Source organism: Anabrus simplex, chromosome 3 (genome assembly GCF_040414725.1).
Source record: "Anabrus simplex isolate iqAnaSimp1 chromosome 3, ASM4041472v1, whole genome shotgun sequence".
In the NCBI taxonomy this organism is placed as follows: Eukaryota; Metazoa; Arthropoda; class Insecta; order Orthoptera; family Tettigoniidae; genus Anabrus; species Anabrus simplex.
In genome coordinates this window covers 20000480-20577195 of record NC_090267.1, presented here as the reverse complement: position 1 = coordinate 20577195, position 576716 = coordinate 20000480, and the positions used below count along the sequence as shown (strand labels likewise).

The 576716-nt window shown below is 38.3% G+C and overlaps 1 protein-coding gene and 1 long non-coding RNA gene across 2 annotated transcripts; both read right to left on the bottom strand.

Annotated features, from left to right (window-relative positions):
- Window positions 1-265982: 265982 nt before the first annotated feature.
- Window positions 265983-557158, bottom strand: LOC136866959 (zinc finger protein 569). Its single transcript, XM_067144048.2, has 5 exons — window positions 557150-557158; window positions 315444-315566; window positions 305424-305552; window positions 301664-301746; window positions 265983-267737 (listed from the first exon to the last, which is right to left on the bottom strand). The coding sequence occupies exon 5, from the start codon at window positions 267716-267718 to the stop codon at window positions 266531-266533; it is 1188 nt and encodes a 395-aa protein (XP_067000149.2). The 5' UTR covers window positions 267719-267737; window positions 301664-301746; window positions 305424-305552; window positions 315444-315566; window positions 557150-557158; the 3' UTR covers window positions 265983-266530.
- Window positions 411849-460897, bottom strand: LOC137498992 (uncharacterized). The gene is made up of 3 exons (XR_011017962.1): window positions 460768-460897; window positions 439205-439287; window positions 411849-412318 (listed from the first exon to the last, which is right to left on the bottom strand). It is a non-coding gene; the product is annotated as an uncharacterized lncRNA (long non-coding RNA).
- Window positions 557159-576716: the final 19558 nt, after the last annotated feature.

Genomic DNA, 576716 nt, shown 5'->3' with positions numbered 1-576716 from the left:
TTAATTTCAAAATTAGATATTAGTGTAGTATCATGTAGTAATTTGTTGATTGTGTTGATATAAGGAATAGATCGATATATCTTCGAGAGATGACTTGTAAAGATAGTTTCACCGCCAATGTATTAATAGTGCTGTTCAAATGAAGTTTTTAGGTAGTCCTCCAAAGCATACAAGAACTTCCATATGTAGGAAATGTCGCATTCGCCAATGAAGCATTATACTAATATCTTGTCAGTCGATCTCCAAAGAGTTATGCCATAAACAATCTGTTCTAATGTACTTGGAGTGCATAATTGGTGCGTATCGAATTTTAGGTTACCAAGATCATAATTAAACATCAACATTTTGTCAAACGTGAGTAAACATAAGTTATATATGTGTATATTTTGACAAATGAAGTGCATATTGTCAGAAATAGTAGTTGTTGACCCATAAAATTATAATTTTATTGGGATGTGGAATTATACACGTCCAGCGTTACACTGAGTAGACCAAATGAAGTTTATATATGCGGCAATGTAAGGATATGATGGAAATATGAGATAGGGAGTGCGAATGATAAATAACAGATATCCTTGAATATTATTTGAGGAATTATAATAAATGTGAGGACGTATGAGGAAAGAATTTCACGTATAATTAATTAATGTAATTGTGTGTAACGCAGTGTAGGATTATGGTTTCATTTGACGCCTATAGCGACGTAATCCCGAATAACCTATAATATGAGGTAGCGGCAAATTGAAAATGGATTTACAGGATGTTAATGGAGTATGCTCATCGAAAATAATCTCAATTAACCAATTACTCACACTATTATGGGAACCTCGAAGAAAATTTCACATGCTATTTATTTTCGGTTGATTTAAGCTGAAACACTAGATTATTGTTGGCAGGTATGATGTTAGTGTCATCGTAATGTTAGCTTATCACTATTAATGGATTAGGAACTGTCATCTAAGGTATTCCTTGACTAATTGCAAACATATAATTGAATTTATTAAGCGGTGCGACATATTATAACCTGAATGCAAGGTTGTTGAGTCTATCTTGGAGATTTTACAGATTTCATAGGAATATTTTGATTATATCTAGTCATGATAAATGATATATATAAGATAGGTAGCTATTAAGAGCTACAGACATGAAATATTTCTTATTCTGCGTGTGTTTTTTAGATGATAAAGTTATTTGAAAAAAGCCTAGACAGATAATTACTTACCAAAAAAAAAAAAAATATTCTCGGATTCTTAAGTTTGAAACTTCGTAATATATCAATACTAGATAAACAATCAAAACTGGAATTCATGCCAGAACTTGACTTTCTCCTAAAACGTGACAATTACTTAGAATCTAATAATTCATGAGAATTTGATTTTATCCATATAATATTTTCATTTTTATTTTACTCTTGTTATGTCATTTACATAATTTCAAGATAATTCATTAATTTAATTAATTCCTTAATGTCAATCTGAAGAATTTTTTTATAAGTGGATGAAAAGATGAAAATAGATTGTAATTCATAATAGGTCAGGATGAAAACATCGAATAATTTTAATCCAGGAAGAATTTTAGGAGAAGAATTATTTGATAAGATGAGACCTTAGGCAATAATGAGATAGTTGTTGATTGATGATCATAGATCGAAGGTTACGATAAACGCACGACTTCATGACATTTTTTGTTTGGATAAAATACCAATGTACATAAAACGAAAATATTTTTGGGAAACATTTAGCTTATCTGAAAATAAGATATAAATTTGACTAAATATTAATAATTAAGAATTTAAGCGATTTTATATTATTTATAGATTATAAGATTAACTTACGGTAATATCTTACCTGAAGATGGTAATTAATTGAGTTTAAAACTAAGTCTTTATATCCAAATGATCCAATCTATGTTCGCGTATAACGAAAAGAGAGGAAAGGTAATCTCAGTTGGATTCACGTTAAAAATACTGATATAACTTATTCCCCTGAGATATTATTCGACGTTAGCCGTGGATTTTCTTGAATGCCAAGGGTGACCAAAAAGTGAGATAGGCATTGGAGCGACGCGCAAGAAAAATATTCCCTAAATATGGCGCAGTATGAAGGTTGTTTTAAGGGAGCAGACGTGTTCAACTACATTTATCAGTGCTGGGGTTCTTTTATTTTGCATGTTAGGAGAGTTGAACCTCTCAGACAGTAGTTGAAGTTTGGGTACAATGTTATTAGATACTTTTATACAACGTTCGAGGAGGTACTTTGAAACAAGATATTGTCTTCGAATTTGAAGGGTAGGTCACCCGTTTCAACTTGTAGAGCATTCGTCGGGGTAGCTGGCTGTGCTACAAAACAAATACGCAGTGCTAGATGTTGAAAATTGTTTTTAAGGGTTGAAGTGCCGAAAGATTGGCAAGGTCAATAATATGTGCGCAATAATCTAAGCGCGCACGTATTGTAGAGCAGTAAACTAACTTGGCCGTGTTAGGATCTGCCCCCACGAACGTCGAGTACTATCTCTTAGCAGTTTGATATACGTAGCGGACGAGTTCACGTGACGGGAGAAATTTGATTTGTTATACAGCACTTATAAGAATTTCATATGAGTCAAATCTTAATGGTTCTGAGTAAGTAGGGTAGAAAATGGGGGTCTAATAGTGAGGGTGAGTTATGTAAGTATATTGCGTAGCAGAGTGATGAATTCAGTTGGGATTCCTTTTCGTGAAAAGGAGGCCCATAACATATGTGAAGGTACTGAATCAAATGCCCCTCGGATATCGAAGAAAAGGGCAACAGTGTGGTGTTTTCTTGTGTTTGCAAGTAACCTATCAGTGATAAGTATATTAATTGCGCCTTGCGCGCTGCGGCCTTTAAAATATGCATATTGATGGTGGGGGACTAATGCATAATACCAGACAAAACGTTGGATGTTTAGGAATATTTTACGTATGTAAGATACTAATACGATTCCTCAAATGTTACTGACAGTCGTTAATGGCAGACGGGGTTTTGGAACAGGTACTAAGAAAAATATATTCCATTCATCTGGAGGGTTGGAGGTTCGTAGTACAGTGTTAAAGAGTTTAACAACTTCTTGTAAGGCCTTAATTGTAAGGCTTTGAGTATGTTGTATGTAATGTAGTCCGGATCCGGTGTGGATGTTGTAGAGCATCGTAAGGTATCTGTTAGCTCACGCAGGGTGATGGCCGTATTAATACAATAGATTGTCGTGCAGAATAGTAGCATTCTGGGATAAAATGTGGAACCGCCGAATCCAGAGATAATGAGTTGAGGAAGTTTTCTATGATGTCGGGCTCAATAAAAGGATGAGGAATGTATGTGGAGACCCTTGTCAGAGCTCTGACCGCGTTCCACAAACGTAAAACGGAGAGATGTTTATTAAATGAAGCGATAAACGTTTTCCATGCTTGTCGACATTTTTTGAGGAAATGTACGACGGAGGATAGCAATATGATGTTTCAGACGAAACTAATTGGTGTGATTTAAGGTTTTGCGGTATATTTGAAAGAGTCTATTCCTTTTTAGTATTAATTTATGGCATTCAGCATCTGAGACAAGCGATATGTGAAGGCGGTGTATTAGATGCTATGTTATGAGGGTGGTGACATTCCAAATACTTATGCATAATGTGATAAATAGTAGTAAAATCAATCTCTCTTTTACGGTATATCTCTAATTTATGTAGCATGAACGACTGGAAAGTCGATGCATCAAAATTATGTAAGGACCGTATCAATCTATTTGCGTGGTGAGTCATTGCGGGTGCTTGATTCGTCCGCATCCATATGTGATTAAAATGGGAAAGTGGTCACTGTTATGTGCGTCACTTAAAGTACGCCATGGGGTTGTTGAGACGATAGTATAATTGCATAGGGAGATATCAACTGCACTTGGAGGTGCACCGGGTGGAGTGAGTCTAGTTGGGGCTCGATCATTAAGAATGACTAAGTTACATTGGTGAAGGGCGTTCAAAAATTGAGCTCCCCTAGGTGTATCAACACTTCATCCCCATTGTGTATGTTCAAGTCTCCGAGAATAAACAGTTGGCAGGTATCTGGAAATCGTTGTAGAAATTGATGCTATTGATTGTATTTGATACAGAGATCTGGTGGGGAATATAGATTTATTACGGTACATATTGTGCCGTTCCATTGTCCTGATTGCCAGTACACGGAGTTAAGATGTTATGGTTTACGTCGAATAAAGTAAAAAAATGCGTATATTAATCGTCAGAAGAATTCAAGTCATATGGTACAAGCGCAACTCGAATCATAATGGCCGTGGCAAGACAAAATGTATCTTCCGAAATTGTTAGCATCAACACAGAGAGAACAGAGAACAGAAAAGTGAGCGATATTCAGTTAATTATGATATACCTTGACAGACGATCATTTACAAATATTTCATTAATTTTATCACACACTCGGGTGCAGACGCATGTAAGGCAGACAGCCAGAAATAATAATAATTTAGTGTAGTTATTTCTTACTGTGTGCAGACCCTTGAAAGGTAGATGCGGGTAGACCCTCCGATGCAGTAGTGTGCAGACCCTTGAAAGGTAGATGTGGGTAGACCCTCCGATGCAGTTGTGTGCAGACCCTTGAAAGGTAGATGCAGGTAGACCCTCCGATGCAGTTGTGTGCAGACCCTTGAAAGACATAATATTTATTTGATAGCCGCTTTATGTCACACCGTCACAGATAGGTTTTATGTCGACGATCGGATTGGAAAGGGCTAGGAGATAGAAGGAATCGGCCGCGGCTTTAAAGTACACCTCAGAAATAATAATAATAATAATAATAATAATAATAATAATAATAATAATAATAATAATAATAATAATAATAATAGTAATAATAATAATAATAATAATAATAATAATAATAATAATAATAATAATAATAATATTTTCTCTAACCGCACGGCGAAACTCGCAAAACTGATTACCTCTGTTGAAATCTGTACACCCCTGCCGCATGCCATTATACTGTGCGCCAACTCTGGAAAGTGAGCATTATGCAGAAAAAAGTCACTGATAGTGTTCATCAATTATGTTTTCATTTCCAATTTCCATTCACATATTATATATTTAACATATATTTGAAAACTGGGCTCAAGATGGTGACTCTGTAGTTAGGTCCCTCCAAAATTGAGGAGTGAAGGGCATCTGACCGTAAAACTGGGATAGATGAGGAGTAGGGAAGGGCATTTAACCGTAAAACTGTGCTAGCTGAGAAGGGAAGGAAATCTGACCGTAAAACTGGGCCAGTTGAAGAGGAGGGAAGGAGCATCTAACCATAAAACTGGGCCAGATGAGGAGTGGGAGGGAAGGAGCATCTAACCATAAAAGTGGGCCAGATGAGGAGGAGCAGTAGGGAAGGGGAATCTAACCGTAAAACTGGACTCAAGATGGCGCCTGGCGTCAGATGAGGAGGAGGGAATGGTATCTGACCGTCAGACTAGGCCAATATCGCTGTTCACTCTTCCCCTTATGGACTTTGTAGTTCTATAAGAAAAGGAAAATGTGTTAATACTTATATTCACATGACAATCAATTCTACTTATAACAGATGGACAGTTGTTGTTATTGCCGGCTGCAGTGTAAAACTATAAATCATATCCACCTAAGGGTGCACGTTAAATTCAAAACATCTGTTATGTTTATGTGTGATCTCTTTAGTGTGATTTTTTCAAGACGAGACAATGTTCAACGATATAAAGCTGTAAAGCATAACTTCGGAATATATGCATGCAAACAATGTACTGCTACATTCAACAGACGTGATAATCTCACACAACATGTGAATTCTAAGCACATTTATTTAAGTAATCTGCCAGTAGAAACTTTGAATAAATGTCCTAAACGCGATATAAAGAAGCGTGATCGAAACGATACGACATCGTCTCAGCCTACTACAGGTTCTGTTACTAACCTCTAACCACCAGATAAGACAAGCAAGAAGTGGAGGTGGATTAAGGAAGAAGAAGAACTCCACGTTTCTTTACCATCGGAGCTTTTCCATTCTACTTTATTTTCTAAGCCGACTACACGTTCTGTCGCTGTTCAAACATCTCAAGAAGAGAAGCAAGCTGCGGTAGAAGAAGATAAAGAAAAATAAGAATTTACAGCTTCTTTACAAACAAGCCGTGTTAAGCTTTTATCTGCAAATTACATTGCAGAAGTACACACTACATCAAAACAAGTCCTTCCATTTCCTACATATCAACTGTCTTCACGTATTCACAATGTTAACATCAAAACTCTGTTACCCTATGCAGATGTAAGATACTGTAAAGACCTTAACTTACTCGTAAACGATTAAAACTCCGTAGAGCTTATCATGATGCTGGTTACACAGTGTATGAACGGGAGATTCAAGACATAGAGGAAGAATTACGCCGTAGGGGTATTATTGTGATATAGCTCTTTAAAGTGAAGACGCACATGAGTTACAACAACGAACTCATTGCACCTACCGTTGTAGGCGGCGACATCACATGTAGAAATGGGATAAAACCGACAGTAGTTTGTTTAATTTTGTAAATAATTATATTTTATTAAATTTAAAATGTTCTAGTTATTTCATTCCCTTTGCTTCCTTACACCTTTCGTAAAGGCTTGAGTTTAATAGAGAGTAACAAAGCCATGAGCAGACCTCTCGATATCACAGGTGCACAACTAAGTACAGTTGTCTGTCAGATGGAGATAAGGCCCCTCCAAAATGGCATTGGGAGAAGCCATCTGACTGTACAACTGGGCCCAAGATGCCGACTGTGTAGTTAGGCCACTCCAAAATGGCAACGGGTGGATAGTTGCATGCAGGCAGAAGAAAAATGAGACAGATCTGTTAAGATAGCGGCTAGTACGTCATTGGTTTGTTCGCGCACCTTACTCAGTGCATGCACGGTAGTAAATAGTTACCTCCTAACTTACTCGCATAACAGCGCTGTTATTCGCAAGTATGGATGAGCGCTCACTCTACCTTTATCGATGTTTTCCCATTCAACGAGACAATCGCGATTCGAGATGACTTTACAATCTCTGCCACGAGAGAGCGCAAATATCCGCAGACGCTGATGCGCACGCACCCTACCTTCATCGATATTTTCCAATTCAACGCGACAGTCGCAATTCGACATGACTTTACAATCTCTCCCACGAGAGAGCTCAAATATCCGCAAGCATGGATATGTGCGCACTACCCTCTCCACTGCTCGCGGATCTTCCACTCTACAGCGCACCCCGACCGCTCAACGATGCAATAAATAGAGATGCGCAAGGCGGAAACGCTTTGGCGCCTCGAGAAAGGTGACCATCCCCTGGCTTCTTAGCCGGGGCAATATTTTTGGTAGAGGACTCATCGCCATGGCGGTGGACCTCCAGGGAGAGAGAGCATATCCCTTACCAATCCCCAATTTTTGGTAAGGGGATCTGGGAGGAGAGAATCACCTCTCCACCCTCCCCTCGAAAACAACAAAGCAAGAATCATCGGTTCCCTAACCCAGCCCCTGAGGTAAGCCTTGCACTCGTATTCAAATTCCGCGTCTCACAGCTGTCAAATAAGAGCACGTGGTCATGTTGGCACCTGTCGAAACAAGAGTACGTGGTCTTGTTTTGTAAACAAAAGCACGTGGACTGAGGTTTGACCCTTCCAAGATGACGTCTGTGAGTTTAGCCTTGCACTCTTATTCAAATTCTGCGCCTCACACCTGCCAAAACAATAGCACGTAGTCTTGTTTTGTAAACAAGAGCACCTAGAGTGAGGTTAGACTCCTTCAGGATGACGTTTGTGAGGTCAGCCTTGCACTTTTATTCAAATTCCGCTCCTAACACGTGGTCTTGTTTGTAAACAATAGCACGTGGTACTACGGGTCAATGACCTTGCCAGGGGTCAATGACCTCGTGGGAAAATGCTGATTCAGCACCCATTGTTTTTAATCCATGTGCTACACTACTATTATCCACTAGTGAAGTGATATCTGATAGCTTTTACTGAATCGATTCATTTAATTCTCTTCAGTTACTAAATCGATACAGTGATCCGATGCATGGCACATTAGATTCACCATTCTTATTGGATCCGTGTAGTGTCTACTGATAAGACAGCAGCAACAACATTCATTGCTTGATGCTGCCATCTGGTCTTCATTCTATGAAATGCTTTCCTTGTGTCTTCTAGCTTTCAGATTCAGGTTTTTCCTGCAGCCACCCGTTCACATCAAGTTTTGATGTCACAAAGCCGTTTCCCCACAGTGACGACTCTATTAAATAAGTATATAGAATTAGATGAAAAAATATCTGTACACATAATCATCAATAATCTGCATATAGAGCTGTCGCCCGGGTTGTTAGCCTAGTCTTTTCTTAAATGACTTCAAAGGACTTGGAAATTCCGCTGCATTCACGGTAACTACATAAAAGTAGGTTAAAAATGAAATGCAGGAAAAATAGGTACTTGTGCAGTCCTAGTGCTTATTACATTACAACACAAAACTTACGTAGTTAATAGTAATAATCAACTAACATTCACTCGTGGTTTTCTATGTTTCTCAGGAAGTAACAACTCCATTGTATATACAGAATTAGATGCATAAATGTATTTATATTCTCAATAAGTAGCCTACATATTAATATAAGACAAATAAGATAAAGTAAAATATATGAACAAGTACCTATCTGGTTTATCAATACCTCCTTGTATTAAGACACTGTACAAAAACTTACGTAAATAATAATAATAATAATAATAATAATAATAATAATAATAATAATAATAATAATAATAATAATAATAATAATAATTTTGTACTGCTAACCGAGATGTATTTTATATTATTATTATAACTACGACTCAGATTTTATACACAGCCTTGTGATTTTTCACAGTTCTCAGATAGTACCTAACAACTCCAATAAATATACACAATTAGATGTAAACATATCTGTGTTTAGAATAAGTAGGCTACATATTAACATGAAACAAATGTTAAAAAATAAATGCATGTAAATTACCTTTCCGGTACATCAGTACTTCCTTATTAAGTTACAGTACAACTATTATGAACTAATTAATAATAACACTAATAATAACAATATCAATCAGAAAAATAATAACTGACATATCTCAAATTGTATACACTAACTTATGATTTTCCACAACTCTCTGAAAGTCGCAATCTATTATATGTAGAGAATTAGATGTAAAATACCTGTGTTCACAATACGCAACCTACATATCAAATATAAATCAGATAAGTTGCTTTACGTCGCACCAACACAGATAGGTACAGCGCCAGTATTTGCCTGGTGTTAAAATGAGAAATCACGGAAAGCCATCTTAGCGGCTGCCAAAGGTAGGATTCCGAGCCACCATCGCCCGAATGCAAGCTCATAGCTATGTGACCCTAACCGCACGGCCAACTCGTTCGGTCATCTTTGAAAATATGTCTTTTTCTATTAGCAGAGGATTTTTTAAGTCGTCATATTTTGTACTGGCTACCCGAGATGTCTTATATCTGGTATTCTGATTCGACACCTTTTTTTAAGCTATTGTATCAGTTGGCTCACTTACTTACTGTCCACATGCACCGCTGATCTCTTATTCGGTTATTGAAGAAATCTTCTACACCACGCCAACCATCTGCTCTTCCCATTTCTCAATGCTCTTCCCCTGTTCAGTCTCCTTCTTATCTTAAAAACTTTAGACCAAGGTTTTTGACATATTAGTTGTTATCGTGCCAAGCCCTACCAAGAAAACGGTTGTCATCCTTGGTCGTAGGCGGCAGGTGTTTATCTGGGTCGGACCTGCCAACTTCGTCTCCTGTTTATCATCTTTCTCACTCATCTCATGTAGCACTTCATGTTAACACCATACCCACTATAACTCTAATTGATTCTGGAGCTTCTCTGTTCGATTAGTGATGCTTTATTTAATATTATTCTTGATATCTACCCCCACTCGCAACTTACCCAAAATACCCCTTACTGTACCCCAATTTCTAATGGTACTTAAACTACCTTGGGGTATGCTCATCTTAGCATTACGATTAATTTTATTCATGGCAATATGATTTCTAGGTCATCAAAGATCTTCCCCAGTCTCTTACTTTGGGCTTAGATTTTTCAACATGTTGGTTTGTTTTTGTAATTCTGCTGGTTCCTCAATTTCTTTCGATTTTCAACCAGACATTCACATTCCTCTTGTCAATAAATTTGACTATCCCTTTTTAAACCCACAAGTTAATACTTGTAATGCACCCCACTCTCCTTCTTTGCATACTCACCAGATTAACCAGTTACATGTCTGGCTCCATGGCTAAATCGTTAGCGTGCTGGCCTTTGGCCACAGGGGTCCCGGGTTCGATTCCCGGTAGGGTCGGGAATTTTAACCATCATTGGTTAATTTCGCTTGCATGAGGGCTGGGTGTATGTGTCGTCTTCATCATAATTTCATCTTCATCACGACGCGCAGGTCGCCTACGGCTGTCAAATCAAAAGACCTGCACCTGACGTGCCGAACATGTCCTGGGACACTCCCGGCACTAAAAGCCATACGCCATTTCATTTCACCAGTTAAAAAACAACTTTTCGGATGTTATTACCACTAACTTGTGTAATGTTTGCAATTACACTGCACATATTGACCTATCCGACCCACTCCAGTTCGTTCTGGATACCATCTAAAATCGCTCGCATGCACATGATAAATCAACTGATCAAGAAGATGTTACAGGACTGCAGAATTGCACCTTCTAAATCAAAATTTGCTTCTCTGGCCTTTCTCCTCGATAAGCCTGACGGATCATAACGCCTCGAAGTTGATTATCGTAAGGTCAATGGCAAGATTATTTATAATTCTTACCCCATTCCTAAACTTCTTATTGCATTCCACCATTTTTCCAATGCCAAGTATTTTTCTGTTTTTAATTTTAATTCCGTTTACAATCAAATCCCTTTCGATGAGGAAAGCTGTAAATAACTGCCTTTACTACCCCTACCTATCTCTATGAATTCATGAAAGTCCCTTTCGGACTTAATCATCATTTCCGGACCATGCAACGTTTGGTAGATAACTTAACCAGTGACCTGAAATTCAAATATATCAGTCCCTACATTGATGACCTTATTTTTAGCCCAGATTTTTATTCGCATATGGTCCACCTTAAATAAGTACTTCCCCACTTAAGAGCTGATAACAACACGGTTAATCCTTGTAAGATATCTTTAGCTAGCCCCTCTGTTAAATTTCTGGGCCATATTCTCTCACAACAGGATGTTTCCGCTGATCCTGATAAGAGTATTGGCAATACATCAAATCCACGCATCCCCCTCTCTAATAACCTTAAACAACTTATAGCGTTTTTCGGTACAGGGAGTTTTTATAACCAGTTTATTCCAAATTGTTCTCATATTACTGAATCTCATCTTTTGAAATGTAAGGGTATTAAGTTCCACTGGACGGACTCACAGCAACAAGCTTCTTTACACATGAAATCTGCTTTATTAAATGCTCGCATTTTGCAATTTCCAGGTTTTTCTGTTCCCTTTGCAGTACATACTGATGCTTCCAACTTTACTGTTGCTAGAACTTCAAGCCAAATTGTGGATGGACCTGCTCGTCCCATAGCTTATTTCAGTCATCGACTGTCACCTACGAAAAAAAAAAAAAAACTTTAGCCCTTCTGTTAACTCTCAAACACTTTGCAGAATATCTCGAGCATAAATCCTTCACTGTAAGAACTGTTAATCCAGCTCTCTTTTGGCTCCTAAAATTGGACATACGGGACGTTCGCTCTTGAGGTTATCACGATTTTAGTTTTCTCCATCCTTCGTAAAATGACTTGACAACCCTGTTCGCGATACCATATCTCACGAATGGCGAACCTTTCCCGACTAGTGTGCCATTTTTTAAGTATGCTTGTTATTTCCTTTTGCTAATGGCTACCATCCCCCCACCCTCCACCGAGTTCCATTGCTAATTCCAAATGTACGTTTCATAATATGTTATTACATATATACGGCATATTGTAAAATAATACATTTGATTGCATTTCCGAAGTCGTATATTGCCGATACCGCAAAAATACATTCTAAATATATAAGTTTAAGAATACCTAACACTATTTGCAAGAAGTATAATAAGCGCCCATTGCAACACACTTCGTCATTAGCACTAATAGGCCTAGATATAGAAATACGGAAATACTAATATTGCCAAAGGACTTTAAGTGAAACATCATTCTCAACTTTAGAGTGAAACTTCTTGCTGAATCTTAGTAGCCATGTAATTAATGTTAAGTTCATGACTTTTTGTCTTCAGTAACACACAAGAAGCACTTATGTATGTACCAAGACTGTTTCTAACTGTTGACTTCGCAACGTTCAATGTAGAAAATAGCTGCTCGCAGGCGTACGATGACGTAAACAAAGTAAGTAGCGCTGTAATAAGTTCCTTCAGGACTGAAAATGTTTGAGGAAGGCTGTTCCACTGTTCCTGCTTCTGGAGAAAGTATCCACCATCAACAGTACACTCGCTTCACCAAGTTGTACGAACTTTTTCACGCATGTACTGCTTTCTTACAATTCAGTCAAATCAATTTCCAAACTGTCAATATCTAACCACTCAAAAAGTATACCTCACATTGGTGCAACATGAGGTTTTGAAATAAAGTGCGATAGCTTTTCCAAATTTCAAAATTGGGATAATCTCTTGGCAATTACATGTCTTAAAAATTCAAAACGGTCGGGCTGAGTGGCTCAGACAGTTAAGGCGCTGGCCTTCTAACCCAAATTGGCAGGTTCTATCCTGGCTCAGTCCGGTCGTATTTGAAGGTGCTCAAATACGACAGCCCCGTGTCGGTAGATTTACTGGCACGTTAAAGAACTCCTGCGGGACTAAATTCCGGCACCTCGGCGTCTCCGAAGACCTTAAAAAGTAGTTAGTGGGACGTAAAGCAAATAACATAATAATTATTATTAAAAATTCAAAACAATAAACAGTTGAACACCAACAACAGTTACGCACTGCTGACAACTACACACAAACCAAACTTCACTAATTGACTGATGTGGGTGGGCGAATGGTTCACCGGCCGCATCTGACATTTATCTCGCTTCACTTCTGGACCTATCAGTTTTGCTATAATGCACGTCGTAATGGAGCTAGAATTTATATTTTCTGCATTTATTTCTTAAGCCTGAAACACTACGACTATACTATGCTCGAGATATTAACAGTCCATAGTACAAAACGTTAATATGTACATGTAGTGTGCCACCGAAATCGTGTTCGCGTGTCGCTAGTGACATGCTTGGCATAAGTTCACCATCCCTGCCCTATCTTGTCTCTTTGACACATCTACCTTCTCTACCTTTCCTTTACAACCTCCGTCATGTGGGTTAGGGATCAATTATGTCTCCAGTTTAATTGATCTTCCCTTATCATTCAAATCTTGTCACTTTCATCAGTAGAATGATCCTTACTGACAAGATATTCTCCCATTTAAGTTACCTAGAGATCTCTTAGTACACAAGCCTATGCCCTAATCTACTCCGAAAGTTGTTTTGCCGTCTATTCTTCATCCCATTATTTTACAATTACTGTAGTTCTCCCACTGGAGGTCATCTTGGATCTTCCAAAACATATTCTTGCATTTCTTCTCAGTTATATTGGCCCCAGAAGAGCCAAAATATATTTGAATATGTTACAAGTTATACTGTCTGCAAAATTTCTAAGCCTTCAGGTCTATACGCTAACTGCTCTTCTACTTTTCCTGCTGAAACCTACTACAGCGATGTGTTAGGTCCACTCATTCACTCGTCTTCTGGTAATACTTACATTTTTACCTTGCTCGACAGCTTCTGAAAATTGTCGGTTCTTCATCCTTTCCGTAAATTATCTTCCAGTAGTTTGGTCAAAACATTACAGGAAAATATTTTCCCCTTATTGGCATTCCTAAAGCCTTAGTTTCAGACAACGCTTCTGTTTCTACATCTAAAACATTTTATGACATTTGTTTTAATTTGTACCTTACCACCCTCAAAGCAATTTGGTTGAGCGATACCATCGCAATTTGAAGGTCGTCTTCTCTATTTTCACTCAGGCCGTCAGAAATGTTGGGATAAGGAATTATCTTCCTTTGCCATTGCTTTCAACTCTTCTATCAGCTCTGCTAACAGACTCTTCTATCAGACTCCTGCTCACATATTTTTAGGCAGAACCCTACATACTCCGCTAACCTTTTCTTGGGACTTGCCAGCTCTTCTCTCAGATCCTCTCATCTGCAATGATATTTCACCACGGAAGTCAGCTTTTACAGCAAATTTACTAACCGCAATGCACCTACCGGTCCCCTTATAATAAAAAGCACAAACCATCTAAATTTAAACTCTAGGATTTTGTTTTAACTCAGGAACCATCCTCAAAGCTCAACAGTTCTTAATATTTCTGCTAAGTTATGCCCCCATTGGTTAGGACCCTACTAGATTATTTTATTTACCTTTCCAGTAACTGTACCTCTGCAACACTTGGATAATTGTTCCGACATTCGTAAGGCACATGTTTCTCAATTGAAAGCTTACTTTCAGCCTACTGCTGTTTCGAATTGAATTCTGTTTTGTTCTGCTCCACATACCCTTCCCGCTCTCTTCCTCCAACAGGTAGGTCTGAACCATCTCCCACGCTTGATACAAAATTGTAATGAGAGTCTCACTTTTTTTGTACTTACATTCCAAACACATTCCTTTTATCATATTTGTATATACACTTAAAATATTTTCGAAATCCACTGTCTCTGAGTTACATTGCTTCTTTCTTCTAGATTTCCCCTGCATTTTTTCTATGCCTATCTGCATCGACAGCCTAAGTGGATCTCCTCGGGAGGGTCCTCCCACAGTGGATCTCTAGGCACCCGTTTGCTTCTGGGCTTTTGTGTCGCAAAAATAATCCCTTGAATTATTTTGAGGGCAGTGGCCGAATGGTGAAATGGACGCTACTCACCGGTCACGAATTATTCTGTCATCCGCCCACGTTCACTTATAGCCAGCACCGTCTCTTCACTTTACCATCATTCAGTCAGCTCTATTTTACCGAATATATACATCGAAGCCTGTAACGTCTCACTGATCATTCCATAAAGTTCTTCAGACGCCCAGTCTTTTCATTCGGTGCATTTTCATATCTGTATCAGTGTTCCGCCTTTGCCATGCCTCCTCTCCAACTACTATTTATTTTACCTCGCACATATTCCCGATGGAGACGATACCCGGGCCTGTTAGAGAGATGAGCTGCTATTGTGTTTCTGGCCGAAAAATTATTTACGACTGTTATTATGTTTTGTGAATGTATTGTTCTTTCTTCACAGAAGAGACAATTGAGGTATAAGCAATGCTAGAAATTGATATTATTCATACGGGAAGTTTTATTTTCCTTTATCAATTGAATAGAGGGCGTTTCCAGTTTCTTTTAATGGAATTTAATAATAAACCAACTATTGTCCCATGAATATGTACAAGAGGGATAATGATAAACTATTCACACCAGCACAGCATAAGTGTGAATAGCACCAATGCAAATGGAAATATGACCTAATCAAAATACAAATACCAAAAGACAAGAAAAGGGCGGATATCACGTAATTTGGATAAAAATACGTTAAACTCCCTAGGGCAGACCCCACCTTCTGCCGCCAGGCGTAGTCATTGTTGGCATCTTTTGGTTCCTCCTTCCAGCTGGCAACATAAAAAACAAATTCCTTTGGATATTCCTGGAGGATATGTGGCATACTGAGACAATACAACATACTAATGTTCTTCTGCCTGCATTGAAATCATTTTTTCTACACCACATCACCCTACACGTCGTTGTTCTCCAGCGAGACATGATTATAGTTAGTACACTTGTTGCTGAAATCACAGCCGCTCATATGTGCGCTACAATCTGCCATATTCTACATTCTTCTATGCCCATACCCTTCCCCATTAATTATGGCCTCAAGCTATCTAAGTAAAACCACCCCACCTCCTTGCTAATGTCCGTGCCTTACTATTGTTGTTCGTGGTGTTGCCGGATTGAATTCCGGGGCTCCCTCCCCCAAATTCAAACTTTTCCAGCATTAGGCAGCAAAACTGTTGTGATAATTACGAAGAAATAAAAATACGCGAAATTTTGTTTGACTTATTTATCAAAGAACTTACAAATGGAATTGTTTATTCCTAGTTGCTTTACATTGCACCAACACAGATAGGTGTTATAGCGATGATGGGATATGAGAGGGCTAGGAGTGGGAAGAAAGTGGCAATGGCTTTTTAAATTAAGACACAGACCCAGCATTTGCCTGGTGTCAAAAAGGGATATCACAGATATCCACCTTAAGAGCTGCTGATACTGGTGTTTGAATTCACTATCCGCTATCTCCTCAATTCAACTCACAGCGGTGCACCCCTTACAAATAGTAAACACAATCCTGAAGGTTATAAGCAACAGAATCCCTCCAAAATATTTATTTTGCCAGCGGTTTTACACAGTTCCACGGCATCCTCGATCATCATGCTGAGGATTGGGCCTGATCCCCATGAGGGTGTGACTATGATGTTGACAGGGGGAGTGATGATGCCACAATGCAGGTGATTTGAAAAGGAGTTAATCTAACCTTACGCTAGGTAAGAGTGTAGGCCTAACTTAATGCTGCATTCATCGAACCGGCTGAACTTCCCTATGCTTACAGTTTTAGAGCCGGGCTAAAGTGTGGGCTTAACCTCAAGCTGACCTTCCCTACACCAGCTTGGACAAGTCTAGGTGACCTCAGGATTTTAGAGCTGAGCTAGAGTGTAGAATTAACCTCATACTAGGTAAGAGTGTAAACTTAACTTCACGCTGATTTAACTGGCTGAATTTCCCTACACTGGCTTGGACAACTAGGCAAGATAGATACTATACATGGCCTTTATGCGATGTCCTTCACTAAACAAGCACGTTGGCTTGGGCTACATTGGCGAAGAGCTTTGCTTATGTGCGCAGGCTTAACTGAACATAGCTAAGGGTTCAGGTATAATGTTATGATGACCAGGTGTCTAACCTAACTGGCTGCCCTTCAATACACAAACTTGGGCTACCAGGCAAGGTGGCTAGACACTGTTAATAACATTTAGAGTAAAATATAGCATGGGGGTGAAAACAAACCTTAACTTAAAAATGTAAAATCTCCTAAACAGGTTAAAATTGATAAAAAATTGTCCTCTAATGGGTGATACAGATCAACTTAACCCTGACCGTTTCTTTCCTTAGTTTTGGGGAAAAATGACTTTAAAAGCATTGGAGCATACCTTGAATGACGTTTAGAGTTAAAAGTAGGTTAGCATGAAAACAAACATTAAAATAAAAAATTCTACATTTCTTAAATGGCTATTTGCAGAAAACCAATTTTTAGCTTAAAATTTATCAAAAATTATCCTATAATTGGCTATGTAGATCAACTTGCTCCCGACTGTTTTCTTTCGAAGTTCTGAGGTAAAATGACTTTAAAAGCATTGGAGGGTACTTCGAATAACATTTACAATAAATATGGTTGGTGTGAAAATAAATTTTACTTAACTGTCAGTTGCAAGAAAGTGATTTTTAGTTTAAAAATTATCCAAAATTATCCTCTAACCGGTGATATAGATCAACTCAACCCAACTGTACCTTTTGAAAGTTTTGGGATAAAAATATATTTTGAAGTTAGAAATTTGTCAGAGGACACTTTAAATTACTTTTAGAGTACGGTGGAAGTCGGTTGTAAAAAACAACACTTAAGTAAAAATTGAACATCTCTTCAACCGATACTTACTACAGCGAACTTATTTATGGCTTAAAATTTATTTTTATTTATATTTATACTAATGCCCGAAATGGTAATATTGAGCCCTTATTGAAGTGCTCATTTAATTAATCAGTCATTTATTCGAATGTACAGAGAATATTTCATTTTTATTAAGTACTAGTAACCAGCAGGGAACATCTTTATTCAGCAAAACATGTCGCAATTTCTGTATGGAGCTTGGAGCTCGGGATTGTATGCTCGCCAGCTAAGTTTAGAAGGAGCAATTTCGAAAAGACCTACACAGTGCAGAACAAGGGTACGGTACAATAGAACCCCAACGGACAACATTTCGAAGGCCCCGCGCGAGGCTACAGGAGCTGCAAATGTATGTTTGAAGTAAGCGTCAGGTACGCGATGTGTTGAGCCTATGAAATGATAGAGACACGGTCAATTTGGCTAGGCATTGGTCTATGTAAGTGATGGCCGCGATCGAGGATACAATGAGAGGACGAATTGATAAAAACGATGAACGCGTCAGTTAGCTACCCTAATATTCGACGAGATTCTGTTTAGGTAACATCGTGAGAAGAAGTTTTCATTTACGTGAGTGACTGTGTGGGTACTTCTAATTTTGTTGGAAGACGCTCAGTCTGCATTTAATCTATTCAAGTTTTCTAATACTGGGAGAATGGCATTTAACTTTCGATTTCCAGAGAGAGAGAGAGAACAGTTTCATTTAATCATCTCGAATGCATAGTAGCCTGCCTGTGTAAATAGTTTCCCCGAGGGCATAAATTTTACAATTTCCAGTCCAGCATTTAAACGGGAAATATTTGACGTTTTTTTTTAGTTCCGGGATTAGATACGAGAAGTTGCTCCGTGACTGAATGGGAACTGGTTTCATGGACAGTGGAAATTGCCCCGGCTGTAGTATTCTAGTAAGTGGCTGGTTAAATCTTGACCTAGTTTCTACATTCTGAACGAGGGGATGTTTTAGACGACATCCAGAAGCAGAAGCAGCGACGGAAAACTTGATATCGTTTTACTACACCAGGAAAAGAGACCAAAGGACAGATCCAAGTCTTTTCTGAAGGCATCATCATCGATATGGCTGGCTAAAACACGACGGAGGCCGGCTGTTACAAAGGGTGGCGACGATAAGTCAACGAAATAGATGAGTACAGGATTTTCAATGTAATTGTGTGTGTAAACGTGTGTTAATGTTGCAAAAGGCGATAGGTATTGTACCATTACGTTACAGTCGAAGCGATCCTACTCGCAGAGATGAAGCGGACAAAATGGCGTGCGCCGGCTTCACGCAACGCGGACACATTTGAACTATCACCAAGAAGCAAGTTAATCAGTTTAGAAGGCGGAGACTTATGAAAGACCATCGGAAAAGAGTTTAATATTGAAATAACTATTGTCTTGAGAAATAATTGAATTCAATTAATTCTTACTACTTTGAGGAAGAAGATCGCATTTGAAAAAAGTAATCTACTTGAAACTAAGAAAAGGCTGATCAACAAAAAGGAAGAGAATTGTGTATTTAAAATATAAATATTGGTGAAGAATTCGATTATTCACAGCTAAAGAATTAGTCAAGACGAGGGAAAATGTATATATTTCAATTTCACATATTAGAAGAAAAGGAATATACGGACCGGTGCAAGATCGAAGAGGAAGGGCAAATTCTACACTATAAGTGGCTGAATATAATTAGCAATAAAGGAAATAATAACTAGAAGCACTAGCCAACGTGAAGAAAAAGACCTATTTGATGAGAATTAGCTGCATTAAAATTCATATGAGCGCAACTTCAAGATATAGGAGAAATACTAGCATTTATTCACGTCTGCTAATGTTTAAAATGAGTGAATTAGATAATTATTCTGCTAGAATAATATTGTTTTCTTCTTGCATGGACACCGCCAACTTGATGAGCACCGTTTAAGCTGATGGAGGAAGACTGCCCAGGCTACTATGACGGAGACCAAGATTACGATGCCAAATAACAAGCTGTGACGTGACCGGAGATGGAATATATCTTCTCAGAGATGGCATAGCGTATAAGCAGGAGCCAGCAGCTGTCCAGATCGAGTCGAGAAATTATATTACGTCGAAGTATTGGCACAGCGGTAGATGAAATAAGAATAGACATCTTTAATAATAGCCCATATATAAATGAGTGGCACAATTTCAGAGTTAATAACGATAAGCTATTTCATTAAAGACACTTATTAATTACATATATGATCTCCAATGTCATAAACGAATTGATATAACATTGCCTAGTAGTATTTCTAATCATAATAGTATTTTAGTGTGTGGTGTCAGTTTAAAGCCACAATGAGGAAACTTGTTCATTATCTCGTATCTTGCAGAATGAACGCGAAAACCCAAATATCAAAAACCAAATGTTAAATATCGAATATCAAATATGAAAAATCCTTAACATCCCACCATGAATAAAGAATATGACCTTGTAGAAAAATTACCCTATGAACAATATTTATGCCAAATTATGGATTTAAATAGTTCAGCGAAGCATTAATGGCAAAATGATGAATTTTAGAATGCAAAGACCCAATTCCAACTATGTTGACAAAAAGAATCAATCTGTATAAGATCGTTAATTATTGTACTTACATTTTCTTTTCTCTACAACATATATTTCATTTTTAATTTCTTTCATATGAAATTAGTATGCTAATAAACTAGTGTAAGGATTATTTCTGAGTTTTATTATGGAATATAAGTTATGATATGTAGCTGTGAGGTAATATAACGATTAATGACTAGGATTATTAAGATGGTATGACGAGTGATGAAATGATTTGGTAGAATTTGGGGGTTAAATAATGATGTTATACACATGGTCTTACTCTTCAACGGAACCTGCGATAATATTATCTTATTTTAAGGACGAAGTTAATATTTTACCCTGAGGAGCTGGCGGGAACATAGACCCCAACCGATATCAAGGTATATGTATTTGGCAGCCCAACGCAAGTTAAGACTGAAGAGAAAGACACCGCGGACTCAAAAATAAATATTGGGAACACGCGTGAAGTAATGGTCAGCCCAACATAGCTAGATTGAAGAGAAAGAAACCCCCGTTAAAAGAGTAGCCATGATAACTAATTCGCTCACAACAGTGAAGCAGATTGAAGAGAGGATACCTAGCGTGGTTGTAAAAGATAGGCGTGGCGTACAATGAAGAACTGATTCCCAGATATGAGAATCAAAGAAGGAGGCAGTCAGATGATTAGCGAATTGATGCCTATATATATATATGGAGTAGGAGAGTTGGCAAGAAGATTGATACGAAGTTTTAAAAATTGGAGGAAGGACAGAATTCACTGTATATATTTAGCTTGCCTGATAGAATTTGAATGTATCAATAATGATATTGGGATAGAGTAGTACAATATTGTCGCAAATTATGAGATATGAATGGGTTAAATCAACATGGAGTAAACATAGTTGGAATGGGTCTCGTGTAGTTCTAAACAAATTTGGGTTTTCGTGTGATATTAAAATACGCTGTCATGGCCGAGTTGTGGTAGTCTTGGGTAGTCTTTCCCAATTAAGCAAGACATAGTACAAGAAAACAGTTAATCAAGTATGCATAGATTTAAGTTCAGTAGATCGTTTTTTATTGAGACTTAGAGACTGAATTGGTTGAGATTGAAGGAGATACAGAAAATTAGGCTTATAAATAATTTATCGGGAATAGTTAGACATTGCAAACATGATAAAAAATGTCGAATTTAGCTCAGTTGAGGTCGCAATTCGAGGATTACCAAAGGGGAATCGAGGAGAAGACTAAGAAGAGAGACGAAGCGATACGCAGTAACCAAGAAGAGATACAGAAAACCCAGGAAGAAAAGAGTGGGATCTTGGAGATGTTCAGTCAGATGATGGAGGAAGCAAAAGGAGAAAGACAGGAAGAAATAAGGGTGCAGAATGAGAAGCAACAGGAGATGATCAACAGATAGGAAGAGAAACTGCAGGAAATGATGGAAGAAACACGAAGGCAGAATGAGAAGTAACAGGAGATGATCAACAGACAGGAAGAGAAACTCCAGGAAATGATGGAAGAAACAAGAAGGCCGAATGAGAAGATTCAAGAAATGATTAACAAGCAGGAAGAGAAGCGGCAGGAAACGATCAACAAACAGGAGGAGAAGCGGAAACAAGTGATCGAAGAAAAATTTCAGGAAATGATCAACAGGCAGGAGAAGCAGCAGGGAATGATCGACAAGCAGGAAGAGAAGCAGCGGGAAATGATAAAAAATGAAAGAAGTTGTAAAGACAGAAATTGAGAAAATTGGAACCGAAGTTATGCAAATTAAAACTGACATTGTTGATCTGCGTACCGAAATGATAGGAATAGTGGAGAATAAGAGAAAAGAGCTTTATCAAGAGATAAATAAAGTTAGAGAGCAAATGTCAGAGTAGAAACGTCATACAGAATCTAAAGGAGAAAGAGTTTGACAGAAAATTTAGATAAATTGAGAATGAATTATACGGAGAAATGGAATCTAAGTCAAAGAAGGATGGATGAATTAGATGAGGGAACTGGAAATACGAATAGGTCCATAGAAGTAAACTTTATTCTAGCCCGAGATCAGACAGCAGACAAGATTGAAGAGGGTGAGCGCAATAAAAATGAAACCAATGATAGGATTAACAAAACAGAAGGCGAATTACGAAACATCCGAAAGGAGATACAAGAATTAAGGAGAGAGATCCAGAACACGAAAACCAATTTATTAAGGACCGTGGAAATTCAAGTTAATGACAGAGAAGCGACACCAACAGTGACTACGGAGTCGAACCAGGTTATCAAGGACAGTATAATAGGAAATGAAAACAGTAATAATGGGAACCCAGCAGTGACAAATATAATCAAGACTGTCGACGATAGGCCGAAGCACTTTAATAATACCGCCAGCTTATCCCCGAAGCAATTTTTAAGGGAAATGGTAGACCACTTTAAAGAAAATCATATTCCTAATGAGAAAATACTCAGAATTATTGAGAAACATCTCGATTCCATTGCAAATATATTGTATCAGGCATTCAAATATAGTTTTCATGACTATGAGGAGTTTAAAGCAGCATTTTTAAGGAGATATTGGAACTCAGATGTTCAACAGCAACTTAGAATGGAACTTTATTCTCGTAAATATACGTCTACTGGACAAACGAGGTATAGTGACTACTTTGTGTACCAATTCCACCATTTCCAAGACTTAGATGCCGCACCGAGCGAATTGGAAGCTATAAAAACCATCCAAAGGCAATTTCAACCTGAAGTGCAGAGGCTGTTAGCAGCTGCAAATGTCAAGTCGGCAACTGAAATGGAGGATACATTAAGGCAGATTGACATGAAAACCGTACATCCAACGACTAGGATGATTCGAAATGCGGGAAACGAATAATCAATAAATGTCATAGCCCAGGAAAATTTGGAAAATGGTAAACGAAGAGAACATAAAGATATTGCCAAAAATCAAGAAAGGGATGGAAGAAGAGAGTCGGGAGAATGCCAATGTCGGAATGATCGCGAATTTCGAGGAGCATATCGAACGAATGATAGATATGTACCGTATTACAGGCCAAATAAGAGGTACCTAGGAAATGGGAACCGGAATAATTTCAGAAGAAAACGTTTTTACGATGGAAGAACAGAACAGAATTTCAAGGAAAGGGAATTTGCGAATAGAAAATATATTCAGGAACTGAAGGAAAACACGAGAAATAAAGAGATGGGAACAAGCAATAAAGGACAAGGAAGTTATTGGAGACATGGAAGGTGCGGAAAGTTTGGAACTGCAGGAATACAAAAACGCGGAGAGAGAAAAGCGACGACTCGACCCAAACGCGCCAAACTTTAATGCGGATTCAGACGTTTCCGAGAAGAAAACGAAAACCGTGGACTTTAGGATTTAGCTTTAACATTGATAAAAAGTAGAGAAAAGAAAATGGATGACAACATTTTGAGTTGAGCAATTCCCGAGTAATATGCTGGAAATATGTGAAATAGATTACTCTGATACAAAATACCAAACAGATAGTGGAAGTGAACCTGCTTAAAAAAGTGAAAAAAATAAGCTAAAAATAAAATTAACCGTTTAAAAAATTAATGTGTACGAAACAGAATTCCGGAGAAAGAGATTGCGTAACTTAAAGGTCCATTAGATGTGAGAACATAAGTACAATGTAAATATATTGTGACCAATATATTTAAATGTAATTCGGAGGTGAAATGTACCATTACGTTACAATCGAGGCGATCCTACTCGCAGAGATGTAGCGGACAAAATGGCGTGCGCCGGCTTACGCTATCACCAAGAGGCAAGTTAATCACAGTTTAGAAGGCGGAGACTAATGAAAGACCATCGGAAAAGAGTTTCATATTGAAATACCTATTGTCTTGAGAAATAACTGAATTCAATTAATTCTTACTACTTTGAGGAAGAAGATCGCATTTGAAAAAAGTAATCTACTTGAAACTAAGAAAAGGCTGATCAACAAAAAGGAAGAGAACTGTGTATTTAAAATATAAATATTGTTGAAGAATTCGATTATTCACAGCTAAAGTATTAGTCAAGAGGAGGGGAAACGTATATATTTCAATTTCACATATTAGAAGAAAAGGAATACACGGACCGGTGCAAGATCGCAGAGAAAGGGCAAACTCTATACTATAAGTGGCTGAATATTATCAGAAATAAAGGAAATAATATCTAGAAGCACTAGCCAACGTAAAGAAAAAGACCTATTTGATGAGAATAAGCTGCTTTAAATTCATATAAGAGCGCAATTTCAAGAAATCGGAGAAATACTAGCATTTATTCGCGTCTGCAAATGTTTAAAATGAGTGAATTAGATAATTATTCTGCTAGTATAATATTGTTCTCTTCTTGCATGGACACCGTCAACATGATGAGAACCACTTAAGCTGATGGAGGAAGACTGCCCAGGCTACTATGACGGAGACCAAGATTACGATGCCAAGTAACCATCTGTGACGTGACCGGAGACGGGATATATCTTCTCAGAGATGGCATAGCGTACAACCAGGAGCCAGCAGCTGACCAACTCGAGTCGAGATAAGAGATAATTTTCCGATATATATATATATATAATTAATAGTAGTTGCTGTATTAAATTGAAAGCAATTGAGTGTTACCTATAGACGAATAATATGTGCCAAATTGTGAATATCAGTATTAGATCTTAAACTGTTAACCACCAGTTAGTGCCAATTTAAGTAGCAGATATAATCTGAATGCAATTATAGGTTACTGTCAACATACGTGAAGTGTGTATATCGATCCTAACATTCCAATCTACACGGGAAGTTTATTTTACTATGAAATGGGGGAAGATTAAACAGAATGAACATGAATTGCTGAGCATAGCCTAATCTTTGAGTAAACCAAATCGACTGATATGTCTTTAATGACTTTAGTATACGAAGAGATAAATTATATTTCTGCGTTTTATAAGAATATATCGTCGAGGGAGTGTCAAACCAGAACAGAAATATTATTTAGTGGAAACGAAATGAGAATATATATATTCAGGTAGATTAATAAGAAGAGGTACATGAGAAATGTGTAGTAATGGGAGTATTGTGGTATAATGTTTATTTTCGGCGAAAGGTTATAGGAAGGAGGTTGTAATTGATTCGTGTGGCAGATAATAATAATAATCCATATTAAACAAAATGAAAGATACGAGGTTAAGTCATGTTGGTGTGTAGACTGAGTTACAGAATACCTGATTTGATGTCGACTGGTGATATAACATGAAATATTATGCATGGTTATTGAGTTTTAGGATACTTATTGGTGTATATGTAGGGACAGTAATAATTATCGCCCTACAGAACGAAAATATCTCCCAAAATAAAATGTAGATTGAGAAATTATACTACGTCGAAGTATTGGCACAGCGGTAGATGAAATAAGAATAGACATCTTTAATAATAGCCCATATATAAGTGAGTGACACAATTTCAGAGTTAATAACGATAAGCTATTTCATTAGAGGCACTTATTAATTACATATATGATCTCCAATGTCATAAACGAATTGATATAACATTGCCTAGTAGTATTTCTAATCATAATAGTATTTTAGTGTGTGGTGTCAATTTAAAGCCACAATGAGGAAACTTGTTCATTATCTCGTATCTCGCAGAATGAACGCGAAAACCCAAATATCAAAAACCAAATGTTAAATATCGAATATCAAAAATGAAAAATCCTTAACATCCCACCTGAATGAAGAATATGACCTTGTAGAAAAAATACCCTATGAAAAATATTTATGCCAAATGATGGATTTAAATAGTTCAGCGAAACATTAATGGCAAAATCATGAATTTTAGAATGCAAAAGAACCAATTCCAAGTATGTTGACAAAAAGGATCAATCTATATAAGATAGTTAATTTTTGTATTTACATTTTCTTTTCTCTACAACATAGATTTCATTTTTATTTTCTTTCGTATGAAATTCGTATGCTAATAAACTGGTGTAAGGATTATTTCTGAGTTTTATTATGGAATATAAGTAATGATATGTAGCTGTAAGGTAATATAACGATTAATGACTAGGATTATTAAGATGATACGACAAATGATGAAATGCTTTAGTAGAATTTGGGGGTTAAATAATGATTTTATACACATGGTCATACTCTTCAACGGAACCCGCGATAATATTATCTTATTTTAAGGACGAAGTTAATATTTTACACTGAGGAGCTGGTAGGAACATAGAGCCCAACCGATAGTAAGGTATAGTAGTTTCAATACGTCTACGTCCTATTTGTAGTAAATGTTAGGAAGCTTATCAATGTAAATATAATTGTACCGTAAATGTGGACCGTTTTTGTAAGGTCACAGCTTGCTTTCTTTCCATTTTACGCAAAATTATTGGCTGATTATTTAGCGCCATTTCTTTTATGAGTAAGTTTCTTATTTTAGCCTGATTTATTTTGTTTTGCTTTGATGTGTGAGACGGGGGCTTAAATGTAAATAAGGATTCAAATTAAAAACTTGAAGGACTAGATTAAAGTATTATTAATGGGAGCTGAAAGTGTACGGAATCATGCCGTCACGTTTTCTGGGATTTATTGCATGTCGTGCGCATGGGAGTGTGTGATACAGTGGAGTGTGGATCCACAAATGTTGATAGCGTCATCTTCACGACTATTTTGTATATCAAGATTGTAAATTAGTAATTGATTCACGAGCTCCGCGAACGCAGTTTCGTATTTCGAGTTCCGTATATTAGAACCGATTTGTTTGTAATTTTTTTATTATTATTAATGCGACTTTCTCGAGTTATAAGACTGAGATACTTCTGTAACTTTCCGATGCTCAGACATGATTATCTACGTGGCAATTTCCTAGTTTCAGTTTATCGTATTTATTACAGAGTTGGCCACTTTGATATTCATGTTTATCTTTGAGCGCGAGTGCTTTAATTTGTGACCAGCGCGGTCATTCCGCCATGTGTTGGCAAGAGTGATACGTTTGTCTACCGAGGACATTTTATTTCAGCAGCCTATACTTCGCGATTTAATTGTTTCTGCCCATGTCTCTACGGTTGGTGCAGTTGATGAGAGTTTTATATCGCGACATTTTGTTCGGATTTTCTTATATGATGTAACCGCGCTGAGGAATATTTTGTGTCATGTAATCCTTTTCAGGAAACAACATTGAATTGTGTTGAACGTTAAAGCCAACTAGATTTTTTTAAAATTTATGTCATGTAATTTATTTCAGGAGCCTGCATTGAATAAGAAGTGGTGCTTAAAGTGAAATTTGTATCCTTATATTTTCCATCGAGGCTTTGAGCGAAAGAGAATTGCATGAATGCCGCATGCTTTTCTTGGCAAGACCTGAAAAATATGACATGTGTTTGTTTCTTTGAATGTGTATATTTGCCACTTATGTGATTTTGATGTTGTGTGGTTCCAATCCACATTGTTTTGCTCATGATTTGGGGTGTAGGATGTTTTACAACTCAGCATGTTAAATTTTGTACAGGTAGATTAGTTTTTGTCTCCACTTTTTGCCCATTAAATTACGCCTTTTCTTGAAGTTAGAGACCCCCACTGCAATGTCAAGTGTGCAGGAAGGAGGAACGTACTCGTTCACAGTTCAAAATGTGAACAAAAGTAAAGCCAGCAGCGTGGTGCAAGCACGCAAGCCCAAGGTGTAAAATTAATAAAACTTCAAGATTTGACTGGATATGTTAAGTACGTGTGTCGGCATACATTGTACATTTGTAATATTCTTTGATTCCCAAGATAGACTTTACCAACCTGAAAGAAAACTTGAGTCATGTAAAAATTTGGATCCTTTGATACATTTGCTTTTCTTCATACTTTCTTGTTTATTTTAATAAAAAAACGGACGTCATGCTTCGCCGTTTTGTAGTTTTTGTTGACCTCACCATGTCCATATATATGTTCCACAACAAATCCAGGGTGTTTGTAGTTTCGGGGCATTTTTATAATCAAGGTTCGTTCTGAGCAACCCTGGGAGCGGCTTACTTAGTCTGGGGCAAATTATCTTCATGGTAGAAACGGGGACAATATAGACCAACACAACCCCAACAGTTTCTTTACAATACTTCCCTTAAAATTGTGCTTTATTAAAATTTTCCAAAACTCAATGAACTTCGGGAGATTTTTCCAACCAAGGAACATGAACGTCGTTAACGAGAAAAATTAGTTTTTTTTAAGGTTGCACAATTTCTTCTTCCAGCATGAGTTAACAGCCAATGTTGAAGATTAACTTGAATGATTGCATTGTTCAAACAGTAGTGATATCTAGAACAAGTAGGCAGATTGATTTTAAGCTATAGCTTTTAAATAACCATAGTATTGCAAATAAATATAAAACTTCCCTCCCAGAGTGCGTTCTCATAATGGTTTAAATAATGCTTAGTAGGAAGAGTATGACTGCATTAAAGTTATGGTTTCACACCAACGTGATTTAGGAAGTGTTTGTTAAGACCATCCTTACTGTCGAATATTCTGTCACATACAGCACATTGGTATGGCCTCTCAGAATGAGTATGCAGATGTGATTTGACATAGTCCTTTCTAGCGAATTCTCGTTTGCAAATAGGACAAAAGTACGGTCTCTCTCCGGTGTGAGTACGCATGTGACTTAAAAGCGACCTCTTCTCGAAAAACTTACCATCACATACCGAACATTGATAAGGCCTGTCTCCAGTGTGTTTTTGCATGTGTCTCTTTAGATGGTGGCTCAAGGAAAACATATCACCACATACAGAACAACGGTATGGCGTCTCTCCAGTATGTATACGAAGATGTTGTTTTAGATATTCCTTTACTGAGAATTTGCGATTACATACTGAACATTGAAACGGCTTCTCCCCAGTGTGAGTTCGAAGGTGAATTTTTAAATGTGTATGTTGCGTAAACGAACGACTGCATGTCATACAACAATATGGTCTCTGTCCTGAATGATACCGCTCGTGGATGACAAGTTCTTGCTTAGTAGCAAATTTGGAATCACATTCGGTGCAACAGAATGGTCTCTCTCCAGAATGTGTCTTGAAATGATTTACCAAATCAGTTTTTCTAAAATATTTCTTATTGCAGACAGCACAACCGTACGATATGATACTAGAGTGAGTTAGCAAGTGGCTCCTTAGGCTGCTCTTCAGTGAAAATACAGAAGTACATACCGAACACCGGTATGGTTCTAAAGTATGAGTTTTAAGATGCTCCGAAAGACCTGCCTTTGTAAAATACTTTCTGTCACATTCCGAACAACCATACGGTCTTTCACCAGAATGAGTTCGAAGATGGCTTCGAAGCTGAGGAAGTTGCACACTAGAGTAAGAACAGAAAGTGCAATTGTACGGCTTCTGGGAGGAGTGAATCCGCAGATGAATCTTCAAGGTGTCCTTGGTACCAAATTTCTTGTTACATACTGAACAGTGATATTCTTTTACTCCAGTGTGAATCATTTGGTGAGACTTTAGACAACCTTTCGTGCGAAATTTCTTGTCACATACTGAACAATGGAACGGTTTCTCATCAGAGTGAGTAGCTCGATGGGCATTTAGGCAACATTTTCTTCGAAACTCTTTATTGCATGTTGAACACTGGTATTGCCGGCTCTTAGTGTCAGATGTTAAATGGCGTTTCAGTGCACGTTTTTGGTTGAAAGTTTGATCACAGCCCTCAAACGCCATCACTGAAGATTTGGTCATTAGTCCATGCTCCTTTACACTGAAACAAAAAAGTCTTTTGGCGTTTCTGAACAAAAACATGCAACTACAGAATCTATCAACAGATGTGTCAACATGTTTCTAATAAGGTATTGTTATACGCTTTACTTCCACTAAATGCCTTCATGGTTTCCAGAGATGCCAAGGTGCTGGAATTTATTCCCATAGTTCTTTTAAGTGTCAGTAAATGTTCAGAGACAAAAGTGACATTTATGAGCACCTTCAAATACCACTGGACTGAGTCAGGTTTGAACCAACTAACTGGGGTTCAGAAGGCCAGCGCTTCAATCGTCTGAGCCACTCAGCCCAGCAAAATAATTTCTTATATTACTAAAGACTTATCCTGAAGAACACTTAAATATCTGCAGTCCATATGTGCAACAGAGAATTTAGTTGTTTGCTACATATTCTCTTAGACTTGAGTATTAATATATCTAATTTACATGTTTGCATTTGCTCATTTTCTTTACAATTACTTTACGTCACACAGACAAATCTATTTCTTATGGCCATAATGGGACAGGAGTAAGCTGCCCAGTGGAAAAAGGGGAAATCACCGAAAACTATCTTCACGGCTGCCTACAGTGGCGTTTGCTCCCACCATCTCCCTACTGCGAACTGACTGCTGTGACCAAAACCGCACAGCCACTCGCTACCTTCGAGATATATTTGCAAGGTGTTAATATTTCAGCAAGAAATGAGATTCAGTTTTTTTCACGCTAATTCCCTGGTGAGACACATAAACTGAACAGAGTGAATATAAAATAAGCATTCAAAAGGTTAATCTCGGATATGGCGTTGTTAGACTACAAGGTGGGAATGCTGCCAGAGGGCATCTGACATCACATGTCAACACAATGGGATTCAGGAAATGTCTGGTCATATTTGATTGTGTATGAGGATGAGTTTTGCACCCAGCTGTTGTAAATAATATAGTATAAATTTAAGTGCCACTTCAAAGTGAATTTTTTGTTCTTGTAGTGGCGGGAGCGAGGTCAAATTATTGCATTAGTGGATGTTCAGTTGCTGGATTGCCAAAAGGTGGTATTAGATTAGGAAATGTAAACAGAAAGGATCACATGTGTTCAACTCATCATAAATTGTGGGTTTGTATTTATGTGAAGCGTCATGTGTTTAAGTGAAATTGAAAGGGCTCGCACTAGGGTCGAATTCGGAAGACAGGAGGCACAGTAAATTTTATATATACATGCAATCGTCTTTTTTGGTGCATTGTTTGATGCATGAATTTCCAGGTACCTACGAATGGAGCGGCCAATGGCATGAGTGTCAGTAATGCGATGTTTCAGTAGTTATGGTCTTCTTGAAACAAGGCAGAGGGCTGGCAGGCTATTGACATTAGCTGATGTGTTGAAGAAATGCTGGGACATGAAGATGAATGGCCTGTGTGTTATACAGAGATAAAGCACATGAGGATAAAGACCATAGATTATAGAGATAGGCGATGACACTATGATGAGGCAATATCTTGTCAGGGTGGACAGTGTTTTGTTAATAGGGGGAACATGCCTGTGAATATTATAGGAGAGAATTTGTATACAGTTTACCTGTGCCAGGAGGTAGTAGGCCCAAATATTTTTATTGTTTGCAGACAACAAAAGGAAGGTATGCATCACAATCCTCCCTGCCGAGAGGCATGAGGGAAACTGTCAGTGGGCTATGCGGAGTTGGTCCCATCCTCTAGCACAGTTTTACAGCTGTTTGTGAACCAAGAAGTTAAATGAATGGAAGAGTCAGGCTCCAGCCTCTTCCCTAGGAGGGGCCATAACCATGTGCAAAGTCCTCTTTCTCATGTCTCCAGTCCTGTGAACTTATATCACATGTGCGATGCCCATGTTTTGTTCATTTCATATTTATTTTCATGGTGAAATATTTTTATTGTTGTTTATTTGAGGGTGCCATCTACGCCTGCGGTAGACATTTACATCACATCCGTGCAAGTAGAGCAGCGTCTGCAGTTTAGCCTCGGTGTTTTGGGGGCAATTAGTGATTTTAACCTCATATTTACACATTTTTCTCTGTGAGTTACGTTTGTGAAATCCGTACTATGCCACCGTAGGATAACTTTCTTTACTACAAAGATTATATTTACATCTTTCATAATATTAATGAAATGAGGGGTCTGAGGAACAAGGAAATCACAGAGCTGATGTGTCTATCCAACACCACGGAATAACATATTCTAAACTAGAATAGCCATGTAAATTCAAGTGAGAGGGGTGCGAGACCACGAAGTGTTTGTAAATCATGTGCGTTTTACATGATTCTATTTTTTCTTTTGTTTTATTTTACTGCCTTGACTATGTTTATGAATTTCCCTATTTTCTCTGGTTTGCATTCATAATTTATGCACCTTATGCTCTTGTCCTGTTGACTGCAAGGATAGATAGAACAGATTTGAGGGCCATTTCAAGACGCTCCACTATCCTGAGCATGCTAGCCCTGCACGTTCAGGACAAGCGGTAGGGGACATAAAGTGGTCTGCTTGACAGTGGAGAACAACCTAAAGGCTATCATGAAGAGACAGATTATTCCTAGTGTTTATGTTTCAAGCTTTAGCTGTCTCCTGTGCACAGCCTATCGCTACTCTTGGTTCCCATTGTACAACTCGACCAATAGTGCTACCACAGCTTATAATGCAGGCCATTTCACATCGAGAAAATGGTAGAGTAATGGTCGAAAGAACTGTTATCAACGGGGCTACAACCAATTATGGTGTATGGCAAGAGTTAGGGGTGTCTGAGAAGACTGAAAGCACAAGTAATTTATTCCAACATTCACTACATGTCAACAGAAAGGTGTACGTTCTTTCTGATGCACTACATCTATTCAAATGCGTAAGAAATCAGATCCTACATAAGAAATAGTTATCAACAATGGAACGCACGTAAAATGGACATTATGAGCATCTGAGGCCAACACACAACATCCGCTCCGTCCCCGTTTGTGTTGGAAACTAACTTTGCATATTTATCCTAATTTGTCAGGAGAGAATATGAGGTTAAAGTGCATGTCTCAACTAGATAGTAACGCAACTGCTAGCAGACTTAAATATTATTCCAGAAGAAATATTAACCTTTTAGTAACGCAACTGCTAGCAGACTTAAATATTATTCCAGAAGAAATATTAACCTTTTAAGTGCTGAGTTACCAGTTGACTGTTTGGTAACTCAGTGCAGAGTTTTTTCATTCGTATGTAAACATTTTTGTAGAAGCCGCAATTTTTAACATATCAGTGGGGTGATAGCTTGAAATGTTCATAAATGTTGGTTCTTTATAAATCTAAATGCAAATAGAAAATCCTACATTTATGTTCAACAATATTTTGGGAAAAAACAATGTTACCTACACTTATGTGCACATGCGTGCATTATCTTTATACAAAGTAAAGAACCCAATATAATATTATATCCTAAAATCTGTAGGCAACTAATACATGTAACTTCTTATAAGTACGTAAGTTGATATTTTAAAATACTTTATAAACCTGGAATGTAGTGATGGTTAAATGTTTTCTACTGGTTGTTTGTGATGTCGATTTGTTCAACTATCTGCACCAACACCACTGGCACAATACTTTTCTTTAAAAAATCAATGATTTTCGCGTTGCCATCAAACACTACTTGTTCCTCAGACACTGTCACAGTTGTCTGGTGAAGAAAAGTAATCCGTCCGCCACGAAAATAGTGATAAAATAGCTTTTGTACTCACCGTGATTTTCTTCTTTCGTTTAGAAGGAGGCTCTGTTTCTTTATCACATACAACATTTTTGGCATTCTCTGTATCACACTAACTTTCAAAATCGCTTAACGATTCATTAAAATCATTATCTCCATCATCACTTTCCGTTGTGGCTAATAACTGAAAGATTCTGTGATCCGAAATAACATCGCTGAAAGATCAACTAGATTGTTGTTCCGCCATGTTTGTTTACATCACAGATGAACTCCACAGATGTCTACAAAAAACTCTGTAAGTTACTTCCCGAAGCTATAATCTCTGATCAATTAGTTCCACATAATGCCCAACAGATGGCAGAACAAGTCAGAGATCAAATTAGCACTCGAAAGTGAACCGGAAAACTCAAAAAATTAAAATTCTCGCGCACCGTCTATAGAGGGGCGTAGCAGTGCTGCACCGGCCGCGTCAGCCCATCTATAGGTGGGCGTAGCACTGATCGGGTTAAGGAGTTAGAAGAAACTGAAGCAATGAATGAATTTACATTGATCAAAATAATTTATTTGATGCATCAAATACAACATTCCCAACAGAAGGGATAAGAATAAATAGCCCAGACTGTGATACTCTAGGGCCGGTTCCACCACCTACTGGTAAAATAGCGCATAACTTGCCCTCCGCGTAAAAGGATATTTCTGTTCGACCACTCCGAGGTAGCGCTACCGGCAGTATAAATCGTAGTTACCTGGTGCGTAATTTATCGGCCACTTCGAGGGCCCGGTAAGACTTTACCTCCCGGGCAAGTTTTCACAGCTGAACATTATTAGCTGTATTTCTGGTGACATACAACTTAAATTAGCTTAGTATAATTAAAAAGCATGATACTGTAACAGTGGTCAATATTGTATTGCAGGATTTTGAACATTAATGCTTCCCTTGAGTTGCAACGGTCACACCAGCCTTTTGCATCGGTAGCGTAGGGAACACAGTTTAGTCAAGCTTTCGCAAAGAAACTCTAGAAGGATATAAAATCAAAACCTATTTGGAAATAATTTCAAATGGGCTTTAATTTTCTACTTTTCAGTTTTCAGACACTACCTATAATATACTGTATGTATCCTCATTACCGCAAGCATTCTCGTAGCGCAATGGCTAACACGCTCGCCTCATAACATGAGGAATGCAGGTTCGAGTTTTCATTTTGACGAATCCTTTTTTTTTTCATTGTTAGCGTTGTATAAACTCTATGCCTCTTTTCATACGTTCGTTTGTTAATAATATATTTCATTGAAATGTTTAATCACACTATTATGTCTACTAGGAAAATGCTTTATATGTCTGCTACTTATAGAAAGTGATGTTATGATTAATATAGCATACAGGACTGTCGCCCAGGTAGCAGATTCCCTATCAGTTGTTTACATAGTCTTCTTGTAAATGATTTCGAAGGAAATGGAAACTATTCCGTTCCCGAATTCCACTTCCTATGAATGGATATTTACCCCGATTAGTTCTTTACATTTACAGTGCCTTCCAACTTTATCTTCATAAAGTTAAATATTAGAATGAAATGCATTATCACTAAATGGAAGCATACGGAACTAAACGAGGTCACAGAGCTAGTTGCAAATAGAGCATCGTGGAGATACTTAGTCAATTCACCTGCAGATAGAATGCTCAAAGGCAATAAGTCCGTAAGGAAGATGTGTATGTATATACGTATACGGAAGCGCGTAAAAGAGAGTTTAGAACGGCAGGGAACGGAAAAAAACTTTTTAATGTAAATTAGGAAGACGATGAAAACCTGCATACCTTCTATTACGGAGCGAGCGACTTGACCGGTCTACTACGAGAATACTTTCCAAAATCGCTGCCTTACATGACAGGTTATAACTGGCGTAAGAAAATGTAATCTCCAGATTTTAGTCCAAATTAGGTATGATTTTGAAGCTCATAGATTAAAATCACAAAAGCATGACATAAATCGTTGTCCATAACTCTTAAGACTCCCCTTATTAGGCGTTTTGTTGATAATCAGCAGTTACAAGCACAGGAAAATTCGACAATCGAAATAAGCTTCATACATCTGACGATAGATGGCACCACACTCGAAAGCGAGAAGTCGCTGAAAATCAGTCTAGCCAACTGCGTATATCGGTGTCTAGATCCGGGTAGCTACCTAGCGCTTGCACGCGAGCTAAAGTACCAGCTGATTTACACCCCCAGGTGGTTTACCTCCCGGGCAGCTGCCAGCCATTTTACCAGCCCTTAGGAGAAAGAACTAGCTTGGCTTAATTCTTGTGAAAATGATCTCTCCATGGAAAGAATATGTGAAGATAATTTTCTGATATTATTACTTCTACCATTATCAAGGGCGTTAATGGAATTACCATATCTATAGCTTTCTAACTGGGCACACAGTAATCAATTAATGCAGGCACACAATTATTACCATAAAATTATTTTTAATACTGAATTTTATCTGAAATAGTCACTCTTTGCTGGGATGAGAAAAATTATAGGGCAGTTACAGTGAAAAAAGTTTGTTACTATGGGACTAGATGCAATGCTTTTTAACACTTCAAGCAAACTACGTCCCACTAACTACTTATACGATTTTCGGAGACGCCTCCCTTCTATGATTTTGAGACACTGGTTTTGGTTTTTTGCATACTGCACACATTCACCTTGTTCTCCTGTATTTATTTCTGGGACATATTGCGCTCCTTTTACCTGCTGCCATTCTCAGTGACCCATGATTCATTGCTTCAGGGAGAGGTGATGATGATGATGATGATGATGAAGCCATTTTCGCGTCATGAGTATAACATATCAATAAACTAGGACATGAAAGCTCGAAAGAGAAAATAATCTAGTTTATGAATAATTAAAATGTTCTCAAATTTCTTGATACTGTAATACTTAACCATGTTCAAATTCATGAAAATTATAAGCTGTGACTACCCCAAAACCAGTAGCGTAGCCAGGATTTCAGTTTGGGGGGGGGGGCATTTATTTTGATAGGTGACCAAACTTCCAGAGTTTAGGTGGTATAGAATACCTAAAAAGGAAATGAGTGTCCTTGGATCCAAGTAAGAGTGGTGGATTCGTGCGAATTCCGGAAGCTAATAGTAATCATCATCATCATCATCATCATCATCATCATCTTCTTCATCTTCTTCTTCTTCTTCTTCTTCTTCTTCTTCTCCTTCCGTTTTTCCCACATCTGTGGGGTCAAGGGTGTGGACTGTGACGCACATGTGAATTTGGCCCTGTTTTACGGCCGGATGCTCTTCCCGACGCCAACCCTATATGGCGGGATGTAATCACTGTTGTGTGTTTCTTTGGTGCTTGGTAGTGTAGTATGTTGTCTGAATATGAAGAGGAAAATGTTGGGACAAATGCAAAGTCCCCAAGCTAGAATATAAATACGGTAATTTTATTATAATAATGATCATGTGATAAGCTATAAAGAAGTAACATTTTATACGATTAATGCGGCAAAGAAACACACACATACACGTCGAATACAGGTTTCTCGCCCTTCTTCTCCATGGCTAGATGTTGAAACCAAGAGAATGATGGCCCACCGTGACTCGTTATTTCGACATTATAAACAAACCTTAGATGACACAGACTTCGAATCTTACCGCATCTTAAGAAATCGCACAAAGCAGTTAATCAGAAATTTTAAAAAATGTGCATATTTCCAGAATTTAGCTAACAACTTTAATTCCAATTGCTCATGGGACCAATTTGGAGCTCTGGGAATAGGAAAACATCAACAGAGCCAGACAACTCCTGACATTCTACTTGACGAACTGAACGATTACTCTAGTAGAATAAATATTCAACCTACCCCAATTAACTGCACCGAATCACCGCCCTACCCTCCAGCCAATCCACCATTCAGAGTGTCACAGAAAATCAGGTTAAAAAGGCTTTGTACTCGATTAAATCAAAGGCCACGCGTGTAGATGATATTCCTATTACTTTTATACATAACATTATTGGTGCTGTCCTGCCTATACGGACGCACATACCGAACTACTGTTTACTAAAACGGAATTTTCCGTACTGTCTAGAAAACAGACAATATTGAATATTATACTGGTACCTAAGAGTTTAGACCCACAATCACTCTCTGACATTCGTCCTGTGTTCATACTCCCCGCGCTTTCTAAAGCCTTTGAACGTTTAGTATGTGAGCAAGTTCTGGAATACCTAAATAAAATTGCTCCTTTGGACCCTTTGCAATCTGGATTTAAGAAGGGTCACAGTACCGCAACAGCACTTTTGAAGGTAAGAAGAAACGCTATAGACAAACAACTGCTCACTATACTTATCATTCTTGACTTCAGTAGCACCTTTGACACTATAGAAATTCCGACTATGATAAAGTAAACGGAACTGCTAAATTTCGACCTGGCTACGCTTAAGTTTTTTAAATTATTATTTGAGTAACCATCAACAGCGTGTAACAGTAAACGACAAGGCCTCTAAATGGAAAATGAAACATAGTCGTACACCGCAGGGCAGTATTCTAGGGCTCTTACTTTTCTGTATTTATATCAATGGCATACCATCCGTGACAGGAAATAACATATCGATACTGCAAGACAAGATATTAACAATAACCTCCGATGACTCAGTATGTATGCACAATGAAATTCTCTTACACTAAACTCTACAAAATCTCAGGCAATCATAATTGGATCACGAAAATTACTGAGCTGCTCAAACAACATCGCAATCCCGCCTATCCCACTGAATGGTAACATTATTCCCCACAGTAAAACGGTTAAAAATCTCGGCTTAATTATGAATGAAACACTTAATTGTTCTGGTCGCACGAAAGAAATACGTAAAAAAGATTTTTGGAGTGCTTCACCCTCTTAAACGGCAGAGGGATAGGGGAAAGTCGGGAGGTATCGGATAGTTTAACTTTTCTGCCATAATTTGTTTATGGAATAGGAAAAAAATTCATGTAATGCATTTTATAAGCATCTATATTCTCGTATCAACGTACTCACTAGAATATATTTAATCACAATTAAAAACGTTGTTTTAGTTGATATGATGAGAGAAGAAACACTTAAACTTCAACGAGCACTGAATTCCTGCCTGCGATTTATTTACAATATCGGGTACGATGTTCATACCACCCCATACTATCAGGCCGTCTCATGGCTGAAGCCTGATAAACGTCGGCAGCTACACACTTTAACGACGGTGTTTATGAGGGTTAGCTGAAAGTCAGCCACTGTATATTTCTTCTAAATTCACCTTTTTATCATCATTTCACAACTGAAATACACGTTCTAGATCCTCACTTTCTATTCCACTGCACCGCACAAATAAAATTAATAGATTATTTGTGGTGATCGGCACCACATTACGGAATTCCCTGTCAGCTCAGGTCAGAGAAACTAGCTCTTTATCAAGATTTAAGGTCACCTGCCGAGACTACCTGCTGAGGACAGCTGACTGAATGGTTGAAGTGTGAATGTGTGCATGCCTGAGGATTAGTCATTTTTAAGAGTTTTTAATATTGAAATGAAATGGCATATGGCTTTTAGTGCCGGGAGTGTCCGAGGACATGTTAGGCTCGCCAGGTGCAAGTATTTTTATTTGACTCCTGTAGGCGACCTGCGCGTCGGGATGAGAATGAAATGATGATGAAGACGACACATACACCCAGGCCCCGTGCCAGCGAAATTAACCAATGATGGTTAAAATTCCCGACCCTGCTGGGAATCGAACCCAGGACCCCTGTGACCAAAGGCCAATTCGCTAACCATTTAGCCATGCAGCCGCACTTTTTAATATTAATTAGTTTTAATATTAATTTAGTTAGTAATTTATTTAAATTTATTTCTAATACTATGAATTTAAGTAGTTTTAACTGTTTTACGTATCTCAGTATTTTATTTAAGATTTTGATTAGTATGTGGTTAAGTATACGAGAGGGCCTCGAGCCTTAACTTTGCCACTGTAAAAAAGGCACTAATAAATAAATAAGTTAATATAGAATGTACGGGGTATGGGTATAGATATTTTGTTAGTTGGTAAAGAAAAATATACGTCACAACATATGTTAGGGAGTGTTTACCTTGTCCTATTAGTTTCCCTAGCGGTTAGGGCAGCGCAGTTGTGAGCTTGCATCCGGGAGCTAGTGGATTCGAACACTTCTGTCGGCAGTCCTGAAAATGGTTTCCCGTGGTTACCCATTTTCACACCAGGCAAATGCTGGGGCTGTACCTTAATTAAGGCCACGGCCGTTTCCTCCTCACTCCTACGCCTTTCCTATCGCACCGTCACCATAAGGCCTATCAGTGTCGTTGCGACGTAAAGCAAATTGTTAATTCGTTTCCCTCGCAAGCCTGGGGTGTATAATATAGCGACATGGAGCTGTTGCCATTTCAACACCGTTTTGAGGGCCTCCGACCAATGTCGGGATTTGAACCTGCGAACTCGGACTCAGAAGGACAGCGACTCAACCAACTGAACCACATGAAAAGGAGGCGTTTGTGATTATTGTTATAAATAGATTCAGTTAATATGTTTACACAGGTTTTATGAAGAGCATTTATTAAGGCGTACGTTTTCCAACTGTCCTAAATGCACGAGACCGGACGGAAGAACTAGCTGAAAGCTAAAGAGCCTTGCAGGGGTGTCGCTTCCTTCTCTGTACACTTTTCCAAACCAAACTCCATGGCGTAACAGCCCCGAAGGGCCATCGCCAACCAAGCGACCGCTGTTCAGCCCGAAGTCCTGCAAATTATGAGGTGTCCTGTGGTCAGCACGACGAATCCTCTCCGCCGTTATTCTAGGCTTTCTAGACCTAGGCCACCATCTTACCATCAGGTAGCTCCTCAATTATAAGCTCGTGGGCTGAGTGCACCTCGAAGCAGTCCTCAGATCCAGGTAAAAAAAAACTGACCTGGCCGGGAATCGAACCCGGGGCCTCCGGTAAGAGGCAGGCAATCTACCTCCTACACCGCAGGGTCGGCTTGTTACTTTTAGGTCTCCTTATTTTAGAATTAGACTTAAGGCATCCTGCATTCGATGCCCGCCACTGACAGAGTTAAGAAAGGCATGGGATCGGGAAGATACAGCCTTGTTTGTGGGGGCAGTAGAGTTGGCCATGAGTCTCCCGTGATCGAAATATCTACGACCTGGCAGGTAGTCACCTTCACGGGGCATAGTACCAAAGTGGTTCCTTTTTTAGAAAAAAATTAAATGAAGATTCTACTTTCTCACAAACAAAGAACGATATTATCAATTTTAAGAACAGTTTCAATAATGCAGCCGGTTTAGAGTACAGAAGCTATGATTTCGATTGTTGAATTTAATTACATAGTTACTATCAAAACCATCAATATCTACAGAAGATCCGTCACCGCACTCGGTAGGATCGGCTTTCTTTCCATATCCACCGGGCGAGTTGGCCGTGCGGTTAAGGGCGTACAGCTGTGTGCTTGCATCCGCTTAGAACCCCACTGTCGGCAGCCCTAAAGCTGGCTTTCCGTAGTTTCCTATTTTCACACCTTAATGACAGCTGATGGCGGAGCTGTTGAGGATCCAACCAGCCTTAGGGCTGAAGACTGAACATACAACATACAATTAAGGCTACGGTCGCTTCCTTCCCACTCCTAACCCTTTACTTTCCCATCGTTGCCATAAGACCTACGGTGCGACGTAAAGCAAATTCTAAATACAAAATAAAATATCTTTTCACAACCCCTTCCAAGGAAAAGTTGTATCCACGCTACTGGCCTAGGCTTGGCCACTAAAATTATTTCGTGGGTATGCCACTGCATCTACTCATCATTTAAGGTCCAAGGTAAGCCCGAAGAATGGTTGATACTCAAAATACACCATCATAAATGATGCGGTTATGACTCAAAAGTACTAAAGAAAGGTAAGGCACGCGACCTAGTGTTTTAAGTAGAATTTGAATCAATAGAACGCGACTTCCCATTTTAAACATGTTTCATGCATCGACTGCGACTTGAGCCTCGGCCGTCTTGATGAGAAGATAGAACCATTGGAACTGAGTTATCACGTCCGCTAATTACAAGATAGTTACATGCACTTTTGATGGTGCCATTTGAGGTTCCAATCAGTCCCCGGGCATTTGACAAAATGTATAGACCTACCCTACCTATAGAACTAAGGTACGCATCTGCGATCTATCTTGCTACTGTTAGAATTTTAAAATAATCATAACTTACCGAGGATGCACATTATTTTGCCCTTAGTGACAAAACGGTCCATCTTCAAATAAAGTTACTTATATGGCACAAAATGAGGAACTAACGTGCAGCTCACAATCCTGTCACAGTCTTCCGAACGCTGCAACTTAAACACAGCACATTTTTCAACCACGGTACAACCCCAGTTTCCTGGAACCGATCTGCAAAAGCTGACACGATGTAAGCTTTCAACTGTTTCTGGCCGTGGACGCCGTTATCTTGGTGGTCATGTTCCGGCCCCCTACTGAGTAATCGCTGGCTAATTGCCCTTTTCCTCATCTTTTGGTATTTGTCAACACACAGTTACATTTCCAATACTCAGGCCTCTAGTGAAATATGCCCGCGTATCACAATCCTAAGTGTCTTTCTTTCATTCAAGCAGTACAAATATGGACAATTATGAATGGCCGTATTGAGCCCAGCTAGTAGATTCTTTGTCGCTACGTTAATTCGTCATTTCGGCGTAAGTTTTAAGTTGTTCGTATCGTACGTAAAACAACGGCTGATCCTCGCTCTAGTTTCAAGAAACATTTGGGGGGGGGACTGGCCCCACTGGCCATACCTCCTTGGCTACGCCAGTGCCCAAAACAATGCCACCCTAATGGATTTTGTTCGATATTGATGACTGAGTGCTTCAGCACAATTGCAAGGAAAGCTTTCAAACAATTTAAACATATTGCATTTTTACAGGCTCAAAAATTTAAAATTTAACTCATGAAAGGAAAATTCATCACTGATATCTCACAGCACAAAGTACCAGGGGGATAATGAGAATACCCGATATTAGCTCATAAACAGAATAAGAAATACCTGATATTTTTATTCTACAATATTAATAGGCATGTAAAGAACAAATACATTGAAGTTTAAGTTGCAGGTGTATGTAAAAGTATATATAATAATGAAAAATACTCACTGGGGTAATTCCATTACCCATATGGTAAAGGAATGGTTAAGAGTAAATAAAATGTCAAGAATTGCTAGGGTTCTGGAGAAAACCTGCATGCGATAAATGCAAATAATTGAAATTTGTACTCAATCCCAGCCTATGGTAAATTTAATGTGAAATAAAATCATTTTTACGCAAAAATGACAGTGCAACAAAATGCAAAATGTGCTCAAAATGTGAAAATTCCAAATATGTGAGATTTCATGCCAAGATTATTTAAATGTGCTCGTTTATATGGGAAAATGTTTGTTGCAACAAAAGAAAATGTTCCGAAGGGTCTGTAATCCCTTGCTTGTGATACCTCATCTTGGACTCACAAAGTGCTAGACATATTTGTCGATAAACAATTACTTTCTGTAGCGATACGATAATTTCAATACGAATCATGCAAGAAATTTCTAAATATCAATGATACAAACTTTTGACTATCTATCAAGTATTCAGACCGCTGATGAACGATATGCATTTATTAAATTCCCTGACACATCATAGCAATTGAACAGTGACCATCGAGGTTCACAGCTTTCTGCTAGAATGCGACGAACTTCAGTGACTGGTCATAAAAGGGCACAGCTGTATGCTAATCATGGCTTTTATTGTACCGACTCTGCAACAGTATTTTGCAGATATTGTAACTGCAATGCAGGGATACTTACAATACTTTCATTTGAAAATTAAATTGTGCTTCAAGTGAAATAAGTGTATTAGTGTGTATTTCAACAATAAAATGTTGTATAATTACCAGACATCCCAAAAATTTCTCCAGTAAAATCATCTACAGTTATTGGTTAATGACAAAATTCTTGAAAGAGAAGCATAAACTCCTTAGCTATTGTGTGTGTTATAAACCTTGCATAATAATCAGCAAGGCACCACATGCGTCCAAGCTGAGCCTGGCAATAGTTCCTCATACTGTCATACCTAGTCCTACATTTATTACTTATAAAAGACCTGGTCATTCCATCAGGAACTCTACCCATCCTAGAAATTCCCCTAACAGCCATCAAGCCCTAGTATTCAGCCTACTTTAAACACCTAGAATACAGTCAGCTATCACAATGTGCCGTACTTGTATGATCTTTTATTAATAAAATTGTATGGATATCCGCTGCCTGCAATTCAATTTATTTTTCCAATTTTACAGATATTTATCCATTTCAGGTCAACTCAAGACCTTATCAGTGGTTTTTAGCTTTTGTGTCTATCTGTCTTGTCTGCTCCACCATCCCTATAAAATGGCTGGATATATCTAAAAGATCTTCATACTCAGCATGTGCTCTTCCAGGAGCAGGTTTCGATATGCATGCGACTTATAATGCGGTGTACATGGGGATCAAACAAGTTATTTGATATTTTCTCATACACTACTGATTTTCTGTAAAATGTGTACACTATATGTGAAACATCCCTTCATTTTAAGTAACTCTTGTTATCTACATAATTTTGCTTACACTTCAAATGATGCAGAATCTTACTATTTTCCATGGGTTTTATGCTCTGCATTGAGTGACGTTACTCTCACAGACCGACAGTGAACCAACCGATTACCATGGCAGCGTCTATCTGGCTGCTTGCCAACAGGGAAGTAATGTAATTTTCATCATCATTTCTATAAACTCCTGGTTGTTTGTTGGGTGGAAGGCAAGAGAGAAGTCAAGCTGCCATTCTGTGGTGTATTTGCAGAATACCACTAGAGGATACAATAGCCTCGAATAGTACTGAGCATGGCTCTTAATATTTCAACACTACAATGGAGTGTAACTCATTATTTCTCAACGTTGTGTGTTTCTGGTATTTGCTATAATTTTTACTCTATTTCTCTTCGACTTCAGTTTTATGCTTCTAATTTCTTGCCTTTTTAGGTTTAAGTAGTAACACCATAAGTCATCTTCTTATCTGAATACCTGAAGATCCCCACGTTTAAATTTCTATTGATACTGTTTTCTTAAATCTGTAACTCGTGTCATCAGAATTAAGTGAGGGTTTTTCCATTTTTCCAATATATCCACATGGTTTTTACATATTTGTTCTATCTAGCTGTTCTCAGTTACTATCTTCAATTAATATCACTTTCTTAATTGTCTTATTTTCTTAATTTCTCCGTATGTATGACAGTGCAAATCCCAAAACCTAGATTCTCATTCCTTCAAGTAATACTATGCACTATTTCTGAAATTTAGTTTTTCCTTTGCAGTATATGATTTTGCCAATTAAGTCGCATAATGTACCATTAACTGGAACTTATTTACAGTCAGTTGGTAGGCTGTGACACTTATGAGAGTTGGTGCCTCATACTATGAAAACTAAAAATATGAGCTCCCCTTGGAAAATCTTCGTTCAATGTCTAGAAGTACCAGTCCATGCTTAGGGCGTCAGAGAATGCCTCTGAATGTCAAGCCATTTTGAATATGGTCAAATTTAGGAAGATATTTGGTGAGCGTGCTGATAGCAGACCAGGTTCACCTTGTAGAGGGAACGTCACAGAATATCCAGGGCATCTGAGGCTGCTTTACGTCCTAAGGTTTGCGAAGACACGGAGGAGCTGGATATTTTGAGCCGCAAGTGTTCATTTATGTACAGGTAAATCTACTAACACAAGCTTTGTAGATTTCCAGCTTCCAACAAGCGACATCTTATCACATACAATTGAAATGAGGCTGAATCAAACATACTACCAGTTTAGAAATTTAAGGCTCAGCATGAGGAGGTAAGTGTAAGCATCCCTTTCAACCAGTAGCAATGACCTATAGAGTTCAAGGGCTGAACAGTTTTCTGAAAGTCCTAATTTTTACCTCCCTCCCCTCAAGCTAAATAAGGACATCAGACACAATCTGCCAGACAAACTAGAAAATTCCAAGAAGTCACAATGTGCAACTTTTGCCAAAAAAAAGAAAAATCAAATATAGAGGCAAATTTAATGAATGTGCAGACCTCAATTTTGAAATAATTAGTGACTAAATGGTGGTGATATCACAAAGTGGATAACATAATCTTTGACCAATTTGGAATGATCTACAAATTTGTTAAATCTCCTATACGTTAGAGAGAAATGCATTTCCTGACTGTCGGTAAATTTTTCATTTTTACACATATATTTTATAGTTTGACACACTTACAGAAAAGATAGAATCATAAAATTCAACATGCACAATGGCATAAACAGTGGCCATGTGCAGGCAAAACTTTCTGTTTCTAACTGTCATGTAAGTATGTGAAAACTAAAACAATGTGTGAAAACTGTACTCAAACTTCAACCTTTTCAAAGTTTCTAACTCAATCTAATGTATGAACAGAGGAGATAATGTCATAGGACCAACCATAGACCACTAAAAATATTGTCTGATGGTGCAATCCATTTGTCGATATGACATAATATTTAGGAGCAATAAATACTGGAATGAAGGTCTGTAATTATGAACATGCATATGCACGCACGCACGCACACACACACACACACTGAAGTCAATTTGTAGCAATCTAGAAGAGAGGGAGTTCTGTCATTATAATTAAAACTCCCAAAATCGAGAGTGACTCTCAGTAGGAGAGGGGTCTGTAATTGTAATGAAAACTCCCCTCATCATCTCTGCCTGGCAGTAGGAAAGGGTGCCTGTCATTATAATGAAAACTATCCAACTCCACTGTAACTGGCATTAGTAAATGGGACCTGACATTGAAATAAAAATCCCCTTCTTAGTTTGACTTGCAGGAGGCAAGGAAGCCTGCAATTTTTGCCAAACCCCTCCTACCCAATGGTATCCGTCAATGGGCAAGGGTGCCCACCCATATACACAAAGTTCCCAAACTAGATTGTGACTGGCAGTAGGCAAGGTGGCCTGCTATCATAATCCAAACTCTCTGATTCAAATGTAACTGGTAATAGGAAAGATGGCATGCTGTTGATGACTACTCCCCAGCTCAACTGTGAGTGGCTACAGGAAATTGTCCTCTCATTATAACGAAGACAGTCCAATTTTATTGTAACTGGTAGTATGCATGGTGGTATGCTATTATAATTAACGCACCTCAACTTGATTTTGACTGGCAATATATAAGGAGGCCTGGCGTTATTATCGAAACTCCCAATCTCGATTGTGATGGGCAGTAGGCAAGTGTGCCTGCCATTATAATCAAAACTCTCCAACTAATTATGACAGGCATTTTGAGTATGAATGGTAGTAGGCAAGTGAGCCTGCCCTTATCATCAAAACTCCCTAATGAACACTTTACATGGGAACAACATGTTGTGTTTCTCATATAACTTTAAGAGACATGCATTTTAATAAAATCTTACTCACTGCATGAACAGTGATTTACATACAAATCCGTATACAATGTAGAATACTGTAGCGAAGCACAGGTAAATATGCTAGTGTAACAAATAATGTGGACAGTGAGCACGCTTTATTGCACTAGAGTACAGTTGTTACAGACAAGTGTAAATGAAAGAATGCACACCAGTGTTATTTACAATACGTTCATTTTTCCGTAAGCCTAGGATGTAAAATTCAAGACAAATGTGTCAACAATGACATCATATCGTCTTTCAAAGTTAAGAAATCCATAGTAGTTTTGTATTGAACTGAGAATTACAATAAAATGTAATGTAACCTTGAATCATGCAGCCTACCAGGCAAAATGTAAAGCCTACTGTTATATGGGCTTAAAAATTAAGATTGCTAAATTGGGCAAGGACATAAATTTCCTCAAACAGTGTATCACACACAATTTAACTCACAATTTTCTTAAAGGCAGCACATTCCTCCTCATCATTCTATAACCCAACTTAAGGTCAACAAAATCTGGTTAAAGAATGAGATCAGTTTCCTACATAAGAAAAATCTTTCTTAAACAACAGATTATATGAGACTCACCTCGATACAGCTGGCTTACTTACAGGCGCCCAGTGGAACCTATTACAAGCTCAAGTAAACAACAGATTATTTGACGCACTATCTAAGAAACAGCTAACCGTAGGGAGGAAACTCAATGCACTAAAAAACAATCCAGAACCAAGTACGATTCCTGTAAAAGTAACCAAAGAAACCAGCACACCCGATAATTTAATTGAACAATTCCACCCTTCAGTTGTCAATTTATCCAAAACAAAATCAGATGGAGGAAAATTAGATTTTTTCAAAAGGCTACAAACACAACTGGTTGCTTTCATCGAGAAAAACACATTTTCAGGATTAAAAAGACTAATATTTCTTACTCAAATACATTACATCTTGAAGAAAAAATTCTTACATTATGATGAAAACTGTTTTTAATGTGGACTTTTACCTAGGAGTATCTTACTTTTAAGTGTAACACTTGTTATTTCTTGTGTCATGTGTATATATTGCCTTGAGTTTTTGTTCTCTTGGTCTCTTTAATTGATCGGCTGATGATGACACAAAATACTGTCGAAACCGGTATCATAATAAGCATGTTGTGATATAATTTGCACAGCAAAACTGTAGTGTATTGACAAGGTGCATCCTTAAATATACCTCATTTTATTGTAATCATATAGTCTGAAGTATCCTAAGAAGATGGGTGTTAATTCTCCTAAAATAGATGCTAAATAGGGAAAATAAAAGGATAACAGATGATAAATTTTCAGGTCCCTAACAATTGCTGCGCTGGTAGAAGATTTCCTTCAATCCCGTGATTTTGGTGTGTTCTCAGTAAAGTTTAACCATGATTTTTTACAGAAGGTTTTTGGAATTATTAGAGCGGTTCTGTGTACATTCCACCAAAACTAACTATATTTGGAAACCGTTTAGCATAAAAACTCATGAAGGTAAACCATACATAACACTGGAAGATTTCAAAAACACTTTCGCTTCAAAAGACGATACCATTGCTGCTGATCGTATTAAGAAACTCAATATTTTAATCAATGAAGAATCATGGGAATGTGATGATGTGATTGCAATTAATTAAGGCATAGCTGAAGTTGTAGAATGCATAATTTATTACATCCCAGCATCTGTAGCCTGATACTTTCAAAATTCTTAACATACATAGTATGTAAAGGTGCTTTAACGGCTTCAGAGGGAAACTCTTTTTCCAATCTTCCTGTTGCATATTTGGTAAATTGTAAAACAAAACTACAGCTAAATATTCATTTATATAAATTATTATCAATTATTGAACATCGTTTGCCACAAAACGTAACTTTTGCACCTGTTTCCAAATAATGAATAATGGCAAACAAGACTAAAACACAACTCGAAAGTGCTCTAAGATGCTTAGTGAATATCGCTGAAGAAGGCGGTTATTTGGAAGTAAGGAGAAATTGAAGGAATTACTAGAAAATTGAATCTAGCAAAGAAGGCAGCTAAGGCTAACATGATGGCAAGCATAATTGGCAGTCATACAAATTTTAGTGAAAAATGGAAGGGTATGTATAGGTATTTTACGGCAGAAACTGGTTCCAAGGACATTCCAGGAATAATTAATGAACAAGGGGAATGTGTATGTGAGGATCATCAAAAGGCAGAAGTATTCAGTCAGCAGTATGTAAAGATTGTTGGTTACAAGGATAATGCCCAGATAGAGGAGGAGACTAAGGCTAAAGAAGTATTAAAATTTACATATGATAACAATGACATTTACAATAAGATAAAAAAGATGAAAACTAGAAAAGCAGCTGGACTGGTAAGATTTCTGGGGATATACTAAACACAATGGGTTGGGATATAATACCATATCTGAAGTACTTATTTGACTATTGTTTGGTCGGAGGAGCTATACCAGATGAATGGAGAGTTGCTATAGTAGCCTCTGTGTATAAAGGAAAGGGTGATTGACATAAAGCTGAAAATTACAGGCCAGTACGTGTGACGTGCATTGTATGCAAGCTTTGGGAAGGCATTCTTTCTGATTATATTAGACATGTTTGTGAAATTAATAACTGGTTCAATAGAAGGCAGTTCGGTTTTAGGAAAGGTTATTCCACTGAAGCTCAACTTGTAGGATTCCAGCAAGATATAGCAGATATCATGGATTCAGGAGGTCAAATTGACTGTATCGCGATTGACCTGTCTAATGCATTTGATAGGGTGGATCATGGGAGACTACTGGCAAAAAATGAGTGCAATTGGACTAGACAAAAGAGTGACTGAATGGGTTACTATATTTCTAGAAAATAGATCTTAGAGAATTAGAGTAGGTGAAGCTTTATCTGACACTGTAATAATTAAGAGGGAAATTCCTCAAGGCAGTATTATCGGACCTTTATGTTTTCTTATATATATAAATGATATGAGTAAAGGAGTGGAATCCAAGGTAAGGCTTTTTGCGGATGATGTTATTCTCTATAGAGTAATAAATAAGTTACGAGATTGTGAGCAACTGCAACGTGACCTTGATAATGTTGTGAGATGGACAGCAGGCAATGGTATGTTGATAAACGGGGTTAAAAGTCAGGTTGTGAGTTTCACAAATAGGAAAAGTCCTCTCAGTTTTAATTTCTGCATTGATGGGGTGAAAGTTCCTTTAGGGGATCATTGTAAGTATCTAGGTGTTAATATAAGGAAAAATATTCATTGGGGTAATCACATAAATGGGATTGTAAATAAAGGGTACAGATTTCTGCACATGGTTATGAGGGTGTTTAGGGGTTGTAGTAAGGATGTAAAGGAGAGGGCATATAAGTCTCTGGTAAGACCCCAACCAGAGTATGGTTCCAGTGTATGGGACTCTCACCAGGATTACCTGATTCAAGAACTGAAAAAAAATCCAAAGTAAAGCAGCTCGATTTGTTCTGGGTGATTTCTGACAAACGAGTAGCGTTACAAAAATGTTGCAAAGTTTGGGCTGGGTAGAATTGAGAGAAAGAAGGAGAGCTGCTCGACTAAGTGGTATGTTACAGATGTTGATTCCCATAGGGAATCTGAAATATCTGTCCTGAATGAGCAAATTTATAATACCTATCATCTGATGGCCAAGCAGGCATCAACTTTTTGGTTATGAGACAAAGTCTCTAGTGCATTGGCACTGCCGGTGGCTCCAGTTAGCCTACGCAGTGGCCTCCACGGTATGCACTAGCCAGCGTATTGGTGGGTGTGCTGGGTGCCAACTGATGAGCCCACCCTAGCACACGAGGGCGAGACGCTGGCAGCCAGGAATGAGTTGGCTGGAAGGTTTATAATGTCCAGTAAGTGGTATGTTCCGAGCTGTCAGCGGAGAGATGGCGCAGAATGACATTAGTAGACGAATAACTTTGAATGGCGTTTATAAAAGTAGGAAAGATCACTGAAGTGAGTGATCTTATTGTGAATTTGACCTACATTATAACGCACCATTTTGGCAACGTTGGTTGTTTAACTGAACTGTGTAAACTTCTGTAATCAAAATTTTCTAGTATTGGTTATGGGCTAAAATAACTAATTCTATTTGGAATCGCTAGTTATGTATCCAGGAGGTTGTGCACTGTTCTGTTTGTTTAAACTTATTATCTTATTGTTTATGCTGTATTGTCAATTCATTCTTAGGGATTATTAATATTATTATTTTTAAATTAAATTTTGATGTGCATATTCCTTCCTAATTTTCTTCATTGTTTGAATTTGCCTTCTACCTGTGCTGGTTTCGTGTCTGTTGCCCGATCTTTTGTTATGGGATAGTTATTAGTGTTTTTTTGGACTTTAATTACATGATACCTCATGCATGCAACTGGCCTTATCCAAAGCCCCCTCCATTCAAAATTAACTGAGCTTTCGGTGAACTGTTTAACAAAAGTAAATGTAATTTCGTACTATCAACCATGATACTAATTATAATTATTATTATTATTATTTTTAATAACATCGAGTCTGTGAAAAATTAAAATTTGCTGGTCGACATTTAATTTTATATATGCCGTTCCGTTAAGGTTCTCTTGTCACATACTACCCATTGTTTATGGTCTTATCCTTGGTTTATTATTACGTAAAGTATTATCTTATCTTATCTGATGGGCACGAATTTAATTTTGGTGGCTTTGACAACTTTGGAGAGATGATGGCTTGGCGTTGGTAACGACTAGCTCCTGTTGTGTGTGTCCGTGTCCTGTTATTTATTGTGGAATGTTTATATTATTTTTCCCTTGTAATACTTGACTTAGTTGGGAAAGCTTTCTTCTATTTATTGTCATTTATTCTTCATTTACTTATTTGTTGAAATCTATTCACAGTTGGACCCTCAGTTGGTTTTTAGTGCGTGTGTCCATGTGTATTGCTTGTAATTATTAATGTAGGAAGTACAGCAAATTTCAATTTTAAACAGTGTTAGTAGTTGCCAGCTCATATATTACTTATCAAGTGCATATTATTTTAAGTAAGATGATCATCCATTTAATGTATTAATTTATGAATTTCTCTTATGGTTCAATGTTTATAAATTATTAAATTGGTTGCAACCTTTTCAATATTTTAATTTTTCAACATTTTAATTAAACATTATTTATTATTTTAATTAAAGAGAGAAGTTTTTTAAACCTTCCAAAGATTTAATTTTATTGTAATTGTTTGTGTAGGTATCAACTTTTCATGGAATTCTATTTAAAAATCTTTAAGTGGAATTTGTTTCTCAAATCATTTTTCTTTTAGTTCTGTTGGTTTTAAAAGAGATATATATTAATTGTATATCTATATATATAAAAATGAATGTTTGTATGTAAATGACACATCTCCTCCTAAACCACTGGAGCAATTTCAATGAAATTTTGAACACTTATTATTTGCTATCCGGAGACGAGCACTGTGGGGGTAAGCCACCTCTAGCCCCCCTTAGAGGTGGGGGAGTTAGGGGGGTCATGTATAAAATAATCGAAAATGTTGTCGAATCCATAGTTTTTGGGGTCGCTGAGGTGAATAGTGACACTCCCGATTTTTTAAAAGTCAAAATTCTGCTCCCATTTGGGTGGGGGGTAAGGGGGGACTGATGATGAATGTATGTATGTAAATGACACATGTCCTCCTAAACCAGTGGAACAATTTCAATCAAATTTTGAACACATATTATTTGCTATCTGGAGACGAGCACTGTGGGGGTAAGCCACCACTACCCCCCTTAGGGGTGGGGGTTAGTGGGGTCAGGTAAAAACATAATAGAAAATAGTGTCGAATCCATAGTTTTTGGGGTCGCTGAGGTGAATAGTGACACTCCCGATTTTTGAAAAGTCAAAATTCTGCTCCCATTTGGGTGGGGGGTGAGGGGAGACTGATGATAAATGTATGTGTGTAAATGACACATCTCCTCCTAAACCACTGAAGCAATTTCAATCAAATTTTGAACACATATTATTTGCTATATGGAGACGAGCACTGTGGGAGTAAGCCACCACTACCGCCCTCAGGGATGGGGGTTAGGGGGTTCAGGTAAAAACAGAATCAAAAATAGTGTCGAATCCATAGTTTTTGGGGTTGTCGAGGTGAATTGTACACTCCGGATTTTTAGTATCAGGAGACAAACCACGTAGGGTTAAGACAGCCAAGGAAAGCTTAGGGGGGGGGGGGGGGCAAGGGGGTCAGATATAAAAATTAACGAAAATAGTGTCGAATCCATTCTTTTCAGGGTCGCTGAGATGAATAGTGACACTCTGGATTTTTTAAAGTCAGAGTTGAGCCCCCTTTGGGGTGGGGGTGAGTGATATATAAAAATAAACGAAAATGGTGTCGAATACATAGTTTTCGGGGTCGCCGAGGGGAATTATACACTTTGGATTTTTAGTATCAGGAGATAAACCACGTGGGGGTAAGACAGCACAGGAAACCTTAGGGGGGTGAGGGGGTAAGATACACAAATTAAGGAATAGTGTCGAATCCATACTTTTCGGGGTCGCTGGGATGAATAGTGACACTCTGGATTTTTTTAAAGTCCAAGTTCAGTCCCCTTTCGGGTGGGGGCAAGGGGGGAGTAATATAGTGCCGAATATATAGTTTTCGGGGTCGCCGATGGGAATTGTACAGTCCGGATTTTTAGTATCAGGAGACAAACCACGTGGGGGTTAGACAGCCCAGGAAACCTTAGGGGCAGGAGGGGGGGGGGGGGGCGAGGGCAGTGAGATATTAAAATAATCAAAGTAGTGTCGAATACATACTTTTCAGGCTCGTTGAAACGAATAGTGACACTCCGGAATTTTCAAATGTCCATGTTCAGCCCCTTTCGGGGTGGCGGGCGATGGGGGAGTAATATATAAAAATAATAAAAAATAGTGTCGAATCCACAGTTTTCGGGATCGCTGGGATGAATAATGACACCCCGGATTTTAGTATCAGAAGACAAACCACGTGGGGGTAATACACCAAAAGAAACCTAAGGGGCAGGCGGCAAAAGGGCTCAGATAGAAAACTCATCAAAAGTAATGTTGAATCCATACTTTTCGTGGTCACTGAGATGAATAGTCACACTCCAGAATTTTTTTAAGTCCAGGTTCAGCCCCCTTCGTGGTATAGGGCGATGGGAGAGTGATATACAAAAATAATCGAAAAGAGTATCGAAGCCATATTTGTCGGGGTCGCTGAGATGAATAGTGAGACTCCGGATATTTTATAAGTTTATCCCCCTTTGGGGTGGGGGCGAGGGGGGAGTGATATATAAAATGAATCGAAAATAGTGTCAAATACATAGTTTTCGGGGTCGCCGAGGTGAATGGTACGCTTCGCATTTTTAGTATCAGGAAACAAAAATACGTGGAGGTAGGACACCCCAGGAACGCTTAGGGGCGGGGGGGGGGGCGAGGAGGTGAGACATATATATCATCGAAAGTAGTGTCGAATCAATACATTTCGGGCTCCCTGAAATGAATAGCAACACTCCGGAAATTTTTAATGCCCAAGTTCAGCCCTCTTCGTTGGGAGGGGGCGGGATGGGGATTGATATATAGAAATAATAGAAAATACTGTCGAATACGTAGGCTTCGGGTTCGCTGAGATGAATAGTGACACTCCGGAATTTTAGTATCAGGAAACAAAATACGTGGGGGTAATACACCCCACGAAACATTAGGAGTGGGGGGCGAGTGGCTGAGATATACAAACCATCGAATGTAGTGTCGATTCCATATTTTTGGGGGTCGCTGAGATGAATAGTGACACTCCGGAATTTTTTAAAGTCCAATTTTAGCCTCCATCGTGGTGGGGGAGATGGGAGAATGATATGTTCAATTAATCGAAAATAGTGTCGAATCCATAGTTGTCGGGGTCGCTGAGATGAATAGTGAGAATCCAGTTATTTTATAAGTCCAAGTTTATCCCCCTTTGGGATCGGTGGCGAGGGGGGATTGATATATAAAATTAATCAAAAATAGTATCGAATACATAGTTTTCGATTTCGCCGAGGTGAATTGTACACTTCGAAATTTTAGTATCAGGAAACAAACTACGTGGGGGTAGGACACCCCAGGAAGCCTTAGGCGCCGATGAGCGAGGGGGCTGAGATATAAAAATCATCGAAAGTAGTGTAGAATCCGTACTTTTCGGGGTCGCTGAGATGAATAATGGCACTCCGGAATTTTTTAAAGTTCAGCCCCCTTCGTGGTGGGTGGCAATTGGAGAGTGATATATAAATATAAATGAAAATAATGTTGAATCCATAGTTGTCGGGGTCGCTGAGATGAATGGTGAGACCCTGGATATTTTACAAGTCCAAGTTCATCCCCCCATCTGGTGGGTTTGAGGGGGATTCAGATTTAAAAATAATCGAAAATAGTGTCGAAGCCATAGTTTTCGTGGTCGCTGAGATGAATAGTAACACTCTCGGTTTTTTAAAACTCAAAGTCTGACCCCCTTTAGGGGGGAGGGTAATGAGATATAATAATAATCAAATATACTGCCTAATCCATAGTTTTCCGGGTCGCTGAGGTGAACAGTAACATTCCGGATTTTCAAAGTCCAGCTTCACCCCCCTTTGGTATAGAGGGTGAGAAAGGGTGAAAAATAAATTGTCAAAAATGCCCCCCTTTGGCATAGAGGGTGAGAAAGGGTGAAAAAATAAAGTGTCAAATATGCCCAAGGTAATAGACGTGTGTATGTTTCAGTATGACTTTCAAGTATGACTTACTACCTGGAAAACACACTGTGGGAGTAAGACGCCCCTAGAACCACTTCGGAAGCGGGTGAAATATAAAATCCATATTAATAAATAGAAGTCAGTTTGGCGCGATCTATATATACTGTACTATACATATATAAATTAAGGCATAAAAATGAAAATAGGCGTGAATTAATGAGACCATTCTAGGCATCCTAGAAACCTAAAACTTGGTACCAGAGAACCTGATGACTTCAGGATCCCTAGAAAAATTGAAAATTCTCAAAATTCTCTAAGAGGGACACGTTGGGAGTTTTCAAATCTGCATAAGAACACAGTCGGTTATATTTATCCTGAAGGATGACCTATACATTTCATGGGCTTAAAAGTTTCCAGAAAGTCAAAATTTTTAACCCCCTCTCCATATCAAGATGGCAGCACAATCTCCCAGACGAGTTAGAAAATAGAAAAAGAAATAGAAATTAGAAATAGAAATAAATTTTTACCCCCCAAAAATATCGAAATATGGAGGCAATTTTAATTACGGTGCAGATTTTCCTTTCGATGTATTTGGTGGCTAGACGGTAAGTCGTATCACAAAACGGATGGCACATTCCCCGTTCAATTTAGAGTGATCTACAACTTTGATCCTATAACTTTTTGTTGTATCTCTACCCCGTATGTTAAATTTCGCTCGATTTCTGGATTTACCTAAATTTTGCACTTTGTACACATAAATTGATGGTTTGATTCACTTATAGGAAAGATGGGATTATCAAATTCTACACGAATATTGGCCCTTCCAGCCAAATTCTATGTCTGAAGCTGTCGCGTAAGTATCTGAAAAGTAATTCACTGTGTGAAAACCTTACACAAATTTCACCCTATTCAACGGTTCTAAAATAATCTTGCCTTTAAATAGATGAGATACGAGGAAATACCATAGGGCCAGCCATTTAGATCGCTAAATGAAGCCAGAGTCGTCCTTTTATACAATCCGTTTTTCAGTATGAATGCACCGTTTAGCAGCAGTTATTCTGTAAATGAAGGTGAACATGCATATACTTCCGTATGTCGATCTACATTTATTAATTTAAGTCGATTTTTAGCGATCTAGAAAGGGGTGTGTCTTACATTGTAATTAATACTTTACAAATCAATAGTGACTCTCAGCAGGAGGGCGTCTGCTGTTTTAATCAGTACTCCCCACATCGACCTTAACTAGCAATAGGAATGGGGTAGTTCTCCAACACCTGTGTACCAATGTAATGCATAATTCCCTTCTTGATTTGACTAGCTGAAGGTAAGGGAGCGTGCATTATTTTAAACTCTTTTACCTGATTCTCTTTATCATTACGTATAGGTGCACCCGATTATAAACAAATTTACCCATCAAAATGTGACTGACGTTAAACATAGTGAATTGCGGCAGACAAGTGGACCTGTCGTTATCATCACAACTCTGCAACTCGCACTTTACATTGGAAACAACGTCTGTGGACCTCCCTATGCATTTTCTCGTATAACGCCAAGAGACATGCAATTAAATTTTTCATTCACTTCATGTACAGCAATTTACTTCGATCCGTATACATTGTAGAATACCGTAGCGAAGCACGGGTACATTTGCTAGTATATATATAAAATGAAATTTAAAGTTTAATTTTTTACGTAAAATTTTTTAATGTAACTTTTAATCCCGCTTCTTATTTAGTAGTTAGCAATATCGACCTGGCAACCTTTCAAGTGTTAATTTTAAGATCCAGTACTTTTTATCCTTTATGTTTGGGCCCTCCACGCACTGTATTTTGTGCTTCTTTGTGCTTTTGTATTTTTGTTTTTTGTGCTACTGCCCTCAATGTATGTAATTTGCGATTTGTGTTCATTTTGCTATTTGTGTGTTTTCATTGTTAGGTCTGTGTTCTTCTTCTTAGGGTTGTACAAATGATCATTATCCTTCTACATACTTGTATTGCAACAATGAAAGCACTTTCCTTGATCAGGAAAGGCTTCTCGTATTGCCAAGGGATGTTCAACATATAGATTTCATTAGATTCTTCATTTCATTCAGAAATCTTAGATAATCTATCAAACATAAGAGAAAATACATCTTTTTTATGTAATAACGTACAAAATATGCATTTGCATATGTGCATATGCATTTTTTAAATCTGGGCCCTAGTTATAAGCAATTTTATGTAGCATTTTAAGTTCAGCCTAATATTTAATCCACCACTTTAATTAATGTTAAGGGAAATACGGCTGAAGATGTCTATTATAGGCGAAACATGTCGTGTTATTTTAATATGTATCTTTGACTGTGATTTATAATAAATCACAAAGTGTATTGAAAAGGTGGACTTCTATGAGACAATTCTTTCATGAGCTTATACACACTTCAATACAGATCCCAGTATGAAATTTATAACTTGCAGAGTCAAATAGGGTACATCACATATGTTGGACAGGTAGGTTTGAAATACTAACACTGGAAAATATTCTTCAAATTAAAAGCTGACAATACTATCTGAAGTGAAATAAATATGAAGCAATAAAAGAACAATTCATGTAAGAACATAATAATGACATACCGGTAAAAACCATTTATAAGCTACTGTCTTTGAGTTCGCAAGCAACACTGCAGGAAAATTGCTGCTACTGCTATCTCTCCATAAGAAGTCATCTTTACTCCCATCTAACAAATACAAGTCTCCTGCTTTCTTGAAGCACTGTTCAGTCAACTTCGAAGAAATCATGTCCCAATCACGCAATATCCACACACAAAAGTGTTTCACAGGCGGTTTAAAACTCTCGCCTGTTGGAGAACGTTCATGCTCCACTGATAGTGTTTACGCAAGCTGTCCTTGAATATTTATTTTCAAAACGTCCAAGGGTTGAAGCAACGAAGCCTGTCCACCATGAATCACTGCCAAATTGATTTTCATTGTTTCCAATAATTTCTTAGTGTCTTTCATCAGGTAACCACAAAAACTGTTGAACACAAGAAGGCCCGGGCATCAAAGGAGGGATCCTGCTTTATTTTTCCAGAACCGTTTGTAATCAATCTTGTACGAGTGACATGTCCATCAACTCTTTTCGGACACGAACATGGATCCCATGTAGAAATTTTACTTCAGATATAGTTTTTTTGTTTTCGAACAATATAAGGTGCAAGCTTTCTGTCATCAGCATTATAGCAAGAATGACTATATATCATTGTTTTTCACTTCAGGTAATATGTATGTTAGCAGTCAATATCCCATTTTTATCGACTGTTCAACTCTGTGGCACATCGAAACATTTGCGTCCGATCTGCATTTCCCATTTGTGAAATCAAATATTCCTTCATTTTATGGTACTCAATCATAAAGCAATATAAATCAATTACTTCTTGGTAGAAATCATTCAGCATTCTTTGGCATTAGGTTGTTCTTCGTCGAAGGGAAAATCCATTTCTCTTCATAAAATTAATCATCCAGCCTTGGCAAACCCTAAATTCCTAGACACTGATTCTGTGTGCAGTACCAGTTTATTGTCCTATAAAATACATCATTTCGTGAATAACAGCATATCCATTCTTGCATAATGAAATCACATTTAAGCAGATCCTCCAACCTGCAAAAATTTGCCACATATTAATCGGCAAAATGCTTTGCGAGACATTCTGGTCACTTGTTGCATTAAGACTGAATACGTGCAGCTTGCTGCATTAGTCCCACATGTTTCGGCATAACTGATCACGGCAAGTTTATATGACATAGTGTCACTCGAATTGCTCATTGTGGATTAAAAACAATTCTGAGATCACAAAAAATGCATGTACCATACCCAACATAACATGTTATAATTCTCATGTTAGGTCCGTATTGAAATGTACGTAAATACAAAGTATGTTACAAGTGTTTATTTATATATCCACCTATTCAATACAAAGAGATCTTTTTAGAAATTAAATATTATTATAAAATGTTAAGGGATATGTTTCGCCCATATTAAGGGCATCATCAGCCTCAAATTCAAACCTGTATGGTGAAAAATCAGGATCCTGATTGCTCTTACAAGCCATAAAAAGAGGATACCATTATAGTTGTCAGTCTAAACATACAAAATATTAGAATGTCCTTGGCTAAAATTGCAGTATCAAGCTGCATGTCAGAAGTTCACTACTTTCCGGAGCGTTGAAAAACTTGTTGGGGTAGGCAGTAAACAGCTCAGCCTTTATAATGAAACAGAAATGTGCCTCCTTGAAGATGATAAGAAAAAGCAAAGCTGATACACTGTTACAGATGTCAATATCGTATGTTGTGATAAGACAACAGATCTCTTAAATGGCTGTTCAGCTGCCTATAGTCTATTTAACTGGCTGAAGGAGTGAAAGTCGAACATGTTATGATAAGATAACAGTCTTCCTTACGTAATTGTGGGAGCAAGGAAAAAGCATTCGGTTGTCTATAGATGTATTTATCTTATTTGAAGGACAAAAGTCGAAGGTTTATCGACGTTGATAGAGCTCTTTGGTGTGAAGTCTGTAACAAGAGGAGAGTGAATGCTTAGGAAGGTATTTTTGAAGAGAATGTGGGTTTAAAGAAAGGGTAAGTGTTTTTATACATTTTCCATGTTTTACCTTTCTTTAAACCCACATTCTCTTCAAAAATACCTTCCTAAGCATTCACTCTCCTCTTGTTACAGACTTCACACCAAAGAGCTCTATCAACGTCGATAAACCTTCGACTTTCGTCCTTCAAATAAGATAAATACATCTATAGACAACCGAATGCTTTTTCCTTGCTCCCACAATTACGTAAGGAAGACTGTTATCTTATCATAACACATTCGACTTTCACTAGTTCAGCCAGTTAAATAGACTATAGGCAGCTGAACAGCCATTTAAGAGATCTGTTGTCTTATCACAACATACGATATTGACATCTGTAACAGTGTATCAGCTTTGCTTTTTCTTATCATCTTCAAGGAGGCACATTTCTGTTTCATTATAAAGACTGAGCTGTTTACTGCCCTACCCCAACAAGTTTTTCAACGCTCCGGAAAGTATATTCATGTGAACTTCTGACATGCAGCTTGATACTGCAATTTTAGCCAAGGACATTCTAATATTTTGTATGTTTAGACTGACACCTATAATGATATCCTCTTTTTATGGCTTGTAAGAGCAATCAGGATCCTGATTTTTCACCATACAGGTTTGAATTTGAGGCTGATGATGCCCTTAACACCTTGAGTGCCACGTGAGACCAACGTTGACTCACAGAGCTTAATGCCATTCGGGCCGCGTGAGTCCACTGTGGACTCACGCGCACTCTCCAAGTCTCCGACACCGTGGTGCCATACTGTCATCACACTTGACATGTAACAGTATGTTAAATGAAAGTAGGTGGCCAGTACGTCATGAATCTATTCTTGGCCTGTTCATTTGCAAGTCTCATGTGACACCACGTAGCCTGTACGTCACTGTAATATATCAACCAAAATAAATAAATTATGACGACATTATTTTTTGTTTTCAGATCGTGTCTTGTGTACAGATAACAAAAGCTTGTACTGTATAGTGTACTCATTGTTCATTGTCTCATATCAGGGTTTATAGATGAATTGAAAACATAGGACATAAAAATTACATGAACTTTCTAGAAAAAATATTTGTAACTTTGTCTCATTCGCAATCACACCGCAAATTGGTACACTTTTTGCATATGAATTTAAAGTATAACAAATGAGACTTTCTGAAGAAGTATAATTCAAACTGTGTTTCACAATCACACTACAAATTAGTGCTCTTTGAAGAAACAGTCCAAACTGAAGAAATTTTCACAGGCTGGTCATTTGAACTTAGACTGTACAGTCTTTCTCATGGCATATTGCCTTCTTGATTCCCGATGGATCTCTTCATAACACTTACTGCATCTCCGTCTTCCCTGCCGGCTTACATCCTCCAGTCGGTGGGGTAATACCTGCTTCTTTGGTACTTGTGGGGGAATGTGAAGATCTTTGATACCGGTACCTGTTAACTGTTCAAAACTGTCCTCTTTGAACTGGGTACCGGATATACTCTCATTCCCAAGTTGATTGGAAATATAGATGGCATTTACTGTACTTGTGCTGATCAATATCTATATAGCAATTTTTCTGTATCATTTTACTTCCCGTCTCGGGGAATTACTATAGCTCTTTTTATGATCAATGTACGGTTTGCATGTGTCATACTCTATAACACTCCGTGGGTTTTTTCACTTCACCATCCCTCCTCTGAATAGTGACCATCTCACCAGTGTGTTTAGTTGTCAAAATTAACACGTCTCTTTTATCATGCCATTTCTGAACAACCACACCAGTGTTACTTTCACGGGCTCTTGTCTCTCCTCTTGCTAACTTCCTTTTAGCAACATTGGTTGGATTATACTCCCGATTAGATTTAAATGTTCCAAAGATATGAGTTTTATACTTTAGTAGTTCATGAGCTAATGAGACAGATGTATACCAGCGTGTCAGGAAGGTGAGAACTGTGCTAGGATACGTGGTGACACATTGGTCTCACGCAGCCTATACAGCCGGAAGGTAGTGTCAGTGGCCGCGTGAGACCAATGTGTCACCACAATTTCAACACAATGTTACGACAACAATTTTGGTCCAAGATGACTAAAAGGTACATTTCTCTAATGAGATGCAATATTTTATACTCTATAGTAAGAAAAAAAGAATGGCCTGGATGGATTTATTTTTTACTGCATATGTGGCACTTAAGGTGTTAATATGGGCGAAACATGTCCCTTAACATTTTATAATAATATTTAATTTCTAAAAAGATCTCTTTGTATTGAATAGGTGGATATATAAATAAACACTTGTAACATACTTTGTATTTATACCCAACATATACGTAAAATATGTTTGTACCAGACTGGAATAGAGAGTCAATAGTCACTTCCATGTTGATTCACTCACTGGACTAGTACTTCCTACCGGCAGATAAGCGCACGTTGCGCTGTATCTCCTACCTGCAAAAATTGGACACACATACATACATACATACATACATACATACATACATACATACATACATACATACATACATACATACATACATACATTATCATTATAGACTGTTATGCCTTTCAGCGTTCAGTCTGCAAGCCTCTGTGAATTTACTAAACGTCGCCACAATCCTCGATTTTCAACTAGTGTTGTGGCCTCATTTAGTTCTATACCTCTTATCTTTAAATCGTTAGAAACCGAGTCTACATATTACTCGGCGAAATGCTCTGCAATAGGAAGGCTGCTATTTGAGTAGCTGACACCTTTATTTCAAAACACATCCGGAACTGCGTGATGGATGATTGAAGTAGTGAGTGCATCAAATAAGGCAACATTTCTTTTTCTCCACTTTGGACCAAAAAATATTGAGATGAGTAAATTATGCACGGGCATTAATTGTGCAAGAAAATATGGTATAACAATATTCAATCATGCCATGGGATTGAAAGAATGAAAAAAAAATAGTTTGTTGCTTAAAGGTACTGTGATAAAATCCACTTTTACAATAGACTGATCAACCTCAGATTTATTTTACACAAACAGATATTCTTGACTTTTTTTTTTTTTTTTTTTTTGTATATTTCACTCAAACCCTTACACTAATATCTTAAAATATTAGAGTAGAAGGGCTACAATGACAAAAATAGCTAATGCACAGAGATCAGTTACCCACCGCTGAGCACGGGAGTGAACAGTTAAAGAAAGTTGTACTTACTTGCTTTCATCTTTGAGACAGGGAACCAGTTGATCAACTCTATGTTCACCGATGAATGCTTCAGCCTTATCCTCTGCAAAAGGCTGTGAGTAAGAAATTCAGAATGTAAATTAGGAAAAGATGAGTAATGAGTTAACAAGAGTAAAAACATGTAAATAAACAAGAAACAAGTAACAGAATAGATTTTGTATTTGCACAATTAAAATATAATTAATTTACCTTTAAATTTATAAATAGAAGAAATGGACAGGAACAAGCAAGTGTAAAATAGTGTCACTCCAACGGAACTATTTGTGAAAGGAAAACATTGCACTACAGACAGTTTAAAGAAAGTATAAATGCATATTTTATTAGTGAATGGGCCAATGACCTAGATGTTAGGCTCCTTTACACAACACCTTTTTTTAGCTGGTTTTTATTCTAAGGATTTAATTTTAGAGATTGTCAGTTTATCTTATATTAATATATTTAGATTTATTTTTTCTACAGGCTTAACTGTAGGGTCAACTATTTCATTTATTGGTATTATCTTCCTTATTTTCATTATCTGGGAAAGTATAATCTCAAACCAAACCGTATTATTCCCTAAAAATATGGTAAGTTCCATCATTAGCGAACGACTTTCTGAACCACAGTCTATAACATGAAAAAGCCTCAAGCTACTGGGCCAGTGAACTATATTGAACATGTAATCTTAGGCCTTAACACATAGGTCTCTTCATTACATAAAGACTGATCCCGACTTACTAGTTTTAGAGAGATAAATTTGGCTCATCTGGGTAAACAATGGTAAAATATCAAACGGCTAAATTCATGGGTGTTGAAATGTTAGGTAGTGTTAACCACAGGTCTTGTGAGAGAAATGTGAAAAATTTTGTACTGATAACTGAAATAGTATAAAACTGCATAAAGAAAACACACAGATAGATTTTCACTCATGAGTATACTCTGACCAAGTAAGCTATTCACTCTGAAAGCTTCTAAATCAGAAGTCTACTCTCACTTGAATTAATGATACCAATGTTACAGTATGTTTCGATGGTGTCAATTTATGCTGAGAGAATTGTTTCATGTGGCTTTTGCTTGCTTGATGATGATGCTTGTTGTTTAAAGGGGCCCAACATTGAAGGTCACTGGCCCTACGTGGCTTTTTAAGTTCATCAAAACTAAAATCTTTACTACTGACTTTAACTTCCTTCCCAATGAAAATTACCCTTGTAACAGACACAGAAATTATGAGTCCATCCCCTTTATGAGGATAAAACTTCTTTCATACAATCCTCAACCTCCACTGAAAAGAAATGTACAAAATTATCACTATATGTGAAAATATCACAGTAAAACACCAGTATAAAATAATTTTGGGGACCTCAGAAATTAATTTAATATAGTGAAATTTTGTTATACTGAAATAAGTCAATTCTTAAGAACTCACCCCTTGCTAAACCTGTTGAAGAATCTACATTATATACACACAAATTTACACATAAAATCCTTAATACTGTATTTATTAAATGAGAGAAAAATTAGAATACATGTATCTATACATGAAGTACAGTAATGATATAAAGTACAGGTACTTCCAAGAAGTTTTCAGCATTCAAATTTTACCCTGTACTGGTACATTATGTTCTTGACTTTATTTTTTGAAAAAGTCTGTGATTTTCTTCTGAACACTCCCAGACACAAACTAATATTCAAGGTAGTCAGCAAATACAACACTTGAATTTAACACAGATTCTGGCACATCACTTTGTGGAAGAAAATCCTGATGACTACGTGCCATGTTTGTTGTTTGCACAAGAGTCAAATTCTGTTGAACACTTTGAGGCACATCTCCTCTTCTACCTCATCAACACATGGATTCCTATCATTTATAATATCTATTGTTTTAGATATCGGTATGTTGGAATACATGTCTTTTATGTCCAGACTGTGAATTGTGTTACTTTCTTCTAATTCAAAATCCTTGGTTCTGTTGCAAAATTCAATTGTGTTGTTCAGTACTGCTGTCAAAGTAAACTTAAAATGTTTCTTTAAAAGAATCTGTATAAACTTTGCCGTCATATAGGTTGGACTATTTCTAAAATGTACTACTGAGATTATGTTTGTGTTTATTTTATGTATTATTAATAGTGTAGTGCTTATCAAGGAAACTTAAAATAAAGCACTACAACACAGTAGTGAAACCAGAATGCCTTTATGCCAGCGAATGTCTAGCACTGAACTACAAGCTTGATAAATTAGAAATATTAGAAAGAAGAATTATAAGGAAAATATTAGGTCCTCCAAGAATTGCAGAGTTTTGGAAATTAAGAAGTAACAATGAAATTTACCAGAACGTAGAAAACATATCAGAAACAATAAGAAAAAGGAGATTGCTATATCTTGGACACATTTACAGAATGGATGACAATAGACTAACTAAACGAATCTTCAAGTACCTTTGGGAAAAGAAATCAACTACCACCTGGATTCAAGAAGTCAAGAAAGACCTGGAAAGGAACAACATACGAGAAGAAGAATTATTGGAAAGAAAGATTTTTAGGAAGAAAGTCTTACAAATGGAAGGATTCCAAGGGAGGAAGGAAAAGAAAACAGGCACAAAGTGGACTGAAGACAGGAAAAAGAAACACAGTGAAACAATGAAAGAATACTGGAAGAAAAGGAAAGAACTAAGGAGGAACAATTGAAATTGTAACGTGGTCCTTAGAAGGCCGGAACGCAAGAAGAAGAAGTGTAGTTTTAGTATTCTTTTATGACATTTACGATATAAAGTAAAACCTCATTAAGAAAGTGTTAAACAAGAAAAGGTACTATTGAATATATGAATAAGAACTATCCAATAGTGATATGGAAACACTAAATATGACTTTCTTCCAACATGAGGGCATTTTATATTGTGTATCCAAGGGTACAGTGTAAACTATATCTACCATATCTAAAGATGAATGGAAAGTATTGTACCATTACGTTACAGTTGAGACGGTCATTAACATGGAGATGTAGCAGATAAAAATGGCGCAGAGCAGCTTCAGGCGGCGTAATTGTATACGGAGTATATTCATATGGCAAGTCGATCGTAATTAGAAGGTGGAGGCTGATATTGACCGGCGAGAAAGAAAAGAGTTTCCTAGATAGAACAACTATGGTCCGTAAAAATAATTGAAATCATTCAATTCTTAACTACTTTGAGAGAAGAAAAACTGCGCTTAAGAAGGATAACAATTTTCACTGCAAGTTAAGAAAAACATTCATCGCGACAGAGGAAATTATCGTAAAATACACAGTCAAACATGGGATACAGCTATTTTACATCCGTAAAATAACTCAAAGGTGAAAGGAATACGTACAAACTTCATTTCCAAATATCGAAGTAAAGAAAGCCTACGGACTAGTGGAACAGTGACGAGAAAGGGCCAGTAACAGTACAATAAGTGGCCATATAATATCAAGAAACGCAGAAATAACTATCAGAAGCTCTAAGCAATATTCATTAGGCATTATATTTGATAGAAAGCAGGCCTATTTGGAAACAGATATAATTTTAGAACACTGTTTGATCAGTCATAAGGAATATAAATACCATCATACGTATTGGAAAACCTGAAATGCAAGAGATTGATATGTATTCTAAAAGATTTATGCTGTCTTTTCATTGCATGGACACTGGAGACGTGATGGAGCTCGCTTAAACTGATGAAGAAGGACTGCTCAAGATGCCATAGCTCAAGCCAGAATGCCTGACCCGTGTCCAGCCGTGACGTAATCCTGGTTCATGGCTGATTACTCGGAAATGTCGTAGTTGAAGAAGCCAGCAGCTAACCAGCCGACACGAGATAAGTAATATGTTTCAAGATATTCATTTTAAAATTAGTCTTGAATGATGAGAAATATTTATATGAGTGCAAAAGTGCCTACAGATAGATTGAATGTGCCAATAAGTGAATACTTGTGCGTGATTTTAAGTAAGTAACTGCAAACATGTGCCATTTTGAGTAATAATAATGCTGTGCTCGTAAGATGATATTAGGTTAATATAAACAGAAACGGAATGTGTATATCAATGTTTAAGAGCCAATCTACTTAGAAAGATCAATTAGTGTCGAACCAGATGAGGTTAAGAAGAGAGTCTGTGATGTATGAAATGTAACCTAGATATTACTAATACTAGATCGGCAGACATGGCTAAAGTACGATTATGAAATTAGAAGAAATTGATTTAATGTTAGGAAGTTGCCATTTATGAATAGATACTGAAGTCAATGGGCTGTGTTTACCGTAAGAGGTTGTTAAGAAGAAGGTAAATGAGAACATGTTTGATATGCGGAGGTATCGGAAAGAGGAGATATATGAGAGTTATGTAATGATAATAGTATTAGGAAATGTTAATTGTTCCTTGTATAAGCAATGGCTGGATGATGTTATTGCGGAATTCTGTATTGGTTACGGTTATAGTGTGGTAGATTATACTGCAAACGATGGATTTAGGTCATGTCTGAATGAATATAAGATACAGTCCAAGTATTAGATGGTCGATTGGAAGTATTTACATCAAAGATATCGCTAGGTTATTTGAATATCACATGCAATATAGAGTAAATATAGGAACGTGAAGGAAGATCGCTTAACAAGACAAACGTCTTATAATGTGAATGTGGATTGGTAGAGCACATTTTAACCTAATGTTGGCACAGCAGTAAATGATATGTGAGTTGATTTTAACTGTAATGGCACGTAAATATGTTATTGTTTGGCACAACTTTCGTAGTTTGAACTGATTGATTATCTTAGTTGTGGCACTCACTAGTAAGAATATTTGATTTCTTCTGGCACATATGAAAGAATATACAATAATGATATACTAGATATTAGTATACATAGATTTATTTAAAGTGCATTGATATTTTGAAACCATATTTGGGAAACATATTGTTTATCTCATGTCACGAACAAGTCATTACAAAAATCCAACAAAAATCCAAAGAAAATCCAAATAAACCAAATAAAGAAGAAATACCACTCTCTCCTAATAGATAAAGATTCAATCCTCTCTTACCCCATGATATACTTTGAAATGATGAACTGCGGTTATACAACAGAATGATAATGATAAATAATGAAATCAAAGATTGTAATTTAACAAATTTCAATTATGTTTATGGTGATGATTTATGAATGCAAGAATAATAATGTAACTTAACTATATTTTCTTTTCGCTATTGCCCAGAATTCAATTTTATTTCATTAATATGATATTAGCATGCTAATAAATTAGATATAGGCCTATTTATGCGTTTTCTTTCTGAGAGTAACTTTAAATACATAGTCATAAGATAGTATAAGAGTTAATAATATATATTTATGATTAGTTAGGAGCATTATCACAGATTATTACTAGGTTTTTTGGGGTAATTGAATGACTGATTGCATATATTATCACTCTTCAACGGAACCTGCAATTTGCAAATATGATTTGAGAACAGAAAGGAAATATTTTATTCTGAGTAGCTACCAGAACATATACTTCCAACCACCGTACATGATTTACGCAGTAAACCCCCGCTTTGTGAAGATTAATGGAATTATTTGGTAGGTGGAAGGGTGTATATTAATTTGCTCGCCCAACGTGAGGTTTGATGAGAAGAAAGGTACCGGAGACTATATGGAAAGGGTTGGCAAGGTATAGTATTATGAAGAGGTGTGAAAAACTTGAGAGAACAAATATGAAAACCTTTTCTGCTGGGGGTTGTAAAATGACAAGTGCACTTAACGTTGTGAAAAACACCAAGCAACAAACAAGAAAACATGTGTACGGGGGCCAATAAAAATATCAAAGTATAATTGCAGATCATATCATCATCATTTCCCATTATCCAGCTCCTGCCGGGTCAAGCACTTCTCCACCTTCCTCTTTGCTTCCACCATTCCTCTTCCACGATCTTGTCCCAGTCAAAATATCGTCTTCTTATGCCACCTTGTTCTAGGTCTTCCTCCTGCTCTCTTGCCCTCACACTTTGCCTCCAGCATCTGTCTTGGGATTCTATTCTCCTCATTGCTCTTTACATGTCCAAACCACCTTAGTTTATTATTTTCAACTCTCTCATTTAGTTTTTCTATCCCAACTTCCTTCCTAACATCTTCATTTCTCACTCTGTCTTGCCTTGTCTTTCCTATCAAACTTGTTAGGAATTTCATCTCACTGGCCTGGATTCTACTCTCTTGCCTGCTAGTCAAAGTCCAAGTCACAGCTGTATAAGTCAGTATGGGCATACAGTACATTTTGTACATTATCTCTTTACTCTTCTGTGATACTTCTTTACTCCAAACAAGTTTCCTTACAATTTGGTAGAATACATTACCCTGCTGTACCCTCCTGCTGATCTCCACGTCCACCCTAGCATTTTGCATTAATTCACTTCCTAGGTATTTAAAGCTGACCCATAATTTCCAGACTCTGACTTCCAATTTTCACATGCATATATCCTTGCCTTTCCCCTCTGGAAGAATTGAGAGAAAGAAGAAGAGCTGCTCGACTAAGTGGTATGTTCCGAGCTGTCAGCGGAGAGATGGCGTGGAATGACATTAGTGGACGAATAGGTTTGATTGGCGTTTATAAAAGTAGGAAAGATCACGATATGAAGATAAAGTTGGAATTTAAGAGGACAAACTGGGGCAAATATTCATTTATAGGAACGGGAGTTAGGGATTGGAATAACTTACCAAGGGAGATGTTCAATAAATTTCCAATTTCTTTGAAATCATTTCGGAAAAGGCTAGGAAAGCAACAGATAGGGAATCTGCCACCTGGGCGACTGCCCTAAATGCAGATCAGTATTGATTGATTGACCATAGTCTTCCTCTTCTCTGTGCCACACTTCTCAATTTTCTTATTCAAAATCTCGTTGTTGTTGCTCTTCTTTGCTGTTATTTCCCCACATCACAATATCATCTGCAAATAGCAGTATCTTCATCTCTTTATCTCCACAGGTTTACTTTGTTTCCTTCAAAATTTCATTCATGACTAACTAAAGAGGTGAAAGCACACCCCCCTGTCTTAGTCCAGACTTATTTCTAAACGATTCTGTCTTTCCAACTGGGGTCAGTACTCTGCTAACACAGTTGCTCTATGTTACGATGTTTTGTGGATTTGTAGAGGTGAAAGAAGGTGCTGGCTGGAATAGGTCTCAACTACAGAATTAAAGTTAATTTAAAACTTTGACAAAGGTTATATTTTCAACAGACAACAAGGTTTAACAATTTTCATATAGACTTTCAAAACTCAACAAATAACAAATCAACAACAAGCCAAAATCAAGTACAAAGAAATTACAAGATTTTGGGGGTTATTACCAAAATCTGGGCTTCAAGCCCCAGGTATAATTCCTGAGCTCTCAGCTCACAACTACCATTGCTGAAGGGCATAAAACACCTAAGTACAAGGAGCACTTGCTCCTAATTACAGTGTTAAGAAAAAGAGCAGACCTGCTCTCAATTTGACAAGCCTATCAAAGGCTACAACAAACTTCATTTCTATCTGCCCTTAAGGTACACCAAGAAACAGGGGTATTTGATACCCAACCTACAGGGCCTTTACATGAGGAAAATAAAACATCAGGTTAAGTTACTGGCCCATAATACAAAATAGAATGGAGGCGAAGCTTGCACTCCTAATACACTTTTAAAACCTACTTGGCACTAGGCCACTTACGCAAGGGCTAATCCCATACTAAGGAGGTGACACGATAAGAAAACTTTATTACATTACGAAGAGAAGAAAAACGGTTATGAAAACGTGGTCACCTCAAAACAATATGAGTGGGAGCTCAAGAGGGTTAGGCACTCTCTATCCCAATTTATAGTTAAAGAGACGAAATTTTACCAAATGTCTATTACATTTTAAAGATAGGTTACATGAGAAAAGTTCCGAACCTGCCCTGAGGGTTAAACTGCTGAGCTAGCAAGAAATAAAGTTATTAAGCGGCCATTACCTTGTGGATGAACTGCTGCCCAAAGAAAGAGGCGCTTCCCGCCCCCTGCTACGTAATCACACACTAAGCAAGATGTCGATGAAGTGGCACAGAGACAAGAAAATCAGCAGTTTATATACCCTCGTGGAACATTCGAGACCTTTCAAGAATGAGTACACACACCCCCCTCAACTTTATTGGATAGCTTAAAGCAACATCTCCATATCGGGAAAGACATACGTTATTGGTCAAAAATTAATTAGAGAAATTTGGGATTGGCTAAATTCAAAACAAGCGGGTAGAAATGATTAATGTTGCCAACCCACAAACCACAGAACAAAATTTAGTAAGGTCAAAAACTTATGAACACAAAACTTCTTCAAGACGGTTCATTCCTTTGCAACAGAGTGCGTAATCCTAGCTTTTTTTTCTGTAGAGACATCTAGAAGAGAATGTCCACACTTCTTGATATGGAATAAACAAACACAAATCAAAATAGACCCAGTTCAGAACACTACAAGATTACCAAATTTACAGTAGTGACATCTTTTAAGAAATAGTAAAATTAGTTCAGTTTTCAAGGTTCCAAACTTCTCCTGTAGAGGAGTTTAAATTGGCGCAATATTTGAATGAGCGGCATGGAGGTGTACCGCCCGGTACATTCTACATTGCTTGCACCATTTCTAACATATCTCTTCCGAGTCTCTTTATAACCATAGTTTGCCAAACCTTCTCTCTGGGGACACTATCATATGCCTATTTTTAATCTATGAAAGTCATGACCAGATCCTTTCCATATTCCGAGTTCTTTTCCATCAACTGTCTTTCTAAACCAAATGATAGTAGAAGTCTTTTATTTTCCAGCAAGGGATTATTTAACACTATTCTCTGGACAGACTTTCTGACAATGAATTGGAAGTTATACTCGACAATATGTGACTGGCTGGAATGACTTCGGCCGCCATTTTGAATCAAACAAAACTTCAACCAAGACCGACTCCGAGTCGGTCTTCATTAAGGTCTGAGGATTAGAGTCGGTCTTGCTTCAACCAACTTGAATGATCGAGTCAAAACTCAAAGGTGTGTGTTCAACATTTGCAACCTCTGCGTGCTGCAAGATGTGGATGCCATTTCTCCTTTCCTTCCTCCTTTCTCCACTTCCCAAAGTATTTCACATTTTTATTTTAAAGAAAACAGCTTTTACTTCATCCATATTGGTGAAAGAGTTAAGTGGCACACTAATACACACGTTTCTTCACGAGTGAAAAATAAACAACAAACGCAACATGAGATATGAATAAATGAAATGCAGTACTGAAGGTAGAGCATGTGAAACTGTAATGTTCATTGGTTGGTTGTAAATATGGTATTGCTACCCAGCCAACAGCGTTACTTCTTACATATTGGTTACTTTGAAATCGATATACAGCTCGACCAATTGCATACATGTATGGAAAATGGCTACCTGAACCATATCCTGTAAACGCGCATGCCAATATTTGAAGATTTTTTAAATGAAAAAACTGTCTTCAATTTACTTTTTATGTATAAGAAATTCATCCTACAGAATAATGTTCAGTATTGGTACACCAAAACAGAATAAAACAATCTTCACGTGCTGTTGGGTAGGCAACCCGCTTGTCACAATTGTGATGCGTTTGCTTACCTTCCCTGATTTGTAATTGGGTAGTTTCGCCTCTGTGTTGTATAGAGTGTGCCATCTGATATTGGATGTATGGAGACATGTTGTGCAAAATACCCGATGATTAAAATAGTTTGAATTTCAATTATATTTTAAAGAAAAAGGATGTTAAATATAAGCAAAAATGATACTGAAAGTTCAAAATTAGTTACAATAAAATATTTTAACACACATTAAATAGGAAAAAGGGAAGGGGCCTCAAAAAAATTTGCTAATCTGAACATTTTGTTAAACTGGTGTTTGTTACAATAACATTTTAATGTATTATGAAAGAGAGTTATTACAAAAACTTGTGCAGGAAAGCAAGTTCTCTTTGATGTACAAAGAAGAAAGTAGTGAAATGTTCTGTTTTGTGATGAACTTACCACTGTAATGTCATCTTCATTTCCAGGGTCTAATGCATCATACTCTGCCTTTGGAATGATTGAAGTCTGAGGCTCAGCCTTTACAGTAGGCCTACTGTCATTACCAGCAGTCTTATTTACAGATGGATCCTAGAAAGGAATGAAAAAAGTAATAAGGGATTTCAGCTAAATTACTCCTGCAGCGTGAATCAAAACAAATCCACGGCTGTGATATTAATGTGTTAACAGGAATTATAACAATGTATAAAATGAAGACTCACTAGATCTTGTTTCTAAAACATGATATTTCTTCATTCAAAAACGGTTTCTGCAAAAGAAGTGATCAAATGTATGAAAGCAGATTTATAGCCAGGTATTCATTAACAGATTTGTTGCAAGTGAATAAAATAGTTGCTTGCTCTGTTTCTATTGACTGTTGAGTGACAAAGTTGCTAGATGTGCTATTAGTATCACGTGGTCACTCCACAGGTACAAAGTCATTATTAAGTAATTACTGACAGTACAGATGGAAATTGTGCCAGGTTTTTGTCATAAATAAATTATATTCTTGCTTAAGAGAGAATTTTTCATATATCTGTTATTTGTGAATATCTATTGCATTGTGTAATGATGGCTGCTATAGAGGGAGGGATAAAATTTGTCATCCTAATGTGAAAGCGAGATATTCCTCATGCCACAGTGTCTGAATATAACATCATTACTGAAAATAATGGTTCAGATAAATTGCGCAGAAGGTTCTGAACCTTTACTGTTCCTCGGTATGGTGATTAAAACTTCCTCCATCGCAGGTATAGCAACTACACTCATTATCATAAAAACCAGAACATCTTGAAAGACTACAGTTAGGAAGTTATTATTCAAAGGACATGTGCATTAGTATGTGTAACGGGCTCGTCACATCACTGGCATCTATTTCAACAAAATTCACCATGCACATAATCTTTATATTTCTATTACTGATATGGACTCACTTCCATTACGATAATATGCCATATTTTACTCTGCAACTGGGACTCAAATACTTCATTAAAAATGAGCAATGGCAGTCTGGGAAGGAATGGTGAAGAATTAAAGGAGCATGTAGAGGAGGAAATAGAGAATTCTGCACCTATTAGTAAGGTGATTTAAAATTTCACTTCTCATATGTCAATCATTTAAATATTTATAATGATTATGTTTCCTTCTTTGCAGAAGATCACAACAAGGCAACACCTAAAGCCAGCAGAGATGAAAGGAAATCTGCTGTTGCAAGGGAGTCTGAAAAGAGACTCGCAAGATATGACCTAATATTGCTGCAAGACAAAGAACTGCATGCTTTAAAAATGAAGGCAGCTGAGATGGCTTGCCAAAAGATGGCTCTTGAAATGGAGCAAATGAAAGAAAAACATGAACTAGAAATAACAATTTTGAAAAACGAAATTGTCTGAATAAATTATTAATCACCATCATCATCATCATCTTCCTTTCATGTTTGTGGTTGTGATCCTGTTAAGTCTATTTCCAATACTGATACAAAATTTTCCCAGCTTTCTCTATGTTTTAGTTTTACTTTACTTTCTCCTACTGCTATGTTATAACTGTAATTCAATTTTTCTTCTATTTTACCAGAAAATGTTATGCATGTAATTTAATAATTTAATTAAAATGACATTGTATAAATGCAGCTCTGATTGCTTGCCCTCTGGGTCTTTCTTCTGAGGCCATAATAGGTACAACTCTGTCTGGAATGTAAAAATTATTGCACACATCATTTTCATAAGTTATGCCAATATTGTGAAGAACAGCACAAGCAGCTATTACACAAGTTGTTGTTCCCAGATTGGTGTTCAATTTTTTTGAAAGGCAAGAGAATTTTCTTTACAATACACCAAATAAACGTTCCATAATATTTCTGGTCTTTATATGGGCACGGCTGTGCCTGTTTTCAGCCTCATTTTGTGTGTGAGGTACTGGTGTAAAAAGACATTGTTTCTGGGCATAACTACTGTCACCCAAAATTATTCCACCTAACCTCCTCTCCTCGAATGCAGTCATGAGAGCACTGTTTTCAAAAGTCCTGTTGTCATGTGTTGATCCAGGCCAACGAATTACAATATTCAATATTTCAATTTTTTGACCACACACAACTTGTACATTTAAAGACATCCAACCTTTCCGATTCCTTTAAACTTCAGAAGTAGGACCACCTGGACTCCTAACAGGAAAGTGTGTGCAGTTGATACACCGCATAACATCAGGAAAACCAGCTATTTCATAAAATACCCTTTTGTTGTGGTTAATAGCTTCGTGGGTAGATGGAAATTTTACATATTTTCCCAGATGTCTGGCTTAGTATTCTGATACCTCAGCAATAATTCTACTGACAGAGGGCTGGCTAATACATCGGAGATCTCCACATATGATATGAAATAATAAAAATAATATTGTGTCTTAACTGTTACTTACAAAATTGGCAGAGAGTACCTAAGTAATCATATTTTTTTAAATTGAGTTTTTAGCTTATATCAGTTATTTTATATCAACCATTAGTAACCTATTAAATAGCACAACAGATGTAATTGGTTGCAGAGCAAGGAATTACACTGGGGGGTGATGGTGGTGATTACTGTTTAAGAAGAAGTACAATTAGGCAATCGTCCTATATTAACATTAATCAGAGGGGAAAATGGAAGGGACACAACACTTCAAAAAATGAAGATATCGACCAAAAAAGGTCAAGGGCCATGAAAGGCGTGAAAATCAAAGATTCTCTTGGTCTCGCATACCTAAGACCGCCGGGATCAGAAAAGAATGAGAGTTGACCAAGGGAGGTCGGATAGAATAGATAAGAGTGAGGAGTGTGGCACAAGTAAGTGGAAGTCATGTCAGTACCCACCTAAAGGTCTCGTGGTCATCAACTGACGCTCCCAAGAGCCCTGGAGTCCGCTTTAGTTACCTCTTACGACAGGCAGGGGATACCGTATGTGCAATTCTATCACCCACAGCGAGATATATGTTGTCGCTATGTACATTATGGAATGTGCAAGTAAAACTAAAGAGGATTGAGATGTTATGGTCATCTATGTGTACTTCAAAATGTCTATGGTAATAATAATTAGCGACCAAATACAAAAAAAATTCTAAATTGCTCTTGAAACAATAATCACCACCACCACCACCACCACCTTACTTATTGAATATTAGTAGTAATAATAAGTGTTATTTGCCTGCATACTGCCAGTTGCATAAATTCTTAGAGCAGTCAATAATTTGATAGGTACTGGCAATGGCAGTCCTCTGCTGTTACGATATCCCACATGTTAAGGCATCACCAGGGGCATTATAATGTTATTTACACATTCTTTAGAGAACCTATATCGTATTTTGAATTCACAGTCTATGAGAGTATCGAAGGGATTTTCACCATTTCTCACATATATCCGTGGTACTAGCAAATTATCTTCGTATACGTAATCTATGAATTCTTGGAAATCATCGTCTTCCAAACCCATTTCAATCCTAATCGTACTGAACAGATGTTATTTAGGCAAGCTGTAGCAAGAAAGTGAGGTGTAAGGTTGGTCTCCAGGTGTCTTGAATCTCACTAACTTTTGGCTACATTAACACTTAAGTATAAGTTAAGTTTGATCTCTGAATACCAACTCAGGCTTTCCTACACCTGAAAGTAAGATGTAAGTGAAAGTTAAGTTGAAGTGATGTCTCTGAATAAGGACCATAGTCTCTGATACTGCATTGGCACTGCCGTTGGCTCCAAGTAGCCTACACTGTGGCCTCCGTGGTATGCGCTAGCCATGCATCTTAGTGGGTGTGCTATTTACCAACTGATGAGCCCAACTTAGCACACAGGGGCGAAACACTGGCAACCAGGAATGAGTTAGCTGGAAAATTTATAATGTCCAATAACGAACCATTTATACTGGTATTATTCATTTAGCTTGCTGTAATCTCTTGTACCTCTCTAAGTGACCTTGACCATGAAGTGCTGAGCGAGTGGTTATAATTTGAATTGCTGTGAGAGGCGTTAGCACTCTTTCTTCATACGTGGGGTATCGTCATACCATCACGCGACCACTATCGTAACATTTCTGGCTCAGTACTCAGTTCTTGCTTCAGTGGTGAAAGTCTCATTTTCTGTGAAAATGTGTAGCTATGAATGACAGGAGGCTAGAATATGTGAACTTTTAGAAGAAGATGGAAGTTGTGAAGAAGATTTCGATGAGGCAGATCCAGAAGAAAGCGACAATTGTGAGGAACTTATCCAAGACAGAGATACAGAGGCTGATAGTGAAGAAGATAATGACAGACAGAGTGATAATGATTCAGTTCACCATCAAGGAGGAAATCATTACTTGGGTAATGATAAACAGACTTAGTGGAAGAAAGATCCCCCTCCAAGGAACGTTAGGATGCATCAACAAAATATAGGGGGTATTATATCTCCCTGGTGTCAAGGTCTGTGCTAAATGTGCTAAGTCAGTACTCGAGTGTTTTCCGCCATTCGTGGATGATGTAAAGATCGGAACTATTACTAATTGCACAGACGTTTACTCAGACACTATTGCTGGAAATTATTCATGAGATTGTGATGCTAAGTATGCCGATGAAACCAAAATAAAGTGGGTGATTGGTATTCTGATACTAGCAGGTGTTTATCACTCTGGACATTCAAATCTCAAAGACTTATGGGATCAGAATGGTTTCAGAGTAGACATATTTCATTCAACAATCAGTCTACACAGATTTCTGTTCTTGTTGCGTGCTCTTCGGCGCGATGACATCAGGGACCGACAGCAGAGAAAGGAACTTGATAAATTAGTCCAAATGATTGAGATTTTTGAACTTTTTCTCTCCAACTGTATGAATAATTACACACTTTCCGAATTTGCAACTGTTGACGAGCAACTTCTTCCTTTTAGAGGTAGATGTAGTTTTCAAGTGTACATCCAAAACAAACCAACTAAATGTGGTTTGAAAATTATGAAACTGTCCAATGCTAAGAAGTGGTACACTCAGTCAATGGAAATTTACATTGGCAAACTACCAGAGGGGCCATACGCTGTAAATAACGCAACAACAGAAGTTGTAAAGAGAATAGTTCAACCTATTGAAGGGTCAGGATGCATGGGCGCTCACATGACAGTTTGTAAGGGGGGAGGGGGGGCTAGACCTGAGCGTATGTAGTATTTTTAATATTTTGGAAGATGAATGGCGACTTGTAGTCCGCGGTAGAATAACACCTTATGGTATCCTCTGCCTGTTGGTGGGGGGCGGAACTACCACTTCTACATAATACAGACTTTAAATAATTTTCTTGAAAGAAAAACACCTGACTACATTAGATTTTTGCCTTTCCCTGAGAGCTAAGGGAGGGCCGTGCCCCTCCCCCCCCTGCTCCTGGGCTTGGGCGCCCTTGTCTGGACATAACATGACAACTGATAATTGGTTTTTCAGCATTCCTCTTGCAAGAGAACTTTGTGAAAACAAACTGACTTTAGTTGGTACACTTTGTAAGAATAAGTGGGAGTTACCAGTGGAGTTCACATGTGTGAAGGACAAAGAGTAGCCTGTTTGGGTTCCGGGAAAAGATGACTATGTCTCTTGTGTCTCAAAGAAGAGAAAATGTGTAGTTCTTCTATCGTCATTGATGATGAATTTGATACCAATACACGAGATGAAAATACACCTGCAATTGCAACAATGTACAATATGACTACAACAGTAGAGAATAGAGTGGTTCAAATGACTGGCACATATTCAACATCACGGAAATGCAGATGCTGGCCATCAACGGTATTCTTCAAAATTCTTGACATTGCTGGATTATCACCAAGTTGACAAAAGGAGTCTCTTATTATACCACCTATTCAATACAATTAATCCTCTCTCGCCCATAGCGTAGTAATGCGTAGCGCGAAAGCTTAGGGCCTCCCACCCATAGCGTAGTAAAGCATACTTGTACTTCTAGTCGCATGTATGAGCCATCTATCGGCCGATACACAAATATAAATTACTGTTACTAGCATGTGCACTTCCTAGAGACCAAAGATATTAGTTTTCTTCTTTTAAAACCTTTGCAGGCATATTAGAACACAAAATACGGAAGGCAGTGACATATTATAAACAAACATGTCGACGCTTTACTTTAATAAACTTAACCATGATAGGTTAATATTGTGTTTGGTCCGTGAAAATATTTTATGCGATAACGACATTAAACGTTTGGTGAACGATAATTCTGACGTGAAACTGTTAGTAGTGGCTTAAGTGAACTCAGTGAAGTGGAAAGTGAAAATGAAAGTGACGATATTTCAGGAAATGACGACGTACACAGGTGTTATGACATAGATTGTAGGCCTAACTTTCAGTGGACAAATACATTGTCCTACGTTGAACCGGCGGACTTTACTGAAGAGGTAGGACCTTGCCATTCTCTTCCTGTGGGTAGTACAGCATTAGAGTAATGCAGACATTCATAAAAATGTATATTGTACAAAAACTAATGAACATAGAAATATGATTCTTTCACCAAATGAAAGTCAACAGTACACAGTCAGAAATGAAAATAATTGCTTTAATTCTGGGGAAAGCATGCATTTTAATATGGGCAAGAAAATTATTAACATAGAAATTACTAAATTTAAAGGGACATGTTTCACCCCTCTTTTATTGGGCATCATCAGCCTTATGCAATCTTAAAACAAACTTTGGTCTGAGGACATTATAAAAACTGAACTGACGAATTCTTAATAGTATTCACGCTGTGGATTGGTTATTACAATATCAAGATATTGAGACAAAACATGCTAAAATCACTTTAAACAATTTAAAATGTTCATCTAAACAGAAAAAAAATTGTGTCATGTTAATTCTAAAAATAACACAGGTCTGGCTCAGAAATGGATCTTCTTCATAAAAGGCATGAACAATATGCATCGCTTGGGGTTCAGATTATCAAACCCAAGGCTTCAGTAGATAAGAATGGTATGATAAAACGCAAATATTGAGGCTGAATTCTGTTCTTTTTTTAGAAAAACAAAAAAGCAAAGCAAAGTCTTCTCCGTACAGGCCATGAAGGCCCTTGGAGGAGTGGAAGGTAAAGGCTTCCACCACTGTTAACCTCAGCACGTGATGAGGTAGAGTGGTTAGCTCTACGCCCGGCCGCCTTTGCCCCCAGCAATTAACCTGGTACTCATTTTTGGTGTAGGCTGAGTGAACCTCAGGGCCATATGCTTTTATAAAAACACAAAGGCTAAAAAATACGTGGCCAGAAAGAAGGCGAAAAGGTTAAAAATTGTCTTATTGTGTCGAGTGAACAAAAATACCTGTATGATGACTAGTGCTGGTAGACATTGGAATATTGGTTAAAGTCGCTGCTAAAACAATTCATCAGGGTGAATGACAGGTTTATTTGATAGTCACATGAAAATTTAGTGCCTCTTGAAGATGTAGAACTACAAGGAAAAGAACGTGGTTACTTAATTTACCCCAAACTACGCCTGTCTTAATCTAACAGCAGTGTTAGTTGACTAACTCTGCTAACTCTGCAGCGACTTTGACCAACATTCCAATGTCTACCAGCACTAGTCATGGGTTTGATAATCTGATCCCCATGCGATGCATGTTGTTCATGTTTTTTATGAAGAGGATCCATTTCAGAGTCAGACGTGTGTTATTTTTAGAATTAACATGACACAAAATTCTTTTCTTTTTAGGTGAACATATTAAATTGTTTAACCTCTTAACCAGGTGTTATTGATGTGCTTGGTGTAAACTGCCCTGTGTATTTTTTCAGCAGATTGTTGTTACACGGCAGGATAGGCAGAAAAGTTAGTAATATCATTCATCTGTGATATCTGTGATACAAAACATAAAATAAAGGAGTTTTAATTAATTAATTAAATGTAATGTTAGAGGAATGTTTAACTGTTTTTATATTAACTGCAAGGTCATTTACCTGGTTGGAATTCGAGTGTTTTGTTCATATGTTAGTACCTAAATTAAAACAAATAAAAGAAAGGGATATTTATGAATTACACATCATGCTAGTGACATTGTGAAGGTTTTTACATCAACTTCACGGTCAGTTATGTCATTTACTTCACTAGAACTGCAGTGATTTGTCTCGGAGATAATTTTCAAGAAGTAAGGGGTTGCGATATTTTCCCATTTTGAGAAGTACATACTGTTCTCTGGCTTATGAACTATCCCTTGCAGCATTAGAAGTTCAATTAGAGTTTCCATCTCAGCTGGATTTGTATCCACCCAATCTCTCGGTCGTGACCATGGTTTAAAGTTCGGATGGGCTTCTAAAAACTGTTTAGCATACACATGGGTCTGTTCGGCAATAAGTTGAAACATATCATCATCTATGAACTGTTCAAAATATTCCAACAGACTGGATTCATTGTCGAAGTCCACATTTACACCACTAGCACCAGAAAATACAAATTTCTGCCGTGAAACACCAAGCGGCGGGAAAGGGTTGAAACATGTTTACCATTTCGCCTTCATCCGATTCATCATGTTGTTCACCTTGTTCTTCATTCTTATTCTCCGAACAACTTTCACTATCAGACTCACCTTCATCTGTATCAAACCACTCATCTTTGGATTTCTGAGTAAATAAATCGTCACAATCATTCTCTAAGTGTTGAATAATCTCGTCTTCTTCGAGCGTTTCGAACTTACGCTTTGAACTAGATGCTGCCATATTTGGCCTACTGTGGGCAAGTAGCACCGCACAGTTGTAAAATAAAAAGAAACAAGTTTCAAGAAGCATGACATGTGGTATTTGCCTCCATCGTGCAGGAAAAACATCAATTAAGATGACAATACACGATGCGGCAAAATAGCTCATCATACCTATGTTCATTTGACCACATAACTGTGGTATTAATTGTATTGAACAGGTGGTGTAATAAAATACTCCTTTTGTAAACTCAGTGAGATAGCTGTTTTTAACACGGAACAATGATGAGAGTAATGGTTTGTAATTGCTGGAATTAATGCTCAGATCATATTTTCTCCAAACAACCCTCAGAAGAAACTTGTACGCCGAATGTTCCTGCGTGAACATGGAAGGGAAGTAGTGAATATCAGAATACGTAAAAGAGTGTAGGTATACCGAAAGCCTACCGTAGGCCATTTAGGAAAATGCGGCAAAATCAATTGCTGCTGATGACCCCAGTAAGATGACAGATATCCGGGAACAAGCTCTGAAACAATCACGGTGCACAGTATGCCCTAGAAACAAAGATGTAAAGACTAAATTGTACTGCGATCGCTGTTGTAAAGTGATGTGTCTGAAACATATGAGAAATGTGTGTGAAAAATGTTATCAAGATTCAGGTGAACCACAAAGTGATACAGACTAAGTTTCCAATCTTGTGCTATGTTAAATGTATTCTTACCTGTCTTTGCTTCAATCTGATAACAGAAACATTGAGTGTAATTCAAAAGTATTCTTGTATTAATTTGTTTTGTACTGAAATGCAGAAATTGAGCTTGGATTTTTGTAGATGAATATTGTGCATTTCATGATTTTCATATGCTAGTCTCATTTGTAAATCTGCATTACACATAAAAAATACATTTTTGGAAGGAAATGTCTTTATGTAGGATGTACTGTGAAGTGACAGTTGGGGTGTATCAACACCCCGCGCGACTACTAATGTTTCAGATAAGTGAACGACTCCATGAGGGTTAAGCATGTGTTATGCTGAACATCTACAAGTGTTTATTTTAATTTACCAGCTTAGGACCAAAATAGTGTATTTACAAAAATAACCCAAATGACATATTTCATGTTTTTTTAAAATTTAGAATGAAACATATTTATAGCCAAAACAGCATAAGTGTAACTTTAATATTTTTCGAACTAAGCCTCTAGCGTAACTAACTTGCACAAAATATTGTTAATGCCTAAAAATCATAAGTTAAGATACGTCGCTTTGCTGCTAAGAGATATGAGAAAATTTTAGAACAGTATTAGCATAAGTGTAGATATGCTACTTTGATTCTAACTGAATTATTGGCATGTACTAAATGGTTGTTATGCTTGCTACCTTTTACTGCAATAATGTTGTAGTGTCATACCTTTGCCATTCCGCATTTACAAGCAGCTACCCAGCTGGAATTATTTATTTATTTATTATGGCTTCTTTCATGTGGCGAAGTTAGGGCACACGGCCCTCTCTTACACTTAACCATAATAAAACAAATAATATTAAGGTTTCCTATTACTAATTACACTAATTACACTACTTAAGCTTATTAGCTTATTAGCTCGTTACTTCAGTCCTCTTTTCTATCTCACACAGACGCTTGCACATACACTTACAATGTACACACTTATCAATTACCCTTGCGTTTATATTATATAAAACTAACAGAAACAATTTTTACAATTACCAATCACACGCACACAATACACACTTCAATCGGTAACTCTCAACAGGAAGTCTCGGCAAGATATTTTAAATTTGAGGAAGGAGTCAATGCCCCTGACACTTACTGGCAGGGAAATCAAAAGCCTGGAACCGGTTACAATGAAAGATTTATTATACACAGAAGAGTGGTGAAGAGGAATAGCTAAAGTGGAGCCCGAGCGAGTGTTACGATTATGGAAGGAAGAGAGGAAGTGAAGTTTAGATGAAATATACCGCGGGGAGTTACTATGAAGGAGTTCGTGTATTAAGACAAGTATATGATATTCATGTCTCTTATCAGGTTTTAACCAGTGCAGTGCTTGATAGTAAGGAGTAATATGCACATCATACCTTAGGTTAAAAATGAATCTAAGACAACAATTCATAATACGCTGCAGTTTCCTAGTTTGTTCTTTAGTAGCGTCTACCAAGATAACATCACAGTAGTCAAGGATAGGAAGAATTAGGGTCTGTGTTAATCTTTGCCGCATGTTTAGTGGTATAATATCTTTGTTTAATTTCAGTGGGTGTAGAGTAGCAAACACCTTATGACTTATGTTTTTGATATGTTCTGTCCAATTTAGAGTTTCAGTCATAGTCACCCCAAGATTTCTCACTGTTTTACTGTACGGAATTGTGCTATTATTTATTCGTAAAGGAGGAATGATCGAATTGTTGATCTTGTGTAGGAGCTTCTGGGAACCGACAATGATAGCTTGCGATTTTGATGGATTTATGAGAAGTCCGTTTGCGAGAGCATATTCACTGAGTTTTTTTCATGTCATCATTTATGCATTTTACTGCATTTGGTAATTTGCTTAAGCTGCAATGGTAGTAAATTTTGAGATCATCAGCATATAGGTAATAATTACACGTTTTTAGGGAAGATGAAATATCATTGATATACAGTGTAAAAAGCAACGGTCCTAAAATACTACCTTGTGGTGTGCCAACTTTCCTCGTACGCCATTCTGAATTTATTTCGCGAGTTATCACGCGCTGCCTCCGATCTTTCAAATATGACGTAAAAAACTTCAGTACTAAAGGGTCAAACAAGTAAGATTCCATTTTCTTTATTAGTAGCTGTAAGTCTATTGTATCAAATGCACCACTGAAATCCAGTAGTGTCAGTACTGTAAGTTGTCGTTGTTCCATAGCTAGTCTGATGTCTTCTGTCACTTTAAGGAGAGCCATGGCAGTGCTGTACCCTTTCTTAAAGCCCGATTGTAATGGGTCAAGGAGAGAATAGTTATTTAGATATTTCAATACTTGCTCGTACACCAGTCTTTCCAAAGCCTTAGAAAGCGCTGGAAGAATAGAAACTGGGCGACAGTCAGAGGTCACCTTAAGATCGTTTATCTTGGGCACTGGGATGACATTAGCTTGTTTCCAGAGTGCAGGGAAAGTTCCATTTCTAAGACAGAATGGAATATATGTGTGATAATCGGGAGGATAGCGCCTATTATATTATGTATGAAATGTATAGGGATGTCATCTACTCCTACTGCTTTAGATTTAATAGAGTACAGTACTTTTTTAATTTGGTTGCTAGTGACCTCTTGGAATGAAAATTGAGGACGGTTAAGTGGAGGGATGGCTGGTTGATTCGTATTTAATTCTGCCTGATTGATTGTTTAAATGCGATTCGTTCTTCAGAGAAATATGTAATAAGCTCGTCTAGGGGAACAATTGGTTCATGTTGCTGTTGTTGGCCTTTTACAATACCAAGAGAGCGTAGTTCTTTCCAGGAATTCCTGGCATTCAGTTTACCTGAAAGACAGTTTAAGTACTTAAATTTCTGATTTCTGATTTCTTGCTTAATTCTGTTCCTAAGTACCCGATAGTTTTCAAAATCGGATTCATTATGGGTATGTTTGTACCGTCAGAACCATGAATCACGGCGAGCCATCACATTCTTAATTTCGTCATTTAACCATGGGCAGGGGGGGCGACTCACTTTCACTTGTCGTTTGGGAGCGTGTTTGTCGTATAGACTAGTAATGAGGGAATTTAGCTTGTCTATTTTTGCGTCAATATCGTCTAGTAGTAGAATATCATTCCAGGGTAGGTTGTAGGCGTCATACTTCAGTTGATCTAAATTAATATCTCTTACATTCCTACAAGTGGTGAACTTAGGGTTGTATTTGGGTATGCGAAGAGAATAGGATAAATAAACTAGGTCGTGTGTTGAGATCGATGGAACAGGAATTTGGCCGTGATTTAAGGCTTTCTGGGGATTGTTTGTTATGATTAGATCGATTAGTGAGTGTGAAGTGTGATTATTGCTATATATATGGTTGGTAGGAATTAATGGGAGAATCGTAAGGTTACAGGAAAATAGTATATCAAGTAGTTTGTCCTTCTGAGCTGATTCTTTCAGTAAGTTTATATTTAAGTCTCCTAATAGTACGATATGTTCGTAAGTTGGTACTAGGTTGAATAAACAAGCTTCCAACTCCATCATGTTCACTATATCTGGAGGTTTATAAACTACCGCGAAGAGGACTTTCGTCCCTTTAACGGTGATCTGCACGAACATGAACTCTGGTCCCGGTTAAGTGGCATTTTGTGATGTGCATATTACTCTACCTCTCAAGTCATTTCTGAAATAAAGGGCTACACCGCCACCTTTCCTACTATTCGTTCTATCCCAGCGGATGAGTTCATAATTATTAATATTTACCATAGCAGAAGGGATAGTAGGCCTTAGCCAAGTTTCACTAATACAAAAAACATGTACGTCATTGTCGTTAACAATTGTACGTATTTCATCTATGTGAGCAGGGAGAGAGAGAGCGCGTTCACATGGCAACATTGCAAACCATGTGGCGTAGAGGAGAGAGCCTGTCTCAACAAGACACTTGTTGCAACAGGGGGTTGCGGACCAGAGCCAGACTCAGGTAGCGGGCGTTGAGCTAACATTACAAGGGGATTATGTTTAACTTAGATTGACAGAAACAATGGGTACTCACCGCTGCCTCCCATTGAAAGAGACCGTTGACTGTTGCACAACACATTCACACTCACATTTCAAAAAAATATACACATAAGTAACACTATTTGAGGCAAATTTGAAACTCATGGTAAACAAGAGTCCTGTTACATATTTTAAAACTAGCCCTATTATAACACATTCACTCATTGTCACTGATTCTGTGCTCCGCTACGCTGCCTGATGAGAAAGTTTAGGTCCGTAGGAGTGTTCAGAGTGGTTTTCTTGCCGTCTGGTGTAATTACAGTCACACGTCCATCCTGTGTATACACATTCTGCAGTCCAAATGCGTCGCGTGCCTTATTCAAAATCCCTTTTCTTGTTGCCGTGAGGGATTCCGTAACCATGATGTTTGTGCCCTTCAGGAGTCGCTTCGCCCGCCAGACTTGGTCCCGCTGATGGTATCGCAGAAACTTCACAATTATTGGCCTGTTCCCAGTGGCCACTACGTTGGCAGTCGTCCTGCGCTGGCCACCCAATCTATGACATCTATCGATACTGTCCATGCCAATATCTACCTTAAGTCTGTTCTTAATGACGTCTATAACAGCCCCATAGGTGTCCTCTTCAGGTGATTCCTTAACCCCATGTATCAGTAGGCAATTTTGCCTACTGTACTGGGCTGCTTCATCAGCCATCTCTTCTTGTTTATCCATCCTTTGATGGATCTCCGCAATGGCCTGCTTCATGTCAGCTATCTCAGCACCCATAGAATCTCTGAAGTTCTTAAAGTTGGAGCTTAGGCTGGTGAGGAGCTCCTGGGAGTTGGCGGCACTGCTGTCTGCACTGCGGTCGGAAGCCGTCATGGCTTCCTCCAAGCAAGCTTGAAATTCAGCCATCCGGTTCTCGTACTCTGACAACCGCTTCTCGACATCCTTGAGAGTCATTTTGACCATTTTGAATCAAAACGTGCACTTAGTGATGATGGCTGAACACACACAAGGAATCCCAGCTGCTAGTTATCTTGATAATTAGGCAGGTAAGTGCGGAGCAAGTTTACACGTGACTGGTCGTAGTCGCCAACGTGTTTGCTTGCAGGGGCATTTAAATCCCAATAGATGGAGCATTATAAAACAACACAGCAGTCAAACGAATAGATATGAATGTAAATTCTTTTGCATTTCATTTCTAAATGATCGGTTGTGTTATATTATTTTGTACTCGCCCTAAATTTGAATCTACATATTGCCGAAGTTTCCTATACAATGTCAGTGTCATTACCCACCCTTATATCGTCAGCATAATGTTTTACAAGGTAGTATCAACAGTGCCAGTTTTCCTTTGTTAAAATTTGTCTGCTTTACTACACGTTCATCAAATTCTCATCCCACAAGAAATTGAAAAAAATATTTTTAACACCCAGAAAGTAAATCATAATATGAATCAGTATTGTTTTCTCATATTTCCAGTTTGTTGGAAAGATAACTGCAATATTACTATTAACATTTGTCTGCAGCCTTGTTCCTCAGTCTTCATACAAATGTGTTTACAGACATGATATAGGCTTTTGGGCTTATGCCGTGTCAAGAAAATAAGGTGAAATTCTTTACGTTTCGTAGAGAACTTTGCTCTGCATCATCAGAAAAAAATCTCGACTGTCCACGAGAAAGGCTTCTCAAACAATGAGGTGTTTGAACTTAGATGTTGTAATAGAAGTGGAAATGGTATGTTCATTCATCGCTAGATGGCTCCCCGGATGCGGTACAGCGCTTCTATTACAACGTCTAAATTCAAACACCTCATTGTTTGAGAAGCCTTTCTCGTGGACAGTTAAGATTTTCTTCTTATGACGCAGAGCAAATTTCTCTGCGAAACGTAATGAATTTCACCTATTTTCTTGACACTGCATAAGCCCTAAAGTCTATATCATGTCTATACATACGGGCCTCAATGCGTCAATGGCAATATTCGTTCACATTTTCCTGATTCTCAAATTAATTACCACTTCTACATTCATTTTTCCTGATTCTTGGATTAATTACCACTACTACATTCATCACAATATTATTCTGAACCTCTAGATAGTAAATACTATCCCCACTAATTTCTAACATACTCCAATTTCGCATTCTTTCAAACACTGCGACACATTTCCACGATAAGCAGACGACAGGATGAGAACTCGATTATAAATAATCTCTAACTGGTGTACAATGTTTATAAACTAGGTCTGCTTGTGAAATACACACAAGTAATAGATGCTGACAGCTTGCTCAATCGTGGGAATGCACCGTGGTTTCACAAAACTCTTCAATATACCCGTCAACACATTTCTAATGACCACGTGTGATAAAGCATTTTGGAGCATTCAGCACGGCAAGAGAGTCATAAAACTGGAGCGCTATGGAGCACTAGTAATGGTATAGGGTCTCTTTCCGTTGTTGGAATGTTCGCTCATAACTGTGTGAAGTTTAAATGACTCCGATGTATTTAAGCCATGCTGAGAAGATTATGGCTGAAGTGAATATTCCAGGTAACAAAATACCCTCGTAATCTATAATCTTCATTTCCGTATTGACGAATTACACAATTAAAAATAGGAAAGAATTTCCACCAATCAATACTTGTTTTTTTATTGCTTATATTAAGCTACAGGACCGGTTTCGACCCCATATACAAGGTCATCTTCAGCTGAACCATGAATACATATTTATATGATGAAGCTTTGATTAAATTGCATTGTCAAAGGAATGTTATATGATGTGCATTTAGTCACATACAAATGGGGCATGTCTTATCGTGAATTGGCATATATGTCAGTATATACAATATTGCAACTGTATGTCTAAAATATTATGTTGAGGTCTTAAAATTAGTATATAAAACATATCTTCACTTAAACTAACTTATATATATATATATGTACAGGATAAAATACAATATATAAAAAACATTTCGTGCACATGAACATTCGTATCTTGCTTGTTGGTCAATTCATCAACTCTCGTATTTAAGTCCCATTTGCAGTTGTACACTCGGCTGCTGTTCTTGGAGTTTAAAAGATATGGTTGTAAAATTGCATGAGTAAAAGATTAGTCTTCATGTGGGATAAAACACTTTCCAATTTTAAAACAAGGGTGCCAGATGTATGGATAAAATTCGGCTAAAATATGTTCAGCTCTGCTATGTATGTATCCTTATGTTAGAATCAAATCTTGTTGTCCTGTGGCGTCCGTAAAATTGGGTTCATAGTAATGGCTCCTTTCCCATTTGTAGCTGTGCAATGGTGTTATGTTTATCTGTGGAAGATAAGATTGAGCTATGAGAGATATTATGTTGGAGGAATGTCTAAAGGTTATGTGTGTAAATTTGAATATGTACTTACTATTGTTGGTGTAGCCGAGTTGCGTTTGATGTGCGAGCTTGTAGTATACTACTTCGTGTTCTTCTTGGGCTCATACTAGCTGCTGTGAGGGGAAGGGAGGGAGGGGTAGGGAGAGTTGTTGTTGTGGGGGTAGGGGTGGGGCTGGGTGTGTTGTTTGATGTTTTTCTGTTACGTGTCGCGTTCTGTTTGTCAATTAACTTAAGGTAAGAGTTTTTTAGAGCAGAGATAACTGTATTGAAGATGATGTTAGTTTTTTCTGTAATTTCATTTATGTTGTAATTTGGATTGGTGTACTGATCTAGAGTAATGTAAAATTCTTCTGTTATGTTGAGCAGGGGGCCTTTGGGGTTTATGTTTAGGATTTGCATATCGTTATCGATGTTTGTAAAACTGTGTTTATAGTCTGCGACATGTTGTCCTATTGAGGAAAAATGATTGTGTTTTATCGCATTTATGTGTTCGTTATATCGGGTTAGGAAGTTTCTACCGGTGCGTCCGACATAGCTTGTCTCGCAATTATTACATTTGATACGGTATACCCCTGAGTGGTTGTATTTGTTGTTGCTATTGATTGTTCTGACGTTGTGTATGATGTTGGTACTATTGTGTGTAGTTCTGAAAGCTATTCTTAGGTTATGTTTTTTAAAAATGTTGGTTATGGGGTATATGTGTGCATTATTGAAGGTGAATAGTGCGTAATCTTTCTTGGATTCGTCTACTTTTGTTAGTTTGGTTTTGGGTTGGGATTTTATTTTGTGAATGATTTTGTTAACCATTTCTTTCTTGTATCCATTGTTCTTAGCTATGTCATGAATTAGTTGTAATTCTTTGTTTAGGTCTTCTTTTGTTAACGGTATATTGAATGCTCTGTGTATCATGCTATAGTAGGCTGCTCTTTTGTGTGTATTGGGGTGAATGGAATCCATTTTAATTGTATTTGAGGTTTGTGTGGGTTTTCTGTATATTCTGTAAGAAAGGTGGTCATCATGTCTAGTTGTCGTTATGTCCAGGTAGTTCAGATTGCGATTGTTTTCGGTTTCCATGGTAAATTTTATATGGGAATCTATTGTGTTGAGTTTATCTAATATATCAGTTTCATTTGTGGACCTATTATCGATGATGACAAAAATGTCATCAACAAATCTGCACCAAAAAAATATATTGTCTATTTTGTTGATGTATGTGTGCTCTAAATAGTCTATGTAAATTTCGGCGATTATACCAGAAGCGAGAGATCCCATCGGTAAACCCTGTTGCTGATAGATAGTATCATGAAATTTAAAGTAGTTGTTACTAATGGCAAAATTAAGTAATTTAATGAACTCTTCTATTTCTAAAGTGCTTAGATTGCTGTGGCTTTTTAGGTTAGATTCAATGATTTCTATTGTTTGTTTTGTGGGAATGTTCGGGTACATGTTTACTATGTCAAATGATGCGAGATTATGATATGGTTCAATCTTTAATCCTTTTGTTTTATTACAAAAATCTATTGAGTTCCGTACTGTTTTTTTAGCTAAGAATACGTAGTGCTTTTTGAGAAATCTTTGAATAAATTGCGAGAGTTTATAGGTTGGGCTTGCTCTGTAGTTAATAATAGGTCTCATTGGAATATGTTCTTTATGTATCTTAGGATAAGCTTTAGCAGTGGGTATTTGAGGATTCATTACTATAAGTTTAGAGGATTCTACTTCTGTTAAAAGAAAGTGTGTATTTTTTAATAAGATTTTGAGGTTCCTTTGTATGTTATTAGTAGGATCTTTGCGTTTGATAAGGAAAGTGTTATCTTGAAAACATTCTTTGGTTTTTAATATGTATTGGTCTTTGTCGATAATAACTGTGGTATTGCCTTTGTCGGCTTTCGTTATCAGTAGATTATTCTGTTTTATTTTATCTTTGAGTTTATTTTACAGACGCTACAGGACAACAAGATTTGATTCTAACATAAGGATACATACATAGCAGAGCTGAACATATTTTAGGCGAATTTTATCCATACATCTGGCACCCTTGTTTTAAAATTGGAAAGTGTTTTATCCCACATGAAGACTAATCTTTTACTCATGCAATTTTACAACCATATCTTTTAAACTCCAAGAACAGCAGCTGAGTGTACAAATGTAAATGGGACTTAAATACGAGAGTTGATGAACTGACCAACAAGCAAGATACGAATGTTCATGTGCACGAAATGTTTTTTATATATTGTATTTTATCCTGCACATATATATATATATATATATATAAGTTAAAGTGAAGATATGTTTTATACACTAATTTTAAGACCTCAACATAATATTTGAGACATACAGTTGCAATATTGTACATACTGACATATATGCCAATTCAAGATAAGACATGCCCCATTTGTATGTGACTAAATGCACATCATATAACATTCCTTTGACAATGCAATTTAATGAAAGCTTCATCATATAAATATGTATTCATGGTTCAGCTGAAGATGACCTTGTATATGGGGTCGAAACCGGTCCTGTAGCTTAATATAAGCAATAAAAAAACAAGTATTGATTGGTGGAAATTCTTTCCTATTTTTAATTGAACAAAATACCCTGTCGTTGCATACCGCGTTTTGTAATCAAGATGAAGGAAGGTGAAGTCAATGATCTCGGAACTTCATGAATGCTATCACTAAATTATAAAACATATATGATATTCCAAGAAGCTCTGACTATACTAAAATAATGTTGGTATCGCTTTTCCAGAGCTGCCGTCCACAATTCTTGTGCCTATGCATAGTAGAGGACAGACCAATCAATCAATCAATCAATCAATCAATCACTATCAGTCACTACTGATCTGCATTTAGGGCAGTCGCCCAGGTGGCAGATTCCCTATCTGTTCTTTTCCTAGCCTTTTCTTAAATGATTGTAAAGAAATTGGAAAATTATTGAACATCTCCCTTGGTAAGTTATTCCAATCCCTAACTCCCCTTCCTATAAACAAATATTTGCCCCAATTTGTTCTCTTGAATTACAACTTTATCTTCATATTGTGATCTTTCCTACTTTTAAAGACTTTTAAAGACTGGGAGTGATGCAGAGTGAAAACTTAATTCCAGGCATGAGAAAACTTTGGCAGAACACAACAATGATCTTGGCAACAACAATGACAAAATCACCTCTCGGAAGATGAGCAAGGAAATTTGTATGTTGTGGTTACGTCTACAATAAGTGCTATAAAACACAATATGTTACCCAATAAATTATAAGAATGCCATAAAGGGAGGAAAATCACCACCAAAGAAGCGATTAGTATTGATTCAGATGACAAAAGTAATGACGCAATGTCAGAAACTTCAGAAGACATACTTGTGCCATCATCCTCTAACGGTATTACAATAAGTGATGAAATTTATGATATGGAAGACCACACTATTAAGAGGGGAAAAAAAATCAGTACTGATGTTCCATTGGCCTGTAGGAGTTGTGATACAATTGGCACTCCTGGAAATGTACATCAGATTAAGGAACAGACTGTGACTCCAGAAAGTCATGACATCGATACAACCATGAAAAGGACGAGAAGAAAACTAGCTCAAGCAACTGAGTGGAAGAAGAACAAACAAAAAATGAACAGGCAAAGTGGACAGCATTATAAAAGCGACAGGAACATTCTGAAACCAGGTAGATTCTTAAAACCAAGAGACTGTTTGAGCTGCCCGAGAAAATGTACAAGTAACTGTGATGAAGCAAGTAGAAAAAAAATTCTTATTTTGGAAGTTATCAGATGTGCATAAGCAGTGTATGTAGATCATATCATACTCAGAGGACGACTGTGGCGTTACAAGGCAAAATACATTCTTTGATCACTCGATTAAGGATAACATCGGGATACAAGTTTTCCAAGCATTTTTCAGAGCAACTTTAAACATGAGTGAAATGTTTGTGAGAACTGCACTGAGTAAAAGAAAAAGGGCCAATGTAGATCACAAAGAAAATGATGAACGTAAACCACCAAATGTGAGACCAGAGGATAATAATAATAATAATAATAATAATAATAATAATAATAATAATAATAATAATAATAATAATGTGTTTTAAATGAATACTCTTGGAAAACAATAAAACAATACATTAGCACTAAGCATTGTAGTTAATTTCATGATCACGGTTTATTAGGTATCTATAACACTGGTAATTTTAACAGATAATGTCATATGATACTTTGTGGTTATAAAATGATTCATAATAAATATACACTTCCAATGAATTTGATTGTTTTATGATAATATATCTTACATATGCTGGTGTAAAATAATTTCAATTGAAAAATTATTAGAGCCAAAGTACCATATCTGTGTTATCTATCTATCTAGGTATTCTGCCTTATGGCAGGTCTTGTCATGGGATGAACCTTTTCCACTGATGCCTGTCCTGCGCCAAGTTTTTCATGTCCGAATATTTATTTCCTTGGATATTGTCCAACATGTGATATTTTTTCCTTCCTCTTCCTCGTTTGCCTTTCACCATTCCTTCTATTCCTTCTTTCAGTAAACAGTCCCTCCTCAAACAATGTCCGATCCAGTTCATTTTTCTCCTTCTAATGGTTTGTAACATACTTCGTTCTTCTCCAACTCTTCGTAATACCTCCTCATTCCTTACCCGGTCTTCCCATTTCACTCGTTCTATTCTCCTCCATACCCACATCTCTAGTGCCTCCAATCTTCTCTCATCTTTCTTTCTCAATGTCCAAGTCTCTGCGCCATACAGCGCTATGCTCCAAATGTAACACTTAGCAAGTCTTTTCCTCAAATCTTTGTTTAGTGGTCCACAAAATAATTTTGATTTTTTCCTAAAGCCTTCTTTTGCTATGGCAATTCCTTTCTTAATTTCTGTTGTGCAATACATATCATCTCTGATCATACTTCCCAAATACTTGAAGTTACTGACTTGCTCTATTTCTTCTCCTCCTATACTAATATGACAACTTCTACCTTTTCCTCCAATTATCATACTTTTGGTCTTCTTCTTATTAATTCTCATTCCATATTCTTCTAGTTTCATGTTGAGTTTATCTAACATTTGTATCATTTCACGTTCACTTTCTCCCATCACAACCATACCATCTGCAAATCTTATACATTCTACTCTCCTACCTCCAACACAAACTCCACTATTTCCATTAAAACTTTCATTGATTATTTCTTCGAGATAGATGTTGAACAGTGTCAGTGATAAAGAGCAGCCCTGTCTTACACCTCTTCCTAATTCAATTTCTTCACTCAACTCATCTCCTATTCTCACTCTTACTCTCTGGTTTATATACAAATTCTTTATTAGCCTTCTATCCCTCCAATCAACTCCATGTTTCTTCAGGATTGTCATCAATTTGTCCCATCTGACACAGTCAAAAGCCTTCTCAAGGTCAATAAATACAGCATAAACCTTCCTGTTTTTCTCTATGTACCTCTCTCCTATCACCCTCAGAAGTCCAATGGCGTCTCTTGTTCCAACTCCTCTCCTAAAACCAAACTGTTCTTCACCTATAAAGTTATTCAGCTTTCCATATATCCTTCTGTTGAGTGTCCGCAGTAAGACTTTGGCTGCATGTGAAATTAGACTCAATGTCCTATGTTCTTCAAATTTTTTGCTGTTCTTTTTCTTTTCCATAGGGATTAAGATGATTTCACTGAAGTCCTTTGGCCATTTTCCTGTCATGTATATTTGATTACATAATCCAATCAACTCCTTTCTCCCTTCATTATTTAACGCTTTTAACAGTTCAACAGGAATCTCATCTATTCCCATTGCTTTTCTATTTTTCATCTCGTTCAGTGATGCTTCGATCTCTCTTCTCAGTATGGTTTCCCCTTTATCATCCTCTTTAACCATATCTTCCTCCTCTAATTCAAGTTCTTCTTCATTTGGTCGATTGTCCCGATCATATAGCCATTCTATGTATTCTTCCCATCTTTTCATTATTTCTTGGGGTTCATATATCATTTTGCCATCTGTAGCCTCTATTTCCTTATTGCTGTTGTTCCTTCTCTGTGTTATAGGAACTAAAAAATTCTATACCACAGAAAATAACATTGGCTGTAAGAAATAAGTACATAACATGATTTGGGAATATGTTGTTCATATATAAAATATCAGTTATTTTCAAATCAATATAGATACCCCCATGGCACTACGAAGGGCCTTGGCCTACCAAGCGACCGCTGCTCAACCAGAAGGCCTGCAGATTACAAGGTGTCGTGTGGTCAGCACGATGAATCCTCTCGGCTGTAATTCTTGGCTTTCTAGACTGGGGCCGCTACCTCACCGTCATGATAGCTCCTTAATTCTAATCACGTAGACTGAGTTGACCTCGAACCAGCTCTCAGGTCCAGGTAAAAATCCCTGACCTGGCCGGGAATCGGACCCGGGGCCTCCAGGTAAGAGGCAGCCATGCTACCCCTACACCACGGGGCCGGCAATATACATAACCAGTTATACACAAATCAATACTAAACTCGCCAGTTTTTCTTGCTTCCTGGAAAGTAATGTTGTTGTATATATGCTTTTCTGATCCTAAGCTCACAAATTAGCCTTGAAATTTAAAACAGATTTTGTCTTCCCCCAAAAACGACACTAAGCATGAAAAACACACATGCGCAAAACTTTCTTCATACTATCCTGACTACTCAAAAGAAATGTACACAATGATCAGTCTACTTAAAATTGCATTGTGAGAGAATTATAAAATATCATGCAGGAAAATAAATCTCCTTTGAACAACAAGGAAGAAACTGGTGGAAGTTTCCTGAACTTACCATTGTTATGTCATCTTCAGATCGAAGGGCCAATGCATCATTCTCTATCTTTGGAACAACTGTAGCCTGAGGCTCAACCTTTACAATACTGTCACTACCAGCAGAGTCATTTGCAGATAAATCCTAGAATGGAATGAAAAATTAATAGAGGATGTTATCTAAATTACTGCTTCAATGTGAATCACAACAAATCCAAGGCTGTGATATTAAATGTGTTAACAGAAATTATAACAATATATAAAATGTTCACTATCTCGTGTACCAAGAACTCTATTAGTGATATAGCTTCTAATCCACTCCAAAGCACTTCCTCCTATCACATCTGCTGACAATTTGGTGAGTAGAGCATCATGTTGAACTGAATCAAGGGCTTTGGAGAAGTCCGTATAAACAACATCCACTTGTTGCCTCCTATCGAGAGATTCTGAAATGAAATTGATATACACCGCCATATTGGACACGGAAGAGCGTTTCTGTAAAAAGCCATGCTGCGCTATATTAATATACTGTGAAAATGAACTGTACAATCTCTTATACATGATCTTCTCTGCCACCTTTGAAATTAGAGACAATAACACAACAGGTCTATAGTTATCAAACACCATTTTGTCTCCTTTCTTGAACACTGGTATGACGTAACCTTTCTTCCACTCACATGGAAAATACCCTGATGAGAATGACTTATTTATTATGATGCTAAGTGGCCTACCTAGCTCAGATGCAGATTTTTTCAATACTAAACATTGTTTGAGTCATCAGTCCATAGATTGGTTAGATGCAGACCTCCATGCCACCCTAACCTGTGCCAACCATTTAATTTTTACATAACTGCTGCATCCTACATCTGCTCTAATCTGATACCGTATTCATACCTTGGTCTACTCCCACTGTTCTTACCACCTACACTTCCCTCAAAAACGAAATGAACAAGTCCTGGGTTTCCTAAGATGTGTCCTGTCATTCCGTCTGTTCTCCACATCAAATTTAGCCACAACAATCTCCTCTCACCACTCTCAGTATCTCTTCATTCGTGTTACTTTACTACCCAAGTACTTCCTTTAAGACTTCATTTCTTAATCTAATATTTCCTGAATCACCTGACTTTGTGTACATCTTCGCTCCATTACTTTTGTTGTGGACTTATTTATTTTCATCTTGTACTCCTCACCCAAGACTCTATGCATACCATTTAGCAAATTCTCCAGATGTTCTGCAGTCTCAGTTAAAATAACAATATCATTAGCAAATCTCAGGGATTTGATTTCCTTTCCTTTGATTGTGATTCCCTTCCCAAATCTTCCTTGATTTCATTTACTGCCCATTCTATATAATCACTGAAAAGGAGGGCACACAAACAACAGCCTTGCCACACCCCTTTATGGATTGCCGCTTCACTTTTGATTATCATCACTGCAGAGTGATTTTTATATAGATTGTAGATAATTCTTTCTCGGTACCCGATCCCGATAACCTTTAGAATCTCAAATAGCTTGGTCTAATGAACATCAAATGCCTTTTCTAGATCTACGAACACCATATATGTGGGCTTGCACTTCTTAATTCGATCCTCTTAAGATCAGAAGTAAAGTCAGGAATGCTTCACGTGTTCCTACATTTCTTCTGAAGCCAAACTGATTTTGAACTTATCTTTCCTTTCTTCTGTAAATAATACCTGTTAGAATATTGTGGGTGTGAGATACTAAACTGATGGTGTGGTAGTTTTCATACTTGTTAAGCACCAGCTTTCTTGGGAATAGATATAACAACATTCTGCCAGAAATCTGAGGACACATCTCCTGTCTCATATCATATTTATATTATATTTATAGGTTTATGATCTAACCGAAGCATTTCAGATGACTTTTTAAGGTGGTATTAATGATTTGTTCCATTATTTTTTGGCATCATGTGTTTAACCCAAAACCCTTCCCTGAAACACAGAAACATGAGTATATCAAAGTGCATCTATCAGGTTTTGTTCCAATGTAAGTGTGTTTCTATTACTACTGGTTCATTTTAGTACTGATATTTTAGTTCATCCTTATGTTCAGACAGAAAACTTCTATGTTCCAGGATGTATAATTATTATTGGTTTACATACATTACAACTGATCTGCATTATGGACTGTCATCTAGGTGGCAGAGTCTCCATTAATGAATTTAAAGACTTCAGTAAAGTTCACGAAGATAAAAAGAATTCCAAAGTATTGCTAACTGAATGCAATCCACTCCATAAATCCTTCTAGCACACTTAATCATTGTGAGACACGATTGGACAGGAGTCCAATTTTCACTTGGAGTAATTATATGGAAACTGGCAAGACAACAATTCTGAAATTAGTAGATGTCATAGTTTTCACCAGTAAATGCTGTTCTATATAGTAACTGATACTGGGCAGGTAGGAAATATCACAGGAATTTACCTTTCTCTTTTACTTTACATAATATATAACAGAATATGTTTTCCTCCCTCAGAAGAAGACACCAAACGTGAAAAACTCGCATGCACAAAACTTTCTTCATGCTATCCTGAACTACTCAAGAGAAATGTACACAGTGATCAATCCAGTCTAAATTAGTATTGTAAAAGAAGGAAAAGTTTTAAAAATCAATCAATCACTACTGATCTGCATTTAGGGCAGTCGCCCAGGTGACAACATTCCCTATCTGTTGTTTTCCTAGCCTTTTCATTACTTCAAAGAAATTGGAAAATTACTGAGCTTCTCCCTTGGTAAGTTATTCCAATCCCTAACTCCCCTTCCTATAAACAAATATTTGCCCCAATTTGTCCTCTTGAATTCCAACTTTATCTTCATATTGTGATCTTTCCTACTTTTAAAGACACCACTGAAATGTATTCGTCTACTAATATTGTTCCACGCCACATCTCCACTGACAGCTCGGAACATACCACTTAAAACATAGAAACAATGTTAGGTTTTGGTCCACCCAATCAATACACATCACTTTACAAGTGAACTATTTAATTAAAAACTATTTAATTAATTTTTTTAAAATTGTATTAATAAGAATCTATATGATGAAGTTTGTAAACTGTACATACTACTTAGTCGAGCAACTCGTCTCCTTTTTCCCAAATCTTTCCAGCCCAAACTCTGCAACATTTTCGTAACGCTACTCTTTCGTCAGATATCACACAGAACAAATCCAACTGCTTCTCTTTGGACTTTTTCCAATTCTACAATCAAGTAATCCTGGTGAGCATCCCGTACACTGGAACCATACTCTAGTAGGGATCTTACCAGAGACTTATATGCCCTCTCCTTTACATTCATCCTACAACCCCTAAATACCCTCACAACCAGGGTCCAGATTCTGATGACATGTCATTTCTTAAATGGTTCACCACAGATATTGCTAATTTATAATATACAAATCCTGTTCATGATCCCAAATTACAGAAATGCATATTTATTAAGTCATTTTTCGAAGTATTTTATTTCGGCCATTTTCTCGCTTTTGGTGTCATTGTTATGTCATTTTATGGAATTTGTTAGAATATTTTATACATTTTGAGTCATTTTCTCACATTCTTAATGGTTTATGGTGCATTTTTGCGTATGGTACTGTATATTAATGGAACTGAAATTGAGGATGAATACAAAAATATGAGAATCTTCACAACTTTGTTCCCAAACCCTATTTCTTGGAATATCCACATTTCAGGAGACACACCTGCACTTGCAGGTAATCCAGAAACGATGTTGAAATCGAGAGGTAGGAAGACGTACAACAGTAGGCTCAGTAATGCCAGTCTCGTTAAGAATCTCAGTGCAACCATACATGTGCTAAGTGGATTTTTATTATCGGCTGCGATTGTTTTTCGAGTGTATTTAAAATGCCGAATTTAAAGCCTTCCACAGCTATTCAATTCAAACAAATAATTTTGGAATTTGGTGAGGATATTTTTACCGCTGATGGTGAAATTCTTTTTGCAAAATATGTGAAGTGAAAGTGGTAGGAGATAGATTCACCATTCAGCAATGTATTGAGCAATAGAAGCTCATATGTGGAGTCGGAAAGAGTAGCAAACGTAAAGTTTCTTAACTTTTACTCTCACAGTCCTATTCCGATGGTGGTGTGAACCTTTGGTTTCTTCGAACATTCCACTCTGGTAATTAAGGTAAGGTAAAGGTGTATTCTGCCCGAAGTCAGGTCCAAACTTCCACAGAGGTGTGCCTGAACTGGAGTTTATGTATGGTAGGGTGGCCAGTTCCTTTCCGCTCCTGCATTCCCTTACCCCCCACCAACAGTGCATGGTAACCCAAATCTTGACCATGCCCAATGTTGCTTAATTTTGGAGATCTCGCGGGATCCGGTGTTTCAACATGGCTACGGCCACTGGCACTCTGGTAATGGAACAATATTAAACTGAGAGATTTCTTAGAACGGTATACGGGCTGTGTAATTCCAGATGAGTCTACTCTGAGAAAGAACTATGTACCCCAATGTTATAACGACACAATAAGGAATATCAGAGAAGAAGTTTGCATAAAGAAAATATTTGTTTCAATCGATGAAACAAGTGATGTGGAGGGCCGTTACATTGCCAGTGTTATTGTGGGTACGTTAGAAGCAGATAGGCCCGAGAAAATATTTTCGCTCACAACCCAAGTTTCGCGATCTGTGAACCATTCGACAATATGTCAAATCTTTGATAAATCAATGGGACTACTATGGCCTGACAATGTAAGGTATGATGATGTTCTGTTTCTTGTGATTGATGCAGTGCCTGAGATAGTTAAAGCTGTCAATGCAATCAAAGCATTTTACTCAAAAATGGCGTATGTAACCTGCCTAGCTCATGCTTTTCGCAGAGTGGCCAAAGAAGTCACATCAAATTTCCCTGAAGTTGACAAGCTTGTGTCCCTTGTCCTGTGATGCCCCGAACTTACCTTGTGTACCCCCGACACTTCATGTTACACTATCTTCTACTGGCCTTGTTCTGCACATACTGACAGCCATTTTGCACAATCAGCTGACTCTCTCGCTCACCTGATGTCAACTTTATGTCTCGCAACTTCTAGAATAAACTCTAAGATCATATAAATACTCGCCACCTGACCTAACTCGACAGGTTGAACGAGAGGCCTTTCCCTGCTGGATGTGAGAGCGCATAACATTCGACAGAGCTGGCTCTCTGTTCCCATCGACTGCTGGTATTCTTCAGGTGAGACATAGAAGTCACATTATGTAAACATAAATTTTCATTCATCTTTCTCTAAATGGTGAGGGAGTTGGGAGAGTCACTAAGTGAGGGATCACTAAATTCCATTCTGTGTTCATGATTATGGATTTTTATTTAGCAAGCTTGGACATACACATTCCAGCATATTCGAACTACTTCTACCCTTCAAACATAATTCTATCCTCACGTGCATGCAGTTATTACTATGCATCTAATCAGAAAGTTCTTCTTATTGGTTGTGTCTCTCGGTTTCCCTCATTCCCGTCCTGCCTCTACCCCGTATCTCGTTTAAAATTTTGTATGATTAATATATTGTATGATATATGGTACATAGATTTATGACAGACTTGTACCAGAATTTAGCTACCACTGTTTAACTATTTTGATTAATGTCACTGTCGATCTTTTACGAACAGGGTTACTTGTTCACTTAAACTTACTTGCTCTTTATTCCACCTCTTTTGTTATACATTCTCCTCATAGATTATACTTTGTAAACAATTTTTGGCATTAGTCTCTGTACATCTAGGGATCTGGATTAACTATGTAAACTATTTACACTAAACATCACTTGTGAAAATTGTCTCAAATTCCCTTTCGAATTATGTATGTTATTCTTTTGTACCCCACTGGCGGTAATGTACCCCTATACGTTCAATGAAATTCAAATTACCAGAATACAGTAATCAGCTGATTCTTTTATATTTTACTCAACAACCATATACGTTTTGATCTCATCGGAATGCAGCAAGCAATCATCAACAATCCAAAGACTTTTGAGTAATTCTCCAAGTGAAAAACTGTGTATTATCTTTTTCTTTTTTTTTAAATCCAAGTTTACAGGTGTATCATGTTATTTAATTGAATAAACTGTTACTAGTTTGAATGGATATTTATACAAAATATCGGGTCTATTGTCAGCTCGAATGTAAAGCTATGGAAATTACAACTACTTTTGATAATCTGCCTCCATAAGTATTATAGCAACAAACCTACAAATATATTTTAAAAAATTTAAAAGTTAATATTAATACCTAAATTATTTCCTAAACCTAAATTTGAAACAAAATTTGAAACAAAGTGAACTAGTTAGCCTACCTAACCTAGAAAAGGTAATCTACTGAACATCAACTGAACTATTTGATATAAAATTTAAATAAATATCACTGCTCCCAATTTTTACCAACAAGCACTAAACACCGATATATAAACAGCACTAAATGGATTGTATACATACAAAATTACATAATTTCAATAGGTTTTTAACTACTTTATCACTACAACAATGCAAGAGCACTCTCAACAGTCGACCATTCACAAGTGCATTCAACGATGTAAAATAAATATGCAGGAAAATAAATTTCCTTTGAGAATAAAGAAAGAAACTGACAGAAGTTTCCTTCTTATAACTGAACTTACCATTGTAACATCATCTTCAAAACTAGGGGCTAATGCATCATTCTCTGTCTTTGGAACAATTGAAGTCTGAGGCTCAACCTTTACGGAACTGTCATTACCACAAGAATTATTTATGGGTGTATCCTAAAGAAAAAAAGAAAATGTAATAGAGGATTTCAGATAATAATGCTGTAATGTGAATGAGAACAAATCCATGGCTGTGATATTAAATGTGTAAACAGAAATCATAACAATCCAACAAATGAACATTCCTTATATTGTGTTCCAAGAACAGGATATTCATATTTCTCTGTTCAAATACCATTCCTGCATAACACATTATTAAATGTATGAATGCAAATATTATCGTCTGTTATTCATAAGGAAGAACAAAACATATTTGTTGGGTGTTACTGAAAATGGTTGCCTGCTTACACATTCCCACACCCCAGGCACAGGTACTATTCAACATGATGAGAAACATTGGTTAGTAACTACAAAGACAGTTTTACCCCTTTTATATCATACCGTATTCACCTGAATGCAGTAAAACGTTGTTAAGATGTTTCTGCAGGGGACAAGGAAAAAGAACATGTTAAGCGAGCAAACATACTACCGAATATACAAATAAAAACTATCCAAGAGGGATACAGAAACACTACATTCGATATTTTCTGATATGTTGGCATTTTACATCGTGTGCCCGTGGGTACAGAGAAAACTATCTCAACCACATCTAAATATGAAAGGAGAATAAAAAAAGGTGTTCATAACAGCAGAACACAAATATGCGAATTTTGCATGGGGGCCCATGAAAATGTCAAGTGTTATTGCAGATCACACTGTTTCTAAAACAAATTATAGTAAAAGCCTTTTATTTTGGACCAGTGGGTTATTAAACATTATTTTCTGGTCACACTCTTAGACAATGAATTGGATGCTACACTCAAACTCGACCATGCGTGACTGCGAATTGGGCGCCATTTTGAATCAACAAAACATTGATTCAATGAACTCGAATGATCGAGTCGAAACTCGAAGGTGCGAGTTTCAATATTCATGCTACCTCTGTGTGCTTAAAGATGCGGAGCCAGTCCACTTTATGATAGGTTTCAATTTTCCAGTGTCGGTACTTCAATCCAATGTGTCTAACTTATCTGATGTACCCTATTTGACTTTTTAGAAAAATCTCATGCCGTAATTTTACGACAAATGACGATAACCACAAATGAGTTGAACAAATCGTTTTTATATTATATTTGACGTAACTGTTAAATGAAAATAATTTTTAAATAATTTTTAAATATATGAATTCCTTGAATAATTTATGCATCCGAAAATTTTGCCTGTATTTTAGTCAAGAAAGTGTGTTAATTATGCAAGAAAATATGGTAATATGTCAGATTATATACTATTCGAGAAGGAGTATCTTTTCAGGTACATTACTGGCCGTTTTCCTAAATCCTATTATTTTACTTTGTTGTATTTAATTACCAGAGACCGGTAATCTTAAATATGCCTCTCAGTTCTGAAGGATAACATTCATTTTTTTTAATTAATAGCCCAAATAGAAGAAAATGAAATATTAACTGTAACATGTGATGTTTGGGCTATTAATTAAAAAAAAAAAAATTATTATTTAATCTTGTTGGTTTCCTAAAAGACATTTTGTAATACTGATATACTGCTGTTTATTAAATTTTACTATTTCAAAACTAGGTGTTATCCTTTCATGATAATGGTTCTGAACTATTCTCTAAAATTAACTGAAAATTCACTTAAAATTTTCACTTAAGGTTACATTTGTAATGGTCCATGCATGAGCTTGCCTTTCACGTATTTACTCCTTTCAGGTATGCTGGTTCTTACTGCTTCTCCTTGTATGTACCATTCTACTTCTGTTCTTTAAGTGATTACTGCTTTGGGTCTTGTGACACTGTATTACTGCTTATGGTTTTTTCCTTCTGGGTGTTACTGTCAGTGTATTTGTATGGTATGTTAATATTATCTTGCTCTCTCAGTATTCTGTGAGGTGTCAAATTTTTTTTTTTAAACTACCGCATTACTATTTGAATTAATTGTGCCCTGTGTTTATTTTTTTTTTTTTTGCTAGGGGCTTTACGTCGCACCGACACAGATAGGTCTTATGGCGACGATGGGATAGGGAAGGCCTAGGAGTTGGAAGGAAGCGGCCGTGGCCTTAATTAAGGTACAGCCCCAGCATTTGCCTGGTGTGAAAATGGGAAACCACGGAAAACCATTTTCAGGGCTGCCGATAGTGGGATTCGAACCTACTATCTCCCGGATGCAAGCTCACAGCCGCGCGCCTCTACACGCACGGCCAACTCGCCCGGTCCCTGTGTTTATTTATCTACCACTATTGTGTTATTAACTGTCTCATCTCTCGTTACTGTTATATTTCATAACTGCCACATTACTCTGCCTACGTGTTATTTACTGCCATGTCACAAAACACAACAAAAATCACTGAAGATATTTAAAAATAATCAATAAAATCAAATTCCAACTTTACTTACAACACCCCAAAACTTGAAAAAGCAGTCAAGAAGCAAGTACGTGCAGGCAACAACATGAAAATGGCTTAAATAGTGAGAAAATCAGATGATAACTTTAAAAAAATGCTACCTTATAAAGTACAGCGTCCATTTTTACCTTCTTTGAAAACAGTAAACAGAAATCCCCCGAGAATTACTACAACAGTGATGAGAAAGGAATTATCCGCGAATTTGGAATTGCTGTCATCTGATGGGGGAGATGTGACACACATGAGGAAAATCATAGTAATACAGCATAAGAAAGTTATATAGAATTGAAACTAACCAAACAGCTTTCAATTCAAGTCCAGAGAACTCAAAACACTAACCAAGTCAGTTGAATGAAGCACATTGGCTCTTCGTGTTCCGGACCATGCCACTTGCTTGGTAAATCTGTATTCACTTGCAGTAATGTTAATAATGGATTCATGATGAAATCTACAGTATGTTTCAATGGTCAGATTATCTGCTCAGGAAATTTTATGTTTGGCTTTTTAAGTTAAACAAAACTATTATCTTTGCAACTGATTTTTACCTTCTGGCCAATGAACACTACCCTCGTTGGAGTCACAGAATCGTAGTCCAGCACATTTACAAAGGTATGGATTGTATTGAACCAATTTTTAACAAGCCTAACATGCTAAGCATAATCACCCATCGTATGTACAGAATGGAGCTGGTAACAACGTTCTGATATTGATATAGTGTTCTTTGATAAAAATCTATATCAAAGCCTGGAATTCGTTAGATGCTTCTGCTCCCATCAATAACCTCTACACAGTTTAGAAATGTCAGCCGATAACTTATACCACTCAACAGATAGGTAGATCCAGGACAGTTCTACATCCATAGCACTTATCCTTTCTAGTATAAAATAATGGAATACTTAAAAAACATAATTTCAAAAAAACATTAACAATAACGTAACATCACAAAATAAAAGGCACAACCACCATTCAACCATTACCTTAGAATGCCAGGTACATTAGTGGCACATTCATTAATAGGTACAATGTCTCTATTACTATTGATTTATTGCAGTATTGATATTTTTGTCCATGTTTATGTCCAAAGAAAGTGCTGTTATGTTTTCAGGATGTATAATTATTAGTTTACATACATTATAACTGATCTGCATTAAGGGCTGTCACCCACATGGCAGAGTCCCTATTAATGAAGCTAAAGACTTAAGTAAAGTTTGGGAAGCTAAAGAGAATCCCAAAATATTGTTAACTGAACACAATCCACTTTGTAAATTCTTCTGGTATGCTCAACCAATGTGAGGTACAATTACACTCACACACACATTTTAAACTGGAGTAAATGTATGCAAACAACCAAAGGAAACAGTTCTGAATATTAATAAATGTCATAGTCCTTCACCACTAATAAATCATAAGTGCAGTTCTACATCATAAGTGACATAAAAGGTAGGAAGAGAATATTATAGCAAATTCCCTTACTATTTTCCATTATAAATTTAATAAGTTGTGCTGAAAGTCAGCAATTGTATATTCTCGTTAGCCTGTAACTTGAAAACAGTTGTCTTCCCCACCAAAAGACACCAAGCGTGAAAAGCTCACACGCACAAAACTTTCTGCATACTACCCACAACTACTCAAAAGAAAGGTACACAATGATTAGTTTAGTTGAAAAAAAAATATTTTGAAAGCAGGAGAGTATTGTAAAAAATCATGCAGGAAACTAAATTTCCTTTGACACACAGGACAGAAAGTGGTGGAAGTGTCCTTATGATAACTGAACTTACCATCGTTATATTATCTTCAGTTCCAGGGGCTAATACATCATTCTCTGTCTTTGGAACAATTGTAATCTGAGGCTCAACCTTTACAGAACAGTCATTATCAGCAGTGTTTATGGATGAATCCTAGAAAGGAATGAAAAAGTAAGGGAGATTTTCGGCTAAATACAGCTGCAATCTGAATCAAAATAAATCCATGGCTGTGATAGAGAGAGAGAGAAATCCATTTATTTCTGCTTCTCCCATTTGGAGGCTGCCAAAAAAAAAAAAAAAAACTTACATGGAAATTTGATCAATAATTACAAGGTTCATTCAAAGTATGTATAGGTATACTAGGTATGTATAGGTATACTATGCAAATTAAATTTCTTACAAAAGTTGTGAAATGTGTGAGTAATGGTGCCTCGTGCTCCTATCATCAATCCTAAAACATCTATGAGGTCCGGATGATATTTCTCGGCATAGTACGGGATTACAAGTAATGAATATCATTTTAATTTCCGTATTGAAAGAATCTCAATAATAATATAAGAGAATTTATTGGACTCCAACCTATTCAATACATTACAGGACGTTAACATTTTTAGTTAAACATCGTTAAAATGGAGACATGTTTCGCCCTCCATGTGGGGTATCATCAGTCATATCAAAGCACCTAAAAATTAAACCAGACGTCTGGTTAGAAATTATGAACATAATATGTAAGAAAGAATACATTTAAAAACACGTACAAGGTCCTATCCTAAACGAAATAACAATAGACTAGTTACACATAGTAAAATACGCTAGTGGTTTCTTAATATTAAAATGAGGCCATCATATGTACAGTATAACAATGAAAGTAATCAAAGTCTATATAATATTAAGTTTGATGGTTGGTCTACGTAGTATACACAAATGTTGGCAAAATAAAATACAATTTATAATTGTTAAAATTGATGAGGTAAAACATTCCAATTTGTCTATTTGCAATTTGGCTCCAACCAAAATAATTCGCCCTAGGATTATCAATCAATACCGATCTGCATTTAGGGCAGTCGCCCAGGTGGCAGATTCCCTATTTGTTGTTTTGCTAGCCTTTTCCTAAATGATTTCAAAGAAATTGGAAATTTATTGAACATCTCTCTTGGTAAGTTATTCCAATCCCTAACTCCCCTTCCTATAAATGAATATTTGCCCCAGTTTGTCCTCTTGAATTCCAATTTTATCTTCATATTGTGATTTTTCCTACTTTTATAAACGCCATTCAGACTTATTCGTCTACTAATCTCATTCCACGCCATCTCTCCGCTGACAGCCCGGAACATACCACTTAGTCGAGCAGCTCTTCTTCTTTCTCTTTATGAGGTAGTCAACTCCGTTGGTCACTCTCTATATGAATGGAGTGCACAGTGCAAGTGAACAGCTTTTATTGATTATAAAATGAGGCTGTGCTAAGACAGAGTTAAAACAACACCGGCTTCAAATGAAGATATTTTAAAAACATCATTAGATTCTTCCTAGTTGACTAGAGGTTTGAGTATATTTTGTTGTTGAAGTGTGGGAAAGTCAGTTGCACTGCACATCATTTTCGACCGTTGCCCAGAAGACTGGAAAAAGAATAAGTATTGGTATAAAATTCTGTAAAGTCTGCTGGTTTGACACAAGCTATTGTTGGAAGTTTCATATATATGCTGGTAAAGAACCTCAGTATGTAGATGGGACAGGTGATGCCAGAAGACTACTGTGTAGTGAGGCAAATTTTCTTGAATTATGTGACAAATTGCTAGGATCATGCAGGACTATTTATATGGACAATTGGTATAGTTCACCTACTCTTTTCAGGGACCTGATAATGAAAAATACCAATGCCATTGGAACTGTACGTCCAAACCAGAAATTCATGCCATCCCATTTTGCAGCTACAAACCTCAAAAAAGGAGAACTGTCTTCTGCCTCAGCCAATGGCATCCTTACCACAAAGTGGGTGGATAAAAAGAATGTACATCTTCTATCAACAGTGCATCAAAGACCAGATTTTGTGGAAACTAGAAACAAAAGGGGAAAACTTGTTCTGAAACCATACATGATTGTGGACTACAATTCTGTAACAGATTGTGTTGATTCACATGACCACAGCCTTGCATCATATCCCCTAATGAGACAATATGCCAAGGGTATAGGAAAATATACTTCTATGTTCTCGACATGGCAATGCAAAATCATTCGTCACATGCTGAATCCTGGGGAGAGGAGGCCCAGCTTTTTGATTTTCAGGGTTGATGTTGCAGAGCAAATTTTGGAGGGTGTCGTTCTGCCTGATAATCCAACCAGAGGCTGGCCCAGTGCAGGAAGTACACCAGTAAGGTGACAAGGAAAACATTGGAGTCACTTCACTGTCAAAATAATGGCAACAGCAATCAAGGCATCTCCATCCAGAAGGATGACCCCAGAGGGAAAAATCCCAAGGGAAAGAACAGGGGTAAATCCCGTTATGAATGTGATTCGTGTATGGTGGCACTGCATGTAGAAGAGTGCTTTAAGATCTACCACACTGTGTTGAACTATTGTTAGAATGTCAAATGTTATTTCAGTATGTTAACTCGTTGTAGTGAAAGTGTTCTCTTTTAAGCTAGATAAAATTGCAATCAATGTATATTTATTTTCAAGAAAAATTGCATTTCAATGAGTTAATTTGGCTAGTAGTAGTTACAGAATGCTACAGGGGAGTATAATAACATAAAGTGACAATAATTCCATCTGTTTAGTGTTCGGTCAGCTTACTAGTGATATTAAGCTCAGATAGTGAGGTAAACCAAATGAACAGTTTTTCTTTAATTTTGCCAAGGTATGAACAGTGATTAATGTAAATAAGTCACCACCATTGTCAAACTAGTCAAATATATGTGTATAACTACGCTGAATGGGCATTAGAAGTGACCACCTAGTAAGCAGTTAGGCTAAATAGGTCACAGATCTGGTTTGGAGTAAGTGAATTTATATGGTACGAGTTCTGAAATAGTTCCAGGGAGGCAAGCAGCAAATAGGTGTAGGAGTCAAGCAAGAGGTCCAGTATGGTGATGCTATGCGTGTGACTATAAATGAAGTAGTGAAATATTACATGTGTCATTTAAAATCTTGCAATATAAATATTTATTTGCTACTGAAAAGTGAAGTGCTAAAACAGGAAGATGTGTTGCCATATAATGCAAGATCTGAGCTGCACCACAATGATGGCTAACTATGTCACCATCCAGGGGATAACCTATCTTGTAATGTACATAAAATATATATATATATTCTTTTATAACTCTGTGAAAAAGATATGTTTGTTTGATAATTCATATATATATATGTGTTAGGAATTCCATGCCATGGAATTTACAAATTCTCTTAGCTAGTTAATTTATAACCAAGATTATCTTCTAAATATAGCTAAAATGATGTCTAAAATTGCTGTGTTCAAAAATAAGAGTCACATTTGAAAAACCCCAAAAAGAAAGAAAATTCAAAAAGTCAAAATGGGATGCTGTTAGGAAAATTTAAATGAGCAAAGCTAAACAACAGCCAATGCAGCGATATTGAAATGTTTCAATTTAAATGAATGGTCAAATCACATCAGAGGTGCCAACCATTGAAGTGGGTTTTCAGTAATCCCCCCTTCAACCTGGGAATTTTCGAGTCAAATCCAAAGAACCACCGACCTTATCGATAATTACATCCTCTTGCCCTCCCCGACAGCAATCTATTCTGAAGTATTTCATATCACACAAAAAAATTTGCACAACACTAGTTAGTTCTGTCATAAAATATTCTTTGTAGCTTGTTTCGCACCCAGCAGCTGCTTTTCAGTGTGGATTTCCTCGAAGCATCCTTCCCCCTGTGATGGAATTTTCACCTTGTGAACCATAAGAGTTTCCAGTGCAGATGTGTTCAATGTAGACTTGAATTCCCTCTGCCTTTTCATATCAACACTGAAAACTCTTTCCGTGAGAGAGTTACTGTCAGATACATTTAATACTGTAAATACAATATCACTTAAGGTTTTATAAAGGAGAAGAGCTCCTTCAATCACAAAGAAGCAAATGGAAGTGATGATCGAAGTATTGTTGCCAACTCACAAGCACTGAAAAGAGGGGGGTTCAGTAGTAATGCTTGAAAGGATTAATTTTTCCTCCTTTCCTTTTTCTCCCCATAGATATTTGTTTTTGTGATATTGTCTCTTTTTCGTAATAATATCTCCTTTGACCATAATGCCGTAATCGTGAGATGAAATATGTAACAATAATGGATAATCCATAATATTTGGCACCTAGTCATATAAAAGACAGGCCAAGTTTTGTTGATTAAGTGATCTTCAGATATAAAATTATGTCAATAGTGAAAAGAAGAAATTAAAGGGTTTTTTTAAAGATCAATTTATTGAAATGTCAAGCTTGGATATTTGTTGTTTTAGGTAGATTGTTGAGAGTGATTATATGAAGTTATATTTAGCTTACTAAAATAGCTCATGAGATTTTCAAATGCCCCAGAGAATTTTTTGGTAAAGTTACAATGTTGACGCGGACAGGTTTTTATGCCATGTTGTAAATGTAGCAAATATTGGCACGCACGAGTGTAATAAGATGAATTTAGGTATCTGACATCGAAGTCAGAAAGGTATATTTTATTCTAGGATGTTTTGTAAGCATTGATGGGATATTTGTCCCTAGTAAACGTTGAATTAATGACAGGAGGAGTTCCTCAATGACATATTGTGCCTTTTAAATGTGAAAATAAGTCTGTGATGATATAATGACAAGTGATACTGTCAATGATTGCTATAAAGTTAAGTGTGTTGTTGACCGTGTCATGTCATATTTGGATTAGGGCTATTCTACGATGCTATCCCAGGTGTAATATGTGAATGGTATTGAAAACAGTGGTTTCTACTCATACTCGCTTTACGTCATCATAAACACTGAAGAAAATATTCCCAATAGTCATTTGGAAGTTAGAAGAATTTCATCAGATTTTGACAGAGCAAAATCTTATAAGAAAATGTCATATGTGGTCATCAAAACAGGCTAATTACAAGTAGTTACAACGACCTGTGCAGATTAAATTTTGGTTTTTAATACAGCAGGAGGCTTCTGAGACTAGGATTTGGTAACAAAAGTCTTTGTCATAAGATGTTTTGAATTTTATGTGTGGTGCATATTTCAAAGGTTATATTTTGTGAGAACATCTTATTATTTATATTTTTAGTCAGATTTCAGTGGGATACTAGCAGCATTTTGAAGGTTTATGCAGTGTATAGAGGCATTTGTAAGTCTAAAGATGATCAGGCTGAATTTAGATCATTTTGGAGCAATTTTGGGTTTTATTATCAGCATTTCACTGTAACAAGGGCTGCTGTAAGATACTTGTCTGATGGTGTACTTCCTTTGGAGTTAAGATACAGTATTTGGCAATAGTAGGCATTTTTGTACATGTTGAGCATATTCTCCTATACTGTATGGTTGTTATATACTGTAGTCATTGGTCCATATATTGATAGTTTATAGCATGACCAGGCCACAGATGGGATAATATGGTTGTCAGTACATAACAATTTTGAACAATTATGGCAGGATATGATCAGACATTGCAAACCAAGACATGTGCCATTATGAGAGTAACTATAATGTAAATAATAACAATCTTGTGCATTTAAGCTTAACTATTATACAGGGCGGTACACCCCTATGCCTCAATTTTAAATCTTGCACCAATAAATCCTCCTCTAGAGGAGAAACTCTGAACTTTAAAAACTGGATTAACTCATAAGTTTCTCAGAAGATGTCACTACAGTAAAATTTATGATTACAAAGTTGTCAATACTGTGTGGATTTCAACGTGCTTTGTTTTCTATTGATCAAGAAGTGTGGACATTCTCTTATAGATGTCTCTTCTAAAAAAAACTATGATCATGCACCCTGGTGCGAAGTGAATGAACTTTCTTGAAGAAATTTTGTATTCAGAAGTTTTTGTCCTTACTAAATTTCGTTCTTTCATTGGTGGGTTGGCAATATTAATCCTTTCTTTCTGCCAGTTTTGAAGTTAGCCAATCCAGAATTTATTTAATTAATTTTTGACCAATCATGTCTTTCTTCTTCGATTTTGATGTGTAACTTTAAGCGAGCCCAAAAATCTTGTGGGTATGTCTTAGTTATTCTTGAAAGGTCTCGAATTTTCCCCAAGGGTTTAAAAACTGCTGATTTTCTCGGCTCTTTGCCAGTTCATCAACATCTAGCTTAGTGTATGGACATGTAGCAGGAGGCGGGAAGCGCCTCTTTCATCTGACAGCAGCCCTTCAATACGGTAAGGGCCATTTAACATCTTTATTTCTTGCTTGCTCAGCAGTTTAACCCGCGGGGAAGGTCCGAAACCTTTTGCAAATGTAACCTATATTTTCAAAATGTAAATTTCTTTCAGTCTATGTAAAAACTGCATATATCTGTAACTGTAAATCGGGGATAGAGAGTGCTTTACCCTCTCGAGCTCCCCTTCATTTTGTCTTGAGGTGACTACGTTTTGGTAACTGATTTTCTACTCTTCCTTAATGTGTTAAATTCATTCTTTATACGAGTCACCTCCATAGTTTGAGACTAGCCCCTGTTTCATCAGCCTAGTGTCTCCTAGGTTTTAAGAAGTTTCATGTAGGAGTGCAAATCCTAGCCTCCATTCATTTTTTCATTTTGGGCCATTTACTCAACCTTTTATTTTTCTACTAAGGCCCAGTAGGCTGCGTACAAGATACTCCCGTTTCATTTGGTGTAATTTATGCCTTGATGGCAATCATGCGTAAAAGTCTGGTATTGCCTTTAATAGACTTGAAAAACTGAGAGCGGGTCAGCTCTTTCTGATGTTTGGAAAGTGCCTCTGGGAGGCTTGAGGTTAAAAGTTGGGAGCAAGTGCTCCTTGAATGAAGGGGTTTTCTGCCCTTTGAACCATCTGTGCCTTGGTTAAGTTGGGCTAGTAGCTCAAGGATTGTAATATTGGGGCTTGGAGCCCAGAACTGGTAATGATCCCAAAAGTTGGACTTTAGTGCTCTTATTTGTAAAATTATACCTTATACCTGATCTTGCATTGTTATTTCACCTAGTGAAAATTTGTTAAATCTTGTTGTCTATTGAAAATATAACCTTTGGTTAAATTTTAAGTTCAGTTTCTGATTGTGGATAGACCCATTCCAGCGTCTTGGAAATGTGTAGCAATCCAACCGATGAGCCCACTGCTACACTGGGCCGAAATGCTGGTAACTTCACAATTGAAAATGGCTGAAGAGCTTATATGTTTTTAACATTTGCAATCGATGAAATTAAATTATAGTTTCTTTCTAGGAACCTTATTTTTGTAATCCTGAAGTAGTTACACTAAAATGTTCATCGAGGTCTAAAGACTCGCCAGAAGACAAGTGGGAATTTCGGACAAGAACTCTTGACAATTTGAAGACCATTTTCAAAGACGAAACCCTGCTTCGGCAATTAGCGATGTTAGGTCTTATATGATCCGAGATGCTTCTTTGCTAATTCTGTAACTGCTAAGAAGATCATCCGCATAAAAGTCAATTTTGAGAATATTACAAATGTCAGGATGGTTTAGTTCATTTTCATCTGCTAACGTTTTGGGACATCTAACACCGAGGAAAGGTGCTGAAGTGGTACCATAAATAATGGTTTTGATTCAATACACTCTTACTGGTCTTCTGCTGAGCTACGCCACAACATGCGTTGAAGATCTTGATCCTTACATCATGGCAATGTCTGCCTCTAAGGCTACTTTATGAGTATGAAAGTGTAAGATGATATGGCAAAGATCTTGCTGAATAGTAGGTCCAGCCATCAAAATGTCGTTTAGTGCAATCCCTGTTGAAGTCTTGGCCCCACCATCAAAGACACTCATAGAGAGGTTGTAGTGCTGTCCTTAAAGACTGCATGATGGGGCAGATAAAACACTTTTTTTTTTTGCTATGGGCTTTACGTCGCACTGACACAGATAGGTCTTATGGCGACGATGGGATAGGAAAGGCCTAGGAGTTGGAAGGAAGCGGCCGTGGCCTTAATTAAGGTACAGCCCCAGCATTTGCCTGGTGTGAAAATGGGAAACCACGGAAAACCATTTTCAGGGCTGCCGATAGTGGGATTCGAACCTACTATCTCCCGGATGCAAGCTCACAGCCGCACGCCTCTACGCGCACGGCCAACTCGCCCGGTCAGATAAAACACAATTTTCTGTTTGCTGTCATCTACATCGACTAATTGCATGTGATCAAAGTCCTCATATTCCTGCATGAAGTTTCATATTTAATTTTCAACCGTGGAAACTTGCTGAATCTTTGCTGCATCTGCAAAACGCACTATAAGTCTATTCTATAAGAATCTCCTAGTGCACGTAGATCACCCTTTATGGGAAGATGAACCTGGAATCTAGTGTTTGGAAAAACCTGTATTTTCTATGAAATAGGTTTCACATTTTCCTTCTTCTGATGAATGTATAGGTTGCTCGACTGCCTCAAGTTCCCAAAATCTCTTCAATTGCCATTCAAGAGTATAATCTGTTTGAAAAAAAATGTGTGATTAGTTGCACATGTTTCAGCTATTTGAGTTTTCCCCAAAACTATCCATCCCAAAGATGTCTCTTGAAGTACTGGATGATGTGGTTGAACAAGACTGCCATAACGTAGTACTTCAAAGGAATCATCTGCACCCAGTAACAAATCTATGTGACTGGGATGATTAAAATTGTAATCTGCTAATTCTAAGTTTTCAGGCACATTCCAATCTTCACACTTTATGTAGGTGGAAGGAATAGTGCCAATTATGCAAGGCAACAATGAACATTCAATGGTGGGGTGCCAGTCATTGACCCTTGACCTGAGAGTAACAGACACCATATGATGAGCTTGTGAATTCACAACATCAGAAATTCACTGAAAGGCAACAAGATGTTTCCTTTTAGGAAGTTTAAGTTGCTGAACTAGTTGTTCTGTAAAAAATAATGGCTCTGCGATGCTGAATCGAGTAATGCCCGGCAATGAACTAATTGCTCATATTTGCTTCAAACCATAACTAAAGAAGTAGCTAACATTATATCTGTAGTTTATTTATGTTTACATGCAAAGTAAGACTGCTCAGCTAGAAATTCATCTCTTGATGTTATGCTATGGGAAGGGGACTTCACATTATTAGAGGAATTAGGGTTGTTGTGCTTATTTCCCAGAATACCTTCCTGAGTTATGTGTAACAACGTATGAGGTTTCTTGTAGCAATCCTTACAATTTGAGTTTGAACACTCGTGGTTCTTAATGTATTAAAACATAAATTCCTCTGCTTCACGTGAAGAAACCACTGCTTTACATTCATGGCAAGAAAACTGGGAAATTCGAACAACTGATGTACGTAGGTGGTTTGAAAAGTTCTCAGAATGTACTAGAATTAAGTATCTTACCTCGGTGGATCTGCTTTTATTTTTCAACATAGTCTCCCTGTAGACTAATGCATTTGGTCCAGCGATGTTCCAATGCCTTGATCCCACCTCAAAAATGAGATTCCTCCAGGCCTGCAAAATACCTCTCCAATTCGGCTGTCAGTTCTTCCCTTGTAGAAAATCTCTGTCCAGCGAGGAAAATTTTCAGCTTGGGGAATCGATGAAAGTCTGATGGTGCCAAATCAGGTGAATAAGGTGGATGTGGCAACAATTCGTGCCCCAGTTCATGAAGTTTTGCCATAGCAATAACACTTGTGTGTGGCGGAGCAGTGTCCTGATGAAAGATGACCTTTTCCCTTGCCAAACCAGGCCTTGTTTCATGTATCTTTTCCTGTAGTTGGTCTAGGATGTTTTCATAGTATTGCCCCGTAATTGTTTGGCCAGTAGGAAGATAATCTATCAGCAGAATGCCTTTTGCATCCCAGAAAACTGCGGCCATGACCTTTCCAGCCGAACGCACTGCCTTTGCTTTCTTTGGTGGTGGTGAATCAGCATGTTTCCACTGCTTTGACTGCTGTTTTGTCTCTGGGGTATAGTAGTGGACCCAAGTTTCATCTGTAGTCACAAACCGGCGCAAAAAATCTTGTTGGCTGCACTGAAAACGGGCCAGACTTTCTTCGGACATTTCCAATCTGGTCCAATGTCAATCTTGTGGATAATTTTTTCATACCCAATTCTTCAGTTAAAATATAATATACCTGTTCAGAAGACGTCCCTACAGCTTCAGCAATCTCCTGCACTTTCAGTCGACGATCCTCCATGACCATTTTATGCACTTTTGCAATAAATTCTGGGGTTGTAACACTTTTTGGCCGTCCACTACGCGGATCATCATCCAAGCTCTCCCGACCAAATTTGAACTCACTGGTCCACTTGGCAACAGTTGAAAATGAAGGAGCAGAGTCCCCCAGTGTGTTCTGAAAGTCGTCATACCTTTCTTTACAAAGTATTTAATCACTGCTCGAATCTCAGTTTTTTCCATTGTCACAAATCACTACGTGGGAACAACAACAAAGAGTTGTCACTACCACACTCCTGCAGCTAGAGCACTGATGTGCCACGTGTTCACTCACAAAGGATGTGTGATTATTGCGCGGGAACCTCGTTGCTCTAGCACTGACATCTAGTGGTGATTTCGAAAACTTTTCAAACCGTCCTCATATTTCCTTACAACAAGAACAATGTTTGAAACTCGCTGTTACATAAGAATGATGAGACCTGGACTTGTCACTTCTCTCACTGATTTGATTGACTGACTTCTCATGAGGACCCTCATTTACCTCTAGGGCCTTGCTTTAGTTTCTAAAAACTGAAATAGTTCCTCCAATGGAGGAAAATTGGCAGAAGTGCATGATAATTCATACACCTTTCTGGTTTCTGAATCCATCGCATTTAATATCTCCTGACCTAACAATAATTCATGCAATCTTACTTCCATGTTCAGTGCCTGTAAGGCAACGAGTGTTCACAAACACTGAAAACCACAAATATTTACTGTTGGTAGGCTTAACAATTATTCAAGTGAATTTTAGCAATTAATTTGGTATTGTGTATTTAACCTGACCCCGTGCACAACCAAGTTATCATTACTTACAGATAAATTCTTTATGAGCATGTGTGCCTCACCACTAAGACCATGCAGTACATAATGATGCCTTTGAACATCAGAAAGCTGACTGTTGTGAACTATCAAGGCTTCAAATGTATCTCTGAAATACACTCATTCATCAAAATTACCACTGAATTTAGGTAATGATATAACTGGCAACTTAACATGAACTTGCCTTGAATTATGCAAACTAGTGTCTGACCTATGCTCAGATGAGGTCTGACACTTTGATTTATCCTAGATAGTTTTATACTTTGCCTAAACATTATAGAATTGAACCTCAAAATCTTCCCTAACATGAGTGTGTTATTAGTCATTTTCTATTTCCAATGCATCTTGATATTCTGAATATTTATCCTTGATGTTTTGTAAATCTTCATATCTACTCCTTGCTTGCAACAATTTATGCTGTGAAGGGTTATAATTATCTATGAAAGTCTGCATGTGAGTGAGACTAGATTTCTACAATCCTCTGTTTCATTAACAACCTTTTTCTTTCTTCATCCATACTGCTGTATGAACTCAAATGGGTAGGAAATGGAAAAGATGAGGTGGCCTGTAGTTCATATGTGCTGTGTTGATATAGACGTAAGACACTGATGCAGCCTGTCCATCCAACTGATGAAGTTCAACCCGTCGTAGCTTAATTTTTCCCCATTCATGAAGAAAAATTTATAACCGCACACATGTAATAAACCTTTGCATGTAACAACTATTGTAAGTCATAATCAGCTTGATAGCTAAAACACATTTTTAAGCGCTTATAAGTAGCACACATATTTTGATGATATTAATTACAGGGAATGAAGACTTGGTCTACTTGTGATGTCAAAGTTGAAGACAGCATTTTACCTAACAACAGTCCAAGTACAAGATGCCATACTGGCAGGATAAGCAATAAATTTCATGGTTAGGCACAGGATGGGGAAACAAAAGAGTCCAAAGAAATTAAATCATAAAGTCTTACCAACACTGAAATATACAAGGATTAACAAATCACAAAAATGAAACAGTAAACATAAGTACGATATGTAGCATTAGGTGTGTTTCTATTACTATTGATTTATTGCAGTATTGATATTTTTGTTCATGTTTATGTTCATAGAAACAGATTTTATGTTTTCAGGTAGTTTAAATACATTACAACTGATCAGCATTAAGGGCTTTTTTAAGGTGGCAGAGTCCCTATTGATGAATTTAAAAACTTAAGTACAGTAAAGGAAGCTAAACAGAATCCCGGAATATTGTTACTTGAATGCAATCCACTTCATAAATTCTTCTAGCATTCTTAACCATAGTGAGATACAATTGCACTCGCACACATATTTTCAAATGGAGTAATTGTATTCAAACCGGTAAGGAAGACAATTCCGCATATTAATAAATGTCATAGCTCTTCACAATAATAAATCATCATTGAAGTTTTACATCATAACTGACATAAATGGTAGGATGAGAATATTATAGAAATTTCCCTTACTCTTTACCATCATACATATAACGAGTTGTGCGATATGTCAGAGACTGTACATTTTCATCAGCCGTGTAACTTGAAAACAGAATTTGTTTTACCCACCAAAAGACACCAAGTGTGAAAAACTCACACGTACAAAACTTTCTGTATACCTATCCTGAAATAGAAAAGTATATAATAATCAGTCCAGTTGAAATTAGTATTGTGAAAGCAGGAGAATTGTAAAAAAAAAAAAAAAAAAAAAAAATCATGCAGGAAAATAACCTTCCTTTGAATAACAAGTGGTGGAAGTTTCCTTATGATCAATGAACTTACCATTGTTATATCTTCAGTTACAGAGGCCAATGTATCATTCTCTGTCTTTGGAACAACAGTAGCTTGAGGCTCAGCCTTTACAATACTGTCATTACCAACAGTCTTATTTATGGATGAATCCTAGAAAGGAATGAAAAAGTAATAGAGGATTTCAACTAAATTCGGCTGCAATCTTAATCAAAACAAATGCAGATTTCAAGACTGTTATATAGCTGTATAATCAATATGTTCCTATAAGAATCCTACTCTATATGAATATAAACTAAGAAATTTTTTGTTGTACTGAATCTAATCTATGGATAGAGGTCTGATGAGAAGGGTTCCATACAGGTGTACAGTAATCAAGTACAGGGCATACCATAGGTACACCCAGCAACCGATAGATAGCTAAGATAGAAAATTCTCTTGAATATCTAGTAATGCAACTCAGTCTTTGTAACTTTTTCTTACAAATATTTTCAATATGTTTGTTAAATGACAGGCTCTAACTGAATAAAACCAGAAGGATGTGAAACAGGAAATAGAATGTTTTCATTAATAAATTTGTACTGAAGTAATATTTTCTATTCGTTTTAAGAAAATGTTATTATTTTAGATTTTTCATGATTAAGTTTCATCCCATGTTGAATAGAGTACTTTTCCAGATGATGTAAATCTTGAAGTTTTGAACAATCAAGTGGACAATTAATCTAAGTATAATTCAAATGTCATTTATGTAGAGAGTAAAAAGTAAGGGCGCAAGGTGAAACCCTTAGGGAGCTTCACTGGTAACAATAATAGGTACAGAAAAATGATTCCTTATTTTAACAGTCTCTAGGCAATTTTTAAGATACGATTAACACTAGAACGGCCGAACTTTCCTCGTACCTATAAAGGCCGCAGGCGGTCATTTTGACCGCTGCCGCTTACTGACATATATCAAGCATCCAGGATCTGGGAAACATGCGAATGATCAATAATTTATTTTAAAACAACAGTTAACCATTGGGATGTATTGTATACAGGTAAATCCATTGTTATATTAATAATTGTTCTTATTCTCTCACTTCTAATAGGTAGCAATGAAATATTTTTGCGGACTTGCTATTGAATGCCTTTGTGAAAATTTATGATAAAAATAAGTCTCTATTTGTTTACAAGACTATTTAGGCACTTGGCAAGCAATTTATGCAAGTTATTACCTTACACGAACATTTTCCACAGACTGCTTCGTTGCACGAAGAACATGTGTCAGAGGTTTTGTTCTGTTTAGAATTGGAGTTCACTTGACATTACTGTCGCTTACGACTGGCACATAGAACTTGATCTGAGGCTCAGGCTGAAGTGTAGGGAGTTCACTCAACCGGGATCTTGTGTTCACAAAATCAGATCTTAGTTCTTGTATTACTTCAACAACATAATCACGTCGAGAGATTCTCTGTCCTGTAACTTCCTTGTAATCCATGAATTTATTGCTGCTAGATCAAGTACGTTGTAAAATACATGTACAGGCCACTTTCGGCGTCCAGCTCTAGTGGTGCATTTACGCGCTATTTGATCAGCTACATCCACACAATACTTAGTTCCGTTATAAAATTCAGTAGTACTAGGGAGCTTCCTGTTATCTTCACTGACTTGAACGATTGTGTGTAGAGTGCTTAGCAGAAGCACATTCTTCTTCACTTTTCCTTGATATACTGTGAGAATAGTGTGATCTTCCTTCTGAAGTACGACAGTCTCGTACAGATTCACACGTAGTGATTTGATTGACTCCAGGATTTCCTGCCTCACTTGATAGTTTGTTCCAACAATACTAGTTTTCTTCCCTTTCAGTCTCTCAGCCAACTTTACCGATGTAAAGAAGTTATCAGTGGTCAAGTCACATCCTTCATGAGGTATGGGTCCATAAGTTTCATGACATTTTCAGGCAGTGACTCATTGGTATGTCGCATTTCGTCCTTCCCAAGATAAGGAAACCCACTGCACACAAAATTAGAATCAACGTCTGCCAGTAGCCAGAATTTTATGCCAAATTTATCTGGTATGTTGGCCATGTACTGCGTGAATTGCACCAAGATTTGCTGGGGAAGAGTTCTTCATCAGCTGTGACGTTCACTCCTGATTTATAGCACGCATAACAATTCTCAATAAGTCCATTCCAAATAGCCGATGCCAAAGCAAATTTATCTGTCTGCAAACCAGTGGATCTAGTTTTACGGAGATCAAAGCGCAAATACCTTAGAATTTCTTTGAAAATGTTTCTTGCCATAGTGTTACCGAAAACAGGGGGACCCCATAAAGAAGACCACATATGATCTACAGCTACACTAGTAAGTTTATGAGCTCCACGGACGTGTAACAAAGCAATAAAAGAATCTAATTCTTCCAAAGAAATAGACCAATTATTATCCATTGTCTGTCTACGAGCTTCGGTCTCTGCGCGAATCTTTATATGCTTCAACATGGATGCGTCAATGAATAAACACCAGACACTAACATTCCTATTAGTCTCTACATTACGTTTAGCGTGAAAAGTAGGACCTGCTGCCTCCTTTAGTACATTCTGAGCAGCCATCCTTCCAGGGGGGTTCCCACTATTGCCGATAACAGTCCAAGTAGTTGTTCCATCCTTACCACATAACTGATTCTCTGGTGAAAATGAAGGAGACGCCACCAGTTCATGGCCCCTCCCACCTCGTCCCCTTCCTCTCCGAACAGGTTGCCCGCTGCTAAGGGATCGTCCTTTGCTGCAAGATTGAACACGGCTGGTTGAAGGAGTAACTGCGTCTATCGTAGGTGCGAAGTCCACTGTGTGCACATTTTCATTAGCCGAATCGCTATCACTATCACTATGTAACATATTATCACACTGTTGAAGTATAAAATCCTCATCGTCACTCATTGCTTCTATATCTTATAATGTATCTTCGTCACCTGATTCGTCTTCTCCTAGGTTTTCAAGTTCTGCTAATAATTGAACAGGACTAAGTTTTTGCCGCCGAGCCATTATGCAATATACGACACAAGGGACAGGCACTAACTCGTCCACTCACGACCACTGTTATTTAGTTACATCATACGCCCTTATAGCGCCACTTGCAAATATATGACACAATCATAGGAAGCAAGCAGTGAGCAGAATAGAGCTCACCGGATCCATGAAGTGAAGCGGTCAAAATGACCGCTTATGGCCTTCCTAGGTATAACGGACAATATCGGTGTTCGCTTATCATCTACGGATGTAATTTTTGGCGTGAATATACATAACCCTAAAGGATTAAAAGTCACGAAAGCACAACCTCGTGCGTAAAAAATTACGAGCGTGGAAATACCTTAAAATTCGCTAACGGTCAAAATGACCACTCTGGCCGTTCTAGTGTTAAAACCAAGAGAGGAGAGGCCCACGAATTCCATAACCTGTTTGTTTTTGCACCAAGATATGGTCAACAGTGTCAAAAGCTTTTGAGAAATCTGTATATATGCAGTCCACTTGAGAGTGGTTCTCTATTGCATCTAAGAGGAACTGATAGAATAAAAGAAGATTGCTATAGGTTGACTGTCCTGAAAAGAATCTGTGTTGCTCATCAATGATAATATTCCTAAAGAGAGCTGTGATCTTGTCAAAAATTGTGGATATATGAGAAGAAAGTGTAACTGGTTTATATTGTTTTACGTCAGTTTTATCAGTATTCTTGAAAACTGAACTAACAGATCCTTTGTTCCATTCGTCTGGTGGAACAGATAAAAAGAGTGCTTCACATACTATAAATGAGCAGTACTTGAACAGGTCCTACAGTTTTCTTTAATTCCAGAGGTATCAGTTTGTTGTAAATTTATGCCTTACTAATATTGATAACTGAAAGATTGACAGAAAAAGGATAATCATATAGCATACTATTACTATTCTGACGAGAAGAATGAACAGATGAAAAGTGTTTAGCAAAAAGATTGAAAATGTTTCCTCCAGTACCTGCTGTAATTTCATTAAGATGCACTGTTGAAGGAATAATATTACATGACCATTTGTAACTCAGATATTGCCAGAATTTCAGTGGATTGGAACAAATACTTTGTTCACAGTTGGAGATATAGTTTGCATAGCAAGATTTGGATTCAGACTTGCATTCATTTCTTAATTTTGAGAAATTCTGATAATCACTATTGAGACCTGATATTTTGTACATCTTGTGTGCTTTCTTCTTTCCAATAATCAGTGACTTCAATTTATGATTATATCAATTTTGGAATTTAGGGAGTCTTAAAATTCCATACAGGGATGTAAAATTCCATGCCATAATGTAGTATTGTTTCTACTGATTTATCAATTGATACATTCTGAAACATAAACTTCCAGCTGAAATGTGACCGGTAATAATTTAGTCCATTATAATCACCATTTAAGAAGTCAAAATAAAAACTATCAGCAGGTGAGGAATTGTATAGCTCATTTATAGGTAAAGAAATCTCTAATGCTGAGAGGAGTATATCAAAGGGGGCAATACTTTCATTACTAAATTTTACTTCAATGGAACTGGAGTTACTGAAAAGCAAATCAAGAAAGTGATTCAGAAAATTTAGGATATCATTAAACTAATTTAAACAGCGATAAGAAAATGTGTCTATAACTAAACAGGACTGCATCCTGTGGTTACCTACTGACACAAGGCCAGAAAATGTTTCTGCATTTACTATCCAATTATGATATTGCAGATTGTACTCGCTAACAAGGAACAATAAATGGTTGTCGAGATTTCAGATAATTTTTTCAACAGCAATGAAATGACTGAAATATTTTTGGACACGAGACCTGGATGGAATGTATGGCCCTACAGCACCAATGATATTATAAGTCAGGGACACAAACAACTGTTCAACTATGCTAATACACAGTATCAGAGTAGGTTTAAACCTCTTGCTAATACAGATCATTACACCCGCATGGGATGCCTTCATACTTGTTAAAGAGGACCCATCACATCTGATAATTGAATATGTCTTGAGTCAGAGTTCCTCATCACTAATTTCATAATTTAAGTTTGTTTTGGTTAATATCATGATATTTTAAGTTCAGTTAATTTGCTTCGAGTCCATTTACATTTTGATGGTATCCTCTAATGTGTTAAACTAAACTTTTTATTGATAACTTTGGTGCTTTCCTAGGATTGTGTATCTGACTTCTATGAACTGATTCCCATTCTACATATTGTATTTCATTCCTGACATAGGTTATACTTTCTAAATCATTTACTGCATCACTTAAGTTTTGGCCATTAGGATTTTCAACTCCCACTCATTTTCTTAATTACATTCTCAAGAGCATTCTCCTAGCTACTCTATTGATAAGGTTACCAAACTTAGAGATTCCTTTTCTGTTAAGGTGTACCCATCTTTTCCAAGCCAACAATTAGAATCGACAAAAAAGATATCTCCATTATGGCGTAACCAGTCAAGAGTGGAGTTTACAGCATCTACATAATGATAATCAACATCATTCCGATATAAAATGGCAATGAGGCAAAGTTTTGCCATAGAAAACCAACTATTTTACTGCAGTAATAAGTGTATGTCTTGGCCATTATGTCACTGGGTGCTGGCAAATTGTAAATACCACTTGTGCCAATATCAACAATCAAGGGGTCAGGATTTTCTTCAATACTATTACTGTTCACATGTTCTGCAAGTTGACCCACTCGTTTGCCTGGATAGCATTACGCAATACCTCTTCAACTTCGGGTCCAACGTATCACAGAGTCCCCCACTATTAATGTACGGGCTTGTTTCTGTTTCGGTAGCCAATGAGATTTTCTTTGTCATTTTGAAACTGCGGTTGAGTCACATTCTATGTTTACCTTTTGATCATTTCATTCTAACATTTAAAAACTGTTTTGTGTTACTGAATTATTACTTACATTATCTTTAAATGAAACATGTTGCTGGGTATGCCTGAAGTCTTCGACTTAACCTTTTCAAAATCACTTCCGCATTGTCTCAGCATTTCAACATTATTTAGTTTTAGTTTTTTCAACTCGAGGAGTCCCTTTTCTCGATCAATGGATAACATTTTCATTATTTCATCTTTAGATGATAGTTCAAGTTCCAGAGATCTTATCCTGAACCTCAAATATCGGGAGTCCAAAGTGAGGTTATCGGAAACAAGATCACCTCCCGGATCTGACACGTTGCTACCAAATATATTCTTAAATACGCATGCATAACAAGCATTAAGACTATCATTACTTCCACCTTTGGTTCCACTACCCAACACACACAAATTATTATTGAACACTTCCTCGGAAAGAAAAATAGATCACTGTTTATCACCTTGTTGAGTATATTGAAAGAAGAACTGTGAAAAAATGCAGGAAAATAAAAGCCCTTTGAGAAAGAAGGAAGGTGGAAATTTTATTCTTATAACTCAACTTAATTATAATTATTGATAGATCTAGGGGCTAACGCATCATCCACTGTCTTTGAAACAATTGTAATCAGAGGTTCAGCATTTAAAAAACTGTCATTACCAGCAAATTTATTTATGGATGAAACCTAGAAAGAAATGAAAAATTAATAAATAATTTTAGCTAAATACTGCTGCAGTCTGAATCAAACCAAATCAAAAAAGGTATATTAAATGTGTCAATACAGGTTACAACAATGTATAAAATGAAGAATCACTAGATCTTGATCCGAGAACAGGATGTTGATATTTCTCCATTTAAATACTGTTCCAGCAAAATAAATGATCATATGTAGAGGCATGATTTTTTCACATTAATTTTTGAACTATTTCGCGAGAAGGATACTAATTTTCGTGTTATTTCGCAAAATAGATATTGCCGTATCGCTTTAATTTTGCTTTAACGAAATTCTAAAATAATCAATAAAGGTTTCATTACTATCACTGATCGTTGATTGTGGAGGTTAATTGATAGACTGTACAAACCTGGTATACACTTTTGAAGCCATTTCATTTCTGCAGGGTCGTCTACCTTCAACAGCGGGATGTTGGCTTTGAGTAGCATCGCTGTTGTTACGTGAATAAATTATATTTTTTCACTCTTAGCTTTCTTTTACATATCTAATGAGAGTTCTATTGTTGCCTGCCGTTTCACTGTTGGAGTGCTAAATTTACGTTCTTTTTCTTAGAAGTGAAGCTTCCACGGTGTGAAGAATTATTTAATTTATTTTCCGGGTTGAACCGTGTTGTACTTGTACGCATATCACGTACAGTTTGCCGACGTTTCGAATACATTGCAGTATTCATTGTCAAGGCGACTGAAATACCCCTACTCGAACAGCTGCTGATGAGGGACAGGTGGAATTCAGCATCTGAATGAAAGATATTCCTTGAGCCATAATGTCTGAATGAAACAACTTTATTGAAAATAATAGTTCCGATATATTCTAAGGAAGCTTTTTAATTGTTATTATTCTTTGGTATTGCACTTAAACATCACCGCACAGCAGGTAGAGGAACTATACAACAGGCGAACATTTACTATTACAATGAGGAACATAGCTACATAATTACGAAGAGAGTTTTAGGCATTTTACATTACACCATATTTACATGAATATAAAAGGAGGATTTTTTCTTGAATGTGGCAGTCTCAAAACTTGGATCGCCTTATTTTTGCAAACTAGGAACATAGATTTATTTCCTGATCTGATAGGTTTCTTTAACATACAGTATACTCTTGATTATCCAGACTAATGACTGGGTTGAATGTCACAATTAATTGGAAAACATGAATAATCCAAAAGCATGTGCTTATTGCAAGCAAAATGCCCTCTATAATATTTATAAATACAGTACCATATCAAGTAAGCTATAATTCATTTATAGAGATAACTCACACATATTGCTGTGCTCTGAACTAGTCCGTAATGTTTTCTGCATTTGGTTGTTCATCTGCTTCCTTCCCCTTAAGACGTATTTTGCATGTGGCAGTAATGTTACCATATTCAAACCCCTATTGTCACATATTATCCAACAGGGTATCTATACACTGTAGAGCCACAGAATGAGAAAAACTTCCATCTCTTTCTTTCCTTCAACCTCAATTAAACTGTCAAAATCAAATGTATTCAATTTCAATTACAGAATTTTTAGTAAGGTGAAAACGTGCACGGTTAATCTACAAACTCCATAATCCATGCCTGGATAATGTGTTGTAGTCACAATACCTACTTTCGTATTGGAGTGAAGCGCAGGAAGGTTTCACAGCGTATATCTCAAGGTCAGTCCTAGCCACACTTATTGAAATAGAACCGATGTCAATGCTGGTGATAATTGTTGTTTAAAGAGGCCTAACATCTAGGTCATCAGCCCCTAATGGTACGAGATAAAATGCAATGTAATACTAATTAAAATATCAAATTTACCTAATGACAATAATTTAGAAGATGATGATGATGAAAATGCTCAATGAATTTTAAATAATCAGTGGATACAATTTTCAATCCCTTATTTGCAAGCTATAAATCTCATTCCGTACTGACGGCTATCATTTTACAAATAAAAATGTCTTGTACTGACCTCCTTTTCAGTATGAAAATCCATCTATAGTAGATGGGATTAATGCTCAATTACGCTTCACCCTATCTAAAGGCCATTTTTAGTAGAAGCTAAATGTTACATGTATATGCAAACAAATAAAAACACTGAGAAATGTGTGGAATTAACAGATAATGATCATGATTAGGATATTAAAAACATGTTTGAATGTCAAGGTGAATGTTTTCCCATTGCAGATGATGCGCACACATTATTCCCTCATTGATGGTCCCACAACGTCCAGTAAAACAGATTTCCATATATACATAAATCATCATTATAGACGGTTATGCCTTTCAGTGTCCAGTCTGCAAGCCGCTGTGAATTTAATAAACACCGCCACAATCCTCTCTTTATAACTAGTTCTGTAGCCTTGTTCAGTTCTATAGCTCTAACTGTTAGAAACTGAGTCTAACCATCGTCGTCTTGGTCTCCCTCAGCTTCTCTTACCCTCCACAACAGAGTCCATTATTCTCCTAGGTAACCTATCCTCTTCCATTCGCCTCACATGACCCCACCACCGAAGCTGGTTTATGTGTACAGCTTCATCCATCGAGTTTATTCCTAACTTAGCCTTTATCTCCTCATTCCAAGTACCCTCCTGCTATTGTTCCCCCATGTTAGTACCAGCAATCATTCTCGCTAGTTTCATGTCTGTTACTTCTAACTTATGAATAAGATATCCAGAGTCCACTAAGCTTTCGTTCCCGTAAAGCAAAATTCATCTGGGAGCTGACTTCCTTCTTACAGAATACTGTTGATCGCAACTGCGAGCTCACTGCATTAGCTTTACAATACCTTGGTTCAGTCTCACTCACTATATCACCATCCTGGGAGAACACACAACCCAAATATACACTGACTGACAGAGCAAATGCAACACCAAGAAGGAGTGGTCAGAACTTTATGCCAATTGCAGGGTAGACTGACGTCACTGAGGTATGCTCATGATGTGAAATGCGCCGCTGTGCTGCGCACGTAGCGAACGATAAATGGGACATGGCGTTGGCGAATGGCCCACTTCGTACCGTGATTTCTCAGCCGACAGTCATTGTAGAACGTGTTGTCATGTGCCACAGGACACGTGTATAGCTAAGAATGCCAGGCCGCCGTCAACGGAGGCATTTCCAGCAGACAGACGACTTTACGAGGGGTATGGTGATCGGGCTGAGAAGGGCAGGTTGGTCGCTTCGTCAAATCGCAGCCGATACCCATAGGGATGTGTCCACGGTGCAGCGCCTGTGGCGAAGATGGTTGGCGCAGGGACATGTGGCACGTGCGAGGGGTCCAGGCGCAGCCCGAGTGACGTCAGCACGCGAGGATCGGCGCATCCGCCGCCAAGCGGTGGCAGCCCCGCACGCCACGTCAACCGCCATTCTTCAGCATGTGCAAGACACCCTGGCTGTTCCAATATCGACCAGAACAATTTCCCGTCGATTGGTTGAAGGAGGCCTGCACTCCCGGCGTCCGCTCAGAAGACTACCATTGACTCCACAGCATAGACGTGCACGCCTGGCATGGTGCCGGGCTAGAGCGACTTGGATGAGGGAATGGCGGAACGTCGTGTTCTCCGATGAGTCACGCTTCTGTTCTGTCAGTGATAGTCACCGCAGACGAGTGTGGCGTCGGCGTGGAGAAAGGTCAAATCCGGCAGTAACTGTGGAGCGCCCTACCGCTAGACAACGCGGCATCATGATTTGGGGCGCTATTGCGTATGATTCCACGTCACCTCTAGTGCGTATTCAAGGCACGTTAAATGCCCACCGCTACGTGCAGCATGTGCTGCGGCCGGTGGCACTCCCGTACCTTCAGAGGCTGCCCAATGCTCTGTTTCAGCAGGATAATGCCCGCCCACACACTGCTCGCATCTCCCAACAGGCTCCACGAGATGTACAGATGCTTCCGTGGCCAGCGTACTCTCCGGATCTCTCACCAATCGAACACGTGTGGGATCTCATTGGACGCCGTTTGCAAACTCTGCCCCAGCCTCGTACGGACGACCAACTGTGGCAAATGGTTGACAGAGAATGGAGAACCATCCCTCAGGACACCATCCGCACTCTTATCGACTCTGTACCTCGACGTGTTTCTGCGTGCATCGCCGTTCGCGGTGGTCCTACATCCTACTGAGTCGATGCCGTGCGCATTGTGTAACCTGCATATCGGTTTGAAATAAACATCAATTATTCGTCCGTGCCGTCTCTGTTTTTTCCCCAACTTTCATCCCTTTCGAACCACTCCTTCTTGGTGTTGCATTTGCTCTGTCAGTCAGTGTATTATCGACCCGTTCCAGCTTTGTATCACCAATCTGACATTCAATTCTGTTGAATTTCTTACCTACTGACATCAAATTAGTCTTCGAGAGGCTAATTTTCATACCATACTCATTGCACCTATTTTCAAGTTCCAAGATATTACACTGGAGGCTTTCGGCACAATCTGCCGTTAAGACCAGGTCGTCAGCATAGGCCAGACTGCTTATAATAGGATACTGCATATGATACTGCATATAATTTTAAAGGAGATTAAAGAAGTGGTATCTGTTTGAAAAAACATACAAATATAATACAGAGCAAGTGTAGCAAACCAAGGGGCCACTAGGTTGGGTAAAACTTTAATAACTGGTTTGTAAAAGAGAGGTTTACATTGCAGCTAACACAACATAACAAGACCATCACCATGGCTAGCGACAAGAACATGACAGAATTAGAGATATGTCCAGCTAGTGAGCAAACCATTGGCCTGGACTGGTTAGGTCCAGATAGTGACGAGACTGTTGGGCTGCTTTCATTACGGCTGGCTAGTGATTAGGTCATTTGGCTGGAGCAAACACAAGATGTCTAGGGACATAAGTCCCCAGATTAGAGCTGCAAAATGGCCAGTAGGCCTCTAGCATCCCCTCGGACATTATTGGCTACTGACACAACCACTAAAAATGACAAATTAGGTTGTGATCCAGCAAAAACCACTGATAGTGTCTAGTTAGGTTGTGGTCCAGCGAAAACCATCGAGAGTAACAGATTAGGTTGTTATCCACTAAAAACTACTGATAGTGACAGATAGGGTTGTGATACACTGAAACCCACTGAAACTCAAGGGTTAGGTTAGGTTTGGTTAGGTACAACAGAACTTCTAATTGACCGCCTGTTATCACTGGTGACAACTGACCGCCTGTTATCACTGGTGACAATGACTGGGTGCAATAAAAAAATTGAATTGATTATTGGTCTATCAAGATTTCATCAGGTTGAAATGCCAGAAAGTGGTGAACCAAAACCATACATACACTGGTTACAGAAAACAATAAAACAGGATCTTAATTTAATGTTGTTGGCTTTACGTCCCACTAACTACTTTTACGGATTCCGGAGATGCTGAGGTGGCGGAATTTAGTCCCGCACGAGTTTTTTACGTGCCAGTAAATCTACCGAAATGAGGTAGGTGTATTTGAGTACTTTCAAATACCACCAGACTGAGCCAGGATTGAACCTGCCATGTTGAGTAAGAAGGCCAGCGCCTCAACCATCTGAGCCACTTAGCCCAGCATAGTTTTAATTTATGGTACTCACTGTTCGTTAAGGGAAACAATAGTGTTTCTTTTTCTTTTACTCTTTTGCTCTACATCGCACCGACACAGATAGGTCTTACGGTGACGATTGGACAGGAAAGGCCTAGGAGTGGGTAGGAAGTGGTCGTGGCCTTAATTAAGGGACAGACCCAGTACTTGCCTGGGGTGAAAATGGGAAACCATGGGAAACCATCTTCAGGACTGCCAACAGTGGGGTTTGAACCCACTATCTCCCGGACGTCAGCTCACAGCTGCGCAACCCTAACTGCACGGCCAACTTGCCCACTGTAGAAAAGTTTAAGGAAGGTTCAAGACTCCAGTGCGTTAACTACGTTTTGATGATTGAGATAATAGGTTAGCCAGAAGAGCAGAAGACAGATTTGCACCAGTTTTTTACATTTCTTTCCAGTTTGTGCTCAACTGTTAGAAAAATTATTGCTTGGATAAAATACAACACTAGATGAAATGCTTCCAGGTTTTCATGGAAAGTGTCCTTTCCACAAACTCATTCCATCAAAACCCAGCAAATATAGGATAAAAATGAATGCTATTGTGGATGCAAAAATGTTTTATTCCTATAACATAGAATTTTATGCTAGGAAGCAACCACAAGGACCTTTCATGATCAGTAACAAGCCAGCTGATATGGTTAAACATATGGCCAAACCTTTGTTTGGCTCAGGTCATAATATAACAGCTGATAACTGGTTCAGTGACTTAGAACTCACTGAGACCAAAGGAGAATATAGTATCCTACATGAGTACATTGAAAAAAAAAATACTACAGCTGTCACCTGAACTTGTCGCCACCAAAGGACGGGAAGAATATACCAGCAATTTTGCCTTCAGAAAAGACACAAACTTAGTGTCTTACATCCCAAGAAAACAAAGAAGTGTGATTCTTTTACGCTCCATAATGATGTATCAATTGATCCTGACATGAAAGAAAAAAAGAAGCCAGTCATTATAACCTTCTATAACTCATCAACAGGACGGTAGATACTGCAGACAAACTGTGTGCTACATTTGATGTGACTCGAAACATCAAGCGATCGCCTATGGTGTTATTTTTTACCATGCTAAATATAGGGGGCATCGAATCTTAGGTTATGTACCTGGGTAATGGACTGGAACCGATGCAAAGGAGAGTTTTCTTGAAACAGCTGACACATGAACTTGATGTAGGAGAGATGTCTAAAAGAAGTATGAAAACTATCAGTATAGGCTACCCATGGATCTTCAAAGGAAACTGAACAAATTTCAGCCAAAATGGGAGGAGAAAATCAAGATGAGCCAAATTCAGAGCCTATCATAAAAAGAAGATGTGCAACATGTTCGACAGAAACTGGCCTCAGAAGACTAACTCGATACGAGTGTAAAAAATGTATGCCACATAGAGTTTAAAGGGCAATTATTAAAACAGTATAGACGTTTTCTTCGGCAAATGTCGTAAGTTATTTTTGTTTCTGATTTCTAAAGAGCGCCTGACAGGCTTAATGCTCCAACTGCCGTTATACTTAATACTGCGCCCATCGGAAAGTTACCAGCATAACGGCCAGCTCGAGATGGAAACTTTTCCGATTATTGGTCCAAATACGTGACTTAATAGAACTGTGGTTTCTTTTTTAAGTTGCACGATCAAAACTAGCTTTAAATATAATTATCATGAGTGGCTACCTTTGCAATTAAAACAATACTACTCGTTGGGATCGTTGTCAAACACGAGGTTACCGATAATTCCTCCAGTCAGGACAAGGTAAAAATACCGTAAAGTAAATTAAATTTGTGTACAATTAAAATATATGTACAGTAATGTAAATAAAGGTAAGATGGGATAAAAAGAGGCAATAGGATTGAAGGCGGCAGGAGAAGGAGAGTGAAGAGATTCTTCTTATTATTGATAATTGATTGGGCAGAGTGAAGAGATAATTACGGTACTTTGTTTTCATCCCACCCAAATCTCACTGCCACCCACGCAGCAACTCGAGTAAGACGTCATATATGTTCAGTCTTTTTTTTTACGAACCTGACGGAAAATAAAAGCATTCCAGAACACTCTTCAAATCACAGCAGCTTAAATATTCCAAAAATAAAATACGGATCAAATAGCCTATCAAATTGTCCTTAGCTTAAACGTACCGTATTGTAGATTAGGAATGTATTTCACCTAAGTTACGTCTAAATATAATGGAATATTTACACAGAATCATATATTAAATAAAAGAACAACGTTGAGAACATCTATCCAAATAGTATATACTTATACCATACACAACAAAAGATATACAGTATAGCTACCGTATATATAAATATTACACCGGCATTAATGAAAATACTCGATACTTCATACCGCGCACACTAGAAATTGGCGGTATTTAACATAACAGTTTAAGATACCGCTAACAGTGTTCTGGTAAAATGTTACCAGAATAACATGTTACTCAACTAACCCTGTTGTATTTGTAACAGATAGCTGTTCTTCCTCAACCCTTCTTTATTTTATTAGTCATTCTACATCATCATTTAGACTTTCACGGCCCCTGTAACTATTCATGAGGTATATTTTGGGCTTATGTCGTCGCCGTATAATTAATTATAAAACACACTCAACGCGTTTCGAAAGGAACCTTGCCTTTCTTCATCAGGAGACAACAGAGAAATGAAACGACGCATAACAGGTTACTTAACCGAAGCGCGCGTCCTAATACGTTTCGTTTTTATTCAACGGAAAATTGTTCTATCGCATTCTAAGCTCTGTGCATCGTTGTTCAGTCGCAATGAATTCTGTCGAGATAACAGCCCAAGGTCTGTGGAACACTGTTCCATTGCAATGAATGTTCTCTCGAGGTAACAGCTTAAGCTCTGTGGAACACTGTTCCTCCACAAGCGAGTACCGTATTACGTCCAGGTAACAGCAAATAGAATAGAGACAATACGCGACACTTACGGATTTCGCCTTGATAAAATGGGAGACAGTTCGACGGTGGCGCTTCTAGTGACTTGACCTGAACAAATCGCGCTAAATTCAAATATCAATGGAAATGTATATACGGAAGTGGATAAATAAATTACGTCTAGAAAGAAAGTGGTATTGAGATATTAACTTCGAAGTTGCTAAAGCAATTCTGGATAAATTAATGAAGAATTACTTCATTTATTATTCAAAGACTGAAATTAGACACATAAACACGATATGAAATGGGCTGTTGTGAAATGGCTTGATCTTTTATTTATGCGTTACTTTTTTAGCCTTAGCATTCCTGCCTGAACTTTTACGGTTGGATTTGTCTTTTTTCTCATTTAAAAAACATTGTATGATCACATTAAGACACTTGTCAATAAAAATATCGGCACATTCCTTACACACAGATGTAATGAATTAACATTTAAAAGCTGGACAATTTTTCTCTTAACATGAAGCCTACTAACAGAAAGAAAAGCTATAAAATTCCGGCTTTAATCTGAAAAGATGGATTAAAGAAAGAAAAGTATGAAAATGTTGTCGATAGTGATGCTTTGAGTAATATTTACGTGCAATTAGAGTAAAAATGTAACATACCCTTGGCTGTATAGTCGAGGATTTTAAAAGTCACTGGCCTGGAAATGATCTGAAAAGATCATATAATTCTTATATAAGCGTAATGTCCCTTCTTTCTTTTACACCGTATCCAAATCACTCCTCTGACATTTCAAAATCCACAGATCACACCTACAACAACACATCGGTATTGAAAGTTAACTCCTGCGCTATACAATAAAATATGCGTATTACATTTTATCCCAGTTAAAATATGGGTCGAGCAGGTCAGAAGATTATGAAGTACTATAAAAATCTCTGTCACTGGAAGAATATATATGCAAACACAATATTACTTACATTTTCTTGTAACGAGGGTACCTGAAGAACGACCGCGCATTTTTCTCTACTTCGTAATTACTGCAGCCAAACACAACACATACCTTTCCTCTCATGTTGAGAGGAGATATCAAGGAATGACACACGCTACTATTTAATTATGTCAGCTCACTAAAAACGCATAAATAACACCAAAAACTTCACACAAAAATACACGTGCTCTTATGAGAGAATAAGTACTGTTCAGGTCTATCCGCTAGAGTGAGCTCCAACAGCTGTCCCTTGATATCTCGCTCGGTGTCGTGTATTGTCTCTACTGTATTTGGTAACAGCCACAGTACTATAATTTCCGATAAGCAACCTGTTATGCGTCGTTTCAATTTCTCTTTTGTCTCCTGGTGAAGAAAGCCAAGGTTCCTTTCGAAACGCGTTGAGTGTGTTTTATAATTAATTACACGGCATAAGCCCAAAATATACCTCATGAATTACTTGATAATTACTGAAGTTATTTTAGATCATTACAACTTAGCATGCTTCTTGATTGACTCCCGTGAAGTTGGGACACAGTTCCACCGTAACGAATTTTCTGCTGAGGTAATAACCGAAGCCGCGTCTTAATACCAAAATACACTAGAGGTAATACGCGACACTTACGGATTTCGCCTTGCTAAAATGGGAGACAATTCGACGGTGGCGCTCCTAGTGACTTAACCTGAACAAATCGCGCTAAATTCAAATATCAAAGGAAATGGATAAATAAATTACGTCTAGAAAGAAAGTGTTATTGAGATATTAACTTCGAAGTTGTTAAAGCAATTCTGAATAAGTGAGTGGAGAATTATTTAAAAGGTTATTATTCAAAGACTGAAATTAGACATATAAACAAGAAGAGAAATGGACTGGTGTGAAATAGCTTGATCTTTCATTTATGCATTACTTTTTTAGCTTTAGCATTCCTGCCTGAACTCTTACGGTTGGATTTGTCTTTTTTCTCATTTAAAAACATTGTATCATCACATCAAGACACTTGTCAATAAAAATATCAGCACATTCCTTACACATATGATGCAATGAATTAACATTTAATAGCTGGACAATTTTCCTCTTAACATGAAGCCTACTAACAGAATTAACATTTAATAATAATAATAATAATAATAATAATAATAATAATAATAGTTATTTGTTTTACGTCCCACTAAGTACTTTTTTACGGTTTTCGGAGACGCTGAGGTGTCGGAATTCAGTCCCGTAGGAGTTCTTTTACGTGCCAATAAATCTACCGACACGAGGCTGACGTATTTGAGCATCTTCAAATATCACCGGACTGAGCCAGGATCGAACCTGCCAAGTTGGGGTCAGAAGGCCAGCGCCTTAACCGTCTGAGCCACTCAGCCCGCCGAATTAACATTTAATAGCTGGACAATTTTTCTCCTAACATGAAGCCTACTAACAGAAATATAATCTATAAAATCCCGGCTTTAATCTGAGAAGAGGGATAAAGAAAAAAAGGTATGAAAATGTTGTCGATAGTGATGCTTTAAGGAATATTTACGTACAATTGGAGCAAAAATGTAACATACCCTTGGCTGTATTGTCAAGGATTTCTAAAGTCGCTGGCCTGGAAGTGATCTGAACAGATCTTATCATTCTTATATAAGCGTAACGTCCCTTCTTTCTTGTACACCCGATCCAAATCGCTTCTGTGACATTTCAAAACCCACAGATCACACCTACAACAACACATCGGTATTGAAGGTTAATAACTGCTGCAGTATAGAATAAAATATGTGTATTACATTTTATGCCAGTTAAAATATGGGTCGAGCAGGTCAGAAGATTATGAAGTACTATAAAAATCTCTGTCACTGGAAGAATATATATGCAAACACAATATTACTTACGGTACATGTTCTTGTCACGAGGGAACCTGAAGAACGATCGCTCATTTTTCTTTACTTCGTAATTACTGCAGCCAAACATAGCACATACCTTTCCCCTCATGTTGAGAGGAGATATCAAGGAATGACACACACTACTATTTAATTATGTCAACTCACTGAAAACGCATAAACAACACCAGAAACTTCACACAAAAGTACACGTGCGACACTGAGCGAGATATCGAGGGGCAGCTACTGGAGCTCACTCTAGCGGATAGACCTGAACAGTACTGATTCCCTCATAAGAGCACGTGTATTTTTGTGTGAAGTTTTTGGTGTTATTTATGCGTTTTCAGTGAGATGACATAATTAAATAGTAGCGTGTGTCATTCCTTGATATCTCCTCTCAACATGAGGGGAAAGGTATGTGCTGTGTTTGGCTGCAGTAATTACGAAGTAGAGAAAAATGCGCGGTCGTCCTTCAGGTTCCCTCGTGACAAGAACATGTAAGTAATATTGTGTTTGCATATATATTCTTCCAGTGACAGAGATTTTTATAGTACTTCATAATCTTCTGACCTGCTCGACCCATATTTTAACTGGCTTAAAATGCAATACGCATATTTTGTTGTACAGTGCAGCAGTTAACCTTCAATACCGATGTGTTGTTGTAGGTGTGATCTCTGGGTTTTGAAATGTCACAGAAGTGATTTGGATAAGGTGTACAAGACAGAAGGGACGTTACGCTTATATAAGAATGATAAGGTCTGTTCAATCATTTCCAGGCCAGCGACTTTAAAAATCCTCGACTATGCAGCCAAGGGTATGTTACATTTTTACTCTAATTGCACGTAAATATTACTCAAAGCATCACTATCGACAACATTTTCATACTTTTCTTTCTTTAATCTATCTTCTCAGATTAAAGCCGGAATTTTATAGTATTTCTTTCTGTTAGCAAGCTTCATGTTAAGAGGAAAATTATCCAGCTTTTAAATGTTAATTCATTGCATCATGTGTCTAAGGATTGTGCCGATATTTTTATTGACAAGTGTCTTAATGTGATCATACAATGTTTTTTAAATGAGAAAAAAAATCCAACCGTAAAAGTTCAAGCAGGAATGCTAAAGCTAAAAAAGTAACGCATAAATAAAAGATCAAGCCATTTCACAACAGCCCATTTCATATCGTGTTTATGTGTCTAATTTCAGTCTTTGAATAATAAATGAAGTAATTCTTCATTAATTTATCCAGAATTGCTTTAGCAACTTCGAAGTTAATATCTCAATACCACTTTCTTTCTAGACGTAATTTATTTATCCACTTCCGTATATACATTTACATTGATATTTAAATTTAGCGCGATTTATTCAGGTCAAGTCACTAGGAGCGCCACCGTCGAATTGTCTCCCATTTTAGCAAGGCGAAATCCGTAAGTGTCGCGTATTGTCTCTGCCGTATTTGCTAATACGTTTCTTTTGTATTCTATGGAACACTGTTCCATCGCAGCGAGAGTTCTAAGCTCTGTGGAACGTTGTTCAGTCGCAATGAATTCTCTCGAGATAACTGCCTAAGCTCTGTGGAACACTGTTCCATCGCAATGAATGTTCTGTCGAGGCAAATACAATAGAGATAATGCGCGACTTTTACGGATTTCGCCTTGCTAAAATGGGAGACAATTCGACGGTGGCGCTCCTAGTGACTTGACCTGAACAAATCGCGCTAAATTCAAATATCAAAGTAAATGGACAAGTAAATTACGCCTAGAAAGGAAGTGTTATTGAGATATTAACTTCGAAGTTGCTAAAGCAATTCTGGATAAATGAATGAAGAATTATTTAAAAGGTTATTATTCAAAGACTGAAATTAGACATATAAACAAGAAGTGAAATGGACTGGTGTGAAATGGCTGGATCTTTCAATTATGCATTACTTTTTTTAGCTTTAGCATTCCTGCCTGAAATCTTACGGTTGGATTTGTCTTTTTTCTCATTTAAAAACATTGTATCATAACATCAAGACACTTGTCAATAAAAATATCGGCACATTACTTACACATATGATGCAATGAATTAACATTTAATAATAATAATAATAATAATAATAATAATAATAATAATAATAATAATAATAATAATAATAATGTTTTTTGTTTTACGTCTCACTAACTACACTTTTATGGTTTTTGGAGACGCCAAGGTGCCGGAATTTAGTCCCGCAGGAGCTCTTTTACGTGCCAATAAATCTACGGACACGAGGCTGACGTATTTGAGCACCTTCAAATATCACCGGACTGAGCCAGGATCGAACCTGCCAAGTTGGAGTCAGAAGGCCAGCGCCTTAACCGTCTGAGCCACTCAGTCCGGCGAATTAACATTTAATAGCTGGACAATTTTCCTCCTAACATGAAGCCTACTAACAGAAAGATAATCTATAAAATTCCGGCTTTCATCTGAGAAGAGGGATAAAGAAAGAAAAGTATGAAAATGTTGTCGATAGTGATGCTTTGAGGAATATTTACGTACAATTAGAGCAAAAATGTAACATACCCTTGGCTGTATTGTCGAGGATTTCTAAAGTCGCTGGCCTGGATATGATCTGAACAGATCTTATAATTCTTATATAAGCGTAACGTCCCTTCTTTCTTGTACACCTTACCCAAATCACTACTGTGACATTTCAAAACCCACAGATCACACCTACAACAGCACATCGGTATTGAAGGTTAACTGTTGCACTATACAATAAAATATGCGTATTACATTTTAAGCCAGTTAAAATATGGGTCGAGCAGGTCAGAAAATTATGAAGTACTATAAAGATCTCTGTCACTAGAGAAATATATATGCAAACACAATATTACTTACATTTTCTTGTCACGAGGCAAACAGAAGAAAGACCGCACATTCTTCTCTAATAATTCATAGTTACTGCAGCCAAACACAGCACATACCTTTGCCCTCATGTTGAGAGGAGATATCAAGGAATGACACACGCTACTATTTATTTATGTCAACTCACTGAAAACGCATAAATAACACCAAATACCTCACACAAAAATACACGTGCTCTTATGAGAGAATCAGTACTGTTCAGGTCTATCCGCTAGAGTGAGCTCCAGTAGCTGTCCCTCGATATCTCGCTCAGTGTCGTGTATTATCTCTACTGTATTTGGTCGAGGCAACAACCTAAGCTCTCCACAATCGAGTACCGTATTACGTCCAGGTAACAGCCACAGTATTATAATTTCTGAAGCGTATCGTTATTCTGTAAAGTAGTAACGTTTCGAAAGAACTCCGCTGATGTTTATATATAAAGAATAAAATGTCGAACACAGGTTAGCTTACATAAAGGCATATTTCTCATTAATGACAATGTCAATAAATTCACCTTGTATGATATTCGTGATCAAGGCTGTTTTAAGTCTGCCGGGTTGAGTGGCTTAGGTAATTGAGGCCCTAGCCGTCTGACCCAACTTGGCAGGTTCAACCCAGGCAGTTCGGTGGTATTTGAAGGTGCTCAAATACGTCAGTCTCGTGTCGACAGATTTACTGGGAAGTAACAGAACTCCTGCGGGACTAAATTCAGGCACCTTGGCTTCTCCGAAAACCATGAAAGTAGTTAGTGGGACGTAAAGCTAATAACATTATTGTATTCCTTTTCAGTCTACAGACACTAATTTCAGAATTCCCAATCTAAATCTGGGAGCCCATTCAAACTCAGCCTCTTCATTTTCTACCGGTACCCACAATGTAACGAAATGACTCTGCATCAGTTAGGGCCTGCTATGCCGTCATGATTTAATGAAAATGTTGGAACTGTCATTGGCATTACACCCACCGCATCCAGAGGCGAAATCCCCCGTCATCTCAATCACCACCGCAACCTGTCACAGGGAAACAGACATTCGTTGTTTTTAAAACATTCCTCCTGATAAATTTGTTCCTAAAATGTGTGGTCTTGTTCAAATGTGTGATATTTTGTACTGCCTTCCCCTTCTTGATTTACTGATTACCGAATGCGATCTTAAAGTACGATTGTCAAGTTAAGAATTTGATTTCGCATATTGTGCGGTAAGATTTTTAATTGTTTCAACTTATTTGTTTTGTGTACTATTTCGAGACCTGATTTTCACGATAAAAGGCATTTATAACTATGAACTTCATGTTCACTGATTTTATATATGATTATCGCTTTTTTAAACAATTCCACCGACGCACATAAGTACTTTGGCGAAGATCAGATAGGAAAGGGCTAGGAGTGGGAAGGAACTGGCATTTGCCTGGTGTGAAAATGGGAAACCACGGAAGGCCATGTGCAGGGCTGCCGACAGTTGGTTTCGAACCCACTATCTCCCGGGTGCAAGCTCAAAGACGCGCGCGCCTAACCGCACAGCCAATTCGCCCGATGGTCTAGTGAAAAGGGCGAGCTCAGTGTACATATAAAATGCTTCCTAGATTCAGTTTTGTCCTATTTCTGTATCATATATTTTTTTATCGGAAGTAATTAATCGAAACCGTCACGTCGCGGCTATCAGTGGAGGCGTTTCCGGTCATTTTCACGCCAATTCATACAGCTGTCGGTGTAGTATACCGCCCCTTGCACTTACAGCGCTGTATCACTCACCCGTCAATATATCTGGTGCCTCCTAGTAACAACTTCGTTAAGTAACATTGTGCTTTTCTACTTTGGAATATGTTATTTTTATAACTTGTTTCTGGGACATGTTATCTCAGTGGAAATCAATCAGTCAATACTGATCTGCATTTAGGGCAGTCGCTCAGGTGGCAGATTCTCTATCCGTTGTTTTCTTAGCCTTTTCCTAAATGATTTCAAAGAAATTGGAAATTTATTGAACGTCTCCCTTGGTAAGTTATTCCAATCCCTAACTCCCCTTCCTATAAATGAATATCTGCCCCAGTTTGTCCTCTTGAACTACAACTTTATCTTCATATTGTGATCTTTCCTACTTTTATACACGCCACCCAAACTTATGGCCATTCCACGCCATCTCTCCGCTGACAGCTCGGAACATACCACTTAGTCGAGCAGCTCTTCTTCTTTCTCTCAATTTTTCCCAACTCAAACTTTGCAACATTTTTGTAACGCTACTCTTTTGTCGGAAATCACCCAGAACAAATCGAGCTGCTTTTCTTTGGATTTTTTCCAATTCTTGAATCAGGAAATCCTGATGAGGGTTCCATTCACTGGAACCATACTCTAGTTGGGGTCTTACCAGAGACTTATATGCCCTCTCCTTTACATCCTTACTACAACCCCTAAACACCCTCATAACCATGTGCAGAGATCTGTACCCTTTATTTACATCCCATTTATGTGATTACCCCAATCAAGGTCTTTCCTTATACACTGAATGACAGAGCAAATGCAACACCAAGAAGGAGTGGTCAGAACTTTATGCCAATTGCAGGGTAGACTGACATCACTGAGGTATGCTCATGATGTGAAATGCGCCGCTGTGCTGCGCACGTAGCGAACGATAAATGGGACACGGCGTTGGCGAATGGCCCACTTCGTACCGTGATTTCTCAGCCGACAGTCATTGTAGAACGTGTTGTCGTGTGCCACAGGACACGTGTATAGCTAAGAATGCCAGGCCGCCGTCAACGGAGGCATTTCCAGCAGACAGACGACTTTACGAGGGGTATGGTGATCGGGCTGAGAAGGGCAGGTTGGTCGCTTCGTCTAATCGCAGCCGATACCCATAGGGATGTGTCCAGGGTGCAGCACCTGTGGCGAAGATGGTTGGCGCAGGGACATGTGGCACGTGCGAGGGGTCCAGGCGCAGCCCGAGTGACGTCAGAACGCGAGGATCGGCGCATCCGCCCCAAGCGGTGGCAGCCCCGCACGCCACGTCAACCGCCATTCTTCAGCATGTGCACGACACCCTGGCTGTTCCAATATCGACCAGAACAATTTCCCGTCGATTGGTTGAAGGAGGCCTGCACTCCCGGCGTCCGCTCAGAAGACTACCATTGACTCCACAGCATAGACGTGCACGCCTGGCATGGTGCCGGGCTAGAGCGACTTGGATGAGGGAATGGCGGAACGTCGTGTTCTCCGATGAGTCACGCTTCTGTCAGTGATAGTCACCGCAGACGAGTGTGGCGTCGGCGTGGAGAAAGGTCAAATCCGGCAGTAACTGTGGAGCGCCCTACCGCTAGACAACGCGGCATCATGGTTTGGGGCGCTATTGCGTATGATTCCACGTCACCTCTAGTGCGTATTCAAGGCACGTTAAATGCTCACCGCTACGTGCAGCATGTGCTACGACCGGTGGCACTCCCGTACCTTCAGGGGCTGCCCAATGCTCTGTTTCAGCAGGATAATGCCCGCCCACACACTGCTCGCATCTCCCAACAGGCTCTACGAGGTGTACAGATGCTTCCGTGGCCAGCGTACTCTCCGGATCTCTCACCAATCGAACACGTGTGGGATCTCATTGGACGCCGTTTGCAAACTCTGCCCCAGCCTCGTACGGACGACCAACTGTGGCAAATGGTTGACAGAGAATGGAGAACCACCCCTCAGGACACCATCCGCACTCTTATTGACTCTGTACCTCGACGTGTTTCTGCGTGCATCGCCGCACGCGGTGGTCCTACATCCTACTGAGTCGATGCCGTGCGTATTGTGTAACCTGCATATCGGTTTGAAATAAACATCAATTATTCGTCCGTGCCGTCTCTGTTTTTTCCCCAACTTTCATCCCTTTCGAACCACTCCTCCTTGGTGTTGCATTGTCAATGTCAGTCAGTGTATTAACACCTAGATACTTACAATGATCCCCAACAGGAACATTCACCCCATCAACGCAGTAATTAAAACTGAGAAGACTTTTTCTATTTTGTGAAACTCACAACCTGACTTTTAACCCCGTTTATCAACATACCATTTCCTGCTGCCCATCTCACAACATTATCGAGGTCACTTTGCAGTTGCTCAGAATCTTGTAAATTATTTATCACTCTATACAGAATAACATCACCCGCAAAAAGCCTTACCTCCGATTCCACTCCTTTACTCTTATCATTTATATATATATAAGAAAACATAAAGAGTAGAATAATACAGGGATTCTGGCGCCACCACCCCCACCGGCTCCCAGAGGCCACCTCCACCACCACAACAGCCAGATGCCTCCTCCACCACCACCAACACAGCCAGAGGCCTCCCAGAGGCCTCCTCCACCACCCGCGGGAAATTTGAATTTGTAAACAAAGCCACGTGCTTTTGACAGCTGTCATCGACAACAACGCATCGCTAACCTCAGTACTGCCATCTTGACGGGCCTAAACCTCAGTAGTGCCAACTTAACCTAACTAGCGCGAGATAAACAAAGCCACGTGGTTTTTGACAGCCACGTGCTTTTGACAGACAACAACGCATCGCTAACCTCAGTACTGCCATCTTGACGGACCTAAACCTCAGTAGTACCAACTTAACCTAACTAGCGCGTGGTAAACAAAGCCACTTGCTTTTTGACAGCCACGTGCTTTTTTGACAGCTGTCATCCGCCATCTTTCAACTACAGAGCACTGTGCTGCCCTCTTTATCGTTGTAGATGTAAAATTCGTCACCTGTCATCGGCAGTGCTGCCATCTTGGCGGGCCTAAACGTTAGTGCTACCAACTTAACCTCACTAGCGTGAGATAAACAAATCCACGTGCAGCTGTCATCCGCCATCTTTAATCCATAGAGCACAGTGCTGCCCTCTTTAGCTACTTACCTTTGAAATGTGGTACGCCGCAGCTGTCATCCGCCATCTTGCATCGCAAACCTCAGTGCTGCACTCTTTAGCTAGATACCTTTGAAATGTAGTGGCGGCAAATTCTTTATGCTCTTGTTTGGAAACAAAGCCAAGTGCTTTTTTGACAGCTGTCATCCGCCATCTTTAATCCATAGAGCACCGTGCTGCCCTCTTTAGCTACTTACCATTGAAATGTGGTACGTCACAGCTGTCATCCGCCATCTTGCATCGCAAACCTTAGTGCTGCACTCTTTAGTTAGATACCTTTGAAATGTAGTGGCGGATAATTCCACGTGCTCTTGTTTGGAAACAAAGCCACGTGCAGCTGTCAACCGCCAGAGAGCACCGTGCTGCCCTCTTTAGCTACTTACCTTTGAAATGTGGTACGTCACAGCTGTCATCCGCCATCTTGCATCGCAAACCTCAGTGCTGCACTGTTTAGCTAGATACCTTTGAAATGTAGTGGCGGCAAATTCCACGTGCTCTTGTTTGGAAACAAAGCCACGTGCAGCTGTCAACCGCCAGAGAGCACCGTCCTGCCCTCTTTAGCTACTTACCTTTGAAATGTGGTACGTCACAGCTGTCATCCGCCATCTTGCATCGCAAACCTCAGTGCTGCACTCTTTAGCTAGATACCTTTGAAATGTAGTGGCGGCAAATTCTTTATGCTCCTGTTTGGAAACAAACCTATGCGCTTTTTTGTCAGCTATCATCCGCCATCTTTAATCTAGAGAGCACCGTGCTGCCCTCTATGTGGTGGTGGTAAATTCTACACGCTCTTGTTTGGAAATAAACCCATGTGCTTTTCTGACAGCTGTCAACCGCCAGAGAGCACCGTGCTGCCCTCTTTATGCCGGTGGCAAATTCTACGTGCTTTTTGACAGCTGTCATCCGCCATCTTTAATCAAGAGAGCACCGTGCTGCCATCTTTAGCTAGATACCTTTGAAATGTGGTGGCGGCAAATTCCACGTGCTCTTGTTTAGTAAACAAAGCCACGTACTTTTTTGACAGCTATCATCCGCCATCTTTAATCAATAGAGCACTGTGCTGCTATCATGCGGGTAATTTCGTCAGCTGTCATCCACCATCTTTAATCTGCAGAGCGCCGTCTGCTCTCTATAGTAGCGGGCAATTAGAAAAGTGCTGTTACTTGTCATCCGTCATCTTTAATCAACAAAGCTTCGTACTGCTATCTTTAGCAACATACATTTAACATGTGGTGGCGGATAATTTGAAAATAAAAAACCTTCCATTAGCTATCATCCGCCACCTTTTTTCAACAGAGCATCGTGCTGCTCTCTCTAGCTACATACATTTAACATGTGGTGACGGCAATTTGAAATTCTATCTAGATGCCATCTTTAATCAACAGAGCACTGTGGTGCTATCCCTTTGAATTGTGGTGACGGATAATTTGAAATTCCGTTAGCTATCATCATTAAACATTAGTGCATTCGCTAACCTAACCTCTCATCTACTATCTTGAAGGAGACTATACGACACCTCCTCTACCTCCTGCTCTTCCTCCTCCTCCTCCTCCCCTACCAACTCCGCCTCCTCCTCCTCCTCTGTCAAGGCATAACTTTATCGAACACGCATCGCGAAGGCAAGAGTGTGCAGCGATATGCATGTTTAGACTTGCGGATTACGAAAGAGACATAACAAGACTTGAATCGAACACTGCACTCGATGTCGTTAACTTCAACATGTGATTAAAACATTGTCTGGTGTGTTCAGAACACTACATAAGTAGAATCGAACGCTGTACAACATGTTAGGGGATAACTTTGTTCTAAGAAGATCAGATTGAAACATAACAAGACTAGAATTGAACACAGCACTCGATGTCGTTAACCTTAACATGTGATCAGAACATTGATTGATGTGTTCAGATCACTAAACAAGTAGAACCGAACACTGTACAACATGTTAGGGATACCTTTGTTCTAAGAAAATTAGATTGCAAAATAACAAGACTAGAATCGAACACTACACTCGATGTCGTTAACCTTAACATGTGATCAGAACATTGATCGATGTGTTCAGATCACTAAACAAGTAGAGCCGAACACTGTACAACATGTCAGGGGATACCTTTGTTCTAAGAAAATTAGATTGAAACATAACAAGACTAGAACCGAACACTGTACAACATGTTAGGGGATACCTTTGTTCTAAGAAGATCAGATTGAAACATAGCAAGACTAGAATTGAACACTGCACTCGATACAACATGTGATCAGAACATTGATTGATGTGTTCAGATCACTAAACAAGTAGAACCGAACACTGTACAACATGTTAGGGGATACCTTTGTTCTAAGAAAATTAGATTGAAACATAACAAGACTAGAATCGAACACTGCACTCGATGTCGTTAACCTTAACATGTGATCCGATACAACATGTTAGGGGATACCTTTGTTCTAAGAAAATTAGATTGAAACATAGCAACACTAGAATCGAACACTGTAAGAACATTGTTTGATGTGTTCAGAGCAAAAGTACAACTTCAATGATTTACCTAGTGTAAAAATCAAAAACATACACTGTGCACATATCGCATAGCTATCTCGCCTATCACTTGCCTAGTATGAAAATCAAAAACACACTGTGCACATATCGCATAGCTAACTCGGCAACACTTCAAATGATTTGCTTAGTACGAAAATAAAAAAATCTATACCGCGTAGCTAACTCGTTCATCGCACTGCTAAGACGCTTAGTAATTGCAAATACACTGATATACGTCATACGAAAATCAAGAAAGCACACTGCGTAGCCAACTCGCTCGGGTCACTCGCTTAGTAATTGCAACACGACTAGAACACTGATACACGTTACTCTTTTTTTCTCGAAACACACACACACACACACACACACACGGATAAGAATGTTCCGAGATACTACATACTTACATGTTTTTTTAAAAAAAATAGGGGGATGAAAGATTATAAATTATATGTACACATGTTGTCTCCTCCAAGTTGTAAGACGAAATAGATGCAGTACTGCGAGTTTCCGCTCTAGCTGGCGAACGGAAGTAGCATGAATTCTCAGCAAAAAAAAATACGCGTGAGCTTGCATACACGCAAGACAGACACAATGATGGATACCGCGATTCAAATCCTGGCAACTTATGCCGTCAGGAAGGGCATCCGGCTAGATCATGTTATGACGATCGCGCAGGTCCCTCGCCTAGCATTTGCTATTTTTTACGGCTTTCGACAGTAGGAGTTCGAACCTGCTATCTCCCGAAGTAGCGGGAATGATTGCGGTTACAAGAGTGTTGAGGGTGATTCATTTATCGGATGGAGGCGTTAAGCTGTGTGCAGGCTTCTTCGGTAGGAGTAGGCTATGTGCCGGTACCGGGACATCTAGTTATAAAACCCGCTACAACAAATGTATCGCGTATACTGCGATTTAAAATCCTAGTCAGGAAGGGTAGCCGGTCGTAAAACTATGGTGTATGATCTAAGAGGCGGGGTGTGCAAAAAAGCGAGCATTAAGTAAGGGCTGTTTATAGGGGACGTTAAACCTTGTGCAGACTCCTTCGAAAATGATTTTGAGTACAAGACGTTGATGGTGATTCATTTGTCGGATGGAGGCAATAAGCCTTGTGCAGGCTTCTTCGGTAGGAGTAGGCTATGTGCCGGTACCGGGATATCTAGTTATAAAACCCGCTATAACAAATTTATCGCGTATACTGCGATTTAAAATCCTAGTCAAGAAGGGTAACCGGTCGTAAAACTATGGTGTAGATCTAAGAGGTGGGGTGTGCAAAAATGCTAGCATTAAGTAAAGGTTGTTGATGGGGACGTTAAACCTTATGCAGACTCCTTCGAAAATGATTGTGAGTACAAGAGTGTTGAGGGTGATTCATTTGTCGGATGGAGGCGTTAAGCTGTGTGCAGGCTTCTTCGGTAGGAGTAGGCTATGTGCCAGCACCGGGTTTTACCTTCTCCCTACTATTGTATATTACATTCTTAGGTAGTTTCGAGGGCGTGCAAAAAGAAGCCAGCATTAAGTAAGGGCTGTTGATAGAGGGGTGTTAAACCTTGTACAGGCTCCTTCAACAGGAGTAGCCTACATGCCGGCGCCGTGCAGGCTCTTTCGATAGGAGTGGGCTATATGCTGGCACTGTGTTTTAACCTCTCCGTGCAATCATGACATTTTATGTTAGGAGCTTACACGGGCTGAATGCTACTCAGCTAAGAAGACGTTCCATGAGTTACAAGTAGCTTATCAGCACACCGTGTCTTCGTTCAAGGTTAGTGCTCCCGGAAGATACGTCTACAATTTCAGCCAACACATGCATTCCGCACCTCGCTCTGAATGACTGCGCCGATACAACTTCAAAGACTGTGGAACAAAAAAATGTAACCTATAGCCTACAGTTTGGTTTAGTGTGCATGCCTCTCACCCGGCAGTCTCGGGTTCGATTCTCTTGCGAATAAAAATATGTTTTACAGATTTTAAATCGCAAGAATTTGTTTTAAGACTAGTTGCCCTTCCTGACGCAAAACTGGCAGTATGTAGCCTCTTACATCATACACTATTGTTTTCGACCGGTTGCCCATCCTGACGTCAAAGAACTCGGATTAAGATTCTGTTTTACAACTAGATGCTCTTTTTAACACGAGAATCGGGGATTTACAGCTAGATGCTCTTCTTAGATTTTAAATCGCTATATCATGAACTATTGTTTTACAGCCGGATGCCCTTCCTGACGTAAAACTAAGATTTTTAAATCGCAAGAATTTGTTTTAAGACTAGTTGCCCTTCCTGACGCAAAACTGGGATTATCTAACCTCTTACATCATACACTATTGTTTTCGACCGGTTGCCCTTCCTGACGTCAAAGAACTGGGATTAAGAATCTGTTTTACAACTAGATGCTCTTTTTAACACGAGAATCGGGGATTTACAGCTAGATGCTCTTCTTAGATTTTAAATCGCTGTATCACGAATTATTGTTTTACAGCCGGATGCCCTTCCTGACGCAAAACTGAGATTTTAAATCGCAAGAATTTGTTTTAAGACTAGTTACCCTTCCTGACGCAAAACTGGCAGTATCTAGCCTCTTACATCATACACTATTGTTTTCGAACGGTTGCCCTTCCTGACGTCAAAGAACTCGGATTAAGAATCTGTTTTACAACTAGATGCTCTTTTTAACACGAGAATCGGGGTTTTACAGCTAGATGCTCTTCTTAGATTTTAAATCGCTGTATCACGAACTATTGTTTTACAGCCGGATGCCCTTCCTGACGTAAAACTAAGACTTTGAATCGCAAGAATTTGTTTTAAGACTAGTTGCCCTTCCTGACACCAAACTGGCAGTATCTAGCCTCTTACATCATACACTATTGTTTTCGACCGGTTGCCCTTCCTGACGTCAAAGAACTCGGATTAAGAATCTGTTTTACAAATAGATGCTCTTTTTTACACGAGAATCGGGGATGTACAGCTAGATGCTCGCCGGATGCCCTTCCTGACGGCATAAGTTGCCAGGATTTGAATCGCGGTATCCATCATTGTGTCTGACTTGCGTCTATGCAAGCTCACGCGTATTTTTTTGCTGAGATACCATGCTACTTCCGTTCGCCAGCTAGAGCGGAAACTCGCAGTAATGCGTCTATTTCGTCTTACAACTTGGAGGAGACAACATGTGTACATATAATTTATGATCTTTCATCCCCCTATTTTTTTAACATGTAAGTATGTAGTATCTCGGAACATTCTTATCCGTGTGTGTGTGTGTGTGTGTGTGTGTTTCGAGAAAAAAAGCGTAACGTGTATCAGTGTTCTAGTCGTGTTGCCATTACTAAGCGAGTGACCCGAGCGAGTTGGCTACGCAGTGTGCTTTCTTGATTTTCGTATGACGTATATCAGTGTATATGCAATTACTAAGCGTCTTAGCAGTGCGATGAACGAGTTAGCTACGCAGTATAGATTTTTTTATTTTCGTACTAAGCAAATCATTTGAAGTGTTGCCGAGTTAGCTATGCGATATGTGCACAGTGTGTTTTTGATTTTTATACTAGGTAAGTGATAGGCGAGATAGCTATGCGATATGTGCACAGTGTGTGTTTTTGATTTTTACACTAGGTAAATCATTGAAGTTGTACTTTTGCTCTGAACACATCAAACAATGTTCTTACAGTGTTCGATTCTAGTGTTGCTATGTTTCAATCTAATTTTCTTAGAACAAAGGTATCCCCTAACATGTTGTATCGGATCACATGTTAAGGTTAACGACATCGAGTGCAGTGTTCGATTCTAGTCTTGTTATGTTTCAATCTAATTTTCTTAGAACAAAGGTATCCCCTAACATGTTGTACAGTGTTCGGTTCTACTTGTTTAGTGATCTGAACACATCAATCAATGTTCTGATCACATGTTGTATCCAGTGCAGTGTTCAATTCTAGTCTTGTTATGTTTCAATCTGATCTTCTTAGAACAAAGTTATCCCCTAACATGTAGTACAGTGTTCGGTTCTAGTCTTGTTATGTTTCAATCTAATTTTCTTAGAACAAAGGTATCCCCTGACATGTTGTACAGTGTTCGGTTCTACTTGTTTAGTGATCTGAACACATCGATCAATGTTCTGATCACATGTTAAGGTTAACGACATCGAGTGTAGTGTTCGATTCTAGCCTTGTTATGTCTCAATCTAATTTTCTTAGAACAAAGGTATCCCCTAACATGTTGTACAGTGTTCGGTTCTACTTGTTTAGTGATCTGAACACATCAATCAATGTTCTGATCACATGTTAAGGTTAACGACATCGAGTGCAGTGTTCGATTCTAGTCTTGTTATGTTTCAATCTGATCCTCTTAGAACAAAGTTATCCCCTAACATGTTGTACAGCGTTCGATTCTACTTATGTAGTGTTCTGAACACACCAGACAATGTTTTAATCACATGTTGAACTTAACGACATCGAGTGCAGTGTTCGATTCAAGTCTTGTTATGTCTCTTTCGTAATCCGCAAGTCTAAACATGCATATCGCTGCACACTCTTGCCTTCGCGATGCGTGTTCGATAAAGTTATGCCTTGACAGAGGAGGAGGAGGAGGCGGAGTTGGTAGGGGAGGAGGAGGAGGAGGAAGAGCAGGAGGTAGAGGAGGTGTCGTATAGTCTCCTTCAAGATAGTAGATGAGAGGTTAGGTTAGCGAATGCACTAATGTTTAATGATGATAGCTAACGGAATTTCAAATTATCCGTCACCACAATTCAAAGGGATAGCACCACAGTGCTCTGTTGATTAAAGATGGCATCTAGATAGAATTTCAAATTGCCGTCACCACATGTTAAATGTATGTAGCTAGAGATAGCAGCACGATGCTCTGTTGAATAAAGATGGTGGATGATAGCTAACGGAAGTTTTTTCAAATTATCCGCCACCACATGTTAAATGTATGTAGCTAAAGATAGCAGTACGAAGCTTTGTTGATTAAAGATGACGGATGACAAGTAACAGAACTTTTCAAATTGCCCGCTACTACAGAGAGCAGACGGCGCTCTGCAGATTAAAGATGGTGGATGACAGCTGACGAAATTACCCGCATGATAGCAGCACAGTGCTCTATTGATTAAAGATGGCGGATGATAGCTGTCAAAAAAGCACGTGGCGTTGTTTACTAAACAAGAGCACGTGGAATTTGCCGCCACCACATTTCAAAGGTATCTAGCTAAAGATGGCAGCACGGTGCTCTCTTGATTAAAGATGGCGGATGACAGCTGTCAAAAAGCACGTAGAATTTGCCACCGGCATAAAGAGGGCAGCACGGTGCTCTCTGGAGGTTGACAGCTGTCAGAAAAGCACATGGGTTTATTTCCAAACAAGAGCGTGTAGAATTTACCACCACCACATAGAGGGCAGCACGGTGCTCTCTAGATTAAAGATGGCGGATGATAGCTGACAAAAAAGCGCATAGGTTTGTTTCCAAACAGGAGCATAAAGAATTTGCCGCCACTACATTTCAAAGGTATCTAGCTAAAGAGTGCAGCACTGAGGTTTGCGATGCAAGATGGCGGATGACAGCTGTGACGTACCACATTTCAAAGGTAAGTAGCTAAAGAGGGCAGGACGGTGCTCTCTGGCGGTTGACAGCTGCACGTGGCTTTGTTTCCAAACAAGAGCACGTGGAATTTGCCGCCACTACATTTCAAAGGTATCTAGCTAAACAGTGCAGCACTGAGGTTTGCGATGCAAGATGGCGGATGACAGCTGTGACGTACCACATTTCAAAGGTAAGTAGCTAAAGAGGGCAGCACGGTGCTCTATGGATTAAAGATGGCGGATGACAGCTGTCAAAAAAGCACGTGGCTTTGTTTCCAAACAAGAGCACGTGGAATATGCCGCCACTACATTTCAAAGGTATCTAGCTAAAGAGTGCAGCACTGAGGTTTGCGATGCAAGATGGCGGATGACAGCTGTGACGTACCACATTTCAAAGGTAAGTAGCTAAAGAGGGCAGCACGGTGCTCTCTGGATTAAAGATGGCGGATGACAGCTGTCAAAAAGCACGTGGCTTTGTTTCCAAACAAGAGCATAAAGAATTTGCCGCCACTACATTTCAAAGGTATCTAGCTAGAGAGTGCAGCACTGAGGTTTCGGATGCAAGATGGCGGATGACAGCTGTGACGTACTACATTTCAGAGGTAAGTAGCTAAAGAGGGCAGCACTGTGCTCTATGGATTAAAGATGGCGGATGACAGCTGCACGTGGATTTGTTTATCTCACGCTAGTGAGGTTAAGTTGGTAGCACTAACGATTTGGCCCGCCAAGATGGCAGCACTGCCTATGACAAGTGACGAATTTTACATCTACTACGATAAAGAAGGCAGCACAGTGCTCTGTAGTTTAAAGATGGCGGATGACAGCTGTCAAAAAAGCACGTGGCTGTCAAAAAGCAAGTGGCTTTGTTTACCACGCGCTAGTTAGGTTAAGTTGGTACTACTGAGGTTTAGGCCCGTCAAGATGGCAGTACTGAGGTTAGCGATGCGTTGTTGTCTGTCAAAAGCACGTGGCTGTCAAAAACCACGTGGCTTTGTTTATCTCGCGCTAGTTAGGTTAAGTTGGCACTACTGAGGTTTAGGCCCGTCAAGATGGCAGTACTGAGGTTAGCGATGCGTTGTTGTCGATGACAGCTGTCAAAAAGCACGTGGCTTTGTTTACAAATTCAAATTTCTCGCGGGTGGTGGAGGAGGCCTCTGGGAGGTTTCTGGCTGTGGTGGTGGTGGAGGAGGCATCTGGGAGGCATCTGGCTGTGGTGGTGGTGGAGGTGGCCTCTGGGAGCCGGTGGGGGTGGTGGCGCCAGAGTCCCTGTATTATACTACTATAAAGGTCCGATAATACTGCCTTGAGGAATTCCCCTCTTAATTATTACAGGGTCAGATAAAGCTTCACCTACTATAATTCTCTGAAATCTATTTTCTAGAAATATAGCAACCCATTCAGTCACTCTTTTGTCTAGTCCAATTGCACTCATTTTTGCCAGTAGTCTCCCATGATCCACCCTATCAAATGCTTTAGACAGATCAATCGCGATACAGTCCATTTGACCTCCAGAATCCAAGATATCTGCTATAACTTGCTGGAATCCTACAAGTTGAGCTTCAGTGGAATAACCTTTCCTAAAACCGAATTGCCTTCTATCGAACCAGTTATTAATTTCACAAACATGTCTAATATAATCAGAAAGAATGCCTTCCCAAAGCTTACATACAACGCATGTCAAACTTACTGGCCTGTAATTTTCAGCTTTATGTCTATCACCCTTTCCTTTATACACAGAGGCTACAATAGCAACTCTCCAGTCATCTGGTATAGCTCCTCCGACCAAACAATAATCAAATAAGTACCTCAGATATGGTACTATATCCCAACCCATTGTCTTTAGTATATCCCCAGAAATCTGATCAATTCCAGCCGCTTTTCTAGTTTTCAACTTTTGTATCTTATTGTAAATGTCATTGTTATCATGTGTAAATTTTAATACTTCATTGGCCTTATTCTCCTCCTCTATCTCGACATTTTCCTTGTAACCAAGAATCTTTACATACTGCTGACTGAATACTTCTGCCTTTTGAAGATCCTCACATACACACTCCCCTTGTTCATTAATTATTCCTTGAATGTCCTACTTGGAACCTGTTTCTGCCTTAAAATACCTATACATACCCTTCCATTTTTCACTAAAATTTGTATGACAGCCAATTGAATGTTGGTACATGTTATTGAAAAATAACAGTTTAGCCCACCTCTAGCTCACACCATGGATTAACCACAACCTGCTCTTCTTCTTTTTTCTTCTTTCTTGATGCTTATGGGCTCTTGTACTTTTACTCAGTCACTACACTTTTAATGTAGAAAAACACACGAGAAACTGTATGGTTCAATAAAGTCACACATGGGATAAATCGGATTCATGCGTAAAATACACACAGTTCGAACGGAAGCAGGAGTGAGAGTGAAAATCACAGAGTCAAGTGGTCGTCATCGAGAAATTGATTAAGAAACTGTATCCCGGCAGGAGAAGGTTCAGATAACAAACAAGGAATACTAGTAGGAAAGGGAATTTTCATCCGTATGAGGGTATGGAGAAATTTACCGCGAGGGTGTAAATAGATAGGACTTTAGAAAAACGCATAGTTAAGAGTCGCCATCAGAATCACCACACACGCAATAAGGCAAAGTAGCAAGCCGAAAACGATATTTATATATTGGCGGGGGGGATGTAGGGGTATGATTGAACCGGAGGCGTATAATGTTAGTGATATGTCGTCGTGAATATGTTCCCTTATAAAATCAAGGTTGTGAGGGAATGGATGGTTGAAGCTGATAATCGTAGTGGCCTTTGGAACGTGCGGATTGACTCCATTGGTTTTGCCAAGCCGGTAGGTAGTCTCCTGTAAACACGGGAAGTAATCAAGGTGAGATATAGCTACTGGGCGGGGAGAGGTGCAAAGTCGACTGGCATCTTTGGCAGCGGAATCGGCGAGTTCATTACCTGCAATATGAGAATGCCCTGGGATCCATACAAGCGTTAAATATACTCCATCACTCGCAAGTTGAAAAAGTAAAGATTTAACACGATATACATACCAATTGAGAGAGGGGGAAAAGATGTTAGAGCATGTACAACACTTTGAGCATCTGTATAAATATAGATTTTGGGAAGGAATGTTGCTGGGTATAAATTAAAGCTTGTTGGATAGCAAATAATTCGGCCGATAAGATAGAAAATGTTGCTTGGAGATGAAAACGTTCTATTGTGTGGGTGGGAGAAGTTTAAAAGGCAGCACCAACTCCGTGGGAATTTTTAGAACCATCAGTATATATATTCACGCCACTTACGAAAGGGGCGAGGCACGGTTTTTTCAAAGAGGGACGAGGTAGACTGGAAATAGTCGTGGATACAGGAAATAGGGACTTATTAGAATAAATTACATTAGGGATATAGTGAAAAATATCAAAAAGAAAATAATGCATAGGGAGTGTAGATGTTTTAAGAAGTGAAGGTCGAAAATTATTAAGGGTAATATAAGCTGTGTTTATAGCGAGAAATCGTCCAGTGCGGGGAGGGCTTGTTCGATAATATTCATATAAGAGCTGTAACTTGGGGAATAAGGGGGAGGAGGAAAAGGCAAGGCGTTTAAGCAAGTTTTTTCTGCGCAAGCATACGCCGTCTTAGTACTAGAAGAAATTCGCCTGCCTCTACTAATAATGCATTGGTAGGTGTAGTCCTGAGAGCTCCAAGGCAAAGTCGTAAAGCACGAAAGTGTAGAGTATTATGTAGCGAAAGGGATGTAAGCGAGGCTGTATCTATGATATGAAAACAATAGTCAAAATATGAGCGAATAGTCTCTTTATATAATGAGAGGGCAGTAGCGGGATCCGCACCTCATTGGCGCCGTATAACAGTTTGTAGAACTTGAAGGTATCTATCAGCTTTGTGGTGTCGTTGCCAAGTAAGCTTTTGGTCAAAGATTATGCCAAGGTATTTGTAATGGGTGGTAAAGGAAATACTATGCCTTAGAAAGTGAGAGGAGAGCGATCATATGAGCGTTTGTATGTAAAGAGCATTGCGGTCCATTTATCGAGAGATAACCGGAATCCGTTATCATCAAACCACCTCACTCATGACGGTACTCATAAGTATGCGAGCCTCATCAATACAGTTATGAGATGTGTATAAAACACGAACATGCTGCGAAATGATACGTTCAAGATCACTAATATATAATGCAAAAAGAATGCCACTTAATATGTCTCCTTGAGGCAACCCACTTGAGGAAGAACGAGTAGTTAGGTGATGGCATGACGATTTAATTGTTAAAGAGCGAAAGGTATATGCGTTTTGTAAGAAAGTGAGGAAGGCGACAGGTAGACGTTTCGCAGCGAGTTCAGCCCAAAGCACATGTAATGGGACGGAGTCGTAAGCTTTATGTGTATCCAAAAAATGGTAAGGGTATTATTTTACGGTGTTGGGCAAGAGGAAGGTCTATGGTCAAAATATTAATACGGCCATGAGTACTACAGCCTTTGATGTTTAGCGAGTAACTTATAATATTCCATCGTCCACAACAACCGTTGTAAGGGTATTTTTTTAAAAGTTTTGCGCATACAGGATCATAAGGCAGTACCACGATAATTCTCGGGATTTGTAGATTTTTGAGGTTTGGGAACAGGAATGAGGAAAAAACCATTCAACTGAGGAGGAGTATGAGTGGTAAGGAGGATATCGTTGTAAAAGTGCAGGATTATCGACTGCGCGTGCAAGGGTAATAATCCAAGCATTGTATAGGTAATGTAATCTCGACCAGGAGAGGATGTGGATGCGGAAAGGACAGATTGCAATTCACGTATTTGGAGGGGTTGAAGGAGGGTGCAGTATTTAGAGTTTGGGGGACACTGAGGAGTTGAAAATAGGGGTAAAGTATCATCCGGAGTCAATGAATGGGAAAATGAGAGGAAATATCTTGTGGTATGATTCGGTGAACATTATGTGAGGAGGAGTGTGACAACGTCCGGATGGCACTCCATAATTGAACGGGAGAAATATGCGAAGTGAGAGAAGGTAAAAATAATTTCCGTGCGAAACGACGTTTTTTGTTGAAAATTAATTTAGTTTTGGCAATATGATGTCTCAACCTGAGATAATTCAGACGTGTAAAGGACTGTCGATAAGTACGGAATAAATGTTTACGCTGTATAGTGACTTGATGCAACTCATTATTCTACCAGTGAATATATTGATAGGGGCGGCGGGGCGGGGATAAGAAAAGTTTTACAAGGATGATAAGTATCAAGATACTGGGTGAGAAGTGCCACGAGAGATTTATACGTTAAGGTGTGTGTTGAGAAATGGCGAAAGTTATATTGTAAGTATAAGGAAAAGGTTTGATCATCGAGATTCCGTAAAGAGCGGATATTACTAGCAGGGGCATGAGGACGAACAGGGGGGGGGGGGCAATTCGGCCAAAACCATATGTAACCCAAATGGGATAATGATCGCTTCTGAACTTGTCCGAGAGTGTTGTCCATGTAAGGAGGGGTGTCATATGTGAACGGCAAAAGGTAAGGTCGACTGCACTATGTGGAGATCCATGGGAAGCAATTCTAGTTGGAGAGCCATAATTAAGAATAGTCAAATCGAAACGTTGTAAAGATAAAAGAATATATGAACCACGGGAAGTATCATTAGCTCCACTCCAGGCGGTGTGGTGCAAATTAAAGTCACCTAAGTAGCGGACATTGTGTAAATGCTCAAATTGATGTGTGCTTGTGATATGAAAATCAAGGGGACAATAAAGATTGATAAGGTGTAACTGGTTTTAAATAATACCAACAATGAAGGTGTAAGGTATAGTGCTTTGAGAAGTTAAGAGTTGGTATGGGAGAGAACGATGGATAGAGAAGGCAGCTCCACCATAACCTGGCCATCGTGACGCACTTGGTTATATCCCGGTAACGAAAAGATTGATTGGTCTGAGAACCACGTTTCTTGCAAAGCAAGAATATGAGCACAGGTTTCATTAATAATCAATTGAATTTCACTACTTTTATTGAGTACATTCCTAGAGTTCCATTAAACTATGTTGTTCATAAAGAGTAAAAATATCACCTACAAGGCAGGAGGTAATTACAGGATTAAAAATGCTAGATCAAAGGCTGCAGGAGGTGTGAATGGTATTTCCAATAGTGTATGGAAGGAGGTTGGGGCAAATGAACCGATGTTGAGAGTGATTGTGAAATTCTTTAATAGGTTGCTGGAAAGGGGGAAATTTCCTAGAGAATGGTGGAAGGGGGTATTATGCCCTATTTATAAAAATAAAGGGCTAGTAGTGATCCTAACAACTATAGAGGAATTACACTCCTAGACTCGCTGTCAAAGGTGTACACAGGAGTTTTGGCGAATAGGATAACAAATTGGGCGGAACAGTACGGTAGGATATCTGAGTTCCAAAATGGATTTAGGAAGGAACGGAATACAGTCGATAATGTTTGGATTCTGGACATTTTGATTACAAAGTATGTGAGGATAGCAGGGCGTAAATTATTTATAGCAGCGATTAACTTAGAAAAAGCCTTCGATACGGTCAGTAGGGAGGCGCTATTTTTGAGATTAAGGGAGGTTGGAATGTCGAAGAAAATGAGGGAAGCAATAGAAGATATTTACGAGGAAGTGTTTGTGATTATTAAATTGCAGGATTGAAGATTGAGTAAGTGTTTTGAATCGAAAAGCGGTGTGAGACAGGGATGTAAGCTATCCCCGATATTATTTATATTATTTATAAATAATATTTTAGAGGGTCATGGTGGAGACGCATGGCAATTCCCTTGGGTAGGGAAAATGGAGGTTCCGGGGTTGCTATTCGCGGATGACCTATCGATTTTGGCTTTGACGGCAAGTGGGTTGCAAAAAGGGTTGTACAAGATAGTTGAGTATACTAGGAAATGGTCTCTCAGAGTAAATGTAGGAAAGACTCAGATTATGGTGTGTAGGAAAAGGGGTGGGAGAAAGAATAAGGAAGTCTGGAGGCTAGAGCAGGAAGAAATTAGACCAGGGAAAAAAATTGAGTACCTAGGTGTAATAATTAGTAAGAATGCTTCTTGAAAAAATCAGTGTAAGAGGGCAAAGTTTAAAGGAAGAGGAGCGCTTGCGGCAGTAGGGGTATTAGAAAAGAAATTTCCAGACGTTAAATACATAATTCAGACAACGGTGTTTAAATCACTGGTAATGGGCAAAATGCTATTTGGGGGAAGTATGGGGAATTGAGGAGGGCAGGGGTGAACTAAACCAGGTGGTGGCGAAATTTAGTAAGATCATGATGGACCTCCCGAACTGTACAGCCAATGTCGGGGCCAGATTAGTCTGTAAAGAAACGATAGAGGTTGAAATAGCTAAGAGGGTGTTCAAGTACTGGATTAGATTGGAGAAAGGGAAGGGTGGGGCGTTAGTACAAGAAACGTTTAGTTTTCAGAAAGGTATGACGAATGAAGGTTACTGGGTGAATAAGTGCAAAAAATGGTTACAAAAGAGTGGATTGGGGTATATGGAGAAGTCCGGGGGGGGTGGTAGGAATAAATGGGTATGGGAAAGGATAAAGGGAAGACTACTAGATATTGAAAGACAGAGCTTAATAGGGGAATGTAGAGAGAGAGTCTCTTTATCAGTATTAAATAAATTGTTGGAAGTAATAAACCCGAAAACGGAGTTTGAGGGTAGAAGGGATAAGAGAGGTTTGTATTGGTGGATATTGGGTGTTCCGAGGAATAGGGGATGAGTAGGTAGTGAGAATAGGGATAGATGTGTGTTATGTGGAGAGAAGTGGGAGGACCTGCATATTTTTAATCAATGTCGAGCTTTGGCGGAGATAAAGATCAAACTACTAAGTAAGAAGGAGCTGGATATGGTAGGGAAAAGCTATAAGATGTTATCTTGGTTATGTAGAGAGTGGTAGAAAGGAACGAATATAGCGAATTTCTTAAATGTGGCCAGAGCTATATTTATAAAGAAATTGAGGGAGTAACAGGGGTTGTGCAGATAATGTGGTTCTTGCCGAGGGAGGAAGGGCGAAGGCATTCTGCTCAGAGGAATGGATATCCGCCCTGAGCAGATGCGGGAAGGGTATCATGGTAACTATGATATCAGAAGAGGGGGCTGTAGTGTTAGGGGAAAGGGGGAGAGCACCTTGCCCTGTGGAAAGGTGATCCGCTTGGGACCAAGGGAAAGTCTGAGAAAATTAGGTAAGATTGAGAAAAGGGGAGGTTGAGTAGGCTTGAGGGTAGTGTAAATTTAAGTTGGTATATAGTTTAAGTTTATCATGGATAGTTGAAATGAAGCTTAGGTGGAAGCAAAAAGAGAACTGTGAGTTGACTGAGTGAACTAATCGACTTGGAATGGAGTACTGTCTGTTTATGTGTAAATGAGGAGTGGTAAAAAATGTATTGTTTAAATGCATTTGTGTGAGGAGGGAGTATAAAGAAGGTGTATGTAATAGAATTGAGATAGATTAAGTGGGACTGTAGTTAAGGAGAAAATGTTGGCAGTATGGAAATTATGAAAGTAGGTCATATGAAAAAAAAGTTAAATGGTGTAGATGCCTTGATGAGGGGTGTAAAATTGAGGGATTCTTGATGTTTATGTACTAAGTTTAATAAGATGGAAGAAATGGGATAAGTCTAACAGTTTGATGTAAGTGTGGTGCTGTAGACTGAGAGGACGGAGTGAACTAATGGACTTGGAATGGAAACTGTTTGTGTGTAAGTGAAATGTCCAAAAAAAGTTAAATTTTTTAAAGTGCGTTGGTGAGGGATGTAAAATGATTGTTAGTTGATGTTTAAGTCTTAAGCTTAATAAGGTGAGACGGTTTGATATATGACTTAAGGAATATGAGAGTAGATGTGTTTATGAGAAGAGTTGGTAACAAGGGAATGCCTGAGAAAATTAGGTAAGAGTTGAGAAAAGTGGAGGTTGAGTAGGTTTGAGGGTAGTGTAAATTTAAGAAGCTGGTATATAGTTTAAGTGGATAGTTGAAATGAAAAAAAGTGAGATGACTGAGTGAACTAATGGACCTGGATTGGTGTACTGTCTGTTTGTGTGTAAATGAGGAGTGGAAAAAAATGGATTGTTAAGTGTTGTTTAAGTGTATTTGTGTGAGGAGGGAGTATAAAGAAGGTGTATGTAATAGAATTGAGATAGATTAAGTGGGACTGTAGTTAAGGAAAAAATGTTGGCAGTATGGAAATTTTGAAAGTAGGTCATATAAGAAAGCTAAAAGGTGTAGATGCCTTGATGAGGGGTATAAAATTGATGGATTCTTGATGTTTATATACTAAGTTTAATAGGATGGAAGAAATGGGATAAGTCTAACAGTCTGATGTAAGTGTGGTGCTGTAGATTGAGAAGACAGTGAACTAATGGACTTGGAATGGAAACTGTTTGTTTGTGTGTAAGTGAGATGAAAAAAAGTTAAATTATTTAAAATGTGATGATGAGGGATGTAAAATGGTTGTTAGTTGATGTTTAAGTCTTAACCTTAATGACGTGAGATGTAGTGGGCGAGAATAGTGCGAGGGAGGAGAAGATGACGTATCGAGGGAAGAGGGAGGGGTTGGACCTTGACCCAACCCAAAGAAGTTAGGCTTGAGCATGTATGCATGGGAAGAAAGAGGGGAGGGAAGATAGAGAGCTGACAATGAACAGAGTAGGTGTGACGTACATAACGGAATTGTGTGGCAGGCCATGTGTTAGGTCTGGTCTCCGCCAAGCTGGCTTGTCACACATGGTAGGGTAGGAATACATTGTCAGCAAGTGTAGGTGAGATATGAAATCAGTTCTCACGTGGCGAGGCTGGTTGCTGCGGTCAACGGGTTGGTGGGCATGTATTCCATACCAGGGCTGGCGCAGCGACCATTCTACTAAAGTTTTCTTTTTTAGGTGGTAGGTGGGAGTAGGGGAATAGGGTAGTTTGTAGTGTGGTGCTTCCTGCACGTATGCTGGCTATCCGCGTACGTATGGGAGGACACTGAGTAGATGTAGAGGTAGATAATTTAGTTAAGTAGCTTTAGGAGAGATGTAGAACCTATTGTTTGTTTGTTCTGTGTTTCGCTCTGCCTCTGTCTTTATTACCTGTAAACCGATGGTGTACACTAGGGTGGGTAATAAAGATATGTATGTATGTATGTATGTATGTATGTATGTATGTATGTATGTATGTATGTATGTATGTATGTATGTATGTATGTATGTATGTATGTATGTATGTATGTATGTATGTATGTATGTATGTATGTATGCAAAAATATCACCTAACCGGTCTCGCAGTTGATAGATGACGTGCTTCATTGAAGGGTAATCACCTAAGGCTTGGATTAAAAGAAGAACGATGTTATGTACATCTTTCTGAAAGTGGACCCTTTCGCGATAAACTGGGTGTTCCGTATGTTCGGAAGGAGGGATGGAGGAGATGACATTAGCTGTAGAGGTAGACTGTAGAGGTAGGTTGTGACTGCAGGGGTGATGGGGAGGGTGAGCGTTGATACTCACAGGCGAGTTAAGTGGATTGGGCGGATCTCTAAGGATAGCCATGTGTGCAGCTCTGTCATCCCCGGGGGGTGTAGGTCTTGGCGATTGCGCAATAACCTGAATAAACTTACGCTTTCTCGGGTTTTCGCTGGGAGGAGAGTAAGGGTGAGAATTGTTGCGGATGTTCGGTAGGATAATATACCGGGGGTGAAAGACAAGTCCTCAGTGCTCATAATTTGTTGATGTTTATGTAACGTGCAAATAATATGGTTGAAAATAAATGGTTCAAAGTGGACAAAGACACCATAAAGTAAGACATAGCGGGGAAGATGTTGTGATCGAAAGACTGCATTTACGGAACCAGTGGGTATGTATTCAATGGAGTCATTGATAACAGCTTTACGATGAAGACGCTGAACAGATTTGACCTTGCTATTGGCTTTGAGGTGTTGGAGAATAGTTTCTTCAGTCAGGTTTTTATCCACACCTCTAATAATACCAATACGAAAGATATTTGAGCTAGGTATGCATGCTCTAGCGTGAATGATTACAGGCAAAGAATGACGCAAAAATTCGTTCGCTTGAGCAGCGAAACTGAGTTCGACCTGGAGACGATTTCTTCCTTTGCGTGTAATTGATTTAACTGGCACGTTCCTATCATAAAAAAAACAGGTCTAATGTCATGGGGTGAAGATGACTGACACTTTTATTTGCTACTGATTCCACCAAAACAATATGTGGTCCATAATATTCCCGTGTATACACTTCCTGAATAACGGGAGGTAATGGCATTTGACTACGTTGCACTGTTTGATTGTACTTGGTCTTGAGTAGACTGATCGGTAGATTGATTATTCAAAGTTTCATCGACCATGGACACTTCAAACTCATTATCAACAGTCAGCTGTATATTGTCCAAGAGGACCTCCCCTCCACTGGAGGTCGCCATCACTCAAAGTACTCACAGCTGAATATATGTAATATATACGAAGCACGAACTGACACCACACGGCCACAAAGTAAACAACCCACACACGACACAATCTAATCGGTTCGCTGCGCAGTGGACACTGAAGCACTACTTGGTCGATCTGCATCCAATAGCTGCGTAAACCAAAGAGAATACTGTCTGCTCATTACAACGTTTTAACATGGAACTAACTGAAACAGTGCGTTTACAAATACCCATGGTAGGCAGGAGCACCAAATGGCCCCAGTGTTGTCAGAATGAAATAGCGGAAAAGAGGCTGCTACTGTACTTCTTTTATAATGAATCATATGGAATTGTATTTTTAATAGATTGCTTCTCTGAAAGAGTACGAATATAGACAGAGATCAGAATTAATATAGTCACCTTCACGTAGTATATTAGGTAAGTATCCAGGAGCGATGAATTTTGGAGCAGGCATTTCATCGCTAATGAAAGAAAGATTGTTAGCAGAATGATATGAAGAAAGTTTGCTCCCTTATTTGCGACGAAATGGCAGCTGAAGAGCGGCTGCTCTAAAATAAACAAGAGGACATATTCTATGGACATGTCGAAGCAGAGGCAGTATATAAAGAAGAAATTGGAATAAACCCTCACCTTGCCAACAAATTGCTGTGCTTTTTAATTCATGAATTGACGAAGAAATTTACAACTCCGTCTTCCTACTTCATGGTGAATGCATTACAAGGAAATTAACTTTTCTCCTGTTTTTGAAGGTTTTGAAGGCTGAATTCTATGTTATTCGCCTTTTGACGGACTAGCATGGAACAAATACTCCCATGCTCAAGAAATTTGGTGACGAAGAATTAAGTCATGTGTGGGTTCATCAATGCAAAATCATGCAGCACTTTCTGCCAATGTGTTGAAGGTCCAAAGCTCCCAATAAAAAGAACTTGCTGAAGAAACACATCAAGCTATAATTATCACAGTTCGACTCCTTGGCTGAATGGTAGACGTTGAGTTCCTTGGTTCAGCGGGCACCGGGTTCGATTCCCGTCCGGGTCGGGGATTTTAATCGCTTCTGATTAATTCGTCTGGCTCGGGGATTGGGTGATTGTGTCTCTCCCAACACTCTTCTGTTCAAATAGAGACAAAGCACCAGACGACCAACCGCCACAGAAACACGCAATAGTAATTACATGCCTCCACATAGGGTTGGCGTCAGGCATGGCATCCGGCCGTAAAACAGTAGAAAATCCACACATGAATGACACAGTCCGCACCCCGCAGGTGTGGGAAAAGTGGTGGAAGAAGATTATCTACTTCCTATTACATTTCATCCTTCATCTTCTATTTCTGTAAAAATGTGTTAATTTTATAATAATTAGTTATATTGAAATGTTGCAATAATAGCATTTTTCTTGTATATTTTAAGACAGGATTTTCTGTTTTATGGAAATTGAACTTGAATAATATTACATTATTTTCTTATTGCTCAAGAAGTAAAATGTATCTTCAGTTATTTTTGTAAAGAAATGCTTACACAGATATACATCAATATCTTATTTTATCATATTAATTTTCTGTTTATAGAATGTATCGTAATTCTATATCCGAGATGGTAAATTATGACGATATAACTTCAGTAAAGTCCAGAACAAAGTTAGGAACCAGTAAAAGATATTTTCAAATCACGACCCGATATAACGCAGCCACAAAATATTCCTATTAAAAAATACTTTTCGGTTAAAAACCTCTTTTACCTCTTAATACTGTAATTATCAGAGTAGGTTACCTAATGCTGTACTTCAATACATCCGCCAGTGTGCCCATTTCAATCACAAAAGAGTCTTGCAGCAGGCTGTATACATGCAGTAACGCGTTGAGCGAGAAGGTGGCTCATTGTGCCTTCGGCACTACCCCTTCACTCTCTCCCTTCCTTTTCAGTACTGGAGTGGGGCAGTGTTGATTGTTTATGTGTGGACACCATTAATGTGCACGTCTGTACAAAGAAAGGTATTAATAATGCTTGACAAGCTCATACAGTAACTTGATAATAATAATAATAATAATAATAATAATAATAATAATAATAATAATAATAATAATAATAATAATAATAATAACAATAGTAGTAGTCGTATGACCTCAGCTACAATCAAGCAATAAATACTGATCTGCATTTAGGGCAGTCGCCCAGGTGGCAGATTCCCTATCTGTTGCTTTCCTAGCCTTTTCCGAAATGATTTCAAAGAAATTGGAAATTTATTGAACATCTCCCTTGGTAAGTTATTCCAATCCCTAACTCCCCTTACTATAAATGAATATTTGCCCCAGTTTGTCCTCTTGAATTCCAACTTTATCTTCATATTGTGATCTTTCCTACTTTTATAGACGCCATTCAAACCTATTCGTCTACCAATGTCAATCCACGCCATCTCTCCGCTGACAGCTCGGAACATACCACTTAGTCGAGCAGCTCTTCTTCTTTCTTTCAATTCTTCCCAACCCAAACATTGCAACATTTTAGTAACGCTACTCTTTTGCCGGAAATCTCCCAGAACAAATCGAGCTGCTTTTCTTTGGATTTTTTCCAGTTCTTGAATCAGGTAATCCTGGTGAGGGTCCCATACACTGGAACCATACTCTAGTTGGGGTCTTACCAGAGACTTATATGCACTCTCCTTTACATCCTTACTACAACCCCTAAACACCCTCATAACCATGTGTAGAGATCGGTACCCTTTATTTACAATCCCATTTATGTGATTACCCCAGTGAAGATCTTTCCTTATATTAACACCTAGATACTTGCAATGATCCCCAACAGGAACTTTCACCCCATCAACGCAGTAATTAAAACTGAGAGGACTTTTTCTATTTTGTGAAACTCACAACCTGACTTTCAGCCCCGTTTATCAACATACCATTGCCTGCTGTCCATCTCACAATATTTTCGAGGTCACGTTGCAGTTGCTCACAATCTTGTAACTTATTTATCACTCTATAGAGAATAACATCATCCGCAAAAAGCCTTACCTCCGATTCCACTCCTTTACTCATATCATTTATATATATAAGAAAACATAAAGGTCCGATAGCACTGCCCTGAGGTACTCCCCACTCAACTATTACAGGGTCAGACAAAGCTTCACCTACTCTAACTCTCTGAGATCTATTTTCTAGAAATATAGCAACCCATTCAGTCACTCTTTTGTCTAGTCCAATTGCACTCATTTTTGCCAGTAGTCTCCCATGATCCACTCTATCAAATGCTTTAGACATGTCAATCGCGATACAGTCCATTTGACCTCCAGAATCCAAGATATCTGCTATATCTTGCTGGAATCCTACAAGTTGAGCTTCAGTAGAATAACCTTTCCTAAAACCGAATTGCCTTCTATCGAACCAGTTATTAATTTCACAAACATGTCTAATATAATCAGAAAGAATGCCTTTTCAAAGCTTACATACAACGCATGTCAAACTTACTGGCCTGTAATTTTCAGCTTTATGTCTATCACCCGTTCCTTTATACACAGGGGCTACTATAGCAACTCTCCATTCATCTGGTATAGCTCCTTCGGCCAAACAATAATCAAATAAGTACTTCAGATATGGTACTATATCCCAACCCATTGTCTTTAGTATATCCCCAGAAATCTGATCAATTCCAGCCGCTTTTCTAGTTTTCAACTTTTGTAAATTATTGTAAATGTCATTGTTATCATATGTAAATTTTATTACTTCTTTGGCCTTAGTCTCTTCCTCTATCTCGACATTATCCTTGTAACCAACAATCTTTACATACTGCTGACTGAATACTTCTGCCTTTTGAAGATCCTCACATACACACTCCCCTTGTTCATTAATTATTTCTGGAATGTCCTTCTTGGAACCTGTTTCTGCCTTAAAATACCTATACATACCCTTCCATTTTTCACTAAAATTTGTATGACTGCCAATTATGCTTGCCATCATGTTATACTTAGCTGCCTTCTTTGCTAGATTCAATTTTCTAGTAAGTTCCTTCAATTTCTCCTTACTTCCACAGCCATTTCTAACTCTATTTCTTTCCAGTCTGCACCTCCTTCTTAGTCTCTTTATTTCTCTATTATAATAAGGTGGGTCTTTACCATTCCTTACCACCCTTAAAGGTACAAACCTGTTTTCGCATTCCTCAACAATTTCTTTAAACCCATCCCAGAGTCTGTTTACATTTTTATTTACCGTTTTCCACCGATCATAGTTACTTTATAGAAACTGCCTCATACCTGCTTTATCAGCCATATGGTACTGCCTAACAGTCCTACTTTTAAGACCTTCCTTTCTATCACATTTATTTTTAACTACCGTAAAAACAGCTTCATGATCACTAATACCATCTATTACTTCAGTTTCCCTATAGAGCTCATCTGGTTTTATCAGCACCACATCCAAAATATTTTTCCCTCTGGTTGGTTCCATCACTTTCTGAATCAGCTGTCCTTCCCATATTAACTTACAGTATTTGCCATTTGTTGGTCATGCTTCCTGTCGTTCGCATTTCCTTCCCAATTGACATCTGGCAAATTCAGATCTCCCGCTACAATCACATTTCTTTCCATGTCGTTTCCCACACAGCTGACTATCCTATCAAATAATTCCGAATCCGCATCAGTGCTACCCTTTCCCGATCTGTACACTCCAAATATATCAAGTTGCCTATTATCTTTAGAAATGAGCCTTACACCTAGAATTTCATGTGTCTCATCTTTAACTTTTTCGTAGCTTAGAAATTCTTCTTTCACCAGAATGAAAACTCCCCCTCCCACCTTTCCTATCCTATCTCTACGATACACACTCCAGTGCCGTGAGAAAATTTCTGCATCCATTATATCATTTCTCAGCCATGATTCAACTCCTATTACAATATCTGGTAAATATATATCTATTAAATTACTTAATTCTATTCCTTTCTTTACAATACTTCTGCATTTCAACACTAACAATTTTATGTCATCCCTACTTGATTTCCAGTTCCCTGTTCCCTTATCGCCGTGTGCAGATATTTCAATTTGGCGCCATCTGGCTGTCTGCTCGTCAATGTCGACGTTCCGTTGTACTCTAGGCCTACTAGATGGCATACAGTGTAAACCGAAACTCTATTGTGCGTCTGTGGTTGAGATCTAATTAATTTTGTCGGGTGAACACGAAATGTGTCACCAGAGATCTTTTACATGCCAACATCGTATGACATGGAGTGTCGAATGGACTTTTCTCCGCCCTTCAGAAATCCGACTGCATCTATCGGGTTTGAACCTGCTATCTTGGGATCCGGAGGCCGACACTCAGCCACTGATCACAGAGGCAGCTAACAGTTTCTTGAGGTAAGCAGTGAAAGCACAGACTCTTTGTCCGACCAGATTCGGCTAAGTGGCCCTTGGTCGCCAACCAAGGCTCCCAAGTTAAGAGCCACTGGCGCCCGCCTTAGTGGCCTCTTACGACAAGCAGGAGATAGGTCCCGCAAGAAGAGCTTGCCAAAGAAAGCTGCGCAGAACATCGGCAGTGTTCGGGTGGGCTCGGTAGTAGCACTGCACGCCCTTTCACTTCGTTAAATCGCCTTACTGCCAGCAGTTAATGAACCGTCTGCGCTGGCGGTCTGGCCAGCTGAACTATGACCAGCGTTCGAGTGAAATCTCAGCGCGTGTATGTAATGCCTTATTGTAGTTATAACCAGAGCCAGGACACATTACCCCACAGCATAATGATATTGTTGGACATGCAGAATCAGAAACATTGAATGAAATAACAATAATAACAATAACAAACAAAGAGATTAAGAATTATGTGATCGTAAAATAGCAGTTAACTTACCTAATGGCTTGTTCTAGTCCGCATCTTCTGAAAGAGGTTGAAAGCTGCTCATAGCGCCTTCACTGTCATCCGCGCTATCACTAACGCTCTCTCCGTCACTGTCACTATCGTCCTTCAGATTAATGATTATGCTGTCTGATACTTCATCCATTATATGATCGCTCGCAATGTACTTATTCTCAGTGTCGATTACGTGCCTACATCGACTTCTTCTGCCCCAATCATTCTTCTGCCCCAATTGACGCAATTCCTTCCATCAGCAATGTTCTTGCATTATCGAGTCTGAAAGTACATTCTTTTGTGCTACATAATATTTAACTTGAGCCCAAATCATTTCGATTGGGTTCAAGTCTGGATGGTATGGCGGTTGATGCTAAATCGTATGCCCATATGTAGCAAGTAGTCTGTCGATTTGATATGACTTATAGCGTGATTTATGGGATTTAATCGAAGCGTACAGTTGGGGTTTTATCATCTCTGTGGAAAACGGAATACCCTTATCAGTCAACCAATCCTGCATAACCCCTTTTCTGGATGATAATGTGGGTACACGCTCACATTGGACATTATGGTACGAGGCATTATCAATCACGACTACAGAGTTGGGTGGCAAATTAGGAATAATTTCTCTGTCAGATATTTCTCGTAGTTTCTATATTTCATCTCATCGTGATAATCCCCTGTTGTTTGGTTGGATTTGAAAGCCAACAAAGCATTTGGATCGAAACCTGCATCTGAACCGGCATGTAACACTATTAACCGTTGCCCTTTCGAGATAGGTGACTTCAGTCCATGTAGAGTACTGTCACTCCAAGCACTTGACTTGGTGTGTGAACTATGCAAATATGTCTCATCAGTGTAAACAATAGGCCTACGCTCTTGTCGGTATTGCTTTATGCTTTGTATGTACTGCACACGTAGAAGCCTTATGTCGGGCTTCTCCGTAAGTATTCTACGCGTGTCTTCTTTCTTCCTCCATCGAAAACCTAGGCCTCGAACTATCTTCCTTAGTGTTCTTACGCAACCTTTAAACTGTATATCACCGGGCGAGTTGGCCGTGCGCGTAGAGGCGCGCGGCTGTGAGCTTGCATCCGGGAGATAGTAGGTTCGAATCCCACTATCGGCAGCCCTGAAGATGGTTTTCCGTGGTTTCCCATTTTCACACCAGGCAAATGCTGGGGCTGTACCTTAATTAAGGCCACGGCCGCTTCCTTCCAGCTCCTAGGCCTTTCCTATCCCATCGTCGCCATAAGACCTATCTGTGTGAGCGACGTAAATCCCCTAGCAAGAAAAAAACTGTATATCCTCAAACAGTTTCTTACGAATCTTTTCAAGCGTTGGTCTCTCGCCTTCGGTATTGTGAAAATTGTGAATCGTGCGCCTGACCGCGCATTTCTCAAAATCGTCTAATTCACACTTCTTGACAGACTTCGGTCTTCTCTTTCCAGGCGTTGAAAATGAATCCACTTCACCCCTTTCGATCTTCGTTGCATCTCGTATTACATTCCGCACGGACCTTTCCGACACACCCGTTGCTTCGGCCACTTTCTTTTGAATAGCACATAAGTTTCCAGTGGTCTGGGTTTCGTTTTTCATGAATTTATACACATTATAAATAACTTCTCTAGTTTGACTGCGTACAGTTTTAGCACTCCCTAATTTAGAACGAAACGGGGGCATTTCTACGTACACTGAATATTATACTACAACAAATTCACATTCAGCTACGAAATATAAATAAAATATTAATAATACAAGCACACGCTTCTTCCTTCTTTTCAATACACGCTTGATAAAGTGCTGTACAGTGTGCCTCTCAGCAAATACAGTAGAGATAATACGCGACACTTATAGATTTCGCCTTGCTAAAATGGGAGACAATTCGACGGTGGCGCTCCTAGTGACTTGACCTGAACAAATCGCGCTAAATTCAAATATCAATGGAAATGTATATACGGAAATGGATAAATAAATTACGTCTAGAAAGAAAGTGTTATTGAGATATTAACTTCGAAGTTGCTAAAGCAATTCTGGATAAATGAATGAAGAATTATTTAAAAGGTTATCATTCAAAGACTGAAATTAGACATATAAACAAGAAGTGAAATTAACTGCTGTGAAATGGCTTTATCTTCCATTTATGCATTACTTTTTTATCTTTAGCATTCCTGTCTGAACTCTTACGGTTAGATTTGTCTTTTTTTCTCATTTAAAAACGTTGTATCATCACATTAAGACACTTGTCAATAAAAATATCGGCACATTCCTTCCACATATGATGCAATGAATTAACATTTAATAGCTGAACAATTTTCCTCTTAACATGAAGCCTACTAACAGAAAGATAATCCATAAAATCCCAGCTTTAATCTGAGAAGGGGGATAAAAGAAAGAAGAATGTGAAAATCTTGTCGAAAGTGATGCTTTCAGGAATATTTACGTACAATTAGAGTAAAAATATAACATAGCCTTGGCTATATTGTCGAGGATTTTTAAAGTCGTTGGCCTGGAAATGATCTGAACAGATCTTATAATTCTCACATAAGCGTAACGCCCCTTCTTTCTTGTACACCTTATCCAAATCACTTCTGTGACATTTCAAAACCCACAGATCACACCTACAACAACACATCGGTATTGAAGGTTAACTGCTGCACTGTACAACAAAATATGCGTATTGCATTTTAAGCCAGTTAAAATATGGGTCGAGCAGGTCAGAAGATTATGAAGTACTATAAAAATCTCTGTCACTGGAAGAATATATATGCAAACACAATATTACTTACATGTTCTTTTCACGAGGGAACCTGAAGAACGACCGCGCATTTTTCTCTACTTCGTAATTACTGCAACCAAACATAGCACATACCTTTCCCCTCATGTTGAGAAGAGATATCAAGGAATGAAACACACTACTATTTAATTATGTCAACTCACTGAAAACGCATAAATAACACCAAAAACTTCACACAAAAATACACGTGCTCTTATGTGAGAATCGGTATGTTCAGGTCTATCCGCTAGAGTGAGCTCCAGTAGCTGTCCCTCGATATCTCGCTCAGTGTCGCAAATTATCTCTACTGTATTTCCTCTCAGTGAGCGGTGAGTAACAATGAGCAAATCGCACACCTGCGCCAGGCCTTTCCGGAGGCCACAAGCCATTTATTTATGTATTTACTTATTTATTTATTTATTTATTTATTTATTTATTTATTTATTTATTTATTTATTTATTTATTTATTTACTATAATTTATTTTATTTTTTATTGTTTGTATTTACTTTGTTTCATTGAATTGTATTATCAAATACTCGTACTGTACTTCTAGCTTATATGGGCGTGATTCTGTATAGTGTTCTTATTTTAATAAATTAAATACCGGCACTGTACACATCGCCTACATCGACTTTTTTGGACAGTATGCCGATTTCAATTAATGTTATTAAATACTCTATTGGCACAAAGAAAGTAAAATTAGTTCTATCCCATTCACATAATCTTCCCTCACACACAATATGTGCACTAATTAAAAGGAAGGTATAAACAATATATTTTGTACAATCAACTGTTCCGAACACAATTTTTATAAAATGTGATTACCGTACATATTAGAGACAAATTTTGTTGTATAAAGTAAGGAAATATGTGGAACACTGTGAGTTTTATAAATACACGGCTAGAAAACAGCTCTTCAAAGACACGCCCTTTTCCGCCATCACATAGCAGAAGACAAAAAATTTCACCACAAGATGTCGCGTCGTTCGCAGCCGTCCTGCAAGGTCTGTCTAGGGAGGTCTGGTCACGCTACCACAATCCTTTGCGGCGGCGGCCATATTGGGTCTTAAATATCGCTGTTATGCGGGCGTGTCGGATGTAATGATGTGAGTTATTACTTATATTTTGAAGGAAAGTGGGATACTGTGCCACACCAAATTGTCAAAATAAGACAACTTACGGAATTAGAGTGTTTCGCTTCCCGAGAGATAAGCAAAGGAGAGCCCAGTGGGTACAAAACTGTAGGCGTGACAAATGGCAACCTACAGATAATTCCGTCTTGTGCGAGGTTAATGAAGTTATACATTCGTATTATTCCTGAATAATAATATGTTTATATGAACGATGTTGTATATTTATAGGTCTTATTATGCATTTTCTTCTAGCATCATTTTGAAGAATCACAATTTGAACCTAAAGATTGTGGACGGAAACTACTCAAACTACAGACAGAATCTTTTTAACCCTACATACAATGTAGAAATGTTTCACAGATATTTGAAATGCTTGTTCCTGTTCATTTACCAATTACAATCACCCATCACTTCAAACCAACAATTTGTCTCCAGCTTGCCATCATGACAACAATTGTTAATAGCAGTCTTAAGGTACTGTAGTTATTATTTACAGCTAAATTTCATTCATCTTAAATACTCTCTAGCGTACATTATATGGTTGGACAAATACTGAGTGGCTCAGACGGTTGAGGCTCTGGCCTTCTGACCCCAACTTGGCAGGTTCGATCCTGGTTCAGCCCGGTGGTATTTGAAGGTGCTCTAATACGTCAGCCTCGGCGTGTCGGTAGATTTACTGGCGCGTAAAAGAACTCCTGCGGTATTAAATTCCGGCACCTCGGCGTCTCCGAAATCCGTAAAAGTAGTTAGTGGGACGTAAAGCGAATAAATTTAACATTTTCACTCACAGTAACCAACTACTGTAATTTAACGTACCGTAACCTAACATAATATCCTAACGTTATCCCTAAAATAGTCTAACCTAGGTTAACTCAACTTAATAGTGACTGAATTTCTATTTCCTTTGGAATCGTGTCTAACAATAGCTTTAATTTTCTTCTTCTTCTTCTTCTTCTTATTATATGCATGAATGTTAGGACTCAGCTAAGAGCCCTGTGGTCGCCAACCCAAGCTCCCTAGTTAGGAGCTCCTGACGCCCCTTTCAGGCAGGGGATATCGTGGGTGATATTCTATGGCCCCATCCACAGGGGGAAATTTATTTTGGGTTGTGACTACGAGGCCCTTAGCTGTGTCTTGACATTGCTTTCACTTTCTTTTGTCAGGCTCTCACCTATTCTAGCCCATCCGACCTCCCCTGGTCAATACTTGTTCTTTTCCGACCGCGACGGCATTAGCGCATTCAATTTTTAATTTCCACGCACTTTGTGGCCTTCGTCTTTCTTTTGCCGATACCTTCGTTTTTCGAAGTGTTGGACCCCTTCCATTTGTTTTCTTCTGATTAGTGTTTATAGAGGATGGTTGCCCAGTTGTACTTCCTCTGAAAACCATAATCACCACCACCACTTTGTACTATATAGCTGCATGGTTTATCAATAAACTAGTTAAGAGTAGCTAAGAACATCACTCCTGTTGCATATGTGCACAGTATTTTTGCCTTAGAACCCAAAGAAATACCACATGAATGGATAACGACAGTTACCATTCATAATTTAATGCACTCAACTCAAGAGGCACTCAGTGTTTGTCAACTTACTGGGGTAACCTTTCAGAAACGCAGTATCGGCAATTACTTTCTTAATAAAGAAAATGCTGAGGTAATTTATTACAACAGTCGTTTAGTACTTTAGGTACAGTACTTCAAGTTCAGTATTTCATGTACCGGTAATCATAATATGACACAGGTACTGTACAGATTTCTATGTTTTTCTGTCAAAAAAGATTACGTATTTGACAGATGATATTAATAAGAAACACAGTAAGACCAAGTTGTAAGGAAGTAAAAGAGTAGGACATTAGCTTTTCTGTTGATACTTGTTTCTAAAAAAAAAAATTAATTTCAGCCTCTGTTCATTATCCTCCTATTCAAATAGCTGTGAATGTATTCGTATCATTTAAGTGTTATACAGTTATATATACATGAAGCGTAGATGCCCAATTAAATTCTTTAAGAAAATAGTAGGTATTTTGTTTTTATTTCAATGTACGGTACCGAAATCCTCTAAATTCGAATACACTTGCCTTTGGTTGCGCTCGTTTAAAGACCCAATATGGCGGCTCCATAAGTAGCATTCGTGACATGACCTCCCTAGACAGACCTTGCCGTCCTGTCCACACCGCTTCGTGTTAGATAGGGTTTGGACGACAGTAGCGCATTCTATGTGGGCTAGTGGTGGAAAGCTGAATTACAATTTGTTTCCCTTCTTTCTCAAAACTATAACAGCGCTGTACCCTCGTACATTATGGTAAATCTCATATAGAAAAGAATTATTCCTATCCTGCGTTCTGCATTGTTTCTGCATTATAAAGACGAAAAATGTGTACCGGTATGTTTGTTTGTAACGGATAGACTCAAAAACTACTGAGCCGATTTTAAAAATTACTTCACCTATAGAAAGCAACATTGCCAGTGAGTAACATGGGCTGTATTTTATTTTCAAAACAATTCGCGGTGAGGGGCATTGGGGGGGGGGAGATATAAAAATAATAGGCTTATACAGGAAAAATATCGAATTTGTCGTATAAGGACGAAACAAAGCTCAATTTAATCCTCTTGACGCAAAGAACAAAACTCAGTAAGCCCTGTGGGCCCGAAAACCATGTTTTACGGTCCTAAAAACAACCATTACGGAGATATTGGCACACACTACCCCTGCTCTAGGAATCGGATAAAAGATGGCAACGTCAGCTCCAGGATTCTAGAGCAGTGAGATTATGCATATACGTTTGGGCATAGCTGCCAACTAAAATTGGTACGCATGAGACTTACTATCTGGAAAAAAATATACTGTTGTGTAAGGCACTCATAGGACTCCTTTGGGCGGGGATGGAAAGGGGGTGAAGTATAAAAATCTTACTACATATAAAAATGGAATATACAGTAAGTGTGTGTGTGTGTGTGTGTGTGTGTGTGTGTGTGTGTGTGTGTGTGTGTGTGTAAATGACACATCTCCTAAACCACTGGAGCAATTTTAACCAAGCTTGGTACACGTATTACTTACTTTTGGGAGACGAGCACTATGGGGGTAAGCCATCCCTAGCGCCCTTAAGGGAGGTGGTCAGGGGAGGTTAGTTATAAAAATAATCGAGAATAATGTCGAATTCATAGTTTCCGGGGTCGCTGAGTTGAAAAGTTATACTCCATAATTTTTCAAAGCTCAAGTTCAGCCCCCTTTTAGGTGGGGAGCGAAGGGGAGGTGAGATATAGAAATAATTAAAAACAGTTTCGAATCGATAGATTTCAAGGTCTCTGAGATGAATAGTAATACTCCGGATTTTTTACAAGTCCAAGTGGGGGCCGAAAGGGGTGAGATATAAAAATAATCGAAAAACTATATCTAAAATTCTTATCTCCTTCTTACTATATAAAATGGATGTGTGTGTGGGGGGGTGTAAATGACATATCTCCTCCTAAACCACTGGAGCAATTTCACCAAACTTGGTACACTTATCACTCAGTATCAGAGGACAAACCGCGTGGGGGTAAGACACCCCTATCACCCTTATGGGCAGGGGGCGTGGGGGGGGGTGGTATAAAATAATATAGAATAGTATCGAATCCATAGTTTTCGTAGTCGCTGAAATGAATAGACACTCCGAAATTTTTAAATTTCATGTTCAGCCCCCTTTGGGGTGAGGGTGAGGGTGAGGGGGAGCGAGATATAATAATAATCGAAAACGGTGTCGAATCTACAGTTTTCGGGGTCACTGAGATGAATGGTGACAATCCAGATTTTTTTACCTTTTAGGGGTGGGGACGAGAGGGGGACAGTCTCATTGACAGTTGAAATCATGTACATGGTATCTATAGTACGACGGCTAAATACATGTAGTCATCACTTATTAATTCGAGCTTCCATAAGGACAAAGTTTTACTCAAAAATTAAATAATCTAAAACTTGAAATCAAACACATTTAATAATTCTAAAACTACATTATAGATCGTAATATATCAATCTGCAAGTCAAAAAAGAATTCTGTAACAGTTCACTTCACACATAACTGGTAATGCAAATCTTGAAGGTAATATTCAGAAACTAACCGGGCAACGCCGGGTACTACAGCTAGTTTTCTATATCTTCGTGCCTTTATTCTGCATGGATTGTTGATAAAATGTAATTATTGACGGGAATGACGTCACATCCGATTTTACGCTGGCCAATAGAAATACAAACAGCTGCTTCAGCATCAGCAGTGGACAATGTGGAGTGCTGATCTTTATTAAATTATAAAAGTGTATGCACTTCTGTGGGCAGGATGGTGGTTTCCAGGACATCACAATGAACACATCTCTCCTCTAAGAAAAGAATTCCGCCGGGCTAAGTGGTTCAGACGGTTAAGGCGCTGGCCTTCTGGCCCCTACTTGGCAGGTTCGATCCTGGCTCAGTCCGGTGGTATTACCCCCTGCGGGCGGGGGACGCACATGTAGAATACACCCGCGGTATCCCCTGCCTTTCCTAAGAGGCGAGTAAAAGGGGCGACCTAGACGCGGACATGGATTGCGGTTTGGTACAATGTGTTGGACATCCTGTGGATGGGAGAGGCTGAATACATTCCTGCCTGTAGTAGAAGGCGACTAAAAGGGTCATGTGGCCATGGTCCTCTCTTTAATTTCATTGTATTTTCAGGGTTAGTTGTAGACCATTTCAAAATTTATGATGTGCGTGCTACTCGGGGTGGACCTCTTACATTTCCGGTTACGCCCAAAAGCCCGTATTTGACCACCTAGCGATCTTGCGGGTGGGAGCGTCATGTACCCTCGTAGTAGTATCCGCCTGACAACACAGGTCCCCGCACAGTCGAATGCCAAAAGGACATATTATTATTATTATTATTATTATTATTATTATTATTATTATTATTATTATTATTATTATTTATTATTATTTTTCTCTATATTTAGTGCTCTGTACACGCTATGGGGTACATGTTATTGCGGGTGACTGGAGGAAGGGAGCCATAGTGCTCATTGCCTCAGTCATGCCGTATTAGGCATCGTCCAACATCGGACCCCGGGCAGTACCGTCTATGACCAGGTGGGTATTGCCTTGGCAGCTTGGTTCGGCTACAGAGATCCCTGATCGGAGTGGGTGGCATTCGGGGAGGATGGTTTCAGGCATGGCTTCGAAACGAAGTCGCCCATCCCAAGGTGGACCCCCACCGAAGTCTTTAACTTTTGCTTCCCTGAGCGGTTCAACTCCCTGGGAACATGCGCAGCATGAAGGGATGCGATCCAGTTTCCCTAGGTTTCTGGTTGCTACCAGAAACGATGGTCATGATTTTAAGTTGTTAAAATCGATCCTTTTTAGTAGACACATTGAAGCCGTCTATGGCGAACTTGAGGTTCTCAAGAAAATTCGCAACGGTAGTTTACTTTTGAAGACTCGCACATGACTGCAAGCCGATCAGTTGCTTAAGTGCGACCACTTTGGCGAAATCCCCGCCACAGTGAAGGAGCACAAATCCTTGAATCTGATTCACGGAGTCATTTTTCACCGCGACCTTATTTTGAACACTGACGACGAGTTGATGGAAGACATGAAGGACCGTGGCGTGACACACGTCCGGCGCATTATGCGCAAGGTCAACGGTGAAGACGTTGCCACTGGTGCCTTCATTGTCTCTTTAGATGCCAGTGTTGCCAGAGAAAGTCAAGGTAACAACTATTCGTGTCGTTCTCTATATGCGATTTTCTATTTTACGCAATAAAAATATCACACGAGAACACTTTTACGTATTCTAAAAGCAACTTTATTATCGCTACGAACTTATCCTGTCCGATCAAGAAGAAAAAACAATCACTCGTCACAAAAACAATCTACAAAGAAAAAATATATATGTTTCACATCAGAGACCTAATGGTGCTGTTCCTTGACGCCATATTGGAAGTCTGTGTGTCCGTACGTCCGCACGTTATACGTCCATGGACACGAAACATAAATATAATAACATAATAATTTCGGCTCATCATAAAACTTCAAAATACGAGTATTGAAGGTTTTATCATAATTAGGATACCTGTCCTACGACAATTATCCCCCCCTAAAACCTTCAATACTGATTCCGGACCTTTCTGTTTCTAGGTCTTAAATTATACCTAGAGGTCCCAATCTCCATGTCTTCAGTTCTCTCATCCTCCAAGGTCGGTACCGACACATGTTGATCCTCTCTGGAGTTCGTGTCCTTCTGGGGTCCTTTAGAGAGTTCCCACTCGCCGGTCCCTCCGCCTTCTGTTAGGGGTTGGGGTAATACCTTTAATTCTGACGTATGCACCTTCGTCGGCGGCATAGTTTTCAGAAGATACACACCATTTCCCAACTTTTTCTCCACCTCAAAAGGTCCGAGCCATTTTGGGGCCATCCCAGCGTGGAACTTTTGATGCTTGTTGCTGAGGGGGTGGTTTCGACGAAGAACTAGTGTTCCCGGTCTGAGCTCCGTTTCTTCCGGTGTATCGTTGTTCTCGGCTTCTCTCCTGGAACGCTCTTCGGCTTGGCTATGTGCCTGTTGCATTCGCTGCTGGTTATGTACATACCATGTATCAAGACCCTCCGGTTCCTCCTCTCGTCTATGTATGAAGTCCCAGTCGCCGGTTCTCTTAATTGGACGTCCAAGAAAAAGTTCTGCGGGCGAGAACCCTGTGACGCGATTAATCCGCTGTCTGATGGCCAAAAGGGACTCATGTAGTTGTTGGTCCCACTTGGTATGCTCTTTGTCAACCAGGTGAATTCGGAACATCTTCTTCAGCTCCTGATTTCTCCGTTCGGTTGGATTCGCTTGTGGGTGGTAGATTGGTGTCGTCCAGTGTTCGATTCCCCATTCTAACAAAGTTTGCAACCACTGCCTCGAAGTGAATTGACTACCATTGTCTGTGAGTATACACCGAGGATATCCATAACGACTGAAGACTTCTGTCCTTAAGAGGTGTATGATACGTCCCGATGTAGCCTCGGGAATGGCGAATGCTTCCACCCATCTGGTGAATAGGTCAGTCACCATGAGATGTCCTAGGGTAGGGTCCCATAAGGTCAATAGCGAGTACCTCCCAAGGTTGATGGGGTCGTCGTCCTCTCATGCTGGTACTCGCCTTCTGATTGTTCGCCTTAGTGCGAGCACAGATAACACATGCTTGAACGTAGTTCTTAATTTCTTGACGCATGTGTATCCAGAAAAAACGTCGCCGAATCGAAGAATATGTTTCCTCTTGACCAGGATGCCCTGCTTCTGGATCATCATGATATTTATTCAAAATCCTCGTGGTTTGCGACTTCGGGATGACGATGACCGGGGAAGATCCAGACAGATGTGAAATGTATTTGAGTATGCCGTCTTCGAGTCGGAAGTTCTTATAGCACATCTTAAACTGGACTGGGACAACTTGACGATTAGTGCTGCGTTTGCTGATCCAGGATTTCATTCGGTTACAGGACATGTCCTCCGTTTGCCATTTCCTTATTAATTCCAAATCGATCTCATTATTCCTTCGATGGATAGCAAGAAGCACATGATCGGTTTGAGGCCTTTTAGCTGGCAGAGGGATCTCTCTCTCTAATAAATTCGTCGCTGATACCTGCCCGTCCTCAGGATTTCTTGATAGGCTATCCGCCGCTTGATTGGTCGCCCCAGGAACGTGACAAATCTCGAAGTCAAAGTCGGCAAGGATCAAGGCCCATCGCATGAGTTTGGACTTCGATCCAGATACTTGGTTCAACCACTGAAGTGAAGAGTTATCCGTAAATAGCCTGAACTTCCTTCCCTCTAGGTAACCTCTAAACTTCCCGACAGCCCACACCACTGCTAATGCTTCCTTCTCGGCTGTACAATAGTTTCTTTCGGAAGCAGAAAGTTTCCTACTGGCATACTCAATTATATCCTTGCTTCCTCCTTGTTTCTCGTGAAACAGTACAGCCCCAAGACTGACGTCACTCGCATCCGTCTGTAAGCAGACCTCCCGGTTTGTATCCAGATAGGCTAGATTTGGAGCATCACAAATAGCTCTTTTTATCTCCTGGAAGGCTGTTTCTCCCCTCTGAGTCCATTTAAATAGTATGTTCTTGTTGAGGAGGTCGGTTAACGGAGCAGCTTTCGTCTCAAAGTGCGGCACAAAACTACTGTACCACCCGCAGAGGCCTAAAAATTGACGTACCTGGCGTTTCGTTCGAGGTCTTTCTTGTTCTTGAATGGCCCTATTCTTCTCAATTTGTCTCTCTAATCCCCTGTCCGTCACTACATGACCTAAGTACTCCACCGAGTTTGATGCGAATTGACACTTCTTGACTTGGCAAGTAAGTCCGTGGATCCTCAGTCTTTCTAATATTCTAGCTAGGTGTTCCAAATGGTCCGAAAATGTCTTGCTATATACGAGAATGTCATCCAAATAGACCTGACAGAATTCCCCTGTATATCCTGATAAGACTTCGTCCATCAGACGCATAAAGGTGGCTGGAGCATTCTTAAGACCAAATGGCATGACTCTGAATTGATAAAGTCCTCTTGGGGTACAAAAAGCAGTCATCGGTCGAGATTCTTCTTCGACTTCGACTTGCCAGTAGCCAGAGTTTAAATCGAGGGTACTGAAGACTTTTGCCCCACTCACTTGCTTTATCAGGTGGCGTAGATCCGGCATGGGGTAAGCATCGGACATAGTCTTGTTATTAACTTGACGTAAATCTACACACAGTCGATAATCCCCACTTTTTTTCTTAGGCAATACTATCGGAGAAGCCCATCTTGATACCGAAGGCTCAATCAAACCTTGGTTCTCCATTTCCTTGACCTTCCTTATTACAAATTTTCGCTTATCTGGGTTCAGTGGGTAGGGCCTTTGTTTGACTGGTGTATTATCCTTGCATGTTATTTCATGTTTTACCGTTGTAGTAAACCCGATTTTATCAGTGATGACCTCCGGGAACTTATTCAGTAATTTCTCAAGATTTTCCTTCTCCTCCACCTTCAACGGTCCTGTTTTCAGTTCCGCCCATACCTTGGGTTCTACTGTTTGTGACTCGAGAGCTTTATTTTCAACCCATGCCAGTCTACATCTTTTCCTATTACCAAGGAATATTTCATTAGCTGTGTAATCTATCACTACCCCATATTTAGTTAAGAAGTCATGTCCTAAGGTTATGTCAGGTATCAAATCCTTGATAACCTTTACTGGTATGTCTATGACTTCCGAGGAGCATTTGGCTCGAAGGAAAGTACAACCATCAATCTGATAATGTGTGTGACGAACTGCCCCTCTGACTGTTTCCACCTTATCAGGACGGATGGGTTCTAAAAATTTAGCCACATTCATGTTCACAAACGAGTGTGAAGCTTGAGTGTCAAGGATAGCGATTACCGGCTTATCATCAATCGTCAAATTAATAGCCGGGTGGGGTGAACTAGGCTCATCACTACAAATTTGACCAATATATTTACCTTCCAGCCAGGTGTCATGTATCTGGGGCTGCTTCATTCCGGAACCCTCCTTTCCCCAGCTCGAACGGTCCCAAGCTAGTTTTCCGGACATTGTCCCTTAAAATGCCCGATCTGCCCGCAACGGTAACATTTCTTGGGTATCTCCGCTGTTGAGATTTTCGTTCTCGAGGGATGGTAGCTGGTTTCCTCGTCCAGTTTGGCTACGATGTGACGGAGCTCTTCAAAAGTTTTTGGCTGTGCCACTTTAATAAGTGATCGTACCTTATCATGTAGCAGCTCGATTATATAAGGAACGCTCGTGTCAATATTTTCTTTTTCATGGACTCGTTTAAATAGTTGGAGTTTTTGAATTATGAAAGCTCCTGCTCTCATCCCACTGGGTTGTGTTTCAGTAAGGAACTTCTTTTGGACCGACGCTTGGACAAACTCTGAGTCAAATTTCTGGATGAATTCCTTCTTAAATTCCTCCCAGTCGAGACTGAGCCCTTTTATATTCTGCCACCAAGTCCCTGCTGATGCTTTTAGTTGTTGGCTGACAAGTTGTAAGTATATCTCCGTAGGTATATTCGTCCTACCTAGTAGAGATTCTGATGTCTTTAGGAATACTTTAGGACACTCTTCCAATCTCCCATGAAATTCTGGTAGGCTATCTCTGATTACCTTGGGATCGACCGGTATCCCAAGGGAAAGGTCCTTACCTCTGTTAGGTTGACCATTGCCTACGGAAATGTTTTCTTCCAGGGTTGAAATTTTTCTCTTAACCTCAGATTCAAACTTCGTAAGTTTCCGGTCTACTTCGGTTTTAAACTGGTTGGATTCCCGCTCGATTTCGCCAATCTTTTCTTCGACTTTGTTTTCCAAGGTATGCATTTCATTTGCTACTTTGTCTACATCTAATTCTACGTTGTTGATTTTATTATTAATTTTTGTAATATCTTCTTTCAGATCTCTTACCAAGGAATCGATTCGGCCTTTTATCTCTTCAGATTGTGTCCCGATCAAGGTAGTTAGTTGCGTAAGCATCCGGTCGTTGGCTTCCTTCTCCGAGACGACTTCAAAATCGAAGCTACCTGGGTCTTCTTCATTTTCGATCAGATCCTGGCGTAGTCTCTCTTGTAGTTCCGACTTGCTCCCGGCCGTCGGTAACCCTCGGGATATCAGCGCCTTTCGTAAAATCACGACGGTCATTTGATCAATCTTCATCATTAAACTTCGAAAGTCCTGTCACGGTCGCCAATTTGTCGTTCTCTATATGCGATTTTCTATTTTACGCAATAAAAATATCACACGAGAACACTTTTACGTATTCTAAAAGCAACTTTATTATCGCTACGAACTTATCCTGTCCGATCAAGAAGAAAAAACAATCACTCGTCACAAAAACAATCTACAAAGAAAAAATATATATGTTTCACATCAGAGACCTAATGGTGCTGTTCCTTGACGCCATATTGGAAGTCTGTGTGTCCGTACGTCCGCACGTTATACGTCCATGGACACGAAACATAAATATAATAACATAATAATTTCGGCTCATCATAAAACTTCAAAATACGAGTATTGAAGGTTTTATCATAATTAGGATACCTGTCCTACGACATTCGTTGCGATGTGAGGCCGTACATCCCGCCTCCTATGCCATGCTATCAATGCCAGAGAATCGGACATATGGTATCTCGTTGTTGGAATCAGTCTGTGTGTGGTACATGTCGACGAGTAGCTCACGGCGCGGAGGGCTGCACAACTTCGTACAAGTGCACTAACTGGTCTGATCTTCTTTCTCCTCGGGATCGGAACTGTCCGACATATCTGAGCGAGAAGAATATCCAGGAGATCAAGACCCTGGATGGTCTTTCCTACCAGGAAGCGCGCCGTAAGTTTAATTCCACGAATACTTCTGCCCGTACACCCGACTACAGTATGATAGCTGAGAGTCTCCCAGGTTCGTTTCTCTCGTCATCGTTACCCGTGATTATCGCTGCGCCCAGGGCGACTGTTGCTCCTCAGAGCAACATCGCATAGTGTAAAAGCTAGAATGGGGGACTACCCTACCTTCGACCAATCAGAAGTCTGTGCCGGCTGGTAGTTCTAAGCCGGCACAGCAAGGCGGAAGGCTAAGTATCACCCCCTAAGTGGTCGTCGAAAGCCGTGCCCCAGCCGGCGGAGGCGGCATTGTCGACAAGGGCTGGGAAATTATCTCCCAGACCATCTAAACTAGAAAAGAAGGCGGCGAAGAAGAGCGCCCATCCCGGGCGCTCCCGCACTTCCGCTACGAAAGGGAAACCATGCCCTCCATCTGGAGGGTGAGGGTATGAGTCTGCGCCAGCAGGTACTCCTGCTCCAAAACCTGCGCGCTCACCTCGTAGGGGAAATTTCCGCCCCCGAAAAGCGTCGAAATTCTGGGCGTCATCCACGCCGACTGTCGATGACGGGATGGACGTCACGCTGTCATCTACATCTACGGATGTAGATGTTGATTGTGTTCAGGTTCAAGAGCATCTTGTCGCTCATAACCTAACACTCCTTTTATACTCCACACTACGGCACTGTTACAGTTGAATTGTAACTGTGCTACGTCAGCTCATAAGTGAGTACGCGGCAAGTATAGTCTGTATTCAGAAGACAAACTTCAGACCAGGTCATCATACGGTCCTGAGAAATTTCAGGCTATACTTGACAGAACGATATTATGCTAACCGTGCGTCTGGTGGCGTGGGTATTTTTGTTTATTCTGATACCTATAGCGAAGAGGTTCTTTTAAGGACTCCACTGGAAGCAGTTGCGGTGCGGGTACCGCTGCCTGTCATAGCAACAGTGTGTAACGTTTATTTTACACCAGGCCAGCCTCTTAACATAAATGATGTCACTGATCTCATAGATCAGCTTCCACCTCCCTTCCTCTTGTTGGGAGATTTTAACACCCGTCACCCCATTTGCGGCTCTGAGACGCCTTGCCCCAGGGTAAGAGAGTTGGAAACATTAGTAACAGAGCTGGATTTATATATTTTGAACACATGGGAACCAACTCACTTTAGTGTACGTTACGGCACATATTATCGCATAGACGTAAGTCTATGCAGCCGAACGTTAGTTCCGCTGTTTCGATGATCTCTGTGACAGTGACCATTTTCACATCATCCTTACTTTGTTGAAACAAAAATCCGTTGAGGCTCTGACTCGATGGATTCTTAAACATGCTGATTGGTCAAAGTACACATCACTGGCTGTCTTTAACAACGATAGCAGGCGGACCGTCCACGAGGAAATAACTTACATCACCCAAGTTATTCTTGCTGCTGCTGAGGAGTCCATTCCTTTCCTCTCAGGGACTCCTCGCCGAAAAGTCGTTCCTTGGTGGAACGAAGAAATTGCAGCAGCTATCAAAGAACGCCGTCACGCTCATAAACGTTATCGTAGGCAGCCTACTGTGCCAACTTGGTAACATTTAAACAAGTCCGCGCTGAGGCTTCGTGGGAGAGATATGTGTCGTCTATGACGTCACATACTCCATCATCTCAAGTGTGGACTAAACTTCAACGTATTTCGCGTATCCAAAGTTCATCTTCTGTACCTGGAATTTCCATTGCAGGCAGTATCGTCACTGAACCACTCTCTATTGCTAACCATTTCGCGGATGTGTCTGGCTCCGGGAATTATCATCGTGATTTCCTCGCTTTGAAACGGGAGGCAGAACGTCATCATCTCAGTTTTGCCTCTCAAGCATCAGAGGACTATAACGTGCCCTTGACGGAGTGGGAACTCCGCAGCACCTTAGCACTTTGCAAGGACACGTCTCCTGGACCAGACAATATCCATAACTAGATGTTGAAACACCTTCGTGAGGATGGTCTATTATATCTCCTACGAGTGTTCAACCGAATCTGGATAGTGGGTGAGTTTCCATCTCAGTGGCGAGAGGGCATAGTCATTCCTCTCCTCAAGCCTGACATAGATCCTAAGTATGCAGGAAGTTACAGACCTATTTGCCTGTGTACGCTATTTGAGAGGATGGTAAATCTCTGACCACTGACCACTGGGTACGGCTGGAGAGCTCTATTCAGGACGCGTTTCTCCGCAAACAGCATTTGATATATGTTTTCTTTGACTTAGAGAATGCTTATGACAGCACATGGCGATATGGTATCCTTTCAGTCCTGCATCAGTTGAGATTCCGAGGTCACTTGCCGGTATTTATTGCGAATTTTATGTCCCTCCGTCTATTCCGTGTCCGAGTAGGGAGGATATATTCGCAATACCACGTTCAAGATAATGGAGTTCCACAGGGAAAAGTTCTTAGTGTTACTCTGTTCGCGATTGCCATAAACGGTATTTGTCGCTGCTGCTGGTTCAGCAGTAATGCCGTCGCTATATGTGGGTGATTTTGTTCTGCACTATAGCTCGCGTAATATGGCAGTCGCAGAGCGACAATTACAACAATCTATTAGGAGAGTGGAGCAGTGGACCTTAGAACATGGCTTTCGGTTTTCCACCGCATAGACCTATGTTGTCCACTTTTACCGTCAACGCACGCTTCACCCTCATCCTGAAATTTATTTAGGAAATGTCACTCTTCCCGTAGTTGACACTTACCGATTTCTTGGGCTCTTTTTCGATAGTAAATTTTCGCGGGAGCCACACGTGCAGCAGCTAAAAGTGCAATGCACCAAGAGGCTCAATCCCTTGAAGTTTCTTAGCAGCACTAATTGGGGAGCTGACCGTGCGGTGCCCCTACGATTCTACAGGGCACACATTTTATCCAGGTTAGAGTACGGCAGTGCAGCATATAGCTCAGCAAGACCAAGAGTCCTTGCAGAACTGAATAGCATCCACCACAGCGGAGTTAGGTTGGCGACGGGAGCTTTACGAACAAACTCCATAGCTAGCCTGCTCGGTGAATCTGGTGTGTCACCTTTACACGTGAGGCGCTAGCAGCTCCTCCTGGCGTATGCTGCTAATTTGCGACAGATGCCATTTCACCCAAGCTATCCTTCCGTATTCAACAATGAAAAACGTTGGTTGTACGCCGCTTGTCCTCGAGCAACGCGGTCGGTTCCTTGCCTTGTCAGACAATCAAGTGGAGTACCTCGATCGGTAGTACGACGACCTGAAATAATCCTGGAACTGCACACTGGCCCGAAGGGAAACACAGACCCTTCGATTTATCGGAGACTCTTCCTGTCCGTTGTTGGCCGGTATTCAGGTTCAGTCGTCGTTTACATGGATGGTTCAAGGACAGAAAAGAAGTTGGGCTGTGCGTTCGTTGTCGACAATGATAGGTTTCTTTTTGCTCTCCCGGAAACCTGTAGTGTGTACACAGCAGAGCTCTATGCTATCTGTAAAGCTCTGCGGTACGCGCTGTCCCATGAGCGCCGACACTTTCTGTTGTATACTGACTCCTTTAGCTCGCTACAGTCTATTATACCTGTTTCCCTCGGCACATTCTGGTGCAGCGAGTCAAGGACCTGCTGGTCGGGTGTTCGGATACCGGCACCAGAATGACGTGTCTGTGGCTCCCAAGCCACATGGGTGTAGAGGGAAATGAATTAGCAGATAAGGCTCCCAAGGAGGCAGTTACACTGCCCCCGATGCCTTACAAGGTTCCAACAAGTGATATTCGCACTTAGATGAGACATCTGGTTATGTCCCATTGGGAGATGGAGTGGCAGGCCATTCCACTTTCAAATAAGCTGAGAGTGATAAAAGGAACAACGAAAGTATGGAAGACTTCCCTTTGGGCTTCTCGGAGGGAAGCAGTGGTATTATGTCTTCTTCGGATCGGTCACGGTATCCTGACGCACTCCCGTATATTGAAAGGAGAACCCCCTTGGGTGCGTACTTGCGGCGATCATCTTACCGTAGTACACATCCTTACGGAGTGTGTGGACCTGGTCGATCTGCGCCGTAGGCTTAACTTCCCGAGTACAATCTCTCTCATCCTCCGAGATGACGAGCAGTCAGCAGACCTCGTCGTCCGTTTTACGAGGGACAGCGGTTTTTTATCATGTGTAATGACGTCCTTTGTCCTAAAGTATCTGTGTTAACTGCGCTTTTATCCCATTAACGTTAGTATAGCTTGAGTTGCGTATTTTAATGTGTTATGTTAACGTCTAACGTGAATTATAAAATAAGGCATTGCGAATAAGATCCACTTATTGTTTTAATCTCATAATCATTTTTCTTTTTCACCATTTTTTTAACTCTAGTCAGTGGATACATTTTAAAATTTTACTTATCATATATCATGTCGTCCATCTCGTTCCATTAGGGGCCGATGACATTCGATGTTAGGCCCCTTTAAACAGCAAGCATCATCATCAGTCCAGTGGTATTTGAAGGTGCTCAAATACGTCAGCCGCATGTCGGTAGATTTACTGGCACGTAAAAGAACTCCTGCGGGACTAAATTCCGGCACCTCGAGGTCTACGGAAACCGTAAACGTAGTTAGTGGAACGTCAAGCCAATAATTTTATTTATTTAAAAATTTACAAATAAGATTTGCATAAATCTTACTTCCTAATAATGCTACTAAGGTTGGTGTGGCGGACTATATTTTTAGTTGAAAATGTCGTAAGTTCCACATAGCACACACAGTTCCCTGCACACTCAAGACACAGCCCACCCTTACAGGGTCTGCTCCAGTCTATCAATTATTATGTGCGCGTTAGTTTCAAACAGACTATAAATCGTATCAGGAGAATTCTTTGATTGCCATCGCCAAATATATGTTACACAACGAAGATGGCTCCAGGGCCCGATGACGTACAATGCAAAGAGAATGAATAACATAAGACTCCAGACGTTACACTGGACAACCGTAAGGCCGTTGCCAGGCAATAGCTGCCGCGAACTGCATGCTAGCGCCTCTGATGAGCTAAGATCAGGACTAAAACTATGGGTGGTGACTTAAATCAAATACACTAGAGACAATACGCGACACTTACGGATTTAGCCTTGTTAACATGGGGGACAATTCGACGGTGGCGCTCCTAGTGACTTGACCTGAAAAGTCGCCCTAAATTCAAATATCAATGGAAATGCACATACGAAAATGGATAAATAAATACGTCTAGAAAAAAGTATTATTGAGATATTAACTTCGAAGTTGCTAAAGCAATTCTGGATAAATTAATGAAGAATTATTTAAAGACTGAAATTAGATATATAAACAAGATGTGAAATAGACTGCTGTGAAATGGGTTGATCTTTCATTTATGCATTACATTTTTTGCTTTAGTATTCCTGCCTGAACTTTTTACGGTTAGATTTGTCTTTTTTCTCTTTAAAAAAACATTGTATCATCACATTAAGACACTTGTCAATAAAAATATCGGCACATTCCTTACACAAATGATACACTGAATTAACATTTAAAAGCTGGACAATTTTCCTCTTAACATGAAGCTTACTAACAGAAAGAAAATCTATAAAATCCCTGCTTTGATCTGAGAAGAGGGATAAAAGAAAGAAAAGTACGAAAATGTTGTCGATAGTGATGCTTTTAGGAATATTTACGTACAATTAGAGTACTGGCTGTATAGTCGAAGATTCTCAAAGTCGCTGGCCTGGAAATGATCTGAACAGATCTTGTAATTCTTATATAAGCGTAACGTCCCTTCTTTCTCGTACACCTTATCCAAATCACTTCTGTGACATTTCAAAACCCAGAGATCACACCTACAACAACACATCGGAATTAAAGTTAACGTAAGAAATTTCATTTCTCCGTATTGAACCAAGAAACACAATAAATAGACTTGATAAATCCACCTATTCAATACAATTTTAATGCTGTTATTCAATTACAACATATTAAATTTCACAGGACGGGTTTCAACGCGTTCTTGCGTCATCTTCAGCTGTTGTCGAGAAATGGGCAACAATATGTATAAAATTCATAGCATACCTTAAAATGCTTGGTATGAAAAACCCATTAAATCTACATTAAAAACCTTAACACACTAAAAACGATTATGACAAGTAAATGACTTGCGAGTCAGTTATATAATAAAAAGTTCATAGGTTTGATGATATCCTCATGAGCAACTGGCTGCAGCACTATACAATAAAATATACGTATTATATTTTAAGCCAGTTAAAATATGGGTCGAGCAGGTCAGAAGATTATGAAGTACTAAAAAATCTCTTTGTCACTGGAATAACATATATGCAAATACAATATTCCTTACATTATCTTGTCACGAGGGAAGCGAAGGAAAGGCCGCGCATTCTTCTCTACTTCATAGTTACTGCAGCCAAACACAGCACATACCTTTCCCCTCACGTTGAGAGGACATATCAAGGAATGACACACGCTAGTATTTAATTATGTCAACTCACTGAAAACGCATAAATAACACCAAAAACTTCACACACAAATACACGTGCTCTTATGAAAGAATCAGAAGTTCTCAGGTCTACCCGCTAGAGAGAGCTCTAATAGCTGTCCCTCGATATCTCGCCGAGTGTTGCGTATTGTCTCTACTGTTTAGTGCATAGGAACCCAAGAGCCTATTTCCTCTTTCCTACCGTACCAACCCGTAAATTTACCCTGAATTACTTGTACTGTATTTATGTTCTTCTCACTGTGTTTTTCATTTCCTTCCTTTATTTTTCTTACCTTTTGAAAAACCTCATTCTGAACAGTGATACACCTGAAAGTTGGCCTGGGCCTTATTATTCCTGAAAAAAAGAAGTGTAGTTACTTACTTACAAAGCCATGAAGGAAGGAAGTGACTAAAAGGTGTTGGAAACGTTAGTGACGTTTTTGTTGAAATTTGGTTTTAAAACTATTTTGATATATTAGGACGTGTCGATCGTACTGCATGCCTTGATGTAATTCATATTACAGCAGATGCACTTATATTCAGATCAAGTGTACTTCATGCACCGTGACGATTTCGTAGTTACAAGTAAATTATCAGGAAGCATTAAAACATTCGAGGATAACTTTTTCAATAGAGAGGATGTGTTCCGTGTACTTGATGAGCGGTTTTTTGTTTTTTGTTTTTCTGATAAGGCCAAAACTCTGTGTTGGTGCTAATCCTAGTACATTTCTCAGTTACTATACACCTTTCGAGGATTTTAAAAGTGAGGTTATAAAAATTGATAAAGCTATTTATTTTATCTTGAATGAAGATTATTATTCTATTCGTTAAATTAGAGGACAAGGTATAGACTGATATACTGTCAGTTACAGTACATATTTACGTCGCCAAGGATTTGGGTGTTAAAGTGCTTTATACAAAAATGCATATGCTACCAGAGAATATCAAATTGATTCTCCTATTGATTATCTGAAGTGAAACAGATGTAGCAGTTTGGTGGATCATAATCAGAATCATTGTTACGAGAGAATTGAAATTCGCGACGAGGTTATGTTACTAACAAATTTCTTAAACGAGGTAGGGCTTTATATTTAAAAGCGTATGGTAATAGAAAGGTCATTCAAATAAATGTATTTCTAAAACAATTACTGATTTAGAGGAAGAATAATTACGGTCTGGAATAATTTACAGAGGGAGCCCCATACTATATCTACACCAATTAGATAATATTCCAACTTCTTTGAAATCACTTAAAAAGGACTAGGTAGACAATTGATACGTAATCTGCCACTTGGACGACTGTCCTAAATTCGTTTCATTGATTATTGATTAATTAATTGACTGAATTTAAACGCATCAAATATTTCCCCACGACTGTTATTTTAGAATGCAATCCTACATTACATCTTTCCTATACCATACTAGTTCATAGAAAATATTTATATTTTGAATTATTCACATATTGCTTATCTAAATACTGTATATGTTATTTCTAGATGGTATTGGTCTATTACCAAAAGTGAAGTATTATGTTCGTTATTATTGACAGCTTAGCAATTCAGTACGTTAATCAAAAGATTGTTGTTGTTGTTGTTTGAGTCACCAGTCCATAGACTGGTTTGATGCAGCTATCCATGCCATCCTATCCTGTGTAAACCTTTTCATTTCTACATAACTACTGCATTCTACATCTGCTCTAATCTGCTTGTCATATTCATACCTTGGTCTACCCCTACCGTTCTTACAACCTACACTTCCTCCAAAAACCAACTGAACAAGTACTGGGTGTCTTAAGATGTGTCCTATCATACTGTCCCTTCTTCTTGTCAAATATAGACAAATCGATCTCCTCTCACCAATTCGATTCAGTATCTCTTCATTCGTGATTCGATCTATCCATCTCACCTTCAGCATTCTTCTGTAACACCACATTTCAAAAGCTTCTAATCTCTTTCTTTATGAGCTAGTTATCGTCCATGTTTCACTTCCATACAATGCCAAGCTCCACACCAAAATCTTCAAAAACATCTTTCTAATTCCCATATCAATGTTTGAAGTGAGCAAATTTCTTTTCTTAAGAAAGCTCTTCCTTGCTTGTGCTTGTCTGCATTTTATGTCCTCCTTACTTCTGCCATCGTTAGTTCTTTTACTACCCAAGTAACAATATTCATCTACTTCCTTTAAGACTTCATTTCCTAATCTAATATTTCCTGCATCACCTGCCTTCGTTCGACTGCACTCCATTACGTTTGTTTTGGACTTATTTATTTTAATCTTGTACTCCTTACCCAAGACTTCGTCCATACCATTCAGCAGCTTCTCAGAGATCTTCTGCAGTCTCAGATAAAATAACAATATCATCGGCAAATCTAAAGGTTTTGATTTCTTCTCCTTGGATTGTGATTCCTTTTCCAAATTCCTATTTGATTTCCTTTACTGCCTGTTCTATGTAAATATTGAAAAGGAGGGGGACAAACTCTGCAGCCTTGCCTCACTCCTTTCTGGATTGCTGCTTCTTTATCAATGCCCTTGATTCTCATCACAACAGACTGATTTTTATACAGATTGTAGATAATTCTTCGTTCTCGGTATCTGATCCCAATCACCTTTAGAATCGTAAATAGCTTGGTCCAATCAACATTATCGAATGCCTTTGCTAGATCTACGAATGCCATGTACGTGGGCTTGTCCTTCTTGATTCGATCCTCTAAGATCAGACATAAAGTCAGGATTGGTTTACGTGTTCCTACATTTCTTCTGCAGCCAAACTGATCTTCTCCCAACTCGGCTTCAACTTGTTTTTCCATTCTTCTGTAAATAATACGTATTAAAATTTTGCAGGCATGAGATACTAAACTAATGGTGCGGTAGTTTTCACACCTGTCAGCACCGGCTTTCTTGGGAATAGGTATAACAACATTCTGCCGAAAATCGGATGGGACTTCCCCTGTCTCATACATCTTACACACTAAATGGAATAACCATGCCATGCTGCTTTCTCCTAAGGCAGTCAGTAATTCAGAGGGAATATTGTCAATTTCAGATGCCATGTTCTTATTTAGGTCTCTCAGACCTCTGTCAAACTCTGGCCTCAAAATTGGTTCTCCCATTTCATCAGCATCAACAGCCTCTTCTTGTTCCATAACCAAATTATCTACATCTTTACCTTGATACAACTGTTGGATATGTTCTTGTCATCTTTCTGCTTTGTCTTCTTTCCCTAGAAGTGGCTTTCCATCTGAGCTATTAATATTCATACACCTAGATTTCCTTTCTCCAAAGGTTTCCTTGATTTTCCTGTATGCAGCATCTACCTTTCGCAGGACCATACAACCTTCGACATCCTTGCACTTCTCCTTCAGCCATTCTTCCTTAGCTACCTTGCACTTTCTACCCACTTCATTCTTTAATCGCCTGTATTCTTTTCTGCCCTCTTCATTTCTAGCGTTCTTGTATCATATTTTCGTCGTTCATCAATCAGGTCTAGTATCTCCTGAGTTATCCACTGATTCTTAGTTGATCTTTTCTTCCTTCCTAACATTTCTTCAGCAGCCCTACTGACTTCATTTTTCATGACTATCCACTCTATCTCTATTGTGTTTCCTTCAGCCTTTTCATTTAGCCCTTGTGCAACATGTTCCTTGAAACAATCCCTTACACTCTTTTCTTTCAACTTGTCTAGATCCCATCTTTTTGCATTCTTTCCTTTCTTCAATTTCTTCAACTTCAAATGGAATTTCATGTCCAACAAGTTGTGGTCAGAGTCCACGTTTGCTCCTGGGAAAGTTTTTCAGTCCAACACCTGGTTTCTGAATCTATGCCTAATCATAATGAAGTCTATTTGATGCCATCCATTGTCTCCAGGTCTCGTCCACGTATACAGCCGTTGTTTGTGGTGTTTGAACCAAGTATTGGCAAGGACTAAATTTGGTCAGTGCAGAATTCAACCTACCGAGTTCCTATTTTGTTTCTTTGTCCCAATCCAAATTCTCCTACTGTATTACCTTCTCTTCCTCGGCCTACCACTGCATTCCAGTCTCCCATCACAATTAGATTCTCTTCACCTTTTACATATTGTATTGAAGAAGTTACGGCTGTAGTTTCCCGTTGATTTCAGCCGTGTGGCAGTATCAACACAGCTAAGCCATGTTGAGTATTATTACAAGGCCTTATCAGTCAATCATCCAGACTGCTGCCCTTGCAACTTCCGAAAGGCTGCTACACCCCTTTCGATGAACCATTCCCTAGTCTGGTCTCTCAACAGATACCCATCCGATATGGTTGCACCTGCGGCTCGGCTATCTGCTTCATTGGAACACCAAGCCTCCCCACCGCGGCAAGGTCACATGGTTCGCAGGGAAGGAATCAAAAGGTTATGTTTATGTATCACAGGCGTGTTACACCATGCAAAACACTATCCTCCACCACAACAACACGCAGTTACCTACAAATGGCCCCTACAAGGGCTGCACTCGGCTAGAAATAGCCACACTAAATTAAAAACAGTCTTGTTTACATGGAACCGATGTGTCAGCCATGTTGTTTCTGTATTAAGGTCTGGTATTATTGTAGATGATCTTGGTCGAACTCTTCGTAAACTCGAGTCACTCGTATTCGGAAATACTACCGAATGGAGTTGACGAGTCGACCGTGTAGGGCAGGAAGAGCGAGACGGTCTCAATATCTCGTGAAAGAAGTGAGTAGGGAAACTCGAGTTGTCAAGTCGGGCAGGGAGAGCGAGACGAAACGCCTAGGCCACCGTTATGTCCCTTAAAGGAGTCGAGTGAGGGAACCCGAGTGCTTTCTGTGGGTGCATAGTTTACAGACTGTGTGCGTTGCAAATTTGAGTCATGGAAACGAAGACAATTATATTCGTAGTAGTGCAGTAATGTATTTTCTACCAGAAATCACATACTTGTCAAATTAACACTGGCTGGCAGCTGAAGAGAACATTAATAAAAGTTATTATTTACTCATTATTTATTACGGAAACAGAAATACTGAGTACTTCTCAAACGTAAAGAAATTAATAGGCACAATCCTCTGTAAAGAAAAGTAATTCTGCAACACATTACACTAAAGCTAAAGGAAAAATGCTTAATTTGCAAAAATAAACATAATACTGTAACCGGTATCTTGCTTAGGTTAGGAACAGATCAAAGAATAGATAGCTCTCAGCCGAACTCGGGGCTATTCGGGCAGATCGTATCTTTGCCCTGATGTAACAAATGACGAGTCGAATACTCGTATTCGGAAACTCTGGCAACTCGAGCTGGCGACCTCATCGCTATGTCTTGTGAATGAGATTGGATGCAAAAGTAAACAACTATTATTTTTATAATGAATGAATATTCGATAGCTGAACTTTAGTTCTCTTCCTAGCATGTATTGAAAATCGATCAGTCAGTTAACAGAAAGCACTGGAGCTCACTCAGGATGATTCGGGCGAGTTCGTGTCTCTGACTCGGATGACTCGGGAGTGCGTCAGTCGTCCAGTCGACCATGATTCATCTTGACATCCGTCGATTTCTTTACTTGAGTTAGAATATAAAGTCACTGGAGTTGACTCGAATACATGTTTGACTCGAGTTAAACGAGTTGAAATATTCGACATCACTGTGATTATTATTGTTTCGGTAGTTCGTAAGTTAGGATGGTCTTATTCCTAATGTTAAAATGACCGTATGTGTTTGGAAGAATGTCTATACTTGTGTGCGATTTTTGGATAGTGGGTTACCGAAACTGATTGTGTCTACTCTGTTTAATATCCACTAGTGAAGCGATATTGATTCATTTTACTGAATCGATTCATTTGATTCTGTTCAGTTACTGAATCGATACAGTGATCTGATTCATGACACATTAGAGTCACCGTTCCTATTGGATCTGTGTAGTGTCTACTGCTAAGATAGGAGCAACAACATTCAATGCTTGCTGCTGCCATCTGCTCTTCATTCTAAGAACTGCTTTCCTATGTCTCATTTAGCTTTCAGATTCAGGTTTCTCCTGCAACCACCCGTTGACATCAAGTTTTGATGTCACAAATCCTTTCCCCCACAGTGGACAACTCTATTAAGTAAGTATATAGAATTAAATGAAATCATGTCTGTACACACAAAGCCTTTCCCCCAAAGTGGCCACTCTATTAAATAAGTATACAGAATTAAATTGAAAATATCAGTACATATAATCTAAGGTATATAAAATAAGAGTTTTGTCTGTACATTGCTTAGAATTTTAAAAAATGGTATTTCGGTATCAGTCATGTCCTCAGTAACAAAGAAATGCACTTTTTACTTTTCCGTCACTTCTGTCTGTCAGTCAGTCTGTCTGACAGTATGTATGTATGTATGTATGTATGTATGTATGTATGTATGTATGTATGTATGTATGTATGTATGTATTGTCCCCTTCAAAGGTGGTAAAAATTTATTTAGGGAAAATATTTCATTCCTACAGTAAGTTGGAACATTATTTCGTACGCCAGGAAGGGAGTTTCATCACTTCGAGTCGGCGAGAACCAGTTACCAGGTGACGCGAATTCCAGCTGGGCCAGAACGCAAGGAAGGCAAGCAGAGATACTGTTAGCCGGTCGACCTTCAATCAGCCGTGCGTACCACGTGACCAGGCGAAATATGTTTTTATCATCCGATCAATACTGGCAAGGTCGCGTGACGGGGTACTATGGCAGCCAATCAGATGACAATATTCGTGTTAATGTGATGAGATAACCAATCAAGTGTAATTAAGGGACACACCTCTGTCTTAAGACGACGAAATCGTGGTAATTCCTAAGGAAATTTTATCCTGGTTTTCTACTTCTGAACTCAACGGTTGGGAATTATTCTGACTACAACTGCGGACGAGATAAGACGTACTTTACTTCACTGGAGAACTTCACCTCATTTAAAAGCCTTCAATATATATCAGACTGCAATTCAGACATGCTTAAATTCTGCCTACAATTAACTGAGTAAAAGTTAAGTTATTCCATTCATCTCAATAAACATCGGTGTGTGTCCTGACTTTTCTAAGACATATTTAATAGTTTCAGCTTTCACGAGGAACTTCTACAGAGGAAACTATTGGTTCGAGCGCAAGTCAAGATGCCTGTCCTTCTACAATATGAATGCTGTTGTTTCCTGCACGCCAACGTGTCCTCAATGAACGAGTAATTATGTGAGGCACCTCAGACTCGGACGAGACCAGGTTCGATGGTGCGTAATGTGGTAATGCACTAAGTCATCAGGCCGAATTCAGAAGTCGACAGTCACCCAATAATATTTAAACATTGTTATTCTTTCTTTCTATCTGTAAATGTAAAAGTTGTAATGATATAGCCTCTACTTATTTGTTTAGTGTAATTTCTATTAGTTTGCATAGTTAGAATTTTCCATTCCTTCTTTCCTTGGTGACGGTAGTTTGTGATGCTGAGTGTGTATTTTGGAACCTATTAGCTTGTTTTTGGAGTGAATGTCATCGAGAGATATTTCAACTGTCCCCAGTTCATTGTGGCAGGAGAAATAAAATTAACTTGACCTCAACGTTAAACTAGTATGGTTTAAATGATTTTATATTTGAATTAAGACCAGATGGGACAGTATTTCCGCAAATTTCATTATATGAGATTTCATTCCTCAATTATACGAAGTATTGTTGGATTTGAGTGCGTTAGAGTCACCTAGATATTATCGTACAGTAGCTTTCGCATGTGTAATCTTGCGCGGCCAGGAATAATAATAATAAGAAGAAGAATAAAAATAAACCAACCTAATTACCGGCTAAAAGAACATATAAGGTCATGTGCATAATGATATTTATTATTAAACAAGATTAATGTGTGCTCGTTTTGTATAAATATAGGCCTGGAAAATGGCAGTATCCGAACGATACACTTGTATATTTCGCTGTGCTATTATAATTATTTGGCTTGTAGATGGACATTATAAATTTTAGAGGATAATTTGTACATCCATTGTTGAGTCAATTTGAGAAGAAATATGTTATCTGACATAATTTCTTCGGTGTGAGCGCAGATTAATTGAGAGCCGCAATTAGGGTAGGAGGATAAAAATAAATACCGCAGCTCATGAACCGCGTGCGCGTATTGTTGATTTTGACATGTGTTATAATCATTTTGACCGATAATTTTGGATGATTTCTGTTCGTAATATTTCCATGAACATCGTCGTATGGTTAAATTCTTCAATAAAGTGATAATCTGCACTCTATCACATCTTGAGTTGACGAGAAATTTTTCATGATATTGTCATCGTAATAGTATTTTTCCGGACTTTGAATAAACTTGAAAGTTAATTATCATGGGCTAGCATTCGTGTAAAATATATTTATAATATTACCGGGTACCTTTGTGTGAATATTGTATGTGTGATTTGCCTATATTTTGCCTATTGTGATTTCTGATTGTCCATATTTGTGACGATGCTCTTCGCTATTCGCGTGTATTTTTGGCCGATTCTATGCCAATTTCATCAGTTCACAGTTTGACGGAATATGAATCTATAGTGAATTTTATTAGCTTTTAAGGAAGAATAGGGTCTTAGCTAGCGAATAAAATCAGATAAATAAATGCAATGTCAGTGGATTGAATTCACAAAAATGGAATTTTTAAACGCAACATAACAAATTATGACATGTAGGTTGACATAACGTCAAATTTAAGGTTATTGTATGAATATTAGTCACTTAATAATTATGAAAATGAGTAAATTGACAAGTTTAAAGTCTAAGAAAGTCGATATGATCATAAGTTTATGGAAGAAAATTTTTATTTTAATTTTTATGGGGGAGAGAATATGATCATTTTCCAATACGATTCTAATGAAATCCGGTGGTGAAATAAATTTAATTTTCAATTACATTTATTATTATTGGAGGAAATAATCTCAAAATAATTATTATTTTGTCATTTAATTAAATTTGAACTAAGAATTTTACGTTACACTTGCAGATTTAGGCATCTGATGACCCGTTAATTGAAGAAGTGTTCGTATTAGCAACGTCATAATGGAAGAAGAATTACACAAAAGATCCTTTTCCCAGATTTTGTAAATTCTATGTCAAATTTGAAGAGCAGTAGTTTAAATAAATGTATAAAACCTATTTAGCTTTCTTTCATTTGCCACTAGTTCTTCATCTATCCCTGCACTTAAAAATTCCGCACAGCCGATAAGCGAACGATCTACCCCGTGAGATCCTCGCTCACCGGCCCAGCTGAGCCCGGCATGACGGGTGCAGGTATAGATTTGGCGCCGAACGTGCTTGGCACGAGATATATCGGCAATGCCAATATAAGGACTCGATCTTGTAGTCCAGAATTTGGACGAAAATAAGATGCAGTGGCAAATTAAAATTCTCCAGGTTATTTTCGTAACATTTATTAGTCCAAAATTTTGTGGCGAACTACGCTCATGCTAATGGTTAGGAAGGGCCTTGGTGTTGTATTATAAACAAAATCTGGATGATAGTTTTCAAAATTAATTTTTTTAGCTGCAGGGTTTCCGCACAGTTTGGACTTAGGTTGTAGAATATTAATTTATGCGATAATAATCTTCCCTTATGACTGTAATTTCAATCCACACGTGACTGTCGAACTGAATTCTGGTATTAGACCATCGAACTTTGTCCGTCCGTTGTCTGAATTGCCTCCTGTCTCAAAAGAGAATGAGTACTGTTACCATGGAGGACCTTCGGAGGCTCCTAGATGTAGTGGCAGCGGACTTGAAGGGTAGTTTAGAACAAAAATTAAGTGAAAACAATAACTTATTGAAACAGGAATTGAAAGGTGAATTAAGTGAAAATAGTAACTTATTGAAACAGGAATTGAAAGGTGAATTAAATGAAAATAGCAACTTATTGAAACAGGAATTGAAAGGTGAATTAAGTGAAAATAGTAACTTATTGAAACAGGAACTTAAAAACTGTCAGGATAGTTTAAGGCAGGAGTTAAAAGATGAACTTAGTGAGAACAGTGAATTGTTAAGGCGTGAGATTAGTGAAAATAATACTCAATTGGAACTTAACTGAAAAACTGAACGCGGGACAGGACAAACTAAAACAGGATCTTAGAGAAGCCCTCGAGGAAATTCAAACCAGGACAGACGAAAATCTAGAGAAATTGCACATGACGTTAAATTATTTAACGGACAATTAGCTTCGGTCCAAAGTGAGTTAGTGTCCGTCAAGCAAAAGTTTTCAAATTTAAAACGGGAAATCCAGGCCGGAATCGATAACTCCATGTCAGCTATTTCCAACGAGTTTAGTGAGAGGCTAGCCAAAGTACAGACAGGAATACTGCACGGATTAGACAAGTACAAGGATGAAGTGAAGGAAAATTTCAGATTATCGAGGGGAAAATTGATGAAAATGCCGAGGACTTGTCAGCAACCAAAACCGCATGGCGTAGGAAGTTCACAGAAATTCATAAAACAGTAAAACAAGTGGAAAAGGGCGTAATAGCCGAAATAAAAGTAGCCCAGGTCACAAACTCAGAAAGACTCGAATATTTTTATGAGACGTTTGAGGAGACCCAGCAGAGTCTTAAGACAATGAAAATGACCGTGGATAAGGTGAGGTTAAAGCCAGCTCGGAAGCCTACAAACAAGAATTACAGGGTGGAATACAGGAGCTTGCCAATGAGTTAAAATTACTCAAGTTACAAGGCGAAAGCAATAACATTGTGGCTAATACTTTGTTAGAACGGCAAGGGCAACTGGAGAAACGAATATCCAGAGAAGTCCAATTCTCAACTCCCAAGAGCGATGAGAGAGTGGATCTGAATAATCCTGTGAATACCACTAACCCATTCTTAGAACATGTCAGAGGGGAAACGAGTCAACTTAACGCTTCTGGTCAAACTCAAATTGTGAATATAATCCGATTACATGAGGATCACCCGAAGAAATTTAATAATATAAAAGGAATAACCCCCAAGAGTTTTATCAATGAATTACAGGAGTTTTTCCGTGATAATAAGATCCTTGTAGAACGCCAACTACGAGTAACGGAAAGGTATCTAGAAAACTCAGTACTAACGTGGTTCACAGCTTTCAGATATTCGTTCGACGATTTTGAAGGTTTTAAAAGAGCGTTCTTAGAAAAGTATTGGAACTCAGATATTCAAGACCAGCTTAAGACAGACTTATACGCTAAGAAATATGCTCTATCCACGCCCACGCGCTTTGCAGAATTTTTTTCGAGTCAATTACGCAAATTGCGTGAGCTAGACGCGCCTCCGACGGAAAATGAGCTGATAAAAGTCATTGTAAGACAGCTACCGCCGGATATACAACGGATTAACATAGCCTCAAATGTTCAGACGGCGATTCAAGCTGAGGCAATTCTCAGGCAGCTTGATATGACGTCTAGATAACCGTCCAGGCGAGGTACGAACCAAGAACAACAAGTATTCCATACAACTGTTAACCTACCAGACTATAGGAACCTTACTGGCCAAGGGAGAAACTGGAGTCGTATTGATGAAGAAAGACCGTCGAGGGATCGTTCTCCGAAGCCAGGCCATCGAAACGAGGAAGAATGGAATTACTACCGACGAAACAATCGAAGAGGACATGAAAACAATAGAGATCGTTGGAGAAGAGAGCCAAATGACCGCAGACTTGAAAAACGGAAGAGAAACTGGAGACAAGAAGAGCGAGAAAAATATATCCGCGAACTCCAGCAGTCTGGCCAAGAACGACGGAAATGGCACCGTGCTATTCATGACCAAGAGGTCAATCCTGATATTGTTGACGCCAAGAGCCTAGAGTACCAGAGAGCCAAACAAAAGGAAGAAAGAGAGCATCCTGAAAGGGAAGAGCAGAATCAGGGTGCTATTAAAAAACCCTGAATTAACAGAAGATAGCCCGAATTCTAGCCATTGGATTGACGATAGGACACGAGAATGGATAATAGTGCAAATAGATTCCTGGATGACGAGATCAGAAGACCTACTGGAAGAAAATTTGGATACCAACAAAAACTGTATGAAAACATTACCGATAATTATGGCTCGAGAATGTGGCGTGAAAATAAAGTGCTTGGTCGATACAGGGTCCACCATCAGTGTCATCTCTAATTCATTTTTAAATGACTTAAAGGAAATATATGATGTTCCGATTATCCCGGTGTCACATGTTAAAATAAAAGGAATCATCCCGGATAAGACTGTGGCATGTAAACAACAAACCTTGCTGGACGTTGAAATTGGTCATTCAAAATTTCAAAACATATTTCTGGCCATGTCAAACATAAAGTTCAATATCATTCTCGTAGTGGATTTCTTGACATCTTATCATGCCAACATCGATCTTAACTTAAATCAGATATTATTTCGGTCAAATGAAACGATTGAAACAGTCATGGTAAACCCATCAGAGATAACTGATCAGAGTGTGTTCCAAGTCAATAACGCCTATACACCGTGGGAACCCGAAGACCAGGAGGCCACCGAAGAAGTTCACCAGGCCCTGGACAATATAATAGAAGAGGGCGATAGTGCAACACAGCCGTACGATCTTATAAACTCCAAGGCGGAACAAGTCCTAGGAACAGAGGAAGAGAGAGGCCGACTCCGAGAGTTACTGCTAAAATATAAGTCACTCATCGACGACAAACCAGGCCAGATCCCTGACTTCAAATACTCTCTGGTAGCCACAGATTGGACTCCTTTTAAAAAGAAATCTTATCCGATCCCCGAGAAATTCCATTCTCGTGTAGGAAAGATTATTGCAGAAATGGAGCGAGACGGGATAATCATGAAGGCCAGTACACCATTCATTAGTGCTCTAGTGGTGGTACAGAAACCAGATGGATCTCTGAGAATATGTTTGGATGCGCGAAACGTCAACCAGAAACTAATACCAGAAAGAGACCAGGCACCGGCAATTAAAGATGTTCAGAGAAATTTCCGTGGCATGAACTTATTCACATCAGTAGATTTTGCCTCCTCGTATAACCATATTCTTCTGGAAGAAAAGTCTAGATTATTGACTGGGTTTATGTTTGACCAGCAAACATACGTCTTCCGAAAATTGCCCTTTGGCATTTGTAACGCTGGAGCCGCTCTTATCCGTGCCTTAGACAGATGCCTTACTGAGGAAGTCAAGAGCTTTACCACTAAGTATATCGATGATCTGCTTCTAGCCAGTGAAACGTTCGAGGTACACCTTGTTAAACTGGAAAAACCGTTAGACAAACTTTCTAAATATGTATTCCACATAAATCGAAAGAAATCGCGCTTTTGCTAGACTGAAATATTATTTCTAGGCCATATTATCGATGGGGAAGGAATTAGACCTAATCCTGTAAAAATAGAGGCCATCAGCAAATTCCCAAGGCCGATCCGTGTAAAGCAAGTACGGCAGTTCTTAGCCATGGCCAACTTCTTTGCGAATCATTGTCCAAATTTCACTCAAACCGTAGCTCCATTGCAAGAATTACTGAAGAGAGGCAACAGATGGAAATGGAACGAAGAATGCGACCTAACATTTATTAAGACCAAGGAGATGCTGTTAAATTACGTCAAGCTAGGATATCCTGATTTTGAAAAACTTTCATCCTACAAACGGATGCATCTGGAGTCGGAATTGGGACTGTGTTGTTCCAGGAGGATGGAGAGAAGCCAGAAGATATAACTTACCTAGCCTTCGTTAGTCGGAAGTTACGAAATCACTAAGAGCACTATTCTGTAACAGAGCTGGAAATGTTATCCATTGTGTTTGCATTAAAATACTGGCAGAAAATCATCTACGGATTCCAGATAATTATCAGGAAAGACCACAAAGCCATGATATTCATATAAAAGGCCACGATGGCATCTGAGCCCATTTTTAGATGGACAATGTTTGTACAGCAATTTAACATTCAATTAGAGCACTGTTCCGGAAAGAATAACGTGTTAGCTGACTGTCTGAGCCGTAATCCCAATGATGAAGTACTACAAGTTAACCAACTAGAATTAGTTTCTGAAGATCACGAAATTTTCAGAAAATTGAGATATATAAGACAAGCTCAAAGGCGAGACTGTGATCTGAGGCCTATTATTGACTTCCTCGAAAACAAAATTAAACCGAAGGACCCTGGATACAGGAGGATAAAAAGGAAGGCGTCCCGATACCAATACTTAGATGATATCTTATTTAAATTTTTGGATCCAGCAAAATTGAAACTGAAAGTTGTGGTACCATCCAAATTACGGGAGCCATTGGTCTGGCATGCTCACAGAATTACCGGCCATGGTGGCATTGACAAGACGCTAGCTACGATAGAGGAAAAGTTTACATGGGACAAACTCCGGTCGATTGTGAGAAGTGTAGTTCGAACTTGTGACATCTGCCAAAGAGTGAAACCAAGCTCCCATCTACTTGAACATAGTCCCATTGCGATCATTCCTTCCAAGCCTAAACAACTGTACGCAATGGACCTGTTTGGACCCGTCCCGACATCGAAGCGGGGCAACCGGCATGTCATCGTCACCATTGACGTGTTTTAAAAATACGTAACTTTGTACCCTATCCAGAAAGCTAACTCGAAATCAGTAATCCGGCGAATTACTCGTAACCTAATTCCAGATATGGGCAAGCCTGAAGCACTACTCACTGACCGTGGGTCCCAGTTTACATCAACGGAATTTCGTGAAGCCATGGGACAGCTTGGGATTAAACATATTCTGAATGCCATCCGCCATCCTTCAAGCAACCCTGCAGAAAGAGTGATGCAAGAACTATCTAAATTTTGCAGGATATATTGTGGAGATGCGCATTGGTTATGGATCGGCGTTTTACCCATAATGATGGAGTGTTTGAACAATACTCTGCACGAGGCTAGGTCACAGATTCCTGTTAGTCTCCATTTCGACCGACTACCACTTCGACCTTGGGACAACATCGTTCAATGCCCCGGTCCCTTAAGGCCAACACTAGAGGAGAATATTCAGAAAGCCGCCACTTCGTTACGGGAGCAGGCTGAGCGAAGACAACGGAGAGTAAGGGACAAAAGGTTTCATCGACCCCTAAGACTAAATGAATATGTTCTTCTGAAGAAACCAGCAACTTCTGAACCTACCAGCAGAGACTACGCAAAATTCGCACCTCTTTTCGTCGGTCCCTACAAAATTATCAGAGTATATGGGAACAACGCCTATAAGATTCAACGTCTCGATAAAAGCTATGAGGGTATTCATAATGCCTCAAATTTACGGAGCTACCATTGTTCTAAACCATTAAATGATGCCAAAATTAACACTATAATGGAAGAGGAAACATCGTGGGATGCAAGTGAGGATGCAATGTACCATCATGCATCAACCCAGGTTAACTTGCAGGAAGAAATCTGTGAGGAATGTCAAGCAATGCAGAATAAAATAATTGACCAAATTAGACTTATTGGCGCTGCCCTAGAAGTGGAGAATAGGAGGCTGCGTGCAGAAACGAAATCTGAGAATATGGCTTAAGCAGTGTGACACATGATTACTACTTAAATTTTTTTAAGGAACATGTTATGGTATAATTCCAACATTAATGATTTCATCTTCCGATAAAATCATTAACTATCACAGAGGAGATGATGTCCCCTTCAAAAGTGGTAAAAATTTATTTAGGGAAAATATTTCATTCCTACAGTAAGTTGGAACATTATTTCGTACGCCAGGAAGGGAGTTTCATCACTTCGAGTCGGCGAGAACCAGTTACCAGGTGACGGGATTCCAGCTGGGCCAGAACGCAAGGAAGGCAAGCAGAGATACTGTTAGCCGGTCGACCTTCAATCAGCCGTGCGTACCACGTGACCAGGCGAAATATGTTTCTATCATCCGATCAATACTGGCAAGGTCGCGTGACGGGGGACTATGGCAGCCAATCAGATGACAATATTCGTGTTAATGTAATGAGATAACCAATCAAGTGTAATTAAGGGACACACCTCTGTCTTAAGACGACGAAATCGTGGTAATTCCTAAGGAAATTTTATCCTGGTTTTCTACTTCTGAACTCAACGGTTAGGAATTATTCTGTCTACAACTGCGGACGAGATAAGACGTACTTTACTTCACTGGAGAACTTCACCTCATTTAAAAGCCTTCAATATATATCAGACTGCAATTCAGACATGCTTAAATTCTGCCTACAATTAACTGAGTAAAAGTTAAGTTATTCCATTCATCTCAATAAACATCGGTGTGTGTCCTGGACTTTTCAAAGACATATTTATTAGTTTCAGCTTTCACGAGGAACTTCTACAGAGGAAACTATTGGTTCGAGCGCAAGTCAAGATGCCTGTCCTTCTACAATATGAATGCTGTTGTTTCCTGCACGCCAACGTGTCCTCAATGAACGAGTAATTATGTGAGGCACCTCAGACTCGGACGAGACCAGGTTCGATGGTGCGTAATGTGGTAATGCACTAAGTCATCAGGCCGAATTCAGAAGTCGACAGTCACCCAATAATATTTAAACATTGTTATTCTTTCTTTCTATCTGTAAATGTAAAAGTTGTAATGATATAGCCTCTACTTATTTGTTTAGTGTAATTTCTATTAGTTTGTCATAGTTAGAATTTTCCATTCCTTCCTTCCTTGGTGACGGTAGTTTGTGATGCTGAGTGTGTATTTTGGAATCTATTAGCTTGTTTTTGGAGTGAATGTCATCGAGAGATATTTCAACTGTCCCCAGTTCATTGTGGCAGGAGAAATAAAATTAACTTGACCTCAAAGTTAAACTAGGATGGTTTAAATGATTTTATATTTGAATTAAGACCAGATGGGACAGTATTTCCGCAAATTTCATTATATGAGATTTCATTCCTCAATTATACGAAGTATTGTTGGATTTGAGTGCGTTAGAGTCACCTAGATATTATCGTACAGTAGCTTTCGCATGTGTAATCTTGCACGGCCAGGAATAATAATAATAAGAAGAAGAATAAAAATAAACCAACCTAATTACCGGCTAAAAGAACATATAAGGTCATATGCATAATGATATTTATTATTAAACAAGATTAATATGTGCTCGTTTTGTATAAATATAGGCCTGGAAAATGGCAGTATCCGAACGATACACTTGTATATTTCGCTGTGCTATTATAATTATTTGACTTGTAGATGGACATTATAAATTTTAGCGTATTATTTGTACATCCATTGTTGAGTCAATTTGAGAAGAAATATGTTATCTGACATAATTTCTTCGGTGTGAGCGCAGATTAATTGAGAGCCGTAATTAGGGTAGGAGGATAAAAATAAATACCGCAGCTCATGAACCGCGTGCGCGTATTGTTGATCTTGACATGTGTTATAATCATTTTGACCGATAATTTTGGATGATTTCTGTTCGTAATATTTCCATGAACATCGTCGTATGGTTAAATTCTTCAATAAAGTGATAATCTGCACTCTATCACATCTTGAGTTGACGAGAAATTTTTCATGATATTGTCATCGTAATAATATTTTTCCGGACTTTGAATAAACTTGAAAGTTAATTATCATGGGCTAGCATTCGTGTAAAATATATTTATAATAATACCGGGTACCCTTGTGTGAATATTGTATGTGTGATTTGCCTATATTTTGCCTATTGTGATTTCTGATTGTCCATATTTGTGACGATGCTCTTCGCTATTCGCGTGTATTTTTGGCCGATTCTATGCCAATTTCATTAGTTCACAGTTTGACGGAATATGAATCTTTAGTGAATTTTATTAGTTTTTAAGGAAGAATAGGGTCTTAGCTAGCGAATAAAATCAGATAAGTAAAGGCAATATCAGTGGATTGAATTCACAAAAATGGAATTTTTAAACGCAACATAACAAATTATTACGAGTTAACGAATGACATGTAGGTTGACATAACGTCAAATTTAAGGTTATTGTATGAAGATTAGTCACTAAATAATTATGAAAATGAGTAAATTGACAAGTTTAAAGTCTAAGGAAAACGATATGATCATAAGTTTATGGAAGAAAATTTTTATTTTAATTTTTATAAGGGAGAGAAAATGATCATTTTCCAATACGATTCTAATGAAATCCGGTGGTGAAATAAATTTAATTTTCAAGTAAATTTATTATTATTGGAGGAAATAATCTCAAAATAATTATTATTTTGTCATTTAATTAAATTTAAACTAAGAAATTTACGTTATACTTGCAGATTCAGGCATCTGATGACCCGTTAATTGAAGAAGTGTTCGTATTAGCAACTCATAATGGAAGAAGAATTACACAAAAAATCCTTTTCCCAGATTTTGTAAATTCTATGTCAAATTGGAAGAGCAGTAGTTTAAATAAATGTATAAAACCTATTTAGCTTTCTTTCATTTGCCACTAGTTCTTCATCTATCCCTGCACTTAAAAATTCCGCACAGCCCATAAGCGAACGATCTACCCCGTGAGATCCTCGCTCACCGGCCGAGCTGAGCCCGGCATGACGGCTGCAGTATGTATGTATGTATGTATGTATGTATGTATGTATGTATGTATGTATGTATGTATGTATGTATATATGTATGTATTGTACCCGAAAAAATGTGTTCATATCTTTAAGGCACTTGATATTAAATGAACGAGTATGATTCTTATTCAAGGGAGTGGCTTTATCATTGGAGCTGGTACAGAGAGAGGTATAGTTATCAATTTGAGAGATTATTTTGATAAATTGAGTTTATTGATCATCAAAAGCAAGTTCATATCACCTTCGTACAGTAGCGTGGAAGTGTCGTGGCTGGTTGGTACCTCCAAGTCCTGGGATGGTGCTGGACATCGACTGGGCAGGGACCACCCCTGCTCGGATGAGGAGTTCTGGAATGTCTGGAGGTTCTGGAAATGTCTCGACGTTCTGGAAGTCTCGATGTTCTGGAATGTCCCGACGTTCTGGAATGTCTCGAAGATTGGCACACGTTCCTGGGTTCGATTCGAGACGTAATTCACACCTGAATTTCCTGCACGGCACTCCACACATTCAGGGCACTGTCTGAACAGATATGACCCTTTAATTATGGTTACTGCACTCTAGATATTAAATCGAAACGTTCTGGAATAATCACTCGAAAAACAAGAACTGGTAGAAATGCAGGTTCATAATGCAAGCCCACTGTAAGTCAGAATGTTCTAGAGGATTACTGTCACTGCAGTCCTAAATGCATAGTTCTGAAGATTTAAAACATATTGGCAATGAACTGAATAAGTAGCACTCGGAAACTGTCCTGTTGCATTAATAGGCGAAGTGAATAGCCATTAAAGAAAATAATATTCGAAAGAAAAAGTCTGACTTCATAAATTGTGGATCACTCAAAATACTGGAAAGTTCTAGGCTTTCGGGAAATGCGATATGCGTATTCCGAATTGTCACAGTCTTTAAGAATCAAAACATAAGTCCCTGTGCAGCACTTGGAAAGCATTGCATATTTCACAATTAAACGTAATGTTGAATGTCCCCTAAGTTCAATGTTCCAGAAATCGATTCAAAAATATAAGTTCGAATAAGTTCGAAACGTAAGTTCAATGCGATACACATCACGCGTGAAATTCAATCGTCGTCGATTAAGTAAGTCCTCATGTGGCACTTCAAAAAAAAAGTTCCAATGTATAGAAATAACAAAGTTCCAATGTGCCAAAATGTTAAAGTCCCAACACGACACTCGAAGAAAATAAAGTTCCAACGTGTCGAAATGTTAAAGTCCCAACACGACACTCGAAGAAAATAAAGTTCCGATGACAATGTTCCAGTACGTCACCTTAAGAAAATAATAAAGTCTTATCGCGACACTTGGCGAAAATAACTAAGTTCCAGTGAGACGCTTCAGAAAAAAAAACAAAGTTCTTATATGGCACTTTAAGAAAATATCAAAGTCTAATCACGACACACGATAAAAACAAAGTCCCAATGTGGCAATATGACAAAGTTCCAATACGATGCTCTCAAAAGTAAAGTCCCATTCAGGCACTTCAAGAATATGATAAAGTCTTGATACAACACTTAGAGAAAATACCGAACTTGGATTTCGCAGACTGTCGACTAGAAGTTCGACACGCACAACACTTCTCTTGTCACCCGTGTCACAGAGACGGCGGAGTGACAGACACTGAATTCGTAGGTCGGGTGGGCCTCCTTTTATACACGTTCGCATGGAAGTTTCTAGAACTCGGGTACTATCTACCCTTATAACTTCTATAATACTCGGCGGATTTTCTTGAAATCTGAAGAGATGATGTCCATTGTAGAGGCTTTTAAGTTGGCAATGTCAAAATAGCGATAATTTAGCTCAAAATGTACTTTTGAGGACGAGCTAGATCATTACCATATATGGTAGCGGATAGCTGGCTTACGGCGGCCACGTCACTCGCTGGGTACGTCACTGCGTTCGGCGGGCTGCCTACCTTCCATCTCGCGCGAAGTTCAACAAACATACTTCGGACTTCTCTCGTAGCGGCGTTCCCGGTACATGTCCCCCCTCTTAGGGCAAAGAAAATTCGACAAGGATTTTCTTTAGGCTTCTCTCTCGAAGTATATTTTTAGGCTAGAAGCATTATATATGCCTTCGGTGGTTCCATGATGTGTGTTCTTGTTTATGCTCTGCATCTCCATACTATGGAATATGGACGTTTTTTATAAGTGGAAGTATCCTCGACATCTAAATGATATTTAAAATCTCGGATCTCTCCGGGTTTATCATTGAACACGTCTGGATAAGTTTCGAAGATTTCCTTGACTGAATCCGCAACGTCTTTGTTGGCCACTGGGTCTTCAATCATACTGATTACGGAGCTGACATAGTCTGGACCGTCGTCGTACATCTCATCTATCAGGGGTACATCTTCGACGGGTCCCACTTCTTCGGGATCACCCTCTTCATCTCCGACTGGTGCAGCATCGCTATTTCCACCATCGAATTCTTCTTGCGGGGTATCTATCCCTTGTATCCGACCGTCGTCTCCTTCGATCAGCTGTAATTCTACAGGGTCAACGTTATAAAATGTAATGACATTTGCTGTGTAATCGATCACTCCTCCATATTTGATGAGAGAATCCGATCCATGGATAACATTGAATTTCTTCTGAGAGATTACTAGAAAAACATGCTCAAATTGAACATGTCCCACGACGAATTCCATAAACGCTTGTAGTTTACATTTAATGCACTTATCTGGAACAATCCCTTTGATCCTAAGTTGGGAAACAGGCATCGCAAGTACATCACGTCTCTCCTTTATGGTTTCTAATAGTCTGGCTGAAATAAGTGAGGCTTGTTCCCGGTAAAGTATATATGTATGAATGTATGTACGTATATGTTTGTATGTATGTACACGCATCACAAGAAAAAGGCTGAAGAGAATTTAATAAAAATCGGCATGTAAAGTCGGGGGATGAGTCACTACAATCTAGGCAATAAATCACTTGATGCACGCTGAGTGAAATGGTGGTTTAGGAGAAGGCCTAAAATGTAATTATCAAATATTTATATTATTAAGTGTCTTATCGATAAATACTACATTACTATAGTTATATAGAATTACATTTCCGATCATTTATGTCTTATACATTTTACCGTACCGGCTATGATAACGCAGATATTCGTGTATTTGTATTTTTGTAGCTAAGTCCATATCAACGCCGAGCCACGAGAAAATGGGTAAACAGAATTTAATGAAAATCGGTATATAAAGTCGGAGAATAAGAAACTACAGTCTAAGCTATAAACTATTTTATTCACCCTGGATAAAATTATACTTTAGGGGAAGGCACCTAAAATTTAATTGTTAAATATCTATGTTATTCGTCCTATCGGAAAGAACTACATAACAAAATTATAGATAATATCATTTCCGATCATTTGTGCTTTATTCAGTTTGACCGTGTCGACTATGATAACAGTGGTATTTGATAGTCGGAAGATAACTAAATGCGAAGGCCTACATTATCAAAAGCGCGTAGAATTGATCAGCCGAAACGTTACATTGACCATTGTTTGTTGTGATTTTCTTTGTCTCTTATTCTGCTTCTCAACTCCGATAGACGGGATTACTGCTGCGTATCGAGTATAACAGTCTGACTGAATTTTGGCGGGAAATGCTGGTGAATTTGAAAACTTTCGTTTTTAGCATGCCATTCCTCTGGTTCATACATTTCTTGATACTGATGGTACGTTACATACGGTTCATCATACAGTAGTATTCCAGCTATTCTATCTCCACTCTGACGCGCTGTTTTGAATGAATAGCGTGCCCACTTACGGTAGAAGCTCACTTAGTAGTAGTAGTAGTAGTATGACCTGGTCTAAAATTGCGATTTAGGCATATTCCAAATTATAGCACCACAATTCACTAAATAACTCAAAATTCAACCCTGCAAAGAGTCGCTGCTTAAGGAAAGCTTCTTCCTCTTCACTTTTGTTAAATCCTACATTAATTTTATTCCAAATTAGCAGTGATTCAGATACATTCTTCCGCTGCCAGTGTAATGAATTGAGATTTTCTGACTCATCGAGTACTCCTAGGAAAGAGATTAATAAAAAAGCATGTTTTGTCCTGGGACTCTCTACTATTTTACCCCCCCCAGCCGAAAAGAGACGAGGAGTGTTCACTAGTCATGGGCAACGCTCTCGCTCGAGACTCTCGAGACTGACGTCGCAGATCTCGAGACTCTCGTGAGAATCTCGAGAACTATCCTCCTGCTGTGCAAGCTGTGCGACGTATCAGTAACTACGACTGTAAACTTGATAGTGTATCATTGGCAGTTATTAGGTGAAATAACGTTCTCATATGAAAACGTGTGAGCCAATGCATTTTGTCAAAAGCCTGGAGAAGTACTGCATGTTCAACTATGAACCCCTTAATACCATTGACGAAAGTGAAAACAGAATGTCAGTATCATAAACTGTTCACAACTTATCTGGGGTGGATATCTTAGATGAATAATCCTGCATAATTTGTGAAACTTTAGATAGGATGTACACTTACTCTGGATACTAGAGGTGTGCATTATTCGAACTTGAGATGTGAAAGATGTGCTTTGCTACATATGCAACCCCCATTACACATGAGTGGAACGTGTAATCTAAAATGCCCGACTTTGCTCAAATTATTTCAGCAGAGGTGATAGACAACCCTCTCGAGACCGATTCCCGTGTGCTGCGAGCTGTGCGATGTCCCAGTTACTACGAGTATAAGCTTGATAGTTATCATCAGCAGTTCTCATATAGAAACGTGCGTGACAATAAATTTTGTCAAAAGCCTAGGAAAGCACTGCGTGTTGAACTATGAGCTTTTTAATAGCATTAACGAAAGTGAAGACCGACTGCCAGTTTCTTAAACTGTTCACGAGTTATTTCAGATGGACTTCTTAGCTGAATAACCGGTATAATTTGTTAATAACTGTTATTAGGATGACTCGCATTCGTTGTCGACAGGGTAGCTTCCTGTGATGCAGGCCGGGCCGGATGTGTACTGTGACTATTCCTCTTCATTTATGACGTCCCCTTCAAATTTGGCTATCATTAGATTATTTACGACAGGCCGACATTAAAAGTTTAATTGTTCGCCGGGAGTTGTATTCATCATTTGGAAAGCTGTGTGTGCACCAAACTGGTTTTTTCTGTCATTCAGAGGGACGAAGTATTGATCCGTCTTCGATTGAGTGCAGGGTAAATCACGTGACAAGCCAGTGTCCCAGGCGAGGTACGCGCATGTCGACCTGCGCTTCAAGCAGGCAAGCTTCTAGAAACAGTCACGACAAATTACAAGAGACCCCGTGAACCAATGATCGTCTCTAAAAAAATTACACCCACTCCCCGAGCGAAAACTATAAAATTTCATGTTCACGTAAATCAATCTCTACTCTGATCAACTCTACTCCACTCAGCTCTGGTCTACGCTACTCTGCTGGTGACGATATTGATCGGAACCACGTGGGAAAAATTCAGTCGTGCAGGCAGACATCCGCCCTGCTAATTTAGTGCAGTTTTACTATAAAATCTTATGGAGTGAACTTCAACGTTAGTGATCCAAGTTAAGTTTATTTCTCCATGAGAACATTAAACATTCCAGCGTGTGTGTGCACATTCTAATATCTGTTGCATTAGTTACAGCTTACATCACTGGCACGTGGCGAAACTCGTCCCAGCGAATCGCCGTGTACTTCAAGATGGATTCTTCCTCTACAGTATGCAACATAATTTCATCGTGGGACGTCTACTGCCGTGTCTCCACGACCTGCTAAGCATGTAAGTCATTTCTGGCTGGAGCTGGTGACTGACGGGAAAATGGCGTAATGACGAACCTCAACCTGGAATCGAACTTCAGCTAAACTTGAGTATCATTTTAACTGTTTGATTCTTTCTCATCTTTGTAAAACTAGATGATCTTTCTTCCCTAAATCGTACTTCTGTTAGTTTTGTAGTAGATCAAGTTACTTTCATTTTCATTTCTTGAGGTGTCATGGTAGTTGAGTTACGTGTGTGTGACTGAAATTTGAAATCTATTAGATTAGCTGTTGTAGTCTGTCTTTGAATGAGTTCTCATACGTAAGATTTAGACATATTTAAAAATCACTGATCACGCGATAAACTTCATTTGCTTACGTGTGATATTGGAAATATCTTGATTGAAGTTATATGTAATTTTTGTGAGATAGGGTCGAATTTAGTGTCATTTTAAGTTCACTTGCATTCTTTAGGATCGAATCATCTAATTTCACGACATTTCAGGAGGACTGATAGACCTAATAATCACTAAAATAATAATAAATTTAAATAAAAGATCGGGTTAAGAATATAATTAAACGGTCGTGTGCTATAAATGGCCTAGGTTCCTTACATGTGAGATTTAATGTGCTCAGTTCATGATGCGCCTGGAATAATGGCAGTCCTTCGGGATATTAATTGAATAATTTATTATTGAATGACTTGTTGCTTATGTCTTTGGGAGCACAGTATGGTGTATAATACAGTGGAGCACACGTTGAATACATATCATGAATAGGGAGTAATAATAATGTGATTAAGGCTCACGAACACTACATTTGTGACTTGTAACCCATGTGATGGTGATGATTATGGAATTCTATTAGAATCTTCAAATTAATTTCAGAAATTTAGATGGATCTCTGTTGCTGTTTAATGAGTATTTCGTTTCAAGTGGTACCACAAGTTCGATCACTAGCCACTAACTGGATTGAGATTATTACCAGAAACGAGTTCATCCTCCGGATATAATTGACGCGACCATGCTAAAAATAATTAATTAATTCATAATGGCAGGATTCGTTGTAAATATTGTGTATACAAAAATACGTGTTACCTCGTGTGAATGTGGTGTGTGTGTTGTAATTAGGAATATTTTCATGTTTCCAATTATTCAGTGTATTTTTCTTCTGGTCGTGCATTCATCGCTACGGCATGGCTTATTTTCAACGTTGTTTTGCGACCATGATGACTTGTTTAGCGTATTTTAAGGAACAATTTGCTGAGAATAACGTCGAGTATGACCTGGGTAGGATTTAATTTGCACTTACCAAAGATTTAGACGAAAGATCGTCTCGTTCATTTCCAGCAAAGGCAAGCGATTTATAAATTAATTCTTAATTAACTCACACGGGGCTATGAGGAAATTTTAAATGCATTTATATTAAAATTTCCAAAATATTTTCAAACTCATTTGAAACTTTAATTGCCATGCAAGTATAAATTTAATGTCCACAAATGGCATAATTAGTTTGAACTTAGGTGATAACAATTAATGATGATAATAATTAATTGGTTAATTAATTAATTGGAAAAGTGTGTGTCATAATTACAGTGAGAATTATTTAGTGAGATACACTAATTTGTAAATACGATCGTGTGATGATAAAAGTCAGTGCTACACAGATAAGTTGGAGATCAATAATAATAATTAATTAATTATAATCTTGGATTCAATTCAGATTTTCCATCAGAATTTCAACTGGTGTTATTAATGAACGGTACATACCTTAGTTAATGAAATTCATCAGTATTTAACATTGACCACGTGTTGAGATTCCAATAAATGAAGGTAACATTAAGTTAATTTTATTATGGAAATATTAAGCGAGATAGCTGCCTACTAATTTTGTGTAAATCCTCATTGAAGCCTCAGGATAATTTAAATTTTGAAGACAGTGAAGGCCTAATCTTTTGTTAATTTTTTTGTATTCCAGAAATATTACCATAAAGCTGGAGGACGAGGATTATGTTTGATTGGTTGTTAATTGCTACAGGAAGACCAGACATTATAAAAGATCATTGTATTTAATCTCAGCAAGGATATTTTGTGTTGGTTGATGCTTATGTCAATAAATGTAAGAGTGTTATTTTAATTTTTTTGCTTGGTCGTCACCCCCTTTTCCCTTAAATGCCTCTAAAAACGGAAAGCCAGGAACGAACGGTTCACCCCGGGATCTCTCGCTCACTGGCTGGGCTTAGCTAGGCAATAAATGGGGGCAATATTATGTGTTTTAAAGTGTCAGATCATCCCAGATGTATTTCTGCCGGCGTATTTTACTTCTTTTGAACAAGCAAGACAGCGGACTGTGCTATATGACATCTCTTTAAAAATAACCGACATCCACGACTTAAGTTGCGTTTCGGACATCGTCTCCAAGTTGTCACGTACCTAGACACAATTTCACATTGCACCGTCCTATATCGAAGTACCTAATTTTGACGCGAATACTCTCTAAACATTGCAAGGAATTATTTCCTTCGCCACCAAAATATCGGTAAACATAAACAGTGTCATTGAATGTGGCGTCTGTTAACGATGCACACCTACCTGTCGAAATAATTGGAGCAAACTCAAGCATTTTAGACTACACATTCCACTCATACGTAATGATGGTTGTATATGCAGCAGGGCGCATCTTGCCTCGTCACGAGTTCGAATAACGCACGACTCTGGTATCCAGTTACGTGTACCTACAGTGGCCATCAGGTTCTGCACTTAGACCACTCATTTGTGCACCTACCAGTGCATACAATGCCAGAATACTGCGTCAAAATAGACCTCGGTAGAAACGACCGCCCTAGTCGCATGTTGACACGTTTTTACGAAATGGATAAGGTCCGTGGTTGGCTATTCGCACACTCGGCACAAGAACACTCAGCTCCGACTACCTATAGGCCTACGACACGCTACTCGCCGCACAATCCTGGGACAACGCTGTCGAGTTCTCTCGAAATTTCTCGCGAGAAATAGTGCCCGCGCTAGTCTCGACAAATCCCGAGAAATCTCGAGACCTCGTCTCAGACTGGCCATCACTAGTGTTCACGGACCACGGCTTTGGACTGTTAGATCAACTGTGTAGTACTGTTCATTAAAAGTGAAAAAATGTGTGGTAATTTTTTGATCGAGTATTTTATATGAAAGCATTGCTTTTAATCGCGCCATTCCTATTGACGTCATTGTGATGACCTATGTTCGTTTCAGTTGAGAAAACCACTAAGATAGTCTTTTTGAGGATGTAAAAAGGCAGATGGTGGGCGAATTTCTGCCATTATCATGGAAACTTCCCAACCTAATTGTGACTGATAGTAGGCAAGCGGGCCTACCGTTACAATGAAAATTCTCTAACCCAGTCTTCATATGAGAAAACATGCTTGTTGAATTCTCCGTCGCGTTTCGAGGGCAACGTTAAGAGCTATGCAATTTAATACATTCTTGCTCACAATCTGTACACAACCTAACATAGAATTCTGTAAACAATGTAGAATTCCGTGGCGGTGGCAAAGCACGGGTACATCAGCTAGTCATCAACAATTTGCATATAGAGCTGTCGCCCAGGTAGTTTGCCTAGTCTTTTCTTAAATGACTTCAAACAAATTGGAAATTTCATTGTATTCACGGTAAGTACATAATATAAAAGAAGTAGGTTAAAAAATGTAATGCAGGAAAAATAGGCAGGTACTTGTACAGTACTAGTGCTTATTACATTACAGCACAAAACTTATGTAGTTAATAGTAATCATAAACTAACATTCACTTGTGGTTTTCCATGGTTCTCAGGAAGTAACAATTCCATTGAATATACTGTACAATATACAACAATAGATGCATAAATGTATATATTCTCAATAACTAGCCTACATATTAATATAATAAAAATAAGTTTAAAAAATATACATGAAAAAGTACCTATCTGGTTTATCAATACCTCCTTATATTAAGACACCTCAAGAAAACGTGTCTACATAATAATAATAATAATAATAATAATAATAATAATAATAATAATAATAATAATAATAATAATCAACACAAAACAAATTTTCTACACAGACTTGTGATTTTTCACAGTTCTCAGAAAGTAACAGCTCCACTAAATATAGAGAATTAGATGTAAACTTATCTGTGTTTAGAATAAGTAGGCTACATGTTAACATGTAACAAATGTTAAAAATGAAATACATGTAAAATATCTCCCCGGTACAACGGTAGGCTTCTTCCTTATTAAGTTATAGTGCAAAACGTATGTACCAGTTAATAATAACTGAAATAACTCAAATCGAATACGCTAACTTATGATTTTCCACAGTTCTCTGAAAGTCACAATCTATCATACACACAGAATTAGATGTAAAAATACCTGTGTTCACAATAAGTAGCCTACGTATCAAATATAAAGCAAATAGGTTGCTTTACGTCGTACTGACACAGATAGGTTTTCTGGCGATGATGGGATGTGAAGGGGCTAGGAGTGGGAAGAAAGTGGCCTAGCCTTAATTTAGCACAGCACCAGCATTTGCCTGATAAGAAAATGGGAAACGACGGAAAGCCATATTAACGGCTGCCAACAGTAGGATTCCAAGCCACCATCGCCAGAATGCTTTCTCATGATGCACACATTTCCATCTTCAGAGTCTAGTGACACTACTTCGTGTCCTTTACCTGAATATCCTAGAAGGGGCCGTTATTTACAGCCTCCTATTCCTTCTACTTTTAATACTGTTAAACCATCACGTTTTATGATTGGTATTCATTTGCCTGAGAGTAAATCTCAACTCTTCATTTTTATCATGCTATGCAACATATTTCTAGGCCGAACCATACGTACTCCGCTATCCCATTTCTTGGGACTTGCCTGCTCTTCTCTCAGATCCTCTCGTCCACAATGATATTTCACCATGGAAGTCAGCTTTACAGCAACTTTACCAACCTCAATGCACCTACCAGTACACTGATAATAAAAAGCAGAGACCATCTGAATTAAAACTATGTGGTCTTCTTTTAACTCAGGAATCGTCCACAAAGCTTGGCAGATCTTAATATTTCTGCTAATTTGGACAGGACCCTACAAAATTACTTCCTTTACCTTTGTAGTAACTGTGCTTCTTCAACACTTGGTTATTTATTCTGACAGTTGGAAGGCACATATTTCTCAATTGAAAGCTTACTTTCAACCTACTGCTGTTTCCAATTGAATTTTGTTTTGTCCTACCTCACTTTCCCTTCCCGCTCTCCCTCTCCTTCAGGCCCGGTCCGTCTCCTCACCCACGCATAATGCAAAATTGTAAGTGGAGTCTCACCTTTTCTTTTGTACTTACTTCCCAACCGCATTCCTATTTTCGGTATTTTTAATGATATTGCATATCTGTTATTGTAGGTAACTACTCTTGCGTACTACTCGTGAGTTGCATTGCATGTTTCTTCCAGATTTTTCTGCACCTATCTGCATCGACAGCCTAGTCGGATCTCCTCGGGATGGTGGATCCCTGGGCATCCGTTTGCTTCTGCTCTTGCTGTTCTGGTTTTTTGTGTTGACAGAAATAATTTTTGGAATCTTTGGAGATGGCGGCTGAATCGTGAAATGGACACTACTCACCGGTGACCAATTATTCTGTCATCTGTCCACTTTTTCTTAACGCCTGCCCCGTCTCTTCACTCAACCATCACTCAGTCAGCACTATTTCACTGGATGCAGAAATCGAAGCCTATGACGTCACATTGATCATTCCACAAGGCTCTTTAGACGTCCAGTCTATTCATTCATTCATACATACATTTGTGCATCTGTATCAGTGTTTGCCACACCTTCGCTCCAACTATTATTTATTCTACCTCGCGCCTGTTCTCGGTGGAGACGATACCCGGGACTGTTGGAGAGAGGAGAAGCTGTTGTATTTCTGGCCTAATAATTCTCTACAAATGTTATTATGTTTTGTGAATGTATTGAACTTTCTTCACAGAAGAGACAATTGAAGTATAAGCATTGCTAGAAATTGATTTTACTCATTTGGGGAGTTTAATTTCGCCTTTTTTCATGGAATAGAGGGCCTTTCCTGGAATTTCGTAATGAACCAACAATTTTTTTTCTGGACGGATATCTTTACTACGTTAATCAACACAATAATTGGTACTGAACTTCCACTTTGTGAATGATGTTCCGAGTGTAATACATTTTAACGCCCTTTACTTGTCTTTTGGTATTTATATTTTGGCTAGGTCATATTTCCAATTGCATTGGTGCTGCTCACACTTGTTATGCTGTACTACTGTGAGTAATTTTTCATTATTCCTCTTGCATATATTCACGGTTGGGAAGGTTAGGTTGAATGGAGAAGCCCGCCTACCAGTACTTGTTTACTTTTTTACTGTTAGTCTGTGTAATTATCTAACATAATCCAGCTTAAAATCTAATTACATTACTAAAATAGTACATGTTTCATACCTAATGGGGAACGTGTTCAGCTAAAAAGATAAAAAGATTGGCATAAACAAAATTTAAAAAAATCATTTTGATGATGATAATAATAAGATAAAATGTTCCTTCATGTTGGGTTAAAACCTCAACAAGTCAATGTTCGTGTTTGAGATAAAAACAAATCTGACGGAAGGGGGATCTTATTTCTTCAAAAGCAAAATGTAAAATTTTAAAATACAGTGATTTGGTGAAACTCCTCAAGATTTTCTGTTTTAAAGTTTTAACATGTTGAAGGGAGCCTGTAGCAAAAGAAATGAAAATTTGTTTTTAAAAAGGAAATAAAGAAATAACTTTTAAATATACATTGGTGAAGTGTCTAAGAAATTGCTTACCTCCCAGCTGGTTCCACTATGTTTACTTCTTCCTTTACGCCGTCAGCTGACTGAGTGTATTTGGGCATAAAATGGGAACAATTTATGGGTCCAACTTCTCAATACAAAACAATGTTATAATGGCTGAATTACATACAACATTTTAATTAGTAATTAGGACTATTTTCAACCGCAATTTCTGCGTCATCTCCAGCCGAAAATTGAGAACAGACATAGACATGCATGTAAATAACCATACAAGGCAACGCACTAGAATAACAGACATCTATGTTGTATTGTATTGTATTGTATTTCATTCAACTGATCATACAATGATATGGGACACGTCAATAATCATATTTACAGCAACAAAGGATAAAATAGTAATATACATGCCATGAGAAATAAAGAAAAATATGCAATGTGGTAAAGAAGCACAGGTATATTACATAAAGCGTACATAAGTTAATTTTCAAGAGCTAAGTATTCTTCAACAGAATAAACACAATGGTTAGAAACAAATTTGAATAATTCTTTCTTAAATTTTGAACATGGTTTTATATGCTTAATGAAATCTGGTAATTTATTAAACAAATGTACTCCTGCATAACTCAAACTTGACTCATAAAGCTTATTTCTGTGTGGTTCTATGTGCAGACTGTGTCTATTTCTAGGATTATACCTATGTACATATGACTTTATGGTGAAACTGTTCACATTCTCCTTCATATATACAAGTGTATGGAAGAAATAAAGGCTAGGCTATGATAAATTAGAATAATGTTTTAAGTATTTCTTGCAGCTTTTCCTCCTGCCGACACCGGCCATTCCTCTAATTATCTTCTTTTGTAACTTAAAGACGACTTCTCTATGTCGTGAATTCCCCCAGTAAATGATTCCATAGGTTAGTATTGTGCCGTATCAGAACCAAACATGAATTAGTGATCGAGGCACATACATTCAACATTTGATTAACCATGTTCTGTATTTGGCGCGCGAGAATCCGAGAGGAGAAACGCGTAAGCACTGAAAACCATGAGGAGTTCCATGTAAGGAGCTAAAGCGATAGAGATAATTAAGTGACGGGAATAGAAGAGGGCAGGTCTCGATCGCATATCATGTGATAATATCGTGGGGGTGAAAATCGCGGATAGCCAACATTCCGCACAGAAATTTTATGTGGGTAGCCAGTGTAACGGGACGAACAGTTGGGTGAGATTAAATTTGCCCCTCAAATTATACCATGATTAGTAGAACAAATGACACCACATGCATTTTCGGAATTATGTAGCGTGATTGTCCGGAAGTGGTATGCTAAATAGCCCATGGAATTTAAATTACGCAGTAGTGACTCTATCACATAAGGAAAGCGTCCCCACGCGATACACGGATACATGGCTTGTCGCGGGGAATCCCGCAATTGCTTAAAAGGCAGGGATAATGACATGTATATTGCAAGAAAGTTTACAATCGGATTCGTTTCCGCATACAATCAAGATTCATGGAATATGTTTACCTACCTCTCGAGCGCACTGCTTTGCTGATATTTGCAATATGAATGGAACAGTTTGATATTCTCTCTGGGATAAGTCTTGGGTCAGGCATCTTGTGCTAGTCTTAATAACTGGACCATCCGAAGGAGCACCCAGTTCAGTCGGGATATAGCCTCGGAGTTTGCTCCACGTCACTCGTCATTATAATCAGTTCCTTTGTGCGGGAATGATTTGAGAGATATAAGCTCATATTCAGGAAACAATTCGCAAATGTGTGTGTTTGAGAGCGAAAAAATATGGAATTACTTCTGTAACATTTAAAACGGTTTGTGATTATTGTTTAATAGATAATATGGCATAACTTCTGTGCGTGACGGTAGCTCTGAGATCACTGTAGAGTGCGATTGTAACATTAAGATAACGAGCGGGTTGTGTGTAGGTGTAACAGTGTCTACGGTGGAGAATGAGATATCAACCATCTTCCAAAAAACAGCTACCCAGCTCAGGACGCTTGGTGTACCAATGATGATCGTTGCTGATATGGAGGTCTAAAGTCTCCCAGCACGGGCCTACCCGAGACAACATTCAATCTATAACAATATATAACATATTTTAAAATAGCTTTCTTACTGAAATCATTAGTACCTACGAGATTCCTCAATCTGGAACTAAAAGCATGACATTCATTCTTATGACAAAACATATTACATTAAAACTTGTTTTCCGCAATTCTAGTAGGAACTTAAGGTTCCGTGTTCGACTTTGCGTTGGAATTATTTCGTATAAGAAAGAAGCATATGTCACTTCCGGGTTCGACTTTGCGTTGCCAATTATTTAATATAAGAAAGAAGCTTATGCCACTTTCTAGGAGTATGATGTGTGTCTCCTTCAGTTCAATGATCAGACGACTCTTTTTGGCTGAAATTACAGTATTAGAATAAAATGAGGTGTTCTTTCTCAAACTTGCCTGTTGTACTGTAACTTGAGATTTAAAGTTTTTTAATGTTATGTAAGGTGGATGCCATATTATGTGCCAGGGTCCTATAAGGAATTTGTAGTTCAATGCAGGACCTGAAAAAGGAAAGAAAAAAGGGGGAAGTTAAGTAAACAAAATAAAATAGAGCATATTTTACGTGAGAATAACAAGTAAATGTGAGACTCACACATGGTGACGTGTGCTGTGGCATGCGGAGGAGAAGAGACTGAATGTTATGATGCACCAGATCGCGGAAGCACTGTCTGCTGTGGTATAAGGAGGAGGAGCAGGAGGGGAGGACGGAGGGGCAGTGGAAGGGGTGTGGGGGTGGAATGAAGGGAAGGTGGGGAGTTAGGGGAAGGTAATGTGGAGAATGAACATGGCGTGAAAATTTCAGCCAAAAAGAGTCATCTGATCTTTCAACTAAAGAAGATACACATCATACTTCTAAAAAGTTATATAAGCCCCTTTCTTATACTAAATAATCCGCAACGCAAAGTCGAATCCGGGACCTTAAGTTCCTAATAGAATTGCGGAAAACAAGTTTTAAAGTGTTATGTTTTGTCATAGGAATGAATGTCATGCTTTCAGCTCAAGATTAATGAATCTCATAAGGAAAGCATTTATTGAACTACTTGTGACGGAAATTCAAACTCTTAAATTCTTAATGATTTCAATAAGAAAACTATTTTAAAATATGTTATGTATTGTTACAGATGTAATGTTAACATTTTTAATTGAATGTTGTCAAAACTTCCAGTTCATATGTACTCATTTTAACTCTTAGCCCATTTTAATAATTTTAAACATAGAGGTACATTATTCTAATGCTTTGCCTTGTATGGTTATTTATATGTGTGTCTATGTATGTTCTCAATTTTCGGCTGAAGATGGCGCAGAAATTGGCATTGAAACTAGTCCTAGTTAGTGAAATGTTGTAATTCAACCATTATAACATTGTTTTGTTTTGAAAAGGTGGACGCATAAATTGTTCCCATTTTATCCTTAGTTCAATACAGATATATATACAGTATATACATGGGGAAATTCTTAAATTTAAATGTGTGTGTATGGCTGTAAGAGGAGCTTGAGGCAAAAGAGGGGAAACGGAGGGGAAGACAGGGCAATGTCGTTAGAAGAGAAGCCGATGGGAGGAATTCCTACGGGATGTTTCTCCGGATACTTTTCAATCGCCTTCCTATGTAAATCCAGCATGGAAGCTTCTTCCAGCAGTATATTTTTATGTTCAGTTATTTCATTTATATTCTCACTAGAGTTATTTTTTGATCAATCTCAATCAAACTGTTTTCCTACATATTTAAAGTTCGCAAAATGGTTAATATTAGCAAATGTTAGTAAACTACTTATTTCTTACTTTAATTGTAATTGTAAAAATCACAAACATCTTCCAAGCCCCTTTAAGACAAAAACATTTAATGTCCAAACCTATACGAATATCACACCATTTATTTAAAATTGCCAATAGTACCTTAGTAGATCCTCCAGCACCTTCCAATATTTCCGCTTGATGAAATTTTGGTTCCCTTCTCGGTCTTTGCTTAATAATCCAAATTGCCACCGGTCTTTTCCTAACTATATACCATACTGCAAATGTAGATCTAGCCTTTTATAGTGTAGCTCATATCTGCCGTGATGTCAACTACGGTTGATTATTACGTACTTTACATACCAATGGCGCATCCTTCTTTTATATCTGCTGTGATTATATTCGGTCATGTATAAGCTCATGGCAGAATATTTTTCGGTGTTTACATGTTCCTGGTATCTCACTAGGAAATTTTGTCCTGTTTGCCCAACATAAGAAATAGCACAGTCTAAACACTTGAGTTTATATACCCCCGAGTTTAAAAATCTGTTATTAGTCGTAACACATTGGTGATTAAATATTAGACATTGGTTATTATTACTGGTATGAAAGACTATATTGAAATTAAGCTCTTGAAGATGTTAGTGATCTGATAAACATTTCCTTTATTATTTGTGAAAGTGACAAAGCTTTTCTTTTTATGCTCTCTTTTCAGCTGCGTTTGAGGTTTGCTTTGTTTATTGATCTATCAACGTAGTTTTTGTGTAACCGCTACGTATCGCTATTTTGTAAATGAGGCTAATTTCTTTCTTAAAATCATTCTTAGATAAGGGTACATTAAAGGCTCTATTCGACATGCTTAGAAAAGACCTTTCTAGAAACTGAGTAAATAATAAACTAAATTTTCTGGATTTAACTATCAAAAGAAAAAAAGAAAACCTATACTTTTCGATTTTCAGAAAGCCAAGTCAAACCACAAATAATGTACAGAAAGAAACACACCACCCTGAAGCACACAAAAGAAGTTATTTTCTAAGCATGTTGAATAGAGCCTTTAATATCCCCTTCATAATAACGATTTTCAGAAAGAAATTATCCATATTTAAAAAATAGTGGTGAGTAACTTTTATACAAAAAATTACTTTGATAGATTAGTAAACAAAATTAACCTAATCGCAACTGAAAAGAGAGCATGAGAAAAAAAATTTTTGCCACCTTGACCTGTAATAACAGCCAGATCACTAACATCTTCAAGAGACTTTTTTTTGCTAGTTGTTTTACGTTGCACCGACACAGTAGATCTTATGGTGACGATGGGATAAGAAAGGCCTAGGTGTTGGAAGGAAGCCGCCGTGGCCTTAATTAAGGTACAGCCCCAGCATTTTCCTGGTGTGAAAATGGGAAATGAAATAACCGATAATATATATATATATATACCGTTGGAAGAGGCTTCCATACTAGATTTACTTAGGAAGGCCATCGAAAAGTATCCGGAGAAACATCCTGTATGTCTCCCTCCCCTCCATTTCCCCACTTTCGCCTCATGCTCCTGTCACAGCTGACGGCATAAGGGAAGAAGTAAACATAGTGGGACCGGCCGGGAGGTAAGCAATTTCATTGCTCCTTAGACACTTCACCACTATATATTTACAACCTTTTTCTTTATTTCTTTCTTTAAAACAAATTTTTATTTCTTTTGTTACAGACTCCCTTCAACATGTTAAAACTTTAAAGCATAAAATCAACCTCAACTTCGGTTATTTTTAGGAGTTCCCCAATCATTGTATTTTAAAATTATACATTTTAAGTATCCTATAGATATTAAAAGAGAGAAGATCCATTACATCAGATTTTTATCTCAAACTCGAACATTGACTTGTTGAGGTTTTAACCCAACATGAAGGAACATTTTATCTTATTCTTATTATCATCACCAAAAGAGTGTTTTATTTCATGTATGCCAATTTTTGAACTCTTTTTAGCTGAAGACATTCCACATTAGGAATGAAACATGTACTATTAATAATGTAATTAAATTTTAAGCTGGATTATGTTGCAAAATTACACAGACTAGCAGTGAAAAAACAAACAAGTATTGCAAGGTGGGATTCACCATTCAACCTAACCTCAGTTGAGTTGATGTGAATACTGGACAAAAAATGATATTTATATGTTGTAACACTTTATGAGAACTGACTAATCACTTGTGGTATAATCTTGTTTGTAAATTCTTGGCTCATACTTTATCAGTGTAAGTTACCTTCATACTTCTTGATAATATTCATATTTTGGAAGATTCTTTACTTTCGTGTGCTCTTATTGCTAGTGGGTTACCAAACCTGATTGTATCTACTCTGATTATTATCCACTTCCTTCCCTTTATTGGTAAGTTGTCGGCTCACTTATCATTGCTTACATTGGTGCCAGTGTCACACGTTGCTAGCACACAACCGATACTATTTGAACTTACAGTTTTCCTTCACAAAGCCCAGGATTTTCATTACCTTAACCGTATTGAGGACCCTATGTCTCTTAAGTTAACTCCTCAGCTACATGAGACGGCTGTAATATTATTATCAAGAACCAATTCAGTATCTCGTCAAGTGCACTCTTTATTGTCTGGAGCTACTGGTAGCAACTTTCACTATTTGCTTAACACCTTTATTTGCAAAAGTCTCTAAATGCTATTGATGATTCTATCTCTGACCAAAACGTAACCAAGGGAAAATTTAAATTGCCTGCTCTTGAGTTAAAGAAGTTTGGTGGTGAAGTTCGGGACAGGCTAACCTTTTGGGGACAATTTAAGAAAATAAATGATGATCCTGACAGATGATTCCGATAAATTTCAATATTTGTTACAAGGCATGGAGACAAACACTAGAGCTAGGGAACTGGTGGAAAGTTTTCCCCCTATAGGCTGTAAATATAGCAACGCTATTGAGTGCTTGAAATCTAGGTTTGATCGGGATGATGTGTTAGTAGAGTTCTATGTCAGGGAACTACTTAAACTGATATTAGCTATGAATTCTAAACACAAGCAGGTCAGTCTTTCCTCTCTCTATGACAAAATTGAGACTCAGTTAAGGGCTCTAGAAACCCTAGGAGTAACCACAGAGAAATATGCTGCAATGCTCTTTCCACTAGTTGAATCGTCTCACTGAAGAAGTCTTACGAGCTTGGCAAAGGAGCTGTAACATCTACACAGCTCAAACGTATAGTAAAACCAGACTTGATAGGCTAATGGATTTTCTGAAATGCGAAGTCGAAAATGAGGAGCGAATCACTATGGCAGTCCAAGGGTTTAGGATAGGAAGTAGTTCCAAAGGCAGTACCAAAGCATTAGGAGCAGACTCAAGTAGTCATAATAACACAATTCCTACAATAGCTGGTCTTGTTAATTTTAAGACTAACAAAAATCATGTGTATTTTGTGAAGGGAATCACTTAAGCGATGCTTGTTTCAAAGCACAGAAAATGGAGTTTGATGAAAAGAGGAACATCTATATATATAAAATAAGAGTTTATTCTGTACATTGTTCAGAATTTGAAAAGAATGGTATTTCTGTATCGGTCATGTCCACAGTAACAAGAAAATGCACTTTTTTGTTTCCGTAATTTCTGTCTGTCTGTCTGTCTGTCTGTCTGTCTGTCTGTCTGTCTGTCTGTCTGTCTGTCTGTATGTATGTATGTATGTATATATGTACACGCATCACTAGAAAACGGCTAAAGAGAATTTAATGAAAATCAGTATGCAAAGTCAGGAAATACGTCGCTATAATCTAGGCCATAAATAATTTTATTCACGCTGATTGAAATGGTAGTTTAGGGGAAGGCCTAAAATTTAATTTTTAAATATTGATGTTATTAGTGGTCCTATCTTGATAAAAACTGGTATACAAAGTCAGGGAATAAGTCGCTACGATCTAGGATATAAATAATTTTATTCACGCTGAGTAAAATGGTAGTTCCGGGGAAGGCCTAAAATTTAATTCTTAAATATTTGCACTTTTAGTGGCCCTATCTCATTTAAAATTGATATGCGAAGTCGGAGAATGAGCCGCAACAATATAGGCCATAAATCATTTAATTAACGCTGAGTGAAATGGAAGTTTAGCGGGAGACCTAAAATTTAATTCTCAAATATTTATATTATTAGCGGTCGTATCGATAAATATTACGTAACCAAAGTTATATAAAATTAAATTTCCGACCATTTATGTCTTATACATTTTTACCGCACTGGCTATGATAACACAGATATTCATGGATTTGTAATTTTGTTGCTAAGTCCATATCAACGCCGAGCCACGAGAAAATAGATCAACAAAATTTGATGAAAATCGGTATATAGAGTCGGGGAATAAGAAACTACAGTCTAAACTATAAACAATTGTATTCGCCCTGGATGAAATTGTAGTTTAGGGGAAGGCGCCAAAAATCTAATTTTTAAATACCTACGTCATTGGTCCTATCGAAAAGTACTACATAACAAAAGTTATAGAGAACACAATTTCCGGTCATTTATGTTTTATTCAGTTTTAACGCACCGACTATGATGAGAGTGGTATTTGAGAGTCGGAAGAAAACTAAATGCGAAGGCCTAAAGTATCGAAAGCGCGTAACATTGATCAACAGTAACGTTACATTGACCATTGTTTGTTGTGATGTACTTTTTCTCTTATGCTGCCTCTCCACTCCGATAGATGAGATTACTGCTGCGTACCGAGTATAACAGCCTGACTGAATATTGGCGGGAAATAGCCAGGGAGCTAGAAAACTTTATTGTTTAGCATGCCATTCGTCTGGTTCGTACATTTTCTGATACAGCTGGTACGTAACGCACAGTGGTACATCATAGTATTCTAGCTATTCGATCCCTACTCGGGCGCGCTGTTTTGAACGAGCAGTGTGCATACTTAAGACAGAGACTCACTTGGTAGAGTAGTAGTAGTAGTAGTGGTAGTAGTAGTAGTAGTATGGCATGGTCTAGAATAACAATTAGGGATATTCCAAATTATAGCAGCACAATTCACTAAATAACTCAAAATTCAACCCTGAAAAGAGCCTTTTCTTAAGAAAAGCTTCTCCTCTTTATTTGCATTAAATTATACATTCATTTTATTCCAGATTAGCAGTGATGAGGCGGTTTCTCCCCTGGCTTGGAGGAAAAATTTGCCTCCAAGTCAGATAGATATTTCCGCCGCCAGTGTACTGAATAGATACTTTCCGACTCGTCGGTACTCCTAGGAAAGATATTAGTAAAAGGGCACAGTTTTTGCCCTGGGAGTCGCCACTATTCGACCCTCTCCCCACCGGAAATGACGAAGAGTGTTTACGGCCCATAGCAGTCTGCGCTTTGGTCATTCCTGCTCTGGAACTTTGGACTGTTAGATCGGCTGCGCAGTCCTGTTCGTTAAAAGTGATAAAATGTGTTGTTTTCCATTTGATCGAGTATTTCATACGAAAGCATTGCTTTTCATCGCGCCATTTCTACTGACGTCATTGTGATGTATGCTCATTTCGGTTGGGAAAACCACTAAGACAGTCTTTCTGAGGATTAAAAAGGTACGTGGAGAGTGGGTGTCTACCATTATAATGAAAACTCCCCAACCTGATTGTGAGTGATAGTATGCAAGCGGGTCTACCATTACAGTGAAAATTCCCTAACTAAGTCTTCATATGAAAAAAGATGTTTGGTGTCTTCCCCGTCGCTTTTCTAGGGCAACGCTAAGAGCTATGCAATTTCATACAATCTTGCTCACAACGTGTACACTACCTAACCTAGAATTCTGTATACAATGTAGAATTCCGTAGCGAAGCACGGGTTCATCAGCTAGTTTTAAATAAAAAGAACTGTTGTTTTGCTTGTCTTAAGGTTGGTCATGTCAGTAAGATGTCTAAAACTATTATGAAATGCATAATTTGTGAAGGAAAGCATTTCCCAGTTATGTGTCCCAGAACTTATAAGCAACCAACTCCAACAGAAGATGTAACAGTTGAGAATTCTCTATCGAACGTGAACTGTAGTTAGGTTTTTCTACAAACTCTCTCAGTGACTATAATAGGAGAAAAGGTAAAACAAGTACGTATTCTCATGGATCCTGGATCACAACGTTCTTACATTAGGAAAGACACTGCTCGGTGTATGGGATATGAACCCATCGGAGATGAGACACTGATTCATGGTTTGTTCTGGGGTAAGGTAACTAATCCAAAAATACACCTCGCTTACAAAGTGAGGTTAAGTAGTCTAGATGGGACATATGCTTGTAATTTTGAAGCACTAGACGAAGAAAACTTTTGTTCACAAATCCCTGTCATTCAGCCTGGCCCATGGTTAACTGAGGCCATTGAGAAAGATATCAAGCTCTACGATGAAGATAAGCCAGTTGAAGTTTTAGTTGGAGTGGATATATACGGAAAACTTCTCACTGGAAGAAGAGAGATTCTACGGTGTGGACTTGTCGCACTGGAGACTTATCTGGGATGGATTATAACAGGGAAGATAAAGCGACACAAATCTTCCAACTCTATGACAGCACTGTCTATGTTCGTTCACGCTGATTCTGTGAGCAAACTTTGGGAGCTAGATACTCTTTTTATTCAAGATCCAGGTGAAAGAAAAAATAAAGAAGAGAACAGGCGACTCTAGATTATTTTCTCGATACTGCTAAAGTAAATGAAGAGGGCTGCTAGGAAGTGAGATTACCATGGATTGAAGGATATCCACCAGTTCCAAGGAATTTCAATTTGGGGAAAAGAAGAATGGAACATATCCTAAAAAATCTAGAAGAAAATGGTTCTAAAGCATTGTTTGATGAAATTCGAAATGAATGGGTACAAGAAGAAATCATCGAAGTACCTGTCTCCCAGTGGAATAAAGGGCCTTATTTGCCACATTGACCCGTTTTTAAGGAAAACAGTACATCAAGAGTCAGGCCTGTTTTCGATGCTTCTTCTAGAGAGTGTGCCTATCCTTCGCTGAATCAATGCTTGGAGAAAGGGATTAATCTAATTAAAATTATACCTACATTACTTTTCCGTTTTAGGCTCTACCAAATTGGGGTGATAGCAGATATAAGAAAAGCATTCTTGCAAATTAGTCTATGTGAAGCAGATCGGGACTTCCTTAGATTTCTTTGGGTTGACTTGGAGGAAGAAATAAAAATATTCCGTCATACCCGTGTTGTGTTTGGGGTGACAAGCAGCCCGTTCTTATTGAGTGCTGTGATTGATTTTCATTTGAGACGTATTGACAGTATGGAAGATGGAAGGTATTCTCCAGCTACCATCAAGAAGCTTAGAAATAGTTTTTACGTTGATAATTGAATAACCAGTTTACAATCGGATGATGATCTACTCTGTTTTCAGGAAGAAGCAACGAGAATATTTGCACGGGCCAAATTTGACTTGAGAGGTTGGGAGTATTCAGACTTTAACCTAAAAGATAAGACTGCTATCTCTGTTCTAGGCCTTATTTGGGACAGAAGATCTGATAATCTAGCCGCGAGTGGCCACAAATCTATGGACATAAAGTTGATCACTCGAAGAGCTATACTGTCAATAGCACAGAGAGTATTTGACCCTATTGACTTCACGTGCCCTATGTCACCTTGTCCAAAGCTTTTGTTGCAGCGATGATGGGCCATGAAAGGGAGATGGGACGAAAACGTTCCAGATGATGTGAAAAACGCGTTCATGGCATGGTTACAAGAGCTTCCTTTACTTGAAGAAGTGAAGGTACCTCGCTGGCTCATGGGAATGAGTAATATGATAATAAGTTGTTCGGTGCATACCTTTTGTGATGCCAGTGAGTTTTCATATGCCGCAGCAGTGTTTTGCGTTTAGAATATAATTCTTGTGTACATGTACAGCTGATACAAGCAAAATCTAGAGTGTCACCACTCAAAGGAATGACAATTCCGAGGCTGGAGTTATTAGCTGCAAACATCGGAGCGCGGTTAATTGCATCTTTGAAGAAGGGGTTTGAACAAACAGACACAGAATTTTTCTTCTGGAGTGACTCTACTACTGTCATCACGTGGATACAGAGAGAAGATCACTGGGGAGTCTTTGTGTGGAACCGGGTTCAGGAGATCAGAAGTCTGCCGGAGAAGGAAGCTTGGAGACACATATCAATCAATCAATCAATCAATCAATCAATCAATCAATCAATCAATCAATCAATCAATCAATCAATCAATCAATCAATCAATCAATCAATCAATCAATCAATCAATCAATCAATCAATCAATCAATCAATCAACCAATCAATCAATCAATCAATCAATCAATCAATCAATCAATCAATCAATCAATCAATCCTGATCTGCATTTAGGGCAGTCGCCCAGGTGGCAGATTCCCTATCTGTTGTTTTCCTAGCCTTTTCCTAAATGATTTCAAAGAAATTGGAAATTTCCCTTTCCTATAAATAATATTTGCCCCAGTTTGTCCTCTTTAATTCCAACTTTATCTTCATATTGTGATCTTTCCTACTTTTATAAACGCCACTCAAACTTATTCGTCTACTAATGTCATTCCACGCCATCTCTCCGCTGACAGCTCGGAACATACCACTTAGCCGAGCAGCTCTTCTTCTTTCTCTCAATTCTTCCCAACACAAACTTTGCAACATTTTTGTAACGCTACTATTTTGTCGGAAATCACCCAGAACAAATCAAGCTGCTTTTCTTTGGATTCTTTCCAGTTCTTGAATCAGGTAATCCTGCTGAGGGTCCCATACACTGGAACCATACTCTAGTTGGGGTCTTACCAGAGACTTATATGCCCTCTCCTTTACATTCTTACTACAACCCCTAAACATCCTCATAACCATGTGCAGAGATCTGTACCCTTTGTTTACAATCCCATTTATGTGATTACCCCAATGAAGAACTTTCTTTATATTAACACCTAGGTACTTACAATGATCCCCAAAAGGAACTTTCACCCATCAATGCAATAATTAAAACTTAGAGGACTTTTCCTATTTGTGAAACTCACAACCTGACTTTTAACCCCGTTTATCAACATACCATTGCCTGCTGTCCATCTCACAACATTTTCGAGGTCACGTTGCAGTTGCTCACAATCTTGTAACTTATTTATCACTCTATAGAGAATAACATCATCCGCAAAAAGCCTTACCTTGGATTCCACTCCTTTACTCATATCATTTATATATATAAGAAAACATAAAAGTCCGATAATACTGCCTTGAGGAATTCCCTTCTTAATTATTACAGGGTCAGATAAAGCTTCACCTACTCTAATTCTCTGAAATCTATTTTCAAGAAATACATCAAACCATTCAGTCACTCTTTTGTCTAGTCCAATTGCACTCATTTTTGCCAGTAGTCTCCCATGATCCACTCTATCAAATGCTTTAGACAGGTCAATCGCGATACAGTCCATTTGACCTCCAGAATCTAAGATATCTGCTATATCTTGCTGGAATCCTACAAGTTGAGCTTCAGTGGAATAACCTTTCCTAAAACCGAACTGCCTTCTATCGAACCAATTATTAATATCACAAACATGTCTAATATAATCAGAAAGAATGCCTTCCCAAAGCTTACATACAATGCACGTCAAACTTACTGGCCTGTAGTTATCAGCTTTATGTCTATCACCCATTCCTTTATACACAGGGCTTACTACAGCAACTCTCCATTCATCTGGTATAGCTCCTTCGAACAAACAATAATCAAATAAGTAGTTCAGATGTGGTACTATATCCCAATCCATTGTCTTTAGTATATCCCCAGAAATCTGATCAATTCCAGCCGCTTTTCTAGTTTTTAAATTTTGTATCTTATTGTGAATGTCATTGTTATCATATGTAAATTTTAATACTTCTTTGCTTTAGTCTCCTCCTCTATGTCGACATTATCCTTGTAACCAACAATTTTTACATACTGCTGACTGAATACTTCTGCCTTTTGAAGATCCTCACATACACACTCCCCTTGTTCATTAATTATTCCTGGAATGTCCTTCTTAGAACCCGTTTCTGCCTTAAAATACCTATACATACCCTTCCATTTTTCACTAAAATATGCATGACTGCCTATTATGCTTGCCATCATGTTATCCTTAGCTGCCTTCTTTGCTAGATTCAATTTTCTACTAAGTTCCTTCAATTTCTCCTTACTTCCACAGCCATTTCTAACTCTATTTCTTTCCAGTCTGTACCTCCTTCTTAGTCTCTTTAATTCTCTATTATAATAAGGAGGGTCTTTACCATTCCTTACCACCCTTAATGATATAAACCTGTTTTCGCATTCCTCAACAATTTCTTTAAACCCATCCCAGATTCTGTTTACATTTTTATTCACCGTTTTCCACCGATCATAGTTACTTTTTAGAAACTGTCTCATGCCTGCTTTATCAGTCATACGGTACTGCCTAATAGTCCTATTTTTATGACCTTCCTTTCTATCGCATTTATTTTTAACTACGACTAAAACAGCTTCATGATCACTAATATCATCTATTACTTTAGTTTCCCTATAGAGCTCATCTGGTTTTATCAGCATGACATCCAGGATATTTTTCCCTCTGGTTGGTTCCATCACTTTCTGACTCAACTGTCTTTCCCATATTAACTTACTTGCCATTTGTTGGTCATGCTTCCTGTCGTTCGCATTTCCTTCCCAATTGACATCTGGCAAATTCAGATCTCCCGCTACAATCACATTTATTTTCATGTCGTTTCCCACGTAGCTGACTATCCTATCAAATAATTCTGAATCCACGTCAGTGCTACCCTTTCCCGGTCTGTACACTCCAAATATATCAAGTTGCCTATTATCTTTGGAAATGAGCCTTACACCTAGAATTTCATGTGTCTCATCTGTAAGTTTTTCGTAGCTTACAAATTCTTCTTTCACCAGAATGAATACTCCCCCTTCCACCATTCCTATCCTATCTCTACGATACACACTCCAGTGCGGTGAGAAAATTTCTGCATCCATTATATCATTTCTCAGCCATGATTCAACTCCTATTACAATATCTGGTAAATATATATCTATTAAATTAATTCTATTCCTTTCTTTAAATACTTCTACAGTTCAACACTACCAATTTTATGTCATCCCTACTTGATTTCCAGTTTCCTGTTCCCTTATCACCCCTCCTTAGGCCACCCGTTTCCCTGAGTGTACCTCTCTATTACCCTTCGAAACAAATTTCCTAACTTATACGTACCACTGCGGTTTAAGTGAAGGCCATCTGAGCGCAGATCCCTATCTCCTACCTAGTTGTGGATGCTCCGCTGTACATTTGCTTGAGTCTAGATGGTGGGAGAGCCCACCATGGCTGAAACTGCCTTCAGAAGCACCAGAACCGGATGAAGAAATTATAGGACAGGAGAGAAGGAAGGTTATCACTTCAATACTTCTATGCCACAACGGTAATTCTGATCGGCTCTACAACTTCTCCAATGATTATGATAAAATTGTAAGTGTCATTACTTGGATATTACGGTTCATTAATTCTTGTAGAAGGAAAGATGTGGTGAAACAAAGTGAACTTCAACTGAAGGAATTCAATGTAGCAGAGAAATATCTTGTACCTTTGGTGCAACAAAAGACTTTCAGTGGAGTAAAAGATGATAAATTATCTACGTTGTGTCCCTTTATGGATGTCGACGGTATAATTCGAGTAAAAACGAAGAATGCCGAAAGATGAGATTTAGAGGACTTCGGGATGCCTGCAGTGCTGCCTTCTAAACATCCTGTAGTTGACAAGATTGTGCTCTGGATATATATCAAGTCTTGTCATGTAGGCGTAGAAGGTCTTCTAAGCCACTTACGGGAAAAATTTTGGATCCTCAAAGGAAGAAAAACTATTCGAGCTGGTTGTGTTTTCTGTCGGAGACATGAGGCGAGAAGTGTTTCCGTTTGTACACCTGCTTTACCTGAGCCACGAGTGCGGGATGCAAGATCATTCCAGACTACTGGTATTGACTTAGCTGGTCCATTGTTTTTGAGAAATAATCACAAAGTGTGGATATGTCTGTACACTTGTGCGGTCCACCTTGAGCTGACCTCGTCACTCTCGTTGATTCATTCTTACGAACTTCCAGAAGATTTGTAGCTTGCCGAAGTAGACCTTCAATTGTATATACAGATAATGGTAGAAATTTTATTGGGACACACATTGCTTTCAGTCAGTTGGACTGGAACAGGATTTTCAAATACAGCATCGCTCATCAGATTGACTGGCGATTCAATCCTCCCACAGCAGCATGGTGGCGAGGATGGTGGGAGCGCCTAATAAGGCTGCTGAAACAGCTGCTAAGGAAAACCCTTGGCAAAGCTTCGCTGCCCTATGAAGAGTTGGAAAGAGTCTTATGTGATTGCGAAGCCGTGATGAACTCTCGACCGCTCACATATGTATCAGAAGACGGTGCTGATCTAGTCCCTATCTCGCCAAATATGTTTTTGTTAGATTTGGAAGAAATTGGCGTCCCTGAGACTGTGATGTCATGGATTCTGATCATCTTAACCGACGAAACAGAAATCGTCAAAGGATAAGAGATAGCTTTCATCAGCGATTTAGGAGAGAATATTTAGGTCATTTAGCATTAACCGCCCAAAAGAAGAGTCGTCAATTGCTTCTAGGAGAAGTTGTTCTTATTGGGGCAGACAACTTCAAAAGAATTGATTGGCCTTTAGCTGTAGTGGAACAGCTTATTCCAGGACGTGATGGAGAAATTCGTCTAGTGAAGGTGAAGACTGCAGCAGGGATCCTTTTCCGATCAGTCCAGAGGGAATATCTTTTGGAAATTCGTGCAAAGGAGGCATCTACAAAGGATGAACTTTTAGTCGGCAAGAGTGGTGGAGTTGGGACAACTGTCCAAAATAGTGTGGAAGGTAGTGGGGAAATTGGACATATTCGAACTAGGTGTGGATGTAAAGATTTCGACATGATTTTGATTGACTTTCAGTGACTGTTTCATTTTGTTTAATTTTACTCATGTGTTTTATTCTGATTTGTTGTTTTAGTTTGTCGTAAATTAGTCACGACTCAAAGGTGGGAGTATGTAGGATTGCTGAAGAGGGCTCTGTCATGTAAGTATACATATTCCTCGACGTCTCAACTCTACTATAGCTAATGCTTCATTGTTTTGTAAACTCATTTTGGAAGCATAATATTCTTTTGCAATCTCACAATCAGACATAAAATAAAAGTTACACTGAAGTCTTAACATTAAAAGGTTGTGAAGTACGGTATTTGACAAATAAACCTGAGAACGCCGGGTAGGCTTTATATTTAATACGTTGCACCAACCCAGATAGGTCTTATGAAGACGATGGGATAGGAAAGGCATAGAAATAGGAAGGAAGTGTCCATGGCCTTCATTAAGGTACAGCCTGGTGTGAAGACGGCAAATCACGGAAAACCATCTTCAGGGCTACCGGCAGTGGGGTTTGAATCCACTATCTCCTGGCTGTAAGCTCACAGCTGTGCGCCCCTAACCGCATGGCTAACTTGCGCGTTGTAAAGGCGAACACAATTTATCCTATTTTAATGGTTTATTTAATAACTCACAATTTGAATTATCTGGCATTGCATGTCAACTAAGTTTATTTTTATTTCTAATTGTTTTGTTGTTTATGCACACCTTGTTGAACAAATTAAGGTTGTCTGTAACTCCTAACTCTCCTTCCATTTTTCTTTGAAACTTGAATATTTCATTCTGTTGCGTAGGCGTACTAAAATCCATGACAATCCTTTAGGCAGCCTAGCTCAGTGCTACGATTAGCCTAAAAATATATCACTCCACCTGCCTTTTACTCTCCTAAGCTTGTAATGCCATCTCATGTGTAGCTTTCACCTAGAGTATGTCATATGGTAGCATATTTTCACATTCAATTATATTTTGAATTCTCATGCAGTAGTAACACGATGAGAGTTTTCAACTGAAATTCAGTCCAAGTATTCTTCTAACGAGGGTACCTGGACTTCAAATAAGGCACATTTCACCAATAATTTTATACCTCTTTCTTATATTAATTTCAATCCACTTCCACTTCAAATTCAACCATGGCCATTTGATTTAAATTCTATCAATCTAATGGAAAAAGAATCTGAATCTTTGTAGCTTTCAAAACTTGAATCTGCAATTTAATAATACTATCCCTACTCTGTATTGATGCCCGGTTAATAATCAACTGCCCAGAATATTTGGGAAGTCATTGGTCATTGGCACAAGGGATATGATGGATATTGGAAGGTTTGAAAGTGTTTGGCTATCTAGCATATTCACAATTATATCAAGGTGCATTAATATTCATGATTTGGGCATTGTTGAACTGTCTGCTGGTCAGTGAAATATATATCATATCATCCAATAATTTGCTAATAGTACGCGAGTATGCCATGGGTGCTATACTCCTCGATGATGATGATGCTTGTTGTTTTAAGGGGCCTAACATCGAAGGTCATCGGCCCCGCTATACTCCTCTGCTCGCTTGCTTGTACGCTGGTTCCACCTAGACGCGCGAATGGAACCTTATTGGTCGATTGTCAACTTGCGTGTAGAACTACAATGAATGGTAGTTCAGTTGTTATCCTGGTTGATTGAAAAGAGGAAGCTTCCTTAGTGACTGTTACTGGTGAACGTTAAATTGTATTTCAAGTAAATAAGATGTTGATGACATTTGATCCAGGTTAAAATAATCCTGTCCGGCGATAGGCCAGACATACTTTGGATTATGTACTAATTTTTTTCGATAACTGTAAGTAACACAGCATCTTCTTCCTTCTCCAGGACCTGAAATGGTGTGATGAATGCAGGCTAGAAACCGAAGTGTTGATGGGTAATGTGATACATATGTGTATAAGCATCTCCTGGTGATATCGATCTACTTCAATCTTAAAGAAATTTAAGTTTGGCAGAAATGATGCTTAGTTTCAGGTCATCACCATAGTATTGTAATCTATTGTCAGTTAATTTAGGGTTTCGATGTAATTGTTAAACTAATAATCTCACTGGATATCCATTTCAAAATTAATTTAAATCTTATAAATTATACTTAAAATAACTTAGTATATACGTTAGAAGGTTAAGACAGTTATTACTCCGTGATGTAATATCTATAAATATCAATCATGAGGTTCAGGTATATGATAGTTTAACTTGTTGGTTTTTTAGTAATTGTTTTATTCACCTTAAAACCACCAAACTCGAGTGTAAACACATGACTAACTCGGTTTGTTTTGCGCAGCCATTTTCTTTTTCCTGTGTCATGTGATACCGTTCTCATGGCAGCCTTACGTAAACGTTTCAAGAGAGGACTTGTGCTGTTTTTATTTACATTTGACTTGCGTTGGCTTATTAGGAGCTGACAGTTGACGTTCGACTATTGAGATTGAGACAGAGTCTTCTGGGTAATGGACGATTTTTCTGATTTGTGCTCATCGAGTCTAGATTGTTCTGTTCGTTTAGGCATTTGTTTAATGATAATTTGGTCTTGAATTATTTTCTTCTACCGGGTCAATGGAAAGTTCTTATCCTGAATTTGATGTCCCTGATGTTTCATTATCCCTACTTACCTTCTTGTGCACTTGAGAGTCATTAAGAATCTGTTTTCTACTTTAGCATCATATCAATTGGATTTTTCAAGGTCACAGATTTCTTACTAACACAAATTTCGTTATTTACTTAATTAATTGGTTGTATATCCAATATATTAAGAGGTTTAGTCTTCATTGGTTCTGATATTTTATGTAGGAATCCTGCTATGTGATAAAGATTTTTAAAATTTCATCTTAACTGAGAATTTCTAAAGCTTAATATTTTATTTAATTGAATTAATGATTTAATTATTGTCATCGTGTGTTAATGGTAGTTGGAAACTATTCAGTCTTATTTTAATTAAAGTTTTGTTCCTTCTTGAAATTAGTCTTATTATTTCAGGCCTAGATTTTTCCACTTACAGCAAATACTTATTTTCCTTGGGACAATCATGGTAAGTGTTCTTAATTATTTGGTGTTATATTTTTTTTGGTCCCTGGTCGTGCGACATCTGTCGCAGCCAATGTTCCACTAATTATGCAATAGAGATACAAGTCTAAACATGACGTTCGGCTTAATAAGAATAAAACATTCCCGGATATCATCCAAACCATAGCAGACCTTGTGCTAAAAATTCGTTTTTGATTGATAGACACCATTTCTACTCCCTGACCTGAAACTCCATGTATCAGATTTTCTTGTTAAAAACAAAAAAACAAAAAAATTGAAAGTGAAATTCTGCCTGCTGTTTGACAATTTTGAATTGACACTCAAACCCCACTTACATCCAAACAACAGTTAAAGGAGTTATTGTTCATACAAACTGATTACGAGACCTTTCATTTTGATTCCCTAGTACGGGTGATTATCGGGTGGATTATCTCTCTTTTGTCTCTAATAAATGTTCTAAATCGACTTCCTTCTGACCCATTGCTATTCTTAATATGTGAAGTTGGCACTGTTGAAATTTTATTTTGTTAAACTTTATATCTCTCTTGCCTTTTATCATCTTGTCGCACACTCCTCGAACAGCCACAACATGAACTCTCCCAAAGAGAAACATCCTCAAATGTAACTAGCATATGGTCTACATTGGCTTGACCAAACATACAGCATATATTAAGTGATAAATTAAGTTATATGTTCTCTCTTTACATTCCTACATCTGCTCCCTTTTCCTTCTTCGCCTGCTCCACTCCAAAACGTCACCTCTAACCTACCTTACTTATATCATAATCCTCTTATATAATAGTTCTCGTCCTTTCATACACATATTTCAATAATTGAGATCCAATATTATCATTTGCATAGAACTGTTTTGTGTGGCTGCTATTCCTCTTCCAGTTACCTTTGTTGCTCCTGCTGATTTATATTCCAGGTTGTCAGTTCCTAGGGCAGACCACACCCTCTGCCAGCAGGCATAGTGTTTGTTGGCATCTCTTGGTTCCTCTTTCCGGCTGTCAACATTAAAAAACAAATTATTTTAGATATTTTTTTGATATGGGGCATACTGAGACTATAAAACTTACTAGTGCTCTTATGCCTGCACTGCAATTAATTTTTCTACACCACATCGTTGTTCTCCAGTGTGACATGGCTGCAGTCAGTACTGTTGTTGCTGAAATCACAGCTGCTCATATGTGCACTACAATCTAGAAACATATACAATCAAGGCTATGGAATTACTGGGCATTCTCTATCGCTTCACAGAAATTTCTGACCCCATTGCTCTTCGTCACTTCTTCCTCGTGATCATTCAACCTCTCTTAAACTACTGCTCTCCGATTTGGACAACAGCCTCTCCCTCCAATACTAAGCAGTTAGACAGAGCAGTGTCGTCCTTTGCTGCAATTGTAAGCTCAGAAATCTGTCTACGCAGCAGGTATTAATGGCAATTCATATGTCACCGCTGCACACCAGGCGACAGGTAGCTGACCTGAGTTTCCTTCACGGGATCTTAAATGGGCATTACCGCTCGGAACATCTTGTCTCACTCTTCTCTCTCCGCGTTCCTTCCCGCTCCACCAGAACCAAAGACCTTCTCCACATTCCCCACACTCAGCACTCAATACTTTAACGATATTTCCTAATCCGCCTCCCAACACTCTTTAACAATATTAATAGGAGACAAGAACTTGATATAGCATCAAATAAAAGTGTATTCGAGAGATGTGTAAATAGTATGTTAAAGATAAGTTCATGTGAAGGGATTATACCGCCATCTTGACCCACGACGACTTGGATATAAACATGGACATTCTCATGGTTTTCGATTTGGACAGTTGTTATTAGTAGGCTGTGTACCTGATCTTGTTATATTTTGTTATGTTTGTTATATTTTATTATGACAGTTTACGTTTGTTAAATAGTCTGTTGACAGTGCAAGTGAAATTTGCTCAGTGTAACTGTATCTTGTGCTTCGTGAATAAATAAATAAATAAATAAATAAATAAATAAATAAATAAATAAATAAATAAATAAATAAATAAATAAATAAATATATATTCGACATTCTTCTATGCCCATACCCACCTCTCATTATTGTGGCCTCAAGCAATGTAAGTGAAACAACCTCATTTCTTATGTTCCATGTTTTACTATGGTTGTTCGTGGAGGAGGTGCCGCAATGAATCCCGGGGCTTGCTCTATCAGATTCAAACTTTTCCAGGATTCGGCAGGAAATCTGTTGTGATAATTAGGACTACTAAGTAAAAATGGTAAATTTTGTTTTACTTATTCATTTAATTATATTATCACAGAACTTACAAATCAAATTGTTACAAACACTTTTTATTACAAGTTGCTTTACGTCGCAGTAACACACATAAGTGTTAGAGATTGATGGGATATAAAAGGGCTAGGAGTGGGAAGAAAGAAGCCATTGCCTTTTTAATTAAGGCAGAGACCCAGCATTTGCCTGGTGCCAAAACGGGAAATCGCGGAAAACCACTTTAAGAGCTGCTGACACTGGGGTTTGAACCCACTATCCACTAACCTCTCAATGCAAGCTCACATCGCCGCTCCCCTTACAAATCGTAAACACAATCCTGGAGGTTATGAGGAACAGCATCCCTCCAAAATATGTACTATGCCATCAGTTTTGCAGTTTTACAGCTTCCTCAATCCGCATGCTGAATATTGGGCCTGATCCTCACAGGGGCGCTGCTATGGCGTCGGCAGGGAGAGTGACAAAGTTACAGCACAGGTGATTTGACAAGGAGCTAAGCTAACCTCACAGCAGGTAAGAGTGTATCACACTGATACTGATACTTTATTATTTTTCTCTAGATCTACAGTAACAATTACCCATTTGATCCGTTAAATGAGAAAAATAACAATGTCCAGCCTATGCCAATATTCACTTTTTCAAACTCCACATACTGTACAGAAAAGGAAAATAAAAATAATAATAATAGGCCTACTAAAAATAATAATAAGAGGAATAGTTAAATGTGCCCCTTGGACATGCCATGAAATTCCTCGGATACTCCGTAAACGTAACCCCCAAAGTGAGGGTTACCACGGCAGTCATCCTCGGCCCTTTCGTGCCACGTCCAGCGTCTCCCCTGAATATTTCTATTGTCTTTCCAGAATGTGCAGTTTAAATAAAATATAATTAAAGACAAATAAAGTTGAAATAAAATAAGCGGCATTAAGGATGTCAAAGACCTTCACGCCCCTCTTGATTAGACACGCAAACCCTTGCACATTCCATTCCTCTTACCTTTTTACTTGATCCACTCGGGGTTGCTGAGTCCAGACTTACGTTACATCACCAGTCGCGTATGTGTACCTCATCATAATGTCCTCGCTACACTTACATTCTGCAATTATGTATTCTGCTCACGTTGCAACTTTATCCTTGTACTACTTATCTGTTCCTGCACATCATATTCAACTCTGCTTAATCAGTTTATATACCAAGCCATATTCCACATTAAATTTGCCATCACGTCCACCAAACCAAAATTTACAAACAAACACCACTTCTCAATTCTGATCCCTCTCAACAATTACATTCTGCCATTACATATACCACCACTTCTCCATCTCCACATTTCAGCAATAAATAAACACACTTCATTACCTACCGAACACTCCATCCAACTCCGCCACTTAAATTCTGCCATTACATATACCACCACTTCTCCATCTGCAAATTTCAGCAATAAATAAACACACTTCATTACCTACATATTCAACCCTGCTTAATCAATTTAAATACCAAGCCATATTCCACATTAAATTTGTCGTCACGTCCACCAAACCAAAATTTACATTTACTACAACTACTTACTAACATTATTAGCGATGTTACTTCTTGTTACGATACCCTCATCCTTTCGTTTTATTCCCCATAGTTCACTTAAGCTCTTGTCCCTTCCAAAGCCGCCCCTGCTTCCTCTGCTCACACATTCTTCTATCCTCTTTCTGGGTACCTCTGCATTATCCTTTGCGCTCTGCACCTTCGTAACTTCATTGCATTCTCTTCTCTGACTTTCTTCTTTACTTGCTGTGCCTATAGCTGCATCTCTAAGCCTACTATTAGCGTTTACTCTTTCACTAAGCTCCAGTCCCTGTCCACCTTCATTCCGCTTCCTATTGTCCTTGTAATCTCCTATATCACTATCTTTCACTTGCCTATCATCACCACTATTCACTACACTTCTCTCTTTTTATTCATCTTGTTTTATCTTCGTTTCTAGGTCTATTAATCTATTCACAGATCAGGTTCTGCTCCAGTTGCTGCTTGACACCACTAGATCTTGTCCTCTGATAACTGCTCTTAACCCTTGTAGTCTAGCACGTATCATATGTTTTCTCAATTTTTTTCATTCCTGATCGCTTCAGCTCCTACGTCCCTCTTAATCCATATTTTTCCCCTCTGCATACTACCCGCATTTCCAACCACAATATCCACCATCAACGTAGAAAACAGTTGTACCTTGATAGGCCTGTTGCCTCTAATTCTTCCCACTCTCTGCACATCGTCTATATCTACTTGACTTAAATAAACTTTCATTTTCCCCTGAATTAGGTCCACTACTTTATAAATTGTAAACACTTTGTCCTCACTCTTCTCCTCAGGCACACCGTATATAAACAGGCATTTCTTCCGTGTTGGCTTCCACTTCTGCTTTCAGTTTCAGCGTCTCCTCTTCTAAGCGACCAATTCTCTCCCTTAATGCTGCAACTTCTTCAGTATTTTTTTTCACTTGCGATGTTGTGTCGTCTGCCCTTTTTCGGAACCATCTCTTCATTTTTTCAAATTCCCTCGTTTGCTCTTGAATCATATTTTTGAGTTGCTCAAAGGGGCAGACTTCAGCGACCACCTCTTTTACAATTCTTCTAATTGCTTCCACGTCTTCCCGGCTCATATTTCCGCTGGAAGCCGGACCTGGCTTCAGCTCGACACCCCAATCCATAGCAATATTATTATGACCGCCGCTGCTAGCATTAATTTTCCTTCCGTTTCCATTTCCTTATTACGCCCTCCTGATTTCAATAATTCTTTCTTTTTTCTTCCCTGCCATCCTCCTATGATCGCTCTGTATTGCTCCACACCAATCATTGCCAGCAAACTCCTCACTACCTACCTACACTCAGCACCTGTACTCCCTTCTCCCACTCCTGGGACTTTCAACTCCGTAAGTCTGCATTCGTGAGTGGCTAAGGCTGAACTGTAACTTCACACTGCATTAGCCTAACTGGCTGCCCTTCCTTTCACTGGCTTGGGCAAGTCTAGGCAAACTTATGGTTTTAGAGCTGGGCTAGAGTGTTTGTTTAACCTCATGTTGACCTTCCCTACACAAGCTTGGGCAAGTCTAGGTGACCTCAGGGTTTTACAGCTGAGCTAGAATGTAGGTTTAACCTCACACTAGGTAAAAGTGTAAGCTTAACCTCACACTGATTTAACCCGCTGCATTTCCCTGTACTGGCTTGGACTATTAGGCAAAATAGATGCTATACACGGCTATATGGGATATTTTATATGCAGTCTTTAACTCACACTGATCTAACAGGCTGTCCTTCACTACACCAGCTCTATGGCTTGGGCTACTTTGGTGAAGAGCTTTGTTTATGTGCGCAGGGTTAACTGAATATAGCTAAGAGTTCAGGTATAATGTTATGTTGACCATGTGTACTGGCTGACCTTCAGTACACTATCTTGAGCTGCCAGGCAATGTGGCCAGATACATAAAATGACGTTAACAGCAAAATATAGGATGGGGTTGAAAACAAACCTTAACTTTAAAAAATAATACCTCTTAAAGAGTTAGTTGCAAAAAACTGATTATCATCTAAGAATTCATCAAGAATTGTCCTCTAATTGGTGATGTACATCAATTTACCCATGACTGTTTCTTTTTGGGGTAAACATGACTTTGAAAGCATTGGATCATACTTTAAATGTCATTTAGAGTAAAAAGTAGGTTGGGCTGAAAACAACACTTAAAGTAATATATGGCTAGTTGCAGAAAACTGATTTCTAGCTTAAAAGTTATAAAAAATTATCCACTAATCAGCGATATAGATCAATTTCCCGCCGACTGTTTCTTTTCGATGTCCTGGGGCAAGATAATTTTAAAAGCATTGGAGGATACTTTGAATGATGTTTAGAGTAAAATATAGGTTGGGGTTAAAAGAAACCTTACTTAACCGTTAGTCACAGAAAAAAGAGTTTTCTAACTTATACATATATATTCATAATAGCACTTTTTGGCTATTAAGTCTCCTGATATTGGTAAAGTACTCGACATCGAAATAATGTCAATGAACTGTATAGGATGCAAGGAACACTCACATGATGATAAAGAATCTGCATGTTATTTAGTAACACACTGAGCCATATGGAGCTAAAAAAATTTGTTTGTTCGAAGAAAACCAGAGGGTTATAATATGTTGATTTCTTCAAAAAAATTTAGTGCCATCTGCAAGCCTGAACTCTGCACTTTCAGGAAATGTATGGTTCATACGGCTTGCTAGAAATGCATTTAAATAGGGTTGAAATGGAGCAGTGAATGCCTTTTTAAGACAAGGAGTGTGCGTTAACTCAGTTTGTACTCGTTTACTGGTTCCTATACGGCAGACAACTGGTTTATTGTATAAACTGTCATTCACAGATGGCTCTGTTAATACCTTAATAATATGTTTCAGTATATTGAAGTGTTCTCAGTCTTTTATCCATTATCTTTGGTACACAAAAATGGACGTTTACTTGGTAACTTGATTGGGTGAGATACATGCATACCTCACTTTATTTCATGTTCGTGCGAGTGATTTATTTGAATGAACTGTATAGGATGCAAGGAACACTCACATGATGATATAGAATCTGCATGTTATTTAGTAACACACTGAGCCATATTGAGCTAAAAAGAATTTGCTTGCTTGAAGAAAACCAGAGGGTTATAACATGTTGATTTCTTCAGAGATGGGGACTCCAAAAGCTACAAGTGTGCAGTTGAATCTGATCCATATAATAGTAAAACAATATATAAGGTGGAGTGTGTTGGGCACTCTCAAAAGCATTTAGACACGCCCTACGTAAACTGGCTCTGGAAAGGAAATTTGGAGGGAAACTGACTCGAGCCCTGATTGATAACTGCCAAACCTAGTTTGGCGTAGCCCTGCTTTCTGTTACAATCAACATTCAACAGGTGAGGGCTGTCATATGGGGAACACTATCATTTGACAGCCGCTAAAGAAAGGCCAACACATAACAGGTATCTCCAAGGAAAGGATACCTAGTGTTTATACCAGTGAGCCAAAGGCAATAATCAGCTAGAAGGTATAAAGATAAACCTGGCATACCATTAGAAGTTATCCATGCTGTGAAACAATATGTGAAACAATACAGTAAAATCTCGTCAATTCGAAGTCATTGGGACTCAAAAATCGGACTTCGAATTACGTGATTTCGAATTTACCACCAGTTGGTAATTTAGAAGTGCCAACCCTTGCCGCATTACAAAATATTCTAAGGCCTGTTACTGCATGCAGTTAACTATGATTCACAGTTTAAACCTTTCAAATGCCATGAAAAAACTATTTCCAAAATGTATCCAAAAAGGTGCATTTACAGTATTCAATAATGCACTTGAATAACTCACTGACAAACATAACCTCTTGCAATAAAATAAAGAAAAAAGCAAGATTCAACGGTGAGGAGAAATCTATGCTGGCTCCCATGTGCAAGTGTTTTAATCATTGGATTACTGTACTGTATGCATCTTAGATGCCTTGTACTTACACAGAAAGTACCTGATGGCCTTAAAACTTCGTGGCTAATCGAATTTCCCTATAACTCTATCTTTGTGTGATTTCCCGCCATGGCACTTCTCTCGTACTTCAGAAATGTAAACCCTTGCCGCGTCACAAAGTATTACCCATTAATGCATGCAATCACCTCGATTCACAGTTTAAAACTTTCAAATACCATGGAAAACATTATTTCCGATATTTATCCAACAAGTTGCATTTACAATGTTGAAATAATGCACTTGGATAAATCACTGACAAACATAACCTCACGCAACGAAAAAAGATCACACAATTCAAAAACGAGGATAAACTATGCTGGTTCCCCTGTGCGAACTGCAAATGCACTATTTTTGGATTACTGTACTTTTTGCATTTTTAGATGCCTCGTACTTTACAGAAAGTGCCCGATGCCCTTAAAACATTGTGGCTTATCGAACTTTTCTAAGACGAGTGGATAAATTTTCTCGCTTCTGTGTGCATCGCAATACAGTACAATGAACCCCATCCTTGTACGATTCCCTGGCTGGCACATTCTCTTTTAAAACCATAAGACCGTTCGGGCTCGGCATTAAAAAAGGCAATGCAGTTTCATTGGCAATGACAATATTGTTCAGTGCCTACGAACTGATTATATGAGCCACGCTTTTTCTTCAACTGTCGGCATCGCCAATGTTCGCGGATTCTGTTTTCCGCACACTGCCTGCTGCGTGATATTACGGCGTTCCTTAAAAGGTTGAATACAAAAGAATTCCGATTTCATTCAACTTAGCAATTATGAAGCACACTGTATACACACCGAAACTGGTGTAAGTGTGGAAATCTAGCCCTCCATGTTCCGGAACACGCGTTCTATCATGACGCAGATAAATATTGAATTTAAATTATACTGTAACGCACATTGTTTAAAAATGTAAAGGCAGGTTTGAATAACTTACCAAGGGAGATGTTCAATAAATTTCAAATTTCTTTGAAATCATTTAGGAAAAGGCTAGAAAAACAACAGATAGGGAATCTGCCACCTGGGCGACTGCCCTAAATGCAGATCAGTATTGATCGATTGATTGATTAATTGATTGAATTAAATATCTGAATTTCGGTAATGGGGCCGATATTGTACTTCGAATTATGAATTATCCGTATTTCAAATTAAACAATTTAAATAGCATGCCAAACCATATCTCATGTTCCCAGGAACAAGAGCTTCTTCGAATTAGGCGTGATTTTGAATTAACCGATTTCAAATGATTGAGGTTCTACTGTATATGAACGACTTCATGGTTTCACACAAAACAATGAATCATTCAAGGGATCGATACAGGGACGATGTACAAAAGAGACATATATTGGGCTTGCTGCATTGAAATTAGGCATTATGGATGCTGTTTTGCACATCAACTGAGACAACAAAGTAGAACTAGAGGTCCTGAAAACAACGAAGGTTGCACTTGAAAGTATAGTGTGAATGGAGTGTTCGAAGCAGATGAGCGTTATCTATGTAGGATTAATATCGGACTACCCCCAAACAAAAAAAGCGCAGTAGGTACCTCAGGGGTAGGAGAAAGTTGCAAGAGGATAAAAAACTTGAATAGGAGGGCCCGACCTATGGAACGGAATCCTAAGGTCCAAAGTTGAACGGAGAACAAACTTATTGTCAACTTTTAACCCTTGTTTCTCACATTTAAGAAATGACTGCAACTTCTGCATTTAAAATCAAATAACGGCAGTGTAAATTAAGCTAGGAAGTCTTTTTGCATCTCAAATGATAAATCATGAACAAGGGCATGTTGTGAACCTCCACTGTTGAAATGAATGTTAAAAACAGAGAAAATCATATATTGTAAACAATTAATATTTTCTGAAACCTTAGATCAGTAATTTAAACATTAAGTACCGGTAATGAGAAAGATACTGCTTCGTACATTATGTACAGAAGTATCAACAAGTTAGAGCAGGAATCGTCAAAATCCATTAATATTGGAGATTTCTAGGAGGTTTGAAAATTGTACGCATTTTTACATTAAATATACTATTTTACAAGTGTTAAGAGAATTTTGATTTCTATCCTGTTATGTGTTTATAGTGGTTGGTATCATGACAGCCTTCCCTTAAGTTTTGTTTCAAAAAAGATGACAGTCGTGAAGTGCGCAAGGTCTTTTTGGATCTAGTGGAAGTTTTGTTAAAAAAGGTGTTAGAAAATATTCCTGTGCAATAAATTATTTCCTTATAGATTAAGCTCCAAATTTATTATTACGGAACATTTTATGGCGACCGTGACAGGACATAGTTAAGATGGAGGAGCTTAAACAGTATAATAAGGAAAGATCACAAATACGTGGACTATTTACGAGAGCACATGGCGAGTTTCAAACAAAAATATCTGAAGCAGTCGTAGATGCGGAAGAAATGTTGTCATTTTCTATATTTTAGAAGATATGGCAATGCGGATGTTATCTTTGGATGAAAAGGTTCAAGCTCTTACGGGTGTCGAAGAAATGACAGAAGAAGACGACGCCAAGGAATTCAACACGGCAGAAACGTACCGGGAGAAGTGGCTACAAGCTAAGGTTAGGTTCGAAAATAATTTTCAGGTGAATTTATCTGTTGGTGGAGGTGAAGCCTTAGCGAGTGAGATCGAGACGACGTAGAAAAGGAATTTCAGTTTACCCAAGCTGCAGCTTAAACAGTTCGATGGAGATATAAAAAAGTGGATTGGTTTTTGAGGACAGTTTAAGAAAATAAACGACGATAGTGATATGGACCCGGAAGACAAATTTCAGTATCTTCTACAGGCTACTGTTCCAGGTTTCGTGGCCAGGGAGCTAGTTCAGAGTTCCCCTCCGTCCGGAGCGAACTATCAAAATGCAACAGATCACCTGAAATTCAGGTATGCCAGGGAAGAATTACTTATAGAAATATATGTCCGAGAACTTCTAAATCGTGTTCTGTTTCAAGCTACCGAAGGTAGTAGCCTGAGTATTGGAGCCTCTATGATAAATTAGAAACACAATTGAGAGCTTTGGAATATTTAGGAGTCACTAATGGTAAATATGCAGCAATGCTGTATCCTTTGGTGGAGTCTGCATTACCAGAAGAGCTTATGGAGGCATGGGAGAACGTTGGTGTATCTCATATATCAGAAAATGATCACGATCATCACCTAAGCAAGTTGTTACTGTTTATAAACCAAGAAGTGGACAGCGAAGAAAGTTTGTCACTTGCTCGCTATACTTTTATTGTGGAAAGGGAGGACATGTTATGCAAGACAGGTAAACAAGAGAGACTTCCCACTGCTACTGCTTTGTACTCAGGTGAGAGTCAGAAAACTGAAAAAGGTTGTATCTGGTGTGACAAGAGTTCCTATAGATCTGCTGATTGTTTTAAACTGAGGATTCTCCAGAATGGAGAGTAGAAGGATATTTTGAAGAAAAGGGGTGCTTGCTTTCGTTGTTTAAGGAAGGGGCATAGTTCGAGCAAATGGAAAGCATTTGTGAAGTGTATGATTTGCTTGAAAGGGGATCATTGTGCTATCTTATGTCCTGATTTAGTTACTAAGAAAGAGAGGGAAAATTCAAAGAGAAAGGATAATCAAAATAATCAAAACACTGAGACTTTAACTGCCCATCAAAATGCAGAGACGTTATTACAAACTCTTCTTGTGAAAGTTACTGGTAGTTAAGGACCTGCCAAGATTGCACAACTTTTATTAGATTCTGGGTCACAAATGTCTTACATAACCAAAGAAAGCGCTACGAAGTTAGGACTACAAAACTGGGAAAGGAAGTGATGTCTCATTGTTTGTTTGGGTGTGTAGAAACTAGCAAAGAGACCCATAATGTTTATGATGTAACACTACAAGCATTAAAAGGGGATTTCAAATGCACAGTCTCGGTACTTGTTAAGAACAAAATATGTGGTTATGTTCCAAGGTTAGAAACTCAACATGTTTATTCTGTTCTTGCAACTAGAAACATTTAGTTAACTGATGTTGGGGTCAATGTTCCAGAGGTGCATTTGTGGCTTGGAGCAGATGTTTTGGGGAAGCTGCTTACAGGAGTTCTGTTTAAGCTGGATGAAAATATGTATGCACTGGAAACCAGGTTAGGTTTGACAGTGATGGGTGAGCGAGATCAATCAGTCACTAGTCAGTCTCACCTGTGGTAAAGCAATGGATATACCAGAAGTGAGGAAGTTAGAAACCATTGGCATAAAGTACCCTGCAAAGTCTCATTCAAAGAAAGAGATGGAAGAGGAAGTCGTGAAACAATGAAACTGTAAGGGTGAATGAAGAAGGGAGATACAAGGTTCGTCTCCCCTAGAAGAATGGCCATTCGGAATTGTTGGATAACAGGAAGTTAGCTGAGAAGATGTTGGAAGCAGTCACTGGAAGATTGATAAACTTGGACAAGCTTAAAGATTATGATGATGTGCTTCAGGAGTGGATGGAATGTGAACTCGTGGAGACTGTAAATGAGAATAACGAGACGTCAGGCCACTATTTATCACACGGGGCAGTAATTAAGGAATCAGGCTTAACTACTAAAATTAGGCCTGCCTTGTCTTGTCTTGTCTTGCGGATATTTATTTGGGATTCAATAAATTCTTTCCCAGTCACGAGACCATTAATATATTACACTTATATCACAAAAGCACACGATTACTCACTAATGCTCGATTTTAGCATGATCACACGTAGATAGATGCACTTAAAGAAGCAATATTATATCGGGTATAAGTAGGTTCATGGAAGCATTACATTCGGTACTGAGCAGAGACACAAATAACTTAGTAAGCTGGAGTAGGAGTAATGTGTTACACTGTACAAGATCGGAAGGTAATAAAAACCTTGTTACAGTATCTACTCACCAGGAACATATAGAAGTGCCACCTCACAAACATGTCGGAACAAAACAACTGAAAAACAAGATCATAATTACAATTTGATGTGAGTGTTATCAAAGTATTCGTTTAAAATAGCAATGATCGTAGGCGAAGGTTGGTGCAACAAAACTGAAAGTCGTGTAGGGAAAGGTACTTGAACTTTAAGTAATTTCTGCATTAAAATGGCCTGGTGATGTGCATATTGGGGGCAATGAAAAAACAAGTGGTCACTATCGCCCTGAGATTCTCCGCAGGAACAAGTTGGGTCGTTGGTAATGTGAAATCGAGTTAAATATACTGGGGTTAAGGCATGATTAAAACGTAGTCGGATGATATTGGTAATGTGACGTCGTGTATACGTACCATTTGCAAACCACGGCAGTGTGGGAATACTCGGTTGAATTTGATAATAATGTTGACCTTTCGTACGAGCAGATAATCGCCATTGTGTGCACCATGTGAGTTGAGCTGCAGTTTTGATATGTGGAAAGAAGTCGGGAATCGGAATTTTGATTTGTAATATATTCGCGGTATCTGCACTGGCTTCTTTCGCTGCTATATCGGCCATATCGTTGCCTACATGCCGATTATGTCCTTTAATCCATATTAGCGTTGTAACAAAACCGGATGTTTCAAGTCGAAATAGAAGAGACTTAACCTCGTAGACATATGTATTTGTATGAGGGGCGAGTGATTGCAGAGCTTGTAAAACACTTTGAAAATCGCTGAATATATTTATTTTCTTGGATTGCAACTGTTGAACATATACGAGGGCTTGGTATATGGCATATAATTCTGCTGTAAAGATGGTTAAATTATTAGGTAACGGATATTTAAAGCTAATGTGTAGTTGTGGATCGTAAAATGCTGCTCCGACTCCAGTATTTGATTTTGACCCATCGGTAAATAGGTGGTAATCTGGTGTAGTTATGGGACTTTTAAATTTCTTATGAGCATATAATGTGGGATAAGGTGCAAACATTGATTGGTTTGATGCATCAAAAGGGGCAATGATAATAGAAGCACGGAATGTTTGAATATCATAGTGGTATGAATACGTATTAACGCGTGGTGTACGAAGTATAGTCTCAGTAAGATGGTGGATTTCAGCATAAGCCATATATATGGCGGGATACCGATGATTGGGAGGAGGACGCTGTTGATAATATTCATATAATAATTGTAATTTAGGGACAATAAGGGAGTTCGTTCTACTAATATGTTTAAGTAGGAATTTTTTGGAAAGTTTTATCCTGCGAATATACAGTGGTTCTTCTGTAGTTTCTACTAATAAAGCGTTAGTTGGTGTTGTGTGGAGGGCACCCACACTGATACGTAGTGCTGAAAATTGGAGACGATCCAAAGCTAATAAACTATGTTTAGAGGTTAAATCAATAATGTGGGCGCTATAATCAAGTATGGACCGAATGGTTGCATGATATAGCTGTAGTGCTGACAAGGGGTCAGCACCCCATGCACGTTTCGTTACCGTTCGTAAGATGGTGATATAACGATCAGATTTCCTAATAAGATGCCGTATAAGAGTTTGCCATGTGAGTTTTTGATCGATATATATTCCTAAATATAAGTGTTGTGAAACCAAGGGAATGCTATAAGTGTCAAAGTTAATAGGGCTTTTATCAAAGGTTCGTTTATGTGTAAAGATCATCGCTGCACATTTAGGTATAGAAAGTGAAAGTCCATGGGCCGTTAGCCACTGAAAGACTAAACTTAAAACCCGAGATATTGTGGCTCTACAAAGGTCAATGTGGGTGTCAGAACAATAAATAACATAATCATCCGCGTAAGCTAGAATTCGAGCGTGTGGAATCACAAGAGATTCGAGCTCTTTCATGTAAAGGGCAAACAAAATTCCACTGAGTATCGAACCCTGTGGTAAACCTTGTGATGTGTAACGGCTATCAATTGTGTGTTGGGGAGATTTAATAGTTAACCGGCGGTTAGTGAATAGTTGATTTAAAATAGAAAGGAATTGGATGGAGAATCCAGCACTAAATAATTTCTCCCAGAGGATATGCAATAACACAGCATCATAAGCACCTTTAATATCCAAAAAAACTGCTACGATAGATTGTTTCCGCCATTTTGCTAATAAGATGTCGAGTAAGAAAATAATGATAGGGTCTTGTGTACTATTACCACGTCGAAAGGCGAACTGATACTTGGGTAGTAGCGAGTGATATTCCAATACCCACGCCATTCGTTTCATAAGGATTTTACAAAAGACTTTGCGTATACACGATCCCAGAACTATGCCTCGGAAATTTTCAGGTTCAGTAGGTCGTTTTGTTGGTTTCAAAATGGGTGTGACGAAAAACTCGTTCCATGATGCTGGTACATGTAATGTCTCTAAAATACTATTATAATATTTGAGTAAATAAATTTGGACATGGAGGGGTAAGGCCTTGAGCATTTGATAAGTAATTGCATCTGGTCCTGGTGATGAGCTATTAACGGTACATAATACAGAGTGTAATTCATTATATGTAATTGGATTCAAAAGGGAAATAAAAGAACACGAGTTATTCTGTGAGGTGTGTAGAAAGGAAGGAGTTACTGTAACAGGGGCAAGGGTGTATAAAAAATCTTCTACAACTTGTCGCGGATGAGCAGAAGTAGTTTGGTATTGGAAAGTTCTCGTGATCATGCGGATCGCGTTCCAAAATTTCGTTGCTGGAAGTTGTGGAGTTAATTGAGAAATATAAGATTGCCAAGCTTTTCGTTTTTTGCATTAAAGACGAGCTTTGTTTTCGCAATTGAAAATAATGCTGCTGCGTCATTGATTGGCGATATTGTTTGAATAATTGTTTGCGCTTATGAATAAGATCGTGACATTCTTTATCCCACCATTTTAGTTCATATTCCTGTGGGTGGGTCGTCACGTTTAATGGTCGACACGGATGAAACATGTTTAAATATTGGGTTAAATAAGGGAGTAAGAGGGAAAAGGAAAGAGGGGACTCGTGTTTCTGCTACAAAATAGAATTGAGGTATGATTGATAGTTAGAAACATTAAAATTTTTATAAGATCGGACGTTACTTATACAGGAGGGTGTCTGAAACTTGGAATGTGGTGGGTGAATACCATATGTGATGAGAATGGGGAAGTGGTCACTAGTGTGAGTATCAGATAATGTATGCCAGGTGGTGACAGGGGCCATAGTTGTGCGGCAGAAAGTAAGGTCTACTGCGCTGGGTGGAGATCCAGGCGGAGTCAAACGGGTCGAGGAACCGTCATTTAAAAGGAACTAATTCTGATGAGTTGAAGTAATAAGTAAATTGGAACCTTTGATTGTATCCACCATACATCCCCATTCAGTGTGGTGGCAGTAAAACTCACCGAGAAGGAAAAGATGTGGAAATGTGTCAAATTGTTGAATATAATGCATCCATTGATTCTGAGTAATGTAAATGTGAGGAGGGCAATAGATGTTTATGAAAGAAGTATTATGGTGTACTATTCCTACAGCATAAGTATGCGGGATGATATATTGTAAAGAGAGATGTGTAACTGATAAGGAAGCATGAACACATGTGGCAACTCCATCAAAGCCGTTACCATCATGTCGGAAAACTTGATAACCTCGTAATCGAAAAAGGAAATACGGTTGAAATCACGTTTCTTGTAAGCAGATAAAATGAGCTCGTGTTTCATTCAGCAATATTTGTAGCTCATGTATTTTAGAGGCGGCACTTCGACAATTCCATTGGAGTAAAGTAATCATGCTAGTATGTTCATGATAGAGTCTCGTAGTTTATATAATACATGGTGAAGTTGAGGCTCGTGACCCATACTTTGGATTAACATTACCAGCAATTGCTGGATTTCTTGTTGAAGGCGTTCCTTGGAAGGAGGATAATGTATATCTTGAAGGGTTGCAGAGGGTTGCTGCCTAACAGATGTGGGCGCACTTGAGGGATATGCTAGTTGCAGAGGTTGTTGCATGGCACTCGTTGACGGGATCGAATGTACTGGAACCGAAGGTTCGTTTCGCAGAATGGCCATGTATCCTTGTCGGTCGAAACCGGGTTCGGGTGTAGGAGGGTGAGATTGCATGATTACTTGGGTGAACTTACGCTTACGCGGGTTTGGAGTCGAAGGGGATGGGGGATTCGACGATAGAGGAGGGAACTAAAGTTCTTGTTGCTCGGAATGATAAATTGGAAGGGCGATTCGGGCTTTAGCTTCGGGAAAAGATATGTGTTCGGTACTCATTAATTTTTTAATGGTGACCTGATACTTATGTTCAGGACAAATTGAGGAACCCGTGACATGGTTTTTCTTACAGTACGCACATTGTGTAAATTGCTCCGTACACGCCTGGGTTTCATGTTGTTGCGCACATTTCCCACAACGAGCGTGTTTCGCTGACATTGCCGAATTGTATGTCCATAGCGCTGGCATTTGCGACAGCGAATGGGTGAAAAGATGTAAGGTTCAACTTCCATGTACACTTTATATAAGGCGACATGGGAGGGTAATGTTTGTGATCTGAACACAATTTTTACTGAACCCGTAGGAAGGTATTGGGTTTCTCCATCTTGAATTGCACGGCGATTAAGTCGTTGCACGCTTTTAACTGGTGCCTCAGATTCCAGGTACTGTAATATGTCCTCATTCGATAAACCTTTCTCAACTCCACGAATAATGCCTACTCTTAACACTTGTGAGGATGGAATGTAAGCTTTAATTTTGAGGGTTTCAATCATAGGATTACTCAAAAATGCGTTTGCTTGAGAAGCCGTATAAAAGGTAACTTGTAGTCGATTACGTCCTTTACGTTGGATCGATTTGACATTGAGTTTAATTTCATAAAATCGGCGACCAAGTGCCATAGGGTGTAAATTGCCGATGTTTTGCTCGTTTATGGATTCAACAAATACAAAGAAAGGTCCATGATGAAAGCGATTATAATATTCCGGGGTAGAAGCCACTTGGGACGCCTCGGATTGATTGTTAGATTGTTCGGAATTAGAACGGTCTACCACTTCCGTATTACGCCTCTGTACATCAGACTCAGTTGACTGAGAACCTTGCTGTCGTGTCGTATTACTGGATGAACTGGTTATGGGTTCCTCTTCCATAGGTACTACAATTTCACGCTCCACTCGTAAGGAATTCCCGGTTACCGCCGACGTTCCTCCACTGTCGGTCTCCATTGCTTGTCACTCCCGCACCACACTTGAACGAAAACACAAGTGGTTACCACTACCGTGCACCTCTGACTCGCGCAAGTAGAGTAGTGTACCGTACCACTATCACTGCGTGACTGAAGCAAAATTCAAAAATTAGTCCTGTGTTTGGTCCCTCGGCAAAGGACAGCCATGGCAATTCGCTGAATAAATGCTTGGAGAAGGGACTAAATTTAATCGAGATTATTCCCAAACTTTTGCTGCATTTTCGAAAGCATGCCATACGGGTTACAGCTGACATTAAAAAGGCGTTCCTGCAGATAAGCCTCTATGAGGATGACAGGGATTTTCTAAGATTTCTCTGGTGGAAAGATTATTCCAAAGGCGAGATCATCACATTGCGACATTGCAGAGTAGAGTTTGGGGTTACATCCAGCCCATTTCTGTTAGGAGCAACAATATCGCATCACCTGAGTAACGTTTCAGCTGAAGATCTAAAAATGGCCAAGAAGCTGCAGAATTCTTTCTATTTGGACAATTGTGTCACTAGCTGTGAAACTAAAGAACAGTTGAGCAAGTTCATTGAAAAATCTACTAAAATGATGAGTTCAGCACATTTTGAATTAAGTGGGTGAATAAGCAGTTCACTAGAAAAATCAGAGTTAGAGAACATCGTTCCAATACTTGGTCTTTTATGGGATTCTCGGTCAGATGAGATGTTCTGTATCATTAATACAGCTGAGCTTACCATACTTTCAACTTCTAAGAGAAGCTTACTGTCAATTGTACAACGTATTTTTGATCCACTTGGTTTTTTGTATCCTGTAACATTAATCCATAAATTATTGATGCAGGAAGCCTGCAGAGAAAAATGTGGATGGGACGAGGAATTACCACAACAAATAACAAACAAATTCCATTCTTGGGTGAAACACTTACCTTTGTTGAAGCAATGCAGGATTCCAAAAAGACTTGTACCATGGGAATTTGATAGCAGGGGATTAACCATTCGAGTGTTTGCTGATGCCAGCAAGTTGTCATATGCTTCGTGCAGAAAAGGACTCTATTGTGTCATTACAGTTGGTCCAAGCTAAAGCTAGGGTTGCACCTTTAGGACCGATAAATATACCCTGCCTAGAATTGCTAGCTGTGGTCATAGCCACTCCATTATGCACACAAGTGAAAAGAGCATTAAAACTCCAAGATTGTAAAACATACTTTTGGAGTGACTACAGTGGTGCTCACCTGGATCAAAACGAAAGGAAACCAGAGTTTATTCGTAGGAAATCGTTGTGAGGAAATACGCAAGTACAGTAACCCAAAGGATTGGCATCCTGTTCCAGGGTTCTTAATCCCACCCGACATACTACCCAGAGGCATGAGTGCAAAGTTTTGGTAGAAAGTAAGTGGTGGGAAGGTCCCACATGGCTCAAGGATGACAGTGAACGATGGCCTAAATTGAACATTGTGGCTCCTGAGGATGAAGTCAACGAGAAGAGAAAGATTCTCATAACAAATGCAGTATTTGATAAGGAAGAGTTTACATTGAGACTCTGCTATTTTTCTAGTTACAGTAGAATGTTACGCATGATTGGCTGGGCTTTGTCTACAACATACAACACCGAGTTGCCAAAAGGAAGGGAGAACTATCTGTAGAAGAGGTAGTCGAGGCAGAAAAGTGTCTGATAAGATGTGTTCAAACAGAGAACAGAGAGATCACACAGCAAAAGATAAAAAGGGAAACTCAGATTTTTTAAGATAGTCAGGGAATTATAAGGCTACGAACAAAGTTAGGCTAAGGTGATTATAAAGAAAACTTCGAGTACCCCATTGTGCTGCCTTCGGATAACATCATCGTTGAGAGAATGGTGATGGAAAAACATTGCCTGTCTTAGCACATGAGACTTCAAACTTTATTAACAATGCTTAGAGAAGACTTCGGGATCATAGGAGGAAGAAAGTTGGGTAGGTGAATCATAATGAGCTGTGTCAGATTAAGAGGTATCGGTCCAGGTCAATGGAGACACAATTGCCCCACTTCCCAAGGAGCGAGTTAACTGCACTGCAGTATATCAAGTCACCGGGGTAGATCTTGCTGGACCATTGTATCTGAAGAATGGAGAGAAGGCGTGGCTTATGTTATTCACCTGCACCGTCTTTTGAGCAGTTCATATTGAGCTTGTCAGGTCTCTGTCAACAAACGCATTCCTACAAACCCTATGAAGATTCATAGCTCGCAGGGGCAGAGTGTCGGTTATCTACTCCGACAATGACACAAAGTTCACAGGGGCTAACCACGCTTTGCAAGGGCTAAACTGGGAAGAAATAGTTTCCAGTTGTGTCGTAGAAAGAATAACTTGGAAAGTCAACCCTCCCACTGCTGCATGGTTGGAAGGGTGGTACGAAAGGTTTATTGGAATGGTGAAAGAACTGCTTCATCGTAATTTGGGCAAGGCTTCGGTTACTTGCGAAGAGTTAAGCACGATACTGTGGGACTGTGAAGCTATTATAAATTCACGGCCATTGACATGTGTATCCGATGAGTTGCACGATCTGAAACCAGCTGATTTTCTTCATGAGATACCCAGTACTGATGCGCCAGATTTGGATGGCATCAACAGAAAAGGAATAGAATTAAGATGGTGTTATCTACAGAAACTGTGGGACGATCTTCGGCAGAGGTTCTGCAAAGAATACCTGTCTCTTCTTATTCCACAGGGAGATAGGACATTCAACAAAGTGAACGTTGGAGACGTGCTGATTGGAGCTGATGACATCAAACGAGTCAATTGGCCACTAGGTGTCGTCCAGGCGGTGTAGCCTGGTAAGGATTGCATCGTGAGGGTTGTCAAACTCAGAACGGCTGCGGGCGAGTTCAAAGGCTTTATCCCTTAGACGTCGCCTCATCAGATGAATCTGCAGTAATACAGAGCAATCGGCCAAATTCTATCCCGGAGATACAGCCAGAGAAGGCTTCGCTTGAAATTTTCATTTACACTAATCCACAGATAAAATTGCAACACAATGAAAGTAGACAGCAGCATTCTACAATAAAACATTTGCACTACAAGAAATAGTAGAATAGTGAAAACACCAAAATGTTTGGACTTATAAATATTCCAGAAGAGACAGGCATTGTGTGAAAAATCAGTGTCAAAAGAAAGATTGTAGTGTTTTATCGTAGAATGCTGCTGTCTACTTTCATTGTGTTGCAATTTCATCTGCGGATTAGTGTAAATGAAAATATGAAGGTAGAGAGGATGTTAAGAAAATTTTTATTTCTATCCTGTTATGTGTTTGTTGTGATTGGTATCATGACAGCACTCACTTAAGTTTTGTTTTAAAAAAGATGACAGTCGAGAAGTGAGCAAGGTGAATGTTTTTTTGGGGGTCTATTGGATGATTTGTTAAAAAAGGTGTTAGAAAATATTTCTATGTAAAATTATTTCCTTATAGATTAAGCTCCAAATGTATTATTGTGAAACAAGTGTTTAAACATAAACTGAGGAATTTACAAACATAGATGTATACCTTAACAATTTATCAAATATTACCCCTAACTGCTGATACAGATCAACTCATCCTGACTGTTTCTTTTGAAATTCTGGGATAAAAATTTATTTTTGTCGGCGAACATTTCAAATTACAGTACTTTTAGAGTAAGGTATAGGTCAGTTGTGAAAAGAAACCTGAATTAAAAATTGAACATCTCTTCAACTGTTACTTACAGAAAACTTACTTTTTGCTTGTAATTTATTGAAAATCATCCTCGAAATGATAATATAGATCAAATCACAACTATTTCTTTTAGAGTAGACGTTCCAAAGCTCAATGAGCTTCTGAAGATATTTCCAAGTGTGGAATTTATCAATGTAATGAGAAAGGGGCACATATATTTTTATAAACTTGCACAGTTCCTGTTTGCAGCATAAGTTAACAGAAAAGGTTAAATATGAATTGATAAACCATTGACTCGTTTTAGAAAAAGTCTTCCCTACAGAGTGAGTTCTCAAATGTGTTTAAAATAATGCTTAGTAGAAACATTACCACTGCATTAATGTTATGGTCTCTCTCCAACGTGACTTATGAAGTGTTTATTAAGACAATCCTTACTGTCGAATATTGTGTCGCATACAGCACAATGGTATGCCTTTTCAGAATGGGTATGCAGATGTGATTTGACATAGTCCTTTCTAGCGAATCTTCGTTTGCAAATAGGACAAAAGTATGGTCTCTCACCAGTATGGGTAAGCATGTGGGATCTAAGGCCAGGTTTGTAGGCAAACTTACTACCACATACAGAACAATGGTAAGGCCTCTCACCAGTGTGTTTCCGCATATGGTATTTCAGGTGCTGGAGCTTGTAGTGAGAACTACCACACACAGTACATTTGAATGGCTTATCACCACTGTGTGTTTTCAGATGTTGTGATAGGGAATGACTGAATGTGAACCTGCGATCACAAACTGAACATTGATATGGCTTCTCCCCTGCGTGAACACGCAGGTGACCCTTTAGATGTGGAAGTTGCGAAAACGTACTACTGCAGATTATGCAGCGATATGGTCTCTGTCCGGAATGATATCGCTCATGGACAACAAGATCTCGTTTAGAACGAAATTTAGAATCACATCGAGTGCAACAGTAAGGTCTGTCACCAGAGTGGACTTTGAAATGACGTGTTATGTCAGATTTTCTCCGGTACTTCTTATCGCAGAGAGCACAACCGAACGATTTGTTACCAGAGTGTGTTGGCATATGCTTCCTTAAACTGCTCTCCAGTGTAAAAGTAGTATTACAAATCGAACAAGGATATTTTTCTCCAGCATGAGTTTTAAGGTGCGCCGAAAGACAAGCCTTTGTAGTATATGTTTTGCCACATTCGGAGCAACCATATGGCCTCTCACCTGAATGAATTCGAAGATGGCTTCGAAGTTGCGGAAATTGCACGCATGAGTAAGTACAGAAAGTGCAATGAAACGGCTTCTGCGAGGAGTGAATCCGCAGATGCATTACCAAGGTTGCCTTTGTACCAAATTTCTTGTTGCATACTGAACACTGATATCCTTCTCCAGTGTGAACAATTTGATGAGCTTTAAGGTTCGACTTCGTTTTAAACTCTTTACTGCATGTTGAGCACTGGTAGTGCCTGTCTTTAGTCTGAGATGTTAAATGGCGTACCAGGGTATGTCCTTCGTTGAATGTTTTATCACAGCCCTCACCGGCCATCACTGAAGATTTGGTCATTATTCCATGCTTCTTCACACTGAAACAAAAAAATCTTTTGGCGCTTCTGAACTACAACATGCAACTATAGAATCCATCAACAGATGTGTCAAAATGTTTCTAATAATGTAATGTTATGATCTTTACTTCCCACTAACTACCTTTATGGTTTTCAGAGATGCCAAGGTGCCAGAATTTATTCCCATAGAAGTTCTTTTCAAGTGCAAGTAAATGTTTTGAGACGAAACTGACATATTTGAGCACCTTCAAATAGCTCTGGACTGAGCCAGGTTTGAACCTACAAGGAGAGGTTCAGAAGGCCAGTGCCTCAATCGTCTGAGCCCTCAGCCCAGCAAAAAGTTTCTTATATTACTAAGGACTTATCCTAATGAACACTTAAACGTCTGCAGTCCATATATGTAATGAAGACTTTAGTTGTTTGCCACATGTCCTTATTATTATTGCACCGCGGGACATTTAGTAATTGGATTGCAAAAAGGTGGTATTAGATATATTAGGAAATGTAAATTTAGGTTCATGTACGCTTAGCTTGTCATAAATTGAGTTAAGTGGTCATGTATGTAAGTGGAATTGAGAGGGTCTGCACTAAGGTCAAACTTGGAAGAGACAGAAGGCAACCAGCAAAGCTCAAATATACATGCAATTGACTTTTTTTTTATGCTTGTCAGGTGCATGCATTTCCAGGTACCTACAGATGGAGCAGCCGCTGGCATGAGTGTCAGTAATGTGATGTTTCAGTAGTTATGGTCTTCTTAAATCAAGGCCGAGGGCTTGTAGGACTATTGATATTAGCTAGGCAAAGATTTGAGGAGATGCTGAGGCATGCAGATGAATGGCGTGTGTGTTGTACAGAGATAAAATCGATGAGAGGATAAAGAAGAGACGTTATAAAGATATGCGATGACATAATGATGAGATAATCTGTCGTCAGTGTGGACTGCATTGTGTTAACAGAGGGTGTGAATAATATGGGAAAGAATTTGTATTCAGTTCACCTGTGCCAAGTAGAATGCCCAAACATTTGTACTGTTTGCCGACAACAAAACAAATGTCCGCACCGCACTCATCCCTGCCAAGAGGCAAGACAGAAATTGTCAGAGGGCTATGTGGTGTTGGTCACATCCGCTAGAGCCGTTTCACAGCTATTTGTGAACCAGGAAGTTGGATGAATGGAAGAGTAAGTTGGTAGCAGTGAGCTTGCTTTGACAGAGAATGAGTTCAAAGCGCACTCTCGGCAGCCCTGAAAATGGTTTTCTGTGGTTTCCCATTTCACACAAGGCAAATGCTGGGGCTGTACCTTAAAGCCATACTCAATTTCTTCCCACTCCTGGCCCTTCTCTATTCCATCATCGCCATCAGACCTGTCTGTGTCGGTGCAATGTAAAGTAAATTTTATTATAAACTGCAGAGCAAGATATTAAAACAATCAGAATTTACATCTTAATATAAGATACTTATTTTACATACTTCAATTTTACTAAACCAAACAATTTTTCAGGCTAGCACATTAAATGATATTTTAGAACACTTGTTCAAATATTTAGTTGTATTTTATGTTAATGACATCCAATTGCAGGAAAACCTACCATATCGATAAATGAAGATTTGATCTATATGTTTCCATTCTTACTTACATCTGAAAATATTACAATGTTTTCAATACATTCTCAAACTGAAAAATTTTGATCTTATACGTCTAGTTTACACTCTATCAATATAACTTTCTCTCTGTGTCTAATTGGTACTAGAAGATGGTTTGGCCTATTTTATCTATTATATCTGAGAAGTTTTAAAATTTTTTGGAAGAATTAGTTAGAGATGACGTTACAGATGCTAAAAATACTGTACTATGTATTTGTGCACAATTAATGCCATTCTTTGACGAACAATACAGACAAAAAGTTTCGATGCATAAAATATTGAAGGAATTCTGATATTTAAAGAATTGAACTACACCTAGTGTTGCGGCTTTTGTGTTGGTACTCGTCTGCCGCATTTCATTTTGTAACAGTTGGCAATGTGCTGCTGCGTTTTTTGTTTTACACACAGACACTGAACATGGCGACCGGCAGCAGTACACGTGTTTTGGTGTACCTCCGAATTTGTTGTACATAATGTGTAAATATGCAGTGTTTTATTCATGTGTAATAAATGTTTGAATCACCTTGTGAGTGATGTGTGTGTGTCTGCTCGTTTGGGGCAGTCTGGTCCTCCATTTGATTTGTTTCAAAATTGTATTTATGCGCCTATGGAACTGAACTTTGTTATGTGCGGCCGATATGTTGTTTCGTCGTTCGCAACATAAAATTTTGGTCCTTCCGGGCCGCAATGAGAATCATTGTGAACTTTGAACATTGTGCTAGTCACCTAAAAATTGTTATCGTCATGAATTGCTGCCTGCAATCGCCGTTTGAACATAGCAACGAGCTTGGCGCGAAAAGCATCGTGAACAGTTATTGTACAAAAGCAACAGAATATCGTGCTCAATACTAATTACTGCGAATGTTTGAACTCGTCATATTGAGATTTCAACGAAGGCTACATTGTTTTGGAACTGTTTTGATATCGCACGTTAACAATCTGTGGAAGGTACCACGTGCTAATGCATTTGTTCTAGTGAGCTGTTTACACCAGCTTGTATCTAATACCCTGATGTGCGAGATGTTAAATGCTACTTGGAATTTGGACTCCAGTGAACATTACATCGCAGACGTCATCTTTTGGACTTTCCAGTCACTTTGGGCATGTGATTCCAGCCAAGGAGTGTTTCCAGTGGTAGTGATGATTAATGATACAGCACCGCCATGTACTGTAAGTCTGTTCCATTTGTCTTTATTGTTCCTATCTTGAATAGGGTGGACATCCTGCCTGATATCCTAACCCTACTGCTAGCACTTTCCGTGTATAGAATAACGGATTTGTCTTGACTTCTCATGGGCATATACGATTTCGTGCTAATAATTTGTTGGGCCGCTTTGTGTATTTTGTATATTTTAGAACGTATGTGGTTTATTATACGTTATTTCATGCTTTTGTGCATCTACCTACATTGTTGGTTCCATTCAAAGACTGTCACTCATTCTAACAATGCAAATGAATGCAGTGCACTGATTATAGGGCTTATTGTTTGTATAGTCACCATAGTTGTAAGATTGATTTCTATTATTATCTTGTCAATAATTGATTACCTCAACTATTCATCATGGTGTTTGAATCCGAAGCAAAGGCTGTTCAAAAACGTGGTCTACTTAAAAGGTCATTAACTCACCTTGAAAATTACTTAAAGCAAGATAACATCAACCATCACGAACTAATTTCTAGGCAAAATAGGCTGCCAGAAATTTGGAAGGAATTCAGCATTGTTAGTGAGTATCTAGAATGTGAATTAGACTCAAAATCTAGCGAAACTCACTTTGGAGAGCATGATGAATTTGAAAACAGATATCATGCAATAGTTGCTAGGATTCAAGAATTGCTTTGCTCATTTGAGAGACCCACAAGTCCAAGCAATGCATCCATTATTTCTGATAACTCTACTCGGTCCAACTGTAGCTTGAAGCTCCCTCCCATTGAATTGCCTGTTTTTAAAGGAGATTTGACAAAATATTTGAGCTTCAGGAACACCTTTCAAAGCTTGGTTATTAACAATACCCGCATTGACAATGTGCAAAGACTACACTACCTATTGTCGTCTCTTCAAGGCGAACCTAGGGATTTGTTAGATAACCTATCCATATGTGCTGATAATTTCACTGTTGCTTGGAATTTAATTGAAGAAAGGTACAATAACAAATGCTTGATTGTTTCACAGCACGTAAAACATTTGCTCAATCTCCATAATTGTACTAGTGGATCTTCCGTTGAATATCGCAAATTGATAAACCAAGTAAAATCTAATCTTAGTGCTGTTGACAATTTAGAGGGTCAGGTTCCACTACATGAAATTTTGCTACAGGAATTGATTCTAAATAAGATCAAGTCCAACCATAGAAGTGAATGGGAAAACAAATTTGCCTCTACTGATATTCCCACACTAAATAATTTAATTGATTTCTTGGAAAGAAAATGTCAAACACTAGAGCTAACAGAATGCAAGAAACCTGTTATTGAGCAAAAACGAGACTTAAAATCCAACCTAAAAGCCCTTCACATTGCCAACAATAGCACTTCCTTGAATTGTAGGTTTTGCAAACTTGATAATCACAGCATTTCTGATTGTAGAAAGTTCAAACAAGCAAACATTGATCACCGTTGCAAGTTTGTGAGGGAAAATAAACTTTGTTATCTTTGTTTTTCCGCTTCTCATGTTTCTAAACAGTGTAAGCAAAACAAGTGTGCCCAGTGTAATGGGCCCCACAACTTATTGGTTCACAAGGAACAAGCAAGTCCCAATAATAACAATAATATGAATGCTAAAAGTTCTGCAATTGTTTCACCCACTGCTATGAAGGTTGTTTCAGGACTAGGTTCTAATGTTTTGCTGAGCACAGCATGTGTAGGAGTGAAAAATAGCTCAGGAGAGATTATACTAGTTAAAGCTTTGTTAGACTCTGCGAGTCAATTATCCTTTGTGACTTCTGATCTTGTCAAGAAGCTTGGTATTCGTACTAGGTCTTGTCGTCTACCTATTGTTGGTATAGGCAATTCGAATGTGTCTCCTGTAAGTTCCACATGTAACCTTGTTTTGTTCTCAAATGTATCAGATTATACATTGAAGTTGAACTGTGCAGTCGTGAACACAATCACAAGTTCACTCCCTGCGCAGGAAATTGATTGTTCCAATTGGGTTATTCCTGATGATATTATTTTGAGTGATAGGACATTTAATCAGCCCTCTACTATTGATATTTTGCTAGGTGCTGATGTCTACTATGAAATTGTGTCTTCTAATATTTTGCATAAGAAGGGTTATCCCGCCTTATTAGATACCGAATTTGGTTGGGTGCTGTCAGGCACTTTCCCTGAGTCGTGCATTAAGAATAATGCCAAGGCTCGTCGTACTAATCTTGTAAAACTTGATTCTATTGACACTAAACTCCAAAGGTTTTGGGAGCTTGAAGAACTTCATCAACCAGTTCTTACTCCTGAAGAAAGGGCTTGTGAAGAACACTTTGTGAATAGTGTTCAAAGAGATGATTCTGGTAGGTTTGTTGTCAAACTTCCTATTCGTGCTGCAGTGCCACCTGTAGCTGAGTCTAAGCATAATGCTGTTAGAAGGCTCAAACAGATGGAAAAGAAATTTGCTAAGCTTCCAGACTTGAAAAGGAAGTATGTAGATTTCATGCGTGAATACAGTGAAATGGGTCACATGGAAATTGCTCCTCCAGAGACCTCTAACTCTGTAAGCTTTTACTTGCCCCATCATTGTGTGCTCAAGGATTCTAGCACTACAACCAAGTTGAGAGTTGTTTTTGATGGAAGTTGTGAATCATCAAATGGGATAGCATTGAATTCTATGTTAATGGTTGGTCCTACTATTCAGCCTGACTTGCTGTCCATTGTTTTAAGGTTCAGAACCTATTTTGTTGCTCTTACGGCTGACATTGCTAAGATGTATAGATGTGTGCTAATTCATCCTGACCACAGAAATCTTCAGAAAATTGTTTGGCGTGAATCTACTGATGAAGAAATCAAGGACTACCGTCTTACTACTGTCACATACGGTACAAGTTCCGCCCCTTTTCTTGTTACGAGATGTCTAGTTCAACTTGTTGATGAACACAAGGAATCTCACCCCACTGCATCAGAGATCATTCGCTCTTGTTTTTATGTTGACGACCTGCTGACAGGTACTAGTTCAGTTGAAGAAGCTAAGGAGCTTCAATCAGAAATCTCTTCTGTGCTTGATAGTGCACATTTTCATCTTAGAAAATGGACGTCAAATTGTCCAGAAGCTCTTGCCAATGTCCCTGTAGAGGATAGAGAAATGTTGTCACCTTGTAACCTCACTAAGGATGAAGCTATTAAAACATTAGGTATCGTGTGGCATCCTAAATGTGATGAGTTTCAGTTTCAAATAAATTTGAAGAAAGCACCTAAGGAAGTCACTAAGAGAAGCATTCTCACTATCATTGCTTCCATATTTGATCCCCTTGGATTGTTAGGATGTGCCATAGTTAAGTGCAAACTTATCCTGCAGTCTCTTTGGGAGTTGAAAATTGATTGGGATTTTGTGTTAGAACCTTCATCTGAAATTATTGAAATCTGGAATGCTATCTACAGTGAGCTCCCCTTGCTTAATGACCTCAGAGTGCAAAGAAATGTAATGCCCTTTGCTAAGAATAAGGTTATTGAAATCCATGGCTTTTCTGACGCTTCAGAAGCTGCCTATGGTGCTTGTGTGTATATTAGGACAGTATCTGATAATGATGAGGTATCAGTGATCCTGTTGACTTCTAAATCGAGAGTTGCTCCATTAAAACAGCAATCTATTGCCCGTTTAGAGCTTTGTGCTGCTCTATTGCTTTCTCGCCTAATGAGTAAGGTAACTGAATCGCTGAAATTGCACATTCCTTTCTCAAAATACTGCTGGACTGACAGCACGATAGTTCTGTGTTGGTTACAGAAACCCGCCAATTGTTGGAAAACCTTTGTCGCTAATAGAGTTGCTGAAATTCAATCCCTCACTTCAGTCTCAGACTGGAGACACGTACCTACCCACAGCAATCCAGCTGACCACTTGTCTCGAGGTGTTTTACCCTCACAAATGTTTTCTCTTGATTATGGTGGCCCAGTCATCATAAAAGGTGATAACCCGAGGAGTAAGATAAAGTTTAAAGCGTACATTGCTCTCTTTGTTTGTCTTGTCACTAAGGCAATACATCTTGAAACTGTGAAGAGTCTAACGACTCAGGACTTCCTCGCCGCATTTAGAAGATTCACGGCGCGTAGAGGATTTCCAAATCTCATCTTGAGTGATAATGGCACAAATTTTGTTGGAGCCAACAATGAGTTATTAAGATTTATTAAGGATAGTTCTACTGAAATAGAGGAATATTCATCTAATTTGAATGTGAATTGGAAGTTTATTCCACCCTCCAGTCCTCATTTCGGTGGACTTTGGGAAGCTGGAATAAAGTCCACAAAATCACTTTTAAAGCGGACCCTAGGAAAATGCATTCTTAATTTTGAAGAGCTGAGTACTCTTTTGTATCAAATTGAGTCTGTGTTGAACTCGAGACCTCTCTGTTCAATGACTGACGACCCCAGTGATCAATGCTATTTGACACCTGGACATTTTCTAGTAGGGAGACGATTGACCTCTATCCCCTCTCCAGACATATCCAACAGCTCCCGCTCTTGTCTAACTAAATGGAATTTGGTGCAACAGCTGTATCACGATTTTTGGCAGAGGTGGTCAAAAGAATACATACAATCACTTCAACAAAGACGTAAATGGTCTTCCGTAGGGAAGTGGACTCCAACTGTGGGAGATTTAGTGCTTCTAAGGGAGGATAACCTTCCTCCTCTGGTTTGGAAAACTGGTATAATCCAGGAGCTTCATCCTGGTTGTGACAATATTACTCGTGTGGTCAGTGTAAAGACTAAAACTGGTCTTTTGTGCCGTGCCATAGTGAAATTGTGTCCATTGCCCAAGGATGTAGTATAGTTGTATATTTGTATATGTTGTATCTGAGTTTACTTTTTTATTAATTTGTCTGTGATGAACATGAACACTTGACTTTGATTTTGAGTGTTGAGATCCCTCAAAGGGGGGAGTATGTTGCGGCTTTTGTGTTGGTACTCGTCTGCCGCATTTCATTTTGTAACAGTTGGCAATGTGCTGCTGCGTTTTTTGTTTTACACACAGACACTGAACATGGCGACCGGCAGCAGTACACGTGTTTTGGTGTACCTCCGAATTTGTTGTACATAATGTGTAAATATGCAGTGTTTTATTCATGTGTAATAAATGTTTGAATCACCTTGTGAGTGATGTGTTTGTGTCTGCTCGTTTGGGGCAGTCTGGTCCTCCATTTGATTTGTTTCAAAATTGTATTTGTGCGCCTATGGAACTGAACTTTGTTATGTGCGGCCGATATGTTGTTTCGTCGTTCGCAACACCTAGTAACCTTCTTACAACCAGATACCACATTTTATGCGATGTCTTATGTCTGTCTGTCATGGCTGCTTGACATCACGAATGCCATGCCCAATGTGTAATTTATCCCTATTTAGACAGATGGCAGCTCATGCCATGAGGATTGCCAGTAAATTTCTATGTAATCTGCATGTTGCGTGACCTTTGACAGTCTAACATTGAGAAAGAATAATAAGACGGAGACAGTGTTCTGTGATGTAGTTTTTGTCTCTTACAGAAGGTATTATCAACATTAAAAAAATTATTCTGTATGACTCTCAGAGTTTGGAGTCAGAAATATGAATACTTCTCCTCGAGGTAATGTTCGCTCCTATCATTCATGGTTCGAAATGTTTGTTCCTATCATTCTTGGTTTGCCGTAGGTAGTAAGCCTGTTATTAAGGTCTCTAGTTTTGTGTGTTATTGTTTTTATATCTTGTTGCAGACTTATTTTCTGTTACCTCCCATCCTTTATATGTCTGCTTATGTGTGCTTATATCGGTTAAGTGCGAAAGGTGGCATCGGCCCAACTGTTCTTGCATGTGACGGTTTCCTTGCTGTGTTTGGTTGGAGGCCATTAATTTTAATTTTAATTTTTCCACATCTTTGATGTCTTGACTTGAGTTCATGCTCTACATTGTGTTATGTTGCCGATACTGTCTGATTCATGTTTGTCTTCCTGAACGATATGAATACATGTTACGCAGAGAGTATGTTGTTTATGTTGTGTGTTCTGACTGGGTGTGCCATGCCCTCTTTGCAGCAATCCAGGTTTTTGATCTGTGCTTTTAGATCAAACTCATGAGCCGTTGACAGATGCATTTTATGCTGCACGATTATTGTCGCTGTGTGTTGTGATACTCATTTTGCAAAAATACAGTGTACTTTTTATTCCGGAAAGTATATTATGCTCATGAAAGAATTGTCTTGTAGATGCCCACCCTATTTCACCCACTATGAAGTTTTATCACACAACACAAATGTCAATTGCACCCAAATGCTCATCTTGTGCAAATAAGTGTGTTCTTGTAATAGATCTTTTAATGTTACAAGTAGGACCCGGATTCATATGCACTGAAAATGTTGAAAATATGCATTAAAATAATAAAAATTACACTTACCAAACACATTATTTAATATTAAATCAGTGTTAAATTGATAAACATGCTTCATTCCTTCCAAAATGATGCATGGTAAGAGGTAATCAACAGCTTATTAATGTTTTCATCAGTCAATGACTTTCTGCTGTCAGACAGAACAAATTTCACACTGAACACTATTTTTCTATATTGACAGATATAACTGGGAAATATTTGTACACTGGCACTGACTGCTTGAAACATTATTCTGGCAAAGGCTGTCTGATTCCACGTATATAGTTGTTTATGGATTGAATCTCCTTCAGTCCTGAGTTTGAGACCAATACCATATTGAGTTTCCTTTTAACTTTTTCTCCAGGTTCTCTTTAAAGAACTAACGGTGTTGTGAATAAACTGAAGGGATTCATGTAAGATTGCACCGCAAGTTTCTAATTAATTAATTCATGTTATTTGCTTTACGTCTGCACCCTACGGGTCAGGGTAACCACAGTAATTCCCAACTAGTCAGTTATATATGTCTCAGGGTATTCATGCCTCCAGAAAAATGGTTAATTTTTCTATGTTTGGTTTAACGTGTGTTCGAAGAGAAATAACGGTATCATACGCGGTTCAGAATTATGTTATTCAACACTCAGTAGTAGTTCTTGTGAACGTAAACTTCAGTCAACCTTAAAAAAATATATATCCGCACAACGAGAACCTTACTCACTAAGTACAACTATTGAATACCAGTATAAATGAAAACTCATTTCATTATATAAAAAACTAATCAAGAAACACATTTATTAAATTGTCAAGATTCGCAAAAGAAATGGTTAATGTCAGATATGGCTCATAAGCTTTCAATTATCAATCTAATAAATAAATATTTTAATTAGTGAATCAAATATTTAAGGTCAGCGCTGCCTAATTCCTAAACTAAGTTTACATCTTAACATTCTAGGTCACGTATTCCTGAAATGAATTATCTTCCCTTTAAAATTTACATCTGGTCGCTTAAGCGCATTACATCACAGTCTTCAGACCACGGTCAAAGTTCGGTATATCAATAAATTATTCTATCACTCACGATGTTAATTATATACCTTCATCGAAAAATACAATCATAACACTGTTCAAGTTACTGCAGAAATGAACTGAATTTGAATAATGTGTCCTGAATACAAATATCAGTGACCTAAGTTACATTGAAAATTATCTGAGTTCGTTGGTGCAGACTACAGTGAAAAAAATGAAATATTGAATGACGCACTATGTTTCTCGGTCCGATTGCCACTTAAATTACGGCTCCTAAGTAAATATTGGCTCTAATAATATTTTATATTAACAAAACATCGATGATATCCTACGTAAAACTCAAATAATTTCCCTACTCTAGCTAAATAATTTCTTATGTATCGTATTCCAGCTCAATATACATGTAGCCAGTAAGCATTTTTCATATATGGGTGTGCCAATGCCTACACAAGGATATTTCAACACTACATTATCATACTACTTGCATACAAGCTTGTTCTTCCACGCAATAACCATTCATTCAGAATATGATATAATCATGTATTCATTTACCCATCACCGGTTGTTATTATTGTCAAACCACTTTCACACTTCATTAAAATATGCGTAATTTTATTGTCCATACCTTGCTATGGTTCCTCCCTGGGGCATACTTATATTCTGTAGTCGCTTTACATGTGCTCCAACATCGCACATGAAATATATCATATATGTTTTACTTCCTGTTAATCTGCGCAATATATCAATTAAAATACTATACACACTTCCATTATCTCACTATTAACCTTCAATTCAACCCATATTTAATCCATTTAACATTCACAATTACCGCGTTTAACCTCCAATGTTAATTAAACAGGACGATACGTATCTCATCAATAGCGCAGAATTCGTTCCTCAAAACGCATTTTGTTATGCAATTCCATATATAACCCCAAACTCAGTATCTATTCTTTCAATATAGTCACACAGCAAAGAGTATGGTAACTTAATTTAACCAATTCAACATGCGTCCCTCTGTGACGTAACAGGATTTGACTAGTACCACATTACTCATGGATCTTTCTAACTAACCGGGATTCTTTGAAAACAGCTGTTACACTATGTCGCATTTCTAACTCGTATACCTTCATCCTTGGATAAAATAATGTAGTAAACACGCTACCATTCTGTAACAAGATATCGTCTTAAATATTTCACACTGCACTTTCTTATATTCACAGCACACTTAATTATCTCACGCTTAGGCTATTCAGATCTATTGTATATACTGGTAATACTCTACATAAGAAATTATACTACTTAATACTATTACTTAGCTCGCCATTCAATATCTCGGGCCTTAGTTGCTCTTCGGTGTGGTCGTAGTCCTTGGATCGGGAACTGGGCAGGATCTCCACCACTGGTATCTCAGGTAGAGTGACCTCCTCCACACGGGTCGGGTGGTTTTAACGGCCAGGATGACATCTCCCTCCAGGTTGGTCTATGCCGATTTAGCAAGCCATCATCTGTTCAACAACACAGTAGACAATATGCGTTGATTCTGGAAAATATAAATTTATCATGGTTCCGCGTAGAATATATATATTTTTATGGTGATTGTTTCTTTATTTAGGTTGTCCTTGCAACTATTTTTACTAAATGTGGCTCAATCTCGAGCTCTCACGTCTCAATCAAGTTCTTGTTTTTAAACGACTTTGCGTCTAAGTATCTGGACGTATTTTTCAAAGCTTCAGGATTTTATTCCCTCTTTACATTATTTCAACGTTTAACTACTCGATTCGTTCAATATTTCCGTCCTCTCAGCTTAATACTTCTCGCTAAATATTGCCAATCTCGCTTATTTTCGAGAGCGATGTTCGGGATATCTTGTCCAAACCACGTCAATTTTTTTAAGTCAGTTTTTATAATAATCTGTTTGATCCTTCTTATCTTTTTAAAAACAATTCTATTGATTCTACACCATTGTACACCGTCTTCATAGTGGTAGGTTTAAGTTAGTCATGGCCTTCTAGCATACATCAATATCGATATCCTGTTATACATTTCTTTGCCTTGGCTGGCCTCTACCTTCCGTAGGCACCATTTTTAATACGTCCAGTAAATGCATCGAGTACATTTTATTCCCCCAGTACAGATTAAATATATTGCTTGCGATATATTTATTCTCTTGAACTATGATCAACAAATGTGACGATGCATTTCTGCTATTACTCCATGGTTCTTTGATCGATTAATTGATTTTATTTCTCTATGGAATCGTATCGATTATTCTGTTATAATGATTGATGTTTTTTAGCTTCTATAAGCCTATCTCTTTGCATATCAGCTGATTCATAAATATATTTATTCTGAACTTGGTTTGTACTTCTGTGGAATTTATATTATCGTTTCTCCAGCCTTGTTTTCCGGGAAATATAGCTTCATATTACATGCATTGTGAACGTTTTTGTATTTTCCATCAATGCTTATAATAAGATATGCGTTATTTCCGTAAGCATGTTCAATTCTATACGGTCCTTCATATAAATGATTGAACTTAGCGCATATTTTGGCTGGTGCGGTCGTTACTGGTGCCTTTTTAATCAAAACGAGATAGTTTTTCTTAAATGGTGCGCGAAATCTTGTCTTTCGTAATCTTCTTAGTCTCATCTCAGACTGTTGTTTTAGCCTCTCTTGGACCATTTTATTGATCTGCTGGATGTCTGGTTTCTCTTCAAGTGATATGTTTATTATATTGTCCCATGTTCTTCGTGATTCTCTATTGTGATGTACCAAGTTTGGGACCTGAGCAATTGATTCATTTATGGTGTTATTTAGGCATTCCTCTATTATCTCTATTACATCAATCCATTTCCAGTGACAATGATTGCAGTATATCCTACAGAATTTTGCTATTTCTTTCATGTATCGCTCCACTGGATTTGCAGATGGGTGTCGAACTGAACATAATGTGTGTAATGTATCCACCTAACTATTCTTTCGCTGGTTATCATGTTGAATATTCCCGTGGTCTACTTGCGCAATTATTCAACTACGAATTTTGTCAAATTTACCATTTCTTTCGCTAGTTTAGAGTCCAATTTAGTTTACGTTTGGTGATTTCCTTCTCTTCCTTGGTGGTTTGGATTTGCCCGTATTTGCTTCGACTTCATTCCGCCTTCCGGAATCAATCTACCGTTTTCGTAATAATTTTCCTGACATGTCTCCACGATGTATTTTAACCTAGTTCTAACTTGCTTTGTCAATGCTCTTATCATCTCGAGTACACGGAAATCTCCTTGTTCTTGCATATCACCCTGATGTAGGTTTATGTCATCGTTCATTTTTAATATTTCTGTTTGCATTATTTTAATCTTTATCTTTCTCAGTTTCCGTAACTTCTCCTCCATCCTTTTCATCTGATTTAGCCGATTATGTTGCCATTCCCTTTGAATACTCCGTTCTTCCAATTTTGCTTTTCTCCTTTCTAGTTCAAGCAATGTTTGCAGTTTTCCTACTTGTTTCTTAGTCTTCCTCCGTAACTCTTTTCCCTCATTCTTAACTACTTCTTTTCGCTTCTTTCTCTGATTTCTCTGAGTTAAGTCCCGTTTTTTTTATTTTATCTGACAGTTCCAGTTGATGAATTATCTTTTGCAGTAGTTCTTGTTTATTCAATATTTCCTGTGATAATCCCTGATTATCAAATTTTTCTTGTAATAATTCTGCTTTCTTCTTTATTTCTTGTGGTAACTCCGTTTGATTCTTATGACACTCTTTTCTATCCGTCTCTTTGGTGAGTTTTTGCTGATCTTCCTCATTCTCTTCATTTTTCATCTCCTGAGTGTCTTCTTGTTGCTCCATAAACTTCTCTTCTTTTTCTGTTTCTGCGTCCAGTTCCTGGTTTTCCTCCATTTCTTCTTCTCTTGAAGTTTGGATGACTTCTTGGCTCTCTCTTAGTTCTTCACTGGCTTTGCCTACCTCATCATACCTCATCTTCCCCATGATTTCATTTATTGATGTTCGGAATTTGGCTGCTTCTTCTCTATCTTCTTTTCGACTTTTTCTGCATTCTTCGATCAACTTATCGTACATATCATCTTGCATTTTAAGTAACTTCCTTATGAATTCCTGATGTTCCTTTTTCCTGTCTTCACGTTCTTTTTGTTCTTTCTCTGCCTGTCTCCTATCCTTCTCTTCTTCCTATTTCTTTTCTTTCTCATCACGTTCTTGTTTTTCTCTCTGTCTCTCTTCTTGTTTCTTTTCTTTCTCCTCACGTTCTTGTTTTTCTTTCCGTCTCTCTACTTCTCGTTTCTTTTCTTCCTCCTCACGTTCTTGTTTTTCTTTCCGTCTCTCTTCTTCTCGTTTCTTTTCTTTCTCCTCTCGTTCTTGTTTTTCTTTCCGTCTCTCTTCTTCTCGTTTCTTCATATATTCTTGAAACCATAACGGTATTTCTTTCTGCCTTTCCTGTGCTCTTTTCATTTCTTCTTCTAGTTCCCTTCTGGTTTGCATTCTTCCCTGAGTTGCCATTTTCTCGTCAATTTCAGTAATATTTCGAATAATTCTCTAATTTCCTAACCAACTTTAATTTTCCAAGTTCTCTAATATCACACAGTGTCAATAAATATGTGAAATATTTTTCAATTCCTAAATCTAAAATATCCTTAAAGCTAGCAATCAAGTCTTATATACTAAATATTCACTTAGTTTCTCAAATTATTTAAAATATAGACCTTCCTGAAGATCGATATCATCCTGCCAGTTAAAATATGAGCAACTTCCCAACGAAATCAGATCATTTTCCTTTGAATTCATTTCAGAAATAGTTTCCCAAAAAGAGAAAAATGATTACCCACCATGTGGTATTCGTCATTTACTTACATACTAACTATTAATCCATATATCAAGAGTAAATTCAATCATATTTTAAAATAAAAATGAAATATGAAAACCTACAATTATTTCAATAAAAATGATAAAATATCCTCCTATCATTCCATCTAACAATCTATTTCTGGAAAATATTCATACTTAAACATCATTTTCTCAATACTTAATTATCAGTTTCACATCCGAGCCTATTTTCTTAACAAATCTCCAAGTATTTCTTTCACCAACTGCATGTTGGGCTCTTTTGCTTCCCACAACGTTCCGCAATATCATTCTCTTTTGACCTCCATGTTGGTTCAGCAGTAAGTTATCGGGCTATTTTCTCAGGTCTAACTCTCAATTAAATAATCGATCCCGCGGTGTCTTTCTCTTCAATTTCCTCACTGTTGTGCGACAATTTTTACTTCCTTATTTTTGATGACTGATACGTTTCTCTCCCCGGTATCTTTCTCTTTAATCGTGCCATGTTGGAACGGTAATTTTTACTTTTGTTGGTCCATTATTCGATGTTCCCACGGTGTCTTTCTCTTCAATTGCCCCACTGTTGGTCGACAAATTTTACTGCACCCTACGGGTCAGGGTAACCACAGTAATTCCCAACTAGTCAGTTATATATGTCTCAGGGTATTCATGCCTCCAGAAAAATGGTTAATTTTTCTATGTTTGGTTTAACGTGTGTTCGAAGAGAAATAACGGTATCATACGCGGTTCAGAATTATGTTATTCAACGCTCAGTAGTAGTTCTTGTGAACGTAAACTTCAGTCAACCTTAAAAAAAATATATATCCGCACAACGAGAACCTTACTCACTAAGTACAACTATTGAATACCAGTATAAATGAAAACTCATTTCATTATATAAAAAACTAATCAAGAAACACATTTATTAAATTGTCAAGATTCGCAAAAGAAATGGTTAATGTCAGATATGGCTCATAAGCTTTCAATTATCAATCTAATAAATAAATATTTTAATTAGTGAATCAAATATTTAAGGTCAGCGCTGCCTAATTCCTAAACTAAGTTTACATCTTAACATTCTAGGTCACGTATTCCTGAAATGAATTATCTTCCCTTTAAAATTTACATCTGGTCACTTAAGCGCATTACATCACAGTCTTCAGACCACGGTCAAAATTCGGTATATCAATAAATTATTCTATCACTCACGATGTTAATTATATACCTTCATCGAAAAATACAATCATAACACTGTTCAAGTTACCACAGGAATGAACTGAATTTGAATAATGTGTCCTGAATACAAATATCAGTGACCTAAGTTACATTGAAAATTATCTGAGTTCGTTGGTGCAGACTACAGTGAAAAAAAAATGAAATATTGAATGACGCACTAAGTTTCTCGGTCCGATTGCCACTTAAATTACGGCTCCTAAGTAAATATTGGCTCTAATAATATTTTATATTAACAAAACATCGATGATATCCTACGTAAATCTCAAATAATTTCCCTACTCTAGCTAAATAATTTCTTATGTATCGTATTCCAGCTCAATATACATGTAGCCAGTAAGCATTTTTCATATATGGGTGTGCCAATGCCTACACAAGGATATTTCAACACTACATTATCATACTACTTGCATACAAGCTTGTTCTTCCATGCAATAACCATTCATTCAGAATATGATATAATCATGTATTCATTTACCCATCACCGGTTGTTATTATTGTCAAACCACTTTCACACTTCATTAAAATATGCGTAATTTTATTGTCCATACCTTGCTATGGTTCCTCCCTGGGGCATACTTATATTCTGTAGTCGCTTTACATGTGCTCCAACATCGCACATGAAATATATCATATATGTTTTACTTCCTGTTAATCTGCGCAATATATCAATTAAAATACTATACACACTTCCATTATCTCACTATTAACCTTCAATTCAACCCATATTTAATCCATTTAACATTCACAATTACCGCGTTTAACCTCCAATGTTAATTAAACAGGACGATACGTATCTCATCAATAGCGCAGAATTCGTTCCTCAAAACGCATTTTGTTATGCAATTCCATATATAACCCCAAACTCAGTATCTATTCTTTCAATATAGTCACACAGCAAAGAGTATGGTAACTTAATTTAACCAATTCAACATGCGTCCCTCTGTGACGTAACAGGATTTGACTAGTACCACATTACTCATGGATCTTTCTAACTAACCGGGATTCTTTGAAAACAGCTGTTACACTATGTCGCATTTCTAACTCGTATACCTTCATCCTTGGATAAAATAATGTAGTAAACACGCTACCATTCTGTAACAAGATATCGTCTTAAATATTTCACACTGCACTTTCTTATATTCACAGCACACTTAATTATCTCACGCTTAGGCTATTCAGATCTATTGTATATACTGGTAATACTCTACATAAGAAATTATACTACTTAATACTATTACTTAGCTCGCCATTCAATATCTCGGGCCTTAGTTGCTCTTCGGTGTGGTCGTAGTCTTTGGATCGGGAACTGGGCAGGATCTCCACCACTGGTATCTCAGGTAGAGTGACCTCCTCCACACAGGTCGGGTGGTTTTAACGGCCAGGATGACATCTCCCTCCAGGTTGGTCTATGCCGATTTAGCAAGCCATCATCTGTTCAACAACACAGTAGACAATATGCGTTGATTCTGGAAAATATAAATTTATCATGGTTCCGCGTAGAATATATATATTTTTTATGGTGATTGTTTCTTTATTTAGGTTGTCCTTGCAACTATTTTTACTAAATGTGGCTCAATCTCGAGCTCTCACGTGTCAATCAAGTTCTTGTTTTCAAACGACTTTGCGTCTAAGTATCTGGACGTATTTTTCAAAGCTTCAGGATTTTTTCCCTCTTTACATTATTTCAACGTTTAACTACTCGATTCGTTCAATATTTCCGTCCTCTCAGCTTAATACTTCTCACTAAATATTGCCAATCTCGCTTATTTTCGAGAGCGATGTTCGGGATATCTTGTCCCCACCACGTCAATTTTTTTAAGTCAGTTTTTATAATAATCTGTTGGATCCTTCTTATTTTTTTAAAAACAATTCTATCGATTCTACACCATTGTACACCGCCTTCATAGTGGTAGGTTTAAGTTAGTCATGGCCTTCTAGCATACATCAATATCGATATCCTGTTATACATTTCTTTGCCTTGGCTGACCTTCTGTAGGCGCCACTTTTAATACGTCCAGTAAATGCATCGGGTACACATCCCACTAACTACTTTTTAAGGTCTTTGGAGACGCCGAGGTGCCGGAATTTAGTCCCGCAGGAGTTCTTTTACATGCCAGTAAATCTACCGACATGGGGCTGTCGTATTTGAGCACCTTCAAATACTACCGGACTGAGCCAGGATCGAACCTGCCAAGTTGGGGTTCCGCAAGTTTCTAGGCCCTTAATCGTCTTTGAAAGTGTTGAATAATACACATGGATGAAACTGATCTCTTTATATACAGTTTCAGATTCATATGCACACTTTCCTTCACAAACACACACAGTATGGCTATCATTAATACTAATTAATAATGTTATTGGCTTTAAATCCCACTAACTACTTTTATGGTTTTTGGAGATGTAGAGATGCTGCAATTTAATCCCGCAGGAGTTCCTTAATGTGCCAGTAAATCTACCGACATGAGGTTGTCGTATCTGAAAATGTCTAAATACAAGCGGACTGAGCCAGGATCAAACCTACCAAGTTGGGGTCAGAAGGCCAGTGCCTCAACTGTCTGAGCCACTCAGGCCCCCAGATTTCATGGGCTGTGCTTCATTCTAGATTTTGTAACACCAGTTACATTATTAGTCAGTAACCCAGCCTCAGAGAGGATATTTAGTGTTCACCTTTCTCAGGTGGAACCAGTGTAAATTCATTGCTGTTTTCCATTAGCCACCTAATTTTGGCAAGAGTCGAAGGTTGTTTTCCTTTGAAGAAAGGAATACTTTTAACTACACCTTTCCCTTGATTAAAGTTCTCATGGTAAAACAATGCTATGGATAACCAAGTTCCCCATCTTGGGAGAACAGGTTCCGGGGGAAGAGAAACCTGAGACTGATGAGTTTTGTACAAATGTCCATGAGCCGCTGCATTTAGGAACAGTTCTTGTTCCACTTGAAATTACTTTGTTGACAGATGGAAAGAGGGTACGTGTCTCTTCTGCAGTATGATGCAATCCATGGGCCAAGCATGTTACAAAGACGATATCTGGAAGTAAATACTCTAAGATACTGACCAGCTTTCAACATATATGAAGCTGCGTCTCTGACTAAAAGGCGTCCTTAGTAACAATCACTCTCTAACTCATTACGCCACAGAAGTCGCAGAGAATCATTAACAGTTGCGGCTGTAGCGCAATTGGTTTTTTCTAGCACACTGCACAAAAGTAAATTATGATGGTTGGGTTCTTTTGACATAATTTACCTAATATGCAGTTCACAATCAATCGAACACATGAATCAGCTGTTTCATCTACCGATATTCAGACAAAATTCCCGCTTCTCTCCTGTGTCAGATTGTCGAATCCATGACAGAAGCATGCAGTGAAAGTAAGTACTTCTTCCTAAAGGTAGCTTCATCTGGTATCTTTTGATTAACATAATACATTTCAAGAGACGAGCGTAGATGCGGATTATTCAATTTATGCAGTTGAGTGGTGCTGCATTCAAAAGATTTACAAATATCAGCAGGAAATGCACTCGTTGTCTTTTCATGTCATTAAAATTAGCTTTTGCGTATTCTTACTCCATTCTTTTGATCTGAAATGTAAAGTTGTTTTCAAATGTTATGTAATATTAATTCTTTTAAACGCATTCTACAATTCTTTCGCACAATTGACACATGCCTGCCAACTTTCAAAAAGAGAAACCCAGAAGATCCTAGAGTGGAAAGATTTTAACAATGAGCACATGCATCGCCGAGTCTTCAGACATAGTGAAAAAGGATGGCAAGGGGGGAGGTTACAAACAATACTAATACAAGTCAAATACTCTGAAATTAAATACTTACTTAAAGTTGCATCTTGTTGGATGCTGATCTGTTATCACTTAATACTAGGAACAGTTCACACAGTACACAAAACAGTGTTTTTCCGCTCTTTAAACTTGCGGGTCACAATATGAATGTCACCATCGATATTAAACTAAACATGTACACTTATTTACAAAATTCTGTCAAGTTCGCAGTATGCAGGCTATTATCCATCACAGGTTGGAGAGGACAGATTGAGATGAGATGCTTTCGTCAGAAATTCTGGAGAAGAACTACTTGAGTAACATGGACCACTAATTCTGGTTATCAAAACAGAAATAGAATATAGAATTTCATTTGACATGGAGGACCTACACTGATTCTGGTTCTTTTTCACCAAGTTGAAACCATGTCCATACTCAGCTCTGCTGTGCAGTAGTCAGAACAGAAAGCATTAGCCTAGATGGTGTATCATACTTATGAACACCATCAAGTTCATGAATGTTCATCAAGTGAGCCCATTTTGTGTCATCTGTCAGATTCTCATTCTCAACGCTAGCAGTCATCAATCTGAAAAGCTGGAAATTGGTTCTGAAGCACATTCATTGCATCCACAACCGACTCACTGTCCTTCCTCAGCAGCAATGATGGAAATCTTTCTATACAGAAGAAAACTGAGCATCTTATAATTTTGAAACATTTACAACCTTTGCACGTTTCAGTACTTCATCACTGAGAGGGAATTTGTTAATAATATAATCACATGCTGTGCAGAAGTAACCTGTGGCAGATGAAAAGAATGCTGACTTATCTATATTATTAAGTTTCTTCACCAAATTCATTGCCTGAATGCTAATGACAAGCTCATCTGTCCCTCTGATTCTCAATAGAATGGTATGTAACTTTTAATAAAAGGGAAATTTTGATCACTTTTGGTTTAACAAATCTGCTAAGCAGCTGCTTTAACAGGTTCGTCATTAGTTCTGGTAGTTTATGAATGTGAGGGGAAGCACACTGATGTGTAGAATTGAGATTCTCAAATAAAGGAATGACAGCATACAGGAAGGCACAGTATGCCTTATTTAAGCTTGATGACAAAACCATAAAAGAATTTTCTTCACAATTTTTAATAATGTTCTTGTTCTTTAGCACAACGGTGTCAGATTTTGAGACACACATGCAAATCTTTTGGGAGTGACCAATTCTGACAACACAGTACCTTTCCTCTTTTCATGGTCTTTGGGATTACCAGGCTGGGCTTTTGGGATCATAAATGACGTTAAGCTAGTAGTTGATGCATGCTGAGCATTAAAAAGCACCTCATCTTCAAAGAAACCCAGTAGTGGATCCCACTGCTCTAACAGCCTCTGCAGACCCCTTCCAAATGAGAGCCATTTTGTGCAAACCTGTTTCAGTATCTTCTTTGTTTCCTTGTTGTGAAGCTCATGGAATTTCTTAAGGCAAACCTTCATCTTACAACTCTTTTCTAAATAACAGAAGATGTCAACTAGTAGTTCATCAGCTTTAACAGGCAAACTGCTTGTGCCATTCTCAGCAGCCAAGTTAATCAAATGACATGAGCAACCAATTACAAAGACAGATGACTGTGCTTCCCTTAAAACAGCAGCAACTCAGTTCTTCTTTACAATCATGACTGGAACATTGTCGAAACAGAAAGCTACACAATTTTAAACTGGTATTTTGTAACACTCTAACTGTGAAATTACCAAATTACCAATATTACATCCCATTGAATCACACACCAAGACTGGGACAGACAACAATGAGCTAATTATCTTTTCCTGCTGTGTCACAAAACAGATGACGACAATAGGGTAAAGCTTGGCATTGCTATTATTCCTCCCATCTGTAGCTAAAGAAAGTGGTTCATGTTGCATGCAACCAACGAGTTCACTTCTTGAATCCGTAGCCTTTTCCTTCAAAATGTGTGTGGTTTCTGTACAACCACAGACATATATTTTTTGCAATTTTTGAACCTGGAAGCATTTTCCTAAACAGAGCACCAACATGATCAGCAGCAGCTAACGGGATATTATTTTCAATTAAAAACGAAGTGAACAGCATTCTGCTCTTACTATATTACGGTCGGCTCCAGATAAGGTAAAAAAACAAATTAATTTTCTGGCTGCCATCCTTAAATTTTGTATACGAGACGAGTTTAACAGATTTAAAGTGATTTACTAATTCTGTTCTACCTCCGTGAGATACGTTTATATCATACAAGCACGTGAGTGTTTCGCCTTCCCATGATCATATATAACAAGGAAATTTAGCAGAATATTCCTCACTAAAAGACTGATAATATTGCTTCTTAGTTGAACTCATTACAAACACCACTAAAAATACTAAATTGCTTACAAATTCGTCAAATACTTACACGACTTTCAGAACAACTGCCAACGTTGTCCGTAACATCATACCCACACAAAAACAAAGCTTTTCAAATGCTACAAAGCACAAAGTAGCTACTAAAGTCATTATATATACAGTGAAACTCGGTTAAGAAGTTCCCGCATAAGAAGTTTTCCTGCCTAAGAAGTGTGATATTCTTGGTCCCTTGATCAGTTGCATTAAGATATATGTATATTTTTCCCGTTTAAAGTGTTCTGTTGTAAATATATTTCCCGCTTAAACAGTACATATTTTAGAGCCCCTTGAGATATAAAACGTCCGCTCAAAGCAGCCCGTGGTTAGAACCCTCCAGTCTCCACGCAAGTTGCACCCTGTGTTAGACCTTTCGCGCGCTCCCGGTGTGTGTCTGGTGTCACGGAACATCTGCGGGCCTGCCACGGCCATATGACGTCACGCTATGACAACACGGACAGCAGATGCTCACTCTCGACTTGTGGAATCGAATCGAACCCATCAGTCAAAATTTCTACTCCACCGTTCGATCTAGCGGAATAAAATCGAATGGGATTCTACGTAAGAAACATAAAGTATGCAATGAATGATTTGATAAAACTTTAATGCAGTAATTTGCGGGCCGCGACAGGGTGAAGTCATTAATCGAGGTGGCCTAAACATTAATTAAAAACCGTGAAGTGCATTTGTCCACAACATTACTGTTAACCTACCACAAAACTGAATATTCTAACCTGTCTGATTTTTCATTCCCTTGCTTATTTCCTTCCAGGCATTCCGTCTTGCGTTGTTGCAATAAGACTTGTGGGCCTTGCCATAGAGGAAATTACGTTTTTGAATTAAACTAATAAGATTTTCCGTGTCTAATATTAGTGAGGTGAATAAAAACAACTTCACGACTTTATGCAGGAAACAGCCGATTTGCCAGCAGCCAGCTGATACACATGCCGCCAAACAGCCGGCCGAAAGATCCCGATCGTTTACGAAGTTGAACGAATGTTGATAGCCAACGGGGTGTTGAGGGAGACACACATAGGCATTGCAATACCATGTGTTGGCATAAAATTGAAAGTTATTTTTAATTTTACCTTTATACGAGCTAAACATTGTATTATCGTGTCACTCGTAATTATTACATCGCATTATTAGAACGTAGCACAAGGATGAGGAGATATGAAATAAAATTCTCGCGGGGAAAGAAACTGTTTACGTTTAGATGTGCTAGCGTTGCTACTGCGCCTTTATCTCTACCACACCGAGCTCGATAGCTGCAGTCGCTTAAGTGCGGCCAGTATCCAGTATTCAGGAGATAGTAGGTTCGAACCCCACTGTCGGCAGCCCTGAAAATGTTTTCCGTGGTTTCCCATTTTCACACCAGGCAAATGCTGGGGCTGTACCTTAATTAAGGCCATGGCCGCTTCCTCCCCACTCCTAGCCCTTTCCTGTCTCATCGTCGCCATAAGACCTATCTGTGTCGGTGTGACGTAAAGCAAGTAGCAAAAAAAAAAAAACTCTCTACCACGTAATACCCCAGATACATTTCCATGCACTAATCTCTGCAACTTCGAACCTGTGTTTCTTTTCTTTATTACATATAGCATGAAAAGGATTGAAGCGGGAAAATAAACTCAATACTGGCTTGGCCATGCGGTACTTGTGAAACAGCCAGAAACTACGCCCGTTGCTGTGACAACCACTAGAAATGCAGGGGCGATTTAGGCCTAGGTTCTAAGAATCTAAGAAGAGTAAGTTGCTAGATTTCCCATTTGCTGCCGTTATCCTTGAAGCAGGTGTCAGGGGTGTGAGGAAGATAGAAAGCACATGCTAACAAACTGTAGTACATGTCTTGTCTTTGCTTCTTGTAAGCCTAAGCTATGGATTGCCAAGCATAGTGTAGCGTCGTAATTAGTATGAATAGGAGTCGGTGAAGTTAGTTGTACTTGTAATATCAATGTACAAGCTTTTTTTAAGAGAAAATGAGCGCAACTCAGAGGAAAGAGATCAAGCGAATGGCACTAACAATAAAAGACAAAGTGGAGATTATAAGGAAAGTGGCATCATCTACACTTTCTCGTGTTGCTTTGGCAAAGGAGCTGGGGATGCCGCCGTCTACTTTGAACAGTATTATAGTGAAGAAAGAAGAGATCTCTGCTTCTGCAGGGAATACTTCAGCAAATTGTAAGGAAGTTAAATCTGAAAAGTACGATGAAACAGAACAAGTTCTGCTAATATGGTTTAAACAGCAGCGAAGTTTAAACATACCTTTCAGTGGGACTATTGTGCAGGAGAAAGCCTCATGCAAATTATGGGTACCTTTTACCGCGTCGAGCGGGTGGCTGGAATGCTTTAAAAATCGAGCCGGCATCGTTTACAAAGCTGGCCCCGTGGTGTTGGGGTAGCGTGCCTGCCTCTTACACGGAGGCCCCGGGTTCGATTCCTGGCCAGGTCTGGGATTTTTACCTGGACCTGGGGCTGGTTCGAGGTCCACTCAGCCTACGTGATTAGAATTGAGAAGCTATCTGACGGTGAGATAGCGGCCCCGGTCTAGAAAGCCAAGAATAACGGCCGAGAGGATTCGTCGTGCTGACCACACGACACCTCGTAATCTCCAGGCCTTCGGGCTGAGCAGCGGTCGCTTGGTAGGCCAAGGCCCTTCAAGGGCTGTAGTGCCATGGGGTTTTTGGTTTTCGTTTACAAAACAATTTGTTGCGAAGCAGAGAGTGTAAGTTCGGAGGAAAGGGAAGTATGGAAGGACATGGTTCTGCCTGCTAAAATAATCAAACCTTGCAACGTTTTTATATAACTTAATATGTTCCCTTCTCTTATCAAATATATTTATAATATGGTATGTTCAATTATTTTACTTTATCTCTAAAAATATTGTCATGATAATCGAATTTTTATATTGTGGCTTTCTGTAAGCAGCTCCTATATATCGGCCTATTTCGGTATTGTTCACAAACAAGGAAATCTGTTGGCTGTGTGTTTCACATGTATTTCAAAGTACAGAATAAGTTTTTGGGCATTACCCCTTTTAAGAAGTTTCCTGCTTAAGAAGTTTCTTTTTTTTGCAGTCCCTTGAAAAACTTCTTAACAGAGTTTCACTGTATAAACTAGCTGATGTACCCATGCTTCGCTACAGAATTGTACATTGTATAGAGAATTCTAGGTTTGGTAGTGCACATGTCGTGAGCAAGATTGTATTACATTGCACAGCTCTTAACGTTACCCTAGAAACATGACGGGTAAGTCACCGAACGTCTTTCCTTATATGAAGGCTGGGTTCGGGAATTTTTATTGTAATTATCAGCGGGGTGGGGGTCCAATAGTGGAGAGTACGAGGGCAAAAATTATGCCCCTTTACTAGTCTGTTTCCTAGGAGTTCCCAGTGAGCCAGAAAATCTTAATTCAGTACATTGGCGGTGGAAAAATCTATATGACTTGGAGGCAAATGTTTCCTTCAAGCCAGACGAGAAACCCCCTCTCCACTGCTAATCTATAGATATAAAATAAGAGTTTTGTCTTAACATTGCTTAGAATTTTAAAAAGGATGGTATTCCTGTATCAGTCGTGCCCACAGTAACAGGGAAATGCACTTTTTACTTTTTCATAATTTCTGTCTGTCTCTCTGTCTGTACGTATGTATACGCATCACGAGAAAACGGCTGAAGAGAATTTAATGAAAATCGGTATACAAAGTCCGGTAATAAGTCGCTACAATCTAGGCTACAAATAATTTTATTCACGCTGACTGGAATGGTAGTTTAGGGGAAGGCCTAAAAGTTTATTCGCAAATATTTATGTTATTAGTAGTCATATCTTAATGAAAATCGGTATACAAAGTCGGCAAATAAGTCACTAATTTCTAGGCCATAAATAATTTTACTCATACTGAGTAAAATGGTAGTTTAGGGGGAGGCCTACAATGGAATTCTCAAATATTTATCTTATTAGTGGCCCTATGTTAATGACAATCGGTATGCAAAGTCAGGGAGTAAGACGCTACAATCTAGGTTATAAATAATTTTATTCAAGCTGAATGAAATGGTAGTTTAGGGGTAGGCCTAAAATTTAATTCGCAAATAATTATATTAATAGTGGTCGTATTGATAAATACTTTAGTTATGTAGCTGTTCATTTAAGTCTTATACATTGTTACCATACCGGCTATGATCGGAGATACTCATGAATTTGAATTTTTGTTACTAAGTCCTTATCAGTGCCGAGTCACAAGAAAATGGGTAAACAGGATTTAATGAAAATTGGTATGTTAAGTCAGAGAATAAAGAACAACAGTCTATGTTATAAATAATTTTATAAGACGCCCTAATATCACAGAGTCGAAAGAATACTAAATGCGAAGGCCTACAATATAGAAAGCTCATCAAATTGATCAACAATAACATTACATTGACCATTGTCTGTTGTGATGTGCTTTGTCTTATGTTGCCACTTATCTACGGTAGATAGTATTACTGCTGCATATCAGAGTATTTTTTTAAAATTTGTCTTAAGTCGCACGGACACAGTTACATCTTACGGCGACGATGGGATAGGAAAGGACTTGAGTGTGAAGGAAGTGGCCTTGGCCTTAATCAAGGTACAGCCCCAGCATTTGCATGGTGTGAAAATGGGCATCCACGGAATAACATCTTCAGGGCTGCCGATAGTGAGGTTCGAATCCACTATCTCCCGGATGCAAGCTCACAGCTGCGGGTCCCTAACCACACGGCCAACTCGCCCAGTCGTATGAGTGTAATAGTCTGCCTAAATATTGGCGGGAAGTAGCCGGGGAGTTAGGGAACTTTCTTCCTAACATGCCATTCCCCTGTTTTATAAATACACAGGTTCCTCCTAGCATTTGAGCTATTCAATCCCTACTCTAGGCACTAATTGGAATGAGAAGTCCGCATATTTAACGGAATAATGGCAGAGAAGTGTTCAAGGCTGTCTGTGGCCTGGTCAGTCCAGCTCTGGAACTTTGGACTGTTAGATCAGCACTGTAGTACTGTTCGTGAAAAATGAGAAAATGTGCATTTTTTTATTTGATCGAGGATTTTATATGATAACATTGCTTTTAATCGCTAAATTCCTACTGGCGTTTTTTGTAATGACCTATGTTGACTTCAGTTAGGGAAACCACAGTCGGACTTTCTGATAATCCCGTAGTGAAGCACGGGTTCAACAGCTAGTTTGGAATAAAATGATGTAGAATTTAATAAAAGTGAAGAGGAAGAAGTTTTTCTTAAGAAACGGCTCTTTTCAGGGTTGAAGTTTGAGTTACTTGTGAATTGTGATGCTATAATTTGGAATAGACCTGAATTTGTAATTCTACACCAGGCCATAAGTGAACCTCTGCCTTATACGTACACTGCTCATTCAAAACAGTGTGTCAGAGTAGGGGTCGAATAGCTGGAATACTATGACAAACCATAGTGTTACGTACCAGCAGTATCAGAAAGTGTATGAACCAGAGGAATGACATGCTAAAGAAGAAAGTTTCCTAACTCCCCAGCTCCTTCCCGCCAATATTCAGTAAGGCTGTTATACTCAGTACTCAGCAGTAATCCCATCTATCGGAGTTGAGTATCAGCATTGGAGGCAAAGAACATCACTACAAATAATGGTTAATGTAATGTTATTGTTATCAATGTTATGTGCTTTTGATATTGTAGGCCTTCACATTTAGTTTCCTTCCCACTTTGAAATACCACTATTATCATAGCCTCTACGGTAAAAATGTATAAGACAAAGGACTAGAAAAGTAATTATATATAACTTCAGTTATATAGTAATTATCGATAGGACCACTAATAATAAAATATTTGAGAATTAAATTTTAGACCTTCCCCTAAACTACCATTTCACTGAGCATGAATAAAATTATTTACAGCCTAGATTGTAGCGGCACATCCCTTGACTTTACATACCGAATTTCATTAAATTCTCTTCAGCTGTTTTCTCATCATGCGTGTACATACATAAATACATACATACATACATACAGACTGACATAAATTACGGAAAAGTAAAAAATGCATTTCCTTCTTACTGTGGAAATGACCTATACAGAAACACCATTATTCTGAGCAATGTACAGACAAAACTCTTATTTTATATCTATATACATTCAACGCCTGCTACTTTTCACTGATTTATTTTCTTCAAAATCACAGCCTGCTACTTGTTTGGGAACATCTCAGTGAATGAAGCAACAGTTGGGGTCGAGCAGGTGACAAAAGCACGGTGATAATCGATACATTTACCAGTAGAATTTCAGCTACTATCAAAAGTCAAATCCAGTTTGGATGCAGAAAGCAAAACCAAGCGTGGATATTCAAAATCCATACAATAATGTTGTTCATCAGTACAACCATAAAACACACTCAAAATCCGTACATTTTTACGGAAAAACTGGAATAGTTGGCAGGTATGTTGACAGCACACTACATTACCATCACTTGTATAGTCATCTATTGTCTGATATCTACTACGTAATTAAAAATGACCTAGAGCTCTAATTTGTAGGCATTTAAAAATAGATGGAGAGTAAATTAAGAGATGAATACTAGAGAAGAAACCTCGGGAGGCTACTGTAAGCAGGAATGTCATAAAGAAGGAAATAGTTGTTATGAAGAGAGATATTATCCTTCTACCTGGTTGTATTGCGATACTGAAAGCACTTTCCTTGATCGGGGAAGGCTTCTCGTGTTGCCAAACGATTTTTCATTTCATTCAGAAATCTTAGATAATCGATTGCACATAAGAGAAAAATATATCTATTTATGCACTAATGTTCAAAATATGCTTTTGCATATGAGCATATGCATTATTTAAAATCCAGGCCTAAGTTATAAGCCATGTTATGTAGCATTTTAATTACAGCCTAATATCTAGTCAAGCACCTTAATTTTAATTTTGATGTTAAGGGCAATACAGCTTAAGAAGGCTATAATATTATAGCTGAAACATGTCCTGTTATTGTAATATATGTAACTTTGACTTCGAAGTTTAATAAATCACAAAGTGTATTGAAAAGGTGGATTTCTATGAGACAATTCCTTCACGAGCTCTTACATAGTTCAATATATATCCCAATACAAAATTTTTAACTTGCAAAGTCAAAAAGGGTACATCAGGTAAGTTGGACAGGTGGGTTTGAAGTACTAACACTGGAAAATATTCTTCCCATTATGAGCTGACAATACGACCTGAAGTGATATAAATATGAAGTAATAAAAGAACAATTCATGTAAGTACATAATAATGACAAGCCGGTAAAAACCTTTTATAAGCTACTGTTTATGAGTTCGCTAGCAGCACTGCAGGAAAATTTGCTGCTACTGCCAACATTGCTCATATCTCTCCATAAGAAGTTATCTTTACTCCTGTCCAATGAAATCAAGTCTCCTGCATTCTTGAAGCACTTTTCTATCACCTTCGAAGAAATCATGTCCCAGCACACAATATCCACTCACAAAGGAGTTGCACGTGTCATTCCCATTTTTTTTTTTTTTTTTTTGCTATTGGCTTTACGTCGCACCGACACGGATATGTCTTATGGCGACGATAGGACAGGAAAGGCCTAGGACTGGGAAGGAAGCGGCCGTGGCCTTAATTAAGGTACAGCCCCAGCATTTGCCTGGTGTGAAAATGGGAAACCACGGAAAACCAATTTCAGGGCTGTCGACAGTGGGGCTCGAACCCACTATCTCCCGAATACTGGATACTGGCCGCACTTAAGCGACTGCAGCTATCGAGCTCGGTGTGTCATTCCCAAATCCTGCCTGTTGGAGAAAGTTCATGCGCACTTTCCGCCATCCAACACTGATAGAGTTTTGACACATTATCCTTGAATATTTTTTTTCAGAATGTTCAAGGGCTGAAATCCACCAGGAATCACTGACAAAGTGGTTTTCATGGTTTCCAATAATTTCTTAGTGTCTTCCATCAGGTAGTCACAAAAACTGTCCAACACAAGAAGGGCCAGGCATCAGAGGAGGGAGCCTGCTCGATTTTCCCAAAACTATTTGTATTCAATCTTGTACGAGCAACGTGTCCAACAACCTTTTTTTTTTTTTTTTTTTTTGATACGAACAAGGATCCCACGTGGAAATTTTCGTTTACACATAGTTTTCTGTTTACAAACAATGTAAGGTGCAAGCTTTCTGCCATCGATTGTTTGACTTTGTGGCATGTGGAAACTGATACAGTCTGACCTGCGGTTCCTCTTTGAGAGATCAAATATTCTATCACTTTACGTTTCTCAATTACAAAGCGATGAAGATCAATTACTTTTTAGTTGAAATCTTTGGGCATTTTTGGCATAATATTGTTCTTAGTCGAAGCGAAAGTCCATTTCTCTTCATGAAATTATTCATTCAGTCATGGCTAACCTTGAAATCCGAGACACTGATTCCATGTGCAGTGGCTATTTGTCGTCATTTAAAATACAGCATTTCATGAGAAATGGCACATCCAACTTTCCATAACAAAATCACATATTTAAACAGATCCTCCTCTACTTGCGAAAACTTGCCACATTTTTGTCCACAAAATACTCTGTGAGAGTTTTTAGTCACTTGTTACATTCAGAGACTGAAAATTTGCAGACCACTGTCCTAGTCCTGCATGTTTCGGCATAACTGATCACCAATAGGAATGGTCCATTATTGGACATTATACATTTTCCAGCTAATTCATTCCTGGTTGCCAGCGTTTTGCCCCAGTGTGCTAAGTTGGGCTCATGTCAGGCATCAATTTTTGGTAATGAGACAAAGTCTCTCATAGTGCATTGACACTGCCGGTGGCTCCAAAGTGCTTACGCAGTGGCCTCCTCGGTATGCACTAAACCAATTAGTATCCTACAAGTGTGCACTAGCCACACATCTTAGTGCGTGTGTTATTTAACAACTGATGAGCCCAACTCAGCACACTGGGGCGAAACGCTGGCAACCAGGAATGAGTTAGCTGGAAAATTTACACTGACTGACAGTGACAATGCAACACCAAGGAGGAGTGGTTTGAAAGGGATGAAAGTTGGGGAAAAAAACAGAGACGGCACGGATGAATAATTGATGTTTATTTCAAACCGATATGCAGGTTACACAATGCGCACAGCATCGACTCAGTAGGATGTAGGACCACCGCGAGCGGCGATGCACGCAGAAACACGTCGAGGTACAGAGTCAATAAGAGTGCGGATGGTGTCCTGAGGGATGGTTCTCCATTCTCTGTCAACCGTTTGCCACAGTTGGTCGTCCGTACGAGGCTGGGGCAGAGTTTGCAAACGGCGTCCAATGAGATCCCACATGTCTTCGATTGGTGAGAGATCCGGAGAGTACGCTGGCCATGGAAGCATCTGTACACCTCGTAGAGCCTGTTGGGAGATGCGAGCAGTGTGTGGGTGGGCATTATCCTGCTGAAACAGAGCATTGGGCAGCCCCTGAAGGTACGGGAGTGCCATCGGCCGCAGCACATGCTGCACGTAGCGGTGGACATTTAACGTGCCTTGAATACGCACTAGAGGTGACATGGAATCATACGCAAACCATGATGCCGCGTTGTCTAGCGGTAGGGCGCTCCACAGTTACTGCCAGATTTGACCTTTCTCCACGCCGACGCCACACTCGTCTGCGGTGACTATCACTGACAGAACAGAAGCGTGACTCATCGGAGAACACGACGTTCCGCCATTCCCTCATCCAAGTCACTCTAGCCTGGCACCATGCCAGGCGTGCACGTCTATGCTGTGGAATCAATGGTAGTCTTCTGAGCGGACGCCGGGAGTGCAGGCCTCCTTCAACCAATCGACGGGAAATTGTTCTGGTCGATATTGGAACAGCCAGGGTGTCTTGCACATGCTGAAGAATGGTGGTTGACGTGGCGAGCGGGGCTGCCACCGCTTGGTGGCGGATGCGCCGATCCTCGCGTGCTGACGTCACTCGGGCTGCGCCTGGACCCCTCGCACGAGCCACATGTCCCTGCGCCAACCATCTTCGCCACAGGCGCTGCACCGTGGACACATCCCTATGGGTATCGGCTGCGATTTGACGAAGCGACCAACCTGCCCTTCTCAGCCCGATCACCATACCCCTCGTAAAGTCGTCTGTCTGCTGGAAATGCCTCCGTTGACGGCGGCCTGGCATTCTTAGCTATACACGTGTCCTGTGGCACACGACAACACGTTCTACAATGACTGTCGGCTGAGAAATCACGGTACGAAGTGGGCCATTCGCCAACGCCGTGTCCCATTTATCGTTCGCTACGTGCGCAGCACAGCGGCGCATTTCACATCATGAGCATACCTCAGTGACGTCAGTCTACCCTGCAATTGGCATAAAGTTCTGACCACTCCTTCTTGGTGTTGCATTTGCTCTGTCAGTCAGTGTATAATGTCCAATAACGGACCTTTTATACTGGTATTATAAATTTACTCATACAGGACAAATATTTCAGGTTCCCTACAGGAATCAACATCTACATCATCTGATGGCCAGGCAGGCATCAATTTTTGGTAATGAGACAAAGTCTCTAATAGTGCATTGGCATTGCCGGTGGCTCCAAATAGCCTACGCAGTGACCTCCACGGTATGCACTAGCCATGCATCTTGGTGCGTGTGCTATTTACCAACTGATGAGCCCAACTCAGCACACTGGGGCGAAATGCTGGCAACAAGGATTGTGTTAACTGGAAAATTTATAGTGTCCAATAATGGACTATTTATTTTTGTATTATAAATTTACTCATTCGGGACAAATATCTCAGGTTCCCTATGGGAATCAACATCTTTATCATAACTGATCACCTCGAGTTTATATGATGCAGTATCACTCAAATAATTGATCACTGTGGATTAACGAACAATTCTGAGATCACATAAGACGCATGTATCGTACCCGAAATACATGTAAAATAAGTTTGCACCAGTCTGGAATACAGTGCCAGTAGTCACATCTGTGCTGATTTACTCACTGAAATAGTACTTCCTGTCAGCAGATACACGTTGCACAGTATTTGGAATGTCCAGTTTTGCAATAGGAAGGTTGCTACATGAGTAGTTGACACCTTTATTTCGAAACGCAGCCAGAACTGCGTGAATGGATGACTGAAGAAATGAGTGCGTCAAATAAGGGAATATTTCTTTTTCTCCACTTAGGACCCAAAAGTATTGGGATGAGTAAATTGTGCAAGGGCATCAATTGTGCAAAAATATATTGTATAATAATACTCAATCATACAGTGGGAATGAAAGAATGAAAATATTATTTGTTACCTAAAGGTACTGTGATAAAACTCAGTTTAACAATATACTGGTCTACCACAGATATATTATAATACAAACAGATATTCTTAACCTTTCTTGTATATTTCACTCAATTGCTACCACTAGTTTCTTCAAATATTAGAGCTGAAGGGTTACAATGACAAAAATAGCTAATGCACAGAGATCAATTATTACCCACCCTGCTCATGGGAGTGAATAGTTAAAGAAAGCTGTACTTACTTGCTTTCATCTTTGAAACAGGGAACTAGTTGATCAACTGTATGTTCACCAATGAATGCTTCATCCTTATTCTCTGCAAAAGGCTGGGAGTAAGAAATTCAGAAAGAAATTCAGAAAAGACGAGTAATGATTTAACAAGATTAAAAACATACAAGCAAACAAAAACCAGCTAACAGAATATATTTCATATTTGCATAATTAAAATAGAATTAATTTACCTTTAAATTTAAAAAAAAGACAGGAACAAGCAAGTGTACAATAATGTCGATCTGATGGAACAATTTGTAAAAGAGAAACATTGCACTACAGAGACTGTAAAGAATGTGTAAATACTAGGTGTCAAGTTTGTTGCCTGGACAAGAGTCAAACTCTGTTGAACACTGTGAGGCACACCTTCCTCTTCCCCTTCATCATCACATGGATTCCTGTCATTTATGATATCTATTGTCTTATATATCGGTATATTGGAATACATGTCTTTTATGTCCAGAAAGTGAATTGTTACTTTCCTTTCATTCAAATTCCTTGGTACTGTTGCAAAATTCAGTTCTGTTGTTGAGTACTGCTGTTGAAGTAAACTTAAAATGTTTCTTTAAAAAAATCTGTGTAAACATTGCCGTCATATAGGTTGGAATATTTCTAAAATGTACTATTGAGATTATGGGTGTGTTTATTTTTTAATGAATTATGAATAGCATAGTTTTGGTATTCTTTTATGACATTTATGATATACAGTAGAACCTCATTAAGATGTTTTTGCATGGGAGAGCAAAAAAGAACGTGCTAAGCAAGAAAATATACAAATAAAAACTATCCAACAAGTATATAAAAACTTTAACCCATTTACATACCATTTAACTGAACTTATTTATGCCTTGGTATACCATTTATATTCATTACTTTGCATGATATTATCACTGACACTGAAAAAGCATGCTTTACAGCAACGTAATGAGAGGAAATATCCAAACTACTGTCAGATGTACTTTGTGTCTTTATGAATATGGTAGGTCATAAAACAGTCATATTCGTGCATCACCACCAAGCACCAGTGGCATTCAAATGAAGATTCCTTCCTCAGACCCCGTGTCACACAGACTTTGCATCTCCATGATGGGAAAACCTTCTTCGTTGTTGGGGGTATTTTGGTCAGAAAGTGTCCCCAGTACCTCTCTTGAAGTCTCAGTGGTGTATCCCCAGTGTTTGGGTGCCTTATTTTGGATAGTCAGGCAAGATCACACTTGCCAACAGCTGTTTGGCCAAATTGATCTGGACGGTGGTAAAGCCTACTCGCTTCTTTTCAGGGTAGAGGACGGGATGAATGATGTTGGAATTCAGAAGTGTCATGTCTAGCATGTAGAAGTCTATTTTTTTGTATCCTTTTACATACTTCCTCATCAAGGGGAATGATGCGAGTCTCTGGCCATGGGAATCAACACCACCCTTTCCACAGTTGTAGTCAACAACAAGATTGGGTCTGAATGACTTTTCTCCATCATACATTACCACTTCAAGGTAATCTGGCCTTCATTTCATCCACAGATACAGGAAACCAGTGTTCCTTTCCAAATGACATTACCCTCGCAAGCCAATACAAGACATTTACTTGCATAAGCATTTACTTCATAGGTTAGATGTTCCCGAAAAGTCTGCTGTTAGAAATTCGTTCACAACTTGTAGTTCGTTTGGGCATTGTCCACTTGCGATGCATGAATGATACTCTGGAGTATTACTTACGTGCTTCCAGTTCCATTCTCTATCGTGTAAAACATGATTAGAAGCCGCTGGTGCGGCATCAGTTGTAGGCCTAAAATTCAGTGACATATTTGACGGCAAAACAGCACTTTGTTCACTCCCACCAGCGCTAAAGTTTCTATCACACGAACTACTTTCATTACTTTCCATATCCACTAAATTCTTCATTGCTTATTCCTATATCAATATCATTCTCTTCTAAAATTTCCCATATAATCACTTTGTCACTAAACATGGAGGCAGCCATGATCTCGCTTACGATGAGGTTGCTAAGATACTGGTTATTCTTTCCGCAAAATAAATGCACAGGCATGTTTATCGAATACATCAATGGAATAAAACAGTGATTCCATCTGTCAAGAGGTAACCTTACTAATATCAAATCCTTTCACAAAGGAAACCGGCTTGGAGCGGGTCCGGAAATAAACACTACACGCGGACGGAGAGATCTGTCTTTGTACCGGAGTGCAGTCGAGAGCCAGGACAGAGAGATCCATCAAAGTACATCAAGTGGTTAAATACGCTCTTTTCTGACATGAGGGCACAGTGCGGGTACAGTGCAAACTATATCTACCACATCTAAAGATGAGAGGAAACTATTATATAAAGGTGTGGATAACAAGAGAGAACAAAAACAAAAACCTTTTCCACTGGGGCTTATAAAATGCACCAAACAACAAAACATATGCATTAAGTATTATTGCAGATCACACTCTTTCTGAAACAAATGCTAGTAGAAGTCTTTTATTTCAGAGCAGAGGGTTATTAAACATTATTCTCTGGTCACACTCTTTGACAATATGCAGCTGGCAGGAATTACTTTGGCTGCCATTTTGAAATGAACAAAACTTCAACCAAGACTGACTCTGAATCGGACTTGCATCAACCAGCCTGAGTGACCGAGTTGAAACTCGATGGTGTGAGTTCAACATTCGCGACCTCAGCATGCTTCAAGGTGCGGATGCTCAGTCCACTTTCCGACAGATTTTAATTTTGTCTTCATTAATAAGAAATTTCATGACTTTGAGGGTCTAATGCCATACTTCACTATTTCTCCTTTCTCTCCACTTCCCAAAGTATTTCAAATTTTTCTTTTAAAGAAAACTGCTTTCGCTTCTTTTGATCCATATTAGCGAAACAGTCAACTGGCATACTAATACACACATTGCTTCATGAACGAAAGACAAACAATGAACGTGTCATGAGACATGAATAAATGAAATGCAGTACTAAAGGTAGAGATGTGAAACTGTAACGTTCATTGGTTGCTTGTAAATGTGGTGTTCCTACCCAGCCAATAGCATTACTTCATATGTACTGGTTTTTTTGAAATCTACATACAGCTCGACCAATCGCAGACATGTATGAAAATGGCTACCTGAACCGTATCCTGTAAAATGTAATCCAAGCAACGCACCCCAATATTTGAAGATTTTATATTAACCAAAAATTGGCTTAATTTGCTTTGTATGTATCAGGAATTTACCCTACATAATGACGTTCAGTACCGGTACACCAAAACTGAATAAGATAATCTTCACATACTGTTGGGTAAGCAACCCACTCTTTGGAATTGTGATATGTTTGCTTACATTCCCCTGATTTGTAATCAGGTAGTTTCGCCTGTGTTAGTGTGTGTCATCTGGTATTAGCTGCATGGAGACATGTTGTGAGAAATACCCAGTGATTAAAACAGGATGAATTTCAAATACATTTTGAAGAAAAACTATGTTAAATATAAGCAAAATTGATATTTTAATTCATTATACTGAAAGTTCAAAATTTGTTACAATGAAATAATTTAACACACATTAAATAGGGAAAAGTGAAGGAGCCTAAAAATAATTTTGCTGTACTGGACATTTCATTAAACTGGTGTTCGTTACAATGACATTTTACTGTATTATGAAACAGAGTTATTACAAAAATGTATGCAGGAAAGCAAGTTCTCTTTGATGAACAAAGAAGGAAGTGGTGGAATTTTCTTTTTTGTGACTGAACTTACCACTGTAATATCATCTTCATTTCCAGGGTCCAATGCATCATTCTCTACTTTTGGAAAGATTGAAGTCTGAGGCTCAACTTTTACAGTAGGCCTACTGTCATTACCTGCAGTCTTATTTACAGATGAACCCTAGAAAGAATTTTAAGAAGTAATAGAGGATTTCAGCTAAATTACTGCAGCGAGAATCAAAATAAAACTATGGCTGTGATATTAAATGTGTCAACAGGAATTGCAACATTGTATAAAATGAAGACTCACTAGATCTTGTATCTAAAACAGGATATTTCTCCATTCCAAAACTGTTTCTGCAAAAGAAGTTATCAAATGTAAGAAAGTAGATTTATTGTCTGATATTCATAAGAAAGAATATAACAGATTTGTTGCAAGTGAACAAAATAGTTGCTCTGAGCACTTGGAGATAACATTTATTAGATTTTGTGGCCATAACGTGAAAAGAAATTACCAGAAACTGTCGCCGACAGAACTCTCTGAAATACATTCAAATCATTAAAATTATGAAATAAGAATGAACACAAATACACTAAAATATACAAAACTACCACATACAAAACAGATCAATATGTCTCATACATTATTAACATATGAATTTGACAGGGGGGAAAGGCATAGAACTGCAAGAAAAGACACATGGCCTACAACTTCGACGGAACTACACACAGAAACGACTTTAACAGAGCGAGAACCACACAATAACAAACTAATTCTTTCGTCCTGATTAATGGAGTCGCTGGTGCGCACTCAACTCTCTCGCTTGTAGGATGATTGCCGTCCTGAATTCCCAGCTGTAAAGCACACATGATGTTGTACTGAGCAGAAAACCCGATACACTCGCCAAATAAATACGCTTGAAAATGAGGATGTGAATGGAAAGTTTCCGGGTAAATCAGAAGGGTTGGCAAGTATGTGAATGCGATCGATAGTACTCCATTGTGATCACTCGCTACATTAAATTGTTCTGCCAAGTATCAAAAGATAAATTATGTTTAAGGTAAACAAAACCTGAAATGCTGCTAATTAGGCAAGATTTATTAATTTTAGTGTCACAAGAATCATGCTAAAAAATTAGCTGTATTAACAAAATAAGACATTATAGCTACAGACGGTGGTGTATGCAAAATGGGAGGAAGAACCGCCGGGTTTAAACATCCATCCTGAATTTCTAAACCACACATTGAAAATAATTTTAATAATATAAATGCACATACTCAGATTTGAACATTACTTGTATACTTCACATTTTTCTCTGCTTGTAATTTTTACCGTCAAAGTAGAATTCTCGATGCCAAAAATAATTATCCTGACCTGTTTAGCCAAGAGAGTAATGGTGCTCATTGTGACTGTGCGGATTCGGGAGACAAGTAGGTTCGATTCCTGTTCAGTCATTCCATGTTTTCTCCTCCCACACTCCCTCCAGGCAAATGTTGGGATATCATCACCATAAGACCTATTTGTGTCGGTGAAACGTAAAGCCACTAGCAAAAAACTGCTAGGGTAGTGCCTCATTCAAGCCCTGGGCACCTTCCTAAATCCAAATCCCCAAAATTTCAGTAACATTAGTAAAAACTACTGATCACAATAAATTTGAATTTTTAATCATATTAGAAAATATACCATCACATCCATTTTTATAGAGTCATAACCCCCCCCCCCCCACTTACCCACTTACTGGTGATATTCGACACAGACAGGCTGCATACTGTCACTTTCTCATGTTGTCTGAATCCCTCTAAACCAATAATCACGTGATTCTGGAAGTGGAATAATGCCTGTGTATATAAGATTTTATTTCACCTGGGCAAGTAACTTCCCATTCTGTATCTGTTTTACTGGAATGTGTCTGTTTGAATGCTAGGTTGATATATATGCACAAGGCTGAATTGTTTGCTCCTCCTAAATACTCTTTCCGAATTATGGACAGGTTCAACATCATCCATAAAATCATTCGGAGTAACAAAACGAAATATTTGTATTACCAGAATTGCCGTGGCTTTACCATCTAGTCCAATTTCTCGATATTCGTTTTCATTTATATCACTGTTATCACTAAAATTATCTTCGTTGATATGTTATTCACTTATAAAAAATTCACCTCTACCCCTACTCAATGATTCTTCATCAATCTCTTCGCCTATATTCAACTTAGTTTCGATATCCACGGTATTCACTCCCGACATTTACGAAAAAAACAGATGACCTGCGCTCATGGAAGTTCAAGACTGTTGCCTAGGCAACGTCAAGACGAATAATCGCTCTTCTTTTCTTTCGTAAGACTTTCAGATCGTACTGCGTGTTCATAAATGCCTTATAAACACTTCACTGATGAAAAAATTACAAAACTGTCGCACAGATCACAGACATATGCAGATAATGCAGCCGGGCACTTTCGAGCGCTAAGGACCAGAAGGCAAAGTGAACAATCGGGTGCTTTCAACTGGAAAGGGTTAATAAAAATAGTGTAATAATAAGCTTAACATTAATAATAACAATTTGAAACACCAATAATGTAAACAATTATTCAAACTATCCCCCATGCCCTTGACAAAATTCTGTCTTTGCCACTGTCTACAGGCACCTAAATTAACAGAGTTGAGAATTTTCAATGTTGTTGAAAAATAGTCTGCTTTCTTGTCAACTGAGTCTTTGGGAAAGCACTTTTTCTCTTACAACAATTATTGTTCCTGCACACACATTCTGGGGCATATGCATTCCTGCAATTTCCTGCATTTTCATGGTGATGTTACACACAGCCTCCTTAAGATCGTGCACTATGAGAAAATCTGCTTCCCAGTTGCTACATAATGTTCTTACTACTAAATAATTATGTACAATGATATTGACAACAAACATTTCTGGATACAGTAGCCTACCTCTGCTTTGTTCTCTTATGAGATTATATGCCTCATCGTCAGCATCAATAAATTCACCTGTTACAAGAATCTCTTTACAGTGATCACACTTTGTAAGCTTTAAAACACTTTAACAAAAATATCCTGGTAGGTACACTGAAACTGTTAAGTCATTATTACAGCACTCAAGATTTTTGTCATCTACACATCAAGAATCAGCAAACCTGTATTCACTGCTAAATGTTTCTGAAGGTCCAGAAGGAGGTCACACCATTCATTAATTTCAACTTCACCAAATAGAACTGATTTTATCTTCATGTGACACTAATCACAGTTACCTGAGCTTTTTCTCAACTTCAAACACCTGTCTGATCAAAATGTTGTACTGGCCTCCAGTCAACTGTCTATATTCTCCAGACCTGTCCTCTAATAGGTCTGTTTGGAATATGAAAATTTAAGTTCTGACATGCATTACTCCTGTAACATTAAAAACCCTTTGACTGTCAGTACCAAAGCAGACATTGCTTCAGAAGACAATCATCCCTTAAGATGAAGATCTCCCCACTTTTCTAACCAGTATACAAATTTCTTTAAATACTAAACAAATTCATCCGAAACTAATGATACATGAAATATTCATGAGTTGTTGAGCCTTACTCCTTTCAACATATAACAACAGTATATACACATTTCAGTTCTCTGTCTGGTGAAAAGAATTGATGCATTTGCTATTAACAGTACTATTGTCACTCACAACATGCACAAACTGAAATCCAGCATCCTCTAAGCCTATGATTACTTTCCTTAACACAGAGTACAAATGCTCTCCTGATATTGCTTTAACAGGTAATACATGTGCAACACCCTTAATGTGGGACAACAGGCTAGCAACCATAAAGCAATAAGCACTTGTTGCCAGCTTTTTCATTACGAAATGCTATGCCCTAGTAATCCATTATTGTTTCCACATAAATACCATCCTCCATGAGGACTATGTACTTATCTTTACCTGCAAACCAATCCCTTATACAGCCTACATCAAAAAAGTATCATTATGCTCTCTATTCTTGGGTCTAACTTAAATGAGGAATATAGTCTCCTAATAGTGCATGGATGAGACAGAATTATTAGGTTAAGATATCTTACAAGCAAAAACCTTCTCTCCTTTAATACTGATTTTCCGGACACTCATATATTTCCTGAAAGCTTTTGTCACAAGTAAAAACTATGAAATTTTAGGGGCAGAGGGACAAGCATTTAAGAGCTATAGAACTCTCAAAGTATCAGTAAAGGGTTGGAAACATGACTCAAAAAGTTGCTAAACTGCTCGTTTCATGTGTCTATATGAACTAATAATGTGGTAAGAAGGTGGAGATCTCAATATAAAGGAAGAAACAAATCGTTGAAAAGAAACAATATACGTTGGGATGTTGTAAATGTGACTTCAAATGAAATCTAATGTGAGAGACAATCTATTTGTGATTCATCAAATAAAGAGTGAGGTGGGAAAGAGAGTTCAGAATGGGCACATTTTATAAAGGCACACCCAAACACTTTCCACACCCATCATTCGTCAATTAGTCATAACGGGAATATGTCCATCCATACACACTTTAATGGTACGTTGTGGGTGATGATGTGTTGAAGTCAAATACTAACATATTGTAACCGTCTACAAGGTCACCAATAGGATGTCATGATACCCAGAAGATGCCATTCTGTGCCATTCTATGACAAAAATTGTCCAAACTAGCATTTTTCACCCGTTCGACATAAATGGCAAGAGGCTAGCTTGCGCGAGTGAGTTTTAGCTGGGCGTAATTAGGGTGAGAGGCATGCAAGAGTGCCTGTACTTGATATTTATCTCTCTTGTGTGCGAGCAAGGTGGAGAGAGGCCAGCCATCACGAGACTGACATCTGGGTCACCAAGTATCGCATAAGAAGTTGTCTCAACATAAGAAGAAGCATAATCCCATAATTCCCTCGTATATTCACCAGTACCAACTCACAGATTTCAAGTGTCTTAAATAATAATAATGATAATAATAATTATAATAATAATAATACAAATTGGGAAGTATTCGACGGATATTCACGTTTAACATTTTAAACATATTTGAACGGACAATAGTTACATCGTAAACAAGGGTGTGACTTGATGGATAACAGATGCTGGGTCCTAATGGAGGGAGCAAACTCAAGGATTCCCCCGCACTGAATGCCCACTGGCCAATAACAAATGATGCTTTCAAGATTACTCAGAAATCCACAATGCGATAATAATAAGATTCATTCAGTGAAAACGGGAGTGCATAAACTGTAATTTGATACTTCATTCAATGTCGTGCGCCGTCTACAAGTGGACCACATTTCAACAAAGAGGCGTACTTTAACCTCCCCATTCGCTTCAGGGTGTCTTGCCTATATATTACGGAGCCTCAAGACAGACACCATCTCACTTATATTTAGTTATTGGTATTCTTCTGCTTGTTGCTGTGTGAATAGTACACCACAGTGATATACTGAGTATTCGTGATTTTATGTGGAAGTAACCACAATCTAACGAAATTATTTACGTGCACAGTGCAGATAAAGTTTGCCGTTAATAAATTAATCAGAGATGGTACGAAACTGTGATTATAGCTGTCTGCGTGACGAGGTGGTTGTGCATCAAACCTCGCGTATGGCTAAACTAGTGCGGCTTATTTAACATAAGTTGTGCACGTATTTAACTAAGTGTGTAGATAAATATGACAAGGGAGTGAGTTAAGGAGCTACTAACTGAGTGTTAGAAACAATTGGGAGATTTATTCAGAAAGAGAATGAATGGCTTATTATTGGTATTATAAATGGGCAGCGTCTGTCAGGAAATCCCTAACGCAGTGAGGAGCTCACCTTACGGAAGACTAGTGCTGTGAAGTAGGACTGAATTACTGTTATTTAACACAGGAAGTTTTGACAGAGTCGGTAGTGTACCCAGTGACACTTCAAAATGATTTTAGCAAAAATAAACGCACGAACTTGCAAGCTCTAACAACAGCATATCACAAAGTAAGACACAGCCTCAGGTACATCAGTGGCACATTCATTAAGATGACAGGTAAAACCACCATAATATATAAGCTGTGTTTCAATTGCTACCCATTTATTTCAGTATTGATATTTTAGTTCGTCCTTATGTTCACAGAAACAGCTTTTATATTCTCAGGATGTTTACATACATCACAACTGATCTGCATTAAGGGTCGCCACCCAGGTGGTGGAGCCAATATTAATGACTATAAAGACTTAAGTAAAGTTTGGAAAGCTAAAGAGAATCCCAAATTAGTGTTAACTGAATGCGATCCACTTCATTCTTAACCAATGAGAAATACAACTGCACTCTCACACTCATTTTCAATTGGAGTAATTGTATCCAGACGGGTAACAACAACAATCCTGAATATTAATGAATGCCATAGTTTTTCACCACTGCTATATCATCAATACAATTCTACATCATAACTGATGTTAACTACTGGGTAGGTAGAGAATATTATAGCAATTTACCCTATTCTTTACCAGTAGGCATTTAGTGTGTTGTGCCCAACATCGACAAGTGTATGTTCTAACTTGCTGGCTTAGGACCAAAATAGCGTATCTGCAAAAATAGCTAAAATTAAGTATTTCACAGGTTTTCTTATTTACAATGAAACATATTTATTACAAAAACAGTGTAATTGTAACTTTACTATTTTTTGAACTAAGCCTCTAGCATAACTAACATTGTTAATGCCTAAAAATCGTTATTTAAGATACGTCACTTTGCTGCTAAGGGATATGAGAAAATTTTAGAGCAGTATTAGCATACGTGTAGATATGCTCACTTTGGATCTAACTGAATTATTGGCGCACACTAAATGGTTGTTATGCTTGCAACCTCTTTCCTGACTACAATAATGCTATAGTGTCAAACCTTTGCCGTTCCCCATATACCGGCAGCTACCCAGACGGAATTACTGCGTTTGCTTGCAGGGGCATTTAAATCCCGATACACGCAGCAGTATAAACGTCACCCCCCAAAAAAAAACAGCACTCAAACGAATAGATATGAATATAAATTATTTCGCATTTCATTTCTAAATGATCAGTTGTAATATATTATTTTGTACTCACCCTAAATTTGAATCTAAATATTGCCGAAGTATCCTATACATGTCAGTGTCATTACCCACCCTTATATCGTCAGTGTAATGTTTTACAAGGTAGTATCAACAGTGCCAGTTCTTTTTTTTTTTGGGAATATCATCTGCTTTACTACAAGTTCATCATATTCTCATCCCACAAGTAGTTGAAAAAAAATTTTAACTCCTGGAAAGTAAATCATAATATGAATCAGCATTGTTGTCTCATATTTCCAGTTTGTTAGATTGATAAGTGCAATATTACTACTAACTTTTTTCTGCAACCCTGTCCCTCGGTCTTCACACAATATTTGTTTACGTTTTTCTGATTCTCGGATTCATTACCACAACTACATTCATCAGAATATTATTTCAAATCTCTAGATAGAAAATACTATCTCCAATAATTTCTAACGTACTCCAATTTCACATTTTTTCAAACACTGAGACACTTCTCCACTATAAGCAGATGACAGGATGAGAAATCAATTATAAATAATCTCTAACTGGTATACAGTGTTTATAAACTAGGTTTGCTTGTGAAATACACACAAGTAATACTGTCAATAAGATGCTGATAGCTTGCTGAATCGCAGGAATGCACCATGGTTTCACGAGACTCTTCAATATTTCTGTCAACACATTTCAAATGACTGCGTGTGAAAAAGCGTTTTGGAGCATTCAGCAGAGCAAGCAAGTCATAAAACTGGAGTGCTCTGGAGCGCTAGGAATGGCACAGGGCCTCTTTCTGTTGTTGGTATGTTCGCTCATAACTGTGTGAAGTTTAAATAACTGTGATGTATTTAAGCCGTGCTGAGAAGATTATGGGTGCAGTGAATCTTCCAGGTAAGAAAATACCCTGTCATTTCATACTGCTTTTATATAATCGAGATGAAGGAAGGTGAAGTCAATGATCTTGGATCTTCATGAATGCTATCACTATATTATAAAACATATGTAATACCACGAATCTATGACTATAACAAAATAATGTTGGTATCATTTTTCCAGAGCTGCCTTCCATAATTCTTGTGTCTATGTATAGAAAGGACAGATTGGAAGTGATGCAGAGTGAGAATTTAATTCCGAGCAAGAGAAATTTTGGCAGAACACAACAATGTTTTGGCAACAAACAAAAAAGTCACCCCTCTGAAGATGGGCAAGGAAATTCATGTGTTGTGGTTAAGTCTACAATAAGTGCTACAAAATGCAATATGTTACAAGATCAATTACAAGAATGCCGTTAAGGGAGGGAAATCACCATAGAAGAAGGGTTTAGTATTGATTCACATGAGAAAAGTCATAATGCAATGTCAGAAACTTCACAAGACGTACTTGTGGCATCATACTCTAATGGTATTAGAAAAAACGATGAAATTTATGATATGGAAGACCACACTGTTAACCCATTCCAGTCTGGGCCTTGATATCCCTAACAAACGTTCTGGACTGGGCATTTTTTAGGATATTTCAAACATTATATCTCTGTACCAGTAGGAGATATTTGCACAATTCTTTTTTCTTTGCGCTTGTTTGAGCACCTAGTTTTGTAAAACGCTGTTTGTATTATGTCAACTATCACATGAGATTTTAAAAATGTTTATATATTGTAGCATGTTTTGCGTATGGATTAAAGGTCTGACGGATAACTAAGCAAGTACGGTTTTCTGAAGTACTGTTATATTTACCCAATTTTGCTATTATAAAATGTACATTGCAATTAAAAAACAACAACGAGTACGATATAAAAATAATATTTTTTCAATAATATTAGTAATAATTACAATAATGAAAATGGGAGCTCTTATGTAATTTTATTGACTTCTGAGAAAGAGAAAATACAGTCTTCTAAACAGACAACTTTACTAATATGTGGACAATCTTACGTATTCATGCAAATTTGAAATATGCGGGAACATGCGCTAGGCCTTAAAACAAACTCCAATCATAATGAAACGTAAGAAGTTGTTTCGAATTCATATGTCAATAATATGTTCATTTGCGCATAAACTTATACTATGTCATAAAATATCGAAAATATCACTTTCGTCAAGCACATGTTTGCCGCGAGAATTCATGCCTTAGAGCTCACTGAGTGACAACATCTACTGATGCATATTTAACGAAAATATTGTAAATTCTCTGACTTGGATATATATAATACTGCCATCTGCTTAAATACTCTCGTAACTAATACATGAAGAAACACGATGTAACCACCGGAATGCATGCATAGCTCGTTCTCGATTTTTAGTGAATCGTCAAACCTTACTACGGGCTATGTCCGCAGCGCGGCCTAAGCGTACTTTTGGCCACTGCAAGCTATGCTCGCAGTTAGACCAGAAAGAGTTAAGAGGAAAAGAAAAATAAGTAATGATGTTGCATTTGCCGGTAGGAGTTGTGATACAATTAGCATTCCCGGGAGTGTATGTCAGATCAAGGAACAGAGTGTGACTCCAGAAAGTCATGACATCAATACTACCATGAAAAGGAAGAGAAGAAAAATCACTCAACCAACTGAGTGGAAGAAGAACAAACGAAAAATGAACAGGCAAAGTGGGCAGCCCTATAAAAATTATGGGAACATTCTGAAACCAGGTAGTAGGTTCTTAAAGCCAAGAGACTGTTCGAGTTGCCCAAGAAAGTGTACAAGTAACTTTGATAAAGAAAGTTTTGTTGATATATATATTTTTTTTAAAACAGTTATTTTCAAATCAATACTATCTTGTCAGATATGCTTTTTTGGTCCTAAGGCCACGAATTAGCCTTGCAATTTAAAGAAGAATTTTGTCTTCCCCCAGAAAGGACACTAAGCATGAAAAACGCACGTGCACAAAACTTTCTTCATACTATCCTAACTACTCAAAGAAATGTACAAAATGATCTGTCTTCTTAAAATTGTATTGTGAGAGAACAGTAAAATAGCATGCAGGAAAATAAATTTTATTTCAGAAACAAGGAAGAAACTGGTGGATGTTTCCTGAACTTACCACTGTTATGTCATCTTCAGATCCAAGGGCTACTGCATCATTCTCTATCTTTGGAACAACTGTAGGCTGAGGCTCAACCTTTACAATGCTGTCATTACCAGCAGAGTTATTTGCAGATAAATCCTAGAATGGAATGAAAAATTAATAGAGGATGTTATCTAAATTACTGCTGCTATGTGAATCATAACAAGTCCATGGCTGTGATATTAAATGTGTTAACAGAAATTATAACAATATATAAAATGAAGATTCACTATCTCGTGTACCAAGAATGGGATGTCTATATTTCTCCATTCACAGACTGTTCCTGCAAAACTAATGATCAAATGTACAAACGTAGTTATTATAGACAGATATTTATAAGAAAGAACAAACGGCTGCTTGCTAAGTTCCTACTGACTGTCAGATGACAGAGTCGCCAGTCTGTGCTGTTATTATGACATGGTCACTTAGAAGGTAGAAAGTTATTATTAATTAAAAAATTATTGACTGTGTAGTTGGAAATTCTGCCAGTATTTCATCATAAGTAACAAATTACATTGATCTTTTAAGTTAAGCTTTCTGCTGTACACCAAGTGGCCAAGTGTCTTGGGAAGAAACTGAATGTGATGTTAATAGTGAGTTGCTCCTCTGCTAGCCCTCAATACAGCACCAATACGACGAGGCATCCACTCTACAAGGGGTTTGAACCATTCTGGAGGGATATGGACCCACGCATCATGCACTGTTACCCACAACTGGTCTTGTGTATTTTGTGCGGAGTTAATGGAGCATACACCAGCATACATAGCATCCCATAAATGCTCAGCTGGATTAAGATAGGGGGATCTGGAGGGCCAATCCATGGTCGTAACTTCACTAGAGTGCTCCTCCAACCATCTGTGGGCCCCCACAGAGCATTAACATAGTGCAATTTCCTGTTGAAACATGGCATCTCCATCAGGTTACACTAGGGCCAGAAAGGGACACAGATGGTCTGAAATAATTTCCACATAACTTGTACCTTTCAGCGCTCCCTGCAGCCAGACAATGGAGCCTAATTCTGACCATGAGAAAGCTGCCCAGAACTGAGCCAACTCTTGCCTGGACACAACTTTGTTGACACGCGGGATCCATAGCCTCATAGAGCACACGCCACACTTTCACGCTCCTATCAGCTCGTTAGAACTAGAACCGGTATTCATCGGACCATAACACATGCTGCCACTGTTCCATGGTTCACTGCCGATGTTCGCAGGCCTATGCACATAATTGAGCTCTATACAAGGCGCCAGCAAAGGGTCAAGAGTTGGTCATCAGCTGGAGAACCCTATGCGATGTAGTTGCCTCCTTTCTCTCCTGGTAGAAATGGATACCTGACTCCCAACATTCAACTGGGTGGCAATTTGACTCACAGTAGTCCATCGAGCACCCAGTATTATTCTGCAGAGGTAGCTAGATGTCTGTTACTTATCTGTGGTCTTTTCGTGCGATGGTTTACGTCGTTGATAACATTATATCATCGATATTGAAGATCCACCCTCGATACTGTTGACCTGGGAAACCCAAATTAGCATGTAATCTCGATGATACTATTACCCATGTACTGTTGGCCAATGATCATCCCATGTTCAAAATTGTTAACTCACAACCGGTTATTATTTTCACGACAATGGTATCTGTAACAGACTGCTCAGCTACTCCATAGCTAGCTGCAATGCTCAGGGATCAAATACGGCACATTTTCTAATGGGACACCCCTTCCCGTGACTTTTGGCATCTCAGCAATGTGTTATATGCGAATATATCATTCTGGGTAACAATGGCTGCTGAAGAGGGACAGTTGGAATTCACCATCTGAATGAGAGGTCTTCCTAGAGCCATAAAGCCTTGATGACACAATAAAAAAAATATGGTTTAATATAATTGCAAGAAAGATTTTGAACTGATATTGTTCCTTGGTACAGTGCTTAACTGAACCACTTCAGGTTTAATTGTCCTGCATGCTCAGTTAGCATCAAATTTAAATCACCCACAACATGAGTAAGCCAACCCCATTAGAACTACACCGCAACACTCTGAAATAAGTGCCATAAATGGAACAGCAACCAGGATTTCCATGCTCAATTTTGAATGAAGAATTCCAAATAATTTTACACACCAACAACGATGTCAGAAGGAATATCTTGTGTTGTATATCTCAAAACATTGGGGTGTATGTAAAGGCTCTTCACACCTCTTTGGGTCTCTAATACAATTGAATGTGAGGCTTATGAACCTGGAACGTCTATACTTTTTTTCCCCATCTAGGTCTGATAATTGTTCCGCAGCGTAAATATTTGTTTTCCGCACGTTAGAGAACGAGTCAATAAATTCCAAACATATGGACAACTTCAATATAGAGTGATCTAAATATTTGTCTTTCCATTTTCCTAACACCCCTTGAGAGCCTATTAAGTGTTGGTTATCACTACTATTAACCCACACCCAGTCACTAGGTTTAATTTTGCACGCGGGGCTTTAGCTACGATTTCACAGTCACTCATATCAGATGAATTGTCACTTTCACTCAAATTCTCTTCTTCAATATGATCATAATCACCATCAATGTCCACAGAATTGTTGTCTAAAACCCTTTCAATTAACTCAGCATTAGCATTGTGGTCACTGGCCTTTACTATGCCCAGAACCATGGCTACGAGACTGACCGACACTTGATGAAATGTTTGTGCTTTCAGAGGCTACAACTGGGCAATAAATTAGACGGAGACCTGTAAACAAGCCACATTCCTGTTCTAATCACAGAAGTTCACAAAAGGTAAACCCCTGAAGGGGTGAACAAAATATAAGCTAGAACATGACAGCGCGGTGCGTGAATGTCTCTTAATTTGAGTTGAAGACCTGGCCAATGCTCACGTCACGTGAAATGAGTCGGGTGGGTTAAACATCTACTTGCCCCAGGAAGAGGAACTATACGACATGTAAATATCCACCTCTATGATGAGAAACATATTATCTTGATTAGTAATTACGAAGAAAGTTGTACACATTTTACATCATTCCTTATTTATCCGAATATCAGATTAGGTTTCTTCCCCAAATGTGGCAATCTTAAAATTCAGATCATCTTGTTTTGCATATTAAGAATATACATATTTTTCATTATATGTACAATGTTTTCCTTAGAAGTCACAGTGCTAGTACTCAAAATTTTTGAAATGGAGTGAAGTTACATGTAACAAGCTGTAACATCTTCATTTTAAAAATAACTATAATGCTTCCACTGCATGTTGAATTGAAATTCTGAAGTGTTCAACCTTAAATACAATTTAAAGGAATGTATGTCCAAGGATCATAAGGATCTCTTATCAAGAAAGATTTTAAATCATAAGTTTTTATTTACAACCATGTTCATCTTACAATTTTATTAATATGGATCAGATGTAAGGCTTTTCAGGCGTTTGCTCTATTAACCAGCGTTTCGTCTTAGGTCTGACACTAGACTCATCAGAGTGGGATGTGTCAGACCCTACCACTGATGCTGGGCTGTATGCAGGTGAACTTATCAGAAGCCCATTATAAGAGGCACAGTCTGATAACTGCATACGGGAGATAAATCTCCACAATGGAATTAATGCCTGCCTAGCAATTCCGAAACACTGGTTAATAGAGCAAACGCCTGAAAAGCCTTACATCTGACCTATTTTTGACAAGCTCTATTGGTGAAAAATATCCAATTCCCCCCATGGGAACTTGGAATTTTCCATTCGGAATTGGTGTCATAATGACCATTCCAAATAAATCATCTGCTAATAGATGTGACCAATATCATACACTGAGCCTTGCAACCCATGCCTCTAAAATACTTATCAGCATTATTTTGAAATGCATTGAAGGAGAATTGGAACTGACATTGTCAGAAGATCAATTTGGATTCAGGAAGGGAAGAGGGACTCAATAAGCAATCCTAGCTTTAAGAAGGATTATAGAGAAATGACTACGGAATGTTCTTAATATATTCATTGCTTTTGTAGACCTGGAGAAAGCATTTAATAAGTTTGAATGGGATAAACTATGCATGGTGTTGAAAGAACTGGGTGTTAAGTTCAAGGGCAGGAAAGCAATTTGTAAATTATATGAAGATGAGATAGCTGTTATATGATGTGGAGATTCCATAACAGAGGCCAACATTAAGCAAGGAGTTCAGCAAGGTTGTTTCGCTCTCACCAATTCTTTTTAATGCATACATCCAAAAAGCAATAGATGAAATAATGATAATTTTCCAATGACTGGAGGTCTCAAGATTCAAGGAGAAAGAATTACCATGCTTCATTTGCAAATGATATTGCAGTCCTGGCAGAAAACAAAGATGAACTGAATTACACGTTCGCAGAAATGTAATCCACCATCAACAGATATAATAACATGAAGATGAACAAAATGAAAACCAAAGTCCTTCTCTGTAGCTGGCAGTATGAACCTGCTCATTGCACTTTAAATGGAGAAGTGTTGACAAATGTACAGGAGTTCACGTATCTTGGTAGCAAAATAACAGCAGATTGAAGAAGTAGATGAGAAATTATCAGCGCAATTAACCAAGCCAAAGTAGTGTTCAACAAAAACATTAGTATGAGCCTCAGGAAAGGTCTTGTGAAGACATATGTGTGGAGCGTACTATTGTATGGTAGTGAAACCTGGACACTTAGCTTCGCTGATAAGAAACACGTAGTAGTTTACATAAATAAATTTCTGTTTGTCTTCTCTCTCCTTTTCCTTTCAATATTCAGTATTTTTGTATATTACATAGTTTGGCATCTATCACCCTGAACATTTTTGCAAAACTCTCCAGGAGATTTAATAGACCATAGTAAGTAGTCCTTCCCTAAACCTACCGTAGTAAAATGTTCCTTATGTATACTTTCATATTCCTCCTTTTTTATAACAATAGTTTGCAGGATTTATAGGTTTGTGATCCAACAGACACATTTCAGACAACTTTTTAAGGTGGTACTTATGATTTTGTTCAATTATTTTTGGCTCGCAAGCTTCAGCGAACACAACGAGCCATGGAGCGACAGATGCTAGGGATCAGCCTTAGGGATAAGATCCGTTCAGAGGACATCAGGAGAAGAACTAATGTAACAGACATCCTAGAGATAGTAGCAAAACTAAAATGGCAATGGGTAGGACACGTAGCTCGACAAGACTACAACAGGTGGACCTCTAGGATTGTTCACTGGAGACCATGGGGACACAACTCTGAAATTAGTAGATGTCACAGTTTTTCACCACTAATAAATAAATGCTGTTCTACATAGTAACTGATACTGGGCAGGTATGGAATATAACAGCAATTCATCTTAATCTTTTACTTAACACAATATGAAACAGAATTAGTTTCCCCCCAAAAGACACCAACCGTGAAAAACTCGCATCCAGACCAAGATGATCGTTATTAAATACAAGGTGGCTTTGGAACTGGTGACAATGTACATGAGATAAGCGCGGAAGCTGACACAAAAAGTATTACATTACAACAAATCACAAGGTTACAATATCACACAAACTATTTGATACATTTAGAAGACACATTACAAGATCGGAGAAAAATAGACAGAAAGAAAAACACCCCAAGAAAAAATAAATAAATAAATAAATAATAATAATAATAATAATAACAACAATAATAATAATACAAGTACAATAATATCAAGAATACGAAAAATTAGAATTACATAAATACACATATGCTCACACTGCGCATTTCCAATTTACCTCATAATTAAATTGACATTCCACTTTTACATCAGAAAATTTTAACACCACCATTTTGGTATTCAGTCTGTTATAGAATTTTGACAATACCGGATAGAGAGTCTTGATTCAATCTTGATGATATCAGCGAAAACTCAAGATAAGCCTAAAATTTAACAACGGTAACAAGGTTGGCTCGCAAACATAATATCGTTGAAATTCCATGGCGGTTGTAGTAAATGTTTCCTCTGAATAATTCACTAAAGTAGATGATCCTCCAAAATAATTTTAAATGAATATTTACTTACATGCCGGTGGTTTCGTATCCAATTTAATGTAATCCTTTATTACAAACTTACACCAGAACTACGGTTTCAGTGGTAGTATGCCTGCTTGCACCATAGGCCATCAAGACGAAGGCTCACATGTAGAAACAAAAATCACTAAAATATAAAGACAATTACCACTAGAAGAACACAACCAAGTTTGAAATGTATTAAGGCCTAGGCACAGTCGTAATTTAGTCTAGCTGGGCGTATCTAACTCCACTGCACCAGCGTTCTAAAATGTCTTTCAATGGATCCGACTAGCAGCATTCATCATGGACCACGGCAACTACATGACTCACTTCACTGTGTAGATCGAAAGAGCAGCACAGCGCACAGTTCAAGAGTGAGATCTGCGCATGCGCGCGCAATCGATTTGCTTATAGAGCGAATGAGGACGATCGAAGCTATTGACAGTTTTAGATATAATTTTGCATAGTAGACTGGACAGATGGATGAGCGTTCCAAACAATGGATGATAATGGGAGATAACATTCCAATACACAAGCAGATATGCCCAAATAAATACTTGTGGCCATTTTCATGTCACAATCTTATCAAATAATTCTGAATCGGCGATACCGTTACCCTTTCCTAGTCTGTACACCTTAAAGACATCAAGTTGCCCACTATCCTTAGAAACGAACCTTACACCTAGAATTACACGTTTCTCATCTTTAAATTTTTCGCAGCTTACAAATTCTTCTTTCACCAGAATGAAAACTCCCCCTCCTACCATTCCTATCCTATCTCTATGAAATACACTCCAGTTCAATGAGAAAATTTCTGCATTCATTGTATCATTTTGCAGCTATGATTCAACTCCTATTACCATATCTGGAAATTATATATCTATTCAATTACTTAATTATATTCCATTCTTTATAATAATTCTACAGTTCAACATTAACATTTTTATGTCACCCCTACTTGGTTTCCAGATCCCTGTACCTTTATCACCTCTCCCTGGACCAGCCCGTTTCCCTGAATGTACGTCCCTATAACCATTCTAAACAAATTTCTGAACTTATATGTACCACTGCGGTTTAAGTGAAGGGCATCTGAGTGCAGATCCCTATCTCCTACGCACCCATTAGGATCTAGAAATCTCACTACCAGTTTTTCACCGACCCATTCCACAGCCTCATTTAAATCCCCAATCACCTTCCAGTCAGTATCCCTCCTTACAAGTATTCCACTGATAACAATCTACGCTTCCTTAAACTTCATCCATGCTGCATTTACCAGATCCCACACATCCTCAAGCCTGCTGGTACTTATACCTGCTTGCCTTACGTTGTTGGTACCAACCCCTTTTCCCCTCCTCGTCTTCTAATTTCCTCAACATCTGCCTCAACCTAATTCCTGGGTAACACTCTGTCCTGGTTCCCTTTCCTTGACAAACTTTATCCACATGTCTAACAATGGAATCCCCATCAACAGAGTCTCAACCTTACCCACCTCATTTGACCACCTACCCTCCTGGTCAGCCCTATCTTTCCTGACAGCTGCAGAAGCTACTTCCTCCTTCCTTTTCTCCCTCTCATGAACCTGTTCCACCTGTCTTTTCCTACCCTCTACTCCCTTTCCTACCTTTTTCCTTCCCCCTATTTCCACACTTCTCAGCCACAGTTCCCGGTTCCTCATCTTCCCTGTCTTGTTCTACCTGCAATGACTTGTATATAGATTTCTGACAGACACCTGTCCCGAATTCTGATCCTGAATAGAGTTCGTAGGCTACAATCTCCTTCCCCTTAAAATGTTAGACCACCTGTCTTCTACAATTCTCACCTTTCTGTTCCATCCCTCTTTTACACCTACTGTCTCTTGTGCATTGTTTGAGGGAGGCCTACCTTACTTCGTGTCTTCTGAGAGAACCCTAATGATCTCCCTCAAACTCTCTAACTCCTTCCTCATACTCCTTAATGCCTGGTCACACCCACAGTTCCTACACATGAAGTCCTAAGCCATTTTTTAGGGAAAAATGAAAAGAAACAAAAAAGTAAAGTAATTTGTTCTGTGAAAAAAAAAAAGAAGGAAAGAAATATTGTCCAGGATAGTACATATGAATCACACAATACAGAATTTAAAATACTGCTACACTACTACCAGTACTTAGTTGTAATATATTCTTATCCTACTGCACCCTAACAGGATAAAAACTGTTGTTAATTACTGAATACCAAAAGGAATACACAAGAATTACACAATTCTAAACTGCAATTAAACCAATCCTAATTACTAGAACAGAATTCTAGTAAGAGGGTTTCTACAGATACTTCCACTATACTACACAAATATTTTACAATAATAGAATAAGAACGCTAATGTCTAGTAAGATACTACAATACACTACAATAATTTTAAACCATGTTCAGATGTATATTAATTACAGTATGTTATTACTAAGCACAAAGAGAAATTGAAAATTGCAAGTTTGAAAGTCGCACCCTACTCAAAGATTATCAACAAAGCTAAATGCATAGACAGATTTTCTTTTCTTTGCTAACTGTTTTCCGTGGTTTCCCAATTTCACACCAGGCAAATGCTGGGGCTGTACCTTAATTAAGACCATGGCCGCTTTCTTCCAACTCCTAGGCCTTTCCTAACCCATCTTCACCATAAGTCCTATCCGTGTTGGTACGACATAAAGCACCTAGCAAAAGAAAAGCACAATGGGGTCACCACTCCCAAAGTGATTTATCAATGACTGATAGATGTTATGAAATGATAATGCAGATTGTTGCTAGAATGAAAGATGACAGGGAAAATCGGAGTACCCGGAGAAAAACCTGTCCCGTCTCCGGTTTGCCCAGGACAAATCTCACATGGAGTGACCAGGCTTTGAACCACGGTATCCAGCAGTAAGAAGCCAACGCACTGGCATCTGACCCACGGAGGCTCACTAATGATATAAGTAAAACAGTTATTTTTTATTATACCGGAAACAGAATTACTCAGATTAAGCTGACAATATATTATAAGTATTTTGTTTGCAACATTAATACTATGTTATGCTTAATTGTGATCCATTTCTTAACTCTTATGAATGTGGTCATAAATATATTTATTCCTAAAAATCAAAATAACTTTTATAGGGCTGTCTTATATTTCAGTATAGACAATATGTACTAAGAAGGGCTATGTACACAAAAAATAAAATAAAAAGAGTTGCAAACTTGTAAAGGTTAGTATAACAACCAACACTGAGATTACTTATTTACTTTTGTATTTATTTGAATATTGAGAATCAGGAAATGCATAGCGCTGAACTAAGGGTTTATAATAAATATCTTACGTTCAGATCTTCTGAAAATAAAATGAGTAATGTACAAACTTATACAGAGGACACAATCATAAACAAAATAAAATGTACAATCTTAATGCACAGAAAACAATTATCTGCAAATTTACGTGTACAATATAAATATAGGAAATCAGAGGCAAATATCACTGAAGGAAAATGAAGTTATGACAGAGATATCATGGTGATGATGCCTGTTGTTTAAAGGGGCCTAACATCGAGGTCATCGGCCCATAATGGTACGAAATAAAATGTCAACAAAATGTTCAAAATCATCCACTAAAAAATGTCATGAAGAATGAATGGACGGACATGAACCCCCTAAAAAAATAGTGGATCCGACTTAAAAAAAAAAAAATCACAAATAAGAGTATTACTGTCCAAGGGACCACTTATAATGCACAATCCTGAATTGAGGATGTTTAATGTCTAAAGGGGTCCAAAATCCAGGTCTAAGGCCCCTCAGAATGATACTTATCGCTAGTAAAGTAGAACCATGGTATTTGTCATGTTTGGGTACTAATCAAAAGTAGCGAAGACTCACGGTGGTCCACACATGATGGTACTACTCACAAATATTGTACGTCGTACAGGTAACGCAGACCTATGGTATTTCTCACACAATGGCGCCACTCATAGCCAACGCAAACCAATGAGTTTCCTAACCTACTGTAGGTGTACTAGTCAGGGGTGCCGGTATTCCTGTGGTGTTCCTCACATAGTGGGTACTAATCACAGGCAACGCGGAGCCACGGTGTTGCTCATATAGCGGTACAACTCACAGGCAATGCCCAGACCCACAGTGTTGCTCACATGGGTACAACTCACAGGTACCCGAAACCCACAGACGAACCAACTCATTGCTTAAACTAATCACAAATCTATTTTGTACCTAATATAGTGGTACTACTTGCAATTAAAGGCGATCCACGGTGTTCCCCACGTGATGGTACTAATCAAAAGTAGTTTCATGGTTCTAAGACAACCATCCCTTGGTCGCCCCTTTCAGTCGCCTCTCACGACAGGCAGGGGATACCATGGGTGTATTTTTCATCTGCGTCCCCCACCCACAGGGGGTAGAGAGAGAGAAAAGAAGAAAGAAGGGATCCGTCACTTTGAAAAATGAGGTAACGGACGAAGAAAGGCAAGGGCCACGAAGGGCGTGAAAATGAAAGACTTCCTAGGCCTCGAATGCTCTAATACTGTCAGGTCGGAAAAGAACAAGAGTTGACCAAGGGAGGTTGGACAGGATAGGCAAAAGTGAGGAGCCTGGCACAAGTAAGTGGAAGCAACGCCAAGACTCAGCTAAGAACCCTGTGGTCGCCAATCCACACTCCCAAGTTGAGAGCACCTTGGGACCCTGTTAGTCACCTCTTACGACAGGCAGGGTATACCGCGGGTATATTCTACATGTGCATCCCCCACCTGCAGGGGGTAGTGTGTTTGGTCTGCGAGAGGTATTTTATTTCCCTCAAGTCCGCCAGCTACCCGGTTAGGACCCCCCTATCCGCCACCTGGGACGCGCCATGTGGGAGTATCACCCCTCCCCCTGCTACACCAGCGTAGCAGATTCATGGAGATATCATGGCAGAAGGAAAGATATGTTAAAGAGTCATTTACAGTCTGTTTCACCATGTTTGAGAGTCAGAGTATACAATATTTGCGAGGTTTGGTTTTAGTAACGCAGTCCCTATATGAAGCAAATGTACAAAAATAAACGTTGCTCAACTAACATAGTTTAGAAAACATGTAACAAGCCCTTTTCTTGTTCATTGTTAGCAATATAAAATGAGTATTCCTTACTCTAACAATATGTATGTTACATCACCCAGAAGGGAGGCAACTCACTTGACGGAAGCGTTTGCGGGAAACGACAATCCACTACAAGTAATAAATCTCATTGTGGACCGTATTGGACATCCATTTCGCAAGCAAGTTCCTTGAGCCCAGTAGCTCTGTGACTGCCGATCCTAAGCATGTGTCCACTTTGCTTGCTTGTTCTAAGTTTATTGAGAATAAAAGTAATACACAGAGTTTATCAAGTATATTGTTTAATTAGTTAGAAGTGCAAACGTCCGTCCAGGAAATGTGTGTGTGAGAAATCTCCATAATTGTAAAGCATGTGTGAACCAAGCCAGTCTGTTATTGAACTTAAAAAAAGGAAAACCATTAACGAGTGGTGAGAAGACGTGTGTGTTAAACGTGTTTTCCAAGTTTGGTGAAGAAAATCCTGGAAGTACTCTGGATGATGTAACACATACAGTGGCCGATGTAACGGGTATTTCCAAGGCAAGCACTTACCATGCTAGGAAAGGACTTAAGGTTGATAGGAAATTAGTTACTCCTAAAAAAACGCATCAAACAACAAAACTAACTGCAAAATACAACAGTTTTACAAAAGATATAATCCGTGAAAAAACTCACAACTTATTTTTAAGATTAGGAAATTTCGTGAATAGGGTAGACCTATATATTTCCTTGATGAAGTGTGGGTTAATTCAGGGTAATCTACTATGAAAATTTGGAAAGTTTAAACTACAAAATCTAGCACAGATGGATTACTTAGGGGATTACTGAATAGGTTGAAATCTCCCTCTGGCAAGGGGAAACGGCTTATTATTTTTCACGTAGGAAATGAAAATGGTTTTGTGGATTGGGGATTGTTATTGTTCCATTAAAAATCTACAAAGGATTATCATGAGGAGATGGATTGAAACATATTTTAGAAATAGTTTGTTGAAATTCTTCTCCGTCTCAAAAGGAATGGCTGATGATACCAATACCAATAACAACACCAACATGAAAGGAATAGAACAACTGCAGGACAGCGAGTAAACTGCCAGTCTTATTGCTACCCATTAAAGCATTATCACTTTTCTTTATGGATTGTTTTAGACAATGCTCCCTATCATTCTATTAAAGTCAATAGAATTCCGAGCAATTCTTTGAGAAGGTGAACATACAGAACTGGCTAGACATGACGGAAGTCTCCTAAGATCTGCAGTGCATTAAAATTGAACTGGCCGATTTGACAAGGATTCAGTACGACACGTATTAAGTTTATCTCCATATCATTGCTCCTTAAACCCAATAGAGCCTGTATGGAGCCAGGTTAAGAAACATGTGGCTCAAAATAATGTCAATTTCACTACTGAGAAAGTGCGAGAACTATTGATTGTGATACTATTGCCGATTGCTGGAAATTGTGTATTTAACACTTTACTGATGAGAAGGGAGCTAATATGTGGAAGCTGGATGGTACTGCGGAGGAATTCCTTGAACAGTTTGTTATCAACTTGGCTGATGACATGGATACCAATGAAAACACCAACATGAAAGGAATAGAACAACTGCAGGACAGCGAGTAAACTGTGAGTCTTATTGCTACCCATTAATGCAAGATCGATTTTCTTCATGGATTTGTTGTTGTATGTGTACCGGGCGGTACAGCTCCACGCCGCGAATTCAAATATTTAGCCAGTTGAAATCCCTCTACAGGAGAAAGCCTGAACTTTAACAACTGTATTAACTCAACGGTCTCTCGGAAGATGTCACTACTGTAAATTTGGTTAATTTGAAGTGTTCTGAACTGTGTCTATTTTGATTTGTGTTTGTTTGTTCCATATCAAGAAGTTTGAACATTCTCTAACAGATGTCGCTACCAAAAACCATGGTAACACACTCTGGTGCAATGGAATGAACTTTCCTGAAGAAATATTGTATTCCTAAGTTTTATTTTTACTAAATTTTGTTCTGTGGTTTGTGGGTTGGCAATATAATCCTTTCCTTCCACCTGTTTTGAAATTAGCCAATCATAAATTTCTGTAATTAATTTTCCACCAATAAGGTCTTTCTTCATCGTCTTGTGTATCAGTTTTTGCTGTCGGCCAATAAAAATTTGTGGGCGGGTTGTTATCATTCATGAAAGGTCTCGAATGTTCCACGAGGGTATACAAACTGCTGATTTTCTTGTCTCGGGGCCACTTCAGTAACATGTTTTGCAGTGTGTGAACATATATAGCAGGGGGCGGGAAGCGCCTCTTCCTCCAAGCAGCAGTTCATCTACAAGGTAATGGCCTGTTAACATCTTCATTTCTTGCTAGCTCAGCAGTTTTAACCCGCGGGGGAAGGTTCGAATCCTTTTTAATGTAAACCTTACTGTATTCATGTAAAGTAGCTGCAATTTGGGATAGAGTGTGCTTAACCCTCTCAAACTCCCCTTCATTTTGAATTTGAGGTGACTATGTTTTCGTAACTCTTTTTCTCTTCCTTCTTAAAGTCTTAAACTTATTTGCCAACTAGTCACCTCCCTAGTATGGGATTAGCACCTGTATAACTGGCTGAGTGCCACCTAGGTTTTAAGAAGTTTCATGTAGGAGTGCAAGTTACGCCTCCAGTCAATTTGATTTTTTGGGCCATTTAATTAACCAAGAGTTTGTTTTCTTCATGCGAATGCCCAGTAGGTTGGGTACAAGATACCCCTGTTTCTCTGTATGTGTGCCTTAAGGGCAGTTAGGAAAGAAGTTTGTTGCAGCCTGTGATAGGCTTGTAAAATTGAGAGTGGGTCTGCTCTTTCCCTCTTAATATTGTAATTAGGAGCAAGTGCTCCTTGTACTTAGGGGTTTTCTGCCCTACAACTATTGTGGTGGTGAGCTGAGAGCTCATAAATTAATCTTGGGGCTTGAAGCCCAAATCTTGTAACAATTGTAATTTCTTAAATTGTTTTCTGCTACTTGGTACCTGTTACTCTGTTGTTGTTATCTGTTGATTTTGAAAAGAAAATATAACCTTTGTTAAAGTTTTAAATTAACTTTAATTTCGTAAGTTGAGACCTATTCCAGCCAGCACCTTCTTTCACCTCTAACTACCACGGATAACTCCGTAACAGTATGTATTAAGTTTCTGTTTAAACAGGTGGCTGTTATTTCAATTAGTTTGTATTTATTTATTTATTTATTTATTCACGAAGCACAAGATACAGCTACACTGAGCAAATTTCACTCGCACTGTCAACAGACTATTTAACAAACGTAAACTTTCATAATAAAATATAACAAACATAACAATACATAACAAGATCAGGTACACATCCTACTAATAACTGTCCAAATCGAAAACCATGAGAATGTCCATGTTCATAGCCAAGTCGTCGTCGGTCAAGATGGCGGTATAATGCCTTCACATCAACTTATCTTTAAGATACTATTTACACACCTCTCGAATACACTTTCATTTGATGCTATATCAAGCTCTTGTCTCCTATTACAGTAATATTGTTAAAGAGTGTTGGGAGGCGGATTAGGAAAGATCGTTGAAGTATTGAGTGCTGAGTGTGGGGAATGTGGAGAAGGTCTTTGGTTCTGGTGGAGCGGGAAGGAACGCGGAGAGAGAAGAGAGAAACAAGATGTTCCGAGAGGTAATGTCCATTTAAGATCTCGTGGATGAAACTCAGGTCAGCTACCTGTCGCCTGATGTGCAGCGGTGACACATTCATTCCCATTAATACCTGCTGCGTAGACAGATTTCTGAGCTTGGGGTTTCTGTTCCTTACAATTGCAGCAAAGAAGGACACTGCTCTGTCTAACTGCTTAGTATTGGAGGGGATGGCTGTTGTCCAAATCGGAGAGCAGTAGCTTAAGAGAGGTTGAACGATCGTGAGGAAGAAGTGACGAAGAGCAATGGGATCAGAAATTTCTGTGAAGCGATAGAGAATGCCTAGTAATTTCATAGCCTTGGTTGTATATGTTTCTATATGGGTCTTAAATTGTAATTTTGTATAGAATATTACACCTAGGTCACGCTGTTGCGTAACCACGGTGATGGGCTTGTCGAGTAGGTAATATGATTACATGTTATAATTCTCATGTTAGGTCCGTATTGAAATGTACGTAAATACAAAGTATGTTACAAGTGTTTATTTATACACTGACTGACAGAGCAAATGCAACACCAAGAAGGAGTGGTTCGAAAGGGATGAAAGTTGTGGAAAAAACAGAGACGGCACGGACGAATAATTGATGTTTATTTCAAACCGATATGCAGGTTACACAATGCGCACGGCATCGACTCAGTAGGATGTAGGACTACCGCGAGCGGCGATGCACGCAGAAACACGTCGAGGTACAGAGTCAATAAGAGTGCGGATGGTGTCCTGAGGGATGGTTCTCCATTCTCTGTCAACCATTTGCCACAGTTGGTCGTCCGTACGAGGCTGGGGCAGAGTTTGCAAACGGCGTCCAATGAGATCCCACACGTCTTCGATTGGTGAGAGATCCGGAGAGTACGCTGGCCACGGAAGCATCTGTACACCTCGTAGAGCCTGTTGGGAGATGCGAGCAGTGTGTGGGCAGGCATTATCCTGCTGAAACTGAGCATTGGGCAGCCCCTGAAGGTACGGGAGTGCCACCGGCCGCAGCACATGCTGCACGTAGCGGTGGGCATTTAACGTGCCTTGAATACGCGCTAGAGGTGACGTGGAATCATACGCAATAGCGCCCCAAACCATGATGCCGCGTTGTCTACCGGTAGGGCGCTCCACAGTTACTGCCAGCTTTGACCTTTGTCCACGCCGACGCCACACGCGTCTGCGGTGACTATCACTGACAGAACAGAAGCGTGACTCATCGGAGAACACGACGTTCCGCCATTCCCTCATCCAAGTCGCTCTAGCCCGGCACCATGCCAGGCGTGCACGTCTATGCTGTGGAGTCAATGGTAGTCTTCTGAGCGGACGCCGGGAGTGCAGGCCTCCTTCAACCAATCGACGGGAAATTGTTCTGGTCAATATTGGAACAGCCAGGGTGTCTTGCACATGCTGAAGAATGGCGGTTGACGTGGCGTACGGGGCTGCCACCGCTTGGCGGCGGATGCGCCGATCCTCGCGTGCTGACGTCACACGGGCTGCGCCTGGACCCCTCGCACGTGCCACATGTCCCTGCACCAACCATCTTCGCCACAGGCGCTGCACCGTGGACACATCCCTATGGGTATCGGCTGCGATTTGACGAAGCGACCAACCTGCCCTTCTCAGCCCGATCACCATACCCCTCGTAAAGTCGTCTGTCTGCTGGAAATGCCTTCGTTGACGGCGGCCTGGCATTCTTAGCTATACACGTGTCCTGTGGCACACGACAACACGTTCTACAATGACTGTCGGCTGAGAAATCACGGTACGAAGTGGGCCATTCGCTAACGCCGTGTCCCATTTATCGTTCGCTACGTGCGCAGCACAGCGGCGCATTTCACATCATGAGCATACCTCAGTGACGTCAGTCGACCCTGCAATTGGCATAAAGTTCTGACCACTCCTTCTTGGTGTTGCATTTGCTCTGTCAGTCAGTGTATATCCACCTATTCAATACAAAGAGATCTTTTTAGAAATTAAATATTATTGTAAAATGTTAAGGGACATGTTTCGCCCATATTAAGGGCATCATCAGCCTCAAATTCAAACCTGTATGGTGAAAAATCAGGATCCTGATTGCTCTTACAAGCCATAAAAAGAGGATATCATTATAGGTGTCAGTCTAAACATACAAAATATTAGAATGTCCTTGGCTAAAATTGCAGTATCAAGCTGCATGTCATAAGTTCACATGAATATACTTTCTGGAGCGTTGAAAAACTTGTTGGGGTAGGACAGTAAACAGCTCAGTCTTTATAATGAAACAGAAATGTGCCTCCTTGAAGATGATAAGAAAAAGCAAAGCTGATACACTGTTACAGATGTCAATATCGTATGTTGTGAGAAGACAACAGATCTCTTAAATGGCTGTTCAGTTGCCTATAGTCTATTTAACTGGCTGAAGGAGTGAAAGTCGAATGTGTTATGATAAGATAACAGTCTTCCTTACGTAATTGTGGGAGCAAGGAAAAAGCATTCGGTTGTCTATATATGTATTTATCTTATTTGAAGGACGAAAGTCGAAGGTTTATCAACATTGATAGAGCTCTTTGGTGTGAAGTCCTTTTGTCTGTGAAGACGTAAATCAGTTATGGAAAGGTTAGTTGAAGAAAAATAACGTTATGTGTAGGTTCATTTATTTCTTTGACCGTTAATGCAGTTGCTATGGTAGCATTGAATGACTGACACTTGTACTTCTGGTATTGTATCGATGTGAGATTGGCGGAGGAGGGTGTGGTTGAGGGGAGGGGGTAGGCGGAGCGTTAAGTTTATGTGTTGTTGGTTGCAAGAGATTTACATGGTCGGACAGGGAGGGAGTCGTGTTGGGTTGCAGGAGAATTGTGGGGGGCGGGCATGAAGGGAGTCAAGTTAGTTAAAGTAGTGGAGGTTCTAGAAGATGTTAACTTAAGATTTTTAAGAATGTAGTTATGTTTTGAATTTAGAGTTTGCAATAATTTGGGTAAACTTTCGTATAATGGATTTTTGACTTCAATTAAATCATTGAGATTTAGATTTTTTTTGTAGTGTTGGTAGGTAAGAAATTCTACAGAACTGAATGTCAGATTGTTGCTACAAAGTTAGAACAGGTCGATAATTTCAAGTGTTTGGGTTGTGTGTTCTCCCAGGATGGTAATATAGTAAGTGAGATTGAATCAAGGTGTAGTAAAGCTAACGCAGTGAGCTCGCAGTTGCAATCAACAGTATTTTGTAAGAAGGAAGTCAGCTCCCAGACGAAACTATCTTTACATCAGCCTCTTTTCAGACCAACTTTGCTTTATGGGAGTGGAAGCTGGGTGGACTCAGGATATCTTATTTATAAGTTAGAAGTAACAGACATGAAGGTAGCAAGAATGATTGCTGGTGCAAACAGGTTGGAACAATGGCAGGAGGATACTCGGAATGAAGATATAATGGCTAAGTTAGGAATGAACTAGATGGATGGAGCTGTACGCATAAACCGGCTTCAGTGGTGGGGTCAGGTCAGGTGAATGGAGGAGGATAGGTGACCTAGGAGAATAATCAACTCTGTTATGGAGGGAAAGAGAAGTAGAGGTAGACCAAGACGATGATGGTTAGACTTAGTTTGTAACCATTTAAAGATAAGATGTATAGAACTAAATGAGGCCACAGGACTAGTTGCAAATAGAGGATTGTGGCGTTGTTTAGTAAATTCACAGAGGCTTGCAGACTGAACACTGAAAGGAATAACAGTCTAATGATAATGCAATATATGTATGCATGTAGCATATGTAATACACATGATCATAAAACAATGAAATTCAGTGCAAGTGTATATTTATTATTGATCATTTTATAACCACAAAATATCATTTGGCAGTATCTGTTAAAAATGCAAGTGCAATAGTTACCAAATCAACATTATATCATGAAATTATCCTTAATACTGAGTGCAAATGGATTGTTTTAATATTTTTGAAGATATTTATTGTAACACACATTATCTTCTGGTCTCACGTTTGGTGGTTTACATTTATCACTTTTTTTTTTGTGATCTGCATTGACCGTATTTCTTTTACTCAGTGCAGTTCTCACTAACATTTCACTCACGTTTAAAGTTGCTTTGAAAACTGCTTAGCAAACTTGTATCTGATGTTATCCTTAATTAAGTGATAAAAGAGCAGTCTAACACCGTAGTCGTACTCCGAGTATGACATGTTCTACATACGCTGCTTATCCACATCTGATAAATTCCAAAATGAGAATTTTCTTCTATTTTCTTTTCATCGAAGTTACTTGTACACTTTCTCGGGGAACTCAAATAGTCTCTTGGTTTTAAGAACCTACCTAGTTTCAGAATGTTCCCATCGCTTTTATAGGGCTGTCCACTTTGCCTGTTCATTTTTCGTTTGTTGTTCTTCCACTCGGTTGGTTGAGCTATTTTTCTTCTCATCCTTTTCATGTTAGTATTGATGTCATGAATTTCTGGAGTCACAGTCTGTTCCTTAATCTGACGTACATTTCTGGGAGTGCTAATTGTATCACAACTCCTACCGGCCAATGTAACATCAGTACTCATTTTTCCTTTTGTCTTAATACTGTGGTGTTCCTTATGATAAATTTCATCATTTGTTGTAATACCATTAGAGGATGATGGCATAAGTACGTCTTCAGAAGTTTCTGTTATTGCATCATGATTTTTGTCATCTGAATCAATACTAATTTACTACAGAAGTTCTAAATTTTCCTGAGGGAACTTTTATAAATTATACACCCTCTACACCCACAAGTAGCAACCTAGCCACCAACAAATAAGCATGGGAATTCATAACACTGCACAATATGAGTAAGTTTCAAAGCTTCAATTATGCGTTTCAAAAATTTCTATATTGGAGGATCCTCAAACAGATGTCAGCATGCGTCTTCTGGAAGATGAGAAGTGACTTGTTTGAATTCACGAGGATAATCTTCTACACTGGAGCAACTGTACTGCACACAACAGCTTGTAAAATATAACAGAAACAACACAAAAATATACAATATAACTGATAATTATCATGCTGATAATTATTCTACATATGTTAAACATACTATTCCCAAAAAATTCTGTACTAATGATATCATTTATATGAAACACTGGCAAATAGAACTCAGCATTAAATACATCTCTTTCATCACTCCTGTTATATTTTATGTTAGTGATATGGAACAGGATTTTGATAGCTTAGAATGGTATCTCATACTGCAGGTATGAAAAGATACAAAGATTAGACTAGAAAGAGAAATGAATGTGAAAAAGAGGCTGAATATCCCTGTTGTTTTATGACATTACTCAAAGCCTGCACATGTGAATGAGATTGCCAGGTAAAGCCACACTCTCTTCTGTCTGACTAAGAGAGTACATCGTTTGTTCCAGGATCTTCAAGATGACCCTCATCTTTCCAACCTGGATTCACACAACTTGTCCAATGCTAAGCAGAAGCTAGTAATTTAACACAAGTGGATCTACTAATTGAAAGTATATTAACATGAGAAAGTTCGATGATACCACCATATCACGTATGATATTACCTTTACGTAGCACCAACATATCTAGGTGTCATGGTGACAATGGAATACGAAAGTGCTAGGATCAGGAACGAAGCAACCAAGGCCCTAATTATGGTGTGCAAATGGGATACCATAGAAAGACGTCTTCTGGCCTGCCGTCAATGTGCTTCAAACTCACTGTCTCCTGAATCCAAGCTGAAAGCTGTGTGAGACAAATCAATTATCCAGCGAAAACTGGAGAATAATTGCAATCAATCACAAAAAGAAATAACAGAAGCAGAGATCGCAGATGCAGCAGAAGAAGCTGGTGTATTGATGTAGGCTGTAACACTTGCACAGAGGAACCAACAAGACTGTTCAAATTAGGAACACATGACACCAACAGCACAAACTTCAAAAACCCAGACATATGTTTAAAGCAAATATCAAGAATAATAAATAATTTTGTACAGTACCTGAATACCGGGTCGAAATAGGTCCTGTATTTTTAATAATAACAATAAACAAGTATTGATTAGGTGGAATTCTTCTCCTCTTTGCATCTGTGTGAATCATCAATATGGATATGAAGCTCATATTTTACAGTACCTGAGTAGTTCGCAAATGTTTAATGGTCCAGCAGGGCTTTTCTTTGTCACAAATTAGGCTTATTGCCTCTTGAAGAAAGAATGTCTGAGAGGTTGCTACATCAATTTTTATTAACACTAGCTACGAACTGTTCATTATGGACCATAGATCTAATTGTAACATCATCAGAATCACTTGCACTTATCACAGAATCCTACATGGCTAGAGCGGCAAGTACATACTTTTTTGATGGAATAGTTGCCGCCTGCAATGTATCTCTGTCACGTTCAAGATCAGCTGTAGCAGCATTCTACTCTCGCGTCACGTGATCACAGCTGATCTTCATGGCGGGATCCCACTCTTCTGAAGTAGTCTTCGCATGGTCTACGGTAATGTATTCGGAGAAAGTCATACTGACATCGTACTTTTGCCGTAACTCCTCCCATTCATCTTCATTGTCATTTTCTTCTTCTCCTTCTTCTACTTCATTTGATGAACCGAAATCACACTTGATGAAGCAGTTCTTTGTTGTCATTGAAGGATTAGTGTCCCAGGTAAACGTCACACTCGGCATTGCATCAATCACGTTCAAATTGCATGTTTCTCCCTCCGAAATATTTCTAGCAACTTCACGGAGAAAGTAACGCACTAGTCAATTTCTGTGGGCACGTTTAACAGATGAAATCATACACTGATCTAGGGGCTGCAATTAGCTCGTAGTGTCGGCCGGCAGAAAAAGAAGACACACGTTTTAAAATTAAATTATGTTTGTGTACAGTGCACTGATCAGACAACAGAAGTATTTTCTGTCCAGGCATGCCATTTTGGGCTCAAGGCATACCAGCCATTCCTCAAAAATCCAGGAATTTTTAGACGACTTGTATTTGCATGGGAAGTGCCAGATGCCCTTAAAACATTGTGGCTTGTCAAACTTGCCTATGACAAGGGGAGGAAGTCTCTTGCTTCTGTCCGCATTGCAACACAGAAGGACTGTGATCCTACCATTGTATTATTTCCTGCCATGGCACTTGTCTCCCTTAAAACCATAAGTCTGTTCGGGCTCGGCATTAAAAATCAATGCAATCTCATGAGCAATGAAGATATTGTTCGGTGTATCAGAATTGATTATGTGAGCCACGCTTTCTTGCCAACTGTCTGCATCACTAGTGTTCATTGGTTCTGCTTCTCTGCACACTGCCTGCCACGTGATATTGTGCCATTCCTTAAAACACCGAATCCACCCGACTGAACACTGAAACTCAACCTCGATCTTTAGCACCAGTTCATTCACGTTCCCCTTAATAATCTCGCCATCACCAGGGATATTGTTTGCCCGAAAGTGCCAAAACCACTTGATCAATTGTACTTCCAAATCAGAGTGTTTAGCTCCTCAAATGCACATTCGCTTTGCTGTATTTACACCCTGCATTTCCTGAGCTTCTATGCTCTCAAGATTTTTTTAAAACGTTGAAAGCGAGGACACACGAACACCAAAGTCTTTACTAATTTTGTCCTTTGTCGACCCCTATTTCAATTTTCAAATTCTCACTGAGTATCTTTGAAGAATGCTGACGCCTAGCCATCTCGGAACACAAAAAAGGAACACACGTGCCCTAAACTAAAATACCATATCAATAAACTAAAACATACTATTAATTAAATATAACAACTCTGAAATTTATAACTGCACACTTCAACTTAAAGTAAAACAAGTAACTACAAGAATACAAAAGAACTATGATTTCACTACAACTTGGCAACTCTGAAGCACGCTATAGACATACCAAAGTCAAAGTGGAAGTGCAGAAAGATATGCCTGCATGTTCCGGAAGAGCATGTTCTATTGTGACACGAAGAATTTTTAATTCAAATTACGCTGTAAAGTATTTTAACAAAATCAACGATAAATTTTGAATTAAAAGTCCGAATTTCAATACTGAGACAGATATTGTTCTTTGAACTACGAATTATCCATATTTTGAATTAAAAAATTTAAATAACATGCAAGACCATACCTCGCATTTCCAGGAACGAGAGATTCTTCGAACTAGGCGGCATTTTGAATTAACCGATTTTGAATTATCGACATTCTACTGTTACTGTATGTCCTCGTTAGCCCTGTAACTTTAAAACAGGATTTGTTTTCCCAAACAAAAGACACCAAGTGTGAAAAGCTCACACGCACAAAACTTTCTGCGTACTACCCTGAACTACTCAAAAGAAAGGTACACAATGATAAGTCCAGTTGAAAATAGTATTGTGAAAGTAGGAAAATTGTAAAAAAAAAAAAAAAAAAAAAAAAAAAAAAACATGCACAAAAATAAATTTCCTTTGACACACATGACAGAAATTGGTGGAAGTTTCCTTATGATAACTGAACTTACCATTGTTATATTATCTTCAGTTCTAGAAGCTAAGGAATCATTCTCTGTCTTTCGAAAAATTGTAGTCTGAGGCTCAACCTTACAGAACAGTCATTACCAGCAATGTTATTTACAGATGAATCCTGGAAAGGAATGAAAAAGTAAGATAAATTTTCAGCTAAATACAGCTGCAATCTGAATCAAAACAAGTCCATGGCTGTGATATTAAATGTGTTAATGAACATGACAACAATCTATAAAATGAGGATTCACTATAATATGTTCCAAGAAGAGGAAGCTGGTATTTCTACATTCAAATACCGTTCCTGGAAAACAAATGATCAAGTGTAAGAACACAGAACTCATAAGAATGAACATGACAGAATTGTTGGGTGGGAATAAGACAGTTGCTTGCTGAGTTCCTATTGGCTCTCAGGCAACATTTGCCAGACTGCACTGTTAGTATCATGTGGCCATTTCATAGGTACAAAGCTATAATTGTTATTAAAGTTATTACTGATTGTGTAAGTGGAAATTCTGCCAATTTCCCATCATGACAATTAAAAGTCACGGCCTGTTTTCAGTCATATGACTGGGTCAGGAATGAAATGAATGAAGCCTCCATATAGCAGTGAGGATAAAAATTGTGCTACTATCTGTCAAAGACTGTTCCACTCCTCTGGGGCATGGACTAATAGACAAAATGAAGTGATATTGGAGAGTTTTTATGGAAAGGAAGATGACAGGGATAGCCCGAGTTCCTGGAGAAAATTCTATCCTGCCTGGGCTTTTCCAGCACAAATCTCACAAAGAGTGATTAGGATTTGAACAACAGTGTTCAGCCGTGAGTGGTTGATGTGATAGAGGCTCAGTTTTCTATCATAGTAACACATTTAATGCTAGTTTAGCGTAAAACTGTCAGCAGATAACTGTTGCACTCTGTAACAATTGCTGCTGAAGAGGGAAGGGTGCATTTCCCCATCTGAAAGACATGTTTGTCGAGCCAGAACATCTGGACAAAACATCTTTATTGAAAAAAATAGTTCAGATATACTGCAAGGAAGCCTTTGAACTTTGTGTGTTCCTTCGTACAGTGTTTAAACATTTCCACACCCCAGGCAGAGGAACTATGCATCATCTGAACATCCACCTATACTATGAGAAGTATATCTACAATTTTACACCGTTTACATCATATCACATTGCCCCTAACCTCAGATGAGGTTTCTTCCCAAATGTGGCAATCTTAAAACTCAGATTGTATCAATTTTCCAAACTACGGATATGATGTTTTCCCCGAAACCGTTGATGTTTTTTGCACAGCTCGTAGTGCATAGTAGTCAAAACACCTATTTCATACTGGAGGGAAGCAGTAGTACATTTTACCCCACATGTTTCGAGGTCAGTCTAGCTACCTCTTAACAGAATAATGTTGAATGAGAATCACTTTGTAAATAAATTTAAGATCTTCAGGTCTCATCTATTTGTTTTCTTCATTAAATAATTAAATGCTAGTTACAGGTTCTCATCTGTAATTCTTTAATTCAAACTTGATTCAAAGTGATTTTTCTAAAATATTCACGAATTTTCCCTTTTTTGGCCGAATGTGTTAAGTCTGTATTATCAGAAATGTCTATAAATTTATGATTCTTTTCAACCTTCTACTCTCCCTTTCTCATTGAACATCATCTAAATTAAAATATTATATAATCATTTTCCTGACATATCAATAATGTTTGATTATTGCTATGGTGAGTTATGGTATATTCGTTATTTAAATTTTGGGCAAAACAAAAGAAAATATTATACTGTGTTTTTTTGTAGATATTTGTAAATAAGTTGGGCTTTAATAATCACCGATGAAGGGGCTGTATTAAGGTTTCCAAAACATGTCTGATGAAATATACTGATTTCAATTATAAAAGTGTATTGACAAAATGGATTCAAACATACACCATGTTAATTAGTTTTTAATAGCTTACATAAGTCAATACAAGAACAAATACAAGACCTATTATAGTGAAGATTATCCACAAAACATTATCAGATGCCAATTCTATGCAGAAGGTATTTTGTGGACCTAATGTTTTCATTGTCTGTGTCAGTTTTTGCATGCATATTTTTGGATGAAGATGTTTTGCAAACTGAGATGAAATGTTTAGTATTTAGATGTTAAACTATACCCAAAATAGACATTAAGCTAAGTTTATGTAATTATAGAACAGTCATTACAAAGTATTGGGAGAATGATATCTTTAGAAACCAAAGCAGAAAATGCATTGCGATGAAATACAGATTTGCAATAAATCTCTTATGTACACTACTTCTAACAATAAAATGAGTAATATACAATCTTTTACGGACAAAAACATAAACAAAATAAAATATACAATCTCAATGAAAAAAATATGTAAATTTACGTGAATGATACAAATAAAGGAAAATTTATATCAATATAACAGAAGAGACAGTGAATGCAAGATCAATGGAACAAAAATGAAGTTATGATGGAGATATCATGGCGCAAAGAAAGATATAAGGAGCAATCTATGTCCCTATTAAAAGAAACGGGCGAGTTGGAAATATGGAAGGGATCTGGAGGAGAAAGAAATAAATTAATTAAGTGACCCACATATACAATTACATGCTTTGTGAAGTACCTAGCTTTACGAAACCTACCATCATTCTGGCTGAAATAGTTCTGAGGCTAATTTTTCATTAACTTTATTAGCGGCCAAGCAACAACCAATAAGGGCCTGCATCTGACTATTGCACTGAAGAAATATTGTACAGGGAAAAGGTGGCTGACATTTGAAGAAGGTGAATAAATAGACGGGATTAGAGACGAGTTTTTGATCACCAGTAAATAACAGGAAACACATAATGCTCAGCGTACTTTGATATCTGCAATGTTAGAAAACTTATACTGTAAACTAATGATTGACAGAATGTGAGGTGACCTGTACAAGAGAGAAACAAACAATAAATTACTATCAAATGTATGACTCCCCTTTCTTTTACATATTGCTTTACAATGCACCAATACAGAAATGTCTTTTGACGATGATGGGGTGAGAAAGGGCTAGAGGTGGAAAGAAAGTGACTGTGAACTTAATGAAGGTAAAGTCCCAGAGTTTGTCTAGTTTAAAAATGGGGAAACCAAGGAAAACCATAATCAGGGTTGCTACAATCTCTTAACAGCAAACTAATAGCATCGTGACCCAAACCGAACAGAAACTAGTTCAGTCAAAGTCTACATTATGTCTTTCTGAATATCAACAATAGATACAGGCTGGTTTAACATAAGATATTGTACCATAGCAGCATTCAGAGAAGTAATATTTCGATCAAATAAGAGTAAAAGAAATTATCTGCAATAAAATTAAGCTGATTAAAATGTCATAGTAATCTCCCAAGTCTAGGCTGATACCGTACGGAAATAGGTGGTATCATGAAAGAGGTATACAATTTTTTTTAAAAAGTATGAGATTCAAATTATTGAAGAGAGCTAACACTGAAAAAAAAAAAAAAAAAAAAAAAAAAAAAGGAATATCAACTGGAAATCTTTGCATACAGAAGAGAAGCTGCATATTTAATATCCAAATAACGTCAAGAAAAAAATAATATTTTTAAAATATACATTAGTGAAACTGAACTATTAATTCAACACGAGACATTGTAAAAGGTACATAAGAAAGGCATTCTTACTGTCATCATTAACTGGAGCGTGTGCATTTACAACAGAGTATCTCTTATTGCCACATCTTAGAGATAACACGTAGATGCTTTTGCTAGCTGATGTAAATCTGATGACATAATCCATTATATCACATCGTATTAAAAGGGCTGTACCAAAAATGCTGGAGCCATGTGAGTTCTTAGGTGCTGGTTTCCCCTTAATTACTCTATAACCGTTTGACTCAAAAGCCACATCATCAGTAAATCGGGTGTGACAGCTTTGGGTCTCAATAGGTTGGTGATATTGGGAAACTCCAAAATTCCCCGCACGATGAGGTCAAGCTCCCCAGAATCCGAAGGCCGAATGCACCACCACTGGTGACGGGAGACTGGATACTCCCTGGGGTAGTGACATCTGCAGAGTTGTTTATCATCGTATGCGAACTAGTAAAGAAATTTCCTAGGGGTGAAAACTAAACGCCTTCAGCGTTGGCCACTCTGAATCTTATTCAGGAGCATTGATTACAATAGGGTCACGACGCCCAAAGGCATTTTAGAGCTACTGCCAACAATTATTTAGGCCGCCCCTTAGATGGGGAACAGACGCCCTTGCAGCCGCCCCTGACATGGGAAACAGACGCTGCTGATGCCAAGCGTACTCAGATTATTCCCCGAGTACTGGGCTGCCTCTTCCACAATCTCCACCATTCAGAAGTCCATCTCCTCCGCTGGAGATTCTGTTGAGGGCTTCACTCGTAACCCTAAGCTGGGACCCTTACGAGATGCTACACACCGAGTCAGTGTGCTCTGGGTCTCACATAGGCAGGGGCGCCAATCCCTGGGCAGGGCTACCAATGAAAAGGGTCCCTACCTGCTACCTGTATGTTAGATGATAATTTATAACTGCGTTTTTGTGCACATGAATGCTAATTCTAAGATATTATGATAGATAATTGATTAAATTTTGGTACTGTCAGCATATTTTGAGCTGAAATAAATGGAAACTTATCTTATATCCTACAACTTGAGAAACCATGTACGAGCACAAGATTAATGTCACAAATCCAAAGGAAAGAAATTTTTTTTTTTGCTTTACGTCACACCGACACAAATAGGTCTTATGGCAACAATGGGACAGGAAAGGCCTAGGAATGGGAAGGAAGTGACCACGGCCTTAATTAAGGTACAGCCCCACCATTTGCCTGGTGTCAATATGGGAAACCACGGAAAACGATCTTCAGGGCTGCCGACAGTAGGGTTTGAACCCACTATCTCCCGGATGCGAGCCCACAGCTGCGCGCCTCTAACCGCATGGCCAAGACGCCCGGTGGAAAGAAAATTAATTAATTAACTGTGATAACTTCCTGCTGAGATTAGTCAGATATTGAAATGTTATAAGTTGAGCAAGGTGTTTGAGTAAATTAATTTACCTTTTTCCTAAGAGAAGAGTGTATAGATCTATTATTATAACCGATTAACACTGAATGTAACAGGGACTTTAGCTAATTTCAGTGCCATTTCAATGAAAATAAGTGTGAGAGACAGGATGGAAGTAATCATTACAAATGAATTTAACGTACGAGACATTGATTTATTAACCAGTTCTGAGTTTGATAATCCATATTAACTTTATTTTTCTCTTCCTCAGTATTATCTTGCTACTTTTCCTAATAAATAATTCTAAGTTTAAAGTTAACTTGAGGTGTCTATTTCTGAATTTTACGTTAGTGTAAGATGCATTAGTATTAAGATAACAAGTTTTCGTGTACATTAACACATTGCAGACCAGGTGCCCTTCACCCCTTGCACAGCCATGTTCCCGGCCACTTTCTAACTACAGTACCTCCAAACTGGAGTGCATGCATTCAAATAAACTGTCAGAACATCACTTGCCTTTGAAGGACTACTGTGTTTTTTTCTGGTGGCCTTGCTGAATAGTCACTAAAATGCAGGCAGGTAAGTATTTGTTGAAATCTATTTCGACTCATAGTTTTCAGAAATAAAGGGTTTTCTATTAGGGGATCAGTTCGCCAGCAATCTTTCGGACATGATTTCTTCACCTGCCATATCAATACACACAAAGCAATTCTTTTTTAATTTCCCTGCTAATGACATGAGTCCACTTTAGTGTTCTAGGGGATACGTTACGAGAATGTGAATTCTGCTCATAGTATCAGTTTGTCTGCTCACCAAACATAATTCCAGCTACTTGTCCTATATTTCCAGGTTCATTAGACGATACCTTTATACCAGGAGCACGTTCAAAATCTTCTAGCCTAGGTTCACTCTTGTCCACAACCCAGTTGTCAGATAACACTACATTATTTACAATATGTAGAGTATTTACACCTGTAACACAATTATCCAACTCCTTCTGTGCCACACGAGTTCCAGAAGTGTGGTGTTAGACGATGGATAAACGGCTCACTATGAAAATTACGATGAGAACGTTCCCCTTCAGGCACAACAAGCAGGCCCATAGCCATGCCTTTTCAAGTGCAACCCCCTCCAACAAGATCCCACCGCTACAACACGCACAGTAAAAACTTGACAGTTGCCAGCAGCCCACAGACCACAACACAACAAATGATTCTTGCTGAAAGCAAAGAGGTAAGTTTGTATGTTCTCCATGTAATTTTCGTAGTGGGCCTTTTATCCATCATCTAACACCACGCTTCTGGTTTTCATTTACAGACTTCACCATAAAATCAATAATCAATATGCTTATCTAAACACAACTTTGAACCGGCATGTCAACAAACCTGCAATTCATAGTAATGCCAATATATCACTTCTAATGAGATGGTCCAAAGGAGTCCAAATCAAATTTGAATAGCAACTAAGACTTACCAGTTTTACACCATCAATAAAGTGAAAATACTACACCATACGCTAATGGCATTTAGCTTATACATACAACTGATTATTTATCAGTTATAAGACTGTCATTTAACAACATTTAATATCATAAACGTTTATCACCATGTTTTAACACAATAACATTTGATTTGATATGTACCAATTTCTTTCAATTACAACTTTATAATCAATTGTTGTATTATTCACTCATACTTATAATCCTTGTAAAACTATCAATTCAATTGTTTTACCAGATGTTAATTTTTACTCATAAGTCAATCAGGTGCCTGATTTTATTTTAAGGTCAAATCATGGCTGATGATGCCTGCAAAATTTAAGACGAAACAGGTACCGTACTTTTAAATAACATGTTGTCGAATATTTCAACAAGGACTAAATCCTAATTGATTGTGTCTAATGTATTGATTAGGTGGATTAAAAAAAAAACTTATTTTTATTATATAAAGTCAAATACCCTGGCTTGAACAGTACTTCTGGACTACAAATTACAATAATTCATGTTTTAACAGGATATTTCAATGAAAGGAATTGGACAGGATTAATAAAACTGATCATGGCAATATTCAAAGAATGTTGTAGTTGCAAGCAAACACAAGTTGGCAGGACAAGTTGGTTCAAAATCACTAGTGGGCTGTTACATTCTACTTGTTATAGTTTTAGATTTCTTAAAGGGGGGCCCCAGTTTCACTAGGTCTTATTGTAGACCTATACATGAATTTTAACTTAACTAGCTGCAGAAGAGAATGTGCATATTCTCGAAACATGTACTAGATATTGTACCCGTCTAAATGGTGCCTGATTGAATTTGGGGAAGCTGGAGTAATTTTTGTTACAGAACATTGGGTTACAAGCAAGTATACATCAGCTGTTACTGTGCCGTGCCGCTGCAGGCGAACGTGTTATGTCACCAGGCTGGTGAAGGTCGCCACGTCACACATTACGTCACTTAGCGAGCCGACCGCCGAGAGGGGAAGGATACTCTGGATACATCTGCTTGCCAGTGTGAAGGACGAATTACGTCACAAGGAGGGCGACAGCCAATGAACATTGAGGAAGGTGCTGGAAGGTCTTGAGATTATTCTAGAAATAATTTGAGGAGAAGTCTCTAAGGAAAATCTGAAGAAAACAGTATAGTTTCTACGAGAGAACCGAATGGAAGAGTCTCTGAGGAGAAGTTAAGTAAGACAGTCTTCAGGAGGAACATCGTATAATTTCAACCATCTAGCAAGAAGATGAACGTTCACAGATATGGTTACTTTCTGCCTATTTCTTGTATGGCACAGCCACTATGTAATTTGAGTGCTAATTCAACTTTTCTTCAGCCTACTTCGGTGTAGAGCAAAGTGTTATAGCCGCACGATTCACCAGGTGGAACTTCAGAAACCAACGACAGCTCGTGCGCTCACTTAAGCCGAGTGTTGCAGTGGAAATTCATGGAGTGTCTCTTTGGATATTGTAAGGGAATTGAGCTATATAAAGCGAATATTCGAAAGGAAACCTGGCCTATAGAACGTCAAAATACTAGTAATAATGTTCCGTCAGTTTCAAGAATCACTGTAATCTTGTGAATGTGCTCGGAATTTGAAGCTTGGGGTACAACTGAACCTGATCGTACATCATTGTGCCAGTTAAGTGTCATAAATAATTTAACAGAATACAACTAGTGTGGAACCACATTTGTTATACAAAATTTTAGTTTCAGCTACCATTGTGAAGAGGAACTGACAGCATTCAACGAACGTGAGGAAAATTTTCTGGAACGGTGTGGGAGTGATACAACGCTGCTGTTCATAGCCGTAGTCATCATGGGTTAAGCCAAAGTGTGCATGCCAGCGCAATGACCTTGTACATCTATGAGCCTCCGTAGAGCAGGAAGAGGACGCTGACGCCCATAGTTGCATCCCGACGCCAAGGATTTCCATCGGAACCTTAAGTACCATTGTAAAATTTCTTCTCTTTCAGTAGATGAATAGTAGATTGTATTCTTGCTTAAAGTAGTGTAGTTTCTTCTGGAAATGTTGTATTTAAATGGTGATGGTGGAGTATCCATGTATTCTTTAATTTATGGTTTCTACATTTTCAATCTTTGTATTTCCTTAGAACAATGTTTGTGTTTTTGATTCGAAGATAAGTAATCCCAGTTGTCAATGAGTTACATGAGGTCATGTACAATTACGATCCTCAAAAGGAATTATGGGAGATTAAGACCTAAAAATAAGAATAATAATAATAATATTAAAATATGGTTATAATAATCACGACGAGGAGGATAAAATTAAATATCAGAGTAAATACCAGTAAATCGAAGTCTCAATGAACTATTAGTTTATGTGATATAATTGATATCAGAAGGGATGGACATTGATGTGTACTAGGAGCAGCTCATCGAGAAGACGTTTCTAGGAGCCATAGTAGGAGGAATAAAAATAATTCCTTATAATAATAATGAAAGTCGGGTATTTGACTGGTTGTTGAGAATAAAAATGTACAGCATTATGATGGTAGGTTTTACAATGAAATTGACTATATGGGACCATTAAGGTGCATATCAGTCATAATGATTATGGTGAATTATGGTGAATGACAGTGATTTATAGTGATTTGATAATATTTAGGGACTAATAATAGTTCATTCCTTCGCTCAACAACCGATATTGTATAACGTACGACTTGCTTATTATTAGCCTTTCCTGGGGCTCACAGACGCATCCTTCTGATGATGGTGGTGATAATTATTTCTTCGAGATTAACTTAGTCATCCTATGTCGTCTTGTAACAACAGTCTTAGTGAATTCTTATTATGATCGATTCATGCTATAAGGGTCTTCAATAAAATTTAAGAGGAGAATATAATAATAAATGATGATAATAATAAATTATGACAAGTTCAGCTGTATGGTAAATTTGCCTATAAACAACTGGTGTGATAGAGTTATTCGTGAATATTATTCATGTCTTTTCAGGAATGCTTATTCTTTTTTTATATTTTATGTGATTTATTGGTCAACGATGTTGTTGTCGTTGTTGTTGATTACGCATGGCATTATGTGATGCTCTATCCATCCACAGAATACTAGTCAGATAGAAATTGTTGATATAATTTATAAAGGAATACAATTGAGCGAAGTCTGCGAGAGGGGAGAAATGCGCCAAAGAATTTCTCAAAGAATTTTCAAAGAATTTTTCAAAGAATTTTTCAAAGAATTTTTCAAAGAATTTCTCAAAGGAATCTCTCAAAATTGTATAAAATTTCTCAAATTTTAAAATATTTCACAAAAATAATTTGAATAGAATTCCTCGAGAATAAGTTGTAAAGAAATTCTCAGTGGTGTGGAAAAAATGAGTTAGGAAGGATTTTTCAGAAATGTCGAAGTAATCTCTCAAGAGAATTTTCTCCAAGTATGCCAATACAATTTAAATAGAAAATTTGTCACAGATGTGTTAAAGTAAAAATTATTTAATGTGAATTTGTGAAGATTAAAACAGTAATGAGAAATAGTTATTTCCATATTCAATGTGGCATTGTTTCGTTGATATTAGTACGACGGTATCACTAATTGTATGATCAATCAATGTTACAGAGAATTGCTTCGGTCGTAGTTCATTGGAGATATTACTGAATCCCATGAAGCGACAAAGCATGTCGAGGACTTATAGTTATTTGTAAATGAGAAGATCAAGCAGTTGAATTATGTTGAAGAGATGTTAAAACAAATTTTTTTCCCTTTGGTGCTTTGTCCAGACTGAGTTTTGTTTTTATATTTTAATAAATGAAGTGGTTATTTTGTTCTGATTTTTATTTCACATTATGTCTCCTATCCAGTCACCAATGGCCCTGTAAATAGAAATTTTCTGAAGGTCGGTCCCGTAATAGCAAATCGGCCCTGCGAACAGTCCACCCTTTTGGGACTCTCGCTCCGCCGACTGAGCAACCCCGGAGAAGGGGACATTACGATGTAAATGTGAAAGGTAAATATTAAAAAACTTAACACATTCTATTTACTAGGTGGATCATCCATCTCTATATTAACATACTGTTTGTGGAGAGGTGAGGGGAGACAGACGGGGAGCAAATGGAATGTTGCGGAACCTTCCTATTGGATGTTATATTCTAGCATACTGTACCACTGAGAGGGGAGGGTGAAGTAGGGGTGGAGCGAGTGGAACGTTCATCACTGGAGAGGCAAGGGAAGGTTATTAACCCATATCTTCACACTGTCCTTTTAAAAGGACACCATGCATTTCGCACAACACAAAACTTTGACATTTATTTAGGATAATTTCATTTTAAGGGTTTATATTAGTATAACTAAGAGTGCCTTTAATGAACTGAGCACCATTATTACACCAGTATGATTGTCTAAACATGAAAAAATTTTGCGCACGGTGGCATGTTGATACCGGTAAGTAATATCTTAGTCATTCCTCTTAATTCTACAATTATAAGTTTTAGTTTGTAGTTTACAGTCTTGAATTTACACATTAAAGAAAGTACAAATTAACAGTTGGTACATTTGAATTAATTAAGTGATTTATGTAGGTGTCCTTTTATAAGGACGGTAGGCAAGGGAGGGACCAGTACTTTCCTTTTGTGAAACAAAATTAAAATTAGTTTCCTTGGTTGTCAATCATCTGTAATTAGAGTAGTTTTACTTTAATATATATATAATATTTTACTTTACAGGTTATCAACAGGTGCAATAACCTCAATATTGGAAAATGTTGATACTGTATCTAGCAATCAATCAATGTTGATCTGCATTCAGGGCAGTTGCCCAGGTAGTAGATTACCTATCTGTTGTTTTCCTAGCCTTTTCTTAAATGATTGCAAAGAAATTAGAAATTTATCGAACATCTCCATTCGTATGTTATTCCAATTCCTAACTCCCCTTCCTAAAAACAAATATTTACCCCAATTTGTCCTCTTGAATTCCAACTTTGTCTTCATTTTGTGATTTTTCCTATTTTGAAAGACTCCACTCAAATTTATTAGTCTACTGATGTCATTCCATGCCATCTCTCCACCGACATCTTGGAGCATACCACTTACATGTCACAAATTTCATGTCTGGTCGGTATTGAAATGTACATCAGTTTAAAGTTTATTAGGATCAACCTATTCAGTACAACTGAGTTCCTAAAGTTAGGATTTATGTCTTAATATACTAAAGTTTGATGGGACATGTTTCGTCAGTTATAAGGGCATCATCAGCATTTTTGCACTCATACCTAAAAGACGAAAATCAGGATCCTGATTGCTTTGGTCAAAATATAACATTAAGAATGAGTATTATAAAATGTGAAATTGTTATGAGCTCTTAATTGATAATTTACAATTAAAGCTTGTTTAAGATGTCTGCAAAAATGAATAATATTGGTGTGATATTGCACTGATGACTGAAAACATGTTATAAAATACAACTAGTCCATACCTACATAATAATAAGAATGTCTATGGCTAAAGTTAAATCTTAAGTTGCAGTATCAAAGTACGAGTGAAATTTGATTAAATGCAACCGAATTTAAATTTGAAGAAAAGGTTAAATTGGAGCTTAAGTAGCTTAACTAAGATGACATTGAAACTTTCTTATTGGAAGCTTGTAATGTAAAACTACAGTATGACGCTGTGTAGGTGATAAAGTTGTTGGATCCATTAATCTCGTTGTTTACAAAGTGATTCCATAGTCTGCATACATTGTTGAAGAAGTAATAAAAAGTTCACAACTGAATGTTGCCGTGTAGGTCTTTACTAGCTGGAATGATTATTTTCACTTATACTGATACTTAAATGGGAACATTCTCACTTGTTGTTGGCTCTAGCTTTAAATGTAGATTAACTATTGAAGGATATTTAGTGAAGAATCCTCTCGATTTTTGTGGTGTTAACTGGTTGTCTTTGCCAATTTCACAGCCATTTCTAACACTATTTATTTCTGTTATAATATAGTGGATAGGTCAATCGCAATACAGTCCATTTGACCTCCTGAAACCAGGACATCTGCTATAACTTGTTAGAAGCCTACAAGCTGAGCTTCAGTGGAATAACCTTTCTCAAACCTAAACTGCCTTCTATTGAACCAGTTATTAATTTTGTAAAGATGTATAATATACTCAGAAAGAATGCTTTCCCAAAGCTTACATGCATTGCATGTCAAACTGACTGGCCTGTGATTTTCAGCTTTATATAAATAAATAACGGGGTCCCTTTATAAAGGGGCTTCTGTAGCAACTCTCCATTCATTTGATATAGCTCCTTCATGCAAACAATAATCAAATAAGTACTTCAGATATAGTACTACATCCCAACCCATTGTCTTTAGTATATCACCTGAAACAGTATCAATTCCAGTAGTTCTTCTAGTTTTCAACTTTTGTATCTTGCTGTAAATATCATCGTTGTCATAGGTAAACTTTAATACTTCTTTAGTATTAATCACCTCATCTATCTGGACTTTATCCTTGTAACCAACAATCTTCACATACTGCTGACTGGATTCTTCTGCCTTTTGAAGATCGTCACATACACACTCCCCTTGTTCATTAATGATTCCTGAAATATCTTTCTTGGAACCTTTTTCTGCCTTAAAGTACCTGTACATACTCTTCCATTTTTCACTAACATTTGTATGACCACAAATTATGCTTGCCATTATGTTATCCTTAGCTGACTTCTTTGCTAGATTCAATTTCCTAGTAAGTTCCTTCAATTTCTCCGTACTTCCACAGCCATTTCTAACTATATCCTTCCAACCTGCACCTCCTTCTTAGCCTCTTTATTTCTCTGTTATATAGTGGATCTTTACCATTCCTTACAACTTATTTTCACATTCCTTAACAATTGCTTTAATCCCATCCCAGAGTCTATTTGCATTTTTATTTACCGTTTCCCACCGATCATAGTTACTTTTTAAAAACTCCCTAATGTCTGTTTTATCGGCCATATGGTACTCTTCCCCATGAACTTGGTTGTTAACGATGTCTCCAAGATGTTTCCCTTTTACGTTGAGAAGATTTACAAAATCTTCCTTCCAACTGCCCAGTAAATCCCTGGGATCTATTATGAGTTTATTCCAGCTTATTACCAAAATCTTCCCATGACTTCTTTTTGGATTCAAGAACTATTTGTTTCACTCCGTTTTTTTCATCTACGTATAATTCCCAGTCTGCATCTACCCTTGTTTGGAGCCATTTCTTATACACCTTCTTTTTACATTTACAAGCTGCTCTCACTTCATCACTCCATCAAGATGTTTGCTTTTTCCCATCTTTACACCTAGTTGTTCCTAGGCATTCCTTTGCTGTTTTTACTACAGCATCACTGTATGTCATTCATTCTCTATCTATATCCTGATTCTGCTTACTGTCCGCTGTTGGGAACATCTTACTAATCATATCTATGTACTCATCCTGGAGATTTTCTACCCGTATTTGTTTGCAGACACATTTCTCTTTCTCTATCCTAATCCTAAAGATACTTATTTCACTATAGATCAGAGAGTGGTCAGCATCATCAAAAAATCCCAGGGAAATCCACACATTCCTAACAGATTTACTAGTCGTTAAGATATGGTTATTACTGATCTGGTACCCCTACTTTCCTATGCTTGAAGAATGAGTTTGTAACTGCTAAATCCGTACTAGCAAAGAAGTCCAGCAAAACACTTCCCTTTCCTATTAGCCTCCATATCTTTCCTACATTTTCCAATCACCCTTTTGTATCCTTCAGTTTTGTTTCCAACTCTCGCACTGAAATCACCCACTAACACTATGCTATCCTTGCTGTTGATCCCGACTACAATGTCGCTCAATGCATCATCCTCATCTGCACCCTGATATGGTGAATAAACAGACAAGGGATCATCACCAATGGTTAAGTCCCTGACCGCGATGAAACTCGGAAAACACATTGAGGTACACATAAGAAAAGATGTCAGCATCAATTTTGGGTGCCGACATTCATTAGGACGTTAACTAAGGGGCACAAAAGTTGCGACATTTCAAATTCCGTGCCAACAGCGATGAATACCTACTGACCAATGCTAAGCCAGCACACTGCTTGCCTAGTGCCGCAGCGCTGCACCTCCTCCCCTACCCCCTTCCTCTGGGTTGTCGCCGCACGTTTCCCTTCTCCCCGCGCCTGCCCATTTGCACAGTTGTCGAATGGGACCAGCCCTGTATTTTACTTTTCCTTGTACTATAATTATTGAAATCCTTTAAATCCTTTTTCTTTCTTTCTTAATCTGTTTACCCTCCACGGTTGGTTTTTCCCTCAGACTCAGTGAGGGATACCACCTCTACCGCTTCAAGGGCAGTGTCCTGGAGCATGAGACATTGGTCAGGGGATACAATTAAGGAGGATGACCAGTACCTTGCCCAGGCGACCTCACCTGCTATGCTGAACAGGGGCCTTGGTGAAGGATGGGAAGATTGGAAGGGATAGACAAGGAAGATGGAAGGAAGCGGCCGTGGCCTTACGTTAGGTACCATCTTGGCATTTGCCTGGAGGAGAAGAGGGAAACCACGGAAAACCACTTCCAGGAAGGCTGAGGTGGGAATCGAACCAACGTCTACTCAGTTGACCTCCTGAAGCTGAGTGAGCCACGCTCCATCCCTCGTACCACTTTTCAAATTTCGTGGCAGAGCCAGGAATCAAACCCAGGCCTATGGGTATGGCAGCTAATCACACTAACCACTACACCACAAAGGCACACAAAATCCTTTAAATAATGTTCCTTTTCATACACAATGACAATAAACAACCTAAACTAATATTCCCACATTTCATTAAAATGTTATACTTTCATTCCTGCTAATTCCGGTGAGTTGTCACATTCATGGGTACAACACCGAGTTAAGCACCAGCGGGTGTGGTCAAACGTGGGATGGGTTACCATGTCCGACCTGTGTTTAAATGATTACTTACTTCTACAACCACCTTAAAGCTGTCGGTAGTGTCCTTTAGAATGAACAATCATGTGAAATTAATTAAATTACATCACTCATCTTAAAAAAATGTTAAATACCTCAGAAAACCAAAACCTGGTTACAGGTCCAGACCTTCTTTTTATGTCTTTAAAATAGCTCTGAAAAATAAAGTACTTAAAATACATATTGCTATATTTACCTATATTCATTGACACAAACAATGGAAAACACAAATGTTTGTTTAAAGTAACAAATGAGAGAGTTATCGGTAACAACATATCAGACGGTGTCCGCCTCCGTAGCATAACAGTTAGTGATATTAGCTGCCATCCTCAGGGGCATGGGTTTGATTCCCGGTACTGCAAGAAATTTAAAGATAGCAGGAGGGTTGGTCTGTGGTTGAAATGGTTTATGTAGCTCACCTCCATTGCGGGTGTGCCTGAAAGGAGCTGCACCACCTCGGGATGAGAACACAAGTTAACATTTTTAATATCAGAAAGTCCAGTGCTGAAAACTGAAACCTAAAATTTCACGTGCAGCGGAAAAGATCACGCTTCGATCTACGTTATTACGGCCTATGTCACGCAGTGTGACATCAACCTGTGAGCATCAAAACCAATTTAAAAACAGTTGACTGCTTAACACTCACCCTCAATCATGTCATAAAGCTGCAGCTCGTGAAGGTTCAGTGGACCTTCTTCACTGTGCCTTCCGTGATTTGCTTGAAGATGAAAAATAATTTTTGACAGGCTCAACGACATTATGCTCATGGAATCATCACAAACGTTTTTATAAACCTTTCCAAAAAGTAAACATATAAGTACAATGTGGGAATTACACAGGAAAGCTATGAGGAAGGCTGATAGAGTACGCAAATTATAGCGCCGGTCCCGTTCAACAGCTTTTTTGTTTGTTTTTTGCTTGTTGCTATACGTCACACCGACACAGATAGGTCTTATGGCGACGACGGGACAGGAAAGGGCTAGGAGTGGGAAGGAAGCGGCTGTGGCCTAAATTAAGGTACAGCCCCAGCATTTGCCTGGTGTGAAAATGGGAAACCACGGACAACCATTTTCAGGGCTGCCGACAGTGCGGTTTGAACCTACTATCTCCCAAATACCGGATACTAGCCACACTTAAACGACTGCACATTCAACAGCTAAGCAGATGGGCAGGTGCGGGGAGAAGGGAAACATGCCGTGGTGAACCAGGAGGAGGAGGGTGGGGAGAATGTGTAGAGGTGTGGCAATAGACAAGCAGTGTGCCGGCTTAGCATTGGCCAGCAGGTATTCATCGCTGTTTGTGCGGAACTTAAAATGCCATAATATTTAGGCCCTTTGGTTAACGCCCTAACGAATGTCAGCAACCAAAATTGTCCTTTTTACGTGTACCTCAATGTGTTACCTAAGTTTCATCGCGATCGGAGACTTAACCATTGCTGATGTTCCCTTTAGTGTTGGCTACTGAATGCATGATTCGAAGCAGTGTATCGATTCATTCAAGTGTCTGAGTGAATTGATTCACAAGAACGGCGAGCACACGGCACATGATTCAGCTTACTCCCAGCGGACAGTGCTGAGTGGGGCACTCACTGGACGTTGACGGGGAGCCGAGCTTCCGCTGCAGCGAGACAGTGAATCATGGCACATCAAAAGAACCGCGAACGAGCGTGGCTCAGTGAGACACAAGATACACATGGCTCCTTATCGCCTCACTCGACCCTAAATTTTACACTATTGAGATTCTTCCACCGTTTTGATATTTTATTTTGCCTTTTGGCAAATTTTTTATTTATATATCAACAGTACATGTTTCGTTCCTTATTTAGGAACATCCTCAGCTGTTATAGTGGCTTAGGTGAATGGTTAAGATTTTAAACACATAGATTTACAAATACATTGATTCACTTAAAAACTAAATACGAATTAAGATAGATGATATTAAAGACAATGTGGGGTTAGTGTGTTACTGGTATGAGAGCAGATGATTACATGGTTGATTGACTTAAAAAACTATGTCTATTCATTAGAATAGTTGTTCAAAAAATTTTTCACTTTGTTACATAAAAAGTCTGTATGCAATTAATTTTTTTTTTCTTTAATGTTTAACTTCATAACATTGTTCGAATTGTTGAAAGTTCTTCTTCCTTTCCTTCCATGTAAGTTGTTGTATGTTGTATGCTTGCTTATAGTGCTTTTGATTGAGTCTAATGTGGAAACTTTGGAGCTGATTGCTGATCCAGTAATGTGAAGGGAGCCTTGTTTCAAATTTCTGAAATGAAATAAAATACGGTAGTGGGAATTTGTTCGAAAGCATGTGTCTTTGCGTAATAATAGAATGTATAAAAAAGTTCTTTTACCTTGCTATAGCTGAATTCCGATTCTACTGTGACCCTGGAGGGACGTTTGATGCTGCTTTGCGTGTAAAATTTAGTGATTAAATTTTGATACAGAAAATGAAGCTGATTACTTGCAAATCACTGGACACTGGCGGAGAGCTGAGCTTCTGCTGCAGCGAGACATGGCACACCAAAAGAACCGTGAACAAGCGCGGCTCAGTGAGACACAAGATACACACGGCTCCTTATCGGCAAACTGGACACTGAAGGAGAGCCGAGCTTCTGCTGCAGCAAGACATACAGTGAGCCATAGTACACTGAAAGAATCGTATGCTATAATGGACTCTCGAGCTCAGCTCATTTGAAAATAACACCCATTTGCATTCACTGCCCTCTTCTTACAGGGAGGTTTAAATAATAGATGGATTTATTTGCAGTGTTAAAAAGGTAGTCAAAACATAATTCTGAAGTAGCTAGTATAGTACGCGCACCTTTTCTTGAGCCCTGGTTCCCATTCGTTACTATGGAGATTCGGGCTCAAGAAAAGGTGCGCGTACTATAAGTAGGTAGGCTATTAGGTTATATTATTTGTTAGTTTAATGAATCTTAGTATTATAACTTAGTTGACATTTGACTATTAAACTCGACTCTAGCCTCCCCTATGACTATGAGTCATGCTCATGACCACTAAAAAGTACCTGTTTTATATTGGGAAGAACAGCTCAGTATTCTCTCAGTTCATATGTCACATTGTTGAATAAGACTTCAATCATATGTGGACAGACGCAATAACTTAACCAACAGTATGTTGAATCAGAAAACCAGCAGGCTACTGTACATCTCGGGTAGCCTATACAAAATATGACGATTTAAAAAAATCCTCAGCTGATAGAAGAATACATATTTTCAAAAATGACTGAGCGAGTTTTTGTGCGGTTAGTATCGCGTAGCTTTGCGCTTGCATTCGGGGGATGATGGGTTCGAATCCCACCGTCGGCAGCCTTTAAGATGGTTTTCCGTAGTTTCCGCATTTTCACACCAGGAAATGCTGGGACTGTACCTTAATACAGGCCATGGCTGCTACCTTCCTAATCCTAACCTTTCCCACCCTGCGTCGCCGGAAACCTTCGATGTATTAGAGTGACTAGCATTTTTTCTAAGAAAGGAGTTCATAGTATGAAGACCAGATGGCAGCTGCGATCACTGAATGTTGTTACTGCTGTCTTACCAGCACATGCTACACAGATGCAGGAGCGGTAACTAATATGCCGAGAATCGAATCACTTTATCAATTCAGTAACGTGAATGGAATCAAATAAATCAATTCAGTAAAATGAAGCGAATGTCCCATCACTAGTTCCCTTGTGAGACAGTTCTCATCCTAATACCTCCAACTGCCATATCTAGCCACATCTTTCACTCTTTTACGTGCCTACCAAAAACCATGTAGCATGCAATAGTATTTCTGATGAAATAATCTGCCCTTCCCTTTTTAACACCCCTCAAGTACACTGTATAGTCCTCTTTTGTTTATTTTCTGCTATTTGTTTGGGGCGTTGACCCATGTGGATCTTTTGCCCCTAAAATTTTATAGTCCACTATCTCTTCTTCTTTATCTCCCCTTATCCGAATATCATTTACTCCTAGCACATCCAGATGCATCCTGTTTGCTGACTCAGCCAGTTCTACCTTCTTTCTTCCATAAGCCCCATTAATATTAACAGCTCCCCATCGAATTCAATTTCATTCGCCAAGATTTTCCAAGGAGTCCCATGCCTGTCAAATGGAAATGGCACTGTATTACTTTCAGAGGTCCAAGGCTTGCTTAAAATGTTCTACCCTACTTACACATAGTTCAAGTAAGGATGTCTCCTCTAACGAGTCAGGGACCACCAGTTGATTGTACAGTCCTAGCTGCCTGACCACAAGGAGAGCCATGAGTCAGAATATGTCCGAGATGCCCACTCCCATTCTGTAGCAACTGGCATCCCAACTCCCGAAACCACTTACTAGACCACTCAGCTTTTGCCCATAGTTCACGAACTATGATGTGACTACAGTAACCCACACCTTGAGCCATACACAGATTTGCACTTTAAAAGAAGGACTAGGAAGTTTTATGTTAACCAGAAGTGTTCTTAAATGAGAGAAGTTTTCTACCTGAACGTCCACACATGTTTTTGATATGTTAATCGTGATCACTATCCATTAATTCCACAGTGTTTTTATTTGTTTGCATATACATGTTACATTTTAGCTTCAACTGAAGATAGCATTTAGATAAGAAGAAACATGTTTAGATATTATCTCATCTAATGTAGATGGATTTTTGTATTGAAAAGGAGGACAGTAGAAGAATTTTCTATGTCCTATTTTTTATAAAATGATTTTAAAATAAATTTAAATGTACTAAATGGAAGATATATCATTCAAAGTATAAATTTCAAAAAACACAGAAAATACACAGGTCATATTTAAAATAGACAAGTTTTAAAAGTTTGACACAAAGGCTTTAATTTAATTTAACTGAACTTTAAATATTGAGTTGAACCTTTATATAATTTGCTAGTGATTCTGCTTTTCTAATTTCTTTCACACCTACACCTTAAGCCCTTAGCCCTGTAATCGACTCTCATGTGTTACAGTATAAAACAAATTCCTGGATGCAGACCAGGATTCTTTTCACAAGTTGCAGAAAATTACACAATTTTCCGTCAACCACCCTTAATTTTCCTATTTGACCACATTGGGCAGTGCTTTGTGTTACTTTTCTCATCGGAATTAATAAAATTTGGTTTCTTGTTCAGCCTTTCACACAGGTCAGGTGTTGATTGACGACTCTGGTGCAGCAGAAAGCATGCATCAATAGATTGTAGCAAACACATGGAGTCTGTAAACAGCAGAAAGTGCTGACATTTGTTGGACAGCACATACCGAAGATCTTCACACATAGCATAAAGCTCTGCTTTGTAGAGGGTGGATCAGTGATGATTCTACCTGCAATGGAAATTCTCGGTACAGAGGATGGACTTGCTACTCCCGAAATGCATAGAAGTTTAGTCCACATTTGAGATGATGTATACGTAACGTCATGGACACATACCTTTCCCATGAAGCTTTCTTACTCTGTCAAAAAAGAATTCAAGCCTTAGCACAAAGTTTTTTAAATGTAAGCAAGTTGGTCACAGTATGCTGTCTGCAACAGTGTTTATGAAGAATGATGATGTTCCTTTAAAGCTGCTGCAGTTTCTTCATTACACCAAGAAACAAGTTTTCATCAAGGAGTCCCAGAAAAAGATGGAATGGACTCCTCAGCAGCAGCAAGAATAACTTGTATGACGTATCATTTCTACGCTCCGGCTATTCACACCATTAAAGACAGCTAGTAATGTGAATGAATTCTGGCAAATCAGCTCGTTTAAGAATCCATCAAGGCAATGTAAGTCATTATGAACTTCAAACATTTTACACTGTTAGGTTCTTCATATGCTTGTGCTTGGTATCATATTATATTATATTTCATAAACTGATTTCATATCTTAGCACTACAACGCATAATGATTCAAATATTTGTACAGCCAATCCAACACATATACCAGTGATGCCTTGTTTTTTTACATCAAAGAAGACAAAACAGCCCTACAACCAAAGGTACCTACATGTACCAACCTCCGTTTATTCTAGATGAAACCTCCTCATTAAATTACCACAGGTTTAAGGCGTACTTCTCACTCAATCTCAAAGACATTACCGACCTCCGGTCGTGCAAGTATACTTGCGCTTTGCAATACGTTAACAAAAATTTCTGTGTCACTTATTTATGAGGTGAGTAACTTGCATGAAGTCCGGCCCCGCGATGTAGGGGACAACGCATCCGCCTGTCACCCGACGGCCCCGGGTTCGATTCCCAGCCAGGTCAGGGGTTTTAATTGTAATGATAAATATCCCTGGCCTGGGACTGGGTGTTTGTGATGTGCTTAATCTTTCTTTCTTCACACACAACATTCCACACTACCGCCATTCCAATTACACGCAGGTTCATACAATATGGTGCCAGTAGGGACAAAAGATCCACAAATAGCATTTAAGAAGAAAGAAAAAGAGAGAACTTGCATGAAATGACAACTTCCTGACTGTATGTAAGTGGAATGGCTTAGCAGTGGCAGACCAACCGCGTGGTCCCGCCGTGTTAGGGAATAGGGATTGCTAACCTGCTAAGGGAGAAGTGAATTCACCGCTTTCAAATAGGTACTTCCCAAGGAGGTAGAATTTCTTGGATCCAGTCCAATTGATTAGCCCAAATGGTATGTCTGGGTGAAACTCTGCAAACACACACCTAACCACCCAAAAGCTGGTTCTATTCCAGAGATTAAAAGATCTGAGGCTATGAAAGCAATTTTTTTTAATTTATTTGTTGGGTCACGTCATAGTTCTTAAATTCCGTTATTGCTAATGAATTCAGTTTTTTTCTATGTACTCATATTTCTTCATTATGACTATTCTGTCCCCTTTATCCACTTTCGTGACGATTAGGTTGTCATTTTTTATTTTGTTCTTAACTGTTTTTAATGCCGAGTATTGAGTGGCAAAATTTGGTTGTTTGATGGATTTTTCTTGAGTGATTATTTTTAGAGCTTTGTTAGTGGCTACATTTTTTATTTCACTTTTTGAAGAGGGGATTTTGTAGCAAAGAATTTCTACATCAGTGATGAGATGTTTTATGTTGTTTTCATAATGACGTTCCTGGCAATTGAATTTGAGTCCCTTCCCTAGCAGATTTATTTCATTCTTTGAAAAGGTAGTGTCAGATCTGTTAATCTAGGGTGAAAATTAGTGAGTTAGTTGTGTTTATTGTTTTCTGCCCTTTTCTGTTTATTGATCAAGTTATTTATTTTACAGTCTGTTTCCTGATTGGTTCTTTTTTAATGTAATTGTGTACAGAGTTGGAGTAGGATGTCCTTTGAGTGTTGAGAAGTTGTTTAGTTTTAAATGGATGTATAGAATTTGTTTGTCGATATCTGTTTCTTTATTTATGCAAATTTAAGTTTGTTTCTCATCCATTATAATTGTGATTGGGATGTTAATATTTTAGCCAAAGTTGGGTTTAGTTTTTATAGGTATGTACTTAGTGCAGTGGTTCATGGTGAGGGTTACTGTAGTCACGTCCTAGTTCGTGAACCATGGGCAATGGCTGAGTGGCCTAGTAAGTGGTCCTGAGAGTTGGGATACCAGTTGCTATGGAATGGGAGTGGGCATTCCGGACATATTCTGAGTCATGGCCTTCCTTGTGCTCAGGCGGCTAGGGCTATACAATCCACCGGGGTCCCTAACCCGTTAGAGGAGAGATCCTCACTTGGACCATGTGTAAGTAGGGTAGCATCCTGCTTCATGAATTTACCAAGTGCAGAACATTTTAAGCAAGCCTCGGACCTATGGGAGTGTTTTTGCTAGTTGCTTTACGTCGCACTGACACAGATAGGTCTTATGGCAACGATGGGACAGGAAAGGCCTAGGAATTGGAAGGAAGCAGCCGTGGCCTTAATTAAGGTGTGAAAATGGGAAACCATGGAAAACCATCTTCAGGGCTGCTGACAGTGGGGTTCGAACCCACTATCTCCTGGATGCGAGCTCACACCTTTGGGAGTAATGGAGTCACACTCCCGCTTGACAGGCAAGGGGACTCTTTGGAAACAACTTGGCAAACGAAATGGAATTCAATAGGGAGCTATCAATGTTAATGGGGATTATGGAAGAAAGAAAGTAGAACTGGCTGTGTCAGCAAAGAGGATGCATATGCATCTGCTAGGAGTAAGTGATGTTCGGGTAAGGTGAGACAAAGAGGAAGAGCTAGGAGATTATAAAGTGTACTTGATAGGTGTTAAAAAGGGAAGGGCAGAGTCTAGGGTAGGGCTGTTCATCAGGAATACTATTGTACGCAACATAATTTCTGTTAGACACGTAAACGAGCGAATGATGTGGGTAGATATAGCAGTTGGAGGAATCAGGATGAGAATTGTCTCTGCGTATTCACCATGTGAGGGTGCAAATGAGGATGGAATTGACAAGTTTTATGGAGCATTGAGTGACTTCGTGGTCAGGTTGAACTGCAAGGATAGGATAGTGCTAATGGGCAATTTCAGTGTGAGAGTTGGAAAGAGAACTGAAGGATACGAAAGGGTGATTGGTAAATGTGGGGAAGATATGGACGCTAATGGGAATGGGAAGCGCTTGCTGGACGTTTGTGCTAGTATAGGTTTAGCAGTTATGAATACATTCTTCAAGCATAAGGCTATTCACCGCTACACATTGGAGGCTAGGGGTACCAGATCCATAATAGACTATATCTTAACCGACTTCAAATTCAGGAAATCTGTTAGGAAAGTACAGATTTTTTGTGGATTTTTCAATAAAACAGACCACTACCTGATCTGTAGTCAACTAAGTATCTCTAGGCCTAGGTTAGAGAAAGTGGAATCTATCTGGAAACGAATAAGGACAGAAAATCTCCAGGACGAGTAAATTAGGCAGAAGTACATGAATATAATTAGTAGGAAGTTCCGAACAGTGGACAGTAAGCAGGTTCAGGATATAGAAAGAGAATGGATGATATACAGGGATGCTGTAGTAGCAACAGCAAAGTAAAAGTAAATCTTCATGGTGGTGTTGCGAACAACAGAGCTCATGGGGAGGAGATAAGTGATGTTGGTGAAAGTACGCTTGAGGAAGTGGAAAGGATAGTAAATAAACTCCACTGTCATGAAGCAGCAGAAATAACTGAAATTAGACCTGAAATGGTGAAGTACAGTGGGAAGGCAGGGATGAAATGGCTTCATAGAATAATAAGATTACCATGGAGTGTTGGTAATCGCACCTATCAATAAGCAAGGGAACATGAAGGATTGCAAGAATTATCGACGTATCTCATTGATTATTATACCAGGCATACGTATTCACTTGCATCTTGGAGGAAGGGTACGATCAGTCATTGAGAGGAAGTTGGATGAAAACCAGTGTTTTTTTGACCACAGAGAGGCTGCGAGGATCAGACTTTCACTAGGCGCCAGTTCATTGAAAAATGCTACGAGAGTAGACAGTTGTGTTTATGTTTCATACATCTAGAGAAAGCATATGACAAGGTACCGAGGGAAAAGATGTTCACCATACTGGGGGACTATGGGATAAAGTGTAGATTATTAAAATCAATCAAGGGCATTTATGTTGACAAAGCACTGGCAGTCTAGACATGCACAGAAGTTTTTGTTATGTTAATACTTGTAGATCATTATTTGTTCATCTTATGAAATAATTCCCTGTCATTGACAAATGTATGCAACGTAAACAATACTGTACATTTATAAGCATGATTTAAGTAATTGAATGTAATCTGAGAATATTCTTGTAGAATGAAACATGTCATTCTTTGTATAATAGTATGTATTTTTTACAGGTATGTTGATAGTATTATAATTTAAAATGCAATTGTTGTGCGTTGGCAGACTGGAAAGTGTTTTATGTTACATATATATAATCACAGGTTATAAACTTCATGGTTCTGACCCGTATTGAATTGTAAGTACAATATAATTATTAAATTAATGTAGTAATGGTCCATCTTTCAATACTATAATATATAATATTCTAAATTACATTAATTAGGGACTAGTTTCGGCCGGAGCTGGCCATCTTCAGCCTTAATGTAAAATATCTAATAACTAGACAAATGTACATGCACACAATTGACATAAAACAAATGAAACATCTATATACACATTGATATTAAAAACTGGGATGGAATTATGAATAAATTTGAAAATAAACTAGGTTCTAACATCTTGAGTAGGGCCTATGCTCATCATTGAGACTAATTTCAAGTATTGCCGGGCTGAGTGGCTCAGACGGTTAAGGCGCTGGCCTTTTGGCCCCAACTTGGCAGGTTCGATCCTGGCTCAGTTCGGAGGTATTTGAAGGTGCTCAAATACGTCAGCCTCGTGTCGGTAGATTTACTGGCACGTAAAAGAACTCCTGCGGGACTAAATTCCGGCACCTCGGCATCTCCGAAAACTGTAAAAGAGTAGTTAGTGGGACGTAAAACAAATAACATTATTATTATTAATTTCAAGTATTAATTTATATACACAGAGCTGTTCGTTCTAATACTGCTGATCATTAATATTTCAATAGTAAATGGGAACTGGTAAATGTTGATCCCGTAGTTCATCACCAAATCTATTTGTGTGGTGTTAGCTATATGCATTCCATTGGATACCGCTGTAAATAACCACTAGCTGGAGGGGAACTGTTAGATATTGTTTCTTCCTCAATCAAAGTAATAAAATGAGATGCTCTCGTGGTGCTTGTTAAATCATGCTCAAATGTTGTTGGACATTGTCAGGACGGCACATGAAGATGTGGTTAACACAGATACATTGTGTCTGGTATAACATTTGCAATTCATTGTGGTGTCCATGAAGTTAACCTGATAAATTAGATAAAATTAAATTAATGAATTGAATGAGAGAATATGTTAGTTAGATGGCATATGTTATATGAGTCTTACCTCTCAATACAGCATGAGGTGTGTGGTCTATTGTTGAGTGTGTTTCAGACTAACTGTTGTGAGATTCAAATGAAAAGGAAGGAGAGGGGAGGGGAAGGTCCTGAAGGAGAGGGCAGTGGGGAAGGGGGTGGGGTGGGGGAGGGGGATTAAGGCGAGGCTGAAGTATGTGGGAAAAAGGATGGCTGTTGAGGAAAAGTGCTGTGAATATTATGAAGAACTGAATTATGACTTGTTGGTTTGACATTACTGAAAATGGGAATTAGAAGGTCAAAAAGGATATTTGGCTTTTCTGAAATATCATTATGATTCGGCCTATGATTTGTGGTTTGACATTACTGAAAAAGGGAATTAGAAGGTCATAAAGGATATTTGGCTTTTCTGAAATTTCATTAAGATTATGATTTGGGTTGAAATATTGATCTAAATGTATGAAGCAGCTTTCGGTAATGTTAAGGAGGGGTCCTTTGTTGATGATTTTGAGAATTTCCATATCTTGTTTTATCCGTGAATTTGCGTTTATAGTCATGCATATGCTGTCCTACAGCTGAAAATTTATTGTATTTCAGGGCAATGACGTGTTCTGAGTACCTTATGTCGGACAGACCAGTACTCTGACAGGACACTTCGTATTTCGAGAACTTAAGCCTAATTCCGTCAAGAATGAACCTCAGACATAGACATAACCCACCAATTTTTATTATCATCCTCAAAGAGGAAAACATGATATCTATTATATGGAATAAGCTGAGTTCATAATAAAATTTTGTATGTTAAAGCATCAATCTTTCTTTCAAATTTTTTTTTTTTTAAATAGTGACTTAGTCTTAAGTACTTGTTTTCATAACAACTCGGTAAACCATAGGGAACTCTAGCCAATAGCATGTAGGAGACGCCCTTCGACGTGGATTAGAGGTTTCATAAAACATAATTTGTTGTTTCTTTCCTTACAACCAGAACTCATAGCCCATATATATGTATGGCGACCCGTATGATCACAGTTTAAGGTAGCCTGGATCTCGTGTGTCCTCTCCTGGACACAGGGACGGCGCAGTATGTAATTGAATAACAGCATTAAAATTGTATTGAATAGGTGGAAATATCAAGTTTATTTGTTGTAATTCTTGGTTCAATACGGAAATAGGAGATGGGAGAAGGAGAGAATGGGTTTCTAAGGTGGGGCTAAAGGAAGGGGACAGAAAGACTGATTCTGAGAGGGATTTTAAAGAGATTATAGAAGAAAAATTAATTTTTATCTGAGAAATTACTAAAGGTAGGAAATAAAAGGTCAAATAAAATGTTTGATTTCTCTACAATATTATGGAAAATTCTTTTCTCCATCTGCAACAGTTCAGTCAATTTATTTCTTCAAGCCCATATCAGCCAGTTTGTCACTGACTCTCCATGTGTGCTGTTGTTACGAAAATAATCTGCCAGGCACATTGCACCTGATCATGCACCATTACACAAGGTAAGTGTTCTCAACTTCTTTTTATCAGAATCATCTATTTTACTTACTTCAAGACGTCAAGTTCCATGAAAGTGTACAACCTAAATAAATCTGATAACCTTGCAGAGATTATACAATGATGAATATCTGAATGAGGATATTGATGACAACAGTGCTACAAGTTCTGAAAACCACTTGGAGGACGGGAATGGTGATTCTGAACCTGAGCAAGAGGACAATGGAACAGATGAAGAGGATGAATCGACTTCAGCCAGCAGTTGCTTATTTTTGAGAAAGGATAAATAACTAAATGGAGTCATAATCCACCTCTGAAAAGTGTTGGAAGGAGATCCCACAATCTTCTTACTTGCCTTGGTGAAGTAACAGGAAATGCTAGGTTAGCAAAAACTATAGTAGAGTGCTGGAATAATCGATTTACAGAAGAAATTTTGGATATTGTAGTCAAATACGCAAATCAATACATCAGCAACATCTAAGATTGGTTTGTTCGGGAAGGAGACGTAAAGAGTACTGATGTGATAGAAATAAGGGCTTTTATAGGACTTTGCACTTAGCAGGAACTTATAGAGGATATAGGCAGAGACCAGAGGAACTATGGGGAACAAACGGAGATGGAGTAGACAAGATTAACCTAGTGATGAACATTAAAACGTTAAAGACTCTAATGCATTGCCTACATTTTGGTGATCGAGATAATAGGTTAGTCAGAAGAGCAGAAGACAGATTCACACCAATTTGTAATAGTTTTTCCAAGTTTGTGCTTAACTGTCAGATGTGCATGGTGAAAATACAACACTAGATGAAATGCTTCCAGGTTTTCATCGAAAGTGTCCTTTCCGCCAATATATTCCATCAAAATCCAGCAAATATAGGATAAAAATGCATGCTATTGTAGATGCAAACATGTTTTATTCCCATCACCTAGAACTGTATGGGGTCCGGTACACAATCCCGCTATCTCCAATTCGGGTCTCAGAAATTTTTTAAGCTAAAGGGCGAATTCTATCGTGTCTAAAAGAGGAACTTAGATGCAAAAATTAAGATGTTTTGCAATTTGTATGTAATTATTAAAAAAATGCCAATGTTTGCCAAGCCATGGTAGGGTAGCCATGTTGATGACGTTATAGTTCATCCCATCAACCTGTGGAAGGTCACCCATGATGAAACTATGACATCACAAGGCAACATCTGACATTTAAATATACATACAAACACAAATTACGCATCCCATGGGTTACGGCAGAAAATGAGCACTGCACATCACATAATGCATACTTATGATATAAATTTACCATAGAAAGCACAATGAACCATTCAAAAACTGGACATTAAAAACACAGGAAGAAAACATCAGAGATCGCTTCGATACCGCCTGAGCACCCAATCCTATGGAGCGATGTTCGATTCCCAACTTACGAAAGCGCGTGCATGTTTAGATATCCGGAAAGCATGTACAAACGATATGAAACGATGCGTGAAGCAGCAATGAGGAACAATACTACCTTTATGCTTGCCAGTGACCTACCAACCCACCCACAAAATATGTTATTACTCACACAGCAAACGTAAAACAGAGGCTGCATTACATTGCAAGCACACAATAACAAGAATAGGAAGTAGTGTCTTCAAATGGTACTCACCGAGTAATATAGAAGGTTATTTTGGTATCCATTGCACGTACTGCCAGCATAGTTAAATTTGAAAGCAGTCACAAGGTTAGTTCCACCGCATTCTGAACAATGCACATAAATGCACACGGAATGTACGAATCATTCGTAATGCAGTTAAGCACACAATATCGCACAATGTTTATGTACGAACCATTAATTAAATCATTATTCGAAACATGAACTGACAGTAATGGCATATGTATCACGACCACGTGGTAATGGCGACTGGAGCTCCATCTAATCACCGCCCCTCCTTCTTCGATCTACGCATGCGCACTTGAAATACCAACCTAACGAACATAACCACTTGGCGATGGAGGATATGACGTCACGGATGATGGATCGGCGGCCTGTTTCAATAGCATGGACGCATAATGCAATAAATTCACACTATAATAAGCAGCTTACTCACCTTTTTGAGGGTACCGCTCTGCGATGTGGCGCAAAATTCCTAACAGCACTTCTTACCTGTTTATCATATGATTATCGTTTCCCAAATATTTTTACTTACACTATTCACAAGTGCTATACGCCATGGGTATGCATTAGTTTCAATATTCCATTATATGCCATGGCTATGTACACATTTAGATGAACTCACGCTCATCGGGACCGCGGGTGTTACACCCCCTTCCCTTCGCGAGGAAGGGTTGGCGGGCCTGGCTGATGTTGCATTCTCGCAGTGTACCACATATGCTGTTTACAGAGGTATAGAGGTTAGTGCAGGGGTCGAAAAATACCGGGCGCCCAGTCGCCATGGCGCATGAAAACTTTTACCTGGCGCCCGAATTTTCAAATTCGGTTTTGAAAATTTAATTTTTGAAATCCGGAGTTCCCTTACATGTACGTTGCCACCACTTTACAAAGTAACAAATCGTGTGGTGTTTCACGTTTCTTTCTGTAGCTCATATATTCTAATATTCGCAATAAACATTTTCAGTGCTTTTGGCAGTCTTGAATTCTGTAATTGCTCCTCGTACCTTGGAACTGGACGTTTCAGTTCTGCGTGGGAGCTGCCTAGCGGTCATGGGAGATATCGTTGTAACCCATCAAACAAGTATCCTTTCATGTGGACATATCTTTTTTTTTTTTTTTTTGCTAGGGGCTTTACGTCGCACCGACACAGATAGGTCTTATGGCGACGATGGGATGGGAAAGGCCTAGGAGTTGGAAGGAAGCGGCCGTGGCCTTAATTAAGGTACAGCCCCAGCATTTGCCTGGTGTGAAAATGGGAAACCATTTTCAGGGCTGCCGATAGTGGAATTCGAACCTACTATCTCCCGGATGCAAGCTCACAGCCGCGCGCCTCTACGCGCACGGCCAACTCGCCCGGTTGTGGACATATCGTAACACATCGAGTTCCATTTCAAATTATCGGCTATCGGTAGCCGAGTACAAAGATCAGACCAGAGTTGTGGAGAAATGCAGAGAACTACTACGTTAAATAATTCCACAAACACTACATTACCGCCTTTCCTCCCGTGACTAGCCGTTTCTCAACTATTGCCGCCAAAGCAGTGCTGATAAATTCCCGTGGAATTCATTCTTTGCACTTAGAACATACGGAATGACATGTTTATCAATTCTTGTATTTTCACCGAACAATATTTATACTTTTAATTTAATTACAGCACCTCGGTATTGAACGGTTTGCACTTTATAAATACGGTTGTTTTCATTACTGTGCGTTTATGGAAAATTGGCAACGTAGCATCAGACATCGAAGCCCGCGAACTCTGAATCCATTTAACGCTGGTGTATTTTACGTTTCTGTGGCATACTTGAGGAAATCGGCAAAATGAAACGAACAAAACCCCACAAATTGACTGATGCGAGTATAAAACAGTGTACTCTTTCAGATTTCTTCGTAAGTAGGGCCCGTAAATGTAACACAAAGTGATACAGAAGCGAGAGAATGTGAGAAAACACTTGATGGAAATGCCGACTGTAGTGTTCAGGACGACAGTGACCAGCGTGACATTATGGTGTTCAAGGCAATGATATGTCAAACATTAAAAATCCGTCAAAATTTCAATTTTCAGACAGACGGAAATTTCAGCACTTTTAGCGAAGTGCGTAAAGAAAATGAATGCTAATATGTTACAGCATTTGAATGCACTGTTCATAACATCTTATCATATTGCAAAAAATAACTGACCTTACACTGATTTTGAAGATTTGGTTACAATGTTAAGCAAGTTGAATGTTACTGATTCGAGAAGTATGTGAATGATACACAATGCAGAGAATCGTAGCTTGAATTACAGCCGTGGCTGTGCTATGAAGAAAGGAATTGCGAAGTGTAAATTATGCAGTAACTTTCGCAGTATTGCCGACAGACATTCTAAAGTTGTATCCGAATTTTCAGGACCATTTAAACTGGAAACGTTTAAAACATACGAAAAATCCTATCCTCACTCGAAGTGTTACGAAGCTGAAAAAAATAGCGTTACAGCCCCAAAGGGCCTTGGTCTACCAAGCGACCGCTGCTCAGCCCAAAGGCCTGCAGATTATGAGGTGTCGAGCGGTCAGCATGACGAATCCTCTCGGCCGTTATCCTTGGCTTTCTTGACCGGGGCCGCCATCTCACCGTCAGATAGCTCCTCAATTGTAATCATGTAGGCTGAGTGGACCTCGAACCAGCCCTCAGGTCCAGGTAAAAATCCCTAACATAGCCGGGAATCGAACCTGGGGCCTCCGGGTAAAAGGCAGGCACGCTACCACTACACCGCGTGGCCGGCAGGAGGCTGAAAGTTTCATGAAAAATCCCGAACGTGCACTTTTAGCGAAGTGCGTAAAGAACATGAATGCTAATATGTTACAGCATATGAATGCATTGTTCATGGCATCTTATCATACTGAAAAGAAAAAAAAAAAAAAAAAAAAAAAAAACTATTTTGAAGGTTTGTTTGCATTGTTAAGCAAGTTGAATGTTACTGATTCAGAGAAGTATGTGAACGATACACAATGCAGAGAATTTATTTCATACATTGCCTCAGATCTTCGTGAAGATTTTATATGTGGCATTAAGGAAAGTTCATGTCAGTATCTTACTCGATGGATCAACAGAAATCTGATGATGAGGAGCTGATACTTTACATTCATTTTTTTAAATAAGGTGACTTTCAATCGTGTTATTGGAGGATGCAATAAGTGATAGCTATATGGAGACTCTAAAAACGGAACTGCCTCATTTAGGGGTTGGAGAACTCTTTACGGTACAAAACTATTAGGTATAGGGACTGATGGAACACCATGTGTGATTGGTGTCCGTAATGGTATGGTTACAAAAATATCTGAAAAAATTGAGAACTTGGTAAAACGTTCACTGTGTTGCACATCAACTCCAACTCTTTGTTCTTCACTCACTGAAAAATGTGAGACTTTAAAATCATTGATGAAATTGATTCTATACTCAGGAAACTATATATGTTTTATCTACATTCGCCAAAACGACTTCGCGAACTGAAGAAAATTTCGGAGTTGCTGGAATGTGTAATATCCAAATTGGAGTACTTACACCAAGTTAGATGGGTAGCAAGCAAATTAAATGCTTCGCAAGCAATTGTCAAAGACTGGGAATGCCTAGTGGTGCATTTATATAATATTTCTGAAAGGAAAGGTGAAGACGGAATCACGGCTAAAGGTCTTCTAAAGAAGATCAACGACTTCAAATTTGTCATCAATTCCCTTCTTGTATGACTTTTGAGTATATTCAAAAGACTTTCACTTGTATTTCTGAGGCATGTTCCGATTTTAAGTCAGATAAGAGTGGATGCAAATAATGCAATTAATTCATTGCAGCAACTTCACAACACCAAGGGCCCAATGGTAGAAAAGTTTTTTCTGCTATAGCACTTTCAGGAGTTTTCAGTAGAATACAGTTATCAGGTGTGTCGAAAATTTCACGGGCGACAAGGAACTTTGGCAAGTGGGATTACCTTACTGAAAGACACATTTCTTCAAAATAAGGACATTCAAAGTGCCATTGGTGTTACTGACACATATTTCTGGCCATCACGAAAACAACTGGAAAATTATGGCAATAGTGAAATACAGCTTCTTGCCACTCATTTTTCAAAAAACCTTCAAATTGAGGTGAACAACGTAGAAGACGTACTGAGCGGGTGGTACGCGTTCAACGTAGTCGGGAAAGGTCTTCCAATGAATGATCTACTTGAAAAATCACTGTCTGTGAAAGGACGATTTCCGATTTTTGGGAAGCTCCTTAGTATATAGTGGCAACAATTCCTGTATCGACTCATCATGTGAGCGAGGGTTCAGAACGATGAATATTATTAAACACAAACTGCAAACCAAGCTTGTCGACAAGAACTTAAGTGATCTCATGATATCTTTGAATGGACCATCTTTAAAGGACTTTGATGCAACAAAATGTATTGATCGTTGGCGTTTTGGTGGGAAATCAAACAGGCACATGTAGTGTAATTTTAAAAGACGCTGACCTTGAAGGTGACTGGTGATTATTTGGGTTAGTATCTCTTAAAATATAAATTTCCATTCTTATATGAACTGAGACTATAGGCTATTACTTAATTTCAAAACCAATACGTAGCTTTATCTTAGTCTTACCTGTGGTTTTCATAATGTATATTTGCAAAAAAAATGTGCTGGCTCCTGATAAAAAGGAGCTGGCTACTGAATTATTTTTATTTTCTTCTACCCCTGGGTTAGTGTGACGTCATACTTATGTCACGATCATTTTTCTTGTCCACGGTGAAATGTTAAATAATTACATTGGTGGCGTTTGCGCAGTAGCAAAAATTCAGACTTAGTTTCCAGATATTAATTCCCCGTCTCCCTCGTACACCCTGTGACATCCGGTGTGACCTCATCACCCCTCCGTCACCAAGTAAACATGGTCGCCATGTGCTCTGCCAGTCCTATATAGTGTCCTCTTCAGTGTTCTATATGGCATGTAATAGTACAAAAACCTAGTATTTTCGCACCTCTACTCCTTCCTTGTACCCTAATGAACATATCTAATAGCATATGTCGGCACCTACAAGTGAACTGAAGATAGTGTGATTGTGTACCGTAACCACTGTATGCTAGGAAGCAACCACAAGGACCTTTCATGATCAGTAACAAGCCAGTTGATGTGGTTAAACATATGACCGAACTTTTGTTTGGCTCAGGTCTTAATGTAACAGCTGATGACTGGTTCAGTGACTTAGAACTTATTGAGGAACTAAAGGAGTAGGCCCTACATTGGGTACATTGGAAAAAAAAACTATAGCTGTCACCTGAACTTGTCGCCACCGAAGGACGGAAAGAATATACCATAAACTTGGGTTACTTTGTGACAGTTTTGGCGATTTCTTCAGGATAATAAGAATAATATCATTATATATTAACGTTTTTCTATATTGTCGTATTCTTCCATCCTTTATTCATGTTTTGAAATATTTTTTATATGTGTATTTACATTTAATCACTTAATATTTCAAGAAGAACATGTGACAGTGTTACCCCGTTAGGTGGGGTTACTTTGTGACACAATCTTTTTACCATTGTATTTCCATGTTTGGTGCAGATGTCACAAAGTTACCCCCCATTAAGTCATTACTTAAGACTCTGGCTAAATATAAAAGGAGAATTTCTTTCATAACCATGATAATACAACACACTGTATATTTTTTTAACCCTGAGATATAACCACTTGAAATATCTGCATCATTAAAGAGCGAATAGTTTACAAACTGTTTACTTTTTGCTGTGTTTTGTGAGTTCTGGAATGTCATAGATTTCAAGTTTCCTCCTTTGTATGGTTGGACTAATTTTACACCATATTTTGTCATCTGCATACTATATTTCATCCTTGATATCCGCCCGCTTCATGGTGCTATCCATAGCACTGACAACTGCACTTTGATATCCACCCACTTCACGGTGCTATCCATAGCACTGACAACTGCACCTTGTCTGTATACTTTTGTTACGATTCTTGGACAGTACAGTTATGCGTGTCCCAACAATCTTATCATCAGATTCCAAGATACGATTTTCACGAATAGGAAGTTCTTCAGAGTCAGAATTAAATTCTTCCACATGCAACGAGTTGTCTTTTGACTCAGTACAGATGTCATTATTGTCATTTTTACTTGAATTCTCGTTTCGGGTGTCGTTAATATTCTTTGAGGGACAGTTCCCGTCGGTGCCACTACAGCTAGGAATCTCATCTACAGTGTCAAAATATGAAGCTGTCATACCTCTTCCAGGTGGCACATCTATACATCTCCCCTTTCTTCACCCATTATTTGTTACCTTACCCCCTTTGAGATTCAAGTGCTCAATGAAACTTACTTACAGCTTGTTTCACAGCATCACCTTCTACATCCATTGCCCTGTTATACATGTGCTTCAGCACTTCTTCCTGGCATAGAGGGCAAATACTACATTTCCTGCATCAAGAACGTATATTATTCGGACCATTTTTAACTATTTCTCAATTAGATCTTAACAAGAGATGGACATTCTTGCTTCAGTATAGTGGAATATCGTTTTCAGACTCCACATTACTAAAAAAGGCAATTTTAGAACACTGGGGTTACTTTGTGGCAGAGTCATTGTTGTCACAAAGTTACCCCTTAAACTACTCCTCTTTATTTTATTTTAACATAAATAACTGAAAGAAAGCTCAAAGTGTCATGAGAATCGTGCATTTTTATGAGGAAACATGAAATTAAGATTTCCACTTACTTTCATGTGTGTACCTCATTAACGTTTTCTGTCGCCAACAAAAGTTTCCCGCTGTTCACAAAATCACTTGCTCAGTACAATACAACAAAAGTATCTCTGTTGCCAACAATCCAACACTTAGGACATTATCATTGTACACACAGGTAGCAGCATTATTGAGGAGTGAAAACATACAGTGTTCATTGTCAGACCATCAATGCATATCCCGCGAAATATGAAATTATTATTTGGCGCGCACCTGTCACAAAGTAACCCCGGTTTACGGTACCAGCATTTTTGCTTTCAGAAAAGACACAACCATAGTGTCTTACAACCCAAAGAAACAAAGAAATATGATTCTTTTGTCTACACTCCATGACACTTCAATTGATCCTGACACGAAAGAAAGAAAAAAAGCCAGTCATAACCTTCTATAACTCAACAAAAGGAAGGGTAGACACTGCAGACAAACTATGTGCTACATTTGATGTGACCAAGAACACCAAGCAATGGCCTATGGTCATATCTTTTTACCATGCTAAATTTAGGGGGCATCAATTCTCACGTTATGTACAGCTGTTACATGAACTTCATGTAGGAGAGATCTCTAGAATAAGTATGGAAAACTGTCAGAGTACCCATGGTTCTTCAAAGGAAATTGAACACATATATGCCAAACTGGGAGGAGGAAAATCAAGACGAGCCAAATTCAGAGCCTTCCATAAAAAGATGATGTGCAACATATATGACAGAAACTGGACTCAGAAGACTAACTAGATACGAGTGCAAAAATGTAACGTGCGCTTTGTATGTCACATACCAGTCTCGTTTGTAACTTGTGTTATGGCAGTTATAGTAATAAACAAAATGTAGAGAATGAATGAGTGCATTCACTATTGTACCAAAACTGATCATTGTAATGACTATTGTTGATTTTTCACTGTGGGTTATATGTACAAACAATGGAATTGGTGTGTTTACCAATGACAATGAGATGGAATAGTAGAAAAACAGTATTTATCAAGAATATGTTATTACATATAAAAATCGACTTTCTTAGGATAATATTTATGTAAATGCAAGTGATAAGTAAAATTTAAAGGGCAATTATTTAAACAATACAGAAGTTTTCTAAAGAAAATGTAAATTATTTTCGTTTCAGATTTCTAAAAGTGCGCCTGACGGGCTCAATGCTCCCACTGCCACTATACTTAATATACAAGCGCCTAAAGACAGGCTCGTACTATGAACCGCTTCCAATGTGCGCATGCGTAACACAGCAGGCGAGCAGCGAGAACCGGCATGCTACAGGCGCGCATTACGACAGCAGAAAGGAAACAGAAATGAAAAGCAATACAGTCTAAGGAATAACTCACGTCCGTAATATTCCGTATAATACAGTACAGGTATTTAGTGTTTTCAAGCTGGTGAATGAGCACAAATTTAGCACACAAGTTATAGTCGATGGGGAGTTTATTCAGAAGATAACATGCAACACAAGCAATTGTGAATTTTAAAAATGAACACTCACGATTTCTTAAAGTGAACATGATATTTTACGCGCACATTTCTCTGCAAAATAGTATTTTATACATTCTTTAAAAATACAAAGCTAATTAAGGACACACACACATACACCTTAGGCATTAACATAAAATTACACATAGAATAGGGGACAGCAAGCGAGTAGCGAGAAACAGCATGCCACAGGCACGCATTATGACAGCAGAAGCGAAACAGCAATAAAAAGCAGTACAGGTACTTACAGTGTTTTCAAGCTGTTGAATGGCCACAAGTTTTGCATGAAGTTATATTCGACTGGGAGTTTACTCAGAAGACAGCAACATAAGCACTTGCGAACTTCGAAAACGAACACACGATTTCTTAGAGAAAGCGAACATGATATATTTTACGCGCACATTTATCTACAAAAAGATATGTTATAAATTCTTTAAAAATACGAAGTTAATTAAGGACACTTACACAATCATTCACAAAGTAGGGGAGTTTATTTACAAGACAGTATCACGAGAATTTATGAAGTTTGAAGTCGACACATACACAATGTCTTAAAGAAAGTGAACATTATAGTTTACGAGCACATTTATCTACGTACGTGTATGTTATATATTCTTACAAATACAACGTTAACTAAGGACATAGGCTACACATGAATCTTGGGCACCACCATAACTTGCATGCGTCTTCCAGCATTCATCACGGTTCTACTTAGGCCTATTCTGAATAATAATGCTCGCTGCAATTTTCTGGGTCTCAGCTGGTGTTGGTTTTGTTAATGTGGTCTTGGAGATTTTCTTCTGTTTTCTAGTAGAAAACAGTCGCTGCCGTGGTATGTTTTTGTTTACTGGAGAGACATTGTCGGACGGCACTAATTTCATGCTTGGGTCGTTGGTTTGTCGAAGTGCATTTAGAACAGCAGGCAAAGGAGCAATGTGTTTTGCTAGTGCATTCAGTTCTTCTTCCGTCTCAATGGAATCAATAATTTCTGTCACTTTCGATATCAAGGACGATTTCTTTGTTGCCAAATCTGCATTTATGACCTCTTTTCGTTTGCTTAGCTCAGCTGTAATTACTTCCGTTTCTGCTGTGTTCTCATTGCAGTCAATAACTAGAGAAGGGGACGGGCCACTCACTGAAGTTGAAAGTCGTGTACAAGGCTTAAAAGTACGACACAGCAAATGAATATGTTTGCACATGTTCCATTTAATAGCAGAATCATGACAACTGCATGCAAATATGCACTCTACACACATAATTTTGCAATCACACAGAGAGTACCTGCCTGATCTCGTACAGTTCCTTCACTTGCGAGCAGGAAATGATTTGCCAATACCCATCTTGCTGAGTGATGGTGTCAGCCTCCAACTGTAAACTTGTCCTGTGACGCTTTCTCAAGTCAGCAATTTTCGAAGTTATTTTGCCCTTGTGTATGACAGTTAATCTGTCAATGAGTTTATCTCGCACAAAACTCATAATTGCGTGAATTGACTTGTCTAAGCGTTTTACATTCTTTCCTTTTAGATAAATGTATTTAATCGTCCTATGCATTCTCTCAATATGCATATTGGTGTTTAAGCCGCAATGCAGTCTATAACAGTACGCCCACATTTCTTTACACGGCACATAATGCTGAAGAAAATACTTTCCGTAGTCAGAGGTATCACTGTCTTCACACATCATTTTCACCCCTGACTCTAACAGAAGTGAGAAAGACTCTGGATTTCGTTCCTCCAGTATAGTCCTGACAAGCTTATATATTTCTTCCTGCTTAGATTTTGTCTTTATTTTTGTTAAATTTTTCCTCCAAGCTCTGTCCACGTGCCACGCACAAAATAGCCTTCTTTGAGGGAGAGCCATAACATTCGTCCACGCGTTATAAAATGCGTCTGGCATGTCTGACATAAATACTTTCGGAATGATATCACCAGTTTCTTCTCGGATGGTTTTCAGGAAGAGAGATAACGCCGCTTCATCTGTTCTGTTTGAAATGAAAAACGCGCATAGAAAGCCCTGCCTTATATCATCTAAAACTAATAAAGTGACCAGTTCAAACCCGTAACTGTTCATCCCATGGGTACTGTCCATACATATACAGTCTGAACCATACTTCTGTAAAATTTCACGTTGTGCGTTATTCATGATCACAAGCGCGAAGTCTTCGGTTCTGAGCTCTGGATGCTCCTTCCCTTGTTCTTTGTATAACAGTACACAAGGATTTTCACTTTCTTTCATTTCATTCACCCAGGCGCTTACGCTAGTTCCGTCCTCTTGATGCTTCATTATATCGGAGGATAAATTGTAAGACCGAGTAATGTTCTGCATATCTTTCTGAGTTAGAAGATGCACACGATCCAATTTTTCCTCGCTGATAGAACAGCGTTTTTGATCAAGCACAGTGTGTGACGGTATGTTGGCAGCAAGTTTAGAAGCTAACATTTCTCTGTCTTTCTGTTGAATACGCAAATGACCCAGCTCACACTTATGTCCAATGTGCGTGGATGTAAAACTAACGTGACACTTTCCATCCGTGAACAACTGTACCTTCATTCCGGCCGGACAAAAGCCATTAAGTTTTGAAGTTCTTTGGGTTTTCAAGTGCCTCTGCCCAGTCTCTTTGTAGGTATAATAACCGGAGCGGTTGCAACAGAAGTTAATTATTTTCATTCCATCTCGGCATCTTTTTACCCCCATATTCCTGACGTAAGAAAAACTGGTCCCTCTTTCATTTTCTTCTTTCCAAGCCACAAAATCAGAATATGTATTAAATTCTTTCCTCTCACGGTGAATTTGAATATCATGGGACGATTGGAAATGATCAAGAATATCATTTCTTACTGGTGAAGTATAATCACACATAGTACACTTAAATGAACACCTTCCCCTCTCACTTTCGCCACCAACAGTGTCAGAGTAGGTGGTTACGCTGATGCCGCTTCAGGCACGATTGCTGAACAAAAGTTTTATTACATACGTTACACGTATGAATCCCACTGCCCTGTGGTTTCCGTGAGTTTGGCGCTATCTCTTCCAGTTTCAGAGGATGTTTCTGTTTTACATGCCTCCTCAAAGTAGTTCTTGCTTCGTACACACTACCACACTCAGAGCAAGTAAACATACTGAACTTATAGAGTAGGCGTATTGCCTATCTGCTTATTCACAAAACCACACGAAATGAAGTAAACAGAACAATAACAACGAAAGAAAAGAAATGAACAGAACAACAACAACGAAGGAAAAGAAAAAGGAAAGATCAAAACGAAATAAAACCACCGAATAACGATAGCCACCTTACGATAATAGCACTTGTTAACTCGAACAGTTACATTAGCGCGGTCTCGTTCAGCTAGTGGGTGGTACAGCATGGAAGCGCGCATGCGTGTTGCGTGTTTCGTGTTTGGTTCATAGTACGATCCTGTCACTAGGCGCTTGTTACTTAATATTGCGCCCAACGGAAGGTTACCAGCATAACGGCCAGCTCGAGATGGCAACCGTAAAACCATACAATCTTCGAGTTACATTTCGTACTGAACGTGAAGTACCTCTGATAACGATACTTGTAAGTTGAATCACATGCTTATCTCCAATTATTAGTCGTAATATGTGATTTTAGAACTGTGGGTTTTTTTTTGTTTTTTTTTTGGTATCTTGATGGAAAGTAGCTTTAAATGTAATTATCATCAGTGCCTACCATTGCAATGAAAACAATACTACCTGTTGTGATCGTTGTCAAACACGAGGTTACCGATAATTCAAGTTACCTCCAGTCAGGACAGGGTAGAAATAAAGAAAGTTATATTTGTGTACAAAGCAAATAAATGTACGGGAATGTAAATAAACGTAAGTTGGGATAAAAGGAGGCAGTTGGATTGAAGGTAGTCTTTTTTACGAATATGACGGAATAGAAAAGCATCATAGTAGCAATGACACGCACTCGATATTCCAGGACACTCTTCAAATCACAGTAGCTTAAATATTCGAAAACTAATATGCGGATCAAATTGTATTTAGCTCAAACGTATTGTAGATTTGAAATGTATTGCACCTAGAGCTAAACATAATGGAATATTTACACAGAAACATATATTAAATCTATGCAAATAGTATATTCTTATACAATACACAACAAAAGATATACACAGTATAGCTATATATAAATAAGATTACGCCGGCATTAATGGAAATGATCAATAATTCTTACCGCGCACACGAAGTACCAACACTGCCTTCTTCTTCTTCTTATCCGTCTTCTTCTTCCTCCTCTACTTGATATTTGATTGGGCTCGGTATTTAACTAACACCCAGTTCCAATAGTGTATGAATGAAACACTTCACAACACTCATAATCACTTATTTAAGATGAATAATAAACACTTTGGAGCCTCCGTGGCTCAGACGGCAGCGCGTCGGCCTCTCACCGCTGGATACCGTGGTTCAAATCCCGGTGACTCCGTGTGAAATTTGTGCTGGACAAAGCGGAGGCGGAGGCGGGACAGGTTTTTCATTCCAGCAACACTCTCCATTACCATTTCATAGCATTTATCACTCATTAATAAATCACCTTGGGAGTGGCGACCCCATTGTAATAACAGCCTATATATGTTTCATTCATTACATCCCTGACCTGGTCAATGACTGGAAAACAGGTTGTAGGTTTTCAATAAACACTTTATCTCACAGATTTTAAATCTGGTAAAACTGTAAACTTCTTGGGTATTACCATGCAGGGATTGTACCTTAGTATGTGGAAGTAATGCAACTATTCAGAAGGTACTTTAGCACAATGATCACTAGTAGGAGTGAAAATCTACATCTTGTGGGTATAAGGGGAATAGACCTAGGAGTAAGCACGTGGACACAAGGTACTATATCTTCACGCCGACGTGACCCATCTTGGCGTCTTGCTACTTTGACAAACTGGAACGGGTCTACAACTGGGAATGACATAGAATATAAGTTAGGTAACTACTAAAGGATCTAGTATTGAGGATGGGATAACACAAATCCGAGGGCTGTAATGTAGATATTGCTCAATGTATCTGTGAAAAGTATCAAGAACGTGTGTTATTACGAACGACGTGATAACCTAAACCTTACCTACTGAACCTGGATCTTTCTAACAATAGAACAACGTACTATGACATATGAAATAGAGTCGACAAATGACAGTAGCAGTGCGAACAAGGGTCTTAGTACCTCTTGGAGTTGTAAATTAAACAAAACCCAATCAAATCTTAAGTAGGCATAGTCGGCAGTGTGGAGAAGAATTTTTAAATGACTCAACTGTTAATCAAACCGTTAACTGGATGGAATTTCTGATAGTATGATTTTCGTATCATCTAAAAATCTGTTTACTATGTATATTACCTCCGGTGTCGGGTGGTAAACAAGACAATCAACACTTGTTGGAAGCGGTAGTCGTAAACGTATTAGACTTGTAAGTAACCGTGTTCGAGCCTGAATATATAACGGACACTGGAGAATGAGGTGATTTGTATCCGCCTAATTTGAACCACACTGACATATCGGTTAGTTGACAATGTTGAAACGATACTTATACATGGACGTAAGTGCATGGTTGAAACGCAGCCTAATAATATTTGTTATATGACGCCGTGTGTATGTTGTTCGTTGATACCAGTGTTGGATTGGCAGAGAGGGTTGGATTCTGTGATAGAATTTCCGTTTTATTCTTGCAGTTTCATTCCATAACTGTTGCCATGTTGATTTTTGATGTTTCTTTAGTATTGGAATGAGATCAGTTACTGGAGTCATAAATGTCATTGGAGGGGTGTTGAGCAGTGATGCTTCTTTGGCAGCTTTATCCGCTTTTTCATTACCGGGAATATTTTTATGCACCGGAACCCATATAATCGTATTCTGTGTACCAGTATTATGTAGGTCATATAATAGCTGCTTAACATTATAAAAATACCAGTTAAGCGTGAATTTAGAGGACTGGATCGATTGTAATGCTGAAAGTGAATCTGTGAAGTTATTGGCATTCGGGATTGATTCGTTTTTGATATACAGTACTGTTTGTCGTATCGCTATGAGTTCTACTGTGAATATAGAGAAATCCGGGTGAAGTTTATATAGTTCAATGTGTTGTATTCGTTATAATAAAACACTGCGCCTAAACGCAGGAATTCTTAGATCCATCGGTATAGAAATTATTACCAATATTAGAGTATGATAAACGACGTTTTTTCGAGTTTGATGAAAATGTAGAGGTTTTATACCGCAGCAAAGCAAAACTAGTAGTTGTAGCTTTTATAGTATCGGGGTAGTATTGGACAACTTCATACGATACTGTATCATGGGGGAGGATTGCGCTCCTGATGATATTGGTTTTGAATGTAGATACGTGTTGGAATACACTTATTAGAGCAGGGGTTCTTTTATCTCTTATATTATACGAATCGTATCTTTAATACAGTAGTTGGAGTTTCGGTACAATAGGATTAGAAACTGATATTAAACGTCGTAGTATGTACTTGGAAGCAAGGTACTGCCGGCGAATATGGAGTCGTGGTTCTCCCGTTTCCACTTGCAAAGCATTCGTGGGTGTAGATTTTAATGCACCAAAACAAGTACGTAATGCTTGGTGTTGTACAGTATTTAGCTTATTCCGTGTTGCGGGATTAGCAATATCAAAGATATGTGCGCAATAATCTAATCTTGAACGAATTGTAGCGCAGTACACTGACTTGGCTATTGTAGGGTCTGCCCCCCATGATCGTCTCGTTATAGCTTTGAGGAATTTTATATACAGTAATTAGCAGCCGTATTTCTGAGGTAGTTGACATGTCTAGAAAAATTTAGTTTGTTTTCTAGGATGATGCCTAGGTATTTATGATGTGTATTTATCGGTATCTCATAGGAACCCACTGTTAGCGGTTCAGTGTTGTAGATCCGTTTCTGCGTAAAATGAGTGTAGAACACTTAGATGGAGATAGTGATAAACCATGGGCACTTGGCCAGTTCTGTACCTCAAGCATTACTTTAGTAATAGTATTAAGGGCACTATCAATATCTCTCTCTGATGTGTAAATGACTATATCATCCGCATAAAGTAAGATTCGGGCATTTTGTAGAACAATTTGTTCTAGGTTGGAGAGATACAAGACAAATAATATGCCACTAAAAATATCGTCCTGTGGAATTCCACTCGTAGCCTGACGAGAAATAGGTGGAGAATCAGGGTGTTTTATTATAAGCGTTCTGTATGTAAGAACGTTTCGGAGTAGTGTGATGAACGAAGTAGGAATGCCTTTGGATGATAATGAGGCCCATAACATATGCAATGGGACGGAATCAAACGCCCCTCTCCCCCGTATATCCAGAAAGATTGCAATTGTGTGATATTTGCGTGTTTTAGCAAGCAATATGTCAGTTAGTAGTTTATTAATGGCATCATGTGAACTGCGACCTTTAAAATATGCATATTAGTATTTGGGAACTAATCCATGGTATTCTAAGTACCATAAAAACGTTGTAGTATTATTTTTAAAAATGTTTTGCGTATACAAGATGCTAATACTATTCCACGAATATTCTTGTGATCATTCAAGGGTAGCCGTGGTTTGCGAATAGGTATCAAGAAAAATTTATTCCAGTCGTCTGGAGGGGCCGAGGTTTGTAGGATTTGGTTGTAGTGATTAACAAGTGCTTGTAAGGCCTGATTGGGGAGGGCTTTTATCACCGTGCAATTAATGTAATCCGGGCCAGGTGTGGATGTTTTACATTTTTAACGTAGCTGTAAGTTCACGTAGGGTGATGTTCTGTAACAAAGCCGAGTATGATCGTGTAGAATCGTTGCTTTTAGGGATAAACTGTGGGACTACCGTATTCGGAGTTAATGAGTAAAGGAATTGTTCCAATATATCGGGTTGAATTAAAGGTCTAGTAATTTGTGTGGTGACACGCGTCAGTGCTCTGACCGCGTTCCATAAACTTGTTACTGATATACAGTATATATATGGAAAGAATTGATAAATGTTTGCCAAGCTTTGCGTATTTTTTGGTGGAATATTCGGCGTAGTGTAGCAGTATGGCGTTTCAGGCGAATATAATTCGCTAAGTTTAATGTTTTCCGATAGATTGTAAAAAGGCGTTTCCGTTTAAGAACTAAGTGGTGGCATTCCTCATCCCACCATCTGAGGCCACCAATATTGTAGGACTCTGCGTTAGGTGTTGGTTTAAATGCGTGATAACATTCCAGACATTGATATATCATTTGATAGAGAGTATTGTAATTAAACTCATCGTCTGTATGTTTTTCAATCTGATTGAGTATAAATATCTTGAACGCCACGGGATCAAACTTATGTAAAGAGCGTGATGTACTCGTTACTTTCTGGAACCATGAGGGTTTCACTATTGATCCGGAACCATGAGTGATAAATATTGAAAGTGATCACTGTTGTGGGTATCAATGTACGCCAGGTAGTTGTGGATGCTATATTATAACTGCATAATGAAATATCCACTGTACTGGGAGGTGTTCCAGGGGGGTTAGTCTGGTAGGTGACCCATCATTGAGAATGACTAGGTTACTTTGCTGAATTGCGTTCAAGAAGTTAGTTCCCCTAGGTGTAACAACTTGGGAACCCCATTGGGTATGGTGAATATTCATATCCCCTAAAATAATTATTTGGCTGGTGTCGGGGAATTGTTTAAAAAATTATTGTCATTGCATATGTGATATATATCGATCAGGTGGGCAATATACAGTAGATTTATGTCATGTATATTGTTAGATATTATACCCAGTACATATGTGTTAGGTATTTGGTATTGGGGATGAAATAGCTGATATGCGACTGATTGATGTATTAGAAATGCTACTCCATCATACCTCGGGCCATCTTTGCGTTCAATTTGGAGTGAACGTATAGAAAAAACATTATCGGGAGCAAGCCAAATTTCTTGTAGGACTTCTATGGCCGGTGTTGTTTCTGTTATCAATATTCGCAATTTATGATATTTATTCCGAATACTTCTAGCATTCCATTGAATTATTTTCATTGTCTTGATTGAATAGGAGTTAGAGGCTGTCGCAGAATTGTCCAATCATGGTTAACATATTAGGTTGATCCTTAAGTAATAGTGGTAGTAGCAACATGAGCGTATATAGGCAATGTAGGACTTGGTCCTTTTGCTTATCCCCTTGAGAGGGCACAACAGCTTGGTTTACCGCTTGCTGTGATGAGTGTTGTCTGGATGTAGATGGGATCGGCTGAGGATGTGAATGGGGGTTTTGCTGAGCCATCATTGATGTGTGCCGAGGAAGTTAATAGTGTTGCAGAAGTTGCATATGTCCCCTACGACCAAAACCGGGAGTTGGTTTGGGTGGCAAATCTTGAACAATAACCTGTGTAAACTTCCGCTTGAGCGGAGCTTCAACAACAATTGGAGTCGCATGAGTATGTAGGGGGAGGGGGGAATTTCGAAGAGTATCTTGTGGAGCTGTTGGCTGCGGGTATAGACGTGAAGCAGCCTCAGAAAAGGAGACATTCTCTAGGCACATGAATTATTTTATTTCGACTTGGCGTTTGTGTACCTCACATTCAGTCGAACCCGATACATGTTGCTGATTGCAATGCAAACATTGTATTACAGTATACAGACAATCAGTTGTCGAGTGATTTAAAGCACAATTTCTGCATCTAAAGGTGGAAGATTGACAATTTCTTAGAGTATGGCCATATATTTGGCATTTCGCACAAATAATTGGATAAAAATAAATGGAGTAACTTCTAACACAACTTGAAAAATGGAAACATAATTGGGAAGATGTTTCGCACAAAAGACAACTTTGACTGAGCCAGTCGGCACATAGACTACCTTCTCCTCTTCAATAGTCTTACGATTTAGTCTTTGTACAGAATGTACCTTTATATAAGTTTTAATTAGGGCTAATATGTCAGCTTCTGTAAGATTTTTCTCAACTCTTCCAATAATACCAATCCGAAATAGGTTTGAATGTGGAATGAATACATGTAAATTGTGTGAGGCAAGAAAATTAGTCTGTAAAATGAGTTAGCATGTAGGACAGATTGAAAAGTGATCTGAATCCTGTTTCTCGCTTTTGGTTGAATGGAGTGACCATGAAAATTACTTTCATGTAGAAGTCTTCCGGGTGCCATTGGGTGTAGGTTGCCAATGTCATTCGTATTTTTGGCGGACACAAATACAATATATGGACCTTGTTGATTGGTAGAGTAGCTATACGAAGCAAACTTATTGATAGTGGTTTTAGTAGTTGAGTTATGAGCATTATTAGGTGGAGGATTAATAGCCACAGAGGTATCCTTAACGTTATTTGCTGAATTTTGATTCGTCTTCACTGTTTCTTCATGAACTACATTTTCGTTAGCTGAAGGATCAGGTTCTTCACCTCCGCCACTGTCACTATCCATGTTGTCCCACAATGTGCACTCTACCACTCTTCAAGCACTAAGTAGAAAATTCTAGAACCGACTCGATACAACCGCACGCGCTATACAACTACATCACTCAACGGAGTGAACGAGACTGGTACCAACACTGCCTGCTTCTTCTTCTTCTTCTTCCCCTGCTTCTTCGTGATGGGTAGAGTTGGGCGGTATTTAACATAACAGTTAAGGTAACAGTGTTCCAGCCTGGTAACACGTACCAGAATAACATGTTACTCAACTAAACCTGTTGTATTTGTAACAGGTAGCTGTTCTTCCTCAACCCGTCATTATTTTTATTAGTCATTCCATCATTCTACATTACTTGACAATTACTGAAGTTATTTTAGTTCATTACAACTTAGCATGGTTCTTGATTGAATCCCGTAAACTCGGAACACTGTTCCACCGTAACGATTTCTCTGTTGAGGTAACAACCAAAGCGCGCATCCTAATACATTGTTCCATCGCAACGGGAGTTCTGTTGAGGTAACAACCCAACGTCTATGGAACACTGTTTCATCGCAATGAATGTTCTCTCGAGGTAACAGCCTAAGCTCTGTGGAACACTGTTTCATCGCAATGAATGTTCTCTCGAGGTAACAGCCTAAGCTCTGTGGAACACTGTTTCATCGCAATGAATGTTCTGTTGAGGTAACAACCCAACGTCTATGGAACACTGTTTCATAGCAATGCATGTTCTCTCGAGGTAACAGCCTAAGCTCTGTGGAACACTGTTTCATCGCAATGAATGTTCCAGGGGGGGGGGGGGGTGACACTTCATAGGGGGCGTCCCAAGCAGTTCCAAGATGGGTCCCTCAATCTTCGCCAACTAGTGAAAACTAAAATTCCCTTTTGGAGGGTTAATTTAGAAGGCAGTTGTTGATATTACACATGCAGTTGCGCGGTACGGCATATTCATAAAACAACACCGTTATCGGTGCGCGCGAAGGGAACTTGGTCGTACGGCAAGTAATAGTGCTTGTTAGACGAAAATTTGTTGAGATTCTTTCGCATTGAACGAGATATTTGATCCATTTTTTGAGAGTATGGAGTGAAGTTAGAATTATACGCGTTCTTAGTGTGAAGTAATAGTATTATGATCATGAACTTACTTCACATTGAACTACCTAGCTGTTGCGAGTAAGCGTGTGTGTGTTTGTGCTTCTTACCTGTTCTTTGGAATAAATAAATTCAAAATATAAACTGTGTGCATTATGTTGTGTTTTACTTCTTCCTTTCCTTCTCCTGTTTTACATTCCCATACATAAAAGTCGTGCGAAGGTTTCAACGAACTAACGAGCGAAAGAATGAGGTTATGTTAGATCGTGATTTTGGTATGTATGGGCGTTTTGGAGCTTTATATGAATTGCATTAACATTTTCAGTAATCAATGTTGCATTTATTATTTAATAGATGTAAATTTATATTAAAATGCGAACGGTGAAACAACGATACAAGCTAACGTAATAAGAGGATTGCCAGCATAAAAATACGTAATTGCAATTTATTTTTCAAGTAAAGACACGAGAGAAGCTTGTGATACAACTTTCCTACCGAAATGCAATCATTATCTCTATCACAATTCAAATTGTAACAAAATAACAACTGTCATCAAATTTATTACGAGGTACTATCGTGGTATTTATTTCCTTATGTTGTCGGAGAAAAGGGGGCCATTATAGCTTCCGAGAACTGTTTTCTCAGTGAACTTTATTATACTGGAGTGACGGATCTATTTCTCTTATATGATCCTTGGAATGTTATGTCGAGATACAACCCAAGGTCTGTGGAACACTGTTCCATTAGAACGAATGTTCTCTCGAGGTAACAGCCTAAGTTCTGTGGAACACTGTTCCATCGCAATGAATGTTCTGTCGAGTATTACGTCCAGGTAACAGCCACAGTATTATAATTTCTGAAACATATCGTTCTTCTGTAAAGTCGTAACGTTTCGAAAGAACTCCGCTGATGTTTATAATGAATAAAAGTTCGAACACAGGTTAGCCAACATAAAGGCATATTTCTCAGTGAGTGGCAATGTCAATACATTCACTTCGTATGATATTCGTGATCAAGGCTGTATTAAGTCTACGAGGCTGAGTGGCTTAGGCAATTGAGGCTCTGGCCTTCTGACCCTAAGGCTGATTCTTCAAAAACGCCGCTGTTCGTCCACCTGACCGCTCAAACTTTTTGCCTATTCTACACCAGCGTTTGAATTGACGCCTGTAAACAGCGTCAAAAACGCCGGCGACACGCTCAGCCATTGATAAACGTGCCATACTATAATGATGGATGTCGTACAAATAGGCTGTGTTGTCGGAGCTGTTCAACTACAGTTATTAGCAATATTTAAAAAACCTGGTAAGAAAAGACGTTGGTGGACTCACCCTGCGTTATCGAATCGGCTCACCACTGGACAATTTCATTTAATGTTTTGCGAACAAAGGAGCGATACGGAAATGTCTTTCCAATATTGTAGAATGTCAGTTGGTTCATTCCATGAGCTGTTAGAACTTACTAAGGTGCATATTACTAAACGAGTGAAATGCTAGTCTAGGGGAAGGCCTGAAATTTAATTCTCAAATATTTATATTATTAATTGTCTTATCGAAAAATATTACATAACTCAAGTTATATAAAATTAAATTTCCGATCATTTATATCTCATACATGTTTGCCGGACCGGCTATGATAACAGAGACATTCATGAATTTGTATTTTTGTTGCTAAGTCCATAACAAGGCCGCACCACAGGAGAAAATGGGTTAACAGAATATAATGAAAATCGGTACATAGAGTCGCGGAATAAGAAACTACAGTCTAAGCTATAAAAAATTTTATTCACCATGGATGAAACTGCAGTTTAGGAAGAGGCTCCTAAAATTTATTTTTTAAATACCTACAAGTTATTTTGATCCTATCGAAAAGTACTACATATCAAAAGTTACAGAGAACACAATTTCCGATCATTTATGTTTTATTGCCGGATGGGTTTAAAGAAATTGTTGAGGAATGCGAAAACAGGTTTGTACGATTAAGGGTGGTAAGGAATAGTAAAGGCCCACCTTATTATAATAGACAAATAAAGAGACTAAGAAGGAGGTGCAGACTGGAAAGAAATAGAGTTAGAAATGGCTGTGGAAGTAAAGAGAAATTGAAGGAAATTACTAGAAAATTGAATCTAGCAAAGAAGGCAGCTAAGGATAACATGATGGCAAGCATAATTGGTAGTCATACGAATTTTAGTGAAAAATGGAAGGGTATGTATAGGTATTTTAAGGCAGAAACAGGTACCAAGAAGGAAATTCCAGGAATAATTAATGAACAAGGGGAGTGTGTATGTGAGGATCTTCAAAAGGCAGAAGTATTCAGTCAGCAGTATGTAAAGATTGTTGGTTAAAAGGATAATGTCGAGACAGAGGAGTAGACTAAGGCCAAAGCAGTAATAAAATTTACATATGATAACAATGACATTTACAATAAGATACAAAAGTTGAAAACTAGAAAAGCGGCTGGAATTGATCAGATTCCTGGGGATATACTAAAGACAATGGGTTGGGATATAGTACCATATCTGAAGTACTTATTTGATTCTTGTTTGGTCGGAGGAGCTATACCAGATGAATGGAGAGTTGCTATAGTAACCCCTGTGTATAAAGGAAAGGGTGATAGACATAAAGCTGAAAATTACAGGCCAGTAAGTTTGACATGCATTGTATGTAAGCTTTGGGATGGCATTCTTTCTGATTATATTAGACCTGTTTGTGAAATTAATAACTGGTTCGATAGAAGGCAATTCGGTTTTAGGAAAGGTTATTCCACTGAAGCTCAACTTGTAGGATTCAAGCAAGATATAGCAAATATCTTGGATTCTGGAGGTCAAATGGACTGTATCGCGATTGACCTGTCTAAAGCATTTGATAGAGTGGATCATGGGAGACTACTGGCAAAAATGAGTGCAATTGGACTAGACAAAAGAGTGACTGAATGGGTTGCTATATTTCTAGAAAATAGATCTCAGAGAATTAGATTAGGTGAAGCTTTATCTGACCCTGTAATAATTAAGAGGGGAATTCCTCAAGGCACTATTATCGGACCTTTATGTTTTCTTATATATATATAAATGATATGAGTAAAGGAGTGGAATCGGAGGTAAGGCTTTCTGCGGGTGATGTTATTCTCTATAGAGTGATAAATAAGTTACAAGATTGTGAGCAACTGCAACGTGACCTCGAAAATGTTGTAGATGGACAGCAGGCAATGGTATGTTGATAAATGGGGTTAAAAGTCAGGTTGTGAGTTTCACAAATAGGAAAAGTCCTCTCACTTTTAATTGCTGCGTTGATGGGGTGAAAGTTCCTTTTGGGGATCATTGTAAGTATCTAGGTGTTAATATAAGGAAAGATCTGCATTGGGGTAATCACATAAATGGGACTGTAAATAAAGGGTACATATCTCTGCACATGGTTATGAGGGTGTTTAGGGGTTGTAGTAAGGATGTAAAGGAGAGTGCATATAAGTCTCTGGTAAGACCCCAACTAGAGTATGGTTCCAGTGTATGTGACCCTCACCAGGATTACCTGTTTCAAGAACTGGAAAAAAATCCAAAGAAAAAACAGCTCGATTTGTTCTGGGTGATTTCCGACAAAAGAGTAGCGTTACAAAAATGTTGCAATGTTTGGGTTGGGAAGAACTGAGAGAAAGAAGAAAAGCTGCTCGACTAAGTGGTATGTTCCGAGCTGTCAGCGGAGAATTGGCGTGGAAGGACATTAGTAGACGAATAAGTTTGAATGGTTTTTATAAAAGTAGGAAAGATCACAATATGAGGATAAAGTTGGAATTCAAGAGGACAAACTGGGGCAAATATACATTTATAGGAAGGGGAGTTAGGGATTGGAATAACTTACCAAGGGAGATGTTCAATAAATTTCCAATTTCTTTGAAATCATTTAGGAAAATGCTAGGAAAGCAACAGATAGGGAATCTGCCACCTGGGCGACTGCCCTAAATGCAGATCAGTATTGACTGATTGATTGATTGATTGATTGATTGATTGACGACCGTAGCCGTGTTGAAACACCGGATCCCGTGAGATCTCCGAAGTTAAGCAAAATTGGGTGTGATCAAGATTTGGATGGATTGCAACGCGCTGTTGGTGGGGGTAAGGGAATGGAGGAATGGAAAGGAACTGGCCACCCTACCGCACGTAAAATCCAGTTCAGGTACACCTCTGCGGAGGTTCAAACCTGCCTTCGGGCAGAATACACCCTTACCTTTATGTTTTATTCAGTTTTAGCGCACCGACTATGATAAGAGTGGTATTTCAGAGTCGGAAGAAAACTAAATGTGAAGGCCTACAATATCGAAAGCCCATAACATTCATCAGCAATAACATTATATTGACCATTGTTTGTTGTGATGTTCTTTGTCTCTTATGCTGCCACTCAACTCCGATAGATGGTAGTTTAAATATAAAATATTAATTTTGGGGATTAGTGAAAATAATTTTTTCTTTCCTCTGAGTTTACTGCTGTGTACAGAGTATAACAGCCTGACTGAATATTGGCGGGAAATAGCTTGGGAGTTAGAAAACGTTCTTCTTTAGCAATCCATTCCTCCAGTTCATACATTTCCTGATACTGCTAGTACGTAACACACCGGTTCATCATAGTATTCCAGGTATTCGATCCCTAATTTCACGCGCTGTTTTGAATGAGCAGTGTGAACATTTAAGGCAGAGTCTCAGTTAGTAGTAGTAGTAGTATGACCTGTTCTAGAATTACAATTTAGGCCTATTCCAAATTACAGCACCACAATTCACTAAATAATTCAAAATTCAGCCCTGAAAAGAGCCATTTCTTAAGACAAGCTTCTTCCGCTTCACTTTTATTAAATCTATATTGATTTTATTGGATTGTTAGATCGGAAGCGTAGTACTGTTCGTTAAAAGTGAGAAAATGCGTTGTTTTTCATTTGATCGAATATATCATATGAAAACATTGCTTTTAATCGTGTCACTTGTACTGACATTATTGTAAAGACATATGTTCATTTCAGTTGGGAAAATGACTAAGACAGTCTTTCTGAGGATGTAAAAAGGCAGGTGGAGATTGAGTGTCTGCCATTATAATGCTCCCCAACTTGATTGTGACTGATAGCAGGTAAGCGAGCCTACCGTTACTATGAATATTCAGTAACTCAATCTTCATATGAGAATAGACGTTTACGTTAAGAGCTATGGAATTGAATACAATCTTGCTCACAACGTGTACACTACCTAATCTAGAATTCTGTATACAATGTAGAATTCCGTAGCGAAGGACGGGTACATCAGCTAGTAAAGAATACACTACACTTCAGGCAGTTAATATCGTGCGACAGAGGCGGGTGAACTGCTCACTGCCGCCACGTGGAGTATGATTCGCTGTTCTACCGCTAGCGGGAATAAAGTCTCTGCTGGCGTTAGACCCGCCTGCCCGCTCATGGACGCGTCCACCCGCGGCGTGCAAAGCGCCCGTGTATACAACGCTACAAATACCCCATGGTTCTGTTCCGCAAGCGGGTTTGTAGCGGGCGAACATTGGCGTTTTACCTGCTCGTAGAGAATCAGCCTAACTTGCCAGGTTCGACCCTGGCAGTCCGGTGGTATTTGAAGGTGCTCAAATACGTCAGCCTCGTGTCGACAGATTTACTGGCAAATAACAGAACTCCTGCGGGACTAAATTCCGGCACCTTGGCTATTCCGAAAACCGAGAAAGTAGTTAGTGGGACGTAAAGCTAATAACATTATTGTATTCGTTTTAAGTCTACAGTCACTAATTTCAAAATTCCCAATCTAAATCTGGGAGCCCATTCAAACTCAGCCTCTTCAATTTCTACCGGTACTGACAATGTAACGAACATGACTCTGCATCATTTAGGCCCTGCTATGCTGTCAGTTTTTAATGAAAATGTTGGAACAGTCATTGGCATTATATCCACCGCATCCACAGGTGAAACCCCCAGTCATCTCAATCACCACCGCAACCTGTCACAGGGAAACAGACATCCGTTGTTTTTAAAATATTCATCCTCTTAAATTTGTTCCTGAAATGTGTGGTCTTGTTCCAGTGTGTGATATTTTGTTATGCCTTCTTCTTAATTTACTGATCACCGAATGTGATCTTAAAGCACGATTGTCAAGTGAAGAATTTGATTACCGGTACGCATATTGTGCGGTAAGATTTTTAATTGTTTCAACTTATTTGTTTTGTGTACTATTTCGAGATCTGATTTTTACGATAAAAGGCATTTATAACTATTTGTAATCTATGCCATATGAACTTCATGTTCACTGATTTTATATATGATTATCGCTTATTTAAACAGTTGCACCGACGCAGATATTTTGACGAAGATCAGATAGGAAAGGGCTAGGAGTGGGAAGAACTGGCCGTGGCCTTAAATAAGGTACAGCCCAAGCATTTGCCAGGTGTGAAAATGGGAAACCACGGAAAGCCATATTCAAGGCTGCCGACAGTGGGATTCGAACCCACTATCTCCTGGATGAAAGCTCAAAGCCGCGCGCGCCTAACCGCACGGCCAACTCGCTCGGTGGTCTAGTGAAAAGGGCGAGCCCAGTGTACATATAAAATGCCTCCTAAATTCAGTATTGCCCTACTTCTGTATCATATATTTTTATCGGCAGCAATCAATCGAAACCGTCACGTCGCGGCTATCAGTGGAGGCGTTTCCGGTCATTTTTACACCCTATTCATACAGATGTCGGTGTAGTATACTACGCTACACGTGGCTGTGTGGTCAGAGACCGCCCCTTCCAGTCCACTGATAGCGCTGTATCACTAACGCGACAAGATATCTGGCACCTTCTAGGAACAACTTCGTTAAGTAACATTATGCTTTGCTAGTTCTGGAACATGTTATTTCAGTGGAACTGGAATGTTGGAGCATGTTATTGGAAAACAACAGTTTAGTCCACCTCTACTGATGGGGTTATGGGCTCTCTTAATGTCACCCTGTCACAAGTCGAGTGTATAGCATTAATTATTTGTTGAAGGAGGTATCCACAACAAACACACACGAAATACTAGAACACTCATTCAAATTACACAAAGCACTATAATAATTATACACACGTTACTGACGTATTTTAAAGGCCATTGAGGAAAGATGCTGTTACACATACAGGACGCGTAACGTTTCGTGATACCTGAGCTCCCTCGTGCTGCATCTGTAGACCTCGGTTCTCTTCGAGATTCGTATGGGCAACTTTTGACACACAAACTATGAATCGCCGTCAGACATCTGGTCTCGGACCGATATAGTAGAACAGCCTTGACATTGCGAGGTCCGGTCCTCACACAGTAGATATTTTGTTGTTCTTCCATACCGGATAGAGCTTTTTGTATACGTTGAGAGACATCCTGTGCTGCTCCTCCATCTTTGCTAACTACACTGTCCAAATAGGTGAAACTATGCACATCCTCTATAGGTTCATCACTGAAGACAAATGGGCCTAGTTTGTTGGTGTTAGTCCTTAGGGCCTTGGTCTTCTTTGAGTTGATCGTTAGTCCCACCTTTTTTCCTTCTTTTACCAAGTCTTCAATCTTTGATTGCATTTCACCATGTGCCTCAGACAGGAGACACACATCGTCAGCGAAGTCTAGGTCTTCTAACCTATTAGCCAATTCCCACTGGATACCACGTTTCACATTTCGCGTTACATTCCGCATTACCGCATCAATCACCACCAGGAACATGGTTGGCGAGAGGATAAAACCTTGACGTACTCCTGAACGTACAGATATAGACTCAGATACACGGCCGCCATGAACGACTCTGCATATATATTCACGGTATGTTTCTTGAATGAGGTTGGCAATTTGTGATGGAACTCCATACCACTTCACTTCCTTCCACATAGCTTCTCTGTTTACCGATATACTAGAAAGGCAATCAAATATATGCCATACAAACAAAACATATGCATAAAAACTTTAGGCCACTCCCCCAGGTGGCAGATTCCCTAGCAGTTGCTTCCCTTGTCTTTTCTGGATCATCGCCATAATAACTATCTGTGTCGGTGTGTCGTAAAACAACTTGTAAAACGGAGTCTTTTCCGAAATGATTTCAAAGAGGTTGAAATGTATCGAACATCTCCTTTGGTAGATTATTCCAATTCCTAACTCTTCTTCCTGTGAATGAATATTTGCACCAATCTGTCCTCTTGAATTCCAAGTTTATCTTCATACTGAGATCCTTCCTACTTTTAAAAACAACGTTATTCATCTACTGACATCATTCCACACTATCTCTCCAGTGACAGCTCAGAACATACCCCTTGGTCGAGCTGCTCTTCACCTTACTCCTAAGTCTTCCCAGCCCAATGTTTGCAACATTTTCATAACACTCACCCTTTGTCTGAAATCTCCCAGAACAAACTGTGCTGCTTTTATTTGGAATTTTTTTTCAGTTCTCAAATCAAGTAATCCTGCTGAGGGTCCCATATACTGGAACCATACCCTAATTGTAATCTTACCAGTCAGTTCTGTGCTCTCCCTTATACATGCTTACTACAGCCCTTAAAAACCCTCACAATCATCATTCTTCAATGCAGTTTGAAATTTTAATCCAACTAAAGACTTCAGAATGTTAGAAATGCTAGTTGCTTTAAGTCGCACCGACACGGATAGGTCTTATGGCGACGAAGGGACAGGAAAGGGCTAGGAGTGGGAAGGAAGCGGCCGTGGCCTTAATTAAGGTACAGCCCCAGCATTTGCCTCGTGTGAAATTGGGAAACCACGGAAAACCATTTTCAGGGCTGCCGACAGTGGGGTTCGAACCTACTATCTCCCGAATACTGGATACTGGCCGCACTTAAGCGACTGCAGCTATCGAACTCGGTAATGTTAGAAATGAATATGCACAACTGCTTATGAGGGGTGGAGGTGTATGTGTGAGCAGGGGTGGGGGTGGGGATGGTTCCCACTAGGGTAGAGATGGGCCCTGCTGTATGCATTAAAAATTCATGCTACTACATTAATTTTTTGCCAGTATCCCCATTTAATCATTTGAGTTTTACAACCTCTATAAAATCTTGTTATCACTATAATACAGGTGGTGAAGGAGAAAGGTGGCACCATTCAGTCCATGTTTAGCCTACACATGGCTAAAAAGGTTTGGTCAGTTTTCCTCTTACTCTAACACTATAAGAATCTTGACCCTAATATAACATTTACAAAGGAGGACGAAAATAACAATTCATTAAATTTCCTTGACTTCAATGTAACACGTACATACACTAAATTCAGTTACCAAATAAATAGAAAACCGTCATATACTCCAACAACAATAAAAAATTATTCATTTCACCCAAAATCACACAAACAGGTGGCATTTTTCAGCTTAAAATATAGGGCCTTCAAAATCCCCCACTCACCCTGTAATCTAACACAGGAACTCAATTTCATAAAAGAACTAGCCTTAGTTAATGGATATAAAATAGAGATGGTAAACCGAATCATACATAAAGTAAAACATAAGTTGGCAACAAACTCTCACCCCGGAAAAAACAAAAAACCTAAATTCGCAACTTTCACTTACACTAATCTTACCATCTACCAAATCGCAAATCCCCTGAAAAAACAATATCAGCATAGCTTCAAGACACGTAACACTAACCAGAATATATTTTTCAATCAAAACATCGTAAATTCAAACAACAACCGCTATGTGGGATCTATAGACTTTCATGTACACAGTGTAATTATTCGTAAATTGGGCAAACTGGCAGCAGTTTCCTCACTAGATACCTAGAACACTTTCATGCCTTAAAACACAACAAATACTCGGCAATTAGTTCTCACATGAGAGAAACTGGCCACCAGTTTATATCGACAGGGAGAGGCTTAAAAATCATCAAAAGGGTTGGAAATGGTAAACTAATGACAGTTTGAAAACATATATCCATCTAGATCAACATTTTAATAAAGACAAAAGTTTCAATTATGCGGTCGAAACAAAGAGCCCTTTACTCGAACAAATACCGAACTTGCTACAACCCCGAAGCGATTACCAACCCTATTATGGAAATAGATACATATCCTACTTCAACAACACCTATAAACTACCCTCAATGTGCTACACCAGCTACCAGCCTGCTTCCCCCTCCCCCACCCGCCCTCCCCACACTTACAACACAAGGAGTAGAGGCGCGGCAACAAACGGTCACCGTGCTGCAGTAAATACCAAGATGACCATTCAACAAGACATTAAAAACAAATCAACACACACAATTTTCACGTAATTTTCCTCTTGTTTCAGATATGCCATTACACACGGACGTGGGAGATGCAATCTTATCAAAACCTATGATTTATGTTACCGAATGTCCCTTTGACTGTTAGCTTCTAACTCTACAAAGTCATCTAGTCACTTTATGTTTATGGTTGGGAATCGACCAACAAAGCATATTAGACCGTCAATATTAATTAATGACTAACGCATCAAATCCACATGAGGATTACGTGCAATACCTATTTAAATTAACACGCATATAAAGACAAAAAACTTCAGAAGACTTAAGTTTGAGGCGATTCTGTAATTTTTTACCAAGACTCTGGACTACTGTGTTACAATACACACCATTAGAATGAAAGGAGTAATGCATGAATCTTTTTAGCCAGAACCTCATTATGTCATGTTATCCTTAAGTCTTAGAAATCAATATCAATGATTCATGTCATTTACTCTAACCCTGGCGCTGTTTTAATCACAACTAACTGCCAGTTCACTCATTGTATATCATAACTGCAATTCAAGAAAATGCTGTTCCTAATTAGTGTTAAGACTATTTAAGTACGATTAATTGTAAATACATCAAAATCATATCTTAACCATGAGACACTATAATGCCTGAAGATGCTCGGTAGACGAGCGAAACATGCCCCAATTGTAGTATTAAGTTAAGGATAAATCCTAACAATAAAAACTTCTTACTGTATTGAATAGGTGGTAAACAAATCAATATTTGTATAATTCTACAAGAATTGCCATAAACTTTATACAAGGATTGCTTTTTGGCATAACTCATTAGCCTAATTAATAGGATACAGCACTTGTACAAAATACACGCAAATATACAACTTCTTATTGAAATATACCGTAGGCTACACTTAATAAACAAAATATAGCACTTCACAAAACAACCAGACATACAATATTCTTCAATGCAGTTAGAAGTTTTAATCCCACTAAAGACCTCAGAATGTTAGAAATGAATATGCATACCTGTTTACAAGGGGTGTATGTGTGAGCAGGGTTGGGGGTGGGGCTGGTTCTCACTACGGTAGAGATAGGCTTTGATGTATGCATTAAAATTTCATGCTACAGTACTACATTAAATGGAGATGCTGGCAACAAAATAATCACTAAACGTTTTACAACCTTTGTACAATATCATGCATCCTGTTAACTTATCACTATATTGCAGATGGTGAACAAATAGGTGGCACCATTCAGCCCATGTTTAGTCTACACATGGCTATAAATTATAAGTTTGTTCAGTTTTGCTCTAACACTAGAAGAGTTGCCATGAGCTTTATACAAGGATTGCTTTTTGCAATAACTCACTAGCTTAATGATTAGATACATTTCTGCAACCTTCCTGAGGATTTGTAATTCATGCAGCTCTTCACAAAGGTATTCACCGTCCACTTGACGTGAGAAACGGAAAGGCAAGTTACCTCCAGTAATTAACTTCATTACTGCTGACTCGACAGTAATTGTGTATAGATTGCAGGCATTCATCTGCTCATCTAACAAAACTCTCAACCTATATTCCTTCTGTGTGCACTGAATTGTTCTTACAACATCTGGAGATGATACAATTAGCCCACCTCTCAAAGCATGCTGCACAAAACTCTAACAAGTTTTATGGGGAACTGCGTAAAAGTGATTGGGAAACTCTCAGACTGTCTTATTACCATTGCTCTACAACGAGAGCAAGTGAGAGACTTCAAAAGCCTCATCACAATGTACCCTCCAATGTAACACAAAATGATGTCCTGAAATTCAGACTATTGCCTACAAAGCAAATCTGAATATTGTTCTTCTATTCGTGTGCCATGACTCTCATTACATACATTTGAAACTGTTCTTTTCTGTGAAATAAATTCAAAAACAGAACCCCCTTGAACTGAATCAATTAAAATAATTCCCAAAATATGAATTTGGAATTCTAATCCAACTAAAGACTTCAGAATGTTAGAAATGAATATGCATACCTGTTTATGAGGGGTGGAGGTGATTGTGTGAGCAGGGGTGGGGGGTTAGGATGGTTCTCACTAGGGTAGAGATAGGCCCAGCTTTACGTATTAAAAATTCAAGCTACCGTACTACATTAATTTGTTGCCAGAATATCCATTTAATCACTTGTGTTTTACAATCTCTATACAAAATCATGCACGTCGGGAACTCCAACAGCACTTTCAAGGGTTACTACATAAAGTATTCACTGGCATCTTGGAAGGGAGGGTGCGATGAGTCGTTGAGAGGAAGTTGGATGAAAACCAGTGTGGTTTCAGACCACAGAGGGGCTGTTAGGATCAGATTTTCAGTATGCGCCAGGTAATTGAAAAATGCTACGAGAGGAATAGGAAGTTGTGTTTATGTTTCGTAGATCTAGAGAAAGCATATGACAGGGTACCGAGGGAAAATATGTTCACTATACTGGGGGACTATGGAATTGAAGGTAGATTATTAAAATAAATCAAAGGCATTTATGTTGGCAATTGGGCTTCAGTGAGAATTGATGGTAGAATGAGTTCTTGGTTCAGGGTACTTACAGGGGTTACACAAGGCTGTAATCTTTCACCTTTGCTGTTCGTAGTTTACGTGGATCATCTGCTGAAAGGTATACAATGGCAGGGAGGGATTCAGTTAGGTGGAAATGTAGTAAGCAGTTTGGCCTATGCTGACGACTTGGTCTTAATGGCAGACTGTGCAGAAAGCCTGCAGTGTAACATCTTGGAACTTGAAAATTGGTGCAATGAGTATGGTATGAAAATCGGCCTCTCGAAGACTAAATTGATGTCAGTAGGTAAGAAATTCAACAGAACTGAATGTCAGATTGGTGATACAAAGCTAGAACAGGTCGATAATTTCAATTATTTAGGTTGTGTGTTCACCCAGGATGTTAATATAGTAAGTGAGATTGAATCAAGGTGAAGTAAAGCTAATGCAGTGAGCTCGCTGTTGCGATCAGCAGTATTCTGTAAGAAGGAAGTCAGCTCACAGACCAAACGATCTTTACATCGGTCTGTTTTCAGACCAACTTTGCTTTTCGGGAGCGAAAGCTGGGTGGACTCAGGATATCTTATCCATAAATTAGATGTAACAGACATGAAAGTAGCAAGAATGATTGCTGGTACAAACAGGTGGGAACAATGGCAGGAGGGTACTCGGAATGAGGAGATAAAGGCTAATTTAGGAATGAACTCGATGGAACGGCTTCGGTGGTGGGGTCATGTGAGGCGAATGGAGGATAGGTTACCTAGGAGAATAATGGACTCTGCTAAGGAGGGTAAGAGAAGTAGAGGGAGACCAAGACGAAGATGGTTAGACTCTGTTTCTAACGATTTAAAGCAATACAGATTCATTGGCAATGACAATATTGTTCAGTGCCTACGAACTGATTATATGAGCCACGCTTTTTCTTCATCTGACGGCATCGCCAATGTTCACGGATTCTGTTTTCCGCACACTGCCTGCTGCGTGATATTACGGCGTTCCTTAAAAGGTTGAATACAAAAGAATTCCGATTTCATTCAACTTAGCAATTATGAAGCACAATGTATACACACCGAAACTGGTGTAAGTGTGGAAAGCTAGCCCTCCATGTTCCGGAACACGCGTTCTATCATGACGCAGATACATTTTGAATTTAAATTATACTGTAACGTACATTGTTTTAAAATGCAAAGGCAGTTTTGAAAATCTTACCAAGGGATATGTTCAATAAATTTCAAATTTCTTTGAAATCATTTAGGAAAAGGCTAGGAAAACAACAGATAGGGAATCTGCCACCTGGGCGACTGCCCTAAATGCAGATCAGTATTGATCGATTGATTGATTGAATTAAATGTCTGAATTTCGGTAATGGGGCCGATATTGTACTTCGAATTATGAATTATCCGTATTTCAAATTAAACAATTTAAATAGCATGCCAAAACATATCTCATGTTTCCAGGAACAAGAGTTTCTTCGAATTAGGCGTGATTTTGAATTAACCGATTTCAAATGATTGAGGTTCTCCTGTATATGAACGACTTCATGGTTTCACACAAAACAATGAATCATTCAAGGGATCGATACAGGGACGATGCACAAAAGAGACATATATTGGGCTTGCTGCATTGAAATTAGGCATTATGGATGCTGTTTTGCACATCAACTGAGACAACAAAGTAGAACTAGAGGTCCTGAAAACAACGAAGGTTGCACTTGAAAGTATAGTGTGAATGGAGTGTTCGAAGCAGATGAGCGTTATCTATGTAGGATTAATATCGGACTACCCCCAAACAAAAAAAGCGCAGTAGGTACCTAAGGGGAAGGAGAAAGTTGCAAGAGGATAAAAAACTTGAAGAGGAGGGCCCGACCTATGGAACGGAATCCTAAGGTCCAAAGTTGAACGGAGAACAAACTTATTGTCAACTTTTAACCCTTGTTTCTCACATTTAAGAAATGACTGCAACTTCTGCATTTAAAATCAAATAACGGCAGTGTAAATTAAGCTAGGAAGTCTTTTTGCATTTCAAATGATAAATCATGAACAAGGGCATGTTGTGAACCTCCACTGTTGAAATGAATGTTAAAAACAGAGAAAATCATATATTATAAACAATTAATATTTTCTGAAACCTTAGATCAGTAATTTAAACATTAAGTACCGGTAATGATAAAGATACTGCTTCATACATTATGTACAGAAGTATCAACAAGTTAGAGCAGGAATCGTCAAAATCCATTAATATTGGAGATTTCTAGGAGGTTTGAAAATTGTACGCATTTTTACATTGAATATACTATTTTACAAGTGTTAAGAGAATTTTGATTTCTATCCTGTTATGTGTTTGTAGTGGTTGGTATCATGACAGCCCTCCCTTAAGTTTTGTTTCAAAAAAGATGACAGTCGTGAAGTGCGCAAGGTGAATGTCTTTTTGGATCTATTGGAAGTTTTGTTAAAAAAAGGTGTTAGAAAATATTCCTGTGCAATAAATTATTTCCTTATAGATTAAGCTCTAAATTTATTATTACGGAACATTTTATGGCGACCGTGACAGGACATAGTTAAGATGGAGGAGCTTAAACAGTATAATACGGAAAGATCACAAATACGTAGACTATTTACGAGAGCACATGGCGAGTTTCAAACAAAAATATCTGAAGCAGTCGTAGATGCGGAAGAAATGTTGACATACTTCCGTATTTTAGAAGATAAGGCAATGCGGATGTTATCTTTGGATGAAAAGATTCAAGCACTTACGGGTGTCGAAGAACGACAGAAGAAGGCGATGCCAAGAAATTCGACACGGCAGAAACGTACCGGGAGAAGTGGCTACAAGCTAAGGTTAGGTTCGAAAGTAATTTTCAAGTGAATTTATCTGTTGGTGGAGGTGAGGCCTTAGCGAGTGAGATCGAGACGACGAAGAAAAGGAATTTCAGTTTACCCAAGCTACAGCTTAAACAGTTCGACGGAGATATAAAAAAGTGGATTGGTTTTTGGGGACAGTTTAAGAAAATAAACGACGATAGTGATATGGACCCGGAAGACAAATTTCAGTATCTTCTACAGGCTACTGTTCCAGGTTTCGTGGCCAGGGAGCTAGTTCAGAGTTCCCCTCCGTCCGGAGCGAACTATCAAAATGCAATAGATCACCAGAAATCCAGGTATGCCAGGGAAGAATTACTTATAGAAATATATGTCCGAGAACTTCTAAATCTTGTTCTGCTTCAAGCTACCGAAGGTAGTAGCCTTAGTATTGGAGCCTCTATGATAAATTAGAAACACAATTGAGAGCTTTGTAATATTTAGGAGTCACTAATGGTAAGTATGCAGCAATGCTGTATCCTCTGGTTGAGTCTGCATTACCAGAAGAGGTTATGAATGCATGGGAGAAAGCTCGTGTATCTCATATATTACAAAATGATCACGATCATCACCTAAGCAAGTTGTTACTGTTTATAAAACAAGAAGTGGAGAGCGAAGAACGTTTGTCACTTGCTCGCTCTAGTTTTATTGTGAAGAGGGATGACATGTTATGCAAGCCAGGTAAACAAGAGAGACTTCCCAATGCTGCTGCTTTGTACTCAGGTGAGAGTCAGAAAACTGAAAAAGGTTGTATCTGGTGTGACAAGAGTTCTTATACATCTGCTGATTGTTTTAAAGTGAGGATTCTCCAGAATGGAGAGAAGAAGGATATTTGAAGAAAAGGGGTGCTTGCTTTCGTTGTTTAAGGAAGGGGCATAGTTCGAGCAAATGGAAAGCATTTGTGAAGTGTATGATTTGCTTGAAAGGGGATCATTGTGCTATCTTATGTCCTGATTTAGTTACTAAGAAAGAGAGGGAAAATTCAAAGAGAAAGGATAATCAAAATAATCAAAACACTGAGACTTTAACTGCCCATCAAAATGCAGAGACGCTATTACAAACTCTTTTTGTGAAAGTTACTGGTAGTTAAGGACCTGCCAAGATTGCACGAATTTTATTAGATTCTGGGTCACAAATATCTTACATAACCAAAGAAAGCGCTAGGAAGTTAGGACTACAAAACTGGGAAAGGAAGTGATGTCTCATTGTTTGTTTGGGTGTGTAGAAACTAGCAAAGAGACCCATAATGTTTATGATGTAACACTACAAGCACTAAAAGGGGATTTCAAATGCATAGTCTCGGTACTTGTTAAGAACAAAATATGTGGTTATGTTCCAAGGTTAGAAATTCAACATGTTTATTCTGTTCTTGCAACTAGAAACATTTAATTAACTGATGTTGGGGTCAATGTTCCAGAGGTGCATTTGTTGCTTGGAGCAGATGTTTTGGGGAAGCTGCTTACAGGAGTTCTGTTTAAGCTGGATGAAAATATGTATGCACTGGAAACCAGGTTAGGTTTGACAGTGATGGGTGAGCGAGATCAATCAGTCACTAGTCAATCTCACCTGTGGTAAAGCAATGGATATTCCAGACTTGAGGAAGTTAGAAACCATTGGCATAAAGGACCCTGCAAAGTCTCATTCAAAGAAAGAGATGGAAGAAGAAGTCGTGAAACAATGAAATTGTACGGGTGAATGAAGAAGGGAGATGCAAGGTTCGTCTCCCCTAGAAGAATGGCCATTCAGAATTGTTGGATAACAGAAAGTTAGCTGAGAAGATGTTGGAAGCAGTCACTGGAAGATTGATAAACTTGGACATGCTTAAAGATTATGATGATATGCTTCAGGAGTAGATAGAATGTGAAATCATGGAAACTGTAAATGAGAATGACGAGACGTCAGGCCACTATTTATCACACGGGGCAGTAATAAAGGAATCACGTTCAACTACTAAAATTAGGCCTGTGTTTGGTCCCTCGGCAAAGGACAGACATGGTAATTCGCTGAATAAATGCTTGGAGAAGGGACTAAATTTAATCGAGATTATTCCCAAACTTTTGCTGCATTTTCGAAAGCATGCCATACGGGTCACAGCTGATATTAAAAAGGCGTTCCTGCACATAAGCCTCTATGAGGATGACAGGGATTTTCTAAGATTTATCTGGTGGAAAGATTATTCCAAAGGCGAGATCATCACATTGCGACATTGCAGAGTAGAGTTTGGGTTACGTGCAGCACATTTCTGTTAGGAGCAACAATATCGCATCACCTGAGTAACGTTTCAGCTGAAGATCTGAAAATGGCCAAGAAGCTGCAGAATTCTTTCTATGTGGACAATTGTGTCACTAGCTGTGAAACTAAAGAACAGTTGAGCGAGTTCGTTGAAAAATCTACTTAAATGATGAGTTCAGCACATTTTGAATTAAGTGAGTGGATAAGCAGTTCACTAGAAAAAGCAGAGCCAGAGAACATTGTTTCAATACTTGGTCTTTTATGGGATTCTCGGTCAGATGAGATGTTCTGTATCATTAATACAGTTGAGCTAACCACACTTTCAACTTCTAGGAGAAGCTTACTGTCAATTGTACAACGTATTTTTGATCCACTTGGTTTTTTGTATCCAGCAACATTAATCCCTAAATTATTGATGCAGGAAGCCTGCAGAGAAAATGTGGATGGCACGAGGAATTACCACAACAAATAACAAACAAATTCCATTCTTGGGTGAAACACTTACCTTTGTTGTAGCAATGCAGGATTCCAAGAAGGCTTGTACCATGGGAATTTGATAGCAGGGGATTACCATTCGAGTGTTTGCTGATGCCAGCAAGTTGTCATATGCTACGTGCAGAAAAGGACTATATTGTGTCATTACAGTTGGTCCAAGCTAAAGCTAGGGTTGCACCTTTAGGACCGATAAATATACCCCGCCTAGAATTGCTAGCTGTGGTCATAACCACTCCGTTATGCACACAAGTGAAAAGAGCATTAAACCTCCAAGACTGTAAAACATACTTTTGGAGTGACTACAGTGGTTCTCACCTGGATCAAAACGAAAGGAAACCGGAGTTTATTCATAGGAAATCGTTGTGAGGAAATACGCAAGTTCGGTAACCCGAAGGATTGGCATCATGTTCCAGGTTTTTTAAACCCTGCTGACCTACTATCCAGAGGCATGAGCGCAAAGTTTTGGTAGAAAGTAAGTGGTGGGAAGGTCCCACATGGCTCATGGATGACAGTGAACGATGGCCTAATTGGACATTGTGGCTCCTGAGGATGAAGTCAACGAGGAGAAGAGAAAGATTCTCATAACAAATGCAGTATTTGATAAGGAAGAGTTTACATTGAGACTCTGCTAATTTTCTAGTTACAGTAGAACATTACGCATGATTGGCTGGGCTCTTTGTCTACAACATACGACACCGAGTTGCCAAAAGGAAGGGAGAACTATCTGAGGAAGAGGTAGTCGAGACAGAAAAGTGACTAATAAGATGTGTTCAAACAGAGAAGAGAGAGATCATAGAGCAAAGGATGAAAAGGAAAACTCAGATTTTTGAAGATAGTCAGGGAATTCTAAGGCTATAAACAAAGTTAGCCTAAGGTGATTATAAAGTAAAACTTCAAGTACCCCATTGTGCTGCCTTCGGATAACATCGTTGTTGAGAGAATGGTGATGGAAAAACATTGCCTGTCTTAGCAAATGGGACTTCAAACTTTATTAACAATGCTTAGAGAAGACTTCTGGATCATAGGAGGAAGAAAGTTGGGTAGGCGAATCATAATGAGCTGTGTCAGATTAAGAGGTATCGGTCCAGGTCAATGGAGACACAATCTGCCCCACTTCCCAAGGATCGAGTTAACTGCACTGCAGTATATCAAGTCACCGGGGTAGATCTTGCTGGACCATTGTATCTGAAGAATGGAGAGAAGGCGTGGCTTATGTTATTCACCTGCACCATCTTTTGAGCAGTTCATATTGAGCTTGTCAGGTCTCTGTCAACAAACGCATTCCTACAAACCCTACGAAGATGCATAGCTCGCAGGGGCAGGGTGTCAGTTATCTACTCTGACAATGACACAATATTCACAGGGGCTAATCACGCTTTGCAGGGGTTAAACTGGGAAGAAATACACTGACTGACAGAGCAAATGCAACACCAAGGAGGAGTGGTTCGAAAGGGATGAAAGTTGGGGAAAAAACAGAGACGGCAAGGATGAATAATTGATGTTTATTTCAAACCGATATGCAGGTTACACAATGCGCACGGCATCGACTCAGTAGGATGTAGGACCACGGCGAGCGGCGATGCACGCAGAAACACGTCGAGGTACAGAGTCAATAAGAGTGCGGATGGTGTCCTGAGGGATGGTTCTCCATTCTCTGTCAACCATTTGCCACAGTTGGTCGTCCGTACGAGGCTGGGGCAGAGTTTGCAAACGGCGTCCAATGAGATCCCACGTGTTCGATTGGTGAGAGATCCGGAGAGTACGCTGGCCACGGAAGCATCTGTACACCTCGTAGAGCCTGTTGGGAGATGCGAGCAGTGTGTGGGCGGGCATTATCCTGCTGAAACAGAGCATTGGGCAGCCCCTGAAGGTACGGGAGTGCCACCGGCCGCAGCACATGCTGCACGTAGCGGTGGGCATTTAACGTGCCTTGAATACGCACTAGAGGTGACGTGGAATCATACGCAATAGCGCCCCAAACCATGATGCCGCGTTGTCTAGCGGTAGGGCGCTCCACAGTTACTGCCGGATTTGACCTTTCTCCACGCCGACGCCACACTCGTCTGCGGTGACTATCACTGACAGAACAGAAGCGTGACTCATCGGAGAACACGACGTTCCGCCATTCCCTCATCCAAGTCGTTCTAGCCCGGCACCATGCCAGGCGTGCACGTCTATGCTGTGGAGTCAATGGTAGTCTTCTGAGCGGACGCCGGGAGTGCAGGCCTCCTTCAACCAATCGACGGGAAATTGTTCTGTTCGATATTGGAACAGCCAGGGTGTCTTGCACATGCTGAAGAATGGCGGTTGACGTGGCGTGCGGGGCTGCCACCGCTTGGCGGCGGATGCGCCGATCCTCGCGTGCTGACGTCACTCGGGCTGCGCCTGGACCCCTCGCACGTGCCACATGTCCCTGCGCCAACCATCTTCGCCACAGGCGCTGCAGCGTGGACACATCCTTATGGGTATCGGCTGCGATTTGACGAAGCGACCAACCTGCCCTTCTCAGCCCGATCACCATACCCCTCGTAAAGTCGTCTGTCTGCTGGAAATGCCTCCGTTGACGGCGGCCTGGCATTCTTAGCTATACACGTGTCCTGTGGCACACGACAACACGTTCTACAATGACTGTCGGCTGAGAAATCACGGTACGAAGTGGGCCATTCGCCAACGCCGTGTCCCATTTATCGTTCGCTACGTGCGCAGCACGGCGGCGCATTTCACATTATGAGCATACCTCAGTGACGTCGGTCTACCCTGCAATTGGCATAAAGTTCTGACCACTCCTTCTTGGTGTTGCATTTGCTCTGTCAGTCAGTGTAGTTTCCAGTTGTGTTGTAGAAAGAATAACTTGGAAATTCAACCCTCCCACTGCTGCATGGTTGGGAGGGTGTTACGAAAGGCTTATTGGTATGGTGAAAGCACTGCTTCGTTGTAATTTGGGCAAGGCTTCGGTTATTTTCGAAGAGTTAAGCACAATACTGTGTGACTGTGAAGTTATTGTAAATTAACGGCCATTGACATGTGTATCCGATGAGTTGCACGATCTGAAGCCAGCTGATTTTCTTCATGAGATACCCAGTACTGATTTGCCAGATTTGGATGCCATCGACAGAAAAGGAATAGAATTAAGATGGTGTTATCTACAGACACTGTGGGACGATCTTCGGCATATGTTCTGCAAAGAATACCTGTCTCTTCTTATTCCACTGGGAGATAGGGCATTCAACAATGTGAACGTTCGAGACATTGTGCTGATCGGAGCTGATGACATCAAACGAGTCGATTGGCCACTAGGTGTTGTCCAGGAGGTGTAGCCTGGTAAGGATGGCATCATCAGGGTTGTCAAACTGAGAAAGGCTGCAGGCGAGTTCAAAGGCTTTATCCCTTAGACGTCGTCTAATCAGATGAGTCTGCAGTAATACAGAGCAATTGGCCAAATTCTATCCCGGAGATACAGCCAGAGAAGGCTTCGCATGGATCATCTGATGCAGTGGAAAATCCACAAGTGAAGTCTACAATAAGTGGTAGAGTAGTGAAAACACCAAAATGTTTGGACTTATAAATATTCCAGAAGAGACAGGCATTGTGTGATAAATCAGTGTCAAATGAAAGATTGTAATGTTTTACTGTAGAATGCTGCTGTCTACTTTCATTGTGTTGCAATTTTATCTGTGGATTAGTGTAAATGAAGTCCGACTCGTTGGCTGAACGGTCAGCGTACTGGCCTTCGGTTCAGAGGGTCCCGGGTTCGATTCCCGGCCGGGTAGGAGATTTTAACCTTAATTGGTTAATTCCAATGGCACGGGGGCTGGGTGTATGTGTTGTCTTCATCATCATTTCATCCTCATCACGACGCGCAGGTCACCTACGGGTGTCAAATAGAAAGACCTGCACCTGGCGAGCCGAACCCGTCCTGGGATATCCCGGCACTAAAAGCCATATGACATTTCATTTCAGTGTAAATGAAAATTTCAAGGTGGGGAGGATGTTAAGAAAATTTTGATTTTTCTCTTTATGCTAGGAGCTTTACGTCGCACCGATTTTGATTTCTATCCTGTTATGTGTTTGTATTGGTTTGTATCATGACAGCCCTCACTTAAGTTTTGTTTTAAAAAAGATGACAGTCAGGAAGTGAGCAAGGTGAATGTTTTTTGGGGTCTATTGGATGTTTTCTTAAAAAGGTGTTAGAAAATATTCCTATGCAATAAAGTATTTCCTTATAGATTAAGCTCCAAATATATTATTGTGAAACAAGTGTCTAAACAAACTGAGGAATTTACATAGATGTATACCTTAACAATTTATCAAATATTACCCCTAACTGCTGATACAGATCAACTCACCCTGACTGTTTCTTTTGAAATTCTGGGATAAAAATGTACTTCTGTCAGGGAACATTTTAAATTACAGTACTTTTACAGTAAGGTATAGGTCAGTTGTGAAAAGAAACCTGAATTAAAAATTGAACATCTCTTCAACTGTTACTTACAGGAAACTTACATTTCGCTTGTAATTTATTGAACATCATCCTCGAAATTATAATATAAATCAAATCACAACCAACTATTTCTTTTAGAGTAGACGTTCCAAAGCTCAATGAGCTTCTCAAGATATTTCCAAGTGTGGAATTTATGAATGTCCTTAATGAGAAAGGGGCACATATATTTTTATAAGCTTGCACAGTTCCTGTTTCCAGCATTAGTTAACAGAAAAGGTTAAATATGAATTGATAAACCATTGACTCATTTAATATTACATTCATATATAGAACAAGTGGGCAAAAGGGTTTTCAGCTCTAGCTTTCAAATAACCATAGTACTAGAAATAGAAAAAATCTTCCCTACAGAGTGAGTTCTCAAATGTGTTTAAAATAATGCTTAGTAGAAACATTACCACTGCATTAATGTTATGGTCTCTCTCCAACGTGAACTAAGAAGTGTTTGTTAAGACCATTCTGACTGTCGAATATTCTGTCGCATACAGCACAGTGGTTCGGTTTTTTTGAATGAGTATGCAGATGTGTTTTAACAGTGTCCTTTCTAGCGAATCTTCTTTTGCAAATAGGACAATAGTATGGTTTCTCACCGGTATGGGTAAGCATGTGGGATCTAAGGCTCGGTTTGTACGCAAACTTACTACCACATACAGAACAATGGTAAGGCCTCTCTCCAGTGTGTTTCCGCATATGGTATTTTAGGTGCTGGAGCCTGTAGTGACAACTACCACACACAGTACATTTGAATGGCTTATCACCACTGTGTGTTTTCAGATGTTGTGATAGGGAATGCCTGAATGTGAACTTGCGATCACATACTGAACATTGATATGGCTTCTCCCCTGCATGAACACGCAGGTGACCCTTTAGATGTGGAAGTTGCGAAAAAGTACTACCGCAGGTCGTGCAACGATATGGTCTCTGTCCGGAGTGATATCGCTCATGGATAACAAGATCTCGTTTAGTACGAAATTTAGATTCACATTGAGTGCAACAGTACGGTCTGTCACCAGAATGGATTTTGAAATGATTTATTATGTCAGACTTCCTTGTGTACTTCTTATCGCAGAGAGCACAACCAAACAATTTCTTACCAGAGTGTGTTGGCATATGCTTCATTAAACCGCTCTTCAGTGAAAAAGTAGTATTACAAATCGAACAAGGATGTTTCTCTCCAGCGTGAGTTTGAAGGTGCACCGAAAGACCTCCCTTTGTATTATATCTACGGTCACATTCGGAGCAACCATACGGCCTATCACCAGAATGAATTCGAAGGTGGTTTCGAAGTTGCGGAAATTGCACGCAAGAGTAAGTACAGAAAGTACATTGATACGGCTTCTGAGAGGAGTGAATCCGCAGATGCATTACCAAGGTTGCCTTTGTTCCAAATTTCTTGTTGCATACTGAACACTGATAACCTTCTCCAGTGTGAAGAAATTGATGAGCTTTTAGGTTCGACTTTGTTTTAAACTCTTTACTGCATGTTGAGCATTGGTAGTGCCTGTCTTTAGTGTGAGATGTTAACTGGCGTACCAGGGTACGTCTTTTGTTGAATGTTTTATCACAGCCCTCACCGGCCATCACTGAAGATTTGGTCATTATTCCATGCTTCTTCACACTGAAACAAAAAAATCTTTTGGCGCTTCTGAACTACAACAAGCAACTATAGAATCCATCAATAGATGTGTCAAAATGTTCCTAATAATGTAATGTTATGATCTTTACTTCCCACTAACTACCATTATGGTTTTCAGAGACGCCAAGATGCCAGAATTTATTCCCATAGAAGTTCATTGCAAGTGCAAGTAAATGTTTTGAGACAAAACTGACATATTTGAGCACCTTCAAAAAGCACTGGACAGAGCCAGGTTTGAACCTACAAAGAGGGATTCAGAAGGCAATGGCTCAATCGTCTGAGCCACTCAGCCCAGCAAAAAGTTTCTTATATTACTAAGGACTTATCCTAATGAACATTTAAACGTCTGCAGTCCATATATGTAACAGAGAGTTTAGTTGTTTGCTACATGTCCTTATTATTATTGCATTGTGGGACATTTAGTAGTTGGATTGCAAAAAGGTGGTATTAGATATATTAGGAAATGTAAATTCAGGATCATGTGTGTTTAGCTTGTCATACATTGTGTGTTGGTATTTGCATTAAGTGGTCATGTATGTAAGTGAAATTGAGAGGGTCTGCGCTAACGTCGAACTTGGAAAAGACAGAAGGCACCCTACAAAGCTTACATATACATGCAACTGACTTTTTTTGTTTGTTAGGTGCATGCACTTCTAGGTACCTACAGATGGAGTGGCCGCTGGCACGAGTGTCAGTAATATGATGTTTCAGTAGTTGTGGTCTTCTTAAAACAAGGCCGAGGGCTTGCAGGATTATTGATATTAGCTAGCCAAAGATGTGAGGAGATGCTGAGGCATGCAGATGAATGGCCTGTGTGTTGTACGGAGATAAAATCAATGAGAGGATAAAGAAGAGACATTAGAGATATGTGATAACATAATGATGAGATAATCTGTTGTCAGTGTGAACTGTATAGTGTTAACAGAGGGTGTGAATAATATAGGAAACAATTTGTATTCAGTTCACCTGTGCCAAGTAGAATGCACAAACATTTGTACTGTTTGCCGACAACAAAACAAATGTATGCACCGCACTCCTCCCTGCCAAGAGCCACGACAGAAATTGTCAGAGGGCTATGTGGAGTTGGTCACATCCGCTAGGGCTATTTCACAGCTATTTGTGAACCAGGAAGTTGAATGAATGGAAGAGTTAGTAGGTAGCAGTGAGCTTGCTTTGACAGAGAATGAGTTCGAAGCACACTCTCTGTAGCACTGAAAATGGTTTTCTGTTGTTTCACATTTTCATACAAGGCAAATGCTGGGGCTGTACCTTAAAGCTATACTCAATTTCTTCCCACTCCTGGCCATTCTCTATTCCACCATCACCATCAGACCTGTCTGTGTCGGTGCAATGTAAAGTAAATTTTATTATAAACTGCACAGAAAGATATTAAAACAATCAGAATTTACACCTTAATATAAGATACTTATTTTACATACTATAATTTTACTAAACCAAACAATTTTTCAGGCTAGCGCATTAAATGATGTTTTAGAACACTTGTTCAATGATTTAGTTTTATTTTCTGTTAATGACATCCAATTGCAGGAAAACCTACCATATGGATAAATGAAGATTTGATCTATATATTTCCGTTCTTACTTACATCTGAAAATATTACAATGTTTTCAACAGATTCTCAAACTGAAAATTTTGATCTTATAAGTCTAGTATACACCCTATCAATATAACTTTCTCTGTGTGTGTAATTGGTACTAGAAAATGTTTTGGCCTAATATATCTGAGAAATTTTAAAATGTTTTGGAGGAATTAGTTAGAGATGACGTTAAAGATGTTAAAAATACTGTACTATGTTTTTGTGCATAATTAATGCAATTCCTTGACGAACAATACAGACAAAAATTTTGGATGCATGAAATATTGAAGGAATTCTGATATTTAAAGAATTGAACCACACCTCATAACCTTCTTACAACCAGATACCGCATTTTATGCGATGTCCTACGTCTGTCTGTCATGGCTGCTTGACATCACGAATGCCATGACCATGGTGTAATTTATCCCTATTTAGACAGATGGCAGCTCATGCCATGAGGATCGCCAGTAAATTTCTATCTAATCTGCATGTTGCGTGACCTTTGACAGTCTTACATTGAGAAAGAATAATAAGACAGAGACAGTGTTCTGTGATGTAGTTCTTGTCTCTTACATAAGGTATTATCAACATTAAAAAAATTATTCTGTATGACTCTCAGAGTTTGAGTCAGAACTATGAATACTTCTTCTCGACGTATTGTTCGTTCTTATCATTCACGGTTTGAAATGTTTGTTCCTATCATTCTTGGTATGCCGTAGGTAGTAAGTCTGTTATTAAGGTCTCTAGTTTTGTGTGTTATTTCTTTTATATCTTGTTGCAGACTTATTTTCCATTACCTCCCTTCCTTTATATGTCTGCTTATATCGGCTAAGTGCGAAAGGTGGCATTGGCCTGACTCTTCTTGCGCATGATAGTTTGCTTGCTGTATTTGGTTAGAGACCATTAATTTTTCCTTATCTTCGATGTCTTGGCTCGAGTTAATGCTCTACATTGTGTTTTGTTGTCGATACTGTCTGATTTATGTTTGTCTTCCTGCACGTTATGTATACATGTTATGCAGAGAGTATGTTGTTTATGTTGTGTGTTCTGACTGGGTGTGCCATGCCCTCTTTGCAGCGATCCAAGTTTTTGATCTGTGCTTTTAGATCAAACTCATGACCCGTTGACAGATGCATTTTATGCTACACGATTCTTGTCGCTGTGTGTTGTAATACTCATTTTGCAAAAAGTACAGTGTACTTTTTATTCTGGAAAGTACATCATGCTCATGAAATAATTGTCTCATAGATGTCCACCCTATTTCACCCACTATGAAGTTTTATCGCACAACACAAATGTCAATTGCACCCAACTGCTCATCTTGCGTAAATAAGTGTGTTCTTGTAATAGATCATTTAATGTTACAAGTAGGACCTGGATTCATATGCACTGAAAATGTTGAAAATATGCATTAAAATAATAAAAAGTACACTTACCAAACACATTATTTAATATTAAATCAGTGTTAAATTGATAAACATGCTTCATTCCTTCCAAAATGATGCATGGCAAGAGGTAATCAACAGTTTTTTAATGTTTTCATCTGTCAATGACTTTCTGCTGTCAGACAGAATAAATTTCACACTGAACATGATTTTTCCATATTGACGGATATAACTGGGAACCTCCTCTGCAAACCATGTGACCTTGCCGCGGTGGGGAGGCTTGCGTGTCCCAATGATGCAGATAGCCGAGCCGCAGATGCAACCATATTGGATGGGTATCTGTTGAGAGACCAGACTAACGAATGGTTCATCGAAAGGGGGGTAGCAGCCTTTCGGTAGTTGCAAGGGCGGCAGTCTAGATGATTGACTGATACGGCCTTGTAATAATACTCAACATGGCTTAGCTGTGTTGATACTGCTACACGGCTGAAAGCAACGGGAAACTACAGCCATAACTACCTCCCGAGGACATGCAGCTCTCTCTGTATGAATGATGTACTGATGATGGCTTCCTCCCGGGTAAAATATTCCGGAGGTAAACTAGTCCCCCATTCGGATTTCCGGGTGGGGACTACACGAGAGGGGGCGATCATCAGGAAGATGGATACTGACATTCTGCGAGTCGGAGCGTGGAATGTTAGAAGTTTGAATCGTTGTGGTAGGTTAGAGAATCTGAAAAGGGAGATGGATAGGCAAAAGTTAGATGTAGTTGGTATAAGTGAAGTACGTTGGCAGGAAAAACAGGATTTTTGGTCAGGCGACTACCGAATTATCAACACGAAATCAAACAGGGGAAATGCAGGAGTTGGTTTAATAATGAATAAGAAAATAGGGCAGCGGATAAGCTACTACGACCAGCATAGTGAAAGAATTATTGTTGTCAAGATAGACACCAAACCAATGCCCACCACAATTGTGCAGGTCTATATGCCTACTAGGTCAGCGGATGATGAAGAAATCGAAAGAATATATGAGGAGATAGAAGATTTAATTCAATATGTAAAAGGTGACGAGAATCTAATTGTGATGGGAGACTGGAATGCAGTGGTAGGCCAAGGAAGAGAAGGTAGTACAGTAGGAGAATTCGGATTGGGACAAAGGAACGAAAGAGGAAGTCGGCTGGTTGAATTCTGCACTGATCATAATTTAGTCCTTGCCAATACTTGGTTCAAACACCACAAACGGCGGCTTTATACGTGGATGAGACCTGGAGACACTGGAAGGTATCAAATAGACTTCATTATGATTAGGCAGAGATTCAGAAACCAGGTGTTGGATTGCAAAACTTTCCCAGGAGCAGACGTGGACTCTGACCAAAACTTGTTGGTCATGAAATGCCATCTGAAGTTGAAGAAATTGAAAAAAGGAAAGAATGCAAAAAGATGGGATCTAGACAAGTTGAAAGAAAAGGGTGTGAGATTGTTTCAAGGAACATGTTGCACAAGGACTAAATGAAAAGGCTGAAGGAAACGCAATAGAGGAAGAGCGGATAGTCATGAAAAATGAAGTCAGTAGGGCAGCTGAAGAAATGTTAGGAAGGAAGAAAAGATCAACTAAGAATCAGTGGATAACTCAGGAGATACTAGACCTGATTGATGAACAACGAAAATACAAGAATGCTAGAAATGAAGAGGGCAGAAAAGAATACAGGCGATTAAAGAATCAAGTGGATAGAAAGTGCAAGGTAGCTAAGGAAGAATGGCTGAAGGAGAAGTGCAAGGATGTCGAAGACTGTATGCTCTTGGGAAAGGTAGATGCTGCATACAGGAAAATCAAGGAAACCTTTGGAGAAAGGAAATCTAGGTGCATGAATATTAAGAGCTCAGCTGGAAAGCCACTTCTAGGGAAAGAAGACAAAGCAGAAAGATGGCAGGAGCATATCCAACAGTTGTATCAAGGTAACGATGTAGATAATTTGGTTCTGGAACATGAAGAGGCTGTTGATGCTGATGAAATGGGAGACCCAATTTTGAGGTCAGAGTTTGACAGAGCTGTGAGTGACCTAAATAGGAACAAGGCACCTGGAATTGATGATATTCCCTCTGAACTACTGACTGCCTTAGGAGAAACCAGCATGGTAAGGTTATTTCATTTAGTGTGCAGGATGTATGAGACAGGAGAAGTCCCATCCGATTTTCGGCAGAATGTTGTTATACCTATTCCCAAGAAAGCCGGTGCTGACAGGTGTGAAAACTACCGCACCATTAGCTTAGTATCTCATGCCTGCAAAATTTTAACACATATTATTTACAGAAGAATGGAAAAACAAGTTGAAGCTGAGTTGGGAGAAGATCAATTTGGCTTCAGGAGAAATGTAGGAACACGTGAAGCAATCCTGACTTTACGTCTGATCTTAGAGGATCAAATTAAGAAGGACAAGCCCACGTACATGGCATTCGTAGATCTAGAAAAGGCATTCGATAATGTTGATTGGAACAAGCTATTTATGATTCTGAGGATGATAGGGATCAGATACCGAGAACGAAGAATTATCTACAACCTGTATAAAAATCAGTCTGCAGTGATAAGAATCAAGGGCTTTGAAAAAGAAGCAGTAATCCAGAAAGGAGTGAGGCAAGGCTGCAGTTTGTCCCCTCTCCTTTTCAATGTTTACATAGAACAGGCAGTAAAGGAAATCAAAGAGAAATTTGGAAAGGGAATCACAGTCCAAGGAGAGGAAATCAAAACCTTGAGATTTGCTGATGATATTGTTATTTTATCTGAGACTGCAGAAGATCTCGAGAAGTTGCTGAATGGTATGGATGAAGTCTTGGGTAAGGACAACAAGATGAAAATAAATAAGTTCAAAACAAATGTAATGGAGTGCAGTCGAACAAAGGCAGGTGATGTAGGAAATATTAGATTAGGAAACGAAGTCTTAAAGGAAGTAGATTAATATTGTTACTTGGGTAGTAAAGTAACTAACGATGGAAGAAGTAAGGAGGACATAAAATGCAGACTAGCACAAGCAAGGAAGAGCTTTCTTAAGAAAACAAATTTGCTCACTTCAAACATTGATATCGGAATTAGAAAGATGTTTTTGTAGACTTTTGTGTGGAGCGTGGCATTGTATGGAAGTGAAACATGGACGATAACTAGCTCAGAAAGAAAGAGAATAGAAGCTTTTGAAATGTGGTGTTACAGAAGAATGCTGAAGGTGAGATGGATAGATCGAATCACGAATGAAGAGATAATGAATCGAATTGGTGAGAGGAGATCGATTTGGCTAAATTTGACGAGAAGAAGAGATAGAATGATAGGACACATCTTAAGACACCCAGGACTTGTTCAGTTGGTTTTTGAAGGAAGTGTAGGTGGTAAGAACGGTAGGGGTATACCAAGGTATGAATATGACAAACAGATTAGAGCAGATGTAGGATGCAATAGTTACGTAGAAATGAGAAGGTTAGCACAGGATAGGGTGGCATGGAAGGCTGCATCAAACCAGTCTATGGACTGATGACTCAAACACACACACATAACTGGGAAATATTTGCACACTGGCACTGATTGCTTGAAACATTATTCTGGCAAAGGCTGTCTGATTCCACGTATATAGTTGTTAATGGATTGAATCTCTTTCAGTCCTGAGTTTGAGACCAACACCGTATTGAGTTTCCTATTAACTTTTTCACCAGTTTCCCTTTAAAGAACAAATGGTGTTATGAATTAACTGAAGGGATTCATGTAAGATTGCACAGCAAGTTTCTAGGGCCTTAATCACCTTTGAAAGTGTTGAATAATGCACATGGATGAAACTGATCTCTTTATATACAGTTTCAGATTCATATGCACACTTTCCTTCACAAACACACACAGTATGGCTATCATTAATACTAATTAATAATGTTACTGGCTTTAAATCCCACTAACTACTATTATGGTTTTTGGAGACGTAGAGATGCTGCAATTTAATCCTGCAGGAGTTCCTTAATGTGCCAGTAAATCTACCGACATGAGGTTGTCGTATCTGAAAATGTCTAAATACAAGCGGACTGAGCCAGGATCAAACCTACCAAGTTGGGGTCAGAAGGCCAGTGCCTCAACTGTCTGAGCCACTCAGGCCCCCAGATTTCATGGGCTGTGCTTCATTCTAGATTTTGTAACACCAGTTACATTATTGGTCAGTAACCCAGCCTCAGAGAGGATATTTAGTGTTCACCTTTCTCAGGTGGAACCAGTGTAAATTCATTGCTGTTTTCCATTAGCCACCTAATTTTGGCAAGAGTCGAAGGTTGTTTTCCTTTGAAGAAAGGAATACTTTTAACTACACCTTTCACTTGATTAAAGTTCTCATGGTAAAACAATGCTGTGGATAACCAAGTTCCCCATCTTGGGAGAACAGGTTCCGGGGGAAGAGAAACCTGAGACTGATGAGTTTTGCACAAATGTCCATGAGCTGCTGCATTTAGGAACAGTTCTTGTTCCACTTGAAATTACTTTGTTGACAGATGGAAAGAGGGTATGTGTCTCTTCTGCAATATGATGCAATCCATGGGCCAAGCATGTGACAAAGACGATATCTGGAAATAAATACACCAAGATACTGACCAGCATTCAACATATGTGAAGCTGCGTCTTTGACTAAAAGGCGTCCTTAGTAACAATCACTCTCTAACTCATTACGCCACAGAAGTCGTAGAGAATCATTAACAGTTGCGGCTGTAGCACAATTGGTTTTTTTCTAGCACACTGCACAAAAATAAATTATGATGGTTGGGTTCTTCTTGACATAATTTACCTAATATGCAGTTCACAATCAATCGAACACATGAATCAACTGTTTCATCTACCGATATTCTGACAAAATTCCCGCTTCTCTCCTGTGTCAGATTGTCGAATCCATGACAGAAGCATGCAGTGAAAGTAAATACTTCTTCCTAAAGGTAGATTCATCTGGTATATTTCGATTAACATAATACATTTCAAGAGACGAGCGTAGATGCGGATTATTCAATTTACGCAGCTGAGTGGTGCAGCATACAAAAGATTTACAAATATCAGCAGGAAATGCACTTGTCGTCTTTTCACATCATTAAAAGTAGCTGTTGTGTATTCTTACTCCATTCTTTTGATCTTAAATGTGAAGTTGTTTTCAAATGTTATGCAATATTAATTCTTTTAAATGCATTCTACAATTCTTTAGCACTATTGACACATACCTACCAACTTTCAAAAAGAGAAATCCAGAAGATCCCAAAGTGGAAAAATTTTAACAACGCGTGCATGCGTCGCGAAGTCTTCAGACATAGTGAAAAAGGATGGCAAGGGGGAGATTACAAACAATACCAATACAAGTCAAATACTCAGAAATTAAATACTTACTCAAAGTTACATCTTGTTGAATGCTGATCTGTTATCACTTAACACTAGGAACAGTTCACACAGTACACAAAAGAGTGTTTTTCCGCTCTTTAAACTTGCGGGTCTCAATATGAATGCCACCATTGAAATTAAACTAAACATGTACACTTATTTACAAAATTCTGTCAAGTTCACAGTATGCAGGCTATTATCCATCACAGGTTGGAGAGGACAGATTGAGATGAGTTCCTTTCTTCAGAAATTCTGGAGAAGAACTACTTGAGTAACATGGACCACTACTTCTGGTTTTCAAAACAGAAATAGAATACAGAATTTCATTTGACATGGAGGACCTAAACTGGTTCTGGTTCTTTTACACCAAGTTGAAAACATGTCCACAGTCAGCTCTGCTGTGCAGCAGTCAGAACAGAAAGCATTAGCCTAGATGGTGTATCATACTTATGAACACCATCAGCTCCATGAATGTTCATCATGCAAGCCCATTTTGTGTCATCTGTCAGAACCTCATTCTCAACACTAGCAGTGATCAATCTGAAAAGCTGGAAATTGGTTCTGAAGCACATTCATTGCATCCACAACCGACTCACTGTCCTTCCTCAGCAGCAATGATGGAAATCTTTCTATACAGAAGAAAACTGGGCATCTTATAATTTTGAAACATTTACAACCTTTGCATGTTTCAGTACTCCATCACTGAGAAGGAATTTGTTAATAATATAATCACATGCTGTGCAGAAGTAACCTGTGGCAGATGAAAAGAATGCCGACTTATCTATATTATTAAGTTTCTTCACCAAGTTCATTGCCTCAACGCCAAAGACAAGCGCATTATTGTCCCTCTGATTCTCAATAGAATGGTATGTAACTTTTAATAAAAGGGAACTTTTGATCACTTTTGGTTTAACAAATCTGCTAAGCAGCTGCTTTAACAAGTTCATCATTAGTTCTGGTAGTTTATGAATGTGAGGGGAAGCACTCTGACATGTAGAATTGAGATTCTCACATAAAGGAATGACAGCATACAGGAAGGCACAGTATGCCTTATTTAAGCTTGATCACAGAGCCATAAAAGAATTTTCTTCACAATTTTTAATAATGTTCTTTTTCTTTAGCACAACGGTATCAGATTTTGAGACACACGTGCAAATCTTTTGGGAGTGACCAATTCTAACAACACAGTACCTTTCCTCTTTTCATGGTCTTTGGAATTACCAGGCTCAGCTTTCGGGATCATAAATGATGTTAAGCTACAGTAGTAGTGGATGCATAGTGAGCTTTAAAAACCACCTCATCTTCAAAGAAACCTAGTAGTGGATCCCACTGCTCTAACAGCCTCTGCAGACCCCTTCCCAATGAGAGCCATTTTGTGCAAACATGTTTCAGTATCTTCTTTATTTCTTTGTGAAGCTCATGGAATTTCTTAAGGCAAACCTTCATCTTACAACTCTTTTCTAAATAACAGAAGATGTCAACTAGTAGTTCATCAACTTTAACAGGCAAACTGCTTGTGCCATTCTCAGCAGCCACGTTAATCAAATGACATGAGCAACCAATTACAAAACAGCAGCAACTCCGTTCTTCTTTACAATCATGACTGGAACATTGTCGGAACAGAACTCTACACAATTTTAAATCGGTATTTTGTAACACTCTAACTGTGAAATTACCAAATTACCAATATTACATCCCACTGAATCACACACCAAGACTGGGACAGACAACAATGAGCTAATTATCTTTTCCTGCTGTGTCACAAAACAGGTGACGACAATAGGGTAAAGCTTGGCATTACTATTATTCCTCCCATCTGTAGCTAAAGAAAGTGGTTCATGTTGCATGTGACCAACAAGTTCACTTCTTGAATCCGTAGCCTTTTCTTTCAAAATGTGTGTGGTTTCCGTACAACCACAGCCATATATTTTTTTGCAATTTTTGAACCTGGAAGCATTTTCCTAAACAGAGCACCAACATGATCAGCAGCAGCTAACAGGTTATTATGTTCAATTAAAAATGAAGTGAACAGCATTCCGCTCTTACTAGATCAAGGTCGACTCCAGAAAAGGTAAAAAACAAATTAATTTTCTGGCTGCCATCCTTAAATTTTGTGTTGGAGATGAGTTTAACAGATTTAATGTGATTTACTAATTCTGCTCTACCTCCATGAGAAACGCTTATATCATACAAGCACAAGAATGTGAATGTTTTGCCTTCCCATGATCATATAAAACAAGGAAATTTAGCAGAATATTCCTCACTAAAAGACTGATAATATTGCTTCTTAGTTGAACTCATTAAAAACACCACTAAAAATACTAAATTGCTTACAAATTCATCAGATATTTACAAGAGTTTCAGAACAACTGCCATCGTTATCCATAATATCATAGCCATACAAAAACAAAGCTTTTCAAATGCTACCAAGCACAATGCAGTTACTAAAGTCATTATATATATAAACTAGCTGATGTACCCATGCTTCGCTACAGAATTGTACATTTTATACAGAATTCTAGGTTCGGTAGTGCACACATTCTGAGCAAGATTGTATTAAATTGCATAGCACTTAACGTTACCCTAGAAACATGATGGGGAAGTCACCAAACATCTTTCCTAACAGTGGAGAGTACGAGGGCAAAAATTATGCGCCTTTACTAGTCTGTTTCCTAGGAGTTCCCAGTGAGCCAGAAAATCTTAATTCACTACACTGGCGGCGGAAAAATCTATCTGACTTGGAGGCAAATGTTTCCTTCAAGCCAGACGAGAGAACCCCTCCCCACTACTAATCTATAGATATAAAATAAGAGTTTTGTGTGTACATTGCTTAGAATTTAAAAAGGATGGTATTTCTCTATCAGTGGTGCCCACAGTAATAGGGAAATGCACTTTTTACTTTTACGCAATTTCTGTTTGTCTGTCTATCTGTCTATATGTATGTATGTACACGCATCACGAGAAAACGACTGAAGAGAATTTAATGAAAGTCAGTGTACAAAGTCGGGTAATAAGTCACTACAATCTAAGCTACAAATATTTTATTCGCGCTGACTGAAATGGTAGTTTAGGGGAAGGCCTAAAATTTAAATCTCAAATATTTATGTTATTAGTGTTCATATCTTAATGAAAATCGGTGTACAAAGTTGGAGAATAAGTCACTATAATCCAGGCCATAAATAATTTTACTCACGCTGAGTAAAATGGTAGCTTAGGAGGAGGCCTACAATGGAATTCTCAAATATTTTTCTTATTAATGGTCCTATCTTAATGACAATCGGTATGCGAAGTCGGGGAGTGAGTCGCTACAATCTAGGCTATAAATAATTTTATTCAAGCTGAATGAAATGGTAGTTTAGGGGTAGGCCTAAAATGTAATTCCCAAATAATTACGTTATTAGTGGTCGTATCGATAAATACTTTAGTTATGTAAATGTACATTTAAGTCTTATACATTGTTACCATTCCGCTATAATCAGAGATATTAATGAATTTGAATTTTTGTTACTAAGTCCTTATCAGCGCCGAGTCACGAGAAAATGGGTAAACAGGATTTAATGAAAATCGGTTATGTAAATTTGGAGAATAAAGAACTTACAGTCTATGCTATAGACACCCTAATATCACAGAGTCGAAAGAATACTAAATGTGAGGGCCTACAATATAGAAAGCTCATAAAATTGATCAACAATAATATTACATTGACCATTGTTTTTTGTGATGTGCTCTGTCTTATGTTGCCACTTATCTATGGTAGATAGTATTACTGCTGCATACACAGTAATTTTTTTTTAATTTGCCTTACGTCACACCGACACATGTAACGTCTTCTGGTGATGATGGGATAGGAAAGGGCTTGAGTGTGAAGGAAGTGGCCTTGGCCTTAATCAAGGTACAGCCCCAGCATTTGCACGGTGTGAAAATGGGCATCCATGGAATAATATCTTCAGGGCTGCTGAGAGTGGGGTTCGAATCCACTATTTCCCAGATGCAAGCTCACAGCTGCGGGTCCCTAACTACACGGCCAACTCGCCCAGTCGTACAAGTGTAATAGTCTGCCTAAATATTGGCGGGAAGTAACTGGGGAGTTAGGTAACTTTCTTCTTAGCATGTCATTCCCCTGTTTTATAAATACACAGGTTCCTCATAGCATTCAAGCTATTCAATCCCTACTCTGAGGCACTGATTGGAATGAGAAGTCTGCATATTTAACGGAATAATGGCAGAGAAGGGTACACAGCTGTCTGCGGCCTGGTCAGTGAAGCTCTGGAACTTTGGACTGTTAGATTGGCACCGTAGTACTGTTCGTTAAAAATCAGAAAATGTGCATTATTTTATTTGATCGAGGATTTTATATAACATTGCTTTTTTTTTTTGCTAGGGGTTTTACGTCACACCGACACAGATAGGTCTTATGGCGATGATGGGATAGGAATGGCCTAGGAGTTGGAAGGAAGCGGCCGTGGCCTTAATTAAGGTACAGCCCCAGCATTTGCCTGGTGTGAAAATGGGAAACCACGGAAAACCATCTTCAGGGCTGCCGATAGTTGGATTCGAACCTACTATCTCCCGGATGCTAGCTCACAGCTGCGCGCCTCTACGCGCACGGCCAACTCGCCCGGTAACATTGCTTTTAATCGCTACATTCCTACTGACGTTTTTTGTAATGACCTATGTTGACTTCAGTTAGGGAAACCACAGTCAGCCTTTCTGATAATCCCGTAGTGAAGCACGGATACAACAGCTAGTTTGGAATAAAATGAACGTAGAATTTAATAAAAGTGAAGAGGAAGAAGTTTTTCTTAAGAAACGGCTCTTTTCAGGGTTGAAGTTTTATTTGTGAATTGTGATGCTATAATTTGGAATAGACCTGAATTTGTAATTCTACACCAGGCCATAACTGAACCTCTGCCTTACATGTACACTGCTCATTCAAGACAGCGTGTCAGAGTAGGGGTCGAATAGCTGGAATACTATGACGAACCATAGTGTTACGTACCAGCAGTATCAGAAAATGTATGAACCAGAGGACATGACATGCTAAAGAAGAAAGTTTCCTAACTCCCCAGCTCCTTCCCGCCAATATTCAGTAAGGCTGTTATACTCAGTACTCAGCAGTAATCCCATCTATCGGAGTTGAGTATCAGCATAGGAGGCAAAGAACATCACTACAAATAATGGTTAATGTAATGTTATTGTTGATTAATGTTATGTAAGCCTTCACCATTTTGTCGTTCTCTATATGCGATTTTCTATTTTACGCAATAAAAATATCACACGAGAACACTTTTACGTATTTCTAAAAAACAACTTTATTATCACAACGAACTTATCCTGTCAGATGAAGAAAAACAATCACTCGTCTCCCAAAAACAATCTACAAAGAAAAAATATACATGTTTCACATCAGAGACCTAATGGTGCTGTTCCTTGACGCCATATTAGAAGTCTGTGTGTCCGTACGTCCGCACGTTATACGTCCATGGACACGAAACATAAATATAATAACATAATATTTTCGGCTCATCATAAAACTTCAAAATACGAGTATTGAAGGTTTTATCATAATTAGGATACCTGTCCTACAACAATTATCCCCCCCTAAAACCTTCAATACTGATTCCGGACCTTTCTGTTTCTAGGTCTTAAAATTATACCTAGAGATCCCGATCTCCATGTCTTCAGTTCTCTCATCCTCCAAGGTCGGTACCGACACATGTTGATCCTCTCTGGAGTTTGTGTCCTTCTGGGGTCCTTTAGAGAGTTCCCACTCGCCGGTCCCTCCACCTTCTGTTAGGGGTTGAGGTAATACCTTTAGTTCTGACGTATGCACCTTCGTCGGCGGCATAGTTTTCAGAAGATACACACCATTTCCCAACTTTTTCTCCACCTCAAAAGGTCCGAGCCATTTTGGGGCCATCCCAGCGTGGAACTTTTGAGGCTTGTTGCTGAGGGGATGGTTTTGACGAAGAACTAGTGTTCCCGGTCTGAGCTCTGTTTCTTCCGGTGTATCGTTGTTCTCGGCTACTCTCCTGGAACACTCTTCAGCTTGGCTATGTGCCTGTTGCATTCGCTGCTGGTTATGTACATACCATGTATCAAGACCCTCCGGTTCCTCCTCTCGTCTATGTATGAAGTCCCAGTCGCCGGTTCTCTTAATTGGACGTCCAAGAAAAAGTTCTGCGGGCGAGAAACCTGTGACGCAATTAATCCGCTGTCGGATGGCCAAAAGGGACTCATGTAGCTGTTGGTCCTACTTGGTATGTTCTTTGTCAACCAAGTGAATTCGGAACATCTTCTTCAGCTCCTGATTTCTCCGTTCGGTTGGATTCGCTTGTGGGTGGTAGATTGGTGTCGTCCAGTGTTTGATTCCCCATTCTAATAAAGTTTGCAACCACTGTCTCGAAGTGAATTGACTACCATTGTCTGTGAGTATACACCGAGGATATCCATAACGACTGAAGACTTCTGTCCTTAAGAGGTGTATGATATGTCCCGATGTAGCTTCGGGGATGGCGAATGCTTCCACCCATCTGGTGAATAGGTCAGTCACCATGACTATTCCCGTTTTTCCCCGAGATGTCCTAGGGTAGGGTCCCATAAGGTCAATAGCGAGTACCTCCCAAGGTTGATGGGGTCGGCGTCCTCTCATGCTGGTACTCGCCTTCTGATTGTTCGCCTTAGTGCGAGCACAGATAACACATGCTTGGACGTAGCTCTTAATTTCTTGACGCATGTGTATCCAGAAGAAACGTCGCCGAATCGAAGAATATGTTTCCTCTTGACCAGGATGCCCTGCTTCTGGATCATCATGATATTTATTCAAAATCCTCGTGGTTTGCGACTTCGGGATGACGATGACCGGGGAAGATCCAGGCAGATGTGAAATGTATTTGAGTATGCCGTCTTCGAGTTGGAAGTTCTTATAGCACATCTTAAACTGGACTGGGACAGATTGACGATTAGTGCTGTGTTTGCTGATCCAGGATTTCATTCGGTTACAGGACATGTCCTCAGTTTGCCATTTCCTTATTAATTCCAAATCGATCTCATTATTCCTTCGATGGATAGCAAGAAGCACATGATCGGTTTGAGGCCTCTTAGTTGGCAGAGGGATCTCTCTCTCTAATAAATTCGTCGCTGATACCTGCCCGTCCTCAGGATTTCTTGATAGGCTATCCGCCGCTTGATTGGTCACTCCAGGAACGTGACAAATCTCGAAGTCAAAGTCGGCAAGGATCAAGGCCCATCGCATGAGTTTGGACTTCGATCCAGATACTTGGTTCAACCACTGAAGTGAAGAGTTATCCGTAAATAGCCTGAACTTCCTTCCCTCTAGGTAACCTCTAAACTTCCCGACAGCCCACACCACTGCTAATGCTTCCTTCTCGGCTGTACAATAGTTTCTTTCGGAAGCAGAAAGTTTCCTACTGGCATACTCAATTATATCCTTGCTTCCTCCTTCTTTCTCGTGAAACAGTACAGCCCCAAGACCGACGTCACTCGCATCCGTCTGTAAGCAGACTTCCCGGTTTGTATCCAGATAGGCTAGATTTGGAGCATCACAAATAGCTCTTTTTATCTCCTGGAAGGCTGTTTCTTCCCTCTGAGTCCATTTAAATAGTATGTTCTTGTTGAGGAAGTCGGTTAACGGAGCAGCTTTTGTCTCAAAGTGTGGCACAAAACTACTGTACCACCCGCAGAGGCCTAAAAATTGACGTACCTGGCGTTTCGTTCGAGGTCTTTCTTGTTCTTGAATGGCCCTATTCTTCTCAATTTGTCTCTCTAATCCCCTGTCCGTCACTACATGACCTAAGTACTCAACCGAGTTTGATGTGAATTGACACTTCTTGACTTGGCAAGTAAGTCCGTGGATCCTCAGTCTTTCTAATATTCTAGCTAGGTGTTCCAAATGGTCCGAAAATGTCTTGCTCTATACGAGGATGTCATCCAAATAGACCTGACAGAATTCCACTGTGTATCCTGATAAGACTTCGTCCATCAGACGCATAAAGGTGGCTGGAGCATTCTTAAGACCAAATGGCATGACTCTGAATTGATAAAGTCCTCTTGGGGTAGAAAAAGCAGTCATCGGTCGAGATTCTTCTTCGACTTCGACTTGCCAGTAGCCAGAGTTCAAATCGAGGGTACTGAAGACTTTTGCCCCACTCACTTGCTTTATCAGGTGGCGTAGATCCGGCATGGGGTAAGCATCTGATATAGTCTTGTTATTAACTTGACGTAAATCTACACACAATCGGTAATCCCCACTTTTTTTCTTAGGTAATACTATCGGAGAAGCCCATCTTGATACCGAAGGCTCAATCAAACCTTGGTTCTCCATTTCCTTGACCTTCCTTATTACAAATTTTTGCTTATCTGGGTTCAGTGGGTAGGGCCTTTGTTTGACTGGTGTATTATCCTTGCATGTTATTTTATGTTTTACCATTGTAGTAAATCCGATTTCATCAGTGATGACCTCCGGGAACTTATTCAGTAATTTCTCAAGATCTTCCTTCTCCTGCACCTTCAACGGTCCTGTTTTCAGTTCCGCCCATACCTTGGGTTCTACTGTTTGTGACTCGAGAGCTTTATTTTCAACCCATGCCAGTCTATATCTTTTCCTATTACCAAGGAATATTTCATTAGCTGTGTAATCTATCACTACCCCATATTTAGTTAAGAAGTCATGTCCTAAGATTATGTCAGGTATCAAATCCTTGATAACCTTTACTGGTATGTCTATTACTTCAGGGGAGCATTTGGCTCGAAGGAAAGTACAACCATCAATCTGATAATGTGTGTGACGAACTGCCCCTCTGACTGTTTCCACCTTATCAGGACGGATAGGTTCTAAAAATTTAGCCACATTCATGCTCACAAACGAGTGTGAAGCTTGAGTGTCAAGAATAGCGATTACCGGCTTATCATCAATCGTCAAATTAATAGCCGGGTGGGGTGAACTAGGCTCATCACTACAAATTTGACCAATATATTTACCTTCCAGCCAGGTGTCATGTATCTGGGGCTGCTTCATTCCGGAACCCTCCTTCCCCCAGCTCGGATGGTCCCAAGCTAGTTTTCCGGACATTGTCCCTTAAAATGCCCGATCTGCCGCAACGGTAACATTTCTTGGGTGTCTCCGCTGTTGAGATTTTCGTTCTCGAGGAATGGTAACTGGTTTCCTCGTCCAGTTTTGCTACGATGTGACGGAGCTCTTCAAAAGATTTTGGTTGTGCCACTTTAACAAGTGATCGTACCTTATCATGTAGCAGCTCGATTATATAAGGAACGCTCGTGTCAATATTTTCTTTTTCATGGACTCGTTTAAATAGTTGGAGTTTTTGAATTATGAAAGCTCCTGCTCTCATCCCACTGGGTTGTGTTTCAGTAAGGAACTTCTTTTGGACCGATGCTTGGACAGACTCTGAGTCAAATCTCTGGACGAATTCCTTCTTAAATTCCTCCCAGTCGAGGCTGAGCCCTTTTATATTCTGCCACCAAGTCCCTGCTGATGCTTTTAGTTGTTGACTGACAAGTTGTAAGTATACCTCCGTAGGTATATTCGTCCTACCTAGTAGAGATTCTGATGTCTTTAGGAATACTTTAGGACACTCTTCCAATCTTCCATGAAATTCTGGTAGGCTATCTCTGATTACCCTGGGATCGACCGGTATCCCAAGGAAAAGGTCCTTGCCTCTGTTAGGTTGACCATTGCCTACGGAAATGTTTTCTTCCAGGGTTGAAATTTTTCTCTTAACCTCAGATTCAAACTTCGTTAGTGTCTGGCCTACTTCGGTTTTAAACTGGTTGGATTCCCGCTCGATTTCGCCAATCTTTTCTTCGACTTTGTTTTCCAAGGTATGCATTTCATTTACTACTTTGTTTACATCTAATTCTACGTTGTTGATTTTAACATTAATTTTTGTAATATCTTCTTTCAGATCTCTTACCAAGGAATCGATTCGGCCTTTTATCTCTTGAGCCTGAGTCTCGATTTTCCCTTCGAGTTTTTCAGATTGTGTCCCGATCAAAGTAGTTAATTGCGTAAGCATCCAGTCGTTGGCTTCCTTCTCCGAGACGACTTTAAAATCGAAGCTACCTGGGTCTTCTTCATTTTCTATCAGATCCTGGCGTAGTCTCTCTTGTAGTTCCGACTTGCTCCCAGCCGTCGGTAACCCTCGGGATATCAGCGCCTTTCGTAAAATCACGACGGTCATTTGATCAATCTTCATCATTAAACTTCGAAAGTCCTGTCACGGTCGCCAATTTGTCGTTCTCTATATGCGATTTTCTATTTTATGCAATAAAAATATCATACGAGAACACTTTTATGTATTTCTAAAAAACAACTTTATTATCACTACGAACTTATCCCGTCAGATGAAGAAAAACAATCACTCGTCTCCCAAAAACAATCTACAAAGAAAAAATATACATGTTTCACATCAGAGACCTAATGGTGCTGTTCGTTGACGCCATATTGGAAGTCTGTGTGTCCGTACGTCCGCACGTTATACGTCCATGGACACGAAACATAAATATAATAACATAATATTTTCGGCTCATCACAAAACTTCAAAATACGAGTATTGAAGGTTTTATCATAATTAGGATACCTGTCCTACGACAATTTAGCTTCCTTCCCACTCTGAAATACCACTCTCATCATAGCCTCTATGTTAAAAATGTATGAGACATAAAGGACTAGAAAAGTAATTTTATATAACATCAGTTATATAGTATTTATCGATAGGACCACTAATAATACAAATATTTGAGAATTAAATTTTTGACCTTCCCCTGAACTACCATTACAGTGAGCATAAATAAAATTATTTACAGCCTAGATTGTAGCGGCTCATCCCCCGACTTTACATAGCAAATTTCGTTAAATTCTCTTCAGCCGTTTTCTCGTGATGCGTGTACATACATACATACATACATACATACATACATACAGACAGAAAGAAATTACGGAAAAGTAAAAAATGCATTTCCTTGTTACTGTGGAAATGACCAATACAGAAATACCATTATTTTCAGCAATGTACAGACAAAACTCTTATTTTATATATATAGATTCAACGCCTGCTACTTTTCACCAATTTATTTTCTTCAAAATCACAGCCTGCTACTTGTTTGGGAACATCTCAGTGAATGAAGCAGCAGTTGGGGTCGAACAGGTGACAAAAGCACGGTGATAATCGATACATTTACCAGCAGAATTTCAGCTACTATCGAAAGTCAATTCTGATTTGGATGCAGAAAGCAAAAACAAGCGCAGATATTAAAAATCCATACAATAATGTTGTTCATCAGTACAACCATAAAACACACTCAAAATCCATACATTTTTACGGAAAAACTGGAACAGTTGGCAGGTATGTTGACAGTACACTACATCACCATCACTTGTATAGTCATCTATTGTTTGATATCTACTACTTAATTAAAAATGACCTATTTAAAAATAGATGGAGAGTAAATTAAGAGATGAATACTAGAGAAGAAACCTTGGGAGGCTACTGTAAGCAGGAACGTCATAAAGAAGGAAATAGTTTTTATGAAGAGAGATAATATCCTTCTACCTGCTTGTATTGCGATATTGAAAGCACTTTCCTTGATCAGGGAAGGCTTCTCGTGTTGCCAAACAATTCTTCATTTCATTCAGAAATCTTAGATAATCGATCGCACATAAGAGAAAAATGTATCTATTTATGCAGTAATGTTCAAAATATGCTTTTGCATGTGTGCATATGCATTATTTAAAATCCAGGCCTAAGTTATAAGCCATGTTATATAGCATTTTAATTACAGCTTAAATCTAGTCTAGCACCTTAATTTTAATTTTGATGTTAAGGACAATACAGCTTAAGATGCCTATAATATTATAGCTGAAACATGTCCTGTTATTGTAATATGTAACTTTGGCTTCGATGTTTAATAAATCACAAAGTGTATTGATAAGGTGGATTTCTATGAGACAATTCTTTCATGAGCTCTTACATAGTTCAATACATATCCCAATATGAAAGTTTTAACTTGCAAAGTCAAAAAGGGTACATCAACTAAGTTGGACAGGTGGGTTTGAAGTACTAACACTGGTAAAATATTCTTCCCATTATGAGCTGACAATACGACCTGAAGTGATATAAATATGGAGTAATAAAAGAACAATTCATGTAAGTACATAATAATGACATGTGGTAGAAACCTTGCACTGCAGGAAGATTTGCTGCTACTGCCATCATTGCTCATATCTCTCCATAAGAAGTTATTTTTACTCCTGTCTAATGAATTCAAATCTCCTGCTTTCTTGGAGCACTTTTCTATCACCTTCAAAAGTGCGTAATATCCACTTACAAAGGAGTTCGACAGGTGGGTTCCAAATCTTGCCTTTTGGAGAAAGTTCATGCACACTTTCTCCCATCCAATACTGATAGAGTTTTCACATGTTGTCCTTGAATATTTTTTTGAAACATCGAAGGGTTGAAGTCCACCAGGAATCACTGTCAAACTGGTTTTTTATGGTTTCCAATAATTTCTTAGTGTCTTCCGTCAAGTAGCCATGAAAACTGTCCAACACAAGAGGGGTCAGGCATCAAAGGAGTGATCCTGCTCGATTTTCCCAAAACCAATTGTATTCAATCTTGTACGACCAACATGCCCATTTCTTTTCTTGGATACGAACATGGATCCCATGTGGAAATTTTCGTTTAGACATAGTTTTTTGTTTTAGAACAATGTAAGGTGCAAGATTTCTGCCATCACCAGTTATAGCAAGAATTACTATATATAGCTTTTCACCTTAGGTAATGTGTAGGTTAAAACTTGATGTCCCTTCTTTATTGATTGTTCAACTCTGTGACATATGGAAACTGATACGGTCTGACCTGCAGTTCCTATTTGAGAGATCAAATATTCTTTCACTTTACTCTTCTCAATCACAAAGCGCTGAAAATCAATTACTTTTTGGTTGAAACCATTAGGCATTTTTTGGCATAATGCTGTTCTTCAAAGAGAAAGTCCATTTCTCTTCATAAAGTTATTCATCCAGCCATGGCTCAACTTCAAATCCGAGACACTGATTCCATGTGCAGTGGTTATTTGTTGCCCTTTAGAATACAGCATTTCGTGAGAAATGGCACATCAAACTTTGCATAACAAAATTACATATTTAAATAGATCTTCCTCTACTTGCAAAAACATGCCACATTCTGGTCCATGAAATACTCTGAGAGAGTGCTTGTTGCATTTGGAGACTGAATACTTGCAAACCGCTGCCCTAGTCCTGCATATTTCAGCATAAGTAAACTCTTTCAAGATTAAAATTATTGTGTCCACCTTTTCAATACAAATACTGTATATATTTTTAGTGGTTAAATTGTACATGAATGAAACACACCAATTAGGGACATGTTTCGCCCTAGTTATGGGCATCTTCAGCCTATATTAATCCTAAGGTCAAGAATTAAAACTATAAACATTGGAACTTATAGTAAACTAACTTAATACTAAATACAATTGTCTTATGTTATTTACACAGTTTACAATATGTACAGTACGTACAATAAATGCATTAACCTTGCCAGAATTTATGAACAATGAATTACATTTTTTACAATGACCAGACCTCCAATTGCATATTGGATTGATCACAGCTTGAATTGGGGCTTCTCAATAGTACCATAAAACGGGGTAACTTCGGCCAATTTTTCGTATATTTTTAAAATTAAAATGTGAAATATTTCCTCTAATTTTCTGAAAAATTTAATATAAGTTCTGCCATGTTTGTTCTCCATTTCTAAATATGAACATAATTATAATTGTCATTCAGTAATGAATTATGATTATCGAAAGAGTGGCCGGAGTTTCCCCATGTTTTGGGGTAACTTCGGCCGCCATAAAAATAACTCAGGAAACGACGTTTTCTTCGATATAGTGTTACGTCGGCCTCTGTGAATGTTTTTTAAAACCTGCAGAACGCCCAGTATCAACAATCACAAACAAATTAAAACGATTTGCAGTAAAACAGAAGTATAGTGATCCAATTCCCATTTTTCACAAAGAATGGACTATTTTATTTAGCCTAAGCGTACAAGCATTTTATGATATTACAAATTACGTGTTGCATTGCGTAGTTATGTGTAATGGTAAAAAAGATAATAAATAAAAAGTACGAAAATCATAAAGCCCAATAGTATGGAGAGAAAAGGAGATCGGAAAAGAAGCAATCTTGTAGACTGTTCTCATAATACACCGTCTTCTAAATTAGAAAATATCTGGGCCGTCAATCAAGTTCTTAATTGCGCATCGTCTGTGTCATCTGATATCCGTCTATTTATCATTGAAAATAGGAACAGTCTTTCCTCTCCCTGTCGGGATAAACTTCCCCATTTATTGTTATTGTAGCTTTATTAATCTCTTCTAAAGCATTCTTGACGTAAACAGGATTGTAATTACAATACCCGCGGCCGCGTAATGTTTTCCCGTACGTTCTGGGCTTGGCCGAAGTTACCCCGGAAGAGGACAACTTTTATCACAAAACTATTTCCTGAAAAACCTATTTGAATAAAATCCATCAAATTAGGTTGATCAGTTACCAGACGTACGTACATTTTGACCCCATAAACCTTTGAAATGGAGAATAGAATGCTGGGGCTGGAGAACAGTTTGTTTTCTGCTGTTACCAAACAAGACAATAGTCGGGGCTGCGAAAAAAATTGATTGACTCAAAAATGAGCCTGCCAATGTTCTTTGGACTACCAAGTGTTGATAGAGCATTCTATTGTACATGCATTTTAGATGTTGCAAGTGGTTCATCTTTTTCCGTATAGCAGGCAGGAGAAAATAAGTGTTGCTATTCGTCAGTGGCCGAAGTTACCCTGTATGGCCGAAGTTACCCCATTTTACGGTACTCACTAGAATTTATCATTGCGTGAGTTGGGGTTTCTTCAGCTGTTATAGTCGCCTGAGTCATAAGAATTTTTACAACACCAGAATCTTGGATAAAATCGTTAATATTCAATTTATAGTCCACATGTAGTTGGAAATGAAATCCATTCAAACGAAGACAACATTTGGGCCAAAAATAAATGAACTTTATATAATTGTAAATTTAAGAGGGCTTTCTTGACCTTAGGATTAATACAGGCTGAATATGCCCATAACTAGGGCGAAACATGTCCCTAACCGGTGTGTTTCATTCATGTAGATTTTAACCAGTAAAAATATATATTTGTATTGAAGAGGTGGACACAATAATTTTAATCTTGAAAGAGTTTACTTATTGTATCTTCAATACGGAACAAAATGAGATTAGTTACTTGTATTTCGGCATAACCGATCACCAATACAAAGCGTCCGTTATTGGACATTATAAATTTTCCAGCTTATTCATTCCTGGTTGCCAGTGTTTTGCCCCAGTGTGCTAAGTTGGACTCATATCAGGCATCAATTTCTGGTAAAGAGACAAAGACTCCCATAGTGCTTTGGCACTGCCGGTGGCCCCAAACAGCTTATACAGTGGCCTCAACGGTATGCACTAAACTAATTAGCATCCTAAAGTATGCATTAAGCCATGCGTCTTGGTGGGTGTGCTATTGACCAACTGATAAGCCCAACTTAGCACACTCGGGTGAAATGCTGGCAACTAGGAGTGAATTAGCTGGAAAATTTATAACCAATAATGGACCACTTATTTTGGTACTATGAATTTACTCATTCGGAACAAATATTTCAGGTTCTCTATGGGATCAACATCTATATCATAACTGATCACCTCAATTTATATGATGCAGTATCATTTGAATAATTGCTCAAGGTGGATTAACGAACAATTCTGAGATCACAGAAGACACATGTACCACACCCGAAATACTACTAAAACATGTTTGTACCAGACTGGAATAATATGAATTTCATTGCAGCCAATGGCCATATAAGAAGTAAATACAATATCTTTCCACTTATTGTCACCAAGTTTGTTTGCACTTTTGATACTTGTCATGTCCATTATTCATTGGCAAGCTGGGTGTTCATTTGTTGGCTACGCTTGCACTGTAAGGCATGATATTTTTCGCAGTGCTGGTCACAGAGTCTGCACACGCAGTCCGGGCCTGGTTCATGGTAATTCAATGTCTAGCATACTTTACGGTGAAACCCATGTATGGCAAACCTTGTAACAGTATGCTGTAAGTCGAATCTTGTGCATGCCCTTTTACGGTTGATCATGGCATCTGTCCCATAGAAATACATCCCAATATCTGCTCTTTTTTCTTTTAGTTCTTGTAAGAGTTCCTGATAATTTGTTGAGGATGGCAGTAGTAGATGAAGTCTTACATCCTCCACTAAAAACGTTTCCCTTGCCAATACATAGACTAGTCGAGATGGAGTGTATTTCGAGATGGTAAGAACTCGCTTGAGGAACCTTGTTTTCAGACTTTTCAATTCTTATAGTTGTTTCTTCGAGAGAAACTCCCATATTAACTCCAGACTATATGTGGCTATAGGCACAACCTTTATTATGAAAAGTCACATGGCTGTCTCCAGGGACAGGCATGGTAGCTGTTTGATGTCACTGACGTTCTGAATTTCTGTGGCTATTCTTTTCCTCGGGTGTATTAAGAAAGACGTTCCAGTTACTTGAATTGTGATTCTGAGGTACTTGTAGGCATTGCTATTCCTGAGCCTCTGTCCTTTGCACTGTATAAAGTCCTGTTTTTTTTCTAATTTACCACCTTTCCTGAATACTACTAACTCAGTTTTGTTTATATTTAGCACCATTTCATTCTCATCTGCCCATTCTGTGATGAGATCCATCGCAGTCTTCAATTCATCTCTATTCTCTGAGGCCAATGCCATGTCATTGGCATATATGTATGCATTTATACTCTTAGTGCATTTCTTGATCTTGGCTGTCACATCACGTGTTAGGATATTGAATAGTAATGGGCTCAGTGGTTCACCCTGAAGCACTCCAATAGTCTGGCTGATCCATTTGGATGTGCAAAGGTTGTCATTTATTTGTACAAAATTTTTGTTAATATATTTACTGCTAGTCTTGTTAGCCATGTTCTGCCAATTAAAGCTTCCAGCTTCTTCAGCATCTTTGTCCTGTTTACTCTGTCAAAGGCCTTGGTACAGTCAATGAAAACTACATACATCTTCCCTCGTTGTTCGGCAATTGCTCAGTGGATGTCTTGAAGCAGATTTCCAGTTGCCATCAAAGTTCATCTGCCTGATCTAAAGCCATACTGTTATTCCAGTAAAAGTGGATCTACTGCTGTGCCTATGTGTTAGGTCAACAATCTTGTAAACAGTTTGAAACCTACTCGTTTCAGTGCAATTTCTCTGTAGGACTATTCACCTCTCCTTTTTCCTTTATGGAGCATCTTTATGGTTGATTTCTTCCAAGATGATGGAATCTTCCCTGTCTTTAGACATTTGTTCAGCAGCTCTGTCCATACTAGCACTAGGTATGGTGCTGAGCCTTTCAGATGTTCATTAAAAATTCCATCCAGACCTAAAGCTCTATGGTTCTGCGTGGCCTCAATTACCTTCTTTACTTGAGGTATTGAGAAGGGCGTGCACTGTTCTATTTCATCGTCTGTAATGGTTGTAGGTGCTGTGTTATTGTACGATAGTGTTTGTTCCAAGTGTGCTTCTCAAACCTCCAATGGTATGTCCACTGGAAAGCGCAATTGTCTTGTGCGGAGTGCTTTATATGGATCTTCTTCAATTTGCTTTATTAGTTCAATATTTTGCCTTTCCTCATATTCAACTCTTTTTTTTGTTTTTTTTATAAATTTATATTCCTTTCTGATATTCTGATAGTTTGCTAGGTCAGTTATCTCCCTAGTCTGCCTTGCTTTTCTTAGTTTCTCCAACGTTAGCTGTCTTGTTTGGTAACAATCTCTGTCAAACCATTTTTCGCACTGCCTGTGATTCTTGCATTCACTGGAATAGACCATCAATAGTCACATCCGTGCTGATTTACTCACTGAAGTATTACTTCCTACCGGCAGATACACGTTGCACAGAATTTGGAATGCCGAGTTTCGCAATAGGAAGGCTGCTACATAAGTAGTTGACACCTTTATTTCGAAATGCACCCGGAACTGCGTGATAGATGACTGAAGAAATGAGTGCGTCAAATATGGGAACATTTCCTTTTCTCCACTTAGGACCCAAAAAGAATTGGGATGAGTAAATTATGCAAGGGCGTCAAATATGCAAGAATATATGGTATAATAATACTCAATTATGCAGTGGGAAAGAAAGAATGTAAACATTATTTATTACTTAAAGGTACTGTGATAAAACCCACTTGAATTTTATACAAACAGATATTCCTAACCTTTCTTGTGTATTTCTCTCAATTCCTACCACTAGTTTCTTCAAATATTAGAGTTGAAGGGTTACAATGACAAAAATAGCTAATGCACTGAGATCAATAATCACCCACCCTGCGCACGGGAGTGAATAGTTAATGAAAGCTGTACTTACTTGCTTTCATCTCTGAAACAGGGATCCAGTTGATCAACTGCATGTTCACCAATGAATACTTCATCCTTATCCTCTGCTAAAGGCTGTGAGTAAGAAATTCAGAAAGAAATTAAGATAACACGAGTAATGATTTAACAAGAGTAAACAAGAGTAAACAAGAAACAGCTAACAGAATAGATTTCGTATTTGCATCATTAAAATAAATTTACCTTTAAACTTAAGAAAAGAAGAAATTGATAGGAACAAGCAAGTGTAAAATAATGTCGCTCTGATGGAGCAATTTGTAGAAGAGAACCATTGCACTACAAACACTGTAAAGAATATAAATACATATTTCATACTTTCTGAACAGTAGTCTATAACCGGAAGAAGTCTCAGACTACTGGGCCAATGAACTATATTGACCATGTAATTTGAGGCCTTAACACATGGGTCTTTACGTCCCATAAAGACTGACCCAGATTTGTTAGTTTTAGAGAGAGACCAATTTGGCTCATGTGGGTAAACAATGGTAAAATATCAAACGGCTAAATTCATGCATGCTGAAATGTTAGGTAGTGTTATCCACAAGTCTTGTAAGAGAAATGTCTACTCTCATTTGAATTAATGTTAACATTGTTACAGTATGTTTCACTAGTGTCAATTTATGCTGAGAGAATGGTTTTATTTGGCTTTTTAAGTTAATCAAAACTAACATCTCTACTAATGACTTTAACTTCCTTCTCAATGAACATTATCGTCGTAATATTCACAGAATTATGAGTCGATCCCTTTTACGAGGTTAAAACTTCAGTAGTATAAGGGCGTATTCAGGACATTCTGGAATTCACCGGCATGCCGATTCACAAACACGTAATTTTTTTCCTATCTGTCCTGAATACCCTCAACGAAAAAATTGTTTAAATACCTATAATTTTTTTCCTATCTGTCCTCAATACCCCAACGAAAAAATTGTGTAAATACCTAAAATGGTGAAAAAACTGTTTAAATACCTATAATTTGTCCTAAGTGTGACCCTCGAAAAAAATATAAAATAACAATCATTTAAGACTATTATTATTATTATCGTATTTGTCCTTAATACAACCCTGCAAAATAAAAATATAAAAGAAAGATTTTGAATTAATTATTCTCCTTCTCGCGTTTTCTAAGAAACTTAACTAACGATGAAAAACATACAGCAATCAACTCTAGAATGCTTTTTAGTTTTTTATTCATTTATATAGCTTTAAATTTTTCTGTAATTAGTCTATGCTGAGCATCGAAGATTAGGTTCTTCTTTCCATACATGATTACATACATCGATGTATTACCACGAATAGGTGCATTAAATGTTGCACACAACTTCATACTTGTTTTTGTAGCAGTTATAACATTTCTACGTTTACTCATATTAATAACATAAACAGGATATGATTTAATATACTGACGAGGACTAATACCAACATCTGTGCTTAATTGAGTTATTCTCTTGAAATCTGTAAATGCGTCGTAAGCTTTTAAGAATTTTCCTGGAGGGTCAAGATTCCAAGATTCTTCTGGAAATATTTCATCTCGAGCATTTTTTACGTATATGTTCTGAATGATGTAGATGTTGATTCCCATAGGGAACCTAGAATATTTGTCCTGAATGAGTAAATTTATAATACCAATATAATGGTCCGTTATTGGACATTATAAATTTTTCCAGCTAACTCATTCTTGGATGCCTGCGTTTCGCCCTCGTGTGCTAAGTTAGGCTCGTCAGTTGGGACCTAGCACACCACCCAAGACGCAAGGCTAGTGCATACTGTGGAGGCCACTACATAGGCTATTTGAAGCCACCAGCAGTGCCAATGCACTATGAGAGCTATGTCTCTGAAGCTGTACGTGGTCAAAGAGAGACGAATCTAGCAACTGATTTCCTTTTCTGTTTGTCTGGAATACTACAAAAATAAATAAAGGTTGATCAAACTCCATAGACTGATAGTAATTGGTAATATCTATCTCAAAGTTCCTTTTACCAACAATATCTGAAAATTCATGTGCTTGTAGGTCAAAAAATGAGATGAGACTTTTTGGATTTTTATATATTTGTTCTCTGCACTCAACTTCATAATTTGGTTCGTACTTGACAACAGGAGTGCGTATCTCTAAATGTGTAATAGTTACTTTTCCTTCCTCAGGCCGAGTTCCTGCGATATCGCCTCCTGTTTCATCTTTACTGAACCATCTATATAGCACATCTCCTGCGCTTGGGCTCCAAGTGAAACTAATTGTATAATTACCTTCCCACTCAATATCTTGATAATCTTTGAAGAATCCACCTAACTTTTCTAATGGATACAGTACTTCGACTGATTTTGATTGCAACTTTCCATTGTTGACAATGTTAGATTCAAGTCTAACTTCCTCACTTAAAGACGAAAGGAGTTGATGAAATACAGAGGCAACGATACCTGGATTCTCTGTCCTAGAAACAACATTGTTACCTTTTTTAACAGTTACTGCAGAGAACAAGAATGCTGGATAATTATCTATGAGTCTCACGTTCGATTTTCCTTCATAATGTGTATAGTCTGTGCCATTAACATGAGTAACATTTAAATTCATGAATAGTTGGAATTTATCTTTTATCCATCCATCACCAACTTTGACTTCTATTTCAGTGTCTTTGTTTGGAACCATGACATTATTTTTAGTTCTTTCATTCACTGGGAATGAATGCCACTGATAGCTTTCGATTTTCTCCATTTATATAAAAGAAAATATCGTGTCTTTACTTTAGCGTCTAAGGCTATTTACGATATCTAAAATTTCACTCGGATTACTATGTCCTTCCGAAAACAGTTTTAAAACAAATAGGCACAAGTGACCACAGATATATTCGTCATAGTTTTGTATTCTTTCAGCATTAAAGAATAAATTTTCGGGTTTAAGATAATCAACTAATTCTTTCAGAACATTACCACCGTAGGAATCGAATACAAATTTTTCATCACCTTTCTTGTAGTAGCAAATCCAGTGCGTACCAACATGATCAGAAGTATCTAGATTTACAATCCCTGATTCAATTTTTTTTATTAGGGTTAGTTGGTAGTTCATCAATCATAAACACACCTCTAAAATTTTTAATCTTTAATTTTTTAACTAATTTCTCTATGTCAAAATTACTAAGTGCCTGTGGGTATTGTTTGATCAATGAATTTAATATACCATCGTCTATTTCTCTAAAAAAATCCCTCGACCAGATTTTTTTTTAGTGCCTCAATAATTTTTTCTAAACCGTACTTGACTAAAAGTGATCCGAGAATTGTTGGTAAACCAGAACCTTTTTTCTCTACAGCTAGATTATGTCTCTTTTGTTCTTCTAGTTTAGCGTCATTCTTTTGTTTATTGTGTACAGAACTTGTTATTGCTGCCGCACCTCCAGCTAATGCACCAAGAGCACCCAGAGCAGCAAATATAAGTGGTAAAATTCCTCCTTCATGTTTTGATAGACCTGAACCCTCTTTCTGTTTTATTAAATGTTCGTATATTTTTTTCAGTACAGGTATAGTAAATGTTAAGAGTAAATTACCACCTTTCTTTATTTGATTTTGTTTTCTCGTCTTCTGTGTGGCAGTCAAATAATCATCGATGCTATTGAGTTCTTTTACCTTGTCTTTTGGAAATTTGATAGAAACAGATTTGGGTTTACCATTTGGACAAGTTGTATAGTTAATACTAATTGGACTCATTTATATAGATAAAAATATATTACAATCCTAATCCGTTCTCATCAACTTCTATGCCCATACCTAATTTTCTTTTAGAGTACATTATTCCTCTAACAGCTGCAGCAGCCAATCTTTCTTTCATATCAGCATCTTTACTATACATTCTCTCTTTTGCTACTTGTTGTAATTCTTTATCAGCTACATGTCTATGTTCTAAATCTTTATAATCTCTGTATGCTACATCGTGAGATTTACAAGCTTCATCGAGAGGGTTTATTCCTTTATCACCCCTTGCTAATCGTTCTTCTAACTTCGTGTAAGGGCCACAATAATTAAATCCAGGTATATGCATTTCTGGAAGAGGTAAATTATTTAAAGCCCAATTTACTATTCCTTTTCCATGTTTTTCAGATTTCCAAAACGTATGCGGAAGATTACTCAAGAATCGAATAAGATAAGGAATACCTTTAGGATGATTCACAATGAAGTCATTAAACTTACTCGTTAACATTTGTATGATATCAACCTTCTCATTTAAAAAATTATTATTACCAGCATTCTCTTCACCGTGAATGACAGCAAGTCTATCAATCAAATCTCGAACATCATTCATCCAAACATATTCTACAGGCTTTTCTGTGTATTTTTTCACAAACCCTGTACCAGTTTTTACAGGAGACATTGCAGATTTTGGAGGAGTAGTTAAAGATGCTGATCTTGATATTTTTCCTATTCCTCTCTTTACCTTAATGTCTTTCCATAGATCACTAAAAATATCTGTCCATTTTTCTCCTCTCGATGATCGTACTTTTCCTGTATCTGGATTATAGTCCTCAAAAATCAAATTCGTGTGTTCAGCTATCTCTTTGTAGTTATTTAAATTGTCTTCCGTATACTCTTTGTTGGATATTTCCTTCCTTGTTAGAAGTGTTAGAAGACCTTTTGTCCCTGTATATTTTTTACCTGTTTTCTGAACGATAAAATCATCATGATCGAATGTAACTTTCGAATCACCAATATATCTCTCTTTTCCTTCAGGTCTAAATCCAAATATAAAATCGTCAGAATTGTTAATGGCTTCTAGTAATTCAGGCCCTACGTTTATGAGACTAGGACTATCTTTTAACATACGTTTTCTAGCAATTCTATTCTTTTCTTTCTCTTCAACTTGCTCCAAGAGTGGTTCTAAATTTCTCCTTGCTGGAGAAGAGATTGATTCATCGTCACTTAGGAATAACTTTCTCTCAAACGATGTTTCTTCAGGTGTTGGTGGTATCGGAAATAAATCACTAAAGTCATCGTGTTTGTATGGTACTAATCTTTTTTCAACCTCTCTGTTTTCTTCTATAGCTTTTACAACACTATCTTCTAATGCCTCTAATTTATTAATAACCATACTAATGGCATCTATAACAGGTTGGTCTTCTTTCTTGTACTTTTCATATTCGGTAATTGGTTGTCTCTTCCAAGCTTTGAAACCTTCTTTCAATTCTTCTGCTTTTCTAATATTTAATTTTGCTTGTTTGACGGCTTCAGATTCCTCCGAGTCCTTCAAAGTTTCTTGTTCTCTCTGTTTGGTTCTCTTCTTTTTCTTTGGCTTAGCTGTCATAGACTCGTAATGTGCTAACATTTATATAACGAAAAAAACAGTGTGTTTGTCTGTTGTGTCTGTTGTGTCTGTTTACAAGAATGTTTGAATTTTATTTCTGTACTTTCCATCATGTGTCTTGCGTGTCAAATCTATAGTTAGAAATCCGAAAGAATCTTGATTCCAACAATTACTACACATGTTTTTAAATTTATCGAATTTGATATCTCCACCTACTTTTTCATGGTAAATGTGATTTAAGTTGGTGTCATCTTGTCTGAATATATTTAAAAAGTTCAAGTTATCTCTAACCAACTGTTTAGGAATTCTAGAGTAAGTTTGAGCTAAATAAAAACAATCAATATCCTTGTGTCTACCTCTCGTAAAGTATTCCCTAACAATATCTTGATTTTCTAGAATAAAGTCGTCAAATAGAACTATAGAACAATCTTCACACTCATCTAAAGGTATAGCATCTTCATTATTATCTATAAACGTAGCTATCGAAAGACCATTTTTATCTTCAATTTTCTTACATCTGCTGATGAGATCCTGATACTTTGATTGATCTAAGCTCTTTGAATAAACGTACAAGTGGTTGATTTTCTTCCAATTAAGCCATCCTGGAGCTAAGATGTAATTATCTATCATAAGTGTAGTTTTTCCAGATCCACTCGAACCAACGATAGCACAACGAATAGAATTCGGTAAAAGCTCTCCATGTTTAGTTTTTATCTTCTTTTCTGGTAATCGTATTTTTGGATCCCAATCAACCTTCATTTATTTAGCTATAATAAATGAGTAGATTATTAAAGTTGAGCGGAGAGTCATCTACCCTAGAAAAGCGACTAACAGTACCCTTGAATAGCGAGTTTAGAAAAGTTAGGCTCGCTGGATTTTATTCTAGATTTTTGACACCAAATGTAACTTCAAAAAACAATAAACTACATTATGAAAAAGTTCTTCCTGGTTCATCGGATGATGGATCTATGATGATTATTCCTCCAGGACAATATACATTAGAGAGTTTAGAAAAAAGTATTCAGAGTCAACCACCTTTCAATGCTACCAATATAAGTATTGAAGCAAATAAACAGCTAAATAGAGTTGAAATTAAAAGCGATTTTAAATTGTACTTTGATAAAGAAGAGAGCATCGGTTCAGTGTTAGGATTTAATGATCAAATCGTATATCCAAAAACAAAAACTCTTGCGCTTGACTTACCAAAAATAATACCCTTCGAAATGATCAAAGTTCACTTTAATTTAGCCGATGGAATGTTTGAAAAAGATGGGAATCACTATCACCGAGAAACAAACGTAATTTCTTGTTTTATGCCAGATGTTGAATTTGGAGGAGCAATAATCTACGAACCACAATACCCTTTATTTGTTCCGATTTATGACAGAATTCAAAATATACATCTCGAGATTACAGATGAAAATGATGACTTGATTGACTTTAATGGTACTATGACTACCGTAATATTAGAGTTACAATAAGGTTGAGAATTTTTTACACTATAAATGAAACATATCTGGTGCTTGAAGTGCAAGAAAGAAACAAACACAGTTGATTCTCAACGAGTGAAAACAGTAAATGGAAGAGAGAGAATATCAGGTATATGTTCGGTATGTGGTGCAAAGAAATGTCAATTTGTAAAAAAAAAATTGATCAGTGAGGGAATACGAGAAGACATTATCGATGAAGTACACAAACCAGCTAGAAGAAATTATCCTACTAGAAAAACTATCACATACGGTATCGATGATCTATGGCAAGCTGATCTTGTAGAAATGGATTCTGGTAACTTGAAAGGAATTTCAAAATTCAATACTGACTGTCATCGATGTGTTTTCCAAGTTCGCATGGGCTATACCACTTAAAGATAAATCAGGTAAATGTGTTAGAGATGCACTAGACCATATATTTAAAACATCAAATAGATCTCCAAAAAATATACAGACAGATAAAAGTAAAGAGTTTTACAACAAGGATGTACAAGATCTCATGAAGAAATTCAACATCAATCACTACTCTACATTTTCAATTTTCAAACCAGCTGTTGTTGAGAGATTCAATAGAACACTGAAAGAAAAAATGTGGAAGCAATTTTCACTACAAGGATATTATAAATGGGTAAACATTCTTCCAAAATTAGTACATGACTATAATAACACATTTCATCGCACTATTGAAATGAAACCAGTAGATGTTAGTCCAAAGAACCGAGAAGATGTATATAATAATTTATTTGATTCTGAGCCTACTATACATGGAAAACCAAAATTTAAAATAGGTGATTATGTACGTGTAAGCAAAATAAAAGGACTATTTGAAAAAGGATATACTGGTAACTGGTCCACAGAAATATTTAAAATTGACAAAGTTTTTACAACGAATCCTATCTACTATTTTCTTAAAGACTACAGAGGAGAAGAGATTAAGGGCACATTTTACGAACAAGAACTGCAGAAAACAAAACATCCTGATCACTACTTGGTTGAAAAGGTTCTAAGAAAAAAAGGTGATCAAGTATATATCAAGTGGCTCGGGTTCGATAACTCGCACAACAGTTGGGTACCGAAAGATAGTGTTATAGGACCATACATTTTGGATATAATAAATGGATATATTCGGAAATAAAATTAAAGAACACGATAGTATTATAATAAGGGAAAAATTGGAGAGTGCTTATGAAAAGATAGATATAGATGATAAAATTAAAGATTTGTTAACTAAAAAGAAATTTGATGACGAATCCAAAAAGATATCAAAATTAATAAATAGTATTGATAATAAAACTAAAGATCTTATATCTAAAGACAAATTTGATGACGAATCCAAAAAAATACTGGAATTAATAAATAATACTAATGATAAAATTAAAGATTTGTTACCAAAAGAAAATTTTGAGAAAGAATCCAAAAAAATATTGGATTTAATAAATAATACTAATGATAATGTTTACAAAAAGACAGATGTAGATAACAAAATTAAAGATTTGTTACATAAAAAGAAATTTGATGATGAATCCAAAAAGATATCAAAATTAATAAACAGTATTGATAATAAAACTAAAGATCTTATATCTAAAGACAAATTTGATGAAGAATTCAAAAGTAAAATCTGGTATGGTAGGATTATTTCGGATTCAGGAAAAAGATATTAAGAAATATTGGCGATGGTGTTGAAGATGGTGACGCAATTAATTTGAAACAATTTAATACAGCATTAGAAAAAGTCACAAGTTCAAAAGATATACATAAAGATGAATTTAAAAATTATTACACAAAGGAAGAAATTGAAACAGTATTTCGAGACTATTCTACAAAATCAGAAATTGCTCCCTTAACAAATGATATACATAATCTGGAACGGAAGGTAAATAAAATAAACAGGAAAGTTTTTGATAAAATTGAAATAGAAAAGAAATTTTCAACTGAATTAGATACTGAAATAAGCCACGTATTTTCCTATGAGCTGTATATCAGAAAAATAGTTGTTTCAATATTTGATATCGAAATACCCGTTCCAGAGATACATTCTGGAAGCAATATCAATAAAGTTTTTTCTGTGTATATCCAAAATAATCCGATGGAAGAAACTATCACTCATTTAAATTTAAGTAAACCATTTAAGGTTAATATTTACAACAAAATAACATTTAAAATTAATGAAGGTCTTAAGATCTTATCCGCTCAAGTGAAAATAATTATGTTCGGTGAAATAACACTTGATGAGGATTCTATCGAAACCGAAATTGATCCTGATGAAGGTGTTTTTTAATAAATGAATAATTATTAATATTTAAGTGAGACCGTCTTTTTAATATTTTTTATTTTTTCATTACTGATCATGGACTAGATTAAAAGTATTACCTTCAGTGTAAATAAAATAGAATAATAAAAAAACAGTGTTTTAAATTACTTTCTCTGAAGTAAGTTTTTCAATGTCGTCAAATAAATCTTGTAATGTTTTTTCATTTTTAATTTGAAAATGATTGAACTTACAATCAATATATTTCAAAGAATCTCTCATTCTCTCAAATAAATGCATTGGGATCATATTTCATTTCACCAACTATTTCCATATTTGGATATTTTGCTTTAAGGCGATCAATGCTTTTCTTGTAATTACTTCTTATTGTTCTTATAAAATAATACTCTCTTACAGGATTAATACTATTCTTTCTAACGATTGTAAAAGTGTGATGTTTACTACTTTTTCTGGTTTTTGGAGCTACATCTTCTTTTATAGTTTCAAGTTTTGTTTCTAATTTTTCGTTTTCTGCTTTTAATTGATCCATATTTTGTGTTATTTCATTGAGTTTATTTTCTAGCTCTTCATTTTTGGCTTCATATTTTAATTTGTATTCATTTACAAAATAATCTTCAATAATATCATAACATTTATCATAGAAATCTTTTGAAATCCATGTAGCGATATCAAGTAATAGCTTTTTATGTACATACGTTCCAGAAATAATTTTATTATATGTTTCATCAACATTTCCTTTAATCAAATAGTGACTCATCATTTTTGAGGAAACACTTTTGTTATCATAATATTTCATTAATTCTTTAGATTTTGCATTTCTAATCCAATTATCAAATCTTTTACCACCTTCTTTACATAATTTCGTTGCATTGAAGTATCCAGTATTTTTACCTATAATAAGTTTAAAGTCACCAAACAATCCGTAATAATAATCATCTTTTATTTGCTGAAAACAAACATCTTTAAGCGATGTCATCGTTTTATTTAATAAGAAATATATTTATTCAATAGATTTATTTTTTAGAGATTTTTTATTGATGTTTTTTTCCTATAATAAATGGAAACTGTTTCTATGGTTATTTGTCCCTTGTGTAAACAAGAGAAAGAAATGCATAAAGAGATCAAAATAACTAAACAGAAAAATTTACCATCGAAGAGTGGGTGCTTTGAATGTGTAAAGAAGAAACCAAAAGATTATAGAGAGGAACATTCTCAACATCTTAAGGAACTCGAACGTAACTGGAAGCAAAAAACAATTACTTGTCCAGTATGTAATGAAGACATTAAAAATGGTAGCAGATATAATCACAAATGTGGTCAACCAACAAAAGAAAAACGATGTTTAAACTGTACAAGCGAGCATAGGTGTAGAGATTGTGCAAAGGCTTATTATGATAAATATCGCTCGAAATTAACAGAGAAAGTTGAATGCATTTGTGGTAAGGTTCTCTCCAGATGTAGTATGAGAAGCCATCTAAAACTACCTTATCATGAGAAAATTACCGCTTAAATTATGCTGAATATTCTTTTATTATTCATTTTTCATCTTTTATTTTTTATTCATAATTTTTTTCCTATATAAATGGACAACTTGAGAAATCTGTCAGTGAGAGATTTAAGAGAACTAGCTAGAACAAGAGGTCTTAGAAATTTTTCTCAATTAAGAAAAGCTGATCTAATTCAAAGACTTCAAAATCCCCCAGAGGTACCGCCAATTAACAATAATAACTTGAACAGTCTAAATGTAAAAGAGTTGAGAGCATTAGCAAGAGAAAATTGTATTAGGAATTATTCTACATTAAGAAAGGCTGATCTGATTCAAAGACTTCAAAATCTTATACAAGGAGAAGAATCTGTAAGCAATCCATTCCTCGAGTTTAGTAATGATATCTTTGAAAAACCAAGACCTCCAAGACAAAAGCGTGTTCCAAATATTAATTACTTTTATCGGTTCGATGATGATTTATTTAGTAACAGTAGAGAGAGGTCACAAAAACTAAAAGCAATAAACTGTTTAAGAAACCAAGAGATGAAAAGAAAGAGTCCAAGAGAGAAAGAACAGATATTTTTAACATTGTAGAGTCAAATCCAAGGTTTAACGAAAAGTATAAATCCTACGAAATTAATTACCGTTTTGAATTCAATAACAACGCAAATACCACTACAGATGTTAACGTAATTGAAGACACACTAACCAGAATGCTAAAGTTGGTTGACAGGTGAACCAATAGGAAAAAAATTATGTGTTAGGACAAAAAGGAAAAATGTATATGTTGTAAATCGGCATGCAGGTGAACCAATAGGAAAAAAATTATGTGTTAGGACAAAAAGGAAAAACATTGTGTTGAAAATCGGCATGCGGGTGAACCAATAGGAAAAAAATTATGTATTAGGACAAAAAGGAAAAACATTATGGGTATTTTATATTTTTTCGAGCGCTCACTTAGATTAAATTAAAGGCATTTAAACAGTTTTTTTCACCGTTTTAGGTATTTAAACAAACTTTTTTCGTCTGGGGTATGTGGGGTAAAAAAGAAAAAATAATGAAAATAGTGTTATTTTATATTTTTTCATGGGCTTATTGAAGACAAAGGAAAAAATTATGTGTTGTAAATCGACATGCCAGTGAATCAATAGGGAAAAAAAATGTGTTAGGACAAATAGGAAAAAAATTATGGGTATTTTATATTTTTTCCGAGGACCAAACTTAGGTTAAATTATAGGTATTTAAACAGTTTTTTCGTCAGGACCCAGTTAGGACAAATTATAGGTATTTAAACAGTTTTTTCACCATTTTAGGTATTTACACAATTTTTTTCGTTGGGGTATTGAGGACAGATAGGAAAAAAATATAGGTATTTAAACATCATTTTATGTATTTAAACAAACTTTTTTCGTTGGGGGATTCAGGACAGAAAGGAAAAAAATTATAGGTATTTAAACAATTTTTTCGTTGAGGGTATTCAGGACAGATAGGAAAAAAATTATGTGTTTGTGAATCGGCATGCCGGTGAATTCCAGAATGTCCTGAATACGCCCTTATACTACTAACTTCCTTCATACTATCCTCAACTTGCACCAAAAAGAAATGTATAAAATGATCAGTTTAGGTGAAAATCATATAGTAAAATACCGGTAGGAAAAATATTTGGGGACCTCGGAAATTAATTTATTATAGTGAAATTTTATTATACTGAAATAAGTCAATCCGGAAAAACTCGCCCATTGCTAAACCTGCTGAAGAATATACATTATTTAAACATGAACTTACACATAAGAAACCTCGATACTGTATTTATTAAATGAGAGGAAAATTAGAATACATATATATCTATACATGAAGTAATGATTTATTTACTTATTTATTTATTCAGAAGCACAAGATACAGCTACACTGAGCAAATTTCACTTGCACTGTCAACAGACTATTTAACAAATGTAAACTTTCATAATAAAATATAACAAACATAACAAAATATAACAAGATCAGGTACACAGCCTACTAATAACAACTGTCCAAATCGAAAACCAAGAGAATGTCCATGTTCATAGCCAAGTTGTCGTGGGTCAAGATGGCGGTATAATCCCTTCATATCAACTTATCTTTAAGAGACTATTTACACACCTCTCGAATACACTTTTATTTGATGCTATATCAAGCTCTTGCCTCCTATTAATATTGTTAAAGGGTGTTGGGAGGCGGATTAGGAAAGATCATTGAAGTATTAAGTGCTGAGTGTGGGGAATGTGGAAAAAGTCTTTAGTTCTGGTGGAGCGGGAGGGAACACGGAAAGAGAAGAGTGAGACAAGATGTTCTGAGTGGTAATGCCCATTTAAGATCCCATGAAGGAAACTCAGGTCAGCTACCTGTCGCCTAATTTGCAGCGGTGACATATTAATTGCCATTAATACCTGCTGCGTAGACAGATTGCGCTTGGGGTTTCTGTTCCTTACAATTGCAGCAAAGAAGGACACTGCTCTGTCTAACTGCTTAGTATAGGAGGGGGAGGCTGTTGTCCAAATCGGAGAGCAGTAGTTTAAGAGAGGTTGAATGATCATGAGGAAGAAGTGACGAAGAGGAATGGGGTCAGAAATTTCTGCGAAGCGATAGAGAATGCCTAGTAATTTCATAGCCTTGGTTGTATATGTTTCTATATGGGTCTTAAATTGTAATTTTGTATCGAATATTACACCTAGGTCACGCTGTTGCGTAACCACGGTAATGGGCTTGTCGAGTAGGTAATATGATGTCGGTAGAGGAGATTTACGTAGTGTTATGGTCATGTGGCTGCATTTTTGTGGATTGGGGATAAGTTTCCAAGTACGGCACCAGTTTGAGAGGGCATTAAGTGAGGACTGTAGCAGAGATGCATCTGCTGGATTCCTGATCTCCCTAAATATCTTGCAGTCACCAGCAAAGAGTAGGGTATTCGCTGTTTCGTTGAGTTCGGACGGCATATCGTCCATAAACAAAGAAAACAGCAAGGGGCCAAGAGTACTGCCTTGTGGGACACCGGAGGTGACTGGTAACCATGAGGATGAAGTGCCTAATATTACCACTCTCTGCCAACGGTTATGTAGGAAGCCAGCAAGAAGGGTCAGAAGACTGCCATGTATATTAAATCATTCGGAGAGTTTATGGAGCAACAGAGTGTGGTCTACAGAATCAAAATCTTTCGAAATGTCTACGTAGCAGATATCCAGCTGTGATAGCTGCAATGGCGTATGATGCAAAGCTATGCAGAGTGGCCAGGTTTGCTAGACCATGCTGCTTGGTGAGATATACGGCAAAGTGAATGCGAGGAGACGCTGGTGTATAATTTTTTCAAAGACAAAGGATAGTGTGGGGAGAATAGAAATTGGTCGGTAAGATGAAACATTAAATTTGTTGCCCGATTTGAGAAGTGAAACAATATTTGCCTGTTTCCAGGTAATAGGAAAATAGCCCGCGACAAAACATCTGTTAAATAATTTAGAGAGAGGGACGCAAAGAGTGCTGGCAGTATTTTTTAGGAAAAGAGGACCTATAGTGTCAGCACCGGTAGCTTCGTTGGTACGAAGAGTTTGAAGAAGGTTATGAAGTAGTATGAAGTAGTACAAGTACTACCAAGAAGATTTCAGCACTCAGATTTACCCTGTATTGGTCCTAGACTTTATTTTCTGAAAAAGACTGTGATATTCTTCTGAACACTCCCAGACACAAACATATATTCAAAGTAGTCAGCAACCACTGCACTTGAATTTAACACAGATTTTGGCACATCACTTTGTGACAGAAGAAAATCCTGAAGATCCTTGGTTCCGTTGTAAAATTCGATCATGTTGTTGAGTACTGCTGTTGAAGTAAACTTAATATGATTCCTTAAAGGAATCCTTTTTTTTTTGCTAGGGGCTTTTCGTCGCACCGCCACAGATAGGTCTTATGGCGACGATTTTTAAAGGAATCTGTATAAACTTTGCCGTTATATAGATTGAACTATTTATAAAATTTACTATTGATCTTATGGGTGTGTTTATTTTATGAATTATGAATAGTATAGTTTTAGTATTCTTTTAAGACACTTATGGTATATGGTAAAACCAACAAATTAATTTAAAAAACCCACCTAATCGATACTTTATTCTTTGCCTTAGGCAAAATTTAAAAAAAATACATTAACACACACAGAACATGTTTCGACCACTCAGTGGTCATCTGCAGCTGATATAAATAGCTTAGATAAAAACATTTGAAAAGTAAGCACCTTAAACCTTAAAACTATGTCCCATAGGATCCTAAAAACTATTGCTCTAGGTGCTTTAATTGAAAGGAGAGGGCGGGGTTAGGGGTGTGAGAGAGATTGTGAATGTCTGAATGATACTTACAATTTGTGTCTACAATTGTATTTCAAAAAAATGTATATACTAAAGTACATATTTAAAATATTTAAAAGTGTCTATGATGAAACACTTTTGTAATAACACTAGGTGGCATGAATAAAAAGTCAGTGTTCGTAACAATCTTCAGGTATTTATGAGAAGTATACTTAATTAAAATTTGCATCTACAATGATGTTAAAATCTTGTTTACTAATAAACAAGTTTGAAAAATATCTTAAAGCGTCTATGGTAAGGCACTTTAAAAAAAACACTTGTGCTTTAATAAAAGCCTATGTACAGTGTTTACCAGTCTTCAGGTATTTGTTGTTTGTAATTTGTATTGAATACCTTCCTTAATTATTGCTCTTTTGGTTATGGTAAAAGGCCGTGTTGGCTGTTTGACTTCCGAAAATAGCTTTTCTGTTATATAAAATGGCGATCTTCTGATTAGGGTAGCTCGCCGCACGATCTGTAACCAGCTACCATAGGACATCAGCAAATCAAACAGTCAACACATCCTTTTACCACAATCTAAAGAGCAATTTTCGGAAGTCAAACAGCCAACATGGCCTTTTACCATAACCAAAAGAGCAATAATTAAGGAAGGTATTCAATACATATTACAAACAACAAATACCTGAAGACTGGTATACACTGTACATAGACTTTTATTCAAGTACAAGTGTTTTTTAAAAAAGTGCCTCACCATAGATGCTTTAAGATATTTTTCAAACATGTTTATTAGTAAACAAGTTTTTAACATCATTCTAGATGCGAATTTTAATTAGGTATACTTCTCACAAATACCTGAAGATTGTTACTGTACCGGGGGTACCCGTGGAACGCAGAGGTGAAAGAAGGTGCCGGGATGAATGGGTCTAACTACAATGTCAAGAATAAAATTTAAAATTTAAAGTGAAGGTTATATTTTTGAAAACAACAAAATTAACAAATTTTCACTTAGTGAGATAACAATGACAAAAATAGAAAAATCCAAGATTTCAGAACTTTGACTCTCTTGGACTTCAAGCCCCTACTTTTACAATTTCTCGAGCACCTAGCTTAAATTTACACAAGGCCCCAATTTACACAAGGGCAGAAATCCCTCAATACATGGAGCGCTTGCTCCCAACTCACAATATCAAGCCTACCAGAGGCATTTTTACAACACTAGAAAAGAGCTGACGTGCTCTCAGTTTTCCAAGCCTATTCAAGGTGATATCAGAAAATTACAATCACTCGCCATCAAGGCACAACTTACAAATTTGAAAACGGAGGTATCTACTACCCAACCTATTGAGCCATTGCGGAAAGAATCAGGTTAAGTAAAATGGCCCGAAACACAAATTGAATGGAGGCATGTACTTGCACTCCTAGATATGAATTCTTAAAACCTAAAGGGGACTAGGCCGATGACCCAAACTATGGAGGTGGCTCGTATAAGAATAAATTAAGACATTACGGAACGGAAGAAAACCAGTTACAAAGCATAGTCACCTCAAACCAATATGAAGGGGAGCTCGAGAGGGTACATCACTCTCTATCTCCGATTTACAGTTAAAGATTTTATGAAGTTATCACATAAGCTGGCAGAAGTTACATTTTCAGAAAAGTAGGTTACATAGTTAAAGTTTCGGACCTCTCCCTCAGGTTAAACTGCAGAGCTAGCAAGAAATAAAGATATTAAGTGGCCATTACCTTGTCGGAGTACTGCTGCCTGATGAAAGAGGCGCCTTCCACCTCCTGCTTGACACACACACTTAGTTAGATGACAATCAAATGGCCAAGAGACGTGAAAATCCGCAATTTATAAACCCTCGGGGAAAGTTCGAGACCTTTCACAAATAAACCAGCCACACCCTATCATTTTATTGGATAATTTAAAGGTTACACTCAAAATCGAAGAAGACAGCTGTGATAGGTTGAAAATTAATTACAGAAATTTGGGATTAGCTAGATTCAAAACTGGTGGAAAGAAAAGATAAATATTGCCAACCCAAAAATAAATGAGCATCAATTAGTTAAAAAAAAACCTTATGGATACAAAACTTCTTTAAAGCAAAAGTTCTTCCACTTCGCACCAGGGTGCATGATCATAGGTTTTTATAGTGACATCTGTTGAAAAATGTCCAAACTTCTTGATGAAGGGCAAACAGAACAAGTAGAAATTCTCACGGTACAGGAAACTTCACAATAACAAAATTATATCAGATTCTAGTGGTGACATCTTCGAAGTAAAGTTCTAACTTGTTGTATTATTGGTTTCAGCTTTGGTAGATAGAGGAGTTCTTTTAGGTGCTCATTTTGAACGTGCGGCATTGGGGTGTACCTCCCGGTACAGTTACAAACACTGACTTTTTATTCATGCCACCTAGTGTTATTACAAAAGTGTTTCACCATAGACGCTTTTAAATATTTTAAATATATATTTTAGTATACAAATTTTTTAAACACAATTGTAGATGTGAATTGTAATTTAGGTATCATTCACACATATTACCTTACCACCAACCTCCCTCACTACAGTCCCCCCCCCCCCCTTCTCCTTTCCTTTAAAGCACCTAGAGCAATAGTTCTTAGGATCCCATGAGACATAGTTTTAAGGTTTAATGTGCTTACTATCCAAATGTTTTCATCTAAGCTATTTATATATAGTTGAAGATGACCACTAAGTGGTCGAAACATGTTCTGTGTATGTTAATGTATTTTTTATTTTGCCTAAGGCAAAAAATAAAGTATCGATTAGGTGGCTTTTTCAATTAATTTGTTGATTATACTTATCGATATGACCATGAAGTGGACAGCTTGCAATATATGGTAAAACCTCGCTAAGATGTTTCTACATGGGACAACAAAAAGAAAAACAAGAATGCGTTAAGCAAGAAAATGTACTACTGAATATAAAAAAAAAGACTATCGAACAGGGATATAGAAACATTAAACATTTCTGACATGAGGGCATTTTACGTCGTGTATCGATGGTTACAGTGTAAACTACATCTACCATATCTAAAGAAGAGAGGTAAGTATTATTAAAATGGGTGAAAAACATGAGAGAACAAATATGAAAACCTTTTCCACTGGGGCTTATAAAATAACAAGTGCACTTAAAGTTGTGCAAAACACCAAACAACGAACAAGAAAACATGTGCACAGGGGCAAATAAAAATATCAAAATATTATTACAGATCACACTTTTTCTAAAAGAGATGTTCGTAGAATTTTTTTTTGTCAGAGCAGGGGGTTATTAAACATTATTTTCTGGTCACACTCTTTGACAATGTATTGGAGTTACATTCGACAATATGAGGGACCGGCAGGAATAACTTTGGCTGCCATTTTCAATCAAACAAAACCTCAACCAAGACTGACTCCATGTCGGTCTTGATTAAGGTCTGAGGATTGGTGTTGGTCTTGCTTCAACCAACTTGAGTGAACAAGTCGAAACTTGAAGGTGCGAGTTCTACATTCGCGACCTCTGCATGCTTCAAGATGTTGACGCCCAGTCCACTTTCTGACAGAATTTAATTTTGTCTTCATTAGTAAGAAATTTCACGAATTTGAAGGGCTAATGCCATACTTCTTCACTATTCCTCCTTTCTCCACTTCCCAAAGTATTTCAGATTTTTCTTTAAAGAAAACTGCTTTTGCTTCTTTTGATACATATTGGTGAAATAGTTAACTACCACACTAATACACATGTTGCTTCACGAATGAAAGGCAAGCAATGAATGCATCATGAGACGTGAATACGGTAAATGAAATGCAGTAGAGATGTGAAACTGTAATGTTCATTGGTTGACTGTAAACGTGGTGTTCCTACCCAGCCAATAGCGTTACTTCTTACATACTGGCTACTTTGAATTCGATATACAGAATACATGTATGGCGAAATGGCTACCTGAACCCTATCCTTTAACATGAATACCGTAATCCAATCCGCGCACCCCAATATTGCAAGATATTTTTATAAACAGGAAATTGGCTTTAATTTGCTTTTAATATACAAGATATTAATCCTACATAATGACGTTCAGTAACTGTTGAAGATTGTGACCATGTAGCAATTAGAGAATTTTAGTTTTGTATGTTAACATTTGATGTAGATAATGACGAGACAGTTGACTGTAGGTTATTGTATGTTTACGAGACGTAATAAAATCATGATCTGTTGGTTTTGTAACAAGCATGCGTTTCAATTAACACCGTAAAATATATCATGGTGCCAAAACCCAGGAAAACACGGAATACAGGAGAAAATAACATACAACAATCTTTAATCTTGCGTAATACGTAACAAGGTGTTGATTGAAAACTTGTGAAACTGTACCTGTCGACCCCTTTGTCAACCTACGTTTCACCACGACAAGCAACGGATAAGTACTTACACAGCATTAATACTATTTTAAATGTTGTTAGAGCACTAAAAAATTGCTTTAATATACACGGTTAAATGCTCCTTGATTTTTAATCATCTCAAAATACTATATTTGATTGCAATATGTTTTAGCCGACATGTTGTTGCCATATAACCTGCAAAGAGGTCATAATATCTAGGAGATATCACGGTGACAACTAGCGCAATCTCCTGAATATTGCTGTAACTACATAAGAAAAGATTCTGTCAGACATGTCACGAGGAAATTCACAGAACATTATTACACTAACTAACTAATGAAAAAGAATGTCTCAGCTCTCGCTTGACAAGCTAAAAAGGAAGCGCACTACTCAGCGTTCCAACATTACACGTTTCACCAAACAGATAAATGATTTCAGCGATACTGTGGTGCTGGACGATATAGAACACTGCTTGAACCGCTTCAAGACACTTTTGGGAGCTTAATCAATCCAGATGATGATATACACGATCTGATTGAGAATGACAACTATGACGAGGATATACAAGTCTGTGAAAATTACATAGTGCTAAACATCCAATGCAAAAGGCTAATAAACTTATAAAGACAAAGGATTTACAAGACGCACATGCTTGCTCAGCTACTACTACGTGAAACTCCTTTGCCAATTTCAACGGCCATTCACCGTTTGTGGTGTAGATTTTGCAGGCCTGTTGTTCGTGAAGACTGGAGCAGCACAGAAGAGATGCTACACTGTGTTGTTTACCTACACAACAACGAGAGCCATTCATCTTGAGCTTACAACTGACTTTTCAACTGATAAATTCCTACTGTACTTGCCTTTCAGTGCTTTGTAGGAAGACGTGGACTTCCGAACACCACGTATTCAGACAATGCTCAAACTTTTCATGCCGCCAACAGAGAAATATCCGAACTCCAGAAATTATCAGAAGATTCAAGAGTACAAACTCACTTGTCACACCACCATGTTTCATGGAGATTTATAGTACCAAGAGCCGCATGGAAGGAAGGCTTCTGAGAAAGGATGGTAGGGTCCACTAAGATGTGCTTCAAGAAGATACTCGGACGAGCTCAAGTATACTAGGAAGGGCTAAATACTATTCCGGTGGGGATCGAGACCTTTTTAAACTCGCGCCCTATTACCGTAGATGACAGTAACTCTGATAACCTGACACCTTCCTCTTCCTCATAGGAGAAAAGCTGATATCTCTTTCACGTACACTGATACTTCCATCAATCAAGATTTGACTAAGTGTACAGACAGAGACAAAAGCTAATTTTACACTTTGACCAAAGATGGAAAAGGGAATACCTCCTTCAATTAAGGAGTTACCACGAAGTGAAGTAGATCAAAAAAGAAACCGAACTACGGATTGGTGATATCGTACTTTTACAAGAGGACTTGAAACCCAGACTGACGTGGAAATGAGGCCGAATTTGTGAACTGTGCCGAGGACGAGATGACAGAATCCAAACAGTCATACTTCAGCTCCCGGATTGCTCCATGGTCACAAGACCAGTGCAGCTGGTTGTTCCCTTAGAAATCAACCGACCAGGGTGGGGAGGATGTTGAAGATTGTGACCATGTACCAATTAGAGAATTTTAGTTTTGTATGATGACAGTTGATGTAGATGATGACGAGACAGTTGACTGTAGGATATTGTATATTTACGAGACGTAATAAAATCACGATCTGTTAGTTTTGCAACAAGCACGCGTTTCAGTTAACACAGTAAAATATATCAGTACCAGTACACCAAAACTGAATAAGATAATCTTCACATGCTGTTGGGTAGGCAATGCACTCTTCAGAACTGTGATGTGTTTGCTTACATTCCCCTGATTTGTAATCGGGTAGTTTCACCTGGGTGTCGTATAGAGTGTGCCATCTGGTGTTAGCCATGCGGAGACATGTTGTGCAGAACACCCAGTGATTAAAACAGGATGAATTTCAATTACATTTTTAAGAAAAAGGATGTTAAATATAAGCAAAAAGAATACATTCTAAGTCGTTACACTGAAAGTTTGATATTCGTTACAATGAAATAATTTATCACACATTAACCTAACTAGGTAAGAGGGAAGGGGCCTAAAAATAATTTTGCTATTATGAACATTTCACTGGTGTTCGTTACAATGGCATACATTTTACTGTATTACAAAAGAGCGTTATTATACAAATTTGTGCAGGAAAGCAAGTTCTTTTTGATGAACAAAGAAGAAAGTGGTGGAATTGTCTTTTTTGAGACTGAACTTACGACTGTAATGTCATCTTTATTTCCATGGTCCAATGCATCGTTCTCTACCTTTGGAATGATTGAGGACTGAGGCTCAAACTTCACAGGAGGCTCAATGTCATTATCAGCAGCCTTATTTACAGATGGATCCTAGAAAGAATAGAAAAAAGTAATAGATTTCAGCTAAATTACTGCCGCAGCATGAATCAAAACAAATATATGGCTGTGATATTAATTGAGTTAACAGGAATTACACAATGTATAAAATGAAAATTCACTAGATCTTGTTTCTGAAACAGGGCACTTCTCCATTCAAAAATTGTTTTCAGCAAAAGAAATGATCAAAGGTAAGTACCGGCAAGCAGATTTATAATCTAGTATTCATAAGAAACAACGTAACAAATTTGTTGCAAGTGAATAAAATAGTTGCTCACTATGTTCCTATTCACTGTCGAGGAACAAAGTTGCTAGATGTGCTCTTAGTATCACGTGGTCACTCCATAGGTACAAACTCATTATTAAGTAATTACAGCCTCTGCAGATGGAAACTGTGCCAGATTTTTTGCCATAAATAAATAATATCCTGCTTAAGAGAGAACTTTTAATATATTTGTTATCTGTGAATATCTATCGCACTGTGTAATGATGGTTGCTGTAGAGGGAGGGGTTGAATTTGTAATCCGAATATGAATTTGAGATATTCCTCATGCTACAGTGTCTGGATGAAATACATACATACATACATACATACATACATACATACATACATACATACATACATACATACATACATTACCATTATAGACTGTTATGCCTTTCAGCATTCAGTCTGCAATCCTCTGTGAATTTACTAAACATCGCAACAATCCTCAATTTGCAACTAGTGTTGGGGCCTCATTTAGTTCTAAACCTCTTATCTTTAAATCGTTAGAAACTGAGTCTAACCATCGTTCTCGTGCTCCACCTCTACTTCTCTTACCCTCCATCACAGAGTCCATTATTCTCCTAGGTAACCTATCCTCCTCCATTCGCCTCACATGACCCCACTAGTGAATCCGGTTTATGCATACAGCTTCATCCATCGAGTTCATTCCTAAATTAGCCTTTTATCTCCTCATTGTGAGTACCCTGCTGCCATTGTTCCCACCTGTTTGTACCAGCAATCATTCTCGCTACTTTCATGTCTGTTACTTCTAACTTACGAATAAGATATCCTGAGTCCACCCAGCTTTCGCCTCCGTAAGGCAAAGTTGGTCTGAAAACAGACCAATGTAAAGATAGTTTCATCTGGGAGCTGACTTCCTTCTTACAGAATACTGTTGATCGCAACTGCATTAGCTTTACGACATCTTGATTCAATCTCACTTACTATATTACCATCCTGGGAGAACACACAACCTAAATACTTGAAATTATCGACCTGATCTAGCTTTGTATCACCAATGTGACATCAATTCTGTTTAATTTCTTACCTACTGACATCAATTTAGACTTCGAGAGGCTAATTTTCATACCATACTCATAGCACCTATTTTCAAGTTCCAAGATATTAGACTGCAGGTTATCGGCACAATCTGCCATTAAGACCAAGTCATCAGCATAGGCCAAACTGCTTACTACATTTCCACCTAACTGACTCCCTCCCTGCCATTTTATACCTTTCAGCAGATGATCCATGTAACCTATGAACAGTAAAGGTGAAAGATTACAGCCTTGTGTAACCCCTGTAAGTACCCTGAACCAAGAACTCATTCTACCATCAATTCTCACTGAAGTCACTTTGTCAACATAAATGCCTTTGATTGATTTTAATAATCTACCTTTAATTCCGTAGTCCCCCAGTATGGCGAACATCTTTTCCCTTGGAACCCTGTCGTATGCTGTCTCTAGATCTACGAAGCATAAACACAACTGCCTATTCCTCTTGTAGCATATTCCAATTACCTGGCGCATACTGAAGATCTGATCCTGACAGCCTCTCTGTGGTCTGAAACCACACTGGTTTCCAACAAACTTTCTCTCAATGACTGATTGCACTCTCCCTTCCAAGAAGCCAGTGAATATTTTGCCTGGTATACTAATGAGATACCTCGATAGTTGTTGCAACCCTTCTTGCTCCCTTGCTTATATATAGGTGCAAGTACTGCTTTTGTCCAATCTGAAGGTACCGTACCAATACTCCATGCTAATCTTACTACTCTCTGAAGCCATTTCATCCCTGCCTTCCCATTATACTTCACCAATTAAGGTCTAATTTCATCTATTCCTGCTGCTTTATGACAATGGAGTTTATTTACCGTCCTTTCCACTTTCTCAAGCGTAATTTCATGATTTTCCTCCTCCTCATGAGCTTGGCTGTTCACAACATCATCAGGATGATTTCCTTTTACATTGAGAAGATGTTCAAAATATTTCCCCCACCTCTCCAGTGATTCCCTGGTATCTATTATGAGTTAACCTGAATTACTCAAAACACTGTTCATTTCCTTTTTCGCTCCCTTCCTAAGATTCTTTATTACTGTCCAGAAAGGTTCCCTGCTGCTTGATCTAGCCTCTCCAGGTTATTACCAAAATCTTCCCATGACTTATTTTTGGATTCAACAACTATTTGTTTCACTCTGTTTCTTTCATCTACGTACAAATCCCTGTCTGCCCCGGCCCTTGTTTGGAGCCATTTCTGATAAGCCTTCTTTTTACGTTTACAAGCTGCTCCCACTTCATCATTCCACCAAGATGTTCTCCTTTTCCTATCTTTACACACAGTTGTTCCTAGGCATTCCCTTGCTGTTTCTGCTACAGCATCCCTGTATGCCACCCATTCACTTTCTACATCTTGAACCTGCTTACTGTCTACTGTTCGAAACTTCTCACTAATCATATCCATGTACTTCTGTCTAACTTCCTCATCCTGGAGATTTTCTACTCTTATTCATTTGCAGATAGATTTCACTTTCTCTACCGTAGGCTTAGAGATATTTAGTTCACTACAGATCAGATAGTGGTCTGTATCATCGAAAAATCCCCGGAAAACTCGTACATTCCTAACAGATTTCCTGAATTCGAAGTCAGTTAAGATATAGTCTATTATGGATCTGGTACCCCTAGCCTCTCATGTGTAGCGGTGAATAGCTTGAAGAATGTATTTGTAACTGCTAAACCCATACTAGCACAGAAGTCCAGCAAACGCTTCCCATTCCCATTAGCTTCCATATCTTCTCCACATTTACCAATCACCCTCTTGTATCCTTCAGTTCTATTCCCAACTCTTGCATTAAAATCGCCATTAGCACTTGCTGTTTATCCTGACCACGATGTCACTCAATGCTTCATAAAACTTGTCAACTTCATCCTCATCTGCACCCTCGCATGGTGACTACACGGAGACAATTCTACCCACAGTCCTAATTCCTCCAACTCACAAATCTACCCATATCATTCGCTCATTTCGTACCTAACAGAAACTATGTTGTGCGCAATGGTATTCCTGATAAAGAGTCCTACCCCAGACTGCCCTTCCCTTTCTAACACCCATAAGTACACTTTATAATCTCCTATCTATTCCTCGTTATCTCCCCTTACCCGAATATCACTTACTCCTAGTCACATCCACATGCATCCTCTTTGCTGACTCAGCCAGTTCTACTTTCTTTCTTCCATAAGCCCCGTTAATATTGATAGCTCCCCATCGAATTCCATATAATTCGCCAAGTTGTTTCCATGGAGTCTCTCGTCTGTCAAATGGGAGTGGGACTCCACTACTCCCATGGGTCCGAGGCTTGCTTAAAATGTTCTGAGCTTGGTCAATTCATGAAGCAGGATGCTATCCTACTTGCACATAGTCCAAGTGAGGATCTCTCCTCTAACGGGTAATGGACCACTGGTGAATTGTATAGTCCTAGCCACCTGAGCACAAGGAGGGCCATGACTCAGAATTTGTCCGAGATGCCCACTCCCATTCCATAGCAACTGGTATCCCGACTCTCAGGACCACTTACTAGGCCACTCAGCTGCTGCCCATGGTTCAGAAACTAGGACGTGACTACAGTAAACCACACCATGAACCATCTGGATGAAATATCGTTATTGAATATAGTGGTTCAGATAAATTGCACAGAAGGTTTCGAACCATTATTGTTCGCATACAAATTTCCAGAATATTCGTTTAATGGCAACCTAGTCAATACTTACAATACCATATTTTGTGGTTAAATAATTATTTAAAAATAGACAGATCGTGAACATGTTTCGCCCTTCCTAATGGGCATCATCAGCACAATGGATAACCTTAAAACAAATAATTACAATTAAGACTGTTTACAACTATTAGTCATATAAAATTGGAATGAGATGTTGTGATATTAAAAGTTATTATTGTTCTTCATTATGGTGATTAAAAATTCCTCCATCGCAGGTATAGGAACTACACTCATGTTCATAAAAACCAGAACACTTTGAAAGACTAGAGATAGGTAGTTTTTACTCACAGGACATGTGCACTAGTATATTCTGAAGAAATAATTAGCATATGAACCATGTTAGCCCTCAGATTCAAGGTACACATCGATATCTTGGCACACCAACACTGACTGGTAAAATGTGCCTGCGGTTCTCACTGTCGCTATAAACCGAAGGTAATGGATCAGTGTGACTTGAGCACACATGAAGGATGCCTCACAGACATGAGCGAGAACTGTACCGTCAAATGAGTGAGTTTGAACACGGGTGTATTATTGGCTTTAGAGATCATGATGCATCCATCCAGAAAATTGCTATTCAAGTGGGATGAAGTGTGTCAGCAGTGCAACGGGTGGGTATAGAATGGTTCACAGAAGGCCGTAGAACACAATGAGATAGGTCTGGTCGCACCACCCAGAACACCCCCTGTGAAGATCGACACCTCATCCGAATATGTATACGGATAAGAAAGAAATTTCACGTTATCAATACTGTTTATGGTAAATATAGACTTACATCAGTACCGGTTTTGACCGTATTTGGTGATCATTACCTGACGAATCATAATATTACATCTATTAGGCATTGGTTTATTTTACTTATCTAAAAAGATGTCGTTATCCATTAGCACATCCGGATGTCTAATGGGGATATGAGTTGGATGTTATTTCATTTGTAAGTCTGTGAAAGTAAAATTATTTTTGAGATTTATGTATGGTTGTAAAAACTTAACCTAAGCTTAAAACTAATTGTACATACACATTAAAAACACTGAAAACATGTATATAAAACACTTTGTGAATTCAAAAGTTCATGTCTTGTGTATTCCTTCTTCAGACTTCCTATTTAGAGTCTTGTGCGCATATACTCGTATTTATGTGGGTTGATTTTGTGCTCATAAACAGTGATTTAGGTTCTTGAGAATGTTCTATTTGACTAAAAGATGTATTCATGTATGCTTATAATAAAAACACAAGTTATTAAATGGTCCAATATTGTGGACAAAGACAATATGTAGCTCAGCTGTACACTTCTTAAAAGTTTGAAGCAGATGATGAAGTCCTGGTTTTATGGATTTGGTTGAATTTGGATTTTTGGTGGTAACTTCTTCCTTGTCTATATATGTGTACCGATGCTGTGGTTATCTGTGGAAGTTAAACTGATACAAGTAAAGTGTTGTAAGTTCGAAGGAATGCCTAAGGTTGTGTGCGAAAATGAATTTGTACTTACTGCTGTTGTTGTGGTTGGGTTACGTTCTGTTTAAGACAACAATTTTACTTTCACGGACTTACAAATGAAATGACGATGTCATCCAATTCATATCCCCATTAGACATCCGGATGAGCTAATGGATGACGACATCTTTTTAGATAAGTAATACAAACCAATGCCTAATAGATATAATATTATGATTCAACAGCTGATGATCACCAAATAGGGTTGAAACTGGTACTGATCTCAGTCTATGTTTACAATAAACAGTATCCATACACGTGTAATCAGGCAATACGGACATGAAACTAATAAATAACGATACCTCATCCAAATGGCACTGCAGGACAGATCTGCATCCTCCTTGGCTCTGGCACAACAGTGAACAGTGTAACACATCGTACACTACCAGGAGTGAGTGCCCGTCGCCGTTTATTACGGTCTGGGTTACCGGCATGTCGTCCACTGCTCTGCCTACCTTCGACTAATGTTTATAAACATAACAGATTGCAATGGTCTATGGAACATCACTGGGGACAGAAATGGCAGCAGGTAGTATTTTCAGACAAATCCAGGTTAAGTTTGCTTGAAACTGATAGCCGCATTTTGGTTCGCCGCAGACGAGGGGGGGGGGGGGAGAGGCATCAAATTGACTGCATTCACACAAGACATACAGTGCCAACTCAAGGCCTTACGGTGTGGGATACAACCACAAATCACAGTTGGAGTGTGTCCAGGGCACTGTGACCAGTTTGACCTACGTCAATGACATCCTGTGACCCGTAGCCATACCATTCCTACACGACACCCCAAACACCATATGTCAGCAGAACCATGTGCAACCACATGCTGCTGCATGAACATGTGCGTTCCTGTTGTCACAGGATGTCAGACTGTTGCCTTGGCCTGCCCTATCACCAGACTTGTCGACAAACGAAAATGTGTGGGATATGGCAAAATGATGAGTGCGGTGCTGTGACCCAATGCCAACCTCCAAAGATGAACTGTAGAACCAGGTGAATGCAACATGGATGGCTATATCCCAAGACGATATTTGCGCCTTATATGCGCTGATGCCATCACTCATGGAACAAGTTATCAGTGCCCATGGAAAACCTAGTGCTTACGAGGCAACAGGACACATGCTGAACCTAGGTGACTGAAATCCTAATCGTTTCTGCAGAACATACTAATGAACATGTCCATTGCATACGAACTTCCTATCTCTAGTCTTTCAAGGTGTTCGTTTTTTTTAAGAACATGAGTGTGTATCACACATTATCATCTACGTCTACAATGAGCAACATCTGGTCAGTAATTACTAGGGTTCAAAGTTAGGGAAACGTCATTTGTCTTCTGTCTTTCAGTTGTTGTTGTTGTTGTTGTAATTAAACATGATTTGGATGTATGTAGTGTTAAATTAAGGAACTGCATTAAAGAGTTTGCAGAGGAATTTTTCTCTATCGAAGGAAAAATCCTCTTCTGAAAAGTGTGCGAAGTTAAAGTAAGTGGTATAAAGTGTTTTAATGTTCAGTAACATTGCAACAGTGCTAAACACAAAAATGCTGAGATGAAGGAGGAATAAGAGGTATGCACTTCTTTTCTATATTTTACTTCAATTGAAGCTCTTCCGTACACTAATTACAGCAATAAAATTAGAATAATTCAAATATTTACAAAGGACATATATATAAAGAAAATTAACTGCACAAGCCTAATGGAATGAACCCCCCATATTTTGCAAAATTATCTAAATGACAACAGTAAATAACGCAAAATTCACATAAATACAACAGAAGAGAGAGTGAATGGAAGATTGTAGAAGAACCAGAAGAAATAAATATAAAGCTAAGTTATGTCAAAATATCATTGCTGAAGGTATGCTATGATAAGGATAAATCTACATTTCTGCTGAGAGATAATGAATTAACACTTGGCTGGAATACATCTACAGACGGACCTTTGGAATAAGGGAAAAGAAGGAGTATGGAATGTAGATGCATATCTTTGTTCTGGTGCTATGGAAAGAAATATGGAGGATGAAGAAGGAAAACAATTCAGATGACCCAAATACACCATTGGCTGCTTTGTAGAGTAGCTTCAGCTTTTAGCTGAAAGAGTTCTGAGGTTAATTTTCCAAGCACTTGATTAGTACTTGCGTTGCAACCAACAGTGATCTGGATCTGACTACTGCACTGAAGAAAGGTTATACATGGACAATGTGGCTGAGATTTGGAGAAGATATGGTCCAGACTAAAGAGGTGCATTCCATCACTGGTAAACCATACGAAACGCGTCATATTCTGAGGATATTCTGAGGGTGTTTATAATGATAAGAATTTCATAATGTTCCGTATTGAACTCAGTTCACAATTAAATTGAAATAAGAAATAAAATGCTTCAACCTATACAATACCAGGAGAATAAGACATGTAATGTTACACTCCTATTTGATTAAAAGTGGTACCAGTTTCGACCACTATTCCAGGTCATCACCCGATCACCTAAAAAATATAAAACAACGCATAGGAAAACAATAGGTTATGAATAAATCTTTCACCACATGCAGTTCAAGAAGCACTATAACATTTTAAGGATTAGCACTGCGTAATGTAAGTTCCTAAAGAAGTCGAAGATCAATCACATGAATGAAGCAAGATGGTAGTTCTTGAAGACCAGCACTGTGCTTCAAATGGTTATGAAATTTGATGAATAGTTCAAGGATCAAGCCAACGATGCAGTGTTATAGTGCTTCTTGAACTGCATCAACTCTGTACAGGTATGTTCTTACAAAGAACACACTCCTTCAGTGATGCTTCTGGGAAAATTTCTGGAAGTGGATACTCCTTTTAAGTATGTCACCATGGAGTCCTACAGGAGAAGAAGAGAGCCCTCTTTGAATGCTCCAGGATGGTTTTCTACAAAATCAATGTACAAAAGGGAGGAAGAGTTGCAAATCTTTCTTTACAACATCTTTGGACAAATAGAAAAGATAAAAAATTCAGAGTACCTATGCATTGTGAGAGAAATTGGAATCAGTATAATCACGCTTGAGACAAAATCTTTGTAACCAAATTCAAGAGAAAACCTCTCTAAAGGAACCCATATTTGTGAAGTGATAACTAGAACAATCTGAGAACAAAAAACACATTGTGTCCGTTTGAATAAACAGACTCTTTTGTTTATGAATATCATGAACATTAAAAAATGCAAGATTAACATTAATAGTGTAAATCAGAATGCTAATGCAGAATTAATTGTATTGCTAGATTGTCTGTGTAAGTGAAATGTGAAGATGACGAATATTCTAGAGGAGGAGAAGCACGTGTGAGGAAGAATCCCTGTTATATTTTTTAAATCATAAATTACTGCATTTCTCACAGTAAGTTTAAGTGTTAATTACCACATTATATACGAGAAAAAGTGAAGTGGTTAAGTGCTGTGTGATGGACTGGAAATATCAGAGATCCAGAATTACCATGTAAATTAACATGGATGTCCAAGATCATGACCAGCATGAATTTAACATCATCATAGCTATTTAAAAACCACGGGAGAGGAGACAAGTGGTTATTCAAATCACAGTGGACAACAGGACAGCAACCATGGTAAATAATATAGAAGCCACCTTGGTGTAACGATATGTTAAAAACTAATTTGAATAGTTTATTTTACATTATCAGTCTTAGGTGGAATAATTTAAATCCAGTACCAATTGAATTCAAAATTCATTGTGATAATTTGTGATTTCTTTAGTAAACATATTTTCTAAAAAGTTAATGATATGGATGATCACGTTGAGAAGAGTGCTACCACAGTGCTGCAATTACATAAAACAATGCATCACAGTTATGATGAAACCTTCAAACTTAACGTGGTGAGATTTGCAGAAACAAACAACAACAGCTTTGCAGTGCAATCTTACACTTTACAGAAACAAGTATTCGATGTTGGAAAAGAAATATCAAGATTCAACCTACCAGCACAGTCAATGAAGAGTATGGTCCTCAAAGCCTTGAAAGATTTAATATATAAGTAATAATAATAATAACGTAAATGTTTCCACCTTTTCAATACTACAATATATTCACAAAATTACAAAATTATACGGTACTAGTTTCGACCCATCTAGGGGTCATCATCAGCCGTATTGGAGCAAAGATCATTTGTGGCGAAATCCTAAGACAATATTATTTTAAAGAATAACAAGTGAAATGAGATGTTATGGTAATAGTTAATAATACAAGGAATATACATACTAAGAGGTTTTTAACAAAGAATAAAGTATAAATGGGGTGTTGTAAAAATTATAATCATGGAAATCAGTAAGTTCTTGTATTGAAATGAAATATGGCTTAGGAAGAGGGCTTAAGGTGGGGCTGAAGGGTGCAGGAGAAAGTGTAATTGTCTTGGAAAAGTACCTTTGATTAAATTTAGGATTGAGTTTAGGTTGGCTGCATTATTGTTTCTGAGGAAAGTGATAAACAGATCGAAGAGTATGTTGGGTTTCTCTGAGATTTCATTGAGATTGTGACTGGCATTAAAGTATTGGTCTAGGTGTATGTAGTAATTTTCCATTATGTTCAGTAAAGGGCCCTTGTTTGCTAATACGAGGATGTCCATGTCTTGTTCAATATTGGTGAAATTATGGTTATAATCAGTTCAATACGGACCAAAAACATGAAATTCATAACCATCAACTTGAAAGATTTCCTATCAACAATGAAACATCGTCCAAACTGTCATTAATGTAAGCGGTGTACTTTGTCCTCACGGGGAAGTGTTTATATACATATACAGTATAATCCTAATTTTGTATGACATTGATTCAGTGTTAACCTACAAAGGAAGAAATTTCAAGTCCCGAAAATTATTCCATAAGAGCAATGTAATTTTCATTTCATTTTAACATTATTTACATTAAGGCAGCACCTGCATTTAAGGCTAGGAAATCTTAAAATTCTCAAGTGTTTATTTCTATTCACAGTGGCTACGGGGTTTTAAGAACATATGGAAAAGATGTCATAAGTTTGCTAAGGATTATTCAAGGCAGAAGATGAATTTAAGAGTGCTGGCGCTTAACGCTAAAGTGAGATGTCAGGCTCATATACACTCCCGACTGCAGACACTGTAATAGAATACAAGAGAACACCTTTATAATGATAATACTGTTATGCCCTTCGGTAATTCCTATATTAATCTGTGCAAACTTCTTCAGTTACAACGAGAACCCCTCTGCCGATTATCCATTATTAGGAGCAAATTTGGGCGTGTTAGTTTTTCTGCTATCAGTGTTCATACACTCGTCTTCAGTGTTTACAATGAATGCGATCGATCATCTTCCATTTCGATTACTCGCTACTGTACATTAAACTTTTTTGCAAATACCAAAATATAAATTATTATGCTTAATGTAAATAAAACCTGAAATACTGCTAATAAGATATAATAATATTAATTTCACAAGAAACATGCTAAATAACTGTAATAACAAAATAACACAATTACAGTTTCAGATGGTGGCATACGCAGAATGGAGGGAAGGATTACTGTGTTTAATCACGTGTGTTGAATTTCTAAACTACACATTGGAGATAATTTTAATAATATAAATGCACATACAGTAGAAGTCTGGTATATTCGATTTTTTGTAAAAGTCAGGGGAAAACCCATACACATTAAGACTGGAATGAAACGACAATCAGTTTGTCCAAAGCTTGCGTTTTCATGGATGATATCCACCCTAAGGCTTACTCGTTTGTTATTTTTCAAAATCAGACACTACGTGAAAGTATACGATTACTTTCATTCTGAGAAAAATACAGAATCACTCCAGAGGCCTCTTCTTCAAACAGCATCACCTAACCTAACCGTATATGCACCATGAAAACATTTCAAGCACACGTTGAGATATTATGACCAACTTGCTACGAATTTACATGGGAATTTACCGAAATTTAACTAGATTCAAAACAATATGAACTATCCTCCAAAATCAATATTGTACTCTGTCATATCTTGAGGTGAATAACATTTTTACCGTACTTAACTTCAGCATATAAAATGAAGCAATGGTGTGCTTCAGTCTTTATTTCCAATGAGTTAACAACTGCTATCGGTCACATCATTTATGCATTTATTACAAAAACATGTTATCCACTTTCATTCTGAATTTCCCTTTCAGAGAACAGCAGTCATCAGGTATTACTAATCAACTCCGACATCGCTTTCGAATGTCGACGAGAGAGCTTGCAAGTGTACATAGGGAGAAAACTACACTGTTCAATGATCAATAGCATTGTGTGGCAAATGATTGTTTTTCTTATTCAAACAGCATTACCTAACTTTGTACTATATCTACCATGCGCCAGTAGAGAATTGAGAAGATCTCACTATAAATTTATATGAGAATAGCTTCTCCGAAATTTAACCAGATGCCAGAAAATATTAACTAACCTCTGAAATCAGTGACTCTGCCATATCTTGAGGTGTATTGCATTCATACTTAATTTCAGTGTAGAGTATTGTAATGGTTATAGCATCCGCCATGCTAACTGGCAGCCGGCCGAGCTCGTCACCCATCGCCCAACCCCCCTTACGCTCGACCGCGCAATCGCGAGCAACTTTTAAGTGCTGGGCCGGCCCTTCTCTCATCTATCTGTGGTCGCGCCTCATGGGACGACGGAAATTACTTGACTATTAATCTGGAGTGTTCCATCTCGCAAGGTTCCTGGATACATCTACCATCCAGACTGTTCTGGAAGGCCCAGAGCAGGTATATAAGGAGAGGAGTAACTTGGAGTGACAGTCAGTGAGAGTTAGAGAGTGAGTGAGCAAAGAGCGCAGTCAGCCTGATCGAGTATCTGCCTGTTGGAGCAGAGGACTCATTCCTGTTTTCCTGATGTGTGTGTGTGTGTGTGTGTCCCTTGAGGCTGGCTGCTGGAGGAGAAAATGGAATGTTCTGGAGCAGCGCGAAGGGAACACTGGGTGCCGACGTGTGCAGACTGCAAACGGGATTCAACAGATTGAGCGAACAGCGGATACTATCCCGACCTGCGAGACTGACGTGTAGGCTGTGGACCGTGACAGCGCTAACGAGTGTGACTGAGTGGCTGAGAGAGTGTACTGTAAATAATCAATGACTCTGTATGTGTGTCATTGTAGATGGGACATGAGAAACTAAGAGAGTGAGTGCGAACCGTGTGAGTGAGTGTAAGTGTACTTGCGCAAGTTGTAATCGCAGCTATCGTCTGTGTGTGTGTAAATCTGTAATTGTAGTGCTAAGTTAATAAATCTTAGAAATAGGACGCTACCAGGTTCTGTACTCATTTATTCATTTATTTACCCCACCAACATGTTACAGTATTATTAAGATCAAGTGATCGTTTACTTAGTCTTTATTTCTAATGAGATCACAACTGCTATCAACCATGTTATTTACATATTTCTTATGAAAACGTGTTCTCTTCTTTCTTTCTTTGTTTATGGAACAGCAGTCGAGGGGTATTACTAATCGACTCCGAAATTGCCTTCGAATGTTGACAAGAGAGCTCACAAGTCATGGGTCGAACTAACTCTTTTGAGGAAGCTAGCTCATTCGCTCCTGCTCCTAACAAAGAGTCTTTCAAAAGAGTCATCCCTTAAAAGCGGGAAGATTGGAGCGAGCCAAGGATGTCAGAGGCCGCTCTCCACCTCCACCTCCACGTTCATTTGTTCATTCAGTTTAGGGCAGATGGCTCTTTATGACTTCCAGTCGCTCTGCATGACTTCCGGGAATGAATGAGGTACCGCAAATAGTTTACATTTCTCACAACAAATGGCAACACAATGTGCAGTTTTGAACGCTAGTCTTGAAATGAAACAAATGAACAACTAATATATGCACTCCTGGCAACATTGGCATTAATCTAACGATAAAACTTTATATACAGAAACGAACAAATGTATCACATTTCAATGTAACACAAATGTATAGTTCCATTCTTCTTAAAATGATGTCTTTCAAGAGTGAATGCACCGTAACGAGACATATATTCGAGATATACGCGTTAATAAATAACCGTTTAAAAATTTAATGCATTGTAAGTTACAATAGTATGAGCTAAGGCACGAGTTATTCATTCAGGAAAGCCGAAAATAGTGTTATTGTACATTTTCTAGATTATTCATGACTCACGTTTTAATCTGAAGGAACGAGATAGTGCAAGATGGTTCATCTTTCCCACAACAGATGGCAACACACTGTCCAGTTTGGCATGCTACTCTTGGAAAAAACAAATAAATAATTAACATACACACTGGTGGCAACATTTGTAAATAATCCAATGATAAAGCTTTATACACAGTAACAAAGAAACATATCACAAATATACAGTGTTAATGGATGACATTTAATATTACTTCGCCTAAGTTTCATTTTTCTTAAAATTATGTCTTTCAAGACTGAATGCACCATATGGGACGTATGGTTAAGATATTGGCACTACTTCCATTCAATCCCGGCAGTCTAGATGAGCATAAGACGAGTCTCTATTCCTGTTCACGTAGTTACATTTCACTCACCAGATGTGACCATCCAGCTATGAAGTCAGACTCCTTACACTACCACAGGTTAATAAATAATTATTTGAAAATGTACTGCGGTATATACTTTGGCACGAGTTATTTAGCCTATATTTTAAAGCCAAAATTAGCATTATTTTCTATTTCCATTAATTCAATTTAAAACTACGGTATAACATTTTTACCACTGTACCATAAAACTGAATAATTTTGGCAATATATTGATTCATAACTACGAAACAGGTGAGGACTTGTCAGAGTATTTCTTAATTATTTCAGACAGAATAAAACTACGCCATTCCTACATGTCAGGTGGTATATTCAGTATTCTGGATAGTGGCAAGCATAATTGGTGGCCACACTAATTTTAGCCAAATGAATATTTGCCCCAAATTGTCCTTTTGAATTCCAACTTTATCTTTATCTTCTTTCTACTTTTAAAGACACCATCCAAACTTATTCGTTTACTGATGTCCTCTCACGCCATCTCTCCATTGACAGCACGGAACATACCACTTAGTTGAGCAGCTCGTCTCCTTTCTCCCAAGTCTTCCCAGCCCAAACTTTGCAACGTTTTTGTAATACTACTCTTTTGTCGGAAATCGCCCAGAACAAATCGAGCTGCTTTTCTTTGGATTTTTTCCAGTTCCTGAATCAAGTAATCTTGGTAAGGGTCCCATACACTGGAACCATACTCTAGTTGGGGTCTCACGAGAGACAAATATGCTCTCTCCTTTACATCCTGACTACATCCCTTAAATACTCTCATAACCATGTGCAGAGATTTGTACCCTTTATTTACAATCAGATTTATGTGATTACCCCAATGAAGATCTTTCCTTATATTAACACCTAGATACTTAAATATAGAAAAGAAGTGCATACCTCTTATTCCTCCTTCATCTCAGCATTTTTGTGTTTAGCACTGTTGCAATGTTACTGAACATTAAAACACTTTATACCACTTACTTTAACTTCGCACACTTTTCAGAAGAGGATTTTTCCTTCGGTAGAGAACAATTCCTCTGCAAACTCTTTAATTGGACCTTTATGTTTGCTTATATATATCAATGATATGTGTAAAGAAGTGGAATCAGAGATAAGGCTTTTTGCAGATGTTATTCTGTACAGAGTAATAAATAAGTTACAAGATTGTGAGCAACTGCAAAATGACCTTGATACTGTTGTGAGATGGACAGTAGGCAATGGTATGTTGATAAATGGGGATAAAAGTCAGGTTGTGAGTTTCACAAATAGGAAAAGTCCCGTCAGTTTTAATTACTGAATAGCGAAAAATGGAAGAGTATGTACAGGTACTTTAAGGCAGAAACAGATTCCAAGAAGGACAATCCAGGAATCATTAATGATCAGTCTGCGTTGATGGGGTGAAAGTTCCCTTTGGGGATAATTGTAAATACCTTAACCAAATAAGAGATGTAGAGGGAGACCAAGGCAATCAGTTTTAAGTGGAGCGGAACTGAAAGAGGCTACAGGGCTGGTTACAAACAGAGGATTATCAAAGCTCTTAGTTAATTCACAGAGGCTTTCAGACTGAATGCTAAAAGACATAACAGTGTAAAATGAGATAATGATCCACCATCCAGGAACCACATTTCCCTACATATGTGGTGAGGATTCAGCATTCAGCTGGGATTTGCAAATAGCATAGGTCTGTTCATCTGAAGACAATGCAAAGGAACAAATCTGTTTGGCCATACCCCAGCTACTTTTTTATTTATTTATTTAATTATTTTCAAAGAACAATCTGAGCCAAAGTTAGTTTTGGTGCAATACAAGTCTCTTATTATGATAGCAGGGCCAGTTTAACACACGAGTAATCTTCAGTAAAAACAATATAAGTTGTAACTACAGTATAGTTTGTAGGGTAGATATCTCCTTGTTTTATTGCTGTCATTGTTTCAAAAAATGTGTTGTGAAGCAAGTTAGAATACCGAAGGTAAAGATTTCTCAGAAAGGGATGCTTTGTACTGAAACCTTGATTTCAGATAAGCCACCATTTAATGATTAAAAAATTCACATCTTTGTAAAAACACTAAAGAGGTGTTTTACTGTTTATACACACACCAGAGAGGAGAGAAACATTCAACCACAATAAATCCTAGGAACTGCCAAACGCTCAGAGGGCATTTACATCTACGACGTCAGAACAGCTGCAGGTTAACCAAAGAGTTAGGTGAGGTGACTCCACATATGTGAGAAACAAACACTAAATTTAAATTACCATCAAAGTGTAATACCAAGTTTCTCTGATTATTAAAAGTTAACATCAGTTGGTTTGGTAATTGTGGAGAAATGTGGCATGGTTCTCCATGCCACAATGCATACACAGATTATTTGAAATGCGGCATGATTTAATAACTGCAATTTACAAAACTTCATCATATAGGTCGGTATTGATACAACTCACCTGCAAGGTGAAGTGTATTCACTGGGTGGACCATTAAAACTAATACAAGTTCTTATGTGGTTTCCTAGCCTGCACCACAAATACTGGGTACCTGAAATGTGGCGTGGTTTCCTAAGCCACACCGCATATATTGGGTACCTGAAATGTGGCGTGGTTTCCTAAGCCACACCATATACACATATTACCTGAAATGTGACATGGTTCCCAACGCCACATCACATATACAGAATACTTGAAATGCGGCATGGTTTCCTAATTGCAATTTACAAACTTCGTCATATATTGATAAAGCTCACCTGTAAAGTGAAGTGTATTGATTGGGTGGACCATTAGAACTAATACTAGGTCTTAAATTGTTTACTAGGCTGCACCACATATAAATATTACCTCAAAATGTGGCATGATTTCCTAGGCAGCACTGCAAATACAGATTAACTGAAATGTGACATGGTTTCCCAAGCCGCACCACATACACAGATTACTTGTTCAACAATGAATGCTTCATCCTTATTCTCTGCAGAAGGCTGTGAGTAAGAAATTCAGAAAGTAAATTAAGAAAAGATGAGTAACGAGTTAGCAAGGGTAAAAGCATATAAGTAAACATAAACAGTTAACAGAATAGATTTTATATTTGTACTATTAAAATATCATTAATTTACCTTTAAATTTAAAAAAAAGAAGAAATGGACAAGAACAATCAAGTATAAAATAATGTTGCTTTGATGGAACAATTTGTGGAAGAAATACATTGCACTACACACAGTATAAAGAAAGTATAAATAAGTATTTCATTAGTGAACGACTTTCTGAACTGTAGTCTATAACACGAAGCCTCAAGCTACTCGACAAATGAACTATATTGACCATGTAATCTGAGGCCTTAAGACATGGGTCTCTATATCCCATAACATCTGATCCAGACTTTTTACTTTTAGACAAAGAGAAAATTTGGCTAATGTGGATAAACAATGGTAAAGTATCAAAAAGCAGAATTCATGGTTGGTGAAATGTTAGGTAGTGTTAACCACAAGTCTTGTAAGAGAAAGGTGCAAAATTTTGTACTGATAACTTTAAAAAATGCCGGGCTACAGCATACAGAAAACACACAGATTGATTTCTACTCACAAGTATACACTGACCAAGTAAGCTATTCACCCCGAAAGCTCGTAAATTATTAAAAATTTCAAAAGTCTACTCTCTCTTGAATGAATGTTACCAATGTTACAGTATGTTTAAATGGTGTAAATTTATGCTGAGAGAATTATTTCATTTGGCTTTCTAAGTTAATCAAAACTAACATCTCTGCTAATGACTTTAACTTCCTTCCCAATGAACATTACCGTTGTAAGAGTCACAGAAACATGAGTCCATCCCTTTTATGAGGATAAAACTTCCAATGAAAAGAAATGTACAAAATTATCAGTACAGGCGAAAATAGTACAGTAAAATACCAGTATAGAAAATTTTTGGGAACCTTTGAAATTAATTTGTCATAGTGAAATTTTGTTATACTGAAATAAGTCGATTTTTAAGAACTTGCCTACTGCTAAACCTGTTAAGGAATCTATGTTATTTCAATATGAATTTATACACAAAAAACCTGAATACTGTATTTATTAAATGAGAGGAAAATTAGGATACACATATCTACTATACATGAAGTAATGATATAAAGTACATGTATTTGCAAGAAGTTTTGAGCACTCAAATTTTACCCCGTACTGGTACATTATGTCCTCGACTTTAATTTTTGAAAAAGTCTGTGAATTTCTTCTGAACAATCCCAGACACAAATGAATATTCAAAGTAGTCAGCAACCACTGCACTCGAATTTAACACAGATTCTGCCACATTACTTCGTGACAAATGAAAATCCTGAAGACTATGTGTGCCATGTTTGTTGCCTGCACAAAAGTCAAACTCTGTTGAACACTGTGAAGCATATCTTCCTCTTCCACCTTATCATCACACGGATTCCTGTCATTTATAATATCTGTCGTTTCAGATATTGGTATGTCAGAATACATCCCTGTTATGTCCAGAAAGTGAATGGTTATTTTCCTTTAACCTTTCAAGTGCTGAGTTACCAGTTGACTGTTTGGTACCTAGGTGCTGAGTTTTTCCATTCGTATGTAAAAAAAGGTAGAAGCCTCAATTTTTAACTTATCGGTGGGCTGATTAGCTTAAAATGTTTATAAATGTTGGTTGTTTATAAATCTTAATGCAAATGGAAAATCCTATACTTATGTTCAATATTATTTTGAGAGAGAACAAAATTACACTTATGAGCCCATGAGTGCATTACGTTTACACAAAGTAAAGAGAACAAAATAATAGTTTTTCCTAAAATCTGTAGGCAACCATTACATGTAAATTCTTAGAAGTATATAAGTTGATATTTTAAAATACTTTCAAAACCTGGAATGTGGTGACAGTTAAATGTTTTCTACTGGTTGTTTGTGATGCCGATTTGTTCAACTATCTGCACCAACTCCACTGGCACAAAAGTTTCTAAAAAAATCAATGATTTTCGGGTTGTCATCAAACACTACTTGACACTCATAGCCTGTCACACTTACCTGAAATTCTGGTGAAGGAAAGGAATCTATCCGCCGCAAAATTAGTGATAAAATAGCTTTCGTACTCACCATGTTTTTCATCTTTAATTAAGAAGGAAGCTCTGTTTCTCCCTCACATACAATATTTTCGGCACTCTCTCTATCACTCTCACTTTCAAAATCGCTTAACAATTCCTTAAAATGATTATCTCCATCATCACTTTCCGCTGTGGTTAATAACTGAAGGATTCTGTGATCCCAAATAACATCGCTGCAAGAGCAACTAAATTGTTGTTCCGTCATGTTTGTTTACATCACAGATGAACTCCACAGACGTCTACAAAAAGCTCTGTAAGATACTTCCCGAAGCTATAATCTGTGATCAGTTAGTTCTACATAATGCCCAACAGATGTCAGAACATGTCAGAGATCAAATTCGCACTCGAAAGTGAACCGGGAAGTCAAAAAAATTAAAATTCTCGCGCACCATCTATAGACGGGCGTAGCACTGGTGGACTGGCCACGTCAGCCCATCTATAGGCGGGCGTAGCACTCATTGGGTTAATTCAAAATCATTGATTCTGTTGCAAAATTCAGTTGTGTTATTGAGTACTGCTGTTGAAGTAAACTAAAAAGTTTCTTTAAAAAAATCTGTATAAACACTGCCATCATATAGGTTGGACTATTTCTAAAATTTACTATTGAACTTATGAGTGTGTTTATTTTATGAATTATGAACAGTGTAGTTTTAGTATTTTTTAATGACATTTATTATATATGGTAAAACCTTGTTAAGATGTTTCTGCATGGGAGAGCAAAAAAGGAACGTGCTAAGCAAGCAAATGTACTATGGATATATGATAAAAACAACCCAACAGGGATATAGAAACATTAAATAAGTCTTATTCCAACATGAGGGCATTTTACGTTATGTATCTGCGGGTACAGTGCAAACTATATCTACCATATCTAAAGATGAGAGGAAAGTGTGAAGGTGTGAAAAACCAGAGAGAACAAAAACGAAAACCTCTTCCGCTAGTGCTTATCAAATGCACCAAACAACAAGCAAGAAAACGTAGACATGGGGGCAATAAAAAATATCAAAGCATTATTGCAGATCACACGCTTTCTAAAACAAATGTTAGTAGAAGCCTTTAATTTCAGAGCAGGGGGTTATTAAACATTATTCTCTGGTCACACTCTTTGACAATGAATTGGAGGTTATAGTCAACAATGTGCAGCTGGCAGGAATTACTTTGTCTGTCATTTTTAATCGAACAAAACTTCAACCAAGACTGACTCAGAAATGGTCTTGCATCAACCAATCTGAGTGATTGAGTTAAAACTCAAAGGTGCGAGTTCAATATTTGTGACATCTGCATGCTTTAAGACGCAGACACTCGGTCCACTTTCTGACAGATTTTAATTTTGTCTTACTTAGAAAGAAATTTCATAACTTCTTTGCTATTTCTCCTTTCCTTCCTCCTTTCTCCACATCCCGAAGTATTTCAGATTTTTCTTTTAAAGAAATCTGCTTTTGCTTCTTTTGATAAATATTGGTGAAAGCATCAACTGGCACACTAATACACACATTGCTTCATGAATGAAAGATAAACGATGAGCATGTCATGAGACGTGAATGAATGAAATACAGTACTGAAGGTAGAGATGTGAAACTGTAACCTTCATTGGTTGATTATAAATGTGGCATTCCTACCCAGCCAATAGTGCTACTTCCTATGTACTAGTTACTTTGAAATCGATATACAGCTCGACCAATCGGACAGATGTATGAAAATGGCTACGTGAACCATATCCTGTAAAATTTAAGGTAATCCACTCACCCCAATATTTGAAGTTTTCTTATTAACAGAAAATTGGCTTTAATTTGCTTTTTATATATGAGATATTAATTCTACATAATGGTGTTCAGTACCAGTACACCAAAATTGAATAAGATAATCTTCACACACTGTTGGGTAGGCATCCCACTCTTCAGAACTGTGATGTGTTTGCTTTACATTCCCCTGATTTGTAATCGGGTAGTTTCACCTGTGTTAGTGTGTGCCATCTGGTATTAGCTGCATGGAGACATGTTGTGAGAAATACCCGATGATTAAAACAGGATGAATTTCAAATATATATTGAAGAAAAAGGACATTAAATACAAGCAAAAAGGATACATTTTAATTCATTATACTGAAAGTTCGAAATTCGTTACAATGAAATATTTAGCACACATTCAATAAGGAAAAGGGAAGGTGCCTAAATATAATTTTGCTATTCTGGACATTTCGTTAAACTGGTGTTCTTTACAATGACATTTTACTGTATTATGAAAGAGAGTTCTTACAAAAATGTATGCAGGAAAGCAAGTTCTCTTTGATGAACAAAGAAGAAAGCGGTGGAATTTTCTTTTATGTGACTGAACTTACCACTGTAATGTCATCTTCATTTCCAGGGTCCAATGCATCATTCTCTATCTTTGGAATGATTGAAGTTTGAGGCTCAACCTTTACAGTAGGCCTACTGTCATTACCTGGAGTCTTATTTACAGGTGGATCCTAGAAAGAATTTTAAAAAGTAATAGAGGATTTCAGCTAAATTACTGCTGCAGCGTGAATCAAAATAAAACTATGGCTGTGGTATTAAATGTGTCAACAGGAATTGCAACATTGTATAAAATGAAGACTCACTAGATCTTGCATCCAAAACAGGATAATTCTCCATTCAAAAACTGTTTCTGCAAAATAAGTTATCAAATGCAAGAAAGCAGATTTATTGTCTGGTATTCATAAGAAAGAACATAACACATTTATTGCAAGTGAACAAAATAGTTGCTCTGAACACTTGGAGATAACATTTATTATGTTTCGTGGCCATAACATGAAGAGAAATTACCAGAAACTGTCACCGACAGAATTCTCTGAAATACATTCAAATAATTAAAATTATGAACTAAGAATGAACACAAATATACTGAAATATATAAAACTACCACATACAAAACAAAAAGGAATTATATATCGAAGGCTATTTACGTAAATGTTTTAACCCTTTCCCGCCCACATTTTCATTCCACTCATCCCCAGGTTTCAACCTATTATTTAGGAAAACTGAAACAGACTGCATTGCTTCAGATAAAGTTAAATACAGTAAAAACTACTGATCACAAAAAATTTTAATTTTCAATCATATTAGAAAATATACCATCACATCCATTTCTCTATTTATAGAGTTATAAGATTGTTTGTTCAACCCTCCCCCCCACTTACTGGTGATACTCGACACAGACAAGCTGCATTTGTCACTTTCTCATGTGGTCTGAATCCCTCAAAACCAATAATCACGTGATTCTGCAAGTGGAATAATGCCTGTGTACATAACATTTTATTTCATCTGGGCAAGTGTCTTCTCATTCTGTATCTGGTTTACTGGAATGTGTCCGTTTTAATGCTACGTTGATATATATGCAAAAGGCTATGTCACTGAATAGTTTGCTCCTAAATACTCTTTCCAAATTTTGGACAGGTTCAACATCAGCCATAAAATCATTCAGAGTAATGAAACGAAATATTTGTATTACTAGAAATGCCGCGGCTTCACCATCTAGTCTGATTTCTCAATATTCGTTTTCATTTATATCACTGTTATCACTAAATTATCTTCGTTGACATGTTATTCACTTATCAAAAATTCACCTCCACCCCTACTCAATGATTCTTCGTCACTTTCTTCGCCTATATTCAACTTAGTCTTGATATCCTCGGTATTCACTCTCGACATTTACGAAGGAAACAGCTGACCCGTGCTCACGAAAGTACAAGACTGTTGCCTAGGCAACGTCAAGAGGGATAATCGCTCTTCTTTTCTTTCATAAGCCTTGCAGATCGTACTGCGTGTTCATAAATGCCTTATAAACACTTCACTGATGAAAAGAATACAAAACTGTCGCACAGATAACAGACGTATACAGATAATGAAGCCGGGCGCTTTCGTGTGCTAAGGGCCAGAAAGGGCTAATAAAAATAGTGTAATAATAAGCTTAACAATAATAACAGCAATTCGAAACACCAATAATGTAAACAATTAATCAAACTATCCCCCATGCCCTTGACAAAATTTTGTCTTTGCCACTGTCTACAGGCACACAAAATTACCTGAGTTGAGAAATTTCAGTGTTGTCGAAAAATAGTCTGCTTTCTTGTCAACTGAGTCTTTGGGAAAGCACTTTTTCTCTTACAGCAATCATTGTTCCTGCATACACATTCTGGGGTATATGCATTCCTGCAAGATTCTATCCCCCACAGTTAACTATTTTCATGGTTTGTTACACACAGCCTTCTTATGATTGTGCACTATGAGAAAATCTGCTTCCCAGTTGCCACATAATTTTCTTACTACTAAATAATTATGTACAATGATATTGACAACAAACATTTCTGGATACAGTAGCCTACCTCTGCTTTGTTCTCTTATGAGATTATATTCCTCATCGTCAGCATCAATAAATTCACCTGTTACAAGAATCTCTTTACAGTGATCACGATTTGTATGCTTTAAAACACTTTAACAAAAATATCCTGGTAGGTACACTGAAACTGTTAAGTCATTATTACAGCATTCAAGATTTTTGTTATCTACACACAAAGAATCAGCAAACCTGTATTCACTGCTAAATGTTTCTGAAGGTTCTGAAGGAGGTCACACCATTCATTAATTTCAACTTCACCAAATAGATCTGATTTTATCTTCAATGACACTAATCACAGTTACCTGAGCTTTTTCTCAACTTCAAACACCTGTCTGATCAAAATGTTGTACTGGCCTCCAGTCAACTGTCTATATTCTCCAGACCTGTCCTCTAATAGGTCTGTTTGGAATATGAAAATTTAAGTTCTGACATGCATTACTCCTGTAACATTAAAAACCCTTTGACTGTCAGTACCCAAGCAGACATTGCTTCGGAAGACAATGATCGCTTAAGATGAAGATCTCCCCACTTTTCTAACCAGTGTACAAATTTCTTTAAATACTAAACAAATTCATCTGAAACTAATGATACACTGACTGACAGAGCAAATGCAACACCAAGAAGGAGTGGTCAGAACTTTATGCCAACTGCAGGGTAGACTGATGTCACTGAGGTATGCTCATGATGTGAAATGCGCCGCTGTGCTGCGCACGTAGCGAACAATAAATGGGACACGGCGTTGGCGAATGGCCCACTTCGTACCGTGATTTCTCAGCCGACAGTCATTGTAGAACGTGTTGTCGTGTGCCACAGGACACGTGTATAGCTAAGAATGCCAGGCCACCGTCAACGGAGGCATTTCCAGCAGACAGATGACTTTACGAGGGGTATGGTGATTGGGCTGAGAAGGGCAGGTTGGTAGCTTCGTCAAATCGCAGCCGATACCCATAGGGATGTGTCCACGGTGCAGCGCGTGTGGCGAAGATGGTTGGCGCAGGGACATGTGGCACGTGTGAGGGGTCCAGGCGCAGCCCGAGTGACGTCAGCACGCGAGGATCGGCGCATCTGCCGCGAAGCGGTGGCAGCCCCGCACGCCACGTCAACTGCCATTCTGCAGCATGTCCAAGACACCCTGGCTGTTCCAATATCGACCAGAACAATTTCCCGTCGATTGTTTGAAGGAGGCCTGCACTCCCGGTGTCCACTCAGAAGACTACCATTGATTCCACAGCATAGACGTGCACGCCTGGCATGGTGCCGGGCTAGAGCGACTTGGATGAGGGAATGGTGGAACGTCGTGTTCTCCGATGAGTCACGCTTCTGTTCTGTCAGTGATAGTCACCGCAGACGAGTGTGGCGTCGGCGTGGAAGAAAGGTCAAATCCGGCAGTAACTGTGGAGCGCCCTACCGCTAGACAACGCGGCATCATGGTTTGGGGCGCTATTGCGTATGATTCCACGTCACCTCTCGTGCGCATTCAAGGCACGTTAAATGCCCACCGCTACGTGCAGCATGTGCTGCGGCCGGTGGCACTCCCGTACCTTCAGGGGCTGCCCAATGCTCTGTTTCAGCAGGATAATGCCCGCCCACACACTGCTCGCATCTCCCAACAGGCTCTACGAGGTGTACAGATGCTTCCGTGGCCAGCGTACTCTCCGGATCTCTCACCAATCGAACACGTGTGGGATCTCATTGGACGCCGTTTGCAAACTCTGCCCCAGCCTCGTACAGACGACCAACTGTGGCAAATGGTTGACAGAGAATGGAGAACCATCCCTCAGGACACCATCCGCACTCTTATTGACTCTGTACCTCAACGTGTTTCTGCGTGCATCGCCGCTCGCGGTGCTCCTACATCCTACTGAGTCGATGCCGTGCGCATTGTGTAACCTGCATATCAGTTTGAAATAAACATCAATTATTCGTCCGTGCCATCTCTGTTTTTTCCCCAACTTTCATCCCTTTCGAACCACTCCTTCTTGGTGTTGCATTTGCTCTGTCAGTCAGTGTACATGAAATATTCATGGGTTGTTCAGCCTTACTCCTTTCAACATTAACAAAAGTACATCACTTTAATATTAATTGAATAGCTAAGCTTTACCTGCAAACCGATCCCTTATATAGCCTACATCAAAAAACTATCATTATGCTCTCTATTCTTGGGTCTAACTTAAATGAGGAATATAGTCTCCTAATAGTGCATGGATGAGACAGAATTATTAGGTTAAGATATCTTACAAGCAAAAACCTTCTCTCCTTTAATACTGATTTTTCGGACACTCATATATTTCCTGAAAGCTTGTCACAAGTAAAAACTATGAAATTTTAGGGGCAGAGGAACAAGCATTTAAGAGCTATAGGACTCTCAAAGTATCAGTAAAGGGTTGGAAACATGACTCAAAAAGTTGCTAAACTGCTCGTTTCATGTGTCTATATGAACTAATAATGTGCTAAGAAGGTGGAGATCTCAATATAAAGGAAGAAACAAATCGTTGAAAAGAAACAATATATGTTGGGATGTTGTAAATGTGACTTCAAATGAAATCTAATGTGAGAGACAATCAATTTGTGATTCATTAAATAAAGAGTGAGGTGGGAAAGAGAGTTCAGAATGGGCACATTTTATAAAGGCACACCCATTCACTTTGCAAACCCATCATTTGTCAATTAGTCATAACGGGAATATGTCCATCCCATACACACTTTAATGGTACGTGGTGGGTGATGTTGTGATTTTGCTGTCAAATACTAGCATATTGTAACCGTCTACAAGGTCACCAATAGTATGTCATGATACCCAGGAGATGGAATACTCCGTTTTCTGTGCCATTCTATGATAAAAATTGTCCAAACTAGGATTTTTCACCCGTTTGACATAAATGGCAAGAGGCTAGCTTGCGCGACTGAGCTTTAGCTGGGCGTAATTAGGGTAAGAGGCATACAAGAGTGCCTGTACTTCATATTTAACTCTCTTGTGTGCGAGCAAGGTGGAGAGAGACCAGCCATCACGTGACTGACAATCTGGGTCACCAAGTATCGCATAAGAAGTTGTCTCAACATAAGAACAAGCATAATCCCGTAATTCCCTCGTATATTCACCAGTACCAACTCAGTTTTCAACTGTCGTAAATAATAATGATAATAATAATTATAATAAGAATACAAATCGCGAAGTATTCGATGGATATTCGCATTTAAACATGATTGAACTGACAATAGTTACATCGTAAACAAGGATGTGACTTGATGGATAACGGATGTTGGGTCCTGATGGAGGGAGCACACTCAAGAATTACCCCGCACTTTGCAATGCCCACTGGCCGATACCAAATGATGGTTTCAAGATTACTCAGAAATCCACGATACGATAATAATAAGATTCATTCAGTGAAAATGGGAGTGCATAAGCTGTACTGTAATTTGATACTTCATTCAATGTCGTGCGCCGTCTACAAATGGACCACGTTTCAACAAAGAGGCGTACTTTAAGCACCACACTTGCTTCAGGGTGTCTTGCCTATATATTACAGAGCCTCAAGACAGACACCATCTCACTTACACTTCGTTATTGGTATTCTTCTGCTCGATGCTGTGTGAATAGTGTGAGAGTTTTTGTTGAAGTAATAATTTTTGAGGTGAGAATAGTACATCACAGTGATATACTGAGTATTCGTGATTTTATGTGGAAGTAACCACAGTCTAACGAAGGAGGCCAAATGGACTGTATTGCGATTGACCTATAAAAGGCATTTGATAGGGTAGATCATGGAAGACTACTGACAAAAAAGAGTGACTGAATGGGTGGCTATATTTCTAGGAAATAGAACTCAGAGAATTACAGTAGGCAAGCTTTATCTGACCCTGTGATAATTAAGAGGGGAATTCCTCAAGGCACTATTATCGGACCTTTATGTTTTCTTATATATATCAATGATATGTGTAAAGTAGTGGAATCAGAGATAAGGCTGCTTGCAGATGATGTTATTCGGTACAGAGTAATAAAAAAGTTACAAGATTGTGAGCGGCTGCAGGGTGACCTCAATAGTGTTGTGAGATGGACGGTGGACAATGGTATGATGATAAACGGGGTTAAAAGTCAGGTTGTGATTTTCACAAATATGAAAAGTCCTCTCAGTTTTAATTACTGCGTTGATGGGGTGAAAGTTCCTTTTGGGGATCATTGCAAGTACCTAGATGTTAATATAAGAAAAGACCTTCATTGGGGTGATCACATAAATATGATTGTTAATAAAGGGTACAGATCTCTGCACATGGTTATGAGGGTATATAGGGGTTTTAGGAAGGATGTAAAGGAGAGGGCATATAAATCTCTAATAAGACCCCAACTAGAGTATGGTTCCAGTGTATGGGACCCTCACCAGGATTACTTGATTCAAGAACTGGAAAAAATCCAAAGAAAAGCAGCTCGATTTGTTCTGGGTAATTTCCGACAAAAGAATAGCGTTACAGAAATGTTGCAAATTTTGGGCTGGGAAGATCTGGGAGAAAGGAGACGAGCTGCTCGATTAAATGGTATGTTTCAAGCTGTCAGAGGAGAAATGTCGTGGGAGGACATCAGTAGACGAATAAGTTTGAGTGGTGTCTTTATAAGTAGGAAAGATCACAATATGAAGATAAAGTTGGAATTCAAGAGGACAAATTGGGGCAAATATTCGTTTATAGGAAGGGGAGTTAGGGACTGGAATAACTTACCAAGGGAAATGTTCAATAATTTTCCAATTTCTTTGCGCTCATTTAAGAAAAGACTAGGAAAACAACAGATAGGGAATCTGCCACCTGGGCGACTGCCCTAAATCCAGATCAGTAGTGATTGATTGACTGATTGATTGATTGATTGATTGAAATGATTTACGTGCACAGTGCAGATAAAGTTCGCCATTAATAAATTCATCAGAGATGGTACGAAACTGTGATTATAGCTGTCCGTGTGACGAGGTAGTTGTGCATCGAACCTTGCATATGGCTAAACTAGTGCGACTTATTTAACAGAAGTTGTGCACGTATTTAACTAAGTGTTAGAAACAATCAGGAGATATATTCGGAAAGAGAATGGATGGCTTATTGTCAGTATTATAAATGGGCAGCATCTGTCAGGAAATCCCTAACGCAGTGAGGAGCTCGTCTTACGGAAGACGAGTGCAGTGAAATAGGCCTGAATTACTGTCATTTAACACGGGAGGTTTTGACAGAGTCGGTAGTATACCCAGTGATGCTTCAAAATGATTTTAGCAAAAATAAATGCACGAACTTCCAGGCTCTAGCATTAGCATATCACAAAGTAAGACACAGCCTCTGGTACATCAGTGGCACATTCATAAAGATGACAGGTACAACCACCATAATATATAAGCTGTGTTTCAATTGCTACCCATTTATTTCAGTATTGATATTTTAGTTCATCCTTATGTTCACAGAAACAGCTTTTATATTCTCAGGATGTTTACATACATCACAACTGATCTGCATTAAGGGTCGCCACCCTTGACTTGAGTAAAGTTTGGGAAGCTAAAGAGAATCCAAAAATATTGTTAACTGAATGCAATCCACTTCATTCTTAACCATTGAGAAATACAACTGCACTCTCACACTCATTTTCAATTGGAGTAATTGTATCCAGACGGGTAACAACAACAATTCTGAATATTAATTGTTGCCACAGTTTTCACCACTGCTAAATCATCAATACAATTCTATATCATAACTGATATTAATTACTGGGTAGGTAGAGAATATTATGGCAATTTACTCTATTCTTTACCATTAGACGTTTAGTGTGTTGTGCCCAACATCGACAAGTGTACGTTCTAACTTGCTGGCTTAGGACCAAAATAGCGTATCTACAAAAAAGCTAAGATTATGTATTTCACAGGTTTTCTTATTTACAATTTATTTATTTAGCGTATGATGAATACAATATTATATACAATATATACAACTACCATCTCAAGTTCATAACTAAAGTTCCATGTCAAAATTTAATACAATATTGTGTGAAGACAATTTATACAATGAAATATATTTATTGCAAAAGCAGCATAATTGTAACTTGAATATTTTTTGAACAAAGCCTCTAGCATAACTAACTTGCACAAAATATTCTTAATGCCTAAAAATCGTAAGTTAAGATACATCGCTTTACTGCTAAGGGATATGAGAAAATTTTAGAGCAGTATTAGCATAAGTGTAGATATGCTCACTTTGGTTCTAACTGAATTACTGGCACGCACTAAATGATTGTTATGCTTGCTACCTCTTTCCTTACTACAATAATGCTACAGTGTCAAACCTTTGCCGTTCCCCATTTACTGGCAGCTACCCAGATGGAATTACTGTGTTTGCTTGAAGAGGCATTTAAATTCCAATACACGCAGCAGTATAAACGTCACCCTAAGTAGTCAAACAAATAAAGATATGAATGTAAATTCTTTTGCATTTCATTTCTAAATGATCAGTCATGATATATTATTTTGTACTCACCCTAAATTTGAATCTAAATATTGCCAAAGTTTATTATACAATGTCAGTGTCATTACCCACTCTTATATTGTCAGCATAATGTTTTCTAGGTAGTATCAACAGTGTCAGTTTTTCTTTGGTGAATATTCATCTGCTTTACTACAAGTTCATCAAATTCTCATCCCACAAGTAGTTGAAAAAATATTTTAACTCCCGGAAGGTAAATCATAATATGAATCAGCATTGTTTTCTCATATTTCCAGTTTGTTAGAATGATAAGTGCAATACTAACTTATTTCTGCAGCCCTGTCCCTCGGTCTTCACACAATATTCGTTTACGTTTTTCTGATTCTCAGATTCATTACCACTACTACATTCATCAGAATATTATTCTGAATCTCTAGATAGTAAATACTATCTCCACTAATTTCTAACGTACTCCAATTTCGCATTCTTTCAAACAATGAGACACTTCTCCAATATAATCAGATGACAGGATGAGAAATCAGGTATAAATAATCTCTAACTGGTATACAGTGTTTATAAACTAGGTCTGCTTGTGAAATACACACAAGTAATGCTCTCAACAAGATGGTGATAGCTTGCTGAATCGCAGGAATGCACCGTGGTTTCACTAGACTCTTCAATATTTCTGTCAACACATTTCAAATGACTGCATGTGAAAAAGCGTTTTGGAGGATTCAGCACGGCAAGCGAGTCATAGAACTGGAGTGCTCTGAAGTGCTAGGAATGGCACAGGGCCTCTTTCTGTTGTTGGCATTTTCACATATAACTGTGTGAAGTTTAAATAATTGCAATGTATTTAAGCCATGCTGAGAAGATTATGGCTGCCGTGAATCTTCCAGGTAAGAAAATACCCTGTCATTGCATACCACTTTTACATAATCCAGATGAAGGAAGGTGAAGTCAATGATCTTGGATCTTCATGAATGCTATCACTATATTATAAAACATATTCTATACCACGAATCTATGACTATAATAAAATAATGTTCGTATCATTCTTCCTGAGCTGCCTTCTGCAATTCTCGTGTCTATGGATAGAGAGGAGAGAGATTGGAAGTGATGCAGAGTGAGAATTTAATTCCGAGCAAGAGAAATTTTGGCAGAACACAACAATTTTTGACAACAACAAAAAAGTCACCCCTCTGAAGATGGGCAAGGAAATTCGTGTGTTGTGGTTATGTTTACAATAAGTGCTACAAAATGCAATATGTTACCAGATCAATTACAAGAATGCCATAAAGGGAGGGAAATCACCATAGAAGAAGGGATTAGTATTGATTCACATGAGAAAAGTCATAATGCAATGTCAGAAACTTCACAAGACGTACTTGTGCCATCATCCTCTAATGATATTACAACAAACAATGAAATTTATAATATGGAAGACCACACTATTAACCCATTCCAGTCTGGGCCGTAATATCCCTAACAAACGTTCTGGACTGGGCATTTTTAAGGATTTTAATACATTATATCTATGTACGAGTAGGAGATATTTGCAGGATTCTGTTTTCTTGGGGCTTGTTTGAGCATCTAGTTTTGAAAAATTCTGTTTGTATTATGTCAACTATCACTTGAGATTTTAAAAATGATTATATATTGTAGCATGTTTTGCGTATGGAAAAAAGGTCTGACGGATAAATAAGCAAGTACGATTTTCTGAAATACTGTTATATTTATCCTATTTTGTTATTATAAAATGTGCATTGCAATTAAAAAACAACAACAATAATGACTACAATATAAAAATAATATTTTTTCAATAATAATAGTAATAATTACAATAATGAAAATGGGAGCTCTTATGAAATTTTATTTTAATTGATAATTTTTGTCAAAAGTTACTCAAATGTAAAAATATTGTTTCATTTACCACAAAAGACTTCTGAGAAAGAGAAAATAATACAGTCTTCTAAACAGACAACTTTACTAATATGTAGACAATCTTACGTATTCACGCAAATTTGAAATACACGGGAACATGCGCTAGGCCGTAAAACGAACTCCAATCATAATGAAATGTAAGACGTTGTTTCAAATTCATATGTCAATAATATGTTCATTTGTGCATAAACTTATAATATATCATAAAATATCAAAATTATCACTTTCGTCAAGCACATGTTCGCCACGAGAAGCCATGTCTTAGAGCTCACTGAGTGACAACATCTACTGATGCATGTTGATCGAAAATACTGTAAATTCTCTGACTTATACATAATACTGCCATCTGCTTAAATACATGAAGAAACACGATGTAACCACCAGAATGCATGTATAGCTCATTCTCGATTTTTAGTGAATTGTCAAACCTTACCACGGGCTATGCCTGCAGCACGGCCTAAGCGTAATTTCGTAGCTCGCAGTTAGACCGGAAAGAGTTAAGAGGAAAAGAAAAATAAGTACTGATATTGCATTTGCCGGTAGGAGTTGTGATACACTTAGCATTCCCGGGAGTGTACGTATGATTAAGGAACAGAGTGTGACTCCAGAAAGTCATGACATCAATACTACCATGAAAAGGAAGAGAAGAAAAAGCACTCAACCAACTGAGTGGAAGAAGAACAAACGAAAAATGAACAGGCAAAGTGGGCAGCCCTATAAAAGCGATGGAACATTCTGAAACCAGGTAGGTTCTTAAAACCAAGAGACTGTTTGAGTTGCCCAAGAAAGTGTACAAGTAACTTTGATAAAGAAAGTTTTGTTGATATATATTAAAAAAACAGTTATTTTCAAATCAATACTATCTTGTCAGTTTTTCTTGCTTTCTGGAAAGTAATGTTATTGTAGATATGCTTTTTTGGTTTTAAGCCCACGAATTAGCCTTGCAATTTAAAGAAGAAATTTGTCCTCCCCCAGAAACGACACTAGGCATGAAAAACGCACATGCGTTAAACTTTCTTCATACTATCCTGAATACTCAAAAGAAATGTACAAAATGATCAGTCTACTTAAAATTGTATTGTGAGAGAACAGTAAAATATCATGCAGGAAAATAAATTTTATTTCAGAAACAAGGAAGAAACTGGTGGATGTTTCCTGAACTTACCACTGTTATGTCATCTTTAGATCCAAGGGCTACTGCATCATTCTCTATCTTTGGAACAACTGTAGGCTGAGGTTCAACCTTTACAATGCTGTCATTACCAGAAGAGTTATTTGCAGATAAATCCTAGAATGGAATGAAAAATTAATAGAGGATGTTATCTAAATTACTGCTGCTATGTGAATCAAGACAAGTCCATGGCTGTGATATTAAATGTGTTAACAGAAATTATAACAATATATGAAATGAAGATTCACTATCTCGTGTACCAAGAATGGGATGTTTATATTTCTCCATTCAAAGACTGTTCCTGCAAAACTAATGATCAAATATACAAACGAAGATACTATAGACAGATATTTATAAGACAGAACAAACGGCTGCTTGCTAAGTTCCTACTGACTGTCAGGTGACAGAGTCGCCAGTCTGTGCTGTTAGTATGACATGGTCACTTAGAAGGTAGAAAGTTATTATTAATTAAAAAATTATTCACTGTGTAGTTGGAAATTCTGCCAGTATTTCATCATAAGTAACAAATTACATTGATCTTTTAAGGTCAGCTTTCTGCTGTACACCAAGTGGCCTAGTGTCTAGGGAAGAAACTGAATGTGATGTTAATAGTGAGCTGCTCCTCTGCTAGCCCTCAATACAGCACCAATACGACGAGGCATCCACTCTACAAGGGGTTTGAATCATTCTGGAGGGATCTGGACCCATGAATCATGCACTGTTACCCACAACTGGTCTTGTGTATTTGGTGCGGAGTTCATGGAGCGTACACCAGCATACACAGCATCCCCTAAATGCTCAGCTGGATTAAGATAGGGGGATCTGGAGGGCCAATCCATGGTCGTAACTTCACTAGAGTGCTCCTCCAACCACCTGTGGGCCCCCACAGAGCATTAACATGGTGCAATTTCCTGTTGAAACATGGCATCTCCATCACGTTACACTAGGGTCAGAAAGGGACACAGATGGTCTGAAATAATTTCCACATAACTTGCACCTTTCAGCACACCCTGCAGCCGGACAATGGGGCCTAATTCTGACCATGAGAATGCTGCCCAGAACTGAGCCACCTCCTGCCTGGACATAACTTTGTTGACACGCGGGATCCATAGCCTCATAGAGCACACGCCACATTTTCACGCTCCTATCAGCTCGTTAGAACTAGAACCGGTATTCATCGGACCATAACACATGCTGCCACTGTTCCATGGTCCACTGCCAATGTTTGCAGGCCCATGCACATAACTGAGCTCTATATGAGGTGCCAGCAAAGGGTCAAGAGTTGGTCATCGGCTGGTGAAGCCTATGCGATGTAGTTGCCTCCTTTCTCTCCTGGTAGAAATGGATACCTGACTCCCAACATTCAACTGGGTGACAATTTGACTCACAGTAGTCCATCGAGCACCCAGTATTGTTCTGCAGAGGTAGCTAGATGTCTGTTACTTATCTGTGGTCTTTTCGTGCGATGGTTTACGTCGTTGATAACATTATATCATCGATATTGAAGATCCACCCTCGATACTGTTGATCTGGGAAACCCAAATTTGCATGTAATCTCGATGATACTATTACCCATGTGCTGCTGGCCAATGATCATCCCATGTTCAAAGTTCTTAACTCACAACCGGTTCTTATTTTCACGACAATGGTATCTGTAACAGACTGCTCAGCTACTCCATAGCTAGCTGCAATGCTCAGGGATCAAATACGGCACATTTTCTAATGGGACACCCCTTCCCGTGACTTTTGGCATCTCAGTAATGTGTTATATGCAAATATATCATTCTGGGTAACAATGGCTGCTGAAGAGGGACAGTTGGAATTCACCATCTGAATGAGAGGTCTTCCTCGAGCCATAAAGCCTTGATGACACAATTAAAAAAATATGGTTCAATATAATTGCAAGAAAGATTTTGAACTGATATTGTTCCTTGGTACAGGGCTTAACTGAACCGCTTCAGGTTTAATTGTCCTGCATGCTCAGTTAGCATCAAATTTAAATCACCCACAACATGAGTAAGCCAACCCCATTAGAACTACACTGCAACACTCTGAAATAAGTGCCATAAATGGAACAGCAACCAGGATTTCCATGCTCAATTTTGAATGAAGAATTCCAAATAATTTTACACACCAACAACGATGTCAGAAGGAATATCTTGTGTGGTATATCTCAAAACATTTGAGTGTATGTAAAGGCTCTTCACACCTCTTTGGGTCTCTAATACAATTGAATGTGAGGCTTATGAACCTGGAACGTCTATACTTTTTTCCCATCTGGGTCTGATAATTGTTCCGCAGTGTATTTTTTTTTTTCCGAACGTTAGAAAACGAGTCAATAAATTCCAAACATATGGACAACTTCAATATAGAGTGATCTAAATATTTGTCTGTCTGTTTTCCTAACACCCCTTGAGAGCCTATTAAGTGTTGGTTATCACTACTATTAACCCACACCCAGTCACTAGGTTTAATTTTGCATGCGGGGCTTTAGCTATGATTTCACAGTCACTCATATCAGATGAATTGTCACTTTCACTCAAATTCTCTTCTTCAATATGATCATAATCACCATCAATGTCCGCAGAATTGTTGTCTAAAACCCTTTCAATTAACTCAGCATTAGCATTGTGGTCACTGGCCTTTACTATGCCCAGAACCATAGCTACGAAACTGACCGACACTTGATGAAATGTTTGTGCTTTCAGAGGCTACAACTGGGCAATAAATTAGACGGAGACCTGTAAACAAGCCACATTCCTGTTCTAATCACAGAAGTTCACAAAAGTTAAACCCTTGAAAGGGTGAACAAAATATTAGCTAGTACATATGACAGCGCGGTGCGTGAATGTCTCTTAATTTGAGTTGAAGACCTGGCCAATGCTCATGTCATGTGAAATGAGTCGGGTGGGTTAAACATCTACTCGCTCCAGGAAGGGGAACTATACGACATGTAAATATCCACTTCAAAGATGCGAAACATATTATCTTGATTAGTAATTACGAAGAAAGTTGTACACATTTTACATCATTCCTTATTTATCCGAATATCAGATTAGGTTTCTTCCCCAAATGTGGCAATCTTAAACTTCAGATCATCTTGTTTTGCATATTAGGAATATACATATTTTTCATGATATGTTCAATGTTTTTCTTAAAAGTCACAGTGGTAGTACTCAAAATTTTTGAAATGGAGTGAAGATACATGTAACAAGCTGTAACATCTTCATTTTAAAAATAACTATAATGCTTCCACCGCATGTTGAATTGAAATTCTGAAGTGTTCAACCTTAAATACAATTTAAAGGAATGTATGTCAAGGATCTTAAGGATTTCTTATCAAGAAAGATTTTAAATCATAAGTTTTTATTTACAACCATGTTCATCTTACAATTTTATGAATATGGATCAGATGTAAAGCTTTTCAGGCGTTTGCTCTATTAACCAGCAGTTTTTCTTAGGTCTGACACTAGACTCATCAGAGTGGAATGTGTCAGACCCTACCACTGACGCTGGGCTGTATGCAGGTGAACTTATCAGAAGCCCATTATAAGAGGCACAGTCTGATAACTGCATACGGGAGATAAATCTCCACAATGGAATTAATGCCCACCTAGCAATTCCAAAACGCTCGTTAATAGAACAAACACCTGAAAAGCCTTACATCTGATCTATTTTTAACAAGCTCTATTGGTGAAAAATATCTAATTCCCCGCATGGGAACTTAGAATTTTCCATTCGGAATTGGTGTCATAATGACCATTCCAAATAAATCATCTGCTAAAAAATGTGACCAATATCATACACTGAGCCTTGTAACCCATGCCTCTAAAATACTTATCAGCATTATTTTGAAGTGCATTGAAGGAAAATTGGAACTGGCATTGTCAGAAGATCAATTTGGATTCAGAAAGGGTAGAGGGACTCAATAAGCAATCCTAGCTTTAAGAATCATTATAGAGAAATGACTACGAAATGTTCTTAATATATTCATTGCTTTTGTAGACCTGGAGGAAGCATTTAATAAGTTTGAATGGGATAAACTATGCATGGTGTTGAAAGAACTGGGTGTTAAGTTCAAGGAAGGAAAGTAATCTGTAAACTATATGAAGATGAGATAACTGTTATATGAAGTGGAGATTCCATAACAGAGGCCAACATTAAGCAAGGACTACAGCAAGGTTGTTTCGCTCCCACCAATTCTTTTTAATGCATACATCCAAAAAGCAATAGATGAAATAATGATAATTTGCCAATGACTGGAGGTCTCAAGATTCAAGGAAAAAGAATTACCATGCTTCATTTGCAAATGATATTGCAGTCCTGGCAGAAAACAAAGATGAACTGAATTATACGTTCGCAGAAATGTAATCCACCATCAACAGATATAATAACATGAAGATGAACAAAATGAAAACCAAAGTCCTTCTCTGTAGCTGGTAGTATGAACCTCCTTGTTGCACTTTAAATGGAGAAATGTTGACAAATGTACAGGAGCTCACTAATCTTGGTAGCAAAATAACAGCAGATTGAAGAAGTAGAAGAGAAATTATCAGTGCAATTAACCAAGCCAAAGTAGTGTTCAACAAAAACATTAGTATAAGCCTCGGGAAAGGTCTTGTGAAGACATATGTGTGGAGCGTACTATTGTATGGTAATGAAACCTGGACACTTAGCTTGACTGATAAGAAAAATGTAGTACTTTGTCTTCTCTCTCCTTTTCATTTAAATATTCAGTATTTTTGTATACTACATAGTTTGGCATTTATCAGCCTGAACATTTTTGCAAAACTCTCCAGGAGATTTAATAGACCATAGTAAGCAGTCCTTCCCTAAACCTACCGTAGTAAAATGTTCCTTATGCATTCTTTCATATTCTTCCTTTTTTATAACAATAGTTTTCAGGATTTATAAGTTTGTGATCCAACAGACATATTTCAGACAACTTCTTAAGGGCTATGTACACAAAAAATAAAATAAAAAGAGTTGCAAACTTGTTAAGGTTAGTGTAACAACCAACACTGAGATTACGTATTTACTTTTGTATTTATTTGAATATTGAGAATCAGGAAATGCATAGCGCTGAACTAAGGGTTTATAATAAATATTTTACGTTCAGATCTTCTGAAAATAAAATGAGTAATATACAATCTTCTGCAGAGGACACAATCATAAACAAAATAAAATGTACAATCTTAATGCACAGAAAACAATTATCTGCAAATTTACGTGTACAATATAAATATAGGAAAACAAAGGCAAATATCACTGAAGGAAAATGAAGTTATGACAGAGATATCATGGTGATGATGCCTGTTGTTTAAAGGGGCCTAACATCAAGGTCATTGGCCCATAATGGTACGAAATGAAATGTCAACAAAAAGTTCAAAATCATCCACTAAAAAATGTCATGAAGAATGAATGGACGGACATGAACCCCCTAAAAACAGTGGATCCGACTCAAAAAAAAAAAGATCACAAATAAAAGTATTACTGTCCAAGGGACCACTTATAAAACACAATCCTGAATTGAGGATGTTTAATGTCTAAAGGGGCCCAAAATCCAGGTCTAAGGCCCCTCAGAATGGTACTTATCGCTAGTAAAGTAGAACCATGGTATTTGTCATGTTGGGGTACTAATCAAAAGTAGCGAAGACTCACGGTGGTCCACACATGATCGTACTACTCACAAGTATTGTACGTTGTACAGGTACCGCAGACCTATGGTATTTCTCACAAAATGGCACCACTCATAGCCAACGCAAACCGATGAGTTTCCTAACCTACCGTAGGTGTACTAGTCAGGGGTGCCGGTATTCCTGTGGTGTTCCTCACATAGTGGATACTAATCACAGGCAACGCAGACCCACGGTGTCGCTCATATAGTGGTACAACTCACAGGCAATGCCCAGACCCACGGTGTTGCTCACATGGGTACGACTCACAGGTACTCGAAACCCACAGACGAACCAACTCATTGCTTATACTAATCACAAACCTATTTTGTACCTAATATAGTGGTACTACTCGCAAGTAAAGGCGACCCACGGTGTTCCCCACGTGATGGTACTAATCATAAGTAGTTTCATGGTTCTAAGACAATCATCCCTTGGTCGCCCCTTTTAGTCGCCTCTCACGACAGGCAGGGGATCCCATGGGTGTATTTTTCATCTGCGTCCCCCACCCACAGAGGCTAGAGAGAGAAAAAATAAGAAGAAAGAAGGGATCCACCACTTCAAAAAATGAGGTAACGGACGAAGAAAGGCAAGGGCCACCAAGGGCGTGAAAATGAAAGACTTCCTAGGCCTTGAATGCTCTAATACTGTCAGGTCGGAAAAGAACAAGAGTTGACCAAGGGAGGTCGGACAGAATAGGCGAAAGTGAGGAGCCTGGCACAAGTAAGTGGAAGCAATGCCAAGACTCAGCTAAGGGCCCTGTGGTCACCAATCCACACTCCCAAGTTGAGAGCCCCTTGGGCCCCTGTTAGTCGCCTCTTACGACAGGCAGGGTATACTGCGGGTGTATTCTACATGTGCATCCCCCACCCGCAGGGGATAGTGTGTTTGGACCGCGAGAGGTATTTTATTTTGCTCAAGTCCGCCAGCAAGCTGGTTAGGACCCCCCTATCCGCCACCTGGGAGTATCACCTCTCCCCCTGCTACGCCAGCATAATAGGTTCATGGAGATATCATGGCAGAAGGAAAGATATGATAAAGAGTCATTTACAGTCTGTCTCACCATGTTTGAGAGTCAGAGTATACAATATTTGCAAGGTTTGGTTTTAGTAACGCACTCCCTATTTGAAGCAAATGTACAAAAATAAACGTTGCTCAACTAACATAGTTTAGAAAACATGTAACAAGCCTTTTTCTTGTTCATTGTTAGCAATATAAAATGAGTATTCCTTACTCTAACAATATGTATGTCACATCACCCAGAAGGGAGGCAACTCACTTGACGGAAGCGTTTGCGGGAAACGACAATCCACTACAAGTAATAAATCTCATTGTGGACCGTATTGGACATCCATTTCGCAAGCAAGTTCCTTGAGCCCAGTAGCTCTGTGACTGCCGATCCTAAGCACGTGTCCACTTTGCTTGCTTGTTCTAAGTTTATTGTGAATAAAAGTAATACACGACGTATATCAAAAATATTGTTTAATTAGTCAGAAGTGCAAACGTCCGTCCAGGAAATGTGTGTGTGAAAAATCGCCATAATTGTAAAGCATGTGTGAACCAAGCCAGTCTGTTATTGAACATAAAAAAGGAAAATCATTAACGAGTGGTGAGAAGACGTGTGTTAAATGTGTTTTCCAAGTTTGGTGAAGAAAATCCTGGAAGTACTCTGGATGATGTAACACATACAGTGGCCGATGTAACGGGTATTTCCAAGGCAAGCACTTACCATGCTAGGAAAGGACTTAAAGTTGATAGGAAATTAGTTACTCCTAAAAAAACACATCAAACAACAAAGCTAAGTGCAAAATACAACAGTTTTACAAAAGAAGCAATCCGTGAAAAAACTCAAACTTATTTTTAAGATTAGGAAATTTCGTGAATAGGGTAGAACTATATATTGCCTTGATGAAGTGTGGGTTAATTCAGGGTAAACTACTATGAAAATTTGGAAAGATTAAACTATAAAATCTAGCAAAGATGGATTACTTTGGGGATTACTGAGTAGGTTGAAATCTCCCTCTGGCAAGGGGAAACGGCTTATTATTTTTCACGTAGGATATGAAAATGGTTTTGTGGAAGGGGGATTGTTATTGTTCCATTAAAAATCTACAAAGGATTATCATGAGGAGATGGATCAAAACATATTTTAGAAATGGTTTGTTGAAATTTTTCCCCGTCTCGAAAGGAATGGCTGATGATACCAATACCAATAACAACACCGACATGAAAGGAATAGAACAACTGCAGGACAGCAAGTAAACTGCCAGTTTTATTGCTACCCTTGAAAGCATTATCAATTTTCTTTATGAATTGTTTTAGACAATGCTCCCTATCATTCTATTAAAGTCAAGAAAATTCCGAGCAATTCTTCGAGAAGGTGAACATACAGAACTGGCTAGACATGAAGAAAGTCTCCTAAGATCTGCAGTGCATTAAAATTGAACTGGCCGATTTGACAAGGATTCAGTACGACACGTATTAAGTTTATCTCCATATCATTGCTCCTTAAACCCAATAGAGCCTGTATGGAGCCAGGTTAAGAAACATGTGGCAAAAAATAATGTCAATTTCACTACTAAGAAAGTGCGAGAACTATTGATTGTGGTACTATTGCCGATTGCTGGAAATTGTGTATTTAACACTTTACTGATGAGGAGGGAGCTAATATGTGCAAGCTGAATGGCATTGCGCAGGAATTCCTTGAACGGTTTGTTATCAACTTGGCTGATGACATGGATACCAATGGAAACAGCAACATAAAAGGAATAGAACAACTGCAGGACAGCGAGTAAACTGTGAGTCTTATTGCTACCCATTAATGCAAGATCGATTTTCTTTATGGATTTGTTGTTGTATGTATTAAGTTTCTGTTTAAACAGGCGGCTGTTATTTCAATTAGTTTGTATACCTATTATGGACGCATTTTGGCTGGCGTGATATTTATATATATGAATAAACATTAGGTTGTCCTTACTTTCAGTCTCTACTGAAATTCTCACAGTGGAAAATCAAATCATTCTAACTCCTCTGTGATTTAAAAAGTCTTAATAATGAATATCATTTAAATCATAGTAAACACATAATGCTCAGGGGGCACTGATATCTGCAATGTCAGAAAACTTGTAGGCCTACAGTAAACTAATGAGTGACACTGAATGTGAGGTGACCTGTACATGAAACAAAAAATAAATTACTATAAAACATAACTTATGACTCTCCCTTTTTACACATTGCTTTACATTGCATCAACACCGAAATGTCCTATGATGATGGGATAGGAAAGGGCTACTGGCACGAAGGCAGCAACTGTGGTCCTAAAGAAGGTACAGCCCCAGAATTTATGTGGTTTGAAAATGGGCAACCAAGGAAACCCATGTTCAAGGGTGCCGAGAGTGGACGTTAAACCCACCATATCCTGGAGGCAAGCTGACAGCTTTGTGACCCAATCCGAACAGCCACTAGTTCAGTGAAAGTCTATTACTATGTATTTCTGAATATCAACAATGATACAGGTTGGTTTAACATAAGATATTAATGGAGCTGGCGGCAAAAAAATACTACGAATACTATACGTAGTAGAGAACTATTACATACACTGCATACACAGATTACATGAAACATCCTTTTCTGTCTAGGTCCTTGCACTGTCAACTCATATACGATTTGTTTTTTCAAAGGTGTCATTCACAACGGAAGTTCTAAATTTTCCTGAGGGAACTTTTATAAATTATACACCCTCTACACCCACAACTAGCAACCTAGCCACCAACAAATAAGCACAATATGAGTAAGTTTCAAAGCTTCAATTACGCGTTTCAAAAATTTCTATATTGGAGGATCCTCAAACAGATGTCAGCATGTGTCTTCTGGAAGATGAGAAGTGACTTGTTTGAATACACTGGAGCAACTGTACTGCACACAAAAGCTTGTAAAATATAACAGAAACAACACAAAAATATACAATATAACTGATAATTATTCTACATATGTTAAACATACTATTCCCCAAAAATTCTGTACTAATGATATCATTTATATGAAACACTGGCAAATAGAACTCAGCATTAAATACATCTCTTTCATCACTCCTGTTATATTTTATGTTAGTGATAAGGAACAGGATTTTGATAGCTTAGAATGGTATCTCATACTGCAGGTATGAAAAGATACAAAGATTAGACTAGAAAGATAAATGAATGTGAAAAAAGAGGCAAAATATCCCTGTTGTTTTATGACATTACTCAAAGCCTGCACATGTGAATGAGATTGCCAGGTAACGCCACACTCTCTTCTGTCTGACTAAGAGAGTACATCGTTTATTCCAGGATCTTCAAGATGACCCTCCACTTTCTCACCTGGATTCACACAACTTGTCCATTGCTAAGCAGAAGCTAGTAATTTAACACAAGTGGATCTACTAATTGAAAGTTTATTAACATGAGAAAGTTTGATGATACCACCATATCACGTATGATATTACCTTTACGTTGCGCCAACATATGTAGGTGTCATGCTGACAATGGGATAGGAAAGTGCTAGGATCAGGAACAAAGCAACCAGGGCCCTAATTATGGTGTGCAAATGGGGTACCATAGAAAGACATCTTCTGGCCTGCCGTCGTTGTGCTTCAAACTCACTGTCTCCTGAATCCAAGCTGAAAGCTGTGTGAGACAAATCAATTATCCAGCGAAAACCGGGGAATAATTGCAATCAATCACAAAAAGAAATAACAGAAGCAGAGATCACAGATGCAGCAGAAGAAGCTGGTGTATTGATATAGGCTGATAGATTTCCACCAGAGCAAACAAAGTCACAATCAGAATTTGAAAGCAGTTATTCTTAATAAACGATCTATCTAAGTCAAACTACTAAATAAAAGTGAATAATTTAAAACATGAAATTTATAATTTTTAAAAAAGGAGCACTTTAAATCATGAGTTAATTTTAAAAAAATTTTTTTTTTGCTATTTGCTTTACGTCGCACCGACACAGATATGTCTTACGGCGTCGATGGGATAGGAAAGGTCTAGGAATAGGAAGGAAGCGGTCATGGCCTTAATTAAGGAACAGCCCCAGCATTTTCCTGGTGTGAAAATGGGTAACTACAGAAAATCAACTTCAGGGCTACCGACAGTGGGGCTTGAACCCACTATCTCCCGATTACTGGATACTGGCCGCACTTAAGCGACTGCAGCTATCGAGCTTGGTCAAGAGTTAAATAAAATGGATATCTCTCAAACAAAATTTTAAAGAAAAATATAGCATTACACACAGCAAACCAGTTTGTTTGTAAGATGGTGGGCACACACATATACATCCGTATTATCAATATAAATATATGCCCACATAAAGCACCTATGTAAATAAATCAGATGCCAGTAATTTACTAAACTGCTTCGATTCTAACAAATAATCACATGTATTTGAGTCATCAGTCCATAGACTGGTTTGATGCAGCCCTCCACACCACCCTATCCTGTGCTAAACTTTTCATTTCTACGTAACTATTGCATCCTACATCTGCTCTAATCTGTTTGTCATATTCATACCTTGGTCTACCCCTACTGTTCTTGCCACCTACACTTCCTTCAAAAACCAACTGAACAAGTCCTGGGTGTCTTAAGATGTGTCCTATCATTCTATCCCTTCTTCTCGTCAAATTTAGCCAAATCGATCTCCTCTCACCAATTTGATTCAGTATCTCTTCATTCGTGATTCGATCTATCCATCTCGCCTTCAGCATTCTTCTGTAACAGCACATTTCAAAAGCTTCTACTCTCTTTCTTTCTGAGCTAGTTATCATCCATGTTTCACTTCCATACAACGCCACGCTCCACACAAAAGTCTTCAAAAACATCTTTCTAATTCCGATATCAATGTTTGAAGTGAGCAAATTTCTTTTCTTAAGAAAGCTCTTCCTTGCTTGTGCTAGTCTGCATTTTATGTCCTCCTTACTTCTGCCATCGTTAGTTATTTAACTACCCAAGTAACAATATTCATCTACTTCCTTTAAGACTTCGTTTTCTAATCTAATATTTCCTACATCACCTGCCTTCGTTCGACTGCAGTCCATTACTTTTGTTTTGGACTTATTTATTTTCATCTTGTACTCCTTACCTAAGACTTCATCCATACCATTCAGCAACTTCTCGAGATCTTCTGCAGTCTCAGATAAAATAACAATATCATTGGCAAATCTCAAGGTTTTGATTTCCTCTCCTTGGACTGTGATTCCCTTTCCAAATTTCTCTTTGATTTCCTTTACTGCCTGTTCTATGTAAACATTGAAAAGGAGAGGGGACAAACTGCAGCCTTGCCTCACTCCTTTCTGGATTGCTGCTTCTTTTTCAAAGCCCTCGATTCTTATCACTGCAGACTGATTTTTATACAGGTTGTAGATAATTCTTCGTTCTCGGTATCTGTTCCCTATCATCTTCAGAATCATAAATAGCTTGTTCCAATCAACATTATCGAATGCCATTTCTAGATCTACGAATGCCATGTACGTGGGCTTGTCCTTCTTGATTCGATCCTCTAAGATCAGACGTAAAGTCAGGATTGCTTCACGTATTCCTACATTTCTTCTGAAGCCAAATTGATCTTCCCCCCAACTCAGCTTCAACTTGTTTTTCCATTCTTCTGTAAATAATACGTGTTAAAATTTTGCAGGTATGAGATCCCAGCGGGATCAAAAAATGTACATAAATTTTGATCAATTGTACAAATTTCACACAATTCCGTGTAACACCAACCCCAAAAAAGTGAGTAACATTCCAGCCAACAACACAACTCCCACAGAATGTTACGATAGCATTCTAAGACAAAGAGAAAGGAAACATGATGTAAAACAGGGTTGCACAAAGCAAAATCATAAAATGGAAGACACAGGAAAGTAATAAAGGAAGTTGAACAAACAAAGTTCCATAACGCCCAGAATAATAAAACATTTATTAAGCAAAATATCCATACATTAGTGAAAGGTGTTATAACAATTTAACACTTGCACCACTGGTCGCATAGTCTCTGATTGATCTAGTCCTCTTGTTGCAGAGTTCTAAGTGATATCGTTTACATAACTGTCCAGAACAAAGAAATAACAAGAATAATGAAATACAAAGCCAAACACAAAATATAATTATAATACAAGGAAAATAAGAAAAAACAAGTAATTGTCACCAGAGCATGGAAAGGCATACGATTTGTCATTCATAAAAGTCCACTCACACCACGGGCCAACAAACATAAATGGAAGGGTATATTCATGTGACCCATAAATGGAGTAGGACTATTCTAACAGATCCTAGAATACATCATTACGGTGGACCAAGACTCCTTATTTTTAAAAAAAAATCTCACGTAAAGACACTGTCATCACTATATGTAGCATCATAAAATCATCTCGCATGCAGCTCATCATGATAAATGGATTTCTTGCTAATAGCATCAAAAAGTACGTATAACAGAGAGTTCACAATGTCTGACCATAAACTGCACAAATAACAAATTCCAGACATAGGGAATAAAATAGCATAAAAATCACTGGTCAACATTCATACAGGCACACATTCATGTCTGGTAACCATCTGTCACACACTACAGCCAAAAATTCTGAGCTAGATAAAAAAAAAAAATCATAATTGCATAAACTAAGAAACGACAAATTAACTATAGAAAGGATCACATATCTAGCTTGATGCAAATATAAAACCATATGTTAAAAAAACCCTAACTGCATTCAATCAATAAAAGTGTCCAAACACCAAGGAAACAACAATGATCATTAAAGGTATTTAAAAATAATCTTTAAAAACAAACTCCAACTTTGATTAAAATACCCCAAAACTCAAAAGCCTGCAATTGGTTAGATGCTTCTGCTTCTATCAGACATCTACACAACATTGAAATGTCAGTTGATAACTTACACTGCTCAAAACACAGGTAGATCTGGGGCAGTTCGACATCCAGACCATTTCTCCTCTAGTATAAAACGAAGGAATACTTGATAACATAATTTCTTAAAAAAAAAAAAAAATTAAAAATAACATATCACCAATTTAAGAACCTCCGTGGCTCAGACGGCAGCGTGTCAGCCTCTCACCACTGGATACCGTGGTTCAATTCCCAGTCACTCCATGTGAGATTTGTGCTGGACAAAGCTGAGGCGAGACAGGTTTTTCTGCGGGTACTCCGGTTTTCCCTGTCATCTTTCATTCCAGCAACACTCTCCATTATCATTCCATAGCATTTGTCAGTCATTACTAATCACCTTGGGAGTGGCGACCCCATTGTAATAACAGCCTATATGTAGTTCATTCATACATCCCTGACCCGGTCAAAGACTGGAAATCAGGTTGTAGGTTTTCATTTTCATCACCAATTTAAAGACACAGCCTGAGTGTCAGGTGCAATAGTGGAACATTAAAATGTTATACATATGTAACGCAGGGCACTACAAGGTTTTAATATGAAATGACAGGTACAATGTTTCTATTACAATTGATTTATTGCAGTATTGATATTTTTGTTCATGTTTATGTTTTTAGAAACAGCTGTTATGTTTTCAGTATGTATAATTATTAGTTTACGTACATTATAACTGATCTGCATTAAACCCACATGACAGAGTCCCTATTAATGAATTTAAAGACAGGTAAAGTTTGGGAAGCTACAGAGAATACCAAAATACTTCTAACTGAATACAATCCACTTTGTAAATTCCTCTGGTATTCGTAACCAATGTGAGGTATAATTACACTCAAACACATATTTTAAACTGGAGTAAATGTATGCAAACAGGCATAGAACACAATTCTGAATATTAATAAATGTCATAGTCCTTCACCAATAATATATCATCAGTGCAATTCTACATCATAAGTAACATGAAGGGTAGGATGTGAATATTATAGCAAATTCCCATAGTATTTTCCATTACACATAGAATGAGTTGTGCCGAATGTCAGTATAGTAAAGCCTCGTTAATTCAAAGTCGTTGGAATATCTGACTTTGAATTACAAAATTTTGAATTAACTGCCGTTAACTCATAATTCAGAAATGCCAACCCCTGCTGCATCACAAAATATTCCAAGATCCTTTATAGCATGCAATCACCTTGATTCACACTTAAACCTATCAAATGCCATGGAAAAAAAATTTCCTAAATGTATCGAACAAGGTGCATTTATTGAAATAATGCTCTTCGATAACACCATACACTGTCAAACATAACCTCACACCCAGGAAAAATAAGACACGATTCAAAGACAAAGGGTACGGTAATCTACATTATATGCACGACGCTATTTAAGCAAATAGGTTATAACCCACTTGATTTAAGTGCAGTATAAAGCACTTCCACAGAGGAACCAACAAGACTGTCCAAACTGGGAACACATGACACCAACAGCACAAACTTCAAAAACCCAGACATATGTTTAACACAAATATCAAGAATAATAAATAATTTTGTAGAGTACCTGAATACCGGGTCAAAACCGGTCCTGTATTTTTAATAATAACAATAAACAAGTATTGATCAGGTGGAATTCTTCTCCTCTATGCATCTGTGTGAATCATCAATACGGATATGAAGCTCATATTTTACAGTACCTGAATAGTTCGCAAATGTTTAATGGTCCAGTAGGGCATTTCTTTGTCACAAATTAGGCTTATTGCCTCTTGAAGAAAGAATGTCTGAGAGGTTGCTACATCATTTTTTTATTAACACTAGCTACGAACTGCTCATTATGGGCCATAGATCTAATTGTAACATCATCAGCATCACTGCACTTATCACAGAATCCTACATGGCTAGAGTGGCAAGTACATACTTTTTTGATGGAATAGTTGCCGCCTGCATTATATCTTTGTCGTGTTCAACGTCAGCTGTAGTTGCATTCCCTCTGGCGTCACGTGATAACAGCTGATCATCATGGCAGGATCCCACTCTTCTGAAGTAGTCTTCGCATGGTCTATGGTAATGTATTCGGAGAAAGTCATACTGACATCGTACTTTTGCCGTAACTCCTCACATTCATCTTCATTGTCATGTTCTTCTTCTCCTTCTTCTACTTCATTTGATGAACCAAAATCACACTTGACAAAGCAGTTCTTTGTTGTCAATGAAGGAATAGTGTCCCCGGTAAACGGCACACTCGGCATTGCATCAATCACGTTCAAATTGCATGTTTCTCCCTCCGAAATATTTCTAGCAACTTCACGGAGAAAGTAACGCACTAGTCAATTTCTGTGGGCACGTTTAACAGATGAAATAATACATTGATCTAGGGGCTGCAAGTAGCTCGTAGTGTCGGCCGGCAGAAAAAGAAGACACACGTTTTAAAATTAAATTATGTTTGTGTACAGTGCACTGATCAGACAACAGAAGTATTTTCTGTCCGGGCATGCCATTTTGGCCATTCCTCAAAAATTCTGCCTGTCATCCAGGAATTTTTAGACGACTTGTATTTGCACGGGAAGTGCCAGATGCCCTTAAAACATCGTGGCTTCTCAAACTTGCCTATGACAAGGGGAGGAAGTCTCTTGCTTCTGTCCGCATTGCAACACAGAAGGACTGTGATCCTACCATTGTATTATTTCCTGCCATGGCACTTCTCTCCCTTAAAACCAAAAGTCTGTTCGGGCTCGGCATTCAAAATCAATGCACTCTCATCAACATTGAAGATATTGTTCGGTGCATAAGAATTGATTATGTGAGCCACGCTTTCTTGCCAACTGTCTGCATCACTAGTGTTCATTGGTTCTGCTTCTCTGCACTGCCTGCCACGTGATACTGTGCCATTCCTTAAAACACTGAATCCACCCGATTGAACACTGAAACTCAACCTCGATCTTTAGCACCAGTTCATTCACATTCCGCTTAATAATCTCGCCATCACCAGGGATATTGTTTGCCCGAAAGTGCCAAAACCACACGATCAATTGTACTTCCAAATCAGAGTGTTTAGCTCCTCAAATGCACATTCGCTTTGCTGTATTTACACCCTGCATTTCCTGAGCTTCTATGCACTCAAGATTTTTTTTAAATGTTGAAAGCGAGGACACACAAACTCCAAAGTCTTTACTAATTTCAGTTCTCCTTTTTTGTCCTTTGTCGACCTCTATTTAAATTTTCAAATTCTCACTGAGTATCTTTGAAGAATACTGACGCTTAGCCATCTCGCAACACAAAAAAGGAACACATGTGCCCTAAACTAAAACACCGTAACAATAAACTAAAACACACTATTAATTAAATATAACAACTCTGAAATTTATAACTGCACACTTCAACTTAAAGTAAAACAAGTAACTACAAGAATACAAAAGAACTATGATTTCACTAGAACTTGGCAACTCTGAAGCACGTTGTAGACGCACCAAAGTCAAAGTGAAAGTGCAGAAAGATACGCCTGCATGTTCCGGAAAAGCATGTTCTATTGTGACACAAAGAATTTTTCATTCAAATTACGCCGTAAAATATTTTAACAAAATCAACGACAATTTTGAATTAAAAGTCCGAATTTCAATACTGAGACAGACATTGTTCTTTGAACTACGAATTATCCATATTTTGAATTAAACAATTTAAGTAACATGCAAGACCATACCTCGCATTTCCAGGAACGAGAGATTCTTTGAATTAGGCGGCATTTTTAATTAACTGATTTTGAATTATCGACATTCTACTGTTACTGTATGTCCTCGTTGGCCCTGTAACTTAAAAACAGGATTTGTTTTCCCCAACAAAGACACCAAGCGTGAAAAGCTCACATGCACAAAACTTTCTGCGTACTACCCTGAACTACTCAAAAGAAAGGTACACAATGATAAGGCCATTTGAAAATAGTATTGTGAAAGTAGGAGAATTGTAAATTAAATTTTTTTAAAAAAAAACATGCACAAAAATAAATTTCCTTTGACACACAGGACACAAAGTGGTGGAAGTTTCCTTATGATAACTGAACTTACCATTGTTATATTATCTTCAGTTCCAGAGGCTAAGCAATCATTCTCTCTCTTTGGAACAATTGTAGTCTGAGGCTTAACTTTTACAGAACAGTCATTACCAGCAATGTTATTTACAGATGAATCCTGGAAAGGAATGAAAAAATAAGATAAGTTTTCAGAGAAATACAGCTGCAATCTGAATCAAAACAAGTCCATGGCTGTGATATTAAATGTGTTAACGAACATGACAACAATCTATAAAATGAGGATTCACTATAATACGTTCCAAGAAGAGGAACCTGGTATTTCTACATTCAAATACCATTCCTGAAAAACAAATGATCAAGTGTAAGAACACAGATATCATACTCTAGTACTCATAAGAATGAGCATGACAGAATTGTTGGGTGGGAATAAGACAGTTGCCTGCTTAGTTCCTATTGGCTTTCAGGCAACATTTGCTAGACTGCACTGTTAGTATCATGTGGCCATTTCATAGGTACAAAGTTATTATTGTTATTAAAGTTATTACTGATTGTGTAAGTGGAAATTCTGCCAATTTCCCATCATGACAATTAAAAGTCACGGCCTGTTTTCAGTCATTTGACTGGGTCAGGAATTAAATGAATGAAGCCTCCATATAGTAGTGAGGATAAAAATTGTGCTATCTGTCAAAGACTGTTCCACTCCTCTGGGGCATGGACTAACAGACGAAATGAAGGGATACTGGAGAGTTTTTATGGAAAGGAAGATGACAGGGATAGCCCGAGTTCCTGAAGAAAGTTTTATCCTGCCTGGGCTTTTCCAGCACAAATCTCACAAGGAGTGATTAGGATTTGAACAACAGTGTCCAGCCGTGAGTGGTTGATGTGATAGAGGCTCAGTTTTCTATCATAGTAACACATTTAATTCTAGTTTAGCTTAAAACTGTTAGCAAATAACTGTCGTACTCTGTAACAATTGCTGCTGAAGAGGGAAGGGTGCATTTCCCCATCTGAAAGACATTTTTGTTGAGCAAGAACATCTGGACAAAACATCTTTATTGAAAATAATAGTTCAGATATACTGCAAGGAAGCCTTTGAACTCTGTATGTTCCTTCGTACAGTGCTTAAACATTTTCACACCCCAGGCAGAGGAACTATGCAACATCTGAACATCCACCTATACTATGAGAAACATATCTACAATTTTACACCATTTACATCATATCACATTGCCCCTAACCTCAGATGAGGTTTCTTCCTAAATGTGGCAATCTAAAAACTCAGATTGTATCAATTTCCCAAACTACGGATACGATGTTTTTCCCGAAACCGTTGATGTTTTTTGCACAGCTCGTAGTGCATAGTAGTCAAGACACCTATTTCATACTGGAGGGAAGCAGTAGTACGTTTTACCCCACATATTTCGAGGTCAGTACTAGCTACCTCTTAACAGAATAATGTTGAATGAGAATCACTTTGTAAATAAATTTAAGATCTTCAGGTCTCATCTATTTGTTTTCTTCATTAAATAATTAAATGCTAGTTACAGGTTCTCATCTGTAATTCTTTAATTCAAACTTGATTCAAAGTGATTTTTCTAAAACATTCACGAATTATCCCTTTTTGGCCGAATGTGTTAAGTCTGTATTATCAGAAATGTCTATAAATTTATGATTCTTTTCAACCTTCTACTCTCCCTTTCTCATTGAACATCATCTAAATTAAAATATTATGTAATAATTTTCCTGACATATCAATAATGTTTGTTTATTGCTATGGTGAGTTATGGTATATTAGTTATTTAAATTTTGAGCAAAACAAAAGAAAATATTATATTGTGTTTTTTGGTAGATATTTGTAAATAAGTTGGACTTTAATAATCACCGATGAAGGGGCTGTATTAAGGTTTCCAAAACATGTCTGATGAAATATATTGATTTCAATTATAAAAGTGCATTGACAAAATGGATTCAAACATATACCATGTTAATTAGTTTTTAATAGCTTACATAAGTCAATACAAGAACAAATACAAGACCTGTTATAGTTAAGATTATCCACAAAACATTATCAGATGCCAATTCTATGCAGAAGGTATTTTGTGGACCTAATGTTTTCATTGTCTGTGTCAGTTTTCGCATGCACATTTTTGGATGAAGATGTTTCGCAAACTGAGATGAAACATTTAGTATTTAGATGTTAAACTATACCCAAAATAGATAGATAGATAAATGTCTTTATTGGCGTAGTTAAGGCCATTGGGCCTTCTCTTACACTAAACCAATTAGTATACATTAAAGTCATAAGTAATTATACTGTAATTAATACTAGAAGACACAATTAGAACACAATCAAAATACAACTGAAATAAAATTCCACCACAGTAGGACAAACATACAATAATAATAATAATAATAATAATAATAATAATAATAATAATAGCCAGTAATGATATTGTAGTAGCACGATCACTGAAAAGCCAGAAATTCACAGGTCACTCGCATCCTGTCATACCTCTTTACGCTCTTTTAAATGACACTGTAGTTGATATTCCTCTGACGTCGTCCCGTAAACGATTCCATTCTCGTGCAGCAAACACCGAGAATGAGCTGTTATATGCGGCAGTTCGATGGTGAGGGATGATGAGCAGGTTGGATGTTTGAGCCCTTGTATGTCTGTCATGAATATTTGAGAAGTAATGGAAACGTGAAGAAAGGTAAGATGGGGAAGATGTAGTAAGAACTTGATGGAGGAGAGACAAAGTATGATTGTTACGACGAACATGGAGTCGCAACCACTCTAATTTTAGAAAAGATGGTGACACGTGGTCATATTTTCTTAAATTGCATATATATCTCACACATGCATTTTGAGCACGTGTAGCCTTACGGAAAATTGCGGCCTGACATCATTGAAAACAACATCACAATAGTCAAGATGTGGCATTACAAGGGCTTCAATTAATTTCTTTTTAAGCTTTATTGGAAATATATGTTTATATTTATATAAAGAATGTAAAGCTGAGTAAACTTTTTGACAGATATGTAAGACATGTGCAGACCAAGTCATGCGTTCGTCCATGATAACACCGAGATTCTTCACTTGTGATACAAAAGGAATTGGAACATTCTGCAGGATTACTCTTGGAAACGGACGTTTAGTTATACTTGTTATTTGACTTTGATGGCCAAGAAGGTTTACTTGCGACTTTGTGGGGTTCAATTTCAGGCCGTGTGCAGCAGACCAATCACTAACAGACTGTAAGTCAATATTTTCCTGGAGGTCTCGTGCTGTAGAGTCGGTGTAGAGTTGAAGATCGCCAGCGTACATATGGTATTTGCAGTGTCTTAAATTGGATGATATGTCATTCACAAAGAGTGCGAAAAGAAGAGGACCAAGTACAGAGCCTTAAGGGACTCCTCTCTTCACGTGGCGCCACGAGGAAATGATTCCATTATTACCTTTCACACATTGTTGAAGTCCGTGAAGATAAGAATGCATCCAAGCAATCGTACTCTGAGAAAAATGTAGAGCCCTCAGTTTTACAAGTAAAATGTCAATTTCTACGCTGTCGAAAGCTTTACTGTAATCTAGTAGTACCAGAACTGTGAATCGTCCTCTGTCTATTGCTTGTCTAACATCCTCAGTCACTTTAAGTAAGGCTGTAGTTGTACTATGTCCTTGTCGGAAACCGGACTGGAGAGGATTAAGGAGATTGTGCGTTCGAAGGTACTCAGACATTTGTGTATGGACTACATATTCTAAGACTTTTGATAAAGCTGATAAAATACAGACTGGACGATAGTCTCCCTCATTCGAAGGCATTTCACTTTTCGGAAGAGGTAGCACAATAGCCTTCTTCCAGAGAGTTGGATATGTGAAATATAGAAGAGAGAAATTGATTATATGAGTTAAGGTTGGTAATATACAATCAAGAATTAGTTTGACCATGTCAGTCCCAATGTCATCAATTCCTTTTGCTTTCGTGCTTATCCTGAGGACTGCTTTTCTGACTGGGAGTGGCGTCACGTGACTGAAATAGAATTTCTCTCTGTCAGGAGTAGGGTGTGTACCATAATAATTCATAAGTCTCTGTTTGTTGTCAAGACATACTGCGGAGCAGTTAGCAGTAAAGTACTCATTAAGAGTCTCGAGAGGTACTGTAATTTCTTCTCTGGTCTTGTTCTTCGTAAGTCCAAGCTTATTAATAGATTTCCAAAATGTCGCCGCTGTTCTACCGTCAGGCGTAATTAAACTGTAAGCGTGTCGCAGTTTAGCATTTTGTATCTGTTGTGTTGTCATATTTCGTAACTTCCTATATTCGTCAAAGTTTTGTACGGTAGGGTCATTTTTGTACTGTCTGTGAGCGCAGTCTCTTTGTTTCATAAGTTGTCTAATTTCATCATTTAACCACGGGGAGCGTCCTTTCGATATTCTCACTTGCCGCTTTGGGGCATGCTTGTCAAATAGTTCCCTTACTTTGCTATTAAAGAAGTCAACTTTGTCATCTAGATTGTTATAGTTCGTTATGTCATGCCAGGGTATTTTGCCTGCGTCCTCTAAGAGTCTATCTTTATTTATATTTTTCAATGGTCGATAGATGATAAATTTCTGGGAGGGTTTCGGTGGCCGGAGGTTATACGAGATGTATATTGCGTCATGTGAAGATATACCAGGTACAGAGGTTTGACTAACATTGAAAACTCTGTCTGAGTTGCTGGTAACTATAAGATCTAATAGTGTGTGCAAATGAGATGAATGGTGAGTCGCAGAGAGAGGTAAATTTCCATATTACAGGCTTGAAACAATGTTTTGAGTCGTGTGGATTCGGAAGAAGTTGCGTCAGTTAAGTCCGTATTGAAATCTCCCATAATTATTGTGTGAGGGTAGTCCGGCAGTAATTTAGTTAAGTCAGCTTCAAAATCCTCTAAGTGACCTGTATTCGGAGGTTTGTAAACTACTCCTACAAGCACTTTAATCCCGTTCGTTGTTATTAAGCTAAGTTTATGCAGTTATAGAACAGCCATTACAAAGTATTGGGAGAATGATATCATTAGAAACCAAAGCAGAAAATGCATTGAGAAGAAATACAGATTTGCAATAAATCTCTTATGTATAGTACTTCTAACAATAAAATGAGTAATATACAATGTTTTACGGACACAAACATAAACAAAATAAAATATACAATCTCAATGAGAAAAATATGTAAATTTATGTGAATGATACAAAGGAAAATGTATATAAATACAACAGAAGAGACAGTGGATGCAAGATCAAATGGAAGAAAAATGAAGTTATGATGGAGATATCATGGCGGAAAGAAAGATATAAGGAGCAATCTACGTCCCTATTAAAAGAAACGTGCGAGTCGGAAATATGGAGGGGGGCTACTATCTTGTATTATGAGAAGGGATCTGGAGGAGAAAGAAATAAATTAAGTGACCCACATACACAATTACCTGCTTTGTGAAGTACCTAGCTTTACGAAGCCTACCATCATTCTGGCTGAAAGAGTTCTGAGGCTAATTTTTCATTAACTTTATTAGAGGTAAAGCGAAAACCAATAAGGGCCTGCATCTGACTATTGCACTGAAGAAATACTGTACAGGGAAAAGGTGACTGACATTTGAAGAAGGTGAATAAATAGATGGGATTAGAGACGAGTATTTGACCATCAGTAAATAACAGGAAACACATAATGCTCAGCATACATTGATATCTGCAATGTTAGAAAACTTGTACTGTAAACTAATGATTGACAGAATGTGAGGTGTCTTATGACGATGATGGGGTGGGAAAGGGCTAGAGGTGGAAAGAAAGTGACTGTGGACTTGATGAAGGTAAAGTTCCAGAACTTGTCTAGTTTGACAATGGGGAAACCAAGGAAATCCATAATCAGAGTTGCTACAATCTCCTAACCGCAAACTGATAGCTTAGTGACCCAAACCGAACAGCAACTAGTTCAGTCAAAGTCTACATTATGTCTTTCTGAATATCAACAATAGATACAGGCTGGTTTAACATAAGATATTGTACCGTAGCAGCATTCAGAGAAGTAATATTTCGATCTGCAATAAAATTAAGCTGATTGAAATGTCATAGTAATCTCAGAAGTCTAGGCTAATACCGTACGGAAATAGGCGTTATCATGAAAGATGTATACAATTTTTAAAAAAGTATGAAATTCAAATTATTGAAGAGAGCTAACACTGAAAAAAAAAAGGAATATCAACTGGAAATCTTTGCATACAGAAGAGAAGCTGTATATTTAATATCCAAATAATGTCAAGAAAATAATATTTTTAAAATATACATTAGTGAAACTGAACTATTAATTCAACACGAGACATTGTAAAAGATACATAAGAAAGGCATTCTTATTGTCATCATTAACTGGAGCATGTGCATTTACAACAGAGTATCTCTTATTGCCACATCTTAGAGATAACACGTAGATGCTTTCACTAGCTGAGGTAAATCTGATGACAAAATCCATTATATCACGTCATATTAAAAGAGCTGTACCAAAAATGCTGGAGCCATGTGAGTTCTTAGGCACTGATTTCCCCTTAATTACTCTATAACCGTTTGACTCAAAAGCCACATCATCAGTAAATCGGGTGTGACAGTTTTGGATCTCAATAGGTTGGTGATATTGGGGAACTCCGACATTCCCCACACGATGAGGTCACGCTCCCCAGAATCCGAAGGCCGAATGCACCACCATTGGTGACGGGAGGTTGGATACTCCCTGGGGTAGTGACATCTGCATATTTGTTTATCATCGTATGCGAACTAGTAAAGAAATTTCCTAGGGGTGAAGAATAAATGCCTTCAGCGTTGGCCACTCCGAATCTTATTCAGGAGCATTGATTACAATGGGGTCACCACTCCCAAAGGCATTTTAGAGCTACTGCCAACAATTATTTAGGCCGCTCCTTAGATGGGGAACAGATGCCTTTTGCAGCCGCCCCTGACATGGGAAACAGACGCTGCTGATGCCAAGCGTACTCATATTATTCCCCGAGTACTGGGCTGCCTCTTCCGCAATCTCCACCATTCAGAAGTCTATCTCCTCCACTGGAGATTCCGTTGAGGGCTTCACTCGTAACCCTAAGCTGGGACCCTTACGAGATGCTACACACCGAGTCAGTGTGCTCTGGGTCTCACATAGGCAGGGGCGCCAATCCCTGGGTAGGGCTACCACTGAAAAGGGTCCCTACCTGTTACCTGTATGTTAGATGATAAATTATAACTGTGTTACTGTGCACATGAATGTTAATTCTAAGATATTTGATAGATAATGGATTAAATTTAGGTATTGTCAGCATATTTTTAGATGAAATAAATGGAAACTTATCTTATATCCTACAACTAGAGAAACCCGGCACGAGCGCAAGATTAATGCCACAAATCCAAAGGAAAGAAATTTTTTTTGCTTTACGTCACACAGACACAGATAGGTCTTATGGCGACGATGGGACAGGAAAGGCCTAGGAATGGGAAGGAAATGGCGGTGGCCTTAATTTTTTTTTTGCTATTGGCTTTACGTCGCACCGACACAGATATGTCTTATGGCGACGATGGGACAGGAAAGGGCTAGGAGTGGGAAGTAGGCGGCCGTGGCCTTAATTAAGGTACAGCCCCACCATTTGCCTGATGTGAAAATGGGAAACCATGGAAAACGATCTTCAGGGCTGCCGACAGTGGGGTCCGAACCCACTATCTCTCGGATGCGAGCGCACAGCTGCGCACCTCTAACCGCATGGCCAAGATGCCCAGTGGAAAGAAAATTAATTAATTAACTGTGATAACTTCCTGCTGAGATTAGTCAGATATTGAAATGTTATAAGTTGAGCAAGGTGTTTGAGTAAATTAATTTACCTTTCTCCTAAGAGAAGAGTGTATAGATCTATTATTATAACCGATTAACATTGAATGTAACAGGGACTTTAGCTAATTTCAGTGCCATTTCAATGAAAATAAGTGTGAGAGACAGGATTGAAGTAATCATTACAAATGAATTTAATGTACGAGACATTGATTTATTAACCAGTTCTGAGTTTGATAATCCATATTAACTTTATTTTTCTCTTCCTGAGTATTATCTTGCTACTTTTCCTAATAAATAATTCTAAGTTTAAAGTTAACTTGAGGTGTCTATTTCTGAATTTTACGTTAGTGTAAGATGCATTAGTATTAAGATAACAAGTTTTCGTGTACATTAACACATTGCAGACCAGGTGCCCTTCACCCCTTGCACAGCCATGTTCCCGGCCACTTTCTAAGTACAGTACCTCCAAACTGGAGTGCATGCATTCAAATAAACTGTCAGAACATCACTTGCCTTTGAAGGACTACTGTGGTTTTTTCTGGTGGCCTTGCTGAATAGTCGCTGAAATGCAGGCAGGTATGTATTTGTTGAAATTTATTTCGGCTCATAGTTTTCAGAAATAAGGGGTTTTCTATTAGGGGATCAGTTCACCAGCAATCTTTCAGACATGATTTCTTTACCTGCCATATCAATATACACAAAGCAATTCTTTTTAAATTTCCCTGCTAATGACATGAGTCCACTTTAACGTTTTAGGGGATACATTATGAGAATGTGAATTCTGCTCATAGTATAAGTTTGTCTGCTCACCAAACATAATTCCAGCTACTTGCCCTACATTTCCAGGTTCATTAGGCCATACCATTATACCAGGAGCACCTTCAAAATTTTCTAGCCTAGGTTCACTCTTGTCCACAACCCAGTTGTCAGAAAACACTATATTATTTACAATATGTAGAATATTTACATCTGTAACACAATTATCAAACTCGTTCTGTGCCACGTGAATTCCAGAAGCGTGGTGTTACACAACAGATAAAAGGCTCACTATGAAAATTACGGTGAGAACGTTCCCCTTCAAGCACAACAAGCAGGCCATTAGACATGCCTTTGCAAGTGCAACCCCCTCCAACAAGATGCCACCGTACAACACGCACAGTAAGAACTTGACAGTTGCCAGCAGCCCAAGACTACAACACAACAAGTGATTCTTGCTGAAAGCAAAGAGGTAAGTTTGTATGTTCTCCATAGTGAGCCTTTTATCCATCGTCTAACACCAAGCTTCTGGGTTTCATTTACAGACTTCACCATAAAATCAATAATCAATATGCTTATCTAAACACAACTTTGAACCGGCATGTCAACAAACCTGCAATTCATAGTAAAGCTAATATATCACTTCTAATGAGATGGTCCAAAGGAGTCCAAATCAAATTTGAGTATCAACTAAGAGTTACCAGTTTTACACCATCAATAAAGTGAAAATATTACACCATACGCTAATGGCATTTAGCTTATACATACAACTGATTATTTATCAGTTATAAGACTGTCATTTAACAACATTTTAAATCACAAACGTTTATCACCATGTTTTAACACAATAACATTTGATTTGATAATTCGGAATGTTTTCTGTTATCAACCACGTGCTAGTCAAATATTATTATGTACCAATTTCTTTAAATTACAAGTTTATAATCAACTGTTGTATTATTCACTCATACCTACAATCCTTGTAAAACTATCAATTCAATTGTTTTACCAGATGTTAAATTTTACTCATGACTTTTAAGATTCTTTTTAGTATAGTGTTATTTTAACATTACTTCATAAGTCAATCAGGTGCCTGATTTTATTTTAAGGTCAAATCATGGCTGATGATGCCTGAAAAATTTAAGATGAAACAGGTACCGTACTTTTAAATAACATGTTGTCGAATATTTCAACAAGGACTAAATCCTAATTGTTTGTGTCTAATGTATTGATTAGGTGGGTAAAAAAATAAAATAACTTATTGTTATTATATAAAGTCAAATACCCCAGCTTGACAAAAATAACAGTACTTCTGGGCTACAAAATACAATAATTCATGCTTTAAACAGGATACTTCAATGAAAGGAATTGGACAGGATTAATAAAAATCATCATGGCAATATTCAAGGAATGTTGTAGTTGCGAGCAAACACAAGTTGGCAGGACAATTTGGTTCAAAATCACTAGTGGGCTGTTACATTGTACTTGTTATAGTTTTAGATTTCTTATTGTAGCCCTATACATGAATTTTAACTTAACTAGCTGAAGAAGAGAATGTGCATATTCTCGAAACATGTACTAGATATGATGTAAATGTGAAAGGTAAATATTAAAAAATTTAACACATTGTATTGACTAGGTGGATCATCCATCTCTATATTTACTATGAACATACTGTTCGTGGAGAGGTAAGAGGAGGCAGAGGAGGAGCAAATGGAATGTTGTGGAACCTTCCTATTGGATGTTATATTCTAGCATACTCTACCATTGAGAGGAGAGGGTGAAGTAGGTGTGGAGCGAGTGGAAAGTTCATCACTGGAGAGCCAAGGGAAGGTTATTAACCCTTATCTTCCCACTGTCCTTTTAAAAGGACACCATGCATTTCACACAACACAAAACTTTGAAATTTATTTAGGGTAATTTCATTTTAAGGTTTTATGTTAGTATAACTAAGAGTGCCTTTAATGAACGGAGCACCATTACTACACCAGTATGATTGTCTAAACATGAAAAAAAATTTGCACACTGCGGCATGTTGATATTGGTAAGTAATATCTTTGTCATTCCTCTTAATTCTACAATTATAAGTTTTAGTATGTAGTTTAGAGTCTTGAATTTACACATTAAAGCAAGTATAAATTAACAACATTTTGTACCTTTAAATTAATTAAGTGATTTATGTAGGTGTCCTTCTAAAAAGACGGTGGGCATGGGAGGGACCAGTATTTTTCCTTTGATGGAACAAAATTAAAATTAGTTTCCTTGGTTGCCAATCATCTGTAATTAGAGTAGTTTTACTTTAAGTAATATTTTACTTTACAGGTTATCAACAGGTGCAATAACCTCAATATTGGAAAATGCTTGTGGGTTACTGTAGTCACGTCCTAGTTCGTGAACCATGGGCAACGGCTGAGTGGCCTAGTAAATGGTCCTGAGAGTCTGGATACCAGTTGCTATGGAATGGGAGTGGGCATCTCAGACATATTCTGAGTCGTGGCCCTCCTTGTGCTCAGGCGGCTAGGACTATACAATTCACCGGTGGTCTATAACCCGTTAGAGGAGAGATCCTCACTTGGACTATGTGCAAGTAGGGCAGCATCCTGCTTCATGAATTTACCGAGCTCAGAACACTTTAAGCAAGCCTCGGACCTATGGGAGTAATGGAGTCCCACTCCCATCTGACAGGCGAGGGACTCCTTGGAAACAACTTGGCGAACAAAATGGAATTCGATGGGGAGCTATCAATATAAATGGGGCTTATGGAAGAAAGAAAGTAGAACTGGCTGAGTCAGCAAAGAGGATGCATCTGGATGTGCTAGGAGTAAGTGATATTCGGGTAAGGGGAGATAATGAGGAAGAGATAGGAGATTATAAAGTGTACTTGACGGGTGTTAGAAAGGGAATGGCAGAGTCTGGGGTAGGGCTCTTTATCAGGAATACCATTGCACGCAACATAGTTTCTGTTAGGCACGTAAATGAGCGAATGATGTGGGTAGATTTGTCAGTGGGAGGAATTAGGACAAGAATTGTGTCCATGTATTCACCATGTGAGGGTGCAGATGAGGATGAAGTTGACAAGTTTTATGAAGCATTGAGTGACATCGTGGTCAGGGTCAACAGCAAGGATAGAATAGTGCTAATGGGCGATTTCAATGCGAGAGTTGGGAATAGAACTGAAGGATACGAAAGGGTGATTGGTAAATGAGGGGAAGATATGGAAGCTAATGGGAATGGGAAGCGTTTGCTGGACTTCTGTGCTAGTATGGGTTTAGCTGTTACGAATACATTCTTCAAGCATAAGGCTATTCACCGCTACACATGGGAGGCTAGGGGTACCAGATCCATAATAGACTATATCTTAACAGACTTTGAATTCAGGAAATCTGTTAGGAATGTACGAGTTTTTCGCGGATTGTTCGATGATACAGACCACTATCTGATCTGTAGTGAACTAAGTATCTCTAGGCCTAGGGTAGAGAAAGTGAAATCTGTCTGCAAACGAATAAGGGTAGAATGTCTCCAGAACGAGGAAATTAGACAGAAGTACATGGATATGATTAGTGAGAAGTTTCAAACAGTAGACAGTAAGCAGGTTCAGGATATGGAAAGTGAATGGGTGGCGTACAGGGATGCTGTAATAGAAACAGCAAGGGAATGCCTAGGAACAACTGAGTGTAAAGATGGGAAAAGGCGAACATCTTGGTGGAATGATGAAGTGAGAGCAGCCTGTAAACGTAAAAAGAAGGCTTATCAGAAATGGCTCCAAACAAGGGCAAAGGCAGACAGGGATTGGTACGTAGATGAAAGAAACAGAGTGAAACAAATAGATCTTGAATCCAAAAAGAAGTCGTGGGAAGATTTTGGTAATAACCTGGAAAGGCTAGGTCAAGCAGCAGGGAAACCTTTCTGGACAGTAATAAAGAATCTTAGGAAGGGAGAGAAAAAGGAAATGAACAGTGTTTTGAGTAATTCCGGTGAACTCATAATAGATCCCAGGGAATCACTGGAGAGGTGGAGGGAATATTTTGAACATCTTCTCAATGTAAAAGGAAATCATCATGGTGGTGATGCAAACAGCCAAGCTCATGGGGAGGAGGAAAATGATGTTGGTGAAATTATGCTTGAGGAAGTGGAAAGGATGGTAAATAAACTACATTGTCATAAGGCAGCAGGAATAGATGAAATTAGACCCGAAATGGTGAAGTACAGTGGGAAGGCAGGGATGAAATGGCTTCATAGAGTAGTAAAATTAGTGTGGAGTGTTGGTAAGGTACCTTCAGATTGGACAAAAGCAGTAATTGCACATATCTATAAGCAAGGGAACAGGAAGGATTGCAACAACTATCGAGGTATCTCATTGATTAGTATACCAGGCAAAGTATTCACTGGCATCCTGGAAGGGAGGGTGCGATCAGTCGTTGAGAGGAAGTTGGATGAAAACCAGTGTGGTTTCAGACCAAAGAGAGGCTGTCAGGATCAGATTTTCAGTATGCGCCAGGTAATTGAAAAATGCAACGAGAGGAATAGGCAGTTGTGTTTATGTTTCGTAGATCTAGAGAAAGCATATGACAGGGTACTGAGGGAAAAGATGTTCGCCATACTGGGGGACTATGGAATTAAAGGTAGATTATTAAAATCAATCGAAGGCATTTATGTTGACAATTGGGCTTCAGTGAGAATTGATGGTAGAATGAGTTCTTGGTTCAGGGTACTTACAGGAGTTAGACAAGGCTGTAATCTCTCACCTTTGCTGTTTGTAGTTTACATGGATCATCTGCTGAATGGTATAAAATGGCAGGGAGGGATTCAGTTAGGTAGAAATGTAGTAAGCAGTTTGGCCTATGCTGACGACTTGGTCTTAATGGCAGACTGTGCCGAAAGCCTGCAGTCTAATATCTTGGAACTTGAAAATAGGTGCAATGAGTATGGTATGAAAATTAGCCTCTCGAAGACTAAATTGATGTCAGTAGGTAAGAAATTCAACAGAATCGAATGTCAGATTGGTGATACAAAGCTAGAACAGGTCGATAATTTCAGGTATTTAGGTTGTGTGTTCTCCCAGGATGGTAATATAGTAAGAGAGATTGAATCAAGGTGTAGTAAAGCAAATGCAGTGAGCTCGCAGTTGCGATCAGCAGTATTGTGTAAGAAGGAAGTCAGCTCCCAGACGAAACTATCTTTACATCGGTCTGTTTTCAGACCAACTTTGCTTTACGGGAGCGAAAGCTGGGTGGACTCAGGATATCTTATTCATAAGTTAGAAGTAACAGACATGAAAGTAGCGAGAATGATTGCTGGTACATACAGGTGGGAACAATGGCAGGAGGGTACTCGGAATGAGGAGATAAAGGCTAATTTTGGAATGAACTCGATGGATGAAACTGTACGCATAAACCGGCTTCGGTGGTGGGGTCATGTGAGGCGAATGGAGGAGGATAGGTTACCTAGGAGAATAATGGACTCTGTTATGGAGGGTAAGAGAAGTAGAGGGAGGCCAAGACGATGATGGTTAGACTCGGTTTCTAACGATTTAAAGATAAGAGGTATAGAACTAAATGAGGCCACAACACTAGTTGCAAATCGAGGATTGTGGCGACGTTTAGTAAATTCTCAGAGGCTTGCAGACTGAACACTGAAAGGCATAACAGTCTATAATGATAATGTATGTACGTACGTATGTATGTATGTATGTATGTATGTATGTATGTATGTATCTAGCAATCAATCAATAGTGATCTGCATTTAGGGCAGTTGCCCAGGTGGCAGATTCCCTATCTGCTGTTTTCCTAGCCTTTTCTTAAATGATTGCACAGAAATTGGAAATTTATTGAACATCTCCCTTGGTATGTTATTCCAATCCCTAACTCCCCTTCCTATAAACAAATATTTACCCCAATTTGTCCTCTTGTATTCCAACTTTATCTTCGTTTTGTGATCTTTCCAATTTTTAAAGACTCCACTCAAATTTATTAGTCTACTGATGTCATTCCATGCCATCTCTCCACTGACAGCTTGGAACATACCACTTACATGTTACAAATTTCATGTCTGGTCGGTATTGAAATGTACATCAGTTTAAAGTTTATTAGGATCAACCTATTCAATACAACTGAGTTCCTAAAGTTGGGATTTACATCTTAATATACTAAAGTTTGATGGGACATGTTTCGTCCGTTATAAGGGCATCATCAGAATTTTTGCACTCATACCTAAAAGACAAAAATCACCATCCTGATTGCTTTGGTCAAAATATAACATTAAGAATAAGTATTATAAAATGTGAAATTGCTATGAATTCTTAATTGATAATTTACAATTAAAGCTTGTTTAAGATGTCTGCAAAAATGAATAATATTGGTGTGATATTGCACTGATGACTGAAAACATGTTATAAAATACAACTAGTCCATACCTCCATAATAATAAGAAGGTCTATGGCTAAAGTTGAATCTTAAGGTGCAGTATCAAAGTACGAGTGAAATTCGATTAAAAGCTACGCAACTTAAATTTGAAGAAAAGTTTAAATGGACCCTAAGTAGCTTAATTAAGGTAACATTGAAACTTTCTTATTGGAAGCTTGTAATGTTAAACTATAGTATGACGCTGTGTAGGTTATAAAGTTGTTGGATCCATTAATCTCGTTGTTTACGAAGTGATTCCAGAGTCTGCATACATTGTTGAAGAAGTAATAAAAAGTTCACAACTGAATGTTGCTGTGTAGGTCTTTACTAGCTGGAATGATTATTTTCTCTTACACTGATACTTAAAAGGGAACATTCTCTCTTGTTGTTGGTTCTAGCTTTAAATGTAGATTAACTATTGAAGGATATTTAGTGAAGAATCCTCTCGATTTTTGTGGTATTAACTGGTTGTCTTTGCCATTTCTACAGCCATTTCTAACACTATTTATTTCTCTGTTATAATATAGTGGATAGGTCAATCGTGACAGAGTCCATTTGACCTCCTGGAACCAGGATATCTGCTATAACTTGTTAGAATCCTACAAGCTGAGCTTCAGTGGAATAACCTTTCCCAAACCCAAACTGCCTACTATTGAACCAGTTATTAATTTTGCAAACATGTCGAATATAATCAGAAAGAATGCTTTCCCTAAGCTTACATGCATTGCATGTCAAACTCACTGGCCTGTAATTTTCAGCTTTATATACATAAAGGAGCCCCTTTATATAAAGGGGCTTCAATAGCAACTCTCCATTCATTTGGTATAGCTCCATCATGCAAACAATAATCAAATAAGTACTTCAGATATAGTACTACATCCCAACCCATTGTCTTTAGTATATCCCCTGAAACCATATCAACTCCAGCTGTTTTTCTAGTTTTCAACTTTTGTATCTTGCTGTAAAAATCATCGTTGTCATAGGTAAATTTTAATACTTCTTTAGTATTAGTCACCTCCTCCATCTGGACTTTATGCTTGTAAACAACAATCTTCACGTACTGCTGACTGGATACTTCTGCCTTTTGAAGATCCTCACATACACACTCCCCTTGTTCATTAATGATTCCTGGAATATCCTTCTTGGAACCTTTTTCTGCCTTAAAGTACCTATACATACTCTTCCATTTTTCACTAAAATATGTATGACCGCGAATTATGCCTGCCATCATGTTACCCTTAGCTGACTCCTTTGCTAGTTTCAATTTCCTAGTAAGTTCTTTCAATTTCTCCTTACTTCCACAGCCATTTCTAACTCCTTTCCTTCCAACCTGCACCTCCTTCTTAGTCTCTTTATTTCTCTGTTATAATATACTGGATCTTTACCATTCCTTACAACTTTAAAAGGTACAAACCTATTTTCACATTCCTCAACAATTTCTTTAATACCATCCCAGAATCTATTTGCATTTTTATTTACCGTTTTCCACTGATCATAGTTACTTTTTTAAAACTCCCTCATGTCTGTTTTATCAGCCATAGGGTACTGCATAATAGTCCTAATTTTAATAACTTCCTTTCTTTCACATTTATTTTTAACTACCACAAAAACAGCCTTGTGATCAATAATACCATCTATTACTTCCATTTCTCTATAGAGCTCATCTGGTTTTATCAGCACCACATTCAGAATATTCTTCCCTCTAGTTGGTTCCATCACTTTCTGAATCAGATGCCCTTCCCATATTAACTTATTTGTTATTCATGCTTCCTGTCATTCGCATTACGTTCCCCAATACCATCACGTTCTTTTCTTTATCGTTTCCCACATAGCTGATTATCTTATCAAATAATTCAGAATCAGCATCAGCGCTACCCTTTCCTGGTCTGTACACTCCAAAGACATCAAGTTGCCTATTGCCTTTAGAGATGAGCCTTACACCTAGAATTTCATGTTTGTCATCTTTAACTTTTTCGTAGTTTACAAATTCTTTTTTCACCAGAATGAATACTCCCCCCTCTTACCATTCCTATCTTATCACTATGATTCACACTCCAGTTCAGTGAGAAACTGGTGATATTTATTTTCATATCCCTCCCCCATTCAAGACCACTTCTAAGGCCATTAATAACTTAAGAGGGAACAAACTGCAAACTCCTACTGAACTTCGAGCAACGAGAATTACGCCTGGTTTAGGATTGGAAAAAATTAACATTTAAACTAGTGACAATACTAGGTGTGTACTTCAAGACTGTGTTAGTCCAAGTCCATCAGCTTCAAAAAGTCGCAAACTAAATTATTCTCTTTAGAATAAAGTATTGTTAAGTGATGGTGTTAGTGGTTGTGAGATGAAGCAATAAACAGCTCATAAGATGAAGGACAGTGGAAAAGACAAGTGACTGTTCAAGAGCCTAATCATTTGCTACCACCCATTGTATTCTCGGAAAAGGCTCATGAAATTTTCAGTAATGTTTCTGCCATTTGTGATAAAAAAATAACTGTATTCACAAAAAGGCCAACAGTGCAGCTGTTTACCTTGTAACCCTATGTATTTGCATAGAGCTTTAGAGATCAAAAAGAATTTGCCTAAAATATATTTTGACTATAAATTGTGGTACTGAATAGTGTGTATAAATATGTATAGTTGTACTAAATACTTAAACCCCATGGCATTCCCACTGAATATAATACAACCTGTGACAATAAAGTTCAGCGAATAAAGTCAGAACGGTCTATCTGGCAACACACAACGCTGCATCTGCATGGCAGCAGCTTTTGACCACCTGCTCCCAACGTTGTTCAGTTGAGCATCGTGTATGTGTCATGTAAGACCTGTTTGACACAGTGCGCATTTAGTGCATTGGTTCTGAACGGCGAACAGGAACATGAACGACCAATGGATCAATATACAATTTTGTTTTAAGTTTGCCAAGACACCGAAAGAAACGCATGCAATGCTGGTACGTGTTTATGAAGATCAAGCACTGTCCTTGAAGTGTGTGTATGAGTGGTTCGCCTGTTTTTGAGGAGGCCGGGAAAATATTTCTGACAATCCCCGTACCGGAAGACTGGCGACCGCCGTCAGTGACGAAAACATTGAGAAGGTGAGAACATTAATCACGAACAATCGACAATTAACTGTGTGCATGATAGTGGATGAACTGCAGATTAACCATGAATCCATGTGACAAATCGTTACCCAGAAGTTAGGGAACAGGAAAACGTGTCCTCATCTTGTGCCACATCACCTGACTAATGATCAGAAGCAGGCACATTTAGAGGCTTCACAGGATTTTGTTGAAACGGCGAATGCGACACCAAATTTGAACAGTATTGTCACTTACCTGGTGCCTTAGGTACGACCCTTAAACGAAAAGGCAAAGCATGGAATGGTGTTCTCCGGGATCCCCTTGTCAGAAAAAGGTAAGACCCAAAAAGTCACGCATCAAAACGATGCTCATCACCCTTTTCGATAGTCAAGGCATTATCCACAAGGAATTTCTACCTGAGGGAACGACGTTGAATGCTGCATGGTACATTGAAATTTTGACCCGTTTCATGAAACGTCTATGCAGGGTACGATCCTGGTACGCACAACATGGTTCATGGTTTTTTTTTTTGTCCATGACAACTATCGCCCACACACAGCCAATATCGTCGAACCGTTCATAGCAAAAAAAAAAAAAAAAAAAAAAAAGGGGGGTGGTGCAACTTGAACATCCGCCATACTCACCAGATCTCAATCCTCCAGACTTCTTCCTATTCCCACGACTCAAACTCGCTTTGAAAGGAAAGAGATTTGCTGATATTCCTGACATACAAAGAAATGTGATGAGGCCTTTGAACACCATCACAAAGGAAGCCTTCTTGCAAAGTTTCCAGGACATGGATCGCTGATCTCAGCAGTGCATAATTATGGGAGGGGACTATTTCGAAGGACAGTAAAGTCTCTCTTGTGCATTGTTCATTTATGTTGATAGCACAGGACTATTCACCAAACTTTATTGTCACAGGTTGTATTTCCCACAGTTCTTCATAGATTAATTTTAAAATAATAAGAAAATATAGTGTATTATGAACAAAAACCTTACAATATTAGAATATACCATACAAGCACAGCATGAGGCCAGATATCCCCATTGTCCTTTTAAAAAGAAGGGTCTTAACAACACTGCACCACAGTCTCTCGCTTGATGGAACCTGGCATGCTAAACCTCTCGTAACTTTTCTAGACTTTCCTAAGCAACAGCTGCTATACAAAATACATTTTCGGCACTCAGTAGACCCCACATGACTAACATACCACAACTATTCTGAAAAAGGGTGAAGAAAGTACCGTAAAATGGGGTAACTTCAGCCATCCAGGGTAAATTCGGCCAGTGACGCATGGCAACACTGATTTTCTCCTGCCCCCTATACTATAAAAGATGAATCACTTGCAACAACTAAAATACGCATGCAATAGAATGCTCTATCAACACTCGCTAGTTCAAAGAATATAGGCGGGCACATTTTTGAGTAAAGCCATTTGTTTCGCAGCACCGATTATTGTCTTGTTGGGTAACATTGAAAAACAAACTGTTCTCCAGCCCCAGCATCTCATTCTCTACTCCAGCTGTTTGTGGTGTTAGAAAATAAGTATGTCTGGTAACTGATCAACTGAATTTGATTCATTTTATTCGAATAGGTTTTTCATGGAATAGATTTGCGATAAAAGTTGTCCTCTTCCAGGGTAACTTCGGTCATGCCAAGAAGATACAAAGTTTTAGTTGGCCGCGGGTATTGCAATTACAATCCCGTTTACCTAAAAAATACATTAGAAGAGATAAAGAAAGGCACTATAACCATTCAGCAAGCCTCGGAGAAATATGCTGTTCCACGATCGACCCTGCAAGACAAGCTGAACAAGATGCACACTGGAAAAATAGGACATCCAAGCTTCTTTCAGCTGAGGTTTGCTTTGATGCTTATATGTAACTGCTTCATTTATACCCCCGAGGTATTGCTAACCGAGATATTTCATTTACCTATTATCTCTGGTGTTTGTTTTCAGGAAGAAGAAGCCGACCTCATTCATGGACTTACTACGTGTGCTATATGCGGATATCCATTAACACCTGGAGACATGAGAATAATTGTGGTGAAGGACTATCTAGACAGAGAGAAACTAATTTCCATCTTCAAAGATAATGTACCTGGTGCAGACTGGCTCAAAAGTTTCTTGATAGACATCGAGATTTATCGCTTCGCGGAAAATATCAAACGTGCTAGAGCCTCCGTAGGATCAGTAGAAATTGGTGAATACTTCGACAACTTAGAAACAACACTGGACGGAATTCCTCCAGAAAATATTATAAACTACAATGAGACTAATTTTGTAGCTGATCCGGGTAAAGTTAAAGTGATTGTAAAAAGAGGAAGTAAACACCCTGAGAGGATTACTGACTCATCAAAGAATGGAACTTCTGTCATGTTGGCAGGAACAGGCTGAGGAGAATTGTTGTCTCCATATGTGCTCTATCGAGCCAAACATTTGTACCCAGGCTGGGCAGAAGGTGGTGTCACTGGTGCACATTATAACAGAAATGAAAGTGGTTGGTTTGATATGGCCATTTTTGAGGAATGGGTTTCTACAATTTGCCTGCCGTATCTCAAGAAGTTACCCCGTAAAAAAGTACTAATAGGTGACAACCTGTCCAGCCATCTGTCAATGGAAGTAATCAGACGGTGTGAGAACAACAATATATTGTTAGTGCTCCTGCCACCAAATTCAACTCGTCTAACTCAGCCATTGGATGTTGCACTTCTCCGTCCACTTAAAATGTCTTGGAGAAAACAGCTGAACAAATGGAAGAATAAGAATAGGGGAACCCTACCTATATCAGAACTCCGCAGAGTTTTCAAGGCGGCCCTGCAGGACAGAGCTGCAGGACTTTGTCCTCTAAATAGAGATGCTGTCCTTAAAAGACTTCCTGACTTTACCAAAAATCAGTTCGGAAAAGTCATGGAGCGAATCGCTCACGAATCTCCTGAAGATATCTCGATTAGGAGAGAAGAATAATTCCTGATTCAAAGGAAAACAACTGAATGTGAAGTGTAACCACAAACCAAAAGATGAACAGGAACAGCTTGAAGAAAATGATGAACTTTGCAACCAAGGACAGAGAATTTTAACTGAAGACAGGACGGCAAGTTTGGAAATGCAAGCAGATAGGACTGATGAATATGAAGCAGGAAAATTTGTACTTGTAAAATTTTCCAAGGACAAAATTCAGTGATTTTATTTTGGAGAAGTTAAAGATTCTTGAGAGCACTTGGTAGTGAAGTTTTTGAGGAAGAAAGCTGGAAAGGATGTGTACTTCACTTTCCCAGTTATTGATGGTGTATGTGACATCCAGAAAGATGATATTGTGAGGAAATTGGAAGTTCGGAATCCAGTCAGATGTGGGCAATACAAATTCAAGAGCTTAATTGACAGGCCAGACGTATTTTAATGTAGACGCCAGTGTATTGTGAGAACAATCGAAAAATATTTTATTTTTTCAACTTGTTTCTTTCTTCATACATTAGACTCAAGAGAATATGATTTTGCTATCTTCATTATCTTTCATGCCAGTAAAATTAGCTACGTAATATAATGCATAATTTTTATATCACTGAGTGCTTATAGGCTTAAGTTAAATAAACTTGTTTCTTCTTTGGGGAAAATGTGAGTTATTTGGAAATATCTTGTAAATTTGATCACTAAACGTTTGTTTTACCCCGAATGATTTTAATTTGTTTGCCGATTATTGATATCGGGCTTTTTACAAGTTTTTACGGTGGCCGAAGTAATACTAAGTCAGAGGAGACTTCGTTTTTGAGTTATTTATACGGTGGCCGAAGTTACCCCAAACCACGGGGTAACTCCGGCCGCTTTTTTGATAATCATAATTCATTACTGAATTACAATTACTATTATGTACATACATAACAATGAAGAAAAAATATGGCAAAACTTATATTATACTTTTCAGAAAATTAGAGGGAAAATTCCATGTATATATTTTCAAATACACGAAAAAGTGGCCGAAGTTACCCCGTTTTAAGGTAATTCCAGGAAGATATGGGTTAACCTTCTTCATGTTATAATGCGTTTTATGTAATATTGATGAATGCAAGTTACTGATTTTAGAAAAATAATGTACAGACTTGAGAGAGAGAATAACTATTAGATATTATTATGATAAATGTTAATTTAAGAAGTAAGTGTTATCCAGATGTTATGTGAGTAGAGCGAAGAAGGGGGATTTTTTGTGTGCGTCATCATTTAGGTTGGTTACGTCAGTTTTTTTTTTTTGCGATGTAAATTTTGATTGCTTCCTTTATATTCTAAAATTTACTTTCATTTTCGGTGTGTAAAATTTTTAGATCTGTGTTGATGTCTGTGAAATGGTGTAAACTGTCGTATAAGTGCTCTCCAAAAATGAATGCTGATTATATTTGATTGCATTTCTGTGTTCTTTGTATGCTGTGCAGAAATTATGTTTTGTTTGACCTATATATGTGGCATTGCAGTTAGGTCTTGGCACTTGAAGTCATAGACTCCTGACTTACAAGGGGAGGTCACGATGTCTGCCTCACCAATTTTTATCAAACATTGTAGGTTGGTGGTACTGAATCACAAAAACACACTGGCAAAGTAGTAGCATGCAACTCTCAAAAATTACTGGAAAAAGCTATTTGGAAACTGTCGAGAAAAGTTACAAGAGGTTTAGCATGCCAGCTAAATCTAGTGAAAGACAGGCATGGTGGTCGAATGGTTAGGGTTCTCCATTTCAGTTATGAAGGTGGTGAGTTCAAGTTACGTTGCTACCAGCTTTTTATACCCCCTTTCCCCCTTTTTTCATCTATTACAAATTTATTTTCTTCTATTACTGTCAAAATAGATTTTAAAATTTTCTTTCCGAATAATTCAGCCTCTTCTATAATCTCTACAGTTGCCGGGATCCATTAAGCGATTTATACAAAGAAGGTGCTCAACATAACCCATGGCCCTTTTCAACTGCTTATTTGTTGTTTTCAATCCCGGGAACTTGTTTACACTTTGTGTAGCTTCACATTCAAAAAACACTTCTGTTTGAACATAATTCAACATGCAAGATCTCCATGCCGATTGAACTTATGATGAACATGTCTGGTTACATCACACAAAACTGTTACATGACATAACGCAGTCAGACAATCACTAACTGCTGCTGTCATTTGCAACAAGAGGGAAAAGGAGATCATTAAATGTAAAAAAAAAAAAGTTGAGATGAGCATGACTCGAACCTGCCATCTTCATAACTGAAGTGGAGAACCTTTACCACCCGAACACCGCAGCACTCTTTTGCTGGATGGAACCTGGCATGCTAAACCTCTCGTAACTTTTCTAGACTTTCTCAGAATCGCATTTTACAGAAATTTTCGAGAGTTGCATGGTGCTACTTTGCCAGTGTGTTTTCGTGATTTAGTACTACCAACCTACCAAGTTTGAACAAAATCGGTGATGCAGACACTGTGACCTCCCCTTGTTAGACAAAAGGTCCTTGTTTAGGTTGCACTTGCTGATATGTCTCTGCAGTGTGTTATTCTTTCTAAAGGGTACTTTCAGACCTTGTTTTTTGAAAATATTAGCTACTTCGTAAGTGTTCTTGTTAGCTGGGTTGAGAATCATGCCACCTCATGTGGTGATTTCCTGGGCATTTTTCTTATGTTGATTTAATAGTGTATCTACTGTACCTGGAGGGTGGATGTTTTCTTTCTTGATTTGTTTAATGATTTGTATCTCTTTGTTGAAATCCATTGTGCTCATTGGTATGGAAATAGTTCTGTGTATCATTGTATTCAGTCCAGCTATTTTGTGTGTGTATAGGTGGTTCGACTTCTTTTAAGTGACTTACATTCCACTTCGTCTGAATTTAACAGTGCCTACCCCTGTCATTTTTTATATCGCCTCTTCAACTGATATTGTGTGAACTTGACCGTTAACTTCTTTCTTACTTATGCATTGTTTTTCGAGTTATAATTGGCTGATGATGACCCAGACTGGGGTCGAAACCGGTACCATTTCCACTTTTAATTAAATAAGAATGTAATCTCTACATCTCTTATTTACTTGTATTGAATAGGTTGAACTACCATATTTATTATTTCAATTTAACTGTGATACTTTTCAATATGGAACAATGAAATTTTTTTCTTTAAATAGTCAATAGTATTCAACGTCTGAGTGGGCTTTGTATATACATTGTAAGACAGGTTGTCATTATTCCGACTGGCTGTGATGTCTAAATAGTGTATTTTCTGGTTAGTTTTTGGTTCCATTGTGAACCTGATAAATATGCATAAGAATTTAGTGTGTTTAATACCTGGCGTGCATTAGTGATGTCATTATCATATACGCATATTACATCATCTACATATCTGCTCCAGTGTATGTAAGATTTCTTTTGAATGATGGCCTGTTAAGATGTTTTCAAAGTTATTTAGAAAAATGTTTGCTATTATACCTGATAATGGTGAGCCTATGGCTAACCCTTCTTTTTGACAACAGATTTTGTCACTGAATGTAAAGCAATTTTGGTGTAACATTGTTCTAAGAAGGCTAATTATTTCCTTGGTTTCTTGTAGTGAAGTGAACATGATTTTCTATCATTTTAAAGGATTCATCTATTGGTATGTATGTGTACATGTTGGTGATGTCAAAGGATATTATATGTGCGCTCTCTGTTATTTTTAGTTTATTTAGTTCTTTAATTAGTTCTAGGCTGTTTTTAATTGATCTGTCTTCTTTAAATGAGGTTTAGATTTGATCGAGTTGTTTGCTTAAATTGTAACTTGCTGGGGCTCTATCTTAATTAAGGCCATGGCCGCTTCCTTCCCATTCCAAGGACTTTCCTGTCCCACCGTCGCCATAAGACCTATCTGTGTCGGTGCGATGTAAAACAAATAGCAAAAAAATAAATAAATGTTAACTTGGCACATCTTTAAAATTTACTATTGGTCTTATGGGACAAGAGTTTTCGTGTATTTTCCAGAGGGCTGTTAGTGAGGGGAGTTCGGTGTTTTTGATTGTCAGGCTTTCCTTTTCTAGTTTTGTGAGAATAAAATCTGCTTCCTTGATAGCTTGTTTTATTTTGTTCTGAAATTTATTTATTGAGAATAGAACCAGCTTTTGGGTGGTTAGGCCGTGTTCATTTACAGAGTTTCACAAAGACATGTCATATGGGCTCATCAATTGGATTGGCACACCCCTCCAAGACTGCTTAGCAGTGGTAGATGGTCCCATCGTGTTAGCAAATAGAGATTGCTAACCTGCTGAAGGAGTAGGTTGAATTCTCCATTTTCAAAAATATGTACTCCCCACATTAAGAGCTCTTCCTAAAATACACAAAATCTTGAGTCCCATTAGACCAATAGTAAATTTCAAAGAAGCACCAAGTTACAATTTAAGCAAAAACTCAAACAAATTCTGAAAGAGAAAATCTCACTTAAAGAAGACAGATTAATTAAAAGCAGCCTAGAACTAATTAAAGAACTAAATAAGCTAAAAACAACAGAGAGCTCACATTGTAATATTCTTTCACATCACCAACACCCCATAGATGAATCCATTAAAATGGTAGAAAATCATCTTTAAAAAAAACACTTCACTACAAGAAACCAAAGAAATAATTAGACTTCTTCACAATGGAACCATACACTAACCAGAAAATGATCTACATAGACATCACAATCAGTAGGAATAATGACAACCTGTCTTACAAAGTATACAGAAAGCCTACTGAGATTTGCAGACCACTGACAATGAGTCGAACCACCCATACACACACAAAATAGTAGCACGCAATACAACGATACATACAGCTATATCCATACCAATGAGCACATGGATTTCAATGAAGAGATACAAATCATCAAACAAATCTGAAAGAAAACAACCACCCTCTGGGCAAACATAAGGAAAATGCCCAGGAAACCACCCGACATGACAGGGAAAAATATGTGGTTCTCAACTATGTTAAAAATAACTCATACAAAGTAGGTAATATATTCAAAAAACAAGGTCTAAAAGTAGCTCTTAGAATGAACAACACACTGCAGAGACACATCAGCAAGTGCAACCTAAACAATAAAAGAGACCTCAAAGTCAGGAGAGAATGAACTCAAGTGTCAAGTGTACAATGTAGGTCAAACAAAACATAATTTCCAAACAAGACACAAAAAACACCAAAATGCAATCAGATATAATTAGCATTCAGCCTTCTGAGAGCACATATATGACAGTTCACACCATTTCACAGACATCAACACAGATCCAACAATTTTATACATCAAAAATAAATACTTGAGTATAAAGCAAGCAATCGAAATTTACATTGCAAAAAAAACCAATGTAACCTACCTAAATGACCATAAACACTTCAAAACTATCCCCTTCATTGCTCTACTTACATAGCATCTGGACAACATTTACCTTTAAATTAGCACTCAACAGCCTTTCGAGTATGGTTTATCGTAAAATTTACATCTAGTACATAATCTCTATTTCAATTCCATACAATATTTAACCTAAAATCATTAACTTGCATTCATTCATATTACATAAAACACATTATAACATGAAGAAGATTAATAAGCTTCTCTCTCCTCTCCAGTGATGAAGGAAGGTTCCACGTCATTCCACTCACTCCACCCCTACTTCCCCCTCCCCTTTCCAAAGTACAGAATGCTAGATTATAACATCAAATAGGAAGGATCCACTATGTTCCACTCATTCCTCCCCTCCCCCTCCACAAACAGTATGCTATGCAAAAAACCTTCCATTTGCCTCTTCATAGCCACAGTCCTGAAATAGTGTTTGGAGACAATGGACCTAGCATCGGTGGTCTAGACAAGTACAGAAGTTTTTTTGGAGGTGTTTGGAGGCTTGCGTGTTCAAATGGTCCTTAGAGCTATGCCGGCGGGAGCACATGCTCCTGGTAGGGCCACGCAAGCAGGACAGGTCTAAGGTAATGATCGACACTAAGAGCGATACCCTGGTCCTCCAGGCTGGGGGTTTGGCGTAGGGTTAACTCCCCTACCTCGTAAAAGGACAAGTGTTACTGATACCTTACAACATACTACAGGAAAACCGGATATGTTGGTGATGACCCGGCAAGAAAAACGGCTTAGGAGAATGAAAAATTATACCATAGTAGCAATGTGGAATGTAATGACATTAAAGAGCCTGGCAAGCTGAAGGAATTAAGGAATGAACTGGTTAAGTATGAAGTGAAAATAGCAGCATTGCAGGAAATAAGATGGAAGGGACAAGGTATGATAATGTCTGGTCAACATATCCTGATCTACAGTGGAAGAGAAGAAGGCAGTGATGGCACAGGATTCCTCATCCGAAAGTCTGTAAAGCAAAGCGTGATCAACTTTACTGCAATCAACAATAGGATGTGCTTCTTGAGACTTTGGGCAAAATTATCAATGTTTTGGGTGTATGCCTCTACAGAAGAGGCAGAAGGGGAGGAAAAAGGTGCATTTTACACCGCATTGGAGGATAAAATTAACAAAGTTCAAAGACATGACATGAAAATGATCCTTGGAGATCTATATGCAAAGACTCGAAGCAAGGGGTGTATAAACACATAGTCGAGAAAGAAATTATAATGGTTTAAAACTGATTAACTTTTCTAATAGGAAGCAGATAATAATCAAAAGTACTTGGCACCTGCATAAAAAACATAAAAAAGGAGACACAGATATCACCAGACAGTGTGGCAAGAAATCAAATAGACCATGTTAACACAGACAGGCAGCAATCATCAGACAACATGGATGTTAGAAGTTGTGGAGGTGCTGATGCTGATTCAGAACATTATCTTGCAAGAATAAAATACAGACAAAAATGTACTTGCAAGGATGGGAAAAGTAAGAAGAAAGACAAAGCATAATATAGGGGGTCTTAAAAATGGGGAATTGTAAGAGAAATACAAGAAGAAAATAGAACAATCTTTGGAAATAAGGAAGGAGTTATGGGAGAAAGGAGAAGTAGAATGTAATTGGGAGACACTGAGAAGAACTATCAGTGAAGTTGCAGATGGTACTTTGGGAAAGAAGAAACATGTAAAGAGAGAAGAATATTTTGATGAAGAATGCTTAACATTTCAAGAGAGGAATGAAGCTAAGAAAAAAATGCTTTAAAGGAGGACAAAGCAAGCTGTGGAAGAGTAGAGAGAGAAGTGGAGAAGAGCCGATAAGATATGTAGACCCCAAAAAAGATCTTTTGAGAGAAAGAGAATCGAAAAACTGGATGAAATGAGGTATGAAAGTTTTATGAGAGAACAAAAGACCTTAAGAGAGGAATTCAACCAAGACCTGTTTTCTTTAAGGACGAGGATGGAAAGTTCATCCGTGACAAAACTAAAGTGCTCGAAAGATGGCAGGAATATTTGTACAAGGTACTCAATAGAAACAATCAGGATGATCATCAATCATCAATCAATACTGATCTGCATTTAGGGCAGTCATCCAGGTGGCAGATACCCTATCTGTTGTTTTCCTAGCCTTTTCCTAAATGATTTCAAAGAAATTGGAAATTTATTGAACATCTCCCTTGGTAAGTTATTCCAATCCCTAACTCCCCTTGCTATAATTGAATATTTGCCCCAGTTTGTCCTCTTGAATTCCAACTTTATCTTCATATTGTGATCTTTCCCACTTTTATAAACGCCCGTCAAACTTATTAGTCTACTAATGTCAGTCCACGCCATCTCTCCGCTGACAGCTCGGAACATACCACTTATTACATACAATTTACAAAATATTTGTTTAATGTTAACCTAGTCACTACTTACAATCCCACATTTTGTGGTTAAATAATTACAAAAAATAGAAAGATCATGAACATGTTTCACCCTTTTTAATGGGCATCATCAGCACAATGGATAACCTTAAAACAAATAATTACAATTAAGACTGTTTACAAATATTGATCATATAAAATTGGAATGAGATGTTGTGTTAAAAGTTATTTTCGTTATCATGCTTAAAAAGTTTGACGTGAATGTTACAAACACAAGTTAAAACTATTGTAGTACAACTTTACAATATTGTCTAAAAAGTATATATTTATATTGGTGAGAAGTTTTTTAATCGGCATTCATCTGGAATTGAAATGGATCCTCTTCTTTTAACTTTTTCGTGAAAGTCAATATAATTGTCGTGTTCACCACCATACCACATACTACTTAGTCGAGCAGCTCTCCTTCTTTCTCTCAATTCTTCCCAGCCCAAAACATTGCAAGATTTTTGTAACGCTACTCTTTTGTCAGAAATCACCCAGAACAAATCGAGCTGCTTTTCCTTGGATTTTTTCCAGTTCTTGAATCAGGTAATCCTCGTGAGGGTACCATACACTGGAACCATACTCTAGTTGGGGTCTTACCAGAGACTTATATGCCCTCTCCTTTACATCCTTACTACAACCCCTAAACACCCTCATAACCATGTGCAGAGATCTGTCCCCTTTATTTACAATCCCATTTATGTGATTACTCTAATGAAGATCTTCCCTTATATTAACAACTAGATACTTACAATGATCCCCAAAAGGAACTTTCACCCCATCAACACAGTAATTAAAACTGAGAGGACTTTTCCTATTTGTAAAACTCACAACCTGACTTTTAACCCCGTTTATCAACATACCGTTGCCTGCTGTCCAACTCACAACATTATCGAGATCACGTTGCAGTTGCTCACCATCTTGTAACTCATTTATTACTCTATAGAGAATAACATCATCTGCAAAAAGCCTTACCTCTGATTCCACTCCTTTACTCATATCATTTATATACATAAGAAAACATAAAGGTCCGATAATACTGCCCTGAGGAATTCCCCTCTTAATTATTACAGGGTCAGATAAAGCTTTGGGGCCGATGACCTCGATGTTAGGCCCCTTTAAACAACAAACAACACAACAACAAGATAAAGCTTTGCCTACTCTAATTCTCTGAGATCTATTTTTTAGAAATATAGCAATCCATTCAGTCACTCTTTTGTCTAGTCCAATTGCACTCATTTTTGCCAGTAGTCTCCCATGATCCACCCTATCAAATGCTTTAGACAGGTCAATCACAATATAGTCCATTTGATCTCCTGAATCCAAGATATCTGCTATATCTTGCTGGAATCCTACAAGTTGAGCTTCAGTGGAATAACCTTTCCTAAAACTGAACTGAATTCTATTGAACCAGTTATTAATTTCACAAACATGTCTAATATAATCAGAAAGAATGCCTTCCCAAAGCTTACATACAATGCATGTCAAACTTACTGGCCTGTAATTTTCAGCTTTATGTCTATCCCCCTTTCCTTTATACACAGGGGGCTACTATAGGAACTCTCCATTCATCTGGTATAGCTCCTCCGACCAAACACTAATCAAATAAGTACTTCTAATATGGTATTATATCTCAACCCATTGTCTTTAGTATATCCCCAGAAATCTTATCAATTCAAGCCGCTTTTCTAGTTTTCATCTTCTGTATTTTACTGTAAATGTCATTGTTTTCATATGTAAATTTTAATACTTCTTTAGCCTTAATCTCCTCCTCTATCTGGACATTATCCTTGTAACCAACAAACTTTACATACTTTTGACTGAATACTTCTGCGTTTTGAAGATCCTCATGATAGAGAAGAGAAAAACATCACTGATGATGGGGGAAGAAAGAGAACTGAATGAAGAGTTAATCGAGTAGCCACATTTAGAAGAGGTCAGGAAACCAATTAAAGCATTAATCCTGGAAGCGGCAATCATTGCGATCGCGACTCATTCCCTTGTTACTCAACCGACAGTCGCTATTGAGATGCATCACGCCAGCGCTGACTAATTTTGAGATAGTGCCTTGACACTCAAAATCTTTGAGATATCTTGTATCATGTTATAGAGGAAACTCTGTTCTATAAATACAGCACAATTCTGAAGTTGTTTAGTGTGGCAGAGTGTGCAATATACACGTGAAAAAACAAGAACGCTTCATAGACAGTCATTCTGTTGTGCTTGCTGTGGTTGTACAATGTGCATTAGCTTTGAATTGGTCAGGAAGTATTGAAATTCGGAATTGGTTGTTTGACGTGGATGGCGAAGGTAATAGTGATGTATTTTTAGAAGGAAATGGCAATGATTTTGACAATAATTTGCCAGGTAGTAGCGAGTTATATGAGCATAGGCTAAGTGATGGTGATGTGGAAAACAATGAACCAGCCACTGATGATAATAATGATAATGACGGTAATGCAGTTGACCAAACAGAACCGAAGTGGACAAGAATTTATCCTCCAGAGGCAGAAATAGAAGTGGAAGAGAAGTTCAAGTTTCGAAACGCAGGTATACGAAATTGCCCTTAGAGAAACAGTCCCCTTCTAACATATTTCTATTTGTTTTTCTCCAATGCTATCTGGAATCTTAGTGACTGAAACTACTAAATACGCACAGGAAATTATTTGAAATAAAACAAATTCCAGAAATATGGCTCCGTATTCTTGTCTGCAAACATAGGTTGTCATTACAGTATCAGAAATGAAAAAAATCATTTCTCTAGTTATAAATATAGGTCTGAACCCTAAGAACAACATTGAAAAATTCTGGTGCACTTCAAAATTGCAAATATTTCCATATTTTGCTAAATTAATGTCACTAAAATGTTTGAATTGATAAACTCTATGTTACACATTAGCCCACAACAATATATTCCCCCACGACAACCAGGACATACTGCATGGTATAAGGTAAGAATGTTCCTGGACTCAATAAATACCTCATTCAAGAAGTATTTTATTCCCAACCAAAATTTGTCTACTGATGAATCCATGATATGAATGAAGAATAGATTTGTTCATATGTATATGCCGAATAAGAGACATGCTCAGTTCAGAATTTAAAAAATTTGAAGTAGGTAGTAGACAGCAAGTATAATTATATAATCCACAAGGAACTGTACAATGAAAAATGATTCTTGGCATACTGGACTGATCTGCTTACAGAAAAAGTTGTTGTGCATTTGTTGACTGTCTCAAATCTTTTGAACAAGGGGTAGACTGCAAGTATAAGTCAGTGTATCATGTGACATCTGACAGAACAACAGGGTGGTACTAGAAAAAATATTCTATATCCTGTTGGATATGGTAATTTTTGATGCCTACATACTCTATAGTTTGAACACTGTCAAAATTTATGGTTAGTTTTGTCAGAGGTCTTGTAGATGAAGAAACTGCTCAAAACAGTCCATGTGGACCTTCAGGAGAAATGGGACATCAGCTGGTACGCCTCCCAGGAAAGAAACTTCGGTTGTACCCTGTCTGTTCGACTGCAGAAAAAAAGTCACACATGCACTTCTGGTGCCCAGGATGTAAGGTGGTGTCCATTACAGTGCTACCATAAATTAGAACATTTTTGGAGGCCTATGAAAGCAGGATGAAAGAGGAGCTACCCCGAAGGTAGTGAGGATGAATCTAAGTAGACTCACGTGTTGGTGTGATGTGCTTGTGTTACTTCAGTTCTATGTCACTTTACAATACTTCAAGGTAGTGAAACCTTTCTACATACTTTTAATCAACTTAAAATTGTGCAAATTTTGTGTATAGTAAAATCTTCATATAGCCTAATATTAATTTTCTACGTACGTGTTGCCCAGAACTTTCAGATTATTTTGGAATACTTAGCATGTGTTGGATACTTTGCCCATACTGCTGTGGGATACTAAATGAGTAAGTTTAATTTCCTACTATAATATTCTTTGTCCTTTTCTGAATAAATTGACTTGTTATACATAAAAATTAATTGAAAAGCAACATTTTTATGAATTTTTAAGAAAATTGCTTGCAAAACTCACCTAAACTGCTTGCCAGTTCCAAGGTTAAAGAATAACAAAGCCCCAGGTGAAGATGGAATGGAGACAAAACTGTTGACATATGGGGGAGAAGGAGTAGAGAAGGCTGTTCACGAATAGAGAAGGAGGTTTGGATGACGGAGGGAATGCCCAAGGATTGAACAGTGGGCATAATATATCCAATACATAAGAAAGGAGATAAGGCAGAATGTGGAAATGACCAAGGGATTACTTTTCTGGATGGAACTTACAAGGTTTTCAGTAAGATATCAGCTTCTGGAACTATGGATGGAAAGGATACTAGGGGAAAAACAAGCATGTTTTTAAAAAGTTGATCTACAATGAATCAGATTTTTATATTGCGACAATTACTGGAGAAGTTTTATGAGTATGACAAGCAGCTGCACCAGCTGTATGTTGATTTTAAAAGGCATACAACAGTCGAGATAGAGGCAAAATTTATAAAATTATGAGGAAGTTTGGAATCCTCAGGAAATTAGTTAGGTTGACAGAAATGACCTTGAAAAGAACAGTATGCAACGTGAGAGTGGAACAGGATCTATCAGAGGCATTCTTAATTGAAAAGGGGCTGAGACAGGGGTATAATCTGTTCACACTCCTATTCAATTTAGAACTGGGAAAAGTAATACGCCAACTACCCATCAACCCAGGGGGAACCATCCAGAACAGATTAATACAAGTGATATGCTGATGATGTGGCAATTATTGCACAAAACAAAAGAGCTCTTGACGAGAACTGTCTTTTGTTAGAAGAGAAACCACAGGACATAGGACAAGAAGGGAATGTAAATAAAACAAAAGTATATAAGGATGGGAGACCCAGAGGGAGCAAGAGGAAGAACCATAGTGAGAATACATGGGAAGGAATATCAAAGAGTTACAACTTTCAAATATCTAGGCTTAATAATAACTGCAGACAATAAAACCTCTGTGTAAATACAGGAAAGGATAACAAGTGGGAACCGATGTTTTTTACGTCTTGCAACACATGTTTAAATCCAAGAATGTCAGTGGAAATACAAAAATAAAAATATACACAACAGTACTAAGACCTATAGTGATGTATAGCACAAAATGCTGTGTGACAACTACTAGAGAAGAACAGTGACTGTTACGGTGGAAAAGGAAGATGCTGAGAAAGGTATCTGGAACAGTTAGAGGTCAGGATGGATGAAGAATGAGGACAAAGGCAGAGCTGCAAGGATTGTTTGGCCAGCCAGATGTTGTTAAAATAAAGCACGGAAGAATCTGGTGGGCTGGTCATGTTCAGAGAATAGCAAAAACCTGTACTGTCAAAAGTATTTACTGGAAAACTGAAAGAAGAGGGACAGAAAGGCCCAGGAAGAGATGGACTGAAGATGTAGATAGATAGATAATGCCTTTATTGGTGGCGAAGTTAGGGCTCGAGGCCCTCTCTTACACTTAACCACTAGATGAGTATACATATACATAACTTATAATTTCGAATACAAATAAAACAAATAATACTAATAACAATAGCAGGAGCAATAATAATAATAATAATAATAATAATGAAAGAATCCTTAATTTTAAAATACACAAAATAACGTACACTTAAATTATGTAACTGCAGTAATCCATTCATTCATCCCATTCATTCCTTCATTCACTCAACAATTATCCAGCAAGTCAGCGGGATCTACTCAGCAAATGCTCCCGGCAAGCCACTTTAAACTTGCCATGATAAGGTTTTCTCTGATGTTCGCAGGTAGCGAATTCCAAGACCTAGACACAGAGATTATGAAGGAGCAGTTGTACACAGCAGTGCGGTTTACAGGTATGGCAAGAGAGGAACCAGATCTTGTATTGTGTTCATGATAGGACGAGAGGTAAGAAAAAGATGAAGACAGATAGTCGGGAGTATTAGTGGAAAGAACTTTGTGCAGAAGTGATAGCATGTGAAGTTCACGGCGCTGGTGCACTCGAAGCCATGACAGCTCCTTATAATAAGGTGATATATGAGCATCATATCGTAGATTAAAGATATATCTTATGCAGCTGTTCAGGCTCCGGTCCAGTTTCTTGTTACTGTCCCAGGTTATTCCAGTCAACACAGTGTCACAATAGTCAAATATAGGTAGTATAAGAGAGCGAATTATTTGTACTTTAAGTCGAACAGAGAATATATCAGAGAACCATTTCAGGGGATATAAGCATTTATGTACTTTATTGCATGTGGTTATCACCTGTAGAGTCCAGTTTAGAGTCTCAGTCATGAAAATTCCTAAGTTGGTCACTGAAGTAGAGTAGGGTATGATTTTATTGTTTAAAATTATTGCGGGGATGTTCTGTTGCTTGAGGGAATAAAGGTTTTTACTGGTACCGATAATAATAACTTGAGTCTTATTTGGATTCATTAATAAACTGTTTTTATTTGCATAGTCACTAAGATGTTGAAGGTCAGAATTTATTTTAGTAATTGCAGTATCAATATCACTCGGTTTTGAATGATAGTAAATCTGTATATCATCCGCGTACACTTGCAATTTGCAGAATTTAAGAGCTTTTGATATATCATTAATTTGGATGATAAATAGCAGTGGTCCGAGAACCGACCCCTGAGGGATGCCGAGGGTCTTCCTTTGCCATCCTGAACTCAAATTTCCAACTGTTACACGTTGCCGGCAATATTCAAGATAAGATAAAAAGAAACGAAGTGATACACTATTAAAATTTAGCTCTCGAAGTTTCTGCAGTAGTAACTGACGATTAACAGTGTCGAAGGCACTACTGAGATCTAATAATGTCAATACAGTCACGTCCCATTGGTCCATTGCACGTCTGATATCATCTGTCACTCGTAGGAAAGCTGTCGCAGTGCTATGTCCTTTCCTGAAGCCGGATTGAAAGGGATTAAAGAGGGAATGCTTGGTAAGGTATTCAGTAACTTGTGTATGAACTAGACATTCAAGCACCTTGGATAAGGGTGGTAGAATGGATACTGGACGATAATCTGAAGGAGAATCCAACTTGGAGCTCTTCGGGATGGGTCTAATTAGTGCATCTTTCCAAACATCTGGGAAAACTCCGTTTGTCAGGCAGTAGTTAAATATATGAGTTAGTATTGGCAGAACAGCTCCTAAGATATCCTTAATAAGCGATATAGGAATGTCATCATTACCTGTGGCATTAGATGTTATAGCGTATATCACACGTTTAACTTCATTCGAGCTGACATTTCTAAAAGAGAATTGCTCATACACAGACTGCTCTCGTAACAAGGGTAGTGAATTTTCTGGGGAGGAGGTAGAGGCTATTCTTGGCCATGCGAAATGATCATTTAAAACATCTAGCGATATGCTTGGCACGTGTTGCTCTACGGCTTTACCTATACCTAACGTGCGTAATTTATTCCATTTTTGTCTCGGGCTGTTATTGTTCATCAGTTCCTGAATGTATTTATATTTAGCATTCCTAATTAACTGCTTCGTTCTGTTTCTCAGAATCTTGTATCGCTGGAAATCATCTGTGTCATGCGTCTGTCTGTATTGTCTGTACAGTTTGTCACGACTGGCCATAGCAGATCTTATCTCGGCCGTTAGCCAAGCGGAAGAATGGCGGGTGATTCTTACCTGTTTCTGTGGTGAGTGCTTGTCAAATATTTCCAGTATCAGTGAATTGAATTTGTTTACTTTAGAGTTAATGTTCTGAAAATTACGTATACTATCCCAAGGCAAGTTATATGCATCGTAGCATAGTTTATTCCAGTCCATATGTCGTAAGTCCCGTATTGTAGTGATGAACATGATTAGTAGCGTTGAGGGGTAAAATTGTCATGTTTGTAGCGATAAAAAAATTCAGTAGATTGTTCGCGTCACTAGTCTGCTTCAAAAGGTCAGTGTTAAAGTCGCCCATGATTATAATGTCATCGTATGCTGAGATAAGATTTGCTAATGCCTCTTCAAAATCATCAGTCTGTCTTATTTTAGGCGGCTTGTATACAATCCCTATCAATATCTTTTTATGGCAGTCTAATTCTACAAACATAAATTCCAGTCGCAGTGTAAGTCGTGGGTCAGAAGTAGAAATTATCTTACATTTCAGGTCATTTCTGTAATAAAGTAGAAGTCCACCGCCTATTTTGTCAGTGCGGTCATGGCGTAATATTGAGTATCAGTCAAGGTCAGCTGTCGATGACGGCATGTCTGTATGCATCCAGCTTTCACTGATTCCAATAATATGTACATTGTTCACTTCAAAAATAGCCTGAACCTCTTCTATATGAGCTAATAATGACTGGCCATTTAGGTGACAACAATGTAACGATCGCAGGTGGCTACTGAGCTGCTCTTGCAACACAAGTCCTGTTGAAGGTGGCAGGGAGAAAGAGAAGGGAAGGGTGAGGGCTGTGGAGAGGAATGCAGGTCAATAGTATTACCGTTGTACTGGTCAATAATCATATGAAAGTAAGCAGTATGAAAAACAAAAGTTAAGTAAGATGTAAAATAAGCTTACCCCAGCAACCTGATGAGTAGATTCACTGACTTTCAAAAGCACACACATACACACACACAAATATAAATTAATTATCGGTACTACACACACAATTTATTTCTCTTAATTTCACGAGTTCATCCTACTCCCTGCAATGTTTTTTCACTGTGCCATCGTGGATATTTGAGACTTGGTTCCATCTTCTCTTAATACACAAATGCGTCCATCTTGAGTCCAGCATTTCTGCAGTCCCCATAAATCTCTTGCCTGATTAAGTATATATTTTCTCGCACTTGTGAGGGACTCAGTTAGCATGAGCCCACTGCCCTTCAAAGCTCGCTTCGCACGCCACACTCGATCACGATCATGGTATCGTAGGAACTTTATAATGATAGGCCGATTTCCCTGTGAGATCACTTCAGCAGATGTTCTATTTCGGCGGCCTAGCCTGTGGCACCGATCCACATCAAGAATTGAAAGTTCAACCGAAAGTTTATTTTTCAGTGTGTCCAGCATTTTAATGTAGACGTCCTCGGACGGCTGTTCAGGACACCATGCAATAAAAGGCAGTTCCGGCGACAGTACTGTTCGGCCTCGTCCAACGCGTTGTCTTGTTTCTGGAGCCGATCTTCAAGAGCCTTCAACTCCCCTTTAAGCATGGAGATGTCTTCGCTGGCCTGTTTCTTGAATTCCTGGAACTCGGCACCAAGCGCTTGGAGCACGTTCGGTGGGTTAGCGGCACTGACTGCCGAGTCTAGGCGAGCTTGAAAGTCTTTCATGCTATCTTCGAAAGCCGATATCTTCTTAGCTACTTCCTTTACCGACATGATGATTATTTTTTAAAGAAAAAGGCACTTAAAAATATAACTTTTTTTAACACGGATAAGCACTTTCAGCTGATTAACTTGCAATTCAAACAGGGTATAGCAAGAGCAACTTTACTCTACCGTCTCACTCGGCGCCATCTTGGGGAGGACGTAGAGGACGACCTTAGAAAGATAGGAGTTCAATGCTGGAGAAGGAAAGCCGAGGAACGGGACAATGGAGGCAGATGATTAAGGAGGCCAAGGACCTACATGGACTGTGGCGCCGACCACTAAGTAAGTATGTAAGTGTAGCAAACCAAGGGGCCATTAGGTTGGGTAAAACTTGAATAACTGGTTTGTAAAACTGAGGTTTACATCACGGCTAACACAACATGACAAGACCATGACCATGGCTAGTGACAAAACCATTGGTCTGGATTGGTTAGGTCCAGCTAGTGAAAAGACTATTTGATGCTTTGATTAGGTCTGACTAGTGATTAGGCCATTGGGCTGGGACAAACAAAATAAGTCTGGGAACACAAGTCCCCAGACTGGAGCTACAATGTGGCCCATAGGCCTCTAGCAACCCCTGGGACATTACTAGCTACTGACATGACTATTGTTATCCATCCAAAACCACTAATAATGACAATATAGGTTGTGATCCAGCAAAACCCAGTAAATAAGAACTATTTTGCAATGCCATCTGCCTTAATGGTAATGTACAATGCATCTGTATGACCTGTATATACGACTTTTAAGTCTTTCATTGTCAAGTGACATATTAGCGAAATAGTAAAGCCACGAGACTACAGACTTTGAGATTAGTGGTCCAAATCAACCCATCAATCATGTACATATTTCCTGTGACAGCTTAGCCTTCTATCAGGTGCAACTGATCTGACAGGCACACATGCTAAATCTTATCTCGCATTTGTAATTATTTTTGTTCCGTACTGAAGTTCAATTATAAGAAATAAATTTACAAGAGTGTCCACTTTTCAATACAATAAATAAATAATATTTAAGTCTTGGGACTAGTTTCAGCCACTTAGCGACCATCTTCAGACAAAATAAAAATTAAATTGATCATGTGATAACTAAAACATATGTCTATAAGATAAAGAGTATGTTGCAGGAATAATTATAACATTAAAATGCACATAAAAACAAAAATTATGGTTGTGACATTCTTGTCATAATAATGTTGGCTTTAAGTTGGGTCAGGACTTCAGACAGTGAATTAAATCTAGAAAATTTAATGATAGCCAAACTTAGGAATGAAGAAACAAAGAGAAAGAAAATTAAAAAGGAGAAAAAATATTTATGAGACTCACCTCTGACATGCTAGACAGTTAAAGCGGGCAGGCCATGGAAACAAAAGAATGGATAGGGAACAAAACATGCACGGACATGCTGTAGGAAGCAAGCAATGGAAAGCAAACGAGTAGATGGGGGAAGATGAGATGTGGGAGAAAAGGTAGGGAAATGAGGGTGAGAAAAGAAGGGACAGGAGGGGAGAATGAGAGAGGGGGTTTCTAAGGTAGGGCTGAAGGATGTGGACAGAAAGACTGCTACTGAGAGGGGAATTTAAAGATTATAGCAGAATAAATTACTTCTGTCTGAGTCATGATTACTAAAGATAGGAATTGATAGGTAAAAAAAATGTTTGATTTCCCTGGAATTTCTTTTAGAATAAAGTAAGGGTTGAAAGTTTGCAGATCCCCTCCCTTCTTCAATATTATGTAAAACTGTTTTATCCATCTGAAACAGTTTTGTCAATATATCTCTTCAAGCCGGTTCATCACTGACTCTCCACACAGGCTCTTGTTGTAAAAATGATCTGCTAGGGACATTGTGCCTGATCACGCACCATTACGCGAGGTAGGTGTTCCCAATTTATTTTGATCAGCATCATTTATTTTACTTACTTGATAATGAAAAAATTCTGTTGTTCATAATATTTGCAATAACTGTAATAACATCCTTCCTTGTGCTTGTCGGGCACATTGCACCCGAACACTATGTATATTTTCAATGTTTTTTGATTCAGGATTTACACTTCAATATTTCACCTTTGCTGTTCATAGTTTACATGGATCATCTGCAGAAAGGTATACAATGGCAGGGAGGGATTCAGTTAGGTGGAAATATACTCGTACTTAGCAGTCTGGCCTATGCTGATGACTTTGCCTTAACAGCAGAATGTGCCAAAAGCCTGCAGTGTAATATCTTGGAACTTGAAAATAGGTGCAATGAGTACAGTATGAAAATTAGCCTTTTGAAGACTAAATTGATGTCAGTAGGTAAGAAATTCAACAGAATTGAATGTCAGATTGGTGATAAAATGCTAGAACAGGTCGATAATTTCAAGTATTTAGGTTGTGTGTTCTTCCAGGATGGTAATATAGTAAGTGAGATTGAATCAAGGTGTAGTAAAGCTAATACAGTGAGCTCGCAGTTGCGATCGACAGTATTCTGTAAGAAGGAAGTCAGCTCCCAGGCGAAACTATCTTTACATCGGTCTGTTTTCAGACCAACTTTGCTTTACGGGAGCAAAAGCTGGGTGGACTGAGGATATCTTATTCATAAGTTAGAAGTAACAGACATGAAAGTAGCGAGAATGATTGTTGGTACAAATAGGTGGGAACAGTGGCAGGAAGGTACTCGGAATGAGGAGATAAAGGCTAATTTAGGAATGAACTCGATGGATTAAGCTGTACGCATAAACCGGCTTTGGTGGTGGGGTCATGTGAGGCGAATGGAGGAGGATAGGTTACCTAGGAGAATAATGGACTCTGCTATGGAGGGTAAGAGAAGTAGAGGGAGGCCAAGACCAGTTTCTAATGATTTGAAGATAAGAGGTATAGAACTAAATGAGGCCACAGCACTAGTCGCAAATAGAGGATTGTGGTGACGTTTGGTAAACTCACAGAAGCTTACAGACTTAACGCTGAAAGGCATAACAGTCTTTAATGATAATGTATGTATGTCAAGTTCCATAAGAGTGTACGACTTGAATGAGGATATTGAAGATGAGTGTGCTACAATTTCTGAAGATCATTTAGAGGACCACAATGGTTATTCTGAAACTCAGGACAATGGAACAGATGAAGAGAGTGAATCAACTTCAGGCAGCAGTTGCTTATTTTTGAGAAAGGATAAATAACTAAATGGAGTCATAATCCACCTCTGGAAAGTGTTGGAGGGAGATCACACAATAATCTTACTTGTCTTGCTGGAGTAATAGGAAATACTAGGTTGGCAAAAATTGTAGTAATGCTGGAATGATCTACTTATAGAAGAAATTTTGGATATTGTAGTCAAATACTCAAATCAATAAATCAGCAACATCAAAGATAGGTTTGCTTCGGAGAAATAAAAAGTACTGATGTGATAGAAATAAGAGATTTTATAGGACTTTTGCACTTAGCAGGAACTTATAGAGGATATAGGCAGGGTCTAGAGGAACTAGGGGGAGCAAACGGAGATGGAATAGAAAAGTTTAACCTGGTGATGAATACTAAAAGGTTCAAGACCCTAATGCGTTGCCTACGTTTTGATGGTCGAGATAGTACGTTATCCAGAAGAGCAGAAGACAGATTCGCACCAATGAGATATTTTTTCCCAGTTTGTGCTTAACTATCAGAAAAATTATTCGCTTGTTGAAAATACAACACTAGATGAAATGCTTCCCAGTTTTCGTGGAAAGTGTCCTTTCCGCCAATATATTCCATCAAAACCCGGCAAGTATGGATAAAAGTTTATGCTATTGTGGATGCAAAAATGTTTTATTCCTATAACCTAGAATTCTATGCTAGGTAGTAACCACAAGGTCCTTTCATGATCGGTAACAAGCCAGTTGATGTGGTTAAACGTATGGGTGAACATTTGTTTGGCTCAGGTCATAATATAGCAGCTGATAAATGGTTCAGTGACTTAGAACTTATTGAGGAACTAAAGGAGAAAAGACTATCCTAGGTGCGTATATTGAAAACAAATACTACAGCTATCAGGTGAACATGTCGCCACCAAAAGACAGGAAGAATATACCAGCATTTTCGCCTTCAGAAAGGACACAACCTTAATGTCTTACAACCCAAAGAAACAAAGAAATGTGATTCTTTTATTTACGCTCCATAATGACACATCAATTGATCTTGACATGAAAGGAAAAAAAAAAAAAGAAGCCAGTCATTATAACCTTCTATAACTCAACAAAAGGAGGGGCAGACACTGCAGAGAAACTGTGTGCTACACTTGATATGACTCGAAACACCAAGCGATGGTCTATGGTAATATTTTTCTACCATACTAAATACAGGAGACATCAATTCTCAGGTTATCCAACTCGGTAATGGACTGCAACCAATGCAAAGGAGAGGTTTTCGTGGAACATCTGTCCTATAAACTTGATGTACGAGAGGTATCTAGAAGAGGTATTAAAACTGTCGGCGTACTCATGGATCTTCAAATGAAATTATACGCATTTCGGCCAAACTGGGATAAGGAAAATCAAGATGAGCTAAATTCAGAGCCTTCCATGAAAAGAAGATGCATAACATGTACGGCAGGAACTGGCCTAATAAGACTAAATGGATAAGACTGCAAGAAATGTAGATGTGCACTTGTATGTCACGTACCAATCTCGTTTGTGACTTGTTTTATGGTAGTTAAGTCTTCATCATCATTTCATCCTCATCACGATGCGCAGGTCACCTGCGGGAGTTAAATCAAAAAACCTGCATCTGCGAGCCGAACTTGTCCTCGGACACTCCAGGCACTGAAAGCCATACACCACTTCATTTCATAGCAATGACCAAAATGTATAGAATGAATGAGTGTATTCAGTCTTGATAAAAACTGATTATTGTAATGACTATTGTTTGATTTTCCAATCAGGTTATATGTAAAAACAATGAAGTTGGCATGTTTTCCAATGAAAATGAGAACGAATAGTGGAAAAACAGTATTTAACAAGAATGTATTATTACACATAAAAATCAACTTTTTTAGAATAATATGTATGTAAACATAAGTGATAAGTAGAATTTAAAGGGCAATGATTAAAATAATTTAGAAGTTTTCTTCAGCAAATGTTGTTAATTATTTTTGTTCCTGATTTCTAAAGTGCGCCTGTCAGGCTCAATCAGGCTCAATGCTACCACTACCGCCAAATACAGTAGAGAAAAATACACGACACTCAGTGAGATCTTGAGGGACAGCGATTAAAGCTCTCTCTAGCGGATTGACCTGAGAACTACTGATTCTGTCATAAGAGCATGTGTATTTGTGTTTGAAGTTTTTGGTGTTATTTATGTATTTTCAGTGAGTTGACATAATTAAAAAGTAACGTGTGTTATTCCTTGATACCTCCTTTCAACATGAGGGGAAAGGTATGTGCTGTGTTTGGCTGCAGAAACTATGAAGTAGAAAAGAATGCGTGGCCTTTTTTCCGTTTCCCTCGTGACAAGAAAATGTAAGTAATATTGTGTTTGCATATATATTCTCCCAGTGACAAAGAGATTTTTATAGTACTTCATAATCTTCTGACCTGCTCGACCCATATTTTAACTGGCTTAAAATATAATACGCACATTTTATTGTATAGTGCAGCAGTTAACCTTCAATACCGATGTGTTGTTGTAGCTGTGATCTGTGGGTTTGATTTAATTCAGGAAAATACATATGCATATGAATGTGGCTGGTTGTGTTCCAAGTTACCCCATTTGGAAAGCTGTAATGTGTTGTCAAGCACTGAAGAAAATGTGGGTGATTTAAGAAATGTACATATTTTGTTGAAACAATATGATGATGCAAACTTGCTTTACCCTAATGTAATGGCATTATGGCAAGTATTGCTTATAGGGAAAGTTTGAATGTCTTTGAGGCTAAATTTATAGATTTTCTTTCTGTCAGTAGGCTTGAAGTTAAAAGGAAAATTGTCCAGCTCTTAAATGTAAATTCATTGAATGATGTGTGCAAGGAATGTGCCAATACTTCTGTTGACAAGTGTTTTAACATGATGATACAATGCTTTTAAATGAGAAAAAAAAATCTAGCTGTGAATGAACGTTCAGGAGAGAATTCTAAGGCTAAAAAAGTAATGCATAAATGAAAGATCAAGCATTTTCACAGCAGTCCATTTCATATCTTGATTATATGTCTAATTTCAGTCTTTAAATAATAACCTGTTAAATAATTCTTCATTCGTTTACCCAGAATTGCTTTAGCAACTTGAAGTTAATATCTTAGTAACACTTTCTTTCTAGACGTAATTTATTTATCCATTTCCGTATACATACATTTCCATTGATATTTGAATTTAGCGCGAATTTTCAGGTCAAGCCTCTAGGTGCGCCACTTGCGACTTTTCTCCCATTTTAACAAGGCTAAATCCGGAAGTGTCACGTATAGTCAGTCTACTGTATTTGCTACCGCTATATTAAATATTGCGTCCGACGGAAGTTTAGGAGCATAACGGCCAACTCGAGATGGAAACTTATCCTTTCTTTCAGACTGAGCGAAATTCAATATTTCTTTAATATAACCGTAAAATCATACAATCTTCAAGTTACATTTCGTGCTGAGGGTGAAGTACCTCTGATAACGATGCTTGTAAGTAGAATCACAGCTTATCTCCGATTATTAGTCCGAAATTGTGACTTAACCCATTAAAAAAAAAATCGCACCATCAAAACTAGCTTTAAATGTAATTATCATCACTGCGTACTGTTGCAATTGAAACAACACTACATGTTGGGATAGTCAAACACGAGGTTACAGATAATTCAAGTTACCTCCTGTATGGACAGGGTAGAAATATAGTAAGTTAAATTTTTGTACAATGCTAATATATGTACGGTAATCTAAATAAATGTAAGTTGATATAAAAGGAGGCAGTTGCACTGAAGGCGGCAGAAGGAGAGTGAAGAGAGAAACGAAACCCACAACAACCAACACAGCCCCTCAATTATGACGTCATGTACGTTATTTAATCGTTTACTAATCTGACGGAATAGAAAAGCATCATAGTAGTAATGACACACATTCGATATTCCAGAACATTCTTCAGATCACAGCAGCTTAAATATTCGAAAAATAAAATGCGGATCAAATAAGCCATCAAATTGTATTTACCTCAAACGTATTGTAGATTTGGAATGTATTGTGCCTACAGCTAAATATAATGGAATATTTACACATAAACATATATTAAAGAAAAGAACAACATTGAGAAAATCTATGCAATTAGTATATACTTATACCATACACAACAAAATATATACACAGTATAGCTATATATAAATAAGATATAACACCGACATTAATGAAAATGATCAAAACTTCATACCGCGCGCACCAAGTACCAAACACTGCCTGCTCGATCTCCATCCAATGGCGCCTTATACCAAAGAGAAAATGCCTGCTCCTTACAACATATTTTTTATTAGTAGGGAAAGAGCGCACAAACGTGCATAAAATTAGTATATACTGATCAAATAGAAACTAAATACATTATTCTTTGCTATATTCCTTTAGAGTCTTGTGTTTCTTTGTATAAATTGTAAATTGATATCGCTTACACAATTTGTTGCATAATTTGCATTAGCAGTGTTTACTTGGGTAATGGAAGTATGTATATTTTCATGCAAAATTTATGATGAAATCCGCGTACAAATAGTCTTGTGATGGCACTTCGCAAAACCTGGTTTGGTCCACTCCATCTTCGGTCTAGCATGTTCTTTGTTGTTAAAAATTCCGGCCATATTTCTTCTTGTTTTTGTTTTCTTATCCTAAGGACTTTCTCTGCTTGTGGTGTAGATGGTAGCTGTAGGATGAACCTCATATCTTCGATGAAAAAGCGTTCTTTAGCAAGCATATACGCTAGTTTTGACGGCGCTGTTTTTGCTATCCCTAGTTGGTATTCTTTTCAGGAATCTGGCTTTTACTCTTTCTAGGATTTCTAAGTTGGTCATAGTAAAGTGGTCCCAAATGAAATGAATACCATAGGTGAGAGTAGGGAGAATTTTACTGCGGAAGAGAACCATTGCTGTTTCTAGCGAGATCATTGTGGGGTTTCCCATGTCGTAGATCCGTCGTATAGCTGCTGCCGTTATTTCTCTGATGTGTATTATATAAGAGGTTCCATTAGATTGAAGAGTGATGCCGAGGTATCGGAAATTACCAACTCTTTTTAAGGTCTGTCCAGAAAACATGACTATATCTTGTGCCGCAACTCTGCCTCCTTTTCGAAATGTCATTTAAAAAGTTTTGTCTTTGTTTAACTGTAGGTCATTTTCGTCAGCCCATATCTGTAACTTGTCCGTTGCTTCCTGGTGGACCTCCCTGTTTCTGGAGCCTAGTATCATGTCGTCAGCATAGGCGTATAACACGACTGCAGAGTTCTGTGTTACCTTTTTACATCTGCTGTGGCGATATTGAATAAGATTGGGCTTATTGGATCACCCTGGAGGACCCCATTTGTCTGTATGATAGGGGAGGGTGTTGTTACACCGTCTTCGATTTCAACGAAGTTGAAGGCTAGCAAATTATTTATTGCGGTGACCAGAGGTTTATTTTGTCCAACCATATGTTCTGGCTTCTTTATTAACTTGGCTCTGTTCAGGAAGTCGAAGGCTTTCGTATAATCAATGAAGACAACGTGGAATTTTCCTCCTCTGTGCCTTAGTACCTCGTGTATGTCGTTTAGTAGATTTGCGATTGCATGCAGGATCCCTGTACCTTTCCTGAATCCAAATTGCACCTCCGGAATGTGAATTTCAATTTCCCTCTCAAGTCACCGGGTGAGAATTCTTGTATAAATCTTGAAGGAGTTGCTCTCTAACGCCATTCCTCTGTATGAGTTTTCACCATCGGCTTTTTCCTTTATAGAGGATGTTCATTCGTGATTGCCTCCACCTATCTGGGATGAAGCCGGTTGAAAGGCACCTATTGAAGATTTTTGTTCATCCAGTACCTAGTATTTCTAAGCAGTGTTGTAGATTTTCAGCGTATATCCCGTCTGGTCCTGCAGCCTTCCGCTTTTTCATGGTAAATACATTCTCTTTTACTTCTGTAAGGGTTATTGCAGATATTGTTGTATTGTCCTGTTCTCTGATGGCGACAGCCCGGGTACTGTTTTCTTTGTTGAGAATTGTTGTGAAGTGTTTTCCCCAAGATTCAATGGTCATATGATTTGATTGATTTTGTACTTTCTTTTCCAAGGTTATATAGGGGTCTTTCAGAGCTTCCTTAGCTTGCGTCTTTGCCTGGTCTTCCATATATGCTGATTTCTTGAGAGCTAACAGATGTTTATTGAGTTTTCTTTGATGGGCGTACATTTAAGGTTTGATTTGTTCGTTTGTTGTCTGGTTTGGCGCAGTAGTTGAAGTGTTTTCCTTCGTTCTTCGTAACACTCGTAATCAAACCAAATTTTGGACGTCCGCTCTGTTTTGGGTATCATGGCGTTTCTAATGTAGTGGTTGATAATTTCTAGAGCAGAATCTGCTTGTCACATTAAAGGTAACCTGAAACATAATCTACCTTGACTATCAGTGCTTTGGCTTTGTGAGCATTAAAATGTGTTTCATTACAAACATAATTTACAAAAAGTGATCTCGGCTAACATTCAATAACACTTAAAATACGTTATATCCTTGGTTTTGTTACTCCGGTTAGTACAACCGTACGCTGAGCATACGGTTGGTATTCCTGAAAGCGAGAATCTATCTCTTCACGTCTTGAAACTTACGAAAACTTACGAAATCAATTGCCATGCTCCACCCCTGTCACCTCAATATATTATGTCTTCGCGCCAACTCGCTTTGCTTTGACAACCTTTAATATGGCTGCGCTTTATCATCTTGCCTCCGGAGGGAGCGCTGATGACAGGCATACAGCCCCTCTATGTTATTCTAGCTCGTTGGGTTAGGTACCGGTAGTTGGTCTTGAGCTAGCTCCCTCCTTGTTCCTTGAGAGCTGGTCGTTCAATTATGAATCGACTCTTGTATGAGCTAGCTCCCTCTTTGCTCCTCGAGAGCTAGTCGTTCAATTACGAGCCCACTCTTTTATCAACGAACGGCCTGCTCCATCAACTGCGGCTCCAAGAAAGAGCTAGCTCGTAACATCGACTCTCGTTCATTTCTAGCCAATACCATGCTTCAGACAATCACGTGACATACACTTGCTGCTTTCTCTTTTTAGAAGCTAATCTGTCTAGCCTCTTCCCGCACTCACACAGTGCAGTGGTCGGCAGTGGTTGTGGTCTGTATGCCATTTACGTTATTTGTTCCATAGTTCTGGCAGCCTGCTGAATAACGAAACAATAAAATGAAATATTCTTCTTGTTGTTATTAGTCGTTTAGTCGCTTTGGACTCTCCGTGACCCCATAAACCAAAGTGCGCCATTTCTTCCTGTCGTATACTATTTTCCGAAATCTTTCTAAATCGAGAGCCGTGGCTTCCTTGATGTCATCAATCCACCTCATCCGTTGTCGCTCTCTCCTCCTGTTACCATCAGTCTTCCCCAGCATTAAGGTCTTTTCCAGTGAATCATGTTTTCTCATAATATGACCGAAGTTATTAAGCAATACTCACTAGTTCCCTTCCTGTATGCACTCATAATCTATGAAGGATGTACTGTAGATCCAGTAAGATAAAAACAAATATACGACAGCAAGTTCGGGTTAATTATCCTAAATTAAACACGAAAAACAGTCACTATCCAGAATACTGGATATACCACTCGACAAGTAGAAACAGCGTAGTTTTATTGTCTTAAATAATTAAGAAATACTCCGACAAATCCTCACCAGTTTCTTAAGTGCGGTCATAGCCATGAATCAACATATTGCCAACATCATTCGGATTTACGGTACAGTGGGTAAAATTATATGCCTTAGTTTTAAATCGAATTAAGGAAAATGCAAAATTACGCTAGTTTTGGCTTCAACATATAGGCTAAATAGTTCATGCCAAAGTGTTTACCGAAGTATATTTTCATATAATTATTTATTAATGTGTAGTCGTGTAATGAGTCCGACTCGTTAGCTGAATGGTCACCGTTGACGCCTTCGATGCAGAGGGTCCCGGATTCGATTCCCGGTCGAGTCGGGGATTTTAATCTTTTCTGATTAATTCTTCTTGATCGGAAACTGGGTGTTTATGTTTGTTCCAACACCCTCCTCCGACTCTTGTATGAGCTAGCTCCCTCCTTGCTCCTCGAGAACTAGTCGTTCAATTACGAGCCGACTCTTTTATCAACGAACGGCCTGCTCCATCAACTACGGCTCCAGGAAAGAGCTAGCTCGTAACATCGACTCTCGATCATTTCTAGCCAATACCATGCTTCAGACAATCACACCACGCTGCCAGTTACCACGGAAACACGCAACAGTGATTACATCCCTCCACATAGGGTTAGCATCCGGCCGTAAAACAGGGCCAAATCCACATTTGCGGGAAAAGTGATAGAAGAATAGGAATAAGAATAAATGTAGTCGTGTAAGCAGTGCCAATATATTGAACATACGTATCATACGGTGCATTTAGTCTTGAAAGACAACATTTTGAGAACGAAGAGAAAGTACTGTATATTCATATAATATGACTCCAAAAAACATTGAAAAATACTTCATTGTTCACAGTGCTACAAAATGTAACATAAAGCGTGTTTAGTGTGTTTTAACTGACAAAATGGTAAGTTTATATTAATTATGTAATATTACATATTTTGCTCATTCTGCATATTTTGCTACATATTTTGGTGCTTTTTGTTACATATTATGCCACTTGATACTTCATAAAACTCCCAGCTCTACTCATGACAGGGAGAATGCATTGGTCATGAACTTGCTTCTTTAGATTTACTGACACGTTGAATTTGAAGACGTTTGAATATTGTCCAAATGCCTGCCAACCTAATTTGATTCTTCGGAAAATTTCATGACTTATATCTCCTTTCATGTTGATTTGTTGGCCAAGGTAGATGTATACGCCAACGTTTTCAATAGTCATTCCTCCTATCACTACGTTTTCTGAAGTTGCCTGCTTGTTATACATGACTTTTGCCTTGGACAGATTAATCTTGAGGCCTACTTGCTGCCAAACTAGTACAAGATTGCGTACTTGTAATTGCAGTTCTTCCTTATCGTTAGCCAACAATACTATATTGTCCGCAAATCTCAAGTGATTCAGCCTCCTCCAATTGGTTCTGATTCCTTGATCTTCCCATTAAATTTTGGACATTGCCATTTCTAAAATTGCAGGGAAAAACTTTGCTGAGATGGGGTTACCTTGTTTTACACCACGCCGAATGTATCTTCAGTTGCTTCACTGACACTAACAAAGACAGAAAATGATTCGTATATGTCCTTAAGTATGCTGATGCAGGCTGCTTCAACTCCATGTTCAGCTAATGCCAAAAGAACAGATGAGAGGCTAACAGAATCAAATGTCCTTTCGAAATCAACAAATGCAAAGCAGAAGAGCAGTCTGAATTCATTCATTCAGCTGATTACCTCCCGTAGAGCAAGTTTATAGTCAATAGTGCTAAAACCATTGAGGAAACCCGCCTGTTCGATGGATTGTGCTAAATCGAGGGTTGAGCTGATCCTATTAGTCAGGACCTTCGTAAGGACTTTGTACAGAACGGCCAACAGGCTGATAGGACGATAGTTCATTATGTTAATGATACTACCTTTTTTGTGAAGTAGGATGACCTTTGCTTTGTTCCAAGTTTTGGGAATCGATCCTCGTTGGAGAAAAGAAGTAAATATTTTTGCCAAATAATTTTCGGTCGCCTCCCCAGCAAGTTTCAGAATGCAAACTGTTAGTCCGTCATCTCCTGCAGCTTTATCGTTTTCCATATCATCTACAGCACTTTTGACTTCGGAAGGTAGGGCATCTGAGACATGTGAAATTGAACCAAGGACGGGGATAGTTGTAGTTTCTTCGGTTTTGCTGTATAATGAACTATAGAAGTTTCTGATGAATTTTAGTGGTTAATTTTTAACAGTTATTCTCCCATTTTCTCCATCCGTCGCTAGTATTTGTGTCTTGCCTATGATTAGCAATCGTTTAGCTGACCTTAAACTTCCTTTATTCTCAAGGCTGGATCTTAGTATCTCTTCATTGTTTCTTTAAACCTGCTTTCATGTTTTTCCTCAATCACTTACATGGCTGGGTGTACTCTACCCTATCAGTTTTAGTGTCAGTTTTCATCTCTCTCTCCTCCTCTCTAATAAGGCTCTTGTTTATCAGAGAATTTCTTAGACAAAGAATTTTTCTTGCAAGTACCACCAATTTCATGTGTTGTTGCAGTTAATACTTCAGGTAGATCATCTTCTTTGACATCAATCAGTTTTTTCTGAAGAGATTGCTGAAATTCGTCTTTGTTTGTCTCCAGATTTTTAAGATCAATTATTGTTCTCCTATCTTTTACTAGTTCTTGCCTCTCAGTGCGTGTATTCAGAACAATTCTTCCTCTTACTAGTCGGTGATCAATACCCGTGTTGAACTTATTTAATACCGAAACATCTTTAACGATATGAGGAATGTTTGAGAGTATGAAGTCAATTTCATTGGTGACCTCAAAATTTGGGCTCATACATATCCATTTCCGACTGGGATATTTTTCGAAGTAGGTGTTTATGATGAGCATCTTCTTACATTCTGCAAATTGGACCAGCCGTTCACCACTTTCATTCCTGACATCAATGCTATACTTTCCTACGACGGTATCGCCTTCTTTATATTCGCGAACCTTGGCATTAAAATCACCGATTATGAATCCGAAGTGGCAATTCTTCCCTTTATTAATTCTCTTAATTGTATCCTCGTAGAAAGATTCAATATCATCATCAGGATGGCTTAATATAGTTGCATAAACTTAAATAATTTGGATCTTGTACCTTTCTGATAGTCTCGGAACTAAACAAGCTATTCTACTGGAAACTCCCTCAAGTGATGACACACTGTCGATTATGCGTTTGTTGATCAAAAACCCAACTCCGTTACGTTTTCCATCTGGCTCTCCAAAAAAATAAAATAAATGTCCAGAATTTAGGCGCAAACAGCTTTCTCCTTTGCAACGAACCTCACTTAAGCCGACAATACTCCAATTAATGTTGTTTAACTCTTCCTCTAATTATTCTGGTCTTTCATTCCCCAGTAATGACCGACAGTTATATGTGCATACTAGAAGAGACTGGTTCTTGGCACTGATGAATATGGGGTTGTGGGACAACAAGGTAGACCTCAGCCGGAGAAACGATTGTGGGGCTACTTTACCACCGGGGAATTTGGCTTTAACGGTACCCATCATTCTTTTGACCTCAAGGTTTGAAGACCACACCTGCCTCAATGACGGATTGGTGATCCTCCCGCACTGAACGGCTCGGTTTACCCGCTAATATTTGGGAGGCTGACTACAGTGGTTTTCCACTGGGTGATGGGATCGTCATATCTCTACCTTATGCAGTTCACCCGCCATAAAGATCAAATCAAATCAAATCAAATCAACATCTCTTTATTTGCAAATGAGGTGTCTACCTCGGTGGCAAATGGTACACTAAAATGCATTATTGTCAAGCACTAAATATTAAATTAACAAGAGAAGAAAGTTTTCCTATAATACAATATTATAAAATTTACACTAACAATGTTTTCTATTAAACACACAGCTCATCCTTAATAAATTTATATTGTTTACAAAATTCTACTTATAATATCTCCTGTACTACTTACAAATATAGTCAACTGATATACAGTGTGTGGAATTACTTCAAATGATACTGTACAACTGGTATAAGATTAAACTTTACATTGCATTTATTTACTTTTTTTTCTTTACCCATTCTGGAACCTAAGTAGCATAACGACCTGCTGCGTCTTAACCAGAGTCCCTTTTGCCACCACTTTTCAGAGTTCCTGAAGGGCCTTCACAGCTACCGTAGCGGTACCAGGGCCCTCGAAGTCCCCACTGTACTTCACCCCTACAGGCAGTCCCCTACTTTGGCTGTCCAAACTCCTTAGACCAGGGGATGGAATTAATTTATTCACACACATTTTTATTTACATTAACCTGCACAGGTCGAATGCCCTCTAACATTTCATTTATTTTCTCTGTTGCTGTTTATTCTCTTCTTGAATATCTGTACAGATTTTGGAAAAGGATCAAACACTACTCCTGGTAAACTGTTCCACTCCTTCACACCCTTCCCAATGAATGAAAATTTACCCCAATCGCTTCTGCTAAAATTCCTTCTAATTTTACATTTGTGGTCAGTCCTGCCAATATAATTGTTTTCCAACTGAAGCCTCTTGCGGATATCCCCCCATGGTGCTTCTCCTGTATAGGCTCTATATAATCCTATAAGTCTAGTTTTCTCCCTTCCCTTACTTAGAGTTTCCCCCCTAGTTCCTTTAACATTTGTGATACACTACTCTTTCTCCTGAAATCCCCTGTTACAAATCTTGCTGCTTTCCTCTGCACACTATCTATTTCTTTTATTAGGTATTCTTGGTGAGGATACCAAACACTGTTTGCATATTCCAATAATGGACGAACCATACTTAGGTAACTTTTATGATTTAATTCTTTGTTACATCCTTTAAATAGCCTCATATGACATGTAATGATCTGTATGCTTTCCCAACAATGTCATCCACATGGCCCTTCCAGTGCAAATTACTTTCAAATCTTACACCTAAGTATTTGCACTGCCATCTTTTGGGATAACTAGTCCATCCAAAGTACATTCAAATTCAGTTTTAAAACTCCTGTTTGTAAATGTTGTAACAGTTGATTTGCCTCCATTAACCTTCATATTATTCTCTTCAACCCATTGTTGGATACTCTCAAGGTCCTCTTGTAATTCTGAACAATCCTCAATGGTATTTATTTCCCTATAAACAATTATGTCATCTGCATACAACCTTATTTTTGGTGTCATATTATTCCCTATATCGTTTACGTATATTAAGAAAAGTAACGGACCGATTGTACTACACAGTGCAATTCCCTTCCAAACTTTCTCTTCCTGCGATACGTTATTTCCTACTTTGACTTTCTGAACCCTTGAATTTAGAAATGTTTTCACCCAACGTGTATCCCTTATGTCCAATCCTATTCCCTCCAATTTCTTTAATAATATTCCATGTTCCACTCCATCAAAGGCTTTGGAAAGATCTATGGCTATGCAATCTAACTGGCCTCCTGAATCCAATTGATCTGATATGTCCTGCTGAAATCCCACCAGCTGTGCCTCACAAGAAAATTTCTTTCTAAATCCATACTGGCTCCTCATGAACCAATTTTTATCATCGCATATCCCTCTGATGTACTTTGATATTAAACTCTCCAGTATTTTACAAACTATACTGGTCAGGCTGATTGGTCTGTAGTTCTCTGGTTTCCTTTTATCACCCTTTCCTTTATAAATTGGTATTATTATAGATTCCTTCCATTCCTTTGGTATTACACTATTATTTATGAAATACTCAAAGAGAAATTTGTCTTTAACACCTCCCCAGTAATTTGATCACTTCCTGCTGCTTCTCCTTGCTGAAGCAGTTGGATTTCTCTGAAAATATCTTCATTTGTGAATGAGAAGCTTCTTGTTTCCCTCTGTGTCTCTCCCTCTGTATCTTCTGTTTTGGTTTCTATCTCCTGACAATCATCTACTGAATCTCTGAATTCCCTACTAAAGAAGCTTGCTTTCTCAGTATCTGTTAAATAGTGTTCGCCCCCTTCTCCCACCATTTTAGGAATTTGGATTCCTTTTCCTTTTTGATTCCTGATATATGAATACAGCTTTTTTCATTTCCCTTTGTGGCCAGTACGCTCTTGAAGAATGCCATTCATATAATTCTCTTTTGCTTCCTTTTTCACTCTATTCAGTTCCCTCATTAGCTGTTTTCTACTTTCTCAACTCTCCCTACCTTCTTTGATTTTCCTGTTTACTATTCGACATTTTCTCTTTAATTTTCTTATTTTCCTTGTATAGTAAACAGGATCTGAGGTCATTTTACCCTTCTTAACAGGTACAAATCTCTTCTCTCCTTCCCAAATGATTCCTTTGAATTTAGCCCAAAGAGTATCCACATTACTCCCTTCGCTTATCCAACAACTGAATTGTGATTTAAGGTAAGTTCCAAATTCATCAACTTTAGTTTTTCTGTACAATATCTTGTCTTGTGTGACCCTCTTATTAAGCCTTTTTGGTACCAGTCCTACATCCATTATTACAGCCTTATGGTCACCTATTCCTTCAATTACCTCAGTTTCATCAACAATTTAACATGGTTTAACCAAGAATACATCTGGTAAATTATTGAGACGAGTCGGTTCTTGTATTACTTGTGTAAATCCTCCCTCCCAAATTAACTTATTTGCCAGTTTCTGTTCATGGGCTTCACTTGCAGCTCCATTCCATTCAACTTCAGGCAAGTTTAGATCTCCCCCAATTATTACCACATCATTATTATTGTTTTTATGAGTATAATTTATTATTTTCTCAAATATTTCCACGTCTCTTTCCTCTCTTCCAAGATGTCTGTCTAAGTTAGGGCAGAAGTTGTAGATAAATAGTTTACACTCTGTGGCCTAGGCAACGCATAACATGGAGAATAGATTCCCCATCTGTTTCGTTGATTCCATGGTTATGTAAAATGGCCGATACTTAGCGCATAATGATTGACGAGGGAAAATAGTAAATTACCCATCTAACTTATATTTATTATGGATTAATTGTATAAATTCAACATGTCGGACACTTAGGGCAGACAAATATAGCAACAGTATGATCTTAATAACACTTGTAACAGATCGAAGCCACAAGATAACACTAACACATGGACAGCACACATAGATAGATCACAAATAGCTCCCTGAACCACAACTGAGGTAGTAGATCTTAATAAATTTATATATTTATCAGCACATATACATCTGATCTTGATTGAAGGCCTGCTGCATAGACTTTATTCCTGTATGTATATAGAAAGCTGAAATTTAAAATTCCTTATATGTTCGACAAATAATATATAGATCATACGGGGATAGATTAACAACAATTAGCTTTTATTAAAGCGCTTCCTGGACACTGATTTGTTCTCGATTTCCAGAGTTCACATACATTATATTTACTTGAGTTATGTAGGATTCGAAATTTGGTTTTGAATGCAATTTTCGATTCCTAAATATTCTCGGATTAATAGTAATAGATTCTGGAAAGTATTCGATTCTGCCGATCACTATTATTATGGTACAGCTTTTTATCATCATGAGTGTATATACCCTATCACAGTACTCGAGTTCGAACTGGTCCCCTCTACACTGAGCTCGACGCGAAGCCATCGTGCAAATCTCTTCTGTGATGAATATTATTATTTCGGTAGGTAGTTCATAAGTTAGGATAGTCTTATTCCTTATGTTAGTATGACCGTATGTGTTTGGATGTATCTCTATACTTGTGTGCTGCTTATACTTGGTAGTGGGTTACCGAACCTGATTGTGCCTACGCTGGTTATTATCCACTAGTGAAGGAACATTTGATTCATTTTACTGAGTCGATTCATTTGATTCTCTTCAGTTACTGAATCGATACAATGATCTGATTCATGGCACATAAGATTCACCGTTCCTATTGCATTAGTGTCTACTGATAAGACAACAGCAACAACATTCAGTGCTTGCTGCTACCATCTGGTCTTCATTCTATGAACTGCTTTCTTATGTCTCATTTAGCTTTCAGATTCAGGTTTGTCCTACAGCCACCTGTTCACATCAAGTTTTGATGTCACAAAGCCTTCCCCCCTTCCCCCACAGTGACAACTCTATTAAATAAGTATATAGAATTAGATGAAGGAATGTCTGTACACACAATCACCAATAATATGCATACAGAGTTGTCGCCCAGCTTGTTTGTCTAGTCTTTTCTTAAATGACTTCAAACAAATTGGAAATTTCACTCTATGCACGGAGCTACATAATATAAAAGAAGAAGGTTAAAATATGAAGTGCAATAAAAATAGGTACTTGTGCAGTACTAGTGCTTATTACATTACAAAACAAAACTTACGTACCGGTACTTAATAGTAATAAGAAACTAACATTCACTCATGGTTTTCCATGATTCTTAGGAAGTAACAACTGCATTGAATATACAGAATTAGATGTATAAATGTAGATATTCACAATAACTAGCTGTCGTGACCTACCTGTCCTGAGAGACGTTCTTGTAGGTTGGTCACCAGGCCGTTGGATGTTGAAGTATTACCTGTCCTGCCGAGCGGAATGTAGGGAGGTAATTGTAGGTGTGACTATGTCCCGCAACTCACGAAATGAAAGAACGAATAAACTCTACTGTATTTTATTACCTGAGACAACTAATTTTACTATATTCAATATGTACAAGTTCTGAATGTGTCTATCTGAAGAGAGAGCGAACTTGTTCCACGCGCCTACTTCTCTACTACGCGTATTTCTGAATATTGCCCTGCGGTACTTGGGCTGTGCTCGAAAAGAATATCGTTCTGACAAGTACGAACTTCTGGCTGGGAGAAGGCCCCGCGCCATCTTGGCCTGGGGTTATATCTCTGCTCTTGGACTCAAAGTTCTATCCCTACCTACTACCTAGGGGTTGGGTCTTACGCGCGTTACCAAACTGTTCATCCAGTCAGTGGCGCCCCCAACTAGTTATTCTCGAATAATTACTACAGTACGTGCTGCCATCTAAGCACGATTGTCTTTGTCTTACTTTGTACTCATCTGTCCTTGTTTTCTCTTAAGTGCCACTGTACTGGCCTTGACTGGCCTCGTTCCTTGCTTTGTTCCTTTGTCGGGCACCAGGCGGGCCGCCTGGCCCGCATACCAGCTCTGTTTGTCCACATCAAATAAAGAAGCTTCCGCTCTGGTCAACAACTTTCGTAAGCTTTCGTAAGCGCATCTCGCAAGCCGCTCTCTACTGTATGTGACTTCTTGAAAAGTTACTTTTGCCTTCTAAAATATTCTATCTAACTATAATTATTATTCTATCACTCTGATACTTACAAGGTGTCTCATATCGATGACTATTATTCCAATACTAATTTATTTCCCTGGACACCATGAGTTCGAGTCTTGGCTGCGAACCCCGGCTGCCGTCCATCTGGCAGTCCGCCGGTTCGAGCCCTTGGGGAGGTCGGTACACCACATAGCCTACAGGTAGACACATAAGTTAAAATAAAGTACCCATACCTCCTTATGTTAAGACACCGTACAAAAACTTACGCACCGTAACACGAGCCGAATAGGCTCAGTCGGGTGAAAGGGATCAAAACTTAGTTGGTAAACTTGAAAGTATATTTCATATACCCATAGCCGACTACAATTACAAGCCGGAGTCATGTAAGTTTGGCATCCTGCAGCGGAGGCCAAGGAGAAAAAGCGGGAGCTATCCGTGTATATTGATGTATACTAAGCTTCGTCTTGTGTTTCATTTCAGTTTTCACGGATATATTCAAGAATGTATAACAAGGTAAGTGATTGAATAAGCATACGTATAACCTATTATCGAAATACATGACGGCCCAGCAGGGCTGAGTAACTTGGCAGATTCAATTCTGGCTCAGTCCACTAATATTTGAAGGATCTTAAATACGTCAGCCTTGTGTTGGTAGATTTACTGGCACGTAAAAGAACTCTCAAGGGACAAAGTTCCGGCATCTCGGCATTTCTAAAACATCGTAAAAGTAGTTACTGGGACGTTAAATCAATAGCATTATTATTTGTGAAGTCGCAGACTGAATTTGTATCGTAGCAACTATGTTACCACTTTTAGGTTTCCTACAGACGAGGTTTAATGGATTTGTCCCTTTAAACGGGATAATTGGGGAATCTGAGAAGGATTCAGTCGTGTGCATAAGACATTTCACAGACGAAAGTTATTCAAGAGGGGATACAATTTGTGATAGTAAAGGATACGTAAGTATACTCCCACCTAAAACTAATGAATGGGCTTCCTCTTGATGCATGTCCAATTATTTTCCCGAATTTGCCAAAATGTTTGTCATGGGTTAATAGAAAAGATCCTGAAGATATGTGACTGGAAATGAAGTGTACGGAAAACAAGAATGATTTGCCTATTGTAAGCCACCTACTCAAAATTCATCAAGATATGAACGTTTCTGTATATGTTATCAGGTGTCGGTAAAATAAATTATATTTTTAGCTGATGGTAAAATATCCAGGTGGTCTCAACTAAATAAATATTTATTACATTATGCAGGAGCCACTGTTAGTAGTGTTAGTGTTGAATGTGTACACAGAAATGTTTGATAGGCTCAAAGAGTTTCATGAGGTAAGTAGTGAAAGCACAGACTCTTTGTCCTACCTTATATGTTTTAAGGGAACAGTTCGAACTTTTACTATAAATTTCACAAACGAAAGTTTTTCAACAGGGGATACAATTTGTGATAGTAAAAGATACGTAACCATACCACCACCTAAACTTAATGAGCTTCCTCCTGATGCGTGTCCAATTATTTTCCCAAATTTGCATTTTAGTATAAAGGAAGAAGAGTTACTCAAATATTTTCGTTTGAAACTGTGAACGCAAGTTATTTCCTGTCTGGAAGTTTCAAAGTGATAATTAGAAAGAAGGTTTGGCCCAGTACCGATAGCTTAGTGGTTGTAACTACAATGTTACTACACTTCAAGTCATAGAAAGTGAGATAAAAATTAGGATTAAGTGTGTTTAAGATTTTCAGCGGTAGTGGTGGTGATATGGAAAAGTTTGGATGGCTGTAGCCAATTAGAAATGTCTGACTACATCAAGACAAGGTATATTAAGCCCGGTATGGGAATAATAAACAAGTTAGAGTCACTTTTATCATGTTAACTGTTTGGTGGGCATTTTGAAATCTAAGGGGTTATATACATTTCTGGATATGCAGTAGCAACAATATCCAGAAGGATAAGCTGTAACACATGTTTAGGTCTCCTGCAGAGTAATTAAACAGATGACCCTTCTTTTGAAAAACTTCAGGGGTTAGTTGTGCCATCAGATGGTGTTGTGTGTGTGCGCAACACTGACAGGATATTTACCAGTTGGTATCTGAAGACTACAAGAAAGACTACCTGGATTGTGAACGTCTTAAAAGCTGCTTTAAAGGAGATGAAATTCAACATTTATGGTTTGAACGTGGTCATTGTGGGTGTGACAATAATGGTCTGATATATTGTTTATTGTCTACATTTTCCGATGTCGTGTTTTTATAGAAAGCAGATGAGGAACAAGAGCTATGTCAGCAGTGAGGATAACAATATTAAGCGGAATAAGGTGACAACGCTCCACAATAATTTATTTTGTGAGTAAAGTGCTTTGTTTTCATTCACGTAAAATGTGTATTTCTAACTGCAGGGAATGCATTTACTGATATGTGTGTTTCTTAGTATCATTTTCATCATAATATTATCATAATCACCGTGTTGGTCTAACTGTAGTAAATATGGGTGAAGTAATTCAAATTCGCATACGCCCCCTTTTCTCTCGGCCTCCGCTTGACAGGTAGGTACAGTGTTGCCAAGCGTACCTTCCAGCTTCAACTTACATAGCTCTGCATGTACCACATAAACCGGAAGTTGGCAGCAGTTTGTGTTACTTGGGTTTGGTGAAATAACTTTGCGTTGAACTTGTGCTGGCACTAGCATCTGCAAAATTGGTGTTTTATATTTGGATAAGGTATCATCAGTGAATTAATTTCAGGTATAATCTTCAGTTTGCCGTTTGACAGATCTGAGAAAATCGTACTTCTCTTGTGTCATGTCTTATTTTTCAGACTGGCAGGTGAATAGGATCATATATTTTGAGGTTACGTTCCGGTATGCCACGGCATTACAAACCGGATTCACACAGCAAGGTACACCGCAATGCTGACCTAAACGCTATAGAAAGAGCTAGGTTTCTGACGGAAATTGGACAGTTTAAGGGCATTTAAAATAAGCCACATTATCATTCTGCAAAGTGCTAGTAGTACTGGTGCCTCCCGCAGGCAGTAGCCTCCAGTGAACTTCAAGACATGTATTGTGCTGCCCTCTTGTAGCATGTACCCAACTTAACTTGTACTGTATTGTTCCTGTACACAACGACAATATTTTCGGTCGTCATCTGTTTTTTTCCTGAATGGAGGATAGAAGAAGAAAAATCTTGCTCTTGCTGTTGGATCTTTAAATTATATATTAGCAGAGGAAAAAAGGAGGAAAATGTACCCTTTTGATCCGGGGTAATTCTATCGCCGTGTGGTGATAGTCACCAGTCGGTTTTGATGTATTTTATTCGTCAACTTGGGAAACTGTAAGTAACTACAATCTTCGTTTGATCCTGGAAGAATATGGATGTGATAACAGTAATTATCAGCGAACTGTTCCGTGTCGGCGGGTATATCTACACCTAAATTGTACTAAGTAAAATTCAATTATCACTGTTAGTGAAAAATTCGATTAACCAAAGAGACTGAATTGCTGGTTATCTTTATTGTGAATAGGTTATAAACTTTCGTGGGGCTTTTATGTAATTATTCATAGAATGATTTTAGGTTGTTAACCACTCTAGAGATGTTCTTTTAATACGAAAATTAATGTATTCAAAGATTTTGTGACAAGTTCGTCTCCATACTTCTACTATACCTTCGAGAGTACGTCTTAATTTTAAAAGGGGGTATTATGCATTAATCCTGTCTGGAAAATCTTTAATATCTTACTATATGAAGCATTGCGAGAAAATGGAGAATGTACGAGTAGAAAAATTGTTTTCAAATGACTGGTTCTAGCTTTGGTTCATTATCTTGTAAGGGTAGCCATTTTCTTGGTCATGTGACCGGTTACCTTGGTTACATTCACAACCCTTGGTTGGTGAATGTAATTATTATATTTTGACATCTGACGTCTGATACGACTGTTGCGGGTGGACATATGACGTGAGTTGAGTTTTTTTTGGTCTGGTTGGGTATGTAAATCGGAGTTCGTGCTTCGTATTTCCGCGGTTCTTGGTGTTCTAAAGTATTAACATTTTAAACTAAATAATTAGTTTACTTGGTGGCTTTTATTTCTAATTTCTCCTCTATGTTTTATTTTAATTACGTGCGCCTGTTCTGCTCTTGGTGCTTTTTGGGGATCTGTAACTTGGCTTTTCTGATTTATGTTGATAAACTTCTGAAGTAGTCATACAAAAGCATTTTTCTACTCTACTACCATAGTGTAATCAAACCAAGATCTTAGGGTTGGAACCTTTCTTAAGTACTACGTTTCCTAATTTACCCTGAAAAATATTCCAGATTTATCTTACGATTTGAATAGTGAAAGCAGTTTCTTTTGATTTTAATTTGAATCTAACTTGATGTCCAAGGCTTCCTAATTTAATTTAATCTTCCCTGTGTCTTATATGCAGGACTTATTAGTTGATTTGTGTCAACCTTTCTTTCATATTATTAAAGTTCCAGTTTAACTTAAGTCTGTTGTTTTATTTTAGTCAGTATTAACTTCTTTTACTTAGTAGTAAATTATTTTTTCTCTATCCACCTGACCTTGGTGGGCCCTAATATCTTCCACGTATTGCTACGACCTTCTATTGGGTTTTTTCGTGTTTATACTACCCATGGTCGCGCAAATACTATCGTGATATACCTCCTTGAAAGTACGCGATAGGTTAGCTGCAAGGAATAATGGAATTAGTACTCTGTGCGGAGTGGGAATATCCTCTTGATTTGTGTGGTTTACGTCTTATTGTGAAAGGTTATTTGGACAGAAGGGGGAAGACATCAAGTGATTTAAGGATAACCTTCCGCGTAAGGAGTTCGCTACTGGAATTATGGCACGTCACAACGAAACAATTTCTGAGACTTTCAGCCAGAATATAAAGCGTGCTAAAGGATCAGTAAGTGCTGAAGCAGTTAACGACTATTGTGACCGTTTGGAAGGACCTAACGGAATTGGAGACATTCCCCCAGACCATATTATTAACTATGATGAGACCAACTTGAACAACGACCCTGCTCGATCTAAAGTTATAGCAGAACGTTGTTGCAATTACCCTGAGAGAGTTATGAATTTCAGCAAGGCCTCAATTTCTGTGATGTTTGCAGCAACTGGATCTGGGGAAATGTTACCGTGCTATGTTGTGTATAAGGCAAAACACTTGAACACAACTTGGACAGAAGGAGCTCCCAAAGGAACCAGATTCAAGTATACTCCCAGTGGGTGGTTTGATGGAGTCGCATTTGAAGACTGGGTGCAAACATTGTGATTCCATACTGTAAAGACCTAAGCGGTAAGAAAAATCTGTTGGGTGATAATCTATCTTCACATCTGTCAGCTGAACCACTAACAGATTGGATGGAATATAACATTCATTTTCTATTCCTTCCAAGTAATTCTACTCAATTTACCCAACCGTTGGACGTGGCAATTTTTAGGCTTCTGAAAATGGCATGGAGACAGATTCTCGTGGAGTGGAAGAATGGCCCAGGAATGAAAGAAACATCACTTCCCAAGGATGTTTTCCGGAGGTTATTTTCCAAATTGATACAGAAGATACAGGAAAATGCCTTAAACAACATAAAAGCTGGATTTATGAAGTGTGGTGTTATACCACCTAATCGACAAAATTGCTTGAAAATGTTACCGAAGGAGAACGAATATGCTAATGATGCTGATAATACCGAAGAGAAGACATTGGGCGATTCTCTTAAACATATTTTACAAAAAATGAGATATGGAGACGGAGAACGAAAACCAGGGAATTAAGGAAGTTGAGCCAGGGATGAGTGACGCTGCTTCAGATGATCCAGAACCCACTCATGAAGAAAATTCACCAAATGTATCTGTTGATAACGATGCTCAAGTGGAAATTTCTGATGACCGTGAGCACTTAAGTGTTCCTGTGGAAGTGCCATCACAGGAAACTCAAAACGCAGCTGTGGAAAAGCTTGGAAAATATTTTACATCGTCATTCATTTGTCTGAAAATGGAATTAATATTTGAGACTGGGTCCTAGTAAGTTTTTCTCCAGATACCAAACGACAAGGCACAAGAAAGCTGCTTTATTTTATAGGCCAAATTTTGCGATCTATAAACAGTAAACAGGAGAAGAAATTCGAAGGAAAGTTTGTTAGATACAAATCCACAAGAGACCTCCAAGGACACATCTATGTATTTCCAGCTATCGAGGACATTACCTGCATCTCGTATGAACAAATTGTTGGGAGACTAATAAACCCAGAAGTTATCCGTAGAGAGCAACTTAAGTTTTCATTCGATTTTAACAGCCTGTAGTTGTGTTGATCACTGATTTTATAGTCTACCTTTTAAATACATTGTCATTCCACTAAAAATGTATACTTTTTAAATAATAAATGGTTTTATAGGTTTTCACTATATCACGTATACAGCAGGTTTATTTAAAATATGACCTGATATTTCTAGGGTTAGCTCAGCGTCCAAAATAATGGTTCCTTTCACCCTACAGATCATCTGAATATTATTCGACACTGAAAAGTATAAGTGATCCTATTCCCACCACTTGATGGGGGGATAGAATCCCACAAGTAATAAAGTATATACACACATCATTTTTTGGGATAGGACTATATTTACTGACGATATGGGATATACTGATACAGACACATGTTTCAGTCAAAAGAACATGAAATAAAGTTCAGTGGATCTAAAGTTAAAGATTGCCAAGTTTCAAAATTGATCACATTCACCTCGTTTTACGGTACATATTAATAATAAAAATTGTACTGGATGGTACACCTACCCCGTTCATTTAAAAAAAGCTCCTTAGAGAATGCCATCTGATATGTAAAGCTTGCAACGACCAGTACAAGAGGTCTGGACTTTTCTCTACAGATGTCTCTACTAAAAACTACGACTATGC

Coding starts and splice junctions, on each gene's coding strand:
- LOC136866959 (XM_067144048.2), bottom strand. CDS start 267,718: ATGACCAAATCTTCAGTGATGGCCGGTGAGGGCTGTGATAAAACATTC.